The sequence below is a fragment of the Calonectris borealis genome, chromosome 3, assembly GCF_964195595.1.
Source record: "Calonectris borealis chromosome 3, bCalBor7.hap1.2, whole genome shotgun sequence".
Classification (NCBI taxonomy): domain Eukaryota; kingdom Metazoa; phylum Chordata; class Aves; order Procellariiformes; family Procellariidae; genus Calonectris; species Calonectris borealis.
In genome coordinates, this window is record NC_134314.1 from 110354865 (window position 1) to 110889722 (window position 534858).

General features: G+C 41.9%; 6 protein-coding genes across 23 annotated transcripts in view; 3 read left to right on the forward strand and 3 right to left on the reverse strand.

Annotated features, from left to right (window-relative positions):
- The window catches only part of YPEL5 (yippee like 5), a 13067-nt gene extending 8132 nt beyond the window's left edge, over positions 1-4935 (reverse strand). For 2 of the 10 annotated variants that reach the window (XM_075147295.1, XM_075147294.1), the window contains exons 1-4: positions 4816-4935; positions 1014-1050; positions 846-910; positions 516-667 (exon numbers count right to left, since the gene is read on the reverse strand). The gene's annotated coding sequence lies outside the window, so the exon portion shown is untranslated. The other 8 variants (XM_075147292.1, XM_075147288.1, XM_075147293.1 and 5 more) reach the window with 8 other exon arrangements.
- Positions 4936-42226: 37291 nt separating this feature from the next.
- LOC142081443 (ankyrin repeat domain-containing protein 9-like) lies at positions 42227-43117 on the forward strand. Its single transcript, XM_075148169.1, has one exon. The coding sequence runs from the start codon at positions 42227-42229 to the stop codon at positions 43115-43117; it is 891 nt and encodes a 296-aa protein (XP_075004270.1).
- A 52618-nt stretch (positions 43118-95735) lies between these two features.
- ALK (ALK receptor tyrosine kinase) lies at positions 95736-411888 on the forward strand. Its single transcript, XM_075147934.1, has 29 exons — positions 95736-96318; positions 178082-178201; positions 190328-190492; positions 243445-243646; positions 307482-307609; positions 335395-335526; positions 342905-343036; positions 344602-344702; positions 355496-355665; positions 366566-366660; positions 368053-368196; positions 379283-379445; positions 383895-384045; positions 386532-386663; positions 387610-387754; positions 388620-388802; positions 390261-390359; positions 391325-391477; positions 392697-392795; positions 394550-394736; positions 396909-396999; positions 397940-398004; positions 398914-399043; positions 404727-404824; positions 405921-406013; positions 407733-407834; positions 409072-409206; positions 409785-409875; positions 411184-411888. The coding sequence occupies exons 1-29, from the start codon at positions 95736-95738 to the stop codon at positions 411886-411888; spliced, it is 4794 nt and encodes a 1597-aa protein (XP_075004035.1).
- Positions 411889-419343: 7455 nt separating this feature from the next.
- CLIP4 (CAP-Gly domain containing linker protein family member 4) lies at positions 419344-452313 on the reverse strand. 9 transcript variants are annotated; one of them, XM_075147298.1, is made up of 21 exons: positions 452229-452312; positions 451559-451681; positions 451175-451247; positions 451063-451099; positions 448752-448814; positions 448535-448649; positions 448019-448165; positions 444923-445062; positions 443913-444006; positions 442879-443040; positions 439472-439590; positions 436726-436962; positions 433268-433403; positions 432434-432574; positions 429703-429786; positions 426229-426369; positions 425663-425797; positions 423353-423476; positions 422494-422558; positions 421762-421834; positions 419344-421151 (listed from the first exon to the last, which is right to left on the reverse strand). In XM_075147298.1, the coding sequence occupies exons 6-21, from the start codon at positions 448551-448553 to the stop codon at positions 420830-420832; spliced, it is 2139 nt and encodes a 712-aa protein (XP_075003399.1). In that variant the 5' UTR covers positions 448554-448649; positions 448752-448814; positions 451063-451099; positions 451175-451247; positions 451559-451681; positions 452229-452312; the 3' UTR covers positions 419344-420829. The 9 variants fall into 9 exon arrangements, with proteins under 9 accessions (XP_075003399.1, XP_075003400.1, XP_075003398.1 ...); XM_075147299.1 differs by lacking the exon at positions 451559-451681 and having other exon boundaries at positions 452229-452300; XM_075147297.1 differs by lacking the exon at positions 452229-452312 and having other exon boundaries at positions 451559-451858.
- An 8556-nt stretch (positions 452314-460869) lies between these two features.
- On the forward strand, positions 460870-468875 carry PCARE (photoreceptor cilium actin regulator). Its single transcript, XM_075148170.1, has 2 exons — positions 460870-464654; positions 468746-468875. The coding sequence occupies exons 1-2, from the start codon at positions 460870-460872 to the stop codon at positions 468873-468875; spliced, it is 3915 nt and encodes a 1304-aa protein (XP_075004271.1).
- Positions 468876-480291: 11416 nt separating this feature from the next.
- On the reverse strand, positions 480292-513861 carry TOGARAM2 (TOG array regulator of axonemal microtubules 2). The gene is made up of 19 exons (XM_075148171.1): positions 513834-513861; positions 512699-512849; positions 511689-511900; positions 510993-511228; positions 509245-509417; positions 507956-508002; positions 505892-506082; positions 504790-504949; positions 503420-503584; positions 501216-501354; positions 499482-499587; positions 496830-497065; positions 495464-495622; positions 493731-493848; positions 492690-492793; positions 491152-491350; positions 489707-489923; positions 483995-484081; positions 480292-481775 (listed from the first exon to the last, which is right to left on the reverse strand). The coding sequence occupies exons 1-19, from the start codon at positions 513859-513861 to the stop codon at positions 481531-481533; spliced, it is 2973 nt and encodes a 990-aa protein (XP_075004272.1). The 3' UTR covers positions 480292-481530.
- Between the last annotated feature and the right edge of the window lie 20997 nt (positions 513862-534858).

Here is a 534858-nt window from a genome sequence, read left to right on the forward strand (position 1 = left end):
AGCTGACAGCAGATGCCAGTGTGTCATTAGTCGGCACCCTGACCACCACTATCAACCTGCATTCTTGAGAGGACCTTTAGCAGAACAATCAATGCTAGCTCGTATTACCTAGCTAGTAAGGCTTGCTCACAGTGCATTATTTTGACAGTACAAACCTTGATACAACTTCTTAGTCATACTGTGAAACATTTCCTGCCTGCATGCTTCTCCCAGTGAGTGCATGGACAGACAGGAAACACAGGCACTGTGGCTGTGCGCTATAATATGTATTCCTAGAGCAGTGTGCTCCCAAACTTCCACCTGTCTTTCAGTGTTGATTTTGGCAATACTGAGCAACAGCTGTCAAAGAGCTGACATTCAACAGCTTAAATTTGACCACTATCTGCACACAGAGCTGAAACCACCTGAAGTGCTACTTGGTTGGTATTTACATTACCTAATCTACCTACCTTCACAAGCAATAAAGAACAAAAAAGTAACACAAAGAATTATTTATTAATGTTTTTAAAACTAACAGTCAGTGTTTTCTTGTCCCAGAGTACAGCTCTTGAAGACACAGGACCATCAATGTTTGGGAGAGCCAGCAGGCACTTTCTATATCCACACTGGACTGTGGATATTTCAGGAGCCTCAGTGTTGCTTCAGCACCATCTACTGCATCTCAGATCTACAACAGAAAACAGCTGCTAGTTAAAGGATAAAAAACTATGACAGCCTCTCTTTCGCCATTTCACTGACGAAAAACATTTTCCTTTGCATGGTGAGCCAACAAGCACTCTCTCCCCCTTGAAAACAGGGCTGTGCATTCCCCTAGGCACAGTAAAACATTCTCAGGATGTACTTACTCTGGAATCAGGCTTAAACTTCATCTTCACATCTCAGGAACCGGGCTTAAGCTTCCTCTTCTCATCTCAGAGATGGACAAAAGGGGAAAAAGAATACTTAGCACAGCTACACAAGACTACACATTAAAGAATCACTGGGTAAGCAAAGAAATAAAACTTGCTCTTTACCTTCCCAGGTTTCTGCTGCTCACGAGTGGGGGTGCATCTGAAAATACACACGTGGTCAGTCTCTTAGGAGGTCTGAGATTCAGCCATCTGCCACTGACTCTTGCAACTGTTGAAATAAGCAGGGCCCAGCCTCTGGCCTCTGCCTACACTCAGAATTCGTTATCAGAAAGCACCACACATAGCCAAATGCGAAGGAAGAAAGTGAACTGGAACAGTATGCTACGCTCATTAGAACCATCCAGCTACTGTAGCAAACTGTACAACGAAGTTAATACAGTCAGATGACAGAAGAGGCTTTGGCAAAGTAATGAAAGCTGTGCCCAGATGCAGTACAGCACCCGCCTAGAACAGGGTGCCTCGCAGGATGAAACTGCATTTGTGCAAGTTACACTAGTCTAATTTTCTATTGCAAGTTACAGTAGTATAATCTTCTATTGCAAACTGGCTTTATTTCCAGGTAAGGCGAAAGCTTTGCATTGGGATACGGGCATTTAAACATGATAGCATAACATTATATTGGTGTATGCAATAATACAGGGTAGTTTGTTTCAAGTTTACAGAGAACAGAGACATAGAGATGGGTGCTTGTTTCTAATACAGCCCCCGTATCTCAGCATCTCCCACACAGTAACTTACACCCTCACAATACTCTTGCTAGGTAACATATAAAAGTATTAGTTTATAAATGGTATCAGACCCAGATTACTTTTCTTTCCCACTACTACACAGAGGGTCCAAAAGCAGCAACTGTTCCTATCTCCTTGTTTCTTTTTCCCTTCCTTTTTCCCCTTCCCTTCCTGTCTCCCCTTTCCCTTCCCTAAGAGAGGAAAAGGATCACCCTTTTCCTTTCTTAATTCCTCAAGTGTTTTTAAGAAAGCTGTATTACCTGGTTTTGTAATAAATTTATTCTTACACTAATTCAGCAGATAAGACAACTTTTGCCTATTAATCCATTCTGCAACTTTCAGAAAGCTAAACTGATTCAGGTTTTCTGTTTTCATTAATTTTAGTGCTGAAGTGATACAAATCTTCACCCAAAGACACCACTGGTTTCATAAGTCATGGGGGGAATGAAATAAATGAACATTAACGAAATGGTGAAAAGACAGTGATCATCCAAACTTCCATACAAACTACATCCACCGGCAGAAAGGTTGCCAATATGCTTAGTGCATCACACCAAGAAATTCTTGTATCAACTAGGAAAACTCCTAGATGTAGGTAAAGGCTCCAAAATTAAAGACAGCTTTGCTACCAAATGTCCACAGTGTACAGGCATTTCCTCTACACATTTAGCAATATATTTTTAAGCTAAATCTTGCTTAAGGGAATTACGTATTTCAGCAAGAGCTGAGCAACTCAAGATTTCAACATAGGTCAAATGATAGTAAACAAACATGAACCAATGACCTAACTTGGACAACACTACTTCAAGCCTGTGGTGATTACCAGCAGAGGGAATGCTAAACATATATATATATATATTTTTACATTTTTTTTTTATATATGTATATATATGTGTGCATGTGTACAACACTCAATCTGTCAGATGACAAGTAACAAATCTCGTCTGTTCTCGTCATCTTCTCTGCTGGGCTTTGAGGTACAATTTCTTTTGTCCTCATACACTTGGCAGCCACATCTGAAACTCACTCATCATTACTATTAAAATCTATATATAAACAATTAGATCTGCATTCTGCAAGTTAAGTACTTCCACAACTACGGAAGTGAAAGTAGCAGATGACAGAAGCCTCCAAATAGTATTTCTAAAGACTAACATTAGGAAAAGAGAGTAACACTTAAAAATGGACAGTTTCGTTTGTCACAAACATTACTTGAATTCAGCTATCCGGAATAACTCTATACATAACAGGATTATATGTAGCTGTTACACAGTTACATATACAGCTATATATATAGCTGAACCAGCCGCATAAGGGAATCTTTACAACCATGGAGCAAGTTCCCTCACTTTCTGCCGCCAGTCACAAGTATTAGTTATGCTAATAGTTAACCTGTTGCTATTAGTTGTTGACATCAAGAGTTGCCTTGTGACACCTACCACTCTGAGAAGAGCCATGCCCTGTGTTTCTCTCTGAGACTTGTGTATTTGCTTTGTTATTCCTTCAATCTAACCTTAACACCGTGTTTATTGTTTAAAGAAGATTAAGAAAAATTATTTATTAAATTCTATCACTATATTAGTCCAAAATACAGCCTTTATTCTTAAATAAGCATGCTGGATTAATCTAATCTGTTTCTGCTTGCACAGTACAGCTGAGGTCTGTACACAGAGTCACAAATGAACAGACAGATGACAGTCTTTGCATTCTTTTTTGCTTTGACTAGAACCTTTTCCAGAGCAAAAAAGCACTTGCCAAATATTTCAGTTCCCTGGGAATCTATACTTTCACTGGCAAAATCCAACCTAAGAGCTGACAGGCGACGCTGGCTCATCGCTGAAAGAGCCGTGAGCGCCTCGATAAGCAAATAACAACTACCACTCGATTTCTGACAACCGGCTTCCCGTGGAGGAGTCACCTATCAGGCAGGGACACGGGGGTTACTCAGGGCTGCTTCAGCGATGAGTAAGTCTTCACGGAGCGGTGAACAAGCAGCACCTTCTAACTGGGAGGGGAGAAGAGAGATGCGTCAAACGGCACTGCTGCCCACCCTGTGGCACCGCTGCTGCCCTAATCGGGCAGCGGAGCCGGCAGAACCGCGCTAACGACAGGGCAGGCGGTGAAAGGCGGCGTGGGCCGGGGAGGGGGGGCTGACCCACGCTCCGCGAGCGGCGGGACCGGCGCCGGCCTTGGCCGCTGGGCGATTAACCCCCGCGTAACCCTTCACGGCAACGCCGGCCTGCGTCGCGCCCCGAGCCGCCCCCGGCGGAGGCGACGCCAACCCCCGAGCGGCGGCCGCAGCCACCGGCTGGGGCCCAGTGTCACGCTGAGGGGGGGGGTGGGGGGGGTGGGGGCAGCGATCCCCACCCCCAGCCCACGCGTGCGCGGTGGGGCCGCGCGCGCCGCGGCCGTTGCCCCCGCGCCGCCGCTCTACACAAAGCCCCGCGCGGGGGCGGGCCCCAGCTGAGCGCCGTCACGGGGGCGCGCGCAGCCAACCGCCGCCGGCTCGGCCCCCGGCGCCGCCGCCGGGCGCTGCCGGCAGCGCAGGCAACTTGACAACAAACAGGAGGAAACAGCTGACGGGAGGCCCCGGCGCCGCCGCCGCCGTGAGGGGCGCCCGGGCCGACCACCGCTCCCCCGGGCGGCCCCGCCACCCCCACTGCCGCTCCCCTCCGGCCGTGCGGGGAGGGGGTGGGCACACGGACGCGGCGGAGAGGCCCGGGAACGGCTCTTCGTTCCCCCGCCCGGGGCCCCGCACAGGAACCGGACCGAAAAGTTGCCGTCGCCGCCCCCCCGGGAAGGAGAGCCAGCGGCGGCGGTGCGGGGCAGGGGGAGGAAGTTGTGGCCGCGGCGGGGAGGGGGTGCTCGGTGCCGGCCCTGGGCGGAGGGCCGGGCAGGAAGGCTGGGCGGCGCTGGGAGACGCTGACGGAGGAGGGGACGGGGTGGGGGAAGCCCGGTGCTTTGTCGCGGCGCCGGGCCGCAGCGGGGCAGGCAGGGCCGGCGCTGCCCCCTCCGCGCCGCCGGGCCGGAGCGGCTCGTCGGGGGCCCCGCCGCGGCCCGAAAGACACAGTGCCGCGGCCCGGAGCGGCGGCCGCCACCTCCCTCCCCAGCCGCCGGCAGCCCGCCCCGGCCTCCCTGAGCAGTGCGGGACGCGGCGCGGCCCCCCGCCCGGTTACCTGGCGCAGGGGAGCAGCGGCGGCGGCGGCTCCGTGCCCGGTGTCTTCCCCCCCGCCCTCCACAGCCCCGACGCTCCGGCTCGGCGGCGCGGCTCCGCCCCCTCGCGGCCCCGCCCCGCCGCACGTCAATCACCGCCGCCGAGGCTCCGCCCCCGATCGCCTCACGGCCGCGCCCGCGGGGGCGGCGGCGGGTCGGAGCAGCCCTTTGTAGCCCTCCGCGCTGCGGGTCCGGTCGGCAGGGAGCGGGGGGCCGGGCGGCAACGCTCAGCCCTTACCCGCCCGCCAAGTCCCCTCTCCCAGTCGCCTGTCAGCCGCCGGCCTGTGCCTTCCGCTCCCCGCATCTGCCTCCCAGGCCCCCTCCCCTCAGCAGCCCTGTCAGGAGGCCCTGTCAGAGGCGCCCACTTCTAGCTGCGGGAGCCGAAAGCCAGAGGCACGCCGAGCGTGCGGACCAGGGCCCCCTGTGCCCCGACAGCACACTGCCATAGGCCTGGCTGGGAGGGAGGCGAGTCCCGCCTCCAGGTCTGCTCTCCTCACCAGGCCCCTGCGTGCCCAGGGCCTTGGCCTGCCCTGGCAGCGAGCTTCACCGTGCCACAGGCCTTGTGAGGGAAGGCCGCTGAGGTGACTGTCAGCGACATCCTACCTCAGTGAAGCTGGGACTGATACTGCTTGCAGTGTTTCAGGCCACTCAAGTTGAAATCTTTGCGTGACACCTTGAATATTGCCCGTGACAGAGGTGAAAGATCAGGGAAGAAAGAGGCAAAGTGTTTGTGGCCATCTAGGCCATTGGCTGCAAGTGTTATCAATTCCCTGCCAGTTTTAATGGCTCAGTGCTCACACACGGATTGCACCCTTGGCAAATAAATAGTTGTCTTGACCAAAATACAATGAAAAAAAATCCTTTTGAGTTGTTACTTATGAAAAAGACATCAAAAGGGGTGTTTTTCTCCTCCTAGGGGGCAAGCTGTGCCATTTTAAGGATTTCTATTCTAATAATATTACATCCATATTAAAGAAAGTGTATTTTTCATGTACGATGATTCCTGGGTCTGTCCGTGTGGTATCACCAGAGGAGCTGCAGTAATTGCGGGAAGGAATGACTCGGCAGGACTTTTCTGTCATTTCACATCAAAGGCAAAGGGACATCTCTGAACATACAGCAGGCAGCACATAATTATATGCCCAGCTTGTATCTCCTTCCGTGGACTCCTTCTTTTACCGTTAGAAATAGCTAGGTAGAGGGGCACACAACCGTCTGCATGAGGGTAGACAGTCAGTGATGGGTCAACATCGATACATTAAGAATGGCTGTTTGCTTTGGGCAGCCCTCCAAAAATTCCGATCTCTTCTGTATGGTCAGCTCTGGCCTGATCCTGGACAGAGCTGAGCATTGACATTTCTCATTGGCCTGTCATCAACCTCTCTTTAGATCATGCAAAGGAAGTGAGAAGTGTCAGAGCAGTCTGTCAGACAGCAATCGCCTCTTAGTTAATGGCATGGGGACAACAGAAGTACTAAGAATATTAGAAGGAAGCCATAAAGACCGTGCCTGGGGTCCCATTTACCACCAGCAAATGGTGGAAATAACTGGTCTAACATGCCCTGTTTGTTAACAGATTGACCTGAGCTGCTGTTGTGCCTTGCTGAATAAGTGTGAGCTTTGTTCCTAGTGGATCGGCTCAGTCTTATCATAGGAGCTATGTGAAGATCCACGTCTTAATCATCTTTGCAAAACTCCCATAGAGATCACTGTAAACAAAGCCAAAACGAGGGAGAAGAGAGGCAAAGCAATGATGTCTTAGTTGGCGTCAGTGACTGGGTCTTATCCAAGGACCTGTGAGGTCTCTGCGTAGCTCTGCTGCTGAGGCATCTGTACATCCCCGGGCAAGTCAGTTCTTCTTGCCTCATTTTCCCCCCTCTGTAGAATGGGGAGAGCAATGCTACCTGCCTTACTGGGTGGTTGCATGTTTGCTTAAGTACTGTTCTCCAGCGTGGGCATATGGAGGGGATGTATGTCTGAACATTGCAATTGTCATAATAATATTACCATGAAAATAAAGCAAAGCCCAAACCTATGAATAGTATTAAATTCTCAGCAATAGGAAGGGTAGCTGTACCAATCAGAAAAAAACCAAATTGACCATGAGACAAGCAGAGAATGGATTAGCCTCTGCTTGACAGATGGTGCCAGGGACTGATGTTTTTATTTCCCTTGCAGAGGAGCTTAGAGGAAGGGGGACAAGGGAGGGTGAGGTAGGGCACATTTATTAGAACGAAGCAGCAGGCTGTAGCAGCTCCTCTGAAAAACATCAAAAATAGAAAAAGCAATTTCCAATTAGTTTGTAAGGGACATGCTACGTATCAGCTACAGGGTGAAAAACAGGAACAGCAATATTGTACCACATGGCACTTTTAATTTTCAAAGCAGCCTGAAAACATTAATTAATCCTCCTCTGAAATAGGGAAATGCAGTGCAGTCAGCAGTTTGTTCCTTTACTTCTTATGCCAGGATTTGGGAAGACCCTGGGCCTTTTCCACAGCTGATTCATATCACAATAACTCAAATGACTCTGGAGGAGCCAGTCTCCTGTGCAGCACAACTGAGCAGAAAAGACTGTGTTAGATCTGGAACTTAATGAACCAGAGAGAGGGGAGATATCTGCGCCCAACAGCCTCAGTAAAGCCCACCTTTAATATTTGTCCTATCTAAATCCACTCTTCAGTGTTGTGAGCAACACTATAGGAAGCGTTTCAGGGAAAGTTAGGTGACTGAGGAATTAATCACAATCTCAGAAAGAATTGTGCAGTGAAATTCATACACCATCTTGATCTAATTAAAACCTCTGACAAAGTTTCAGTGGAATTCAGTGGGACCTGGGTACATCCCATTGAATTAGTGTCAGGCTTGGGGGCTGCTTGTGCAGATCTTCCCTCTTTAAAGGGAAAATGTTACAGCTTAGTGGTTTTTACTCCTACTCAGTCTCCAGAACCACTATTAATTTTCCAGTATGCTTGTGGATTCCTGTGTGGCAAAGCTGAGCCTACCAAGTCAGGCCTGTGCCTGAGGTGGGACAGTGATCTAGCGGGATTTTCCATGCTGTTTCACCCGTGCCCAGGATTTCTGGCAGCAAAGAGGAGGCAGCTGAAATACAGAGCTAGACTTACAGGCTGCGATCTCTCTGAGAGGCATCTCGACTCCTAGATGTCCCCTCTGTGCCTTCTCGGCTTTGCCTCGCATCAAAGTCAGGGTTCATCCCACTAGCTGCTCTTGTTATTTGACAGTGGCTACTGATAGCCTGCGTTTTTTCAGTGGAGATGCTACAGCCTGCAGCCTCATTCTCATAAAACAAGCCTATTGACACACAAAAAAATTTAATTACCTTTCATTTTCCCTCACAAGCTTACCTGAAAGCTGACATGGGCACAAGCACTATTTACAGGTACTTTTTCATATGGTTGTGTTTTGCCAGGGGAAATTATTTATACAGTTAATCTCAAGATCAGAAGATGAAGATCAGCGATGAGGAGGTCCCTCCATGCCCTCTCCATAACGGCAGAGCTGGTCTCATTATCCTGTCACCATACCTAGTAGCCGTTGGCCAGATTTTAAAAGGTGTTTTAAGTGTAAAACTCCAAAGCACCCAGGAGCCATATGAAAGAAAGAACTTAATGTCCAACGAGGGACTCAGAATTTACATGTCATGATGAAGATGTCAGGAACGGAGACAGTAAGCAGGCCTGATGCCAGGGAATGTGCAACGCTCCCCTACAGAAATGAAGAGTCATCGTTGTGAACATCACAGTTCAGGGAGGCCGGCAGAGGGACAAAAATCACCCTGAAGCCAGTCACTATTGCAGTGAGTGGGACTCACTGCCATTCCCTAGTAAAAAAAGCAAAGTTGCTGAGTAGGATGGGTGTTGATACAAACATACTAAAGATGGGACAGGAATCTTGCAGGTTTTTTGCATTGCTAGGCCTTCTTTTTTCAGTCTTCCACAGTGGAGGACAATTACTTGAAATAAGGAGAGCTTTCAGATTGTGGTCTCCAACAAAGGGTCAGGCTGATTATTATTCTTTCTGTATACAGGCTCCCATAACCACCTTATTTTGCCAAGGGACAGAGTCACTCGATCCCTCCTTCATGGAAAATGTTTAGAAACCTGACCCTGCTCAGAAGATCTTGAGAGGCTTAGAATACGGGCTACCTGTGTGACAGCTGTGTGCTTGTGCTTTCCTTTGCGGCTGTCTCACAAATCACTGTACAGTGGCAGTGCTCTGCAAGATCATATGAGTTATCAATCTTTTATTTGGGGGAGATTTTATCAGATGTCCAACACATGGATGATAGCCATCTGATTATGCTACTTGCGCCACACAAAGTCTTGGTCTGATGCACACGTATGTGAGTGGAGAGAAGATGCAATGGGGTGGTGCTCCATTGAGCCAGCTGAACAGGGCAGGCAGTGATCCAGCTGCCAACTCTCCTGTATTTTACAGTAGGTGATTTCAAGTGAGCTTTCAGCCTCAGCTGAGGAGGTAAAGCCTTTCCTTTGGCACAGAAAAACATCAAAACAGCTGTCTACCAGGAGAGGAGATAAACATTTTGGGGGACAGCAGCTACTCCAATGCACGTGGACTTCATCAAACAGTCTGGGCCGTCCCTATTGTTCGTGAGCACTGGATGAGAACAAAGACAGATTGGGCTAGAAAGGGCATCACACAGAGACATTCAGAGCCCATACAGAATAGGACACTTTAATGGCTACACTGGATCACCGTTTTTTGATATAATCAGAGGAATCTACTAGTTTGGGAATATATATATACACACACCTGAGGCCCAGATGAATTCCTATAACTGTTTCTTTTTGGTTGCACTTACCAAGAGATGGAACTGGTCCATTACAATTGTCACTTCACAGACAGGAGGGTGAGAAAAAATCTTTGAAGCGTTGTCAGTCTTCATTTGCTGTTCCTAGAGCTCTGGGTGGGGTTTCCCAGCTACAGTCAACACCGCATTTCCTTGAAGCTGATTCAATATTGCTATCAGTCTTTTAACAGTACCACCCCCTGCTCAGGAGGCATACTTTTGGGTGTCAAAGGTGAGCCTATTTAAAGGAAAAGAGCCAGCCCCACTCTAGACTTACTAGTCTCTTTTGTTCATAGGTACCTACCCAAAGACATTTATCAAAGATGCTAAATTCAGAGGGAGCAGAGAGCAACGGGCAAGCAAAGCCTGGGGGAAGAAACAAGTGGCCCACATAAAAAGGGGAGACAGGACATGCAAGGGAAGGGAACAGGACATGGAAGCCTACCCAGTATGTAACTTAATCCATACCACTGAAATGGTGGGGGAAGAGGCTTGTTTTGTGATCTTCTTGGCTACCTAATAATAGTTGGTTGAGTCAAACACTCCTGTGAAGGCAGAGTGCATGTAAGCCCGGGAGGAGAGCTCAGCAGATGTGTGTCCATGTTTAAAACCAGTCTCCAGGACAGAGAAACCTTGAGAAGGCAGACTTCAAATCTGGTTTCTGTCCAGCAGCAATGACATGTGGGTGGCACCACCTCCTTTAAGGCACAGTGTATTTCAACAAGTGAAGCTTGTGAGAGAAGCCTGCACCTGATGAAACAGAAAATGCCTAGCTCCCCTTCTGCAAATGTTTTAGAGGTCTGTGAGGGGGCTGTCAACTCAGAGACCAGCTGTACAGCTGAGTAAACAATAATGTATTTGCCTCTGGGACAAACTAGGAGAGATGATGCATGGTTTATTCCAGGGCATTACTGAGACCATCACAGAAGTGAGAAAGGATTTCTTTCCTTCCCAGGTACAATAGTAACAAAAAGCTGGAAGCTATCTGCCGGTCTTGCATCTGGACGTATAGTGATGAGACTTTGTACTTACACAGTATCATGCACACAAAGATTTTAAAGTACTTTGCTAAGCTGAGTAAGCAGTGCAATTCTTGCTGCAGAGATAAAAATTAGGAGTACAAGAGAGGCAAAGCAAATGATCTGGAACCCCTTGTCCTGCCGGAGGTGGAATGGCAGGCTTAGGCCAGCAGCGCAAGGCAAAGAGTCTTCCATTTGTTGTGCTCTCCAAGCTACAGTTTGGCCAAGAGCTTAAGGGAAGGGTGCTTGGGGGCTTTCATGTGATCAGTTGCTTATATGGCAAATAATGTAATTATTCATCACATGTGATTTGCCTTACACAGGACAGGCTCCAAGTTAGACTAGCAAGGGACTTGCCAGTAAATGCTAGTAAAGGTAGCCTCATAGTCACTCATAAGCCAGTGAAATAGGTGAAAAAAAGAAGAGTAAGGAGTACTACTACAGGTTTAAATTCAGATGGGCTCACAAAACTGTAGAACAGCATGCATGTAAGCAACCCACACCATGCCTGATTCCGTTTTCTTATTTCACTGGGACTACACATACAGATTGCTTACATTTGGCAGAGGTGAGCAAGCTTTCTTCTTAGATTTGCAAGACATGACATGAGGGGGATAGTTGCCTTCACAGATGATTATGCATCAACAAGTATATCACAGGCAGGCAACAGTACCTCAGCAAGGAACTGAACTGCAGCAATGACAACTTGATATGGGACCTGTACACCCAACAGAACACAGGGTGCAGGGCATGGCAGGCTAGGTCCCGGAAGAGGAAGGCTGTAAGGGAAGAGTTGGATACTCTATGCATTTTGAGGGGGCCCAAAGCAGGAGCAATGCAAACAAAAACAGTAATTTGCCAATAAAGCATGGAAAAGTATTCCATCATTACAGCTGTTGCATCATTATTAGTCAAGCTTCTAGGCATCTGCTAATGTGACAGCTAATTATTATTATTACAGTGTTTAGACAGATTTTAAAAGGCATCATGTAGGTGCCTCACTCCCATTCATTTCGGAGAAACTTAGGCAACAGGGACTTAGCTCCTAGACCAGCCTCAGACTGGAACGTGGGAGGGTAGATGAAGTGATCATCCCTTCATGAATCTCTAACCAGCAAAAAGCAAATGTACTTTCACAGGTGCCCTGTTAAAATCTAGACTGGTTTGAAAAGACCCATTGGACTGAACTAACTAACCAATCTAACGCTACATCTTAGCCCTTGAAAACCACAGTGTGAAAAACAGTCTCCACCTCATCCTAAGTTCTGAACAGGAAAGACCGTAGTATACCTGCAAAGGTGTATTATGCCTCCTCCTGTTGTGTTCAGATACATTAATGGCATAGCAATGAAGAGAAGAGAACAGCAATGAGAAGATACCAGCACAGCAAGACAGGGTTTAATTTAATGGAAAAATACTGCTGTAAGGACTGCAAACCTAGGAAACAGTGTTACCATCAGCAGGAGAGCTGGGTGTTGGGCTCCCGTAGATGTCACCTTTGCAGGCACAACGCCATTGAAAAGCTGTTCTGTCATGGGCTATGCCAGTATCGTCTTTAGTGAGCTATCAAGATAACTTCTTTACAGGCCAGTTAGTAAGGCTAATGCTGCAGGTCTGAAAGGAGCTCTGAGAACATCTGGTCATCTGCATGTCCAAGCATACCGTGTGGTTTAGTAGAGCTTAGGACACCATCAGGCTCATAATTCACACTGTGTGGAGATGACAGGAATGCCTAGCCTATGGTTACTTACACCACCAGCCACCCCCCACCTCCACTGACTAACTCAACAGCATTCACAAAGCAAACTCCAGAGGGATGAGTAGATAGATCTGAAGAAATCTGTAGCAGACAATAGAAGGGACCGATATAAACCCATTCCTAAGATAAAAAGGAGGAGCTGTGAACTATAAGTAGACATATTCCTTATGGGACCCATTTTTGCAAGTATGCATAGACAGCTCTGCATGAGTGAAGATGAAGTGCCACAAGTAGCTGGACCTCCTTGCAAAGGGTGCTAGACTGAACTGCTTCTTCCAATAAGTTAAATGAAGGCAGGCTTAACTCCAGAATATTTGTCAGGGAACAGCAGTGGCCTGCTGTTCCCAAAGTACAGGCAAGCCAGGAGCCAAGGACAATCCCAGCACAAGCAGCGCCCTCAGTAATGGAGCACAGTCCCACAATATCTGAGCACAGCAAGCAGGGACAGATCCTGGTAGCAGGATCCATCAACAGCCCCAGACACAGCAAGCGATGAACCAGGTCCAGGCTCCACACAGGAACAAAAGGAAACAGAACCAGGACTGGAGACAAGCTGCAACATACACCTGAGGGACCCATCCAGGAGAAAAGCTACCTACAGTGGAGGTCCACAGTCCACCCAGGAGGCAGGGCCAGAGGCAGGGCTGCAGACAGGCACACCTGCAACACAGCTCAGCCAGGAACTGAGCAAATGCTCAGTCCAGAGCTTAAATGGAGCCCTGGAGCCTATGAGCAGGGGTGTGCGTGGGGGCCCCAGGTGAGGCTGGTCAGTGCAATTAAGGCCTTTTAGTGCCCTCCGGGCCATGACTGTATTTTAGAGTTAAAATGGCACCACTAACCTAGGAAGTGGATGGTTAATTTGAACTTCTTACAGTACAGCACTTACGTTGGCATTTCCTAATTCTTGTTTTTTAAAAATTCAACTATTATAATTTAGTATGACCCTTCTCCATGGAAATGTATTGACCTCGATCTGGTGGAATCTCGGGTTCAAATCTGATCAGTTAGCAAGAGAAACGTGTCTGATCTCATTCCAATTCCTTGCAGATTTTTGCCCAAAAAATCATGCACTCTCTTGGCAGTTTCCAATTCACTTTGGGGAGATCCAATTTTAGATAGCTAAGAACAAAGTAAGTCAAGAAGAAGCACATCACAAGTTCTAGGACACTTTTAAACTTGATACTCGATTGACGTGTGTTTTCTTACTTTCCTGTCTCCCCAATACCAATTCAGTAGTAATCTCACAGAGCCCTTCGGTACTTTTCCTCCCCTGCCAGATAAAATCTGGTAGTCAAACCTACTGGGATTTGGAATTTGTCTGGGTTTTTTTTTTCTTGCTACCTCAAGCTGAGAAGCAAGCTCAGAACCTCACAGCATGCAGACAGTGTAACTGCTTGTGAGCAAAGGGAGCTGGCTTCTCCCAGGTTGTGTAAGTTCTGAGCAAATGTGTTTCTGTTTGGAAGACTTCTTGTGGGTAGCTCCCAAAGGAACAGAACAATGCAGTACTCCTTCCCCCAGAATAACAAGCAAACAAGATAAATCCAGTGACACTTACACACAAAAAAAATGGGAGCTGATGAAACAAATAGAACAGCTCAGGACTAGGGGCAGAAAAGCAAAATGACAGAGCCAAGGGATGGATTAAAAATAAATAGGTCAAAATCTGTCTGAAACACCAGGAAAAGCTTTCCCTGGCAAATTCACTTCAGCACCTGATAAGTAACTGAAAGCAGAGTTGAACCATGTGTCAGGCAGGTGAGTTTTCTGTGGTTGTTAATTACCCCCTGGTTTCTGAAGGCACCATTAATGGCTATCGATAGCATATGAAGCATCACACTCCTGCCTACATCCCTAACTTCTAGGACAGTGATGCATACATAAGCCATGTTAAATTGCCATACAGCCGTTCACGGGCAGCCCACATACTTGCATCTGTGCTAGCAGACGGTTACTAATAGTTGTCATTAGCTGCTGAAAAATGAACATGGTGGATCTCGGTCAGGGGAGAGGGGGGAGGTTACTGTGCAGTGACTCACTGCATATGCCCATGAGCAAAACGTCAGCAAACACAATTGGGACCGAACAAGGGATGGTTGCTAAATGATCAATTTAAGTTAATCAAGACTTCATTATTTGTGGGTTTTTATTCTGGGTAACCTGGGAGGTTTTCTTTTGTCTGGCATAGCTGCCTACGTTGACTCCTTTGCCCTCCTCTGTCTTAGCTATTAAACTACTGCTACGAAGCTTGTTTGTTTTATTTGCTCCTCAGTTCTTTGGCCCACACCCACAATCTGATCTTTCATTTGCGTGTAGGTAGTGGCAAGCTCCAGCTCTGAGTTAGCTGTTGAACACAGAAGTCTAGGTAATGCTGGGACAAAGCTGAGAAACATAAATTAAATTGAAACCTCGAGAAATTTGTCTTGACACTGCTGCTTAAAGTAAGCAAACAGAGCAAGCAGTGAGCCAAAATAGCTGTGTATATAAACCATTTGAAAATAGCCTGAGGTGCTACGTTAAGGCAGGAGACCACCTTATAAAAGAGGCCTTTTATGCATATCTCACTGTAATATCATAACCCCTTGATTTTCTCGCCTCAAGCAAACTGGCGTTCGGGAGTTTCTTACAGATTGTTCCTCCTCGCTGTGCACTGCTTTGCTTTTTGTGGAGTCATTTAAGCCTGGACTAAGCTATGCAATCCCTCCTCTCTAGGAGAGTGTTGTAGAATTAACATGAGACAGAGCAGTTTAGAAATCAATTTTTGGCTCATGGCAGCAGCTCTCAAACTGAGACCCACAGCACTGAGGAATTCTTTCCTACAAGCTGAGCAAGACTCAGCTTTCCAACTAACACTGGTCTTTTTCCTTGTTTCTAGAAACCAGCATACATAAAGTGGAAAGGCAAATAGAGGAAATAATTTCCTGATGTTACTCTCATGTTAGTTTTACATATAACTGTTGGAGCCGTAGCAAGACTGATCTGTGGCTGGGGAGGGAAGAGGAGGCCATCTGTGCTACGATGAACAGGAGACAAGGCACTTCCCTACTCAAATGAGTCTATGCCAAAAAAAGCTGGCAAAATGCAAGGGCTTTGCTGTTGGTCCTACAAGCAAATCACGCTTAGGGCTCTGCATGGTGGCCAAAACCCATCTCACCTTTTTTACTATAAAAACTTATATATTAAAGCAGAAGGGAGGTAAAGGAACAGGTTACATCCAGGGAAGAAGTCAGGAAATCTGGACATTAGGAGAAATTTCTTTACTGAAAGAGTGGTCAGGCCTTGGAACAGGCTGCCCAGGGAAGTGGTTGAGTCACCATCCCTGGAAGTATTTAAAAGACGTGTAGATGAGGCCCTTAGGGACATGGTGTAGTGGGCATGGTGTGTTGGGTTGACGGTTGGACTCAATGATCTTAGAGGTCTTTTCCAACCTTAATGATTCTATGATTCTATGAATAAACATCCCTTTAAAGTACAGAAGCAGCATACACAGAGATGTGATGAGTAGGTGCAGTTTACTTCTCCTGTCTCCTGAGCTTGCTGTGACTGCGGGCTCTTGGGACCTGCACTGCATGCTGCCTTACACTTTGGCAGGCATGGAGGAAATCAATTCCAAGCTTCATTCACATTTTCCACATCTTTCCTATTTTCAGCCTTGACCCTGTCCTCTGAGGCCCTCGCTGGGACCTGGGCGCTGAAGGAGAAACATTTCAGGTTGCAGTTGTGAAGATATTTGAATATAGCCTTTAGACCGGTTATGATGGTAGTGAGAAAGGGGTTAATCTATTCCCAGGCAGGAGTAGTCTGCAGGCAGGGGTTTGCAAGGCAGAAGGGGCCGTACCAGATGTGAAGGAACTGATTAACTCACCGCATGCCCCCGTACCACAGAGGAGCTGTGCATAATTGGTACCTTATTTTAGCAGGGGACGTTTTTTAGAATGGGGTTTATAATTAAGAGCTTAGATTAAATCCACCCTGACTGGAGAGAGAGGAGTGGAGAAAACAGCTGGGACTGTCTGGTACCGTAGTGGTCTGGGCTTTATGCTTTCTTGAAGCAGAGGAAAGAAAGCCTTAAGGAAACCAGATATTTCTGTCACAGAACTACCCTGATTTTGTTAAGAGGCAAACAGAAGCTTTTCCTACCCTGAATTCTGATAAGTGCTTATTTTTAAAAGGAGTGATTCATAGATACTTATTTTTATTTAAAGATGAATTGTTTTCTGGGGGATTTAAATCTTCCTTGACAGTGTTTATAACTTGAAATGCCACAAAGCAGGGCTGTCACATAGCAATTGGAGGATAATACTGATGAGAAGAGAAGGAGAAACTGGCTATACTCGTTCAGCTGTCTGGATGAGAAGGAGCCGCAGACAGCAAGCAAACAGAGCCACATGAAACACTGCTAGAAGCAACCTCGAGAGGTCACCTCTGTTGCTAGGCAGGATCTGCTAACACAAGCAGGGAAAGGAAAATTAGCCTCGGAAAATAATTTCAGCTTTAATAATTCAACCTGGTGCTGACATTGAGGCACAGATTTGTTCTTTAGATGCCGATTTTTATCGTTGATGTAACCGTCCCCCTTTCTTTTCTCTCCTAGCCCAATTTGCTTAGAGAATGGTTCTCAGCCCAAGCTCATGATTGACATTATCTGGAGTCAGCATCTGTGCTGGTGGCCCCTGTCGTAGTCCCACCAGTGGAACTAAACCACCTGGAAAATTTGGGCCAAAATGCCTTGTGTGGACAGCCCTCCAGGGAGACAGCGCTTTTTAATTAACTGGCAGCAAATGTTGGTAGGGTATGATTGCCAGTTCCATCTGAGGGGAGTGATCCCAGCTGCACGCTATAATTTCTGCTACCTGTACAGTGGAAAAACCTCTCAGCATTAGCCCTTTTTTTCCTCTCAGAGGAGCTAAAAATATGCTCTTTGAAAAACACAGAGTGATACTGGTTTGGAACGGGAAAGGGAAGAAGCAAAGAAATCTGGGACCTACATGGAGGGCACGCTGACAAATTTGCAAGGTGTTTTCAGTGACAGCAGTTCGCAGGGAATACTGGGTTCTGAAAATCATTGTCATCTGTGTCATAAGTAATTATTTGAGTGGATTAGTCACTACTGGCTTTGGCAGGGCTTTTCATTTGATTTCCAATAAGAGGCTGCAATCTCCAGTTCCGTCAAACCCGCTTGTGGCACACTGGCCAAAAAAAAGGTCCGTGAGGACAACATGGCGCCTGTCTTCTAGGCAAGGGCGCAGAAGAATACTAAGTGGCATTTGGGGGGGACAAAAGGAGAACTGTCTGTTCACATTAGCCTTGGACTATTTGTTTTCGTTTTTTTTTCCGTACAGGGAGAAGCTCCTGGGATCACATTAAAATGTGAAAATGTCAGTTTTTTGGGGAAAAAAATGAAAACATTTCCAGCTTCTGGGGTCCTGATACCAAACAAAGGTGGCTTGTATTGGGCTAGTGAGGTGGATCCTACATTGCCAGCTCAAAGCGTCCTCCTGTAGAGCTGGACTGGTACCTGCCTGCCGTGAAAATGTGAGGCTGTCAACTTGAGCCAGCTCAAGACCTGCACCAAGGCCCGCTGAGCCATCTGATCAGCTGGGCAGCCTGGGGAGTGGGGCTTGGTAACCTCATCAGTCGTACCAGTGAAAATCATCCCAACTCAAGATTCACCATCCAGAGAGAAAATAAATGTCGGCTTGAAGGAACATAATCAGCAGCAATATCGGAGGGAGAGGGCTCGGAGTCTGAGAGTGTTTGACCATAAATCTTGGGAAACCCTGAAGGAGTCTTGCACTCAGATATGAATTTGGCGGCTGTCATTCACACTTCCAGCAGATGTTTATCCAAGCGCCATCAACTGCTGTTCGCAAAGGGATTAAAGGAGTCACTGAGGTATCTCTTACCTAGAGCTGGGGTTTAACCATTTCAAAATATAATCACAGTTTGCACCATACGGTAAACTGTTCTCGGTTACTCAGTTACTCTTTCATGCTTCCACTTTTCTGAAGGACGATCTGCAGATCCTCCAAATGCAATGAAATATACTGGCAAATTTAATCAGCGTTGATTCCCCGAAGAAGTGCTGGGAAACGGGATTTAGAGACAAGAGCTGAGCATGCTGCATTTGCCGACCATATGCTGGGATATTTTCTTTCAGACTAGGCTCCAACAGTAGCTTGTATTTGCAGCCATAGAATTGGAAATAACACATATTGGGAGTAAACAGCATTCAAGAATCATGTTGAGATCTAGCATTCTTTATTTTAGAGAGAAGCAAAAGGAAGAAAAAAAGAGAGAATGAGATAAGGGCAGATCACATCAGAGGCTCTGGGGTGAGCATATCAGTTCTCATTGGTGTCCCAGCAAAGAGGATTTTAAAGGCGGGATCTGAAGGAGGATAATTTGCAGATGTTTATAGGGAAGATGAAAATATGGTGGCTGTAAGAAGGAAACACTCTGTAGAACTGGCTGGTTGCCAAATCCCACCATCAAGTGACTTCTGACGAATAACATAGTCCAGGGTTATGCCAGAGTTTGCATTGCTTCCACACGCGCACGCAGGAGAGAAATAATGAACCAAGTTGCCTTATCCCTTCAGCTGGTGATAGGACTGCTCCTGTCTGTTCTGATGAGGATGAGCCACTCACTGCTGCACACCGGTTCCTCATCTCCACTCAGCCCACTGAAACTGCTCTGCCCAAGGCTGGAAGGCAGCTCTGCTGGGGACAGGGATAACTACGGAGACTCCAGGCCACATACATGTATTAGTCACTGCCGGGACCAGGCAGCCAGGATACTGCTTACAGGGAGCCAGGAAAGCAGCTGTTTCGAAGGACCCTCTAAAAACCTGGATTCCTTGATGTAACACAAGTTGTGCAGAAATGCGTAACTCTTAAGCCTGAGCCTAGTTTTTTTGAAAGGGAGCCCCATCAACCTGCTCCAAAATGTGCTCCCTGCCTATCTTGACTGTCTCTCTCTTCCAGTATCTACCACCAACAGATAGACCGGTCTTCCTTTTCCCCTCCCACTGGGCCCACTTCACCCTGCAAACTGCTGCGGACCTGGGAACTTTCTTTACCTAGAGCTCTTGTCTTACTGACCAACCTGCTCTGCTCCAAAGGTCAGATGCTGTTGGTGAATCTGCGTAGTTTAGGGAGCTAAAACCCAGAGGGAAGCCCAAGGTCCTTTGGGTCAATGAGATATTCATTTGGATTCCTCTCTTTATGACATTTTGCAGGGATATTGTGATGAATGTTTATTGCATAATTAGTTATCATTTTACATACATAATCAATATTTATTATTGAGAAAAACCTGTGGTGCGTGTTACATGGGTGCAGTGCTTGGCTACAACATAATCCACAGTTGTATTCCAGCTACAACTGAGTTACCTTCTCTCAGAGGCGTTCCCTCAGTGTGATGGAGAAGCAGAGCGTCTGCGATCTGCAGGACTGGAGTCAGACCTGGTGAGGATGGTGGGGAAGGAGGAAAGGAGGAGGTCCACCACATGACAAGATATTCCCTGTAGCAGAGTTCTGGATAATGCAACAAGAATTTGTGGAGGAGAGCCATTCAATTGCCATAGCTAGGAGTGGCGGATATGGCAATATTTCATACGGCTTTCATGGCTTTGAAGCCAAAAGAGACATGAGGCTGTAGCAAGCAGTTGGTGTGCACATGGAGTCCGTATTTACTATTCTAAATGAAGAAGGACATTTTAGCCTGGTTTTCTAAGGAAACGAAACTTACGTTCTCACGCTGCTTGTCCATCTGTTTCCCCAGCAAATCTGGAACCCATTGGCCAAGGTCAGCCAAATTTGACAGTGGGACAGTGGGCACTTGCCTCTGCAGAGAACCAAGTGGCCTGATGTAGGGGAAGGCAGGAATAACCCAGCCCTTTAATTGAGGAAGGCAGCAGCCAACTGGATGTGAGCGCCGACTGGCCTGTCAGCCCATGCTTGACCCTGGGTCCACCGCAGCTTGTGCCCAGTGATGGAGGCTAGGTAAAGCCTTGACTACCAGGGGGTACTAACTGTGCCTGGTGGGGAGAGTTTCCTTCCTAACCATTGCACTAATTAGCTTAACCCTGCAAGATGACATCTGATTAGCTTGACCTCTCTAAGAAAATATCTCATAGCTATTTTGTGTTTGGGTGATTAAAAGTATCCTGATAGGAGATGATATATTACGAAAACCCTAATTTTCTCAAGAATCTGTATTTTGGCCTGACAGTATTTTGAAGAAACCCTTTGAGGGATGTCTTTTTGCAAAGCAATATCACAATTGTTGTTATAAACACATACCCCGATCAGTCCCTCCTCTGACCTCACACCATCAGATAAGCAGGCTTAGCCTTCAGATGTCTGTAAGGATTACTTCATATCTGTCCATAGCGGTGACTGGGATAAAGTGATCTTTTCTGCAAATACAGTTTAACCTTTAGGAAGTTACTGCTTACTCGTGTGTTAACCTCAGATATGAGCAGGTGACCAAAGACAGGCAGACTGCAGCTTGCCTGTGCTAGTGAGCTATAAATAAAGAGGAGCCTGCAGCTACAGTTGTCTGTCCTCTGCTGCAGGTAAATATTTGTTCATGTAAGTTTAGTGAGGGCAGCATGCATTCAAATGGCTGACCACAAATCCCCACAGCAGACTGCAATAAAAAAATGCTTTGGTGGCATCAGCTGCCACAGGGTATCAAGACCTTCAGCAAAAAAAAAAAAAAATCCAGTTAATTTTCTCAATGACATGTTGTTGACACAGAAAGTTAGTATTTGATACCAGAGACTCAGATAATGAAGGGTCAGGACATCACCAACCTCAACCTCCTAGGCTGAGGCAGGAGCAAGTACTTCTAGATCATCCTGAACATATTTTAAATATCTCAAATGGCAAAGATTCCACAGTCTTTCTAGGCAAACCTGACGTTTGTGATACATTTTCTTTCTAAAGAGTATTCCCTTCTGATTCTCTGATCTGCATCCTCCTTGAAATACTTTTCATTAGAACCAGCCTCTTTCATTAGAACCAGCCAAGTTCTCAGGAGCTGCTCTTGTATGTCCTATGTTTCCTGGGTTGTGAATCTGATTACCTCAGTGGTCTTGAATATCCCACTTCCCTAATACATTCAGGATGGTGATCACTCCTGATGCCAGCTTTTTACAGATTTCTGGCATGCAGAGAGTCTATGGTGCTGGACAAGTTGAGAGAACTCCATTTCCAGACTTCCTGCCACAGCCCTGGGTTTTTGCATAGCCATGGCAGGTTGACTGGCTTCCCTCTTCATCCCTGCACATCGCTCTCCTTTCTGTTCCTGTAAGTGGTAGTGAAAACATGTGCAGAGAGGGCGTTGCATACAATAGCAGTTGGATGTCCATGACCAGCTTATTCTCTTAAACCCTCCCCAAGCATCTGGGGGGGCGGGGTTTGCCACTGTTTGGGACAGGATAGTATGGTTTGATACAGCATAGGAATTCTTATGTCTGGTGAGTTTGTTTGTTTGACTTGGAATAAGGCAAAACCTTCACAGTTTGGCTGGGAACATCAAAGCCCATCTAAGAGGCTACTCAGAAGAACAGTCAGTTGAGGCATATTGGACAGGGAGAGTATGGGTCACTTGGGTAGGATGCTGTGCAAAGGCAGAGGGGGCAGAGAGCAGAACACTGAAGAGGACAAAAGGGATGACTGTGCTACTCCCTCATCATCACCATCCCCTGCGCTGTTTTGCAAACTCCTCTGTCAGCAGCACCAAAACCAAATTTCTTACCTTTGCCTCTAAGGTCTTTCGTGGCCTCTTTTCATGCAATCCAGCTGTCTCCATTTAGCAAAGGACAGCAGTCTTGTTGACGAGATGTTCTTTCCACTCTGCACCATGCAGCAAATTAGCTCCTCTGTTTAAACACCATGATATCACACTTCAAGGTCATCCTATAAATTCCTTCCTAAAATTCTTCTGCCATAAGCTCTGTGGAAAACTCAGTGAGAATTAGACCGATGGCATGTGCTAAACACACTGCCAAGCATGTAACTCAACTCTGACCCACTACTGTGAGCATGGATGACCTGTGAGGTAGCATCTCTGTTGTCTTGTATCTCACATTGAGCTGAGTTGCTGGCACATGGGCCACCTTTCTCTTCTGTCTTTGTACAGTGGGTATTTCAGTATAAAACTGGGGCTCGGAGCTGAGGTGCAGGTAATAAGCAAGTTGGTTAGAGCAAAATGGAGAATTAGCATCAGTCCTTTTCATGTCAAAAAGCTCTTGAAGCTCTGTTAATACATTTTTAGTATTATTCTTTATGAAACAATCCTGCTTAACCAAGATGACCCACCAGACTTTTCCCATCTCTAATTCTAATGTAGTTTTATAAAATGGATACATTTGGCATGTCATCTGGAAACATTAACCAAGGAGGTTAAAGGGGTGAGGCTGTTGGGTTTAAAGCATCCATTTAGTGGATAGATAAATGAATTGACTAAGTGCTAGCACATTTGTCATAGGGCTATTATACCTGAATTTTTTTCTGGGCTGGTTATAAACTATTGGTTAATGGGGTAGAATTAGATTTTTACAGAACTCTGTGCAGATAATTTTCTTGGAAAACATTTTGAAGATTCTGCCTGTCCAGAATATGAGATGTGATGTTCCACTGCTGTCTGATTGATTGCTCCTCAAACAGCAGGACTGCGGCTGCAAGTGGTAGCCTGTGGCTCCTCCATTAAAGTTTCTGCGCTAGCACAGGAGAGCTGTAATAAAGAGAAATGACACATTAATGTAGAAACAGGCTCAAAGCCCTCAGATCTGAGCATCACAGGACATTAAGGAAATCTAACATTTGATCTAGAGCAGGGCTACTTGGCCTGGGGAACCTCAGGTCCAGAATCGTCACATCTTCAACTTCTGGGTGCAGACTGTTCAACTTGAGGTCATCCATCCTCATGAGATGAATCCAAATAAAGAATAATACCAAGGAAACTCCCTTACAACAGGATCTTAGAGAAATGTAGAGTCATCTCAAACCATATAAATACTAAGTAATATAAAACCTGGCTGGACAAAACACTTGCTATCGAATATGCCAAAAGCTATCCTGCACCAGTGGGGGCAGAAGTGGGGAGATTTCCCCGTTTTCCCTCGTATTTTCCCATAAAAGTTTTCCTCTGAAAAGCTCCCCCTGCCTTTCCCATATTCTAACTTCTCTTTCAGTCAGGCTGAGGAAGGTACATGAGGAAAGCTCTGGGATGTTCCAGGAATATGAAATATTTAATCTCCAGGACACCGTTATCTGAAGTCAGTTGAGACACTTCAGACAGAAATAGGTTCCATCCTAACAGACAGTAAAGGGAACATATGATATCTTCTAGTTGCTAATTGACAGGAGTCCACAAAATCACCTCCAAGAGGTTACAGACAAGCTTTTTTTAGCCTTAGCAGTGAGGCCGAGGGATGGGTAAACCACAGAAATATTCTACAAAAGGTGAGGGGCAACTCCCTATACACTTAGCAGAGCTTGTTTGCCCCAGCAAGAGGTGTAGGGGAGGGTGGTGTTATCCCTTCTATACATATCTCCTTTGATGCTCTCTTTTTTATCAACCAAAAATGGTCTTCTCTTTCCATGGTATATCCTTGACCCTTACATATGTTCATTACCAAGCTCTTCATATCATCCTGTTTTGCTCTATTTCGCTCACTTGTTATATTTTCCTCAGCAAACAGAGTCTCATGATGCTCTCTGTGGCTAGGAGGAGCTCCCCCAGCACACCCCCAGATCTCACTTGCTATTCTCTGTTGAAATCCTTCTCAGGAAACCCAAATGCTTAAACAGAAGTTGGCAGTGCGTAGGCTGACATGTGCCGCTCTCATGTTTGCCTGTCTGGTAGCTCCTGATTTTAGCCTCCAGCCAGCCTGTGCTCAGGTTTTTTCTCTCGGAGACTTTTTGGGAGCGTGTTGGCCATTTCGCTCTGAGTCCGTGTCTCAGCTAGCATGAGAGGTTTGGGTACTCTGATTGATCTCCTGTATTTTATGACCATGAAATTAATATTGTGAATAGTGAGCTGCTTTAGGACCATGGCTTGACAAGTTCATTCATGCTGAACTGGAAGTGGACTGGGGCCCAAAATAGCCTGTGAATGCCCGACCAGTGGAGGCTGAGACGACAGGTACCCAGCTTCCTATCAGGGGCTCATTTATTTTGCACGCAGCTACTGTTGGAGGTCAGGGCCTATTTATTGGAACATGATGTGACTGCATCGCTTCTGTTAAAATACAAAGAAAGAACAGTGTCATCCCAGTGACACTGAGAACGGTCCTTTTAATGAGGTGCATAAATAACAGACTGTCTCACTGGAAACCCGTAAGAGTGTCAGTACAAAACAGGGGATAATAAGAAGGAGGTGCCCCCAGCTACTGTATTAGATATGTTGGCTCTTTCTAGATTTTGTCTTAGAAAGCCCCCACCACTTTTTGGGGGCTCTGCAAAATGCAAGTGTTCAGTTTTGAAGCTGATACTCGTAGAATCATGGAAATGTTGGCTGGAAGTCCCCTCTGCAGGTCTCCTGGTGAAAATGTCTTCCCTAAAGTCCAACCTGGGCTTCCGAAACAGCGAACTGTGGCCACCACCTCTTGTATCATCTGCTACTGCTGAGAATTATCTGCTGTCTTTGTATCTCTCCATTGGGTGGTTGTAGGCCACCACTAGCTCACCTCTCAGACACCTCTTTCCAGCCTAAGCAAGCCCAACTCCCTCCACTTCTCCACGCAGGTCTGTGCTGTGGGCCTCTGAACACACAGGCAGCCCCCACTGGCCCCCATCAGATTCCCCATATCCCCCTTGACCTTGGGAAGGGGAGTCGAGGTCGGACACAGCAACCCAACAGCCTCACCACCACCAAGCAGTCCAGAATAAATAACTTCTCTCAATGCTGGTGCCTTCCTCCTACCCAGCAGCTTACAGGCTTCCTGGATGAGGAGTTGCTGTCGAAAGCCCTTTGTGGGTTCTTTTCTTCCATGAAGTTGTCCAGTTGCTTTTTGAACCTCTGAAAAGGTTTGCATCTACAATCTCCTGCAGCAAGGAGTTTTACAGATTTCTTGCACAGTGTGTGAAGAACCACTTCCTTCTGTTTGTGGAGGACTTGCTAATTGCTAGTTTCATTTCTTGTTCTCATACAAGAAAGCACAATGAACCATTGTATAGTATTTATTCTCCCCCTGCCCTTCATGATTTTATAGATCTCTATAGAAGTGATAACAAAAGAGAGGACAAAAATATGCAAGTAAGGCAAATGCTATATTCTGCTTTTCTGTCCCTTTGTTCCCTGCAGCATGTGACTCCTCCCGCTTCATTTGAGTATCAGCTTTAGAGACTCTCTCCTGTCTTCTGTTTCCTTCTCCTTCGTCTTTATGGCACTCCACCAGTAAACAGCAACTAGGAGTAACTGAGGCTAAAAACAACCATTTTCCTGCTCATTTACCTGTGTTGTTCTGGCAGTTGCTTAATGGTAAACATATGATTTACTGACACACTTTAGACAGAAATGTTCACAAGTTTAATTCCTCGCCTTTGAAAGACAGGCTAATACAATTTTCCTCTGCATTCCTCCAGGCCAGAGTCAAGAATGGCCACAGGCAGAGGTACTCTCAAGACCCCCAGCTGGATTGTCATCTGAATTTCAGTAGAATTATGAATAGTGCCACAGATGAAGTTGACTAGGGAAAAAAACAACTTAATCTGTTAAAGAGCTGCAAAAGAGCTGTAATTCTTTCTGAAAGATTGCTTTGGCTTCTTGCTCTGCTAATCTGGTGTTTGTGTTTATGAGGACAGTCAGTATCCATCCTCAAGCAACAGTTTTAACGTCTGGTCAACATATGCTGTTTACAGAACTCACTGATCTTGCAGGCAGTTTGACATTGAGCAAAGAACAGGGCCTGAAGGGAAGGAGATAACCTACAGGTTAGGAACAACCAGCTGAAGCCTACAAAAGCTCACCCCGATCTCAAGAGGAGCTTTGCTAGAGCAAGGGATTCAGGCTGGGTCTGAGGGAGTGGTACACTTTTAAGCCACCTATCTGAATCTGACACAGGCAGGAAGGCTCCGAGTCCTCAAAATCTTCTGTTCATTCGAGACCTACTAGAAAATAAGCTGGTCATCTCCATGTGAGTGGGAAAACCGATATGGAGTATAGCTGGTGATGTCCTGCTAATACTGAAACAAGGGATTCCCACTCTTCATTCTGTTGACTCAGTCACCCTGCGTCTATCCCTAATGGAGGACAGTGTTTGTCCTGTGAGCGAGAGAGGATGGTGCAGAAAGGACAAGCAGCCTCTCTACGGGAAGTGGAATTATCACAGGGCTGACAGTTACCCTTGCCAGGGACTTTTCCCATGCCTATTAGCCTATCCAAAGCAAACTAAGGTGCACATTTTTGGGCCATGAGGTTAAAGGTGATTAGCTAATCCAACACAGAGGTGTGCTGACAGGGAGGCAGTCCTGACTGTGAGATTTATTATGCTGCAGAGCCATCTTGGATGGAGGAAAGCCCCTAGAGCCCCTAGATGGAGGTGGACACAACCCTGCAACAGGGAAGAGGCTGGAGGAGACATGAGGCAGCAGCCAGAATTCCTTGATATGATCCTTTGGACTGACTGATTGCAAGTTGCTGTTGGGGTGATGCTTGGCCTACGGTTTAGAAAAACTAGTTGCTTGTGCAATGGGTGGTAATTCGTAAGTAGAGCTGGATCTTTACTTCTCTTTCCTAATGCCTTGGTGGAGCCTCTCCTCCTAAAATTATTGAATGGCACCACCTTGTGGGTGCTTGAAGGCGATGAGACTTTTCCATCTTTCTTCCATGTGTTGACTCTGCAGGGGTACATTTAAATAGTGAGGCATGCAAGGGTTGATTCATTCTCATGCTGCTTGTCAAAGACTAGGCAGTCATCAAGAACTGGTTTTCTGCTTGTTTTCTGCCAGCTGACAGAAACAGATTTTAGCGCTTAGTGGTTGATTTTCATGGCTTAACTGATTTTGCCTTTGCTAGTGGTCTTATTGGAAAACTGTAAACACAGATTTAATAATTAAAACTCTTCAGTTGTAGAGGAAAAACACTGAAATGTACATTAAAGGACATCTGTCCTGTGCGCAGTGTCTTCCTTCTTTCTAAGATGTGAAATTCACGTGCCAGCCAGTCCATGCATCACAAAATTCTGTAAACTCATGAAAGTAAGGTGTAACTGGAGAATTTACCATATGTAGTATTGTGTTTGCCTTTAGGGATTACCCTGGCAATGACAGCAGTCCTTTACTGCAGAGATTCTGGGAAGCATCAGACATATGTTCATGAATAGAACAACAGCTCGTGTACAACGAGTCCAAGACTTTCCAGAAAGCATTGGCTGCCTGGTGTGTATCTTGTACAGCAACAGGACGCGTGTTATCATTGGTATGCGGGAACCCAGGATGCAAAGTAGTCACTGATGAGAGAGTCAGCGTGACTGTACATGTACAGAGTATCAATTTTTTTTGGTCGAGTGGGATTATCACACATCTATAAATCTCAGACAACATAGCAGCTCCTTGAAATCTACCCAGATAAGATTTTGCAGAGGGAAAGAGATGAAGTCCTGAAAAAAAGGACGAATTGTAGCCTAGACTACATCAAGAAAATGGAACAATATCTTAAGCAGATCATAGACAGGTGAGCAGACAAATTAATCTACTTTTATTGCCTATGGTGAGAAGCACAGTAACAACATAAATAAATAAAAATGGTTAAACTGCCAATTAAATTTTTCAAGCCTGCTTCTCAAACGCAATTCCAGTTTTGGAAAGAGCATTTTGCTTTTACAGTGTTGCCAACGCAGCTGTGCGCCCACCCAGGACTTTTCTAGGCATAGTTACAAGGGCAGGTTGTGCTGGGTGCAAGGTTGTGCCAGAGATGTGCTGAGAACCCATGGGCAAAACCAAGCGGTCAAAGCCACGTGGTCCAAGAAGTGAGAAGCCTTTGCCTTCAGGAAAAGGGATGAGGAAAGCTTGGCAGGGGATAAGAGAGGTTTCTGAGAGCAGGCATCAGGGTAGGAATGAGAAGGCACAAGGCTCTGGGCTCTGGCCATCCTCCCGTCCCTCACTGCCTGCCTGATGTCTGCTGGCTGGTTCTGCCCCCGAGCCTAAAGGCTCTGCAGGCAGGGAGCAGCTTACTGCACGTTACCAATAACCTCGGTCATCAACCAGGATCACACCGTCTTAGGCGTTGTATGAGCACAGAATAAAAGACAGTCCCTTCCCCAGAGAGCCTACGACGTGATGATAGACCGAGACGTACAGATAGGAAAGCGTGTGCTACGAAAACAATTGGGCAGTGTGAGAGGCAGTAATATCAGCACATCAGCAGTCTAACCTCTGTCGAGTGCTTCCTCCAGCCATGACAGCGAAAGAGAGTGTAAAGCAAGGATCTGGAAGAGGAAATGGGCCAGTCTTAGAGACATTGATGAGGATTTCCTTTTCACTGTCCCGGACATGCCTATGTGGGAGAAAAGATGAAGATACTCACTTGGAAATTCAGAAAACTGATAACAGCAGTGAGCTCCCTGGATCAGTCAGAGACGGATATCAATATCCAGCTGGTGAATGGCAGTGGTGGGAAGGATGGGGATTTACAGGCAGAGGAGATGAGCAGTGAATGTTTGCAACCTCGATGAAAGGGAGTGAGGGATCCCCTCTAGTGGGAGAATCTGAGAAAGGCAGTCAGCTGGCAAAATGATCGCTGCGGCAGCATTCAGGATGGTCACAAATATGAATCAAGATTGTCCCAAGAAATGGACAATGTAGCATAATTTATATTACGTAAAGCAAAAAAAAGGAGAAAAAAATCCAGCAGTTTCTGCCAAACTGATTGCAAGAAAAGTCTTTCCTGACTTGATATCTGGCAATGGAGTCAAGCCTGAGCGTGTGAGCAGAAAGTACCGATCATGCACACAAGAGACTTTAAATCGGGTAGAAACAGCAACGTATTTCACACTCTTTTAGCCCAGACTCCAGAACTCGGTGTTCAGTCACCAGGTGCTAGGGAAGGTCACGGAGACTCTGATATGCTCATATTAAAATATTGGCCCCACCTCTTCTGTGAATCCAAGATAGCTGGAAAGAGTTGTGATATGAAAAAAAAAATACTATGGAAATGAAAGAAACGTTGACTGCCTCTGTTATTTGGGGAAATCACTAGCTCTGTTTCTACCTCAGTTTCCAATTTGTAAAGTGAGGGTTGAATAATAATTCTTCACACTCATAAAGAGTTGCATGACAAAAATCATGAAGGCTCTGAAATGCCAACGTACTAAAGACAGGGAACCAGATCAGTTTCTGGCCCTGATATATAGTTACACCAATGTTTTACAGTTTGCAGATTCTGTTTTAGCACCGAACTGCCAAATAGGACCAGCAGGGCCGTGGGGGGAGAGGACGGCTCCAGCTGCAGAGCAGGCTTGCTCATGACAGTCCCCTTCTCCTGCAGGAGCCGTGGCTGTCGGGAGGACAATGCCTCTGCCTGATGAAGAGAAGTCCTCACTTTCACGGGTGAAGAAGATAATGCATATTAGCCATCTGTAATAGTTTAACACTTTCAATTTTATGATGCAGCAGCACATTCAATATTTCCACCTATTTATGTAGTGTTTTTAGGGCTGTATTTGACAGGCTTTAATGTAAACATGGCATTGCTGGCACACAGACAGCTCTTTTTTTTGGCATTGCTTTTACAGTGTCTTTACGTAGAATGAGTTGATGTGTGACTCATGTAAATTCAGATTTTTTACTTTGAGCAGATGCGGCCCCTCAGTGTGAGCCTGAGAACAGGTGGGGTGGTTCTGGGATTTTAGTTACAAACCTCCAAGCCCACAGTTTCAAATCTGGGATGAAGTTAGATGCCTGTCTCCGTGATAGATGGCCTCATTTTCAGGAGGAGTGAGTCTTGACAACTGGAGCTGGCTGGGAGAATTAATTTCTGTTTCACAAAGATGAGTCTATTTTAAGGATATTTTCAGACCCCAGATCAAGATCTAAATTGCCGAATTCAAACATCATTTAGAAATGAACAACATTTCATCTTGCCAACATCAAGACTGTTGGAGATCCCTAGCTGCTGCTGGTGTTTAGCCAGGCCGCTGGAAGAACGAGGAGTCCCAGCTCTGTTGTCACCTGCGTGACAGAGCTGTGGGGTGGCAGGAGTGAAGGCTGGTGGGGAGCCTTACTGCATGGTTCCCAAGTGCTCCGGTCCTCAGGAAACAAGCCAGCCTGCGAGCCCATGGACCATCCTTGGGACTTGGCATGGAAGGGTTGTGCTAGGGGATCCTTGGGCTCCACAGCAGCCCTGAAAGTCAAAGGACAACAGAGAGGCCGTAATAGAAACCCTGATGGTTCTTCAGCCCTGCTAGGGTCAGACCTCACCAGGGGCTTTTCTGCAGCTCTCAGAGGAGAACCATTTCCATAAAAACATTCCAGTCTTCCCACTGAAGACTCCAGTAGCTTTCAACAAGCAGTCATGGTCTTCAGTGTGCAGACAGCTGAGCCAACCTTCAGAAGGTGAGGTGGGTGCACAGCACAGTGCCACCCCCACCCCAAGAAGCAACAGCTCTGAGATGAGAGAAGAGTCCCCACTCATGTCACATGGGGTGGCTACTGAGGCCTTTGGCGCTACACAAGGTGTCTAACATTGGTGCTAAGGCAGGAGCTCCAGGTTATTTTCTCTGGCTTCCAGCTGCTTCTCTGGAATGGTGAGGAGCTTCAGTAGGTCCTTCTAGCAGCTCTGTGTAGATGTCTCAGATCCTTAGCACATCTCAAATGGCACTAGATGTTGCATTTAGGGACAGCAGCCCCCTGTGAATAGTCTGTCATTGTCAACATCACTGCCAGGCAAAGCAAAGGGAGGGCCACCTCGGGTATCTGCTGAGGTTTCGCACCATCCATGATGCCAAGGAGAGCAGCATTCCCCCCATCTAACTCCTCGACCCCCGGAGACTGGAGTTTTGATTCACTGACCACAGCTTGGTGCAGAAATGCAAAGCCTGAGACAAGGAGGGAGAGAGAGAAGGAAGGAGGGAGACAAGGAGGGAGGGAGAGAGAAACCACATTCAGAGTGCAACGCGTACAACGACAGCAGCATGTGCTGCTGAGCAGAGGGGAGCTTGCAGTCCCAGAACATGAATATAGGCCATGGCCCTTCATTAGCCTGCATTATTATTATTATTATTAGAGTGGTACCCAGAGGAATTTTGCTGCCAGCGGTGTCTCTCTCCTTCTGCAAATTACCTCATTTCCCATTAAGAAAAGAGGGCCACACTGATGTTTTGGTTTAATTTCAGTACCTTGTTGTTGCAATCTTGAACGAGTGTTTGCAAAGGCAGTCTGGCATGAGTCACCCAGAAAGGTGACTGTAAACATGAGTTTGTGCACGCTCCATTTTATGGAGGGAAAGTGCTTCTACTTCCTAGGTTTTCACCTAAAAACAATAACAAAAAAAGAAAACAAAAGAAAACCAGCATCCAAATGACATGTATCTTGAAAATTTAACCCATCCTTCTAAATTCCAGCGAAGATCTGAAAGTTGAGCTGATTTCTTTCTGCCTCTCACCTTGGTTACTGTGTAGTAAAAGTTTTTTCCTTATCACTAGTTGTCAACTTTATCAAAAGGAGATAGTTTTGCTCATGTTCTGCAGAAGACTCTTTTTAAATAGAATATAGGAGTGATTGACTTAAATCCTGCAGTATGCTGAAGCAATTCAGCATTCTTTGGGGCATTATTGATGAGTATTTCGGTATGTTTAATAAGGCACAAATAGATTTATTTTTCTGTCCTGAATCAACTAGATATATGAGCCAGAGGATTCAGTCAGTGAAAGGATGGTTTTGACTGTCAAGATCTTTAAATTCTCCTTTAGTTTTCAATTCCACAACTGTTAGCTGGGATCTCACTAAAGGCTGTTACGCACTAACAGCTGTTTCAGGGTTTCTGATATTTATAGTATTTTTATTGTCAGACAGCTCAGGGGTGTCCAGGATGACATTTTTCTGGGTGCTGATGAAGGAGCACTGAGGCAGCCCTCCCACAGAAAGTTCACGGTCCAAGCAAACACCGTACCTGAATGGACTTAATGGGAAACCACCGTGCCCAAAGCATTTCTGAAGCATCAAAATGCTTTTCCTTTAAGCAGCCTTACAGAATTTCCTGCTTTCATTTTGCTAGTAATCCATCCGCTATTGAGCAAATTCTCACTGGCCAACTTCACATATACATTAAATCATAAAGAAGAAGGAAACAGATGACAGCTGCAGGTTAGCAGGCTCTGAACTCATTAAATGTAGTAGCAGAAGCAATTTGTCACTGGCTGAGCTATCACTAGTGCCCTGTTCAGGGAATCCATTCGATACAATTCTTTGAACAAAGCATTAGAGATAATAAAGTCCAGAAGGATCTTACTTGGACAAATACAATTTTCAGGTATTTCTGAAGTGCTTATTGTTGATTAGACTGTGCACTTATCACAGATTAAAAGCCCATTGCAGAAAAACCCACTGGAAACTGCGGAGAACGTAGTGGTTATCTTTGGCTCTGGATGAAGTATATTGTCTATGAGACAACAAAATGCAGGGCCTAGGAACTGGCACTCTTGATGGCTGAATTAACTTTGAAGTCTCTGTCAGCCTCTGAGGCCTCAGAAGATTGCAAATACTTCCTTAACAAATAATTTTGTAATGATAGTACAGCTGAAGATTGTTTTCAGTGACCTCTAGCAGTTAATTATGGGATTACAACCTGGAGATTGTAAGGTTTAACAGAGCTGCTCACAACCTGGATTTTTCTTTTGTAATGGATTAAATAAAAATAATTTTAAAAATATGTTCATCCCTTTTTGGACCATGAGTTTTGCCAAAAGATGGAATGAAACTGATACGTTCTGCAAAGTGGCTCAGTCTCATAGCGCTGGCATTTCCCACACACAAGTACACAAATGTTATATTTTTGACAAGCTCTTGTTTGCAATACCTACACAGCACTAGAACTACTAAGAAGGTTCAGACAAATTTGTCATCGTTGTGTTAGGGATGGCACAGCTATAGTTTTCTATTTTTTTGCCCATCTGTGTGGTGGTAGGACCTCGAGTTGCAGTTTTGGTGTAGTGTCAGCTGCTGCATGTGCACAGAACAAAGGCCTTAATGTTTACAGAAAAAATAAATTCTTACTTTGGAGACTGCAAAGCATTTAGCCTCGTTGATACTGTATAGCACTGATTTCCCCAGGTTAATCGTGGGTGCACAAAAAAGCATTGCTTTTCATCAGTTTTGGAAACTAAATGTATTCATGCCTTCCTGAATGCTTTCTCAGTAGTTGTCAGCCTTGACATTTTCATAGAGGTATGGTGAAACAGGGCACTGATACCCGTAATCATCACGAGGAAGGAAAACATCTAACAATATAAGACTGTTTCACAGTCTCAGCCATTCACTGGAAAAACAGCATCTGGTTCAATGTATCTGTAGGCACAGACTGTCTGCGATGGCTTTTTGTTCTTTAAACAGAGCTCAGCTGACAGGTTACTTTCTGGAAGGGCCATGTTAATCTGTCTATTTATGTACTGTCTTTGAGAGATGTAGTCTCAAATTTAGGACAGGAGTTGGGAACTGAAACAAATGGGCTCACGGAAATGGAAGGAAATCACCGGGATTTTTGGCATGCAGGCTCTGTGCAATCATGTCTCAAAAGCGTTTTAAAAAAAATGGAATAAAATGAACCTTGTTGTTTTCATAGCTGATTAAACTGAGCTGACATCTCACCCTCCAGACACAAGCTACTTGATCTAACCTGTATTTGAAGAGATGTATGACATTCAGTGAGAGTTAGAAACATCTTTATCCTTCCTTTGGAGTTATTCCAGTGTTTACTGAGTGCCTGCCTTTAGAAATGGGGAATCCCTCCCTGGGAGTTGACAGAGGAAAAGGATTAGATTCATGGTGGTAGGGATCCTGCCCTGATCAGCCTTCAGCACTTGACAATCCCCAGGCTCTGGCAAGCCTGCCAGCTGCTTGCAAGCAGTTTCCCTGAAAATGGAGAATTCAATAAGCTAAATAGCTTATTTGGGCCCTGGATCCCATACCCATGACAGCCCCACTCAGAACACAAGCAAAAGGGTGGTACTAGTGGCACCTCGTTTCTTTCCGTCTTCTCCAGCACCCTGAGAAAGTTCACTCTTCAATTCCGCCACCTCACTTGGGTCCTGCTCCTGACCCATCTCCTAGCTCAGCTCACTCTTTGCCCTAAGTCCAGTCCAACTTGAGACCTCAGCACCCGTCCTCCTTGCTCAGGCTTGTTCAGACCATGACACCTGCCTCCTGCAGCATCCCTCATGCTGAGACTTAGGAGGGAAATTCACAATATTCCCACATCCTCTGAAGGTAAGGGAGGTTGTACCTCAGAGTCGGGGGCCACAGCTAGTACTATGTCTTAGGTCTTTGCCACTCAGGTCACATAGTGACACCCAGACAGTCTTCAACACGCCTTTGTAGTTGCCCAGTGCCGTCCAGTTACGCACATTGAGGTTATGTACGCCAGAGAGATGAAAGTGGCTTCGAAAATAAGCATTCGGCTTTCACCTGGCTTAGAGATAGAGACCTGCCATGTATTTTATAACTTCTGCTCCTTAAAGCAAGAAGATGGATTAAAGGAACAAATAGTCATCATAACTCAAGAAATGCTGTTAAAAGTTTCTGATAATTGCTGTGAGGGGCCAGACTTCAGAACTTTGCTAACCCCATGATACTTCATGCTTTGCCATCTGCATCTCTCTCAGCTACTCTTTCCCAGACATGGAGGATGGAACACAACGTGTTAGCACTAGGTGACCACAACGTTACAATGCCAGGGACTTTGCGTAAGTATCCTGTAGGAAACAGAAGAAAACTTTGCAAATTTACCTAAGCAGTCTCAAGATCCATCTTCAGTCTCACTCCTTCCTTCTTTCACCATTGTGGAGATGCTATCACATTTGCAGCAGGCTCCACTTCTCCTGCAAGGAAGAAGTAAGGAAGATTGCAAGGAGGCTCATCATCTGGCATTGCTCTCACAATGCTCTTGTTGCATTGACGTATGCTCTTGGTGGCCACTACACTATGTTGTTGGTTCTAAAAGGCTTGCCCTAAATCAGCATCCATATATGCTGGAAGCGTTTCCTATATCAAGGGCTCTGTCTATACTCTGAGCTTAAAAGCAGACAAAAGAACAGGCAAAGGCACACTTGGCCCCCTTGATTTGTGCATTTTCTGTGCCTGCTGTTGGTGGCTTGCTGCGGTAGAGCTCGGACTCATTGCAGTTGGGAAGTGAAGCACTAGGTTAAACTCAGACACAACAGGCTAAGCCCTTCGCAGGCTGGATAAACAAGAACCTGCAGGAAAACAGTGTGTTGCCCAGGCTCCCCTACCTCTTGTGAGTGCTCCAGGTCTTGGTACAATGTGCAGGTGAGTATCTGAATGTAGCAGTATGAACAGGACGTATGTCTGGATTGCAGCAGTGCTCAACTGGCAGCATGGACATAATCTGAACATCCTCCATTTGTCTCTAGATGACTCCCTCTTACATATATTGCAGGTGACTCTTGCATTTTAGGTAGTTATCTTTCACTTCCAAACTTCTGCAGGTAAATAACCATCTGGGGATTGATTTGTTCTGCATACAGCACATCAGCTGATCCCATTACATGTAATTCAAATGCTTTCCAAACTGGTAAAGCTCTGCTTATTTTCATTTCCAGCCTCTAGCCATATAGTCAGAGATTGTTTCACTCGCTGTTTGAATTCTGCAAGCAGAAGTGAAATATTCTGCAATTCAGGATGGGTCAGACTGTAGATTTTTCTACTATCTCAAAGCCTTGTTTAGTCAGCTGGATGAATTAGAGCTGGAAACCATGTAGCAGGATATAAAAGAAACCCTTCATGCTCCATAAAACCAGCCTTCTGTGTTAGCTATACTATTCCAGTTTCTTGACATAGGTAAGCTGTCCACCATTTTGTTAATAACTGGGCAATTTCTTTTCTATCCAACACCTGCAGTCTTCGACCTTGGTTTTATCAGGTCTTTTAAGTCACACTCTTTTTCACCGAATCCCTGAGTTGGGATCCACCCTTGCCACCAGCTGAGTTTATCACTCTTTTCACAACCACAGCATTAAAAGCATGAAGAAACCAGAGAGGTACAGCAGGGCTCTGCACAAGGGTGTTAACTCATCACACAGCATGCCCACAAGCTGCACCACGCAGTCTGGGCTGGACGTGGAAAGCAGGACACAGCGAGCATTGCTAGAGGCTCTCTGTGGCTGAAGGGGTATCATCCATCACCTACAGATCAGGGTTTTTTTTCCAAGGGAAGGAAGAAGACCAGCAGGCAGGATGCTGAAAAACAGCATGCCTCTGAATGAAGAGATCAGGTTTCTGTAACTCTCTTGCTTTGTGCTCGGGCACCTGATACCTGGCAATGGCTTTACTTCTTTGTGTGTCCTCTCCGGACCATCCTGTGCCCCTCCTGTGCAAAGCGCCTAGAGGATTTGGCATCAGTTGTGCCCTGCAAACAGATGCCAATGAAGATCACTGAAGAAAGGCAGAAAGGGAGCAAGAAACATGTCACTGAAGTTTTTGACAGATGTAAGATGCTGGAGACTGTCCCCATCTTCCCCAAAGCCTTTTGTTCTTCTGTTTCCCAAGCAGCATCTTCCTTGAAGTTTTACACGTGTGTGCCCAGGCAAAAACATGTCGGGAAGGAGCTGAGCTCAGCTCAAATTAGGCACTACACCGCTGTGGCCTGTGGCATGCCTGCTCCTCTCGTCAAGTAAGGAAATGCCTTGTTCCCGTCAGCCAGTGAAACGACAAACGTGAAAGCCCCACTCCCAGCCACACAAGTGATTTATCCTCAGTCCCAGAGACCAAAAGCTGCTGTTACTTTTGTCTGTTTCCAGAAGGTATCTTCATCCACCCTTGATCCCACAGTGCTTCTCATTGTTCCCTGTGTCTCTATACAGAGTGGCAAGAGGAATAAATGACACAGAAAGGGTGGTAAGCCTCCGCCACGTTCTCAGTCGTATGCAGTAAGCAGCATGTCTTTCTGCTTTGGTTTATTCCAGAAACAGGATCTATTGAAACCCTCTATCCCTGCAGTGCAGTATGGCCATTGCTAGTAACAGGCCGCAGGGCCTCAGGACTGAGGCTTGTCAGGCTTGCTTTGCCTGGACTTTTATTGACCTGCCTGCTGCTTTATTTTAAGTTGGTTTAGCTGTCAGAGCATTTTTTGTCCTTCTGACCAGGTAGCTATGGCTGATTTGTTTTACTTTGATTAGCACTGTATGGTACAACCGTAGTTTTATACATATAGCAGTAACAAGTAGCTATTTTGTGCACCATGAGATGTTCATGACTCCAACTTAATACGCTAGAGTTAATAGAGTTAATCATAGGCCTGGTATGACAGCAGAGGCCTTGAGAAGTGGAGGCACAGGATGCGGTGCAGAGGAGTACAGGCATGGGATGGTAAGAGATAGGGCACAGGCCTGACTCTGGAGACCTCACAGCTACAAACAACTCACCTATGGTCAGTGAAAGAAGTGACCATCATTTATGCTGACAATTCCCTGTAACACCCCCACCACTCCCAGAATGAAACCATCAACTCTAGGACCCAGAGGAGCAAGGGCAGGGGGAGCATAACACCAGGAATAGGGGTAGAAGCTAAGAAGTCTGTGTATAACAATTTTGAAAAAAAAAAAAACAAAAAAAACACCAAACTTTTTATGCATAGGAGTATTATTTATTTTTCTGTAATAATTAGGCCTCGACTAATGATTTTTTTATTAGTGCTAAGATTTCAGTTATACTAACAATAAATTCTTGTCTTTATATATAAGGTGGGTTTCTCTTTTGCCCAGAAACAATATTTTGAGCATAACACTGTAAGAAGGTTCCCAAATAACTCAGAAACATACTCCATGTCTCACAGGCTCACAATAACCAAATCATTTTATGAGCTGAAATCTCCATCAAAATGTGAGAAATGCATCTGCCTGGGAGAGGTCTAAAGAGCCTCTTGGTCTCAGCTGAAATGGTAAATGGTGTTTTGGGTAAAATCAACTTTTTATTTTCAGTTTCACCCTTCAAAACTGTTCCTTCTCCCTTGGATGCTCCCTCTATGAGTCAAAACCGATTGTGCTCACCGTCTAGCCTGCACTTTGGCAAAGAAGGAAGCCACAACAAATACCTTATGAGTTAGGATGCACTCATTTTAGCCACAGATCAAAATTCAAAGAAATAAACAGAAACTCCCAAACTATTTATCTTCTTCCAGTTCCTCAGTAAAGCTTTCCAAGTTAGTCTTCTATTTCTAATGGATCTAGAATGTTCTACAGATGCATTAGGTTTGTAATAAAATTCAGAAGAGATGCATTGCCATCAAACATGTGCCCTCAGCTCCAGCTTTTCTAAACTACTGAAAAAACCAAGAACAGGCCAAGGACAGGAGCCAGCTCGGCAGGCAGTACCCTGGCGCGGCAGAGACCTGTGCCATTTAACACCTGGAGGTGAGCAAACCATGCGAAGGACTCCCCTAGGTTTGTGCTGGGCTTCCTGGGTAGAATTACAGTATAACATGTAATTACAAGGTAATCCGTAATTACAGATGTTTTCACGCCCTGGACATCCTGGACCTGTGGTATAGAGGCGATTGCCGTAAGCCTGGTGGACATTCCTGATTCTGGGATTTCGGCTTCCCTCTTCCTTGGAGATATTCACAGGATATTTTCTCTTGACTTTTATGTGTCTCTGCACACATTAGGTTTGACGTTGCAGACACCCTTCTGTGACTGCGGGCTGTCCCTCAAAGGCTCTGGCTTCCTCATTTCTACTCTCCTGACTGAAGACTCCTGCACCGTCCCTTGTGCCAGACTGGCTGTCCTGCAGCCTCCGGGTCAGCTGGGTCAGCAAGCAGAACCAGTGCCAAATTATCCCTTCTCCGTCTTCAAAAAACCATGGTCAACTTTCTGGTCCAAGTGAGCCTGTGAGCTTGCAGTCGCCAGGCCAGGTGCAAGGAAGGAGGGGGGACGCGCAGCACAGGCTGCGTCTCCCAGGGACCGGATGGCCAAGGAAGGGAAGGCAAAGGTGTCCAGGTCTGCTGTGTGCCACAGCCTACAGCAGGTGAAGTGCAGAAATTCATTTGCATTTTACTGCAAAGTGACTGCCCGTCAGTCTCTGCACAGCAGAGGGACAGGAGGCACTACGAAAGCAGCTCTGCTTGGTCATCACCCTGCCGTAGCAGTGGCAGAACCACTTGGGTTGATACAATTGCCATTGGTGATGGATTTAACATCAGAGAAGACGACTGTGAGCCTGCCTGTGCTAGGGTCAATATGCCATGGATTAATCTGGGAGTGGTAGTATGAGGCTACTTGGTACTAAAACACTAAGCCATAACGTCCTGTGAGAGCGTCTGCATGCTGAACCCCTACGGAGGAGCCAATGCACTGTAATTCCCCTCTCAATGTACCAAGCACTAGCTTCCCTATACAGATGTACTCTGCATCTCCATTTATCATAGAATCATAGAATACCTCGAGTTGGAAGGGACCCTAAGGATCACCAAGTTCAACCCTTTGCTCCTCTCAGGACTACCTAAAACTAAACCGTATGACTAATAGCATTGTCCAGATGCTCCTTGGACTCTGACAGGTTTGGTGCTGTGACCACTTCCCTGGGGAGCCTTATCTAAACACCTGTAGTAGGTGAGGGGTGCTTAATAGCTATAGCCTCTGGGCAAAGACACAGCAACTCCTGGTTCAGTGCCCAGCCCCATCTGTGAGCTGCTCTGTAAAACTGGGCTAAGTAAAGTGTGGGGGAGGGGGGGGGAGTGAGTTTGGGGGGGGGGTGTTTTCCCGTACCTGCAACATGGAAATAATGAAATCCATGTAATTCCTAGGGTATAGTTGTGATTTACTAGTAGGAAAAGCCCTGTGAGAGCTTTAGACAACAGAGCCTAGCCACTTAAATACTAATTCACCTCTCTTCTGAGTACATAAGTTTCAGATGCTTTGGGTTAGCAATTGGAGAAACAAAATGTGTGTCTCCAAGTGCTCCACTAACACCTGATCCAGAGCATGCTGGAGTCAGTGGGAACCTCCCTGTGCACTTCAGCAGGCTTTGGATCTGGCCCTGAGCATGCACATAGTTTATTATGACCATGGGTAAAAGACAGGTAATACCATGTGCAAATGACTATGTAGCAGCATTTCCATGCGTAACTACAGTAATGGTGGGCGAAAAGTGGACATATACTTGTTTATTCTAACCATATGAAAACTGGCCCTAAAATGAAATGTTTGGGCTATGGACCTGAACATCCAGAACTTTGGAAAATATGCTAGATCTAAACCCAGTTTTATGAGTGGCTTTGTTTTTCTCTTTGGATGACCCCAGGCATCATTTGGAGAGGTTGATACTTGAATATTCTCTAGTTTGAATATACTGAATATATGTTTGTCTCCTTGCTAAATGAAAAAAAGAATTCTTGATTTGCTGTATTTTCCCTGTTTTCCTATCAAGATGGTGAGATACCATCTTACTGCAATCCGTAAATTTATAAGATGCGTGGAAGCCCTCCTTCCTTAAACACAGGTTGCCATAAAGGGTGCTTAGTTCGTTTCTTTTCCATGAATTTAATTTTGGTCAGGTCCTTCTGCCTCATCCAACAGGCACTAACCCCTCAAGCCTGTAGGCCGTGGTCCTCTGTGTCTTACCAGGGCGTTGCACAACTTCGATTCCTTAATCCCACTTCCCCCCATTGCAACTGGCTCTGCCCCCAGTCCTGGAGCATGACATCTGAGAAATGCTTAGATCAAAGCTCTCCATCTGCCAGTGGGGTTTGGCCATTAACCTTTTGTTTATGTACCTGCTGTGCAATAGAGAGGCACTTCAGATATGTTCTTGCTAAACAAAGACAGGCGTTTAAACCGAGCAATATGCTTTATGACTCTGGGCATGGTTACTCCACGTCCTCTTTGACTCTTTTTTCTGTAGAGATTAATGTTGGGATCTTAAACATCCCTAATGCCTTATAGACAATCCATTAACGTCAGTGTCTCCTAAATGGCTAGCCATACCATTATTTATAAAATAGGGATCCCTTCCTAAAGCTACAGCTACCAATCCCTTGATTTCCTGAGCATATAATCAGGCGTATTATCAGCTGTGGAGCATTTTACACCGCTACATATTTTTTACTATATAATGAGCTGCGTGTGTGTGAGTGACATACAAAAAATAGATGAATATTGCTAATGCACTTACTGCAATGTATGAGCTGGTTAGACACGAAATGCAGACAGAAATCCGCCTCACCTCTCAAGCTAATTTTAGTCTCTCCCTCTCTTCTCTCTAGCTGTGTGTGTATAAAATCACTCGCAGTCTGACAGCATTCCAGTAACCTGTGCCACTCGCAGAGCGCGATGTACTTACTAACCATCTGCTTGCATGGCATGGGTTAACTGAGCCTGTGGGATTGTGCTTACCTAAACAAAACCACTGCAGTGAGGGGAAAAACAATGAATGGGTGGAGATGATCAGCCCATGCATTCCAGCTAGTGCAGTCCAGGCAGCAATGACAGCCTGAAGGTTGCAGCAGCATCGGGATCTGCATTCCAAGTGCACAGATCTTACAGTCTGGAGTGATTTTACGTGGAGCTGCTTTTTATTTGCTGAGCCATGGCCAGTAACCAGGCCAGCCTGCAGGATGATCAGAGCAGGCACTGCAAGTTCTTATCCTATATGTTCTACCAGGCTGTGAGAGATCACAAGCCTGTGTGGATGCTGGAAGACATGAGAACTATGGAGTATTTTTACTGGGAGGAAAATGCCAGCCTCAGAACCTACTCACCTTCAGAAGCCCTTCTCTATGCAGTGGTGCATAACCACCTGCCTTATGCTCAGTATCTGCTGTCTCATTTTCCAGAGGAGGCTCTCAAGGTGCCTGGGGAACACTTCTGCTATTGCCCATCCTCTGCTCCTCACTTGGCCATGGCGGTCACATATGACAGGAGAGATATCTTGGGGCTGATCATCAAAATTGCACACAAGCTCCCCAGCTTGAACTCCTACATCAATAGGACTGGCTGCTTTCATCTGGAAGATGGGAAAACCCCCCTGCACCTTGCCTGCGAACTGCTGAGGTCAGAGACGGTCCTCATCCTCCTCGGGAATGGAGCTTCTCCCAGGATAGAGGACAGTAAAGGGCTTACTCCGCTGGACGTCATCCTGGAGCAGATGTGGGACTCCAAAGTCAATGTGGCATCAAAGAAGCTCTGCCTCGACTACCTCTTGCTCTTCATGCCCAACCCACAGTTTAAGATGCGGAAAGTTCTGCAGGAGCATCCGGACCACTGGACAGCTTTGCTGGGGGAAGACAAATTCAACAGCCTGGTGGGGAACACACCTGCTTCTTTATATCTGCAAGCTATGCAAACTATTCTCCAGACTCTTCCCCCTTCCCACTTCCCTAAAAGCATCCAGGAACTACCTATACCTCAGGCACTAAAGCCCTTACCATCTTATGGCAAAAAGCTACCGACAAAAAATGTGGTAAATGTTTTTCCTTGACTTTATTCGCTGGGTCTTGGATTTTCAAAGGCAACTTAGGGGAGCTGGTCATCCACCACCCTCTGTATTTTAGTGTGATTTTAGTACTTAACATATTAGGCTAAGCTGGAAAATCCAATATTTTGTGACAAGATTTTAAATGTCTTTTCTAATTGATTGCAGGCACGGCACTTTTAAAAGCAAAAGCCTTCCTTGTTTTCTGTTTTGTTGTGCATGTGAAGGGTTAACTGTATCGAGACTGTGATATGTTTGGTTTCTTAGCTGTCAGCTGGTATCAGTGTATCTGAATTCCCAATATGATAACTGTATCCTGTGTAACATACCTGCCTAAAAAGGAACTACGTGCCCAGTGGGATTTTCAAATGGTGTAACTATGGGACTGTGTTCTGCTAGAGCTGGGAGAAATACCATCCCGTACCAACAAGGTTCAAACGTCAGGTTCCCTTTCTAACAATGATCCAGCATCATCTAGTAATAACGAGATGCTGATGCTGCAGGGATGTAGAGGCAGTCCTGCAGGGTACCTGATTTTACTGAGTTACTTTACAGCAGGTCATAGCGTGGAGGGCATGAGTTCAGAGAAGGGCAGTGAGTGTATATTCCTGGTGGGGGGATAGAGACGGGCAGAATAGCTAACAGAAAGCATCCTGTCTCACCCGGGACGGAGGGGGTTAAAGGCAGTTCTAGCCCTGATGCCTCTCCAGACTTGTGCAATGGGGAAGGAACCATTTTCCCCCTGTTGTCCAGTAAACAAATGGAAATCAGAGCAGGGCCAGTGGAAGCCCTGTCCTTCATAAGTGACATTATTTCCTCTTGACTTGTGTTTTAGGACTGAACGTATCTCCACAAGAGACGTAGCTCACTAAGTTGATTTCCCTGTGGGTCTCAGAGCCACTGGCATTTGCTAGTTATCCTAAGCTGATGTTCTGCTGTTAAAAGTTGTCACTTGCCAATTAGAGTATTTTTGCCAGGTCCACACAGAGGGCCTAATCCTGGAAAACACAACAAGTTCCCATTGACTCCCCTGGGCACTGCAGGCAGGATGTGTTTGCAGAAAGCAGGGTTGGGGCTGCCCCGCTTTCTGGGGAGCTCTGCGCCTTGCTGCCCAGACAGAGCTCTGTCCATTCAAGGCACTGGTCCTGCTCTCTCGGCCATGATCAGCACCAACGGAGCAGTGGCAGGATCCCAACTCCCTTTGGGAGACATGCCTTATTTTGGACCCCAATGTTCTCCTCTCTTTGTAAGTGCAACCCTCTGCTCTGCTGAAGTAGCATAACCCATTTCCCCAGATCCGTACTAAATAGCAGTGAAGAAATCACTCATCTCTTTAAATAAATTTGGAGCCAAAGGTTGTGAGGCACAAATCCCTTTTAGCAAGGCTCTGGCTAAGAAAGGATGTGCATTCACATCTCAATTGCTCTGTGCAAAAATGGCTCTTGTCTCATCTGGCTAATTCCCTGCCTGTGCCAAGGCGGCTGTGCTGGAGCTGCACCCTTTTTTCCATCAGCACAGGGAGCACTTCCGCTCCGTTTCCCTGTGCACAGGGTACCTCCGCGATGCCAGACACAGCCAGGTGGAGATTTCCTGCAGGGCTGCGCAACGTGCCGGGCACAGCCAACTGGAACACCCTTTCTGAGAGACCAGGATGCTCCTCCCAGACAGCTCTTCCCACATGCCGTGAAAGCACCTTGGTGCCGGTGCTGCCCATGCTGCGCTAGGTGAAGATGCAGGCTTGCTTGTGAGATGGAGAAAATGTCAGCCCAGCCCTAAAAGTGGCAAGCAGGCCACGAAGGGGTTAACCCTTCTCCTGAAATCTCACATCCCTGGTGCTGCAGTGTCCTTCCACCCCTACCCCTGGGGACTCACATGTCTTTCCCCATCTGTCTATTCCTCCCTGTGCGATGGGGGAGGGCATGAATGGTGGCGGAGAAATTCAGGGTCAATCTTGGGCGAGGGTTTTGCGGAGAGGCTGCTCGCTCAGCAGCTTCTGCGGCAGGCGGAGGCTGTCACAGCTTGGGAAGCAAAGCAGAGCCCAAGGCAGATTTGCATTATAAGCGGCGGCTGAGCTGCTTCTGCCAAGCCCTGCAGGCTCCCCAGCCCTGGCAGCCCCCAGAAGCCCAGAGCTGGAAGCAGAGGACAAAGCAGGCTCTCGCTGCCCAAGGCTGATGAGAGCAACGACACAGAGCACTGCCCCTGTGGCACCCCTGGATTCCAGAGGAGCAGGATTGGGTTTGTCCCCAGCAGCAATGCGGTATCTCATCCGGATGTCGGTGGGCGAGAGGCAGAGGAGGGTGGTGATGGATATTATTAGAATAGTAATTAGGCCCTGGGAGCAGAGATCCCGGGGAAGGAGGGAAGGGAAATCATCAACTGTTATTGCACTGGCTCGAAACCATGAGAGTTTCGGTGCTATAAAGAGTTTCAGAAAAGACAGGAGGGAGGGGAAGGCTGTTCGACCTACCTGTAAATCAAAGGAGGCAGGTAGGGATTCTTGGCATTAATGAGTTAGCACTTTCTAATAAGGCAGGGGGCTGTACCCAGAGAGCAAGAGCAACTCACTGGGAGCAAGTGGGTCTAAAATGGTGCAGGGATCTCTTGTTGATTATAATAGTTGTGGATCATTGCAAAGGCCAGGGTTCAGGCACTTCAGGCTTGATGGGTGAATTTGTAGCAGGCAGCAGGATGCTTGTGTGCATGCATTTGTCCATGTGGGAGGCTACCCTCTATCCACTAGCCCAGACAGAGGATAAGAGATGGATTCGCAGCAACTGCTCAAGAAACTCAAATTCTGGGGCGTATCTGCGTCTGGTACCACAGCCTGGAAGAAAGCTGCTGGCCCGCTGTTGGTCAACATGCAAAAACTCTTGGTATGCTCGGCCCAGTGCGCAACAGGCAGCTACCTGCACTGGAAAGATCGCTCCACAGCCCTCTCATTCCTCCTTTTCCTGACAATTTTAACAAGAGATAAGCACCAGCTGGCCCCCAGCTGCTAAACTACCATCTGACCTCCATGTGCAGTCCTGCTGGGCCAGAGTTGAGGGCCATTAGCATTGTGGTGACGACTCTTTCCATTGCCTGTAGCGATACGAGTGCAGGATGGGGTGTCCTTCTGCTGGAGTGGAGGAATCTTCTCCCTAAACCTGGTTTGCTTATCTTGCGGTGACCTGCCTGTTAGTCTGAGATCCCATTTGTCTTCCCGCTCAGTACAGTCACATTACATCAGACACAGCCAAATCTACCTCAGCCCTGTCTGTGTTAATTTTTTTTCTCCATTCTTTCCAAGCCAGGTCATTAGCAAAAGTAAACTCAAAATATTTTCCACACTTCCTGCAACCTGACAGTCCGTAGTCTTGAAAAATCCCTATGCTTGCATGTCAAATATGTTAGTGACTTTGTTAATCAGAAAGGGTGCTAGGTGCTGTGTAGTGATGTTTACATTTTGCGTATGTACATACTGAGTAGGTGTAGCTAAGATCTTTATTTCTGAACTTGGGAAAAAGAATAAAAGCGAGAGAGGAAAGGGAGAGGGCAAAGTCTTTGCTAATCTTTGGATTACAGGTTGGCTCTGCACATCACATTTTTTTAATTTCAATTTTGAGGAGTGGCATTGTAAGGATCTGAGTTGTGTGTGTATGTGTGACCAGTTTTAATGAGTGTCACTTCAGGGAGCATGGCGAGTGGCTTGGCGTGTGTTTGTGTGTGTGTGTGCGCGCGTAAATGTGTGGGCCCACGTGTGCACATGTACGTTTGTGTCTCTGTCTGCCCTCTCCTGGTAAAACTCATAACTGACTTATAGTGCTTGTACACATCAGTGATCAATGCCTTAAGAAAGCAGCCTTTTTACGAGATCAGTGTGTGTCCCAAGCTCTGTGCTGCTAACAGGTAAGGACATTTCTTCTTCTCTTGTAAAGAGGAAGCAGCTTTGCTCTTGAAACGGGTGTTTTACCCCTGAACACCTACCACAAGGGCTTCTGCTCACCAATAGCCAAACTGTCCAGCGCAGGGTTTGTGATAGCGGCCACATTTTATTCTCAAATACTTTTTTTTTTTTTAATAAAATCTATTAAACGTACATCTTTGTCTTTCTTTTCTCTGGGCTGCCCGCAAAATTCCGCCACCTATGACTTCCTAACCCTATGCTTCTGTCTATTTCTGCAGCACCATTAGCAGGAAGGACAGGCCAGATTCTGACCTCAGTTACAGCTCTTTACTCCTGAAGTAAGGCTTTTTAAATCAATTGCATCACTCCCGATGTTTGTTGGTCTAAAGAGAAACAGAAACTGTTCGTGCACTTATATTCTTCAAGGCTCCATAACTGACTTCAGCATATAAATACATGTGATGCTTAATCCCTGAAAACATTTTTTACATTTTTCACACTTTGAATGTATATAGATATATATTTTCCATCTCTCTAACACCGATGGGCAATTCCCTGTTCCCAGTTCCCTTGGCTTTTTTGGAATCAGCATGACAGTGACAGATGCTGTTGTTCACTGATTAAGACCGAATGTTGCCATGCCCAAGTACAAACGAATGTTCATTGTATGATACGACTTTCTTATAAAGCCATACTTTTGTAATTTTGGTTTCTCTTTTTTAGGGAAAAAGAAATCTTCCATATAATTGTGTTTGTACATTACTCGCTGCATGATTAAAGATAAAAAGATTGTAACGTGCTGGGAATAAAATATATATACATACCCCGATATAATTAGGTATATTAGCTGTGAAAATAATTTAATCTGATTGTATTACTGTAATAAACTTGCAGTATAAACCTGATGTGTCTTTTATTAGCCAGTTGGTCAAAACCACCCACCAGCATCTATTGCTTTCACTTTGGCTCATCTTGGTGTTTGATGATTTCATTTTGACTACTGAGCCATTACCTCCAAAAATGTGATCTGAGAAAGATAATATTTTCCTTCACAGGCCTGCAATAGCTGGCTGTGCTGCCAGGGGATGACCCCAGGTGATGAGGTGAACCCACATTTCACAGATCTCCTCCAAGGTGGTGATGAATCAGAAGAGGGGGCTCAACAGGGGCGAATGGTAATTGGTTTTGGAGATTTTCATCTTTTAGGTTTGAGTTCAGCTCATGGCAGCTTATGACAAAGCTGTTTACAGTGAATATAACAGTGCCAGCAGCCTCCTTTCCCTGTCTGGTTTGTATGCAGTCAACAAGCTCCTTTTCTTCCTAAGGTTTTTCGCTGTGAGGCAGGGTGCCATGGTAAGGCATGGAACTGGAACTGCTGGAACTCCAACTGCTCCTGTAGACTCAGCTGCTGCTGAAGGTCCTCAGGCAGATGTGCACCTTGCACTCGCTGTGCCACCTCCCTCGGGGTAAAAATCCACTGGCTTGTGTGCACAAACACAGACCACCCAGCTCCTCCCCTACCCTGTCAAAAACAGCTGCCCAAAGTGTTTCAGGTGTTGGTATCACAGGGCTTGGATTCCACCACCAACTGTACCCACAGATCTCCTCAGTGCGCACTAGTGCATACAAGGTATAACCCAAGGAGTTTGTACTTTAACCTCCGATTGCATAACAAGTTATTGGTTTCATGGAAGAATGAAGAGAGGGGAAATGTTTTCACTGATCTGACTTATAAAAGACTATCTATCTCCTTGCCTTCACAGTGGGAGATTTAGCCCTGAACTACTTCACCTCAAGAACGTGGTCCCCAGAGATGTAAGTTTTCTGGCTTATTTGCTTCCACCTTTCCTGTATTTGAGAATGAGAAGCTGATTCAATTTCTGTCGTGCCCTGGCAGTTCTGCCGAGGCTGACCATCAGGGCACTAGTGAGCGGCTCTGGCAGCTGAGGGAGCCCTCGGCTGACACATCCCTCAGAGCCAGTCTCATCTAGGTATCAGGTTTTTTACAACTGTAGTTAGTTGTAGCCCACGCACCAGCAGGCAGCAAGACACGTATTTAAATAGAGAGAGAAATATAAAGGGTATATTCCCTTGTGAGGGGGGAAGCACTGTCAGAAGCAGGTGATGCATTGACCGAAATCCTGCGCACGCCTCAGTTACTTGAGTGCACCTCCCTGAGTGAATGACCCCAAATGCAGCTGATATTGATAGGTTTGGCACATCCCATACTAGCCCGTGTCTGTCTGGCCAGCACAGCAGCAACACCTTCTGGGAGCAGGAACTGTGTTTTGCTGCACCACCACCACACTCAGCTGATGATATGGATGACTACGCGCGGCTCCAGCTCCCAAGACGCCCACAGTTGTCTCTAGCACTTGGGAAGTCGCTCTGAAGCCAAGCAGCCAGGTTTCTCTGGGAACAACTCCCAAAGGCTGCTTGAATTGGAAAATCAATGGTAATTTTCCAGACCGGGTCCCAGTTCCAGCAGGTTTATTGCTAGTGGGAAGGCTTTTGATGAATTTCATGCATACAGAAAGAAGATAGCTGTGTTCTGTACACCAGCTATGCCCACCCACGCCATCAGATGGGCAGATTCCCGTGCAGAGCTGTGAGGAGGAGGAATGATTATCACAGAGTTGCCAGACTTACAAAAGAAACTCTGGGAGAAAAAAGGGAAGAAAAGGATTAGGAGGGGCAGTATGGCAAGATCCCTTCTGGGAAGCAGCTCCTACAGTTAAACAGAAATAGGGAAAATAGTGTGGAGAATCCCAAGCCGCAGTACAAGCTACGAGAAGCACAAAAGCACAGAAACCACCCCCTGCCACTTTCTCCTGGAGCTCGGCTTCAGGATCACAGAGAGTGTCAGGTAGCAGTCTCAAAACTGAGGCAATGTAATGCCCTCGCCATCCACGTTCTGGCTGACATCTAGCTCAGGTGGTCTTTGTCTCATATGGAGAGATATTGTCATGAAGTCTTCAAGCTGGTGTAAGCAGGCACTGGCATAAGCGGCTCAGAGACACAGGTCTACCCTGCTGCTGCCTAACAGCTCCCTACCCCTGCCCTTGACCAAGCAAGCCCCAGCAAAGCTGGGTCACGGTGCTGTCACACCAGTGCCGGTGCCACCCAAGGGGACGGGGGCTCTGGTAACGGGAATGAGCAACCAGGCAGGTGGTATTACTCCTTTCCAAGGTTGCTTTTAACTTAAGCAGTAGAAGATCTTGTTCTTTGATGCAAAATTAAACAGGGGAGATTTCTAGTAATGCTGAACTAAGCCCCCCTCTATCATGCTCTACATTATGTGCACCTAACTGTCTCCTTAGACAGAGCAGACTTGGTATGCGTATAACAGTGAAAACTTCTGAAATGGGAGAAGGAGAGGCTGACAAGCATTAGAAAAGGAAATAATCACTAGAGCTGACTGGAAATTGATGTTTTTATTCCACCAAAAATTACAATATTGCAAAACAGGCTTCAATTCTGATACAGAATGAAAATTCAAAATATCAAAATTGGTATGGACTCAATTTTACAAAGAAGAAAACCGATCCAGATCTATCAAACTATTTCTTAAAGAATAGCAAAATTTTCATAATGTTCTAATATTTTGCTTTTTATTTTTAATATTTTATCATATATTATGGTGTTAAAGCACTGTAAAACAATGAAAATAGCATGCACTTAAATTCCTCAATAGTAGCACAATTTAACAAAACCCAAAAGACAAAGTTGAAATTTTCTTTATCAAAGCAAACTATTCTGATAGCTGAAACTCTTTGTTCAGATTTTCTTCTACCAGAAATTTTGTCAAAATAGGAACATAAAACCCACACTGCTGGGTCCACCCAGCACCATGCGTGTCTCCAGCACTGGTAAGAGGAGAGGCCAGGTAAGGAGAGCACCTTTGCCTAGCTGCTTTCTGCAGCGCATTCCCTGCTTACACCCTCAGTACCCACAGCTGTTGGATTGGGGATGTTAGAGGGTACATCCTTGCCTAGTCCTTTAGTATTCATCTTTTGACCTGGTGTCCCAAATTTGTCTAATTCTTTTTTGAGTCCGTTGATACAGGCACATGCACAACACCCTATGGCAGCAAGTTACATTTATCTGCACCAAAACTCAATCTGCCACTTTTTTGCCCATTCAGTTTAGTGAAGTCCTTCAGGTGTCTTTTGCTATCTGTGTGATGTTTGCATACTTGAAAAAGTCCAGTACCATTGCAAACACACAGATTTCACTGTTCACTCCTTTCTCCAGTCATTGGTTATATATTAGACAAAACTGGTTCCAGCACTGATCCCTAGGGGACCCCACTGCTGGCTCTTCGCCATGCCGACCACTAAATCCCACCCTTTCCTGTGCTGTAACCAGCTTTCACTCCATGAAATAATACCCGCGATCCGATGACAGCTTCATTTCTTTAATAACCTTTGGTGTGGAACCTTGCCAACAGCTTTTTGAGAATCCAAATACATTATGTTCACTGGATCTCTCCTTTATCCTCTATCCTTTTAAGTTAGATAAGTCATTTACAAACAATTCCATTTTTATGAAAGTACATTTTGCAGTAAAACCTGTTCTGACAGGAGACGTCAGAATTAAGAAGCATTGTCCATCAGAAGGACCTAAAGATTTTTATAAACTATGCAAAGTCTGCTCACAGAAGTATCTCCCCTGGTGTGGAAGTGTTGCCCTGTGTGGGATGGAAGATGGCAGAGCAGCTCAATACCTCACCCTGGTACTTCCCCATCCAGTTGTCCTTTCCACTGAAGACTTTAAAAGCTACATTTTAGGTTTGTAAAATGTAGCAGTGCATATATAGACCTGAAATCCTTATTCTGTATACATCTGTCTCTAGTACGGGGACAAATATAGGTTGGACTGCCTTTTCTATTTGTATCTCTCTTTACTGACCTCATCCCAAAACTTTCTGAAGAACATTATTGTATTATGTGTACGTGATACCCAACATAATTAGGCCCAGTTCATGAAGGAAATACTTATAGGGTCTCTATCAATAAGGTAATGACTGTCCCTCTGGAGCAACTCCCATCACAGTGTAAAGCACAGTGTCTTGAGATTGCAGGGGAAATCTAGATGAGATTTTTAAAAAGTGTCTTCTGATTTTGAGGCTTTGACAGAAGCTGCAAATGAGCAACTACAAGACAAAAATCTCTGTTCTTCTGCCTGGAAGGTGTTAAGCAGTGACACCGTAAGCAGTCTTTTTTTCTGAGTTTACAGATCTTAGAGAGATGCTATTTTCAGCTGTGATGCATATATTTTCAGACACTAACCTTCTCACCGATATAGTTGATTGCTTGATCAAATGTTTTTTATGGGACTCCTTCTGTGGGTAGAACTGAGCTTCAGTGATAGCTACGGGCTTTGGCTTACTTCTGTACCAGCCGGCAGAGCCCTGCATGGTGACAGACAAAGATAAAGTTACATTCCATGCATAATTTGGGATTTAATGAAAGGAAAGCAGAAATAGGAAAGCAGATAGGAAGAGCTCTGCCTAAATTAAGTTTCTGCTTAAAGGTGTGTTCCCTAAGCAATCAGAAATTCACGTTTGCTTAGAACACCTCACTCAGATCTGGTAAGCTTCAGGAAGGTGTAAGGCACAGCAAGTAACCCAAATTTGGGATCAGGGAGGCTGAGGGTAGCTTTCCCACAGACTTACCCAGCTCTCCTTTTGCAGAATTAACAGGTTCTAGAAGCAGATTTGTGCTTTGTGTTTTTGGAAAACATGAACCAGGTTTCAAAAAGTCTCAGCTTTACCCCAACACACATCATCATTATCATTATCCCTTCATCCCAAACATCAGTTAAATTACAAGGTCCAAACCTAGACCTGTCCATGCCCATTCTTGGTCGCCCTTTTGCAGATGTTTAGACCTGAGGAGCCCCTTCCATCATGTCCTGAGCCTTTGCCCCCCACTGCCTTGGGGGGGATGAACACCCAAATTTAAAGCTCTAATAATTACTGCACATGATACACAGCATACAGCATGAAAGCACATGCAAGCATCACAGCTGTTGTGAAAAAGGAGGACCTGCGTGAGTCTGTTCTTTTTCTCAGTCTCTCTTTTGCTCTTTGGGTAGAAAGACCCTGCCTCAGCCAGGCAGGACTCCACGAGTAACACTGGGGACAAACAACGTCCCAGTTCGGTGCTGGAGCCAGCTTGCCAGGTTTTGGCATGAACGCCAAGCCTCCACGCTGGACCTTTAGGTCACCACTCCTTGCCTTTAGGAAGATCAGGTCAGACTTTAAATAGGCAACTCCAGCTTTAGTTTGTGGTAGCTACTGCTTTTATTCTCCATGTGGACCTTTATACCATCCTCAGTAAAATCTAAAGACTGTTGAACCTGGGAGAACTGCTAATGAATATGTTCTCACCAGCTAAAAGCAAAAAAAAGAGAGTGTATTTTAAAACGAAAGCCCTGCGTTTAAGTTTTACATTTCAAATGCTTTCAGTGTTTTTTCTTCTTCTTTCGTTCCTGCAGCGCTGCCTGAAAAGCCAGTTTTGCCCAGCTATTGTCTGATTCGCTACATGGTTCCCTGCATTTTCGCCACCAGTCCTCAAATCGCCACAGCTTTGCACTGGATCCATCTAGACCTTTTCTTCCGCCTCTCTTCATTGTTAGTACCTCAAGAGCTCTGTGGGGCTTTTGAACTCAAATGCCACCTTTTATTAGAAGAGAAAATAAAGATTGTAATTCATAAAATGGAGGAAACTCAGCTGGGCAAGGCAGGATAAAAATAAAAGGGGATTATGAACAACCCTCCCTTCCCCCTGGCTTCCCCTGGCTTGTTGGCTGCCAGAACTATGGCACATGAAGAAGTAAAAACAACTTCTTACACCTATGCAGCTGCTACCGATGATCATTTCCACACACCGCAATTGGCTTGTGGGCTTTTTTTACGACTCTTTTAATATTTTCCAGAGCAAAACTGACCATCCCCGTGGGTCCTGCTGGCTGAACACCAGCACGGCCTCGCCTCAGCCGGGCGAGCGGCCGCCGCGCCGCTTCCGGCCGCAAGATGGCGCTGCGCCCCTTCCGGCGGGAAGGCGCGGCCGTTGGCCGCCGTGAGGGGACGCGGGGACGTGAGGCGATCCTGCCGCCGTCATCCGCCCCTCACCGTGCCCGGTTGATGATGATGGCACAACTTTTGGACGCAGTGTCCAAACCAAATCCAAATAAGCAAAACCACTTACAGGGAGGTAGTGCAGGTGCCTTTACTGTCAGCCACCAAAAATTTAGGGTTTATTCCAGCAACAGAAGGGCCTCAGGTACCCTAGAAGTTGACCCTAGAGCTGGGCTCTAAACAAAGAGCTATGAACAGAAGCAAGTTGTTTTGCATGGGTCTTGTGGGGGTTGCTGGGCAGAGATGAGTTTCAGCCCTTGAAGAGCAGCCAGCCATTTCCCGTCCTCTCATCTTTGCTGTCTCCGAGAGACAGGAGAAGCTGTGGTGGCTGAAGCTGGTGCTGGGTGGCTGAGAGGCTCCATATTTGTATTTAGCAGAGCACGTAAAATCCAAGCATCTGAGGCAGCCCCGCTGGTGCACTATTCCCGCGCAAAAAAGCTCATTGGACAGAGGAGTCGGAGGTGGTGGAGCTGCAAGAGCTACCATTCTCCCCTTTCTGAGGAGAAGGCTGGTGAGGCTGACTGTGACAGGACGTGGAGGAAGGCATTTCCACTGCGGCTGGGCAAGGAGCCTGCCCGTGATCGTGGTCACCTTCTGCAGAAAGCAAAGGGTTGCTGAGGTTGATACCTATCAGGAGCAAGGAAAGGTACTGCCAAAGATGTTTTTAGCTGTGTTTCTGACACATTTGATTAAATCTCAAATAGCTCCCTAGACAGTGGTAGCAGGCCTGATAGCCTAAAGTCTCAGCTAACAAAAATCAGTATAGCTTTCTGGAGCTATTGCCCTCTGATCTGTGGGTCTGTCCTTTTATTTTCATTCCTCTCTGCCTCAAGGCTAATCAGCAGAGCTTGCAAACCAATAACAAATTGCTTAAAAATCAGCTTTATATGCAAAGCCTAAAATAAAACATCTGTATATATCCCAGAAGCCTTCAAAACCTTCTGGTTTATTAGTATCTCTAAAATAACTTTTCTTTCCTGACTCTAATTCCAGCCAGAAGCACTCAGATAATCCTCGTAGGACTGTTATGCGTATTTCCAATTAAGCAATTTATAAGCACTGGCTGCGAGGAGCTTTTTGTTCTTAAGGAAATTATTTCTTCATTAAGCATAAAACAAGTCTTTTTTTATCCCTGCTTTATCTGAAAGCCCTTGTGCCCCCTTCACATATGGTTTAAGTACTGAGCTATGTAGAAGGAGATTAATCATCTTGTAACCCAACACGCAGGCGAGACATGGCAGCTAGGTCAGCCGCATAGGGAATAGGCTTTTCAGTGTTTGTTTTCAGAGAGAAGTCAGACAGACAGACACTTACTTTCAAGCTACTTGCCTTTGCCAGAGGCAACCCACACAATCACGAGCCCTTCTGGGGTCTGAGTCATGAAGAACTGCCGCAGATAAAATGAAGACAGTCAAGAGGAAAAAAAAAATCCCATTCATACCCAGCTAATGAGTAGAAGTTCCAAATTGTCTCTTGTTTTCCAGGCTGGGTACCTTAATTAGATGAATCACAGAACACTGAGGGTGGAAAACACAGGCAGAGAGCTCATAAGAGTCCACTTCGTTCTTCTACACTAGCAACATTATCTACCTCCCTGCCAGGGAAGAATGTCCCTCCATTTCTTGGACAACAAAGTCTCCTGGCACGAGGCATGGACTAGCATGGAAAATGAAGAGCAGAAATGATGTATGATCGACTTGAGCTAGTAGCACAAGCACTCTATTCCTATTCTTCTCCCCAAATCCAACTATTTACACTTCCTGTAAAGGCACTTACTAGCCCACTTTCTGGTCAAGGTCAGACCCATGACAAAATAGCATGAGTTGCACTGAGCAGCAACATGAGGGACCAACTTCAAAGTGATGGCCCACTTGCTAGTATTTGGAATTGACTCATCAGAAGGCCTTCTGATGTGGTAACAGGAAGACATTATGAGCCTTGGGCATTCCTGGGTCTCTGGGAAGAAACCCCATGTTAGTGTAATAAGTAAACTGCATTCCCTTCATCTTTCTCTAAGCCAGATTAGAAGGAGACAACCTAACAATGGGACAGTTCCTGAATGTCTAAGATTGATACCTGGTATCAGTTTACAGTAGCAAGTGTAGAGACATGGAAGAACTGATAACAGAAAATGTAATTAGTACAGTTAGTAAACAGCTAACCTATAGAAATGGATAAGAGACCAAGACATCGCATCATGTAAGCCTATGCCAATGCTTAGCTTGCACAGGGTCAGTGGGAAATGTGTCATGTATTCTGGTGGAACCAGCAGCGCCACGTGTTTCTCCCAGGAATGGGTGTGTAAAATGGCTGACGGTAGTGGAGCTGGTAGTGGTGTGTTCAACTGTATAGTTCAATGTAGACATTGTATAGTTCAGTGAAGAGACAATGAGTTCAGAATGAACTTAAAACCTTGAGGTTTCTTTCTTAGTCTCTGTATATCATGCCATGCCCAGTGACACCATTTGTCTCCCTTTGTGTTATTGAGCAGATTTTTTTTTAGCAGCACAAGGAAGAAATGCATGGCTGTAGTTGCCTCAGCAAGCCCAATGTTATTGTGTATATTGTGTATATTGGTTATGCAGTTTTATGATGTCTGTCTCTGTCTTAAAGGGAAATAGGTTTTGAAGAGGGATTTGAAGGAAGATGGGGTAATATGTGTCATTGTGCATGAGTCCTGGGACAGAGACAGCTCTACTGGCAAATGGAGAGTCACTGATCCGCCAAGTTAAAAAAAAATGTCACTTATGTCATGGCCGCATGAGAGAAAGGAGGAGGATAGAGTGACAAACAAGTCATACTTGGTGCTCAGCGTCAGCGCTGTTGTCGGAATGGAGGGGAGAACAGCAAAGTAAATGTCAGAAACAGATAAACAGGATGATAAAGGCACTGTAAAAAGCAGAGATGTGTAGAAAATAATGCTGTAGTGGGAAATCAAGGATGAGGAGGGAAAAGTAAGTGTCAATGATACTATCATTATGCAGGGCATGAGGTTAATCTGGAAGCTGTGCTTTGGGTTGGCTGCAGTGTCAGAGAGGCCAGAAAGGGGGGACATAATGTCAAGCAGAAGATAAGGTAGAAGTGGGCAAGAGCATGATCTGTCCTGAGTTAGAAACGTTGCAGAAGAAGAATCATTGGTATTTAGGCATAGCCTAATGTGGAAAAGTGTACAGAGAGCAACAGGAGCTGTCTGGCTACTTACCTGAAGGAAAAGGGACATGGCAGCATCTTAGTTATAAAAAATAAAAAGAACAAGAGGAGACAGTCAAAGAGAAAGATCAGGATTTAATTTGCTTGGTGTTCAGTCAGCAAGAGACGTGGGGGTGGCAATATTACCAAAGCAAAGCTGAGTTGAGGGAAATAGATTAGAAGCGGTGAGTCAGATGTGTGAGCTCACTGTTGCACAGCTGATATTTGAAGCTGCAGGAAGAGTGAGGATCATATGAAGCTCCAAAGGAGCATTTCTTCCTGTGTTTTACAGTTCAGATCCCATCAGAACACACACAGTTCAACAACCCTTAGTCATCACAAACCTGCAAGAGCACGTCAGAGGCAGAGAAGAGAAAGGGAGAGCAGTGGCCAGATATGGAGCTGCAGGACTATTCCTTGGATAGAGGTAGGAATTTGAGAGAAAATCCCTCTCAAATTTAGATCCTCACTGAAGACCTCACCTCTTGGGGGAACCCCTTGTGAGTAAAGGTTTAGGACATGTGCGTCAGCTGCTGGAAAGCATTTTGTAGCCAATCCAGGCAGTACCTAACCAGATGATGCATAACAGCACATGGACTATGGAGGCACTAGTCATATTTCTGTCTATAATTGCACTCATTAAAATAATTTTGTTTAAACAGCTTATCTTTGCTTGCTTTCCAGCAATACCGCTGAAATCTCTTGTGGTATCCAAATGCATTTTTCTCCCCTTACTCAAGCTTTTGTGAAAAGGGAACCACTTTGTGACATCTCCTTGATTTTTATGTACCTGCCTTAGTGACTGTGATAGCAACATGCTCCTCTATTGCTCTGGAAACTAGCTTTACATGCACTGTTTCATCTACTCCTTAATTCTTCCACTGGGGCACTAAATCTGGACTAAGCTGAAATACTAGGACAATAATTCTTAATCCACTGTGGAACATTAACTGAGTGTTAAGACAGTGATTTGCTGTATATTATGAACGTGGATCCATTTCGTTTCCTCTCTGGAGATGCTGATTCACTGATGGAGTGATGTTCTTCCAGGCAGGAAAAGATTAAATAGAGACAACAGACTCAGAAGTAATAAATAAGGCTGTAGAACAAAACTGCCTGATATTATATTATTTTAGAAGCCATATATAATCATGTCATCAGAGATGTGTTGTGATGCACACTCGCAAGGGAGCAGAGTTAAGGTGGTGCCTCTAATCTTATACTGTGCTAGTTTGTGAGGTTACGGAGTTTAAAATTGTGTATTTTATATCACATCAATCCAGCACTGGGAAGGAGGTTTGCATCTATTTAGCTACAGCAGCAGTGTCTCCTTTTGGTTCTCTCCTAACCCCATCACAGTCAAAGTGTTCTTCAAAGGAACACTATTCCCCCCGCTTCCCAAATGCAAAACCGAGGTGCTGGAGAAGAGGCAGGTCCTCTACTCCCTGAGCTTAACAGAACATGCAGAAGAAAGCAACCGTGTTTCCTGGTCCCTGCTTCTGTATGCAGTATGTGGTCACACCCTCTCCTTACTAGTGCACTACTGCAGAAAGGCTGCACAGCTGAAACTCTGAAGACAAGTTTGGATAGTGCTTCTCTAATAGACACAGAGCACAGGCTGCGATCACAGGCAGCCTGTCACAGAATTGTCACATCACCCTGTCTGGAGGGACCATCTTCAAAAACAGACAGCAGCAATTGATCAAAGACAAAGCTGTTGCCCTTCTCTCTTGATTTTGTGATTCTCCGGTCATCCTGGTTTCAGCTGGGATAGAGTTACTTTTCTTCCCAGTAGCTGGTATAGTGCTGTGTTTTGGATTTAGTATGAGAAGAATGTTGATAACACCCTGATGTTCTAGTTGTTGCTAAGTAGTGCTTGCAGTAGTCAAGGACTTTTCAGCTTCCCATGCTCTGCCAGGTACACAAGAAGCTGGGAGGGAGCATAGCCGGGACAGCTAACCCAAACTGGCCAACAGGGTATTCCATACCGTATGATGTCATGCTCAGTATATAATTTAGGAGGCGTGATCTGGGAAGCAGTGATCGCTGCTCGGGGACTGGCTGGGCATCGGTCGGCGGGTGGTGAGCAATTGCATCATGCATTACTTGCTTTGTATATTCTATTATTATTATTATCATCATTATTACTACTATTTGACTTTATTTTATTTCAATTATTAAACTGTCTTTATCTCAATCCACGAGTTTTCTTGCTTTTACTCTCCCGATTCTCTCCCCCATCCCACTGGAGGGGGGGGCGGAGAGTGAGCGAGTGGCTATGTGGTGTTTAGTTGCTGGCTGGGGTTAAACCACAACAGTTTGGGTTAGCTATCCTGGCTATGCTCCCTCCCAGCTTCTTGTGCACCTGGCAGAGCATGGGAAGCTGAAAAGTCCTTGACTACTGCAAGCACTACTTAGCAACAACTAGAACATCAGGGTGTTATCAACATTCTTCTCATACTAAATCCAAAACACAGCGCTATACCAGCTACTGGGAAGAAAAGTAACTCTATCCCAGCTGAAACCAGGACATCGGTCCAGAAAGCAGCTGGGCTGATATTGTTGTCCTGGCTGCTGTTCATACTGGTGCTGCGGGCTTACCAGACCACCCTTCCTCAAGCTTGGGACAGGCAGCACATTGGGAATATTGAGCATAGGCAGAAGGAAGGGGCTCACTGTTTCTGTCTTTTCAGGGATAATGGCCAAATGGCACACATTTCAGCAGTCCTTTGAGTGCACTAATCTACTCCAGGACCAAAAATTGGTCCATGAGAATTGTGAAAATTAGGTAGTTGTAAAGGTTGTAATTCTTCTCTGAGTGGATCAAGGTGCAGAAGAGAATCTAAGGTTGCTGGTTCATTACAAGAAGCCACACTGCTGTAGGACTTAGTGTTAACAAAGAAGCATTGCTTGCCTCTTTTATCCTGAGCAAACAAATGTCAGAAAACCGACTGGTGACTGCTAGCAGGTTATGAGAGGGTTTGGGTCTCTGAGTTTTCTGTATGTGCAGAATTCCACAAAAGCTCTCTGCCTGTATCTGGGAACTACAATCCATTTCACCTAATCCAGACTGTTAACTTGCTAAAGAGAACTGAAGAGAGGGCTTGATCCTTGTTCCTATGCAAAATCAGGAAGGCAGAATGCCCCATTTGTTTTTGATAGTATGTTGTACAGCTGTGAGAGATCGAACCTGCAAGACATGCTCTGGAAGTGACCTTGCTCTCTCCTGCAGGTGAGGGTGCTCTCCCAGGCCTGGAGCATGCGTCTTTAATGCCCAGCTCTTCTCTTTAGCTGTAGGAAGGGCTGGATACATATGCTGGCGGCTTACAATGCTAGCCACTCTCACTTCACACTTTGGGGAACTTCAGTGTTTCACAGCAGGATCGTAGTTGACATTCTTAGCACATTCCTTTCATTTCTTTCCCCTGGCATAGCAATTGATATTCCACACAGTGCTGCCTCATTTCTGGTCAGGCTGTTCTTTACAGTTTATTTTTAAGGTTTCCCCCCCAAACTTGCCTAGTAAGAGCTTTTGCATAATTGCTCTCAAGATTTGCATTTCAACACAGTATTAGTTCTTAGAGCTGGCTTCAGGCTCATGTCACCACCCTACAAGGTTAATCCATACAGCTGACTTAACTGAATGATCTAAACACAGGAATACGCTTTCGCTTCTATTCTCAGAACAGCAACTTTCTTGACCACTTTTTTTTTTTTTTTTACTTTTACTAATTCTGTTGCTTCTGCAGTAGGTCTTAAAACTCGCCTCCTAATTGAAGGGTGCTGCAGTATCTGTCAGAAGAATTTTTTGGTGTATTTTTCTAAGTGCTTGTTGGATTTCCCAAGTTTTGCATCCTTGAGGTAGACCTGGCTGATTTGTGACTGATGGTGACAGAGAGGTGGTTCTCTTCTTTCTTCCCCTTTAGTCATCTGCTTTAAATTATCATCAGTGATAGGTTTGTTTATCTTCCTCCTTACAGGTTCACAAGGCTGCAACACCACCTATGCCATTGGATTCAAAGAAAAAGGATGACAGACTGAACCATATTTGCTTTCCAAAATCTAGCTTTAAAGTTTCCCTCTGGACTGGAACTCCCTGATTTTAATTAATTTCTGAATGCTACTGATTTAAGTATTTCCTTCACTTCTCTCCCCAGATAAATGATTCTTTTTTTTTTTCTGTGAGGATTATCTATTTGTAAAGGTTCCTTGATGTTCTGCCTACACATTCCCTTTGCTTTGGATCATTTTAGAATTCTCCTATTTCCAACTGTTGCTCTTATTATGATGGTTGGACTCTTGCACACAATTTAAAAACATCTTCTGTCATTCTTACCTTTGCAGTTGTTACTTTGCCCCGTTAGTTCATTTTGATCTTTCCTCACTAGCTCCAAAAGCTTTTTTTTGTTTTTAACTTGGCAGATAATGTTCCTCAAGTTCAAGCTCTTGTGATCCTATCTGCCCCTATCTGCCAGCATCCGTAACCTTTTCCTTATAAATAGTTCTTAGCACTTTGCCAAGATGTCATAATAAGAACAAAGTGGGAAAAAGTACAGATGCTAATGACATTTATTGAATCCTCCAAGTAATGATCCTTGGCTTCATCTCCTGCCAAAATGTGCTTGATATGCTATCTTTTTGGTCTCTTGCTATGGGTATAAAAATGACCTTCCTCCTTATTCTTTGGCTGTAATTTAAAAAACTCTTGTTCCAAATAGGTAGTTTAACTGCCTTACTTGGCAAGTTTAACAACCTGAGTACCACTGGCCTATTTCTTTGATGATAAATGAAAGGGGATGTAAGTGGGGAGTAAGCTACTGTCACACCATCTCCCTGGGTGATCACAGTCATTTTTTGGAGTTATGAGCCTGTTTGAATCTCTCTCTACTAGTAAACAAACTGGCAAGGTAGTAAACAAACTACTAGTAAACAAACAAGGTAGTAAACAAACTAGTAAACTCCTGGCAAGGCACAGCTAAACTCATGCAGCCTCCAAAACAAGATAGCTGCATCCAGACTGCCCATTGGGAGCGATCTGTAGCCTTTGTCAACCCCCAAACCATGCGCAGGCATTGTCTGGAAGAGTGTAAGCTGACCCAGACCAGACCTGTTCTGGGGGCTGTGCTAGCTTTAACAGCATAGAGACTCTGTTCCAAGCCTGTGTCCAGGCCTACACTTTATGTCCTTTGGGTAAGGTGTATATTGTGCTTTGTTCCTTAATTTTTTTCTGGTGTGACTGTTTCTTGACTGAGTCAAGAAAGAGGTTCAAGATGCCTCTCCTGTGCTTCGTGCTCTGGGACTGAGGGTAAGGGGAACGTCTCCATTACTGCAATGAGATGTGATTAGGCTGTATGGTACCGTGATAGAAGGCAGACATTGCAGAGGTATCTAAAATGTTTTGTAACATTGTCTTTCTAGGCACCCTTTCTCCACAGCTTATGTCAGCCAGAATTTGGAAAATTTTACCTAAAATTCTTTGACCACACATAAAAATGAAAGTATGGCAAATATGTCGACCTGGTTAAAAATCTTACAATACTTTGACGTGGAAGTCTTACTTCTTCCAGGCTTTATAGAAAAAGGCATTTTTGGTATCAAGTAAGCCCCTTTTGCTGTCTCCAGGAAAACATGAATCAGCCCAATCATAAACTCTAACTAATTTTAATTTGGACACCCTCAGCAGAAGCTTGTTAGAATTTGGCAGCTAAATTCCTGGCTGATGACATCTGCAGCAAGCATCCTCCAGCCCTCCAATTTCAACGTGCCAGCTCATCTGCCTGTGTGCAGCTCCATGCTGCAACCCATAGCTGGCAGCTTCTCCTGTGGAGAGCGGCACACTGCAGGGTGAGGAGTGGGGAACAGGGCCAGCAGGCAGGTAAAGCAGATAAAAAGGGCAAAAGTTGGAGACTGTGCTAGGGCTTGATGTTATAGGAAGGAAGGAGCTGTGAAGAAGGAGAATAAGCAGGGAGAAAGCAGAACCAGCATTTATACAGCCCCATGTCTGTTCTTTCTCATCCAGCATTGAAACAAGCCAAGGCTTTCTTGAGTCTCCATGTTTCTTTGTTTGTTGGCAAGTATCTGTATTATCTGGTGATGAAGTATGTATCCTGTATCCCTCAAGTTTGTTGATTGAGTTTCTCCCTCATGCAACTGATCCCTATGGATGATAACAGACATCTGCTGCTATCAATTACTTATTAGCACATGTGGTAGAGATCTGTACTGGGGACCTAAAAGGTTTCAGTTCCATTTGGAGGTCACTGGGGTTTCGTATAATATCATTTATTTTCTATTAACATGGGAAGTGACTTGATAATTCCAATAAATTACTAGGTACTTAAAGTAAACCTGGCTGGAAATACAAATTTCTGCCCAGCTGAAAATTTTAACAATTGCCATTTCTCTTGAGACAAAATAGGAAAAAAAGTTACTGTATTTTTGTGGTAGAACATTAAAGCAAAATGCTCTTCTAATATTTCTCTGTGAGCTATGTCTTCAAAGGGTTAACAGGCATGAAGGAAATGAGGTGATCAAAGATTTTATGGAAGGATGACTTTGATCTCATAGATGGCATAAGGCAGGGCTTAATGCAAAATTAACATACTGTATGGGTTAATTAAAGGAAACAAATGTGAGAAAGCTAGTTCTACTCTTGAACAGCTCATTTAGCTTATCTTTAATGCAAATTGTCAATGCAATTCCTGTCATGAAGATAAATCTTATTAAAAATACATCACTTCTTCACACACATGTAAACCAAGGAAAGAATGTGCTCCTACCAGGTGAATTTTATGTTACTCAGCTGCAGAGCTGAGTGTGGGTTTCAGATGATGTGGGTTTCAAAATGCAGTCACTGTTGCTTTCATCTAGGCTTACATTTTCTGAAAAATCTTTCTGAAAGGTAATATCGCCCAGTGGACTATCAGAGTCCTTAATGAATGTGGAATAATGGGGGGCTGATGATTAAAGGGCAGACTTGGAACAACAAGAGCTCGAAACCCACATTCTCTCTTTACCTGTGGACTCATATTGCCAAAGGTTATATATCCTTAGGCTTCAATCTCCTTGAGATTTTCTATGACTTTCTATTGAGTAGAAGTTCAGATAAAAGGAAACTGTGAAAGCAAATACTATTTGAAACTATATAAAAATGTAAAAAACTATATTGTGCTTATAAATCATGACATCGTATTATCATTATTCTCTTGGAGCAGTTTATGGAGCAGTAAAGCCAGAATTCTGTACAGACATGAAAGTCAGTATCTATCTCCATCCCTCCACCAACATTAGTAGGAAATATTGCTAGACATTGCAAGCTAGGAAGGAAAGAAGAATATTAACTAGAGGCTTTTTTCCATATTATAGTCCCATGTTACAAAACAAACAAGTGTATAGTCCTTTTTTGTATGCTTACAGGACTTCCTTTCCACAGAGCAATGAAGAAGCAGAGATTCCTAAACATTTGGGAGGACAAAGTCTGACAACTACAACATTGGGGATACCTCTAAAGGCAGTGATCTCCCTCCCCTTTAAGGTGAGAAACTCCAATAAAACACATTTGTATGGGAAGCAGGCATAGAAAGAATTCTAATGATGTTTTTTCATTGTATTTTAAAATGTATGCGTAGAGTGCAGTATAAGATCAGCAAAATCTTTTCTTTCATATTTATGGCCCAAAAGGCATTGTCTCTGTCTCCATTCATTCTGCGTATACTTTCCAGGGCTAGGTTGAAGCTTGGTCATCTCACTGAAGTTTAGATCGGGCCCATGACCCGAAAGGGAGTAAGATACGAAGTAGGCTGTTTAGCATATTAAATTCTGTTCGGTGTCTGGTTCAGCCAGGAGGTGGCAGAGCAAGTCTAATTTACCACGTCTGAATCGCAGGCTCTAGGTATTTTCCAGTCTTGAGGCTGTGGAAAAAAGGGGAGTTGCTGCAGTTCTCCCATTTGCACCGTTTAGTGGGAACTGCCTGCACACCACACTCACAACATTTGCAAGGCTATTAAGAGGGTTCCAGCAAGCTTGCAGAGATCTCTAGGAAATGCTGCCTGGTCCTTTTTTTGTTTGGTTTGTTTTTTTTTTTTTTAGTTATAATTTTGTTCTGCTGACTCAACTCTGCTGTGCACTGGCAGTTTGACCAACCCGTCCTTTCAGCAGCAAGCATGAGTCTTCTGTGTGCACACGTCCTTGCAAACAAATGACATTGGCTTTTGCCCACTACAGCAAGTGAATGAAAGCACATCATTAGAGCAAGTGCTTGACAAGTATATACTACATATAAATATGTAGTATACAATTCTGCATAAGTGTTAATACAGATGCCCTCTGCTTTCTCCTCTTGGTTACTCCTTAGCACTGTAAGTGACTCACACAAAAAGCAGAGAGAAACCATGTGAGAGGGCAGAGCAGATGAACAAATAGAGAGAAAAAGCAAATAATAGAGAATGACAAACTGACCAATATCAGCTGAGATACTTTTCATATCAGCTTGAGCTGCAGTCCATGTCTTTTAAACTAAACAGCTCTGGGTTGGGTCAGCATATGATGGGGGTTGCTGGGAGAAAAACAGATATTGCACAGAAGTATCGCCAATAATCTGGTAGTCTAAACTGTATCTGCTTGTGAAATGATTCAATTAAATAAGCAACAGGCTTCAGCAAAATCTGTCTTTTTCTTAAGAGCTACTGCTGCTGGTTAGTAACAAAAAAGCAAATTTTATTAACAGAAAGAAGCCCCAAAATCTCTGTGTGTTAGGTTTAATGGGCTGCAGCAATCCCAGGATAGATATTGCTGCCTCCACAAAAGAAGGCATTAACTGTCTTCTACCTCTCAAGGAGATTTTTGTACGTCCCTTTCCCTGAGGCAGCTGTAAAAGGGGAGGTAGAAGAGGGGCAAGAGGAGAATGTAGTAAGCATTGTCTTGGGGTTTGATCACCTTTAAGAAAAGACAGGAATACTTTGGATCTTGCTGTTTTAAAGGACTCAAAAAACTGATAGATGACAATGGAAATAGAGAGAAGAAGCTCATTCAGTTAAGACTGCAAGAGGAACAGATGATGCAGAGGTTTTTGAACACAGAGTCAGATACAAAGGCAAGAGAACCATGCATGAGGGAGACAGGCAGTGAGGAGTGGTGAACAGAGGATTCTTTGCACTGAAAGTACTGAAGTTTTTATACTTTAAATTCTGCATTTATTGTCTGCCCCAAATGTCTACTGGTTTCAAAGCAGCAATGTACGATAGAATCTGACCCTAAATGGATGTAGCTGTCAAAGTCAACAATAGGAAACACAGATAGAAAGAGATTGGATATCTTCTCCGCAATCCTGCCTCTGGTGATAGTTACTCTAGAACTAATCAGAGGAGGGAGGGAAACTGTATTTCTTCCAATCCCTCTGCTAACAGTTCCATTGTTTTTTAAATTCTAAGAAAGGACCAACTATATAGCTGGACAGAAATCGAAAAAAATATCACTGATATTCTCCCCGGGGTTTTCCCCAATCTTCTAAAGTTTTAGCCAACTACAGATAAGATCTACGCCCTGAGCGCTAATGCAGGCAGTGCCCCCCAGACAGACAGAGACTCAGCTCTGGGCAGAACTGCTTGGGTGAGAGAAGAGGTCACCTACCATGGCCTATGTGGCCTTTGACTACTCTGCTGACACCAGATGTAGAGATGGCATTTGGAAGACCAACTTATGTCCACAGGCAACTGAAATGAGAGCAATTAGCACAAGCAGCCAGACAGACTGTGGAGATCCTTGTAACCTCCAATTGCTCCTGGCCAGGCTGGAGTTAAACTGACATCTACCACTGAAAGGCTACATATCTTGTGGTCCCTTCTCTGAGTTTTGCAAACAGTTCTGTGCACGTTACTGCAAGTCCTTTCACATCAAACTGAGGGCTGCAGCTGCCAGGAGGTCATCCATTGCTCGAAGCATCCAGGTCCAAATCTCTTATCTAAAACAATGGTGTTTGGATTGGAAATGCTATTTTGATTCTCCTCTTTTTTTAGTTGCCCCAGCCTTGAAGATGATGGCTTAGAATAGCTGGAATATTTAAAAACTCCGCCAAGCTCTGTGCTGACAAAATGGCAATTTGTATGTGCTCAGTACTTCTGGCTAATCTCAGCATAAAGTTCACATGCTGAATGAATCTTTTTTTCTTTCATCATTCAATGTATTAACTTGAGGTCATGCTCCACTGACACTTGCAAACAGCACCCGTCTCTGTCAGTCACAGCCATGCACAGAAGGACCTTGAAAGGAATTAACTCCATCTAATAGATATACCCAGCTTGCACACAGCCCCTCAGGATGCGAGTGATAGCGTTAGGGACTGATGTGAAATTGTGGGAGGAGGGAATAGGGGTTAGCCTACAGAAATGGAAACGCTCATGTTTGAAATGGTATCACAAATATATAATGTCATAGGTATTTCATTTGTGGCTTGTTTTGAGAGATCCACAAAACCCAGTAGTCATGGCAAAGCCAACTTCTTTTGTTTTGTATGGTTACAGTTAAAAAAGACCAAATGACACTTTGCAGTTCTGTGAACCGAAGCACAGTGCTCTGTACCACTTCACAAGAAAGAAGTGGTGACTGGATTTAGTTCAAAGCTGTAAGAAAATGTAGAGAGCAGACCAATAATACCAATAGTAACAGAGCTTTATTTCTGAAAGGAAAATTAATTCAGCAGCAATAAATAAAGGTGCTATTCACAAGAAGCCACTTATATTGCTGATGTGCAATGTCACATAAATGTGAGGTTAGGAAATGTGAGAATTAAGGTCATCTGTGCAATTGATATCTAAGGGTGGATCCATCCTTTCTTCTCCTTTCCTCTTTCTTTCTTTCCCCTTTCATTCCAAGAGCTTCAGGAGACTTCTTCCACTGGTGCAAGACTAATTGTTTTGGGATTGGGGGCAATTCCACCTCTGATTAGCAGGAACATGTATAAATTAGCACACCTCCCTGAATAAGGCTTTCTCTCACTAATGAGAAAATCTGTCCAGGGCATAAAGGTTAGGAGTATTCCATTCCAAAGATGAAGATTTGGATGCTCTGACTCTTGTTTTGCCTCCCTTTATACCCAGAATAGGTTTACTAGGCTGGTTGGAAGGAACTGACCGAATCTTCTGTGTTATTAATGTTACTTATCTGTCCATAGAATTATCAAGAGCTATCTTAGAAAAATATTAAAGCTGAGTCATATACCAATAAAAGCAAACAAATTCACTCTGGCAGCTGCAATAGTGAATTTAACTTACTCTTGCTATGCCTAGGCAGAGCGTGGCATATGGTACCGTGGTGATTTCATTTCATTTCAGAGTTTCTTTTTGACGTATCATGAAGTCTAATCAAGTCTCAAAGGGAGTTACTGGAAGAGCAAAGGCAACTCTTTCAATATACTACTGTGGTGGGTTGACCCTGGCTGGACGCCAGGTGCCCACCAAAGCCGCTCTATCACTCCCCTCCTCAACTGAACAGGGGAGAGAAAACATAACGAAAGGGTCGAGATGAGGACAGGGAGAGATCAGTCACCAACTACCGTCACGGGCAAAACAGACTCGACTTGGGGAAATTAGTTTATTTCCCCAATATTATTACCAATCAAATCAGAGTAGGATAGTGAGAAATAAAACCAAATCTTAAAAACACCTTTCCCCTACCCCTCCTTTCTTCTCCAGGCTTAACTTTACTCCCAATTTTCTCTACCTCCCCCCCTCCAGCAGCACAGGGGGACAGGGAATGGGGGTTGCCGCCAGTTCATCACACGTTTTCTCTGCCGCTCCTTCCTCCTCACGGGGAGGACTCCTCACACTCTTCCCCTGCTCCAGCGTGGGGTCCCTCCCACAGTAGGCAGTCCTCCACGAACTTCTCCAACGTGAATCCTTCCCACGGGCTACAGTTCTTCATGAATTGCTCCAGTGTGGGTCCCTTCCACGGGGTGCAGTCCTTCAGGAACAGACTGTTCTAGCGTGGGTCCCCCGCAGGGTCTCAAGTACTGCCAGAAAACCTGCTCCAGTGGATCCACTCTCCACAGGTTCACAGGTCCTGCCAGGAGCCTGCTCCAGCGCGGGCTTCCCACAGGGTCACAGCCTCCTTCGGGCACATCTACCTGCTCCACTGTTGACCTCCATGGGCTGCAGGGGGACAGCCTGCCTTACCATGGTCTTCACCATGGGCTGCAGGGGAATCTCTGCTCCGGCGCCTGGAGCACCTCCTCCCCCTCCTTTTTCACTGACCTTGGTATCTGCAGAGCTGTTTCTTCTCATTATTCTCACTCCTCTCTCCAGCTGCAATTGCTGTTGCACAGCAGCTTTTTTTGCTGTTCTTAAATATGTTATCCCAGAGGCGCTACCACTGTTGCTGATGGGCTCAGCCTTGGCCAGTGGCGGGTCCATCTTGGAGCCGGCTGGCATTGGCTCTATCGGACATGGGGGAAGCTTCTAGCAGCTTCTTACAGAAGCCACCCGTGTAGCCCCCCCACTACCAAAACTTTGCCACGCAAACCCAATGCAACTACAAACAAGGAGCTCTGTGCATCTTACTGCCACATGTAAAGCCACCTATGAGCATCGCTGGAGAATTGACCAGGTGTAAACGTCTAAATTCAATCTGTGCAAAGACCTCTGCATCTCTAATATGTACAGGCAAGCAAGCAGTGTTCTTCAGAGGTTGAAGCAGAGGTTGTGTGTGGATCTCCTCCTGACTCTCTGTTTTGATCAAATGTTCAGAGTGTGAAAAGCACAGGTGCTGCCTCGATTTTCCTAAACATTCAGCAAGATACAGCCTATTCATTGATGATAACTATGAGATTTCAAAGTGAAAAGTGACGTGTTAAGCAGGCGATAGGATTGTTTTACTGATTGAAATTGCAAGTGAAAAGATTATCTTTTCTTTTGAGAAGTATGCCAATTTTTAAGGCACAGACAGCAAGAAGAATGGTGATTTTCACAGGCCGGAATGCAAATTATTGAATGGCACAGTATTACTATGGATCCTGGAAAATGGAGATGTTAGCTGTTTTAATATGAGAGCTGTACTTACTCTCTGACCATCATTAAGCGGATATTGCTCAGATGGTGTGTTGTTCACAGTAATCTGGGTCTTGCTCATGTCTGACTCACGTCTCCTGCATTCTCATCAGGGATCTATATTTCTTACCATTCTGGCCTCCGAGGTACTGAGCCTCCTGTATCTTGCCGTATGTGGGAGGCCTGAGATCAAACATCAGGGAGCAGTAGCAGTCACTGCCAGAGTTTCCTGATATGAAGATGTCAGACAGTGCCCAGTTCTTGGGATCCAACATGGATTTTTCTTCTTCCAGCAGTTAAAGTGTACTTAAGGGGGGTGGGGGGAAGCCAGAATGTGAGTCAGAAAGGTGCAAACTTGTAGTTAGAGAAGAATGGGCTTTCCAGTTCATCTCATTCTTTTGTTTAACAGCCCTGCATCCTATTTTATATCATCATAGGGGAATATCCAGACCTTGTGCATTAAGGATGACAGAAAATGGACACCCATAGAAGTGAAGTGAGCAGGCTTTCACTAGACAATGTGCTTAGCTGAGATTCAGGGTGAAGAGGGAATTTTTTTTACACCAGGATTGCATGATAATTCACAAATGTCTGTTTGGATAGATTTGGATAGGAATCCAATCAAAATCCCCAAGGTCCCCAGCAAAGGTGTCCTTCAAAGAGCCATGATCCTCCACATAGACAGAGTGACTGTTGGACAGTCAAGGCTGCCTTGTGGTGTCAGACCAGAATCTCAGAAACCTTCTGCCATCAATGAGCAGATCCCCTTGCTCACAGCTTTTGATGATATTAAGGAGAATCTTAACACTAAGATAATTCTGCTGACATTCCCAGACCCTTTTCTGGAGATGATATTGAAGTACGAGGAGTGGAGCCAGACAAAGAGAGGTCAGTTTTCAGGAGGTGAAAGAAAAATTGTGACAGCAGAGCACAGCAGATTGAACAAGTCATTTAGTACGTAACAGTGACCACCATGCATGTGGTGATGGTTTTCTCTACTGCTCTGCATGCCTGTTACTGCAACTGAACAAAACTGGCCCTGAGTAGCAAATTTTCATAGAATGTGTAAATTTTGAATCCTGGGTCCTCCAGACTCCTTATGATTTTTGCTGTAAGGGGTCCATCTGCACCTCATCAAAGTCCTCATAAATTTCTGAATAGGTTTGGAATGGCTGACTAGATTATTGCTCTAATTTATCCACATATACTATCAGTAGTTACCTACTTGTTCTTTTAATTAGGCTAAAATTTGCCAAAGCATATGAAAAATTGCTTATCCCACTGAAAACAGAATTATATGCTGAGAGCTCGCAGCCCATTCTTCAACTTTCGCATAAATACTTTTATTGCGTATTTTTGTGTTCTGCATTAGAAGTGTAGAACGTGGGACACATGGGAACGTGTGCTGTTTGTGAACACTGTACTTTCCACCAGCATCTGCTCCTTGAGGAGGCTAAATGTGGAAGCATGTTCTAATGGTTGAGCTGTACAAACAGTTTATTCTCTATTCTGCAACAGCATGGGTAAAGCAGCAAAAATTGTATCTGGCTGAGTTGACCCAGAGTGAAACCTGACCAAGAGGCTTTAGTTTTGAGCTTCAGTTGTGTGTTGCAGGGAGACTCATTTTTTTAACTTTTGAAAAGTAAGTGTGACTGAATTTGACCTTGAAAGATCCCGTTGGGATGAGAAATAAAAGGTTTTATATTAGAAAATGTCAAAATCAAAAGTAGCAACTTTCCCCTCATTCTTTTCTTTTTTTCCTTTTTGCCAGTCATAAATGATTGTCCCAAATGCATTCAGACTTCACTAATAGCATAGGTTATGTCATCACACTGCTTTTTTCTGCAAATAAGCTCTTCATCCCAGACTTGTGGCTTGGCTGTTGAGTTAAGGTTTGCCACGAGGATGACGCTAAAGCAGTACACCACAGACTGGAGGGAGGGGAGCTGTGGACATCCTGTACCAGCAGCAGTGTCACTACCTGTGTGGCACTGCAACCCTGCAGGCAAAGGAAAAAGAAACGTCAAACCCTGGTAGCAGTGGGATAAAACTGCTTAGAAACTCTCAGCTACGGGTTGCCTTGTTGCCCATCTTTTTGTAAAGCAAGCAGGTTTGGCTAATTAATTAGGAAAAAGTAGGTGAATTAATTGGACTTAAATCCTTGGATGATGAATATTGACCTAAGCTTCCAAATGTCTGTGCAACAGCTCTCCTTTCTGCACATGATATACAAAGAAATGCCACATTCTCCCACTTCTAAAGAGTTTCAGAGTAATGTTTATCCTGACAGAGCCCATGTTGTAAGCATGTCTAGTTTTTGCTGCAGTTAATTCTTTCTAGCCTAGCAAAAAGGCATTGCGTATTTGAAGTTCCCTCTCTCTTGAAAGCCTTATTATCAGGCAGCGCTAGCTCTGAGGAAGACCTGCCTCAGTTGGGAGGCTGCATGTATTTGCCAGTGGGGCCATAGGCTGATTGAAGATCCACCGAGGCAGTCATTGATTGACCCAGCATCTCCCCTCCTCAGGAAGATCTCAGTGAAGAAACACTTTTCTATGAGGGACAAGGTTTGAATAAGCCTTGCTGTAATGAGTGCAAAAGGAGGCTAAATTCCCTTTATTTTTTCCACACCCTTACTCATTCCATCACTTCACTTTGGGTTTTACTGAAGTCAGTACATCAAAGATTGGCATAACCTAGAATATGCCGGAGGGAAGCAGCTTCACTGGTAACAAGTTGTTTTCCTTCTGGGATCTTTCAGAAGTGGTCTCTTTTCCTCACCTCTTTTGAACTGGTTAATTAAACAGGCATATTGGACTGACCATTCATGCCGCAGATTTTTGTTACACTTACTGATTTTAGAAGGATTTTTTTTGTGTACAAAGCTAAAGCAAAACTTCTGTAAATTGGAGGAGGTCCCATTTGCAAAATCAATGTAGTAAAGAATATAAGAAGAGCAATATTGCATGCCTTTATGTAAAATAATATCTGATGGCTATTTTGGTGAATTATGGAGACATTAATTGATATTGGAGCCTATGATGAATCTCTGCTCTAGGACAAATGTCACAGTTAGTATCAAATACCCAGCAGGGTCCTTCAGAGACACTGTGGAGACTGATACCTCTCTCTACACAGAGATGGTACAGGATAGCCTCACACTGTTCCTTTTCTCCAATCGCCTTCTCTCACAGCAGAATTCCTCCTAGAAGGGAGAAAGATAGTTCATTCTCAGTGGTCTGGGGACAATGATCAAATTTGATTCATGATAATCTGGATAAACAATACCTTGAACTGGTTGAAAACCGGTTCACATATTGTACAATTTATCACAACTGTAAGACTATAAAGAAAACATTAGATCATGTCCCACATAGCTGTATGTTCATTACCCACATAGCCATGGGGCAAATTCTTTCATATGTCAGATCTGATGTCTTTCATTGTCAGATTGTGCTTTTGTTGGGAGGGAGGCCAGAGTTGCTTCAGTTCTGATGTTACTTGTTCACAGAAAAATGTATGTTTAATTCTGAAAGAAAAAAGATAAAAAAGAAAAAAAAAAAGGCTTAGGTACTTTAATGGCCACATCACACTCCCAAAACAGCAACAGATATCACCAAACTACAGCATATCAGGATGATGGTTCATACCAAAGGCAAAATTGATCTAATAAGTCACCAAGAACACTCCTTTTGAAAGTGCCATGTCCTCACACCAACCAAGAGCTACCCATTTGAGCTCACTAGATGTGACAGCCCCGCTGTGACAACTGGGTGCGGCTTTGGCAATAACCTCTAGAAAAATATATAATGCATGGGCACTTCAGAGAACAGCACCATACAGAGGGCACTCTGGTGGAACAGAAACATTTGGAAAATGTTCCCATCACTACCCACGGTTTCAAGTCTCTGCAGAATCCTTCTTCTCTAGTACGTGAGCTGAAAACATACTTCAAACATACATCAGCATCTTTCCATTCATTAAGGTATTTATGTAGAGGTAGGATCTGCACTTGAGTCTACCTTGAGGGTGTAATTATGTGTTGCTAATGTAACTAATGGCTAGAATGTTGCTAATGGCTAGAACTGGTGATCCAAACAGCAGCATATGAAAGGTCAATATGCAGAATGCAAGGTTGTGTGGAGCAATTGGAGGAAAAATGGAGTCTGATTTAACAGAGTAAGAAGGAAGAGGGAGGGCAAGGGCAGTGAATGAGAGAGTAACAAGATGACTTTTAAAAATGGGCCCTGCAGAGGTGAAAACAAAAACCTTAACTCCATCAATTATATGCAATGAATGTCTTAAAAAGAAAGATAATAGATAAAGGAAGAAAGAAACAAACCCCAGAATCAGATCCAAACATTCAATGGATGTAAATGGGTGCAAATTTCAGAGGAGGCGTTTCCACGTATATCATCATGGAAACATTATGTGTATATCCCCATGGATGCCCTTAAAACATGATAGGAAGTGGCATGCCTTAAAAGGCAAGTCACGGTATAAAATTCTGATCTCATATACCCTTGAACATCCAAAAGTGGTTTCTACCAAGAGTCTGCATGGCACAAATGAAAGCAGGACTTAACTCCTACCTTCATGTCATTTGCCACCATACTTTGCATTTTCTCATGTGCCATCTGACAAATCCGTGTGACTGTTAACTCTACTGACAATCAGAAAATGTCAGAACCCAGTGCAGCGTTATTACAGGGATTTATTTGATTTCCCACATAAATTTAAAATAGTATCATATCTTAAAAAAAAAAAAAAAACAGGCTAATTTTCTTGTCTTGAAACTGTCTAGTGGTCACTTTTTTGCTTCTATCACTGCTTTGAGGTGCTGTCATTCATTTTAATGTAAAATGGTTTTGACACTCGTATAAGGTTCATTCCAGTATCTGATTAAACATTTCAGTTGCTACATAGCTCTCATCCCCATAGCATTTGGATGAGTACATCACTTGTCCAGGCCCAACTCCAGTGGAGGTAAGAATTTAAATCTTATTAAAATTATGCAACCAAAAAAAAAATTGATCTTTCATTTTCTTTGCTGGTTCTTCCCTTGCTTCTCTGCAGATGTAAAAACTAAATGTATCATTTTGGAAAAGAAAAACTCTATCCAACAGTATTAACCCAATTACTTGTCATTGTGGATGGGACCATTACAGTTGATATCATATACATAGTCACAAGTTAATGTATCATGTACTACAAATTGACTCGAGTTTTTTATCCTTGTAATGAGATAGAAAGGAGTGCTATGGGTCTACGACAGTGATAATAAAATAACAAAGGAAATAGGCAGGAAAAAGAGAAATAGAACTTGGACACTCTCTCCTTGTGCATGCTACTCCCACTAACGTAGATTTTAAACTACAAATGGCTTGAAGACCATGGTACCGCACTGATTTATGTCACCTGAAGATCTGCTCTAGTATATTACCACTCATTTCAATGTTGTCATACTCTGCTGAGCCACGGAAGGGCTGGCAGGAGATGCTTTTATGTACATGGAGTTTTGTGACGTACTCTGAGTTTCTGCAGGTCACAATTTTAAGTACTGCTACATGAACTTGTAGCTCAAGAGGGAGGCAATTCACAGCAATTTTATGGAAATCAAGATAGAGGTATCAAGCTAAATTCTTGGTGTGCCTGGGTTGCATGGAAGTAGTTCTCAGCCCTTATTCCCTGCACAGTTCCAGGCTTGTGGTTGCTTATTAGGGAATTTGGTCTTGGGAGAGACTGTTGCTACAGCGATCTCCAAGGGGCATTCCAGGAAATACGGGCTGTGGGTGTGTTCAGAGAGATCCCGGGCCACCTTGAGGATCCATTGTCCTGGGAGGATGGGCCAGTCTGTCCATTCAGAGTCAGAGGCCTGATGCTCAGGACTGTTTATTTATTGTATTTGCTGCATGTCCCTCATCTGATGGTAAACCTTAATGAAGTCTCTGTTACTGGCCATTCCAAACACTCAGCAAAAGTGCAGATCTGTCATTTCTATTACAAAGTGCACAGTTACATTTTTACATATAAGAACAATTTCTGACCAAAAATGTGCTTTCTCTGGTGTGTCTCAGATCAACTAAGAGCTTTGGTTAACCCTCCTCACTTTTAAATATCTGACAGGTGAAGCTGCCTGAGCAGTGTGTTCAGCTGGGCCTTACAGCTCCTCATTTTCCAGGGGATGTTTCTTGCAAGCACCGAGATTGTCTTTATGGAACAGAGGAAGCATGAAAAGGATTTTTCAAAACAAACTAAACAAAACCCGACTGGTCTCTTTATCCTTTAGCTGGAAGCCATTTCTTCCAAAGGAATCTCATCAACAAGAGGGTAATCATAGCTATGGCGCTTAGAGCAAAACAACAAGCAATTTCCTGTACTGTTGTCTTTCCCATTTTCCACAAGTGCAAATAGCTTCAACTACTTCCTCAAAGTTTTATGAGTTTCACAGTGTGGCCAGTGATTAACTGCAAAGGAAATTTTTTCCTCCCTCATTGACTCCTGCTTTTTGGTAACCGTTAAGCCATTCCACAGAAGCGCTGAACGTCAGTCCTAACTAATCACCTGCACAGAAACACAAGGGGAAAGGAAGAGGTGGTAGCAGGAACAGCCCAGCTGAAATGCCGCAGATGAAAGACTTTCCATGTGGCTGGTCTCCGAGTGCTGTGTGGTGTGAACGAGTTGAGTCATGCTCTGAACACTAGAGCATGAGTAAGAACGCTTAGCCTCCTCTGAAGCTTGGTTTTATTGATGAGCTGACAACATCAGCTCCTGTTGCCAGCCTAGCTCCCCTGAGTCACTCTCTGCATGACTTCCTCTGCACTAGTCCTCTCTGCCCAAATAGGTAGTCTCACCCGCTTGCAGCCAGGGCCAACCAGAGCCACCTGCCATCATGACTCAATGGCAACTGTCATGAATTTGGCATGACTAAGCATCAGTGGTAATAACACCAGAAAACAGAGCAAGGGAGGAGGCCTGCAGGAGTTCTGCCTTACCTTCTCATACAGCATTGCCATAATACATGAATAAATACTGACTTCATGAGCAGTGGGGGAAGAGGAGGGGTAAGTCTTATGTGTGCCGGCCCCCGTTTACATGCTGAACTCCTACTGCTGATTGAGGTCCTATATTTGAGAGGCCCAGTGCTGACTGGGATACAGGTTTAGGTGACTTGGGAATGACCATGATATAAAATACCTTTAGACCTGGAGTTTTCAAAGGAGGTAGATTCCTGATGAAGTACAAAGGGTATTGGGCAGTGGGTGGCCTGACATTCATAGCAGGTTCCAGGTTGGCTAGAGGGAGGAGGCAGACCCTGGCCCTAAAGTGTGGGCTTTTGTACAAAGCCCTGGGTGATGCTGCTTTGAATGTAGTGGAACTGCCCTTCTGAAGAGCACTAAGAGCACTCTACTTATGGAAACCACATCTTCTAAGCACACTGGAGGAAGCAAGCTTTGGCTCATTTGTTAATGTTTCCATTAAGAAGGTGATGTTTTTTAGTCAGAGAGTTAGAGTTTCTTCAGTCAGTGTAGGAAGAAGACCACCTGTCTAGTCCGTGCTGATTTACACTGCTCTAGTACTACTATGACTTCTTTGTCAACAAACTCCACTGGGGAAGAATAACAAATGGAGCATGTTCAGTGAATAGTTTGGAATAACAGTGAAAAGAGATTGCAAGATTCACGAACCAAAAAGAGGGCAGCATTTCTTGAATAGCTTATTCACTTGGGTTTGCTCAGTGAGCTGAGAGCAAATGTAGAGCCAGGGAAAGGTGCTGAGGCCAAATAAGCAGAGTGCCAAGGGGATCACAATAGGGACTGCAGGCACTCTTCCAGCTCACTTGACAGCTCTGGGGCCTTAACAAGGGGACCCTAGAGTAAGAACAGCATTGTCTACAAACCATGAAAACTTCTCCATCCATACCACCAGTGTATGGAAGAGCACTTACTTGTTCTAGAGATGAATTCTTTCTCAACAGCTCACCTAGCCACTGGCCTTTTTGCCAGCATTGTTGGGCAGCAGTTGCTAGACCGGATGATAGGCTTGTGAGACAGGAGTTTGGGCAAGGCTCTCTTTGCCACTCTGTCCCCTTTTGCCAACCCCCTAAGTTAAAAAGTTTCTCTAAATGGGAAACAGAGGAGCACATAATGACAGTGCTACCTCTAAATCACTTGATTCCCATCTTCTGCATGGGTTTACTGAATGTGTGAGGAGAATGATTTAGATGCATTGGCAATTTTCCTTGACCTAATGATCCTATACGAACTGTGGCAAGCTTTCAAGCTTCCCTAAGCTGTATGGAATATAAGGACAACAGAAAAATGGCACGTGGTGTCTCCTGGAGCTCTCCCTTTTCTGATGCTTTCATTGCTTCCTTGCAACTTCTATATGCCAAGATCTGGGCTGGGACTTAACACAGAATGCCCACCCTTTAGAAGTTCATCAGCACATGATGCAGATTTCTTCAAAAGAGCTTTTATTGCTCCACTATCAGTTGCCTGGCACAGAAGGAAAGTTAGGTGAATATTCACCTGCCCTGGAACATTCTTTATTTAAATGCAGTTTCAACTGAATACAAAGTTCTTAACTTCTTGGCCAAATTATTCTGCAGAGTCACTTGCTCTACAGATGCTGCATCCTCCTGCTCCTACATGGCAGCATTTCAGCAGTATCTGGAGCGGAAGTGTCGGCCTGTCATAGGATTACACCGAGCTTTGGGATTCTCCCAGGTGGCAGTCATTATATCACTGCACGGTGATATTATTAGCGTATTTTCATCCAGCAACAGTCAATGTCAGATTATTTCAGGATATGTTCAATAGGCATCAACATTTCAAAAAACACCAGACAAATGTCTTTTTACTTGACCTCTTTAATGCAATGTCATAGATCATTTGCGTGTTTAACAGCTCTCAAAACATCGATGCGTGTGTGCTTACAAAATAGATATCTTCTCACTCCTTTTTTTCCTCCTTCAAGTGCCATGAGAAATTATTTAAGGAAGTTTTAATGAAATGCATCTGTCACTTATAAAGATAAATAGCCATAGTATGGCTTTCCATTACTGGAAATGGCAGAATTAAATTAGAAAATTACAATCCTCAGCATCTTCCCTGACTTGTTTTTGCATAATGTGTTAGAAAATATGCCCACATAGGCAGAATGCTGCAATACCAATGGAGCATGCCATAAAATAAGACCTCTTTTTATGGTTGTTTTGTTAGTTTGCATTGGGGAATTTTCTCCCATGGATGATTTTTGGTCCTGTTTTTGGGCAAGAAGGCCCAATTAGTAAAGGGAACCTAACTAGAGTGGCAAATAGATAAAGCCCTCCCTCTCTTCCAAAACATAAGTTCTGGACTTCACTCTATATTGTTACATGGCTCCCAAGCCAAATGGGAAGACCATGGTAGAGCATATGATCCAGACTGTATAATTCCTCATATCCCATTTAGAGGGCATCTCCTTTTCTATTACATGGAGTAAAAATAGTTTTACCATTAAAATCCTTGGGGCCACACTCTGGACAATAGGAATAAATACTGTATTCTGACTCTTAATAGACAAAAAGATGGCTATTAAAGGAGACATTTAAATGAACAGTGGCATGGTGTGAAATTGTCTTTTCAGATGGAATGGGCTCCTTTTAGTCCCTCGTTAGCAAGCTGGTCTTTTTGTCCTCAGAAGCAGATTGTTGGTAATTGGTTTTGTCTTTTTAAGTGAAGAAATAGACTCCTTAGAGTCGGGCCCCATTAGAGTAAGCCAGAATGTGATTTGCAGCCTTTAGCCCTGCTACTTATGGAAGCAAAGAGGTAGCAATTGAAATAAGCACACAATAGAAAGTCCCTCGTGTTTCTCACCTGTGCTTCCAGCTGGTAATGGAGGATGCATGCAGAATACTCGTGTCCCTCAGCCCTTGTGCCCACTCCACGCCAGCAGCATATGCTCCTGCTCCCCTGCTCCGACTTCCAACTCACCCAGCACTCTTCCATTGATTTTCCTGGTGTTTCTGTCTTTACTTTTTTATCGCATGCAAATTTTGCATTTTTTGTTGCGCAGGAGATGGCTTCAGCAGAGACTGGAGTGCTTTACCCGTGCCTGCTACCCACACTCAAGTTTCTTTCTAGGCATGTTCCTGATGAATTCTGATCCCTCACTTCTTGAACAAATGCTTTAACTACTGTGTTTTTATTCAAAGCTGGTCACCAATGCTGTAATGCCCCTCACCAGCTGGTGGGTAGCTGTTAAGCTACAATTCATGCTGAACCCAGTGCTGTCTGTGCACGTCAGGAGTGTTCAGCCAGGAGTCCCGCAGAAATGAGGAAGGACTGCCTTGCATCATATCGTGTGGGTAGTCAAATGCAGATGCAAAGGTTGATGTGAGCAGAGAATGTTCTTGTAACTAATGAATGTAGCAGGTTAAAAGAAGGAATTTCCTTCTCTCTTAAAAAATTATGCTTATTTTTTTCCAAATGAATTTGATGTAATTTTTGTTGTTTCTGTTCATTCCAACCTGCTAAATTCCTGAAACATCCCAAAGATCCCTGTGAAGAAAGGCGGGGGGGTGGGGAGCGGGGGGGGCAGGACAGTAACTGAAGGTCCCAATATATTGAATACATTTTGAGGAATCCCAGGGCTCTCTGAGGATAGGAGGCAAGCAGATAAAACGTATGGGGCATGAAGATGGACTTGTTGAGAGATGAGAGTTTTTAAAGCCCCAGCTGCTTTCCTTTCAGCCTCATCTTAATTGAACTGCTCAGATAACAGCAACCCTTCATGAAGTAAATGCTGGTTATCCTAGCTTTGACCTTCAGTAATCCTCCAGGAGTGCAGATAGGGATGCACATCACTTCACTTTTTTCCTGACTATACAAAGGAAGAAATACTCAGTTTTGAATACCCAGATGAACAGGAACAGCGTAATTGACGAGCACAAATAGCACCAAGGTCACAGAGAAACAGCATAAGCAGTGGTCAGTGTAGCAAGTGCCTGGTATCTAGCAGTATTCAGTTCTTGCAGATGGCAACACACTCCTGTAATGCTCCCAGTTAATTGTGGGGTTTTGTCTGAGCACTTACATCCCAAGATTAGCATGTTTTGCTGACCCTGGTAGGGGATGGCTTATCCTAGGAAGCTCACTCACTGGTCATTTAACTCTGCCTTGCAAGAAGCTTCAGCATGATAGCACTGGGCTGGAGAATGAGTCCGACGGCCTTATAAAAATTCTGGCAGGTAATGAAAGGAAAATGCTATGGAAAACTGACCCTAAGGTGTGGACATGGGCTTCATTTGCACTGTATACTTAACAGCTGATCTTGGAGGGGAAATGCACGGTTGACTAGTGATGATGCAGAATGATTACTGCCTTAACAAAATGCTGCCTCTTTCCATGTCTCATCATACTGAAACCCTCAGGATTTTGATTCAGTTTTGGATGCAAGGAATGGGAAACAGCACCGCACATCATGATGTTGCTCTTTGGCCATAAGACAAAGAGAATAAAATGAATGCTGGGTAAGAGCCATTCTTGAGGCAACGGCAACAACACTTTATCACCCTCTGTGTTTCAAAGTGTTGAGACTCACAGTTAATCCAAGTCTGGAAGGCCTGTATCCTGGTGTGTCATCCTGTGTGCTGTGGAACAGCTGCTTGGCCTTACCCACCAGCCCTTGCCCAATACAGAACACTTTTCACACCCTATCATGAATTTCAGACTGTCGTCAGAGCCATCATCTATGACAGAAAGGAAGCAAGAGATTGACTTTGTCAGTAATATTTTGTATATAATAATATTTAGGATATTTAGGTTAAATTCTCAAGTGGTCTTAGGTGGTGGACAAGTCTATGCCCTTCAGTAAAAAGCTGAACTAGGAGGAAATTACCTATTGACATCAGATCTGACAATCAGTGGAAACCCAGGTAAGTGGACAATAACATAATCAAAGCCACCTGGAAGATTTTAATACTTTGAGGAATGCCTGAGCGTCTATCTCTACTTCCTTTCTTCCTCTGTGACTAATCCCTGATACTTCAGGCAAGGGAAAAAAGGGAAAAAAGCCCGAGAAGCAAAATTATGTATGAAGTGGAAAAAGATTCTTCCTATCCCTGGCAGGTAATCAGTAGAAGCTCCAGAGCATCAAATAAATTTTATGTAAATATATAGTGTAAGCAACATCTTCAACAAATAGTTGAAGTCTTTTTTTTCAAACCCACTTGGTTATTCAGGGACTCATATCACAAGTTTAAATTTAAGTTCTTTGCCCTCACTACTCTATTTGAAACTCTATTCCAAAATGTCATTCTTCTGATGGTTGGAAACCTTCCCCCAATTTACAGTCTAAATTTATCCATGACCAATTTATATCCATTTGATCTTGTTCCAGCATTATCATTTAGGTTAAATAATTCTTCTCCCTCCCCAGTATTTACTCCTCGATGTATCTATAAAGAGTCATTTTCTCCCATCTCTAGTCTCGTTTCGCTAGGCCAAACAAGCCAAGCTCTTTTTATCTCTTTTTGTAAGATAGATCTTCTGTTCCTGAACTCATCTTAGAAACCCTTCTCTGCACCCCTTCTAGTTTCAGTTTATCTTTTTTGAACAGAGGTGACAGGAACTGCGGTATCTGAAACAAGGCCTTACCAACACTGTCTATGGTATTTTCCTGCCTCCACCGACAAAGCCTGACCTGATGCACCCTAGAATCAGACTAGCTTTTCACCACTGTATCACACTGACAATTCCTACTCATCTGGCACTGGGATAGAAGCACAGGTTTTCCATATGGGCAGCATGTTAGTTCTGTGTGATTTGCTTGGATGTCACAGGATACGTGTATTATGAAGATGGAAGTTATACTTTCTTCTATGGCAAATTTGTTCTTTTATGCAGAGCAGTTCCCAACAGAAATATTCTAGGGAAAATTCGCAGAGTGGAAATTTCCATTCTCCCTTCACATGAATACAACATGCTTTTAAATTGGAGGCCTAACTCCTAAGAGGACGTAGTAAGCAAACACAAAGAGACAAGGCTAGTTTGGACCTTGCTTTGCTGAAATGTGGGATTTTCTGACTTGTTTTGTTTTAATTAAAATAACTTTAGAGAAAGATGAAAAACAAAGACTTTCAAGTCTGAAGTCAATGGCAATAAAACAGTCTCAGAAGTCCTAATCTCCAAGGGCCTTGTCTCGACTTCAGGAGGGGCTGGGCTTGCTCTGCACCTTTCTGGATTAGGGCCTGAGGAAAGCAAACAATCTTTCCTGCCAAGGGCAGTGTCTTTATGGGCTCTTTTCTGCCAAATGCAGAATGCAACAGAAGCTTAAATACTTTTAAACAAGCAAATATGTAAGAAAAGTGTGTGATATTTGTTGGGGATAGTAACAGAAATAATTATGTAGGGAAGCAGGTTTCCGTCTGTTTTTGTTTTGTTTTGTTTTTAAGAATACAAAGCAATAGGGGAAGGATACACTGAAACAGTGCAATTCAACATGTGATTAAAATATAGTTATTTCTTCTTTCAATAGGATTTTCTTGTTTTCTTGTTTGGATGTCCATCCAAGCATTTAGTAGAGTCAAGCTGAATACTGAATGTGGTGGTTAAGAAATGTTCAAGAACGTCACAGCACTTCTAATAAACTGTGTGAGCATTCTGCATGGCCAGAGTCTGCACTGACTTGTGAAAATAAACTTCTTCACACTGGTTGTACTGAAGTTTGATGCAGGTAATGATGACATAGAATTGGATCCCTTCTTTATGCTAAACATTTTGAAAAGAGAGAACAGATCTCATTCATCGTGAGGCTGTACGCAGGAGAGCAGCTGCTCTAACTGTTGTGCTAGTTCAGGGTTGGACACTTTTCTGTTTGAATATTGCACTTGTTGAAAAATGCAGATTTAGGTCAGTCAAAATCTGATTCTGAACTGATGTTGATATTAAATTTGCTAGCAACAGACATTTCTGAATGAAGTCTGAAATTCTTTGTTTGCTGTTTCCCAGAGGGGAATGTTTCATTAAAACATTTACACTTAAGTTTTGAAATAGAAGAACAAACAAAAACAACCTAAAAACAACCTGACATTTTATTTGATTGAAAATGATTGATGGGAGGAAATGGAGGAGGGGAATAAGGGAGTATTTCATGCTGGAAAACTATTCTCCTTTGTTTGCCTGTTTGTTTCAGGTCTGAACAAATCAAACCACTTTTTGATGTTTTGGTTTGGCTAGTGCCCTTGATCCTCAGGGCTGCCAATAAGTCTCAGAAGACCTGCAGACCAGTCTACTGTGATCATACTTACTTGCCCCCAGTGCTGATGTCTAAGGTTTTGGGGGGGAGCCACAACATTCTTTTTAATAGACCTTGATGCATTTTTCTGACATTAATTTCTTTCATCACCCTTTGAATCCAGTTAAGCCTTTTGGTATATAGAAAGCAATCTGGACAAAGTGTTACCTGCATTCAAAAAGCCACTAGACAAATTAATGGAGGAAAAACTAAAGCTCCATCCTTGCCGATACCCTTTCGTGCTGCCTCAGTGCACCCACTGTAACTGAGATCTGAGAACTGAGAACCAGGCCCAGCGTCACTCCCAATGTCTCGCATGACCTCTCACATCTTTGCAAAGTATGATACAAATCAGTACTTGGAACAGTCTCTCAACTATATCCCATGTATACAAGAGTGATCTCAGCTCATTTTCAAGACAGACAATTAAGATTCAGTAAGATTAAATGACTGACCCATTGTTACTTAACAATTCATTTGTGAAGTGTAAATGATTAATTGGAAGCTCTTGTCTTCCTTTCACCTGGCCAGAATGTTTCTATCGCAATATACAGAATAGACTATGAACAAACCTCTCCACCCGAAATCTGTAATCCTTTGCTGATGGCTTGCTTGTCAGGCTTTATGGATACTCTGGGACATCATCCAAGAAGGGCCCGAAGAAATTAATTGTCTCCTAGCCTGTTTTGAAATATAGGTCAGCCTTTCATGGCTGTGCTAAAGCAAAGACAATCTTAATCATCTAGGACAGCCAGTAAAACCTGGAAAAGGTGGAGGTTTTCAGGCTCTCCCATTGAGGATCTTGCAGAACAAAATAACATTCTGACTGCCCTGGAGGTAGCCTTAAGAAAAAAAAAAAAGACAAACAAATAAGGAAACTAACTATCCTAAAGTCTGGCACCTCTTTTGTTAGCTTTTCCTGCTCTTCCAACCTCTTTCTTCCTAGCTGCTTTTCAATTCCCAGAGTATGAAGCCAGTTTTTAAAACTGGAAACTGAAGTAGAAATGTAACAGAGTTCAGAAACTCCGGACTCCCCCTCCAATATTTGAATCACCAAATAGCCCCCCTCTGGAATGATTAAATCATCATATGGGGGTGACACAGACAACTCCGTTGGGCTGCTATTGTTGTGGTTCTGATGAAACTTGCTCTTTAGCCCGTTATGAGACTACCAATTCTTCTGGCCCCAGTACGCTGCCTTTGCAGGGGAAGCAAAGTCACCCTGTTGGGACACAGTATTCCTCCGCTAAGTTCTTCAGAGCTGGTTGGCAATAGCCCAGAGATATTATCTAGTAGTGGCTTTTCCACCTAGGCCAGTCACATGTGTGAACATGAATTTACATCTGCTTGGCTTTTTTGCAGAGCATTTTGTAGTGAATTTGCTTCTTAGAACACATTCTTCATCATATTGGGGAAAAAGCAAGTTAATTTTTAACCTTCCCCCACTGAGCAATTTAGTAAGTCTTTATCTCCTTGATGCAAATTCACAGTACCAGTGTCAGAAAAGATGATCATCAACACTTATTTCCTGGATGAATTCAGAAATATCAAGACAAACTGCACTTATTTAAGGGTAAATTTCTCAATGCTCTCAGGCTTTCCTGCTGTCTTAACATCAGCAGCCATTTAACCACTCTCTAAGCTTTCAGTATTTTTCCTAACTTGGTATAAGCAAATATTGATCGTGACTAAGATAGTAATTGAGTTCATTCATGATAATAGATGGTCCATTGGCTGCACCCATTAAAACTTCTTTAAAAGCAAGAAACAACTTTAATTGCCTGGAGAGACATGGGATGATATTGCAGCGGATTGGAACCTATTAATAACAGTAAATTCAAGGTTTACCCTAGCTTGTTTATGCTTGTTAGTATTAAAGCTTCACATGGAATAGAAAGATGACTAAAAGGGGCATTCCAGACAGAATACTAGCCTGATTATGCAGCTTTTATAAAACACTCTCTTTAATCACTAAGAATATCTTCATACAGAGCTGGAGAACTTTCTTGAAAAGAGCCTGTTCTCGGTTGGATGGTTTTTCTTCCATTACCTGAAAGTTCTGGAAATTTGGCATTTGTTTTATGCCCTATCATTTTCTTTGCCATAGGAACAAAGGACTTATGGACCCACATAGGAACAGAAGGGATCCCCAAATTCCTATGTGCAGGGGAAGGATGCACACAGATTATAAACCTCTAGTGTATAGAAGTTTATACTTGAAAACCAGAAGCAATTACAAATATGTCTGCATGTCTCTATGAATGATTTGAGGGGCTTTTGTAAGCCAAGAACTTCAAGATATTAACAAAAAGCTGCTTCAGGCTAATAATAGTGGCTGGCAGCCATATCTCAGTACCTCTCAAATTTCGGTAAATCTTGGTACACAGGCAATGAGTTTCATTTTTGTAAATATCCAAGCAGAAAAAACTTGCCAAGAAGAGAGGATTAGTAATCTACAAATGAGAGCAGGGCACCTTTTTCATATATTATTCCAGAACCCCATGGTCTTCCTTCAATCCTGAGCACTACCAGTGCTTCAAGGAAGAGAGCTGCTGAGCTTCCTTAACTTTGTCTTGGAGCTCTGTGACCCTGATAGCACAGCTCCCCCTTTATATATCCCAAAGCACCTGTGAAACAGTACCAAATTAGGATGGTGGGATTTCATAGCCATGCGACACCAAGAGAAACAGTGAAACAGATCTCTAGTTTTTTCAACCTATTATCTACACTGGATATTATCTGAAACCAACTGCTTCATTAAAATTGGCAGGCATGTGAAGAGGACTCTTGAGGACAGTTTCCATTGCACTCTGCAATATACAGAACTTTGTTTTTTTCTGGCTTTACAATCAAATGAAATATTGTATTTATTATGATGTCATTCCATTTTTTTTTTAATTAAAAAAACCCTCCTGTGGTTGGCAGCGTGTCTAAAGCTGACATCAGCAACATCTGGGAGCACAGAGTAACACCTCACAGATGCTGAGCAACAATCTCACTGAAGCTAATGGGAAAGGCGTTTGTTCATTGCTTACGAAAATTAGGCCCCCAGCCAACATTTTCCCATTTAAAGTTAGGCACTGCAATCGCTACTGAGTATCACAAACACGTTCCAAATGTGCCTGCAACAGCATTACATTTTTCAGATATGAAAAAAAAGTCTTCTGCAGTTAAGTGTTACTGTCCTTTTTATCCAACCTGAAAAATTTAGAGCAAAGGCAAATGGGTATTTGACAGATTTGTCACACAGAAAGGCAATATCTCCACAAATCTTTTCAGGAATTCCTGACACACTACCCTCCCCCCTGCCCCAACAGCTGAGGGAAACCTTACAGCCATCCATTCTTGGGCTGTCATTGAGTTTTGGGGAAATATTACTTTAGGAAAGTAATGAGGAAAAGCAACCCCTAAGTGCAGTGGGTTCATCTTCATTAAGCAGTTTGCTGATTCTGCTGTCAGCCCTAAATATCAGCTTATCAGTGGACTGAGAAGTCCACTCCCTGAAGTCTCTTGCATATGCACTTACTGTTCATTATTTCTCTCACAATGCTTGACTCAGCATTAAATTAGCCTCACAGACAGAAGGTGAATAGCTGTGACTATTTTTTGCTTAGAAATGGGAAAAATCTTGCTTCTGTGATAACACAACAAACGTTAAACAAAATTATCGGATATATACACCTGCCTGAATTTAAGGTCACAGTACACCTCTCAGAAAAGGTCATTTTCACTCTATTTGCAATAAGATGAGATGTGACCTATGATCCTAACATGGTAATCTGAAGAGCCTCAGTGAACTTGTTCCATTTCCAGAGAATGAGATTGAAGAGTGTTACTACCTATAAGGAATTCAGAAATTGTTTCAAAAGCCACTGATGTGCCAAGCCACAAGCCTAGAAAGCAGTCCTGAAATATTTTATTCACAGCAATTTTGGGGGGAGTATGTCTGCGTACTAAGGAGGTAGTCTGGCTGATGATCTGAAACAGCAAAACCACAAATGCTTGGGTTTTATGTGAAATGCATTCCAGTGTAGCTTGGCCACAGAGACTGGTGTTCAAAGAGTAGAAAAGTCCCAGACAGGTGATTCAAAAAGACCATGTGCCGTGGAGCCTTGAAAGCCATAGAGCACGATGACCTGAAGAAAATTCAGGAGAATTTCAGGCACATGAAATTTGGACAGGAAGGAGGAAGGCAGTATGCCCCCCTTAAGAGGGGTACTAGCTGAAAGAGTAGGGATATAGCTACACAATATGTTTCAGAGGAAAAGCCCTGACCTCAAGAGGATTCCTGAGCACCTCAAAAGCCTGAGAACCTATGATAGCAGTAAGGGAATGGAGGCAGAGAAATGTACACAATATTGTTTCCTTGCACACATAAGCATGTAAAGTAAAAAGTGATCGTGCTTCTAAATCTTTTCATAAGCATGTCTGTATGTTTTAGCCATATGTTTAGCTAAATCCCTGCAGAAGTGAATTGTAAGTCCAGAGCACCTACAGGGAAAATCCTTTAAGCTATAAAGCCATTAGCACTAGACCTGGGGACTCAGATAAGCTGAGCTACAGGTTGCTCTTCCTCTGTAAGGTTCAGAGACAGGGAACCTGTGTCCAAACCTTCATTGGTTCTGCAGTCCATTCAGATAAATCTATTTGGGAAAAAGCAAGACCCAACGGGGAGCTGCCTAATGAGTACCTGGGCAGCCAGAGCTCTTGCCAGTGTGAAAGCAAGCCACACCAACAGCTTTTCAGTGAGGCCTTATTTCTGGGAACTGTGGTTTGTATCAGTCAGTATAGGACCAGGCTTCACACTGGGCACATTACACTGTGCTGAAACATTTTTGATTTCCCAATATAGCTCTTTTGAATTAATGTGGTCAACTGAGTCCTCTTGGAGAAACTGCTTCCCAGATACAGAGTTCCTCTGCAAGGTCCTTTGGTATCTGTGAAACAGGAATGTTGTAGCCAGCTTGACTGCTTTTGAAATTTCAACCATCACTTCAAATGCCATAAAATTGGCCTTTTCCCTCTTGTGAGCACAATTCACTTGAGGGCACTGAAGCAAGGCAAGTTCATATTTGTGCCCGTATATTGCTCATTCAGGTGATCAGGGAAGAAATCACACTTCATTGGTGATGTGTTTGATCCTACATGGTATGAAAATCACAAAACGGACTGCACAAACATGATGCTTACGAGCTTCCACCCTGCTCTGTTCTTACCCATATGCTTTATAACCTCTCTTGTGCACACCAGCATCCAAAGGGATGTAAACTCTGGTGCAGATTTAGAAGTAGACCCCTGCATTTATGCAAGGTGAGGCAAGCAGAATTACAGGAAAGGTAATGCTGTCAAATGTCCCTATGCTACTTTACATAGTGCTAAAAGTAAGATGAGACCAGATATCTCTTTTTTGGAAATGAGAATGGCATTTTCGGTAATTCATCTTACTCCATTTTTGTCCCCAAACCTGCTTTATAGGGTGTTTTTTCCCATTTTATAGCCTGACACATTTTCAGCATTGATTTGTTATTTTTTTCTAATGGGCAAAACTGCTGTACTGATGCACCTTGGTGCTAGGTGATGTTAACAATCAGTGGTTCATGGCTGACGCTTGGAAGTGCGGGCATTAAGTGATGGATTAAACTTGTCATTCAAAAGCTCCATCCTGCTTTTATCTGTGGCATGCTCTGTCCTTGATAAAGATTCTCACCAAATAAGAAAAAATGCTTGGAGTATTCAATAAGAAAAGAGGAGAGATGAATCTGGCTGAAAGTGAGAAAATATTTCATGCAAGTGATGACTCATCTATTTTTATTTTCCATGTATAATTCCAGGGATGCATAGAAAGCTGTGACTAGGGGATACCCAATGAAAAAGAAGCAGCTTGGCTAGAATTGAGCACCAAATTTGCAATCAGGCTCTTAATTAGAACACAAACACTGTCAAATAGTAACATTATCACCTATAATTGGTCCAACAGAAAGAAACACTAATTGTGACATTAGCAGCCAGAATGCTTTCAGGCAGGATCCCTGTTAAAATGCAAACACACTAATTGACATGATGAGGAAGATGAAAAAAAGAAGGTAATAAAAGAGACTATTATGCTTTATCTTGGCAAATGGAAGGCTACTTTAGAAACACTCAACAGCCAAAGAAAGGGCAGGTAGCTTAAGCAAAGCAGTAAATGAAATAATGAGCATTGTTGATTCATTGCCTTTGTCTCAGGGAGCCAGAGTGATTACAAAGTGATGAGCAAGAGCCAGAATCTACTTTCTGCCTCATTAGTGTAAATTCAAAGTAGCTTCATTGAAGTCAGTACAGTTGAGATTTACAGGCTCTCAGATCTGTTCCCTCAATTACAAAGTCTGGATCAGAGTCTCACTCTTCCTGGGACTGAGCAGCAAGGCAGAGAGTAAGGAAATCAACCCATGCCTTTCGTAAATTGGATGCAGATTGATCAGAAATTGTTCTGCCTAACCCTAGTGAGGGAAGATCTACCGAAGTAAAGGTTGGGCTGTCAACTGAATCCCATTGGTCTAACACACCTGTCAGGCAGTTTAGCTCAGCAGGCTTAAGAAGCAAGACCACACTGCGTGGAGGGACTATGGCTGCTTCTCCATGAAGTCTGCTCTCTTCCTACACAGTCCCAAACAAAATGTACATCGCCATACCCCATTGCCAGTTCCCTCTGTATTCTTCCTGCCAAGCTGACACGTCTAGATACAGAAAATTTTATCTGGGACTGGTCCCCATCCTCAGGTCTCTCTTTGAAATGTTTGTTGCTTTGAGGCCTTGCCACTGCATCTTAGATCTAACATGTCCCCAGAGTACAGATAACTGATGACTTGGAATGGGAACTCAGTGGGAGGGGAAAAACATAGATGGCATTTCCTCCTGTTGTGTATACCACCAGGAGTGCTTATACTCAGTAGTCGCTATTTCTTCCCAAAATCTAGCTGAAAAACACTGTTCTTAAATACCATCTCCTTGTTGATAGCTTGGCTTAGTTCCTCAACAATATTTCTCTCCTTTTGCTTTGCTGACACCCTAACACGCCTGTCCAAATTACTATCTCCCCATTTGGCTGTGGGTGAAGCCTTCCTAAGGCAGTGTTGCCTAAGGAGCTGACACTGTTTACAATCTCAGCTAAGTACAAGCAGAAATGTTAAAACAAAGCAACTGCTGATGTTCGCTCAGTCTATTATATACCCATCTTCCGCTCACAGTACTCCAGCTTCCAATAGTCTTCTGACTGATTTTGAGGCTGCATGATATTGCTCAGCTCTATTACCCTAGTAATATTTCCTATGAAGTTCTGGCAAAGGTTTGCTAGAATGTGGATATGTGAAATTTACTGGCTCTTTTCCAACATCTACACAGCTGCAATTAGAGCCCAAACAGGTAATACAGTTTTCCTGGCACAAATTTTTTAATGTTTGAGGTTTGTGAGTCTTTTATCAGCAGAACGTGCCTTCTAGGGGTGTCACACCCTCAGCTCTCGCACACTGCTATGCTACCACTGAAGTCCCCTGTTTGGCACATTCTCTTTCACTTTTTTGCTGGCGCTGAAACGTAGACCTACCAATGTGACTTTTTTCCTCCATTGTAAAGGTTAGTACTATATTTAATCCCCCTCTCCCCTCATCCTTTGAGATTTCCTTGGTTTTCCTGCACTTTTCAAAATTAATTGCCAGTGACACAGTCCATTCATTAGCTAAATTAAAAACCTGAGAAGCATATTGTCCAGATCTGCTGATCCCAACCTATCACAGAGTTGTACAAAGTATTTTCTTACCTGGCCTTCATTAGTGGCTGTATTGGCCAGGCTTCTATTCCTTCCCAAATGTCCATACCACTCTTCTTGTTAAAGACCAATCAAAAACAGAGATAAAGAGGCAGCCCAGCAACTCAACCACTGGAGATCCCTCATTGATTTCTTTGCCTCCATTCATTAATGGGTCCATTTTCACTTTTTCTCTTTCGATGTATTAACAGCTGTTCCTATTTCATTTAAAGCCTATTAATAAAGACACCTCTTCATTTCAGTTTTCAGCTCTAACCTTCTTGTATTTTGTGGGAATGAAACAAGGTAATACAGTGGGAAAAGTACACATCTACATACTCTGATGCACTACGTAATTTCCTTGGGACTGTTAAATAACAGTCTGTTAGCTGCCATGACAGTCTCAGAACCCTCCTTTTTTTCCCCAGCACACACAGATTTTTCACTGAGTGCCATATGTGCTTTAGGAATGCAGGGCTACATCACCACCCAAACACAGGCAAAGACCACCCTCCCTTTGTCTTGTCCCCAGGCATCTCAGGGCTTTTTCCGTATTGTCCCCAAGGGAACAGGTAGCAGAGCCACTTGGGTCTGTACAGTGCCCGCACTGGTGTCACTGACCAGAAACAAATTCTCTTTCTCCTAGGTCAGGCACGTCACAAAACCTTCTCCTGCTCAACAGCTTTTTTTGCAAATGTAGTAGAGAAGGCAAAGCCTGAGATAGAGTGACTGATTCAACTCCAGGAGATAGCACCCACAAATACGAATGGGGAGTGTGAGAGAAGGCTGCAGTGTGCCACCACACGTTTTTTATCTCACTCTGAGGAGAGGTCAGAGAGCGAAGTTTCTAGTCATGCCAGCCTGACTTATCAATGGGGCCAACTTTGACTTCCCAGTTAAGATGAAGGTCAATGAGATACCTGTATAATTTCCAGGATAAAGAGCAAATTTGAGAAGACATGGTCTATCTTAGCAAGATGTTGGGCATAAAGGAATCAATTAAATTGTTCTGTTCCTAGTACTTGAGTTGAAAATCTGAACTGTGTCCTGGGTCTATCCAGTTACAGTCAATGGGAGACTTACCAAACACCGAAATGAGCCCAGCATTAGGCTTGAATTGACTGAATCCCAGAGGAAAATACTGAGAACTGAAAACTGTAGAAGTCCCACAGCAGCGACTTCATTTGATGGAAATCTGATCTCTACAAGCAGGAAAACAGCCCACAACAAACTGTTTATAGAGATTTTTAGAATATTTCCTGTGCCCTGCGTACCATTTTCTGCAATAATTGTCATTCTTCTCACTAGCATATGATACTCAGGCAGAGTAAGATGATAGTCCAAACTAATGTGGTGAAGAGGGCAGGTTTGAGGACGTAGTTCTCAATCCACGAATGCGTACATTAATATGACTATCCACTAGAGTAAAAGAAGAGGCTGAATAAAAAGACTGGTGGCCCATGATTAATTCAGTCCATTTAACATTTTTTTCCAGTAAGGAGTCTGAGCTGAAAAGAAGTATACAGATCGATTTTAAATACTTCTGTGTTGGATTTTATGTTATGGAACACTTGTATGTATTTCAGTCTGTTTCTAGTCATCTTCCTCTTCTAACAAAAGGAAGACTGAGCCCAAAGTATTACTAAAACTTAAAAGTGAAGGATTAGGGTTCACATATTGGGCAAGTGAATCTAATGGATAGTGAAATAAGAGGAGCAGGGGGAGAACGAGGATACGTCCAAAGCCCAGTTGGGGAAACGCCGCCGTCTTGCATGGGCTTTGAATTAACACACCTGTATGAGGCTGAATACGGCACAAAAGTGGCTTTTTTTGTATGAATTATATTATCTAACTAATCCTTCAGCGATTGCCCTGAAGTTCCTTCCTCAGCTTTTCTGTACAGAAAAGATCTTGGTTCCCTTTTCTAGCATCGTGCCTACAATTACACTCTTTGGCACTACAATTATGGAGGCATTACACTGTGGTTCTGCTCCACAATATCTGTATATTAACATTAATTTGATCTAAGCAGAAGAATAACTGCATGACAGAGTAATTGCACTCTAATGATTATATAGTTAAAGTACCTGGATTATAAAAATATACATGCATTAAGTATCAAACTAAAGAGATAATAATAAGTAAGTCATTAATTCATATAGGCAACTTCGAGAAATATGAATGAGTTATGATTAGTTATCCTAAGGCATAGCACTAATGTAATTACAGTAATTATATTGTATTTATTAAAGGTAAAAAAGGGGAAATTGTTGCATGAACGTTTCTTAAGGCTGTTGTTTTCATTCTGAAATGGAAGAATTTTGTTCAGTTTTTCAGAATGACTTATGCTGTAAGATTTCTCCTCCCCTACTTCTCACCTTTTTTTTTCCCCCTACAGGGGAAAGACATCCAGAGTTGTTTTGGGGACGTCAGCCTTTAAGGAGGTAAGGAAGGCAGCCAGGAAGGAAAGGAAGGGAAGGAAAGGAAAGAAGGGAAGAAAGGGAAGGATGGGAGGAAAAGGAAGGATGGGAAGGAAAGGAAGAGAGAGGGAAGAAAAGGAAGGGAGAAAACCGAACAGTTCTGTCCATCATTGCCTGCACCGAGAGACACAGAAGAGAGAGAAGAGGCGGGGAACGGCACCCCAGAGCCCCTCACCACACGCGGGTGGCGGCCGAGCTCGGGGGCCGGTGCCCACCCCCGGCCCCGCCGGGCCATGTGGAGGTGCGGCTCCAACCCTGCCCTTCCCAGAGCACCGGGTCTCCCCGTGTACCGCAAACGGCCGCTTCCCCAGCCCCATGCCAGGGGACCGTGCGTCCCCCAGCCCCGTACCCGGAGACCGCGCGTCCTCCAGCCCGGGGACGGCGCTCCCCCGGCCCAGGCGGCGGGACGGCCGGGAGCCGCCGGGCCATTTTTCTCTCAATGAACGCGCCCCCCCGCCGCGCGCCCTGTCTCCGCCCGCCCCGCCCCCGGTACATTTGCATAATGACGGCTGCCGGGGCCAGCATTGGCTGCTGGCGGGCGGGCTCGGGCGTGATGTCAGCGCTCGCCGGGTAATGCCTGCGTTGTGGCGGGTAGTTGGAGCCGGCAAAGCCCGCGCAGCGGCGGCTGCGGGCGGACTGGCCCGGCGGCGGCCCCGCGCTCCCCGGGCGGACGGGCCTCCGCAGCGGACCGGACCGGCATCGCGCCTCGCGGGCGGACCAGCCCGGCGCAGCGCTCCCCGGCGCCGCTCCGTGGCCGCCAGCCCCGCGCGCGCAGGCCGGGGCGCGGCGCCCCGCGGGGCGCTGCCGGCCGCCGCGGGCGGGTGGGTCATGGCGGGGGGCAGGCTGCCCGCCCGCCTCCTGGCCGCCGCTTGCCTCGCCCTGAGCTTGGCCCCGGGGGCGGCGGGGCCGCGGGAGAGCCCCGGCCTCTCGCGGCTGCAGAGGAGGAGCCTGGCGGTGGACTTCGTCGTGCCCTCGCTGTTTCGCACCTACATGCGGGAGCTGGTGCTGGGGCAGCCGGGGCGCGCCGCGGCGCGGTGCCGCCTGCGGCTGGACTGCGCGCCTCTGCTTCTCGCCGCCCGCGGGGGGCTGCCGCGGGCCGCGCCGCCCGCCCCCCCCGGCGGGCCCTCCGCGGCCGGGCGGCGGCCGCGGCGCGCCAAGCAGCTGGTGCTGGAGGTGGGCGAGGGCAGCCTGCGGGACGGCTGCGCCGGCGAGCCGCCGCCGGGCTCCGGCGGGGCGCAGCTGGAGTTCAACCTCACCGAGCTCTTCGCCTGGTGGCTCCGCGCCGGCGACGGGCGGCTGCGGGTGCGGCTGATGCCCGAGCGCCGCGGCGCCCTCCCGGGCAGCGAGCGCGGGCTGTCGGCGGCCATCCGCGCCGCCCGCCCCCGCCTCCTCTTCCACGTCTCCGCGGCAGGTGAGCCGTGCGTTGCATGCCGCGCACCGCGCCGGGCAGCGCCCCTCGCCCACTCCCGCCGAGCCCCCGCTGCGTGCGCCCCCGCGGACCCCACCACGGGTGCGGAGTCCCGGCGGTGCAGCGTGCCCTTTCCACCGGGACACGCGTCCAGCCCCTCTGCGCCGTAGCCCCCGTCACTGCCAGCCCGGCGGGTGCGGGAAGCGCAGCTCCCCCGAGCAATCACGGCTTCCCCTAACAGCTTGTCCTTAACGGCTGCGCTTTACCGTTACAAAATGTATCGAGGGGCTTTTGTGGGGACAGGAGGACTATTTTGGAAGCGCTGAGGGATATTTACGAAATGTCAAGAGTTCGTTTGTGCCAGACAGCCGCAAGCGAGACCCAAAGGTTAAAGTGTCTTTAGTCTAAGGACGGCAAGATCAGGTTCTTGGAAACTTAAAAAATATCATCTTAAAAAGGGAAGCTTCCTCAAAGTGCTGCAAGTGATTCCAAGGTTATGTGCAGGCAGACTTCAGGGAACAAGCACAAACATTTCCAAAACTGGGGCTGACTGCCAAATTTGTACATTAAGGCTATGGGCTATTGGTATCAATATTATTCCTCTTTAAACATATAAGGTAATGGCTGACAGACTAACCTGCAAGAAGCAGGTTTTCCTCTGAGTTTCATGTATCTGGAACTGAGTTAATTTCTATCCCTTTTAAAACCACAGAGGATCCTTAGCAAACTGCACTGTAGCAGCTACAGTAAGACAAGAAGTTGTACATCTGAGGAAGATCATGTAGCACTGGTACTTCTGTGAAGAGAAAACCTGGCTTAAAATTTTGATTCTGGACGACAGTGATTTGTAGTCAGGGTATGGGGCAGTTACCTCAAATCGAGGCTCTGCTTTGGGCCAGGGATCAAGAGAGATTTCCATTCTGTGTGTGCATTGTACCTTTAACAGAAGCTCTGATTCAGGCTTTCCCACTAAAAGAATATAATTCCTAGAGGACTGCAGGGCCAAATAATTTATCACAGTGAGTTAAGTTAGGTGGCTTTTATGAAGCTGTGTAGAAGTCAATGGTGTATTCCTGAGTAGCCACCTACTTAATGGACCACAGAATATACTTAAGTAAATTCACAAGAGGTGAGACAAGTCAGTGCGAGGCTTTGAATACAGAATTGGAGCAACTGATTTTTGATGCTCATCTGAAAAGCTGGGCCAGCAATCTGAATAATTACAAACTGAACCCATCTCATTCCTTGCTGCCTGAAACGAAAATCAAAGCAGGCTGTCAGAGCAGGCTGGGAGTGAGTCAGTCTTACACTTGTGGCTGAAGTGAGATACCTGGGCTAGCTCTTTTGTGTCAGTTCTGGCAGGGGTAACGCAGAGGTACCGTCTACCACAAGGTGGCTAGGTGAGGCCAACACACCCTACCTTGCCTTGCTACATTGCAGTAAAAAAAGAATAATTAATAAAAATTAAAGACACCAAAACCCACCGTCTCTTTTTTTTTGTGTGAGGAATTTATTGTGAGTAGCAGTTACTTTGCTTTACAGATCTCACTCTTTGGCAATGAAGGTACAGCCTTAGCTTTTAATGCTATCTTGACTCCGGTGCTTATAGCAATAAGGGAGCTGGAGGGAATGCATTTCTCTTCTTTGAGGATGAAGGTGTGTATACATGTGAACTAACAGGTGCTCCGATCTTGTGAATACAACGCAGGTGGAGCTTTAACCAAAGTTAGTAAAACCCACAGACTCTGGATGTTGGCTGTTGTCTCACTGTTGAGAAGAAATGCATGTTTTTCCAAATAGATAAGTAGTAGTTAGCTATGCCCCTGTAAAATCGTGTTGGAGACAAGGCTCTGCTGTTCTTACTGCAACAGAGTCTTGCAAAGCCAATCATAGGGGATGCAGGAAAAGGAGGAGCAGAGGGAAGAAATATGGACCTCATTTACCTATATCACACTAATAACTTCTCCTAGCAGCTGTTCATAATCTCCTGTAAAAATTCTAGTCTCTTCTTGAATTCTACACCAAGGTTGCAAACATGCATAAATTGTGTCACTATAAAATTGCATCTCTGCTTTTTCAGCAATGACACCTTTGTGTAGTTATACTGTTACATGGCTTTGCACTGGATTTGTAACATGGGTTTGTTTAAAAACATTAAAAATCCATTCTTTCTACTTTGCGAAGGTGCTGCCTATGTGAACACCATGTGTCACTGCCATGCCATGTAGCCCTGCCGACAGCAGGATGTGCTGACACAGTGGTAACAGCATGAACAGCATCCACCAGCCCATAAGTGTGTAGATTCCAGCAATTATTAACACCATTGCAGCTAATGTGTACGGGACTTAACTAAAGCCCTTCCTGAGGCAACTGAGCCTTTCCTTCATTGGTTAAGCTAATTGGAAATGGATTTCAAACAACACAATCCTCCCATCAACAATGTAAAACTGCCTCACTTATGTTGACATACTTAGATTTTTTTTTTGCTTTTTTTTTCTCTCCTCTGCTGGAGATGCCCAAGATCTTCCCAGATGCCTGCAGTACTTCCCAGGAAAAGGTATAATTACCTTGCTAAATTATTTTTGCCAAGTTATCCTCCATGTGAATGGAGAATGAATTATATTTTAGGATGAGGAAAAATTGCAAGGGGATGAATTCCCATTGACCTTAAGGGTGACAACAGAGTCCTGTAGATAATGCTTTATTCTCTTTAACTGTTATACTCTCTGATACTGGCTCAAAGATATTCAACTGGAGTGAACCTTTTCCCTTTTAAACAGCATGTTTGCACAAAGCGTAAAGCAATTTGTCTCAGTGTGTTACTGAACAATTAGTAAAGGATGTACTTAGTGGACTGCTGCTGTTTAACAGACAAACCATAAAGTTCACAGGAATTTCTACAGGGCTCTCCTGCAAATACTCTCAATGCCAGATTTCTCTCACACACTCATCCTCGTGGGAACAGAGCATCCTGCAAGAAAAAGCTTCCATTTAGAGATGCTGTGGTCCTCAGCCCATCTACCATTTCTGTGTCAGCTTGGCCTTTTCAAAATCGGGTAAGAGAGTTTTCCTCTCTTGGAAATGCTTTCAAAATTAATATTGGCTGCTTCTCCTTCCCTCAGTGCTTCTCTGGGACAAAAAAATCAAATTAATTTCAATCATTTCTGTGGAAAAATACACAACAAAAAATGCAGAGGAAGGGAGGGGTGAGCTCGGGGAGGATCGCAGTGGTGCAGATCTCCCACATTTTAGGCGAACCTCCCAACTACCAGGTTGCTGTTGACTTTGCTCTCATTGTCTGGTTTTGACTGCAAATTCCACCCTACCTCCAAGGAAACCTTTCCCAAAAGAGTTTAATCAAAACCAGTGCATTGCCATGGGAAACTGAACAGCTAGCGAACCTTTCTGTCAGAAGAGTTCTGGCCAGTTTTAGTTCTGGTCTTACAGGATTTGCTATCTAGTGTCGAAACACAGTGGGTCTCTGTAGCAGTGTACTCTCTGGACAGATTATTGAGCTTTCTTGCAAAAAAAATCCTAAATTTTCTATATAGAGAGACTGTCAGTTAAAGAACTGTCTGAGCATCAGCACTGACCGCCCCTTGCATGACTGATCTGCTGCTGGGCTAAAATTACTCCCAGGACTTTTAAGATCTGATAGGGTAGCATATGTTGTGCAGAGGTCTTGGGGGGGCCTTCTTGGCAAATCCATCCCACAGATAATACGGCCTGGGTAGGCAGGGGTTTGGATTAGTCCAAGGTCTACACTCTACACTCACATGGGCTTCATAGTGATCCAGAGCCCTTGCACCCTAACCCTGCATTGGCATTTGGATTTTTTTCATGTTAACGTCACAGGTAACCAATCCATTCACTGTAGGGCACCTGAGCCACAAATGTTGCTAAATAGGTTTCTTGTGAGTTTACTCAGGAAGTTTAATAAGCTGAAATGGCCATAAAATAACTTCCCATGAGAACTAATTGCTACTTACATATGCAAAGGTGGGAAGCATATGTTAAAAAGGGGCATACAGGGATGAAAATGAGTCATTCCTCCCTCTAAAGGTCAATGTACTTTCATTCATGAAATAGATTTAACATTCCAATTATATTTTTTAAATAGCAATGCATAACTTTTCATCCTCTGGCTAGGCGAAATATTACTCCTGTACTGTGGCCTTCGTCTAAAATTTTATTAACTTGCCACATGTATTCTCTCTGAAACTGTCTGCATTCACTACATACCAATGCTATTATAATGCTGAAGCAATTAGGCTTTACATCTTTAGGGTACTGCTACCATGCACCTGAACTCATTTGCAGGAGGAACCTTTTGCCTAAAGATTAGAAAGAACTCCAGACTAGATGAAAATGTGGTTTTGAAAGTGGACATTTTGTAGATGAAAATCAGAGCTCCAAGCTGAAATCTGACTGTAGTAAAGTCTGCAGAATTCTTTCTGCATATTTTAGAGGTACCAGCATTTAATCAAGTTTTCTTAGTTATATTTTTCTTTTGTTATTTTTTGGTTTTGTTCTTCTGCTTTCAAAGAACAAAGTTTGGAGTTGTGCCATACTGAGCAGAAAACTGGTAAAAGGCATCAGTCACTTTCCAGTTGCTCTCTGTTTTTCTCTCATCCGTGTCTGTATGCAACATCTGAGATCTGATTTTGCTCTTCTGATAAATCAGTGGCAATACTTGGTGAATAAGAGTGAAGCATTGCAGTAGGGCTTCTGAAAGGTTTTCATTGCAGTGCAAGTGGTTTTGCTCTTTTCTGCTGTGGTTTTGCGCTTTGCCTCGGCTATCAGGCCGGCTTTGCCAGTCCAAAGCTTAATAACGGGCCTGAGTTGCGCCCGAGTTTACTCTAGACATGCACTAGTGCAAATTGAGGTTTTCCTTTTATACCCTTGCATTGTCATGGGTGCCAATGTGCTGCATGCTGATTACCAGTTACTAAATCACAGTGAATCCTAAGTGTGCTTAGGAGCATCTTTCCCAGTCCTTCCTGCCCTAAGTATTAGGTCTGTAGCATCTCCCTCTAGACCTCCAGTCTTGGGTGCTCTCCAGAAATGTGGATTTAGTCAGTCCACAGTGCCTCTTCTTGAACTGTAAATGCCTCTTGAAGAGGAAATCAATTGCCTAGTGATGGGTTTGCCTGGTTCGTGGGCAGCATGATCCTTGGTCCTGCTGCTGTGCTGCCTGTTCCTGTCCAAATCACTTTCCTACTCCATCAGCACCAAGAAAACTCATAGCATATGACTCTCTTGACTGATGGTGCCTTGTTGACTATTTCCATGCTAATCACAAAAATTTAGGGCTTTGCAAATTCGTTCCCAATTATTTGGTAGATAATGTTAGAAATTATGCTCAATCTTTGAGTGGTTCATGCCGTGATCACTATTCCACATGGTTTTGCTTGGACCAGAGTTATGCGGTGTTGCTGATCTTTGATGGGAGTCAGGATTACACACAATGTGTTTATGATTTCTAGGTTTGTTTTCTGCAAATTTTGTTTACTTTTAGGCTCATTGTTCTTATGAATGTTCTTATTCATAAGCGTGTTAGGTAAAATTTCCATAAACAAACACCAAAAGGGGCACAAGTATCAGTTTATGATGTTTATTTTTTTTTTATTTGAATGAACATTTATGGCACATTTTAAAAAGATGTTTTCTCTAAACTTGCTGTGCTTTTATTTCTCCATCCTTGAAAACAGGGAATAAATACCTACAGCAAAGAAGTGCACTGGGAGGCTTAAGTGCTTTATTATACAAATGCAGAGACATTCTTCAAAATCAAAGGCGGTTTTGCAGTGTTTGATTGAATTGTATCCTGAAGTAATCTGGTCATTTGGTTCACTGCACATCTCACATGAACATTAACTGATAGGAAATAAAATCTGTGTTTGTGACAATGTTTGTGAATTAGCCAAAAGAAGTAGAAAAAGTGAGGGGAGATTGGCAGTATTTAGCACTTACTCACAAAATTCCCAAATAAATGAGCCTCATCATAGTAAAGAAAGTATCTCCTTTTCAATATATCAGTGCTAACTCATTTGGGGTGATGGTGTTTTGGGAGTCCGAGTTGTGTTTTTCTTCCCAAGCGGCAGCAAATTCCGCGCTCTGCCTGGACATTTCCTGTCTTTAATTCTCATACCAAAGCATCCACCTGGGCTACCCAGAACTAGAGTACTGAGACTAGGAAATCTACTTTTTTGGCACAAGTGATTTACCTAACAGCAAACAGCAGTTCAGGTTGCCAGCTTTCCAAATCTCTTTCTATCCGCTGAGCCACAGCATCTGTTTCCTGAGAAGCCACTTCTGAGCTCAACGGGGCTGCTGAGACCACAGTGCTGAGCTGAGAAAGGTCCTTTATTAAAAGTGCCACATTTGTCTTCCTTCTCTAATTCAGAAAAATTTGGTTGGAGAAAAATGTCATGGAAGCATAAATGCAGATTTGATAAGTCTGACCTTTCTTTTCTTGCGAACAATAAATGTCAGAAAGCTTAAAATGACAAGCTGGAATGGCTGGAGGTTATTTATGTGTTTAAATATTTAGGCAAGAAACACATTTTGAGACTAAAGTCTAATTTACATAAGTATTTTGATTTATGACTGAGGCGGCTGAGTACCTTCATGGTTGTCACTATCCCGCTTATAATGGCTACTCAGAAATTCCCTCTGTCAGCACAGATAGGACTTAGATATCTCCACTTTCAGAAGCTATAAACTATGTCAGTTGTAGTGAAGGAGAATCATCTTCACGTGTTAGTCTTGTAGGATCTATGACTTGAATGGTCAACTTCTATGGCTGAAGTGCTATATGCAGTAGAAAGAGCTGGTGGCCGGCTGCAAATAGACTTCAGACAAGTTTCTAACAACAGACATTTCAAAGAAAATGGTTAACTTTTGTACAAAGATGGAATCGAGCATGGAAAATTAGGTACCGAATGTGAAGTAATCCTTGTGGTTTGAAAACAGCGTATCAGTTAACATTTTGCATTTATTTTTCCTTTTGCCAAAGAACTTCAGTAGGTAGCTGCAAGGGTAGCTGCAAGAATCAAGTTCTGCTTTGACTTCCAACTTAGTTATCTTGCAGTATTGGGTCTGTCATCAGTAACTATGGCACAGAGTGAGAGGGAGGAGGAGAGAATCACAGGAGGAACTGGGCCCAGAAGAGGGGTTGTGTATACACAGCTCTGCCATTGACACGCCATGTGATGCGAATACTTCCCTTCGTGGCAGATGCTTCCTTTGCAAAGCAAGGGTAGTGTTGACTGCTTTTGAACTCCATTGGTAGAAGGTGCTATTTTTTTGTGGATTACTGGTGCTTTTACTTTCTAAGAAGAACCTCAATAAAGACAATAAGGTGCAGTCTGAACTCTCGGATTTCTAAGGGAAAAGCCAAAACAGCCTACCATATTGATTTATTCCCATCTCTGCAGTGCTAATCATAGGACTGCTATTTCCTTCACTTCAGTGATAGCACACTTCTGAAACTTAAAAATGGCATCAGTTTTGTTTGATGCTACAAGAGTTTGAGTTTCTGTTTTTTTTGAAAAATTATGAGCCTTGCCTTTGACTATTAAAACACCACCTGTCTTGAAGCCAAATGGTCAAATTTAGATTTGCAATTTGAATACTTTGTGAGGCTTTGGCCAGGGTTACTTGTAGCCCCACGAAATGTGAGGGAGAGTGGGATAGGCTGTGGTTCCTCTGCCCATGGCCAGCTGGCCAGGGTGCATTTAGCAGCTGCAGCTGGGCACCACCTCCATTTGCCGTGAGGAGCTGCAGGTGTTGGCTGCTGTTGGCTAGTGGGGGCTGCTGAGCAAACCGAGCACTGGCTGTCCTGGGAATGGAAAACATTGTGGAGACAGTAGGAGAAGGTTTGTCCTTTATGTTTTTCTACTTAAGGTATTAGAAATTAACACAGAATGGGGGATTTGAGATTGTTTAAAACTTCAGTGGCCTGCCTGTTTCTTCCTGGATTACAGATGGCAAAGTGGAGATACTAGGCAGGAACCTTCCATCTGGATGGTTCTAGAAGCGTGGGACATCCCCTTTATAACTTATCTCTAGCAACTCTTCAGTTCAGTTTGCAAATCTCAAAACTCTTTTCGGTGGTAGTCCAATGTTTACATCAAGGCCAAAGAACTACTTTCCTGCTCAAACAAGGATATATGCTGAATCCATTTCGGACTGGGATTTCCTCTTTAGCAGTACACTGTGAAGAAAGAGGTGCAGGCTCTTTCTGCAAGCTTCTCCCCTTTTTCTCACTCTCTCTGGTCTCATACCTTACAAAACCTTGTGATGAAAGAAAACCATGACACTATCTCTGAGTTACAAGCTGGGCAAAGGGAGAGAAGATAGTTCTGTGTAAGGTGGAGAGCAGAGAACACTTGGTGGTGAGTGTAGATGGAAACAGCAGGGATACTGCAGTGGTGAGGATGGGAATACAGTTTGATATGGCTGTGTGTGGATTCTTGTGCTATGTATTTCTTGATGTCTTTAGCAAGAGGTAATATTAGTCTAAGTACATACTGAATGATGTGCACGAGTAGGCGTATCGGAAATGGTATTTCTTCGTATGTCAGTTCTTTCTAGGACTTTTATCTTATTAAAGATTTCTTTCCAGCTCAGTTTTGAAAGCTTGCATGGTTCTTCGGAATGCAGTCGCTGTAGTGCCTGTGAGATGCAGCTGAATATCTGTGACTTCACCTATTAGAAATCTGTGGTGATCCTTCAGAGCTCTGCAAGTTGCAGCAGACCTCCAATTACAACTTGTCCATTGGCATTCACCTGCTGTTTCTACTGGCCCATTAAGTAACAGGCTATCTCAGATGCATCGGAATGTCTGGGCTTTTTATAGCCTCTTTCATGTTAGATTCTCAAAGTACTTTAAGCCTTATCACCCTGGTGACAATGCTAAGCATTATTATATCTATTTTACAGAGAGATCATAGAAGCCAGGGATGGAAAAAGCATTATTTGATTATGTTAGACTGCAAGTGCTGAATACAGTTTTCTCATATAGAATATACTAACTAGTGATGTTTCTCTCTGCTTCAGCCAAAAGGCCAAGAAAGAACAAGAAATTAGAGTTGAGAGGCTCAGTAACTCACTGGAAATACTGTAGCAGTTGTTGGCAAAACCACCTTCGAGTCTTCTCTGCTCCATACTGTGTTTGCGGCACTTGTCTTTCAAATAAATCTGGTTTTGTCACATTCCACACTTTTTACAATATTGTTTGCTTTTTGGCTTTGGGAGCATCTGTGATCTGCCGAGCCTCTCCCTATCTTCAGACATCGCCCTGTGGCCTTTTCGATTGTAGGGCAGCGTATGTCAGCATTAGAGAGCGTGATGCAATGGTTATTTCTGAGGGACTTTTCATTATTGATGCTAATTAAACTTGAAACTAATGAGAAAGGATTACTTTTCAGGGCTCGAGAGGAGGCCAGAATAGTTATTATAGGTTAATTATTCTTCTAAAAGACTCGGTTTAAGTAACAATTCATTTTGTCACTTTTTTTCTTACGTTGTACAAGAGTCTTGTTTGAAGAGGATTCGAAATATAATTGCTGCACTGACCTCATCTAGCTCTCAATCAGTAATCTCCTTCCATCAGCAAAAGGTTAATAAAATCTTTAAGGAAAGGAATTCTGTGCCTTATCTATGTGTAGACAATTCAGAATAGGTCTCCCTGCAAGTATTTCCTATTACCCTTCTGCATGATTTCCTTGGCATACTTTTTAGATTTGAAAAATGCCGTATTCCATAAAGCTTCCAAAATTAATGGTTGCTTTGCAAACCAGGTGCATTACAGTGGCAGAGAGTTCAATCTGGTCAGGGCTGGCTTGAGAGTTGGCATGCAAGTCAGAACCTGCTTCCCTTTGTTTTTAAAGGACTAGAGCCTGTGGTCAACCTTAAAAATCTCTCCTCATTTTACAGGGCACTGAGGTGTCCACGTGATGATTAGTATTTGCTGAGTAATCAAGGAAAGGAGGAGACAAGTCTTATTTTACATAGGAGCCAAGGTCTCTTTCTCGCTGGGAAGCACTATGGCTTTTGGCAAGGAGGACACACACTGGTCCCCTTTGCTCCTTCCCAGCTCTCATGTTGTCACTTTCTTCCTCTTGGGACTTTGTAGAGATGAGTGATGGCTTCAGGCTGTTGCAACACTGTACTACAAAAAGGGAAAGAGAGAGCTGGATTAGTGATATTGTGACTGCGGAAAGCTGAATAAAATGCTTGTGGACAGGGAGGATATCAGTCTTTATTAGCTGTAAATGTTAGGGCATTGCCTGATGCCTTCTGTCATGGCACCTGCTTTGCAGATACGGCGCTCTTGTGTTAACGTGAGGGCTGTGAAGGCAAATGTCCATTTTTGAAAGTGATGCTGTGAGCAGTGAGGGTTCAAATGGATGGTGGGAGGTTGCAGCTTAGGAAAGCCCCTCAGTGCTGGGGTGATTTACCTACTAAGTGCACATTACAATCTGAGGTGCAACACTGTGTCTTAAAAGGGCAGCATTCACCAGTCCTGAGTTCAAGACGAGAGTTACATCCTCCATCTGGGCAGTGGTATCAAGTTCAAAGATAAAACATCCTCTGAGTAATCATTCTTGCCACAGGACTCTGCTTAGGCCAGCTCATAGGATTTTGGACAATATTTGAAGTGCCGAGTCCCTTTTGCAGTTAAGGTTTTAAATCACACAAAGATTGATCAAAAGCCCAATGTTTCCTTCTGTGCCTTGCCAGCCTACTGTCCTTTATCTCCTGAAACAAAGCAGCATTAACTTTTAAGATCTGATTCAGTAACATTTTATGGATAATAATTATGACTGATATTAAGCCTTCAGCAACCAGTCTGTATGGAGACTTAATGTATTGAGGTTTATTACCAGTGTAACCTATCTTTTTACGTCGGTTGTAAAGCAGTATCAACTATACCGATAAGAAGAAAAGGAAATATCAATGAACTATTTGCCTCTGCTTCTCTGCAGGGTGTTCATATGCTTGCCACTTAATATTGCTAGCACGGTGGGAGTTTGCTGGTGAAGAGTTTTTGTTTACAGAGTCTGTTTGCACAACTGCAGAGTTGTGATGAATGAATGAATGAGTGAATGAATGAGCTACAGCAATTCTGTGCTGGGAAAAGGAATCCATTAGTGGATAGACCCTGGAGACCAATCGATCATCCTTTCCCTTTTCATAATAAGTGTGTGAATTCAAAGTTTTCAGAGATGCTATTTAGAGACGAGTTTCACAACCTCCTCTGAGGCTTATCCCAATAATGGAAGTTCTTGAATGTATGAAACTTCTTTAGACACCCCATATTAGTGATTTTTTTTTCAGAAGTTTCCCTGATCTCATCGGGACATAGTTGTATGTATACTTGTCATAACTGTTTATGGAAATGATCCCTGAACCAAACTGAAGACCAGGTTGAGCAGAAGAAAGCTCTGGTAGTTTCTAAATCCTGAAGTGCTGTGCACAGTTTAATATAAATTATAATATGAGAAAGGAAACTCGCCTTAGTTTCCATACAGCGTCGACACGGGAAGTTCTGTTGCATTGGCACTGAAAAAGTCACCTGAAGGACCCAGAACAGGGTCCTTGCTCAGCTGAACCTTGTGATGTTCATGCATCATTAGCTGTAACTGTACTATATAGTTACCTTTTTTGCCTTGCTCCTCCTCGTAACTTTCTGTATAAGGAAACCTATCTCCCTGGTAAGTTCAAATAAGATGCTGTCTGCTTGTGTCCTTTTTGCCTTTTTGATGGGAAAGCAGAAGGGAATTCTAAAGTGCTCTGGGAGCTACATGGAGGCCTTGCTTTGACATCTCTAAATATGTGAGTAATGGGGTGCTTAGAACTGATTTTACGTGTGATGGATGCTGAACAATAAGGAATCACAAATTGTGGGCAGCAGAGCTTGGAGAGGAGAGCTGCTCAACAAGATTAATGGGAAGGGAGACCTTTAGTGTAATGAAAGACACAGTTCAGGCTTGAAAACAGACAATGACACACTAGATCGAGTCTTGAGGAGTTGGACAGTCCTCTGCAGGCGGTAGTGCTATGCATTCATTGAGCCCCTTCCTAGGCAGGAAACACAGAACAGCTGTGAGACAAATGCAGTGTAATTCTCACTTCACCCACAAATGAGTAACTGGTACACCAAGGGATTGGATTGTCTAAGGGTTATCTGTCAAACTGGTGATAGGGATGTTGAAGGAGACTTAGAAATTTCTTTTTTTTTTGAAGAAATGCGGGCCAATGAGAAAAAAGGAATGAGACTGCAGTAGAACATAGCTGGGTCAGAGCATTACAGAGTTTATTGTACCACCAAAATACAATTCTTTTAAGTATCTCACTGAACACTTTGTGTAAGGTTGAGGCTGAAGTCAGTGAGATCCTCCTTGAATCTCACCTAGCCAGATTTTCCTATGCAAGTGAAACATAATTAAAAAAAAAACAAACAAACTAGGTCCTCTTTCAATTTGATAGTTAATAAAAGTTTAAAGGTGTATTTTATTACTAGTAGAAATATCAAGTTTAAAAGACAACAAATAACTCAGTATTTTTACTGGAAATAATAAAAAAATCTACCAGTTGAAAGTGTATCTCTTCTTTCCTTTCCAGCTCACTGCAAGTTGCAAGCTGTTATTAACTCTGAATATTATGACTAAGGGGGTATGAGCGGGGAGCAGAATTAGCAAAATGTTAGTGGAGCTGGCTACAGGATCATTGTTATGACTGCAACTGTTCTTTTCTATCTCTGACAAGGATAATAGTGTGTGGAAATGAAGCCAGCAAACATGTAAAATAATCTAAATATAGAGGACAAAACAGCAAAACAGTAACTGGACCAGTAATCAGATGCAGAAGGCCTTATCTGTAAGTACAGTGGCTTGAAACATGGCAATGCTGGAAGATAAACACTAAGAGGACTATGAAGCTGAGAATAAATAGAGCAATATCCTCTAAACAGTAAAGAGCTGGAGCATAAGACCCTGGAAAGACATTCGGGACTTATTGCTTGAGAAAGATCCCTAAAGCTGTCAAGCAGATGTGCAGCTGGTAAGTAGATGACTCGCTGGGACGTTGACTGAAATGGTAGAAGAAATAAATCAAAGAGGATTGCATTAGTGTAACGGAAGGCAGTATATTACTTTGCTTTGAAGTATAGTGTCCTGTGGAGAAAGCAATGACTGTCATCCCATAAGAATGATCAAACTGAGTGGAGACAAGTCTCAGATTTAGGCTGTAGCATAGGCATAGGCATTTCTCCTCCGTGCAGTCATAATTTCCAGGTTTTCTTGAAGGCTTTGGACTGGAGTTTGGTAAAAGGCATAAGGGGCTGATCTACTGGCCTACTGAAGCCAATGGCATCTTCTCATTGTACATCTATTCCACTGTCCTGCTCTCAGATACGGCCAGGCTGGGCAAGAACCACCTTTCCTGCTCTTTGCTATCAGATCATCTGCTGTGAGTGCACAAGGAGACACAGCACACCTCATTTTTTGTGTCAGAAGATAAGAAACAGAACTTCTTTTCAATCTGGCATTTTTTTGTCAGCACTTAGTCTAGATGGTAAGTTAGAGTTAGGGTCTCCTAACTGAGGATAAGCACCCTTCCCCTTTTCTACCCTGCCTATGCTACTGTGGTCATGCCTTCACGGTAAGGCACTTTTACATGGTATCCCAGACTTGAAATTAAAAAGATTAACAAATTTGCCCTTTCTGCCCCATGAAAAAGTTCTCAGTATATGATACTAACATTATTTCGAATACACTTTCGTTACATAATAGTGTGAAGATAAGTTATTTTTAAAAATAGGGTAAAAGGATTGGAAGGGGGGAAATGAGGCAATATCCTTTCTGAAAAGAAAAAGTCAACTAACTTGAGATGTCCATCTGGATGGAGAACACCAATTTTTACTCAAGAAGGGACAGAAAATGCCTTGTTCCTGCCTCTAAAATCTGTTCCAAAGTATCTGTGATAGTCAAACCCATCTGAAAAGATCTTGCTCTTATCATGTCTTTTATCATCACTCTCATCCCTTTCCCCAGAAGCACTTGGGGATGATGGACTGGGGTCCAGATTAAAATGCTCAGAGAAAGGAAAAATAATATGAGGGTCAGACTAGATTATATTAAAGTCACATCAACAGAATTACCAGAAGGAAGAGCAGGCAAAGTACTTAAAACATAATGAAAACTCTTATCCAAACTAACATGGAAGTGCCTTTTAATCTCCTGTCTTAGTTCAAGCTAGAATAATTCAGAAATATTTTTTTCCTAGTCTCTAAACTGGTCCAACGATTGTTCCTTTGGGGTAACATCCTGGAAAACATCTGTTTTATTCATAGTTTTGATTTCATGGCAAGACCATGGGTGCACTGTGAGCCATCTTAGACAGTATAAACTTGTATTCTGCCTCCAGATTTTCATGCTGATGCTCTAAGAAGAAAAGCTTTATATGGTGATTTTTGAGCTGCTCCAGGCATGTCCCTAGCCTAGCAACAAAAGCCTGGCTTTCAAGGTAGCTTTGAGAACATGGTTCTCTGTCTAGAGCGTCATCACTGACCTCCCAGCCCTGGTCACTGCTTCACTAAAGCCTGTCTCCAGATCATATATGGACACTCCCTTTATCATAGAATCACAGAATGGTTTGGGTTGGAAGGGACCTTTAAAGGTCATCTAGTCCAACCCCCCTGCCATGGGCAGGGACATCTTCAACTAGATCAGGTTGCTCAGAGCCCCGTCTAACCTGACCTTGAATGTTCCAGGAATGGGGCATCTACCACCTCTCTGGGCAACCTGTTCCAGTGTTTCACCACCCTCATTGTAAAAAATCCCGGAACAATCATTGTGTGTCTTGAGGATAGAATCCTGCAAGGTCTGGAAGCAGTTCTGTTTTCTCTGGGTAAAACGCAGGTATCTCCTGCCTCTCTGTAACATCTATTGTTGGTACAGATTGCTGGGGTCACACTCAGGGAGTTTCAGCTGTTCCTTTCAGTGCGTGCTCAAGGACAGGGAGGGTGCTTGACTTCTGGAGCTACAGTTTCATGAAGGCTTAGTTTTGAAAATCACTTCTGTAAAAAGTCACAGGTAAAGGCCTTTTGGATCAGAGCCAAAGCTGGAGCTAGAGCTGCAGAGAGGCAAGTTCAAGTCTAGTGATCTAAATCTCACCTGCCTTACATGCAGAGACCAGTTGGGTTTTATTTTCCAGGCAAACCCATTTGTTTGTCTGTCTGTTTTTAACAGAAGTCTCTCTGTTAAAGCCTTTTTTTCTGTCTGAGCAAGCTAAATGCTGTGTTACGATTCTCTACTACAGCAAACGGGAATCCCTTCCCAAAATGGCCACAACTGTCATGACTTGGTCCTACGCAGATCTGGCTTGATGCGACTTCCTCCACAGGTTCCTTCCCAAGTCCTATTTTTTTTATATTGCATTTCTGAACAAGTAACTCTTCTCTCAAAGGCACTCCGTAAAAGCAGCGTGCTGCAGTTCCTCCGAGTAGCACTAAATCTGTGACAAACCTAAGGGAGGTTCCATGGCAAGGTGATAAACTGCTGGCTTGTCAAATTTTTGCTGGCTAAATGGAAAATAAGGTAGGCAGCTTTACACTTTAAAGTGGGGAGAGATAAGGGCAGTTTTAGTGTTTCACAATCAGCCATGATCATCCATAAAATGAAGAGTTACTGGTTTTTTAAACTGATGTCTTGATAGCAAGAGACTCCGTTTTTCGCCAGTATTCATGCTTATTCCTGTGCTATTCAGTAACAGAAGATATTTATTAATATATTAAACAACGAAGATTTCACCTGTTAACCATTGTCCTTGAAACGCAGTTTTTAAAAACGTTTATAATTGGAGCTGCTGATGGGGTCAAAACAAGTAAGACTGACACCCAAGAAAATGACAAATTGCTGGAGTTGAGAGTGGTGGAAAGTGAAGTTTTGTAGCAGTTCCATAATCTTTACAATTCTAATTTTTCAGTAAAATAATGACATCAATGAACCTTGCAATCTTGCTGAAGTGGTAGGGAATAGAAGTGGATTTGGCTTTCTCCTAAGGCGTTACGCTGAATCGGTTGTGTGTAATCTGTGTCGTTGGGGAACATCTCTGATACTGCAGGGAAGATAAGAAACTCTGACCTCCTGTTTTCTTTAATCTTAGAACACTTCACGTAGTTCACTTTGTTCTTTTCCTCCCTCTTTTGGGGGTCTGATCTAATTTACCTTTTAGTGCTGATAAATGCATGCCACTACCCCAGTTAAAACCAGGCTGGTGCACCTGCCGGGTCAGTGCTTGGCGATGGGTGGCATTGCCAGTGGTGCCGCCGTAGGCCTATGCTCTGGCAAGTGAGCTTCCTCAGGTCACTAAAGCTCTTGTGCTGAGTGGTACCTGAAGGTCATGGCTTTCTTCTCTATCTGGATGAGATATGTGAAGTGCAAACATCTATACCATTACAGTTTGTTTTAGGAGCTGCAGGTCAGTTTCTTGGCACACCAAAAACTTTAACAAGTTTTGTCTTCGCAATTCCTAAACAGGTCCAGAAGTCCCTTCCAACATCAACCATTCTGTGATTCTGTGATCTGTGACTGACATCATCAAATAGGATTTGGCCAGGCTTTTTTAGGGCAGCTTGAGTTGTGCTGTGTAACCCTGTGTTACCCTGTGTTACATGCTCTTAACTCTATTATTCTGTCTTTTTGTGAATGGCAGTGATCCAAGCATCTCTTCTTGGAATATTGTGCTCACATTTATGGTACTCTGCATACGTGATTGCTCACCACACACATCAGCAGCATAAAAAAGATTTTTTATGAGATCATCGAATCCTGAGTCACGCACGAGTTCTCTAACTGCTTTAGGGCACGGCTTGGGTATCTGGTTGTTACGTGGGACTAGTATTTGGCTCACTCGCAGAGACAGCAGGTCAGCCCATTGACGCCTGTCTGCTCTGTTAACAGACCAGTGAACCTACTGCTGTTTAATATTTGTACGATAATACAACACAGTTGAGAATTGAGTTATAAAATGCAGGTCACTTAGTAAATGCAGCAGTCAGTGAGGGAGCACAAGGTGACAAAGAAATGATTCAGATTAGCAAGTGGGGGTATTGCAGCTGTTTGTGCTCTAATTGCATCTTTCCAGATGTTCCTGTGATGTGTGGTAGAAGCCAAGCAGTCTCTAGACATGACCATATTTCAGTGTTCAGCTTTCTGAACACTCTTCTGTAGTCTGTAGAGAAGAGAGAATTTAAGGACCTAAGCCATTTCATCTTCTGTGCTGTCAAATAAACTCTGTCATTCTGAAGTAACATTTTCTTGTTATATTTTTTTTGGAGATTTCTTTTCACATTAAGATCAGCAAAAGCTCTTTCTGGGAAGCCTGATTAAAAATGCAGTTCCTCCCAGGAAAGAAAAGAAAATAACATTTTCAGCATCAAAAGACATCACAAAATTATCATGAAAAAATGAAATTAATTTTGAAGACTATGCGTGGCAGGAAAGTAGGTAAAAGTGACCTCAGGGCTTTCTGCTGTTTGTTTGAATAGATAGCTAAGAGTATAAGTGACAAAGCCTCTCAGAGACAAGAAGTGTCCTATATTGGGATTAGCTTCAAGAAATTGATGAAGATAGCTAATTTCTTTGTGAAATTTATCCATGTCTGTATATTTAAAAAAAAAAACAACCCAAAACCCAAACAAAAACCCAACAAAGGCCATAAGAAACTGCTGTTTCTTTTCAGCTACATGCTGTTAGCCTTGCTGGGAATGCAAACACAGATGGCTTCCAGCTCTGTTGCAGACCTTTGCCTACTAGGATCGGACTGGGGCATTGGCAAGTCAGGCTGTGGAAGTACAAACACTGCTTTCCTATTTTGCTCTTTTGAGCTGGGTTGTGTTCTTCTGTGGTGGTATAATTAATCATATAACTGCCTGCATTCTACTTGGGCCCTAACTCTATTAAGAAAATAGAGAAAATCTCAGGAAAAGGAGTAACTTCTACTTTGGCCTTTTTCACATTGTAGAAAGGGTATAGAAGAGAGGATTCCAGTGGCTTCAAATATTACCTTCTATATTGCATACAGCCAAAATCTTTTCAAACGGTGTCCTTTTTATAAATAAGTTTCCAGTCCAGATCTTTAGAGAAAAATGAATCTGGCAAGATATTCACCATTTTGTTTTGACAGTCTGAATTGTTTGCAAGACCTTAGCATTGAACGCTTCTCCAACTCTAGTCTGACCTTCATCTGTAACCAACCCCTCTTCTGTTTCCTCCTCAAACATCCTGTCAGATACATATACATTTCACAGGAATAGAAAATGTTTTTTGTTATTAGCAAAAATGCTTCCCCAAGGCCCATGTTTTATCAACAACTTTTATGAATTGTGTTTTGCATCCTGAGGTGTGTCTAGCATTTCAGCTTGGAGCAACGCATTGCATACCTGGAAGGCAATGGTGACTGTCTTTCTAGTGTCTTTCATCAATCATTTAAGATGAGTTGTGTAAAATCCAACTGACCCTTCTATAATAACTAGGGGCAAATAGCTTTGAATTGTCATTTTGATAAATGTTGGAGTATTGGCAGTGTTATGGGCTAAGGAGCCAGGCATCCAAGCCTTTCATCTGTCAGTGTCATTATGAAATACCTTAAAAGAACAGGGGGAATGTGTCCTAGCTATTCGATAAATCTTATCTCCATGAATGAGTGGATTTTGTGTGGTTTCATAATCTACTGAACTCTAATAGCCTATATCCTTTGCTTCAAAAATAGCTGTTAGAACAAGGTGTTTGATGAGTCTGTGTATTGTTTTTCTGCAACCCCTTAGATTTTTTTTTTTTTATGTCAGTGAATGACTTTCAATGGTGAATGCCATAGCGATTATTGACCTATGTGATACATGCATGGTTTTAACAATTTATTGTGTGATCAAGACTATTTTTTTACGGGATGGATGCATCATCAGTCTCTTCCGCATGTTTCTCTGGAGGATATAATACCAAAGGCAGGCAGAACACTTTTCACAGCAGCATCACAAAGGAAAATTCAAAACTAGGTGAAATAATTTTTGTTATACATGTAACCAAATAAAATGCTGGGTTTAGTGTCCTGTATAATGCTTACCACATGGTTGGAGTCTATACTACTAATTTAGTGCTATCTAAGGACCTATTGTGTTTTATCGTTTTCAAAATGGACTATGTGCCAGTTTTGGCACAAATTAAAAGTTGAGTTCATAGCTTCACACGCCATAGTTTAAATGAAACACAAATAACAATGATATTTGAAATTAAAATAAGCTTCAGTGATAAGAAAGGACAGTTAGTGGAAGCCCAGTGACCTTTTTCTACCCTCTATAATGGATTTCACAGTGCTTTGAAAACTAGTCCCACCAAGTAAATGACCTCTGATGGGGGCCATTTTTCAATCACTACAAGATAGGTACTTAACTCTGCTGAGGACTGACTCTCATTTTGCCAGCTGTATTACCATTTCTTTTCTTTTTTGGGAGAAGGCAGGTGAGGAGCGGAAGAGTGAAAAGAAGAGAAGGTAGTGATCCTGCCTTGCTGTTAATATGTGTCATCCAAGCTCATTTCCCAGATACAGGATATTTTTAGCAAAATGGGATTGGATAGTACTGCAAATGCCAAAAAAGAAGTCCATACATAGGAATTCCATGTGAAAAGACCCTAGCTTCTAGCTAAATGGTTTATAGGGTATCAGATTAGGACACGGCCTAATGTTTGAATTATATTAGGTGTATCTAACTCTTACTAGACTATTAATGGTTCTCCAAAGTTTCATGTTGGGTCATCATGACTACTCTTCAGTACTGAGGCCGGGAGAGCAATGTCCTTATGAGATACTTTGTCCAAAAGAAGTTGCAGGAGTTCGGCAGAGGGCAGTGAACAATGCAGGCATCCATGTAAAGAGGTTTGTGAGCACAGATGTGATGGCGCAGGAGTGACCTGCTGGGCTGCCAGGTAGGAATGAGAGTTCCTATCTCAGTTTTTGGTTTTTTTGCTGTTCTGGGGAGATAGTAGAGCCAGGGCTTATTAGTAAGCTTCAGACTTACTGTGCTTGTATTTTACGGCCGTGGTATGTGTCCTTGTGCTGTGGATGGCAGAGGTTTCCAGGTGCTGCCTTGTATTTGAGGAAAGATCCTGATTCTCCTGAGCATCTCCACATAGCACTGGTGCAACAGGATGAGTATCTTCTACCAAAGATAAGGTTCCCCCATGCTCTGAAAGCCTGGGCAAACATATCACTTCCTCAATACGTACCTGGACAAAACATCTGGGACAAAAAATAGAATGTTGATTAATATAAACACAACTGTGTATACTTTTTGCACTAATTCAACTTGTTTTTAACTGACAGCTTAGATTTATGTGACTCTGTTTTTAAAAATGAGGCTGCCTAGTTTGATAGTGAATGAGAAGTTCATGGAGTAACTTAGTAGTAAAGAGCAAATTGACCTGTTATTTTGAATACAGTGCAAAAGAGGCTTGACATGAGAGAAATATGAAGAGGCACCAGCAGTATTCTGACAATGCTGATGAATGGCAGGTGACCACAAGCCTGACTGTTTCTTTTTGTTGCTGCTAGTGATTCGCAGGCAGGTGGGTGAGAATATTAAAGGCCTGACACGCGGAGTGACAGATACCCTTCGTGCTTGTGTGCTCAATGCAATGGCATGTCTTAAAATAGAGCCAGCTGCATGCATAATTAAGGAGAAATAATTGCAGTGCACTTATGTAAATTATCTTGTGCTGCTTCTCGTCCTCCCCCCTACCCCCCAATGTTTCCATCAGGAAGGTCCCCTAGTCAAAGATTCACCTGGTCAGTGAGAAACACTAAAATATTATTTTTGGAGCAAGAAAAAAATTCTTTAAGAGAGTAAGAACAAGATAGTATGAGAGAAGTATGTGGCTTCAAAGTATATAGAGTCAATGCTGGCAATCTAGCAGTTCGTTATATGAACAAAAATTAATTTTAGAAACCTGCATGTGAATTTAGTGGTTCTGTCATTCTCGCTGTCTTGTAACTCAGATAAATATCTCATATTTCTGCTAGCTGAAATTCTGCCTACATAAGCTTTTTTCATTCAGCCTGTTAGAATCATTCTGGCAATATATGACTGTGAGTTTAACCTCATTTCTGTTTGTACTAATTATAAGTTATATTGTATTTTTACTTTCTTTGAGAGGAATACAAAAACTCTATTCTGTATTTCATGGTTTTATATGTCTCCCGGATGACTCTTCTGGATATATCTGGAGTATTGTTTTCAATAAAATATTCTTTCACTCCCCTTTGCTCATATGCCCCTTTCTTTATCAATTGAGTAAAACCCTGTATATAGCTCTAACAAATTACTCTATTTCCAGATCACTGGTGACTGTGTGCATCAGATTCAAAAACAGTAGTCAAGAAGCTGGTGGATATATGGCCTCTGAGACCTCATTCCTGCATTTATAGGACTATTTTTTAGGGGCAAGAAGGAATTGAATCACCCTTAGCCTACGCAGTCTTTTGCTGAGACTGCTATGGAGAGTACAAGCTGTGGTGGTGATGGTCTTGGGGAGTGAACAATTGCCCATTAAGCTTTTCACTCAACCTAATGTTAAATATTGAATACACCACTTGGCTACTATCAAAAGTCACTTGGTTGTAGGTATTCCGGATCTAGTCTGGATTTAAGATCATACCGTGCAGTTTGTTTTCTGTCTAAGTACTTTTCTGGAACAGGAGAAGTGTGCATGCAGCACTGCTGTCCAGCAAGAGAAACATGGCGCCTGCACCATCTCTCTGCAGAAATTCATCCGCTTTCCCCTAGGATGCAATGCAAGAGGGTGAGGAACAGGGAAGGCAGCAAAGCAGAAAAATACAGCATAAAGCAAGAGATGCACATCTGCTCATTCTGTGCTACATTTTATAATCAAAGCCCTGGAAAAAGTAAAACATCAAGTAATATATGAAGCATGACCATTGATTTCTATCTAATAGTCTCTACTCTTTTCTCACTTAGGGACAGCTGAATTAAAAATATTTATGGTTGGCTGTACAGCAAATGCTGGAATAAGCCTTTCCCTCCTCCTTTTGTGTTGCAGTGTCCTAATATGCAGAGCTTGTGAAACTTCAGAATGTATTTGAGAAAGATATAAGATGTGGTGCAATCATGTGAAACTCTGAGGTGAGAAGAGTTCCTCTCATGCAGCAATTATCAAGTAAATCTATTCAGTGGTTCATCGACCTCACTTTAAAGTTGATTATCTCTCCTTGGAGCCGTTATTGTAGGTCTGTACATGCAACTGTTTTTGAGTAGTGGGTCCAGGGAAGAATGTTTTCCCTTGAAAACTGGCAATATATTGAAATAATTGAGCCACTGTATAAGTGTAGTATATTGTGGCTATGGAGCAATAACTCCTGAGTGAATACAGAGCATGGAACCGCTAATATCACATGTCAGTACACAATACAGTATAAAACATATCATGTACTAAAAGACGTGTAAAAGCTACTGAAAGGATTCATTTAAATGCAGTATTTCGAACAGGCATCTTGTAGCACTCTAGTATTACAGGAGCCCAGATCACTGTGCCTATAGAAGATGTTGCCCAAAACCTTCCACTTACAACGTTCTTTTATTGCTTGTAATTTTCAGCCTTTAAAGCTTAAGAAAAGCTCCATGCTGATTATCTGCCAAAGACTCTTTTTGAGTAAAGTTTCAGCTAGGATATCTTATTCTCTCTCAAAAATAAGCATATTAAGGTATTTTATTATGGGAAAACTTGAATTCTAAAGAAATTGATAATCAACTCCCTGCACTCTTTTTGAGTTGGAGAAGATGGAGCTAGCATTGCGATGGAAGGACTGATGGGCAACATCAGCAATAGCAAAGTCTCACTACTTACAAGAGTAGAAATAAAACACTAGGGAAAGCTTTGCAAAGTGTCCTGGTTTCGGCTGGGATAGAGTTAATTTTCTTCCTAGTAGCTGGTATAGTGCTGTGTTTTGGGTTTAGGATGAGAATAGTGTTGATAACACACTGATGTTTTAGTTGTTGTTGAGCAGTGCTTACAGTAAGTCAAGGACTTTTCAGCTTCTCATGCTGCCCTGCCAGCGAGGAGTCTGGAGGTGCACAAGAAGCTGGGAGGGGATACAGCCAGGATAGCTGACCCCAACTGGCCAAAGGGATATTCCATACCATATGATGTCATGCTGAACAAAAAACTCTGGAGAGTTGGCTGGGGGTGTGCAGCTGCTGCTCAGGAACTGGCTGGGCATCAGTCAGCGGGTGGTGAGCAATTGCATTGTGAATCACTTGTTTTGTATATTCTTTTATCACTATTATTATTTTCCGTTCCTTTTCTGCCCTATTAAACTGTCTTTATCTCAACCCATGAGTTTTACCTTTTTTCCAATTCTCTCCCCCTGTCCCACTGCGGGAGAGTGAGTGAACAGCTGTGTGGTGTTCATCTGCCTGCCAAGTTAAACCATGACACCAAGTCATCCTTTGGACTTCCGAAAGGTTGGCAGAAATTTTAAATCAATGGATTGATTAAAAGGAATTGCTTGTTCAATAAGTAAAATCTGCGAAACTCATATAAACTATATGCCAAATTTCTCCATCACGTGGTGATTGTTAAATCTTCGAACATAGTTGATCTCTATCTATTTTTGGAGAACATAATTGAGATGGAGCCAATGAATTTGACAGCATCAGTTTAATCAATCCCTAACTTTCGCTTGGTTTTGGGGGTGTGGGTTAAGGTTGTAATGAAGTGAAAGTGCAAAAACATCTCTGTAAGGACATCTGCAGATACTAATGAGATTAAAATCAATCAAATAGTCTGGTTTAGAAAAAGAAGTCGGGCTTCCATGAACTCCAGGGATGGAGACAGTTTCTTCAGAAGGGAAGTGATTTTTGTGGTGTGTATTTCTACCTGTCAGTCTGTCCTGCATGTAACGGTGACACAAAGCTTTTCCCCCCCCCCGGTTTTTGTTGAACTAGATCCCATACTGCATTTGCCACAGAGTACAAGAATATGGACAGCTTCTGCTGTGTCTAAGAGCAAAGGATCTAAAAGGTCACTGCAGCCATGGACGTTACTTATTCCTATTTCAGATAATATTAATCTGTTTTGGGTATTCAAAACTTTATGAAATGTTTCTCAGGAGCTTTTAGTTTTCCATTCTTAGTTTACCATTTTGAAGTATGACTTACACTTTAGTCTCCATTTCATATAGATAATCTATTTAAACAGCTCTAACAACTGAAACATCTGAAAGTTTATGTCCTCACATGTCCAATCCTCTGTTCGTGTACTGAATTTGTCTTTAAGGAAATTGGAGCTCTAAGCTAGATACTAGTAAATTAACCCAGTTTCTAATCTTCCTACATGCTTTTAAATAATATATTAGCCCAGGAATTATTTGGGCCTAAGTATTAGGCATTAATGTATAAATTCAGTGTATAATTCATTAATCAGATGAATAATTTCTGAAGTATCAACAGAATTAAAGAAGGTCTTAAGGGATGTGTGTTTATATGCATAAGGACATTATAATGTATAAAATTATCATCCTAATATCCTATTGTGACTTGTGTTTGATATAAATACTGCACAGAATGCAACTGAACATTCGCCTCTGCTCTCTGCTGCCCTCTTTTTTTTTTTTTTTTTTCCCCTCCCCTATTGAAACACGTATACGTGGCCTAAAATAGACTGAAGTCTCTAGAGATTTGGATAATCAGCCGTATAAGATAAACTTTTACAGAGCTTCTTGAAGTTAAGGCTAAGTCTGTCTCCCAATAGGACACACTTCCTTTAGGGTGCCCTTGTTTTCTTTATTTTATTTATTTAGCCTGGCTTGCATAACTCTGGCCATTATTTGATTTTTTTTCTGAACTCTCTGAAATGTTCTTTATCCGTGAACAAGGGATACATCTTCCTCATTTGATATATATTTGGACATCCTGAAAGTTCTGTGAACTTCTATATGAAAATGGATCATTCTGTATGATTTCTTTTTCTCCTTCTTTGGTGAAATAACCTCTCCCAAATATTACCTTTATCTCTGGAAAAAGATGCACAAGTGCAGCCCTTTGAACGAGTAGACTGCTTGCTTTATTACTTAAGCAGCTGCTGCAGAGACCCCTCGTTCTGCATATGAAAGAAACCGAAACCTACAGGTGGGTAGTTGCATCCTTGAGTCATACCTTGAGGTCTTATTGATCTTATGGCAACCTGATGATCATTTTTGAAGGTCAGGCTAAGAAAAAAATATCCGGTCGGGTCTTGTGTTATTGTCTTAAGTAGAGGCCTGTGAGTCTGCAGTTGCCCTGTGGTATGCTCTTAAGTAAGCCATCAAAAGCCCCTTCTGTCCCATTGTCCCTGGTGGCTATAACATTGTAATTTTTGTGAAGTGTTGTGAGATTTTTGTCAAGTTAAATGGAATTATGAAAAAAATTGACTCTGTACAGTACACAGTCAAAGGTACTGAGGATTACGTATGGCTAGCCAGAAGATGGCTGAGAAAATTCCCCCAGATGGGGGAAAAGTCCATAGAGATATTCTATGTAACATTTCAACCTGAATTAAAAAATTGGAACCCCAGAGCAGCTGGACTGAAAACTGGCTTCTCCCACTCTCTTCTACAGACCATGTATCCTTCTGCAGAGTAGAGGAAATGCTGTAACCATTTCACGTTTCTGTGAAGGTCAAAAACCAGCAACGACTTCCTGCTTCTACATCTACACTGTGGTCCCAGTCTAAACTGGGATTAAGGAGGCATGAAGAACTTGGTTCTGTATGCATTTATTAGAAAAATGGCAAATGAAGTTGTGTCAACAAAAGATGTAAGTGCAGCCCAGGCTACCTGTGCATGCAAAGATAAGCAACATATGCAGGTGCTTGAATGTGCGCTCTTGTGTGAGCATTTCAGATTTTGCTTTTTGCAAGCTACTCAGAATGCATTATTTCCTTTCAGTCTCCTGTTTTAGGAAGCTTAACTGTCATGTGAGGAACTTGGGCTTTTTCTGAACAGCTAAGTTTCTTTTGATTTTCACTATTTGCATATGACTCAAAATTTAGATTAGGAGCTTACCAGAAAAAGGGATGTACTGAAGTTCTGTTTGATACATAGTCGGAATTGAACATGTAATTTGCTTAAATGCTGTTACGATTTTACAATAAGAGCTACTTCTGAAAAAGCAATACTTAAAACCTGGGACTTGAGTAAGATGGGACTGAATGTACAAATATTCGGAGGTCATTTTCCATGCACAAAGTGACAAAGATTTTGGTAAAAGCAAATTATTAGGGCTCCCAGAAACCATGAAGGGAAAGAATTAACAGTGAGGTCCATGTTACAAAAACATGCTGGATAGTAAACTGTGCAGAAGTTGCCTTCAATCAATTTTTTATTCAAACAGACTTGCTGTTATCTGTTGAACTAATGTCAGGCCATGGGTAACAAATGGGATTTGACCATGTCATAATCTGGTAGCCCAGTGATATTCTACATTTCAAATCAATAGTGAGACTTTGGTCTTCATCCTCCTTCCCATTCTGAGCATGAAATAACCTTCTGAGGTGTGGTTTCCTTAAATGCATCCAAGTGGTAACCCTTGAGAATAGTATGGTCTTGCAAAAAGTAGTCTTAAATGGATTCTTCTGAAGTATTTAACGTCAACAGATGTTATGAAATTTCACTAGAAGTGGCTTAGAATGGGAATGGAACGTGTCATTTTCCTCCCTCATTTGAGGTAGTATAAAATATGGCTGAAATCCAGATCTTCCCCCAGGTTAAACTGATACAATCTCCTTCTGAGATTTCAGTACTTACTGGGCTTTTTGCTTTGTTCCTCATTTTTGAGCCAGTCTGGAATCAGCAGCGTTCAAGTAGTGCGAGGAAAAGTTCCTGCTTTCATTCAAGGATCTCAAAACACTTGAAAAATTAATGAATCCTCATTACAGTTCCATTAGGTAGGTAGATTATATAAATGTGTGAACTACGGCTAAGTAGTTCTTACTACCTAGGATTACTGAGTGTGGCTTTGTAAAGCAGACTTTCCTGTCCGTACTCTTAATTGCACAACCATGTTGTCATCTGATCTCATGGGATCTCTGGTTCTGCCAGAATTGAGGGGGGGAAGGAAGTTCACCAGCCAGGTCCTACTGCACCTTCTTCTGAGAGATGACTGTGAGGAAGTCTGGATGAGAGTCTGTTGGAGCTGGCCTGAACTGCCAAGCCGGCTGCAGTTCAGACAATGCTAGCATTTTGATTATTTAGCAAAAATCCAAAAGACACAGAATGCTCTGGATGTTAAGAAAGAAATGCTGATGAAATTAGAACCAGTACTTTTACATCTGATTTTCTTTCTTCCCCCTTCCCCACCCCCCCTGCCATGGAATAGGGATTATATCTTGTTATCTCTTCAGAAAAACATTTTTTCTCCCATCATGCACTCTTGTCTTGTCTGATTCTGAAATGCACTAACTAATTGCTCGGATCTCTTACGCTAATTCTCCTACAAGTTCAAGGATGTTGTGCTTGGATGTCTGCTAATTAATTAAAGGTTATAAGTTGGCTCTTAATCAAGGATTTCTTCTGAAATCCAGAGCTCCAAATACTCTAAGCGTATAATGTTCATGGTTGAAATGGGCAGGTAATGAGACTATTAACACATTAAAATGGATCTCCGTCTGTGATCTAATAGATGAAGTCCAGTACAACTGTGTACACAATTGCTTGTCAGTGTGTAAATCAAAGCTTTGTCCCGTGGCCCGAACCTGGATACTGTATTGCTTTGTGTGAGGGTTCACACAGTCAAACAGTATGGCAACAGGACACCAAAATAACTGGAGATTACTGGGGGTGATGGCAGACATTGCTGCTCTGGCACATGGTTATGGCAATCCAAACCCTGGAGCAATGTTAGGCATGTGGCAGATATACAATATGTGATGTGGAGCTTGCTTTCTTTCCTGAACTAGAGTAAACTACCTCTACATGAGTATGTTCATGCCAGCAAAATGGCCAGGACTGGGAAAGTATTGGTCCTCTAGTGCTGGTATATTTAGAGAATGAAAAACTCTTTATTGCAAATAATATTTCAGATGTCATAAATTAGAACCCAGACCCATATGCTGAAGACTGTGGCGGGTCTTTACATGGGCGTCACCAGGAGCAAGGCAGGCACCAAGTGAGGGACGTGCTCCAAGAACAGGGAGAGCAAGGGGTTGTGAAAAATTCTCCCAGGAGCTCACGCAACAAAGACCATTTAGTCTTCTGAGAGATCAAGGCCTGGACCCATGGACACGAGGTAGTTTGGACATTAGAACTGTATTTATTTTTATCATCTATTTTTTTTTTTCCGCATTATTTTAGGTGATGAGTTTAAATCACACCTTAGCTGAATCTCCTATTCCCTCAGTCCCAATTGTTTTTTAATTAAAAAAAAAAATTATTTTCAGGTATTATTTATGGCCGCCTTCTCTGAGGACTATATTTTCCCAGTAGTCTAATACTCACTTCTTTCTTTCCCCACTTTCTTTTCTCTGATTCTCTTTCTAACATAGGAAATGCATGTTAAAATATGCAAAGGAGCACAGAAGGGGAATAAGGGGGCAAATTGTCCCCTCTTCTCTCCCATGAGCTGCCCCCTCACCTTGAACATAAGGTATTCTTCAGCACCGTCTCCTCATTCCCCTGATCTTCCGCTCTGTAGTTTAACTCTTCAGTCTGTTACTGAAGACTGAGTGATTGGAAATTGGCTCAGAGGATGCTTTTCTATTTATGTGTCTGGTTTTGTCTAGGTGCAGATTATTAATGGGCTTTTCTCAGCTATACTCGCTAGTATGAAAATTATTTAAATTTAAAAAAATAGTAAGAGGAGGCATCTAATATTATCTTTAAGCAGAAGTTCAGCCCTGAGGACTGTCACCACTAAACCAACCCCTTTTCTGCTGAGCAGAAATGCCCAGCAGGTAGAGTTTCAGAACGTATAGCATAGGTTGCTACATTAACATGGCAGATTTCCTCCAGGGAATCAAAACAAAGATCAGGCTCCAGATCTGTTTCTGTAGGATACTTCAAAATGGTATTTCTAATCCAAAGGTAATTGAAGCCAGGTTCTAGGAATTGTCCAGTGCATGGAAAGGCTTTACAGGAGTGGAGTAAGCATTTGTTTATACAGGTATCAGACAAATACGCAGATTTATTTGGCAATTAGGGGTTAGTCCGTCATGATCACTATTTTCATCCCTACTTAATTATTCCTCAGAAACTTAAAGTACTTGTTCTCTCCCCCCTGGAGGAATGCGAAAAAATGTTAGGCCAACCTTTAAAATTGCTTGGTCAGTGGTTTTCAATATCTCATATTTCATCCAGCTGCTGAGACTATATAATTAGGATATTAAGACATGCTCTTGATTAGATAGATACATCTAATTGTAATTCAGATTCTACTTTCTAGAAATCTGAATGTGCTGTAGTACCTGCTTTTCTTGTGTGCTCAAAGAGAATCTAAGTTCTCCGTAACTAAGCCATAAAACCCGAAGTGTCAACCAACTACATATCTGAATATATGGCTAAAACATGGTACATTCTCTTAAAAGTTAATACTGGCTAAAACGGATCTCAACTTTGAACTGTAGCCATCTCACTTTTATCATACAGAGAAACATCTTAATCATGGTATTACTGCCTTTATTTCATGCGAAAGGGTTGCACTCTTGAAAATTTGGATAAACGACATGCAAAAAAAAAGTCCTAAGAGTCTTAGTGTTAAATCACAAATATCATTTATCACTAGATCTTCTCCACTCTTGTAATCCATATAGCTAGAACTTGTATTCTGGGCTGTTGCAGCACCAGTGATCGTGAGCAAAGCTATACTGACGCCGTTTAAGTGCTATAGATGGTGCCTTGGTATCAGGCACCCGAGCTGGCAGGCACCGATGCTGCCAGCGAGGCTGGTGTGCTGTCTGTGCTGCCTGGCCCCGCTCTGGCGAGGGTCTGGGTGCTGGGGCGTCTGGTCTGTTGGCTTCTAGCTGATGGATGCCACCCAGATATAAATATTCTGCAACTTCACAGAGAATAATAGCCCTTTATAATTACAGCTGCACTTTTGCCAACTCCTGCAATTTTACTGCAAGCCTTACAGTATTTGATACCTTTTTTTTAAAAAAAAAATCCGCTCTTAGAATTGACAGGGAACCACTGAGTTTTTGTGAAAAGACAGTCTCTTCTTCGTGTGGCAAAGAGGGGAAAAGTAAAATAGAGCAAAACCAGCCTCCAGTATTAAGTTTTAAAATCATGAGCTTTCAAAAATGTATGGACTTGAATGCTTGCCTGTGAGTGTTTGGAGAAATGAGCTCCCCTGTGGGGTTGGCATCAACTCGGCTATGCCCTCCACGGTGCATCTCAGCCAGGGATATCAGCAATACGTGAGTTTGCCTGACCCAGGAGGTTTAGTGCACTGCAGGGGCTGGACTGCAGCAATGAGCAGCAGATTGACTTGCTTCAGCTGTGGCGGCTGTGAGCTGCTGTAGCAACATTTCCAATTTGGAATCATACCTGGTTTAGCCAGATCTTTTTAAAAATGGAAATGAAAATTCTTTTATGTACGGGACTAGAAAATTTTCCCCATTTCTTCGCTCTTCCTACTTTTTTCAGCCAGCTCCTGTCAAAGGGCAGGGAAAAAATAGAGAGAGGAGTTGGCCACTACTCAGAAAATTTTCTTAAGCATTCAAGGAAGTAAATACCATTTTGAAGAAGATGCTGCACTCATGTATACTTTGGGGACATGCTGCCTGAAAATATTGCAGTATATCCTCTGTAACTTGCTAATATGTCATTAACAGGTTTCGGCATCTGCAATGAGCTGCGTATAGTTTTATATTGCAGTTGTTCTATTTTTGCGTCAGTTGTGCTAGCAACTTAGAGCTTAGCTAATGTACCATTGACAAATGGCCCTCTTTGAAAGGAGGCTGTATGTATTACATAAATTCATTTACATTGTATATATTCATTTAGAAATGAAACACAGAAGAGAAAAATCAGTGCTTTTCAAATAAAATATGACAAATTCATCAGCGGAAGATATTTTATTTTCTAGCTTTTAAAAAGCAGACAAGATATTTACCATTTTGATGTATTTTGTTTTAAACTTAAAAAGACTAAAATATGTTCTAGAGCTGAATTTGTCTTATTTGATTGGACCAACTGTTCTTGTAGGCTTTTTTCTTTCTCTCTGGTTTACAAGATGAGTTTGAATTTACAAGGCTGTGTTTTGAACACTTTAACTGAAATGCCACAACTTTGATATCCTTTGGGCCGTTCTAATGAGACAGGAAGGAAGGAAGTAGCTGAATGGGCAATTACCTTCCACCCCAGAAATGTTAACTCTCTTATATGTTATTATTAATTTGTATTGATACATTTTAAAATTTTCTGGGCTCAGATCCACAAAGGTTCCTGGGCACCTACATTCCACGTAAATCCCACTGAGGCAATTCAGTTGAAGACTGAGAACCCCAGAGCTGCTGTCTGGTACATTGGGGACCGTCCGTGCAGCACCATGCCACAATCTCTCGAGCTATTTGAGGCAGCTCCAAATGAGGTAGTTCAGCACAAGTGGATGCAGCGCAGGAGAGATGCTTGCAGAGGTCCCAGCCGCAGAGGCTTGCACACACATGAGTTGTGGTCACAGCATTTCACAGGGGCTGTGAGGAGCTGAGGGTGTCAGAATACCAGTCCCTGTTAACAAGACTTTCTAGTGCCTTTTGCATTCATTGGGAGTTTTATCTGATAACACTCTAATTGTTTGAGTGTAAACTGATAAAATAAATGTTGTTAATTCTGTCCTCGAGGGTGTTGCCTGACGATGATACAAGATCCTGACTCCTCTGATGTTCAGCATAGGTAAAGAGAATAGTTTATTCGTCCTTGCCATGGAGAAGTCATAGCCTAAATTATAGCTCACTGTTCTTCTTCTTTGGCTGCGCCTCTCCAGAATAATTTCTTCAATGAAGAAAGAAATCTATTCTTTCCTGGAACTATTTACAAATTCTGGATATATTAACTTAACAGTTGCAGCTAGAAAAAGTATCAGGAGTTAGATTTATAAAAATGGCCGGTGGTTTTATTTTGTGTATTTAACCAATTGGTTAGAGCCGTCACCCAGGGTGCAGAAATTCCAGGTTTAATTTCCTTCTCTGCCTGAAGGAGTTTGGACTCGCAACTCCCACATCACAGGAGAGCACCTAAGCCATCAAGCAGGGCTTCATTCAGTGGAGGAGGCAGGACTCTGCATCCCTGTCAGATGCTGCTCCATTTTGTGCAGAGCTCTTGAATATTCGTTTCAGCAAGAGCTGGACTTCCAGTGTCCCACCTGCCAGGTGAGATGTGTCTCCATAAGACAGATGTGTCACTGCATCATCTTCTCTCCATTGGACTGGCCACGAATATTCAAGCATAGCATTTTGTACAAAAAGGGACAACTCCAGCAGGAGAAACTGAAGGTGACCCACCTCAAAAGGCCTTGTAACTTACTGGTTATAGGGCACTTTCCTGGGAAGGGGGTCTCAGATGAACTTTAGACCTGGATAAGAGCAAGGGATATTGGAAGCAAAAAGATTGCACCCTCTTTCCCACAGTGACTTCCCCTCCCTGCCACACACGTGCTTTCCCAGTTCTGCAGCAGAACTGAGAATTCAATTACTCACGTAACATTAATCTGAACAGAGAAGAGATGTGCAAGTTAGGACACAGAGAAGCAGAAAAAAGAATGAGAAGGCAGCAAGTCTTTCTGGAAGGAGCACTGTGGGGGTTTTGTGTTGTGGGTTTTTTTAAGAGCAAACAGCTGAGGTGATAATAGGACAAGTGTATTTAGACTGATTTTTAGCTATCTGTGATATTAAATGAGGCAATACTATGCCTAGAAACAAGGGGGAAAACACTGCTGGATATTTATAGGTGTTGGTTTTCTATAGCTCTTTTGTTAGACTGAGTGAATACTACATAGAGTCTTGTCAAGCCTTTCATTGTTTCTCCCCTTTTGTGAAGCCTAGTACCTTCAAACTTTTTCAGAAAAGAGTCACTTTTGAGAATCTCTGAAAGTAAACAAGTTTAAAAAAATCAATAATCTTGGTTGGTTGATACATGGAGTTCATCACTGGATCAAACAAGCCGTGCTAATGCATGTTGGACTGTGTATTGCTGGGAAGTGTCTGGCTGGCTTAAAATGAGCAACTAGAGGCCGTGCTTAGCTGTGAAGTGTGAAAACCTCAGATCATTCTTGATGTTATGGCCTGGCTCAGAGCAGGCAGCGCAGTGCTGGCTATGCAGCTGCAGACGTGCTACCGGGTGGGATTCGGAGACCATGTTTTAATGCGTATTTGTAACAAGCACCACATTGTTAGGAGGTTGGCAAACCCATGGTTTCCCAACTGTTACTGAACGATGCAAACCCTGCTGTTCTAAAGAATAAAACCTTTTTAAGGTCATTTAAAAAAAAAAAAAGGTAATTGAAGCCTCCTTGTGATCACCTCAGAAGGCTGCAGCATGGAATTAAACAGTCTTCTAGTGCCCTGTGAAAGTGCCATTTTGAGCATTGCTGCTCAGCCCAGGGGTGCCTGCAGGGCATTTGCTAGTGCATATGCTGCTCATCAGGGGGCCCCCAGTCAAGCATGTCAGCAGCTGTGTGAGGGATGGTCAGACCAAGTGCAGAGCCTGAATTTTTCAGCTTGGCTTTATCCAAGTTCTAAATCTTTAATGGACAACACATAGTAAGATGTTTAACTTAACAGTTAATGAGGAAACGTCATAAAAAAGTTGATGGAAATGAAGGTAAAGACAGAATTTCTTGGTTATCATCCAGACTGGTATTAAAATCTAGCTTCACCATGTAGATAAAGTACGCTGCTAAATGGTACGCAACAGTGAGAGGATGGGATCACGCAGTCCCTCATGTATATAACCCCAACTTATGACTAAGCTTGACTTTTATTCTGGCAAAACTGCAGCTAACTGCGAGAGCCAGATGTGAACTGGGAACCGAGGCTTGAGCTTTGCACGCAGCGTAAATGGAGCATTTCTGTAGTAGGGAGGACCAGAAAAGTAATATGCTGATGAAAACTGCATGGGATGAAGGTCTGCTGCTTCCATCCTTTTCTGCCCTTTTTTTTTTTTTCCTTTTTACTCTGTTCATGATAGTTTGCCATGAAGCAATTCATGCTGCTAAGCCAAGGTACAATGAAGTGGAGGTCTTCTCCAGATCCTCATCTGAAACTTGCTGCTTATAGCACTTACATCTCATTGAGCATCAAGTGGTTCTGTAAAATGCCACTTAGATCAAAGTGGCATGTTTTTTTAGGTATCTTAATCTTTGTCTCGTGATATACAGCTTGAATGCTTTACTTGTAGGGCTAAAATTATTTTGAAGAGACAATTTCTTGAAATAAAAGCATGTTCTTTAGCTTATTGATGCATCTGAGCCTAGAAGCAACTTCTAAACACATGCCAAGAGAAGAAGAGTGGTGGAATGCAAATGGCGCTAACTGACACAAAAATTAGTGCTCTGATTAATCATAAGGTGGCTCAGAGAACATCGTTTGACTGGAGTAGGGTTTTCTCCTGAGATGTGGAACCTACTTTTTCTTGTTCTCTGCACACTCAGAATTTGTTGTTGCTGCTTAAAGCACAGAAGGGGGTTGCATAAACATTTTAATATTGCATGAGGCTTCTGTAAGCCTGAATGATCTTCATACAAGCACAAATGAAAGCAAGCAGCAAAGATTGTGTAGTCTTATCATCTGGATGAACTGATAGATAAGCCAGTACACTTTGGTGGCTTGTCATGTTTTGTTTTCCCTCCTGGGATAATTCAGCCACAAGCCTTAAAAATACTCTGCCTCCCATTATTATTATTTTCAGCATTCCCTTAGTATTTAACCTCAGCTAGCAGACCAGTTACACATCTTTAGATACAGCTATGTAGTATGACTTAAAAAAAAGATCGTGTGTGAATGGGGTCTTTCATTTGGATGAATCTCATTGCACTTTCTGATCTTACTAACTGTACAAGTAACACTGAAGACTTCCTCAGTTGTTTTTGCTGATACAAGCTATATGGCTGTAGTAAAATAACTGAATATCTGAGTAATACAAATCCAGAAATGAGATAAGGTAAAGACTTTGAATGGTAACCAGCTAGGACAACAGCCTGCAAAGTAGATGGTAACTCAACGACATCTTCCATATAGTAGCTGTACCACAAATCTGAGGACTGAGGCAGAAGTTTGATGGTGCAGCTCTATAATATTCATTGGTTTTGTGCAATAAGTGAGCGTAATCATCCTTGCTGGCTTCCAAAAATTGTTGACACCATTCAAACATTGAATGATTATACTGGATAAGACCAGGAACCTATGATGTCTGCCAGTGGTCACAGCTTTTAAAAAAAATTATTTAAAAAAAAAAAGAAGTGTAAGAACAGCGTGTGTATAAATTGGTGCATTCCTTGGTATTATTATATCCCAATTTCCAGCAATTTGTGGCAGAGGAACTTCCTGACATGGAAGTTCCATCAGTATCATCTTCTTTAATAGCTTTTAATGGACCTTTCTTCCAAGAATTTGTCTCATTGCTTTTGGAACCCTGCCCTTTGTACTTGCATGACATTTTGTGCACCTGAGTGTCACAATTCAATAATTGTATCATTTGAGAAACAATTGTGTTTTAAAAGTTGTCAGATTACTTTACTGTGAACTTCTAGGTTTTGACTTATGAAAAATAATTACCATCTTTTCCCTGCAAGTCATCATTTCATATTCCCTTATTATAAACCACTTCAGTCATCTCTTTTCCAGGCTGAAGAATTCTAGCCTATTTAAGTTCTCCAGGTCTGCCATTTGGCTGATCATTTTTGTTGCCTTTTGTTGCCTGAAACTTTTCTAGCTCTTTCACTTCTGTGTTGAGAATGAGGGGAAGAGGTAGACATCTCAGAGGGGAAAATGGGACCAGAGTTGTAACGTAATGACGTTTCCTGCTTTTTCTTGATTCATTTTCGAATATTTTCTGAAGTTGCCTTTTTGACTTCTGCTGAGTATTGAGATGACATTTTCAGGGAACTATGAACAACAAGTCCAAGAACTCTCTTCAGAGAAGCACTGGCTAATTTAGTCATTGTTGGATAAATATAGTAGGGCTGTTAATCTAATTAAATTTTGCAGGAAGGAGTGTACTTAAGCTGTCCTACTCTCCCTAATAAAACCTAGTGTTTGATCTTCTTTGTTGAAGAGGTTAATGGATACCCTCTGCTTCTTGTCAGTATTTCTCCTCATTCATCAGCCTGTTCTGCATTGCAGCTGTGACGGGGATACAAGTAGGGACTGTGTGGTTGAATTCCTGCAATGATAACTGCCTAAGCAAGGAGTTGGTAGTGGGAGGATGGAAGGTACTAAAGAGAAATACAGATAATTAGCGAAAATTAGTGTGCTTCAATTATCTCAAAGACTTACCTTTTTCAACTTGCTTTTCAACAGAAATGAAGTGGGCCTTGTGTAGATCCTTCAGTTATCTATCAATTATCAAAGTCATGTTAAAAAGGATGACCGTCTTCTGTCAATCTAAGTTATTAATATTGTAACATCTGGGCTACCTCACATCTTTTCAGGTACTTATCTTTGCAGTAACCATGTTGGGGAGATAGGGAACTAATGGTTGGTATTCCCATCTTCAAAACCTTAAATAATTTTTAGAAAACTCCAGCCCGTATGGTGTGGGTGCCTGGACTCGCAGAGTCCAGAGGCCCATCAAATCAGCAGGTGATTCATAACAAGTCCAATGGCAGATAATTGAACCTTGGTCCCCAAGGATAATATAATATTTTCCTTTTTCCCAGTGAACAGCACGTGCTTTCTCTGGCCAATTTTTAAACCATAGCACAAAAAAATGTTTGTCGGGTACTCCAGGGCTCCTACTATCCACAGATATGTGCACCAACTTTGTCAGAAAGCCTCACGCAGGCTTCTGGTGACAGCAGGAACTTAAGCAGTCCTAGACCTCCCTCTGTGGACTGTTTGTCCCTGTGCCATCCCGTCCATTGGACTGTGGCCCGGGTAAACATGAGTATTGTTGTCTCTTCCCACTGCTTGGTGTTTTCCAATACATACACGGAATTTGCTTCTTCGCAGCAACTTGTCTAGGACATCTCCTTCCTTCACTGAATGCTTGAACAGATCTTGGGTGACAACAGTTTTCGGCTGTTCCTGTGATTCTCAAAGCAGATGGGACTTACCTTTACAGCAGCGGAAGCACTTGGTTTCTGGTTTGCAGTTCTCTTACCAAGGGACTACCGAGCTGCTTACCATGGCTAAGAGCCCTGGGCTCTCTGGCTGTGCAGGCAATTCTCCATAGCCTTTGTTTGCTATGGAGGTAGTCTCTGTGCCATCTTAGAAGAGTAGTTTCTCCCAATTTATGTCAGGGTAATTAAAAAAAAAGTTCTGATTGTTGATGTTTTATGATGATTTCAATATATGCCCAGGGTTAACCTCATGTAATAACGAGAATAACATGTTTGACTATGTTTTCCCCAGCTTTCCCTCCTTCTCTTTCACAACCTGATAGAAAACTCAAAAGGCGCTGTCACCTTGTTCGCATGAGGCAGGAATGACAGCACTTGAACAGTAGTATCTTCCTTTTGCTTGGTTTGCTGTTTGGTTGCTTGGTGTTGTTCTGTGCAGGTCCAAGTACATTTACAGCAAAACTAGATGCTTTGTAAAAGGCCCAAAATAAGGGAAAGCTGTGCAGTGACAGAGTGGCTGTTAGAATTGAATAGTTCTCAGGTGTTTGTTATGTACATGATATTTCTCTGGAAGATGTCCTCATGTTAAAGCCTCTTAGTAGAAGTCCCTTGCATCAATTACTCTAGATACTATTGATTTTCATGTGAATTGAAGGGCTTCAGAACCACCCAAGATCAGACCCCATGTGATGGGATTACAGTTAACCATTGCAATGGCCAAAGGTAATGTTACTAACACAGGATTCTAACAATCCTATTGTCTCTCATGACAAAGAAGAGATGCTCTGTACCAAGAATAGGAAGGATTCATTGGTTTGCAGAACTAAGACTAACATAATGTAGGAGGAATCGTATATACTGGGTCATCATGGCCTCAAGTTGCACCAAGGGAGGTTTAGATTGGACATTAGGAGAAATTTCTTTACTGCAAGAGTGGTCAGGCCTTGGAACAGGCTGCCCAGGGAAGTGGTTGAATCACCATCCCTGGAAGTATTTAAAAGACGTGTAGATGAGGCGCTTAGGGACATGGTGTAGTGGGTATGGTGGTGTTGGGTTGACGGTTGGACTCGATGATCTTAGAGGTCTTTTCCAACCTTAATGATTCTATGATCACGTTTGCTTCCTCACAGACTCAGGTGTAATCCCATTTAAGATTTAAATAACCCCTTTTAAAAGTAGCTGAGATTCCCTTCCTGCTTCCCATTAATATTGCAGAAAGGTTATTGCTGAACCTTGTTCCTCTGCTGTTCAGAAGCTTTGTTTTCATTTCCAGGTGTACTTTCTTAACATCAATTTGTGTTTGTTTGCTCACATGCCAATAACTCCATTTGGCTTTAATGACTCTGCTTTTCCTTCTCCAGACATATTAAAGACAGCAGCCTTCTACCTTTTCACCCTGTATTTGTATTTGGTATTTGGTCCCCTTCCATTTTTCTATTCACACTAATAGCCATGCATGTGATCCAATCCAAACTCATCCTGCTGGAACGAGCCAGAGCAGGTCTGTACTCAGTCTGACGGCTCAAACATGTCTTATGTCTCGTTTTGGCTAGTAATTACTGTTAATCACTAACTGTATGACAATACAGGCACTTTCTCCATAGTCTGGTGCTTCTATCCAGGCACCCAATTTTTCATTTAAGACTTTATGTTCCTCCTCCTCTTCCCAGAAGGGTGAGTTACTGTCATTTTGAATAACACTGAAATAGTGCCTGTTTCTGTGTGCAGATAACTGCCCCAACACTCCTTACAGCTCTGTAATATATGGTTGTTTCAGTTCAGTCTGGAAAACAGCTACAGAATTTGTATTCAGCAATATTTGTAGGAATGGGCTGAAGACCTCTCATTGTGAGTTCCCCTGCCAGGACAGACAGTTATCGCTATTTTGCTTTTAGCTACTCCTGTGTTTCTCTCTCGGCTCCTCCACTAACCTTCAGCTTTCCCAGTCTCATAGATTCCCTCCATGGCGCTGTCTCAAATATTTTGTCTGCGCAGGTGGAATATATAAGGCACTGCCCTTGTTTAGAAAATCAATTACCTTAGCAAATATCTGTATTAGATCCACCAGCTTTTGCTAAACCCAAGACACCTTACAACCCTTTTTCCATTCATACACAATCTTTTACACTTCAGAACCTGTTCAGCCTTGAATTCTGCCAGGGTCGAGCTAACAGGTCTGTATGTCTGGATCGCCCACCTCTTTACTAAGTATAGATGCTATGTCTCTGGTCATATGGTACCATCACTGACTTGATAGATTTATTTAAAAAAAATCTTTGCTGCCGACTTGCAATTACATGTGCCTTATGGCAGAGAACAAATAGGAACAGGCTGTAATGAATATAGAGGGAACTCTCAGCAGAGAGATTGCTGGACAGAAACAGAATTCTGTGTTTCTTTTCCAGTCCAAGACTGAAACAGCCTATAGTATCTAATGGCATAATTTAGAGGTATTGGGAAATTGGTTTCTGGTTTTTATAGGAAATCTCAGTGAAGAAAAACAATTCACTTTCACTAGCAAAATAGTACTGAAAATTTTGACTCCATGAAAACATTGCTTTTTCAGAGGGAAAAAACAGAATGCTTTCATTTTTCTGTCCAGAAGCTTGCAATAAGTGATGGTGTAGACTTAGGAAGGGATGATGGAAAGACTGGACCACAACTTTACACCTTGGCACTTTACTTCTGATTTTCATTTTAAAAGCTTTGTGGTTTTTCTTTGGTTTTTTCTGCCTAATTTCTGCTATATTCATGAAGCAGACAGTAGCAGTAATCTTGGGTTTTGAGGGCAGCTAGATTACCCTAAAGAAAGAAGGCAAAGTAGGAGAGAAGAGTGTCATTCAAGGTGATCCTAGATGGTATGAGGGCTCTGCACTCTGTCACTAAGTCTGCAATTCGCAGGCTGATATCTGTGGACTAGTGTGCCTAATCCCTTTGCGTCCTTTGCCTGTAAACTGGGACTGCTGGTAAAACCTAGCTTTTTAACTAAAGTACTTTGAAATCCTTTAATGAAAATTAGTAAATATTAAAATTACATAAGCCTTCAATTCAAGTTTGATGTCTCTTCTCACTGCAGGGAATATGCTTTTCCTGTACCTAGTTCTTGAGGATGCAATGAGAGGTGTGGGAAGATGCATGGGCTCAGGGTTGGAGAGGGGCAGGAGTGTATCCCTGGCTGTTTCTGAGCTATTTCTTACCTTGCTGTGGCCTTAATCCTGCAGCACTGGCTCTGAGCTCCTGTACGTAATGTGTAATGGTGCCTTCAAATCCTGGACATGGAAACTCTCTCGGACCTCAGAGGATGTGTAAAAATAGATTTCAGCATAGCATTCAAGTGCCGCATATAATATGCTGTTTTGTATTCCATCTATTGCTGTTCAGTGTAAATTCGATGAGTTTTCACTCTCTAAGAAGGACATCTTCTTTCTTTATAGCAGGAGTGAGGGAGATTCAGGATTTGGGCCACCAGCAACAATTCTGAGGTTGGAAGTGTCAGAAAGTGTTTTGACTGTTTCCCCAGGTATTGCGTTCCCATTAGTGACTGTTTAGCTCACTCAGCACCCTAGTTTTGTTCCTTGTGGACAGAAGACAGAAAGAATAAGGTGGCAAGGAGTTAATTTCTGTAACTCCTGGTTGAAGCCGATTATCATTTGGGATAGCTTGACTGTCGAGGCAGTATTCCCTTAATGTCCAGCTCTCCATGGATATAACTTCTGTCTCTAAAGACAAAACATAGCTCTTCTGCCATTGCTTTCCAAATTCTACCTGGGGAGTTTTTGCATTTTGAGCAGGCGGAGGATAACCACTAACATGTTCTTCTTTTGCTTTCATGAGGAGTACATGGATTGCTAGGGCAATAGGATAAAGAAAATGTTTCAGATAAGACTCGCATGATATTTTTATTCACATGTGTGCATCTGAATACCAAGGCAGCCTAAATACCGAGGCAGCTGGCCACATCAGAGTCTTGATTCTTTAAGAACATTACCAGAGAGCTACCTTCTAAATGATGACATTTATATATTGTAATATAATGCATTGTGTTCAGAGGAATGTCCAATACAGTAATTTGGTACTCTATATCAGTTCTCAGTGAGTGACCAATCCATCAGATTTGTTCAGCACTACAAGTCAGAACAAGATTTTTTTCTAACTGCCAATGTGGCTAGCTCATGCTGCTTTTAGAAAAATCAAGTTGTGTTTTTTTTTCCATCCCACATATCATAATCTCTGGCCATGGTAAAGAGTTTAGAATCTGGGCTTGACTGACTGGCTATTTTTCTTAGAGTCGCATGAGGCAAAGCAGCGCACAGCTTACTCATCCAAATCTATTCAGAGTTTGAAGGTACCCTGTGATACAAATTTACTGAGCAGATAAGAAAACTTGGAAGGCACAAATGGGGCAGATAAGGACGGCTGCAAAATCCCATGGATTCTTTCAGAATTGGTTTGAGAGTTTTTGGTGTTTTGCTTTGTTGTCTTTTTCTGGCATTGGTGCAGTGCATATTTGACAAGCCTCAGCAGTTTTAGAAAAGCATTCAGAAGTTTTTGATGCTCATCTGAACCAATTCCATCTAATCAGAACAAGAGCTGAATGTTACTATTCACAGGAAGCAATTGTATTCATAGAATTTCATCTTTTCTGATGTCCTCAATTTGTCCTCTGACAGAAGCAACTTTTATTAGTCTGTACTTTCACTGTTATTGATTGACCATTTATTATGCCAATGCATCCAGCTTATGTTTACACATAAGCTGTTCAGTGAATCTAGTTGACAGTCGTAATTTGAAACTCTCATAGATGGAATGAAAGCACTGTCATATTCCTGTCACTTGCCGTATTCCAGCTTTCAGGGGTAATGGTACAGACTTCCACTGCAAATGCTTGCGATTTCAAATGTTAGACTTCGTTCAGTTGTCAGAGTATTCCCCTCACATTGCTGCTTTGGGAAGTCACTGCATTAATAGACCCAGCAGCACATTCACAAGTAGAGACCACAGCAAGGACGTGGATCTGCTGTCAAACTGCACTCATGTAAGAGATTGTATTGTGGTGCACTTCAGGACTACAAAAGACAGCTTTCAGCTAGCTTACCCGTGGCATCATGCAGCTCAGAGCTGGGTTATGCACCTTGCCCTTCAGGTGGGCTCTGCAGCCTGTGGTAGTTGGATACGAAGTGCTACTTTAAAGCCAGCACAGTATATATCTGCATTAGCCTGCAGCCGTTGTGGTAACTGCAGGTTCCACACACTGTAACTGGGAGTTGACTAATGAATGCTCAAGTCCTGAAATATTTACCCAAAGCTCATTAAGGTTGTTTGTTAACACCAAGCTGGGCTACAGTTGTCAAGTAGTTGGCTTCTTCCTTTCTACTTGTAGCTGGGCCAGAGGTATAAGAACAGTCCTCACAGAGTTACTTGTATACCATGTGTGTAAATGGCAAAAGAGAATGAATAACCAGACATTTCTTCAGCTCATTATTTTTGTTTTGGATCAGCAGCATGATGAAGCATGGAGTTCAGCAGTGCTTCACTCGGAACAGACACTGCACGTGGCCTTTCCCGCAGGTCCTCTTTTTCTTCGTGAGAAATGTGATTGTGTGCTCCCAGCGCAGCAGAACAGCGACTGCGTAACTAATACCCACAGTAGCTATCCCACCTCGAATCACGAGGCTTTAAGTAAATGCACTGCCAACGTAATGGCTATTTACACAACTTAACGTGGCTTATCAAAAGTCACTAAGGATGCAGCTCTGCTGTGTAAATAGTGCTGCAGTTTTCCCTGCACATCGCATCTCACTGATCTTTGTCGTAACTTCTCTCTTTACTAAGCTGTTGGCTAGCTCTACCTTTGCTGAAGTCAGTGGCAGTTGGTTTGCTTTTCTCCACGTGGCTTGGCACCAGTGCTGGAGGTGCCTGCCTGTCCCTGCAGAAGCTCATTTATACCCATTTCCCTCATTTGAATGAGTACGGAGGGTAATGCCAGGCACTTGTGCATAGATGCTGTGCAGAAGTTGTAATTTGAAGGTGGTTGCATTGGTCCTGCTACCAGTAAGCTCTGGTTGTCACTTGGGGAGCTCTCTGATGACTCTTTGCCCGGTGTAGATAATACAAGCTATCAAGTCCTCCTGTTACTGATGACATATGATTGGAAAGAGCCCAGGGTTTGTCCATGGGTTTGGGAGGGGAAAACAGCAGTTTATCTGAGAATCAAACAGACATAGGTTTGAAATTGGTGAAGAGCAGTGACTGGGGAACCCAGTGGTATCATTTCTACAAACACAGTTTTGTTAGGCTAGAAATCACAATTTATGTGGCTTTAGAAAGTGTGTTGAGGCTTTCAGAAAACTAATATTGTTTTCGAATGAACATTTTCCCTCTGGTTGGTTGTATATTCACTGCACTGTTTTAGTGTGAAGGTAAAGCTGTTTGATTTCACAGTGGGGTTATCATTTTCCTGTTGAAACTCTGGTTTCTTGAACACCGCATCTTAACATCAAATCCAGCTTTGTCTCTGGGTGGTTCCATAACATTTCCTTTTAAATCATTTCTTAGCTGTTTTGGGGTGGGCTGGCAGAAGGACACAGTTGGTGTGAGATGATATGAGCCCTCATTGCAAAACCTAATAGCTGAAAGAAGGTAAAGGTACAGCTCATGCCCCAACTCAATACTTGCGTTTGGCTGACAGAGGATTTCCTCTTTTGGAGTTTGTGCTTACAAGGTTGCTTGCTGAAAGGTTACCTGCAGGGCCTGATGGCAGCTCTTGTGAGGGTGATAAATTCATACATCACACGCTAATCTCCGAAGAGCTACTTGCAAAGTAAAGCACTAATCAGCAAGGGAGAAGTTGGCTGAACTGTACTCCTTCGTTAGTTGAGGAAGAAAATAAGACATGCAAGATATTCTCTCCTGTAGTCCCAGAAATAACTCTCCATGTTTTTGTGGACCAGCTTTATTAGCTGGGGTTGGTCCTGCAAGGAAGTGCTAAATGAGTCCTGAAGGTGACTTATTAATGCCACTCTGGGGAGATTGTGCGTTTGAAGGAGGCAAGACGTGATGCTCTGCTCGATAAAGTCCTGAGGTAAATCAGCTCTGGGAGAGCTAAGGAGATTGTTTGGGCCAAACCTTGCTTTATTCTCATTTCAGTTGTTTAGTTTTGTTTTGTTTTTTTTTTTTTTTTTTAATGAAACCAAATTTTAGGAAAGTTGAAGAGATGACAGTGTGGAGGAAAGGAGGCAGGAGAGGAGGTTAGATTCATTGTATGGAACAGATTTGGAAAATTTGGAAAGCCATGAGACTGCATCATATTTGGGCATTTCTAGGATGCGAATAGCCTTACTGTGGCATCATCTGTTGGGCTTTATTATCCTTATTTGCTGATGACATTCCTGTTAGTCCTTGAAACATGCTGGGCATTTCTCCATTTCCTTCCTTTTGGTTAGCTCCCCAGCATGCTTTGTCTAAACCCTAATAATATAGCCAGAGCCAGAAGATATGCAGTTACTATTCTGCTTGAAAATACATTTTGAATAATGCTGCATATATTTTACAGATTTTATATCCATTCTGTAATATTCTAACTGCCTCCTTCACTGATATACAGCCTCTAGATTTGGTCCTATAGTAATGGGAAAAAATACTATATTACTTCCTTCTCTCCTCATTCTCCAATTCTTTCTTTCCTTGAAATATGATCTATTCTGTTCTTTCTATTTTTGTCTAAACATATATTATGCATCCTGATCCACATATGCACTTGCTATTACTGCTTACTACTTAACTGAGGATTATTTGACTTTACTGAAGCTAGCTAGCTAGCTAGCTTAGCCCTCTTTCTGTCCCTCTTTCTGCCCCCCTTCTTTCCCCCTCTTTCTCTCTCTCCCCTTCTCTCTCCCCGCCCGCCTCCTTTTCTCGCCTTCTATTCATCTGCCTTTCTTTGCCTGCCTATTTTATTTGCATTGTTGATGGAATGCTCTCAAGATAAAAATAATATATTTATGAAAAAAGCGGTCTTGCAGACTTACTAGACCAACATTGCAAATTATCAAGTGTTTTGAAAATCTAGTTTCTGTTCTTCAGAGAGGAAAAAAAAAAGGTGCCTTAAAGCATTGTGCTATGTAAGTATAATTACTTTTAACCATCTATTTTGTTTATTACTTCATCATTTATTTCCCCAGTGTAATAAGACAAGTGAGTTTTGCTTTTTTTTTTCTCATCAGTCCTGGTTTGTGCACTGGTATCTTGGTTAGATGCTGAGTTTACAAGTACTGCAGAGAATATTTGATTTCTTTGTTCCTTTTCATTGGAGGGAGTGATAGGTAAAATGCTAAAAAGGTGAAATTTCAATGTCTCCTCTTCTTGTGTGTAGCTCCTCATCTGTCACTAGAAAAGAAGGAATTTTTTTAACAAATATTTGATGGTTCATGTTTCCATTTCAAAGTGAGATTTGGAAGAATCAATGCTAGAAACTTTCTGGAGAGAGAGATCTGTATTGATCCTTCACCCTGAGGATGGGAATGGGCAGGAGATTTCCTACACACCTTTTTTTTTTTTTTTTTTTTTTTTAATTTGTTAGGAAGTGGAAGGCAACAAAGACAGCATCCAGCCCATTTGCCTGGTAAGAAGCAAGGGCTGGCCTTGTTAGCACAATGCTGATCATCTAAATGGAGCTCAGCTGGTCAACCTGTGCCTGGAGGTTGGCCTTAAGGAGGGATCTGCTCACCTCTCTCTTTTTCCTTTTTTGTATCTGTATCACTGCCCTTGGAGATGATACTCTTCAGATACTGGTTCTGCAGACACTGACTTTTGTGTAGGTGTAAGTGGATGCTTTCCTAAACAGCTCTTTTAAACCAGTGGGCATTTTGCAAAGTCCCACCACCTTTGTTTCTAACCACCCAGAAAATCAGCAGGGAGGCTCTGAGATTGGGTTCTCCTGCAACACCTCAGCCTACATCACCCATGTCCCTTTCCCAGAAAGTTACTTCTGCCCTTCTTAAGCCTTGAATTCTTCCCCTCAGTGTGACTGCAAAACCTGCAAACATCTCTTGTAGGGGATCTGAGTGCCTGCAGATAGACATCTTGCATCTCAGACAAATGCTGCCTGCCTGCAAGAGGTCTTTGATATACTTTTTAAAACCAATATCCATTTCCTTCAAAAAGGCTGATCTGTCCCATTTATGATGTATTTTCACTTCCGTAAAACTTGCTGAAGCAATAATCAGCCTTTTTAAAATTCTACTCTCTGCTCACTTCTAAACCACTTGAATATTTTCCTCTACCCAGGATCTGAGTAGCTCGCTCCTGTGCTTGCTTTCATTTTTTAAAGTAACTGAGAGGTTTGCATGAACAATGACTTCATGGAAGTGATGAGCAAACAGAACTATTTGGTGAAAAATTCTATCTTTCTATGCACTGACAATATTACAGATTATCTGCTGCACTATCTGACTGTAATTCAGAGAAATACATGACTTCTCTGGCTTTATTACTGCATCTTCTGTGGGTGAGCTGGTCCCTACTCCCTTGCATTTTACAGGTGTTGCTGTTACCCTCGTGTTGACTAATGTTTAATTCTGCCGATACAGTGCTTTAGCTTCCTCCTTGAGTGTATTTGATGGCCTCACTGTCTTAAGTAGTGGCTGGAATAAGAATTGCAACTTCTGGTTTAGAACTTCCAGAATAACCCTGTCTGGACCATTTTGTTCCCATTCGAGAAGTACTCGTATACATCTCTGACCTGCTGTTACAGATAAGAGGAGAATATAACAACCATTCTGGTGGTTGTTCTCCAAGAGGTTTTCTTTAATAACCAAGCTGACACGGCCAAGACTAAGTCATGCTAACAGGATGTCATCCCATGAATTCTAAGGAGAATGCATTACTCTGACAAGGGTTTCCCATTTAGTCTTTTGCCTGCTACCGATCTGAGCCTTGTTATCAACTGGACCTCAGTTTTTCCTTCCACATGAAATGGTGACAATGATTTGCTACTTATCTCATGTTGAGATTTACTAATTCATAGTGCTGTAGGAGCTAAATAGGAAAATGGAGAGGGTTTATGGAGGAGGAAAGGCTTGTATTGCTATTTCTCGCATGTTACCTTTAGTTCCATAGATGTTTATTTCCAGAGAGATCAGTCTTGCTTTATTAATCTGAAGCAGAAATTAAGATGTAATCTGTCAAGCCTATCCAGAAAACTACATAATGCAAGTGAGACTTAGATTTACTCAGTGGCATGCAGTGGGCCTGATTCCACATTCAGCGTGCACCTGCACAGCACAGTGCACACCTAAGCGCAGCACAACAGTGGCTTTAACCTTGAGTAGTGGCTGGTGCAGCTGTTCTCTGACTCTGATCAGCAGACACAGCTGCTTGAAAAGGTTGTGAGCAGTAGTGTGGGTTATACGCCTCCAAATCCAACCGGCTCCTCTGGGAAACATTTTATTATGTTTGGATTCTGCCTCATCTTTCAACCTGGTCCTACAGAGCTTCCTCTGAATTGCAATGTCTGATGGATTATGTGATCCAATATCCTGACTTTATTTGCAATGTGATAGCAGCATGATAACTTCCTCCTAGTAAGTGCATAGGGAGGATGGAAATAAAGCAATCCAAAATGCTGAATAAATATGAACGGTAGAATCCAAAATAGGAAAGTGCATACAGGAAGATTAAGGAAGATGGATGGCTCTGGCATTCACTCTGAGTGGCTGCTGTGGCAGGAATCCACCACAGCTCAGTCATGCATGGAGTCATCACCACTGCTTTTAGCAGCTTGTGTGTAGCTGCTACTCCACAGGTACCAGATAACTGCCTTCTTGATTGTGATAGAAAAATCCTAGTATGACTAAATTGCCCAGGACTGAGAGTCCTGTAAAATGTAACTCAATCAAGTAGTTCCATGGGCCTGAATACACCTACTGGGTAGGGTGGGGCTATCGTTTCATAAAAGTCAAATCTCTCTAGAGTATCAGCCAAAATCATGGCCTGTTCCTTCTTTGACAGTAGAAGAATCATTTTTTCCTTCTACAATGCCTTGCAATATTACTATTAACTATAGAGGGTCTTACGCCTTTCTTTTGGTACATCTTGACCAAACTGTGGAAAAACTGAACTGAACATGGCTACAGAGACAGAAGATGAAGATTTATTACATAGTCCTTTACATAGTGTTGTATCAATGCACAAGCAAAGTATAACTCCTAATACTTCATTCTTATGGCAAAGAAAAAAGGAATCTATATAATTAAAATGAAAATGGCATTGTATTAACATGTTATTTTGTTGAAGGCCATCGTAAAATCCAGGGCTTGCAGAGGGGAGGCAAAATCAATTCATCCTTATTATAATTGCAAGGCTATGATCTTGTTTGCTTAGATGCTCTGGTGATAGACTCAAAATTGGCTCTTGGTAAATACGACATACTTTTTGCATAATATTGGTTTAGCTGTTCCAGGAATTTTTCATCTCCGGGTGAAATTGCCTGCTAAAGCAATGTTGAAATTGGCCTTGGTTGTGTGGCTTTTTTGAAGCTTTGCCTGATCATTTCCTAATAGATCACGGTAAATTTGTTTCGTGATCCTATTAAGGAAGAGCTGAGGAGACTGAGCATTCATCATTATGAAAATTGCCAGTTTGTCTGAAGGTTCATTCACAAGTGCAAATCTGCCTTGTTAATCTTTTGTTTGCTTTACCCCCGCCAGTACCTTCGCTCAAATTTTGTGCTAAGTGCAGATATGCAACTTAGTGAGTGTAGAAAACGAAAGCCCTGAATCAGTCAGGTGTCATTAAAAAGTCACTTCTGATCTTCTGGCAACCCTGCTAGGGATGAAGTCTTCACTCTGTGGTGTCTCCAGTGGCAAAGACAGTTTGACTTTTCACCGTGTCCACTCATTCCTGCCTATGTCGTTCTGGCCCTCACCATAGCTGCATCAGTGCGCTTATTTGAGGGACTTAACTGGAAGACAGATCAGTGAAATGGGCAGGGCTTAAGAGAAAAAAATCCTCAAACTACTTAACACACTGCACTGTTCTTTGGGTATGATCCAGTTCAGGCTGCAGCGCTGCGCCCATTTGCATCAGTACAAGGTGGGGAAGGTAAACAGGGAGAATGGGAAAAACACAAAGGAAAGAATGAGATGTCCTCAGGGAAGAAAGGGAAGAGAAAAAGGACAAAATTGTTCCTGGATATGGGATTGCCTGCTGGCCTACTGCTGAGGAGACTAGATCCTGTGAACAAATCAGTAACCTGGCCTACACTAAGCCATTGCTTCAGGAGCATATGTGCTCTGCTTCATTTTAGTTGAAGAGAATAGCTGCTTAGCCAAGAAACATGATCTCAACTATTAAAACTGTTGGCAGGAAGGAGGGGGGGAATGTTGGTAAACAGTTTAATCAAAATGAAAGATGAAAGAAAGATTAAAAATTATGACCCATTGTGTCTTGCTGTTTAGATTCACAAGACGTAGAAACCTCGCTAGGGAGCCTCGCTTCTCCCTAGTATCAGCTGAGACATTCATCTAGTAGACCCATGTTCAGATCTCTGCTAGATTCAGGACAGCAATTTTGTCTCCGAGACACCCTTCCTGCCAGGCTGCAGGGTGTATTTCAGCATTCTCTCCCTCCCTCCCTCCCTCCCTCCCTCCAAAAGCAGTTGAATTTAATCTAAAATAATTGTGTATTGATTGAGATGGAGAGCAAATATAAAGCTGCCCCAGTAGCTGGGTTGCAACATGCCTCTGGGCCTTCCCAGCTCTGCCTTGAGCCAGGCAGAGCGGGGACTGCAGTCCATCTTCACACATCTGAGAGCCCTCGCCAGCAGGCTATAAATTACACAGAGAGATCATACTTACTGGGGCTTACCCATACTTACCCATACTTTCTCATGGTATACCCATGGTATACCCAAACAGATTTGTTTTTCCCCTTTGCCCATCTATCTTTTTTCTTTTTCTTTTTTTCCTTGCCAAACTATGAAAATACAGATTGAACAGGTTCAAATGACATTGCTCTTAAATCGACTCAGTATAAGTTTTAGTCATAGATTCTATAATGTCACAAAGTTACTGTATTGACCCAGCACAGTTTAAGACGTGTTTGAGACATTTTATTTTATCCAATATGATATTGATATCATATCCAATATGATATCTGATAAAGCACTACATAAAGCAATATAGGCCATATTAAATTAAGCACTTTGAGGTAACAAGTTATTGTACAAAGGGAATGTTTCTACACAGGATTCCCCAGAAAATTCTTTTTACCTAACATTGCTGTATCAGAGATCTGCAGAAATTGTAAAATAATTGCAAAATTTGCAAATGAGATGAACAGCAACATAAGGTAAACAGCAAGCTTAATGCTCCGGGTGCATGAACTGACTTCAAGCAGCAGCAAGGTGAGCTCTGTTAAGCAATGTGCATTGTAACACAGCCCGGCATAAAATCTGCTAAAGAAACAGGGCCATGTCTCATCACCCCATGTAGGATGATGATGCAGTATTTTGCAAAGCCATGGCATTGAAAAGGAGATTTTGCCTTCAGGGTCCTATCCTTCGTGAGCATTTCTGCTTTTTGCTGTTGGTGGGTCCTCAGCACAGCTAAGCCTCAGAGCATTTGTAAAAACCTCAGTGTGGATTGAGTCGTCTGACTTGTCAGTCCTTGACTTTGAATGCTGTGTTTGACTTTTTACTCTGGCGAGGTCGCTGTGATGAGCCAAATGCGAGCAGGGCGTATTGCTGACACTGCTTCTGTGAACAGTAGGAGTTGAGCAACACATAATGTGCATATTTATTTTGCTCATTTAACATGCAACAAATAATTTAAATAAATTAAAATGCTAACACCTTAATGGCAAATCAATGAATCACTTAATGACAATAGATTCTCCTGTACCTTTTGTGTCTGCATTAATGCTGCATTAGATCAAATGACTTTTATTATGATGGATATGAACTGAACTCATTTAGCAACAGGACAACCAGCAATTTCTTACCGTGAGAGTCTCGATATTTCTGTCAGGGACCTTGATTCAGGGAAACGTGACAGTTCAAGGTAGCATTTCAGTTTCTGTATTTGAAGCTTCTGTGGAAGTACCTTTTAGAAGGAGAGCTGAGGTTGGGTATGTACCCAGTGTGCAGAGGGCTACACAAAACCAGTGAAAATGAATTGCTGAAATCCCCCACAAATTCTTGTTGTTTTCTGAGTATTTTTGCTAGCTGGAAAAAAGGGATGGATGAGTTTGGGGTTGGTTCCTCCCCGTATTATCACAAAATTAACTATTCAATAACTACAAAATTACCAACTTCAGAATAAAGAAAAAAATCTTGGGCAGCTGATTTTACTTGCAAATTGGTCCTCTTCACAGGAAACTGAAATGGTTTATGTGCAAAACTGGCCTGATCTTAGAGTTAACTGGGGATACTTAATCCCTATTTTAAGACTCTGGGTCAGCCCCATGGGACTGATACCCCACCCTAAAGAAACCAAGGCCTCCACAACTTCTGTTGTTTCCCATGATCTTGAACAGGAAATTCCCCTGTCAGAAAAGACAATTTAGCTTAGCTAGATTTTTCCCCGCTCATCCAATTTTTCTGTTACAAAGATTATGCTATCATCATAGATTTTATTAGGAGCGATCTCTTTTTTATAATGTACCACATCGCCATTTGCATGAGATACAGTGTTAATCCAAGAGGCTTGAACCAGGGACAACAAGAGTGAAGAGCCAGGCCTTTACGTTAGCTATAAATCTCATTCTGGCATGGAGAAGCAGCAGGTTCTCCAAGTTCCTCTGACCAGCTTCGAGAGAGGCATAATCATGTGCACTAGACCCTGTATCCTGCATCTGAAACTGATGTTTAGGGCACCTCTACATGAATGGGTTTAGATATCCTGGAGCTTGCCCTGCCTGTATTTGATGTGGTCTTAGTGCAGCAGTGTGACAAATCTGATGTGTCCCATGGACAAGGCATCCTCAGCAAGAGTAGGCTATGGCCTCCTGTACTGCTGGGTAAGAGCACAGACATGCACAGTTATCGTGGAGTGGCTAATGCATTGTAAATCTGCATGCTAGTTTATCTTGCCATAATACATCTGCCTAGCCAAACCCTTAAATTTATTAAGTGAATTTTGGGTAAGAGCTATTGTAGTATCTATAAGGACATTTGACTGTGCTAAAAAATCCTGCATGAAATTTAGGGCATAGTACCTAACCGAAATTTACAGCAGTGGGACTTCGATGTAACTTTTTACTTGCATCTGAATCCTTACAGAGGTGAAATTCTGCTGTGAAATAGTCTGATATTTACTGAACTTGCTTTTCATTTGTCTCTGGCACATTGCAGGCCATTTAAAAGACACCCTTTTTGCATTTCTGAGCATGGGAGCGAGTGCTGCAGCTTCATGCATTATTGAAGAGTGTGGCCTCGGCTCGTACAATATAGCAGGGATCCAAATGATCGGCAGACACAAGCTTTTTATATGCACACAAACAGGTCAAAAATGAGGTTCCAGAGAGGTAGAAGAGTGAAAGGACTGAAAGCAAATGCAGAACATAAATAAAAACTTGTGCTTATGCAAAAATGAACAAATCATTTTTACTGGGGAGGCAGCAGATGAAAATACTGGTCTGTAGAAGTCCAGGTGACCTCTAAGCCCCTTTTTTGTGGTAATCTCAGCTGGCCAAGCACTCTGTCTCTCTCAATTTCTTCTCTAGAAGCTATTTTGCTCTGTGTATAGCTATTGAATATTCTTTGAAGCAGAACCTCAGTAACCCATTTCCTGGTTGAATGGTCTCACCTGAAGGTCATATCTAGTCATCCATTCCCTTCACCTGACCTGTATCATAATGAAGAAAAGCTTGCAAAGTTATTTAATAGCCAAAGGAAATGCTTTAGCATGAGACAACTTAAGTGCTTGGTCCCTTTAGGTGATCAGGAAAAGATCAAGGGGTCACTTTGGGAGACTTCATGTCCTGTTTTTCTCCTTCTGGCAGTAGCTATGGATGTTAATCCAACAGAGTGAGGTAGGAAAATGACCTGTATATGCAAAGGGACAAATCCCGATTTGGAGCACAAATTTCTATCAAGGGAAGAGGGGGTAATGAAGTGTTGAAACAAAGTGTAACAGCGAGTCCTCCTCCTGCCGACACCTTCAGGTCAGGTCTGGATGCCTTTTCTGGAAGATCTGTTTTAAACAGAAGGAATGGGGCAACTGAGTGAAACGTAAGGACCATTGCTATGAAAGAGCTCAGATTAGATCTAAAGCTATGACAACGAATTTATGACAAGGCTTGCTTCCAGCTGATGGCAGGAATTATTTCATGTCAGGCAAGTGTATGCATTTGAGATTTTGGAAGTCCTCTATTTTCCTGAGCAGGACAGCCTGAAGACTTTCAAAATTTTATTTTTATTTTTATTTTCCCATTAAAAACAAACAAACAAACAAACAAGACTACCCAAAACCAGGAGAACTAATTCTGGTCTACCTCAGCAGCTAGGCCAAGTTCTTTCCCTCTCGAAGATCCTCCAGATGCAATTTTCCTCATGAGCTTCCCCCTTCCTGTGCATCAGCTTTAGCACTTGTACAGCCACATCCTTTACTGTCCACTCATTTGCTGGCATATAAACCCATATAATGGGTTTGTGGTAACACAGGGGTCATTGCAAATTCTCTTCATATCTCCGTCTGTTTGTCTTTGCACATGTTAATGCTAATTGGGCCTGGAAAAATATCGTCTACATGCGTGCTGTTGTATACCTATAAAATATTCATACTAAGATTGGCAAGTCAGTGTATCTGGGACCTAAGTTAAGCCAGTAATATCATTTTAAGACTCTGGTAAATATACCAGTGGCTTTTGTTATCTGCTTTGTTTTTTCAAGTGTTAGTTCTACATACATAAGAGATGAGTAAGCCAGACTTTTTGTTTAAGAGATGCTAAATTATTTCCATAAATCTTATATTATTGTCTGTTATTATTATTATTATGGGCCAAGGTTCCTGGCACTAAAGGCTACACACTACAATGAAATGTGTTCATATTTTCTGCGTTTATGAATTTAAATTATGGCAGGGTACTTACTTTCTTTTCCGTCTCATGCTTTTTCTCCTCAGAGCACTCCACTGTGGATATTCACAGATGGGCTAATAATAATCGCAAGGGGTGCCTATTTGTCACCCTGTCATGGGTTGCCAGAGATTCTTTATTTGTGCTATTAAAAACACACAAATAAAAAACACTTCTAGCTGTTTGATGGTCTTTCTTGAAGGCCTATTTAGTTTCCAGAGAGGAGTTGAAAAATCTTAATAAGATTAGAAATAAGTTTCTAATCCTTAGAAAGAACAAAGAATGAGAAAGAAACTTTCCTGCTTAATTGTAACTGATCTAGGTCTGCTTTCTCCAGTCCTGCCAACGCATACCACTTACACAATGTGTTTCCTTTCTTTATCCAAGGTAGGATGTGAAGGAAGTTCAGATCATAACCAAGCGGTGAAGAACGAGTAACACAATGTGCTACCAGTTTGACAATAGCTTTATTTACATCACCTGTGTGTTACAGAATCTTCTTGTTTTGAGCTTTTTTAAAGCAAAACTTTTTCCTACTTTTGTCAACCAGGTGACTTTGCTTTTCTTTCTCACACATTTCCAGCAATTCATCTCCCACCTTCACCATTGAAATGACCACTTGTAGGTCATAATATAGCAGCTATTTCCAAATATAAGGGAACAGTGTACCCAGCCATTGCAAGACAAGGTGTAATGATGCATATGAAATTCACAGGTAAAACTTGACTATGTAGCCCCAGGCAATTCTCCCAAGCAGGACTTACCTGGCAGCCTGTGCTTCACATCCTAGTTTTGTCAAAAATATCCTGAGAGTTTTTCACTGATTAGAGGTTATGAAAACTTTGCTCTCATACCTCTGGTGCTGATATATGTAGCACCACACTCATACCCGTATGCTAAGCCAGGGTATTAGCTTAGGAAGTGTCTTCAAAAGTACTTGTGCAGCAGTACCCAGTCCCCTCATGGCCAACACAGGTCTTCCATGGCTTTGTCTGGAGCACAAAGAAAGCTTTTGTGGCAGGGAACGTGTTTCTCTTTGTGTGCAGGCAGCGCATAGAAAAATGGAGCTCATCTTGGCTGGAGACGATAGGTCAGGTCACAATAGAAATAGAGAATGCTCATAGTGGCAACCAATGTTACTCTCCTCCCCTGCAGCTGGATTTCTTATATAAAGCTTCAAAGTTTTCCCACAGCGCCGTCTTCTAGGATCCTGATAAATTATGTACACTTGCTGGAGTTGGCTATCTGATACTCTCCATTCTGGTGCTCCCTCTTACAAAATTACTTCCTCTGGGAGCTTCTAGTAATGGAAGAAATGGCCAAGATGAAGTGGGAGCTAGCTAATTGGTAGACACAGGCTACCTAAGCATTAAGTAAAGTAATCCTACTTTATACTGTTTTTCTCAGATCTTGTTTCTGTTATCTAAACTTGCTGCTATGTCTCCAGCTGGAACACAGAGCTTTGCTTAATGAAGATGCACTTTTCCCATGTTTTAGAATTGATCACTCATGATAATAAATATATACAGCACATTTTCAGAGTTCTGTCCCTGTTACAATTTGCTGTTTGCATTCACATTAAAGTGGCCATTTCACTTTGGGTTTGCTGTGCACAAGTGATAAAAGCCATTAACGTTTCCCTGGAGTAGCTGACAGGCTCTTTCATAATTTGCATATCCCTTATTGGCATTGGCTGACTTGAGGTCCAGGACAGGTACTTCTTCAGCTTCTGCAAGAGGCATAATATTGTTTACTCTGGACACTGGAGAATTTCGCTAAATAGAATGCCACCAAGGGACTGAGTTCCTTGGAGTTGAGAATCCACAGAATTATAAAATCTGATTACCCGCTAGGGATATCAACCCTGACAAGTAAAAGAAGTCAAAAAACAGGTAAGCACCCTCCATCTTACACATGAAAGAACAAGCAGGTACATGTGGAGCATAGTCCTGTAGACTTAATCCTAAACTGTTTCTGTTTCATGCTGCTGAAAAGCACCGCACCTAATAAGCAGCTGTACTGGGGCTGCTGACTTCTGCCCCCATACCAGGGGACACCCAGCAGACTGTGGCTTCTACTGAAATGCTGGACCCTTATGCAGACCATAAACCGTCTTCATGCAAGGTTTTGAGTATGATATTTCTAAAGTGCCATAGCAGGCATTACTTTTTTTTGGTCTTCCCTTCTGCTGTGTTATGAAAGTTCAACAGACCTAAAAAATGAGGTGGCTGGTCCTTTGAGGACCAAAAAACTATGGTTTCTTTTACGGCTGTTAGTCACAGTTGTTCTGTTGCACATGGTTAATAAGTTCAGTAACAACAGACAAACTGCGGCTGAGTCTTGTGGTGGTTGTCCTTGGTATATATTTGCTTTTGACATTCAGGATAATCTTAAGCATGTTTTAAATGTCAGGAGAGACACCAAGACAGTTCATCTCTAGCTTAACTGTTTTATTAATTTCAGATGCTTTCATCCTACTATAATAATCCTTTTCTTCACCTCATCCTGCTTTTCTGTCCATCGGGAACCACCTTTGCTTAGCAATAATTATTTTTATATACTTGAAATTTCAGGTCTTGGCATTGTTTGTGAGCTGCCCTTTGTGGGCGCAGTACTGAGTGTGTGTGCATGTGTGTGTGTGCATGTGTGAGCTGCTCTAGCTCACGGAGACATTCAAATGCAAATAACTCAACGTTAGTCTTGTAGCAAAGGTTGCAGTACTTTGTACTGGCTAATGCAGGGCTACTTGTAAGGCTTCCCTAAACCTCAGGTTGGGCTAAGGAATCACTGAAGAGTTACTAATCACAGTACAGGATTTATCACCCAGCTAAATATCAGTGTAATGTGCCTTACTGCTTCTTGGCCTGCTGTTCTCCTCCAGTTTCCTTCTCCATGCTTTCTTGTCTGTCTTTTCAAGAAACCTGGGGTTTTATTCTTCCTTGTTGATCTCCAGCTCCCAAGATACTGTCTGGAAAAAGGCTGCAATGGGTTTTATATTCTTACAGAGCCTCGTTTATGAAAGCCTGTGATGTAAAGATGCGTAGCCTTTACTGAAGAAATGCATGTGCCAGGAATATGATTAGTTTCTGTTGTGTGAGCAAGGCTGAGCACAGTTTTTTGAGATTTGCTTTATTAGCAATAAACTAATATTTCTGTAGTTTTAATATTGTATAGTCTGTGATATTAGAAGTTATATCACCCTTTAAGTCTTACATTCAAAGATTCAAGTGCAGAAGATTTTTTCTTTGCTGAAAAGAAACTCCTCACTATTCTAGCTTTAATGGTAAATAGTACTTTTAGCTTTGAATTGGCACTGGGGAGGGGTGATGTATTAAGGCGATCATAGCGTTGCAATTCTGAATGACCAGGGCAGCAAACAATGCGAGAATCTCGGTCACCAGCAATATTCCAGTACCCGCAATATTCATCCAGTCCTGTGCGTGTCTCCCCAGGGTGAAAGTGGTGCTGCTGTGCTGGCGGTTCTCCTTGCTTGCCTGGGTAGAGTGACAGAAGAGAGCTCCCATCCTTGTGGGCTGAATGGAGAATGTGGGCGTTGCAGCAGTGTGTAGGGAAGGGGAGAATCATGCTTTGGAAGCCACAGAGAGGGAAAGGTGGTCTCAACTGTGTTGCAAGCCCCTGCCGGCAGCAGGTCCCAGGCCCCCAGTGGGATCAGATTGACTGGAAGTGAAAGAGTGAAAGAGAATTGCATTTTCCTGCAGCGCCCCAAAATCCGTATCCTACAGACTTAACGGAATTGTGATACTTGGTGAAGGCACAGTCCAGTTCTGTGTGTGAGTCTGATGGTATCGCCAAGAAGTAGATCACGTTGCGTTCGACCCATTAGTTATTTTTCATCATGGTTCTCACTGCGTGTTCGGAGATATTTGCAAGGGAGAATAGCTTCTTGGTGTAACATTGCTTTTTAGGTACGCTTCAGTGGGATTGAGACAGAATTTCTTGACTTACTCTACAGCAGTGTGTTTATGGCATAAGTAGTGAAGAAATGCCCGTGAGACACTATTATACTTACCTTCCAGATGATGGAGTGGTTATTCCAGCCACAAGGCCCATTGAAGGGAGATCAGAAGATAATTGACTGTCAAGCTTTTGAGCAATGTTAAGGTCAATTGCTGCAGAGGTCAATTTATTTGAACAATGGGCCCGTTTACAAAGGGTTACAGAATGCTAATAATAATTTTTGCTTTAATGGAAGTGCTCAACATTGTCAAGGGAGAATTAACTTTTAAATGTTAAGCTTAAAAATCTTCTTGAAATCTGAAGGCTCTTGGACAAAGAACCCCGCTTCATTTTTTTTTTTATTGCAATGAATGTGAAAGATTTGAAAAAAATATTCTCTGGAAAATGCCAAAAGTCAATGCTTTGATTGCATGCCAAAAATTATTGATTTTTACCTCGAGTCAGTCAGCTGAATTGCTAGTGTGTGCATGTATATTACGTGCACATATGTATGTCTATGTTTTTTTCAAATTTTTCAAGGCTTAAGAAAATAACTTGGTGGGAGTACATGGAAACATGACTGAGGGAAGTAGCATGACTGGGTTTATGCTGGAGGGGGGCAGGCAATCTTACATTGCTAGTAATCAGGAGAGAAGTTAAACTACACAAATTCTTGAGGTTTCTGTCCTGAATAGTCATTGAATCTGAGGCTCAGGAAGCTGCTGGTCAGGCTCTAGAACAGACTGGAACAGCTGTGCTCAGAATAAAACCTTATTTTTTCCCGTGAGGCTCACTGTAGCTTTAAAAAAAAAAAAAAGAACGAGAAGTCCGTAACAGATCTGTTAATTTTGTGCCCACTTCATGTACGTGTAATTAATGGGACAGCTCTAAGACCACGGAGAACCAAACTGCTGGCTATTGCATATATTAGATCATGCACATACTACCTTTCTGTTTTCAAATCAAGCTTAGTATCAATGAGATTTCTGGTAAAAATCAGCAAGATTTCTAGGTCAATACATTTGTCTCTGTTCCACAGAGAGTGTTCTTTCTACCACTTGAAGTCACCAGGAAAAGCTCACAGTCCTGCTTCCAGCAAAAAGTTGGAAAGCACTGATTTTGGCATCTACACTTGCTGAGCCTCCCCACTTCTCTTGCTAGTGGGAGCCTTTGAAAGGGGGAGGAAATCACTCTGCCATACACACACACAGAAATTAGTCTTTGTTTTTAATATCTCTTTATTTTTTGTGTGTATGTAGAATGACACAGTGAAGCAGCATTGGTGGGAGTTCCCACGTCTCTCAGCCCCCCTGTTCTGCAAGAGCTCTTTCTTCTTCATCAGTTATTAGTACATTTTGTCAGAGGGCTCAGTTGACCTAACAGGGCTTTCAGGGAGAGCTGCCGCCAGGACACTCTTTGGCTGCATGCAAGCACCATTAGCTCAATTCTAAGGATGCCAATTTCTTTTGTTACTGTGGCAATAGCCTTAAGTAGTCTTTCGGGGCATTGGGGAGCATTGAGCCTGTGTGCTACCATATCTGCTGTAGCCCAAACTGGACCTATATGAAAGGAGGATAGATGCTGAAGGAGTCTGAGGAAAATTGGCAGGCTTATTAGATAAAAACAAACCAGGTCTTGTTCCTATGTTGGACAGGGTTGGAAGTCCAACAGAGGTTTGAACAGCTTTCAGAGGAATGGCTGCGAGACTGTGTCTAGTGTTAGGAAGTGCAAGGTTCCTTCAAGCAGGTCTGCATGCTGTTTTGCAGGCAGATGAGAGCCCATGTGCTGGTGTTCTTAAGCTGCTGGTGGTTACATGACCATAAGAAGGCTATGCTCACGCGGAGCCGGTGTGCCCTGCTGAAAGGGAAAACATATTCACCTGGTTTGGCACTGGTAGCTAAGTCTCTGTGTCATTACTTTCTCACCTGATTTAGGGCGTGCAAGGCAAGGTGGGTTTGCAAGGCAAAGTGGGCTTGCAGAGCAAGTTCACAGCTGCCTGCAAAACACCAGATGACCAGATCCTTGAGTGGATCTTGCCAGTTTGAGAGGGATATGAAGACCTCCCACACTCCTAGCCATTGTCCACTGCCTAAGTGGTTCAAAGAGGTGGCGAAATGTGTGATAATCCCTTTCGTCTAATTAATCACTATACTATGGGGAACTAGGAGACTGAATTAATTCCCTAATATCCCTTAGCAAAGGGAACCATCTATATACTTTTGATTTTTACATTAGTCTTCATTCGTTTCCTGTCCTACACACTTTCGTGGAGCATTTGGAGCAACGTTTCAGTTTTATTGCTTTTCCTTCTTTATGATATTTGTGCCCCTGAAATGTGTGTTGCATGTTCCTTAAAGAAAAGCTTACTGCTTGGCTCCCAGTCCAAACACATGAGATCCTAAGAAACCTGGAGATTTCCAGAAGAGCTTAGCTGCATAAATGTAATTGCAAAACTGGAGCAAATGTTCAAGTGCTACCCTATGCCATCTTTGTATGAGGAATCCTGTATAATTGGTTCTGGAAATCTGGTGAAAAGCTGGCTGTGACCCTTTCTATACGAGGGTATAGAATAATAATGGCAATGGATGTAAAGCATACAAGGACTAACTCCATGTTAGTCACGTGCTGAAACAAAAATACTGTAATATGCATGCTACTGGACTGCTCCAAGTGAATCTCTGTGGGATGTACAAAGCTAACTCTGTTTAGATTCCTCTGAAAAACCAAACCTCAGCTGGAAGAAAAAGCATGGGTCATGTATGAGTCCAGATCTATGCAAGGTTCCTGGCTAATCTGGAACCAGGGTGCATTGGAGTTCATGCAATGTCCATGTTTTCATATACAATGAGAGGTGGTCTAGAGAAGGGGGAGCCAGAAACAGCAAGAAAATGCTGCAATGCAAATGATGCTGTGAGTTTAGCTAGAAGCAGCATCAGCAACCTGTATATTGCTATATCTGCTCCGGTTCATCCATCTCTACTTAATAGCCTTTTGGCTTGTGTCTGTTAATAGAGTTATAAAATACTTCTTATTTGATGATAGCAAATATCTGATTGTCTTCTGTATGCTCAGATGTTCTCAAAATTTTGGCTATATTCTACGTTTCCAAATTAAGACATTTTGGATGTATGCATATTAAGTAGTGTACAAAAAATGTTAAGTTTTAGCATAACCTCTTTAGTTTTTGCAAGCTTAAATGACGCCACAAAGTACATGCCAAAAGAGAAACAAGGCTTAATGGTTACATGATCTGCAGAAAGTCACCACAGGCAGAAACAGAAGTGAAAGACAGAACTTGGAATACAGTAAGCCCAGGAGACTTGTTCCCAAGTCCTGAACAAGGTTTGTCTAGGAAGGGATGAGTTTCTTACCTGTGTTCTAGGTAAACCTTGGAAGATACAGTAAGTTTCTATCACATTTGTTTTGGATTTTTTTGAAAAAATGCGGTTGCTAACAGTTGTTTTACTATGTGTCTCAGTTTGGTATTCTTATTCACACCCTTAGGAGTAATGGATATCTTGTGTACAGAGATGAGCAGATGATTGTAGCAGTGGCTTCTTAGTTGCAAGGCAGTAAAACATTATGATACTCCTTTGTGGTGGTGTACAAATGTCTGTCTGTTCATCACATTGCCCAATGCTAATGCATTTATATGACTACAAATTCCATTACTTTATGCAACTGAAAGGACAGAGGACTTTGCCACATAAGGGAGAAATCCCAGACCACTCTTATTAAGAACCTGATGTCGGTCCAGAAAGGGATGGTATATCTTGTTTTAAACATTCAACAAACCAAAGCTGAACAAAGGGAAAAATAACAAACTCAAGACGGCTTAATTTTTGCTTCAGGGCATAGGCAGATTGCCATAGAAAGGTAGAGGAATAATTGTCTGCTAAGCAGACCTAATCTCTGAAATAGGCATAGCTTCGAAAAATAATGATACGAAACTCAGACTATTCTTCTTCTACTCGCTGAAGAATAAGAAGTCTTATATGCTGCAGGAGGTTGTTCCAGAGATAGTTTTACTGGAGATTAGCTTCCAAAATATTACCATAAATTATTTTTTAAGACTTATTTTATTAATTAAGACTTTTAAGATTTATTTTATTAATTATTTAAGTCAAGTGGGGCCTGGAAGTTTCTACGGTAGTATTCATGTTAAAACGTGACTTAAATCAGAGGGCATAAATTTGCCGGTCTCACAGTGTTCTAGTGCCAGATACCTAGCCGTATTCACTGTTTAGAGAAAAGGCTTTCCTAGAAGCCTTCTGTTCCAGAGGCTGGTCGGATCCTGGCCACGACTGAGGGTGACTCCTACCAATAGTGGATGTGGAGGAGGCAGCTCTTTCGCCTACCTGGAAGATCTCAGGTAGAGTAATACTGAGTCTAAAGGCAACTGGATCTGAGCAGGATCAATGAGTGAGCGTCACGGAGTCAGGAGGGCTGGGGCAGAGGTAAGGAGCTCTGGAAAGGCAGATTTGGGGATGTTTGAGCCGACAGCTGTAAGCAAAAGCTGATGCCTCCCAACATGGTTGCAAGTGTGCGGCTCCCACTATGCCAGCTAAAGGTCTGACTTTCCCAGCTTGACTTTTTCCAAGCTCTGCTGAGCACAAGATGGGACTGGAGAATATGCATGCAGGTATAATATTTTGCAAGTCCTCCAAATGACTCCTGAGCCAAGGACAGAGTAGTGTGGGGGGAAAGGAGAAAAAGGGAAACAAGTTATAAGGGCAGTTTAGAATTGAGAGGGATTCATATAAGCAAAAATGGGAATCACGTACTTTTTTCCTATTCCTCAACTAGAACACAGTTACAACCTTGGGGAGCCGGAGTTGTTAAATCCCCTCTGAAAATGCCTCTGGGTGCCCACTGCATCACTAGGTAGTTAGTGACACCCAGTGACACTTTGGCACCTCTGCCTTGCTGCAGATGACATACAGTCACTTTTGAAAAATCCCTTCTTTGTGAATAAAGATAAAACTGGGAGAGTGTTTTAAATTTGTATATTTATTTTCCTGGTTGGTAAAGACAAGCCTTGAAAGAGACTCAAGAGTGAAGTAGAATAATCAAGCAACTCATTGATCTAAAGTTAATCTGCTGCAACTGCCTCAGCAAATGCTAAAAATGGTCTCCTTTCCTCCTTTCTATAACTGAGGAAACGGCTTCTGCCAATATCCCTCTAACACCAGCAGCCCTTGGCGCTTTTGTCAAACATGCTCTGTGTTTGAACAGATCAAATGAAACTCATTTGTTGTTATTGTTTAAGATTAAGCTGAACTTATAGAATTACTGTGGCATTATTAGGCCAGTTTCCTAGAACACAAATAGAATGAAAAATAAAAAAAGAGGAAATTCCGTTTATTTTTTGTTTTCAAGCTCAGTGCTGAGGTTTGAGTCGGCTATTCTCAGTAGTGAATTATACAGTATTGTGTTCTGCAAAGAAGCACCAAGAAGCTGTCTTAAAAACATTATAATTGTTACATAAAGGTTCTATGTAGTATACAAAGCATTCAAAATGTTCCCCAAATGCATGGAAAGTGTGTTTCTGGTGCAAAATAAGAGCAAATCATGCCTTTTAGCTTTGGGCTCTGATACGGAATCTGTACAAACATGAGCAGGTCGCTTAAACTGACTATCTGCTGCTCCATCTGCAAAATGAAGCTATCGAGTGCTGGAAGTACCCAGAGAAGCCAGAAAAGGTATCTGTAGGCAAAATATTTTGGGATTCATGCAAGCTGAATTTTGCTTTTGTGCTTTCACTGATGGAAAGCATTCAAAATAGGTTTTCTACCAAACCATCAGAAGTCATAGTTTTCTTAAATGAAAACTCATCAGTCTTCTAAGTCATCTTGAAAATGAGCTATGGCTCACTACAATTATTTTCATAGAATCTTAGAGCAATTCAGGTTGCAAGGGAACACGGGAGGTCTCTAGTCCAGCCTCCTGCTCAAAGCAGGGCCAACATTGAATTCGGACCAAGTTGCTCAGGGCTTTGTCCAGTCAGGGCTTGAAAACATGCATATCCTCTCTTGGCCCCTGTCCCACTGCTGTGTCGTTCCTACAGGGGTTGTTTTCCCCCCTTATGTCCAGTCAGAACCTTGCCAGCTCCAATTTATGCCCATGTCTGTTGTTCTGCCAGCACGCATCCCTGCTACAAGCTCGGCTCCACCTCTGTCGCTTTCCTCTAGGTGCTAGGGGTTGGCGTTAGGTCTCCCCAAGCCATCCCTTCCCCGGGCTGAACAAACTCCAGTCCCACAGCCTTTCCTCACAGGGCAAGTGCTCCTGCCCCACGCAGCTTGGTGGTCTTCCCTGAACTCCCTCCAGTTAACTGATGTTTTTCTTGTACTGGGTGTCCCAAGCTGGATCCAGTGGTCTAACAAGTGCTGAGTAAAGGGGACTAATCACTTCCTTCAATCTACTGTCTATGATCTTCTTGATACAGCCCGGGATGATGTTTGCCGTCTTTGCAGCCCTGCTGGCCCATGTCTAGCCTGCTGCGCTCCAGGGCCCTTTTGGCAGAGCTGCTCCCCGGCCAGGCAGTGCCCAGCCTGTATCGCTGCAGGGCGTTTGTCCTCCCCAGGTGCGGGGCTTTGCGTTTGTCCCTGTTGGATTTCACAAGGTTCCCATTGGCCCATTTCCCTGGCCTGTCCTTGTCCCTCTGGATGGCAGCCCTGCCCTCTGGCATACCAGCTGCACCCCTTGGTTCGTTGTCATCCACATACTTGATTTTAAAACAAAACTTTAGTTTGTTTGTTTGTTTAATTTGTCTAAATTGAAAAATAAATCTAAGCACCAGTGACCTCTATTCATCGTCCATGTAATTCCACTAATTTTGCTGAATTTAGCAAGAAGTTTGTTTAGAAATGTTTTACAAGGACAGTTTTCCTTGAGTTTAAGGAAATTCACTGGTCTGAAAGCCTTTCCTGTCTTTGTTTTCATCAGTGAGTAAACTTACCCCTCTAGCTCCTTTAGGTCATGTGTACCTGTGGATCACAACTTTCTTCAGTTAAAAACAGAAGAGCAAACAACTACTACATTCCTCCCTGCCCCCACCATTTCAGGATGAAGTTAAGTTCCAAAGAATATTTGTTCTAAAAAAATGAGCCAAGCCTGGAAAAATCAATACACTGACAGAAGAAACTTTGTTTCTCTGATTCTGCTGGAGGATGCAGGCATGAGGTTGCATCCCACTTGGGTTTAGGTTTTTTACTAGTTCTGTATTGCCTGGAGCTCAGCCGCTGGTAAGATACTCTAAGTAGAGATAATGCTTAAACCACAAAGAGGGGGTTTTTTTATTTCTTCAGTGAAGTATATCCCTGATGTTTAGCCAGCACACAGAAGCTTTATATATTAGCAAAATCTTTGGCTTTTGGCTCGACAATAGCTATGGATTGTGCTGAATTTTGCTTCCACTTCAAACCAACCTTGCAGGCAGGTATTGTAGGATGTTTTGCTCTTACTGCAAGACTAGAGCATGTTAAAATCGTGAATGCCACAGCATCCTGATGAAATCCCCAAACAATTGTAATTCACTACCAATCTTAAAATGCTATTCTACTCTAGAGAATAACTATTCAAAAAAGATCCTTATTTAATCGATAGAGTAACTCCCCATGTACTTTCAGACACATATAAAATCTGTTAGTGACAACGTGATAGGTTTTATTGCTTTTTACTTCTATTAGCATTGCAGAACCAATTCAGCTTTGAGCAAGCTGTAATCTCCACCTTCCTATATTATATCCACAAAAAATAATAGCTGGCACAGCACAGAGGCTCTCAGGCACCTGAGTGCTATCAATAATGGCACTGTTAACCCAGGTTCTGGTGAGTAACCTACCCTGACCACTGAAAGCACTGGGACTTCACAGGTTTTACTGAGACCATTATTTCAGTTTACAGGGGGTTTGCTATTATGTACATTGTACAAGGACAGAAGAAACCCAGCTTATGTCTGACCCTAGGTTGTGTCTGCAGGTTAGGAAATTACTGCATTTTTCATTGTCCAGCTGAATACTGGTGCTGCATTAATATGAAGTCTCATTATAATATTTTTACTCAGCTGATTTCTGTGCAGTAGAGTTATATTAAAAATTGGGAGGTGTCATTCAATTTGGTTAAGGAGGTCATCGTTTGGATACTGACCTCCAACACCTGCAAAATTGGATGGAAAAAGAGAAGAGAACCCGTGTGCCTGCAGCATTCTGATCTGTTTCTGTGGCTGGTAAAGATATAGCCTGAATCTGTATTACTGGAAAAGCAGCATTACCTAGAAGAGAGAGGAACTCAATTAAGGAAAAAAAAAAGAAAAAAAAAGCCAAACAGATTATCTTTAAAAGTTTAGGTTAAATTCTGAGCAATCTTGCTTTTTTCGTCCCATATCAATTCTCATTGTCTGGTGTCAAGGTTTCACAAAAACACACTTAAAAGTATCAGTTTGGATTTTTATTTCAGTGCTATGATTGACCTGTCAATGGTGATAGGTCTGTGACAAATCCTTTTTAGACTACAATAGAAGTGACATCATACTCTGCAGTTACTGGACATGAGATCATACAGATATTTTCCAAGCCAGGGTTCCAGACTGGATTTTGATTTTGCACACCTCAAAATTCAAGAGAGTTTGACTGAAGGGATTTGACTTAGTTTTACTTTTAGTGGATGCTCTGCAGGAAGCTTCCAGCTCTAGCTGGTCATTGTGGAAATGGCAGGTTAGGTGCTGCTGGAGACACAGAGGTCGGTGCCCTGAGAAGCAGGGCAGACTGCTTTTCAGAATAGGATACAGAGAGGAAGGAGGGAAAGTTCCTGACGTTCCCACATGCAGTCCAGGATGCAATGGTCAGAAAGCAGAAGAATTACCAGCAGATTAAAACTCGGAGCGGGGGAAGTGAATTTGCAGCTCGGGCAGTCTGTACAAGGAGATAATGATGTTAATTCCTCTGAGTAGTGAGCTGGATTCTGATCAACCTTGTGTAAGCAGGTGTACTCCAGAGATAGCAAGGAGCAGAAAAACAGGTTAATTACTATTTTTAGCAATGCAGTAAGGGTAGACTGGACAAGTTAGCACTGTTTCCCTGATAAATGTTAGATTGTGGGTGGTCAGGGAGCATAAGCATCTGAGATGGCAACTACTAATCAAAAACTCTCCTGGCAGAAGTGGGCAGAGGCAGGTTTCATCCACAGGACAACATACTGGGTCCCTCATCGTGAGAATCAGTCTGCTCTTATACCCTACCATCGCTTCAGTGTCCTTCAGTTGCTCCAGACCAAGCTTTGCCATGGTGAGAGGCACCCGGCTGCTAAATGCAGGGGAGACCTCCCTTCAGAGTCAGTGCTGCCTCTGGTACCAGCTCCCAGAACTAAGAAAGTTGTTCCCTCTCGATGGCATGAGAAATCCTAGGCCTCCTGTGCCCAGTCATGGGGTGGGAGCAGGGATATAAAAAAAGAGGGCAGGGAGAGTGCTTGTCCCTAATACTTCTCTTGAGTAGAGGAAGGGAGGGGAAGAAATGAAGTAAAACTGAAGCAGATATGCCCAATTCCTGAAGACTGCTTCTAGCAGCCCAGAAGAACAACTATAGGACATCCCTGAGCAGGAGGTTGTAATGGCTTAAGGACACCTGAGACGGAGGGCAGATAAGCACTGAGGAGAGCCTGGGGGGAAAGAGAGGATGCTCTTGGTATTAAAATATCTTACTAGGGCCCTTATTATCATCAAGATATGGGTCAAGTGTCCCAGAGGAAACAGGACCTGACCACCAAACTGTATTAGAGAGTTGTCTTGATTGCCAAGTAGTGAAGTTAGTGATTTGGTGGTACAAATCCTGTTACCACACCGTTCTTTTGCATCATCTGATCACCTGTGTATAATTTAGAAACTTCATCAAATTTTTCATCTTTCCCTCTCTTTGCAAGTAGTAACGTGTCTGTAGGATGGTGGTCTCTTTCTCTATCACCTGCTCCAGTTGTCTTTACAGACTTAAGACACCCTGCTGAACCAGCCTTTCCTGAGATAAAGTTATCATGGGAGAAAAGCATGCTCCCTCTTTTTCTTCTTGCCTGGATTTCTTTTAGTAAATGGGATGGAAAGAAGGCTGCTTACCTTCACAAAGCCCTTTTTTCTTAGGTGGGAGTACAGATATGAGCCTGTAAGATCTACGACACGTTATCTGAGTGGATTGAATCTGGGGCAACTTTTGTCATGTGCAAAGCGGGACAGTTTCAGTCAGTTTGTTAATGAATTCCAGAGGGCTGGCTGCTAAGGTGATACTGGCTGACATTTATTTCTACTTGCTAAGCTGTACGAAAAGAACCTTTAAAATACCCCAAATCCTCACCTGGTAGTTTCTGTGATTGCTGGTACTATCATTGACAGAGGGATATTAGGCAGGCCTTGGAAGAAGAAAGGCAGTTTGTAAAACTGATTGTTTCAAAAGACTTCTCCGTGTTCGAAACCAGAAATTATGAAAAGGCTGAATGCTCTTGCCTCCCTGATGGGATGCAAACTTACAGAGTGGCTCTCTGCAGCTCTGCACATGCCAGTTCAGCTTGCTGCGTTCGGTGATGGATCAGTTGCTTGCACTGTAAGACAGTTGAAGGTACAGCTAGGACTACAGGTGCAGGCAGCTTGTAAACAGAAAGGCCAATTTTTTTTTTCAAAGGAAAGGAAAATGTGTGTTTTTCATTCTGAAACTGCCTGCCAGTGTTATCAAGAAAGGGTATGGATATAAGGAGCAGTGGCATCCTTCTGGTGGGGATTCAGTCTGTTGTTGTAATTCTGACAGTGTGCTGTGCTGTCTCTGACATGCAGCTTCCCCTCTGCCAATAAAAATAAATATCCATCTGAAGTTTGTAGCCAACAGAGAATTTCTTTCATTTGAATTTTTTTATGAGTTTACCATAGCTGTGCTCATTCTGTTTCACTCTTTACTAAATTTTCTAAAAGACCTCAGTGACTCTCCACAAGTTTTTTTCAGACTGGCCAAGCGGAGTGGCTTCTCCAGTTCAAGGTCCCTTGTTGACAGATGCATAACAATTAGAATTACTTAAGTTGTTTTCTAATGTCAGATTTTCCATCAGGAAATATCATTTTGAAAACTAGACTTCCTATGAGAATATATCAATTTACACAAAATACCGGGGTCTTTTTCAGCCTGGGAGAAAATGAAAATGAAATGTTTTGACTTTACCATGATGAAGCATTTGGATCATTTACTTCATTTGCAACTATACTATAGTATACTTTACTGTAAAATTGACATGAAACACTTAAATTTTAATCCTTTACACAAAAGCATTGGCTTCCAAGCTGTTTTCCTATATAAGGTTTTATTTCCAGGAAACTTCAGATTTATTGTTCATTCCAACATGTGCAATGGAAAGAAGAGAAATTATGGAGTTTCCTGCAAAGCAGAAATTCAGATTGCTGCTCAGATCCAGCACCTATTCAGTACCATGGGCATTTGAAAGACCAACTGGTGCATAGCTGGAGTACCATACAAAGCAAACAAACAAAAAACCCCAAGGGCTGAAATCTGTTCCCAGTAAATATTTGAGTAATTTCAAAGTATTCATCAACTGTGGGTCTATCCATGAACAATTTGCAAACAACCAACAAGTGCCAAATTTCACAAACAAACTGTTCATTGCAAATAGTTTGCCTCTTCACTGTGACTGAGATGTGTGTCATTAAGAAGCCAACTGTTCTTCTTAAACAAGATTTTATCCTTGCCATAGTAAAAACTATGTGAGGAGCAGGACAATAGAGTTTAAAGGAAATGATATTTTGAAAACCTTGCTTAGACATTTCTTCATAAAAATATTTACTGCTTTTTATCCAAGGACTCCCAAGCCCAGTAAGCATCATTACTTCCATTTTAGTAGCAGAAAAAAACAAGGCAAAAAGGGAAACTACACAATTTATCTTAGATCCCATTGCAGATAAGAAGAGCTCGGAATGGAATTAGCTCTCTAGAGTTCCAGTTCATGAAACAGTATCTATGGGATGATAAGTTGGCTTTTATTTATAGTGGGTATTATTGTGGCACTCATCACAGAAGGCGCTGTATAACTAAAAAAAATTCAACTTACCAGTTTCAATAGCAGACTTACAATGGAGGTCTGTATACTCTTTCTTTTCTAGATGTGGAAAATGAAGCATAGATTGCAAATTGTTTTACAGCATTTGGGGCTGGAAGCGGAAAAGTAGCGTGAGACTGGCAGTGCTGTCTCCACATTTTCTGGTCTTCTCTCTCTTAACTTGTTGCTCTTATCACCATTAAATTCACCTTTAGAGCAACTGCCGAAAGCACTTTGATTTCAAGACGTGCATGCAAATAAAACATTCCATGCTCAAAGACTAAAGGTAAAACTAAAAAAAACAAAGCCCCAACACTGAAGCAGCTCACTGAAGGCAGCTGGCGATGATTCCACCTTAATTATTGCTTAAGGAGTGTTACTTGCAAGCACCTTATCCCAGGAGGACTTTCTTGGGGAAAAGCCATGGGAGAAAGTCTTCTTGAAGAGGTGTCATCTACCATGACAAGTTGCCTGTCCTGATGAGTCTGGTGCTGAGACCGCATTATGATGACTGATGAGGCCGTCCGGAGCAGTTAACTCAGCCATTTGTAATCATTTCTCTTACAGGCCTTTCAGTCACTTTGGGAAATTCTTTTTGAACAGTGCAGGTTCTGGGGAGAAGAGAAGCGAAGTTATTTCTCTTTTGCAGGAAAGAATTTATCTATTTATCATGAACTTAGGGAAAAATGAAAAATAAAAATAGGTATAAAATATCTTACTGTCCTTCTCGATATTCCTGCAAGGCTATTTTGGTTTATTTTTGTGTAGATTAAAGCCCCATTCACGCACTGGCTGTTCCAGATGCACAGAATTTCACTTTCACAAGGTAGAGTGAAGTCATTTGGTAGAGACAGGGCTGGACTACCAGAAGTGGGGACCTCTGGGGAGAAGTAAAGGTTGTTTTCTTTTCTAAACTTTGCTACCATTTTGCGATGTGAATTTGAGCAGGTCATTTAATCCCATGGCTTCTTAGTATCATTACACATAAGAGGTACATAATTCTGTAGCAAATGCATCATATCGAATTTTTTCCATGTGGTTCATGTCTTCTACTGGTTGTTTTCCAACTCATAGAATCATTAAGGTTGGAAAAGACCTCTAAGATCATCGAGTCCAACTGTCAACCCAACACCACCATGCCCATTAAACCATGTCCCTAAGTGCCTCATCTACACGTCTTTTAAATACTTCCAGGGATGGTGACTCAACCACTTCCCTGGGCAGCCTGTTCCAAGGCCTGACCACTCTTACAGTGAAGAAATTTCTCCTAATGTCCAATCTAACTCCTTATGTTTCAGCTCCTTATGGGCCAGCTTTTCAGCCCAGCCCTTCTCACCAGTTTTGCCACATCTGAGGAAGGCTGTAGCAGTATGTAGGAATACGTAACAGAGAAAACAGAAAGCTCTTCTTTTCTGTAATAGGCAGATGGTAATAACCTGCCTCTTCCTAGTCATCTTGGACTGTGTCTCGTTGAGTATTTGGATGGTCATCTTTTACCAGAAGCCAAATATAAGGCCGAGTAGGACTTCGCAGCAGCATGGTTTGCATCAGCAGAGATAACCTGGGCCATCCTGCCCCATACACAAGGCCCTGCCTTGAGCTGGAGCACCGTCTCTTGTATCACATAACTGAACCGCTCTGGTGCCATCCAGCAGAGGATAGTGGTGGCTGGTGGCATCAGCTGCTTTACAACATCACTCACCTCTCTTATGTGAATGCTCAGGATTGGTTAACATTTAAGATCTTTGGAAAGCAGCTCTACAGAGCAAAATTGTGCCCCAGTGGTTAAAAAAAAAAAAAATAATCAGGTTATCTCCAGAGATACTGCTTCTTGTTTTTCTTTTGCACCTGAAAAACAGAATGATGAGTAATTTCCCTTTTACAATCTCTACTCATAGTCAACTCAGAGGTGTCTATCTGGGTGAAGACAGCAGTTTCTCGTGCCTCGCTCAGGTACTTTATGACCTTCATTTTGGCAGCACTTGCAGAACTTCCTTGAGAAGTACTTTCACATCTGAATACCCCACAGTTGTAGTCACAGATGCTGTCCTTTACCTTAACCAAAATTAAATGTTGCAGTGAAAATAGACAATATAAGCACATTGGCATCTTTCTCAGTAAAGGGAATATGAAGTAGTTTTTATTGTTACTGCCAAGATAGCTGTGTTTTAGATTGAAATAGTCATCACGCCCTTTTGCTATTTCTAGAAATAATGCAGCTTGCCTACGAATAACAAATGTCTAGTATTTTCTCTGGTACCAAAACACCCTGCACGTATGTTGCTGTTCTGCAACTATATCTTAACAGAAATGCCTAATGCAGCAAATAAATGGCTTTAGCCATACAAATGGCAGGAAATTCATAACTGTCGCTGCTTCACAATTTGTGTCTGTTGTACATGTATAGGGCTTCGTATGATTCCTCAGAGTGTTCACTTTATGTTTTGATACAGCAGGAATATTTTAAAAGTTTCTTCTTCTAAAATGCCATCTCTGAATCTCAACGTTTCAGAATTATTCTATATATTAGAGCTGGACAAAGCCTCTAGATCTGCGGTGACCTTTCTAAAGGTATTCCCTCTGTCTGCATGGTGCAGTCGAGGCACAGTTTCTATGGGAGACATCACTTCAGGATTTCTGCCTCTTTGTATGGGAAATCTCCAGGTTTTTAACTGAAGTTTCTATATTTTATTTCCTTTGCTGATGGCCTGTTTTAAATGTGGAGGGTGATGTCTGATTTAAAAAAAAGCCCCTGGGTTTGTATTTACATATGTGGGACCATTATTGAGCCTTCTGCCAAGATTATCTTTCACATGCGTTTGTGCAATAAACATAGAATTTCCCTCCTTTCACAGAAGCAATAATAGTAATAATGATAGTAATGGGAAAAATAAGGCTGACTTATGCCACTGCTGTTGCTTTCTTCCAAATAACCAGTATTTACTGGTCACTGTTTGCAGCTGTGATTATTGAATGGTCAGCTTGCTCCTGAGGTGGGCTTATGCCAGGTTGTGCATGAGTGACTGTTTTGGACATCGCCCCATGCTCTTTGAGGAAGAAGGATGATGCACATGTCCAAAAAGCTTTTTTCATAGAGCACTGTGAAAGAAAGGGGTATATGTAGCAGTAGTATGGGATACGGGGAATGTGAGTTCCCAGGGAAACCTGGATAGATCAGCTGGAGTGAAGTAAAGACACTTCCCAAATTAAGTCAGTCTGAACCGGGACCTTTTGAAATGTCTCTGTCTGTATTAGAAATCATAGGAAGAAAGTTTGTCCTTCCTTCAGATATGACATATGTGTGTGAAAATGAACTTTTTTTCCTCTCCACCCCCATCCAAGTTCAGTGCAGTGGAAGAGGATTTAAAATGCTCAGGTCATGTGTGACTGTAGATGGATTCGAGTTGGAAGGGAGACCTTTAGTTGCTATATATGAAAGCAAAAACTGTTCCCTAAACTTTGTAACGACTGTCTCCAGAGCCTGCGGTACTGATGTGATACGAAAATGTGGGAGAAGTGAATTACCACCATTTTCATCCTGATCAAAGAAGAAGTCTTTAAAAGGTGATGCAGGCTGCCTGCTCTGAGGGTGAACAGCCCCCTGCAGACCACAAAGATTCAGATGCACCGAAACCTTCAAATACTCATTCCCCCAACATTTAAATGTTCAAGGAATTTTTGCATGTAACTTTTTCAACTGAAACTTAAGAAATGTGAAGACAAAAATAAGTGAGCATTGAATGCCACACCTTGAAAACAAAAGACAGATCAAAAGGCAGATGTTAAGAAAAATGTGAGCTTGTATTAAAATTTGCAGGGACTCCAGGCCACTGATGCATATCTGCAGCTTTGTTAAAGTGGTAACTGCTTAGAGGTGTAAGTTTGTATATGCACTCTGATTTAGTAAGTCAATGTAGTACAACAGAGAGTTTTAAGTGTATATAGAGCACGACGTTGTTTCTGGGTTCGTTTCTTTTTCCTCAATCCTACTACTTAAAATGATATAGGAAGTGTGCAAATCTGATGAGAGACTCCAACTGGGTGTATGTGTTAAATATGGAAGTAGCTATGCAGAAATCCAAGATAAAGGCACTATATGATTTGAAGTCAGTATGTGTAATGAATTATTAAAACTCTGTCAAAACAACTGCTATTTCTTTTTTCCTTGAAAGCCTGGCCACTATGCTTCTAGAGGTTATGTTAACTGGGTACAGAATAAGGGGAAGTACATGTAGAGGAGTAATCAGAGACATGCAAATAGATGGACACTGAGAATACGTGGGATTGGGACCTCAGTTGTGACGGATGAGAATCATACTGGTATAGCATATATACTGGTATAGCAATCATACTGGTAAGCAACTGCTTTGAAGTCCTTTGGATGAGGAACACTATAATGGAGAGGCCTTCTAGGGGCCAGTCCAGGAGGCACTGGAAGGGCTCCCGATGACTGTGAATGGAGGAACTCTCTAATGTTGACACACATGGACCAAACATTAATACTGCCTCTCAGTTGTTTTGTTGCAGGTTTTTCTAAACTGCAGTAGACAAATACCCCAGACAACAGTGGAAGGATCACTTTACTTTTACATGTACAGAAAAAAACCAGAACATCTGCAACCTGAAGTACTTTAGTTTGCCTTAGTAGAAAGGTTACCAATTGCACAGACCTTATCTTAACACTTTCCTGCTGTCTGCAGTGTCTGGACGTCTGTCCGTGCTGCAGGAAACAGCTGGACATAATGGCTTCTGGTTGTCACTGCATACCTGGTCAGTAATTCAGATGCATTGATTATCAGTCCAAAGACAAGGACAAGTATTGCCCTGTGTTGAAACACCACAGCCCCACAAAGTTATCACTCCAACGCTCCTTTTCCAGTTGTGATCCTAAAATATCTAAAAGCTAATACAATGCACAAACATCCAAAATTCTGAATGTGTGTTTGTACATGGAGCTTTGCTGCTGAAGGGCTTTTCCCCGTTGTTTAGCAAAGCTGCAGGCTAGACAGGCAGGAGAAGCGCATCCCTTGACGCAGTCCTGCCAGTAGCCTCAGCTTTTGAGGGGACAAACCAGAGTTGAGAGCAGTTCAATTACTAATGCTCAGTCCTTTGTTTTCTCTGTGTTGCCCACAGAGATGCTTAATTACGCTGTAAAAGATTATTACAGCAAAGATCAGTCTACTGTTGGATTTTGTAAAGGTTTCTTCCACGCACGCAGATGAGTAACAACTTTAAGCCATTCCTAGTCTGGTCTGTAATTGAGACCCTGGGCTCTTTATCAGTGATTCATTGCCATTTTGTGGTGTCTTACTGGGCAGGTCTTCAGCAGCTGCAGAGCATCTGAGATGCAGTAATATGCTCTAGATGGCAGTATATTTTTAAACTATATTAGTTGAACTGGGCAGAATATAAGCTTGGTCATTTTAATTGTTTTTTTTTAATGCTCTTTGCATACCACTTGCTTTCAAAGTAGAAATTGAAAAACTACTTAGATTTTACAATATTCATGCAAATACTAAGAAGAATTCACAGAAAGCAGCAAAGAAAACAATATTATTCTCCCCTGCATTTTTAACAGGAAAATGTGGATTTTTTTTTCCCCCTGTAATGAGCAGCAACACGTGATACTTTGTTAATATTTCCCTGTCACAGTGCTTTTGTGGAATTGTAATTTGGGTGTTTCGTGCTCCTTTTCTTCCAGAGCCAACGTCTGCTGATTAGACCCCATCTCCCAGACTTAGCACAAACTTTCCTTGCATCAATAAATGTCCACGGGATGTGGTGGTTAGATGGACTGTCTAGTCAGTAGAAAAGACTGGGGCCATGGAGCACCTATTTGCTGATTGAATTAGTCAGTTTTGAGATATTTGGTTTTTTTCAAGCAAGAGTTAATATTCCCTGAATATTAAAAGGAGATGGAAAAGGAGATGGAAAAAAAAAATACATTATTAACAGAAAGGGGTTACAAGAAAATTTTAAATAAGCCTTACAAAAACAAAAGAAAAAAAGTAGTTAGGGCCAGAATAATAATAAAACAGTTGTTGGATTAAATACAGTTTTATTAGTGACACATGCTTCATGTACAGGAAGTGTATGCTATTCCCAAATTTACTCATCAAGCATCTGCCAGTCAGCGTTGTTGATCACTTCTATGCCTCATGCAGTATGTCTGACTGAATCCACTATCCACAGGTCTGCTACAGCCCACTAAATGCAAATTTCTTCTCCACAGCAATCCAGCACGGGTTCGGTGACACACATACTATCGTTTATTTGCACTCATCAGGCTTTCAATATGACATAAAATCATTGTAACATAATGCATTATTAAACATATTTTCCAACTGAAAAAGATAAACTTGACAGACTGTCAGCGAACATTTTTGTATTTTAGAAAAGGTTTGTAAAAAGAAACCCTGGAGTACATCCACCCATTAGGGTAAGTAAAGCTCACCAACTATTCAGAGCAAGAAACTGTGTGGAATGAGCTTGCCCTTTGCCTCGCTCTCTGCCTTGACTGTAAACAGAATTTGAATTTTGCTTCTGAATGTCACTTAGACAATGATTTGTATGAGCATAGTTGAGTCTATGGATTTCCACAAGCGTTTATTTGGGCTGTTTGTTGGTTTTGGTGCTGCTCGGTCACCTCGATATAATGTGTTCTTTGTGCTTTCATGGATGACCGAGTATGTTTGTAGATGGGAAGAGGGGAAAAATGAAAGTTTCTAAGAGGTTGTATGAGTACTGTTAGTGTGATTGTCAGGATCAGTTGTGAATTTGAGAGCTTACAGGGAGTTCTCAGGCAACCTTTTTTCCCCTGGTTGCATCCCTTTATTCCCCAAAAACTGAGACCAAGAAATTTTGTGGAGTCAGGAGCTTAGGAATCCTTTACAAGGACCTCTGGGCCGTATGCTCTCAGCTAGACAGAGGCAAGCCTGAACATCTTGCTGGTCATAGCCAGCCAGGGCTTCATAAATGCCAGGGTCCTGAGAGCTCTTTTGCAAGGTGGAGATGTTGGGCTTCAGGGCCCCAGCAGAATTGGATCTGCCTCTTCCCAGGATGTCCTTGGCCTGCCTCTGGTTCGTCGGAGAAGTCTGCAGAGGTTTCCTTACCTGGGGCAGTCAGCTGCCTCTAAGATTTTTTGTTTGTTTTAATGAAATGAAGTTGGCTTTGTCCCGAGTAGATTTGGCCTTTTTTTTTTTTTTTAATAGGGGGAAAGATAACTGTGTAATATGCTTTTTGTGGAAAATTGCTACCTTTTACTTAAAACTGGAATAACCTTTTCTGAAATGTCAGGTTTCCCTAGAGACTGGAAAATCCAGATCTTAATGGAGGCTGTTTCTAAACACATCATTGTAATATTTGCTAATAACTACTGTATTGATTACTGTTATAAACGAGAGCCAAAATACTACTAATTTTGATTTCTGATTTCCACGCAAACAAACATGAATGATTTTGAGGTATTTTTCAAGATGTTGATGTAGCTGAAAGTACATGTTCATCTCGCTTATTAACTTACACATCTGTTGCAACTCTGAAATCTAGAGGACAGGTACATGCAGGTTTGTCACCTCAGATTTACCGCTGAGAAGCTGGGAATAATACAGCTCAGCAAAGAGAGAAAGCTTATCCAGTGAGTAATAAAGCAATACCCAAAGGTAGTAATAAGCAATATTCGGTTACATGTAGGTGCACTTTTTGGTTAAAAAAGGCATGGGTGTTTTGGTAAAAGTTCAATTACATTTCTGCACTGCATGGAAATTTAGAAAACTATATATATTAATTGCTGGGGATATTTCTTCCTTCTTCTGGAAAGGGTGAAAAAGGGAGGAAATCTTGTTTGTTTAAAAATGACCAAGTAGAAAGCTTTTCTTGTTGTTCCACTTTTATGTGAACATGCAGGGTTATTCTATTAAAGAGGTATTTTTCATTAAAATAATACATAAATATTTTATTTAATGAATTTGTGGCCTTGAGACTTGACTTCAGTACACATGAAACATTTTCTATTTTTTTATTAAAACTCTTGGTGAGCTGAACGAATTTCACATCCCCTAAGGAGATTCCTTTGCACAAGTTTAAAAACAGAAATGTCAAATGTTCTCTTCAGGTGCACATTTCTAGCTGTGATTGGAGTGCCTTGGGTCAGGATTTGGCCCTGGATATTCCTTTAGGCAGGAATATCAAAGAAACCTCTGTTGTACCTTGCCATACTTCTGGCTACTAAAAATGGAGCTGTCAGCTTCCAGTTGCTAATCCATTAATTTTTTTTAAAGGTTAGGGTTACTGTTGACAAATGACAGAGCACCCTGGTACAAACAACTGGAATGGGAGGTTAGCATATTTAAAAAGGACGAGACAAAATTTTCTTAGTGCTTTTTGGCTTCAATATGAATTGTTTTGGAGAGTGGAAAAAAACTTTATTTTGTAAAATGGCTACAGTGTAGTCTGCGTTTGCATTACCCTCGCTGCACAAGAAGCATTTGTTTAGCTGGTAATTACCTTTCTGGACGTAAAATGCCCTGGAGGTGGAAGAGGAAAGGTCTCTCCTTTTCCTAACCTATAGCTCACTCTGAAATCAAATCATTCCTCACTGTGAAGAGTAGCCTCTTGGCTATATAAAAACCTTTTACCCAGCATCTTTCTCTGAAGATAACTTAACTTAATTGGGAAAGATTCATAACTTCTGATACAATCTTCTTGTCTTCAAGTTCAGACCAATAGCCCAAGCAAGTAATTTGAGATGAAGTTCCAAAATTAATCCTAAAGAATTTGAGAAAAAGGAGTTCTTAGGTTAAAATGAATTGGACTGAATCCATTACATTCTTTAAAAATAGAGAAAAACTTTCAATTTTTTATGTTCTCTCTTATGCACCTCTTGCTGATGGTAGAGGGGAGGTTCAGGTGCCTGGACTGCCCTGTCTTCTCTGCTCAGATGTTCAACTTCATTTTTTATCTCAATTTACTGCATATATTGATGACAGAGGGAACATTTCCACTTAGCTGAGGCTGAAGGTAGGCATGATTTCTGAAGAATGCAACGTGTAGTGCATTACAGTTGTCAGAGGCATTTTTCTGAAGGTGAGGAGTGCCAGGGAATTTGGTGTACTGCAGCTGATTGTTGTGTTACTGATGCCCAGGTAAGGCTGATCAGGGTGGTAGCAATTTTGAGTTCTGTGGCTGCAGCGTTAGGGAGAGAAATGCACCTCAGTGACTTTCTCTCAGGTTATTTTGCCGTGGGAACAGAGACGGGGAGCAGGTCAGTTTTTCAGGTTTGTGTGAAGTTTCCACAGGATTGTGACCCCAAGGCTTGGCTCTCTATCAGTACTGAAGCATAACATCTACATTCCTTTGGGCCTGTTAGGGGTAAAGAGGCCCCAGAGTTCTTGTCAGTGGGAGACCCGTGATCTGTGTTTAGGATATTAAATCATTGCCCATTTGGAGAGCCACTGGGTACAGATGTTATATAACATGGATATTGATATTGGTCAGGCATCTCAGATCAGGGAAAACACATGTTGCTTTTAAAACCAGCTTATTTTAGGAGCTCAGTTTTTATTAATATTCTTCTTTTATTTATTATGTTATGTTAGCATCAAAGTGAAGCACATTTGTAGAAAAAATCTGCTTTTAGCAACTATTATAACTATTGTAATGAAACCTGACGTTACTTGCCACAACCAGCTGTATCAGGGGCCACTGAAAGACGTGTCAACTATGTCTTGATGTTAGGAAGGAAAAGCCAATATAAAGGTTATTCCATAGTTACATATCACTTCATCATTCACAGTTGAAGGCAGGACACTAAGTTTGATACCCACCGTCATAAATCACTGGCCTGATCTTCTGTCGCTACATTCCAGACAACAATAGGGGATATTTAGTTATTGTACCGTAACTTAGCATAGAGACCAGGATTAATTGAGCCATTAGGGATATTAAACTTTTTCCACTCAAGAAAGGCTTACAATACAGCATGAAGTCCATTCTTATCTTGAAGATTATTGCTTAAAGCAATGAGCAAGAGTTACAGTTCTTACATAAGAATGGTTATTTTTCTCTTGGTTTTGCTATCGTTACTCAGTTACAGAAGTGTGCTAAAAATGAGATTGCACTGAGAACGAGATAGGATACAACTAACACGTGGTATTTTAGCTTCTGACAAGTCCCTCTGGAATTTTCAAGTTTTTCTTCAGTGGAAGTGGGAAGCAGAGCTAGGCAGAGCTTTAACAGAATCAAAGCAGTGTTTTCCCCAAGGCGTCAGCCGTTTACCATGTTTACTATTATCCTCTTAAATGTGTCTTTTATGATCTGTTACTATTTATCCATTCAAGAGGACAGTTCTTCAGCACTCTGAATTAATTGTTACTCTAAGTTAGTTAATTCCTATTGTTACAGAAAGTTTTACCAAACTTTTATTGGGAGGTATTATCAAATTGTTTTGCTGTTATTACAGCAAACCTTAGCATTGCACCTAAACTAAAAGAATTCAAGTAAGCAACTGTAGTATTCTTGGCAAAAATATTATTTAATAGATTGAAAAATGTACTTTTTATTTTCTTTCTGAACAACAAATTCTTTATGGCTTCTCTGAGAAATCAGAACATATCAGCAATCCGCAGTTTTATTTTGTTCCATTAAACAAACCTTCCAAAGACAAGTTTTGCCTGCCTGTGTTTCTACGAAGTTAAATCCTACCTTTCCCCTGAGGACCTCAAAAAATGAGGTGAGAATACTCAAGATCCTGTCATCTTCAGAAAATCCAACTTAAACATTCACAGGGAAAATCTGTGCTTCCAAAGCTTATCAAGTTCTGCTTTGCTCATTGGCTTTGCGTGTTATCTCAGATACTGTTTCTCTTTGCACCTCTAATATCATTGCGGTCATGCAGAGTTAGTGCACATTTGTATGGATTCTCACTTGTTTTAGGTCGCTGTAGTTCTAATCCCCAGAAGCATCTTTGACATGCATTGGGTTGTTGAACAGGAGCTGGGTACATGTTTGCCTGTTTTATGTATGGGATCTCCACATGCTAACGAAACTTTAAAAAAACAAATTGAGGCACTGAAAGGTCAAAGAGAACTTAGAATCAGTATGAGATTAAAGTTGACAGTTTTTCTAGGTGATGATAATTTTGCCATGTAAGGCAATTTATCTCCTGTCTCCCTGTGCACACACATATCAGGAAGGAAGAACTGACCAAGTAGTCAAATATCGGTGCTTATTGCATATGGTCTATACAGCTGTTTAAGATCTTTGTGCTTGATGTGTAGTACACAAACAGCTACGTCATACATAATGTTTATTTTTCTTTTTTTTTAATGAAAGGTCTGAGCACTTCCGATCTCCCAGCAAGCAGCCCTCCTCTTCCTCCTGGTTACTCTGCTTGGAACTTGACCTGGGTCATGAGAGATACATCCCCTTTCTTCTCCCATAGAGGACGGCACAGTGAGTAGCATTTATATGTTATCCTCAAGAGGCTGTAACTGCCTAAGGATATTGGTATAATACTGGAGCAAAACAACACAAGTCAAATGATTCATGATAAAATATCCATACTGTCAGCCCCTGAGGGCACTAATAAGCCTTACTGCCCCTTACCAGCCACCCCTGGGACCTTTCCCCACCCTGCCCATGGGCCCAGGAGCCCCATTTCAGCCCAGCCTGGGGTCAGGCTGATGTCCTGACCTGATGGCCCATTACCATCTCCATGGAGGTGCCTGGTGACCTTGGCTGGCCCGGCCTGCCCTGGTCCCTCAAAACCAAAGTCACAGACTGTAATATTAGGGTGCTGTGTTGGAATCCAGTGATATTATAAAGCGAAGAGCTGTGTACCAAACTTATTTTTTCTTGCCATCTCCTTCCGTAACACCCATCCCTTCCAAAATCTGGGAATCTGTTTTCATCTGTTCTCTGGTATGACCTATTTACTGACAAATCGTAGCCATTCCACTGTGAAATACTATGGTCGTAGTTAGGACCAAACTGCATAAGGCAATATCTAATATGCAATCCAGAAAGTGACTGAAGTAGAATATATCTACTATATATCTACTACCAGTCTCTATGAGGGGAGATAAGGTGCTGAGAGGCTAATAAGATTTACTCACCCCAAGCCTGTAATTATCTGCTTGAGGGAAAAGTTTGACCTACCTATATGAAGGAGTCCCATATTTCTTCAAATTTATGTCGCAGCCTTTTATGTGTGCAATATATATTCTTTCCACTGGCATACAATATCTGCTCCTAGCTGTTGTATCTGCTTGAACGATGAGGACACACCAATTTCATTTTGAAGGGACAGTAGTACAATCTTTTTTCCCTCACTTGGCTTTCTCAGAAGTTGCAAGGATGATTTTTAATTTATCCTTTATTACTTCTTCCTAAACTCTTTCAGTTTCTCAGTAATACCATTCTAAGGGAAGGCTTTGTTCTTAAAACCTAAAAGCATTGATTCCATCTGACAGCATCACATGGAGATAAATGTACTGCATCTAAGCAGAAATTATTTATTATGATTTTAGCTGGTTGCACAACACCAAATTCTACCATATTCCAACCACCTGTTTTTTCAAGGAAAGGCAGGAATTTGATGAGGTGTTACACCAAATACAATATTCACTCAGAACAAGCCGAAACTGTTTTCTCCCTCAGGAGGTGTAATTCAGGACATGAACATTGAAGCTAATGGGGAGTCTTGAAGAGGGGCAGGAGTTGTTTGATTTTTGCTAGCTTTGCACCTTAAGTTTTCCAAAAGTTGGCAGAACCTCCTTTAAATTAAAGAGGTAGCAGTGGCCCTCAAAGTCGCACACTTCAGACTAGGACACCCCATAGCATCACTATGCGGACATACTTCCTGCCGCTTCAGATGTGCAGCATGTGGAGGACCGGTGTGAGTACGTGGAATAGAGCCTGTAAGCATAGCCTAAGCCTAAGAGAGCAATTCTTAAAACTTCTCTCTATTCCTCTGCATACCTGCAGCTTTTAGGCACCTGAATGTTTATTAGTGAACTTCCCAGGGATCTAGATTTCTGTCCAGAACTGCTGTGAGCACGACAGGGATGGACAGTGCCTTTCAGCAGCTGATCGTTGGCTCTAGATCTGAGCAGCTCTGTGAAGGTCACACAGGGACTCAGCAGAGCAAGGCAGAAGACAAAGTTAGACCATCCAAGCTCTAAGCAAGTAACCTTGTCCCAGGACCACCCCTGCCTTCTGATTAAGTGGTTAATCCAAAATCACACAATAAATCATTAGCAGAAATAAAACCCGCAGTCCTTTACTACTAGAGTGTTTTCCTCTTCTGTCAGAAGCTTTCCTCGCTGCTCCCAGCGTAATTAAGATTACAGAGTACTCTATAAAACTTCTATCAAAACTTTGTTTGCCTAATCATCTGATGGGACACATCTAATTAACTGGCTGACATTGCTGAAGTGGGGCAATATTAGTTGTCTTAATTACTTTTTTCCCGTGTCCCGCTATTGAAGAAATCTATTCGATTGAAAGGCTGAGTAAATTGAAATGTAGGGTCCCTCTTCCTCTGCCAAGCTAAGTTCCCTGCTCCTATGCTCAGAATTAAAAATTCTGATGGACTGCCTCTAGTAGTTCTGGCAGGAACAGTGCTTGATGATATCTTTGAAACTATATGCAGCAATCCCAAAAGATAATCACTGGCACAACAGGATACTTGAGAGTGATGCATTCACAAAACTTTTTTTCTATCATCTTGTCTAGAGGTTTCTAGATTTGTCTCTATCCAAGCATTGATTAATCATCTACCATCTCAGGGATGCAAAATCCAACTGCCTTTCAGAAAATAAAGACTTAAAAAACCACATGAAGTCAAAATTATCTGGGAATTCAGCCTGCAGGGCAGGAGGAGTCTTTAAATCTCCATATTTTTGTGTTTTCTTTTGTTCTCTTTGAAGTACACTCAGACTATTTCATGTGGCTAGAACAAACTTCTAATGCATTCTGCATATGTGGACTTACAGTAGCATATTAATCTCCCATTTGCAGCACTGATGGAACTCTGTCCTGAGGCTTACATGATTAATGGCACCCAGCCACATATTTCATTTCTTGTCCTGGTTGGTTGAATATTAATTTTCTCTTCTGTATAGGTATTGTATAAGAAATCAATTGTCCACTGCATAAAATCCATTAAGCTCCTGTAACAGGGGTTCCAGACAACGCGTGCCCCTAAAGGCCTGGAAGCCCTGGGCCAGCCAACAACACTGAACCTGGCAGGGTACGGTACCAACTGCAGAAAGTGCTACCGATGGGAAAAAAATCAAGTGCAATTCAGCCCATCTAAATTCTGTTTTGAAAGAAGAACATGTTTCATGAGAATAACAGGCATAAGGGTGCCATGTTGGACCGTTTGGGAAACAGGAGATGGCTTTTGCTTTTTAACTCTTCTTATGCCACCGTGCTGTCTGTGCGTCTCTTTGCCAGATACCCCAGTAGCAGCTGACCTCCTTGGCTGTTCTGAACCAGCTTTGTGCAAAATAGAGAAGTACCTCTCTCAGGCTGTGTCAGACTTCTGCAATATAGTTTACAGATTTTTTTTTTTGCCTCCTGGGAAGTTTAGGAAATAGTGGTGTTTTAGGACTAAAACTCAGGGGGAAATAGCAGATTTGGCTACCAAATGACTAGTGTGCTTAAAAATGTCTACAAATGGTGAGTTCAGCAGAGGAGGAGCACATACCTTCAAGAATGCATAATTATTCACAGCTTTGATGTAATAGGTGCTTGTTGTGGTGTAACCCCAGCCGGCAACTAAGCACCACACAGGTGCTCACTCAATCCCCCCTGGTGGGATAGGGGAGAGAATCGGAGGAGTAAAAGTGAGAAAACTCATAGGTTGAGATAAAGACAGTTTAATAGGTAAAGCAGAAGCTCCGCACGCAAGCAAAGCAAAACAAGGAATTCATTCACTACTTCCCATCGGCAGGCAGGTGTTCAGCCATCTCCAGGAAAGCAGGGCTCCATCACGCGTAACGGTTACTTGGGAAGACAAACGCCATCACTCCGAATGTCCCCCGCTCCCTTCTTCTTCCCCCAGCTTTACATGCTGAGCATGACGTCATATGGTATGGAATACCCCTTTGGTCAGTTGGGGTCAGTTGTCCCAGCTGTGTCCCCTCCCAACTTCTTGTGCACCCCCAGCCTGCTCGCTGGTGGGGTGGGGTGAGAAGCAGAAAAGGCCTTGGCTCTGTGTAAGCACTGCTCAGCAGTAACGAAAACATCCCTGTGTTATCAACACTGTTTCCAGCACAAATCCAAAACATAGCCCCATACCAGCTACTATGAAGAAAATTAACGCTATCCTAGCCAAAACTAGCGCAGCGCTAAAAGCATAATCCAAAGGATGGCCTCTGTTAACAACTTAATTTCACTCAGTTCTATGTGTTTAGAAAACTAATTTGACAGGGTTGTTGGGTTTTGCTTTTTTTTTTTACACTTTCTAATGGAATGTCGTCAGTGATGAGTTAATGATTTCCTGAATTGGGTTTGCTAAAAAAAAAAAAAAAAAAAAAAGGCGTTGGACTAATTTTACTATGGAATCATTTGGGGTCATTCTTGCTGCATATTTGATGCTCAGTGGCATGGCAGTTGCTCAGTGAGGTGTCAGATTATTAATTGTTTTCTCTGGTAGGTTGTGTGCAACTTGCTGAATTCAAGTACGCATGTGCATGCATTCAAAGTACCATTTCATTCATGTGAGTTGGATACCAGATAGATACTGCTAACACGAAACTCAATGAGTCTCAACGTCAAACAAAAGGGAAGATGGAGAGAAAGAGGGCACCAACCAGGTGAATTCGTGTTACAGTTAGATTCCCATGACTACTTGTTTTATAAATCTACAACAAAATGGACTAATACTGACATCTTCAGAATGATAAAGCTATCATGATACTTGGCTCAGCATGGCAGTGAGATGCATGGATATGAACTAATTGTTACAACAAGTTCCTGTTTGGAAGGTGAGATAAAGTCAGGAGAGGAATGAGGAGAATAATACTTTGTCCCAGAGCAAAAACAAATCAATTATTTCTTAGTAAAGATATTGCAAAAATGATGTACTACCTTAATTCAAACACATCCTTTTTGCAATCTTAGGAGTACTCTAACATAGTTTTGGAAATAGTGTTATGAATATAATAGGGCAAAACTTCAATTAACAGCAGTTATTCATACCAGATGAATAGAATTGCTCCATATAAAATAGCAGATGCTGTGACCCCATATATATATGCAAGAATTCTTGTTTAACAATTAGATGGTATTTTTGCCATGTGCAATGGTGCTGAAATTCAGGGGGAGGAAAATCACTGGAAAAGCAGCATCTGCCTAGCTAAACTGAAGACTGTGCTAAGCAAAAAAAGAAGAAAAAAATCTTATTAGGGAGAAATTTTTACTTTCTTTCAAGTTATTCTTTTCCTTATATCCTCTTTCATCTGCAGATAATATGCCAATGACAGCTCAACATTTTTTCAATAATAAAATAACATACACTAAGGCAACAAATGTCTTTTCTCCCTGTCTCTCAAGTATTCATTTTCTCTAGAGATTTCTCAGACTTCATGCAGGAGGTCCCTTATATGAATTGTCAAAATATGACGGTTCATCCAACCACTGTTTTGTGCCGCTGGAGCATGTTTTCTAACAATCGCTGTTAGGCAGTACTTCAGTCTTTTGGCCAGAACTGACATTAGAAATGCACTTTCATTTATTGTTTTTGCTGCATGCATGGGAGACTTGGTGGACAAATCTCTCTTGTGTGGAGGATGAGCTCTGTCACTTTTTAGAGCAGGAGGAATGAAAATGAGAGTTATTGCTGGTTGCTCTCCCAACACCTCCTCCTCACACCTCTCTCTGTAGCTGTCTTGAAAGACTGTGCTTATAATTGATTCATAAAGGAGTCCTGGCCCTCTTCTTTGTAGCTTGATTTCCACCGAACAAAGCAGCTGTCAAAAGATTTTGGTGATTCAGTCCCTGGTGCGCACTGAGGAGCTGGGTGGATATAAAGTATATGCTGTCATTTTAAAGATTCTCTTAACAAATAAATGAATGGTTGCATTATTGCCGTTATCTCTAAGCAGCGGCCCATCCAGCTGTGGCTCACTCCCCAGAAGATTAATTTAAATGCTTCTGGCATGAGGAGAGCCCTGGGCTCCCTGGGGAGGCAGGCAGCTCGCCCAGCGCTTGGCACCGAGGCCCGAGCGCTCTACCCGGGATGATTCCCTCTTCTATGGAGCAGGTGAAATTATGCCTCCTGTGCAGTACTGCTCTTCTAAAACTTTTTCTCTTCAGAATGCCATCTAACTTTAATAGCCCCTCCCGAGGGAAACCGAAGCGTTTCTCTTTCAAGGTGGGTGTCGAAGGGATGAGCCGCGCTGGCGCAGCCAGCTCTGACCCTGCCCGGCAGGTAGCACACCCCTGGGGTCCCCCCCCCGACGCCGGGGAGAAGCCAGCCGCGTTGAAATCTTCCTTGCATGCAGCAAACTTTGACGAGCCCTCGGAGCGAGGACGTAGGAAGAGGCCCTGGACAGCAGCAGAGAAAGGACAGGGCACTGCCTTGAAGGGGGTGAGGGGCTCTTCAGCAAGCGGGGCGAGACCCCAGGGGTCTGCCTTCATCGAGCCCCACCGGGACACTTCCCTTCCTCCTCTGTACCCCGGCTGGACGAAAGGACACGTCCCTGTCCCCAAGGTGAGGGCCTGGCTGCCTCACCCCGCTCTGGGGTTTGGCCAGGGCTCTGTGCCTCGCCCGGCCCGCGGATCACAAAATGTCTGCCAGGATGGTGTGTGGGTGAGGCAGGCGGGGCGTCGTGCCAAGGAGAGTGGGGAGAGGCTCATCGCGACCGAACATCAGCGCTGTGAGGGAGCGGTGGCATTCCTGTCAGTAAACTCAAGGTCGGGGGAGCGTACGTGAAGACCTGCTGGTGTGGAGGAAGGACGTAGAGCGATAAGCTAACTTGCGCTCAGTAGCTTTGAATTAAAAGGAGGTCCCTGATGAACACAGGCTGCGTCTCAGGGCAGGGAGAGGGGCTGGTGTGCTGCCCAGCTGCTCGGCTGCTCTCCTCACCGCTTCACTTGCGGGTGATTTGAGGCACGTGAGGCAGGATGGACCCCAAAGCTGTGCTGTATGGAGCGGTACCGTGGGGCTCCTTGAGTGCCTCCCCAATTCCTCACCTCCCCTGTCACGCCATGCTGCTGCTCTCACATTTGTCAGCTCCTGGAGCAACAGCCCAAAGACCAGGCAGTCACTGTCGGTGCAGACATGTGCAAGGGGTAGTAAGGCCTGGGGTGCCTGGCAGGGATACACATGTCATACTATCCCTTAAAATGTGCCAGTTTGCCCTTTCTCAGTGTTGAGCAATGGAAGGAAATAGGTGAAAATGTCTGTTCAGGCTTGCTTTCTCAGCAGGAACAAGGCAATTAAACCCTGCAATTGTTTTTCCTCTTTAATTTGCGTGATCGTTGACACCTTTTCCCTTTCCCCTTGTGTTTTTTTTCCATGCACTTCCATCCTGTGGTGGACTCGCTCATTTTAAGTTGTTGCTCCACCTCCACTTGCACAATGGAAAGGTGGCACTAGGGATCCATTTGCAAAGAGTTTCGCCCCTTCTTTGTGCCAATGAGGCAATGCTTGCTTCCAAGGACCTGGCCTGTATTTGGTGTCTTCCTGGGTGATCAGCAGGCTGGTGAGCTGACAGCTCCATTTTTGGGGAGAAATACTTACCGCTGCAGGTTTCCTTGTATCACCCCACATGTGTACCCCTGCATCGGTGGATAGAAACTCAGAAGGGCCTGATGAGGTGATTGAATGTCCTGTGCCCTTTTCTACCCAGAGGGAATGGGGAAGGCTTTAGGAACTGTCTCTGTCCCCAGGATTAATAACTGGAAAATCAATTTGTCATTTCCCTGTCATAAATTAAAAGCTTATAGGCCTTATAAGATGAATATAATAGAGGTTAGTGGGTATTGATGGAGGTCTGAAAGCTCACTCAGCAGAGCACATCTCTACTATGCAATTTAAATTATGTCTCCTCCACAAGGAACATCTTGTCAATATTTGTATAAAAAAAGACATCCTGCGCAAGAATATTTTATCTGTTTCTACACTGCTGCTGTGATTGTTGCTGCTGGAGGAGGTGTGTTCTTGAGGGAGGTTGTGGTCCCGTGTTGATCGGTGTAAGTGACCTCTACATTGTGCATTTATGTCTGTGGATGTAGTACAGATTAGTCATGTTTAAGCTGATGAGATGCCAGTTAGGATGTACATCTCTAAGCTGGTCCTTCTGAGAATAGAGAACCTCTACTCGCTCACTCCCTTGTCTATTGTAGTGAGGTGAGAAAGCAACCACACCTTTTCAAAGGGGTGACCAGCTGAGAGTAATGGAGGAGGAGTGATTTGTAAGAGTCAGCAGACCAGGAGTGAAAAGGACCCTTTTAAGTTACACACACGTAGAACTAGGAAGGAGCAGTCTCCAAGGAAAGTACCTGCTGGTAAGATTTTTGTGGTTGAAAGGAGATGTGGTTTGAAACAAATAAACCTAGTCTGTTGTTGGGCAGCTGAAGAAAGGATAAGCAGAATAGTTTCTTAACAAGAACAGGCTTTTTATCTCTCGCTTTAAATTTTGTTCTAAATAAGGCATGTGTGTGTGATGTGTGGTTATACAAAGAGGGAATGATCCATAATCTGACCTGCAGCAATGTAAAAGGATATTTTCTGCAGATTACTGTGTTTTGGCGTATTACTTATACTACTATTTTAAGTCATTTGTTTATTAGAAAACTCTAATCAGTTTAATTGAAACAGATGTAGTTGCCAGATATTTCAGTTGTTTGTGCACAAATTATTGCTGTTAGGTACATTGATTAAAAATAAACAAACTGAAGCATTCATAAGACTCTAACGTCAGACATATGTTAGACATACACACAGATTCCACTGTCTTTTCAATCTGATAGTAAATTTACTTTTCAGTCTATGGTTGGTATCCTTCTTGCATGCCAGAAACTGAAATGATTGATATCTACAGCCTTTCTTAAACAACTGTTTATCTTAATTTGATTATAAGCCTCACTTTTGTTTCCTCTTTAAAGGTGTAATGATGATGCAATAGACTCCTAATAAATTAGCTGTTCTGTCTCTCTAGTGTCCAGTGGATGCTGATGCAAAAGATTGTTGGACAAGGGTTTAGGTTTTTTTGCAATATATTTAAAAAGAGACTTTGCAATTTGCTGGAACTTGAATTCCTATAGAGCCTTTAGGATCTATAATGTCAATATAGCTGTGGTATAAATGCACATACTGGATATAAATCTTTGTGACATCTCTTTAAAAAAACTACTAAAAACCACAAAACCCCCCGCTTTACTGACGAGGCACACTATTCAAGTACTAAAGCTCTGTATCTAGTCAATTTATATTGGTAGTAGGTTTAAAAAATAATCACTAAAAGTTGTGTTAGATTTAATTACCTTTCCTGCAGTGTTTGCTGTTTTTCAGAAAAGGGCAGAATGGCTTTTATTCAGCTTCCAAAGGCACATGGCTACTTCTTTATGTGCTTAGCTGGGCAAGAAAAAAATAAACTTGGTGTCGCATTTAAACATGTTAAGACAAAAGTAAAAAGGGAAGGAGAAAGACCTTTTTTTTATGCAGAGGCATAAAAAATGGCAGGTGATTTGTGGCAGCAGTTCAAATATGGTGAAGGTTCTGTAATTGCCTGGGGTTTATATGGTCTTGTAGCAATTACCACACCAAGAGCAGCTTATCAGTGAAAAATATGTATGTATTGTATATAATGCTTTTTTTTTATAAAGTATATTACAGTGTCAGTAGTGAAGGACATTGTGAGAGAAGGAAAGCATGCTGGTAGGAAGTTAACGTCAGGCTTGGAAGACTGGATGCTGTTTGCATAGACTTTGCTGTGTTGCATCAGATAGCATTTCTTTGTCATCATTTCTTTGTACTGAATAGGATAATAGCACTGAAATTTGTGTCTGATACGAGATTAATATAAATAAGAGCCTATGAAGAATGCAGATATTCTGGTGATGCGCGGGGATTATTAAGTTCTGTAGAAGATGCAAGTATGTTTTCCTTAAATTGCAGATGCTCTCAGATGTATGAGCCAAGTAGTCTTCTCCTCTTTCAAGGAATAACCTGTTGTAAAGGCCATTCAGCTTGACCACAACAGGCATGTTAGATCATGTCCACTTCTCTATAGGCTATTCATTGCGAGGGAAGGAAATGGTATTGCTACTTGCCTTTTTTCCTTTACTTTCCCCCCTTCAGGCAGAAGCTTTAGCTGTCTGCAGGGGTCATAACACTAAATGTGACGACTGGTATTTAATCACGTACCCCAATTAAGTTGTCCCAATTGTAGGTCAGAGGCCTGCTGTGTTAAGGGCTCCACAACCGATTGATAGCTCTCTTTTGAGGAGGAGGTTCTGGAAAGTAAGACTGAACGGGAGAGCTGAGCTGGTTATCAAGTGCTTCTCTGCTTGGGGGCAAGAGGGTAAGTGAGCACAAAGGCTTCTGTTCCCAGCAGCTGGATGGGAGAGGAGTGAAAGCAAGCAGTGACTGCTGGAAGCTCATGAAAATATGAGAGACTGATGGGGGAGAGAAGCCTACAAAGAATGAAATAGTTGATTTGAAATGATTGCTCTTACCACGTGTTGTCCTTGGCCTGGGCTTTCCCTTCCGTTGTCATGTGGGTTCCATCAAAAAAGTCTTTGCATGAGCTGTGTTCCCCCCCCCCCCCCGCCTTTTTTTGACAGTGCCTTAAAGCACATACTACTTAAGGTGTTCCCTGTAATTAAACTATACAGTAATGATGATATATCTTCTGTAACATGTAGTTGAGTGTTTGGTTGCTCTTTTGTCCATTTGGGCTTTGATACAAAGTTTAATAGACTCTTAACACTTTATAGGGTTAAAAGAATATTTGGTTTATTTTTCTTTTTTTAAAGAACATCTAAGGGACTAGAAATAAGTGGTCTGAGGTTTGAGTATGATATTGCAGTAGTAAACTGTATTGCATGAATATATCCACTGTTCCCTGCTGCCTAAATTGAAGTGTGCTTCATGTATCATGAAATTTATATGGGTAACGTAGAGGCCTGAAGAGGGTAGTGACTTGTGCATTCAAATTTAAGGAAATATGTATAATCCTTGTTACTGCTGCTTGTGGTGTATATGGATTCCTTACATTATATGGTTTCCATGGTGTTGGGAAGCATTCAAAACGCTGAGTAAATGATAAAACACCTGATTAAGAAAATCAAATATAAACTGGAAAAATAGACTTTGCTCCTTCCAGCTTGCTGTTAAAAAGGCAAATTAGCTGGGAAAAGTGTAGTGAGAGGGCAACAGTATTAACCTTCAGATTAGAAAATGTTCTATCACCGGGAGAATAGGCTGAACTACATAAATCTGTGCACAGTAAGAAGAAATTAGAAGTTTAATAGAGAATGTAATTGAAGTTTTAAAAAAAATTAATTAATTTGACTAATGTTATTTCAGATTATTTGATCCACTTGCATAGCTATGGTCGGACAGCAGACAGCGTAGAAAACTCCAAAGAAGAGCTGGATTTTTTTGTTGGGCTTTTTCAAATGAATCTATTCTTTTCAGAAACATTGAGTTAGTTCAGGAATAGTTTCTTTCCATTACTGAATATTGTGTTGAGTGCTGACTGTGGTGACAAAAGCAAATGTATACAGGGCATTCCAGAAAAATTAGCAATCTTGACGATTAAAAGTAAAATCTGTGCAGGTTATCACTGCATGTTGTGTTAAGCAACTTGAATTATGGTGTGATAGTAAATTGGACACTGGGAAGTGAATCATAGTTGCACCAACAGGGTAATTGGTTTCTGAAAGAGAAACATCTCAAAAAGAAACGTCTGTGTTGGAGGCAGATGCTGGCCGTACTGCCTGGAGGCTAAAGTTTTGCGGCAGCAGGTCAAGCTTCTGCTGCCTCAGTGAAGCGTTTCAAACCCAGGGGGTCAGAAGGTTGCTTCGCAGGGTACAGTCTCTATGGCTACCAGCATGTCCCATATGCCCAGGATATATGACTCGCTTTGCAGAGTCCTGTGCTCACTGAGATGGAACACGGCTATGAAGCATGTTAGTAGTCTTTGCACTATAATGGTACTGGTTGAATTTGAACCAGCATCCCAGAAGAGATTGGCTTTCTGTCCCATTTCATCAATTGACTAAGCTATTTCCCTTTCAGTCTAGATGATGCCTTTCTCCACTTTAGCCTGTGCTGCCCTTTTGTCTGTCCTGAAGGGGAATTACTGGCTCTTGGGCCTTCCTTTTGATTTGCTGCTACCTCCGTAAGGAACCTCTCTGTGTGGTCCATTTTGGACACATTCTTGTCTGTCTGTTTATGGACTTCCTCCATATCTTTCTATCTCATTATGGAAAAAAGCAAGCTCTAACTTACTAAAGTATAAAATGAGTGTGTATACACACATGTATACACACCTTCCAGCACAGAGGAAGCTGGATTTAATTAACCTGGTATATTCTATGTCTGTTTTCTTCTTCCAGTATTTGATTGCAATTTTGAATCTCCTTGTGAGCTGGAATATTCCCTTTCCTCAAAAGATCAGGAAACCCCCACCAACGCCTGGCTCAGAGTGAGTGCAGCAGAGATTTCACAGCTAAACATCCCAGATGGACCAGAGAGAGATCACTCTGAGAATACACCTAAAGGTAAGATGAATACAACTACGTAACGCCTTCAGTGTAGTGGTTAGTTTTAAAATCAAAACACTCCCTCCACCAAAAAAAACCCCAACAACCCCTACCAAAAAACCTGAAACCCCACCCAAACAAACATGTTCTCTTAAAATACTTAAGACAGCTATATCCTTTTGTTGCAGCAGACAAGGAATGCAGTGTCACAAACAAAGAGAGTCATTCTGCACATGAAGGATCTGTTTTTGTCTAAAGGCAATCTGAATCATATATATGGGAAGCAAAATATCCAATATAGTATTGTGTAAAATCTAAATCAGGCTGACCCATGCCATGGATGGTATTTGGATGAGAACAGTACTGTGGTGCCTATGTTTAAGGTCGTTCAGTGGTTGGAAGAGATGAATAAAATAGTCTGGTTTTACCTCTGCTCTAGGTGCTGTTTACTGCTTGCTTATTTGCAGACCGTTTTAGGCAATATCCTTGTATCCAGGGCTTAGGTTTTCTGTTTGGCGAGAAAACAAAAGATGGGTTTTGCCCTTAATATAAGAAAAAAGTTCCTGTCTCGAAAGAGAGCTAGGAAGCATGAAAAGAGGGGAGTGCAACAGACTTTTCTCCTTTCTTGGAAGAAAATTGTTGGAATTATTTTTCATGATTGTATCTGGAATAGCAGCATATTTCATTAATATTTTAAGTGCTAAAAAGATTTTTAGGTGTTTGTGCTCTTTTAACCTTGGGAAAGAAGAAAAATTCTTAACATCCTTCCTGCTGTTAGTGCCACCTGCTTGAAACCTCTCCCTGTAAGGGTCGGGTGGTGTTGATGAGAATGGAGCTAGAAAATGGAAACAGGGGAGTTAGGGCTACAAGCTTTATCAAGGCAAGGAGAGTATAGAACAAAGAGGTATAGGGAAGGACAACAAAGATTATCAGGGATATGGAACAGTTTCCATACTAGGAAAAAATAAACAGACAAAGATTCTTTATTCTGTCTGCGATGGTAGGACTTAGAGGTCTATAAAAATGCACATTGAAGAGCAATGGGAAGCAGCCATGAAGTTAGTGGGTGCCGGGTATAGAACAAGCAAGAGGAGATATTTTTCATGTAGTACCTGAATAAACTGTGGTAATAAGGTGCATGAATTAATGTTATGGAGGCCACAAGTATGCATAAGTTCAAAGAAAGATCAGATGAATTCTTGCAGAATACATTCATCACTGGTTATTTAATTCAATAATCTGTTTACAGTCCCTGACTCAAGAAACCTTTTATACAGAAAGCTGCAAGTGAAAGGATCCTTTCCTTAGTAGCCAGCATCAGAGATGGCATTTGACTTTGCAGACCTGCAATCCAACTGCTTGTAACAGTTCTCATGTTCAGGCAAATACTGAGGAAAAGTTTCAGTGCCACTTTTGTTCATATGCTTTAATTCTGTTTTCTCATCCATTTCAATAGTATACTACTTTTTCCCAGATAGCCACTGAAATTAACTTTTAAGGCCCATTGCTTGAGTGCTGATTCATCAGCAAACTGAGTTATTTTGGTGGGATCTGTGTCATGTAAGGCAGATGGACCCCATTTGTGATGCATGCAAATACCTTCTATGTTCTTTCATATCAAAGAACATACATGCACATACTAAATTTCTTGCTACAAAGATACAGTTAAGCAAAAGTTTGAGGTAGATCAGAATGTATGCTGTTGTTCTCCTTTTTCTTAAATTCTTGTGCAAGCTGGCTGTTGATGAAATTTAGGAATTAAAACCTGCTGGTTCCTCATGGGGAAAACCCATGAGGAAATAAATGTATTGTTCCAGGTGAAGGGCCTGGCTGGGTTGCTGTGGTGCCGCATATTGTCGATGTATGTTTCTTTCGGATTCTTTTTGGTAAAGTTATACCTTTGTCTGTATTTAGTCAGTTTTATATGTCTGTCAAAGCAGAAGAGGGGAGACTGTTGGCTGGCCCTGTAGCCCAAAAACAAGGGTAGTATTGGTTGGTGATTTCCAATTGCCTATTGGGATAAAATTCCATTTCTAAGTCCAATGTTTGGAGCTGTTTTTTTTTTTTTCTTGATCTGGAATATAGGCAATTTAGGCTGAAGCTTGTGTTCTGCTGTTTTCTCCTATTCCAAGGGGCAAGTACCCAGTGTCACATTGATTGAATAGATTTAGATTTGTGGGGTGGCAGGGTGGGTTGTTTGGGATGTTTTCTTTGCTTGCTTGAGGTGGTTTGTTTGGGGTGTTTTCTTTACATGTTTGATGTTTGTTTGTTTGTTTGTTTAAATTATCAGGCTTGTTGGACATAGTGGTAATTTTCTCTTGAGCCCCTCAGTAGAGCTGTAGATCTGCAACTCATAAATGACTGTAACTCTTGTGCATATAAAGACCCATTTGAAAATCAACACTTGGAGCTAGCATCTCTCTATTTTAAATCACTTTAATTACAGCTGCTTGGCACAGATAGTTGTGTGGTCTGTTTCAATCTGAAATAATTAAGCACAGTAATTCCAACCCCCACTGTTTCCTGCAAATTGTACTTCCAATTATCTCAATCTCATTTCATCTCCTCTGCAGACAGTAATGCACAGAGATAAACAGATAGCATAACTAGATTTTGGGATGGTTTAGCTCATCCTTGTCACTTGGCTATCAAGTCATGTCAAGACGTTGATTGAGACAAATGCCTTGGGTATGATTCATTGTGCTTCATAGACATTTCTGTAAAAGGTTCAGTAGGAAATCATTGGTAGATCTCCCAAAGAGAGACATTGGAAGAACTTCTGTATTTTTTGCCCCTGTCCCCACAGCATGATATAGCTCAGTCTCTAGGAATCAGAACAAATCAGCATGGATGGAGCTACCTGAGAAAGAACTAGTTTCAGGTGTCTCAACATTTGGTTGCAGTCACATCTGAGCGCTCTGCTCACTTGGCATATTCAAGACGCGGTGTCACACAAATCATTGATCTTCTGCATAGGGATAGATGGGGAGGTGGCAATGTTTGATATTAAATTATTCAGGGTAAAAGATTGGAGGTCTGATTTGCAAGAAATTGAAAAAGGATGCTTAACCGGATAATAATGGCAGGTGAAATTCAGTGTAGATTATTTGAATGGAGGTGGTGGGAGAAACAATCAGAGTTTGGCATATATATAAGGACAGATTCTGAGCTGGTTGTAATCACTTAAGCTGATTTTGGGGTAAGAATAGAGCTGTGAAAACATAAACTCAGTAGCAGTCACAAAGTAAATGCGATCTTGGGACTTGCTGGGAAGGGACTACAAAATAGAAAACAATATGCTACAGTATAAATGTGTGGGGCAGCTGTATCTAGAATATAGCATTCCCATGCTGGTTCCCATGCATCAAAAATTATGTAGTACAGCTGGGAAAATTATTAAAAGAACGGAAACAAGGATGATCTAAAGTATGTAATGGCTGTCTTTTAGGAATACTTAAATTAACTAGGGCTACCTTGCCTGGAAGAGACATCTAAAGGCAGAGTTTTTAGAAAATTCTGTGATTTTTATAAATCTTTATAAAAGATTTATAAAGGTTTACAAACTCCCAAGACTTTATTAAAGCACAGAAAGGATGAGTACAGAAGGAATATTTGTTATTTCTTCTAATACAGAATTGGACGGCATCAGATGAAATTAGTAGGTGTCAGGCTCAAAACAAAAGGAGATCCTTCAGTATGTAACAAACAGTAAAACTGTGGAACCTTTTTCCACAGGGTATTGTTGGTGCTAAAACCTTCTATGGGTGTGCAAATTGACAGGATATGTGCAGGGAAGAAAAATAGTTACAGCTACTAAATTCTCAAGACTACCTTTTCTGGCTCAGAAAGTCCTTGCGCAATAGGGGTAGGGAAGTACAACTGTTTGCTCTCCCTGTTCATATATTCTTTCCTATGTATCTACACCTGTCTGTTTTCAGAGCCAGATATCTGAAGTTAATGGATGTTTGGTCTGTGCTGGTAGGGTTGATGTGGTGGTGTGTCCCTCCCTCACCTCCCAGCCCAGTTTTTCCTTCCCTTTGAAAAAGGAGAGAAATGCACTAAGAGTTTCAAACCACTTTGGAGAATCAGAGAAGAGGTGCTATTTAAACGTTTAATATTATTTACTATTCTGTTAAAGCCTCGAGAATGGTATTGAACCATGCAAAAATATTGGGTATTTGCTAGGAAGAATTGCAGGACTATCTGTCTATAGAAATCTATAGAAGGGAGGCTATCAAAGTACTTTGTCGGGGCGGGGCGGGGGGAGGTGGTGTGTTGAAATTTTGTGCTAAAACGTTTCACTCTCCTCCATTCCCCCCCATCTTGTAAGTGGACCAGTGGGTGATAGAATCACTAGTGTATCTGCCAGTTAGGCCCTGCATGGTGCATGATGATCTGCTGGAGCTACTGATATTTCCGAGTCAAACTTATGTAACTTTCTGCAGGATCAGAGATTTAAGGTTAGAATTCCACAGATGTGCTAAAGATTGACAGAAAAAACTCCACTGTTGGGATCTGAATCAGGCCTGTATGTGCTGTAATGAGTAGGCAATCCATTGTGGATTACTAGACTTCTTTTCTTTTAATTCATGAATAAGCAAAAAGATGCTATAAAAAATTCAAGCATTCTGCATCACTGACTGCATTTATATATTTTTGACAAGTGCAATTAATTCTTAATTATTTATGATCCTTCATAATGTATTATACCAGCAAAGGTACTGCAGTCTATCGTAATGAAATATGAGGAATTGGAGATCTTGCAACTATGGCAGTATTTCCTAAGGAGGCAGGTTAGACGACCCAGTTTGTGGTTAGAATGACAGAGTTTGTAGATCAAGGAAGTTGTATTTTGCAGCTGTGTGGACGTATGAGTTTGTCATGCTGAAGTGAAAGAGTCATTTGCCTCTCTGGTAAACTTGAGATGGGTCAAACCAGCCATAAATTCTGTGCCTCTCAACTCTTGATTCAAACCCAGGGTTTTCTGTACTATGGGGACTTCTAGGATACAGCTCTGAGTAGCAGGTAGTTTAACATCCATCAGAAAGTGTGCCAGAATTCATCTCTCCTGCTACCTTGTCCCAGTGCTTGTATTTTCCTTCCTCCAGAGAGGCACTGGCTCAGTTTCCAGTCAGCAATATTGGTTGCTGTGTTGCCCATGGACTTGTGGAGGGCAATAGTTGTGATCCCTGATCTGGGAGCACAGTCATGGCTTCCTTCCAAGTGAAATTTTACAAGGAAGAGGAAGAGGGAAACCACTAGTACAGAGTTAATCTTGTGTATTTAAGGAGGAAGAACCAGCAGCAGCTCGACCCAAAACAAGTACAGGCAAACTGGATCCAGATCTGTGCTTGATCAAATGTCAGTGTGTTCTGTTTCCAACCCTAAATGCAGTTTTAAACCTGAAGGATTAGAGGCTTGACCACTCCTGACTATGGTGATGCAAGCGGGTTGCCTGCTTCTCTTTTAAATCTTGTGATTCTAGATAAAGTAAGTGAATTTCTGCTTCTGTTATCTGAAGATTTCAGGACCATGAAAATATGCAGCTACTTGATATAAATTTCGGATGAAGAGATAAGTTGGGGAGGTGTGACCACCATTTCAAATAAGAATCAAAAAAGTAATAAGCCACCCTGCAAATGTGAACACCAATTGAGACAACTCCTTAATGGAAAATGTAGATTAAACTTTCATGAAGGATGGCAGGGGAAGAGGGAGATGAATGAGGACAGTGTCCTAATCAGCCACTGATTAGTTGAAAAGCTCTTACGTAAGTTCTAAAACAAGAAGTATCTGCAGATTGTGTTAATGTGGTTTTGATTTTTGTAATTATTACTAAAGAAATGGAGCAAGGCTAAGGCACTGAGCATGTTAGCAAATGGGAGATAATGAACTGCAGGATTATAAAATGGCTGTTGACTTTAATTTATGATTCCTCAGACAAAGAAGAATGAGGCAGATAGTAAAAGATAATAAATTATATTTTGTTTCAGATTATCACTTTATTAACAAAACAGTAGAGTATAAATCAATGTGGGCTTGCAAGAAGTAAGTAGTTGAGAAGTTGTTTTTCATGTAGAACTCTTAAGCAGAAAAAATACTTGTAACATTTAGAATTCCACTAAAAATTGGGGGAAAAAAAATCTCTGAAAAAGCTATTTACCAGGGGAAAGAATAAAGGGTAAAGAGAGTAGCTGGGCTCATGCTAGACAGACAAAAGTCTTCCTTTTACATTAATCCTTAAGACTGGTTTGAGGATATGCCTTGATCTCATAGAATTGATCTATCTTATGTCTCTTTTCAACAAGATATCAGAGTATTTCTTCTTTTCTTTAGTACATCAATACATGAATTTTGAGATTTTGACAGTGTGGGTCTGAAAAAAACAATTGTCTTCTCAGGAGAATTTCTATTTTGGAAGAAAAATGTTTTTGAACCTGTAGCAAATTTTGACAAAAAAACTTGCAGACCTGAATGTTTATTGAACCCCTTTTGTTAGTGCTGGAGAAGAATGTGGAGCATCCTAGTCTTCAAAGGTTCAATCCAGATGGCTGAATAGTCCTTAAGAAGATACTGCTGTTATATGATGCCACCCTAGTTGTATTATTTATAAGCATTCAGATAAACTACAGGTATCCTATGAAGATTTGTAAACTTTCGCACTTCTGTTTAGTCAAAGTGGTATTCAGTTTTCTATTAGTTATTTTCCTTTTTAAGATTTAGCCATTGAGTCAGTGGAAATAATTGTGGTGTGTGATTTGAAGGATCAGCTACGTACCACAAGTGAAATAGTAGAAGAATTAAGTGAGATCTGGAAGCAACACATGGACTGAAAATTATTCATAGATCTTATTGCGGATGAGAGATTTATGGATTTGTAGGGAAGACTGTCAAGTTCTTTGTAAACAGAGCGGGTTTGAAAATCAAAAATATTATTTACAGTGAATAGTTCTGGCTGTTCTAGTTGAGATTTAAATTTTGATACTCAACTTGGCAACATATACATGTCAAGTGTTACAACACAGCCCCATAGGAATTTATGCAACATTAATACACAAAATGCAAACCAAACTTGCTTCCAGAGTCCATTGGGCTGTGAAGAAAAAAAAACGCAGCCTTTTTATGATGGTCAGATTCCAGCTCATACTCTGTCAGTACAAGAGACGGACCAGATGTTCTTAGCATTTTGCAGCTTGCTCTTCTCATTAGTACTACACTTGTGCTTTGTTATTGCAAAATTATTTCCCTTTAATGAGCCTTCTCTAAAGAGGCAAACTATTGTCTCACTGTAGACAGTGTGTTTGTTTATAGAGTAGGTATGTATTTATACGGACTATGGATAAGCACATGGGTTTTGTTGATTTTTAGAGATCTTGATTGTTCATTCCTTAATTCAGTGAAGACCTGCGTGCAACTCGGCATGAAGCATTCTATTCCCCAAGCTGAAAAAGAAAAATTAATTTCAGCATGCATCAGATGTTAGTATGCTCTAATGGCTTGTTGCATACCTGTGACTAATGTACTTCAACAAGTATATCCAGAAAAGGCATAGACAATGAAGAATAAATGGTTTGTAAAATGGACTCTTTCTCACCCTTAGAGATGCTTTCTCCTTGGCAAGATGAGGCATATTAAAAGGACAGCTGGAGGGAAGCGTGTCCTGCTCTTGGCTGTGTTTGACCTTTTTATAGGAAAAGACTACTGGATTAACATATATTTGTAATTTTTTTTTCCCTCTGTGATGGAGGGGCAGCGTTCTTTATCTCCAAATGCTGTAACTCTGAATGTCCCTGCTTCCTTCTTCTTCCCCCATCTTATATACTGAGCATGATGTCATATGGTATGTAATACCCCATTGGCCAGTTGGGGTCAGCTGTCCTGGCTTTTCTTCCTCCCAGCTTCTTATGCACCTGGCAGACCATGGGAAGCTGAAAAGTCTTTGAGTAGTGTAAACGCTACTTAGCAATAACTAAAAACATCAGTGTGTTATCAACATTATTTTCATACTAAATCCAAAACACAGCACTATACTAGCTACTAGAAAGAAAATTAACGCTATCCCAGCTGAAACCAGGACAGCTGCATATTGCCACTCCTTAGCAACCATAGTCTAATTATATCCATTGCCAATTATTACAATAACCTGTGCTGCTTTATACTTTACCTGTGGGGCTCTGAGAATGCTCTACTGAATAAGGCACTTCATACGGTTTTAAAGAGTTGGGAGAAGTGTTTCTCCATGTCATCAAAGAGAAACTAAAGCACAGTGCGGTTAAATCAATCGCCCAAGGTGAGTTGTGTTCCTAGCTGTGCCAAACGTGTTATATGTCTTGCACCTTAACTAGTACTAACAGTTAGATGCCTGTTGCTCTGCGGTATTTTTGTCATAAAGTTGGCTTGGTCCATTTATAATAAATATGCATCATCATGTGGGATTTTTCTATAGACCTATTCTGTGAGATTATCACTTTACTTAAAAGTAAATTGACAAGAATTGGAATATTTTCACTCTTGTTCTTAACATCAATTATAATGTGTCTGTTGTTGTGTTGCAGTAGCTATCTTGCACACCTATGCTTGAATGAATACATTAAAAGAGAGTCACAGAACTCTGAAAGCTGAGAGGTTTTACTGCTGTGACTCTTGCCAAGAACAAAGCCTGAATAATTAAACAGAAGTAAAAAATTGTTAATTTGGAACTGTGGCAGAGAAAAGATCATGATTCAGTCAGGATCTTAGGGCAGGCTAAGCTAAACGCAAGTACAGCTTGACCTTTTTGCCTAATCTAGGTAGGTAAATTTGGGTAAAGAAAGAGAAGATGGGTTTTTAATATTTCTGTCCTTGGTTTTCTGATGAAATTTGAGTTGTTTAGATGCAAATCTGTAAAAGATATGTTGGTACTAATGGTTGTGTATTATCACATTTTTTGAAAGACAAAATTTAATGTACTACTTCAGAGGTGTTGCCAGAAGTATTCCCCTAAACATCCTTCAAAGGTTAAATCTTACTCACAGGAATTGTTAATGTTAGAGCTGACCGAAGCAGTTTCATTTATCTTGACCTTAAAGGGGAGGGGGACCTATGAGCTTATCTGTATAATCCTTGAGTTTTCTCTTAAAGCAGCTTAAACATGCTTGTTTTACCCTACCCAAACTAACCAAAGAAGGTTGCAGTTTTAAAAGATAAGATAGTGAGAATTCTGTTTTGTATCTTTTAAAAAAAATTTCTTAATAGCATGCACTGCCTGTTTAGATGGCCCCAAGCAACTTGCCTAGATTCTAATGAATAATCATCCATTCAATTATGAGTTAGAAGCTATCCCTGAAGTTTCATCTGTTTTCTTTGTTTGCTTGTTTTGAGAGCACAGTGATTAAACAGATGGTATAATGTATGAACACATGAATAGCCATACTGGAGAGCAGGAGATGGAAGCAAACTTACGGCCAGAATATTCTCTTACTACCCAGACATGCTTGTGTCAGGGACTGTGTGCTGAGGGGAGCAATAGTATATAGTTCTCCATGTTATGTTGTAAGTCTGCTGGGATACATACTATAATATCTTCTTGTTGATTTGGGATCTCCAATTCTAGACCCCACTCCTACGTTGAGCAGTGCTGCCTTTCTGTGCAGTGAATTATGTTGTGCCTCCCTCTCTGTAAAGAAATCGCTTTCTCTAAGTCCTCTTAAGTCCCTTTATTCTCAATGACACAGTCTTTCTTGTCTATCAAATGCAAGCAATCTAGAAATGCTTGACCTTTGTCTTTTACCTTCCCTAAATAAACAGAATTTAAGACGATAAATATAAGTGACTGGTTTTTGTTAAAATGAAAAAAGACTATTTTTAAAAAATCACTTTGACTTGATATGAAAGGGATCATATCACTTGCAAATCCAGATGAAAGTCAGCTTTGTTAGCTGAATACTCCAGTGTCACATCAGAGATGAGAGAAGCAAGCACCACTTAATTCTAAATGGCATTTCCTTAAGAATTCAAGAAATGTAATAGTGGGCTTTTAGCCATTGTTCTGCATTTTTTCTTCTTCCTGTTCTATGACAGTGAGCAGATCTTCCCACTCTTCTGTGAGATGCTGTCTTTCTAAATTATCAGGTGTAAACATGAGTAAACAAGATGATGAGTAGACTTCTCCAGATTTGAAGAGATGTTCAAACACCAGAACCAGCAGGTTTGTTGCTTGCCATTGCCTGTGTTAAAAGAATAAAGCTGATGTAGGACAGAACTGTAATAACTCACTTTGTATGCTGCGTTTAGTGTGGGTCATCTTGCTGCTTTCGTGTGCTTCCTTTTGGGGAAGTGGAAAGGTCAGACAATGAAGGGAAGCATTTTGCTGCATACCACAGATAGTCATTTCTGCCAGTCATCTGGAGCTTTGCAAGGCACATAAACAGCATAATAAAGGTTAGATCACAACTCCTTTTCACGTGTCACAGTAATTTTGTTTATCAGAGAAAAGCCCAAGCTGCAGAACTCTGGTATTGATTTTGAACAGCTGAAGGTTCAAGGATGTTCTGGTTTCAAGGTGTTCATTCAGAGCATTGAAGAAATAAAAAGGCCATGTTAAAATAACATTATGATGCAGGTTTAATTCCACACTCAATGTTTTTCCTGAAAGTGTGGAAGTATTTGGGAAGGAGGCAGAGGATGGTTTCTGTTTGACTGCCCTAAAAATTACAGCTTTTCAGGCTGCCAACTGTGGATAGGGCAGGCTCTGCCTGCCTGCCTGAGTTGATCCTGCATGTCAACAAGGTCACTTCGTTACAGGTAAGAGTTTACTGTGACATACAGAGCTTGGAATTTTACATACTCAACTTTCTTAGATTGGGGGAAAAGAAAAGATCATTCCGGTAGCCTCGCTGCCTAATTACACAGTAGTGCAAAACCATTTTAATTCTGTAGTCATTGGTTTATCTATCCAGCTGGCTAAGGGCAATATATCTAGTGTTATCATGTCATTGTCCAATCAATGTTTCTGAGGAATTAACAGTTTAGATAATTAATCTTTGTTTTATCATCAATTTAGGGTTAAAAGCAAGAATCCTAGAATAAGATACTATAAAATATTATATATCTTAATTCAGAAGCTGTGACTTCCACCTAAAGTAATGACCTTTCCAATGACTAACCAAGCCAAAGGAGTATCTGTTAAGCAAGAGTAGATTCTAAAAATGACTGCTTAGTAAAGATGCCAAGCCATTTGCAAATTAGTGGCAACAGCTGAGTGAACAGCAACAATTAACATTTTTAATAGCAAATTTCTTTAAGGACACTTATTTAAGCATGAATACTAGTGTAGGATAGGTAACTGGTTATCTTACCCATCGATGGAGAAAGGTGAATAGAGGTGTAGATAGAGGTTTAGCTTTGTTGAAGGAATTGATCATCTAATTTAGAGAACAGAAAATCTGGATCCCAGTTACCTGTAAACCTCCTGAAAAAAACAGTGATATTTGTAATGGCTTTGAAGCAAGGGATGACTAAAATGTACTCCAGGCCTTTTCAAAGTTGGGTTTGACCTGCTTCAGGCAATTCTCTCTGTGGTCAGCATGGAGAATGAATGGTTAATGGTAGAAACATAGAATCATAGAATCATTAAGGTTGGAAAAGACCTCTAAGATCATCGAGTCCAGCCGTCAACCCAACACCACCATGCCCACTACACCATGTCCCTAAGCGCCTCATCTACACGTCTTTTAAATACCTCCAGGGATGGTGACTCAACCACTTCCCTGGGCAGCCTGTTCCAAGGCTTGACCACTCTTTCAGTAAAGAAATTTTTCCTAATGTCCAATCTAAACCTCCCTTGGCGCAACTTGAGGCCGTTTCCTCCCGACCTATCGCTTGTTACTTGGGAGAAGAGACCAACCCCCACCTCACTACAACCTCCTTTCAGGTAGTTGTAGAGTGCAATGAGATCTCCCCTCAGCCTCCTCTTCTCCAGACTAAACAACCCCAGTTCCCTCAGCTGCTCCTCATAAGACTTGTGCTCCAGGCCCTTCACCAGCTTGGTTGCCCTTCTCTGGACACGCTCCAGCACCTCCATGTCCTTCTTGTAGTGAGGGGCCCAAAACTGAACACAGTATTCGAGGTGCGGCCTCACCAGTGCCGAGTACAGGGGCACGATCACCTCCCTGCTCCTGTTGGCCATGCTATTTCTGATACAGGCCAGGATGTCGTTGGCCACCTTGGCCACCTGGGCACACTGCTGGCTCATGTTCAGCCGGCTGTCAACCAGCACCCCCAGGTCCTTTTCCTCCGGGCAGCTTTCCAGCCACTCTTCCCCAAGCCTGTAGCGTTGCCTGGGGTTGTTGTGGCCCAAGTGCAGGACCCGGCACTTGGCCTTGTTGAACCTCATACAATTGGTCTCAGCCTGTCCAGGTCCCTCTGCAGAGCCTTCCTACCCTCCAGCAGATCAACACTCCCGCCCAACTTGGTGTCATCTGCAGACTTACTGAGGGAGCACTCGATCCCCTCATCCAGATCATTGATAAAGATATTGAACAGGACCAGCCCCAAAACTGAACCCTGGGGAACACCGCTCGTGACCGGCCACCAATGGGATTTAACTCCATTCACCACAGACGTTTGCTGTCCAAGGGACTCAAGCGATTTTTGTTGTATGCAAAGGTGAATTGAATATGGACTTCTGGAATATTTGGGGTGCTTGGATTCAGCAGTATTATTCCTGATTGCCTTAAAATCAAGGAAAACTCAAGAACTAAAAGTCAAAATGTTGACTATTTAGAAACTGAATTTGGGCTTCCATTAACACTAAACCTCCTGCTCTGTTGTACAGCGGGCATTTGCCAGGACTCGGTGACAGGACTAAGGGGTATTTCACTGCAGATGAAACTTTGGGGATTGACATTCAAGTTTTCCTTGTAGTGATGAGAAATCACATTGCAAAGTCATACTAGAGCTAATATGCTTTCAAGAGTATTGGTATTGTGCATTTGCTTATGTGTTTAGCTGAGATCTTTGGGGGGTTTATGTCATGGACGAGTGCTGAATGAAGCTGAGCACTTCCAGTTCTTTCCACTGACTTATGGTGAGAAGGTGTCTGTCTGGCCAGGTAAGGGGAACCATAAAAATATGCTGGAGTAGGGGCAGCACTTGAGTGATTCTTGTCTTGTATTTTCATGAGTGACAAATTGTAGTTGAAATAACTGAGCTCCAACCAGATGAGGTACTTCACCTGGGTGTAAAGCACCACTGAACTTGGGAGAAGAGCTTTTTTGCATGGAGGAATTTGGCTGGGGTATCCCTGAAGTAAGAGGTGAGAATTAACTCTATGGAAAAGACGCACATTACAGACAATGCCTGTAACCAGTCTCTACTATGTTTTTTCCTATCTGTATGAAATGATATGTTTCAGAGTGCTTAGTGGGTGGGCAAGTGAAAGTGTACTGCATTAGAGCTACAAATTGATTGCTATGTGCATTATTTAATGTTACATCCATTAACTCTTGGGGCACCAAAAACTGACCCTGAGTGTGAAGTTGTTAATGGGCATTGCAGCAAGAATTACCTAAACGACTTGCAAAAATTAACTAACTTGTTGGTTACTTGATTGGTTACTTGGTATGCTACTTTTATCAGCAAGCCAAACTTTTTTGTAATGAAACCGAGTTACTGAACAATTATTTGTTGCTAAAACAACTATACAGATTGCAGAAACTTCAGTGAACTACAGATTACTCTCCTTCACTCCTGCAATGTAATCAAAGCTTTGTTCTTTTTTTTGTTATGTTTTCTGAAAAAGTACCTTCCTATTCCCTCCTCCTCTGATCTTTAACAGGTATTGTCCTCTTGTTCTCCTTTGAAAGCATCTTGGGCTTGCTGGATGAAGGGGTACAGATTGCAGGATGTGGCATTTTGCTAGCCCAGGTGTATTTGCAATGTTTGTGAAATTGCTGAAGTTAGTTCCCAGTTTCTCATTGTCCGGCTAAAAGACCATGTTAAGCTGAAGTCTGGGATGTTCCTTAAAGCCTGACACTGTCACGAGGTGACACTGTGTCACTGGCAGCCTTGCTGCACATGGGTGCAATGCCTTTCTTACCTTAGAGATGCCAGCTGAGGGGGGTAATGTAAGGAAGTAATGTTGTGCCACTTCTTCCCACCTCTGTATACTTGAGGGAAATCAGTGCTTGTTATGTATGTGGATGTTACGCGCTTCCTGCATGGGGTGGGGGACAGCAGGAAGGCTGGAGTGAGGTTTGCCCCTGCAGAGGGCATTTCTGAGTGTGATACAGTTAATCATCTTTGATCGTTTACAGAGTTGGTATTAGACCAGCAACTTAGACCAACAGCAGCTTGACAACCTGTACTGCAAGCTTGTGAAACAAGTTCAGGAGGGAAGAAACATTATATTTTGTGAACTCTTTTGCAATTTGGAAAATTATATTAAAGGAGGGGTGGAACTCACCATTTTATTTCTCTTCAGAATTAAAACCTAAACCAATGGCATGTAGCTCAGGGAGGGGAAAGCTAGGGGCGCAGCAAAGGGGGTGCATCATGTAAAAACAGTAGCATATCTGGCTACTGGAAAAACTCTGCTGTAAGGTTCTGTCCTGCTGAGGACCAGTATCTCCTGTGTGACAATAAAGTACACAAAGAACTTCTCTGTATTTCTTAGGACTACTCAAATATTTACAGCATGTGCTTAAGGACTTTGTTAGATTGAAATACAACACTTGCCTCTTTGCAGTATTGAGTTCACAGAACGTATTATCTGTTTGATAGCATGTCATCTCTGCTACTGAGACCTGCACTTTGGTCACCACAGAACATATTTATAGAAGGAGAATGACTGGTCGCTGGCCCCAACACAGTAGCGTTTCTACTCCTTTTCAGGCGGAGATAATGGCTGTAAGGATTTCTCCCCAGCACCACCTTTGGTCTATAAAGTACTCAGTGCTAGCACTGAGAACAGAGATAATTTATCACCTTTTCCATATTACCAGATGTCTCTTTAATTGATGGGAATCTTTTTACAATCACTTTTTTAAAAAAAAATTGCTTTTGAGGAATTTTCCCCCAATTGACAGCAACTTAATGAGGGGTTGTGACTTTGTAATCAATTTTAATTATTGTGTAGTTAATAGTGCTAAAAATAACAACTTCAACTTTGATATTGGATGATTGATTTGTGAAGCCACTTGTAAATAATTGATCTTTCATTCCCTAAAGGTTTTTCTGTTAATGCTTTTTAGCCTAAAAAAAAAAAATATCGGGCAAACATTTCAGTAGCTAAAGCAGAGATAATATAATGTGTCATAGTAACCACTGCTACCATAACTGGGTTTCTATAAACTAAGAGCTGTGTGTTTTAATATTAAACCAGGAAGCTGGAAATCAGTATTTCTAGGTGTTTTTCACATTCCATCACTGATTCAGTAGGAATGTGATCACATACAGAAGCCATTTTGTCCCCCAGTTTGCCAACGAGCAAGACTCTTCAAAATAGTCAGCAGACTCTGTCAAATGCTGTAATGCTGATGAGGATCAGTTCTGGTAAGGCTGTTTTACAAAGAGAGAGTAGAAAACGGCATCATCCTGTTATTTTAAAAATACATATGCTCAGTTTACGGATGACAAGATGGCTTTTTTCCTGCACTGGTAACTGTCAATCCAAAAGACCAGTTTCTTCTGGATTTTTTCCCTGTTGTCAACAATACTAGAGAGTCTCTGACTAGACCTTTGCGCAACCTGCTCTTCTGTTGTTGAATAATAACTGAGAATTTTACTTTTAATATTTGAAGTGGAGGAACATCCTTCTTCATTCCAAGAAATTGTCATCCTTGTAGCATCAAAGATTTTAATGACATGTTAGAACAAGCCTGTTTGCTTGCATGTATATTAAATGAGGTGAGAAAGAACAAACCCTTTTTGGATCATCGTTTAGACTAGGACCACATTCTGTATGTTCGCAAAGTACTTTGAGTTCCTTCAGAGGGAAGGTGCTATAAGTTAATATTGCTGTTCTATGTGTAAGTGATAGTGGGTCGTTCTGTTCCTTGGCAGTAATGGGACAGTGAAAATGGATTATCGTTAATGTCAGTAAATACAGTTTTAACAATGTTAAACCCATATCTTTGTGAAACTAAATGAGATTTCTCCTAACACAGCTACTTATTTATATTCACTATGCATTGCACAGACTACCTCACTATTCTTAAAGCAACTACCAATCACGACAAGGAGTCAAGCAGACGCTACATTCTCCATAATTACAAGCAATTTTCCAATTGAATTATCCCATGATTTAATTCCTTAGCTTGCATCTGGAGAGCATCAGCAATGTGCAGCTGTTTTGGCTTTGAGAATTAATTGTTGCTAAATGCATTAAAAGTGGTCTTGCTGCAAGGATTTCAGAAAAGAGTTAAATCCCAGCTCACTTCTAGATTAAACTTTTACTTCTTATTTCCTGTTCTCTTGACTCAACATTATGATACAGGCCATGGGTTTAGTAGCATTTGTCTTGGGTAGTTGTGAATCTTAATTCAAAATAAGTATGTTTAGTCACTGAATTGAAATCATATTACAATGAAACCCAAAGTTTAATAGAACCATGCCAGAGTCAGCAAAGGCTGGAGGGCTGGAGATAAATGATAAATGGTGTTAGTTTATATTGCTGGTACAACTGCATAGCTATGGTTTGCAAAAGAAAGAGACGGTAACTTTGCAAAGTACAAAGTACCCAGTGAAATAGGTATGAGTTTTCACATCACAGGGTTCTTTAGGCAGGCCAAGCACTTCAAATAAAGGAAGGGTGTCTTAGTCATTTGTCCTTGAGGGAAAGGTGGACAAGTATTTAGACTGGGAGTAGCATGTGTTTTATTTCTGAAATTAGAAAAAGAAATAGAAGGAATACCGAGACCTTTGTGAGGCTGAGATTATTATCAGGGCTTTCCAGAGTCTGTTAGATTCCAGTGAGAACAGATTTTTTTTTTTATCTGAAGTCCCAAATTCTCTTTTTTTTTTTTTTTCTTTTTCCCCCCATTAAGTATGAAGACTATAGCTAGGGGTCTTAAGAATCCTAAAATATAGTGGTATATTTTTGTAACTCTTGTGGGTTAATAAGAACATTCTTGAACTGTACTTAGTTAAATAATGATATAAAGAAGATGTGGAACTTGGAAAGCATGCATTAAGTTTCTAGCTTTGACTTGTGTGACCTTTAGATTGGTTATTTAATGTCTAGGCCCCTGTTGTAAACAAACACCTTTTGTGAAGTGTTATTGATATAAACTACTCACTTTGTTAACTGGTTTTGTTGCATTAATTCAGATAGCAAAAAATTTTCTAGATTTTTAGCAAATAAATGTTACTGTTAAACGAATATAGTTTAAAAGGTATCCATCCCTGTTAAGTAGAGGTTATTTAGCCAAAGCTCTGGAAGATGATTATGTGGCTAAATATAAAAAACTGGCTGGTTTAAGAGTTCAGAGGTCCTGGAAGTCCTGCTCATGTGAAATGTGCAATGTCTATGGTTAACTTCTCTGAAAGCTTGGCTGTTTTCATCCAGGTATTTGGGCAAGTTTGGGCCATCCTTTATACTAAGTCAAATTAGCTTCTGGGTAACATCCTAAACTACCTTAAGGTAAGATAACATAGCCCTATTGAAATTCAGTGGTTTTTTCTGTTTATCGAGAGACAAATCCTGCATTAGTATAGCTGCTTATGAAGAAAATTAATTTAAGGAAATTATTTACTTAATACCTGCAGGATATTTGATCTTACACTATGGTATAAAGCTTCTAATTATATTAATGATGGTGAATTTAAATGAACCTGGAATACAAAATAAGTTCTGTTCATGTATTGTTTATATTTTCAATACATTTTAAAGACACTTCAGAGTGTATACACAGATTATCGCAATTCTGGATCTGACTCTCTTTCTCAAAGGCAATTTGTCTTTGCCCAATGATAAATATTGTATACATTTATTCTGTGGGGTTTTTTTTTTGTAGACTGTAGCAAAGAAATTTCTGTTATGCTGAATCGAATCTACAAAGAAATGGAGAGTCCAGTATTTTATCTTTTGTAGCCTTACAATAGGAGAACGGGGGTGGCAAGCCCTCTGCTGTAAACACTGTGCTTTTCAAACACCTTACAATGATGAGGACAAGTAGGTTCTGATTATATCTGAATAATATAAACATGATTGAGTTTGCCTAATGATTATGTCTGGCTCATGATTTCTCCTTCCAGTGAGAATCATATTGTGCAGGTTTAATGTAACCAGGACACTAAGGCAACAAGCAATTGAATTAGCTGCTGCTTGCAAAAGTTTCCTTTGTTCTCGCCCGGAAAGCAGCTTTCTGTAGGGCTTGTCTGCTAAAGAATTTCACACTGTTATTTTTATTCCTTAAAGGAAGGCTTAATTTGGGAAGAGGGACAAGTAGCAAATGCCCTGAATTAACAACTTTCTTCTCTTAAAAACTAAACAAATTTTATCGGTTCTGTTCCATGGCTGCAGGTATCTTATCCCATTCCCATACAAAGAAAGTATGGTAGTTGCGTTTGGAAAGCCTGTGTGGGCAATTGCGGATTCTTCACAAGCTGAAGAGAGAAACTCCTGAAGGAGGAGCAGTGAGAAAGGCGTAGGATTGTTTGACCAACCGATACAAGAATTTGTGAGTCATTGCCTCTAGACAGTGTAGAGAACACAGAAGCAGTGGGATAAACGTGGCCACATAGGATTGAGAGGCATTGCTAATATAATAGTGGAATAAAGTAAGGAAGAATGTGATGCCTTTAGGACTGGAGGCAAAAACTGTAGCAGAAAATGAAAAATCTTGTACATGGAGCATAGTAAGAATTTCTCTTCCAAGCAGGGGTTTTATTGGCTGGGAGTGGAAGTAGTAGAAGAGACTTGAGAATTTCTGTTAATTTCCACAGCAGTCAGCTGCGAGACTGGTGAAGATTTTCTGGAAGAGAGCAGAATATGCTATTGCCATTGCATAAAACAGTAACAGTGCCTAATGCAGAATACTGCATACCAGTCTGGTCAGCTATGTTTGAGAAAGGATATCTAAAATGGGAATAGGTGTAGAAAAGCGCTCCTAGAATGGTGCTTAGGGAGCAGAGATCTTGCCACACCAGGTGAGATTACAAAATGGCCCTTTTTAGGGTACTGACACGAGGAGTAGATATTGATGTTTATAAATATATTTGAAGAAAGAAACGCAAGTGTTGAATTACAGAAGAGAGCTAGCTGAAGGAGAAGGAAGTGTTGACCAAGGAACATGTGAACAAATACAGGCCACAAATTCATTTAGCCCAGAAATGAGAAAGAGATTACAAAGTATCAGAGCTGTGAATTAGCCTTCCGGTGAAGGGAGCTGGCAATCTAGCCAGTTTTAACATGGCACTTCATATTGTCCATCAACAGATGAAAGAACTGCCTTTCCTGGTATTATTTTTGTGTGTACTTCTTGCTCTAAAGTACCTACTGTGGTAACTTCTGAATTGTCCGTAAGGCAATTACTAGAGCAGGGTTGCTCTTCCCAGCTGTGTACTGCACCCGTCCATTTATACAGAACTACGGTGTGCTGAAAACATCTGTAGCTCACACCATGCAGATCCTCTAGTAAGTTCCCAGCCTGGAACTGCACCCTGTCCCACATGGTAGTGCTGTCAATTTTGGCAGTGATACTGTTTCATACAAGCATATCGGCTCTGACTTGCCATTGTTGTCAGGATGCTGGGTTTTCTCTGCTTTTCAAAAATCCTGGTTTTATGGTTTTATTTTCATGTGGATTTGGATGTCCTGAAATACAACCAATTTGCTGAATTTCTTTTTTACATCACAGAATGAAAGGGCTTCCACCACTCCAGAGGAGAACAGTGTGGCAGTAAGCCACCGGTGCTGTTTGCTTAGCTATACTGTGGAGAAGTAAAAGTGGGCACTTGGCATCTGAATTGGTTCTCCCAAGTCCTCCATCAGTCAAGCACTGCACGCTGCACCGTTTACATTTGGTAACTGAGCAGTTAAGGATGTAGTATTCTAATTACCTGGCCAATTATGTGCAGTGCAAAATTCCCTGCTAGTACTGCTGTGATAGCCTGAACTGCAGACAGTCTTGTGATTAAACTGTCCCTCGATGATGAAGTTGATAATTAACAAGAAGGCATTTTGGCTGAGTAGTGACCAAAGTCAAAGAAAGAACAGAACTGAGTTTTCAGTGCTGTAATATGGTTTTAATGGTGCTCTTCTCAGGGACGAGAATTGTCTCTGACCTCCCCTGAAATTAAAAATGCATACCCATGTGCAAAAATGTGGACCTGATTTCTTTATATAATTTTGATGATCAAAGGGCTGGAGAACCTGCCCTATGAGGAAAGACTGAAGGAGTTAGGTCTTTTCTCCCTGGAGAAGAGAAGGCTCAGAGGGGACCTCATTGCAGTATTCCAGTACTTAAAGGGCAGCTACAAAGAGGACAGGGGCTCTTCCTTCACAAGGAGCCGCATGGAGAAGACAAGGGGCAACAGGTACAAGTTGCACTGGGAGAGGTTTCATCTGGACATAAGAAAGAAATTTTTTTTGCAGTAAGAACAATCATTCACTGGAAGAACTTGCCCATCGCTGGAGGTTTTCAAGATGTGATTTGAAAGGGTGCTAGATAATCTCATCTAGGCTCCCTTTCCCATGAAAGGTTGGACCAGATTGGTCTTTTGAGGTCCCTTCCAACCTGAGTTGTTCTATGATTTGAACTTTAACTGGGTACAGCACCTCAACAACATGTTTTTCTGTGATAGCTTCATCCCAATAAAAACCCGGGCAGCCCATACCAGCCCTCTTGAAGAGCATTCATAGCTAAGCATCTTTGTCGTTTGTGTCAATATGTGGAGTTCTGTGCTTTCAGCCCTGAAAATTTGAGTGTGCTGTCCAGTGATGACTAAAGATGAAATTTTTATTGCTCATTCATTCTACAGTCCCAAAGTAAGAATTAGACATTGACTCCTCACAGTGTTAAGTGTTGTATGGAAATGCAGTGAACGGGCCAGAAAGCCACACAGCTCATCCATGTCAGCCTGGCATGAGCTAGGAGTCAGGCAGATAGAAAAAATTATGCTACATTACAGTATTTTACTTGAACTGATTTTTCTGAATGTCTGCTTGAGCTATTCTCTTTGGAATTTATTAGCTCTTATTGAGGGCTATCCACTTAGAAAATTTAATCCTTGTGAAGATGTCAGCTGAGAAAAATTGAAATACTCTAGAGACTGTATTTTTCTCCCTTAGAAAATTCAAAATATTAACAGAAGTAATTATCCTGAATGAGCAAATGTTACAATTACAAGTTATCCTCAACATTGTGAACATAATTAAATTATGGTAACTGGTTTAAATGAACTAAACCTGGACTTCTTATTCTTGCTAAAAGTTGTAGCAAGACAACTTAAAAATATACATGAACTTGTATAAACATCCTTTGACCTACTAAAAATTAGTTTTGTACATGGAACAAACCATTTTCCTTAAAAGAAAAAAATTAAGGCAAAGATTAATTTCGGTCTAAAACCAAAACTTCTGGCAAAGATCTCTCTAAGACAAGAACAAGTTAAATCAAGGGCTCTGTGTTCCTGCTAATGTAGTTCATAAAAACAGCAATCGTCATTTGGTAAATTAGTGCCTGAAAATGGGTTGACAAACATAGAAAGTATAATGCAGTAATTGCATGAGGTCTGTGAGTACCAGGTTATTATGGCATTGAGATTATCAGCTAAATTAAATCTGATTAGTTTTATATGTTTTTTAAATTTTGTGTTTAGATTCTGAAAATGTTCCTCATGGTTGAACACGATACCGTCTTCTGTAAAAGAGGAATATGTCTTCCTCTGTGTTTTTTGAGCGATATTTGTCCTTAGAACAAGTACTTTATGAGTTCTCGTGTGTAGCAGCTTCTACTTTGATGGTTTTTAATGGCCTTGAAGGCATAGACACTTGCATCTGATCTCTCTAAGGTAAGTCTTACTATGTCATTCATCGCCTTAATAAAATCAGTGGAAATAGCAAAAGCTATGAAGAAGTTCGACTGTTACAGCAGATATACTGGCAAGCTCAACTTTCCTTTAGCCAAAAACAAATGGAAGTAACTTCCCTTAACTTCTTTGATGTTTGTGCTTGTCAACCATCCATATCATACGTGACATCAAAACTAGGCTGGACTTTTAAGAAGAATACTTATCATGAAATTTCCACTATCAAATCTGATTGCAAGTCCTGAAATATGATAATGTGTTCTTGTTCAATTTCATTTTCCCTCCCCATCTTTAACTTGGGACAGAAACATGAAAATATGAAATATATTAGCTCAATTAGGTAGGGGTTCAGGCTTTTCTTTAGAGGTGTGTGAAAATGTGGGGGAGAAATTAGCATTGTAGGAAGTTGTAGGAAATTTCTCTCATCCTACAGAAATTCATCAAGGCACAAAAAATCTATAGGCCCTTAGACTTGTTTAGGTATCTGTGAATTGTACTGTTGGAGAAACTTCATAAAATGACTTGTCTGCCCCTGTAAATTGTTAGGAATGAAACCAGAATCTCCTACAGGTGCTATTTTTGAAGAGGCTGAGAGTTAATGGTGACCTGCAGTGAACTAACCTGTGGGGAGGCCCTAATTTGGGCACGACAATGATAACATTTCTAACTTTGTTTGAGACCGAAGGTGAGAACTCTCATGCCATGAAACTAGCATTTCATCACATCTAAGATATCACTGCAGACACTAGTACTATATCATACTCTTTGAGGGACTGGTGCAAGAAGCACTCTAATGTGTAGGTATGGAATAAGCACCTAAAATCAACTTCCAGCCGTGTCCAGCAGGGATGGCTTACATTGTCATAACCAAGCATTCATGTCTCCCTAGAGCTGTGGATATTTTTATCTTTGTAAAAACTAGTTTGTTCTTATTTTTTTCTTTTTTTTTTTTTTTTTAAATGCTCTTGGCTTCAATACTTTATTGCAGTGAGTACCAGAAGCTAATAGTGTGTTCTATAAAAGGTTTTTCTTTTATCAGTTTTCAAACTGATACATTTCAATGGCTAGATTTTTCTTTATCCTAATGTTAGTAGAGATCTGTTTAACATACAGGAAATTATGTTCTTCTTGATTTAAAAAAAAAAAAAAGATGACTAGATTTATTGAATTATTTTTAAAAAGCTTTCAGAATCTGGCTCTCCTTTATCTCCATGGGACTGAGATACCTGAGCACTGTTAGGTACTTAACAGCCTGTAAAAAATCTGTCCATAGCAGATGTGTGCTATTTATTTGTGCTTTTTCTTTAAGCCTTGCCAGACTATAATTAGAATGTTTTATACCAATGTTTCTTTATCTGGACAAAGCATTTCACTGATTTGGTGGACTTCTTCCATAGTTTGCAAAGTGATTTGTGCTTCCCTTTTGAGTGAGCTTTAGCAAATCTGCTAAAATGCGTTATTGTAACAGTTTAATGTGTATGAGTACTTCAGATCTGTGGTACTTCAGAAGCTTGCTATTGAAGTAGGGTAGCTTAATTCACTTCTCAGGTAAAATAACATATTACTCAGATCACTTTTTATTAACCAGCTTTCAAAGAATACAGATAAAGACCATTAATTGCTTTTTATCAACAATGTGGCTTTAGCTGGTCACACTGATTATGTAGCTGGTACGTCATTTTATAGTTGACGGTATATTTCTAATTACTACACAAAACTCAGTTGTAATTGATAAAAATCAGAGGCAAATGTAAGGAGTTTTCAAGTTACAAAACTGTCTTGGAGAGCTGGAGCTCCTAGAAAGTTAAGCAAGTGTCTTCCCATTATTCTGAAAAAAATGCACTTGGAAGGTGCCAATGAGAGGGACAAGGAACTATATTACAAGGGCCGGTGTTAAATAGCTGTAGGTAGACTCCCACTTATGCAGCAATTCTGGCTTCACAACTTAAGGGTTTCTCCATGGTTTTACAAAACGGGGAGATGGGAGGAGGACTGAGAAGATAAGTAATGATTTCGATCTGCGTATCTTATTTTGAGCTTAATGATTGAAAGGACATGCAAAAACGTTGAGGGATGCTCCTAAAGCAGAAATCTAGAGCTCTGGTGGCATCAAGATACAACGAAGTCCTGTGCCCAGCACTTAGGTATATTCTAACTTTTCAGAATATCAGAACCCATAAAACTTGGCATTCAGTTGCTATAATTTTATCTGGTGGTTAGGAGTAGACTCATTACACTGGAACCACAGAGAGAAATGAATCAACATATGAGGCTTGTAAGAGACAAGTAACTAAGTTGCTGGGGAAACTGGGAATTGTTCCTAGTAATCTTGTTTACTAGTAAATGCTGTAGTCTGTAACAGCAGAAACATTTTCCTCTGCCAATACAAATTCATTAGTTTGCAATTTACAGTGTAAGTTGATACAAAGCCAAATTCTACAAAAGCAAAGTTTATTTGCAAAGAGATTGTGCCATTGGTATGGTAGCTAACTGACTAGAAAGCGTATTCTTTCCCTTTTTTGAAATTCTATTTAAAAACATAAATAAATGCATGTGGATTTGTACCTAAATAATAAGTTTCATAAATGGTACAAAGCAGAGAAGGTGGCAACAGATTTCCGCACTCTAATGTGAGACCAAACTGTATTTCTCAAGAGCTATTCAAGGAAAGGAGGAAGCCTGGAGAAGTAGAGGAGAGAGAGGTTGGTTGGAATCACAAACTGTGGACTGTTTTATCTGCTGCCACAGTGTGGAGCAACATTGTCAGAGGGCTGAGTGGGTGTTGTGACAGTAAGATTTATTAAAGAGGAAATGGCCTTTAGCATAAGACCTGTGGGTTTGCAAAAGTTAGGGAATTGCAAAAGGAAAGGGGGGCAAGCCCTCTCCTTTCAGTGGCATAAAATGAGGGTAGTGACTGCAAATGAATTCTTATAACAACTCCTTCCTGGGAACCTTCACTGACATACTACAAAGGTGCGCAAATTTTAGGCACACAACTTTGGACAAAAGTCCTTTATATATCTAAAATGTCTTAGGAAATATGTTTGTGGGGGTTTTTTTTAATGAAACAACATGCCAGGGTTTGAAGATAGGGTGAAGAGACCCAGAAAATCTTAGATTCTAAAATCTGAAGTTAAATTGGCTTTTCTGGAACCACTGTCTTTTCAGGGAATCAATGTGAAAAACAATTGGCATGAATGATTGAAAGTGCTTAGAGTCTATACTTAGAACAGAAGGGCTTAAAAAAATCTCTGCCTGTAACTATTTATAGCTTTGCTGTCTTTGGTATCTCTTTAAAACAAAAACCCCACATAACTTCTGTGTACAATGTATCATCTTATATGCTACAGAAAGAGAAGGTTTCTAAATGACTTTATATGAAATCAATATAGAATGGCAGAAACTTAATAAATTCTTTGTTGGAGATGCAAGAAGAGTACAGTCAGTCACATTGATTTATTTTTGATGGAGGAGAGACATGTTTAGATAGCACAATCTACATCCTGCAGACTAGATATTTTTTTTTTTCTACAAAATTTTCTTGTGTTTTCCTTGCAGAAATATCCCTTAGTGTTTCACAGAAAGAAACCCTTTCCACTGCGTTGGGTTTCATAGCAATCACTGGTAGAAATACCATTCTCTGCTGCCTTTTACAGGCCTCGGATTGACTTGTAACCTTTCTTGACTAGAGACACGTGTGTGATTAAACTATCCCAAAAGCAGAGGGGAAAAAAAACATTTCTCCCCTTCCGTTTTTAACTAGCAATCCCATCCTTGATAGAGAGGCCTTCTCAGTGAAACGTTTGTCAAATAAGCTTAGGAAGCATCCTGGTTTCGAAAAGATTGGACATTTTAGTTGGCTTAAATTGTTTCATTGAAAGTGTGTGGATCAGTCCTACTTTGGACTGCCCTGGGGCATACTGGGCACTCCCAAGCAGTCTCCTGCTCTGTCTCTGCAGCCAGTTCTCTTCTGTCTGTAATGCATTCATCATCATTGGGGTTTTTTATGCTTATAATGGCAATTACCTGTTCTTGAGTTGAACTGTATTTGCAGCTTAATAAAAATTTATAATGGTCTTTGATAGTTTTGATAGCTTGATAGTTTTCTGAGAGAAAGGACATTAAAATACTTAAAAATCGTATCCTTTTTACAAAAGAGAAGTGGCCTTTTCTTAAAAGATTCTGTATACTTTACTGTACAGAGAGAGTTCTATTAAAGGGAATGATTGGACATGTTTTTATTAATAATCAGAAGGATACAATCCCACTTCTAATTGTAGTCCTAGCAAATCACAGCATCGACATTTGCAATTCCATATTTAGCTCACTGGCCTCAAAATAAGAATATATGTACTGGCATAGTTAGGATATTACAGGATTAAACTTGGAAAGACTGCAAAAATCTTTTCATGGACATTGCTTTAAGTAGCAGAGAGCTCATGTAATATTAATTTTTTTCCTGAATGTAATTGCATCGGTCCTTAATTTTCTCCACCTTTTCTAATGGTTTCTTTTCAGCCTGGAAGTGGCACGCCTGCACTGTCTTTGCATTCTTATAAATCTGGGCAGTACCGCTTCAAAATGTTGTTATCTTGGACGTGGGCATTTACTCCCAAGCTGTTGCCAGTCAGTGTCTAGGCACGCTTCGTAGGGTTGGTGGCACTGCATAACATTTTAAATAAGATTGAGTATTGATTGAGGTCCTGGACTTTTCCCCCATACCATGCTGCTGCAGATGTGATCATACAAAGAAATCAAGCCAACACCGTGGTTTAAAAACCTTTGGGATGATTGTTAGGGTTTTCGTAATGAATAGGACATTCTTCAAATTTCCTTTTAGGGGAGATTGCTTTTTATGGGTGGGTTTGTTTGGGTTTTTTTTTCCTTCCCCAGAATGTAGGTTTAGCACTCGCTTGCCTTTGTAGTCTACCAATTTCCTGTCTTTGTATGCTAGGAGGTTCATATAGCCTGGGAGTTGTAGTACGAGTCTTATTGTTTAGGAAGAGTACTTGCAGTATGTTCAAGTCAGCCTCCAGAGAGATTGCATCTGCAGGCTGTTGTTTTAAGCTTGGGAAAAGCTTTTGAGTGACATGATTGTCTTGACATTTGATTTAATGTATGAGGTTCTTAAAACTGTTGTAAGTAGTTAAAGATGATGGATACAATAAAACTAAATGAATCCCATCATGTACAGCAGCATCAGGGTAGTTTATATAGTTTATATAGCATTAAAATGGGTGAATAAGTTCAGATGAAAGGCTAGACCTTTCGTTCCCTTCTCTAAACTTTTTGCTGAATAAGGTTACTGTTAGTAACAGTATAACACAGCAGCTTTCAGCCTTCTGGGAAAAGCTGGTAAGTCACAGAGATTATTTCTCATGGCCAATAAGCTACTGTTGAACTGCATGCAGGACAAGCACTTGGCTTTTTTTGATCTGCCACAGATGGGAGCTAGACCAGTGATCACATTATGCATTGTAAATCCAAGTTACCATATTAATTACATTTACTTTGGACTTCTCCACCTTTTTTGGTGCATCTTTAATCTTTTTCCTTTGGACAGCCTCTGCTATGAATATACTGAGAGACTTTGCATTTTTCTAATTGTTTTTGCCATAGCTTGTCATGTTGGAAAAGACAAAACATTTAAGCTAAGTATCAGCACTGATAGTATGCGTGTCTGGGATTTCCTCAGAGACATCTAGAACGTCATTCATCTTCTCAGCAGGTCAGTGCTCTCACCACATGTATATCCCAATTTATACCTAAACTGAATGGTATGAGTTGAAAATTAACACATTCTATTAAAAAGCATTTCCCTACCAAGGTGGCTTCCTCCTGCCCTTTCCTTGTCCAGGGTGGTAGACTGTGAAGACTTTCTTCTTGGAGTCATGTTTGGTCATCTGTGGAAAACAAATTAGTTAATAGATTTTAAGTTCAAAGGAGACCATTAGATCATCTGACCTCCTGTGTACATAGTGAATAGAAATTGATCTAGTAATCTCTGTATTGATTCCAGTAAGTTATTTATTAAAAATACACCTTGATAAGAGATGGTTAGCATTTGCTTTGCCTGCTGTGTTGAGTGGCAGTGTGCAAAGCACACTAAACATTGTCAAAGTTTTGCATTATTTCAGTTGTTTGAAGAGAGAAGGTGAAAATACCAAGTTTCTGATAATGGCAGTACATTGCACTTGGAATTTATGTGGGGATCTCAACAGACTGAAAGATAGGAAAAGGGTTTTGGGGGTGGAAGGGTCATGTTCAGGTTATACAGCAGTTATCCTGAAAAATAATTCATTACTTGGCTAAAAGTGTTTATTTTTTGCCTTATAAAAGAACAGTTTTAAAAGATGCCAAGTTCAGGGCCTCTCTGTGTAAAAGGGTTTAGCTGGCTGTAGACAGACTTCTTCCAGGCTCTGCTTCCTCTCGCTGCCTGGCCCAAAACCATATTGCTGATACTGAGAGCTGTTGTCATACCAGCTCCCCAAAACTTCTGCATGACTGTGCTCGAAGCCCAGTCTGGTCGTCGCGTCAGAGCAACACAGGTTGGGCCTCTCGCCACAGCTGGTGGCAGTGCCTGACTGCAACCGCAAGTTGCCCATCCGATGTTATGACCATATCCTTTTCGGTGTCACTGCCAGAACACGTATCTTCATACAGTCACTTTTGCCATGTTTTTCTTCCTGCATGTCATTTGGCACGGAAAGTATAAGTTGCTTGTACTGGCTTTCTTTTTAATCAATGATTTGACCTTTTATTTATGATTACCCTACCTTTATGCCAGTTGTAGATTTCATTAACTATTGTATTCTTCTCAATGTATATTATATAGCAGGACCCGTTCCCCCTCTCCCTTGTGAAAATATGTTTACTTGGTAACCATCTCGTGTCTATCATCTTGTAAGACTCCATCAGTCGGTTCTGAAGCCATTTAACCTGTCCCATGTTGATTGTCTGGTGTTCAGAATGTCAGGATCACTTCTTCAAACCTTTTAAAAATACTGGCGTAATGCTGAATTTCTCTTGGAAATTCACTGTTATTCTAAGAGTTATTAAACATAAACCCTAACATTCTAGAGAACTCCTTTAGCCATGTCTTTCACAATATGCCAGTGTTAGCCTAGAGTAGCTTGACTGCGTTCAGAAAAAAAAAAAGGCAAAAAAAAAGCATGGGTAGAATGAACAGTGATTTGCTCAAAACTGTACAAAGTCACGAATGTTGTCGGAATTTACTAATAAAATACCTATGAATAATAAGAAGCTGCTGCTGAAATGTTAAACAGTTGCAAACAATTAGCAAGCAGTCTTTTCGTATACTTCATACCTACATTGGTACCTTTAAAAAAAAAAAAACAGAAGCTGTAATTGCTGTTGCTAAAAGCTACTTCTGAATCAGTACTGAGTATGTTGGTTTAACAGTAGCAAAGTGCTCAGAAGGATGGACTGTGTCTGAACAGACCTTTTGGCTCACCACCATTCAAGTCAGCTGAACACTGTCTTGGCAAGAGGCTTCCATTTTGAATGTATTCAAGATTATGATCAAGTAGTCCAGCTGCGACAAAGTGAAATGGGATCTGGATCCCTGTCCATTATTTTGAACCAGAAATAGCTCAACTGCTCACTTGAGTTGAATTTATTTTAACAATGTATGCCGCTTTTAAAATTACGGCAGTTGGTCGGTCTGAACAGGAAAGGTATTTATACAGTGCTCCGCAGAACCTTAGTTGCACACACGCTGATGCGTCTTTTCTGATAGCAGAAACTCACAGTTTTAAGTGATTGCATAATGCTTGGATAGACATCAAGAAGGTGGGTCTTCTCTTTAATTTCATTTGAGGGCATTAGAGATTTATATACAGTTGTAGAGTAAATGGTGAGTGTGGAATTTGGGGTTTTTTTTAAAATATTGTGATTGTGTTTGTATGAAGTTCATGTATGTCCCCGAAAGTAAATTACATTCATTTATACATCATTGAAGCATAAGAGCAGAATTTTAATATTTTTCAGATATTTTATGCTATTTCTAGCTTTAATAAAACATCTGCTTCATAAAATATTAGTGTTAAATTCTTGTAGTATTTGTCTAGGGGTTTCACACACCATACTTAACAGGTATGTCGCTAAACCAACGGGTGTTCTTGTATTTACTATGATACAATTCTTCCTTTTTTCTTTTCCTTCTCGCTTTCTCCTACTGCTTCCAGATCCATGGTGAAGGGTTGGATATTTCACTATTTCATCTGATAGAGTGAAATGAACACTTTCTGGAAGCTTTCAGCATTTTAATTAAACATGCAGATAGCTGAGAAGCAGTATATATTAAAATTTTTATTAAAAACATGGATAAGGTACAACGTTAATCAGTGAAAAAGATCTTGCCCTTGCTTTTCTTAATGGATTGTATTAGTCATTAGATCATTAGAATGAGTTCAAAGCTCTCCCTCTTCGTCTCATACTGTCACTTTGTTAATACCACTCTCTTATGAGTCACCTTCCCTTTTAGGCAGTAATAAATTTTACCTCTCTTCCCCTCTTCTTTTCTTCCCAGCACCCACTTATTTGATTTGTTGTGTAACTTTCAAGGAAAGGCCATGTTACCTGGCTGAGGAGATTGAGAAAGATGCAACTGAAATGAAACAGCTAGGCAGTGAATTAGCTTTACCGGTTCATATTCTGCTTTGATTTATATTCTTTCACATGCTTTTGGAGCACAAAAGATGTGCTGGTCTCTGGAAATGAACACTTAATCTCCCTCCTCCCCCACCCCCCCCCAGGTTGACATTAGCTACTTAAGCGAAATCTGATTTATGCAATTGGCCAAGGCTTCTATTCGACACCTCTATCACTTCCCAGGGGGGGAACTCGAAACAAAACAAAGTGCTTGGAGAAGTGCTCTTTGCTTCTGTGATGGTACAGGTGTGCGCTTGGGTGCAGAATGGCAAACTGGCAGGACCAGCTTTCTGTCTTCACAGCTATAAAAATGTCAGTAAGACAGGAGATTGGTAATGGGTTTGGGACCTTTTCAAACCTGGGTCACTGGTTCAAATTCAGCCAGTCACCAGATGCTGGAAGTCATTGCCGTCTGCAGGGCGTTTGATAGTCAGCAGGAAATGTGTTGAAGAACTCCTGTCTTTTCCATCAAAGAATTGTCCACAGGAGTTGGCCCTAGTTGGCCACCCCTGTTGACAGCATCAGCAGTGAAGCCAAAGATTCTCAGCTACCTTGTCAGTCAGTCCTTAGAGTGGATTCATAGCATGGTCGCAAGGTAGTACGTGGGGACACTTTCTTAAATTTTGACCTATATACTTTCGCATTTATTCTAATCTCTTTCAAAAAAAATACAGGACAGCAGTTTTCAAAAACTTTGTATTTTCCTTTGACGCACCTGAAAAATGCACACCCCCCAAGCAATTGTGAGAGTAACAAAAACTTGTAGCTGCATAGCTGGCTCATGGGACTAAATCAATAGTAGATCATAGAGTGCCTCATAGGATAGGATCCTGGTAAGGAGGATTTTTAAGGAAAGCCTGCTGTCCAGATGTAGATGAATATTCTGCACCTTGATTCTAGTAAAGGAGAGGTCTCCAGTAATAAGATGACCATCGTGTAGTGAGCAGTCTCTTACCTGGAGGATGTAGAATGGAATGGTTTTACGAACACTATCTTAAGCCTGCTGCTTGCTCATCTAAAGATTTCTATTTTAAATAGCTTATTCGTATTGTGGCTTAATCTTCTCCTCCTGTCTGACTTTTCTTAGGAGTGAGCTGCATCTTTTATATTTTCTTGCCTTGCGTAGAAGTGTTGCATTCAGTCAGTCAGTCCTAGAAAGGAGCATTGCCTCCTAAGAGTTAATGCTCATCCAGTCAGAGGGTATTTGCGTTACAGTGCAAACATAAATGTTCAAGCAGTGAATTAAGAATATTGAATTCTCTAAGACACATACTTCCTAAGCAGTTGAAGAGCAATCTATATTGCACACAAAACACTCATCAAATAATTTCCAGTACAGAACATGTTTGTAAAAACTTTCCATCTGTTTGCAGATAATTCATGGCTAAATTAATAGAATATTCCTATATTATTCAGTTATGGCAATGTGCACCTTAGAAATGCCTTGAATAAGATGTGCTACAAAGACCAGCTGTATTTAAAACAAAACAAAACAAGACCCACCAGATCCGGTGATATACCAGAGGGACGTTTCATGATTCATATTATTTGTAGTACAGTGGTTTCCAGGATCAGTATTCCTGGGAAAGGGAAGTACTAAATTAATTTAAAAACCACTCCTATTGTAGAAGAAGTTTACATGAAAAAAGGTGATTTCAAAGCTTCCTGAAACTGATGAGAAGACTACAAAACCCAGACGTTTCAATGGAAAATTTTCCAATAATTTCAGTGCTCTTTGGATCAGGCCCAGTATTGTTTTTTTTTTTTATTACAGGATTGCATTTATTTATTAGGAAATATTTCTGATTGCCTTTCAGTGTTTTCTTGTCATATAAAGTTCTTAAAAGAAAGTCTAGTTCTGATTTTTCAGATTAAGTACGGCGGGGGGGAAATGCTGTTGCTGCGATACCACCACCTTCCTGAGCAGATTCTGTAGCAGAGACACCTGCTTGTTTTGGCATGCCAGTAGATTTGCACATGATGATTATCTGTTCACCAAGTTGCAAGGATCAAATGTAGCTGGGAATAAGTGCTCCTTTCTGCTGGGGGAAGAAGGAAGACTGAGGCAATATTGTGGGATCCAAAGTATGTAGAAAAACTTGTAAAAGAAACTGGTCTTCTGAAGGGCTTGAGGCACGTGAGTGGTCAGCTGGCATTAACAGCCTGATGAAGCATCGCGCAGACCCAGCATCGTCTTTCACTTGCTCACTCTATTACTGTCAAGTTTCTCATCACCTCCTTCAGGACTCCTGCCTCAGTTGCCTTTAAAAACAAGCAAACAAAAAAGTCTCACCAAAGTATGCTTCAGAACTGAGACACGACCTGTGTGATAGTTGTACTTCCTCAAAGGCAGTCTTTGTTGCTGGGTCTGCTGTGCTGGAAGCCGGATCACGTTTGAGTTATGGCTTTGGCTTCTACATACTTTATTATGTATTTATTAGGTTGTGTACCCATTCTAGCATAGCTTGGTCACAGAGATAAATTTGTGTGGTTGTCAGATGTTTCATGATGTTTTCTCTTTTTTTTCCTTCAGTTTCACTCATTACAGGCAATGGAACATGCAGCTGTGATAAATCTAATCTGATGATAATGTGTATGTCTGGTATCTGATTCATCTTTGATTTCATGGCTGAATCCCAAAGAAAGGAGAGAGAAGGAAATTAGTAGAGGATCATGATGGCAAGCAGGATTTAGAAGCTGGTAGAGATGATGAAGTATCAGCAAGACTACTTGCAGCAGAGAAGGTAATAGCTAAAGAGAAACCAGTGTGCACAGGATGGAAAAATACCAAAACTGGAGATAAGAAAAATGCAAAATGAATATCAATGATTTAAGACTGAGAGTGAGAGACTAGCAAGAAAGCTGCTGTGTGTGAGTAGCTAGAGCAGAGAGAGGGATACATACAAGAAGCTACATGGATTGCAGGAATTTGCACTGTGCAACCAATCCAGGTGCATCAACACAGGTCATTCAGTCGCCCCCTTTACCTCTCCTAGACCACTTCACAGAGTACAAATACCTTTGCTGCTGCCATTGCTGAATGCTAAATAAATAAGTTAATCCTCTAATAAAATTTGGACATGAAATAAATAGGTCAATCCATTTATTCTCTAAGTAGAGTTCAGAAGGATAATGAGGTTTGGCTGAAGGCGGCATGGTGCCCTGGAAGTGTATTGCTGTTCAGCCTGTTAATGATTTCGGTATGCTTAATGCTAATTAAATCATTCTTTCATTAGACTTTTAAAAATTAGGCTTAAGAAAATACTAAAAAAATAATAATTTGAGAGACAAGCCCACCAACAAACAAACCTTCAGTGTCTCGTACTTCTGCTTAGAATAAATTTAGGTTTCTGTGATCTTGGTTCTGTCTTGTTCTGTAGGTACTTGCCTTGCACCCTGTTGCCAATCTTTGCTACCTTTGTAATTTAGCTGTGGAAAGTCCTCAGACAGATTACGTGTTCACTTCTGTGTGCCATGATAGTTGCATGTCTGTTTAGCCCCTCCATTAATTTTGTAGGTGGGCACATTTCTGAAGAACATCTCTATGAGGTGTGTTGGCAGTCAGAGTAATGCTCTCTGAATGACCAATCGCAGTAACATCAGCAACATTTTGTTTCGTTTCCATCTTTCTCCCCAGGGCAAAACGTGTCAATTTGTAAGCTAGTGTATTATGTACTTGCCGAAGTGAGGACATGAGTCAAGGAGGTGGACTGCCTTTAGCAGCAAAATGGTAAAGTGTAAAGGTATTCCTCCTTTTTGAGGATTTGTAATCTAACATTTATGAGATTGCAAGAAAGTCTTATTTCTTTTGCCTAAGCAGCGGACAACTGTATTTTAGTAAAAGGCGGTTGCAGCTAATAGCTGAGATCTTGATGTTCCTCTCTCTAGATCTTACTTGGTTGGATAAGAGCTTCTTAATTTCTTATCCTATTTTGTAGTGTTACTTGACATCATTAAAGGCTGGCTGGCCTTTTCTTAAAATATGATGCTTTTTCCGGGCGAGCAAATTAAATCCCTATATGATATTTGCTTACATGAGGTAGACACTGAGAATTAATATATTGTGAATCACGTTTTAAGGCTCAGATGAAAAGTGCTACAGAAATGCAAAATATTTATTACTTTTTTATGTACAATTCTCTTGTAATGTATGCATATTTGCCACAAATTCATATTGACGTTTATTATCCAAAAATTTTCATACTTTTTTGCTGTTAGTGTTGTAGGATTGATTTCAGTATACTCTAGTTTTTGAAAGGCTTTCTTTTTTGAACTGTAATATGCAAATCAGCAATAGCAGAATCTCCAACTTCTTTTTCCTTTAATTGAATTTAGCAATTACAAAGCCATGGCACCTATGTGAACTACCATATGTTACTCATCTTTCTTATTGTTCTCAATTAGGGTGTTGTCTGGTATGGGGTTTTTTTGTCTGCTTCTTCTGCAGTGATTAATATAATAGAGTTATAATCTCACTTATAATCAAACTTTCAGGAAAGCTTATTGGATTTGAGGTGACTTCTATGCAAGCAATTTCCCGACAGCCAAACTGGATGCTTGCAATTTATGGGCTGTCAAACCTTTATCATTTCATGGCCAGATTACTAGTACATTTAATAGTCAGGTTTCTGCATTGTTGAGTTTTGTTTTTTGGTTTTCTTTTCCATTTTAGGGGCAGTATCTGTGCTACATTAACTACAGTGTAATTTTATAGGAGGCCATTTTTTTCAGATACTTTGTAATTGGCTTGTTATCAAGGTAGCACAAAGCAATCGCCTGTCAACATGAGTGTTCCAGGCACAGTGAGGTAAGGAGAGCTGAATGGAAAAAATTATTTGCTTTAATGAAAAAACACAGATAGATTTCTTTTTTAAACTATATATCCTCTCAAGGTACTAGGAATATTACATTTATAGATATGTATATTTAGAAGCTACCTTTGCATGGAACAGGAAAAGCAGTACTAAGTTATAGGCTGACACAGTATACAAGTGTGTTTACTTCGACCTTTTAAACAAATCCAATAGACAGATTAAAATGTCCCCAAATAGTGGCATGTCAGAATTCTATCTTTTAAGTGTTTTTACCCCATCAACAAGTAGCAGCCTGGTGCTGGAAATTCTTCCTTTTGTGGTTTAAACCCGGTGGGCAGCTAAGCACCACACAGCTACTCACTTATTCTCCCCCACCCCCAGTGGGATAGGGGAGAGAATCAGAAGAGTGAAAGTGAGAAAACTCGTGGGTTGAGATAAAGACAGTTTAATAGGTAAAGCAGAAGCTGCGCACAGAAGCAAAGCAAAACAAGGAATTAATTCACTACTTCCCATCGGCAGGCAGGTGTTCAGCCATCTCCAGGAAAGCAGGGCTCCATCCATGCGTAACAGTTACTCGGGAAGACAAACGCCATCACTCCAAACTTCCCCCCTTCCTTCTTCTTCCCCCAGCTTTACATGCTGAGCATGACGTCATATGGTATGGAATATCCCTTTGGTCAGTCGCGGTCAGCTGTCCCAGCTGTGTCTCCTCCCAACTTCTTGCACACCCCCAGCCTGCTCGCTGGTGGGGTGGGGTGAGAAGCAGGAAAGGCCTTGGCTCTGTGTAAGCACTGCTCAGCAATAACAAAAACATCCCTGTGTTATCAACACTGTTTCCAGCACAAATCCAAAACATAGCCCCATGCCAGCTACTATGAAGAAAATTAACTCTACCCTGGGCAAAACCAGCACATTCACATTCTCTGTATGTGATCTTCTTCCTTGTTCTCTCCTTGCAGTAAGTGCAATGCACATGTGAGGCGTGGTGTAGCTAGTATGCTTGGTAATTTGTGTATGAAAGTACATGCTCAAAGAGGGAGAGGGAAAGTGTGGAATAGTTCCTTATAGAAGATGAAGATTGATTTTATTCAGGACAGAAGTAGGGTGATTGGCTAGCTATAGAAAAATAAAGATTGGGCTAAATGTGTCTTTGTTTTCTCGCTATATAAAGGTTTTAATTTCAAGTGGACCCTGATACTAAGGAGCTATGATAACATTAGTGCTTTTTCCCCTAAAACTGACATTTGTCTTATAATTGAGATCCTCTTAAGTCTCACCTGATACGCTGAGTGCTAAGGCAGGGGGAATCTTCCTAATCTATCTGAAATAATAACTGCGAAGTTGAAGAGTGTGTCAGCAGCTGTGAGAGGGTGCATCATTGACAAAACGGAAAGGCAAATATGATTTGATTTTTTTGAAGCAGCTGGCTGGGGAAGAAAGGTACTACATTAAAAGTATCTGAATTATAAAGGCCAAAATTTACCAGCTGTGAAGGTTTTAGGTTGATCTACATGAAATAAATAGCAGCTGCAATTCGGTTTTTGACTGGGTAAGTATCCACATGACAGAAACCCTCTGTCATAAATTGATAGCCCTGCGGAAGTCTAGAGACCAAGGAACAAATTGTCGCTGTTATTTCTATAAAGCCAAGATTATTCTGTATGCTATAATGTAGGTGGTACTAGCTTTACCCAGTACTTAAGCTCCCTAGAAAATATGAAATATTTTGATTCTTTTGAGTGCTGTTATATTTCAGAATGGTTTATGTTCCAACTGTTTATGAACCGTGATCCTTGATCAGCCTACATCTCCCACACACAAGGTATTACAACCTGCGAATAGCAGGCTGATGTCAAACCCTTGAACACCCTTTAGTATTTCCAGCAATAGCATCAAACTGAGTTTGCTGTATATTGCCCTCTTAATTTGAGGACTGCAGACTGAACTGTATAGGACCGTGAAGGTTGTCTTTTATGGCTTTGTATATCATTCCTCACCACCCTATTTGGTGTGGTTTGCATCTTGTATGCTTTGTTTACTACAAAGTTGATGCTTTTACTGTAATACAAGGTGTCATCTGATTTCCATCTAGCTGTACCGGGTTAATATTTTCTCAAGAGAGCATTTTCTTGGCTTTGCGGGCTGTGTGGTGATGTGAAATGACTATCAAGTTCTAGCTGTCTGCTGTTTCCAAATAAAGGAAGACAGAGTGCTCATACTGGCCTTAATACTATTTTCTATGCAAATTTTAAAAATGAATGAAGACTCACTGACACATTTATTAGTGTTCAGTTTGGTTGCTGTCTGGAAGGTGCCAGTGTCTATAGGATAGCAAACAATGACCACTTTGAGCCAGGCCTGCCATTTTTGGCTGGCATGTAGGGATGCTTAACTTCTGGCAGAGGCTTTGAATATCAGGTATCTCAAAACACAAAGTTCCTAAGATTCCCCATCTCGCCTGTCTGTGCTTGAATGCTGAATTACAGCCCTGAAGAGAGGATGCTGGTGTCATATACCTCACCAACGTTGTTCTTGTCTCCACCTGCCTGTGTTCAGAGTTCCCATTCAGTTGATTTTCCTACAAGAATGCCAAGAGCTGAAAGTGACTGCTGCATCTTTTCTCAAGTCATGCAGGTGTTAGTTGTTCAGTGTTGAAGGCTGCCAAAAGTAGGCAGCTTTTTTTCTGTTTCAGCAGTTTGGTTTGTTTGATTTTGCACATTTGTCCTAAAGGAAAAAAAAACCTATCAACTGTATCTAGAACAAGGGCTATAGCCATACTGAGACTTAACTGGATTAAGTACCTTGATAGCTCATCTTCAAAGATGGAAATGGTTTGAAAGCCTCCTCAGTCTGAGAGTCTCTGCAGTGTTCCCTTCAGGATCAGTTCTTTATGTGTAATGAACAGGAAAAACCATGTTATTCCCTTTTTTTAAAACACAGTTTAATAAAAAAACATTAAAACCTTTCCAGTTAGGATGAAAAATACTGCCTGCAGGAACTGTAAAAGTGCATGCCATCAAATATGATATATATGCACAAATACCTATAGGCTTATTAGTGCCTCCATAGTGATGTGCTGTCAGCAGTGTATTTCTACTGCATATGACCTTGCAATATTTACCTTTATCTAAAAGGAAAAGAGGGAGGGAGAGTTAGTCAGTGAAGCTTGGGTATCTCCTGTAACCTTTATGGAGGCTCTGCCAACCACTTCATAACAGCCCGTAGCACATTCGCTCTGTGTAGGACTCAGGTTATTGAAAAGCAATAGCAGTAAACCCTATGCGGCTGGATGTCACAAGAAATAGGAGAACTCTCTGTTTGCTCTTCATTGTTGTATTACAGCTTACATGTCTGCTGCCTCCACTAGCTTATTCCTAGGGGGGTTTATTTTCCATCCTTAAAAGAAGGCTGTCAGACTGATTTAAGGCCAGAAGTGATGCTTTCAAAAAAACATGGGTTTACTGAACCTTGGATCATTTGACAGGTGGCCATAAGGTTTTGTTTGAAGTCAAAGAAAGCAGAATCTTGTCTGGGTTTAAATAACTTATCCCATGCCACAAGTTTTGGCAGCCTTGTGTTAATGCCTCAAATTAGGAAAGGAAGGCAGCGTAGTCATGCAAAGAAAACTGACCTGCAGGTGAAATGCAAAATGCAGGCAAATTACGTGAATGGTGTAAAAGTGAATTAACAGGTAAGATCTTTCCTTTCATAATAATATGGTGATTTAAGGCTTTTAAAAGCAGCCTTATTAAAACGAAGTCCTAAGCATCTTTCCTTGTCGCTCTGTAGAACACCAGTGACCTTTGTGAATTTAAAGACAATATGGGTGGTTTTGCAGAAGTACCTTAAATTCACTCTGCTTACTTTTGACTTTCATCTATGCCATACTGCATAAAACACTGCACCAGTTTACCATAATGCATCAGTTTGTGAAATGAGGTGTTTCTACTAGTGCTTCACTAGCAGGTAAGTCATCTATCGTCAGAGTGAGAAGCTGAGGGCAAGGATAGTTGTATTAAGGTGAGCTGTCCCCACTCATGGGTCAGATCTCTTTGAGCTCCTAAATCACTGCTGTACTTCTTGCACATGCTAGCTGATGTACCTGTTTATTTCAAAAGTAACATTCTCTGGGTTTTTGCTCCGTAGGGATAAGCACTAGGAGACATTTAGGGCTTAGTGCAGATAGAATCTGACAGCACTGAGATCAAAATCCACTGTGTATCTGGAGTATAGGAGCCACACAAGTTTCCTTTACGCTACCTCACCAAAAGGCCTTGCTTTGGTACTGATAATGGTAATGGCTTTGTGATGAGGACTCACTGAAACCATCAGCAGGAATCACTCTGTCAGGCAGAGCCAGCTTCTAAACTCGAGTGCTGTCCTGGGCTGTGTAAAATCCACGTTATGAGCCACAATCCATTTCCAGTTCACCCTGCCATCCAGTCCTTGTTCTGTTATCTCCAGGCTAAAACTAGAGCAGGGAGGTAGTCTTTTAATAAGACAGTAGTTCTCTCAGTCTACAGCCAACAGAAAACAAATAGAATGGAATTTCTCGTTTATGCTATATCTTAGGGAACTGAAAAGAGGATGGAATAATTGTAACCAAGATAAATATACAAGTCATAACCTTCTTAGCATAACTATGCCTGTTTCTAGAAAATTAGAATGTCAATGAGCTAAAGGTAATTTGTTCAGGACACCAACAGAATAATAAGTCTGACCATTTGATTTTTTTCTCTCCTTAGGTAGTTTCAGTAAGACTGAAAAGTGAATGTAGTTGGTCAGAAGAGCCTTGTACCAGTAACCTTTGCAGTTACACCTCCACCCACCTCTCCCCCAACAATAATGTATGTAACTTCCTCAGTTTGATTTTGAGGCAGAAATGCTTGGTAGGGCTGTGATGACATTTCAGAGACATTTAAGTATTCTTTTCTGATTGTTCCATGAAGAAGAAAACTTCTATGATATATAACAGTTAGTGCTGTTTAATTGAATTTCATGTAAAATTTCTCCGTTATAGCTAGGCTTTGTGCTGTCCAAATTTGTTATTTTTTAAGATAAACATTTATCTTTTGAGAAGTAGCATTGATTTAAAAGGCAAACTGAAGGTAGGATTACAACATGTGAGATGATTGGCATGCCCTGTTCAGTGGGCAGATCCCCTGTGGCTGAGTTTTTTGGTTTTAGAGCAAAAGAGCTGTACAGTCTTTCATCCGTGATGTTCATCTAGAGCTTGAACTTCTACAGTTTGTACTCATGTGAAACCCACATTGAAGCCCCATGGGTATTTGCCCGCAAGAAGAGTGGAGGGCTTGGTTGTCTGTACTGGAAAAAGCAGTGTCCTTATTATTCCAGTCAGTTCACTGTATTCAGAGGCCAAAAGTGTGATAGGCAGTTTGCAGAATAAGTAAAGAAGAAATGGCTCTTCCTCAGCAGAAATGTGATTTCTAGGTGAATCGCAGTGCACTCACGGTAAGAATAGCAAACTGAAGAGAAGAGATGAGGCACAGGAATTACGGTTTGATATTGTATTTTGAGATACATGTGCTTTAGTGGTCACTGTTGACATGACTGAAGCTCCTCTTTGTTTCCTTGTGTGCTGCTATCACTGTCTGTCCGTTCATAGCTGCCAGCTGTCTTTTCCCTCATTCTCTTGGACTCTTTGATCAGCAACTTTCTAAGGTAGTATTCTCTGTAAAGAGGTCTGGCCTTCAGTGAGGTTCCTAGGCCCTGTAAAAAGAAGTACTTAAAATGATCCATTGGTCTTCCTTGGTACACATTAAAGCATTTTTAGAAGGAGATGACAACACAATCTAGTGACAGATGATACTGGGAAGGTGGCAGTACTCAGTGCCTTTCTTTTGCTTCATTCTCAGGCCAAGACTGCTCCCAGGCCTTGGCATGTAACATGGCTTCAGGAATGGGGCAGCCAGCACTGGGAGAGCACCAAGTTAGGGACTACTCAGAGAAGCTGGATGCATTCAAATCCCTGGGACTGGGTAAACCCAAAGGTGCTGTAAAAGTAAGCTGAGGTTAGTGTCTAAAATCTATGAGAGATCATTGCAATTGAAGGAGTTCCTTGACAACCTGAAAAGACTAGCAGTATGTTCATTTCTATGAAGGGCAAGATGGAGGGCTTGGAGAACTACAGGCTGGTCTGCCTCATATCAGTCCTTAGAAAGAACGTGGAGCATGTCGTCTTGGACACCATTCCCAAACAGGTAGAGGACAAGAAAATAGTTGGGAATAGTCAGCATGGATTTGCCAAGGATAAATCATAGGTCACCAGCCTGATGGTCTTCTGTGTCAGATGACTGACTGTGTGAACAACAGAGGACCATGGAGGTACTTCACCTTGTCTTTAGTAAAGCTTTAGGCACCATGATCCCCAGCACTCTCATATGGGAGCTGAGGAGGTCTGGGTGAGTGAACTGCCTGTTGGGCAAGTTGAAAACTGTCTGGGCTGTTGGGCTCAGAGGCTAATAATACTTGGTGGCTTCATGCCCAGTGGCAGCCAACATGGAGCAGACCTGGCTCCAGAAGCCAGTATTGGGGCTGGTAGTGCTCAGTATCCTCATCTGTGACCTGCATGATAAGACACTGGTCAAATTTCTAGATGATCTTCAACTGAGAGAACAGGGGGCTTGGCTGATGCACTGAACGGCAGAGCTTTTCTCCAGAGGGACCTTGGTAAACTTGAGGATTGGGCTAATAGAAGCCTTGTGGAGCCACCAGAAGTGAGAAGCTCTGCCCCTGGGACAGGTTCTGCCAATGCAGCATCCCAGGCTGGGAAGCAGTGGCCTGAGTAGTCCTGCTGAAGAGGACCTGAGGATTACGGAGAACCCAACCCATCACAAATAGGGTAGGCTGCGGTTCAACCCAAAACAAGGTAAGAGGGAAGGCAGCCAGCACTGAGAGAAGTTATTATCTCAGCCTGCTTGGTGGTGGTAAGGCCACACCTGGGTTGCTGTGTCCACCCTTGGCTCCCTTTCCCAGGTCAAGGGGGATGTGGAGTAACTGGGAGAGCCTAGTGGGAGCTCCCTGTGTGTTCAGGGGCCCACAGGACATAGCCATGTAGAGAGATGGGTGGAGCTGGACTTGCTTAGACTGGAAAGAGGTGTCTGAGAGGTGAGCTAGCGGTGGCCTACAACCACCCAATGGAGAGATATGAAGACAGCAGAGCCAAATTCTTCTCAGCAGTAGCAGATGATACAAGAGGCGGTGGTGAGAGTTTGCTGTTTGGGAGGCCCAGGTTGGACTTCAGGGAAGACTTTCACCAGGAGGGGGGTGCAGTGTTAGAACAGGTTACCCAGACAGGTTGTCGAATCTCCATGCCTGGAGTCTTTTGAGACTTGGCTGAACAAAGCTACAGCTGCCCTCATCTAATGTTGGTGATGGTCCTGCTCAGAGCAGGACGTTGGATGGAGACCTGCAGAGGGGCCTTCCAGTTCATGTGGTTCAGTGATCCTGCTGTAGAACAGTGACAGCAGTGGGCAGGTTGTTTCCTTCCTTCTGCTGGAAGGCCTTCCAGAGGCCAGAGCTGAGACCAGATAGATGGAGTCCAGTCTATTGAGATCTGATCTCACCAGTTCATGTAGCCTTCATCTGAACGATCCTCCTTCCTTCACCTGTGCCACTATCTTTAGAGTAGAAAGGAGAATCTGTTTTATTTCATGAGCAAGGCAGATTAGGTAGAATTTTAATTAAAGAGCTAACTGCAAGAAGCAGATGAAACCAGCTCTTTCAAATGAATGTTGCCATCATAAATAATATTGTTGGCACTTGAGCAGTTCAGACTACTAATTCTATGTGATGCCTGATTTTACTGCATTAAGGAGGCAAGCCCCTCACTTTTGTGCTATCTTTTCCAATTTGAAAAATGGATTTTTAGAGTCCTGAGGTTTAATCAGTTAATGTTTGTACAATGTTTTGAATTTATAAAATGCTATCTAAATGTGAAGTTTAACTGTGTTGTTGGAGAACACTTTTTATAAGGGATCTGAAGGCCCAGAGAAAAGTCATTATGTGTAAGCTCCTGGACTCCTGTTCTCTTTCATTGATTGCCACGTCATTTTTCAGCATGTCTGTCCACGTTCAGAGAACCTCTAACCCATTGTCAGACCTAGGGGAAAGGGTTATTGTCCACTCACTTCTCTGCTTCTTGACAAGTGGTGTGTGGGTGAAGCTTGCTTTTTTCCTATACATGAATGTCAAGTGGGTTTTTTGAATCAGCAGGAGGAAAACCAGCAGCCAGTGCAGTTTTCGCAGGAGAGTAGAGTGGTCCTCAAAAAGTTTCTGACATCTGCATTTCTTTCCATCCTATAATTGGTGTACCAAGCCACTCTTCTCCCTTTTCATTCCTGCAACGATGACTTAGGAAAGCACAGAAAATATGAGGAAGCTCTGGAGCTAAAAGATGAGTGGAAAGGGGTCTGCCAGACAAAACTGGCATGCAGAACTGATAATTGATTACTGAAAGGCAGATTTGGGATAGAAGTGGCATGGAGACTAGAGATGGAGGAAGGATGGCTGAGCCTCAGGATGGGCAGGGATTTGGCGACAGATGCTTTATGCTATCAGGCATTCAACAAGCTCTGGATAGGATCATCACCTTTCCCAATACTTTTGCGGAGACTTGGCTGACTAATTGTCTCCAGGTACTGTGTGCATGGATGTACATGTATGTATGTAGAGGAGAGGCTGATAAGGACAGATTAAAATGTATGAGACATCAAAATACACCATCTCTTCAAGATGTATCTTATGTTATCTGTGGACCAATTTCATGATTCTCCAATGGTCTGAGTTATGACTCTTGCGCACTTAAAGCTGACGTGATGGCAGCCTCTATGTGATGAGTTTAATTCTGGCGCAGAATGAAAAAGGAGGAGGACTACACTAGCTAGTTTTAATTATGTGCCTCCTCTTGTGGCTTTTCTAATTCTTCAGGGGAATAACTCACATCACTTGCTATTTGTTTAATGTGGTCTCTGACATTACTGAACTGTGAGTTGTTGCAATACCCGTTCTGTTCCAGGCACGTTTCTATTCAGGTACTTGTACGTCAGAGTATTGTCAGACTTCTTAATTTTTAAGCTTTTAGCCTTCTGAATGTAATTGAATAAGCACACTCGAGAGCAAAGTGGCAACTGGAGGCACAGCATTAGGCTTCCTTTCACACCCTCCCCTTAACTACTGCGCACATTATGAAGTACTGAACAGGCGTTTGGCTTCTCTGTTTTTATTGGCAGAACCAGCTTCCTTTTAGCTTTCCCTTTAGGTCTGTCTGTCTGTGTTGCTCGTGATGACAGAAAATTCTCCTATCCTCTAGTATCAGAACAGAGATCTCAAAAGTAACTTACCATTCGCCTCTGTCAGCAGCAAAAGAGAAGATGCATATTGGTTAATCAGCTGTGCAAGGCTGAATTATTTAGACACTCTTTTGTCATTGTCGAGGAAAGATTTTAATTTCAGCATTGAATTTTAAGTTTTTAATTAACTAACTACTTTTTTCAGTTCAGTGCTTTTCAGCTGGGAGCAAACACTGCTGAGTCATTTAGGAATTGGGCTGTAACTGCATCTGGCTCTAGCTCCCATTATGGAGGGCAGTACCTGGAGCTTTTAATTGTTTTCTTCTTCCTTCTGGCTTTTTCCTTTTGAAAAACTGGGTGTAAAATGCTTTGTGAGAAAAACATCTTTTAATGTTTTCTATCTAAAGTAAGTAGTGTGATGGGATTCAGCTTTCCATATCGATATGCTAGCGATTATTGGAATTTAAACTGATAAATAGTAATAAAGTTTTATAATAGTGTTCCTTTAGACACTATGCCTGAGTTTAGGGAAGCAACAGGAGAAACCTGTAAAAGAGCTGCCTGAAGGTCACTGCTAGGAGACTGCTCCTTCTGTGTGTAAGGCTTCAGGGTTGCCTCTAAAAGAATAGGTAAATTAATAAGGAAAATATCTGGGACTGGAGTGTGAGAAAGGGGAGGACTCCTGTCTTTCCTAACTTCAAGTTATGTTTCTATAGCACTGCTGCAGTTCCCAAGGATCACAGTGAATACTGGTTGGTTGAGGGAGAAGGTTTTATATGAGTGAAGTCTCTGAATTTAAGAGAAGTCATATGGGGCAAATCAAATTTGCCTGATGCCTTAGTGAGAGGACAAAATTTGACTTTATTTTGCTTTGATGGACTATTGGCCCTCCTCTTTATGTTTAGGAAATGAAAAATACTTGAATAGGTGTCGTGGTTTAACCTGGCAGCAGCCAAATACCACGCAGCCGCTCGCTCACCCCCCCCGCCGGGTGGGATGGGGGAGAGAATCAGAAGGGTAAAAGTGAGAAAAACTTGTGGGTTGAGATAAAGACAGTTTAATAGGGAAAGCAAAAGCCGTGTACGCAAGCAAAGCAAAACAAGGAATTCATTCACTACTTCCATCGGCAGGCAGGTGTTCAGCCATCGCCAGGAAAGCAGGGCTCCATCACGCGTAACAGTTACTTGGGAAGACAAACGCCATCACTCTGAACGCCCCCTCTCCTTCTTCTTCACCCAGCCTTATATGCTGAGCATGACGTCACATGGTATGGAATAGCCTATTGGCCAGCTGGGCCAGCCGCCCTGGCCACACTCCCTCCCAGCCCCCTGCACATCTGGCAGGGCATGGGAAGATGAAAAGTCCTTGACTAGCGTAAACATCACCTAGCAACAACCAAAACACCAGTGTGTCACCAACACTATTCTCACACTACATCCAAAACACAGCACCACACCAGTTAATAGGAAGAAAATCAACTCCATCCCAGCCAAAACCAGGACAATAGGAGATAATTTTAAAGACCTTTGACTTGCAGATCTCAGCTCTGATACCAATCTTGGCCACATGCTGTTTGCAGTTGTTTAATGTCTGCCTTAACTTGTCCATTTGTGTAACGTATTACATGCCCACAAGAGTTAGTGTGAATTCATTAGCGTTTCTAAATTGCTCTTGCATCATCTAGAGAAACGTGCTCAATACCTGATAGGTATTAGAAGTGAAATCCTGGTTCTATTTAAGCTAATAGCAAGAACTCTGATGGACTTCAAAAGAGGTAAGATATAATCCAATTACCATAATTAGATTGTTAAGAATTGTTCAGCTCCAAATTTTGTAATAATTCAAAGGCTGTTACCTTTGTGAATTTTAAGTCAGATGCAAGTATAGCATGTGGCAAATCTTCTGGTGCTTATGCAGTTGCATTGCACTCAGCACTGGAGACTATTCGCATTCTTAGTGTTCAGCACATTTCGGAGTCTTGATGAGGCAATTAAAAAATTCATATAAATAAGCCTAGAAAAAGGCTTTTCTTAATGTTGTCACTCAGGTAGTGCCCAATTCTTCCATGGCTTTTACCAGCTGAGCTCCTGCTATGAGAGTTTTTCTTGAATAGTTAATTTGGAAATTGAGTGTAAAATGAAGAATCCAAAGACCATCTCTGTGGGATGTTTTGTGATACTAGTGGAAATGTTCTCTCCAGTCAGCATCTCCAAAGACCATAAAACTTGATTTAAATTTTTTTTTCTACTGTACAGTCCCCAACAGACATTGACTGTTAATAGTTTTTACAGCTCTAATTTAATCTGGTAGAGTATTGAACTTGTACGTGAAAGGTAATAAAATCCTTTTAGTAGGAAGATGGAGTTTATGTTCAGAATAACAATCTATCAGTTTTGCAAAGGATTGTTAAATTGCTGCTTTATAACTGTGATCAGATTAAGTGAGCCTAGCTGTGTTTTGAGCCTTGCTTTTCAAGAAAGTAAGTTAAAATAACAAAACTATGGTCTTTGGTAATTAGGGAAGAAATCTGCTTGAATTGGCATGGGGACACTTTAATTTGTATCAGATTTCTGGATGTCTGCAGTGTGTGTATTATTGGCTTGGGTGTGTTGCTAAATATTATTTTCAAATAACGTGAACTTTCCTCTTCATGAATTCTAATGCATGCCACTTTTGTAACTGATTTTTATGTCCCATTGCCCTGTTTGATGTCATGTCTTTAGGATCTTATTTGATTGTGTGATATTGGGTATACGAGAACATCTCATGCTGGAAATCCTAGACCTCAGGTGCAAGTTGAGGAGTTGCCTCCATGTGTTTGTTCCAGAAGAGCTGGTTGACATTTTCTGCAGTGAACGCTTTCCTGGAGAACCTTATTTTCCCCTGTAACTTCTCAGGCTGCTGTCTTTTTGGGCTGCAGCCATCTTTCCTAGACTGCCGCCTCGGAAGGGTCAAAGGATGCAATAGGGTGCACTGACCTCGCTGAGCATCATGAGGTTGTTTAGCAGAAGAACCTGACCTGGCTCTTTACTGCGTTTACCCTGAGACTGACTAGGAAGGATCTAGTGTATTTTGGGTAGTTATCAGATGTCCAGCTTTTAAAGGGGCTAGTAATAGGATACTAAGTTTGCCCAGTTCCTAGGGCCAAGCGATGGCTCTGTCTTTTGGACATCTCAGGGTTGCCTGAGCGTTCTCACTGGCATGAGTTTCAGATGTTTTATGCATCTGTATCAGAGAAGGATGTTAGGCCAAAGATCGCAGGAACGGTCGTCTTTGCTGGTGTGGTTTTGAGTCTTACCAGTCTATACCACTTCATTTGAAAGCTTCTTTGGACAGGTGCTTTATTCATAGTGTATCTGTACATGCATAGTACATTAGCATCAGTTTTCTTCTTTACAAATATCTCTGTTACCTCGTTAGTTCTGAACAGCGCAACTTGAAGCTGTCTTCATCATCTCAAAAACATCTTGCTACTAAGCTGATAAGCCATCCTTCGCTTTTAGTGACATGAATGTTAAAATGTTGTAAACAAGCTTCCAAAGGATCAACAGCAATTTTTTTCATGCAGGATATGTTAATTTGTCTTGTAATATTCCTTTTATGTCAAGTGCAGTAATTCCCTGTGCTTCAGCATAAATATCTTTTCATGTGTGTTATTCTGAAGTGACAGCAAGTTGCCAGAGTTGTTACAAGACACAACGCATGAGGATCAGGAAAACCATTGCGTTGTGACTGCAGGTATTAAAAATGTAGGGAAAAATATGACTAGAAGCTGAGTACTACTGGTAGGTTTCTCACAGGGTTTGTGAGTGTTTAGGGGGAATGTGGAAAATAAAGTATTTGCCATTTACACTAGCTGTTTCTGAAACACTGTAGAGCAATATCAGCTCGTAAGGGTTTCAGTCACAAAATGCAAACACAGGTGTATTTGGTGTAAAAGACTGAATGCTGTTCCCACTGCAACCACATGGTTCTGCGTGACGGTGATGAATGAGCTCAGGACCCAGGAAGTGCTAAGTGCCTGGGTCTGTGGCTGTATATCTAGTTACAATGTGATTATTTTAACTGCATCTCTTTAATATCAGCATTGTGCTGTGCCGCCAGAGTCCAATTTAAAACCTGTAGCGGAAGACTCTTGAAATGACTCATTGGTGAACATCTTTCTGAAAAGCGAATAGACCCTTCAGAGTCCTGAGCAGTAGAACATGACACTGGCAGCATGTACCGTGAAGTGGCCTTTCATCTCAGCTTATATCCCTTGACATCTGAATAGCAGCAGAAGTTTGTTTGAAGCTACAGTGCTTTTTCTAACTATTCACCCGGGAAGATCCTAAGAGCCTTATTAGAGCTGTGAGCTAATAGGAGAAAATAAGTGCAAGGAAATTATAGCTGGAACCTTAGAGTCTTACAGGTCTACACAATGATCTCAGAGTGTGCCACATGGATTCCCTCCCATCAGAGAGAAATGCAAGTGAACACGTAGCTTCTAATTTTGCCCAGAAAGTCCATTGGTGTGAAACAGAATATGCTGCTGTCCCTTGGCATGGAGGGGGAATCAATCTCCATGTGATCTTTTAACTCTTTCTAAGTAGCAGTCTCTAATCTGATCCTGGAAATGGTGCTCATATTGATCCCGTGGGAGGCTGTCGCATGAAACAGTGGCAAGCAGTGACTGAGAGATTGTGCCTTTCAGGGAAGAGAGGAGTATGAGGATTTGTGTTCAACATGTATCATTTCTCACTTCAGACACGTTAATTACTCCTTTGTGGGGTTTCACGCCATTGATTTCAGTAGCGTAAGTCCTGTCAACTTTAATGAAAGAGGATTTGGGCCTCTGTCAGCAAGTTGTTGTCTTTGTGTATGTGTGTGTATGTATGCAGTTGATTCAGATATGTCGTGTATGCTTTGGAGACAGCAAATTCATGAAATTGGGTTTGTCTGAATTGGTGTTTTGAGTCTATTTTGTATGTGGAAAAGAGTATGTGCGATGCAAATGTACACTATAGGTGTCAGGCCCGGTTACTATAGGAACTCACTGGTCTGCTCCGTAAGAAGCAGATCTAACTCGTAGTGCGTGAACAGGAATCTTCAAATTCTGCTGTGTAACAAAGCCTCTGCGCTTTCTGTGTGGTTTCATAGCAAGTACTCCCCATTTCAACTTTGGAAATGGTTCCAATAACAGCAGAGCAAATGCGGCTCTGATAGTTCTTTCCTTAGCACTTAAGGACTAGACGAGCAGTAAGAGCAAAAGGAGAACATCTCAGCAGACAGGGAAGTCACCCGTGAGATGGCTGGGCTTTCAAAAGCAAGAACAAAGTTATGTTTATCCTCTCCTTTTTTCAAATAAAATAAAATCTTTAAAAAAATTTAAAAAATAATAAAAAAAAGGTAATCTGTCATAGCTCATAGTATTTGCCTAGGTAGGTGATCTCCCCAAAAGTACGCACTAGGAGGACATTTCTGACAAAACTGCGTATCAGTGGTGAGGCCAACACAGTGTAATAGCCATGTCCTTCGGAGTGATTTTCTAGGCACCGCTTCCCAGCAGCGCGGTGTGGGGCTGTTCCTCCTAGTATCCTGGGAGAGTGTGTCGGGGTAGACCCCACCATGGTAAAATTGTATTCCTTTTAGTAATATAATTTTGTAGGTAGAACTGGCCATGTGATGAGAATAAGCCACAACTGCAGAGTGTGAGCCCTGTAAATAGGGAGTAGAAATATAAAAGCCAAAACAAAAGAGGTTAGAGACTATCTCAAAAATTTGCTGTAGCAGCTAGCCTTGTCTACTACTAGACTTCACTGACGTTTCAAACCTGGCCTCAAGTCAGGGCATAAGAGGGACTATCCTTGGAAGCTCTCTTTATTTAGAACCACTGTGAGAAAAGAAGGAATGAGAGCTGCCTTTGTTTGTTTGTTATTTTTAAAATCTGACTCCCTGTTGCAAGGCAGTAAGATGAGTAAATGGCTCTTGCACCTGGCAAGTTACCATCAGCAATTATTGCAACGCTTAGTGTCTTTCTGCCACCAGCAGAAGTCTCTTTGCTCCCTTTCACATCACAGATTTCAGTGTTCTTATGGGGATGGTACAATTAAAGCTACAAGATTTAGTGCTCTAATTCCCTTTTGTTTGCAACAAAAGGGAGAGACAGGGAAGGATGATACATGTGGCTGGGTTTTTGTTTTTATTTTACTGACCAGCAAAAATACTGTGTATATATAACTGTGACAATAACTGAGTTTATTTAAACTCATCAAACCATTCTGTTAGTAACTGGATTAAAGGCTGTTATTTCACATAAAGGAATCTTGTTATTAAAAATGCTGTGACTACATTTCACTCCTCTCTGTTTACAAACCTCAACATCAGAGCAGGCTGTACCTTATGTATTTCTGCGTGTTTCTTTCAGTACAAATGTTTTCTAGTTTATATATGTTATTAACATGATGCCAATGTCAAGAAAACTGTTTTCGACAAGTCTGTCAAAAATGCTGCTTATGATAAATGTGTGTACGGGAGGGAAACGTGGTGGTTGACAGGAATCCAGGTTTCATTTTTAGCCCTTCCATTATTACCCTGTGTGTGATCTGAGATGAACTGCCAAATAAGACTTTTTCAAAGGGGACATCTGTGAGCACGAGTGCAATTCTCCTGTTCTAAACTGGCATCTGACAGTGAGATATTCAAATCTGAGCTCTTGACCCTCAGTTCAGTGGAGAGAAATGGGAACCACCAAAGGACAATTCACCAGATCCATTTTAGGCTGAGGTGAACTACCACAGTAGCTCAGAGCAGCTAGTTTGCATCTTGTGGTCCACAGCTTAGACACCGAGGTGAAGGCGAGCAGGATCCATTCGTGGCCCCTCCACAGGATTTCTTAGACACCCTGGATCTTCACTGAGCCATGCTCAGTGATGTGGAAGATTATTCCTCTGAAGATTCAACCTTGATATTTTCAAAAACAAACTGCTGCTCCTGCTAAAATTCATGCACGCTTAAAAAGAGGTTTAAATTACAGCCCAGTTGAGCTTTATTTTCTCTCTCTGTGAAATTAAACTGTTCATCAGATCTGCATGTTTTAAGTATTAACGGACAGGCTTTATTAATGGATGCTCCAGGAAATGAAATCTCGTTGTCTTGATTATCTGACTAGTCTTGCTGTGGAATATTACAATTTTTCTTGCTTCAAGGGTTGGTCCCTTTCATTTACCTAACTGCACCTTTCATTTACCAACTACACACCCCAGTGTGCTTGCTCTGTGGACAAATTGGTAAATTGGTCAGCTGCCAAAAGGGAGTAGTTTGACTTACCTGAAATGAGCAACAGTGTGATGAAAATACATTACCTCTGTCCCACTGGATAAGCCTCAGATTGTATTGAAATAGAATTAGGCCAAGGGAGTCAATGTACTGGATAATAATGAAATGTTTAATGTGGATTAGCTGCATATAAAATTAATACATTAGAATGAATTGCTGAAGAAATAAAATTATGTCAGGCCTTTATCCTGACCCTAATGACTTAAAAATGCTGCATTCTTCTGTTTATAGAAAAGCAAAAGTAAAGCTATTGAATTTGTGTTCTTTGTTTGGGTGAGAGAAATAGATATAAAGTATTATTGAAGAAAAAAAAAATGTATATCAGGGCTGTCAAATCAGGGTCGCACTGAACCAAGGCCATAATGTTTGGGTCTGGACCGCACCTGAGAGGTTACAGAGATGGGGATGAAGTCCAGGAAGAATAGGTACATGAAAGCAAGAATCAAAACTTAAAACTCCTTAATCACCTGCCTGGGCTTAACTTTGGAAGTCTCTTGGTTGATTGAGTTTTATTGTTACTGTTTGTTATTTTCCCCTGCCTTTAATATTTATGGCTTTTTCCACTTTATGCCTTTTCTTACGGGAGTTAAATCTAAATGTAATCTTTGTTTTGGACCATCCAAAGGTGAGCTGAAATGTTGCCTGCCTGGGAAGATCTTGATGGGTTTAATACAAAATGGGCAAACTTTCCAAACTAGTTGGCAAAGATAATCTTTGGCTGGGAGGTATGGAGGGGCTGCAGAGTGAGCTGCAGCATAAAAATAACAGGTATTCCTCTGCACTCTGTGAGGCTTTTTGGGTTTTTTTTGTTCTTAAAGCTTTCTTGTTGCCTCATCTGTTCTAGGTTCATTTCTGTTTCTTAATGCATCAGAGAGGCCAAGCCCCATCATCGTGAGCCCTTGGCTGAGAAGCAGCAGTGACCAATGCGTAGTTCAAGTGGCTGTTTATAAGTTTTACCAGCAGAGTGGAGAATATATTGCTCGTGTCCTTCCCATTGACGAAAGCAGCAGTGAAATCTTATCAGTGGAGAGTCCAGAGAAACATGGGTAAGTCTTCTCCTCTCATTTGACTCACAGCTTGAGTTGAGAAGAATCACATGATTGTGTAGCAATACAGCCACAAAATGCATGCTGCGCATCTACCAAGGGGAGCAGGATACCGCACCGAGTAGATGTTTGTTTTGCATGGGTCTAAGTTATTGTAGAAGCTGGAGATTGGTGCTTATTTTATTACACAAAGCATCAGCAAACTACTGGATCCGTGTAACAGTGAGTCTCTGAGTCGACATCATCTTTATTCTCAGTGCTTGCAAGTACAGACAAGTGTGGATACTCATCCTAAGTTTAAAGCTTTTCTGTCTAATTCACTCTATCTGGTTTCTTTTTATTACTTCTTTACCCAAGTATACTATTGGGCTTAGAATATCTACTGAGTCTTTGCAGTTTCATGTGTCTGCATACATTTTAAGTTTTGTCTTGCATTTGTGTTTTTTTAAATGCTGTCTCTTGTCAATAAAGCAGTTCAGAGCAACTGTCAGAGGAGGAAAACTTTTGATCTTTCAAGGATGCAACTGTTTGAAATGTTTTATCCTCTTTGTGTAATTAATCTTAGTTGTTGATGATGTTTTAATTTGTCAGACTTTCTGTGCGTTCTTTGTGGTGGTTTAACCCCAGCCAGCAACTAAGCACCACACAGCCACTCGCTCACTCCCCCCACCAGTGGGATGGGGGTAGAGAATTGGAAGGGTAAAAGCGAGAAAACTTGTGGGTTGAGATAAGAACAGTTTAATAATTGAAATAAAATAAAATAATAATAATAAACTGTAATGAAAAGGAAAATAACAAAGAGAGAGAAATAAAACCCGAGGAAGACATGTGATGCAAATGAACAGTTGCTCACCACCAACCGACTGACACCCAGCCAGTCCCCCAGCAGCGGCCCCCCCGCCAACCTTCCCCCTAGTTTTATTGCTGAGCATGACGTCATATGGTATGGAATACCCCTTTGGTCAGTCGGGATCAGCTGCCCCAGCTGTGTCCTCTCCCAACTTCTTGTGCACCCCCAGCCTGCTCGCTGGTGGGGTGGGGTGAGAAGCAGAAAAGGCCTTGGCTCTGTGTAAGCACTGCTCAGCAGTAACGAAAACATCCCTGTGTTATCAACACTCTTTTCAGCACAAATCCAAAACATAGCCCTGTACTAGCTACTATGGAGAAAATTAACTCTACCCCAGGCAAAACCAGCACAGGTTAGCAGCAAAACAGCAGGAGCTGAACACAGTAAATATTTCAAAATGCTATAGTAGTAGAGTAACTTAGAATTGAATTTGGATATATGTGAGGCTAAGGTTCTACCTGTTCTATATACTGATTTTTTTTATATATTTATTTTTTACTTCTGCTGTGAAATGTGTGTTAAGAAGCATAATTTTTACTAAGCATCTCAAATGTTCTTTGTTTTGATGTGATAGATTAGAGAGTTTCTAATAGCAAGTCCTGCTGGCTTGTGCTTGTAACAAGATGTGATTATCTGATTACTGTCTACAGCAAATTCTATATTTTCCAGTAGCAAAAGGAGAATCTGCAATAAACCTTACAGGAGATAACCTGACTCATAGAAACAGTTTGAGTAGTAATTCTCGTATAACACATGGCCTATAAAAGTGAGGAGGAGAGCTTGTGTATGGATCTAGATCATACTTAGTTCCAGCAACATCATCCAAATTGTAAATTACTGTTGATGTCTGGGGAAAGGTAATTAGGGGAGCTGCAGCAGCTGTCTTCTTCCTTAGCTCTTTGCAAATGCTGTGCTCTATGTCACAGCTAATAAACATGCTTTGTGCGAAGTGCCTCCTGCATTGGCAATGCCGCTGTTCCTTGGCACTTGCAGGGAGTACTGCTGTGTGTAAAATGCTTTGCTGTGCTGCATGGCGGAGCTCTAGCTTGGATCTGTGGGCAGGCAGAACTCACCAGGAGCACAGGCAAGTGCCAAATGTAAGCAGCCTTGAAGGGAAGGGAAAGATTACTTTAAGTACGATAACAGATGCCTACCTTTGCCGTCTGCTGGAGACAATATGGACTACTCAGCTGTGCGTTGCAGTTGCAGATGGAGATTGTCACCCCAAAGAGGGTCTGTGCTTTTAAAGAAGGTGGTTTTAGTTACAGCTTGGCTGTCCCATACTCTAGCAAGAAGTGTAGCTTGCTCCCCAACAGTATTTCTGTGGCATGCAGGGTAGTAAGGATGTGCCTGTGGCTTTCATGGTTTTGTATGGCTGACTCCTTGGTACTGTGTGTGCTATAAAACTTTGCAGTTGGAGCAACCGGCTGGTTCATTTCTCCCCCTCTGGTCTTGTTTCTTCACTGTGAGAGGTAGTAGCTCTTCCCCCAGCTCAGCAATGCAGAAAGGCTCTGATATTGTGCCCGCATAAACGTCACATAGGGATAGTTAAGTATCTACCCACAGACTGCAGCCGCAGATGATAGGATAGCCGGGTTTTTTATCATTTGCCCTGAACCTTCATTCCAGAATTCATGAGTGCTCCTCTGCCTTTTATCTGGAGCGATAATATTTGATTATCCCAGCTTTGATAACAAAACATGCAAATCTCACTTTTGTAAAAATCTTCTTTTCTTTAAATAGGAATCAAGAATAGCTGATCGGAAGTCAAGAATAATTCAATAAAGTTCTTAAATGAACTAGCAATCCTACAGTGGAAATCTGTTCTGTTTAATATTTTATTTTGTCTTGGAAATTGCAAAGTATTGTATTGTTTTGTAATGAATTCTTTGACCGTGCTATAACCAAATGATTTCTAAAATTTTATAAGGATTTTAGCTCTGGGCACAAGGTAATTGAATTCCTCAGTGAAGAGCCTGTGCTAGAAATAAAAACACTTTAAAGTTTCACAGGTGACACTTCTTTGATTCTATGCGCTTTATATATTGTTTTGCAAACAAGAGGTGTAAAGTGTGTGTAGTCCCCAGTGACTTGTATGTGCAGTAGTGAGTCCATGCCATTGCTTAAAATCAAGCTCATAGCAGGAAGAGTATGTTTTAGTGAAACAAATGCACCTGAAGGGTGGTAAACCAATAAATTAATTCCAGGGTGGATTTTCTCATATCTTGAGCTATGCACAGTGTCAGTATCTTTTTACCCTTATTTTTTTTCTTTTTAAACCACATAACCTGAATTACATATATTAATATCTTACAAGGTCTTCACAGTTCACCTACATTTACAAGAGAAAAAAGTAGATGCTGTCAGGTATTACTATTTTATTCAGGGTGAAACCAGGCAAGCAAAGGTTTCGGTTGACAGCACTTGGAGCTGATTTTAAGTAGAATATATGTAAAGCTATGAAATGTTATTAGTCAGGTAGAGACAGCATAGCACCCAATATTTATTTGTTACTAGGGTTCAACTGTGTTGTCTTTGTGTGCAAAATACCAGGTGTGATTTTGATGGATACTCAGCACGCATAAAGACTCAAAGGCAGAACTAGTGATGTTCTGTTTGCTCCTCTGGTCTTCTCTCTCTAGAGAAAAATAGCCCAAGCCTGTGGACTAGAGTTGTACCAATTCCATAATGAGGCATTTCATTACAGAAATTTTGTGTGGAAGACACATATTTGTTTTATTTTCTTACTTGACATATTTCACTGCAGCTGATCTATTGTGTGTAGGAAGAAAGCTAGCTAATTTAAGATACGTTACATAGCAGTGGGATAGGGCAGATGGAAGAGACAGCAGTGATAGCTGCGAATGGTTCCTGAGTGATGAAACACCAGAGGCTGGCAAAGGGATGCTTGTTTTGTATTATACAGAAACTTTGCCAAATACAATAATAACTTTTCTACATAACATTTGCAACAATGCTTACCACTCAGAAGATAATTATGTCCTTGTTTATCAGTTCAACAGAATTGTATACCTTTTTATTTTTTTTTAAAGAGCAGAAAGATCTTACTCTCTATTTAATCTATGGGTTTTGGAACACCTTTGGTTAGACCTTCTCTAATTTAGTTCCTAAGCAATCAGTAGAATTCCTCTATGGGGAACAACACATTATTATATTCTGTTAGAATTAGATTTGTTGCATGATAGAGTTGCTAGATGATCTGACTTTGGGGATGTGTTTTTGATATGGTTAGTCTCTTCTGGCATCCCTTGCAATTCTGTTGTGTTTTACAAGCACCTGCAAATGATACAGGAAGAGAATCAGTGCAGTGCTATCGATCCTTTGTAATGGCAAAAGAATTGTTATAATTCCTGCCATGGAGCACAGCACTTTCTGATTTATCCCAAATACCTCTAGATGTGGGTACTGTCTTTTGCTCCCATGATGCTGTATGCAATCCTTTCTTGTTGCTATTTAATGGACTTCCTTTTTTGTGTTACTGGAGGTGAGGAGGCAGCAAGTACGTTTACGCAGCATATTGGTTATTTAGCAAAGCAGAGTTACTTTCACAATTTGAATGTGGCCTTCTGGGTGCTTGTCAGGCTGTCACTGTGGCCACTGATTTCATTTCACCTCTGATTTGTTTTCCCATCTGTTAAATTTATAATTATAAAGCTAGTAAGATTGTAAATGTGCTTAGTAGAGTGGGGAAAACACAAAGGAGAACTTGTCAACAAGGTCAGAATTTGTAATACAGGATTGAGTTTTATTTCTTTTGATCTTTGCATTTTGGAGAAGTTGGGCAAGGACAAAAATAGCGTTGTTCATTTTAACTAGCGTTATTATTTTACATCTCTACCTGCACTATTAATGGTAAATTGCAGTATTACATACTATATATCAAACCAAACTTTTTAATAAGCCCATAGCAAATGACAGCATAACTTCAATTTGGTCTTTCATTGCAGACCTCCCTTATCACTAATTCCATAATCATGTTATTGCCCCAAAAAATAAAGTAACAGGTGGATCTTAATACTGTTCACGAGTGAAGGTGATTGAGGCCTCCCTGAAGAGGGGAGGTGGGGAAGATCCTCAGATCAGCTACTTCAGCAGGAATTCCAGGATGCCAGTGTTGTTCAGTGTTTGTAGATTCAAAAGATAAGATTTGGACTACTGAATTGAGTTCACTTCTGACATCTAGCCCACATTTCCTGCATGAGCTGGACACACTGCCTGTTCTGTCGTGTTCCTGCTTTTTCTCTATAGAAAAGAGCAGGGTAGTTTCTCTTAGATATTTTTCTGTGTCTTTTTAGATTGTAATTGCTTTATGTTAGTAGGACTTTGTCTCTTCCTACAAGTCCTTGCAACACTTTAGAGGCAAAGGGAGGTTGAAGTTGGGGCACTGATAGATCAACATGATCTGTTCTGTCACCCCTCACTTAGGGGATGTAGACTGTAGAATCCCTGCATAGAATTGTTGGTACTGAACTATACATCTTTTGACTTCAACATACCTATACAAACCACATGAAATGACTTTGCAAGCCATATGTGATTTTTGGGCTGTGAGTAGGACCTCTAGACTAGTCTAGAGTCTTAACCAAACTTGAGATACATCTGAAAACTTTTGTGTAAATATGTGAAGTAAAAGATGTCTCTTAAATAAAACCTGCGATCTGAACATGCATGCATGAGCAAGGAAGCCATGAAATAGTGCTACTCATATAGCCAGTACTTTAGTAGGTACACGTATATTTCTGTACAGAGCACTTCCAACAGAGAAAGAGCACCTGTTTTTGAAGGTTACTACAAATCATGATAGGCTATTCCCTTTCTGGCATCTACAACTTCACTCGAGACTGATTGCATTGATAGATGTCAAGAAAAATAAATGAAGGAATCACTAGCATCTGTCACATTTGACCTTGGGACTTGAAGTCTGAAGGTTATTTCTTGTACTACTGTTGTTCCTTTTCTTGTTCTTTTTTTTTCATTTCTTCTTTTTTTTTTTTTTCTTTCTTTCCAATATGTTCACTAGTCTGTCTCACAGACCATGGGCTTAGTAGAAGGAATTTACTTTCTTGGAACCCTTTAACCTTAAAAGTACTTTTCTCATGTTAGTGGTAATATGAATTTGCTTGGCTTTTTTTGTGGATGGTTTTTTTTTCCTTCTTCTTGAAAAACCACTTTACTAAGTTCAAGCCTTTGTTTTGCAAATGCCTGGACTACAACATAAGAAGAAGGAAGACCAAAGTGTGTGTATTTGGGGTACTTCATATGGGCGCTTTAACTCATTTTTAGGCATGAAAATATGTCTCAAAGAATTTACAGCACATTTCACTCTCCGTTCTAAACCAGGAGTTTAAGTCATTCAGTCTAAACTATACATTTGAGAAATTCAGGTAATCCAGGAAAATAATCTGGATTTATGGATTAATTAGAAACTAAGCTTTCCTGCCTTGGTGGCCAGGCACCACTAATTCTTACTTTTAGAGAGGAAACTTCAATTGTCCTAGACAGAAAATTAGCACTTAAACTTTTCTTGTGCTGTTATCCACTACCCAACTTTTAGTCACTTTCAGTCTGTCAAATTAAATGCAAAGAAAGAAAAAGAGGTAAAAAAAAAGAAAAAAGAAATAAAAAGAGAGGGGTGTCGCTTTTCCTCCTTCCCTTTTCAAAAGATACTGTCCTTGATACCTGTGAAGAATCAGTCCTTTTCATAGCAGATGCTTGTATTTGGAAAGCAGTTTTTCATCTCCACCTAACAAAACTTTGGTTCTTTCAGTATGTCAATTCTAGATCTGAAGAAAGCTTTAACTCTGTTGGTTGTGGCACCTTGAGGAGTTCATTGCTAGTTTGTTTTCAGTGGATGAGGAGATTTTAAATCAAAACTGTTCAGAATGTGTAAGGTGAAATGGAGCCCTTCAAAGCTTTATGAAACAGTATGAACCTGATATACAAATGTCTGCAGGCGTGTAAAGATTGTTTTCCCATTCCACTTGAGCACTAGATTATGTAGATTAAGTTGTCACTTTAGCACTAGAGGTAGGTACATGTCTGTACGCTTCTACTATAAACTACTTAGTGGTTTTGCTGCTGATGAAGTGCTATATTATTTCTTGAGATAAACTTGGATCCTTTTTGTAAATTTTATGCAGCATTGGTTTGCTTTAGAGTGTACCTTATTTTTGCATGTAACCTCAAGTACAACAAAGCAGTAGCTTTAAACTGCTCCAGAAGGATTTACTGTATTGCCAATTGGGATTGGACTGTAGCAGTTTATTTCCTCGTACAGACATGTATATGGAAGCGAACTATTTATTATAAAGAATGATATGTTAATATTACCAGAAACTGAATGTTGAGTCCCATTCACTATTGTGGTGTATCATATTGTGAAGCAACAATATTGTATGACCTCTTGAACCAACCAAAGCCAACCAACATAAGTTCAGTAATGAGTAATTGCAATTACTTTTTTTTTTTTAGCAGTTGATTACAGTCCCAATCAAAATGATTGGAAATCAGTTTGGGGCAGTAGCGGGGTGAAAAGTGCTCTTTCTTGTCTTCTAATACATATTATTAGACAGTTATTAGGTGGCAGTGCTGCTTTTTATTGATGTTTGCCAGATTCAAATGCAAACAGGAAGGCCAAAGTTGTGTAGTCTACTTCCAATTACAATTATAAAAAAGGACAGGGGGAAAAAAAGCCATTTTAAAGTTGAAATAAAAGTAGCAAATGAGGAAAAGGTTTGTCAAACGTATCAAAATTTGGCTTACTACAGAAGCAAATTACTTAATGTGTAGAGAATGGAACGATAGAAGAAAAATAAACTTATTTTTCAGGGTAAGAGTTCAGTTTTAAGGATACCTAGTGGAGTAGCCTTTTCTGCTAAATTTAACATAGTGCTGAACACACTGTAGCGGAGGAGGGCCAAAGTGGTGAGCTGGATGCCCAGTGTGCATTGGCACAAGGATCCTTGTGGCTTCCCAAATATTTGCAGCACCTGTTGGTGTGACCTCCTTGGGCTCTGGGAGCTGCTTCTGTGCATGAAACCCCAGAGGCTGGCACATCTGACCCTGTAGAAATTATGCCAAACTGACCACGGTGACAGAGTTGAGGCAGCCTTAAAAGTGGCTGGTTTAGGTATTTGTTTTTTTGAAACCGAAGATTCCTTAATATAAATTATTTCTTACATGGCTGAAACAATTTCTTCAGACCACTCTGAGCAACATAATCCAACTTTTATACTGTCCAAATCCTGAGCACAAAAATCTGTCATCTTAAACTTTTATACGTTGTGTCCTTCAGAATTATTTGCAGGCTTCTCTTTTCTGGTTATGCTATTCTCACTTTCCAAAGTCTGGGTTTGTTCCTCCCCCCGCTTCTCTCATTCCTTTACCTTGTTTCCCTTGTTTTATAGATCTCTTGTTTTCCTCTCTACCTGAGGCTTCTACTTCAATTTCTAAAAGTCATCCCAAACTAATCTTTACAGCCCCATGTTGACGCTAGCCCGTGTTGCACTTGCTATCAGTGTAGACATGCCAGGATGAATTTCAGTTTTCTAAAACCTAAACAAGCAAACAACCCGCCACACATACACACACCACCCAGCCTCCTCTTCCCAAGCATGCACATATACTCATTTTGTCATCTTTCTTTTCTTTTCTTTTCTTCATTTAGGTGTCCCTTCTGCTATACAGAATTGCAAGCAGTCCCTCCGGGATCCTTTGCTGCGTAGCATCCCAGTATGCTTTCCCACAGCCAAAATGCTTCCAACATTTGTTTCCAGAGACTAGGAAACATGCCTCATTAATATTGCCAGCCTTGTTCCTAGTTATTTTTCTGCTCCCCTCAAGCTAAGCTCTCTGTCATTCTGCTGTTGGCAAAGTTTTGTAACTAGCCTGCGGTATAATTGTTTTCTGTATCTCCTACTTATTTTTGACCTTAAAAACCTTCTCAGTTCTGTGCAACCTCCTCAGCAGCTGTCCCGCCTTGGAGCACGGTTTTGTCATTGTGCACAATTTCCTTGGGACTTTTCTGCTAATGCTTAAGAATCTCCTTCTTATCCAAGGCGAATCTATCCTGTCATAGTAAGTACTATAGAAGATTTACAAGATAGTATACCTCCCTTCAAATTCAGAGAGAAAGTATTATCTAGGTGCTGCTAACCTTGCAAGACTTAAAAATCATGTCCTTGACCCATCCAGCTGCTAAGAGTGTTAGTGTAGCGGTAATGCACTTGATTCTGCATTCTAAACCAGGTCCTCAGGTATCGCTTTTAAATTATCTCAGTTCTGTTTCATTGACTTGCACCACAGGGTTCAAGTCCAGTAGGGCAGCTTTGCACCCTCACTTTAAAGAACACTGTCTATGTTGCTGCCTCGCCAAAAATGGTGCCCGTTATTCTCAAGTGCTGGTAAATCAGGTGTTTTCCACTCAAGAAAGAAGAAAGAGAACTCTGATAAACTTGACCACTAACTTAAAATTTACTTCTGCATATTAAAAAGACATCAAAGATTTATTCAACCGGAATTTGCAAGTTAATTCTCAATAAATTCCCAGCTGGAAAATTGAAGGAAATGAAGGCTAAGAAACTATTTAGATTCTGATGCTTGCTGTGGTGGCAGAGAAGGAGGCTTGGGGTTCTTTTCAGTGATCGAGGAAAGTACTGACCAGGCTTTCTTTCCGCGGGAATACAGTGAGGACTGCGTTGTTTGACACCAGTGTGAAGCACTTCGCAGAGCTTTTAATTTAAAACTCATGCTTCATATTTGTTAACTAGCATTGGTAATACCTGAAAGCATTTTTCTGTCATTTTTCTGTCAAATAGCTACCTTTGCTTTGCAATTTTATTGTTTTCTATGGCACAGATCTGGTACAGTCGAAATTATATTCCTGTAACAAAATACTGTCTCAAGGACTCTTTTTTACTGGCAGTGTCAAACCATTAATGTCAGTGGCTAGTCTGGCAAAAATATGGTTTTGGGTTGACACCAGCACCAAAGGCACAGGTTTGAGACAGGATTGTCAGACCTGCTTTATACACTGCTTTATACAGCCTATTTCTTGACTTGTGCACTGTGGCAGAAGGCTTTTCCAAACACTGTGCTGGATAATGCTTGTTCTTAAAATGAATCAATATAGCGAAGCCATGAACATTCATGACTTGCGTAGTAGCATTTTGGTATCTTGTATACAAAAATGAACAGTCCTCCCCATCGCATTTGGAAGTACTTGCCTTTTCCCTACCTTTTTTGCAAGGGTTGTGTTCATCTGTTTTTCTTTATGGACACTGAGTTCTCTGAGTCACTGAGTACAGTTGCCAGCTCTTTATAAACGTCAGTCCATAACCTTATGATATTTGTTGCCTCCTATATCAGGCTGACTAGATATGATTTTCTATTGGAAATAGCAGCAGTGAAGTTTGTTTACTGAATGTAATTGGAGCTTTTCCTGATCATCCCTGGCTTGGCATGCCGTTCATGCTGATGGATTGAGGCCACAAAGACGCATAATAAAGTTCCCTTTGACAAGACAAAGCTATTCTAATCTGGGACTTGAACCAGCAACACTGTCTGCCATCCTTGATGAACTTCGCATGAGGATGAGACTGCAGAAGATCAGCGGAAGTCTAAATCTTTCACGTGGCAATGAAGTTTTTATGACTCTACTTCATCTAGCAAGGAATACAAGCAGTAGACTAAATGAGACAAACTCAGCTGTCTCTCGTATTCAGATCAGTGGCCAGTTATTATGATGCCTTTATAACAGAAGAAAATTACACTAAGGGGAAGATTTTATAAAAATATCTACATTTAAATACTTTTTAATAAAGAAGCCAAATAATCTGACTTTCTTCAGCAGAAGAAAAACACAAAGTGTAGAAAAACTTTCCCTGTGCAGTGTGCTTGCTCAGAGATGTTAAGATAACTTTTTAGTTAAAAGTTTGCTATCAGAACATTATGTGCAATGGATGACCTGGTTTTTTTTACGATGTTAAACACCACACCAGAAAATAAAAACATGAGATGATCCATCCATATATTGTCTTAGTTTGAATGGAGACAGTGTTCTCAAATCTAGCAACTGCTTTTTGCATCTCTACTCCTTTTCTTTCTAAATGCCTGGCTTTCAGGAGGCTGTGGTGTGGGAAGTGTGAGCTAATGCTTTTGACAGTTCAGATCCATATCAAAACCATGATGATTGCAATTTGTTATTATTTCATGCCAGATGAGCTATTCAGAGGCTCATTTCTTGGAGGTCTCTAGATAACATCTGACACAAGTTGATTTCCTTTTTTTTAAAGCCAATTGTCAGGGAACTTGGGCTTCTTTCATTCCTTTAGGCAATTTCTCCAGGTCAAGGCTGGGGCATGTATCTGGACTGTCTGAAAGGGAATTGACTCTGCTCTTACTATTTCTATTTTAGATAGGGGATTTTGATGGCCAGTATCAAGGCAGTTGCAGTTGACAGTGCCTAGTAAAACAGCCCCTCTCAAACAAGGAGAGATACCATCAACTTCAATGTTTATCAACAATCAGACCACTATCAATTTTTAAATGTTTTTTTCAAGAAAATCTTGCTTTCTTTTCACTTATTGCTTGCTGCCAGTATTCTATTATGAAAGGGAAAAAAAATCCTGCATAATTTCACTGACTTCTTTCGTTCATAATTTGAAGACAGGGAGAGTGGTGTTGTTTTGGATGAGAGAATCTGTCTTTACACCAGCTTTTTTATCTCTTCTTGCATATTCCCAGGGCTCACTTGTTCCCTGCTCCCTCTATCTCAACTTACTCTTTCCTTCTAGTTCTGTCTTCCAGGCTTTTCTTCTAAACAGGCTTTCCAGCTCCTCAACAGGTCTCATTCTCTCTCTCTCTCTCTTCATCTTCGCTCCCTGTCTCTTGCTCCTGTCCTGCTTGCCTTTGACTCAGGTATATTTCTTCCCATGTTCTGGGCCCAAAGGCTGGGGGAGGCACAGAGCAGCTGATTTTGCATGCCGGGTCTGGTACTGCCTGCTGCAGCCCAGGCTGAGCGCTGGATACCTTCCCTTGTGCAGTTCAGCTGCCACTTCTGGAGGAAAATCTCTGCCAAGAGGACACAAACATCAGCTTGTTAGAGGCTTGCGAACTGGCCTCGTTGAGGTGAATTTTCACGGAAAGGGCCACACAAATGAAGCAAGTGATGCTATAGCTCTCCAGCAGCACTTTCATCAAGTGATCTGAAGAAGTCTTAAAAACTTTAAGACCCCGCTTAAGTAAGTGGTGGTATACAGATGGACACAATCAAACATTAAAGAGATATTCTAGCAGTCATTAGTGAGGTTGGTGTTCAATAGAAGTGTGGCTGAGTGGCACTGCATTTATGGCATTATTTTTACTAGAAGAGTGCAGGTTTTCATGTGGAGAAATAATATTGCTGTCTGGGTTTTCAGAGTCAAAGGAATTGATTCCAGCAGAGATGTTAATGTGTATCTCCTTCAGCTCAGGTGAGTGGCCTAGCACTGTTTGGGGAGCAGGTGTTAATCTGCTGAATTTCAGCATACACACAAAATCTAAATTCTGCATTTGTTGCAATGTAGAAACACTTGTAGGGGCAAAGTTAAAAGAAGAAAAAATGAATTGTTTGTAGGCTAGGAAAATTCTAGCTCTGCATCTGCTCCTGAGTCATCATCATGAACAGCACATGGCAGATAAATTTCTACCCTGCAGGGGACAGGCATTGCACATACTATTTCCATGTTCTCTTCCCCATGCCCCTCCCAGCTCTCCTTCTTGCGTTAATACTCCCTACTCTTAAGACACGGATGTCTGAATTGTGTCTGTCTAACTGAATTGTAAACATTTCTTTCTCAAATTAATCACTACCCAATCCCAATTTCATGTGCCTTTGATGCCTGGTTTTAATTGCCTTAAAGCAGAAAGCTTCAATGAGCAGAGAAATTAAAATTGCAAAATGCTGATGGCTTTTTTTTAGTTGAGTTATTTGCCTCCACAGTCAACTTGAATAGTATGGTTTTTTGGTTGGTTGTTTTTTTGGTTGGTGTTTTTTTTTTTTAAGCGAGTGAATGTCTTGCTAGTTTTCCATTTCTGACAGAGCTGCAGGCTTAACTGCAATGGATCGGCTACATTTTAGCTCCGGAACACGGAACGTCTTCTGCGTTGCCTACGTTCTGGGAGAGATGTTGCAAGTCAGTGAAATGAGCTCTCCCTTTCTTTTGAAGCTGGACTTCACTTTAGGAAGGAAACTGCCATTTGGAAAGATTGAAACCCCCAATATATAATGGAGTCTCAGGGATGTCACGGCGGGGGCAAAGGCGGGAATGAAGCATGTTGTATCCGATGGAAAAGCCAGAAGTAATTTAGGACAATCACACAATTTCTTTTATCTAGAAATTGTATCTTCCATGAAATAAGAACTTTTCATGGGAAAAGTTCAATTTTGATTAAGTGTTTTCCCTTAGGGCGAGTTAGATGAAACATTGGTTTCTTGGACTGACCCCAAATACTTTCTTAGCTATCTGTTCGGGATTACAGCGGATGTCATTTTGCTGCCTTAGTTCACACGCAACAAAGTTTGTACATCGTTTTTCACAGGGATTGTTCTTCATCCCTCTAATGAGACAGCATGTCTTCTCCAGCCACAATGTGGCATGCCATGGAAGTTGCATGACTTGAGGAGCATCATCATGAGTGCTGATGGGAAAACTATACAAGGAATAACAACACCATCCAACTGTCTGTGTATGGCATACAGCAGTATGGCATCATAAGGGAGTGCAATTGAACAATGAACTGACTCTGAGAGAAATACTGCAGGTCAGCTATATAAAGTAAAGTAAAACATGCTGATAAATGAATATCCATATTTTGCTTTAAAAATGCAACTGTGGTGCTACTTTACAAATTGTTTGGGGTTTTTGAACTTAATGAAGTGTAATAGCAAAGCCAAAGGGTCCCATGTTTTCTCAGACTTAAGAGTAAAGTTACTCTGTGGAGAAAAATCAGCCTGCTGTAGGACAAGTTTATTAATTATGGAGTGAAAAAGAAGTCTGTCAAATTGCTAGATTTCAAATCTGAAATTTGTTGCCTTTTGCTGACTTGTTTTGTTACTAGGACTGATATGACTGCTTTTTCCCAGTATTGACTTTTTCTTAATGACTTCTGCTTGTAGTCTTCTGTAATAATTTATGCCATGATTGTGCTCAGTTATTATCTATTGACTGATAATGGAGTTTGTTTTACAAACAACATTCATTGTAATGTAACTGTTCAGTACTGGCACAGCAAGCCGGGGTAATAACTTCGCAGGTTAATGTCATTCTTTACTCAGCTGTTGCTCAATTATCCATGAGAAAGTATCTTGTTTTCTGTTCCTTGCTTGTGACAGCCCTAGTGAGAGTGGTTTGGGTTTGTGGGTTTTTTCAGCGTTTAGGTGTAAAATGGATTTTGATGCCTTTTTACCTCAGAAAAGTATTTTAAACAGCCTCTTGGAAAGTTCAGGATGTTCTTGAGGGGCAAAGACATAGCCTTTATTAACTGTCTTTTTATACAGTTACTCTTTTTGACCAGAATAGTTGTTCAGAGTTGAAGATCCACAGGTTGTCTTTGTAAGGAAGAAAAGGTGGCAATGAGGCCAATGGTTTTGGTCACCCTGTTGATTTGAAAGCCTTGTGTTCCTGAAAACTGGAGACATCAAATACCATAAAAATTTGTTGTTCACAGCTCGTGTAGCCCAGAAGCCTCTCTAGTCTTGTTTCTGGACCACTCTCAGTACTTACTGAGCTATGTTTGATGTTTGCTCTTTTCTGTATATGATATTCCTGGTTTTCTTCCTCGTTGTGTGTCTATCCCTCACATGTGCATTATACTATATGCAGGAACTGGTCTTTTCTCTTCCACTCCCTAAAAAGTTACCGTTTTCTCTCTCTTTCTCTTTTTGCTTGACTTTATATGGAGTGAGGGATTTTTTGTTTATGGGCTGGTCATTGCTTGTGCACATAATTTGTGCGTGTGTGAGAGACACACACACACACACGAGCATGCACGCACACCTTTTGCTTTCTGACTCTGTTTCAACCGTCTGGTGCTGTATCTTCTTGCATCCTTCATCCCGGAATGACTGCTAAAGGATGGCTTTGCTGATCCTTATTCCCTTTTGGAAAAGCCATCAGTGTTATGCAAGTCCCATCCATCTGCTAGGGAATGCAATTCTAAAATTATTTTTTAACGGTGTAGAAGAGGCATAAGCTCAATATGTTTTCAGCCACAGAAGGAGAAGGAAGGGAGGGAGTGTTCCTCCAGCTCATTAATCAGAATGAGAATGAGAAATGGAAACAGCTTCCTAGTCATTTGCTATTTGCTCCAAAGTAAATCTATCTAAATATTAGTGCACTTATGATAGTAAGAAAAGGGGGGTGGCGGGGGAGGCGGGAAAAAAAGCCTTGTCATTAGCTTGTCACGCTCTGTAGCAAGGTACATGGGAGACCAAAGATATATGTGCTATGGCATTTCTGTAATGAAAACTTGAGCAATAAAAGTAGTTTCTGCTATGTTCTGGAAAAGGAACTCTCAGAGGAAACACATTAACAGTATTTCACATTACAAATTATTATTGTATATTCAGCTATTGTTTCAAATGAGAATTGTGTGTATTACAGGGCGAGGGAAGAAAGATATACTTAGTATTTCTTCTGTAAGCAGAATTAAGATTTTATGCATCTGACTATATCAGTTCCACCCTATAAATTTAAGTTAATACTTTCACAGAATGATGAGTCGTTTGTCCCTAGGATACTTGATGAATTTACACATGTAGTTTGGGTTACACTAATAGTGGCTGAATATGTGAATCTCTTCATTTTCACTGTGCTTAAGTGGAAGAAGGTACTCCAGTGTGAAAATGAGATTTGCTGGATATATCTAGTAAAGGGTGGTCTCCCACATTGAATTTACAGACCCCATGTTGTAGAAGTTGGATATTACCAAAAAACAGTATTTGTGCTCTAAGTGCAAAGGTCATTTTTCCCACCATGCCTAAAAATTTTTAATTAATTAAATGCTTTGTTTCATCCACTCCCCTCTCTCCAGCCAGGAGGTGTGTGTGTTTGGAAAGCTGGTTTTTTTCATTACCTTCTTACACTGTAATTAACTTTATGACCTTGCACAGGTCACAGTTGTCTTTACAACAATTTGGAAGAAAGTTTAAAATATCATTGAGAGTTTCTGTATTAACACGTTGCTAGCAGAAAGCTATTTCTGTGTTGTTAGAATGCTGATTTCCTCCTTCCTCCTCTAGCCTCCTTCCTAGAGGAAGAAGTGTCCCTTCTTCATCTACCGTCCTCCCTTGACTGGAGAGCCAAGCAGCCCACCACTTGGGTCCCTTTATGCTTCCAAGAAACAGCCTCCAGTTTTTCTCTCTGAGCTGTGTTTAGTTGGTTCTGACTGCATACCTCAGTTTCCATTTTCTCATTTCTGAATGAAATTATTGATATGTACTTGCACTTTGGAATTTGGCTTCAAATATGTGTGAAAGTGAGAGAGAGAGAAAATATTTTTCTCAGTATGTTAGTTTCTGGTGCATAAATTGAAAAGTCTTAGAGACAACAGTTGTTCCAGGAGTGGTGTGCCACCAAAGTTCCTAGTTCTTTGTTTGCCCCATTAAGCTGCAGAGTCTAGGGGAACTGAGTCCTATTTCCAATTTCTACATTAGCTTATATAGAAGGCAGGAGGAAGAAATGGTGGTTTATTTTAAGGTTCTTCAGTTTGGCAGACTGTCAGGCTGGCCTAAGATTATGTGCAGTCAAAGTAACATCTTATCACTTTGACTGACAAATCACTCTGAACCTGCAGAAGACCTAGGCTGATGTTAGCAGAAATCAAGAGATGCAGTTAACATTGGTTTCGTTCTACTGTTACAATTACTGCTTTCTGGAAACACTCCAGTGTCTTACCCTGCTCACCTTTGTTGTGGCCTGGCAAAATGGGATGCTGGACATAGTTGCCTAGGAGAAGGCTCCAAAGAAGCATTGCATAAAGCTTGCCTTTTAAATCTTATGAATTGCTTGCATTTGTGCCTTAGTGATGTTGTGTCAAGACAGTAGGATGTCTAATCCATATCAGCAACACCATTCCTTCATTTATATTTACATTAAAATTATGTTAGCATCATTAACATCATTATCAGTGTATTCTCAAAATGCTTCTTGTTGAAAGAGATTTGCTAAGTACTTTATTGCTAGCCAGAAATGGTTGTAGCACTCCAGTGAAACGCTCTCTAATTAAATGAAAGTAGTTAATTTTCCTTTTTCTTCCACTGAGATTGCAAGCCACAGTGGCACCCCCAGATATCCTGCCTCTGTACTCAAAATGACAGTGAATTTTTTTTTCCTCTTCACAATTGCCTGGCAGAGGATCTGGGCCACTCAATTTACTTGCAGTCCCACATGTTGTCAAGATACAAGCCCCAAAAGTTCTGGAGAAACAAGGGTGTGTGTGAAGCACTGTTGCAGAATCAATAACTCAAGTGTTGACTTGCCATGAGGTTGCCCATCCGAGGTTAATCTTGGAGCTCAAGGGGGAATGAGGACATCTTAATCAGCACTGCACTGAAGACACATTGTGATGAAACTATGTAATTTAATTTTGTAGAGGAAACGTGGCTGCCCAATCTATGATGCAAGTACAGCATATTACACAAGTGCTTATCATTGTCCAGCTGACTAGAAATAAAGCAGCTTGACTCAGAAAACAATCTAAGAAAGGTTTTTGCATTTGCCTTTTTATTTCCTTCAATATTTCTAATGTTTTGAAATTAGGTTTTTCCTGCAGTGTTCATCATTCCCAAAAAAGAGAGACCAAAGTGGGCTTGTTATGAATACTCTGCTGTTTCTTTTAAAATTGCTCTTCCATGACCATTTGTAGTAGTAAACGCGTTTATAATGATATTTGCAGGAAACACACATGGAGCAGGTACAATCTGAATGAAAACAAACAGATTTTAGAAGATCAAATAGCTGCAGAAAACATGCTTGTTGCTTTCTTCCATAGATGATAACCTGTCAAGTATGGGTGCTATAAGGCTGAATTCAGCAATGTGTGTGAAACACTTAGAGGCTAGCAACTGGAAGAGTGTCATCAGGTGTGCATAGCATCAGTTAAGTGGAGCATGAGGGTTTTAATGTTTAGAAAAATAGGTATCTTATGGTGTATGTCTTCAACAAGGTAGCATCAGGTCTTTTCAGTGCCCATTTCAAGCCCTCTTGATTATGAATCTGTCCATAGAGCTTAGTAGTTCTTCAGTCAAGTCTTAAATCATCAGCCAGGAGTACAGCCATGTTTTAGATGTATTTTGCTTCCCTAATATGCTTTGAAATATGTAGAATTGGGGACTGTGTCTATGGAGTATTTTACATCTTTCTGTTTTAACGTATGCAACATGCGGCAGATAAGTTTGGTGAAAGAAATACGTGGAAATACCTCACCTACCTAAATGTCACACACTCCCCCCCCCCCTTTTTTCTTTAAGCAAAATGGGAAATTGTGCCCAGATCTCCCTTGCAATTTTTATCTTCTAAGTGAAATTTCAGAAAGTAAATTTCAATATATCAATTTCAAGCAGCAGCAGTCAGACAAGTAAATTGTGGATATAGATGTTGATTTTAGGTACTCCGAATGCTGACTGCTAACAAACTTTAACGTGGGGATGGGGGAACATAGTGTGAATTCACTAAGGCAGAAATACAAACTACTAGGGGAACAAAGAAGTTATGCTAATATATGACACGGTTTAGCCATATATAATTTAATGCTTTGCACTTCAGCAACACCTTTCAGGTAAAAATCTGTAGGACTTTATCAAATAGTAAGGATTTTTTTAGGACATCTTGTCTGCTGTGTTACAGATAGCTGATTAGAAGACCAGCAATGTTAAGGGACTGTTCACCACTCTGTATTCACAGCTCAGCAGTCCTGTGTCACAGTTGTGTGTGGTGGTTTTAGACTTAGTCATTTTTGAGCTGTTGTCCTGCTGAACGCTTGCTCTGAACCTTGAAGAATTTTTGACATCACATTGTTTATACTGCTCCTTTTTTTTGTTCTCTGTGAGTGCTCCTTCTTCATCACACAGCCGTAATTGGGATCCCAACCTTCAGCTCTCCAAGTGCTAAAAACAAATTTTGTAATGAGAGATTTTATGGCTTTAGTCTGATAAAAGAGAGAAACAGATGGAATCACTTCACTGTTCAGGACAAACTGTTGCCCACAGCAGGTATGATATCTTAAAATATCTTCCAGAGTTCATTGGGAAATAGGAACAGAGACATTTGTCTGCATGAAGTGAAACCTGCCCTAATTCTGAATATTGGGCAAAGCATGACATTTATAGATATTCCAAAATGTTTGATTCCTAGAGAGAGAGTATAGTACTCTGCATCACCATCACCAAGGAGGCTGGAGGTGTTCTGTGCCTTCAGACAGACTAGAAAAACCTGGAAGACATGCCTGTGAGAATTTCAGATTTCATCATTATTATCCATCTTTCTTGCTATAATGAGTGTAATCCCTTCAACAAACTATCATTGGTGGTGGTGGACTCTTGCCAAGACTGAACACAGGTTGCCAGCACTAGTCAGTATGGTGACATGGATAGAGTATTTCCCTATTAGTTGAAAACGCTCACTTGACCTGCTGGGATGTGTTCTTCCTAGCATTGCTCATAACCTTTGCTGTTGCCTTGCACGAAAAGATGGTAGTCTTCAGATGTAAATAACTGATAGTTTTACAGCATAGGGAGGGTTAGGTCAAACTTGGGATCACTGGCTAGGCCTGCGTCCCTGTTGTTCCCTTTTGTACTCCTCTTTCTCCTAGCACAGGGAATCTTTTTTTTTCCTTGTCAGAATAACAAATAAAACCCAGTAATTAAAATTAAGAGACCAATCCTAAACATTCTGTGCGTAGTCTCTGCTGCTATAAAGACTGTAAGATTAACCCAAATCTCTACTGGTTATAACAGCTACTGACATTCATCTCTCAGAAGTTGTTGATATAAGTGCTCCTACTTCAGGTTTCCTTGAGTAGGACAAGTGGCAGGAAAGCCCTGTTCTGGAAAAATATGCAATACCAGTGGTGCAGAGATACAGTTGTAAAGAATGAAATTTTGAAGTCTGCTGAGCTCTTTTTTTATTCTTTAGCTCTTTTTCACTCACTCACCATTATCAGCTTTCTAATTCAGCGTGATACTTAAGCGTAAGTTGAATCTTCAAAACGCAGAGTGCTGGTGTTGAAAACTTTCATATCCTTAAGTTACATACAGCTTCTTCAAATCTCAAGTGGTCTTTGGAAACTCATTCATTCATTGCTCCTGACTGAGTTAGCAGAGATGTGTCCACTTGTAATCTGCTCAGTTAGGTATCCTTCCTTTCTACCATTTCCTTTCCAGTTTCTAGTGTATAGTACACAGATCTCCCACATGGCATTCAATCAGAAATGCATACAGCAATTTTGGAGGGCATTTAGCCTTCTGTATTACATTCTGCTGGCTGCCAACATCTTGTGACAGATCCAAGCACACAGGTGGTAGGATTGTTGATATGCAATATGGCTTGCCCTGTTTTCCCATGTGGACTTGGAGAGTTGGCCAAACACGGGAATTGGCCCAAATGTGAAAGCTGAGATTTGGCTTTAAGAGTTATTGGGAACACAGGCTAGATTAGATCTTTCTTGGTCTAATTTTGTGTTTCCAGGAGTGGAATGGCTTTTCAAAAAACTTTGCATTAATTTGATGCTGGATTATCTGCTTTTCTACATCTTAGATTTTACCCTATTTTTTACCCTAGTATTTTCTATAATGAGAAACTGCTTTAGGCTTTTAAAGAATTAGGTTAATAAAAGAACATCTTAGGAAAGTTTTTGTTTGTTGTTAATTCATTTTTTACCTTTAGTTGTTTTATCTTGTAACAAAGCCAACACCTTTTCAAGTGTTAGGTGTGTGTTTCCTTGTCAGGCCCTTCTCTTCTGTCCTGCAGAACAGCCTGGGATATATCCTGGTGTACACAGTAGACCCATGCTTCACTACGAGTATCAGCCTTGAGATACTGTTCTGCCTGGCTCCTAGCTGGGATTTGTCTATTCTAGTGGTGTTTGGGATGAGGTGAGTATTGATCCCTCTTTCTGCTAACAGAAATTCCACCATGAAATGAAAATTTTTTTGAGGTAGAAGTATAATTGAGATTGGTATATTTCTATCAAAAATTTTGTTCCGTTACATTTTCATTTTCAGATGAAAACATCTTTAGCCAGAAAATTCCCAACAGTGTCTTCTTAACAAATTCTTTTTAATAATTTTAACATTAGATGCTATTACAAATTTGTCATCCTTTTCTGACCGGGTGGTTTTAATGCCATGTATTACAACTGACAGCTTGTTCGTTAGCATTACTTGTCTCCCAGCTTGTAGTGTTTGGAAGTATGAAAAATCATCGTTACTGTGGAAGGAGGCTTTGAGTTGTGACAACTGTTACAGCTGTGTGTTGGTTTTATGAGGAGTGAGTAAATGTCTGCGCAAGTGAGTTAACAGCTTAATCTGCTCCCTTTCTCCCAACATGACTCACTAGAGCATTTCTGTATGCACTGCTGCCACGTCTCTCCCCAGTTGCTGCTTGATTGACATTAGTCTGTTTGAGCTCTCCATACATGTGTTACCCTCTCTGTACCATACAACTTTTGTCACAGTGCTGATGCCGCTGGGTTTCAGATTCTCATGTGAGATTCCCCTGCAAGAGGATCTGACTCATAGACCCCTCCTGAGATCCATTTAACACACTGAATTAAATTCAAGTAGCTCTTGCTGCTTGTTAGCATCTTCTGTCTGACTGGGATCTTACTCCTTAGTCTTGAGATTGTTTGTAATATTAGATGTGTACATGGTATATCACAGATTTATGCCACTCCAGGGTCCCAATTGCTTTGTTTTTGGGTTTTTTTTTTTTGCTGACTGTGTCTCCATGAAAAGCTACAGAATATGTGGTCTCACTTTATGTTGTGTCCTTAGTGTGCAAACATTTCTCCGCTTGCCTGCTTAGCAATTCATCCTTTTGTAGTAATATATTGTGCTCTCAGTCTTGCATACAAGCAGTGCATTCCAGTGTCATTGACTGAGATGGGAAGAGAACGAAGGTCTGTGTCCAGCTCAGCTGTTGACCTGCTAGATGATCCCATGTGAGGCTTTTTATCTTAATTTCCTCAGCCTTGAGGAACATTAGGACCCTGTTAAAGAATATGTGGTGTTGGACCACCAAAAGTATAAACGCTTGACTACAATGTCTTTTGAAAATGTTCGAGTGCTCACGTGTAGTTGAAATGAGGTCCTAGTTAGGAGTTACTTTCTTTGTTTCACAGAAATCATAGTCATGAGGCACTGCAAACCACACCTTTGTATCTGCTAAGTCTGCCTGAATTTTTGGTTGGCCAGCTAGCAATGCCATTGGGGATTTTCACACCACTTCCACAAGCTCCAACCTCACTGTCTGTAGACTGTTTCAAGGCGTTAGGTTCCTTAAATCGATCTCCCAAGTTAAGTTATATCCTAAGCTTGTGTCAGTTCTTGCCTTTAAGTCAAATTATGAATCCAAAATAGTGGGCATTTGTGAAAACGTTGACCTAAGTAATTAATCCAAAATCATATCAAAGCCCAACTGGAGATGAATGAGTAGCAAACATAAAAGCTAACAAGAAGAGAGTCCGTAAATACTCTAGTAGTACAATTCAGCAAAGTGTTTGTCTGTTGGTAAAAGGAAAAAGCAGAAGTAATGGATATTTTTTTAACTTGAGTCTTCACAAGCAAAGCCTGGTCCCAGACCTCTGTGCCTATTAGTACAGCTTGGAAAGGAGAAGTGCAGCCAACATCAGGGGAGCAACAAGTCAGGGACTGGTTACAGAAGGTGGACATATTCAAATCCATGGAGCTGGATGTGCCCAAGGGTCCTGAAAAAGTAGGCCGATGTGTTTGTGGGGCTGGTGTATAATGTCTATGACAAATTACGGTAACTGTGAAGGAGGACAGCAAATTCCTGATGACTGAAAATAACAAGTGTTATAACAGTTTTTTGGAAAGGCAAGAAAGTGGAGGACCTGGGGAACTCATCAACCCCATTCCCATCCCTGGAAAGGGCGTGATGCACATCGTCATAGAGTCTATTGGACTAGATTACTTCCAACCAACATTTTTATGATTCTGTTGTCTGAAAATGGAACCCTGCTCTCTGATTTTTGTCTCTTCATGCCAGCTAAAGCTCTAGTTTTTAACTCCAGCTGTGTTCTCCTAAATGTTATATGTCATGATGGGCCTCAGATAGTTGTTGTTCAGAGTCAAAATTCCTGAGAACTTTCAGAAAAGTTAAGTCTGAAGCTATGTGTTGCAGCTTAGGTAGTTTGTATTTGGTCTTCATTACCCTTAGCAAATCAATATTCAAAAGTGAATTTCTTTCTTTCTGTGAGATCATTGAGTATGGGTTCCTCCAGTACCTGGGAAGAGCATAAATGCAAGGAATTTAATATCTTGCAGAGGTCAGAAAGAATTGATCTCTTTTCAGTTTATCGTGCTGTAACAATTATTTAATGTGTTACAGGATTGCTGGTTTTTATCTCTTTCCCAAGTATTGTGTAGTGGCTGTATGCTAGAGGCAGACGGCAGAACTAGTGAGATCAATAGTCTGGTACATCTAATGTTCAGGTGGTAGGCAATGTAAGCTTATTTACTACTACTTTAGGTATAAAAATATTAAGTTTAATTTTGCCAATTATGTGTTACAGTTTCATATTGTTAAATGTTTCGATGTATACTTAAACGCTAGCAGCTCTGAAAGGAGGAGAGGGTTCTCAGTTTAATGAGGAGGACATTTTTATCACTGTTCATACACTTCGATTAAATAGAAGATACAGAAATTTAAGATTGACTATTGTATTTTCAGGATAACATAATTAACAATAATTTGCTCTTTTCCTAATCCAGTGAATACATTTGAGAGATAATATTTGTGAAATGCCAACGTTCTCAATGAAATGAAGCCAGTGTAATCACGTTAGAAAGTGAATTTCACATGCCAGGACTGTATCCGTTAACACTAAACTACTGCCCCAGCAATCTCACGCCGTAGTTCCTGAGCCTCTGTCTCTTACCTGCACCTTTTACTGCGGTATGGAACGTCAGGGAACATGGCAAGGTCGGGGCTCCTGTCATCTATGTCAGAGCTAACCAGTCCTGGATAAATCAGACTGCACGTGAAATGGAAGTAATTTGTACTGTAATGTAGAGATTCACTGGAAAAGTTGGTGCCAAGGCTGATTTTCATTCTTACACTTCATTCCTCCTGTGCCCTTTTGAGTGCCTTCCTGGTCTTCTGCTTTAATACAGACCTTGGTACGAACTGAGCAGACAGAGAGTCCAGGCTCCCACACTGGTGGTGTCTGCTGCTGTGTGCCAGGGCTGCCGCTGCTCTGGGCCCGCGGGCCTCAATCTGGGACTGAATGCCACGTAGCCGTGTGGCACGGGACTGGGTCTCGCTGGCAAGCCCAACTGAGGGGGCAGGACTTTGTAGCAAAGGCCTGCAAAAGTGTGCAAATGGCACTGAGTAGGAGTTAGCGCATGCTGTGGCTGCGGCCCAGAGTGGATGAAGCTGTCATGCTACAGTCCGCTTCTGAATGCCTAGATGTGTGTGTTCTTTGAGAGCGCAACTCAGACAGGACTCTCGCAGGAGTTATTGTACTAGATCTGTGCCACCTCTTGGCTGGGAATCACCCAAACTGTCCGACTACAGAAACAAACGTGCTGCAGGAGAGGAAAGGTACTGTTTCCCTGCCTTCTGTGCAACTGCAGTGAGAGAGTGGCTTTATTATTTGAAAATTAAAAAACCCAACAAAACAAAACAAAACCCCAGAACCTCTGTGCTGTTATTGATCAGCTTCAGCATGATACCGCTGCTGCTGGCTCTGTATTTATGTTCTCTCCAACCCCATATATTGCAATTCTATCAACAAGAGTGATCTGTGAGGATGGAGACATGGGAGAAAATACCCGTAGGGTCAGCATGTCATTGTGGAGGAGAAGGAATCATTGTTGTGTTTTATCAAATCCTCAACAGCTTGGTCTGCTGGGGATAAATGTTTTTCCTTTACTGCTCTCTGGAATCCTGGTATTCTTCATCCAGCATGATCCCGTGGTGTGCAATTGAATTGAGATTCATACAGTCTGGATTGCCATCACAAAAGCATATTTGAGGAGAATTGCCTGAAAAACTTGCCATCTGAGGGAGGTGTTCACAGGATAAATGCTTTCTCCAGCTTCAATTACCTTCAAAACTAAGTCAGTCGTTGCCATATCAAATATACCAAATTCTGTTGGGTAACTACCAGCATACCGGTGGTCTTGTTGCCCCTGCAGGCAGGACTCTGGCCTCACCAGCCATGACTCAGGGAGAGTCTGCCTTGATTTAGTCATGCTTTTTCTTCCTTTTTCCTAGAAAGCCTTGGGGAAATGCTTTAAGCTACAGATGCTCTAGGGCTGTAAATCAGTGCCCTTGCCACTGAGTTCTGCTAAAATGATCTTTTCAGGGGTGGTGGCAGAGTTTTGGTTTTCTTTCTTCTTGTGTCGTTACAGAAGTGATTAAAATTGGGACATTAAGTGAAAGCAAAGTTAATTCTCACACTGTGAATTTTGAAGTATATTATTTTTCACTCGCTTCACTAGCACATATCAATTTGCAGCTGTGGAAGAAGGAGGGGCAGGAGCTACCCAAGCATCTATAACTAATGCCTGCTTGTATTGGAGGTTAATTGTCAGATTGCCTTAAAATATCTGTAATTTATAATGATTACTAATGGAGAGTGAGGCTCTGGTTTGAGTTCTTATATATGATTATCTGTTCAAATTCTTTATTTTGTGTACCTAGTACTTTTAATTAGACTATAAGCTTTATAAAGCATACACTTTCATACTAAATTTCTCTCTTGTTTCTTTTTATTAGTCATATTTCTGCTCCCTAGTATTCATAAATCATGAGTCTGGCTTGAAAATAGTACTGTTAGCAAGTTCTGTTAATTTGCCTCAAGCTTTTAAAACCTTACCTCACATTTTTAAACCTTTTTTCCCCAAAGCAATGATGACTAGAAACTTTTAAAGGTAAATAGTTACTCGACATTGAGAAAGACATCAAATACTGCAAGGCTTGTAATGAATTCACAAGAGATGGCAAGGCAGAGCATTTTGAAGATGTAGATGACTATGTACCTATTACATCCACTTTTCTAAATTATTAGTAAGTAGCTGTGTACAGAAAGTGTCACTCAGTAGTTGCTCATTTTCACATTCAAGCATCTGTCTTGCTTATAGCCCGAGGGGTCTGTTTTGGGTGCAAATGAGGCTTCCACATTTGAAAGCCTGGCTGAAATCTATCATGCGATCAAGAGCAATGTTTTCTCCTTATCATAACAGAAACCATTTGCACTTAGTGCCGACACTTTTGCTTGTACTTTTCTGATGGAAGACCAAACGCGTTAAATGATCAGCAAAGCGATGGTCTTATCCTCTAGCTGCTAAGTTGACTGCTCCTTGCGGACTGCAGCCCAACATGGTGTTCAAGCTTTGTGTCAGATGTCATTGCCACAGTGCAGCCCCGCATTTCATCTCTGCTGCTGCCGACACATGACTGCATCTGGAAAGACGTAACGTGCAGCTTTAACAAAGTGTGCTTCATTTCTGTGTTAGCGCACAAATGGGAGTACGTGCATACAAACTTAATGAAAGTGTTGAACCTCTGGATCTCAATCCCAGAGGTCTGGGATGACATGGGAGGAGGAGGAGGGCCTTAATACAGTGCTATGGCTTGTAGGTGCTACAGCAGTACAAATACTAGTGATTAAGTAATAATTCAAATGTTTCAGGGATTAGCCTGAGGTTTACAGTCATTTCATGCATGTGTAAGGACTTAGGAATTTAAGGACAACTTGCATTTTGTTTTCCAGTTGTCTGTCAATTTATGTGGTTCAAAGTTCAAGGAAAAGTTGGAAAGGAATTAGCCTCTAACTATGAAATGCAGCCATTTGTGATGCTGTGCTTTTTGGGTTTTTTTAACATAAAATGCCATTTTTCTTTGATCAAAACTGAGTTAAACTTGTTTTCTATTAACAGCAACGGAAAGCAGTTAGGCTCATTCTCTTATTCTTTGCACTTTGCAGGACTTACAGTGTTTATAGTTTCCAACTGTACAGCGTTTTACACTTCCTGTATTTAATTTTGACTTTAAAAAAGCCCCCTAACTTCCAGAAAAAAGAAAATTCAGTGTAAATATCTGTAGTCAGGGAGATGTGGTTTTAAACATGATATATGAAATACATCATTCTGAAATACTTGTAAGTCTTTGCTTACTGGTTGTCATATGGCATTAGGCTACACCCTCAGCGAAATGTTCACTTTTTCATTCTGTGCGGTGTCTGGTGTCTGAAGCAGTGCAGCCTGCTTCAAGCTGTAATGACTTAGCACGCTATCTAAAAATGTGCTGACTCTGGTTGCAAACACAAAAGGCGTGTGATTTAAAACTACCAATAAGTGTTTGACTTTCTGTCCCTCCAAATAACCATTGAAATGGTAAGCTTTTTGCCTAGGTACCAAAACAGTATAAAGCTTATAAGCGTTTTAGCTACTTTTTGCAAATACCAGGAACCAAGGCTTGATAAGCAGAGGGAATTTCCTAAGGTTCCCACATGCCTGAATTGACAGTTGTTTGGGTTTTTTTAGCTGGTTCTCCTTTCACAGGTCTCTGCTTATCTTTATCTTTGTTTTACTTAGTTTTCTCTTCAATAGCAATTTTATTTCTCCTTCAAAAATTGCTGAAAGTAGTGATAAGGTCTCAAAATCTTGGATCCAACCACTTGAACACATCAGTGTCAGGATATTGAATCCCTCTGAATTCCCCTTTAATGGGCTAAATCTGCACGTTCAATGTGAACATCCCAAACTCTTTGGTTGTATTTCAATTTGCATTCAGATCAGATTGCTGGCCATTTGAATCTGTCTACAGTTAAAGCTGATCTGAAAGAAACGTCAAGTACGCATGTCCAATCAAACCGAAGGTATCGTGCAGCATATACCTTGCGATCCGTCATTCTTTTCAGCCTTCCTAAAATTCACTGACTGTATTTAATTCAAAGCAGCTATCTTTATGGTTTAGGAATGTACCACAGTAGGGCAGAGGAGAAATGAGCACAGCTCTCTGTGGTGCTTAGTTTTGGTGGTCTCAAAATGATGGGTCTCAACATATTTGTGGAATATAGGCATATAGTAGAATAGGCAGCATGTCACATCCTTCCCTTGCTTTCCTGCTGTAACCATGTCCTGTCAGCCTGGGGCCTCTTCCTTGGGCTCTGATGGACAGGTCTCTCCCATCTGCATTATGTTCTGCTACCTTTATAGATTGCATTTGTATACATCCCAGGAGCTAAAGCGAAATTGGTACCTAATTTGAAATGTCCTTTCAACAGCTTCTTTGCGCTGCTTACTTATGGTCATAAGTCCCAAGCGGCTTCTCAGATAAGCATTCCAAAAATAGACTTTCATGCTTTTTTTATAAATGTTTTGCGTGAAATGAGGATGAAGAGGAGATGACGAGGATGAAGAGAAGATGACGTGAATCAAGTCAGGCTAATGCGAGCAAAATACCTAGCCTGGAGGGGAGGGCTATGAACTGCTGTGATCCATGCTCACCTGCAAGGGTGATAGAGAAAACTAATTCCACCACACTTTCATATTATTTGTTTGTATGCATATCCAGATGTTGTTACCTTCCTGTTTCATTTAATGTAACTGTATCCTATTAATAATGCAAAAACGTACAGATTTAAAAAAAAAATCTGTCTAATCCAAATTGTTGGAGTCAGAGGCTGGGCTATGGAGTCACAATAGAGTTCACTCTGTCACCTGTTAAGAAAGGGAGCTTAATCAGAACAAAAAGCTAAAAATTTTTCTCCTGGCCTATTGCTAGCATTCCCCTGGCGTGAGGTGACTGAGTATTTAGCATGTAGCAAACTTCTCTAAAACAGAAGGTTTATAGGGCTTGCCTTGAAGAGAACTGTAAGTAGAAACTACTCCCCAGTCTGTAAGTGAAAGGTTCTGGCTCTAGTGGCCTGATTCATTGTAATATTTATAAACAGTAATTTAAGCAAAGTGAAAAATGGAAGGAGGAATTTTAGCCATCTTTAAATTTTTCACTAGCATGTTTAAGACAACAAACTGGGGCTGAGAAATATATAAACTGCCTTCTAATTAAAGTAGTTCAATATACAAAGGCTTCCTGGTGCTGTAACTTTAAGGTACAATATGCATTTAATTATCCCCAAGGCAAAAATGACTTTCATGGAGTGGTGTAATTCTCCCCATACACAGAATAATATGGTTTACTGAACTGGACCAGGCTTTAACAAGGCCTGGAACAGCAGTAATTTTAGTGGCTCCTTGGAGATTACAGAATAAACATTTTAAAATCTCATTTATAGGAAAAGCATTATTATGTTTTTGGTCAAGCCTAATTTATTGTTAACAGGATTATTAAAGTGATATAAACGGAGGATCGTTCCTGCTGGGTGTTACGCACCCTCTGCTCCCTAGTAAGGTTGGCCAAAATTCAGCATCGTCATTTCACTACCTTATGCAGATACATGATGCTCTCACGAGAATAGCACTTAATTTTTTAACTCTTCCATAAATAAAATACTTTATGCCAAATTAGCCCCTCTTGTTTGTGGTAATTTCTTTTGCCTTGAAATTAGAACTAAACAAGGTGTGGAACATGTAAAACTGTCTAATAGCAGTCATTATTTGATTTACTGTTATGACTGCCCTTTTAAAATCAATTAGATTTTTTTTCTGTATTTAGCATTTAAAAATCACATATCTTAAGATTTTTCAGGAACAGGGTCTAAGTTGCTTCAGAAACTTCAGAACAGACTTTAGGTTTATTTTTTAGTTTAACTGTCAAAATCCAGGCATAATATTTGTTCTTTCAAATTCTGTTTGTACTGTTGAAGCATGCCTTTTTTTAGGCAAAGAATCTGAGTCTGGTTAAAAGTTGGACTCCTGCTGTATGTTTCTGGGTTTTGTCCTTCTGTAAAATGACCTATAAAGCCTTATTGACCGAAGATGTGCAGAGTCTGGAGCAAATACTGTATTTTAAAGTATCTTAGTACTGTCTTAAAATGACCGGTAGATTTATTGAGGGACGTCAAAACGTTCCATGTGCTGTATCTCTTATTTACTCTCTTCAGTTTAACTAAGGAAGAGGGAAGAAGCAGAGGGAGAGATTTCTGAAGCTGCAGTTCCCCAGAGCCTTGGGAAGTGGGGGTATATAGCGGCAGCACTAACTGATTGAAATGTTTGAATCCTGTCTCTTCATGGGTCCTTTATGCCCAGTTGTTCCTGAACAACCTGTTAGTATTGTATTTGTTCTTGCCAGCTGCTCATGGGAGAAGTAACTTACCTAGTTACTTCTAGCAACGTACTAGTTATGTCTAGTAATGCACCTTGCAGTACATTAATACTACCTGTGACCTCTGTCACAGGTGAAGAGGGCCAGACAGGGTCAGGTCAAATGTGACTAAGAAACTTTAGTGCAAACTCAACCCTATATTTTGCAGAAGTTCAGGGTTTGCGACTGACCCTTTTTAAGAGAAAGTGAAGTTTTATTTTGGTGTTTCTGGTTCCTTCTGTGACCAGGAGTTGAATAACTCTGAGCTAGGATTTGGAACAGCTTCTCAAGAAATTTCCATCTCCGTTTTCCAAACAGGAGAACTTGAAAAGGTTTACACACTTCTCAGAAGTCTTTGTTTTAAACCTGAAGCTGTGATGTGTTTTAAGCTACTGATGTTGTGGTAAATGTTTTGGAGGTCAAGCCAATCTGCAGGAAGTTCTGAGCTGTGTGAAATTTGTTTTCAGAAGTGTTTTCTCAAAACGCTGCACAGTTTGACCACAAGTTCATCTCTGACCGTCCTTTGGAAATGATTAGTAAAGAACAGGTTACATTGGGTAGTGGTGGCTTTTCTGTCTTGGCTTCCTTCTGAAATTTTGTGTAGCTATTAGGGCACTATCTGTTGCTAAAAGGAAAAATAGTAGGAATGGAGCTTTTTGCTACTTCTGTTTTCATTTGCACAAGTTATTATTTTATTACTTTTCCACTGAGAGTTATCTCAGTTGAAGGAATTAGGGATCGTAGGTGTGGAAACTTACTGTTATTGTTTCTTGTGTGTTGGTGATGCTTTGGAATAGGGATGGCAGAAGTGCTCAGAAATGAGAATTTCTTTCTTCAGGATTTGTCATTTGAATTCATATCAGACATTCAAATAAACAACCCCCAGAGCTCACACCTGAGAGCTAGGCCCCCCTCCATTTCTTCGCTCTTACTAACAGGGAACACGCTCAGGAGTTAAACTTTGATGTCTTGAATTCTAGTCAACTGTGATACGTACAAAGCTGTCTTTTTTTCCCTGGTAAAAGGGAAGGAAAACAAGCAACAAAACCCACTTGTGCTCATCCTGGCATTAAATAGATGATAAAATCCTGATACTAAACTGATGATTATTTGCAAATCTGTAGAACAGCTTAGTAAAGTACTTGCCCGTGTTTATGTTCATATTTTAAATTTGAGAAGGATTAATTTTCCAACTTACTGTCTCTTAAATCAGCTAATCATCAACTATAGAAAATTGTCCATAGCTCTTTGCCTGTGCCATTGATGATGTTTTTATATTCTGGGTGGGAAGTTCATCACCCTTTCCTTTTGCATCAGGAGGAATAGAAATTTGTGTGCACACAAGTGCATATGAGCAAAAGTAAGAAGTGATTGTGATTTTTTTGTTTGTCTGTTTCTGTGAAATGTTCAGAATTATGTGGAGTGTCAATATATCAAGGGAGGGGAAAAAGCATATGACACCTTTTGTTCCCAAGTACTCTGGACACAAATATAAATAACATATGCAATTAACTAAAGTCTCCCTGGGTTTGCATTGACGTACCTGAGTTGTGCATGTCATAATTTTGATATTAATTCCCTTGTTTCATACAATGGTTGTTAGAACCTCAGCGCGGTTGGTAATGTTTCTGGTCTAACAAAAACAGATAAACATTAACCATGAGAATGCAGCAAATGAACTGGTCAGACAAAAACCGAGTCTCCAGGTTTTCATTTCATTTCTGCAGTGACATTTAGTTTGAAGCATGTCTTACACATTTCATTCTCTGATTATCTGTACCAGATATTTACCTCTCTCTGAATTTGCCTCTTTAATTAACTGCAAATATATCTGAAGTCCTCTCTTTAGAATGCTGTTCTGAAGGAATGCAAAAGCATCTAGTACGCTGATTTTAGGTTGTTGCTGCCAGCGGGCCTCTAGGTACAATTCTGTGTGCAGGTCATTGCATCTGATGCTCTCCTAAATCGAGGGGATTCTGTAGGCAAATGCCCAGCCTTTGAACTAAGTGCTGTGTCTTCAAACCTCTCAAAGAATGGGCGTAATCCGCAGCATACCATTGATGGCTTGGGCACTTCTGGTTCAACTGCTTCTTCAAAAGAAAGCAATAGGGAGTATTTAATGCACACAGAAATAGCCTGCGAGCAGGGTTTCTGAACATGACTGTCCTTTAAAAAGTAAAGTAGGGCTCTGCCAGGGAATGAAACAAGACTCTGAACCTTTGTCCCACACCGCGGGGTTGGTGCATCACTCAGCTCTCCTGCCTCCTCCGCAAGGCAGGGTCCTGCCCCTGCTGCTGCAAGCTTTGGCAGGGTTTCCCACAGCTGTAGCCCATGAAAATGAGGGCAGATATATGACTGTTTTGCCTTCTAATGACTCACAGTCCTCCTTATCCGAGACTGGCCTGCCTTTGTGAGTTATGTCATGGTTAACCCATATCCTCCTGATGGGTTGGTTCTCTTTGGCAGGAGTCAGATTTTGGCTCACACGATCTGAGGGCAACCCCTGCCTCGTACCGCTAAATACCTTAATGAACAGGAGAACACAAAATCCTCTTAAACTTTGTCCACTGAAAGAAAGGGATCACTGTGAAGGTTTCATCTTAGTGCACAGTTTTTGGAGGGAGACACAAACATATTCTACAGAGCTAAAAGTTCTAGTTTTTATTAGAGCTGCTCAGAAACTTTTGTACTCCAAGTTTTTGTGAAATACTGGATTTTGACAGAAAAAGAAAAGAGTTTGTGGAAGCTTTCAAAAAACCTGCATACTGTTTTTTGACTAGCTGTAGTTTGCATTTAGACTAATACAGTGCATCTTTATTAATGTTTGGGCCACTTTTTGTAGCCCAAAGCATTTGGGGACATTAAGTGATAAAATTTTGAAAAGCATACCTAGCAGAGAAAGGACTGTATTTCAAATCTTGTTTGAGCAGGTGTAGGAAAATAATGAGGTGTGGCTGTATGAAACCTGTTCCAAGTGGCAAGATCTGCTGTACAGGATGGCTTTTGTACCGGCAGTGTTGGGGATAGGAGATATGGTGAATAAATTGTTTGTTTGAGTTTGTGTTTGAGTGGAGCAAGAGGTACAAGATACAGAACTGAAAGAAAAGAAGTTTGACAAGGTAGGCTGGGAGCATATAGAAATGGGTTTTAAAGAATAAGGAGAAATGCCATCATTTTCAAGGCTAGATGTATGCCCTGCCCTTCTCCCCAGTCTGTAGCAGCGTGATTAAGCTCCAAACTCCAGAATTACATTCCAATTAACAAAATTTCCCTCTGTGATTTCAGTTCAATGGGTACTCTGATTCAGCCCCCTTACCCAAGAGCAAGTAAAGTGATCCACATAGAGTTGGTCTTGGATTTCTTGGGAGAAAAGTGCAATACAAATTCTCAACCACTTTCTTTATCCCTGTGGTCTAGTGCCCTATTTAGAATGGGGTGGACCTTCTGGAATGAATTCTGGTTGGTTTGCTTTCAAGAGGAGGGACCCATAGTTACATCTTACTTGTTTTATGTGGCCATGTGAAAGACAGGAAATTTTGGTTATTTCAGTAACATCTTTATGGTAAATTTATTCCATCCATTGTTTTCTGATGTTCTATAGTCAAGGAACAAAATTGTCACTTTTCTGCAAATGTGCATTTTAAGAGGGATTGATATTTTAAATGGAGGATGGAGATCCTTTAACAACACGAGGTGCATTTTGCTGGTGGGAGACTGACTTCACCACGGCGAGCTTAGCTTGGGCAGCCTGGCAGAACATGCAGGCAATAGCCTTGGGAATCGGGAAGTTCTGTGTCTTTAGAAGTGGAGAAAAGTCTACTTTCAGAGGTTTGGTGTAGAAGAGATCTTTTTCCTCCTGCATATTATCTGGTTGCAGACTTTTTAAGCTGTCAAGCCATAAATTTAAAACTTAAACTGGAAAATACGTGAATATTTTTTTACCTACCTCTAACAAGATATTTCTAAAACAGATGACAAGTTTCATGCATTGATTCCATTCTTTGCCTTTGTACTGCTTTTTTATTTGGTTGTGCCATCCGACAAGAGGGTTTTTTGGGGATGGGTATTTTGGTTTGCTTTTGGGTTTGCATGCGTTTAATTAGATAGCAACACTAGAGCCCCAAATCTTAGCCTATTAAAATGTATTCAGGCCTTTCTGCATTCAAATCCTTAAATCTCAGTCAGCTTTTTACTTCTGGGTCTGCCTTGGCACAGCAAAAGCAGAACAGGGGCATTTCTCTGGTTTTCAGGCATCCAAAAGATAAAAACGGCTTTAATTCTGAGATGGCAACATGCATGAGGCATCCCACATTTTGACCAAAACCACCGTGAGAGCTCACGACCTCTTCTCCCTTCAGTGTGGTCTTACTTTCCAAACCTTGTAATTAAAAATGAGATTAAAAATCTGTATTTTCCTCTGAACATTAGTCTCTGACATTATTGTTTATGTTCTTTCCTGCTTACTATACTCTTACGTATATATGCACATTCAAAGAATATTACTGAAGGATAAAATCAAGCATTCAAAATTTATGAAAATACTGTCCGATCTTAATTCTACCTCTTGTAATTACATTCATTATGATACAGTCTTTAACTATATGAATCATAGTATTTTTAGTACAAGATACATACTTGATTCAGCACAGAGGATAGATGATGCTCACATAATGAGTAGCTATGTAGTATTTTTTTGCTCTCATTGTTCAGTTAATGCCTCTGTGGTTTATTTACTGAAATGATTCAAACCTTGTTCAGAAGATGAAATTGTTCATTTCCTTAGGGGTTTTATTCTTATCATGCTCATGACTAGAATTTTGAATACTTCAGATACTGATTGTTTCCACACCATCCCAGTCAGGTGGGGGATTATCTTTATTATGGGGTCATAAATCTGGTCATAAAACCCGTGTATGTTGCCATTTTCATTGGGGAGCTAAGAAAAAGGGGGCTTCAGAAGTATTCACTGATTTTTAAGAGCCCAATTTATTATGTGACACTGAATATTCAAAAAGGATCTCCCATGTATTTCACCAGGACAGGGAAAAACTGACAGAAAGACAATCTTTCTGCACAGTTTCAAGCTTCCTGCCTTTCCAAAAAACCCAACCCCCAAAAACACCAAATAACAAACCCACCCCCCAAAAACACCAAATAACAAACCAGAGAAAATAATTAACCTGGGAATTTTTTTCTGTACTCTGCCTGAGGCAACTACTTATCATGGAAAAACTCAAACTGGATGGGAATCTACCCCCAAGATTCCCCAGATTGAAATTCACATTTATGAGAGATGTTGGAAAAGACTAATAAGTCATTGTAGTATCTCTACTCATAGTTATTGTAAACTTTTTATTAATAATTTCTGGTGAATACAGGCATTACAAAAGTGCAACTTATTATTCTTTTCCTCAGCGCTTATCCAATGACTTTGTCATTCCACAATTTCATTTTACTGTGTCTTTTGTGTGTGGGGAGAAGGGGGGTTTTCTCCTTCAGAAAAAAACTCTGCTGGAATCTAAAAAAGTTCCCATCTCAACAGCGTGTTCATAGGAAAAGCTCTCGCTTAGAGAGACCAGCATTTCTTGAAAAGGAATTAATTCTTAGAAGATCTTGGCTGGCTGTATTGTAGAGTACATTTGAACAACAGCTCTGTAGATGGGGCTTGAGGAAGGACCAGTGACACCTCTTATGCCTCTATCTTTTTCCTTTTATTTTTTAATTGACTGAGATTGCATCCATGAGCTGTTTCAATGTAACTTTGGCATTGTAACTCATGTTTTGATTTCTTGAAAATGGTTGCTTACCTTTTCCTTCGTATAAAATTTACTACTGGCATGGTGAGTAGTTAATTCTTTGTCTTTATTAGCACGAAAAATGCACTGGCCTGATTGTGATCATTCTGCTTTAAACAAAAATATGGAAGTCAATAAGTATCTTGAAAGAAAGGATATTCCGAACTACATGAGATTTTTCTTTGAGGTGATATGGGTTTTCTCTAGAGCTGTGTGGGAAGAGTTTCTGGTTTTGGTACAGGCTAAATGCTAGAGTTTCCGCATAGACAAAACACCCACCTAAGCTGCTTGGAATCCCTCCTGGTGTAAAACAGAGTTTTGCTTAAAAAACAGAATGAGGTTTGTCCTGTATGATCTTACCTTAGCTTTCTCACTTAAATGAGAAAAAAAAAAAAAAATCTCTTTTTAAACGACAGGGAGAGCCAATCATGTTAATCATTTTAATTCTATTTACAGAGTGTGATTTTTCGACTTAGGCATGCTACATTTTTAAGTACAGCCATTCTGTCATTGCTCTGTGTGTTGTTAAACAGTTCTAAACCCAGACTGCATCAGTTAAGTTCATTGGTCCTTTTTTTGTGATAGCATGATTGAAAGCAGAATCTGCCATGTTTAATGCATGGTAAGGTCAAACTAGAAGCCTTATTTCAATGTCTAAGATTTCAACAATGGAAACAGAAGATGTGTTAAACTTGACTTTAGATTTAGATTAGATTAAATCTTTCCCTACACATTTAGGACTGCAAAATTGAGTAATTTTGGAGGCATCTGTAATCCTTTTTTTCATTCTGTGCTGCTCCCATTCACTTGTACCCTTCCAAAATGGGACTTGTCAATGTTTTAGCACTAAGATCCCAAGCCATGGTTTGTCTAAGGACTGCCAATGAAATTTGCACATCCTTTTTACCGCAGGTGCATACTTGCTGACCTTATATTAGTATGAGCTAATTTGTACTATTGTAAGTTCTGCCTTACTCACATTCCCTCATCTAGAATTTTTATAGACTAACAAAGAAGCATAGTTTTAAAAAGTTTGAAACTGATCTGCATTAATGAATCCTGCTTCACTTTTCAAACATGAGTGATAATTCTGACCACCCAAATGTTGATCTAAGTGTTATCCTGTGGCCTGTATGTCCTGATCTTTTCAGAACTTTTACTGGGGGTGGACAACTCTCAGCAGCTTTCCAGAATTCTGGTGCTCTCCGCAGGATCAAATGATTTCTATCAGTAGGAAAAGGCCAGTATTAGAGACAGTCAGTCCACCTCAGTGGAGTCCCTCAACATATATAACTGGGTATGAATTTGTCATGTATGTGCAAAGGAGCAGAAATTTAGGTGTATCCTGTGGCAGAGGACAGACTACTTTGACATATAACTATAGCAATCCCCTATCCTGTATTCTTTATTGTATTCTTCTGCTTTTTGTTATACTTCTATTACCAGTTGGTAATCTTTGCTTCGTTGGCAAGTTAATGATGATACCAAAGAATCCCAGAGTGTTAAGAACACTCCACGTTGGAGAATCTGCCAATTTAGATTTTGCTAATATGTTCAAGGAGAAGGTCAAATGGTGGTATAAATCACACTCATTTAAACACCCTCTGGATTTTCTTTGTGTTTAGATCAGTTTCTGAATTTCCTTGTGCTGCCCATGGAAACTATTCTTCCTTAGTACTCAAGTTCATCTTGCAAAAGGAGCTTAACTTTAATGATATCCTAAGAGGGAGCCATCCATACCTTCTATCAACCGGTGTCTCCTAGACAACATGGCACTGTGGTCAAAGCAGCTGAGACACTTTTGTTCAGGCTAGATGCAGAATCATTTTCTCAGGAGTTGAAAAGTTCAGAAGGAGAATGAAATAAGATCATTTTCCCTCTATACTTTACAAAATCCTACAAAGTAGGGTAGACCTTTTTGCTCTTGCATCATTATGTACAGAGAAAGGTTAGGCTTTCATTGCAGACTTGCTCGAGGCACATTATGTGAACTCCCGAAGAATGTATCCTTGAAATTGTCAAGCACAATTTTCAGGAGAGAACAGCAAGAGCAACAAGAAAGTAATATAGACTTGAGCAAATGCTGAAATAACGAGTGTCGTTCTGTGTTTAAAAGCCCTGAAGCAGATTGAAGTCATCAGTCTCTGCTTCGCAGCCCCCATCCGTAGTGTCTCCTCGTTTTACCTGCATCAGTACAGTGATCTGTGGTACTTGAGGAAAGGACATTAGAAGAGAATGGAGAACCTTGACAAAATATGTGGGGTATGCTCTTGGGCCGATCCTCTTCAGAGCTACAGAACTGTAACTGGATCCAAAAAGAGAGGAGAGCAAGCATTTGGTATCACCTCTGTACCACACAAATTTGGAGACGTTACAGGGACACGCAGTGTGAAGACAAGCTGAGGCTCTCCTGAGAGCTGCTGTTCCCTCCCAGGGCCTCCCTGTGCTTGCCTACAGCTCGTGTTGCTGACCGAGCCGAGCCTCCACCGAGCAGTTTGGCACTTGGCCTTCTTGTCGCTGTTGTGCTAGCAGCAGCTCCCTCCTAATCTCTTCAGCCTCCTCCGCCTTCATTACATGTCAACTCAGCAGCACCCAGGGATCATGGTGGGCATTGAATTAGCTCAGCATTTTAAAGGTGATGAGTGCAGAAAACATGTTGCTTATGTTCACTACTTTTAAAGGGAATTTCAGTTTCCCACCCCTCCCTCCTGCCACTTTCTAAAGGGAGGGATAGGATTGTATTTCTGAGGCAAGAAAAAAGCAAAACCAAATCTTTATTTCTTTAGCTTTTGGTCTGGAGGCACCTCCTTATCATAGTTGCCACAGCTGCAGCTTCTTCAGCCTTCAGACGAATGGCAAGACAGCTTTTGCAAAATTTTTTTTTTCTAAACCTTGTTTCTCAGGAGTTGAAAATAAACCTTGTGTCTTCCTGACTTAATATTCCCTCAGGGCTGCTTGTACAGCAAGGTTATAGCTTTTGTGGAGTCATAACCTACCACCTAACGAGCCTTACAGCACAAGGGAAGGCCTGATCCTCTTGTAATGAAAGACAGGCAGGAGAGAAGAAAGAAACAAAAGAAAACCCCTGAATAAAAACCTTCTGTAGTTTCTCTGTTCCTCACAGAGAGATGAGTCAGTGACCAAACTTTTCTTTTGCTTTCAACCTCTTGGCTGTTGTAAAAAGAGCATGACAAAGGCAATGTCATAATTATCTTTTAATGAAAAATAAAAAAGTTGGAAGACAGTTTTATTGCCTGATCCTGCCGAAGTGCTGATCCACTTCTCTTCTTACTTATACCATCAACACTGGGGAAAGAGAAGAGGAGGAAGAGAAGGAAAATGCTGAAGAGGAGAAAGACAGAAAGAACTGCTTCTGACTACCAGTAGATCTGTGCAGTTTGATGGGGCAAAACTTAACTTGTATTTTAGAGAAGGTCTCGCGGCCAATGCCAGAGTGTGTTGGAACTACAGCTCTGATTTCTCCTGGCCACACTATCAGTCTGAATAACCAATATTGAACACTCGCTGAACCGGAGATTAGTGACTTCCAGGTGAATATCCCAATCAACAGAGCCTTCCTCACCCTCTTGCTTGGTTTCTCCTTGCACGTATTTAGTATGTTATATACAATAAAAGAGGTATCACAGAGGGGTGCAGTTTGGAATGCCCTTACGCTGATGATTGAGATGGGATTTTGATTTGACAGTCTAAACTGAAAAAGGGGTTTTCAATTAAAGTCCTCTTCTTTTTAGCCAGACTGTCCTTAGCATTAGCCAGCAGAGTGTTTCAGCGTCTTGGACAAGAAAATTTTTTGAGAAACACTTGTTATCAGCACCTTTGAGACCTCAAGCAGCCTCAGTGTAGTTGCATGGAACAGACTCATTGCGGACCACAAATTAGAGTAGCTTAATTCTATGTCTGTGTTGAAAGGGACATGGACCAAATAGTTCCCACCTTCCCCTGCCTCAGTAACAGCACTGATTCACGTTCAAAGTCACTCAAAAAGTGTAATGATGAATTAAAGCTGTCTGTAATTATTGTTAATTTTGCTTTTCTTCTTATTTCCTGTTTTCCCTAAGATTGAGCTATTAAATTCCCAAACAATAAGTAGAAATGCATCTGTTAACATTATTAATCTAAGGATTTACTTGCAAACTAAGATCTTTTATTTTAGGGTAACCTCCCTTATGTATTTAATTTGTACAGCACATTTTTTCCAGCCTTTCCTTGGTAGAACATAAAATACCAGCTGAGCACTTGGCTTTATGGCTTCTGGCAGACTTGGGAAAAGATGGTAAATGTTCAGTCCCATCCCCTTGCTCCCAAAATCTAAAAACTCCAGTAACAACCAGTTTTATTTTGCTGTGTTATGTTCTTGCTCTACTGTGGGAGATTTTGCCGTTAAAAACACAGCACACCTTCTACATTGAATTTCTCAGTATTTTGTTTTTCCTGTTTTAAAAATCAAACTAAAGGTAACAGTACATGTTTACTAGAGGGGAAAACTGTTTCCCTAGAGGGAAAAGTGATTTTTTTTAAAGAATTCTTCAACATATGCCATTTATTCTGAGAGAAGAAAAGATGTAAAAATTTCATGAAGTAATCAAAACTTGAAAAGAGCAGAGAAGCATTGTCCGATCGATGGCTTTGAGAGCTGTGTTTGCCAACATCTTCACTCACTGAGTTTGATGCCGACAGCATCAAATTTCTGTTTTTAGGACACTGCCCTGAGGATTTAAGCAAGATGTAAGTGTTACAGAAAGATATGTTCTAATGCTCTGTAAAGTGACAAAATTTGCTTTCATTCTGTCAAATTATAGTACTGTTAGCATTAACTAACTGTTGTGGCGCTGGAGTGGATCCACGTGGATCGGAAACCGGGATTATGGCCATGCCCTTTACTGAAACTTTGTACGTCTCCCAGAGCTGTGGTTTGCAGCATGATACACCAATTAGCACCAAAGAGATTGGTAATCAGGGCTGATTAACAACAGAAGGCTTTTTGAACACAGAATTGTAGAGGGAAACATGCCCAGCAGGTGCCCTCTCTGATACTTAATTATAAGAGAATCTGATGGAGAGAGGTGTTTGCAGGATTGGCTCTGGATTACCTATGAGGGGTTTCTCACAGAAAAGGTTTAAAAGAAAGCATAGACTAGTGTTATACAAAGGTTAGAACACCAGCTCAATTAGAGCTAATTAATGTCCTGTGAGTGCTTTGCTTTTTCAGCCACGCTGCGTAACGTCACCTGTGGTGCATAACATCACATGTGGCACTTCACTGCACAAGAACTTTTTGCTGTGGGGTGGAAGAGTCTGATTCTTAAGTACCTTAAATCAAAGAGCTCCAAGATACTGCTACTGTAAGTCATAGTTTGCAAATGATCTTTGAGGGATTTAGAAGGTGTCAGGCCTATGACTAATGTTAGTTTTCTGGTGTGTGGGTGGACGCTTAAGTGCCATATAGATGTATGAGGTACTGCAGTTAATGGATTGATTTGGTTGATCATGGGTGTTTTGGTGAAGTTCAGGATCAGGTGGTGTGCTGTTCCCTGGTGAACTAGGTTAGAACAACTGCAAGTTAAATAGAACATTGAAATACTGTATTCTTTATGTGAAGAAAATGGAAAGATTTTGAACACTTGATCATTTGTTTCACGGATAGAAAATTATTTTTGTCCAAAGACTCTTCAGTTTGTTTTGAAATGAATCGGTGAACTTGCCATAACTCTTAATGAACCCAGGTGGGATTTTCAAAAGTATGAACATTTGTCTGACTCTTGTCCCAGTGAAGCAAGTGTGTTCATCTCTGACTTCATCTGGGGTAAAGTTCAACCGCATCTCAGTGCCGGTTTTTGAGCAGCCTACGCTTAGTGCCCAGATCACAGCAATCTCCCTTACACCTGACATTACTTGGCACTCTTGTTTGCAGAGCGAGTGGGTAGGTCCAGGAATAAAGAGATGCTGGATAACAACCTTGCTTTCTGCTTCTTAATAAAAAGCTGCTGTTAAGGTCATAGCTGGGTCAGGCTGGTGGGCAATGAGCACATACTTGTAGTGCTGCCTCTAGGCTGTAATTGCTCTGAAGATAACGGCCAGGCTTGTCAGTCCAACACAACCAAGATGAAAATGATGGAGGTAGGCTAAGAATATTGTACCAGAGTTTACACATAAAGCTTTCTCAAAGTGAAACTTTGCAAATTATTTTCTCCTTTCAAATAAAAGCTGGGGAAATAGGGGCATCAGTTTGAATAGATTTTCAAATTGAAACAGGATGGCAGATGAAGACATGAGAAGTAGCAATGCCAATACATGCTTTCTGACAGTACTGGATTATGAGAGGAAGGAGACATGCCTGCAGCCTTTTCTGAGCTCCTCCAAATAGTTCAAGTACTTTGGAGCAGGTGTATCTTCACAATCTCTCTACGATGTTTTCCACACAGAGATGCCTCAGACTTGGTTAGAGCATTGAGGTATTACCACGTTCTTGGTGGAGATGAATTCTTCCCACCCTCTTTTTCTGTCTCCTTGGTTTGAAGACCATTTAAGATATCTTTTGAGGTAGTTGTAAAATCAGTCTCTTCGTTTGTTTTGTGTATTTGACTGGAGCCAGACAATGCTCTTTCTTCATCTTCCAAATGGTATTTTGATAAATACATGTTTAACATTTTTCAATTTTTTTTCTGTCAATTTTTGCAAGCTTTAACAATCTAAACTTCATTGCTATTATTCCCTGAGTTAGTCACCCAGAAGGATAGGACACAAACACTTAGGCTTGAATTACTGAAATATTTGTGTGTCTCTGCAGTGGTCTCAAGACTTCACATTTTTTATGTACAAGGCAAAAAATAAAGCACCTGAAAACAAAGTTTAAGGTATAAGCATTTCAAGATTTTGGTCAATTAAATCATCACTTAAACATGTAGTGGGTATTTCATTTTCTCTAGAGAAATGTAAGAGGATCTCTGATCCGAAGGTAATTGCTTTGAACTCAAACTGAAATTTGCAGTTTGTTTCACTTGTCACCAGATTTACTTGTAGTTTACTGGGTACTTTCACTGAACCTATTCTGTTAAAAGTAGAAGTGCACTTGTTTTGAGATAGATATAATTTGTTTTTTCTAATACTCTTTTAAGCAAACAGAATGAGAATTACCATTGAGAAATCTGCATAACAGTGGGGAAACTCTGAAGCATCTTGAACAACAAGGAACATGTGAGGAGTTACTATGCATCTTGCCTGAGAGACAGGGTGGACCAGGGACAACCTAGGGAGTGATGCCTTTAGCCGCTGCACCTACCTCAGAGCTGTTTGAGTAGCTTGTGGTGCCAATAGGCCAATACCTCCTGCTGAGCCTGTGCCGAGCACAGGGCCGTTCACCCCTCTGGACGCCTGCTCATGTATAAAGTCCAACAGTCTGCTGTTTCGACTGCATGCGGTCAGGTACACGAAGGTGAGAGGTTGCCCGCTGGAGAGTGTGAAAGGCAGAACTTTTTCCTAACCCAGCAGTACGCTCGTACCCAGCGCCCGTTTGGAATGAGTCTTTGTAACTCTGGATGAAAAGCACCAAACAAATGTCATAAACGGGTACCTTGGCAAGCTAGCAAATGATACTGAAGCTTTCCACATTAATTTTTTGTTAAAGGAAAAGTCAGTGATGTGAAGCCTGACTTTATGCTCAGGAAATTGCTTTTCATCCTACAGCATGGGTTCTTGAGCAGAGGTGGGCTCAAACAATACGTTGAAAATTATCTTTTCACAGAATTTTGATCAAAGTACAAATGTCCTTGCCTCAGGAAGTGGTTTGTTTTCCCCTGAGAAGTGATGCTGGAAAAATCAAAAAGAGCAAAGTCTGCTTGCTGGCCAAAATTCACCAATGAATAAATTGCATCACAAAGCTACCAATAACATAACATTTTCAAAGACCATATCATGCTGTTGCTATAAGAAAAGCGATTTGTAAAACTCAGCATTGTGTGGGGACTCTTACCATAACAATATTATTAAAAACTATTATTGTTTATAATGCAATAGAGTATAGACATCTAATAGTATTTGTTCTGATTTAGTGGAATCCAGACCTGAACCGAGTTTTGCCAGTTTCATGGTTTGCCTGTTTTGGAAGTTTCATGTAATTTTTTTATGTGAAATTATGTTGAGGAACATACCTATATTTAGTCATCTGTCAGCAAAAAAAAAAATGTAATTACTAGTACACGTTTGAATCCTGAAGGATCCAAAGGAACTAACCAAATAATAGTAAATGCCCACTGATGTATCATTTTATTTTAATTTTGCTTCTTTGTTACAAAGCTGAGATTCAAAGCTTCTTTTTTGCTCTTTAATACAAATTTTTGGAACCCAGGAATCCTCACATGTCAGGAGCCTCTGAATAGGCATAAATAATTGTTCGTGACATGAAATTTTTCTTTTCTCTTAGAATTTTCCTTTTACTGAAAATACCTGCTTCTCATTCTGGTATGGAGTGACATAGTTCTAAATAGAGAAGCTTTGGTGAAAAATGATTCTGACTGTTTACTAGTTCTTTTTTTTTTTGTATCCCAGCATTATTTTTGTTTTCACATGCTTTGGAAGATGAGAATTCCTTCTCCCATCCAGACTCTCTCTGTAAAGAGACATCTGCACTGCCAGAAGAGTTTCAGCTCAACTTTCCTTTGTCATCCCTTGAAAAGAAGGGCGCATCTGCAGCTGAGACTTTTAATGTGTTTACTTGAAAGAGTAAATTCTGTTGGTAATGGTGACTTTATCTCTAATTCCACACCAGACTGTAAGGTTGAGTAATACTGTTGAAGGCCTTTCCCCAGTAATTGGCCAATGGAATCCCTAGTAGGTTACTGGTGGGCTTGTTAAAGGAAAACTTTTCGAATGCATGTTCAGTTTGGCTGCTGGCAGTTTTTGCTGAATGTTTCAAGTTGTAGTGTCTAGCACAGGCTGGACACAGCTGCTGTACATTGTCAGCTTGCAGGCACTTTCTTAGCAGGCTTAGCTGAAAGAACATCTAAAAGTGCTGTTCTGGCCACCTGTTGCTTTCATACATTATTCCCACAGAAACCCACTTCTGCAGAATATAAATGATTCAGCTGTAGTTCTCTGCTCTGTGCAAGTGAAGAGAGATGAAGAAAACATGCATAAGAAAAACAGCTTAGGAGAAAACTCTGTTACAGCACTCCAAAGGCTCCATCAAGAAACTTTCTCTGGATCAGGGCTAAGGGTACGTAAATCTATTCAGATAAGAAAGAAGAATTTAAAAAGGAATCTGAACCTTTATGGGAAACTTGCACAAATACTTGCCCAGTTTGTCATTACCCCACTTGTGGTGGTTGGTGCAATAGAGCATAACTGTTAGTAATCCTAGATCTGGTCAGAAGCAGAGTCATGCCCATTTTCATTATTCTTCAGTCATGACTCTAAAGACTGCAGATATTCAGTATGCTTCTGGCATTGTTTAGCTGTTTTTAATGCATTAAGTGGAACTAGCCTCTTTGGAGACTAAGTGTTCAACTTATTCAGAGATGTCTTCCTGCAATGCCAGTATGTTTCAACCATAAACTACATGAATAATTTTTAGTGGCAAGAAAAAGATTTAGTTTTCAGTCTGCACAGACTCCCAGCATGATTTTCAAGAGAACCTCGCCCTGAAATGGGGAAGGAATAGCTAGGGTGAGAATATGAATCTTCATCTTTTGTACTTCATCAGACATCACATAAATATGAATACAGCATCCTTGTCTATTGCGGTTAGGTCTGTGTGTGTCACTTGTTCCTATCTCTAGAAGGTTTCCTTCTCTGTGTGTCTCGCCTGACTTCTTTTGACTGTCACCTCAGCTGCCCTGGCCCCATACAAACCTTTCTGTTGACACCTTGACTTCATTGCTGATGCATAATCCACATATTGTCATTACCTTTTCTTCAGGATAAGTTTAGAAATGACAGATTATTGAACTGAAGTGAATTTTGTAGTTCTTTTGCATAAAAATAGTTGGGTTTTTTTCATATTTGGCAGGTGTTTTTCAGTAGAATTTAGAGACACAGCTGAAATCGTAGAGCAACATCCAAGTCCAGTTTGTCCTCAGAGGGTGAAAACCCATATCAGGGTTGGTAATCTAAAGACTTGACAGTTTAAAAAAAAAAATAGAGAGAGAAAAAAAAGAAAAAGAAATTAAAAAGGAGGGGGGAGAGAAGGCTTTGACCCTGCTGAACTCTTTGAATCTAAAAAGCTGTTAGAAGCAAACAGCTTTTGATCACCATCAGCTTTTGGTTGAGTTAAAACATATGACTTAAAGTTAGGAACATAAGACTGGGAACAATCACTAGGATTGCAAGAGCTGGGGCATTCATTAGTCTGCACCCTTCTGGTATCTCCACTGTAATGGAATTGTTTTTTTCCCTCTCTCCAAATGAACTGAAGTTCACTAGTCTCACCCATTTCTACACAGATTGCTTATTTCAGGAGGCTATGTCCTGTTTTTAATCTGCTGTCTTCACCTTGTCCCCATTCTTTTTTTTTTTTTTTCCTTTCTCGTGGGTCCCCGTCTCCGTCCCCCCATTTCCCAGAAAACTATGATCTTGAAATTCACTATTAAACCTCCTTTTGGTATAGTATTTTTTTCTTTAGGCATTTTTAGATAGGATTTCTGATTCACGCCTTTAAGTTTCAGTTATATGCTCTTTCTGATATTAACAGGTATTTCTGTGAAGGTTGTAAGTACAGGATTATTCATAAAGATTATCTCAGGAAAAGAACAACAACTGAGGTCTCCTCTGGACTGTAATTTGTGCAGCTCGGTTTTCCACCCTGGAAAGATCACTCTCCTTTTTTTCAGTGACTTTCTTCCTGAAATGTTTCACAGATTGCCTGGTGCCCTTTAGAGGAAGTTAAATAGCACACGGAGTGTTTCTTTGCTCTTGACTTATGGCTGTACCCTGACAACCCAAAGGCTGAAGGAAAGGAAAAACAATACAAGGCTGAGGCAAAAGTTTACATAGAGAAAGAGTCGGTGCATGCTGGCCTTCAAGTATTTAAAGATACTGTTTTGTTTGTCTTGTGCTAGGCTGTTGTTTTTATCCAGACGTGTTCAAAGAGCACCTGTTTTCCCATCTCATGTGAACCACGAACTATAACCACAGTGAGAATGTGGTCACAGTCTTGGCTGCCTCTGGGGCATCGTGTCTGAGGCAGCTAGTGCTCTTGCATGTATTTTGGCCGTCTTGCTCTTATCCACGTGCTTGTCTGTACTCTGCCTGATTCATTGCTTGCCAGTGCTATGGTTCTCCAATTCCCCCTCTGCCCTTCCTGGCTCCTGCTCTTTGACTCACTTGCCAACAGATGAACTTTCTGGCCTGGATATGATCTGCCCATATTCTCCAGTCTCCTGTTTATAAAGACCTGTATACATTTCAGAGTTTTGAATGTTGCCCTTTGCTAAAACAAAGTAACAAGAAGAAATAACCTTTTCTCCTTTCTTCCTTCCCCCTCTGTTCATAGAGAATGGTGACCAGAAAAACAAAGTACGAGGTAAACCAAGCACAGAGCAGAATGTCTAAAAGGGTCTGAAGGATTTCCCTCCAGGGAAAGGCTGCTTGAGACTTACTAACTTTTGCACATTTAACAGGAAAATGGTTCTTTCACTCTGAAATTAATTTCAGACAGGAGCGAAGTTTGAAACATTTGACAGAAGCTTCATTAATAGCTCTTGATGCTTTTCTAGCTCTTTGCATTTTCAAGGCCTACATCAACAAGAGCAAAGCACAAAATACTTCAATAAGCTGATAATAATATGCATTTTCTTATTCATGTATCCTGTTTCAGTGCAAGTTAGGTTCATTCAACTGAAGCTCTGAGTATATAGCTGAAAAAGAAAAATTGAAGATGTGGTTACCTTTGAGCCTCCAGTACGATTGATCTGGGAGCACCAGTAATTCAGAATGCTTTCTTAAAGAAAACAGCAGTGAAGACAGAGGAATTTAGTCAGTGGAGCATCTTCTACCTGTGCAGGACCACCAAATGGTTGAGGTTGAAGGGCACCTCTGGAAATCATCTAGTCCAGCCCCCCTGCTGAAAGCAGAGCCAAAGCAGGGTATTTGTACATATTGATAAGGTGCTACCTGAGCCTTCTCTTCTCCAGACTAAACAATCCCAACTCTCTCAGCCTCTCCTTGTGTGTCAAATGCTCCAGTCCATACTGTCATTATCTAAGCTATTCATCTAACATCTATTAAAGTATCTGGAAGCTATTCCTCCTTGTGTGAGAAATCTTTCTTCCACTGGGAAAATTCATGTCTGAGCTAACTGAAGTGGGATGTTTATGGAGACAGAGTTCAGGGCTTCTAGCAGAAGAGGGCCTGCCCCATCCATCCATCCTAGGAAGAGTGTAGCTGCTCAGGCAGGTTGCCACATCCACTGCTTTGACCCTAGGCTGCAATTTCTATGGGCCTTTAGCAGAGTCTTGTGGTGGACTCCTGTGTGTTGCATCTCTGCTTCCCCACTTTCATAACAAGTGGACATCATGAACCTTTATTTAGTGGTATGTCGAGGACTTCAGAGTGCCTTTCCCTGGCACCGCATGTTCAAACTCAGGGTATTACATTATGCTGTTGTGCTCTGTTAAACCACTGACAGGTCTCGTTCCAGAAGTAACTACATTATGCTGGTATATCAGTATGGTCAGAGGAATAAAACTGACTTTTTGTTTAGTCAGAGTTTAGTAAAATTGAATTTGGTTTCTTTGTCCATTCGATTGTGTGTGATTGAACAGAAATTCTCTCAAGGGAGGAATCTCTCTGTGTATGTTTGAGCCAACTCCATTATTTTCTGTATAATCATTGCTGTCTGAGAACTTAGATGTCTGACTAACAAAAGTTATAAGGCAAGTTCTTGAATTTACATGGTTTGCATCAGCGGGCATGAAATGTTATACATAGATTCACCATTTCTCTTGTTGCAACGGAGCGATGATTTACATGGGACATTACCTGCTTGGAAATGAACATTTTGCATCCACTAAGCACCTCAGGGTACAGACCTGTCCCTGTGAAAGTAGGAGGGGAGAGGAGAAGGTGCCTAAATCTTTTTTTTTTTTTTTCATGAAGTAGAAATTGCAAAACATATAAACAGCAGGATAGGAATGCTGGGGTTGCTCATACTTGGCATATTCTGAAAGGGGTTTGTTCACATTTGCAAAGCAAAAACAAAAATCTGGAAGGCTGAAACAGAAAATGACCAACTGCAACCAAAGCATTTGCTGCCTGTTTGCTCTGAATGTGCAATTGGCCTTGGTCTTTTAATTATAATCCATAAAGATGGCTCTGTTCCCTACCCGCCCTTGGGTTTCCAGGAGCACTGAGTGCTTAGGGCTTGGGCTGCTAATGCTGTAATTGAAACAGCTGCTCTGCTCTCTAAGTACTTTATTCATTCACCTTCGAAAATGTTGATGGATCTGTGGCACGTTCTGGGCTTTTTCTGTAGATGTGAATCTCAAACACAGCCACTTGCTAGATAGAACTAATGAAGAGAATTTGCTATGGCTTTTAGCGTGTTGTTGTAATCTCAGTTTTTAAAAGGAGAAGAAAAGGGAGGCGGTGTGGGGAAGGCTGCTCTTAGGCCATAAAGCTCTTTGGACTAAATTCACTTTACCTACAATACCAGACATCCTAATTCTCTGTTATTCTCAATGACTTAAATTACAAGTGAATGTAAAATATTACTAGGCCAAAAGGTTGTTATTTTTACATTCTGCACTGATTTTTAAATTAGTGCATACAGAGAAGAGCCTATGGGAATTGTGCTGTAAGTGAGCAGAGCACTGGGAGGGGTCCACACTAATTCATGAAGACAGCAGGCCAGTGGTTGCTCTGCAGCCCCCCATTTCTTCCTTGCCTTGGGACTGCAGCAAAAGGGCTAAATTGCTGCTGCAGTCCTTGTTAAGGCCTTAAAACTTCAGGCAGCCAACAGAAGCTCAAGTATACCCATAGCCTTTCTTGATATACCTTCCTTTGCTGTTGTTTTTTCTTATCCTTGTATTCAGCCTATTTCTGAATTACTGTCCAGAAAAAAAGAGTTTGTCGTCGTGTCAGATGAATGCATTTAATCAGCAGAAAGTCATCCTAGTGTGGGCTAATGACAAAGATGGGATGCGGCTGGCAGTGGCTAATGTGGATGTGTTTGGTAGGGCTGTGGCGGAGATGGAGTTACTGACTAAAACGCAATCACTTGACTGCTGTGGTAGAGTTTTAGCCTAATGGCATCTTGCTTCCGGCCCATTGCTCAGTTCAGCATATCCTACAGACGCAGGCAGCTTTAACCTCCTTGTGACTGGAGTTTGGTATATCCTGAGGCAGTTTACCCATGCAAAAAGAGGTTGTGCAGGAGCATCTGAACTCTTAATTACCCAGGAGCTGGTTTACCCAAGAACAAGCTGAAACTGCATAAAACCTTTGAGCTAGGGAGAGGCAAGGGCCGCTGTGGTCCATAGGCTTGTTTTTATTCAACAGTATTGATTGTTCTTGGCAGATACGGAGCCTGAGAGCTTTGTGGTTATGTTTGTTACAGAAAATTAGAGGTCATTGTGAGACTTTGAGAGTCAATAAATCTAAATTTTGATGAAAAAGGCAAAATCCTATTCTGAAGCAAGTATTCAGGCAGCCCATGTGGGAAAGCATTGAAGGAGGAAAGAAGGGGCTGGAAATTTTACTATATCTTCCCTGTCAGGCTGCAGCACTCAGATTATGGTTATATTCTGTTCAGGAGAGGATGAACAGCAAAGAAACCATCTTAGAAAATAGTACGTTGAAAAATCCTCTTGATGTGACATGAAACAGATTATTAATGTCAGGAAATGCAGTCTGGGTGTTGCTACCCAGTTTATGTTGCCTGAAGGTGAGCTGACAGTACGTACCCCTGCACAGATACTTTGCATACCTGCAGCCTTTGCTGTCTGAGGTGCTCAAAGGTTGTTGCGGGTTCATAGAGCAAAACTCATTCTTGTTCAGAGTTTGATTTATATATTCAAAATAGGGTTTAAGTCAGACCCTAGGAATGGTGCCTGGATTGATTTGGCCTTTTTCACTGAGCTTGGTATTGTTAACTTAATCGAGCTTTATAATATCCTCAGGCACCAAGTATACCTTTTTATACCTAAGCTCACAGAAATGTCACAATGTTTCTGAAGTCACACTGGACTATCATAGCAAGGACCTTTTGCCCCATTTCTGCCTTGTGAGGGAATCATGGAATGGTTTTCTTTCCAGTCTTTGCCTAATATGGGTGAGCTTGCAAGCCAGACTTGCTCTTTGAGGCTGAGCTCATGTTTCTGAGCTTTCCAGGATGCTGGTGTGCATGGTCTCCTTCCCAGAATGCTGTCTAAAGGCAAGAGCTATCCCAGCAAATGTTATTGAATTGCATTTACTGATGTCATTTAAAAACAAACAAACAAAAAGACTACTTGAATTTGAAAAACAATTTAATGTGATACTGAGACGAACAGGACCATCAGGACTGCTGTGTTTTGGGAATGCATGAAAAGGCCTAGGTATTTTCTTTATCAGTAAACACTAAAGATAGTCATCATGTTTTTGTGCTGTTTTAAAATCACTGTTCAAAAACACCTTCAATTTCATTGGCAATATAACCCAAGGAAATGAGCTTCTTGGTTTAGGTACCTTTTTATTTGACTGTGAGGAGCCAGTAAATTACACTAGAACATCTTGTGGAGTCTGTTTTCTATGCATGTTCCTTGTCAAGGCTTTTCTTATTTATGCTGAAAGGAAGTGTGTATGCCAAATGTTGAGACTAACAGGCAAATGTATGCCGAGCTCAATAAAACATTCGTGCACTCCAAGTTCTGGGGAGTTGAGATCCCAGACAGTGTCTTAAACTTGTATTTCCAGGCAGTGACAGATGTGGTTGGCTACTCTTGGCTTCCCTTCTGGATATTCAGCATGGCCTGTTACGATTCTCTTTCTCAGAAATATCCAATACTAAAGAGGGAGATTAGTGGGACAGAAACAGGCTCAACATGTCTGGCAAAAGTTAGTCTTGACTGTAGGCAACATTTCTTCTATTTGGACCTACACAGCAGATGTTATTCTCATACATATTCCAAAGGTAGTAAGATAGTGAGGACATTGTTATCAACTACGATAGCATTGCTGTGACTGCTGCTATGTTGAAAGCTGTGCACACCTTGCTTTCAAGGCGTTTCTCTCTCTTTAAAGTTGACGTTTCAGTTGTTAAGTAGTACGGTCTGTCTGACTTCTGATGTGCCATTTGCTCTGACAGTAGATGCTGGCCTTCCAATTTCCATTTCTTTGAGTACAGTGACCAGGTGATTGTTTTAGTCACTCTCTTTTTTTTTTTTTTTAACATCTTTCTCCATTCAAAGTTGAGTCATATAATTCAAAGGCCCCCTTCCCCAACAGGGTAACTGTTATAATACCCGCTACATAAGCAATAATGGACACAACATTCCTGCATTCCAAGCCTCATCTTTCCCCATTCAGATCCTTCCTAATGAGTCATTTCTTTCAAAAGTCTGTTTGAAGGAAGCAAATTAAATTGGAAGAGGAAGTTGTTCATCAGGAAATACATCTTTCATCTTCACCCCTGCAATTTCCTTTCATGCTATCCCTCACGTTGCTTATGTATAGACATCTTCTGTATTGTACAGTTTTATGGGAGACATTTCCCTTCTATTTATTTTGCACCATGTTTTATTTCTATTTACTTACCTATTTTGCACTGCATATAGCACACCTTATGCCTGACGCAGTCATATGCCCACCTCTGTGGGCAGTCATATGCCCACACTGTGAATAACTGAAGTTATGGGAAAGATGGCATTTGCTCAGGATTATCTGCCAGCCTTTTTGGTTTCTGGGAATCTCTGAAATCCAGTCAGGCTATTTTTTTCTAACCAGACAGCTTTTTATAGGGTTTGACCTGATGAATGGGTTTTAGGAGCCTCTTACAGGAGGTTGAGGACTGTCTTGTAGTGCACGGGAATGCCTGGAGTAGATGTTCTGTAAATCCCTCTGAACCTTATGATCCAAACAGTCCTTCATCTAGCCCTTAATCTTTCTTTGGATATATTGATACCTAGACTTCAAAATAAGTTTATTAAAGCTGCTAGATAATTGCAGCATATCCCTAAAGGATACAGAGTTAAGCACAGCTGTTCTCTTAAGTAAAACCTTTCCTCTCATCCACTCTTTCAGCCTTTGAACCTAAAATCTTTCATGGTTTTTATTCCACCATATAGATGGTGAGCAGGCACAATATTCATACTTCCCTTTAGCTGTGTCGTGAAAAGCCATTGCTGAGTGCTGAGGTAAAAATCCCAGTTTAAGTGGTCTCCCAGACATGGCTATTGAGAACTCAGTTATTTCAGAATACATTGCCACTACTCTTCTCTTTGAAAAGACATCCTGTCTTTCTGAAGCCTTGACTGTACTTGACTGTAATTAAGATTAGATTACTTTGTACATTCAATATTTAAGTAAAAAATGAAAACTACTCTTTGGCACACCTAAGTAGTGCTGTACTTTGGGTTAAAAGGATGGAATTTCCTTCTGATCCTCAAAGACAATTAAGTTACTCCCTGAAGCATGAAATTTAATTACCTTCATCAGAAGAGGCATGATGCAGTGGATTAGGACATAGGAATAAGAATCAGAAATTTTTATCTCTGATCCTAGTTCTACCATCTATTTATTGACTAAATGAATCATATAACCTTCCTGTGCCTCCTTTTCACCCACCTGAAAAATGAGGTGTTTGATTTCTTTGCTAAGGGGCTGTGAGGTCTGTATAAGCATCTAAAGATGTAATGGTTTGTATGAATGCTAAATGTTGCCGGGATTGCCTTGGCTTACGTGCTGCCAGCAGTTATTGCAATTTGGTTTCATACAGTGAAATCTCATTTTTTGGCAGTGTTAGTTTCATTAAAGGAAGTGTAATCAAGCTCATACGCAAATAGGGAGAGGACTACAAGAGGAGGTGACACTAAAGAGCCATTGTGCATCAGAAAAGTATGCTGAGCTGTTGCTCTTTTCACATCAAGTTTTGATACTACATCTCGGATATGATTACTAATTGTAGCATCCCAAGAGTTCCAACCAGCCATGTACTTCTCAAGAGGTGGAAGAAAGCTCCACCTTGCATGGTTTAACTGGGGAACAGAAAGGAAAGTTCAGTGCCAGATGAACATATTCCTCTGGGCAAGTTGTTTTAGCTCTACTGTATCTGCAATTGCAGTAGTCTCTTACTGGAGTGATTAGTCATGTCATGTCAGCGGGGAGCTCCCACGAAAAAGTCAGAACTGTTTATTGGATGTGATGAAGTGGCTAATTAAAATAATTGGTTCCGTCGTTGAAAAGAACAACAACGCTTTCTCATGTCTCAGCCCCACTTGGCCGACAAAGCTTTTGAGTAGACAAGTTTCTTAGCATGGCTGTAGCATTAAGTTTACATTTCAGAATGGTCAGTAACAAAAATACCCCTATAAGTATCTGGGTTATTCTTTCCACAGACATTTTAGAAAGGAAAAGTGAACTAATAATAACCCTGCCGTTTAGTGGGTTACGTTCCAGCGCAAAGGTGCCAGATTACTCTGTTGGAAAGACGTTTGCCCTCCACCATACAGCATAATTTCATTGTCTGTCTTTGAATCCCTCTGCAGTGCCTGTGCTCTTTCTTCCAGGGCCTGTCTGTATTAAATTCCATTAAAAGATTCTCATTTCTAATCACAAGAATTGGATTTAATTGTGAGGCTGCAGTTCTTCAGTTACTTACCTGATTCAATTAACCAGGTTAGTAAAGCAAAATCTTTGTAACAATGATTTTTCTAAGAGACACTCAGGCAAGAGATACCAAAAAAATTAATATTTTTAACTCTATGGAAGTTAACAGGAAAATATATTTTTCTGTAGGTTTTATCTTCTGCTGTTTTAATAACTTTTCCCATGTAGAGGAGTTGTGTTGTGGTCTTGTAGCATGCTCTAAATATAGGAGGAGATCCTATTACTAGTGAAACTCTAGTGGCTTAATTGCAAACTTTCATAGTTATCCAAAAATAAATATAACATAAAAATATCCTTTATGGGCTACTTGTGCCTCACTGAAACCTAAAGCAATTTCTGCCATATTGCGATATCTCCCCGGCTGTACAATTCTCCGTAGAGTAGCTGTACAAAAGAGCCCAGCATTGCAATCCTAAAAGGAGGGCAGAGTTAGCTTCCTTCCCAGCACACGTGAGGTGATATCATTGCAGTCTGGAGCCAAAATCTTGTTGGTCTCCGGTTCTAGGCAAGGTAATTACACACTGTGTCTGAGTCATCAGTCAAACCTAGCACAGTCAAACCTAGCAGAATTACAGAGCATTTTCTTGGGGTGGGGATGATGTTATTAGTTTCATCTTAAAAGCATTAAAAGAGTAAAAGGAAAGAAAATCATTACAATTACTTAATCTTTTTTGTGGCAAAACTTTTGTGAAGCCATCTTCTAAAGGCATTTTGAGGGAAGGGTGGGGAAGCATTCTTGGAACCAGTCACAGGGATGTTAAAGGTCTCATCCAATGACACTAATAAAGGTCTTAACTGTATTTAACCTAACACCAACAGTTACGTCTTGCTTATGCAAAAGGCCATAGAAAAAGGTAGAAAGACAACTGGCATTAAATCAATAGAGTAAAACGTATACCACTTTTCTTTCTCTTATTAAGTAGAATGATCCATGAGCAGAAGAGTTTGTGTTACAAACTTTCTGCATTGCACATCAAGAATTATCTCCTTTAATGCTAAATAATCTCTTGCATTAATATACAGTAACTTTATTTGTTGCCATTTTAGAAAGTACATCCTTTTCAAGACTGTATCATCATGCATCAGATTCAGGCCCTGATATCTTTTAAGTAATTTTAAGATCAGTAAACTGAAATTAATTTAAAGTTGATAATTAAAAGTAATTACAAGACAGTGTATTGTATTGTTTGAACTAATGAGAAAAGAGTTTACACAGCCTCCTATGGGTCATTTTATTTTTTTCTCCTCCTGCCTCTTAGAATTGTATTGGCATTTTCTTGAAATTATTTTTTAATTTTCTGTTTGCTGCAGTCTGAAAAGGTCTAGTCTGGTTCTTCCTTTGTGCAGTGCCCATTAATTGCTGAAGCAAAAGAAAGTCTGGAGCAGTATGGAGGCAAGATTAAAACCTGTTATAAACTCCTGTATAATTATGCAATAGCATGCAGGATGGAGAAAGTTATGTTCTTTCACCAATTCATCTAGTAAAGGGGGAAAATTATCTTTTGGACTCCTACTGATAATTTTTAATTCTGCCTTTAACAAGGTTTCATTCTCAAAAATCAGCTTCTAATTTTTTTCACTACCTTTATTGTGCCGCATATGGATTTTGATGTGGAATACTCTGATGCAGCTGCTATTATTACTATTTAATTTTGTAATTCCCAAAAGTTCACTGAGCCTTTTACCAAAGAGATAAAATTAAGTCCTTGCCGAGATACATTGCATTTTCCTCCCAGGCATACCATGGTAAGTGTTGGTAACAATAGGAGTATTTTAGATGAGAGAGAGCATGGACCTGGAGAAATAAAATCACACTGTAACTCAACTTAGGTATGAGAAGTCTGTTAAATTCCACAATTTTTTTCTGTGGCGAGTAGAGATGAGAGAGTGAAACACAGCTTGAATTCAGAGAGCTTTTTTCTTAAGGAGAGGGGATAGTTCGAAGTTCTTGTCTTCCCTCAGCCTCCTATTAATAGCTGCTGGGAGCTCACAAGCTGAATCGTGACCCAGGAGGGGCCATGCAGCTCTTCATTTCCCACACCACAGTTCAAGTGCATTTAGCCCTCATTTACTATATATAAGGCAATAGGATTTAAGGGTCGCTTCTTTGTTTTTTTGCTAATTGTTTCCATATTCTTCTCATATGTTGAAGACTTCTGCTTTCAAATTGGCCTCTAAATGTGAGAAAGCAGTGGCTTTATCAGAGCCAGGCTGGGATGGTGTTCTGGGTGAAACTTAACTTATGCCTAGAGACCGGTGCAAACTGGCAGTGCACTGTACTGAAGACATAGGTGACAGACAGGTGTCAGGCTGGCTGACGGCACGGAAATTAATTCCACCTTCCAGATGTAGATGGATGTCTGGAGAATGGTCACAAAGATGGTTGCTGTACATGAGATGTCAAGACTGAAGTCCCAAAGCTTGCTGGAATCAAGCATTTTGAAACCCCTCTTTAGCAGGATGAAAGAGCACCCAATGATTATGTGTGTGTTAATTGGATTCAAAATCATTTATCCATGAAGACAGACAAATGCAGGATGCAAGTGTTCTGGCTTGAAATTTTACTTGAGAGTTCTAGCACCTTTTTTTTTTTTTTAATTCCTTGCCTCTAAGAGAGCATCCTGACTTGTACTTGCAATTAATCAGTGCTGGCATTACCCAGAAGAGCATGCAAAATGGCATCTAAAGCAGTAGTGTATTGATTAGAATTAATCAGGAATGTGTTCCTCCTAAAGCTACATGCTGCATGAACAACTGAAGAGTGTCTAAACTATAAATATCTCTCGGAAATTACATTTCCATGAAAACTGGATTATGGCTTCTGAAGCTGGGTGAAATCGAAGCGGGGGAGCAAAACCTGGTACCTGGCAAACTGAGTCATGGATGGGAGGTTTAAGAAAGGTTAGGTTACAGAGAAGTACTTCGGCTTGTTCAGGATCTAACAGGATCTAACCCTTGCAGGGCTGTGCAAGGCCCAAGGTGTTTTCTTCACCTTAAGGAGTGTGAATGAGTATACAGAAGGTCGTTTGAAAATTCAGCCCGTGTACTGTGTTCAGGTTCTGTCAGCACCGTTTTCTGTTTTGGAGAAGAGCGATACAGCCACATAAGAGAAACTCTGGGTGTTGCTCAGGCTTTCTTTAAGCAACAAATTCTCTCTAGATAATATCTCTAGGTCTGAACTTGTCTAAAGTTTGAAAATATTTGGATGTAGGATTTTGAGTTACTTTGTCACTGAAGACCACGGTGTTATCAGTTTCTGTCTAAATCTATGTATACTGTAGATTCTAGATATCTGAGCCAACTTCTTTCTTACTGTAACTTCAGTGAAGGTCCTGTTGGGTGGATCTGCACTGCTGTATCAAGACACTGAGCAGTGCCTAAACAATACAATATAGTGTCTTGCTTTCCAGCATAAAGAATTAAGATGTTAAACTGCGGTCTTTTTTATTGCTTGAAGCAGTATCTAGAGAGATCATCATGGCTATTATGGCCAATGCTGTGGTAAAAATAGGTTTTGATGTTGAAGGCTGTGCAGAGATGATAGCTATGTGCACAGTAACCGATGCCTTTGTCCTTGTGGTTGTCAGCTTAACCAGTCTGATTCATCACTCAGTAGAGTGCTTGGAGGTTATGCAGAGGATAACAGGAGCAATGTGTTATCTGTTGTAATTTGCTTTTGGGACCTAAGTTTCACAAAATTGCAGAATGGTTGAGGTTGGAAGGAACTTCTGAGATTGACTAGTCCAACTTCCCTGCTCGATGCAGGGTAAGCTAGAGCAGGTTACCCAGAGCCGTAGCCAGTCAGGTTTTGAATATCTCCAAGGTTGGAGACTCCATAAAATTTCTGGGCAACTTGCTCCAGTGTTCAATCACCCTTAGAGTAAGCAAGTTTTCTCTTGTGTTTAAATGGAATTTCTTGTCTTTCAATCCAAGCAAATGTGCTTTGTGCTTGCCTGTTGTCCTTTTGTTGGATACCATGTCTGATTCTGTCTTCTTTCCATCCTCCCATAACTTATAAACATTGATAAGATCCTTCCTGAGCCTTGTCTTCTCCAGGCTAAACAATCCCAATTTTCTCAGCCTCTTCTTGTATGTTCGATGCTCTAGTCCCTTTATCATCTCTGTGGCTGTTTGCTGGACTCACTGCAGTAAGTCCATGTCTTTCTTGTGCTGGAAAGTCCAGCACTGGACCCAGCACTCCAGATATGTCTCCCCAGCGCTGAATAGAGGGGAAGAATCACCCCTTCGATCTGTTACTCCCAGTGCAGCCCAGGAAGCTATTGGCCTTCCTTGTCATTGAGGACACATTGCTTGCTGACGTTCAACATTTTGTCCACCAGGACCTGCAAGTTTTCTTCTACAAAACCACTTTCTTGCCTATGCTGGTGCATGGGGTTGTTCCTCCCCAGGGACAGTGTCCTGGTTTCGGCTGGGATAGAATTAATTTTCTTCCTAGTAGCTGGTATAGTACTGTGTGCTGGATTTAGTATGAGAAGAATGTTGATAACACACTGATGTTCTAGTTGTTGCTAAGTGGTGCTTGCAGTAGTCAAGGACTTTTCAGCTTCCCATGCTCTGCCAGATGGACAAGAAGCTGGGAGGAAGTGCAGCCAGGACAGCTAACCCAAACTGGCCAACGGCGTATTCCATACCATATGACGTCATGCTCAGTATATAAGCTGGGGGGAGTTGGCCGGGGGGGCAGCGATCGCTGCTCAGGAACAGGCTGGGTGTCGGTTGGCAGGTGGTGAGCAATTGCATCGTGCATCACTTGCTTTGTATATTCTTTTATTGTTATTATTATTTGTTATTATTATTACTACTACTACTATTTTACTTCATTTTATTTCAAGTATATTCTTTTATTATTATTACTACTACTACTAGTACTATTTTACTTCATTTTATTTCAATTATTAAACTGTCTTTATCTCAACCAACGAGTTTTCTTACTTTTACTCTCCCATTTCTCTCCCCATCCCACTGTGGGGCAAGGGGAGTGAGCGAGTGGCTGTGTGGTGTTTAGTTGCTGGCTGGGGTTAAACCATGACAGGCAGCACTTTGCATTTCCCTTTGTTGAACCTCGTGAGGTTCCTGTTGGCCCAAATTTCCAGCCTATCAAGGCCCCTTTCAGTGGCAGCCCAACCATCCTGTGTATCAACCACTCCTCCCAATTTGGCTGGAATCCTGCTGATGCTGCAGCCTGTCCCATTATCCAGGTCATTAATGAAGATAGAATACATTATTGGCCCCACTATTGGCCCAGAGTTATACCACTAGTGACTGGCCTCCAGCTGGACTTTGTACCACTGATGATAACCCTCTAAGCCTGGCAGTTCAGCCAGTTTTCAGTCCACCTCACTGTCCACTTACATAGTCTGTACTTCCATCAGTTTGTCAGTGAGGACGGGATGGGAGACAGCTTTGAAAACCTTGCTAAAGTCAAGATAAGCAACATCCACTGCTCCCCTCATCCACCAAGTCGATCATCTCAGCATAGAAAGCTATCAGGTTGGTAAAGCATGATTTCAGCCTGAAGAGGTTCCACGCATGGTATTTCCCCATCCATCTCAAAAGATGACTGAAGTAGCTTTTCTGTTATCTTGCTAAAAATGCTTTCTAAATTTAGGTTCGTAACATATAGGCCACTAATAGAAATTTAATAAAGCTACTACTAATTAACATCTAATGTGTATCACTTATGCTGAAGTCGATCTTGCTGCTTCCTGGCAGGATCTGCAAATGAGTATGGGTCTGTTAAATACAGGGTATTGTATGGAAAAGTCTGGAGATTAGAGTCCCTATTCTGCCATGGAATGACAGCAGAATCGACTCCCATCCGAATTTGCCCGCGGGTGTCTCTACTGACCCAGTAGCTATTTTTAGTATCCCTGATAAATCCACCAGTTAGTGTCATCTTTGGCTCATTTATTTTCGTGTCTCTGAAGAAAGAGGCTGATACGTGGGATTTCTTTGCACATGAATCTTTGAATCTCAGATAACCTATTGTAGGAATTTGTACCACAAAATATGAATATATTTTGTAATGAATCTGGGTTTGAGTGAGTCTGCCTTTTCCAGTCTTGCATTGCGGTGATATAAAATACCTGCTTGGCAACAGCTCTGGGAGTTAATAAAGTTTCTGTGGTAAACTATGAGAGGCCTGAGAATTTCAAACTAAAGTTATTGCACCAGTAACTCAGAAAAGCAATTCCTAAAACTCCTGGCACATTTATCCAGAGGGTTAGCAGTAGCACAGGAATGGAAATCATTGTTGAGAGCCACTGCGTACTTGGAATTAAAATCCATCAGTCTTCTGAAGCTGAGGAGAACGATTTTCATGACATACAGATGCTTCTGTATTTCATAAGCAAAATTAAACCTAGGGTGGTTTTTTACTCTCTTTGTAGGGAAGTTTGTATCCTCTAATCCCTATAATATACCTAACTTGAGATGACATCAAAAGAAATAACATACACAGAAGCTAGGCATTTAAAATACTCTGAATGCTTTATTTTATTTAATTTCAGTAAAAGCAGATTTATCTGTTTGGGGGAGGGGGACGGAAAAGGAGCGAGGATGCCAACATCCCCTTCTCAGGCGGGAACCTCAAGCATAGAAGTTGGAAAATGAGATGTGGAAATGAAAATAACTGTAAACAAAAAAATGAAACTTAGCAGTCTAGTTTCACTCTTCTCGCTGGAAAAGGAGGGAGGAAGAAACCTAGAAAATCATTAAAAAGCAGCGTTTTCTTCTCTGAGTTGCAAGTTGAACTGTTAGCTGTTGGCAGGGTCTTTATGCAACCCTTGCTTAGGACTTTTCTTTAGATCCCTAACATACCTACCTGTTGTCAGCTTCCTTGCCTGCTGGAAATTTTGTCCAGTTCAGTGGAACGTAATGACACTGGTGTCTCCCTGATGAGATAAACAGTGTGTCTACCTCTGGAGCAAAAAAAGTCTCCTAGCTGGTAGCAGTGTAGGGTCTGCAATTTGGGATTGATCCATGCTTGTAGCAGGCAAAAGTGGTGGTTGGTTGGTGCAAATGTCATACACATATGTTGTTATATTTCCTTTCAGAAGTGTGTCTTAACTTGATAACATCCAAATTTTGGCATGCTTCTGGAGAAGGTGGTTCTTGTTATGGATGCCAGATAAACTGTGTACTTTTTGTTCAGGACATATGTTCCAGCAGGTTCTCTCCCTAAAGAAAAATATGTTCTTGTGCACAGCCCACATACAAGCACAAAAACCCATACGCTGGGGGGTGATGGGGATACTTGATGAGAAAACGTTTTTGTAAGACCAATAAAAAATGTGTTGCCCATGACCCATTATGCCAACTAGAAATAGAGTCTTCCTCAACAATGTTTAATATTGGTGTTTGAAAGCAACTTAAGGAAACACAATAAGTTTTTGTTCTGATCTTTTAAAAATCGCAGCTGGAGCTGTAAAGAGCATTTCCTAATAGGCTTTATTAGACCCCTGTTGTCTTGTTTGGCTCCAGCTGACTAGGTACAGTACGCTAAAAATAAATGTTTTTTTCTTGGTGCTGCATTTTTTCCTGTAACAGAAGAGAAATGTGAAAAAGTGGATTAGTAGTGACTGAGTGGCTTTGCAGAATCTCTTGTCTCTGATCATGTTTATGTTCAGCGAGCAGGCACTGAATAAACTGGGGTGAAATGGGTGATGGGCTCTGTATCACTGCCAAAGTAATACATGCCTCTTGGGAAGCAGCCCTTCACAAATGGTGTCAAGAAGTGGTTTTACTGGCAGCCTGTGCCCAGGGATGAAAGGTGAAATGGGCCAGAGCATGTTATCATACAAGTATTTATTCCTTAAAGTTTTCCTTGCAGATCAGAATTCCAGTACATTGGAGAAGAGACAGATACTTATATTTTTACTATCTACCTTTAGACATGTCTTGCTGGACACAGAACATTTGAAAGTTAAATCAGAGGTGATGTGTAAGAGCTGAGGGTCTAGGAGTAGTTCTTGTGCTGGCTGGCAAGGTGTTTCAGGCGGAGCAGCAGACCGATGAGATGGGAGAAGGTGGATGTTAAAGACAGCCAGGCCTTGATGTCTTCTAGTGTCTCAGAGAGTAAATTAAGCTCATACAAACCTTTTGTTCTCATTCACTCTTGGCAACAAGCAGACTAAGTTGAAACACTATTGGAGCATGGATGTTAGTCTCCAGGGCTGCTAATCCAGTTCCTTAGTTCCTTGATTTACTTGATGGGACTTTTTATTTGTTTGTTTAGGAGGTGGGGGGGCGGAAGCGCGAGGAAGGAGAAATGGCATGTTTTAGTTGTAATGCTTCATGCACGTGTAAATGTTCCAGCCAGCCACATTAGAAGCAAAGCGTGTTACCTCAACCAGCGACGCGGTGCTGGGAACTACAGCTATTGCGCAAGCCCTGGAGACTGGCTAATTGCCTGAGTGACTAAGAGACTTTGCCGGTGAGAAGCAGAAGGAGTGATATTTAGAGAGAGTGTGCATGTACGCTACAGATTTCACAGCTTGCTTTGCAAAGAAAGTTAGGCTTCTTTTAAACAGCAGGCAGACATCTGTGAGAAATCCGGGAGCACAGAAGTGTGACAGAAGAGAGCAATAAACTACTATTTAGCTGGGTTTTCCACATCTTAGCTGGGTGGAAATCTTGGTGCTTAGAGGCTTGCTTTTGCAAAATCCATGGGAGGGAAAGGCCCTGACTGTGGGGCACTGTGAGGGGAATGAGGGCTGGGGTAGGAGGCACAGTATGACTAGCCACATGTGGAGCTGCTGCTTTGGGGGTTTTGGTCCTTGTAAAGTAGCCTTCCTTACCACTCTTCTCCTTTGTTCTTTCCTCTCACTGTATGATGAGACCAGATGGGTGTTGCTTCAAAGGAGAGTTGGACATCTAGAGAAACCATTTCGGATCTCATTGGAGTACATTGGTAATGGGAACAAGAGCATAGCAGCTGTGGATTCCTTTGCGATGAAGAACTGCAGTACAGGTAACGTAGAGTATTTTATTGCTTCTAGCTCACAGTCTTTTGATGCCTTTTTGGAGAGGAGCATGATGTCTGGCTGTTACGGAACCTTCACAGAATGAAAGTTTCTCATCAAATCAATCGTTTAAATAAAAAAATAGGGTCCCTTTCAGGGAAGAGTTTTTTTAATGTTGCCTTAGAAGTTTTTAACTTCTTGAAGGAACAAGATTTATTTTTTTTCCCTATGGAAAGAACTTCTAGGAAAATTTCATTTTGGGAGAACCAAAGCAGTATTCATCCTGGCTTGCCAGATGCCTGACAACTTCACTTTCTGCAGCAGAAAGTAGAACAGATGAGTGGTTCCTAGACAGATAGCTTGCAAGTCATCTTTTTGATGTTCCTGGTAACAAATTTCAGAGTTGTTTTTTTAAACAACTGTGGAAAACTTGATTCTAATAAAGTACGCCTTTCTTTGGCAATGTTCCAAAGCAGTTATTGCTGAGTAACCCCTAATAGCTCAATGTAGTGCATGGAATTTTAATAATGGGCAACCTTAATGGGGGTTACTTTTTTAAATACAAGTTCTGTTACCAATTCAAGTGTGTAAATTTAGCGCTTCATGCCAGAAGCAGCTGCATTTTAGTTCTACCACCTTTATGGAGCTTGTGAATCATACTGAAATCTTTAGGTGGCACGTCAGCGAAGAATATTATTACTTATAGCACTTAACACATTACCTTTTGCCCATTTTATTTATTTGGAGTACTGCTGAGTTGAGCTGCATGTCCTTCTTTTCAACCTATCTAGGACAGGGAAATCTGCTGGAGAATATAAGTTATTTTGGTTATTTACGTTGCTCTCCACAAAGGCCAATTGTATTAAGGGGTTTAATGCACTGTCCGTACATAAAGGTGATCTCTAAGCTCCAACAAGGAACAGCCTGACATTGTGCTGAAAGCACAAGGCACGTTCAGACAGAACGCACCTGATCTGCTGCTGATGTACAGAACACATCTTGGTATCTCTCTAAGGCTGAAATGAAAGTATTGCAACTCCCCAAAACAAAAAAGTGAATGGGACAGAAGTCATTCAAATCCACAGAGCTTTGGGAATTCATTGCAACAAATTTTATGAAGGACTACAGGAGATACTCAGCTCCCATGAAGGTACATGGATTCTTCTCTTGGGAGTGCTTGAAGGAGAGCCGTAGGTGAAGGACAGTCAGCTGAGTGAAAGGATGATGTTGGCTGAGTGAGCTCATACCAGTACTGGGCACCGTTCTGCAGATGACAGATGTCAGTTGCTGAGGCTATTAAGATACACTGTGAGCAAAAGAAGGAAGCTCCCATTTTGTCTACAGATTTGTAACAATTGGCTACTCCTGCTCTGCTTACAGGACACGGTGTATGAATAATACCACCAGGGAAGAAAACCACTTGTTCTTTTTTTAGTTGTTTGAAACCGCTAAGCCTTTTGCACACAGCTGAAGATGTGACACTGTGTCCTTTTACTAGAACAGAAGGTGGTGATGAGCAGCCGAGGGTGGCACCTTAGGCTTGGAGGAAATAGGGAAAGCAATAAGAAAAGATTAATCTAAATCCAATTTTTCTGCCGCTGTTAGAAGCCTTCGGGCAGCTTAGCTACTTGGATACCTTAATGTCACTGAAGCACCTAAAACATGGGTGAATTTGGGAAAGAAACATCCAAGAAAGAGTAACGAGCCTTCAGCCTAATTTTTCTAAGCCTTTTAAAGACCATATACATAATTTAAAAATAAATAAAGGCACATAGACAATCTTAGGAAATTAGGCTGCCATTTCCATAGGTGGATACAGGTTTGGATGTAAATTAGATGCCAATAGGGACTTGAAGAAGGTAGAAGTTTGAGGTTGGGATTTGCTGTTGAGCATTGGGAATTCCATTTTTTGAGTTCTTTAATCATGGAAAAGATGGGATTCTTACTGCATTTGAACTGAAAAAATAACAGCCTATTTAGGACTGAATGAGAAATTAAAATTAAAAAAAAATTCAGATGCTGATAAAATTCTGGATTTTTTTTAATTCTAAATTTTAAAATTCTAGATTCATATCCAATCTAACGAAAAATTGTTAAGTGGAAACATAACTCTATTATTGCAATATATTAATGGTACTCCACATTTCCCTTTCTTCATCCAACAGTGCAGCGGATTAGAAAATCAAAGTGATTTGTCGCCTGAATATCTTCGCATTTCCCAATTCCCATCATATAATCGATCTTGATTGGGTTAGCTTGATAGAAAAAAAGAAAGCCCTTGCAGACCGAGGGCTTTCATTTGGTTTTGGTTTGGGGGTGGGTTTTTTTGTTGTTGTTGAGGGGTTTTTTTTGTTTTTTTAAATGCTCAGGATTGGTCAAAACTGTACTTGGTGCATCTTTTATCATTGCTGTTGTTCATCACCACCGTTCTTTTCATGCACTCCATCCTCTGGCTTTAATTCTTTAAGGGCTTTTTAGCACTTGACATGTGCTAAGTGTTGTGGGTTTTTTACAGAAAGTTTTCCTGAACCATAGGATTAGATTCTGATCAGAAAGCCCCTACAGTCAATAGAAAGGCTGCTTGACCTTCTATAGGTTTTGGATCAGGACAGTTAACAGGTAGCATTGCCCATTGTCCTACAGCCAATTGACTTTCAATTACTGTCTTAAATGTAAAGCAGATTGTGTTTGTCAGTATGTAAAACCTAAACTATTGATTGTCTAATTTTCTTTCTTACAACTTACTATTTAAATAAGTGCAGTATTCAAAGCAAAAAAAAAACCTTACAAATTGCAGAGAAGTAATATATTAATTTAATAATGTCAGTTAAGAATTTGTTCCTTCTACAAGTAAAGTAATTGGTAGAGTGGTATTTTATAGTTGATGGTAATTTCTAGTCATAAAAATAGAGTTCATTTCCTAAGTAGTGTATTGACTTATTAATGATATTTAATAGGTTTCTTACTGATTTTTTATTGCAGTTGTAAATTAATTAATTTGCTAACTTATTTCCAAAAGTCTTAATTAAAGTACTTAATAGTAAGCACAAGTAAATGACAAGATATTGGTTTACTTAGCAATGTTCGATTTACCAATTCTAAGTAACTTTTTGAGTAAGAGGCGTGGAGATCAAATGCTTCTAAAACATGTTAAAGGTTTAATGATGCTCCAAGGCTGTTAAAAGCAGTTATTTCAGATGCTCAGCCTGTCCAAGAGGAAGCACTTAGCTTTCAAGTTTTCGAGCTCACTAAGCAACATAAAAAACATATTTATTTTGGAAAGGGGAGAGACTGTGTGTTGTTGATTAAGTTAATGCTTCTGTCCACTCAGCAATAACTTTTTTCGGTAGATACTGAAAGTACGTAGAAATACACTCATTACCTTCAGAGCTGGTAAGTCGTTAGTTCTGTAATGATCTCTTGGTTATAATACATATGCAAATTTCTGAAAGTTGAAGTTAAGGTTGTACTAAAAGCAAAATCCTTGATCCATAGCAAAGGACCTCTCAAGAAAGGAAAAATTTTGAGGATCGAAAGGTGATTTTACTGGAAAAAGAGATAGTGAGGGAAGAGTAAGAATATAGACTTGCAACATGTATGAAGAAATATGAGCAACTGCCAGATAGAATTTTTCATAATTCCATTTGATAAATAGTCTAGCAACAGATTTATGAATCAACTGCAGGAAATCAATAAGGGCTTTCTCCAAACAGGATTACTTATGTATCTGAATCATTATTAAAATCATATTTTTGTGTATTCAAACAAAACCTGAATATGTATCATTTCAGTTTTCCCACGTATGCTCACTTTCTACAGTTTGTCTTATAAATTAATTTGCTGACAGGATGTTGTGGTTAACTGAACTTAATGAAATACCAGTGAGCCCCTTTTCAAAATGAGTTCTTGATGCTTCGTATTGGAAAATTGCCTAGAAAAGTTAACCTTTTCCAAACCGAGAACTGAAATAGTATCAGTGTATCCGATAGAATCATAGAACAGCCCAGGTTGGAAGGGACCTCAAAAGGTCATCTGGTCCAACCTTTCATGGGAAAGGGAGCCTAGATGAGATTATCTAGCACCCTGACCACCTGCATCTTGAAAACCTCCAGTGATGGGGACTCCACCACATCCCTGGGGAGATTGTTCCAGTGATTGTTCTCACTGTAAAAAATTTAAACACGGGTTTCTAATTGAAGTCTCACATGACATACTTACAGCTGATTTAGATGTTAATAATTAATTCATAAAAAATTTGGTATAACTTTTAAGTAAGTTTCATTTGAGTAAAATTGCAAGATGTTTACAGAAGATTTGTGAAGCAACTAACTTAATTGTGTCAATATTTTTTTATTAATTATTTGCTTTGTTGTAACTATGGGAGAGTGGAGAGAAGACATGTACTTTCAGTGGAACCAACCATGTCATCTTATATGATCTGGAGATCCACCACTGCCCAGAAATTCAGGGGAACGGGTGAATAGAACAATGAGCACAGTCAGTATTGTGCTGTTGTTATAAAACTGAAAAATAAATATGATTAAAAAAAAAAAGTAGTTTTAAATTTCAGAAGTAGTTGTCTCTATTTGAGGTTTAGGACGCACATTTACCATAATATTTACTTGGCCTATCCAGGTCATTTTTGTGTAAAGGAAGCTGGAGAATTTCCTTTGGCATTAATGCCATGCTTAAGGAGCTTACCAAGCCAGAGGATAGATGCAGAGTTAATTGAAGTCAATGGGAATTATTCAGTATGTTTGGATTAAGTTCTGAGTATCCTTCATTTAAAAAAAAAAAAAAAAAAACTCAGGCAGATTGGCTGCATTTTCCTTGGAATGGCCTATGCTATTTATACAGTTCCACTGAGCTGGTTTTCCTGTGGATCTAATTTCACTAAGTAGGCATTTGGAAAAGCCTTACTATTTTAAGAGTATTTGCCTCCAAATGCTTTGGCAACCACCTTCCTCCCTATTCACCTCTGCTCCCCCAGGAGGTATGACTGATTATTCTGACTTCAGGTTGTGTGCCAAAAACCATCTCTAACCTGCCAGGGTTTTAATCCCATAGGGATCTTGTGTTGGATTAAAAACGGCTTTACAGATAAGTGTGGTGGCTGTAGCGAAGTTAAATCATTTTAAGGTAATTCCAAAGTGAAAATTATTTCACTTGTGGTTTGTGCCCATTTAAGTAAAATAAATATAATGCACTTGTTATGGGGCTTATCTTTGTTTTCATTTTTCATTTCCATCTTTTTAAAATTAAGTTATAGTAATGCTAGGAATAAAAAATTAAGCAAATTTAGTCTTAATGTTGCTTCTAGAAAAGGCACAGTAACTCAATTAGTAGTAGAGTAGCTTCTTACAGTAATGAATTAGTGATTATGCATTTCTGTTGCTGACTGTGAACACCTACTTTTTGTGGAGCCAAATTTAGACAGTGATGGTTATGTTAAATAATTTAATCTATTTAGAACATTAGTGTAATCACCAAAGGGGAGGGGAAGATGAACCTGAATATCTAGAGCGTGTGGTTTTCATAGGTCTGTCATGTCAGTATGTTGGTGAATGGGACCTAGTGTTCTGTTGTTTTATTTAGTAATCAACTGATGATATATTTGGTTTTTTAAGGTATGAGGAGGGAGGTATAAAGAAATACTTTAGGTGGTGTAATAATGCTCGTAAAACTGGTCTTTAAAATTTATGCATTCATACACAAGGTGGAAAGGCTGAAATCTGCCACAGCAAGACCGAATGTGGGTGTTTCTTAGACAAAGTTACTGTATTACCAGAGTGGGCATGTTTGTCTTCTCTAATTCAAAAAAGGGTAGGTGATTTGGGTTAAGAAACAGAATTGAGAAATCTCAGGTTTGAAAATCCAAAGCTTTAATGATCAAAAGAGAAGGGCCTGTTCATAAGAGGTACTGGAATCTGCTTGAGAAACACTGCAAATCCCTTAGTTCCCCTGCAAATGTTGGTAGTTATGGGTCTTAAGTACTTTTTAACACCTTGAAGAATTGGCCAATACATTATCTTTTTAATGCTGTATATGATTTTTACCCTGACCTTCTCCCTTAATTAAGGCTTATTTCAACAGGGGAGCCATTGATTCAGTGAAAGAAAATGAACTCTGTAATCTGCTTTCCCCAAATTGAACTTATTTTTATTACTATTAATTGCTGCCACTTAGTTCTTGTGATGTTTTAACTGCTTGGATTTATTGAAACAATCATAGGATTCACTATTATCACTTGAGAAATGGGGAGGACAATGATGATTTACCAATGACCCAATGATTTTAAACCAGTATTACTCCGGATTCAAAGATTTATGCAGGCTGATTCCATTGTGTAAGTAGATGACAGTCTATCTGTCCCTTTCTCTTTTCATAATAAACCCCTACATTTTCAGAAGACTGCTAGCCTATAACCTTGATTTTGCTAAAACAAAGTCAGGGGTAGTTTTGCTCTGAGTTTTGTTTTATATAGATCCATGAAGTTCCCTGTTAGCTGTAGGAAAGGTTTTTGATTTAAACAGGACTGAAGTTTGAAGAAATTAAGACCTGGCTACGCAACTCGATTCGTGTTTGTGAATAATTACAGTGGTCTTTGAGAAGAGGTGAGAGACAGTGGGGAAGCTTAGAAAGTCAGAACAGAAGAGGGAGATGATCAAGTGAAAAGGATAGGAGTCAGACTGTATAAACGAGAGAGGGAGAGATAAGGAAAGGAGAGATGGCGATAAACCAGTAACACTGAAAACAAATGACAGGATATCAGGCAGGAATAATTGGTCTAGATAGTGGAAATGATTAAAGAGTTTGACCAGTTAGAAAGTGATTGGAATAAACATTTAAAATCCAATTGATTAACTAGAGCATTCAAACTTAATCAGATAGCCACTCAATCAACCAGACTGAACTAACTAGATGGATAATCTGTTGAACCAGCAAAGAAACCAAGTGAGACTGGGACAAGTTCAGTGATTTGTGAAAATTGAATGAAATCCAAAAGAATTAATCAATTAACATTTAAAATTATCAAATGCAAAGATAAATGCATGGATGTTCAGGTGGAAGCTAGTCCCATTTTCTGGCATGACTCAAAAGAGCCCGAAGGGCATTGGTGAGCAAAATCATTTTTGGAAGATGAAGAGCAAGAATGAGGAGAACATGGGACAAGAAGGAAAGATTTTCTGTGTGCACTTCCAGGTTGTAGAAGACAAAATAACGTCAGCACCAAGAACCTTATTTTTTAAAGGCCTGCATAGGTATCATACACACCAGCGCTGGATTCTGAGGTACCACTGCTCTATAGTGGTGCAATGCATACAAGATTGAGAAAAGGTATAATTCCTCCTCTTTCTTTACTACAGTGAAGACTTCTTTGGATTTTGGCTCAAGGCACTTCTATACCTCGGGGCTTATCTTCTGAAGTATTCAAGTTCAGCTTTTTTCTCTGAGAGGTCTCATTGCAAATCTGCCCCACTCTTGCTATAGGATCCTGTCCAGCTCTTCCCTTTTCTTGTCCAAAACCTTCCTCTTTCTGCCTCAGGAAGCGCTGCTTGCTTTGTCCTGCTGTTCTGTCTCTGCATGATCTACTGCAGCCAGCTTTTTTAGCAAACCAATTGCTGCATCAAACCACATTGTTTAATAATTCTGCACTGTATCTAGTGTGGGAGAGGTGCGGCACATTGGTGCCAGCAGAGATGGATACATTGAAGTAGACACTCCGCAATAGAACAACTAAAACCAAAAAGCCCCGACCTTGTAATTCCACATCAAATCCATAATACAAAAATAGAAATGCCAACTGACTAAACTCAATGCATTGATTTTTCCCTGCAAAATTTAAGAATCTGTAATGGGGGTTCAAAGTTTTCTGAAAAGGAGTGCGTGCCCTTTCAACAAATGAGACTCCTTTATGTTATATTTGGAAACAACCAGTAGCTGCACATCAGAATCTCGGTCAGGATCATTAAACCTGTATGTTGCGATTCTTTTGCTTTGAAGTCATGAAAAACGTGGGGAAAGAGAGGAACTTTCAAAAGCTGCCAAGTGTCTTAGGAGCACAAATTAATGGGAACTGTGCTCCTTACTCCCTGGGAGTTTTCAAAAATCCCATCATTACTGAATTGCACTGAGGCATGCCTTCCACCTGTGAGGATGAGAAAGGACAGACTGTGCACTGTGCTTCCATGGAGGCAGTTTTATGGAGTACCTCCATAAATGAGGTATACAGGGCTTTTATGAATTGAGCCTTTGAAAGTCCTGCTAGTAAGGCATATTGATCCAGAACTCACACACGGATGGCAAGATCTTAAATTACCAGTCAGGTTTTATTACATGAAAGAAATTTTTAAAATACTCCCTCCCCCCCCCCTTCTTTAAATGATTGCCAGCTGAAGTTCTGTACAACTGGGAGGTTGCAAGCACTTAAATAAGTCAGCTGGATTCTGGGTCCAATTCCAGATTGAAGTGTATTGTTCATGGGGCATGATTGATGGAGTATCAGCAAATTTGTAAGCAAAATAAGAGGTTTGGAAATGTTTTTCAGATCTACAAGGAAATATAATTTAGTCAACTCTTACAGAGAGATTTATCATGTTCCAAAAATAATATCAGTGGTGCATTTTTCATTTGATGTGAATGGAGATGAACAAAGCAACTATTTTGATACCTCAAAACTTTGAGGGTTGAGAGGCAATCTGTCTAGTTCTGTAAGATGATGGGTTGCGGCATACTGGGATCTAAGCTGTTTTGGTTGATTTGTGTGAGCCACAATCTAGAGTAAATGATTTTGCGGAGACTACAGCAGTGAATATTCTGTGCACTTAAGCCTAAATTATGTACTGGATTTTTAAGACATCATTTAGAGGTGTAAGCAACAACTGCATAAATCTAGCAGCATGTTATACAGTACAAAAAAAAAAGATAAATATAAAGAGGATGAAATTTCAATGTTTCTGTAGTATTGTCAGTGTTGCTATTGATTTATAGAAAGTCATTGTTGACTCTTTAAGTACCTCATGGAGTGACAGTGTATGTACATGTGTTTATGAACATATGTTAATGAAACCATAAAAAAAAGAAAACAATCACTCTAAGATCAGAAACACTAAGTGTATAGTTTTGGCAACAGTATTAACTCATCAGGCACTTTTATTGTACACATCAGTAACAAAACAGTAGCAAAATGACTCACCTGTCTGCAAAAATTGCCAAGTGGCTTAGACAGCAAAGTAATGGAAATATTTACTGCATGAGAGCTATTTCCCAAAGTAAAGGAAGTGAAGTGAGTAACTATGAAGTTACTTGGGTGGAGCTTCTGCTAGTGAAAGTTGTAAAGCACATTGTGCGTCACCCAATTAATTGTTGGAGCTTTGACTACTTGCATCAGCTGAAGATCTGTCCTTATATATTTAGCAAAGCTTTTGAAAAAGGAGGAGCCTAACAAGAGGTTTGATAGGAACATCACCGATTTGGACTTCAGTTTCTTTGTCATTGCTGGGCTCTTCATAGCTAACAGAAGAGTTTGGTTTAGAAAACAGAAGAGTTATGTTTAAGTTATAGCTATTCTTTCATTGTAGGTAAAGGAGGCTGGAGCTGATGCTTAGTGTTTGCAATGGTACCTATTACCATAAAGTTACATTGATTTTTTAAAAATTGGGTTGCAAAATACATGTTGTACAAAGTATATTTTCTAAAGATATAACTTACAACTGATTAAGACAAATGAGAAATGCAAAATAATCTTTTCTATCATATGTTGGAAAAAAGTTCTACTCCAAGAGATGTTTGACCTGCTCATCTTTGCACAGAGTGCTTTGCAGTGGTCTTCCATGCTTACGGTGTTTGTTTTCTGTTTTCTTCTGATTTCGTCTTTGGAGCACTTCCAACTTCCTCTGCTCCCAAGTGAAATCAGGCAATCTCTCTCATTTGGACAAGCCTATTCCTCCTCTTTCCCTTTAGTCGTAAAACATTCCTGCCTATCTAATCTCATCATGAAACATTTAGGGCAATTATTACTCCATTATAAGTTTATATTGTAGCAAGTAGTCTTCATCTTAACTGTTGATTTGTAAAATGTGGGCTAATTTGTGACTTCATGTAACTCCCCTTAAATTATAATAAATGTGCTTCTACTTGCTTCTTCTGTTACTAGCAGCACCAGACATCAGCAGTGTCTATAATGCATTACAGTTATCTTTCTCAAGTGTAACAGCAGTCAGAGCATTCTCTAGTTCATATTATTTTTTGACTTTTCAAGTAAACAGCGCATTCCTTTCCTGGACAATTAGGGTAATTGCCGAAATGAAACCCAAGTGTCGTGACCGGGCAGGATGCCACCAAATAGAAGTCAGTCATGCAAAATTACTCTTCCTACACTGCAAGCCCACAGTGATACTGTTCTGTAAATACTACAGAGGAGTTTATTACTGTTTCCATTTACTCATATTGCTATACCATCTCAGAGCAGTACTCATACTCACAGATGAGTCTGGTCTGTGGTGTGCACTGAGTACAAGCAAAGGACAAAGAAATTAGATTGTGAATTCCTTAGCGCAAATACGAAGACAAGCGGCAACAGATGAATAAGGAAGACCAAAGCCCTTTGGCCAAGCCACAGTGAGTGAGCATTAGATTAGCTGACACCTGGGGTGAAATTAGTTGGGAGGAAATGGAAACAATTTTAAACAGCCCTTTCATCGATCTTAGAAATGGGAGAGAAGTAGTGAGTAAACAGAATCAGGCAAACAATAACCAGCAGTTTACTGGTGCATCTCTAAAAAGTTTAAGTTGAGGGATTTGACTGATGAAACAGGAAAGAGTAGACTTACTGTCAGCTTTGAGTTTTTAGTTAATGCTAGGCATTGCCTAAGCTGCGACCGTGTTGGTATAATTGAGCGCTGTCACTGGGGACTCCTCTTTAGAAAATTGCACTCATCCCGAAAGTTACTCGGGCAGACAGCTTGTTCATGGCAGAGCTTCACTGTTTGCCTAAGGAATCTTGCTCTACTTGTGTGGGTTTTACTAAGTGCCAAGTGTTCATAAAGAGTGCGTAGGAAAGCCATTAGATGAAAAGACGACAGTTTATGTTCCAGTTTACAAAGCCAAGCAATGGACTTGTCCCTTTCTCCTTATTTCTTTGTCTTAATAGTGTATAGGCGACGTCTTTTTTAACACATCCACATTCTGCTGATGCTGGCTGCTTTTTTTAGCATTGAACAAAGGCCAGAAAATATTTTCAGTGGATAGGAGACAAAAAAATCTTCTCCCAAACTCCAACTTGCAAAGCTAATTTCCAAGCAGTTCAGCACAATTCTCAGTCTAGACCTCAACTGAACTGTCAGGGAATAAAATCTGTATAATAAACAGTCATCTAATTCACAACATCATGGGATTCAATCTCCCTAGGCAAGATTTAGTTCAGACATTCAGATGCTTTGTTGTATGAAGTTAGACAAGGTGGTATTCATCTTTTGTGACTTCAGCTATCTGAAAGTTAAGCATCATGTCAAAGCTAGTCTCTAGGGTCCCTCTGTAGTCAACAGAGAGAAAAAGAGGCACTTCAGAGAGCAATTCATTCCACCTTTAACATCATAGCATCATCAGAGTGTCAGAAAGGGGACAATGCTTTGCTTGAAGAATTGTAGCCTGGAATTTCTAACAGAACTATCCTTTTAAAGCCGGTGGGTGCTTTAATACCTGTAATCTATAAAGTTTGCCCACCAATTCCTCACTTTCGAATGAATAATGTCAGGCAAGGAACCTTTAACAAACTGATTCTCTATTGAACATCCTCAACGCTCACTGGTTAGCATGCTAGATAAATCATTTTATAGTAATTATTTTGCAGGAGTTTATTCAGAGTCTGTTAGGATAAACCCTAAAAAAAATTAAATGGCTGTTGAGTGCAAGATTAATAGTGCTATCCAGGAATACTTTACAATACCAGCATTACCAATAGGAGCTTCATCTGTGCAGCTTTGACAGGATGCTTCCAGTCAGACCTAGAAGCCTCTCTGCACTAAAAACACCAGCTGTTCTAGGAAACCTCTGTAAGTTTTAAACCAGAAATCAGCCCTGGGCTTTTACCCTCTGTAGATATTTTATGAATGGGTCTAGAAAAGAAGGTATATTTCTGAAAAAAAACCCACAGTTCTTTCATACAGAAGAACATTCAGATACAGAAGTGGTTTGTCAAAAGTAAAGTGGTAGTTGGTAGAAGCAGAGCTACAGCCAAGAGTCTTCTAATGGAGCCCTGTAGATCATATTGCTTCTCTGTATCCTCACAAAATCACTTATATGTAAAAGTTTTGATTTTTTTTGTTGACCACATTCCTTTATGGGAGGTCTCAAGGAAGGCTTTTTGAAAAATCTACTTAAATTGAGTGCATTTGGATATTGGATCCCATGCTGCTTTCCAAAGAGTGGTAATAGAAGATCCACATTATTTTTTCAATTACTTCCTTACCGGTAGGTGCAATTCCCTCTCTTGCATTATCTTGTTTATTTTTATTACCCTTGTGAATGACTCTGTCACTTCTGTTTAAGCAGAAGCGGTAACTCAATCCCTTAATAAAGCCTTAAACAACTTTGCTTCTAAATGAGGTTAAGATCTATATTATATGCAGCATTTGCCTTGAACCTTAATTCATCCTACTTCTGCAAGGAGATCTGGTTACATTCAGGAGTTAGTCATTTCAAATCCAGTTCCTGGAGATCATTGAATTCTAGCCTAAATTTCAACTGACAGGACTTCTTAGGCATGATATACCATGAAGAGTCATGTCAAGGAATTTCTATTCCATTACATTAGCGTAATCAGTATTTCTTCTTTATCAGGAAAATTTAAAACAATGTTTTTTTCTGAACAGAAAATTGTACCAAGTTTTTTTTTTTTATATATGTTCATTGTGTTTTAATAATTTTAAATACTAGTCTGCAAAAAAGCTGCTATGATTTCCTGTACATAAACACACCCTTTTATCGCCATTTTTGATTTAAAGAAAGGTCCCTCTTGTGCAGTTCTAAATTGAGACAGAATTTCCTCTGAACTTGAGCATACTTGCAGTTGTTTTTTTCCATTCTCCTTGTTTTAGAAGCAGACTTGAGCTGTATATCTCAGATCAAGACCAAGCTGTGTTTACAAGTTTTCCTAAAGCTGCAAAGGTAATGGGAGTTAGCAGGCTGTTGTTCCACAGTATACCCTCTTTAAAAAAGGGAAAGGGAAATACTCCCTCTTCCATAAATTGCTTTGCATAGTAAGAATATTATCATGTATCAGGATTATCTCACGTATTAGAATGACGTTTTTTAAAAGTGACTAGAACACAGCCACTGAGTTGCTCCTCTGCCTTGTAGCACCACTGTACTGTGGCTTTGCTCCTCTAGTCTTTAAGCAGGTCACAGGAGTCTGTAAGATGTTTTAATGCAGCCCAGAGAGCAGCTGCCATTTGAAAATGAGACAGGTTAACATAAAATACTTGAGTAGGTAAGAACTGTTGTTCTGGTCTCACCTGTCTGACTTTGCCTGAAATAAATTAGGGAGTACTTGCACATGCTGCTTCATCAGCGGATCAGGAGGGAAAGTGGTCCTGAACAGATGGAGGCAATAACTTCTCCTGCCAGTGCAGCTGGGGGAGGATGTCTGCCTGCAACCAAAGGGACTTACCTGTACCACAGCTACAAATAACTCCAGGATCTCGTTATGGTCCAGTTTAACTCATTAGTGTTGACAACCATGAGCTGAACTGTTGTTACTAAGGCTAGAGCCTTGCCCTGCCTGGGATGTGTGGAGGGAAGTACCTTCACTTTGTGAATTTGTGACTGTATAGTTGAAAGTACTTGTGGTCTGTTGACTCATGGAGAGTAACATCTGTAGAAAAGTATAAGTGAGGAACTCTGCCTTGTTTGTAATAGTAGGGCCAAATACTTACAAGAGATCTCAGGACCCTTCTGTGGCATTTCTTGCTGCAGTTTCTTCAAGCAGCAGATCTGTATTGTATTGAGTATCAGCAGAACTCAGAGATGGGCATTTCTTGAAAGCACCTTTTTGGAGAAATAAATCATGTTTCTAAAGCATCTCTCCACCTTCAAATGCGTGTCCACTAAAAATAAGCTTGGGTCCAGACTTGGTGCTAGTAGGTTTCTATTGCTATTTTCCGCTACAATGAAAAGCAATTTCCACTTGAATTTTGGAAATCTGAGCAGTTATAATAGTATCAATTACTCCAGTGACAAAGTCTGGAAGTAATTTTGGTCAGAAATTGAAAGTCTCTGTTCATAATCTCATCCTAAAACTGTAACAGGTACTCAGTACTTCACCTATGGAAAATGTAATGACTTACACAGCATCAAAAGTTGTTTGACACCAATATACATTGCTGAGTGAAGTTAGTGATTTATAATATTGCGTGTGAGATGTTAGTATCTAATTTACTGCATTAATCAGTGAATACCAAATCAGTTTGCAGATTGCATGTAGATCAATTTAATCTGTCACCTTAATTGTCAGTGAAATTTTTAATGTTGAGTTTACGTTAACTGTTTTCCATACTGCTTCTCACTGAGAAAGCAATAGCAGCGTAATACCTCCATAGTGCTCATATGAAACTGTGCAGGCTTCATGGTTGTTTTTCACTACTCTCCAAATCTGAGGTTCCCTCAGTTAAATCTGTGTTTTGCTAATATTTGCACGTTTTAATACAGGCCAAATGGAGAGAATGTTGTCAGTCCTGCCAGTGCTAACATGATAAAAAGTTGTCTCACTGTCTGAGTGAGTAGATTTCAGGGAACAGGATCAAGCTGAAATGACCCAGGGCTTCCTCAGATGCTGTATTAGCACGTGGTGATGACTCAAGTGATTCTGTCATCCTCCAGCCTCCATGTGTTACTCAAGGGTTACCATCATCTCCATTTTTATTCTAAGTTTGTTAAAACCGCAACTTAGTGCGACAAAGCTATTAAAAATTATTAGTAATAAGTGTTTTGACAAAAAAAAGTAAGGGAAGAAATGAAATTTTAACACCTTTTCCCTGGACTTCAGTTTTTTTATTTGAAACTATGTTAAAAGGCATAAAGGAAGGATGAAATATCTGAAATGAAACAAATTTTGAACAATAACAAGTTTCCTGGAGCTAACCAATCTTTTATTTCAGGTCAAATAAAATCTTTTGGAGTAATGCTGAGCAAACATTTTTCTTCTGCAGGGGACATTTTCATTTTAGATAGCTCTTAAAAATGAGACTTCTTTTCTGTGCGAACAAAAATATGCTGTTCACATAGTGCTAGTTCTAAACAATAGCGAGGCCACATATTCCCCACAAAGTGTTACTTCTTTCTGTCACGGGCAGCCAGATGGAAGCTTGAAGAAGTGAAGAGACTTATCCAAAGTCACAACATAAGAGCCAATTTGGAAATCCTCGCCATCGGATTCCTTATTTGATAGGCAGCATTTCTGAAGGTAGTTTGCTAGCAATTCAAGGCCCCTGCACACACAAATGGAGTGCTGGTTTGAAGTACCTCAAAAAACGATGCTAGGCTGCTATGTTTTGTCTGTTTTGTGCTCAGTCCTTTGTTATTTAATTCTTTCTTCCTTTTGTTGTGTATTGGGAAAAGGATGCCAGGCTTTTTATTTCCGAGAATACCCTGGATGAGCTGGTAACTTAGTCATGGCCTACCTGGCAGAGGCCTAGTGACTGCTGTGAGATACCTTTCACTTCTGCTTTTTCCTAGCAGAGACGAACAAAGTTCTCCAGAGACCTTCCCAGCAGGATTGTCACTGGACTGAACAGGAGAGGGAGGTAAAACGGACGTAGGATGGATGAGTTCTCGCAGTGCGGACAAAACTTGAGTTGCTACTGTCTGTGCTGAAACTGCTCCGCACACAGGGGGGCAATAATTTGGATTTGTCACCCTATCTTTGCCAGCTCTTAGTTCGCTTGGCTGTCCTACTGTTCTGCCGAAAACCTTTCAGAGAATGCAGCGGCTGTTGCCCGTAAAGACCTGGCTGCTGTGGACACAGAGGCCTCTGAGCTTCCTGACTATGTTGCTGCCTGTGGGACAGCGGATAATTGATTTTATCCATATTAGATGCTAGGGCAAGGCACTTTTATCATCTTTGTGATACCTCATTGACAAACTGTTTAAAATTATATTGCTCACTAAAAAGCAGCAGTAATACCTGTGGGATGGGAAGGAAGGGCATGGTCACAGCAGAGTTGAGAGCCTTTACTGTAACTACTGCTGCATAAGAGTCCTGCTGCTGTTTATCAAGAAATCCTGGAAAAGGAGGCAAGGCATTTTTCCTGGTGTAAGTACAAATTCCAGGGCAGTTGATTTTGTTGATAGTATTTCACTAAACTTTCTGAATGTAGATTCCCCATGCACTATGAGTTACATTGCAGGCTTTGAGGTACTGCAGTGATGCGAGTAGTTGGCCAGTGACATTCGTTATAGCTGGTGAACTGTGTCCACATCCCATTAAGTTAAAGCCCCGGGAGGGCTGGAAGTCAGGTATTTTAACTGTTCTCTATGTAAAAATATATATAGCGGGTATCTAATACCCTTGCATTCAGTTTAACTTAACTTTACCACGGAGAGGACCATGGGCAGCTTAAGATAAATGGAAGTACAAATACAGAGCAACCACTGGATCATAGTAAAAAACAGGAAGAGTTTGTGTTCCCTAAGATGGCTGACCTCCCCAAGATGGCCGCTGCTTAGAGATAAGACTTGATGAAATGCATACGAAAACTAATGTTAATCATTATTTGATCTTTTAAATTGATACTTGAAGACCAAGTGTAGACACATGTAAACGTAAAGTACCTTTTAATTCTCCCCTAGTCCATTTTATGGCCAAAAGGAAGTTTGGTGGTTCTTTTTTATTATTCAGTGTGTTTGTGCAGTTTGTGCTGTCGAGTGAGTCGTGTCCAGTACAGCTTGTTAACTGTAACCCTCTCCTAAACCGATGGGGTTTTTTTCCAACATCTTCTTTGAAACTGCGCCACAATCCAGTAGATCTTTGGTGGAGAGTATACAGAATTTCATTATTTCCTGAAATTGGTTTATATTTCTCTTTTCTTAGTTCCTTATATGCCTTAACTGTTTTTTGATTCCAAGACAGTCAGAATACTATGCATGTATGGCTGGGTTGGGGTCTGCATGTCATTTCCCTGTGCTCTGCTCCTCCTTCTGGTCCTTCCCATAATTATTCATGTGTAGCATACTACCCCTGTTTGCCACAAAACCAGACTAGCCCCATTTACTTTGCAGTGGGGCTAGCAACCCCTGTTTCATATTCTCTTTTTATTACTTGTTTTGTACCCAAAGGTTTATGTTTGCTAGGTCTTGATGAAGAATGAGTAGTAAGCTGTGTGTCCTCCTACTTCTCTATTTTGTATAATGAATCATTTTGCAATTATAAAGGGTTTAGTTATAAAGGATTTGTCTGCCAGGAAGAGGTACATTTGCGTTTATCTAGAGTTATGCTTTGCTGAAACCTACCCAGCTGGGAGGAGCATTTTACATAATAACAACAATAGCAAATTTGTGAGAATTTAATACTATTGCTGATGCTAGTTAAGAGAATAATTAATGGCCAACTGAATCAATTAGCAAAATGGGGGGAAGAGGGGTTGGAAGAACCTTCAAGGGGAGCTTGCACTCAACAGAAAGCCTATTGACAAAGTGGATATAAAGCAATATTTTGTGTTGGCATACATTTTACAGTGCCAAATTTGAAGATGAGAACTGTGAAAGAAATGACTGTCACTGCTGAGTAATTGTGTAAAAATCTTCTAAGAGTTTGATTGCACAGTCTACTCACTGAAGGGTAAAGATCTTAAAGAAAACCTAGATTATAGAGACACGTAAGACATGTTCTGTCTCTTTGATCTGTCTTTACACATAGCAACTGTTTTATTAAGATTCCTGTCACAGTATTAAAAATAATAAAAAAGCCATTTTAATATTATTTAACATTTGTCTAGCTATTCTGTTGTGGCTAGCAACCCACAGCCATCTCATACTCAGCCATCTCATACTCATTACCTGAGTAATGATATTGTCATTACTCTTACATAAGTCAACTCTTACAATTCTCTCTGCACCTCAGTATATGTTTGGGAAAGAGATCTTGCATGGAAAGCATTACCAAAGTGTATTTTAGCATGCCACAAGACAGCAGAGAGACTGCCTGAAACCTCGGTGGTCGTCTTGGAATTGTAATGTCATCCCTTCTTGTGTTTTTTCCCTACTATCTTCAGTATATACCTTGGCTCACACAGAACTAATCACTGTGTTCTTTGCTGACATCTGTTTTTTTCTGTAAGCATTCCCAATTCATAAGTCTTCCACATGTTCAAGGGTTAGCAGAGATCCTCCGGCAGGGATGCAGACTCCAGGAAGGAGTCCTTCTCCAGGCTTTTTTTGATGTTGAGGGCAGTTGACCTTCAGCAGCTTTGCCCCTGGGATAGTTTCATTCAAGTGTAGCAAGGCCTCAAAGCACAGCCTGATACACAAGAGCAAAGAACTGCTACTTCTCCATCCCTTTGGACTGGCTTCAAAGCACTGAGATGTAGGTAGTTTTCAGGGCATCCAGCTAGAAGAGTCACCAGTGAGTCATAGCATGCACCAACATACTGATGTTCAAGGAAGTGCGGAGGTAGGGTAACACTGCAGTGTTTCCTTTTGCTTCCCTAGAACTGAAAGCTGGATAGCCTCCATCCATATTAAGTCCCTTCCAGTGGCAAACCTGTTATGTGTCACTAATACTATTGTGCTCCCTCACAGCAAGTGCTCATGTGCAATTTCATTTTGCTTATGCTTTGAGATTTTGAGGTATTGTTGCGCAGTTTTTGAACAAAGTGGAAATTAGCTCCTTGACGACAATTTGTTGCACTTGTGCAACTACAGAGTTTCGCAGGTGTTGGCACAGTGGAGATGGGCATGACATGAAACTTTCTTCCCCAGCAAATTTCTGCTTCTACGTGGAACAACTATTGCTCTTCCACTGTGGGGCCGCTGCTTTGCACAGTAAAGCGTTTGGCTGTGATGTGAGGATGCATCACTGCACCCTGCTGAAAGGGACCACATACGCATGCTCGTGATTGTGCTGATTTGTGATATTCCACCCATCTCCCCCAGCAACTGATCTGCAGTAAGACCATAAACCTTAATTTAATACTGCTGACAGCTAAAGGAGAGATACTGCTTTAAACAGTTGTAGAAGCAGAATTGCATTTTAGAAATGAAAAATATGATTCCTATCTAAAATGATGTTTGAATACAATTAAGTGTCATACCTCTATTTGTGTTTTTCATGGCAAGGCATACAAATGTACCTCTGACTGGTTTGGCAGTGCTAAAAGCGCATGACTGAGATATTACTGAGATGCTACTATTGCAGGGTTCGGAAAGAGGTTATATCTGACCTGTGTGGAATCAGCTCTTGATGAGCCAAGCGATCTCCAGTCTCTCCTTTCTGTGACTTTTTCTTAGATCTGGTCAACTTCAATTCAACTGGTAGAGGTTGGAACAGGAGTCAGAGAGTCAGTCTGGTTTGGGCAATTTACAGTCTCATTTCATTATTTGAAATTGGTTCGTGTGTGCCTTACTTTCCTCATCTTTAAAATGTTAGTGATGTTTTTCTTGATGTGGTGTTTTTAAGAAATAAGAATGGGCAAAAAATGCACTATGTGTGGTGGCACTGTTGGTTGTGCTTGGAATTGAGGAGCCTGAACACGCAAAGACAAAATTTACTTGAGTAGTTGGAAGTGGATTTGTACTCAGCCTTCTACAAAGCAAAATGTGAAAAATTACTTATATTTCCTATCTAATCAACTCTTACAGTTTACCCAAAAAGAGGCATGCATGAAGTTTGGAAGCACTATTTTCATCACTTGCCTTGAGTAGACTTGTTTTATTTTATATTTAGTTCCATGTCTGATGTTGAGCGTGGACCCGTGTTAAATCTGCTCCTGTTGTCTATAAATAAGCTTAGAGATCTTAACCACCTCATGATTTTGTCAGCGTCCGCCGTATGTGGCAAGCAGCATTCATCTTCCAGTGAGCAAGCAATCAGTCTGGCCAGTGTTCCCTGTGGGTAAGGCTGCTGGCTGATAAGAGCTGATCTCCAAGCCTATTCAGACCCAGAGAGGTCTGATGGGAATGGCAGAGCTAATAATAGAAGTTGGACCTTTTTATTTTCCCTCTCCAAGGTTTGTATTCTGAAAAATTCACAGAAAATCACAGAAAACGTTTTTTGGTCTTTTTTTTTAACCAGTTGATTACTGTTACAAATGTATTAATCACTGCTTTTAGGAGAAGTATGAAAGCTGGGGGTGGTGGTGGTGGTGTTTTGTTTTGTTGGGTTTTTTTAATCTCACAAAGGTGCAATGGTACCTGAGAGAAAAGGGAATCAAATAGCAAATGCAGTCTGATATTGAAACACGGGCAACAAAAAGCAACTAGAAGAAATGAGATTTGGGATTTTAACAAAATTACTCTATCCCATTGTATTGTTCTAAGTCAGGATGTTCATATTTAGGGATGAAAACCTTAAAGATCTGCTGTGTGAGATGAAATTTTTAAAAAATTCCAATGACTATGCATACACAGTGTTTCATAGGTATTTGGGAATAAGTATTTTCCATCTCTTTTGGCCCTTTTCGATTTTGTAGATACTGCAGAATATGTAGGTACCACTGCATGCTGGAAAATCACACTTCCTTGTAAAATTCACTTGTTTACTTGCTTACTATTAATGTTTGCATGTGCTGTTGGAACTGCTTATTGATTGGTAAGCAAATCACAGGAAAAAATACATATGTTACCATGAGCCCTTACAAAAACAAAAAAGCAGCTAGATTTTGTGCAAGATTAATAGGGAAAAATATTATCATGTCATTTATCGCGCTCAGCAATTATTTGCTGTCTCAGGAGCTATGAAGATAAATATTAGATCCTCAGTCAACTTCCCTAATTGAAAAATGAGAAAGTGTGAAATAACTTTCTTGTTCCACATTCTTATTTCATTATAGTTTTAAGGAAGCTAGTTGTTGCTGTAAATTCAGAAAAGCTACATCACACCAACATTAACATTGGGAAGTCATTCAATCAAAAGGTAGGAGAAGTAACTAGACCTGGTCAAAAGCATTACCAAGAGACTGCAGAGGGCCCGGCTGCACGGCTCTGTAGGAAGTTCATGCTACTGAAAGGTGGCAGTGAACAAGTGCCAGCTCCTCAGGTGTGCTGTGAAGCTTTCTTTGGTGTAAGCAATCATACTGGCATTAGGGCAAGGCTGAAGGAGCAGGTGTTTTAAAATTTGTACACTAAGCATAACATCCCTACTTTGAAACAGCAGCAGAGAGGGAGAGAACATTAGAACTGAGCTGGCTGAATTATTGACATGAGTGAGTTCCAAACCAGTAAGTTTCCACTTGAGTTTCCTGCACAACATTTTATCTTTGTCTGAATTCACATGTTTTCAAATTTCTTGGGTTTATGACAATATTTAGTTATGTGTTGAAACCTCTTAAGTCAGTATTTCCAACCCAGAATTGTTTTGAAACTTCTGTTTGGTGAGAAATTTGGGCATTTTTTTTTATGGTTAGATACATTTTGAAATGTTGACATTTTCTGTGAAACGAAAATTCTGTTTCTACATGGCTCTAATGAGCAAGATTTCTCACCTTGGAGTAGCTCACTGTGGCAATGCTGTGCCCTTAGCATGCAGGACAGCGGGTGCTCCCTCAATGGGAAGTTATTTACTATCCTCTGTCCTGCCTTCATCAAATGTATGGCCCTGTTCATTTTATACCATAAATTATTCAAACTACACTGTGAAGACAGAGTAAATAATTTCCTTACAGGTTTTTTCATGGCTCTGTTATTATAACATCTTAGTTCCTTACAAATGTTCATGAAATGAACATCATAGAGCTCTTGTGATGAGTTTATTCCCATTTTATGTATAGGAAGTTAAATAAGAAGATTAAAGCCAATTTATGTAACTGGAAAAATGGGCAAGCTTTCAGGCATATACAAACACGGGCTGCTTTTTCTGCTTGTATCAGGCAGTCTAATAAAAAGAGATCGCCGCCTCCTACAAATGTGGCTTCGCTTGCATCCTTAGGCAATGACAGCAACAGTAATGATGCTGTTACAAAGATTAAAGCCAGAAATAATGAAGTGTTGACTAATTTTGGCTGCCTGGTGTGAGAAACCTGGAGTCCAATCTTTTTTCAAAGCGTTTTTTGAGGACATTGTGTTTTCCAAGTATCTCTCTCACTGGTCTCATTTGCAGCTGCGACCACTTGGCTTCTCTGCAGATCTGAATACAGGTGTCCTGGGGTGGGTGGCTGGAAAATGAGGCCAGTGTAGCTCACTGTGAAAGTTTTGATTTATGTGATCTGCCCTATATCGTGTTGGAGTTCAATGGCCATTTGCCAAGGATGGCTTCAGTTCCCTTACACATGAACTCGTCTTTCTCTTCTTTCACTTTCCTACCTCCTTTATTTCATACCTTCCAACTTCTCTAATGGTGGAAGCAGGGATATTAATGACTCGTATCAATAGAAAATTTACTTTGTCCTGGAATATGGCTATCCTCAGCACCAAGTGAGCCATTAGCCTTCAAATGTCTGTGCTGCTATAAGGCTGGAGGGTTGGAGATGAAGAGTGAGGAAATAATGTGCCCATCAGAAATGGCAAGTCATAGAAAAATCAATAATCAGAAACTCCTCAGAATTCTCACTATCCTTTTATAGTTAGACAGCAGCTTTTCTTTGTTTCACACAACCTTTAAATCCCCCAAGTACTTTCTTTTTAAATATCTGTATCAGAAATAGTGTGGCCAGCAGGAGCAGGGAGGTGATCGTGCCCCTGTACTCGGCACTGGTGAGGCCGCACCTCGAATACCGTGTTCAGTTTTGGGCCCCTCACTACAAGAAGGACATGGAGGTGCTGGAGCGTGTCCAGAGAAGGGCAACGAAGCTGGTGAAGGGCCTGGAGCACAAGTCTTATGAGGAGCGGCTGAGGGAACTGGGGTTGTTTAGTCTGGAGAAGAGGAGGCTGAGGGGAGACCTCATCGCGCTCTACAACTACCTGAAAGGAGGTTGTAGCGAGGTGGGTGTTGGTCTCTTCTGCCAAGTAACTAGCGATAGGACGAGAGGAAATGGCCTCAAGTTGCGCCAAGGGAGGTTTAGGTTGGACATTAGGAGAAATTTCTTTACTGCAAGAGTGGTCAGGCCTTGGAACAGGGTGCCCAGGGAAGTGGTGGAGTCACCATCCCTGGAGGTATTTAAAAGACGTGTAGATGAGGCCCTTAGGGACGTGGTTTAGTGGGCATGGTGGTGTTGGGTTGACGGTTGGACTCGATGATCTTAGAGGTCTTTTCCAACCTTAATGATTCTATGATCTCTGAGTCAAGGCCTTGAACTCAAACCAAAGGAGGAGCAGATGCAATTAAGAAGTTAATGACAAATACTTGTGACAGATAAGCATTGTCACTGAGGTTGCACAATCCATGATTTTTAGTAGTGTTTAGTGGAGGAACGTTAGACTGCAGCATTAGCCCATTAGAAAATGTTATTTAAGAGGTGTAATTAAATAATAGGAAAGTTTCTCTTTTTTGAAGGGTAGCACATATGGTGAGATAAGCATGGTGAAGTTCCATGGGTAGGTATTTGTTACTACATACATGCATTTAAAAATTGATATTTTTCACCACGTGTGCGTACAGGGTCTTGCCCCAAGAACCGTTGGAGTCAATTCAGCTGTGTCCAGCCATACTCCTCAGGGACAGCCCAGAGAGCAGCTGCTTTTTGGTAAAACATGCACAAGGGTGCACATTCATCCCGGGTCTTTGCAATTTCTGTTCATCTTATTTTGCAGAGTAGAAATGGCAGGGTGTTTTAACAACAACCGAGTACTGTCCTATTAAGCGCTCTTGTTTTAATGTGCGCTGAGTGGGAGGGCTTTAACTGACTGTTGGTCCCAAAAGCTTTCGCTAGCATTAAAAATTATGGCCTGAGAAGTTGAATGTAACATGTGAAGGTATAATTATGTTCAGCTTGATTAATCCTGCATGATAATTAGGAGCGTAGCCAGTTTGCAAGATAAGGGATATCTTTGGAAATGCCTGTAAGAATTTCAGTCTTCCCTCCTACTTGGCCAGCTGTGGTGGCAGTAGGTGAAGGTTCCCATTTTGCGCTGATCAAACATCGCAGTGTTTCTGGCCACATTCCTCAGAGACAGATACGCCAGAACTTGCCAGCGCACTTCAATTTCACTGCTGATCAAGGGAGGGGGGAAGAGAGAAGAGGCAACCCAAGTTGGAGAAAATCTGCTGAGGAGTGAAATACATCCCATTTGGCCCCACAGTCTGAGCAGTAAGTTGCTTATCCTGCGTTAGGCTAAGCCACATGTTTTTCCCCTTTCATGCTATCTGCTACATGGAAACTTAAGTCCAAAAGCATGGGCAGTCAAGAGCCCAGGCTGCCGTTTGTGTCCAGGGTCTGGTACTGGATTTGAACACTGCCAAGGCTGGACTGTGCTCAGAAGCAGGACCTGTGAGGTACAAAGTCAGCACTTGTCCGGCAAGGAGCTGTTTGTTTCTCCTTTCAATTTAGAGCCTGAAATGCCATTTGTTTAATGTTGCTGTTTAAATAATGATTTATAAGACTCCAAGCCAGCCGTGGTACAGCTTAATGACTGCTATAATTTATGGATGCCACTGGCTACATAAACATTGCTGTAAATATAAAGGATGTCTCCCACAAATTTTACTTTGATACTTATTTGATACCATTCATTTTCCTTTCCTTACACATCATCTGTGTGTGAGCTGAGGCCACTTGACTCAGCGATCCAGGTCATTCTGGCTCACCTTGCCAGGAGTGATTGGGGCTGGGAAATGAAAAGATCAAATGTCTATTTTTGTTACAAAATATTTTAATTAAAAATTAATTTTCCTTGAGCTTGGATGCAAACACCTGCATCAAGTGGCCCATTAAAAGGGTCATTTGTATTTGGGCTTTTTTTGGTTATCTATTTGTTTTCCTAGTTAATCATCTCCTTTATCCAATTCATTTTGCCTTTGTGCACACAGTAAGCAAGCAAACAGGAGACAGGAATAAATCATGCACTGTCACAGAGCCCAGCCATTCCCGGGGCTGCAGCTTTGCTATTTGTGTTCTCTAACCTATACAAGGAGCATGTATATACGCGTCTAATGCAAATCTGAGCTAATTCAAGCTCTGTCTCCTCAGAGATGAATAAGCATGCAAATCCGCTGCTTTGTTTTGGAGGAAAAGCTCCTGGAATTGCTTGATGTCTAGTTGCAACTGACAGCTTTTAAATACCACGGTCAGTTGACTTCAGGGGATTTATGCTCCTGGGCTGCAACAAAGACACCTGGGAAGATAGTAGGTGCTCTCGAATGCCTTGGTTCCATTACAATTAGTGTTAATGCAGTCATGTGCTTGGAAAACTGAGTGCCTTCACAAAGTTAAAATGAATTGAGTGAACAGGAAAACTCCATTGCCTACAATAACCCCTCCTCTGAATCTCTGCATATTGTATCCCAGCAGCTGCTGGGATAAAACACGGACATTGCTGAAAAGATTGCAGATAAACTGAGTGGGACATAAGAGCTGGTAATAAACGTGGGCATTTCTTCAAAGCCATCTGTGGGGTAATTCAAAGAGACAAAAGTACTTCCGAATCTGAGTAGGACTTCAACATTTTTAAGAGTGTCATGATGTTACTAATCTTATGGAAGAGATAGTACCTTTTCTTTAGGTGGTACTTCCAGCATCTCGATGCCATATAGGTTCATTGCATACCCCTAGGAGAAGGGATCACCTACTGAGTTACCAGAGTTGCTTCTTACAGTTTCCTAGCATCCATTTGCACACTGACCTGAGCCCGCTGTGACTGGCTTGTGACATGTGAAGAGCTTTGCTTCTGACATAGGGAAGGCTTTCAGCAGTGTTTCTAAAAGTGCATTTTTACAAGGAGCACAGCAAGGCCAAGGAGGATGTATTCTCATTGCCTTAAATCCTTACCAAGGGGCCTGCAGAAATTGTCAGCAACCGGCTCCGAGTTACTTGGTCTATTTTTTCTGCAAAACTCTCCTCTGTAGTCAGCCTTGACCTTGACTGAAATACAAGGGCACTGTGCAGCCTGTATGCAGCAAGCCAGAATTGCTCTAAGGCAGTCAAAAAAATTGAGCTGACAATAACACAGAGCACCCTTTTCAGGAGCCGGGGTCCTTTATTAAAAAGGTTTGGCATGTATTCCCCCCACTAGTGAATTGATTTGCGCCATAAAATAAGCTTGAAGAGAAATAGTGGTTGTTTTCCTACATGCTTCATTAATTTTTAGTTTTGGCAGGCAATATAAATAAAAGTATCAAATGCACATCTAATTGAATCACCAGTGATTCCCAACTCCCTGTAGTGCCAGAGAACATGATGTAGCTGCGCTGTTTAGCAAGCACAGATGAGTTAGGCAAACAATGGCTCACTCTGCCCAGAGGCTTTGGTTTAATCTTGAGCATTTACCCATTTAATATGAGACAGGGCAGGAGTTGTTGCAGTGGGGAATTCACAGCACAAACCTCTTCGTCCTTCTAGGCTCGCCTTCTAGGAGTAGTGAACTGGAAGCACAAATCTGCAGAGAGGCAGGAAGGTTTTGGTGAGTTGCATCTACACCCAGATTTTTGTGGAAGGGGCTCTTGCACTTCTCAAGCTTGGCCTCCTCCATACATACTGACTGTAGGATGTTGCTGAACTAATTCCTGCCTCCTCCAGGTGGCTGATCTAGAGCACACGTCTCTTAGGACAAGTCCTTTTTTTCTCTTTTTTTTAAGTATCTCACTTGGCTACAATCAAAAACCTCAGGATGAGAGAATTCCTACATTAAGGAAAATGATACCCATCAGGCTGGATGATCTCTGACTTCTCAGCTGTCAAGGGAATCAAGTGCCTCCAGAAAAGGACAGTGCTAAGGGACAAGTACTCAAGATCATTTCTGAATGGATGATACTGGCCTCTGTAATGTTCAGTGACCTCATTTCATAAGACTTGGCTCCTTTCCACATTGCTAGCTGCCTTTTGCTGCTTAGCATAGGTAAAATGAATTAGTGATTCTGGTATCTTGGTAGATGTAGTCTGCTGTGGGCTCCCTGACTCAAGGGGAGGGGAGTGCAGGATGCAGGAGCAGGAGTGGCTATAGAAGAGAAAGAAAACTACAAGCAGAGATCAGACTATTTTCTCTCTTGCAGAGAGAATATGACAACGTGATACATCCAAATCATAGGTAACACATGTTGACAGGAGGGTGTGATGAAAGCTTGTGTTCTTTCCAAACCATGTAGCCATGTTATTCCTGAACTAGACAGAGAGGATATCAATCTTCAGGACTGTCAGTCTAGCAGTAAATTCACATACAATTAAAAATCTATCATGTATATTGTGGTGTTCTTGAAAAGTACCACAGAGCAGGCTGCAGGATTTCTACCCTCTTTTCAAGGGTCAAAGATGTCTTCCAAGTCAAAACACCAGAAATGCCTGGGGAACTAAAGTTCTCTGTTAGGTGGGCCATTAGATATTTGAGAAGATTAAACAGGTCAAACAAAATAAAATAATTACTTTATCAAGTAATTATTGGATTGAGAGGATTTCGTGAGGTGTTCTCCCCTTCAGTGTTATCCAAGATCCTATGACCTGTTGGTTGAGAGGAAGGCAATTCAGTAATCTAAAGTGAGTTTTGTTTTCTTTTTCTCTAGGATCTGCTTCTGGCTCAAAAATGGCTCTGGAGGGTTCCTTCAGCTGCTGGAATGGAACAGCGATCAAGCTGGGGCAGGCGTGTGACTTCATCAGGGACTGCGCTGAGGGAGAAGATGAGGGAGATATGTGCAGTGAGTAAATCCAAACCGCCAGGCTGCATCCTCCTTTTCCAAAAGCATTGATTGTTTTGAATTTTAATGCCTGAGACTTTAGCACTAATAGACTAATTCGGTACTATCAAAAGACCAGTATCCTCCATAACACATGCAGTTTCTCTGGATGTCTGCCTGGCGTGCACCATTTGGTATGTTCCTGTACTCACCTGCATTAGTTCTGCAGCAGGTTCTTAAGATGCTCGTAGTGCTTCATCTCTTCTAAGGTCCTGATCAAAAATGCAAAGGAAGTATATCCTGAATAGCTAGATGCCTTACAGGATTATGAAATGTGTAGTTTGTTAGAGCTTTTAATCAAAATGTAACACAGCATGAGGCAGAAGGGAGAGGAAAGAGATAAATTCTCAGATGAAAAAGAGCCAGTAGCTTGTCTTTGACCAACTCCTGTGTCTTTGTAATTCCTCTTGTTTTCTATCCTCTCTTCAGCAGTCAGTAGTCTAATAAAATACAGCAGAAGATAGATAGCAGCCTGAGTTTTCTGAAAACTGGCTGTGCCTGAATACTTTGTAATTGTGCTGCATAACCTAGATACTTTAGGACCTTCTTTTAACCGTCTTGAAGATGCCTTATCTCTTTTGCTATACCCCTACATGTTCTACCTCCAGCATCTTCCCCTTTGCCAGTCTACAGATAGTTAGGAGTGGTGGATTGTCAGCCGTATGGCTATCCACAGGGCAAATATATCAAGAAAAATAATGGTTGAGAGTTCATCATTTACCAATTTAAAGTGTATGTGTCACAGCTGATCTAGCCTATGGACTTTGGTCGACAGAGCTGCATTGATTTGGTATGCAAAAAATGTGTTCCCTGACCAAAATATCAGTCCCAGCAAAAGCCTTTGGAATAGAAGAGGCAATTATTCTCAGTTTAGCTTTCATATGCAACAGTTAGAACAGGGTAGAACCTGGGTAAGGTAATTCAAACAAGCTGTGTTGATATAGGTGATGTCTAGACTAACAGACCTTTGCTGTTTCTAGCATAAACTTAACATAAGAGTGGCACACAACTTCTAGCAAATTCCAGTTCTTTGTTGCTAACAAAGAAATAAAGTAACAGATTTTATTGGTGTGGAGAACAGTGGTTTGACCTGGGATCATCTAGTAAACTAGTTAAAAGCTTGAAATGATATGCTTCTCCATCATGTTAGACACTGGTGTCTCGTCCATATTCACATATCAGGCAGCTGGCTCTGCTTTTGCCCCTAGCTGCCACCCTGTATCCTATGGTGAGCCAGTTGGTGGAGTGACCAATCCCTCTCTCGTATACGCTATCCACAGGGTTTGGTTTGGTTGCGTTTTCCCCCTCCTGCAGCATTCATCTGTAGCTATTTGCATAAAGCAGTATAGCACTTACAGTTGTGTCAGCAAAGAAATGTTCTGAGAATGTAAATGAGAAAATGTAAAAAGCAGAACATATTTAACCGCCCATTTAGCAGAGTTTCACTCCCTAGCTTGAGGAGAAGACCACACAGCTTATTTTCAACCACAGGTACTGGGAATGAGAGTTCTTACCCCCAGCCAAAAGGCCTGAAAAGCACCATCTTCCACCCAAGCAACAAAAAAGACTGGCTTGCCTTAGCAAGAGCTCAAGTTGTGGGTATCTCTGCTTATCCACTTACAAGCCTGCTCAATTCTATGGCTGGTTTGTCTGCTTTTGCCTCTTTACTGTGTTGAATATTGTTGGCATAAGACTTCTTACACAAAACAGAGAAATGATCTGATGTTTTAGATGTCAGTTACATCTGTATGGCAGCCCAACACAAAACGTATGTCATCTTTCAGCATTTCAGTTGTCATTTTGCTCCTGAGCAACACGGATGTTTTCATCAGCTTTTTGCAAGTGTGGCAAAAAGTGATTCAGATCCATAAAGTAGAGAAAGGGGTTTCCCAAATGCTTCTGCTTACACAAAAGAGCTGTCAGAAAAAGATGTAGCCATGCTCAAAACTGAGGGGAGAGCTTTTAAAATTACCATTAACCAAAGGCTTCTATCTTTGAGCTTCAAGGAGATGTTGGGGTTTTTTCCCTTTCACAGTCTTTTAGCTGTGCAGGTACTGATTTTTTTTTCTTTTTTTTTTTTTTCTTCCTATTCATTTGATTTTTTTTCCTTTCTTAGCTGAAAAAAAATCTCCCTAACGCCAGCTGTTTGTTATCATCTCTTTACTTATTAATGGCCAATGAAATGTCACGGTGCTTGTTCTGCATGCAACCAATTAGTCTGTGTAGAGAGCGTAAAATCAGAGAGGGATGACCCCTAGAGAAAAGCATGTTGCTGTTTGTCATAGTCAAATATCCTTGCAGGAGCAAAAGACAGCTTCAAAGAGGCAGGTGTGGAATTAGATGCCGAACTGTGTTGATTTGGGATCAGACATACAGATTTATGGAAGTGCCACACTGGAAATTACTTTGCAGAAGCATACTTTGCAGACACACTTTAAGACTTCAGATTGTGGTCTTTGCTAGTAAATTCATGCTTTTATGGATTATAACTTACTGCAAAAAGTAACATACTTCCTCTTATTGTAGTAGAGGATTGTATATGTAATATAGCTGGTATGGTACAAGACAGAGATGAAAACTCAAATTATTTACTAATATAAATTGGCAGAGCTCTGCTTTACAGAAAGGGAGAATTTGTTTCAGCAGTTTTGTACTTCTCTTTTTAGTTAACAATATCTTGGTTCAGTAATCTTTTGTTGCAGGGCAGAAAGTCTGGGCAAAAATAAGTGTTTTACTGAAAAAAAGTTCATATACTTTTGGCTAGGCCAAAATTATTTTACTTTCTGTCTCAAATTCACCAAAAAATTTCAGCCTGGGAAAATATTGGTTAATCAGTCAAAGCATGTTAGTAAAGTAATGGATATATTTAAAAAAAAAAATTAAAAAGAATGAAGGTACTGATAGTATATTTATTATCTAAAGACCCAGAACTTAGAGGATTCACTCAGGATATGACAAATCCAGGACTGATTCTTTCTTCTGCCTAAGTGAATTTGAACCCATATTTCCTATTTTGATGGAGAGTTTCCAATCCTGTGATCTGGAGTTCTGGTCTAGTTCAGAAGAAAAAGGGTTACTCAAGTCTCTCCTGAGGTTGTTCTTCCACATTTTATAAATTTTACCTGGAATAGGGGTTGAAAGTAATGTCCTCCATCTCTCAAATAAATCTCATAACCACTGGGTTATGGGGTAATTTTCACTCTTTGCCTCATTGAATATTTAAAGATGTTAAACACATTGCCAGGTGAGATAAGGAAGACTAGTATCGGATTCATGAAAGGAGTGATTCAGGCTCTGCGATGTGGTTGGAGGAGGAGAGCATGCACACATCTGTCAAAAGACCAGATGGCAGCTAGAATAGGAACCTATAAATTTGAATTTGTGATAACATGAGCAAGTGACCAAAAAAGCATAGATAATTAATTCTACAGGGGCCAGTTTACTTTCCAGGCAAAAATGCATGAAGAAACCACTGGATTCATTTATGTCCTAGTGATAGATACAGCCCAGCAGAGTCTCCCTGCAAACAAAATGATGAAGTAGCAACCTGTTGCCATGCAATGCTCTCTTAAGGTTCTTGTCTTGCATACACTAATCCTTTTGCTTCTTTCTTGATCAAAAGCTGTACCTCTAGCAACAAATTCTAACCTCTGGCAGTTCTGAACTCAGCAAAGCCTTCTGGTATTGCAGGATAACACTTCGTTGACTGTGTTGAAAAGTATTTTCCCTTTTTGTGCTTCATTTCTGGTAGAATTTGACAGACCAACTTTGCTAGCATAGAGGCAGCCATCGAAACAAACTCATGTTTAAGATTCTTGTGCTTCTTTAAGTTCTTTGAGTAGATGATCTTTTTGTCTTCTAAGACTTCCTCCTATATTTGGTAAAGGTCCATACATACCAGAGTAGATTTTTATGCTTGTGTCTTTTATAATATATGTCTGGAATTTCACCCAAAACATTAAACTGTAGTATCTGATTGATTTACACCTAGTTTTGAATCGAGAGTGTGCTCCATCCGCTTCATAAATTACGTCAGTTGCTAATTTTTCTTGTTATTAAAGGATGAAAAGTCTGCATTAAAGTTAAAAAAACCTTGAACTTAATTACCTTTCAAGCAAAATCTAAATCATTCTGAAGGCTTGAAAATATTTGATTAGGAACAAGCTTAACACCCTACAGCTTTTCTCTACTTCATCACTCAAATAAAAACAGAGACTCTTACGTTCTCACAGTGCTTCAATCTCACTGGATTACTCTATTCTCCGTCCCATATCCACAAGCTGCATTTTAATCTTACTGAGGTCTAAATTTTTTGAGGTTTCTGTCACTAATGATAATATCCAACATGGCAGGTTTCAATAGGTGTAATTCCTGCCCCATCGTTTACTTGATTTTCCAGTAAAGTCAGATTAGCTTTCCCTCATCAGTGCAGTGTCTGTGCTAATGTGAGTTTGAATTATGAACATTCAGAAAATTGAGAAGTACACGTTGATGGAAAAGTGCTAGCCAAAGAGCTCTTTGTGGAGTAGCAATATGTGGAATCGTAGGTGTTGTATATATTCAGAGAAAGAGCAGCAGAGAAAATGCATCCAGTGCATGGAACATCTGAAAATTCATAAAAAAATAATTTGTGGAGGAGGAATGAAATTTTCTGGGAAAGTAATAGCTTCTTATTTATGCCCTTACTTGTTCATTGACAGTGAGCTTTTTCTGGCCTCCAGGCAGGGATTGCTACTTAGATGATGACTCCTGCTGCTCTGACTTGTTTACATCATCCTAGATAGCGTATGGCCATGAAATGAATTCAGTTGGACACCGAGCCAAGCTGTTTCAGTAGGAATTCAGGACACATTATAATTTGTCATTTTCTTTGGATCCCAGCCTCAGGCTGCACAATGAAATATAATCAAGTTCTGTAGAGGGTAAAACACAGGGAAGCAACTCTCTGCTTAACAGCTTCACGTTTAAAGACTAGGCTGAATGAATTTGGAGATTTTTAAAAGGAAAAACTTGAAAAGGCCTTAACTCCAGTACAGGTTTTGATCTTTTCATAACAAATTTGGGTGCTTGCGGAAAATAATAATAAAACATGGCTCTCACCTCCATGAGAGGTTCCAGGTTCGAATTTGGCCCTACTAAAAAGCCCCAGATATAAGATTTGTTTCAGTTTCCTCTGTGAAGTGAGTTGTGATTCAGGCTCCTAGAAAATCAAATACTTGTGGTCTAGACACTGCAGTTGTGTGTTCCCCAGCTGTTTTCTCAGGGTAGACCAAGGAATAGGTGAAGGTGCCACTGACAATGAATTGCCTTTTAAGGAGGGTGAGTCAAAGCTGAGGCCCTGTCAGCAGGTATTTAATTGACCTGCAATCTCAGCCAGGGGGTTCTGCCGATATTTAAACATTTTGAATGATCTCAGATTTGGATACTGGTGCCTCACTTCATAGATAGAAAATTTCAGAGGGAAAAATTCCTAATAATCAAAACAAAATCTGAGTTCAGGAGCTTCCTTTTCTCACACAGAAGCTAATGAAATTGCAACATCCTCTTGCTTTCAGAGTTTGGAGTCTATCCTACATTTTGTAAGTCAAGAAATTTTTACTCTGATTTTGACAAGCAGTTGAAAGGAAACATTAATTTTATAGTGTGTTGCACGTGAAATTTCATTTTTATCTTGCAATTTTAAACAGATCTCTTGTCTCATTTTCCTTTCTTTCAAAAAAAAAAAAAACAACACAACAAAAAATCCAAAGATAGTTTTAGGCAAAGTTCAGGGGAACAGGGAAGGAGAAAACAAATATGGGCTAAACTGGTTTTTAGTACAGATTTGAGTACACAATGGTGTAAAAACTCTGAGAAGTCAGGAATATCATCGTCTCTTTTACGGCTACATCTGTTCATCACAGCAGTTTTTCTGGTTTATTGGAAAGACCACCCCCATTGAACAAGCATGTTCAGGGGCTTTGTACTGGCAGCCCCAAAGACTGGTTAGTCTATATAGCAGGGTAAAATGACTGGTTGCTCTTCTTTACTTCTCTTCTGGCATCTTTGATGCCTAATGTAACTCTATATTAAAAGGGTACATTTTTCTGCCAGGCTAGCTTTGTGCTCTACCTTTTTCCCCATAAAACCCAGTTTGTGCCCTTTTACTACTGGGAAGCCTTCTGGTACCTGGCAGAGTTGTCAGCCGCACCCTGGGTGCAGAATCTATATTAAGGATCATTAGTGATTTAGTAAAAGTGAAAATCATGTTATAGTGGTTGTGATTTTACATGGCATTTTACAAGGTCTGTTTTCTGCTGAGAAAACTTTCTTACTTAATAAGTACAGAGTCTGGCCTCATGCTGAAGAAGAGAAATGCAAAGGTAGAACTAGACAACAGTAGAAATTAGGGAGGCAGTGAGTGTTTATTGAGGATGATGGGAAAAATTATTTCATGAGTCTTGAAGGAAATGTGTGATTTGTGGCCAAGTAGAGGATGTTCACCTACGGCAATGTAAGTGTACGGCTCAGGACAAGAGGAGCAGTGCTTCGCACCCTTTGTAAGAGGAACTGGCAATGTAGGTAGAGGAGGAGATGAAGGCGGCATGAAGTTACCTTCTGCTTTGAATGAGATGACTATTACTTTAAAACTGGTTAATTTAAAGGCAAAAAGCTAATGTATGTTTATTGTTTGGAGCTGGAAACTTGCCTGAAATCCCAAGCCAGTGACAGAATGAGTGGACTTCAAAGCCTGAAAGTATGGCTTAAAATAAACTATCCTCTTTTCATCCATTCACCTCACCAAACAGATCCACAGGTGCAAAAACTGAGGCACAAAATGATTCAGTGCTTTGCCTGAGACCGCATCAGTGCTCACAGAGAGAAGAGGCCACATTGCTGAGCTGGGCTGACTAGAGGGCTAGACTGTAAGGGAGGGGAATCATGTTAGGAACTTATCCCTCTCCAAGATTTCCCTCCATGGGGCTGCAGAAGCAGTGGTTAGGAAAGCCATCTCCAAGGCATAACCTTGAGTGGGTTTATACCTCCGGAGCTGTAGAGGCTCCTGTATTTAGGAGACTCCATAATGGACACTGAGATGTGTCCTCTCACTCGGATGCGTCGAAGTGTGGGGGGAGTCGCTTAGTCACAGTCTGGGGGTTGTTTCCCTTGCCACCACCCTCCCCTTGGTCAGGCACGCGCATGACTCCACACAAAAGGACTGAGTAGCTGTGGGGGTGCCCCACATGCTCTGAGCAACCCAGTCAGAATGGTCACTGCAGCTTCTCTGTGTGCCCAGGAGTCTCCTCCTCAGCTCACCTGGGTTCTTCCGTATGTGTGTGTATGTCTTTCCTTCTTGCAGAAAATCTTCCCTCTGGCTTTTACTGTTCGTTTGAAGAAGGAGACTGTGGCTGGATGCAGGGCTCTTCTGCTTCCCATCCTTCTCCATGGCGGATTGGAAGCCCGGAGCACAACCGTTTTCCTTCAATACAAGGTGTGTGAGAGTAAATAGTAAGTGCAGAGAATGAACAGCGGAGAGCAAAAAAGATACGCAAATGGTGGGAACAGGTAATCAAACACAAGGCACATTTTCCTACGTACTTACATATTCAGCCTCCAGTGAAACAAAAGCCACCTTTCTACTCTGTGCTTTGAGCAAAAGACTATCCTGCTCACTTTCTGGCTTGAGGGTATAGACTGGTACTTCAGGTCTCCACAACTGACACCAGATACTAATCTTAACCGTTTCTAAACAACTTCACACCAAATATTATCTGCATGACCCTCCTCCATATTGATCTGATTTTTTCTTTCCAATTTTCCTATTTACTTCCTCTGTTTCTCTGTTCTGCTTTTTTTTTCCCCTTTTCATTTCCTAATTTTTCTTTTCTTTGCTCCATTGTCCCTTGAGTTCCTCTTCCATGTATTCTTAATTAGTCTATTAATTAATTATTAATTAATTATTAATTATTATTAATTAATTTAATTAATTAGTCTATACTTGGTTCCTCTATAGCCAAATCCCAGTAGTTCATTTCTAATCCTTCTCGTACAAACGATTGAAGGTTTAAACCTTGGGCATTGAACTGGTTGAGTTTTTGAACCATTGAATTGCTGGTTGAGTTTTGGCAAACAGGCTACCTGCCAGGATAAACTTTTTCCTAATGCAATAATATAAATCATTGGAGGCAGTTATGGCTGAGGCACAGAGCATCTAAAGGGATACAATAATAACAGTAGAGTTAATGGTGTAGAATCCCAACATTGCTTTAGAAAGTTAGATCTGGAGTTAAACATGAAGAGTAAAATTCTCTACTTTTATGTGAACTGATATAGGCTACAGTGCATTTATGCCATCTGATGGCTTAGTGCACAGTATTATAGACCACAAAGTGATGGAAGCATAGGTAAACATGAAGGCAAAGAGCCAGAAAGAGGGTACTGTGGGGAGCTGGCAATAAAGTGCTGCTGATTCATGATTTGTCTATGCTGTAGAGGCAATTTCAATGAAAGCCCAAATAACTGGGCTCTAAGTAGAGGTATCCTCCTGAGCTGGAGGGCAGAGCTGAAATAGTGCAAATACACACCTTTTCATGCAGAGCTGCCAAGGAAAAACCCTAGTGTTACTACTGCCCTTGGTCCTTTTGTTACAACAAATGATTAAAAGAGCAAAAAGGCCTCCAGCTGCATTAATATTACTCTGGTATTTTGCCATAGTTGTATTTTGTTTTGGGATTGGCCAACATAAATATTCTCTTCCAAGTTACTTTTCGTTCATAAAAGATACATTTTGTTATTCAGCCTTGCAAGGAGGATGAATCTGAAGTCATGGAGGAACAGAAGATAGCTGTAGGGAGAAGGTAGACAGACTTCTTAAATGTATTTCCTGAATATGTTTGTTGGGTGAAGCTGCATCCCTAATAAATTGAAAAAGCCTTCTGCTCCCTGGCATTCTCCTGTAGTAGGAGCCAGCTAACATAGGTTCTGGGGATGTTTCACAAATCCTGAAACCAGAAGGTGAGTGCTGCAGTTTGACCTTCTTCCTGCTCTTTTATCCAGGTTGTGCACTCCTCCTTAACACCAGCAAAGCACCAGCAGTAGCAAACACTCTCATGACCAGCACTGCATTTCCAGCTCCTTTGAGGAACTCCCCCTGTGAGGCAAGTCCTAATGTTCTCTTTTCTTTTGCAATTTACAGAGCTTTTTTGTGTGTCTGTCTCTGGTTTTCAAATAAAGGCACTAGGTTAGTAGAACAGCAACCACTTTCTCTGATGGCTTATCTATAAAATATGCTTATGTAATGCCCCTGTGTGCAGGGGAAAGATATGGTTAGCTGCTTGAAATGCCACAAAATGTGCTCGGAAAAGCTTGGCATATCTTGTCCTCATTGTATGGCCTCACATGATGTATAACAGTCTTCATAATTAGGTGTATATGCTGTAAGGGTGGGACAACCAGCATTACATAAATGCAAAGAGGAAGAAGCTTACTCCATGAACAAACATTGTATATGCAAGATCCAAGAAAGAATAGGCTTCAGGACTGCCCCCGAGCTGCTCAGAAAATATGGTGCATTCTTTCTTTAGCACAGCTGGGATTTGAGCTGGCAGATCTTCATCATGCTGCACCTCAAACCTACCAGTCCTCATGTAGACCTTGTTCATAGGTGCACTGAAGTTAACAGCAGCAGAGGTAAATTCACGTAGAATGGAACCAGGTTCTTATTCAAGCAGAAAAGCTTAAGCAAGTATAGTAAGGCTTGCCAACCCTGCACAAATGGTTGTCATTTCTGAGTCAGTTGTACCTAACCCTTAAACTGCAGATTACAGAAGGATGACCTGTCTGCATCTTTTTACTCTAGTCTGTAGCTTCACAGATTATATTATCACTGACAGGATTTATTAATGACTTAGAACTTTGAACCATGGCTAGTGACTTAGAGCATTTCACATCTTGAATGGTCACCCTGGAATGTCTCACAAGCTCCTGGATCCTGGAGCAGAGGGATTTGGGAAAATTGATGCTAATAAAGCACAGTTTGGTGTTTTTTGGTTGAGCACTGAACAGACAAAAGAATCAGATTCTTCCTGTTCCACTGATCTTAAAATGCAGAAAGGACAAGAAGGGATGCATTAGAAAGTTCTCTGGAATGCAAGTACATAGAAGGTGGTGTTTCCTTGACTTAAAGTTTGGTTTGGTTCACTTCTGTTGGACATCTCAGTTCATATAGCAAAGCGCATCTGGTTTTGCTCTCTTGATATATTCATGTCCTCCTTCTTTAGGAAATACATTCTTGTTTTTCCTTCTTTCTGTGACAAAGGCGTATGCAGGTTCTGAATATTTTAAGACCTTGTTCTGCCATGGACCAGCAAGAACGAGTGTTTTTCATAATCCACCTGACACAGGAATCAGAGTGAATGATTTCCCAATATGTGTATATTTTTTTTCTTGTGTATACAACAGTGCAAATAATTAAACTTGCCGTCGGGGGAGAAGCTGCCATGTATTTCATCTGCTCACATGCCATCCCACCTCCGTCACTCCCCTTGGCACTTAAAAGGCATCCGGATGCATCCAGCATTGCAGCTGTCGGTAATAAAGAATGAAGGAGTTTGGCAAGGGTTTTGTCTCTTGCCTTTTCATATAGTGTAAAAGCTTCTCTTCTCAATGAGCCCCTGGTGGCTTCAAATTCTATTTTACTGGAACAATCTGTCTGTGAGCAGAATAATTTAATTCCACTTTTCAGCACAACACAAGAGGAGAAAGGAGATATTTCCCCCCTACACACTTATTCCTCCAATAGGTGCCAACAAACTTTCTTATAGTGAAATTATAGTCAGAAGAGAGGTTGTGAAAATACCATGATGCTGTCCTGTATTTATTCACCCTCAATCACTTCCCGATTGAACTGGCTCAAGTTCAGGCATTAAAAGATGAGTTTTCTTCTACCTGTCACTGCTGACAGCTCTACCTGGCATGTCACAACCAGGACAGATTCTCTGGCAACTGAAATCCCACTGACAAAACTCACTCATGATTCATGTGGCAAAGGGATCTCAGCAAGTGTGTGCAAATTAGACCCATTTATTCTTCCACAGCCAGAGCAAGCCATAAACCTGCCCTCCCTCTTCTATTTGATCCAGCTCTCATGCTCCTTTACATATCTGTAAGTGTTTACTTACATAGTGGCTAGTTCTGACAGCTGATTCCAGTACCCCAGAGAGATTCAGCTCAGATTCACATCTGCACCAATATATATTAATGATGGACGCTGCCTTTAAGCCTGTCATCCTTCCTCCTCTTTGTATGCCGTGTCTACCCCAGTATCAACATGCCTAGCTCAGCTGAACTCCTGGGGATGAGACTGAATGTGCTGTCCTGGCTACTCAGCTTGCTCACCTCTCCTGGGTGAGGGGAGCTTACCCCTGCTCTGTGCGTAGGACTTTATCAAAGGCCGTATGCTGCAAGCCCTGAGAGCAACAAGGAGGCCAGCAGACGTCCCCAGTTTGCTGATCTTGACTCCCCTCTCTTCTCTCCCTGCTATGTGGAAGCTCTGGGGCACTACTAGACCCCCTAGCTATTGAAGCTATTATTTTTTCCCCTTATCCCTTAATTTGCTTTTATTTTATCCAGTCACGTTAGACAATTACACCCACCATAGCAAATGCTGACACCCTGCTTTTTAGCCTGAGGTGTATGTAGGAATTAATTACTTCAACCTCAGCATGAGGAGCATTACCTGCTGCATTACCTCAATTACCACTGGCCAGGCTGGAGGATTCTGGTTTTTGGCCAGAATGTCCATGCAACCAGGACTCAATGCTGATAAGGAAACAGTCAAGCAGTCCACAGTGGGTGCCAGCCACAAAGAGTTTGTTAATGCTTCAGGCTTGTTTTTTCTCCCTCAGCCTGGCTGTTTAATCTTCCACTGTGATAGATTGGCAACGGAGATGACTGAACAGTCTGAGAAAATGACTGCTAACACGCTGGAGACTTGTGGGGTGGCCTGGTCCAAACACCTTCCCTGCTGAGGTTCTGGGCAGCTATTGGCTGTAGTGCTGACGCTAGCACTTGCAGACTCCAGAGCCTGGATGATCTTTGGCATACATATTGCTGCCAAGTGCAGGACAAGCGCGACCCTCCATCTTTGTGCTCTCCCCAGCTTGAGGTTGGTCACCAGGAGCGTGCTGGGCTCCTTGCAGGCTGTGCTCCCCTAGCGTTCCCCATGCCCTGTGGGAGGCTCCTCATTAACTCAGAAAGGGAAAAATCGGCCTGACCTACTCTGTACTGTCCCACATGCATCAAAAGATGAGAAGAGGGTGAAAATGCATGCAGGAGATACAGTAATAAATACAGCTTGTACTTTCCCACACATGTTTGGGATTGGCCCTAATGTGCCTTGCACTTCGTGTGTAGCTTTGTATTGCACTTTGCTCTTGTTTGTTTTGAGGAGTTTTATATTTTCATTTTGTTTGTTCTTCAGTGCTTTTGGCAGGTCAGAGTGGTTAGTTTGTGATGCTGCCCTTTGTTCTTGATTCAGTTAGTTTTTCTCTTTCTTTTTGTTGTTTTATTAAATCTTAGAGTATCCTGGCTTCAAAGAATCTCGCTTGTTTGCAGTCCAGACAGTCTTTGTTAGCTTTTTCGTGTTGCACATTCGGTGGAGTCCTTTCCCTATTGACCCTATTAACTGTGTGTTTAAAACCCAGTTTATGTGGTAGAGGGAAACTGTGGCACTTCTACTAAATCTTGGGGGAATGCAGAAAGTGGTACGTGTAGTCCATGAAGACATGCTCCATTACCCTGAAATAGCCAGAAAGGGGAGATGCAACAAAAAGCTCAGGAAATGCTTCAGGAACCAAACTGAGTCACAGTAATCAAGAGTGAAAATCTTTTAACCTACATGTAAAAGTTCATTGGAAACAAAGCACATGTAATTGAGCATAGGAATGCACATAAACTGTGAAGAATTAATCCAAACAGTGGCCTGATTTAAAGGCAGAATTTATAGAGCTTGAGCAATAAAGCACAGTATTATCGCCCCTTCTCTTCACACTGTATTCCCCTCCTCTGAGTGGGAATCAGTTGGCCTGCACAAGACCGACAGGGCAAAGAGGATCATGGGGTGGTTAGACATTTCCTCAGTTTGAAGAAGAAATCCATATGCATGTCATCAGTAACTGTATCGCTGTCTGGGAATCTGGGGAACCACATTGCAATTGAAGTCCAAGGGAAGTGCTGTCATCTCAGACACCGCCCTTGGCAAAACTAAATTGCTTTGCCGCAGTTCATTCCATTTTTCAGAGATGCTCCCTGCCGTCTGCATCCTCAGGCTTTGAAGGATGCTGTGGCACCTGTAGATCATGAGAGCCATACCTGTGTCTTCCCAAAGTGTTTGGGCTTCTGTCATAAAAAGATGTAAGACCAGGTCCAGGACTACTGCATTCTGTGAGGGCTTGGTACAGTGTGTACCTGCCTGGGCAGCAGTAGTCATATCTATCCTGCGAGATTTCGTTTTGTGGTGGATTATGGCTATTACTTCTGTTTGAAAGTCACTGCAGAAACATGAACAGTCTGGAGATTTTTAGAAAGACTGTGCTTTGCTCAGCACAAGGGAATCTGTGATAGACTTAGTGCCATATGTGAGAAGTGAAAGCTTCGCAAGCAGTTTTGGTGTAGGCTATAATAGAGAAGGAGAATAACAACAGAGGTGATGTTGCCTGGATGGTGATGAACTTGAAATTAGCCTTAAATGTTATCGCATGCGTCTCCACAAAAGAAGGTGACTCTGCAAGAGGGACAACATTGTGATTGGGAACCAGATTATTTCATTTTTCTGTTAGATCCTGGGTCAAATATTTTAAAAGGTATAGTTGTGCTGAAAAACAATTAAAACAGATTCCTGTGATAGTAAAAGAGCTTTGTACTTTTGGCCATGTTTAAAATAATGAAAATCTTTTTCTGATGCTATTTTGCCATTTCAACTAGCTATTTCTTGAAAGCCGCCATTGTGTTATGTAAGTAAGTACTAAACTGAGCCAGACTTCTTTTAAGCCTGAAATTACTTTTTGAATGTAAACATACTCCCTCTAGAAAATAAATATAATATGTTGATGTAAAACAGTATAGTTGAAGTTTGCCCTCTCATTCTCATTTATAGATATAAAGTTGTTTTCATCCTCTGTGGTTATTAATTCAGTTCTCTTTTCTATGCAAAAGTGTTGTATTTTTTTAAAGCATGTAAATCAATAATAGAAATCATTCCTTGAGTGCATTCTGAGCCCCATACTGACACCTGCAGAGCGTGTCTCTCTTTCTCTTCTATTCCTCGAGCTTTAAATAACTTAGAAGGGTAGATGGTAATAACATTGACTCAGAACATTTATGAGCATGAAAAATGCAACATAGATATGCCTCTAGCACAGCATTTCGTGTGCTTTATTTTGCAGAATATTGTTAGCATCCTTTTTTTATTTTAAAGTGGTGTTTTTAAAATCTGTACAGCTTATTCACTGTTATCTGTCTTTATCTTTTCTTGCTTCCTTTGCCACCTGGCTTCTATGTCATTGGATTGGAGGATCTATAATATCTGAAATTTCTTGAAGGCCTGGTCACTCCACAGTACTCTGGCAGCAAAATTATGAACTCTTTCTTTCTCTTTTGTTGTCGTCTTTATTTTTATGTTTGTTTGTTTCCTGAAATGAAGGTACTTTTATTAGGTTCTTGATTTTATAAAAGTAAATATAAGTAAAAAATAATGCGAGATTAATAGCATGAGAATCTGTTCATATAAAATACAAGCTTCTCTTGCCTGCCTAGGTATTTTAAAGCTACAAGATCAGTTAATTATCATTTACATAAGGTTTTTGCTTGCACAACTGAGTCCTAATCAAAAGCAGAAGTGTCAGCATACTACAAGAGAGACTGATCATGCACAGTTGTTGATGTGGCCAAAAAACAGGAACAAGACCTTTTGGTCATCTTTCGTATTCATAAGCGTCCAAGTCTAAATTGCTGAGCAGTCCTAATAGATGTCTTTGCTTGTACTGTTGTGTGCAACCATTTCTCATTTATAGTAGGAAAAACAATCTTGCCAATTTGATAAACTTCATGCCTCAAACGTAGTTCATATTCATGTACAAAAAACTTACTGAGACTTGGCAAAGGTGTCTGCAGCTATTGTCTAATTCTGTGTAAACCGTATTCCAACTTGCAGCTTCAGTTTCTATTCAACGATGAGGTGTTTTCCAAGCTTCTTTAATGCCTGACTTACATTTACTGGGTCAGTGCATTCACATCTGAAAACAATTTCTACTGTTTCCTGTCCAGTGAAGAAGACCCAAGACAAGAGTTATGTTTTTCAGAAAAATAAATGTCTGTATTTCAAGAATCCACAGTTCCTGGTCAGGAAAATTTTGAGCAATTCCTTTGAGCAAGTATTATAAGTGGGAGGCAAGGACTGGGGGCATGAGAACTAAGTAATGTGCTGTCTCACAAGATGTAAGCCTGTGGTGCAGAGTTGGGGTGTGGATAGCAAGGTAGCCACCAGTGGCATCCAACTACTGCAGTTCCTTGGGAGCAGGATGCCTTTAGGCTCTTCTCCATCTTCTTAAAAATACCTTACTCCAAGCCCTGTTTGAAGTATGTGCGTCTTTTCCTCTTTCTTTGGTTACTTGTGCTAAAGAACGGACAACTAGCTTTTCCTGCCAGGTAGCAAAGTAATGCTAATAGTCAGGGGCATTGCCACTAAGAAAGGGAGGAAAAAGAAACAGCAACTCTCTGGAGTGCCACTGAGGAATGTTTTATTTATGCTGCTGTGAGTGTGTGTCAATCAGATGTCTAAGCACTGGTTCATACTGGAATGTTTCTAGCCATTAAAGTAGACTCACAGGTGTAAGCAGGCCCAAACTTCACCCAGAAGGTTCTCGGTATTTTATTTCTTTTGTACATAAGGAAGTAAAATGCAAGTCTCCATTCTCAAGTGGTCTTGAAATTATGCAACTTGTGCTAGAAAATCTACGCTCCTTGTTTTTCTTCACCTTTCTGTTAAACCTGCCAAGCCCTGTTGATATTGATGAGGATTAGCTTTTTGTTCTTTCTTGGATGAATTGAGTCTCCTGTTCGTCAGTTCAGAAATTCCACAAAATCAGAGGCTAAGGGGATTCTCAGAAGGCATCCTTCCAGATGGTGTTTGCAGTACAGTGCATGTGGCCATCTGACCTAAGTTTTGGCTCAATATGCTGTGTGTTTACCATGGGTTCTCTCTCTCTTTAATTTTCTCCAAATCAGTTTAGAGCATTTCATTTACTGAGTCAGGGGTTTGCATATGAACAGCTAATCACCAGCTACGGTGGGTTCTAAAGCTGGAAAGCAAGGTGCCGTTGAGCCAATGCCTACCCACAATGCTTAATTAATTTCTCAGTGATGTTTCTAGCTTCTGAATATTTTGCTGCTGGTTTAACACAGAGGGAGATGTTTGAAATATAATGTCACAGTATGCCACCAACAGCCCAGATTCAGATTTTTCCAAATGTGCCACTGCACTACTTACAAGGCGCATCATGTATGTAGAACCATCTGCCATCATTGATGCCGTATTCTGTAGAATGAATGCCAGCCCCATTCGGAAGTCTTTACTATGGCATCCAGCTCATCATCTGCTCTGGTTCACTTCAGCAGGTGTGAAAAGACCTGGACTGCCCTGCTGTGAAGCTTAGAAACCATCAAAATCACAGCCAAAAATGCCCATTTGGACACAGTGCCAGTTGATTCACTCAGAGCCAGTTCATTAGAGTCTGCATATTGCACTTTGCCAACGAGCTGATCTCTCACATCTAATGCCAACTACGTCTTTCCTTCAAACAGCTGACATGTGTGCAAAGACATCCATTCCAATTCATCAATTGCTTCAGCTTTTGCTCTAGTGTTACGTTAATAGCTGTCAAAGGCTCACTCTTTTCGCACTTCTGACCATGTAGATGTTGCCTCTTACTGTCTGGCAGGTCTCCAGAAGAGACAGAGGTCTGAAAGCTCCTGCGTAGTAGGAGCTTCAGGGCTTTACCTCTCAAATTTTGAACTGTCAAAATGGCACAGTGAAGTTGCTCCAACTTACCTGTATTAGAAATTTCACATAGTGCATTACAGCAGAGTTGACATTAGGGTCCTAAAAGTGCTTTACATATGAACTCTCAGTAAGAGGACTTGCTTTCCCTGCTATAGGTTGAGTGCTTTAAATGTCCACTGGCGTTCCAAAGTTGTTATAAAAAAAAAAAAAAATTTAGTCCTGATCAGTTTTCTCAGGGGAAATTCTTAAGTGGGTCTAAAAGGTATTCTAATGATATTTAAGGAAGAGCAATCTTCACTGTAATTTCAGTAGTCTCACTTCATAGGCAGTTGAAAGTATAAAATGCCCAACAGGTTGTTTAATCTTGATTGTCACCTGACATTAAGACCATGTATGGGAGGAGAGAATAATACTCCATATTAGGAGCAGCCATGCAGATACCAAGTTTGAAGGCATCAGCCTCCTACACCATAAACCTTTGTCACCTTGTCGTGGTTTAATCTGGCAGGCAGCCAAATACCACGCAGCCGCTTGCTCACTCCCTCCGCCCCCACAGTGGGACGGGGAGAGAATCAGAAGGGTAGCAGTGAGAAAAACTCATGGATTGAGATAAAGACAGTTTAATAGAACAGAAAAGGGAAAATAATAATAATAATAATGATAGAATATATAAATGAGTGATGCACAATACAATTGCTCACCACCCGCGCTGACCGATAACCAAGTAGCAATCGGCACTTCCTGGATCACGCCTACCGTTCATGTACTGAGCATGACGTCACATGGTATGGAATACCCCATTAGCCAGCTGGGCTGGCTGTCCTGATTATGTTCCCTCCCATCTTGTGTACCTAGCTCAGTCAGTAGGCACGGGAGCTGTCCTTGGACTAGGAGGGCACTTAGCAACAACTGAAAACATCAGTGTGTTATCAACATTCTCCTCATACTAAATCCAAAACACAGCACTAGGAAGAAATTTAACCTATCCCAGCCGAAACCAGGACACACCTCTTCCACCAGTGTTGGTTCTGGTGAACTTGTGGGTATGAACTCAGCCCTCCCCGAGCTGCCTCCCTGGCCATCACTTTGTGTTGTATCTGAAGCACTTCTTTGCAGTCCTGCTCAACTCTGCTTTTTCTCTCTGGTGAAAATCCTCACAATTCATCCTATGATTTCCACTGTCTGACGTTATGGAAAAAGACATGGGACTCCACAAGTCCTTTCCCAAACTTAGGGTGAGAGTGAGCTGGTAGTCATCACTGGAAAGCCCCAGTGATGGTTTGAAGTACTGAAAATCTATGCATCAGTCTTGAACACCTGTGGTCAAAATGAGGCAATGAGATGGATTCACGGACCCATACCTGCATATCAGTTTATACAGCTTATCAATGCTTGTGTCATATGCACTAGCAGTTCAACAGACCCAGGAGTGATTCCAGGCAAGTGCAGTGATTCTTGGACTGGAGAGAGAGAAGAACCACATCTAGATTTTTTGGTCTCTGTCATAGTTTTGCAACGTAGTCAAAGTCATTGCTGTTTTTGTAACTTTGGAGACAGGTAGGTGAACTGCACTATTTACCTAAATTCAGTACTGGTAATTAATATAATGGGTACCCAGAATTTTGTTTCACCCAACCCAAAATTGTGAACATAAGCTAGGAATAATAGCAATACTTCTGTCCTTTCAACCCCTAAATCTGACTTATCTGCCAGGACAGACTTACACCATGAGATAGAAACAGCAAGCAAAATCTAGCAGTTGTGTTTTATGCTGAGAAATGGATATGAGTATTTTATGCTATCAAAGCAAGAAAGTAAGTAATGTTATCACGTATTCCCGTGTAAAATATAAATTTAATTCCTAGCCTCCTGACTTAGGTGTTGACTTTGAAGTGTTAAAAACCAGAGGGCTGTTTTTTAACATGCATGGATGCTAGATACTGTGCTGAACACTTTCTTGTGTCCAAAACTCCATCATTAATGTAGCTTTAATAAACTCATTTCTTCAGCATTCTCACCTCTACTGGTTATTGAGATGAGACCCAGCTCCTGCATGTAATATATATGTGTATTTTACTTATGCTCTTTATCAACAAAGAGCTAGGACTTCTTCTTTTTCCCAAGAAAATTAGAAGACTATATTCATATAATGTGGATTCTGAGACTAGACTGATGTAGAAGGGATTGTTTTTCTTTTCATACGAGGGAGAGGAAGCCATAAAATGAGAAAACTACATGGAATAATTTTACGTACAGGGATAAATGCATGGAAATGGACTCAATTACATTAAACGTAACCAAAATGTTAGAAAACCGGTTCTCTAAGGTATTTTAATTAATAAAAAACCTAATTATTACTGAACTTTAATTGGAAAGTCTGTAGACGCTTGGAATGAGGTAAGGAAAAACTGATTTTTGAAGAGTATCTGGGGGATGCGGATGTGATTAGTAGTGATGCCTGCTTATTGCAGCTATTCTCCCTGTGTTTTTGCTGCTGCCAGAATATAAAAGTGTTTTGCTGAAAAAGTTGTTAGTCTTAACTTGAATCTCTTAGATGGCATCTTAGGGGAGTGTGATCTGGGTACTGCAGATAATAGAGGTATTACCTTATCCCTTTAAAATTACAGACACATATGTGAAAGCTAAAACAGAGATGTTTTGGACTCAACTTTACCAAAAAAAAGGCCAGTAGTTCCAATATTGAATAGCATATACTAAGTATTACAGGCTTCCACATCTGTGGAGTTTTCTAAAGGGATTACATTAGCATAAAGGAGGGAGAATCAACTTTTTGGTGATTAGAAAACAAAGAAATGAAAGAAGAGTTGGGATTTTTTTTAACTTTTGGATAATGTTTGTGATGTTTAATCTCATATGTTCTCTTTCTTCTAGCTACGAATGTCATGGCTCATCCATGGTATTTTGCTGGGAAATATATCCTTGGTGCTGGTCGAGAACAAGACAGGAAAGGAACAGAGCCGGACATTCTGGCATTCAGATAACAGCGAAGGTGTGGGAATATGGCAGTGGATGATCTTACCTCTCCCAGATATACTGGATAGGTATGAGTCTCCTCATCATTCTCCTTCATGGTGATCAGTCATTTCATCACTAGCTACCTGGCCATGAAAATGGCCAGCATCGCTTCTGGAAGTGGTTCCCTCAGGGAGAGGTCGTGCTTTGTCCCCGGGAGGTATCTTCTGTTACAGGTGGGGAATGAGAATAACTGAGTAGTTAGAGCAAAACACCCAATTTTAGAACTCCTGGGTGGTGGTCTTGGTTCACAAACTGGGTCACTGGGTAGTCTACAGCAAGGTGCTTAAACTTCTGTGTCTCCATTTCATTGATGTGAAATAATCATTCTCCTCACATACTGTTTCATATAGTATGTTTGATCCTCTTATGTGGTTTGCTAGAGGTGGATGTGAGCTCCATAGTTGGTTTTTTTAATGGGTATCAAAGTCCCCAGTGTTCAATGTGTCAAGATCTGAGGATGAAAGAGATGGGAGAAGAACCTGCTGAAAATCAGACAAGGATGCATCTGAACACCTTTGTGTTAGCTGTAGTAGGAGGCTCAGCTTACTAAAGGGCTCAGTTATGACTGTATTCTGGCTTTAAGCATAAAAGGTTTATTTGGTAGCATATGCTTAATCTGGTAGCATATGCTTATTTAAAGAGTGTTGTTTTAGCTGTTTCTTACAAGTCAGCTTTAAGAGAATACTCTATTGTTCATTGTTTACTTTTTGTGTGTGCTCTGGCTTATGCTGTTTTAGAGAAGATGCAGACATACTTCACCTCCTGCTGCCCTGGCCCTTAGGCTGTAAGATGCATCTACAATCTGTGTCATGAGCACTGGCGTCCTTTGTCTTTTTGGAAATCTGTGCCCTAGAAATAATGGATTTCATTAAGGGATAGTTTGCCTCATAAGAAGTTTGAACATTGCATGAGTATGTCTTTTATCTTGCTGGCTCTTGGGGATGCACGTAGGCTGCAAATACAACAAGAACTCTGCCAACGCTTCGGTCCTGAATGTATAATTAATATGTGTGCATCAAAGATTTAAAAAATATCAGCATTAGGCTTATTGTGCAGTCACTGCTGAAGCACCATTTGTAAAAATACCTGGTTGCTTCGTTCCCTTCAGGTGTGTTTCCTTTGAAGAATGGTGTATTTTGCCATTATTATTTATGTGATTTATTTTCTAATGTTGCCAGGGGAATGTTTTGTACCTGAATTATTCTGTATTCTTATACTATTGCTTTCCTTTAAATTCTCTCTGGTTGCACAGTCAGGTAGAGAATACTTTCATCTTAGGAGCCAGGTTAGCAGTGGTTCATGTGGAATCACAGATCCAACAGATACACCGTGCTGACTATTATGTATAAGGTGCTGACACCCTTACTTCCCCATTACTTACAGAGAAAGACAGCTGGGTTCACTGAAGGAAGGCAGTTTGTTGGAGGTTAAGATGTAAGCAAGGAAAACTTTAAAGTTTTGGTGTCTCTTGAAAAGTTTTGTCCTTATTTATTCACAGATAGTGACTATTTTAATGAATTTTTTTCTAAGATTGATTAAGTTGAAACTAATCCTTCCTGGGAAGAAAGAAATCTCCTGTGAGACTTGGAAATACTGCAGGTGTCTTTCTCACCATCTTGAAACCTGTTCCCTAGGAAATCTGGACCGATGTACAAATTAGGAAGAAACTCTATGGAAGCGTACACCGAAATGGTACTGGGGAAACTGCAGTATATATACTTTGGAGATAAATGACAGTTTTATTGAACTGTAAGAAGTATCTAATTGATGTGAACGCAATGCTGGTGCTGCTGAAAGCTTGCTGTGTCTGTCTTTTTCTAATTGGTTCCTGTGTCAGTAGCTGTGAGGGTCTGCATTAGAAGAAGCATGATATTGCAGATATTCCTACAGAAGGAGCTGAAACTTTAAATCACTTCACAGAAGTAAAGCTCTTGAATAAAGCACACCAGTGTATCAGTTCCACACAAAATTAAAGCACATTCCATTGTGATTGGGAAGCTGAATGGAAAGTGTTATTAATAACAAGATAATATGCTCTAAAACTGCTCAAAAGCATGCTTGTTCAAAAGCTGCTTGGCCATAATTTCCATGTTTGACTTATAGCACTTCAAAGTATCATTAGGAAGACTTCCAAGAAATTAGATTAGCTCTATCTTTAGAAACAGGCATTTCTTAAATGTTTGATATCCCTCAGGCTGTTGGGAGAAATTATATTTTGGCAGAAAATCACAGTTAGAACATTTCAGGTGATTTGGCACGCACAGAATGTAGGGAGGAGTATGACAAAGAAGCTAAACTGGGACTGAGGGATGTTAGATTTCTAGCACTGTATTAGCCTGGGCAATCCTGGACACATGCTTAATTTCTGAGAGTACGATGAGGAGAGGATTGTCTTCTTTCCTCCTATTTGATCCTTAGGAAAGCACCTAGATGAAATTTCATCCTGTGTAAGATCTTTTTCTGTGTGGACTTTAAAGAGGCTGAAGTCCTGGCTGTTTGCATCTTCCCAAAGTTAGCTATCCTTACTTGTTCTGAAAGGTGTTGGTAAAACAGTCTTAAGAGTCGGCTCATATGGTGTGGAGGTTAATAGAGCTGTAAGCCAATTGCAAATGCTCAGTATCTTCTGTGCATGGGGGAGGAAGGGCAAAGGGCCTGATGAAGGATATGCCATCAAAGCAGCTACAATTAAAGAAACCAATTGTGGGCAAGAGCTCCTTGAACAGATTGTGCTTACCAAAGGCAAAAGGCAAAATCTCCAGAGGTGCCACTTAAATACACTCAAAATGAACTAATAATCCTTACTATACTTCATTTGGCCCCCATGGAGCCGCCTACCCCTCCCTGAAGGACACATTATCTGCAAATCAAGTAATCTGCACAGATTAGTGAAAGCTAGAGAATTGGTCATTTTTACTTAGTGGAATTTGCACATTAATGCAGTGCTAAAGTATCTGGGTTGAGAGTATGTCGTGGTTTAACCTCAGCCAGCAACTAAACACCACGCAGCTGCTCGCTCACCCACCCACCCCCATCCCCCCCACCCCGGTAGGATCGGGGAGAGAATCAGGAGGGCACAGTAGAAAAACTTGTGGGTTGAGAAAAAAACAGTTTAATAATGGAAATAAAACAAAGTAGAACAGTAATAATAACCATGATAACAACAACAATAACAGAATATACAAAGCAGGCAATGCACAATGCAACTGCTCACCAACCGTGTGTCCCGAATGCGTGAGGGCCCTCCCTAGTTTTTATACTGAGCATGACGTCCCATGGTATAGAATACCCCATTGGCCAGCTGGGTCAACTCTCCCGGCTATGCTCCACTCCCCCAGCTTCCCCTGCACTTGGCAGAGCATGGGAGGCCGAAAAGTCCCCTGTGCAAGCAACAACCAAAGCATCAATGGGCCATCAATGCTCCTCTCATACCAAACCCAAAACACAGCACCCTCCCCAGCTACGGGGAAGAAAATTAGCTCTGTCCCAGCCAGAACCAGGACAGAGTAGTGTAGAGAACTTGTTATTGTAAAATCATTTTATTTGATGGAAAATTACTATTTGTTTTCCAATGATAAGTGATGAATCTGTTGAGAATTGTTCTCTTTTAACTTCACAGAAATGCAAGTAGGAAACATAGTCTTGAAAGCTCTGTTGTAGTTGGTAGTTTGGGCTTGCTTTTTTATACATTTGGGTTTAGTTAGTAAGTGTGAGTTTAAATTTTAATAATGATACAGTGATGGGAATGTGACAGCAAGAGCAAACAGAAGCCTGATGTAATTGAAGATGAGTGATTTGTGTAGCTAATAATTAGACATTCTGTTAGTTTAACAGTATGATTAAAGTATATCACAAGGTAAAATACAAGCACGTGTAACAAAGTGATTCTCTGGAGCTTGCTGTAGGCTGATGCTTATTATCACCAACTCGCCTAGCAACTGTTTTGCTAGGCAATGTAACAGGTGGAAAAGGATTAGCTCTAACAGGCTGAAGCCTGGCTGGAAAAATAATGCTTTAAGAAACAAATTCTAATTCTCTTGATTTCTGCTCGCTTGGTGAAGCTGAGGCCAGCCATGTGGAGTGACACGTAGACTAAATGTTCTGTGGGTCTGTTTGCCGCCTGGCTGGAGTTGCCTGGAAGTGGATTCTACATAAGCAGCCCAGCCTAGACCAGCTCTGATCTTTTAAGGCCTATATTCTCTACTAAACTTGTCCTTTTCTTTAAAGATTTCACTTTAACTTTTGTGAGAGGAACATTTTTACAAATGACAAGTATTAATAGCAACCTGCCCAACCTCAGTACAGTCTTCTGATAGAAGTAGATTATATAGAAATATAAAAGGAATGTAAATGTGTCTACTGGTTAGGAAGGTTTCCTTGGCTTACTTCCTTCTTAAGTTTATTTTTTTGGCATCACAAAGTCTAAATTTGTAGCCAGTCTTAAGTAGTAGTGGCCAGATGGTGGAAGGAGGAGTGAGAGGAGGAGTTTACTTGAGATCCCTAGAGACTAAATTTTTAGTCATAAGTAGCAGCACCATTTGCCGTGGTGCTGATAGTAAGACTAGGCTCTGTGTCCTTTTAACAGGTTAGCATGTTCAGAAAGTAAAAAACAATTTTCTTTTGGTCCTATTGTGCTTAGAGAGCTTCAAAATTATTTTCTTGCTGATGACCTTCTCTTGAACATGGACTGAGGAATTTTGCTATGTTGGAAGAGGAAAATGTGACTTACCTGGAAGGCTAGGTATGGATGTGACCTTCCTGAGGAAGAAAGCAAAAAAGTCTACAAACTTAAGTTACCTCAGAAGGTAATATTCTGTTGCAACAAGTCAAAATTCATATCGAGATGAATATACTTTCTTTCCTTAAACTGGCTTCTTTACCTATTCCTGTCTTGCTGACTTGCTGGATTTTTATGAACTACACTGGTGCTCATCAGTTTTTGGTTTACATATCAAAGTGGGATTCCCTTTCAGTCCTCGGGAGTGAGACCCTTTGTTCTGCCTGGCTCCTTCAGCAGCTGTGATCTCAATGACAGCCAAAGCAGCTGGGGAACCTCTCACTCATTGCTGCAGTAAAAAGAGCAGTAAAAAGAAGTTGTCTCATAGTCATACCACTCTGCTGTATTTCTACCAGCTGTGGCTAAGCACTCTTCTTGTCTAATAATTTCTTCTTGCATTGCTCTGTCTCTCCCTCACACTGCTTTCAGATTTTCTTTCTAATAAGTTTCTGGGCATCAGGTTTCCCATCAAGGAAGAAAAAGAAAAGGAAAGTTCTTGGCAACATTTTGTACCGGTTATTCCTGAACTTTCTTCCCATTCTGCTATGAAGAAACGGGGACCCTCCATACAAGCTAGACATATGTCTCCCTACACGTTACCGTATATATATTGGTCACATCTACACCCAGATCTCTTTATTCTTTCTTCTTATACCCATCCAACAAGCCCAGCCTCTGTTGCTCCGATGTAGTCCCATACTACTTTGTTAAAAACAGAGTGAGACTTTAATGCCCGTATCACTGCTCTTCTGCTCTGCAGCATTAACTATGTCTGGTACTGGCCTCCTTTTGAAAGAGAGTTATTCTGCTGATGGCTGTTCTGTTCATCTGAAAAAGGGAGTTTTGGTGACCGTGTGTGCAGAGTACCTGTGACAGATTTTGTACGTGTATATATTCAGCATGGTTGCCTTTAATAACACCTTTGAATCTCAACCTTTATTACTGGCTATTAAGTAACTTCCTGCATGGCAATTCTGTCACTGTAACTGAGTTTGGTTAACATGCTTATATTTCTCCAAATAATCTCATTCCACCTAAGTATGTCTTTTATCCCAAATAGTAAGTATTCCTTTGTGAAGTGGGCTAACAGTGCATCATTTGTAACAGAGAAGTTAATGGGAACCTGAATGTAATAAGGGTTAGTGACCTGAAACTTCTCCGTTCCGTAAGTACCTCAGCAGGTTCAGCCGTAATTATTTTAGCTACACAGAGAGAGAAATCAGTTCCATCAGAGGCAAAACATTACAAGTTATGAAATGGGATCTGTACGTACAGGCATGCTGTGATTGTGTCACTGCATGGGGGATTGAGTACAGAGGAGATTAACATTCAGTCTTGGTTAATAATCCCTATCTTTATGATAAAAAGAAAAAAAATAATGATTATGAGCCTTTCTAAAATAATGGCATGAAGACAGCTGCCTGAGTCTGGCTAATGGAAACCTGAACTGTCTGCATGAGCCAGGAACAATATTTAGGTGGAATTCAGAGATGCTGCTGAAGGGAGGGAGCTACAGAATTTGCACAAAATCAGCTTTCTGAGATCTTCAATTCAAGGAGAATGTTTTTTATTTCCCTCCGAACAGAAGAGGATATAATACACCCAGAAGCTAATATTTCTGTGCAATGAAGACCTAAAGATAGGTGATGTAAGCAAAACAGTTTGTCCTCATGGAGGCTATACCAACATAACTATAGATGTATTTTCATATTTTTAGCTCTATATTTCCCTCTGTAAATAAGCCCCAGATATTTTGGGGGAAACCAGTCTTCTGTTAGGATCAAGAAAAAAATAAGTAAGCAAAAAGAACCAACTGAACAGAAAATCCAGGATGATGTGATGAAGCTCAAATTCTGACCACACGGAAATAAAACCCAAGATTCAAAGATCCTGAGGAATGGGGAAGATTACAGCCCAGAAGCTTTGATGTTATCCTGTTTCTGTCAGATTTAACTGAGTTGGAATATGCTTGGTCCTACCTTTCAAGGAACTGTTCATCTGGATTCAGATTTCACAGGTTGGGCCAAAGAAACAAACCAAGAAAAGCTTATTTGTTATGCCTTATGCCTTTGGTGCCATTTCTTATCTGTGACTCTGAAATATTTGATCAGTAGTCACCCTTGAGTGGTTTTTGAATTTATGTAAAACTTGTATCCTTCAGACAGCCGAGCTGATGTTCCCCAAAGGCGAGATTTGAATTAGGTTTTTTTTGTCCACCTGGTACAGCACTTCCCATCTGCCTCAAACAGATTTAAAAAAAAAAAAACCACACAGGCCTTTGCATGAGTTGTATTCACAGCTCAGCTGACACTCAGCTCTGCAGGATGTAACTTGTATTTCCCAATTGTCATACATCTGAGGAACTTTTTTTCTAGCTGTGCTCCTGGGGCCAAGTAGGACAAAAGAAGAGGCAGATAAGAATTAATTTCCACCAGTCCTCCAGTAACGATTTTTCTAATATCCAAGCTATTAAAGCCTTTCGTAGCAGCCATATTTTCATTCTTGTGAAGAAATCTAGCTGAGAAACACAGACTTATCTGGTGAGGATTTGGATTCCACGTGAGGAAGTTGCTGGGATTTATTAAGCAGCAAAGTCACAACAAACTTGCCAGCACTAATTTTGCTGCTCCTGTGTAATTACCTTCAGGAATACTCTTTTATGGCCATCCACCACAGCATCTGTGTTTGCAATGAATATGTCTACACAGTGCTGTGGACCAGTATCTGTGCTGTATAGGTGCCAGTTTAAGTACTGGATGTGCAGTCAGCATACCCCACTTTGATCTGTGCAAAAATATCAGTGAGACGTTGTCACCTCCAGCAACTGAGTCACGGCAATAACATACGCTTCTGGTGTTTCAGTATCAGCTTTCACCAAAGTCAAAGGGAGTTGTTTCATTGATTGCAGGGATCAAACAGAAAGAAAAAAAAAGGAGGGGGCAAGGGAACGAGATTGTCTGTGGGGTTTTTTCCATCTCACTGATGTGTGACATTTCCAACTTGAGTTTTGATTAAATTTCCCTTAATTAGCCCATTAAGCTAAAACCACCAAAGCTAATGATTGAAATGGTGGTTAACTGATGATCTTGTTTCAATGGGATCTGAAAGACATCATATTTCTAAATTAATAGTGGCATTAAACTGGAGAAGAGAAAAAGATGAACTATTTGTTGCAGAAATGCTGGTCTCAAGAGAAGATTTGTACTGAAACTGCATTCATGTTAGAAAAAAAAAACAGATGGATATACAACCAGAGCAGCACTGATGGTCCTAAAAGTGTTTGACATTCACATGATTTTTCTGTTTTGGAGGCATTTCTGTAATTTTTTTTCATCCCTGGTGAACTTCAGGAAACTTCTCAAGTGTTCTGGTCCCAGTGCTCCTGCAGGTGAAATCAGCAAGGCTGTCTCTTAAATTGAATTAACTGTAAATATAAATCTCTGCCACTGGCATAGTAACTTACTGAAAAAAAGGAGATCAGAGCCCACTTTGTCCAACAGCTTTTGTTTAAGACTCACATGGCATGTCTCGAACTAAACAGCTTATGTTTATGCTAGAGCTTGTAATTTCATTTGAAGTGTTGTGGGATGTCAGCTGTGGAGCAAACGGAGGGAGAAGGCAGGGGGAGAACAGCCGATGTACTTGGAAGCCAGTTTAACATCCAAGGACTTTATGTTCCTTCCAGTTCTCCTCCTAGACATACCCACAATGGGTTTCAGGTATACCAACTAAGAACGGTGAGGCTTCTGGCAATGTCAGACTGCAGTTGCATTTTGTATGGATTGGGAAGGCAAAAAATACACTTTTGTGATCTTCAGATTTGTTTGGATGGAGCTGCTACCTTTTCAGCTGATCAAGATGGATCATTTAGCAAGGAAAATTATGTCTTGCTGTTTGGAGTTTCCTTTGATGCTAGAGATACTGTTCCTTCACCATATCCACCATAGGAGAGGCAGAACTTCCTGGCGAAAGCCAGCTGAGAGCGTGGAAGTGATTTAAGGCAAATCTGCTCAGCTTCTACAAGGAGATAATGAGTTCTGCTCTTGCTATGGACTACCCGGTGTCAGTTCCTCTCTTTTGTGACTGCCAGGACTGTTAGATATCCTTTGCCTCCTAGAGGGTGGATCAACACCAAATACCATATCCACAAAAAATATGCTTTTTCATAGCAGCTGCCCATATCTTTAGAACATAAAAAGTCCATTTTAGAAAAGTCTCTGCATATGTCCAATGCATATCTCCAAGGAGCAAGAAATTTCAGTATTGAAGCATCATTGTTTTACTTTACCAGAAGTAAAGAAGGAGGAACATGGTAACTATATCAACTCTTTTCTGTTGTGTACAGACTGTGTTCTGTTCTAAACCCTTTGCACCTGTCAGGGACTGCCAGGATCTTTTTCTGTTTGAAGTTTTTGCTTTGGTTGGATCAGCTTTTCTGACTGTGTCCCCATCTGTAGCTTAGCAAGAACACCAGTGGCAGAAGACGACGACATTTCAATCTAGATACCCTCAAAAGGCACATATATCCCTGGGGTCTGTTTTAGCTTATGCCAAACCTCACTGTCATCACTGTTGGTGAAAGCTGCACTATATTTGAGAACAACATGGAAGCTGGTTATGTTTGTTGACAGTCAGGTAGCTGAAACAGTCAAATCCCTCGTTCAAAACACAAGAACATGCTGTCCCAAAGTAAATATACATATGAGCAGAGAAGCTTCACTTGAATTTTGTTTTGTGATGTTGGTTGGTAAAGGAGAGGTAGATTTTTAAAAAACAGTAGGAGACAAGAAGACTAATGTAAGAATATTGATAGCAGACAAAAAGCTAAGACTCAGTACCATGCATAAAGGACTAGAGTCTGTGAGAAGAAAAAATTCTGCTGGTGTTTAGATTCTTGCTGCGGTGAAGGGACATGATTTCTACAGCCTTTCTAAATAAATAGGACTGCTCCTCAAAAATACTTTGTTCTGTCATCAGTTTCTTGTCTAAACTGGAACACCTGCAAGAATTCACATTCTGGCTGAACACTTATGTCTAAAAGATAGAGCAGGAACCATCAGCCATAGGTCCATGAGAGAGACCCATGAATGGCTTAACTTCTGCTGGTGTAAGACATCAAGATACAACAGAGAATGAGGTTTAAATAATATTTCATATTCTCTTGCAGCTTGTTCTACAGCATATGATAGTTTCATGGTTTTATAGTCTTGATGCAACCTCTCAACATTGTATCTCACTTCTGGGCCATGGTCGGCTGCTTTTAGAAATTGTTCTCCTTCCTAAGGAGAGTATTATGATTTTATGTGGCAGATATGCATCGGGAGGACATGAACTTGCTAAGCTAAGAGAAAATCTAAATCCATGAGTGCACTAAATTAACACGTGGTCAATATACTATAAGATTTGAAGTGTTTGATTGTGGGTTGTTTTTGCTCTTTCTGTTGACCTGTAATATCACTGAGGGTGAGTTTACAGTGATCTTTCTTCTGGTAATGTAGGAGAGGCAGAACTTCCTGGCGAAAGCCAGCTGAGAGCGTGGAAGTGATTTAAGGCAAATCTGCTCAGCTTCTACAAGGAGATAATGAGTTCTGCTCTTGCTATGGACTACCCGGTGTCAGTTCCTCTCTTTTGTGACTGCCAGGACTGTTAGATATCCTTTGCCTCCTAGAGGGTGGATCAACACCAAATACTTTCTAAATTGGTTTCAGCCTTTGATTGCCAGTTCCTTTTAGAAACTCCAAATGACTTCAGGAGCCCCAGCCTACTTATTTTTCTTAACACTTTAGGGTGTAAATCATTTGTGAGAATAAAATCACTTAGGTGTTTCATTTTTCTTGTGCCAGAAACCAGGGGACTTTATTTTCTGTCCTGACACCCACACACACACGCATACTTGCACCTGTTTCAGGTTGTATGCCTCTGGAGGGAAGAGGTGCTATATTATTTTTTCTATCTGCCTATATTCATGTACAGCTCCCCTCCTCAGATCATCTTTGCTTGCAAGGGGTGAGGATACTTTCTCTGTCAATTTAATATTTTTATATGTGAAAAGAAAAGCTTTATTCCCCCATTCTAAAACTGCTTTAATTGTGAAGAGCTCTGAGTTTCATCTCTTTAACAGAATTTAATCCCTGTTCTTCCAATCTGTACAGGTTTTGGTTTCAGATCATCGCTTCATGGGAAGAAGGATCTGATGCCATTATTGCTTTTGACAATGTCTCCCTTAGTCTGGACTGTTATTTAACAAGTAAGTTTTCCTTTTATCTGCAAGTGACTTGTCTTTTATTTGCTAGGTAATTGAAATTTGGAAAGGGGTTGAAACTGTGGGGAAGGGATTGGGTGTTGTTATCTTCAAAGGACTCTTGAAATGTAAAGGTATGTTTCAGAAGTAACTGTGCTTAGATGGAGGAGACCGTTCAGGTGCATACCTTATTAGTGGAGCCGTAGAGTGAATGGGTTCCAAGTTTGGCAGTAAATGGGTAGTAAGACATTATGGTGTGGGAGAGTCAGCTTCCAGCTGAGACAGTAGCATCACCTATCCACTCAGGCGGATGCAGAAGCCAATCTGTGATTATAGAGTTCCACGTGATCTGATTTGCTGTGTGACAGTTATCAAAATGAATGACAGTTGGACTCTGGCTAGGGAAAGACAGGCATCCTGTGATTGACACTAACTTTGCAATAACATTGGGCACAATACTCCAGTTAAATTAGAACAAGGTTATTTTATTTGGACTGACATGCATTTAAGTCCGAATCAGAAACTAGGATCTTCACTCTCTCCTACTCTTGGGAAAAATTTGGATTCTGATCCAGACTTTGTGATTGACTGGCCTCTAGAATATGCCCAGTCTATACCTCTGCTGCCAGATTTCATCCCGTTTAGATTTTTATTGAACATTTGTGTCTGGCTCACCTTTCACAATCTCATGCATAGTGAATTGCTTAATTTGTAAATGTGTTCAATGATCTGTCACTCTATACCTCAGACCAACAACTTACATGAGGATTGAAGCATTGCTGCTCTGAACACATGAAACTTCTATCTTGGGTTGAGCAGTAGAACTTAAGTGTGTTCTTTCCTCTAGGCTTGAAGCTACAACCTCTGTAGCATGTTCAGGTTGATAACCTCTAAGCCACTTCCTGATCCAACAGCAGTCAGAATATTTCATCTGCTTTGTGCTATGTTAATTTGCATTGGCTGGGACTGTGAGTCTTTCCATTTATGCAGTCATACGCCTTGGTTTCTGTGCATAAGTACAATGTACCTCAGGTTCCAGTATTCTAAAGAGATCTTAAAATTATGCTGTAATTAAAAAAGATTGCACATACTTTTACTGGCTAAAAGAGAAACTTTCTAACAGTTGCTAAAGATTGTATTCTGTATTTCTGCTTTGTATCTTCATTCACTTGCTGTTTTGCCCACCACTCATTCCTGTTTATTTTTCTTTTGTCATAGTTCCCATAACAGCAATGGAAAGTCAATCTGCCCTTTCCTTTTAATAGTGTTATATCCTTGACTGCAGGCTCTTATTCTCAGCAGAGAAGCCTCCAGCCCTTTATTTAGCTTCAGTTTTGGATTACATACTGACTCAGCCACCCTTAGTGATAAACCAATATGTGACTTTTTGTTTTCTAGTCAGTGGAGAGAAGATACCTCGAGGTACCACACCAGACTCAAGCAATTTGCTCACCAGTAGAGGTGGCCAGAAGAAGTTTGGATGGGAACAAAAGCTTCTGGGAAATCTCCAACTCCACACTGCCCCTACTTCTGGTCCAGCAGGTAATTGTCTGGTCTGAGAAGCATTTTTAGACAGCAGAGATTTCCAACTAGTACAGATTTCAGTTAGATGTGGCTAAATGCGATATGATTCCTTTATTTTTTTTTTTTACCAAAGCCTTTGTTCAGAGCTTTTCTCAAGTCCCTTGCAAACAAAACAAAACAAAACAAGCTCTAGAAAGCAATTACCTTTAGCTGTTAACTGTAACTTGGATTTTGATTGCAAGCTGATGAAAGAAAGAACCCGAGGGAGCCTCTTCTTGAAGTAAAAAGTGCCTTTAAACTGTAAGATAGGTTTGTTTAGTGTTGTGGTCATTTAAAAATAGGCAGGAATCAAGGCAAAGTGTTCAAATTGACTGAGTCCAGCATGTGGTAACCTGAACACCCATCTCTAGTTAATATAGGCTTTGTTTGAAATAACATAGCTTCGCTTTTTCAGTGATATTTTAATTGCCCATTTGAAAGAGTACAGCATTGGACTTTGTTTTAAAAACATGATTTTTAATTAGTTAGAAATGTCAGTCTTGTATGGTCAATGTTATTTCGTTCTCCTCTGTCCCCCAGCTCCCCTTTCCAGCTTAACTGTAGCAGCGTGGGCCAAATAGATGCAAGATTTCCATTCCTTCCCCCTCCTCACATCACTGTCTCCCAAATATTTGCCTCTTCCCTCTCCCAGGCTTGCCCACACATTCACAATATCTGTTTTGGGCTCTACATGTGCATTTCTATTTCAGTCTGCTTCCTTCCCTCTTTCTTGCCAGCTTCTCTTCCTGATCTGATTCAGATGGCCACAACCTCCAGCCTGCCTGGGGGAGCAGGGCTGACCATGGAAATGAGGGGTGACTACAGGAGAGATGAGCATTTGCTATAACTGCCACCCTCAGCACTGTGTGCAGCTGTTTCTCCTCATTTAGGGCTGGCTAGTTACCTGCCAAGTTGAAATACCACCCCTCTTAAGGTAGAGATCAGGGGCGTGGTTGGTGTATGCCTCCTTTACTTTGTCAGTAAGCCCAGGGATTTGTTCCTGCTGCCTCCTTCTCTCCCACTCCTCCATCTTAGAAAGACTTCTTTGAGTCTGTTCTATTCTAGGTTATGTTTCACTTTGCTACCTGCAGTGTACTGTTGAAATACATGAACTAGTGGTGTTAGCTCTGATACCAACAGCAGTCTGGTCAGTGTGGTCAAAAGCTCCACACGGTCTTCAAAGCCTGCCTGTAAAGCTGGATGTATAAGCCCACTCCGTGCTGCCGCAGCAGGGCAGCTGCTGGTACCTGAACTCTTGTGAAGTGAGCTCTGGCAGTGGAGGCTGATGATACAGTCTGCAGTGTAGGCCAAGTTGCCATCAAGTGGACCTTATTGATATTTTATGTACTGAGCATCATACAGCAAGAAAAGTGCAGGAGCGCTTACAGGAGTCTCAGGAGAATGAGACAGAGGGAGTGAGCCCATATGAGAGGATGCTGGGCTGGGTGGACCTGTGCTTTTGCTATAAAGGTTGTGTCTAGCTCTATTACAGATGTCGTGTGTGAGCTTGGGCTGGTTACAAAGGTATAATTTCCAAAAAGATCCTTACGTCCTCTTTGCAGATCCTTTGAAGTGTTCCCTTCAATACCTGTATCTCCGTTTCCTGCCTGTAAGTGGAGCCACCGTTTACTTTTAAGTGCTTTCAGCATTGCTCTTAGGTCAGTGATATTGTGGTAGGATCCGTACACAGGTGTAGATTATGGACTTCTGGCTGACTTTCCATAGCAATGTCAAGGCTTAGGTGGTGATGTAGTTCCCTAAGGCAGCTGTACATTTCCTTCCAAGGTACCTACTGTTTTAGTAACATAAAAGCCATCAGATATCAATTTCAGATTGGAGAATGGCCGGAAGTTTGGATGCAAAGTTAATGTAATGTAAAGTGGATGTGTGGGTGTTAGGCTAGAAATCTTGTGACTGTAGGTTTCTTTGAGAATTTTATTACTTCCTACTTCTCACTAGACCTGAAATGATGGAACATCTAGATCTTCTGCTCCCTGTCCTGTCTGAGGAATGCAATTTAAAGAAATGCTTGGATAGTAGAAATAATGGGAGTCAGGTTGCTTGGGGGTAGAAGAGAAGGCCACCGAGGTACTTTGAGCAACAAAAATAATGTGTTATGACCTTGGGGTGAAAATTCAAGGCAATTCCTGTGGTATCTAAGCCAGCTTGCCTAATTTCTGGGTCCTGTTCCTTGATCCTCGGTCCTGTTCATGTTCTAAAATTGTCTCCAGCCCCTGAGGTTCGAAATCATTCCTACAGCAATTTTCTCCCTTTTGTGCCCTCGGTATAGACAGGGCAGAAATCAGAGAGGCTAAGCTGCAGCTTCTTGCAGTGGGAAGTCATTGCATTTCTGAGGGTCACCACAGCACTGAATCACCTTTTTCCTTTGTGTTGCTGAGTCCCTGCTCTCAGTAAACAGTGCAGATGCTTGTTTGGTCCCTGGGCTATGCATTTACCCAGCTTTAATCTTGTTTCTTTCTGCATCCTGTAATGCATTTAAGAAACCTCAGGCTGAGTCTGTCAAGGCCTTTACTTTGATGGCCATGTATTTACTGTTGTGCAAGTGAACCAACAGCATCAGCGCCACCCTGAAGTCCCAAAGACTGCATTGACCAATATGAGCTCAGCCAAAAGTAATTACAGCTAATGTGATCTTTGGCTTGTGTGATGGATCACAGTCTATAATATTTCCTTCTTAAGAAATCATATTAAAACAAAGAACTGTGTTCCTATAGCTGAGGAGACAACAGGATAATAAAATGCCATCCCCAAGTCTCCAAGCCAGCTCAGCCTACACAGCAGGAAGTACAATCTGAAAGAAAGGTACCACTTTGTTTACATGACAGTAAATCCAAAGAAGCTCCATTGCTTTCAAGGGTATGGGCCTCGATTTGTTCCTTTGTAACTGAGAACAACCTCTTACATGCACCTGCTGGTTTTGCCTGTTTTGCCTGTGCTTGGAAATCCATTTTCAGCCGAAGCGATAGTCATCACCATCAACCTCCCTGTCCTCTCTGTTCTCAGGCCCTATACCCAGTGAATTATTTCTTCAGCCTTGCTATTGCTTATCTTGGCTTGGCATACCTCCACGACATGTACACCAAAGATTCAAAACACATAATGCAGCCACGCTGTGAAAGATCCTAAAGCTTCCAGAAATCTGTTAACCACTGTCATGTGTCACACATGGGATGATGAATGCGCTGTGTAGAGAATAAGACCCAAAATTACTACAAGTAATGTGGTGGTGTTACTCTCTCAAGTTTCTTGATGATGACCACGACCAACTGGTTTCAAGTCACAGTTACTTGCAGTGCAAGGTGGCCATTAGGTAGATGATCACCAAGCAATGCAAATGTTTTCCTTTTCAATTAATTAATGACATGTTAGTTGCTGACATACCAGCTTCTTGCTGAAAGGTTGCAGGTGAAACTTGATTCTAAAAGAAGCCTGCAAAAAAAGTTGTAAGAGAACCTACGTACACCAGAAGATTGAAATAACTTCAGTGGAACTAGGATTTTTGATTGAAATGGCTAAATCTGTGCACTGTTTATTTTGATGTAAAGCAAGCTTACTTTGGCTTCGTTTTTAAATTGATTAGCTATTAGTTTAAGTAAAACTGAAAGCTGCTCAAACCATAGCATTTCTGTACCGGGAGTTTAACTACCAATTAAAAAGCCAATTTATATCAAACCAATGCAATTTCCTTTTATAGACAAAGCCAGAATATGGGAAATTCAGGCATATAAAGATACAGTGAGCAATAATGAGGAACTCTAGGTAAACAAATTACTATCATGGAAACTGGAGGAGACAAAATAGGATTCTCAGTAGGCAAAAGGAGATAACAAGACATAGAGCAATCAAGCTTTAATTAAAGATTTCTGGTGCTTCTGAGTAGGCTGTAAATACCATGAGGGTAGCCTCTCTTTTGATGTTTCAGCTTCTCATCTGTCCCACTGACAACTTACTCGTGTCAGGGCACACAGTACAAAAATCGTGTGTTGTGAAATGTACAAAAAGTTTAACCTTTTTTCCCCTCAAATCTTGCATTGTTTTGTCCCATCTCATCTGCATATCTACCAGCCATTGTGTGACCATGGTTTCTTGCATGGAAACTGTCATCAAATCATTTTCTTATCCAGACTGGATTATTGTTTTCCTTCAGCTCCGGTCTCTTCCTCACAACACTTAGTGGTTGCACAGATTTTGTCTTTTGCATCAGGGAGAGTCCTCTTATGAGTACTTACATGGCTGTTTCTCGGAAGAACTCTGAGTCACTTAGTTAATCAGATGAAGGAGCTGAAAGGAACAGCGGAGCGAGTATTAAGTAAAAGAAAATTACATTTGGTTGCTCTTTGTGTGCAATTATACTAACTGAACTGTTGGCATAATGCAATAAAGGTATCTGCAGAATTGTATTTTTGTATTAAGCATCAATTAACACAGTGAATAACAGCTCTGTGCCCTCCCCCCAACAAAAGTAGCATTCTGAACAATGATAGAAAATGTTCAGAGACTGACAGTGGGATCTCAGATTACGTAGGCATGAATTTCTTTATTGCAGTGTTTACACTTGCTTTCTCTGTAGGATTGAAAATAGCAAAGGCGCAATACTGAAAATCAGCATACAAGCAGATCCCAACATAGCAAAGTTGAATTGGCATAAATGCTCTCCAGAGTTAATCATACAATTGAAATAAAGACGGCAATTCACACATTTTAGACCTAAATTTTAAAGCTGCCTACACTTAAGAATAGCAGTTTAAATTGTGCAGAAACTGCTATAAATCTCAGGAAAGGTTTTGAAATAATTTTCTACCTCCACCCAACTTGGTCTTTGTTATCCAACATGCATTTCTACAATCCTTTGTAATTGTGAACAAACAAATTCCAAAAAGTTAGTAGCATGTCTCATTTAACACCCTTTATGGAAGCCTCCCACTATCTTTTTAAGTGAAATATAAGAGAAAAGAAATTAGTTTTCTTCATGCTGCTTTGTTAGTTTCTGGTTACAGAACATAGCAAGAAACAAGCCGTTCTCATTGCTGTTCAAAGTCAGCAATGCCCTTGCCCTGTTATAGCGACCACAGATAATTTGCTATAAGGATGCCCTGACAGTGTTCCCTTTATATGGACACTTAAGAAAAATCTAAAGCATGAATCAAGCTTTGAGTATTTCTTTGAAATGATACTCAGGATCAATCTGGCATACATTTGTCATCACTGCAGATGCTCTTCTTGTTGAACTGAAAAACATGTCCAAGTCTTCCATTGCCGCCCTCATTTAGAAAATGGAAAGACAGAGGTAGAAATAGTAACTCCATAAATACTTGAAAAGCTGGCCTCCTCTTAGTCTAGCTGCACCTGTGTAACTGGTTCTGGTATTGCTGGCAAAACTCACTAATTTCTATGATCATTTTATATCCCATTAATATAATTGTGAAGACACATTTAACAGTTCAGGGACTGTGATTGTGAGCACAGCCTATTTCTGCCATTTACCATCATCTTTCAAACCCCCACACCACCTCATTAATCTCTGGCAAACTTAGTCCCAGAAAAGGTAGTAATCTCAAATTACTGCTCACAGGACACTGTTAAACAACAGAACCCAAAGCAAAATTGAAAGATTTTTCCTTCCTCACATCACTGAACATGTTTCTTATATATGCTTGTAGTATATTTTGCCTACAGACTTTCAGCACAGACCAACCCTGGAATTACTGGTAATGCATAACTGAGATTGCTCATGCACCAAGTATATCCCTCCACACATACCATAGTGCCAATGGCAGCCAAATGTTAGTGAAGATTAAGATGCGTAATTTCCTGTAAGCCTCTGATTTCCCATATTGGCCAAGTATTGTAAGGGAGCTTGTGAATATTTTTACAAATAGATGAAGCAAGCGTTCTGCTTGTTTATGGCATCAAGTTTGATGACATCTGCCTTAAAGGAAGAAGTAAAATGAACTCGCTGAAGGACAACTAACAGAATTAATTGCCTCCAGAAGTTTAGCCACTGGAGTTCTTTTGCCCCTGAAGCATGAGTCCTTATAGCCCTTATTAATGGTTTTTTTTTTTGCTCTATTGGAAGTAGGGATAGCCTCTTAGCCTGAATAGAGGTTGTGGCAGCAAGTTCCACGAGCTGCCTAAACGTTGTTTTAAAGCACTGATGCATTTCACTAGTGCGTTACTCTAGGTTCCAAAATAAGCCAAGTAGCATGGTGCTTGGTTGGTAATTTTCTCAAATCACAGTAAAGTTTTTGTTCGGAATGAGTTGAACCTCAGTTCAAACCAGCTTAATGTAACAAATGCCAGTTAATACATTTAGGCCCTTGAGGTATAGCTAAAATGCCTGTCTGTTTTGTGATATGGAGTTTATGTGCTGTATGTGCCAGTGAAATTGCTTTCTATGTTAGAAGTACAAATGTGCTTTAGGCTTTGCTCCACTGTTTTCTCTTCATTGTTGCTGGTTGTTATTTGCAGCAGTGCCTGCAAATAGTATCAGAGCTTCAAATGAATTAGTCATTTTAAGTCTTGTGGGGTTTTGTTCTTTTTGTTTTCCAAGAGCAGGACACCGTCCCCTTTGCTGTGGCTGAAATCCAGTGCCTTGATTGCTGTGCATTTTATGTATCTAGCCAAGCTGTGTGAAAACTAGAATTTCTGCTGTGCAAAAGAAAATAAGCATGAGTCACTGTGTGCGTAAATATATCGGTAAATCTAATTTGGAAAGAAAAGTTGGGAAGAAGGAATTTTTTAAAATCTGTTTTAATAGAGCCAAAATGGCATTTCTTGCAAAATATTGCTGCTGGAACCTTAGCAATATGTTGGGGAGATTGCCAGGAGCTTGAGGAGGGCAGGTGTGTGGGTGAACAGCAGAAGACCAAATGTTTCCTCTGCCACATTTCTTGTGAAAGTGGGGATTCCGTCAAATGAACTGATGTATAAATTATTCACTGAAATGTAGTACCCCAATTCTGAATCGCAGTGTAATCTTCACTTCTTTTCTTTTTCCCCAGCCTTAAACAGGAATTTCCAGTTTTTAAACCCAGTTAGCATCTTGCAACTGCCAATGACAGAATATATAGGGACCCTACATTGAATACCTGTTAGTTTTCACCATGGGAATGCTCAGCTGTTTCTGGGCATCTGTAACTTGTGTGAAGTTGGGCAAACTTCTGAAATCTGCTAGTTGTTTGGGAAGATTTAGACTGGAGAGTCCTGCTTTTTTCCCCATCATGTGGGTGTGAGGTGCCGGCAATGTTAGCCTGTCGCACACTGCAGAAGGAAGGAGACGTATGCCGTGCAGTATGTGACAGACCACAGTTGTGCACCGATGGGAAAAATCTATGCTTCTCACCTAGCTGCTTAAGGATTTTCGATTCAGTGCTGTTGCTTTAGTCTTTGGAGATCAAAATAATGCTTCAAATTGAATTACTGTAAACTGCTGTGGCATGCAGCAATCTGTAGAAATGCTCTCTCTGAGCTCATGAGACATGCTGCAGTCATTTCTAGAATCAGGAGAAAATCAATACTTTACAGGGAGTGAATGGTTATTCTTACTTAAAAAAAGAAGTGGTGGGTTATCTAAGATGGGCAGTACTCTGTTTTGTTACTGGGTTAGTGGTTTAAGGTCTTGGGCTACAGTTACATCTGCAGATTGAGGACTGGCTTTGTGAAATGTTTAAGAGAGCAGAGGGAGGGAAGTGCAAGGTTTTTAGTCTGTATCCAGAATTGTAACTAAGACCCATCTGTCCTAATTATGTTGAAATGAGGGGCGACTTCTTCCCATGCCATATTCTGTCCCATTTAATTCAGCGACAAAGCTGTTACATGTTGGACTAGGTTTCAGTATCACATATGAAAGTGCATATAAACAGGAGGAGGACTGTTTGCAAGTCAATGCAGCAGTGGCAAATGAGGAGACCACACAACACCTGGCTGTAGGCTTTACTGAGATCCTTGCTGGTTCAAATCAGGTACAGTCTCCCCAGGGACTTCACTTGGGCCAGACTTCCTCCAGCAATGTTTTGGGCAAAGATCACTACCCAGCACTGCTACTTCTGAAACAAGTCTTCTCCCATTCCTGTCTACATCTACCTGAATAAAGCAAGTAAATGTGTCTGCTAGCACTCACTGCAGCAGCTGCAGAATCTGGGAGGCTTTACATATAATGTTGTATGTATCACTGTCTCGATTGCAACAGGACCGCTTTTGAAATCTAAGACAGTACCTCCTGTGCTCAGTCATCTCCAGGTTCCTTACAACATATTCCCTGGTATAACACATCTGCGGTTTTTCATTCCCTGTACTCTCATGCTTTTAAAAGCCAGATTCTAAGAGCTTAGATGCACATTCACTAATCTTAAATTACCAGCACTGTTTGCTCTTACCCTGATCTGCCTCTGCACTGGAAATGAGCCCCCTCTAGTTTGTCCAAGAAGCAGAAAATACAAAAGTTGTTCTGGTTGCTTCAATTCAAAGTCCGAAGGCATAATGTTTGCAGCAGGAGGACATTTTTCTTCTTTTCCACCAGGGCATTGGGCTTTTAAGGAAACAGAGGGCCATTAAAAAGCATTTTGGAATAAGACAGTTCATTGATCCCCTGTCCCTGGAACCTAGTGGGAGTCAAGAGCTGCCGGTTTCAGGTCCAGCTGTGCTGTGTGTTACATGTATGATAGTCTAGAGATACTTTTGCCAAGGCCAGTTAAGCAGATGATACCTAAGGAATGAGATTTATTTAAAGGGAGTAAATCAGAAATGCAAAGCTTAACCATAGCAGCAGTATGCACGTGCTGTGATCTGTCCTAGGTTTTATCACTTCCAGTTTTCCATTTTGATTCTCTCATGTTTTGGGTTTATTGTCCCCTTGAAGGTCACCTGCTTCTACCTTTGGGAACATGTTTGATGTTTCACTGGAGACATCCAAATGGCTTCTTATTGTTCCAAACGAAGACACCTACCTGCCTACTTTACTAAACATATGTTTCAGTGCAGGTGGCTTAGCCCACTGGGATATTGCAATGTTAAATCACTGCGATAGCTGACAGAATGAGTCTCTCATCTTCCATTTTGTGTGAGATTTTGCTTTGGTTTTGGGTTGTTGTTGTTGTTTGGGTTTTTTTTTTTGCAAGAATAAACATAAGTAACTGGTGCAAGACTGTCAATATCAGAGCTACAGAAGAATTTTTCATTAGGAACTTTTAGGCCTTGCTTTCTTAGGTGCTTTTCTCCTCTTACCTGGTGTTCTTGGGTTTTTGGGGGGTACATTGGAGGCAGAAGAGGAGAGGGGAATTCTTCCATTTGCTATCTACTACTTTTAAGACTTTATACTGCCACTCATTGCAGAAGGATTGGAGAAATAAGTAAAATAAGTATGTAAGAATCCATATAAAACAAATAACAGTAGCAAAACTCTAGAGGACCCTTGCAGGGGAGTTTTGAGGAGGGGTGGCGTAGATTTTGCAGTAAGAAGGAAGAGATTATTCTCTCAGCAGTACTTAGATTGGGAAGCTTTCCGAAAGTAGTAGTTTTGCATTGCTTCTTGGAATAGCCAAGACTGTATTACAAAGGTTTTTCAGAAATGCCAGCCACTTTATTTCTTAAAGTCCTGCCAAATTATTTGATCCATTTTATGCATTGAACTTTTTTGTGAGAAGGAATTTAGCTCAACTTCAGGTTTAGTTTGTGAAAAGGTAATTCAGACCTTGTGCCTGGCTAGACTGAGGTGGTGTATTTCTGGTGGGTGAACCTCTCCAGTAACAGTAATGGTAGAACTGCTGGCCTCTCTCATCCAGACTCATGCAGACCATCATTTCTAGATGAGATCTGCTTAGACAATAGCTCCAAATTCCAAGAAGCAGATCAAGCTAATGCTCTATCTGAGCTAATTAGTACCATCGCTGAAAGAGTCTGCATGTGTTGTATTACATTAGTGGAAGCTGGGGGGAAAAATGGTGCCCTTTCAGAAAGCCATAAGGAGGGCTGGCTGGCCCAAGATCATTTGTAGAAATAATGTTCTTTAGATGTATTTCAAGTCTTCTGTCTTTAATGGCAGTAGAATTAACTACTGGAGTTTATTAGATTGTGCATATTAGCTTGTTAATAAGTATGAATGATAAATCATGTAATGTCCACAAAAAATGCTTAGTCCACTTATTTACCATCTAGATCTCAGTTTTGATTACATATGAAATATTTCCTGATATACTAGCAAATATGTTAGGGTGGGTTTTACAAGAGCATTGTGGTCTTGCAACTGCGCTGGCCCTTTCAGGATATCCTTTAAGAATCTTTAAGGAAAAGGACAGCATTTTCAGCATCATGTATTCAAATTAAAAAATTAGATTTTTGAAGCACAAATTAGCAAAGCCTTGTTCTAGAAATCTGTTTGTACAGGGCTAGTACTTCCAGTTGATGAAAATGGCTGTAATAGGGATGCATTGATTTACACCCGAAGATCTGGCCTAGAACACGCAGAGCTGAATGCTTGTTTTACAGGCCTCAGTTAGGTGTTTTGCGTTCTGAAGCTTAACTTGAATCTCCTGTGAGCAAATAATTATTCAAAATACAATTAGTTTATTGTTATGTTTTAATCACTGAGATGATATTGTATTTACAGGTTTTTATCTAATTAACAGCTACTTTCCCATATAAAATAAATTCAATAATCAAATGTCTGTGGAAACTGAAATGGCTAAAATGCATCAGTCTTGAGGTTATGAGCGTGCACTTTAACAGCCCAGAAAGCAGAGCCCAAAACTAGGTGGTCTGTGTTGCATTCTGCTCTACTCTACTCTGTGATCTTCACCTTTTTGAGCCTCAAAAAAAGTAAAGCTGTGTTCATAGTTGTGATAACTTTCAGGAGATGTAGATGAAAAGCTGTTGAATACTGAAATACACATCATTATGAGTCTTTTAAAAGGCTGTGAGTATTTGTTCTGGCTAAAACCTCAGGGGCCAGGTTCTTCTCTTGGTCCGACAAGAGAGAGTGAATAAAGAGCAGAACAGCTACTTGGTCTTTGGATGTTCAGATCATGCTTTGTGTATGTCCTCATTTCAGATCACTGGTTATTCACAACATGTGGTGCCAGTGGACCCTATGGCCCCACACAGAGCCAATGCAACAATGCCTACAGGAACTCCAACCTCAGTGTGATTGTAGGAGCTGAAGGAATTCTCCAAGGCATTCAGATCTGGAGAGTACCAGCAACCAACACATACAGGTAAGGGAACCGTCACTGATTGTCGTGATACATCTTTGTGTTTGAAACTTATCCAAGCTGCAGATACGTGCTAGGCATATATTCAGAAGTTTGGCCAGATCGGCTTGGGTTTCATTTTTCCTTGATCCTGTGATTTTCAACCTTTCCAGTCTCAGATTTGTTGTCTGGAAGATGCGACTCTTTGGTGAAAGAGAGAAGAAAAGGTGAAAGAGAGAAGAAAAGAAAGAGAAGAAACCATCTGAGGCAGACAAATCTTTAGCCTGAATGGTTACAGGTTGGGAGGGTTCTATGAGTAGCTGAAAATCAAGTGTTTTGACCTCCTCAGGCCAAGGGACATACATATCCCATATGTCATCCGTTGAATTGTGGGATCAGAATGAGTTTTTCCCACTCTTCACCTGGTATAGGAGGCACAATCGTATGTCAGCATTTCTAATGGGACAGCTTGCATCAAGCGCTGCTCAGCATCTTGACTTTTTTGAATCTAGGCATGGTAAGTTGAGCCTGTAAGCCTGGCTCACCACTATAGAATTGATTTTGGAAGCTAGCCACCTAAATGTTAGGCTCTGTGATACTGGGGGTTCTGACACCTAAATCCCTCTGTGGAGTTATTTTCAAAGGGAGATGATCAGATACGGTTCAATGCTACTTAATCAGATTTTTACCAATCATTTTTTCTTTTTGCTCTTGCTGGGGAAAGAAGTACAATCGAAGTTTAGTTCACTGTATCTGAATGGTAACATCAAGCCATTACATACATTAGTTTGTAAGCAGAACTAGCTGTTTGAATCAATGACTGTCTAGTGGTGTTTTTTTCATGCAATATTCCCTATTGAAACCAGTGATGGTATTATGGATTTCAAAGAGAACATTTCACTGAAGGCTTTGAACAAATTTCAGTTAAAACTTCTTTTTTTTTCTTTTTATTGAAAAAGAATATTAATATTGAGGATAGATGTCAGTCTCTAACAGAAGTCTACTGCAAAGCAGTTTTGAGAAGCTGGCTAGGCTAGGCACAAGTTCTGTCTGAGTGCCTATAACCACAAGGATTGATGGTAATGAAAAAAGCATTAATGATATTTTACTCAGCTATCAAAAATGAGTTGCCTGAGGTGAATAGAATTTTTCAGGACTGGCATTCAGTAAATATGGTTATAAAGTATAGCCCAAAAGAGAAGAGGCAATAAACTTACAACATTGTCATTTCTTTAATATCACAGCCCAAGAAGAGCCAGAATTCCAGTGCAACTGTAGGCTGATTTTTGCTACACAATACAAACCACAGGTCCTGCCGCAAGGACCTGTCTATTTAAGTCCTATAAATGACCTAACAGACTTTTAGGTTCTGTATAGATAATAGATGGCTAATGTCATTGGTAACCTGTATATAAATGGATGATGTTCTCTTTTGCACCTCTTCAGGCTATAGTAGAGAATTCACAGTCTGGGGAAAGGAGGAGGCAATTGTGGGCTTAAATTAACTTGACATCTTCCTGATTCTGGGTTGCTGAAGGGGCAGCAGAGTCCCCCAGTATAGCATAGCCTTAGGAAAACGTCAAGTTGCAATATCAATTCTAGGGCTTCCCAGAGTCTGGACCCACTGCCTGTATTTAGCTCTCCCCTGTAGGCCTGCTGCACTGTGGGTCCTGTAAGTTAGCCTGATAGCCATCTCCAGTATACCTGACCCAGAGATAAAATCCTCCAGCTGGCTGTTGGGCTCTTAAAAAAGCTGCTGTTTTGCCATATCAGTGTGTTTTACACTGTGTAACGTAGAGCAGTGAGTTACATTCCTGGTAATTGCATAAGAAGGATATAGATTGTGTGAACGTGAGGCAGAATATGCGTTACTAAAATGCAAAGACAGAAAGCTCAACTTTGCACAAAACTCTACTAGCACAGGCTAACCACACCCCGAAAACCCCATCATCTGTGAAGGTCTGGGTGGGCTGCCACACACTGTAGGCGGCTTCATTTGAAGACTGGAGTCCTACATGCTCCAATGCTGATATGGACAAAATCATGTGGTTTGCTCCCACAGGACTGCACATTGCATAACAATAAGGTTAGGCAATATGAAAGAATATTTTTCTTTTCAGATTTCATTCTAAGCATTCAGAAGGTCTTGTCATCCCATATCTAGGCCTATGAGATAAATTACACGTTATCATCCATTATCCGAATTCTTTCAATTTTTAAAGCAAGAGTCTTTGGTCCGTTTTGCTGAGTGCCCCGTTTGTTGTCACTTCCACTGTGCTCTCTTTTCTCTGGTCCCTTCTTGTAAGCTAGCACAAGAACATGGCACAGTGGAATGCCAAAAGGTGTCCTAAGTTGGCCAGCCTAGGCACTGCTTTTTCTCATATTCTCAAAACTAGCTCCAGTGTTTCCCACGACCTGTCTACCTAGAGGTGGATTTTTTTCTCCAGCCCTGGTTTGCACAGCCAGTGCACTCTGCTATCCTGATCCTTCCTGAAGACGCAGTTTTCTTTTTCAGTTCCTACAAGTATCATAGTAAAAGGAAAGGAGGAAGACAGTGGAAGGTATTTTGTGTTCTGGTTATATCTACTCAGGGTGGTCTGAATCTTTCTTCAGGGCCGATATGGTTGAAAGGATTCCTGCTGTAGAAGAAAATTGTGCCTAAGGAAAGGGATCCTGCTAAAACTTGAAGTCAAGATAACCCATCTGTTTAAATAGTGACACCCATTTTGAATAGTGAAAGACTGTCACCTGAATCTACCGATTTTTATTTGTCTGCAGCCTTTGAATGAGGCCAAAATGGGTTCTGAACTTGATGTCTGAACTTCCTGACATCATCGCTTGTATGCAAAATCTGTTCATACACAGAAAATATGGCCCCTAATTGCAGCCAATTAGCCCTGCCAGCTTGCTGTGCCTGATAGTACACCTCATTAGCCAGTACAAAATTCAACAGCAAATCAACTCAGTCTTCAGATTCATACAGCATCTGTTCAGGGTAGCCCAGTGCTTTGTCCATTACTTTTTCTACTGGCTCCAGTGCAGCCTTACTGAGGAATGATTGCTTTGGTTATCACCAGTGGCATGAACATAATCATGTCACATTGCGAGGATCTAATGAGCTTTATGAGGCACTTGGTGCTCCATAGTTGCTTTGACATCAGAACTGCTCCGTGCTGGCTGCCGCGGAGCAGTATCACAAGGTGAGTTCCTCATGCTAATCATTAAGGCAAGTTGCTGGCTGAAAGTGAGCTGGCTGCCCAGCCTGTTCAGGGTGCTCACAAACCTGGTTCGTTCTGCTTTGTAGCCTGTTTGCATGCAGGACTCTGCTGGGCAAAAACCAACCAGGTACTAGAGGAAAGGAGGAGTTAAAGCAGAGCACCTATGCTGTAACTGGTAGGAAGCGAGAGGAAGTTTTGTGTTCTCAGCCCTGCAGTCACTCTTTACATGCTCCAGGTTGAATTTTGCTCTCATGGAAATAGCTGCAAAGCTACTAATGTCAGTGGAGAATCACCTGCTTATTTCAGATCTAAATTGAGCTTGCTGTACCATCATCACTCACTTGCTCAGAAAGTTGAGTAACTCTGTCTTTTGTTGAAGCAGAGATGTGTGTTTTATCATGATTTTTATAAAGTGCTTTGAAATCCTTTGATAAAAGCTGCTTTAACTATGTAAATTGTTTATGTACTTAGAAAGGGAGAGGGAGGAGCTGAGCAATACAGTGGTACAGCCAAATCTTTGGGTAGATCAACAACAGTAAGAACCTCTGAATCTTGACTGCTTGAAATAAAAGTCCTGGAGCCTTAATTGAGACTGCAGCAGCCTGTGTATGCAACCTAGCCACTCCTGGCTGGAGACAGTGAGACGTTCATGGTGACTGTGTCTTTAGCCAGGGGGCTTTTGCCTTCCTTGTTTACTGCAGGTAGTGTCGTATCCATCTACTCTTCTATATTCCTCTGGTCCTGGGAATAAGAGAGCTGTTTCCCATCTGGTCCATGCTACCAGGACCAGTTATGCTGTCTGCTTTCTCAAATTTCCCCCTGTCAATCTCATGCTTAATGTTCTCTTTAGCCATATGTGCTGTACTTACCAGTTCTCCTGCTTCTGTTCTTTCTCTTCCTTCCTGCAAACCTTTCAAGGGTATGCCTTCTGGGAAACAAGATGTGTTTCATACATTAAAGTTTGAAACTACAGGGACTTGCTCACTTTGTCCTCAGTGAGTGTTTGCCCAAGAATTAATGTGAAAGAAGCTGTTTTGTAGCTACTCAAGTTCATAGGTCCATGTAGAGCAGAGAACCTCAGTCTTCAAGCTTTGGGTTTAGGTTTATTTAGAGTGTCAGGTCTTCAGGGCACAGCCCTGTGACACTGTGTACAGTTCAGGTGTGCAAAACACTCAGTGCCCCGAAGTTGTTTGGACTACCTTCCACCTGTCTGGGACAACTCAGGTGCCAGGCTCTTCTTTTCTTTTTCCTGCAGCATCTCAGGCTATGGAGCTGCTGGTGGGAAAGGAGGGAAGAACACCATGGTGCGGTCCCACGGCGTGTCTGTGCTGGGAATTTTTGACCTCCAGAAGGATGATACTTTGTATATCTTGGTGGGACAGCAAGGAGAAGATGCTTGTCCTAGTGTAAGTGATTGCCCTTTCTGTTTTGCCTTAATCTCTTCTACAAATCCATGGAGTTTTATCTATTTACAGAGAAAACCATTGTCCTTGAGGGGTTTTGGGTTATATGGTTCAAGGGATAGCTACAGTTTTGCTGGAGGGCATGAGTGTGGAAAGATGAAGTACCATATCACTGTGCTCACTTCCTCTTCAACATTCAGGCCCCATTGATAATAACTACAGGTTCCTGATTGATCTGCATATCTCAGAGCATCTGTGTGGGTTTTCGGAGAGAAAACACAACCCTGCCTTCCTTTCCTCTGGAGATCAGTCTTCAAGGTTGACTTCACAGGGCTTTGTCTTCTGCCGTTGAGCCCAGCCCTGGCATTATCATAGTACTCTGCAACTCTGGAGACCCCCACCTCACAGGGCCTGTTTGGTTATTCTCTGTACGGGAATGAGAGAGACAAATTAATCACAATCAGGGTCAGTCCTGATTTTTGTATTACTAACCAATCGTTGCTGCAAATGCCTTCACAGAAAGGTGCAACTGCCACTATTTGCAGGCACAATAATCTATTAGTATTCTTTGGAGGATGAGGGAATAGGAGATTATTATGGAGGAAACCAAGCATTATCTGATGAAATTTCACCTATAGGTTTGAGCTGGACATTTAAATGCTGTGCATTTCTCAACTGTTAATGGCTGGCATCCAAGAGATGAAAGCTTAGCAGTCTGTTACAGCAGAGAAAGGTTGAAGGATGTGGACAAGAAAGAAGGGTTCTCGAGGCTGGGTGCTGAAGTAAATAATGTTAAAACTGGAATTATGCATATCTACAAACAAACCGTTAATATGAAGCCTCTTTGAAATGAGAAATGTCGTAACTCAAACTTCCATCTAACGTCTATAACTAGGACGTTCCAGCTGAGTGTAATATATAGACTCATTAAACTGCAGGCCACTGTAATCTTAGTGAGAATTTATTGAGTGCTAATGTAATTCTTTCATTGAGGCAAAGAGATTGCATTGACTTGTAGAAGGGACTTTTACTAGATTGGATTGTAATCAGTTACGTCTTTGCCATGAAGGATTTTTTTTTTTAATTCAATTGTAATCTAGTGGTTCCTTTGGGTCATTGACTTTGTCATTTTATTAATCATCCCCACCCAACTCCAAATCAATTAAGGAGAGGGAAGACTAGGGAAAGGAGGATTGTTTAGTTCCATAGTCAAGTCTGCACACACAAAATGGATGCCGTTCATTCTCTGGCACAACCTAGGACACATTTTGTGGTCAACAGAATAATTTGTAACTTGAGGATGCTTTTATCATGTTCCTCTTCCAAAAGAAAACACATACGTGAAAGTAGAAGGAAACAGAAGGTCAATCCTACTATAACTGTTTGTGCATTTTTCCCTTAAAGTGTTGTTGACTTAGTGAGTTCAGTGTGCATAACAAGACAATGTTGCTGAGATGAAACACATAAAGTAAAATAAGCTGGAAGCAAAGCTTGCAACTTACAAATACTCACAGCAGAGTCCTGCTTGTCATGCCATTTAGTGCTCCAATTTAAAAACAAAGCAACAGTTACCTCTCTTAGATCATAGTCCAGAAGTACTTATAAATGATGGTTTAATGCTGTATTTGACGTCAGTTAGTGAATTCAGTCATTTGCCTAATACAGAAGGTTCATTACATTTGGTGTTAATTGGTGGAGGGGAAAAAAGTGCTAAGTAGGAAATATGGAGGCTTTTGAGTGAGGTATTTTCTTTAACATCAGGTCAACATTGCAATCAAAGGTGACACTGCTGCTGTTTTGGTAGGCTTTGAACTAGCTAGCACTGGTAATTACAGTAAAATTGCTGCTACAGCATAAGCATCAGATCAACATCAAAACTTACTTGGAAGTCTAGATAAATATTAGGTAGCTAGTCTATGCTGAGCTCATTGCTATGTCCATGCTATGACTACCTAGGTTAAAGCTAGCTCTGGTACATCTACGTGAGCCACCAATACACCTTAGTTCTGGATAGATGCACGTTGGCTGCCTGGCCCCAACCAATGGGGCACTGGAAGAGCAGTAAAGAAACTTGGGTTCCCTCTGTTTCTGCCATTTGTCTGTTATGTGACAGGGGGCGAGTCACATCATCGCCGAGTTACTCCATTCCCCTACTTGTGAAATACAGATAGTTAATGCTGGGAAGTATTTGCAGTAAATTCTGCTACATGTTGTATGTTAAAAGCTTATGGAGCTTATTTTACAGGGTAATAGATATCAGCACTGAGCTTGCTTCAAAATAATTCAATTAAAATGGCAACAAATTCTTCTGATGAAGGTTGAAGCAGAAAGCAAGATTCTTCTAGAAGAGCATTCACTTACTTCTGCTTATGTAGTTTCACTGGAGGACAATTTATTGGTTTGGGAGGGTGAAGGGTTCTCGAGGCCTGTGTGTGTACAAGGACATGGAGATTTCTTACCAGAATTCAGACCTGGTCTTCTATTTGCAGACTAATGATGTTATACAGAAAGTCTGCATTGGAGAGAACAACGTGATTGAAGAAGAGATACGGGTGAACAGAAGCGTCAATGAATGGGCAGGAGGAGGTGGAGGCGGGGGAGGTGCAACTTACATATTTAAGGTATGGAAACATAGTCCCCACACACCTTCAGCATAAACACATCCTGCCCCTTGCCTCTAGTATTGCAGCCTGAAATATATGAGAACCCTTTATACACCTCTGGGGAAGGGTCCACAAAGTGAGCTCCAGGTATCCTTCATTTCCAGTTGATAGCTGTAGTGAGCCACACTGGCCCTTCACACTTCTTAGAACTGCTACCCAGTATGGCCACACTGCGTCAGTGGCTTGGAGTTTCCTTTGCAAACATAATAGTTTGAACTGGAGTTTTTTTCAGTGCAAGCTGAGATGCTGAAGCATAATTCTACAGCAAAGGGCAAATTCCACAGGACTTTATTCATCTGTCATTGTGGAACATTAGACTTCAGCTACCCCTTTGGCCTATACGGTGCAATGACAAGAAAAGTTGAGGATAGCCTGTATGTTTTCTGTTGGCAACCCTATAGCTAGGGACCACTGATCTTTTCTGTCATGTACTAGCTGAGACAGTACTCATTCCAAACACCAGTTTTGGGCATTAACGATATGTTTAGATCCCCCAGCTTCTACATAATTCTACATAACTCCGCATGCTCAGACAGTTTCCATTGTAGCAGTCCTTTACCTGTGGAGACACTGTATTGCACTGTACAGACCGGTGCTCCTTAGCTATTTCATTTGACGAAAATCATCACACGGTAACATTACAAGCTTTCTAAGAGCCTTCAGCACTGTAGCTACAACTGACAGAGCTGCTGATGCCACTGTCCTGTGTTGCAGAACTTGGTGGGACTAGTGCTATTCATTAATCTTTTGGATGTGGATGAATAAATAATGCAATGGCAATTTGTAGTGCTGAGCAGTCCTAGATGCCTGCTTAGTGCAACATGCAATAACTAGCATGTGGTTGAACTTCCATTTGTGTGTCTGACTTAGTTTGAACACTGCCTTTATTTCTGAATTTGTTAAGATGGAGAATGGAGAACCGGTCCCCTTGATAATTGCAGCAGGAGGTGGTGGCAGGGCCTACAGGGCCAAAACAGACACATTTCATCCAGAAAGGCTGGAGAATGATTCCTCTATTCCAGGGTTGAATGGAAACTCAGGAGCTGCAGGTAAGGAAAGTTTATTCTTTTTAATAAAACCTTGGTGAATATGTGGTACTCCCAGATTCCTCCTCACAAGGAGGTGAGGCGAAACTCATGAAAGCACAGTTTAGGGGGAACATGGAAGTATAACATGCATATAGGATGTACCCACAGTGCAGAATACTCGGCCTAAATAAGGGTATTGGAGATGATATAGCCATAGCAATGGCAACATTCTCCCAAAATAATGTAGTACCTCTCATAAGCAAAGTTGTTTAATTTTTGATGTGGGAGTTTGCAGTGCCAATGTGGCTGTCCTGCTCCCTGCACTGTTTTGTGCTGTGTAGACATACTCACAGTTTCCCTGGCTTATGCAGAAAGAGCATAATTGCACCCTGGCTAGAAGTCTCTGTGAAGAGACGTTGGACTGAACAACCAGCAGAGCTGAAAGTGAGTCATTGGTGAGTATGTTGTATTTAGAGTGGGGCTGGGACATGTTTTCATATCCCTTTCACTAAATTCCTTTTATTTCACTTCAGAACTGACATAGGGTTTTTTCAAAAGTATTTTTTGCAAAGAGAAAGGGAAGGCTCTGTAAGGCAGAAGCAAGTGGTTTGGGGAGTAGTCAGGGGTACCTTTTTACATTTTCCATAGAAAATACTTGTCCTTGTATGGTAGGTGAAAAGAGGTGCAGATGATTAACGTGGTCAAAAGCCCTGCAGAAAGGTCACTGTAGCACTGTGTAGCAAGCACATCCCCTCTTCTAACCAAGGCATGAGATTCTTACTTTCAGCTGAGATGCTTTGAAGGAGTGCTTGTTCTGCAGATCCCTGCAGTGTTTTTTACATAAAAATAACCCCTACCTGTGCCTTTTCTCTTCTCTTAACTGCAGGTGGTGGAGGTGGCTGGAATGATAACACTTCCTTCCTGTGGTCAGGAAAATCCTTGCTGGAAGGTGCTACTGGAGGAAGATCCTGCCCCCAGGCCATGAAGAAGTGGGGGTGGGAGACAAGAGGGGGTTTCGGAGGGGGTGGAGGGGGGTGCTCCTCAGGTGGAGGAGGCGGAGGATATATAGGTAAAGTGGCTTCGTGTTCAAGGTGTCCCTTCCCCTCCTTTAGTGCTAATGATCAGCAAAATGCTGATAGATAATTCTCCTGTAGATAGCGTATTTGACTGTTATGTACTAGTATGTCTGTGTGTTGCCTTTTTAGCACTAGATGAACGTATGGCATTTAGTCTTTGAGCAAATAGCCAGATGTCAGTCCTTCAGCTGTAATCCTGGCTTTGCGCTCTGCAAAATGTGCCATCAAGATCCTGCTGTGATTCTTGAACCTTCCATTTTGGGGTTATAGTGCTGAAGAAAGAGGAGCCACAGGCTATGTGCTCCCATTGCCAGCACCTGTGTTTTGAGGGCTTTGGTCCTGGAGATTGGCAGCCAGGCTTTATGCCGGGGAAAGATGGAGCTTCTTCTACCCTGCCCTGCCGTGGGTGGGCCTTGGTCCTGCGCAGGTGGTCTCTGGGAGCAGAGGCTCAGGCTGCCAGCCAGGACCCCTCTTAATAATGATGGTGGTGTTGACTTCAGTCAACAAGGAGCTAATTTCATGTGCTGGGGGTCTCAGGACATCTGTCAGATGGCATTATGTTGATTATAACTGGTGTGGGCCGTATTCAAGATCTCTACTAACCCATAATCTCGTGGGCCACATAGTTTCTTCAGCCATCTGCACTGTGGTGGACTTTTTAACCCCTGGTTCTCCACAGCTTAAATCAAGTGTATGATAGACTAGAAATCCTGAGAGGAAGTAATGAGTTTAAATGATTAAATGCATGTTTTGTACCAATGTTGCTGTGTAATGCTTCTTTTTCCAACAGAATGCCTCACATGACATAATTTTAATTTCACTGAAGATGGTTAAAGAGGAAAAGCCATTTTTGGGTGGGGTGGCGGAATCTTTGCATGCTTGTAGTACAAAATATATGGCCCGTACTGTGCCTCTAATATGTTCTATATGCCCAAGCACAAATGAGCAACTCATAAATTCCTTCAGTCTCCACTCCTGGTGGACCACCCTGCTTTCAGGGTGCAAAGGAGAGGAAGGATATCAGATTATTCATGCCGTCTGCTGACACAGTACATACCTTGATCAGCAAGGGTACTGAACTTAGCCCTTGAGTATTGATGTTTTCCAGTCTCTTGGTGACATTAATTTTAAGAAGGCCTTATATGTTTCACAGCATCCAAATGGTTAAAGATTAAGTTTGTGCCTTAGTTTGCAACTGTCTGCCTAAAAGAGAGCTAAGAAATTGATTAGTCACAATCTGCTGCTATTAAATTGAAGTTCTAGAGATAAAAGACCAGTGGTTCATGCCACAACACGCTAACTGTTCCCTATATGTTAAATACTTTTATTTATTCTCTTTTCTCATTTGGATGCCTCCTTAAATATGCTAAAGTCATGCATGTTGCAATGCTTATCTGTATTTTAGTGCCAATGAGCCTCAGCCTGTTAAGATAACTTCTGGTTTGACATAGGTGGCAATGCTGCAGTGGACAATGATCCAGAGATGGATGGGGAGGATGGTGTGTCCTTTATTAATCCAATTGGTACTTTATACACTCCAGCACTTAAAGGTATTCATATTGGTCAGAAGTCTTCTAGTGTGTTTATTTCACGTTAAGAATAGTTTGCATCTGTAGGACATTTTACAACCCTTTGGGTACAGCTTAATGTCGTCATGAACATGAGGAGGCAGAAAGATAGCATAACAAAGTCCAATGGAGAATAAACAGAAGTAGCAGGAAAAAAGCACGTGAAGAGAACATCAAGGCTATTAGAAAACACTTCCCAACAATATAGTCTACCAGCCTATAGAATAATTTTGGCCAAGGAAAGTGGTAACAGAACCTCATAGTTCAGATAATTTAGGAAAGAAACAGACAAAGCACCTGACTATTCACTAACAAACATGTTCCTTAGAGCATCCCTCAACAAAGTATCCAAGTTGGACCAGGGAGTTTCTAGAGAAAACAGTGCAGTGCTGCCCAGCAGTGCGTGGATGTGATAAATACTGCCACTCCAGCCTGTATTTGCCCAGAAGTCAGTGCGATGTGTTCAGAAAATACAAAAATATCTATTTGCTCAAAAAAAGTGTTTGCTTTAGAACAGCCAGAAGTATTTTCAAATACAGATGCACTCTGGCCTGATAGATTCAGTCAGAAAGTTTTGAAAACATCGCAATGTTTGATCTCAGAGGGAGTAAAAGCCAGGAAAGAAAAGGGTGAGCCCCACGGACCGCTGAAAGGCCACGTTTCCCTTAGCCTTGGCAGCAGCCTCCTTGCTAACCTGGTAGGACTATCTGCTCAAAGCAAGCCAAGTGTACCTCAACTGCAATGGGGCTAATTTGGATGGATGTTATTTTCTACATGAGAAAAGTACAGGAGCTATGGAAGGTGGGGAGAAATCGGTTTCTTAGACAGGGCCCACCCTGCCCCATCTGGCAACCGTGACCACCATGTCCCGTTTCTGTCAGTGCCCAAGGGAATGATGTGAATGATCTTTACAGTAATTAATTCATCTTCTTTCATCCACTCCCTAGTGACAGAGGGGCACGGAGAGGTGGATATTAGGCTGCATCTTAACTGCAGTCACTGTGAGATGGACGAGTGCCGTGTTGATCTTGAGACTCAAAAAGTCATTTGCTTTTGTGAGCCAGGCACAGAGTTGGCCGAGGATGGTGTGTCTTGCATAGGTAAGTATGTGTTATGGGGTAGGCTGCCAGCATGTTAAACAGAAAATGCATGGCAAAAATCTGTAGTTCGGACTGTAAGACCTGAAAGTGTTATCTAGTCTTTCTTAAAACTGGTTTCTGTTGAATGTTACCTTCTTTCCTGCTGGTATATGCTGCAGAGTTATTTTGCTAGGATATAGACACATCAGTGCTGAGGAATGGTGCACAGAGCAGCATTGCTGGTTTGCTTTACAGTATATGTTTGGCATACTGGGCAGCACTGAGAAGAGTCAAATTTAGTGCCTGGTTGTGCTGATGCTCTCATTCTGCTCTGAAGTCATGAAAGTTTGCTCACTGAAGGAATTTTCCAGCTAATCTTAAATTCCAGGTCAGTCCTCTTAAGAACCAAAAAAATGTACAAGGTGAAGAATATAATTCCTGTGGATTTGGACATACAAGGTGCAGGTGGAGAATCTGTAAGAAATTCTGCGTGAGAGATCTCTGAGGAAAACTAAAGACAGTGCCTGTACTTGCCTTACTTGAAAAACCAAGGGCTCAGAGCTCCATTACTAGGTTTCCTTCATATTCTTGCCCAGCAGTTAGAGCAAGTGGCTCCAGGGTTTTGGGATCCTGCTCTCAGCTTTGTCACTGGCATGGGAAAATTGTTCTTTATTTTTACCATTCCCATCTGCAAAATGGGTTAAAAGCGCGGTCATTTTGCCAGGGTGAAGTAAACCTTAATAGATGGTCATTGAATGCCTTGTGGTCCCAAGTGAGTTTGCAGCTATGGAATACTTTGTACTGCACTTACTGTTATCAGGTTTTTCTGCCTGGATTAGATGCATTTAGGAGATGATATATTGCAGTCCTCCTTCTGCTTTTGCTGTGATTTGGCATTGATAGCAGCACCTTAACCCTGGCAATGTAATGTTCTTTCCACCCCTCCAACCTCCTGCCCCTTGTTTTTATGGTCTTGTTTTCATACCCAGGGAGTGCACATGTTAATTCGTTGATAGCAAACCATCTGTTTTAACGGCTTGATGTTAATTGAGGAAAGTGAAACAATGAGGTATTAGAGGTCATAGATCCTGAGACCTGATCATGCAAGAGGTTGCTCCTATACTACAGGAGCAGCAGATGAGTAAATGGAAGGAAGAGCAGAAAAATCTGTCTGCAAAAAAGTGGCTGCTGGAAGATCATTTCAAACATGTAATTCCTTCTTCTCCTGCCTCTGTTACAGCTGAGCCAGTGGTTCATCTCCCTCTCTCCTTGGTCTTGTCTGTAGTGACTTCAGCATTGGTGGCTGCTTTAATTTTGGCTTTTTCAGGAATCATGATAGGTGAGTGTTTCTCTGCAAAAGGTACTTTCATATGAGGACTGGATCTGAGCCAGGGATAATTGGGCCCTGGGAGGCAAAAGGATTCGGGTTTTTAGCTACTGCTGTATTTAATGACACCTTCCCACACACATGCCTTAACTTCAGATTTCAGATTTCTAACCACAGTGAGCAATTTGAGAAGGTTTCAGTTACTGACTGCATCTCAAAAGAGACATTGTTGCTTGTGTTGTAGTGTAAAGCTGCCAGAACACAACTGCCACTGGTTTTGTGAGAGCTGTTGGTGCTTAATGCCTAACAGCAAGCTGCTTTATTTGTGTGCCTGTATACAGATTTAGCCTCTTAATGTATGACAGTTAAGCTTGAAATTCTCGCGTAGGTTCCCCTTTTACACACTGCTACTTCATAGGATGTGGGAATTCTTGGCATCTTTATTTGAAATTCTAAAAGGTATTTTTCACCCTTCCATTTTCTTATTTTAAACAATTGCTCACCTGCATTCGATTGCAAGCAGAATAGGTTTGAATCAATGAAAAGGAGCCAGGGATTCAAACCACAGTTCTGCCACCTTTCTTTGTCCACATGGTATATAGTCTGGGGGAGGGGAGGGATGTACCCAGAGCAGCAAATGGCAACTATTAAATTAGATTTGCACAGCTGTTTCAGTTTTAAGAATTTCAGGAGTTATCAGTTGCACACACATGGTCCTACACGTATGATTTCTGGCCTGACAGTCCCCTTTAAAATTACTAATTCTCAGGGAGTGGAAGAGTAATCCTCTTTCCGTCCAACTAGCCTATCATTGCCATCTCAGGAAAGAGCAGCAATTTAAAAAATCAAAGCAAAAGCAATGAGGAGGAAAATGGAGGACAGGAAGGGTTTGTGGATAGGTCATTACATTCGTCTGCCTTTGCGAGTGCATGTTTACCCCTTAAATTCTTCCCCTGAGCAACATCTGCTGGAGAAGATGCAATAGCTATTACCGTCACAGTCTTTAGGCTCAATCCAGCTCCCACAGAAATCAATAGTAAGGGTAATAGTGATTTAACCTGCTCACGATTGGCATCTTGCTTTGAAAAAAATACTGCAATATCAATTACTATTTCAAGGAAGATTCACAAGGATGTCTTCTTCCAAGGTATGATTTCTAATGACATTTCAGAAGTATCAGTGAAGAGATTCAAGGAATATAACACTACCATAAACTGATTTCATATTTAGTCCAACTCTGTTGTTTAGAAACAGAGGAAGTTTTGCAAAATGAGCTAGTTTTATGTACAATGTATTATTCTGAGGTAACTGTTTAGTCTATCTATTTTGAACAACATGATGCAATAATTCATTTCAGATTTTAGTCACTTCTACGTGATTTAGGAAAGTTGGTTATACCCCGACTCCCTTAAGTTTGGAACTGAACTCATACTTGGAAGGTCCAGCTAAACTAAATAGAACAAAACAAAAACCTCAGAACTGTGAAATCAGAGATCTCAGCAAGTGAAATTCATTTTACTTCTTCCAAAGAGTTCAAGAGCAAGCCTGTTTCTTCATGAGATGTGTAAATCAAAGGTTCCTGGATAACTTCAGATTCCATTTTCTGTCTGTAATTATTTGATGTACAGAAATATGACAGTGTCACTGTCTAGTTTGATTCACTGAAATTTGGGCACACGGCAAATTCCAGTGAGACATGCTGCATGGCTGCTGTCCTGTTCCAAAGTCAATCTGTGTCTCTGGTTTACTGTGTTCTCCATATTTAGTATATCGTCGGAAGCATCAGGAGCTACAAGCCATGCAGATGGAGTTGCAGAGCCCAGAATATAAGCTGAGCAAGCTGCGTACCTCCACTATCATGACAGACTATAATCCCAACTACTGCTTTGCAGGAAAGACCACATCCATTAGTGACCTCAAAGAGGTGCCTCGAAAAAACATCTCCCTCATACGGTAAATTCATCTTTGCTTTCCCCATGCTTCACACTCACCTATGCTGGCTCTCTTACACAGATGTGAACTCATGTCTTTGTGCAGGCACGTACAAATTCTCATGCACTTCTAGGCTCATGCCCCTTTTCATAAGAAAGATGTAAAGCTGCAGTAGTTAGGCTTGTGTGGAGGGGACTAGACTTTGGCAGTCTCCTTGACCTTTTATGGGTGCAGTGTTAATCTTCTGGGATTATGAGAGGGACTGAAGAGTCATCACCACTAATTCAGACACATCTTTTGCAGACTGTGCAGTGAATGGTCCATTTCCAATATTAACTGATGAAATGCCGGGAAGGCTGAGGCTTGTAGGAGGCTCTTTTAAAGTCTTTGATGGGATCTTTGGTAAAGACAATGATATCCTTAAGTACAATAGCAGGAAAAGCAATGGGTTTGAGACTGCCAGACAGTATTAAAAAGACAGGAATATAAAGCCAGCAGGATAGTCATGTCTAGATCAGAACTTCTGGAAAGTTCAAAATAGTCTCTTATGAAAAACTTGAAAATTCAGAGTTCTTTTCCACCTTGCTCTACTGCAGAGTACAGTGTGTGCCACTTGTGAATGTGACATTACCCTTGTACCAAAAAGCCAAGAAGTGGAAGCAGGAGAGCTTACAGTGCTAAAAAAGATGATGCTCAGAGCAGTTCATGTAGTCTGCAATGTTTTGCTGTCTCTTATCTCATTCCCCCTTACCTGCACATCTTGGTGGACTGCATCTGGAAGTTTCCAGTGTGCCCTGTGCTGCTGCTGCTTTTGTCACTTGGGCTTTGAAAGGATTTTTGAAGTGTGGCAAGCTTCAGAGAGCAGAGGATACAACTGGGAATTGATAAGGGCAGGGAAGGGTGGCTTTTTGGGAGGAGGGTGAGTTATGAGCTGTAGAGATCTGTTTTATACCTTCAGTTTGTAATAAGTTGGTCAGGCATAGCCAAAAATAGTGTCTCAAGCTGATACCTACAAAATGTTATTAAAAGAAGTGGTTGAGTCACAGGCAACGCAAGTCCTCACTGTGGTTTTATTGCCTAGACTGGTCTTTATCCTGGCAAAAGTACAGACAGAGCTTATACAACAGAGCGGATTGCCCTTAGCAGCACCTGTTTAAACAGACAGGAAGGCAACAGCCCTTGCAAAAACTGTCCACCGATAGACTGGAGAACAGAATCAGTCTGGCTTTCAGGCCAGACCTGGCTCTCCCACAAAAGTGCGTGTTGTAGAAGAGAGCCTTATTGACAGCCTTTTACTTGGACTGAGATGCAGGAATGTCTCTTAGAGGCTCAAACTACTCCTGCCCAATGTGCAGCCCATGCAGGGTTAAGAGGGACTCAGGATCTGGGATGCAGCCTCATTCTCTGCCAGAGTTCACTGTGTCGTTATGACATGCCACCTATGTTGTACCAGTTGACTTAAGCGAGTGAAGACTGAATAGATAGGTATGCAAAATCTGTATCACAGGGACGTAGAACAGGATCTGTTGTGTGATTACTTTAATTCCTTTCTCTATTTCTTGTACCCTTATTCAAAATAAAACTGTAAATTTCATAATATGATCAGTGCCAGAAACGATTCTCAGCAGGAATTCCTAGAGCTGAGTGCTTTACAAAGCACTATCATCAGCATTTACTGGCTAAGGTGCTTACCCAGAATCACAAAATAAATCAGGAAAAGATACTTCGTTTAGGATTCAGGTCTTTTGAGAACCATTGTGCTACCTACTTTCTTGTTCAATGTTTTCTTTAATGGTGATGCATAAACATCATGGGATGTTAACGTGTTTAGGGTGTGGGAACACCAAGACTTAAGACCTATCTTTATTGACCTGTTTCGGAGTGCCCACCACTAAAGCACTGACACCAAAGCCATAGAAGAGTGCTATCCATTATACACTGCAGTGCCAGCAGCTTGATTTCACTGGGGACTGTTCACTTTTGAGGATTGCTTTCCCTACCAATTAAATACATCGTAGGTCCAGGAAAGATCACATCAAGGTCTGGTCCCCTGCATAGTGTGAGGAGTGGTATCATCAGTGTCAATATCCAGTTCTCCCTGTTTCACTACCATGAAAATTGTGAGCTGTGACCACAGTGTTATAATGTGTGTTCTCTGTAGTAAAACCTTCTTGTCTTCTCTGGTCTGTCCAGGGGTTTGGGCCACGGAGCCTTTGGTGAGGTATATGAAGGTCAGGTGGCAGGGATCCCCAGCGACCCCACTCCCTTGCAGGTGGCTGTGAAAGTAAGTGACAGTGTATGAGTTATCATGATGGTTTCATGCACCTTTCACCCAAGAGTCCCAATGCATTATAAAAATGAAGATTAATTAAGCGTTACTATAGCACTAAAGGATGTGGCTAGAAAGGTCGCTGCTCTGTTGCAACACTTTAATCCATCATAGTGATGGTACAGCTTGTAGCATATGGGCTTGTGAGACTATTAAAAGTGGTCTGTAAGTAGTAAATAGGTGAAGATTTCCCATACAGCTGCAGTAGGCTGCAGGTATGAGAAATAAATCCGTCCTCTGCCCATCCTCCACATACTACACTTGGTGTGGTAATATGTCCAAAGTCTTGGAGTCAGAGGCCAAAAGTCTTCACAGGGCCAAGAGCAGCTGGCACATACATCAAAGAGCCTGCAGGTAGGAGATGGCTGGTTTTCCGGGGATCTCACTGCTCCATTACAGGATGGATATGCACTGGATGTGAAGTTAAATCTTAAGAGACCCTGGTAGGGTTCTGCAGGCCTTCAGCAGCCTAGCTAGCTTGTTTTCTCCTAGAGGTTACATAGCAGCGCACCGTCCTACTGCTGGTTACAGTTCATAGTCTTGCTGGGAGGTAGGAGTATTGAACTGTCAGAGAGCTCAGGAACTGTGGTCTCATTCCTCGTCCTCTATACAGTAGAGTCCCATATATTGAGCACTGTTCCCTGTGCACTCTGGGCTATTTCCTTTGCTGAGAGGAGGATGACAGTGGTGTTGATGGGCCATGTGTTCTGATCTTCACCTTTCAACAGGCTTCACAGTCTAGTTTAGTAATGGTCTAGCTATTATCTTAGAGTGAGGTTTCTTTTAGAGAAACAAGGATTGCAGCAGACAATGTTAGTACTTTTGATTGTGCCAGGTGTTCTACAGCTGTAAGTTTAAATATCTTCTCCTTGTCAACCTGTTCTTTCTTTTCCAGACATTGCCAGAAGTGTGTTCGGAGCAAGATGAGTTGGACTTCCTCATGGAAGCTCTCATTATTAGGTGTGTATGAATAAGATGAACAGCACTTGTGTAGGCTTGCAAAGCCCAGCACTGCAAAGAAAAATGGTGCTTTGAGAGGTGATGTCCACACAACACATCTATACAGTAGTTTTAGCGCATGGCTGTCAGTATTTTACAAAGAGGGATAGACATTACCATCCTTTTCTATTCTTCTTACAAATGAAGAGGCACCAGATGATTAAGGGCTAAATTTTCAAGAGGGTCCACACTGGTTTTCATTATCCAAAGTGAAGACCTTTAGGTCCAGTTTTCAGAATTGATAATAGGATCCTTTGATTTCTCTTAGAGATCAGAACATGAGGTAAAAACAAATGTTAGGAGTTTGGGTTTGACTAGTCAAAGCTAACAGATGGCATTGACTTAATGCTGCTGTCATGTCACATGTCAGTGACTGAGTCCTAGAATCCATGGAAATAGTCTCCCATCACGTTGAGGGCTGGAGAAATAAGGAAGTATTAGAGACTAGACCTTGAGGAATATCCCATACATAAGCAGATCCCTGTGCCAGTATGTTATTTGGAACAACTCTGCCCTAACCCAGCTTCTGTCCCTTGGACAGGGAAATTAGGAGCAGACTTTTCTCTGTTATCAGACATTCTCTGCTTCCTGTGGCCCACAAGTCTTGCTGGAGCCCAAAAAGGATGCAGAATATAGGAAGAGGAAAAGCAGCCAAAAGCCATTCCTTCCCCATCTCTGTCTCTGCACTATGCAGGCAGACACAGAGTGCAGGGGTAGCACTTCAGCTTTATCCAGTTACCTTACCTTTGAGATTTGTTACTTTCAGAAAAAAAAAACAACATTCCCCGCAGCAAAACATTTTGATTCTATTCTGCAATTGTGCTTTTTGGATCAAAGTTGCTCCGTAATTGAGTCTCCCTGTCTCCACAGCAAGTTCAACCACCAGAATATTGTGCGCTGTATTGGGGTAAGCCTGCAGGCACTTCCCCGTTTCATCCTGCTAGAGCTCATGGCTGGAGGTGACCTGAAATCGTTCCTGAGAGAGACGCGGCCTAGACCGGTAAGAAAAGAGAAAATTGAATTTTATTTAGTAAGCTGCTGCCACAAGGCAAATACATAAAAGAGCTGATCCATGCAGCTACTATTTCCTAGCTTGTAGGAGGGTCAGAAAATTTCTGTTGCTAGAAGACCACTGTGGGGGCAGGACACAGATGTATAGGGGAACAGATGCTGCTGGGGTTATGCAGAGGTGCCTCAACCCTGGACTTTGCCAGATAGCATTGCAGATACTATCTAAAGAAAGAAAAAAAATCAAAGTTTAAAAAAAAAAAAGTTAAACTCTACTCTTACCTTCCTCACACCAGCTGGGGGCGGGCTGGGGGGAAGCGTTGAGCTAGTAATGATAAATCCATTATTTAAACTGCTGATCAGGTGCATTTCTGTGGATATCTGTCAGTGCAAGTTTGACATGGGCAAGGAGAGAATCCGGCCTGAAGGTCTTTACTTAATAGCAAATATCTTTAGTCCAGAGTTTTAAAGATTTTCCCGCTGAAATCAGCATCAATAGGAAATGACAGTCAGTTAGAAATGTGTGAGAAATAAATTACGACTTCTAGAGAGGAGTCAGTATTTCAGAAGAATAAAGTTTGCTCTGAGTCCCTGGATCAAAAAGGCACCCAGATGTTGTTGAAGTTTAGCACCAGGGCCCAGCTTAATATTTTGTCTCTACATTTCTTTGACACAGGACAAAATGCTGGATTTTATCAGTACAAGAGAGACACAAATTGGCTCTAACAGATATAAATAAGATTCTTCCTCAAGGCATCTGGAAAGAGATCAACTTTATATTTTTTCCTTGTAGTTTGGTTTTCAGACATAAAATGGTCTGTGTTGCTCAGGAGCACCGCGGTCTTGGATAGGTTGCAATAAAGTGGCTCCTGCCAGGATAAGAAGGGTAAACGTCCAGAAAGTCAAGATGTTTGAAATCCAAGCAAGCAGTCTTTATAAATAGAGGTTGGTTTTCTGTAGCACCTAGAAATGCTCTTGTCAGCTCATACAAATGGGCTGAAATTGGTGGTAGGTGAATGGGGAAATTCGTGTTTTGCAACATGGGCTGTGCTCTCTCCTGGTGCAGAGCAAAATGACATGGGCAAGGTAGGCTGCCTGGTGGGTGCTTTGTTCAAAACTACCAGGACAGGCTGTGCTAGATGTGTGAAGTGGTAGGTGAAACAGGATGGTGTAGGGCAAGGGCATCCATCACTTTGCAATGGAAGCATGTTTTTGGCTCGTTAAATTAGAGGGAGAAGCCAGCTCAGTAATGATCCGGATCTTGTAAGGAAGCACCAAGAACATTAGTCCTGAACAGCAGGAATTTTTAGCTACTTGCAGTAAAATGAACCAGTTGCCTTTGTGGATGGAAAGCCCTTAATCTTTATATGATGCAGTCATGGGAGCCTTCTGATCTGAGGGGTTTCTTTCTGTTTGCCCCCTACCCCAGTCGTGAGTTCCTCCTTGCATGCCAGGGCTTCCATTTCTGTTAGCGGTAGCTCTGTGCAGCCCCCATGAAAGCTAATGTCAGAAGAGGTGGATGGTTCACTCCAGGCACAGCATACATTACTTCCTCGGTGTTTTCTTTCTGCCTTCACAGTCTCTCCTTCCTTTCCTCTTTTTTCCTTGTCTTTCCTGACCTGTTTGAGGTTATCTGAGACTGACCGTAACTACTACTACACACAGGGGCTGTTCCCAGCACCTTGAAGATCCTCCCCTATTCCTGCATTTAACTTGCTCCCAGGACTGAAGCAGACCTGGGACTGATGCTGCTGTTTTCTGCTCTGTCCCATGCCTGTCACACTTTGGGAAAGCTGAGGTTCAAATGCAGGTGGGCAGTTGCAAGCTGGAACTGATTCAGAAAAACAGTTTCCAGGCCCTCTTTAACAGTTGGGTGAATGTGAACAGCCTGACTGTATGCAGACACAGATCCACATGTTTCTGCTCCACTTCTAACACCTTCCTTCCCCTTGCCTCGCCCTGCTTCTGCTACCCATGTGGTGGCTGCCTGGCGAGAATGACAGGGTAATTCATTGTCTGGCTGCCGGGGCAGCTTCTGAGGGGCTAATGGCACCTGTGAGCGCTGAGAAATCAGCCTCTGGTGCACATGTTTGACTGCTGGCTCAGAAACTGTGAGGCTAGGGGACTGACTGGTGAGAGATGAGATGTGGGGGGGACATTGTGCTTTGTGAAGTATGGGATCTGGCTGTGGAAGTGGATTTACCCTCTGCATATACTCGAGGTGCGACAGTCTCTTTACATAAGGCCTGTGGCTCAGTACTGCAGGATGTATCTTTGCACTGCTCCTAATGAACCCTGACCTGCTTTGTTCCTCCTATTGCTCCTTCAAGGAAGGCAGGCAGAAGGTAGGCATAGCAGACTGGACGTCTAGCTTTCCAGGCCCATTAAAGGAAAGACACGGAACAATACAGAGTAAACAGGCTTTGATGAGCTTTGCCAACAGGAATTAATTGAACATACAAGACCTAGCTGAGTGACTCAATAACAGAGATGCACTGTTTACTGTGCAGTAAGCACCGCCTGAATTACTGTTGTCATTTCCCCTTGTTTTTTTCCAGTTTTGTATTTTCCAGCTGATTTCCTTACTACCTTGTCTTTCCCACCTACTTCTGCTTTCAGGCTGATTGCAAAAGAGGGGTTTACGTGTTCATTCTCTACCTTCATCCCCCAGTTGCTCTCCCTACTCCCCTGCCAGTAACTTCGAATTCATTTGCCAGTTTCAGTCAAATTTAATAGAGGTGTGAAAGGCATTAACTTGGCATTAATTCCAAAACTTCAGGAAAAAGAAAGCACCACACTAGAGCGACCACTGAGCAAAACAGTTGTCTTGTTTGGCTTGCCACTGGCCAGTGAGAACCTGTGTGACTTGGAGCAAGACACGCGCAGCATGCTGCCACCATGCATATAGCCACTGAAAAGTGGAAGGGAGCAGAGGGAATGGTGGAGGAGAAGGTGAAACGAGGGAAGGGAGAACTTAAGACATTGCAAGGGACATGAAATCGGAAGCTAGAGCTACCACAGGAGGTATCCGGACATGGGATCCAACTTAATGGGAGATCAAGGTGCTGCCAGCACAGGTTATTGCGTGTTGTTCATCTGTGTTCTTCATGTAAATAATGAAAGCAATGTTCAGCCAACATGTAATGATTTTTCTGGACTCTAAGCGAGAATGATCATATGTGTAAGCCAAACGTTCATCCAACATCACTGATACAATACCAGTGACCCTTGTGGAATATTGTCGGTTTATGCCAGCCAGGTCTACTCTATAAGCTTCAGATTTATACTTCTCCATGGGGCCAGGGTTTACAGCTCTGAAGGGTTTCTCTGTTCCATTTCTAATAAAGTTTCACATCTATTACAGGATTACCCCTTCCCCCTCGTCTGGAGAGAGGCAGTCTGGTAGATTCAGAGACACCTGGAATTGGAGCCTTCGCTCATTATGAGCGTTGCAGAATTGTCACTTCTGGGAAGTTCAGTGCTGATCTTTCTCACACATAGCACAGCAATTAAAGAACAGCTCTGGAAGATAAATCGTATGCGGATAAATGATTGCCCTCCTTTGTATTGTGCAGCCTGTTGCTCAGAGCAGTGATTACACTGAACAATACACAGAATTTCATTCACCTTTAGCAAGATTTAGCCTCACCCGGGGAGGTGTCACACTAGTGCTTTCAGCGTGCCCACTGCTCTGAGCAGTGGTGCACCGCAGCTGGCATTGTCCGATCATCTGGGGAGCAAAAGCTGTAAAGTGAATCCTTTGGTGTCTCAAGGCTGCCTCCCTTGCAAGATGAATCCCAAACCTCCATTTGTCAAACAAATTATGTGGCTAAATTGTCCTTGGCTGGGCGGTCACGTCTGTTTTAGGATCATATTGAGCCAAATAAAAGGTGGAAGGAATTCATGCAAGGAGGGGAAGGAAGGGAAAAAAAGGGAAAAAGAGAAAAAAAGCTATGCTGTTCAAATCAGCTTGTGGCTTCAGCCTACTGACTGCCTTGCAATGTAGCTCAGGTCCGGAATCGACTGCAAAGTAAAGAATTGGGCTTTTTACTCGGTTTTCACTTCAGGTTTCTGACCCTTGCTCAGAAGAGGAGGGAATGGGTAGATCGAGATATTCATTTCCCTTTGGTTATGCCCTGAAAGGGAAGAAGGCGGCATCTGCGTCCTTTCTTACTGTAGCCATCTTGGGTAGCTGGTCAGTCCCTTTAACTCACAGAGGTAAAAAAGATTATTCCCCCCTCCCCTCAAAAGGTGGGGGGGGAGGCTTTATGTTTTTAGGAAATGATTACTCTACAAAAAGAAGGTTTAGGGGGAGACGCAGTCCAGTGTTTTAAAGAATCAGTTAAGTATATATATATGCAATGAACTATACTGTGTAAATAATAAAATATAGGCAGGTGATACATAGGCACAAACAATTTTGTTTTATGGCACCTCACTGTAAAAAACAGGCTTTGTTCACACAGAGATGCAGCATTTTTCAATTACTTCATTAATCAAGTATTGAGGCCAGGTTTTTCCTAATCTCTTCAGAAGACATTAAGACTTTTTTAGGTTTTACCAGCCAATGCCCACTGTTTAACTACTGGCTGCTGCATGCTGCAGAGCCTGGACTTATTTCCAGCCCCAGTTAGCAGTGGTTTAGATCAGGTGAGATAGCCGGCACAGCATTGCCTCAGCCTGGAAATACATTTCATCACAACAGATGGGCTGGCAGAGCCAGCAGTCCCTGTCACTGGAGAACCCGTGCTGGTTTGTGCATCAGTGGGAGAGACCCCTGGGCAGGTGTGCCTTTTGGGCACTGGGCAGAATGGTAGGTGTCATAGACAGAGCTAGAGGGTGGGATAGGCTTATTTGGTCCAATAACTAAAGCCACAGATAAATACTCAGCTAGCAAATGGCTGTTGTGGAATAAGCAGTCAGTGCCACCCAGTTGTTTGTCATCACCCCGCTGGCAGCAGCCGTTTCTCCTCCCCCACAGGACTGGCCGCAGGGATCACTGATTCACACCTCAGTGCAGAAGCGGATGGTTTGGCTTCAGAGGCCGGCAAATGCGAGCCGGTGCTAAGCCTGCCCTTTTCACTAAAGCATCTGGCTCCTGCTGGCAAGGGCTATAGACTTCATCAGAGGGGCAGGAACAAGGAGTTGGCAGCCTTACTCTTCCATAGCCGTTGGCTATGCAAACCTGTGTCAGTGCTTTGAGGGGCAAGATAAAACCTACACAGATGTGGAGGAGGGAAAGAGCAAATGTGACTCATGCCATTATATAAAATGTCATTCTCATTGTTCAAGGTGACTTTAGAGCAGAGCTAGCCATAATACAAAGAAACTGAGTGTAAGGATCAGTTCAGGCTACAGATCTCCTCAAAAATCATGCTGAAAATTCAGAAGCGTCTCCCATGAGAACTGGGGGAAATTCTTACAGGGGCATCCCAATGGAGCTGGGAAGTCAGATCCAGCTGTTCTGATTCTGTCCCTGGGATTTGTATGACATCGTACCTGCACATCCTTTGCATAGTTCATGGATATGAACTCTCTCTTGTGCTTTTTTGTAATCCCTTTGTGTATTAACATCTGAGCTACGTCACTTGTTGGAGAGTTCCCAGCACTGTATCCGTGACGAACCATGCCATGTTCTCGCTTTTAACCCACGTTTGTCCTTTGTCTGTTGATAGAATCAGCCCTCCTCCCTTTCCATGCTGGACTTGCTCCACGTGGCTCGTGACATTGCTTGTGGGTGCCAGTACCTGGAGGAGAACCACTTCATTCACAGGTAGGTGAACACGTCTGTGTCACCATGGGCATGACTTGCATACGGGCCAGCACGGACTCGTAATGCCCTGCTTGATATGTTTATGTCCTGCTGCACTCTAGTGGCTGGATACCTTTAAACAAGGTAGTCAAAATCAGAATAATAAAAGCAATTAACAGAAAAGCTGCTATAAATGATGTTGCAGAGGTCTTTCATTTTACCAAAGATCCTGAGCTCTATCTCAGTGCCTGCACTTGTGCAGCCTGTTTGGCTACTCTGCAAATGGAAACACAATCTCGTGACAGAAGTCTTCAAAGCTCTCCCTGTCATTAATTTTGCTTAGTGCCTTTCTGCTCATTCTGGAACCCTCTTCTTCTCCCTCTCAAAGAACAGCTGTACAAGTACAGCCAGAAGTGCAACCCCTCATGACTATTGTTACCTGCTCCTGCAGAACAGGGTGTTGGCAAGTGTCTAAAATACTCTACCCGTTGAGTAGAGATGAGTAGAGAGAGATTGTAGTTCATTCTTCTGAAAGAGTTACCCACAAGGTATGCCACCATGTTATTCAGACCTCAAGGTTTACTTCAGCCCAGCAGAGGTGGAGCTGGAGCTTTACCTGCATGCACAGACTGAGGCCCATACCTTCAGTCTTCAGAGCAACACCGGCACATTGTTGTTCTTCGTGTCTCTGACAGTACGACACCCGTTTGACAATATTTGAACAGACGCGCTAGGAACAGGTCAATGGATCATTCCCCAGACAGCTTGATGTTGGGACTAGTACATTGCTGAAATTAGCCCCGCTGCTTGCACTCCTTAGAGACTTAAAAATAGCTCCTGGGGTAAAGGGAGGCTCACAGAAGGCCCATCCTTTCAGAAGGATGTTACATGAAGTTTAAAGAGGAAATGTTAAAGAGCAGAACTGCTCCTGCTGTTGGGGTAGATTGGAATTTGGGACATCACTAGTTATCCATAAACACTGACTTTTCTGGCTGTTGTGGGCTCTCTGCAGCTCAGGAAAGTAGGTACTACTCTTTGTTTTCTTTTTGGCTTGCCAAATTGTCGAATGATTAAGTGGTTCTTCTCTTTCTGTTGCTTTTCTTCCCTTTCCTTGTAGGGATATTGCTGCCAGGAACTGCCTCCTTACCTGTCGAGGGCCTGGGAGAGTGGCTAAAATTGGAGACTTTGGAATGGCCCGGGATATATACAGGTAGCAGAGCTAAGCCCAGGGTATCTGCAAATGGAAGCTCAGTAAAATGAGAGAGGAGCAGTGTTTTTGCAGGACAGCAGGCTCGTGTGCCGCTCTGTGCAACCCTAGCAAGGCGAGAGTGGAGAGATCCCACCCTGATGAACCCCAGCTAATGCTTTTTTGGTGTTTGCCTTCACTTGTAGTTTAACTGTGCTCTGGAGACTTTTCCCGCTCCTGACAGCTTTCTTCTGGGTAATGAAGTCTGATGGTCATGGAAGGCATTTTTCTTCCCTTTCGTACTCTGTCCTCAGTTTCTTGTCTTTACTTTCTCCACACTGAATGGCATTGATGTGCCCTTTTGTTTTGTGGTCCCAAATCATTCTGAGTTTAATCTCTCTCCTTGATACTACCCCTGCCCCTTTGGTTTGGTGTCATCAGTAAATGTCCTCAATTTACTGCAGATAAAGGAGGAAGGTGCAGAGGAAGGTCAGGAAAATGTAATCGCCCAAACTGGAATTCAGCCAGGACACAGGGTTAACTACTCTGCTCTTGCAAGAAGTGCGAGGAAATCTTTAATGAACACGAGCAGTCAGGGCTGCAGTTTGATATCTCATCTTCCTCATAGCACCTCCAGAAGTGCAGCACCATGTCCTGCTGTGCTGAGGAATTGATTTGCCTCTGACTCAGAGGAAGGAATGCCTTGTACTCAGTCACCCACTGTTTATTCCAGTGCCTTGCCTTCTTTTTTTCCTACTTGGGGATTCTCCTGTGCAATTACTAAGCCAGGCCGCTGCTCAGCTTGAGATCTGACAGTATCAACAGCCTGAGGTGATGCAAACAGAGTGCTACCTTCAAAAACCCAAGTGTATCAGAGCTGCTTTTTTTTCCTCTCCTCTCTCTCCCTTCACAAAGAGCCCCCACTCTGCCCTGCTGTCAGATGGGACTCTGCTGGGACAAAGTAGCATCTGTCACACTCACACAGTCAGCAGAACCGACTGCCAAGATGAACACTTTGGTGCTGAGTTTTCAAAGGTGCCTTTGAAGTTTGCACATGTTTCTGTGTCCAGGAATATCCTTTGGATGCTCAGGCTGTGCAGTTACGAACAGTGATACCAGCTTGCCTGAGCAGCCTCCTGCAGCTGCCAGCACAGGATTTGGAGCTTGTAGGTTTTATTTTAAATGACACTAAAGGACTGATGTAATTCCTGTCTCAGGAACACGGGAGGTGATTTTTGTACTACTGCCCCAGCCCTAATGGCCAAGCATCCTCCTCATCAAGCTCCTCATTCTTATAAATGGTTTTGAATTTCACTTGCAGTGCTTTAGACTGGGTACATATGGGACAGGCTTTGTTTATTTTTGGTGGGGATGCTCAAGGCGACTACGTGTGGGGTGAGGTGGAGATCTGGCTGTGGCTGAAAAGTGCAGGAGGATGGCTGTGCCAGCAGCAGCATACTGTGTGAGTAATTCCCTAGGAGCATGCAGGCAGATAGGGATAACTTGGGTTCACCAGCTCAGGCCTAAAGCGAGGAAGATTAGAGCAGTCCTTCCATGGTCTGCCCATTTCCACTATTTTTGTGAGAAGGAACTGGTCTCTTCAGCATTTTCTCTGCCATGCTGTTTCGCCTAAATTAGTCTCTTCTCTGGCTCATAATTTTAATATTTGTAATTATAAAAATTCCAAATTAATGGCATTTTCTGAATTCTTGGCTGACTCTTTGTTTTGTTTGTTCTTTGCAGAGCCAGCTACTATCGGAAGGGTGGGTGTGCAATGTTGCCCGTCAAATGGATGCCTCCTGAGGCTTTCATGGAAGGGATATTTACATCAAAAACAGACACATGGTATGCTTCCTTTCCTCCTCTGTCCGGTCTGTCTGTCTGTGTTGTAACCCCTTTTGTAAAGTGTGCCTATTCTGTAAAAAACACATATTCTTGTTCATTTCTCCTTTACTAAAAAGACAAGCTGGGTCTTTCAGAGCCAGTAATCTTGGAAGAGACAAGGGAACAGAAAGATCAGACCTGTGCGAAGGCGGGTGCTGCTGGGGAGGTGAGCAGGCAGGGAAGGGAGGTTGAGGCAGATGCAGGTGGTGCTTTGCTGCTACAGCGAGGAAGGTGTTAGTTCCACACTGAGGAAAGCAGCATGGGGGACTGCAGGCAGGACCCATCCTGCCAGTGAGGGAGAAGGGCATCACATATTGTGGCTTTCATCTTTCTCCTGGCCTGCAGCAGCACTGTAAGCTCTTGAGTTGCTGGTGGCCAGAGGAGGGGGAGGGAAACTGGGTGAGCAGGAGGCAAGAGCTCAGGACGTGTGTGGACGGGAAGGGGCTGGTGGTCAGGACACGGCTCCTGAGCAAACCCCAGGTGGAGATACGCTCTCTCATGAGGCTGAGCTGCTGCCCGTCTCAGCACCAAGCAGAAGAGTTTCGTATTGCTGCACGTAGCTCTTTGCAATTTCAATCAACAAGATTGTGATTTCCAAGCAGCTGACCAGATGAATGCTTTGGAGGGGGTCCTGTCCCAGCCATTGTCCCCAGGGCTTTGCAGGCCACACCACCCAGGCCCATGGCTGTGGTGTTAGCTAGGGAACGTTTTTATTGTACTCTGAGCTACAGGTGAGGGCTATGGGGCTTAGAGCATCAGGGGGGATTCACTGGCATGTTATTTCACACAGGGTAGCTTATTCAAGAGGGAAAGTTTGTCATAAGTGATGAGGCCACTGCTCCACTCAGTCCTGTTTCCAGCAGTGGCTGATGTCTCAGAAAAGCATAACCTGACTTTCACATTTGTTACATCTAGTTGAACAGCGCTGAGTACAAGGGCAAAGCAACCATATTTACCTACCTATATCATAGACTTCACTCACTTAACAGTCAACTACTAGTGTTCATTAAATGATTCCAAGTCCACCATTACAACCATGCAGCTTATTTATGTCTGAATCCTGCAGCAGTGATTTCCACAAGCTGCCTGAGCACAGACTGCAAAGAGCAATGCTGATGGTACTGCACCTAAGGGCATTGCCCCTTGGGGATGGTCATTCCCATATCTTCACTTTGTTTTCCTTTGCTTCTGTATTCAGGTCCTTTGGCGTATTGCTGTGGGAGATATTCTCTTTGGGATACATGCCCTACCCCAGCAAAAGTAACCAGGAGGTTCTGGAGTTTGTCACCAATGGAGGAAGAATGGATCCACCTAAAAACTGCCCTGGCCCTGTGTATGAAATTTTAACTTTTATATATTCATGCAAAGAAGTTTCTGTTTCAAATGCTGTTCTCTAGTCAAAAGTTAATGACTTTTAAGATTGATCTTGTCGTGGCTGATCTGCCTTATTGGACTTGAGTGCCTGTGACTTCTCTACTATTTAATTTTTCTGTCTGTTTTAGAGAATAATTCAGGGCCCCTTTGAGAAGTACTGGCCACTGCTTTTTTGATCAAAGATGGTGCAGTATTTCTGTGCCTTAGGTTAGCTGTGAAACTGCAAGTGCGTAAGACTTCACAGGTAGGGAAAACTGGGCTCCATTATCTGTAGCCCTGCCAACCTTTAGTGAATTGACCAAGGGATTTCGGGTGGGTGAGTTATTTCTCTGATGTGCTGTGGATTTCACCCCACTGGTGGCCACATTTCCGTGGGTACCAGTGCATCAGTTGTCCCACTCTGGGGAAGGCAGAGCACTCTTATTTATTAGAAGTCAGAGTGGTGATGTGTGCTTATGGTTTCTAAGCTGCAGTGACTAGCTGTTATGTACCAACAGGATCTGCCATTTATGAGCATCTCCTGTTCTGCTCTTTCAGTTATCGCATTATGACCCAGTGTTGGCAGCACCAGCCTGAAGACCGGCCAAATTTTGCCATAATCCTGGAGAGGATTGAGTACTGCACTCAGGTATCAGTGTCCATTCATCTCGAATGAGATGGGTGGAGAGAGTTCTTCTTGAGGGGCGGCCTAGGCAAGCCGGAACACGAGATGAGAAGGCAGCACTGCGTTACTGTAGTCAGCATTCCAGGGAGACCAATGTCAGCCTGGGACCAGTGGCTGGGATATTTACCTCATCGGGTGGTTGATCCTTCTTGTCTTTCACTGCTGACTTACACAAGCTTACACAGCTTTACAAATAGCAGACCTGTAGCTCTGCTTCTGCTTATAAAGGCACAGATTCCAGCAAGCAAAAGAGCCAAGACAGGCCAGCACCCCTACGCACTTCACGTGCTTCATGTCAGCCACTCCATCCCAGTGTTTACCCTTAAGACATGGTCAGCACTGAGCAGAAATGGTCCTGGCACAGAGCACGCTTTGCAGGTGGCTTCTGCAGCTGTCGGCAATTTTCTGAATCTGACTGCACTGGAGAAGGCAGGTGGAGACAGCCATGCCAAAGGCAATGGGGAAAGGATGTGGCTGGCTTTCCAGGCCGAAATCCGATTTATTTATTTTTTACCACCACTTTTAGCTTATGAGAAGTGGAGTAGTTTGGAAAATGTTTTGCTGCCTGCATTAGCGCAGGCTTCTCGTGTGGCCTCTCACAGTTATTTGCCTCAGTCAGTTTGCTTTTCCTCGCTGTTTGGGAGACTTGGTCTGTTTTTCATGTGTGTTTGGATCCCGGGATTGGGAGGCGTTGTTTTCTGCTATCTATAGCTTGCCATGGCGTCTAGCAATAATTAAAGGTTGCCCAGATCACCATATTTTCTCCCAGTTTAATTTTCAAAACTGCTTAAATAGCTCAGAACCGCAGTCCCTATGGATTCAGGTTTCAAGGGGTCTGCCAGTATTGCCTTCTCTCTGCATTCCCATTCCTCCCGTGTTGTGTGGAGGCAATACTTTCATAGCTGAAACTTTCTCAATATTATCTGAGAATGTTATGAACTTTGAGATGATATAGATTCCAAAACAACATTCCCACAGGAAATTTGCTGGACATAAAAAGTGGTTTTCATTGGTTTTGTGCCTCTGCTGTTCTGTGATGAGTTTTAGGGTTGCTTTTTTTTAAAGAGTTCCATTTTAAGGGTATCCCATTGCATCTCACAGCTAACTGCATTTTGGCAGCATCTTCTACGCATTGAATGTGGGCTCTGGTTAGTGGGAACGATGATCTGTGATCATCGCATGACAGCTGTCAGATGTGTCAGGTTTTTAATCAAGTCTGAGTATGCAGGATGGTAGCAGGCTTTGAGAAATTCTCGTTGTTCTCTCTGGCAGGATCCAGATGTCATCAACACTGCTTTGCCAGTAGAATATGGCCCATCAGCTGAGGAGGAGGAGAAGGTAGCGATGCGCCCCGACGATCCGGAAGGAATTCCTCCTCTCTTGGTCTCCACGCACCAAGACAGAAAGGATGACAAGCAAACTCTGCCATCTCCACCACCCCTGCCGTCAGCAATGACTGCTGGAAAACCTCTAGGGAAAGTGGGAGCCTTGGAACCGCCAGTGCCGGGGAAGGTGCAGTCAGCCTCAGCCGGGGGACATATCAACATGGCCTATGCCCAGTCCAATCCCCCTTCTGAGCTGCACAAAAGCCGGGGCTCCAGAAACAAGCCCACCAACCTCTGGAATCCAACCTACGGTTCCTGGTTTGCGGAGAAGCAGGCCAGCAAAAACAGTTCTGTGCTGGAGAAGGAGATGCCCGAGAGGGAGAATTTGGGACAGGAAGGAAACTGTACTGTGGGGCCCAACATTGTGACTGGCAGGCTGCCAGGCTCCTCCCTGCTATTAGAGCCATCTTCCCTAACAGCAAGTGTTAAAGAAGTGCCTCTCTTTAGGCTCCGCCACTTCCCCTGTGGGAATGTCAACTATGGATACCAACAGCAGGGCTTACCCTTGGAAGCCTCCACACCACCTTGCGCTAGCAGTTACGAGGACCCCGTCCTTAGAAACAAGAGCCACATAACCCAGCAGGGGCTGTGAGAGCCCTCTACCCTCTTGACCTTTCCCCCTGTGGCCCCTGAGCCTTGAAGAGATGTCCTGTTACCCAATACACCATGACCAAGGGATCTGACAGCATTACCTTCCATTTTGTGCCAACTCGCTCCAAAAGTGCCACCCTCGAAGCTGTAATTTCAACTAACCCGAGAGGCTTCAAATCACCGGAGCCCCAATACAGTAAAAGAAACAAGGGGGAGGGAGGATACAGGAAACAGATGTTAACTGCAAGGCCCAGCTGCTGTTGCATCAACTCATACGCATGGTTGTTGTCATGCCCTTCCTGTGAGCTTTTCTCAGTTGTGCGTTCTCTGCTTAAGTGTAAAGCCGCGGCTCACTGCCTTGAGTGTTTCATGTCTGGGGTTTTCCGTGCCAAATTTGTGGTTGCTGTGGAACACCTGGAGATCTCCTGCAGCTGGCAGAGGTTGTAGTGGGTTTGGGGAGAGCATCCTCTATCCAAACCGAAAAACGATACAACAGCGCTGAATGGTGACGCAATGGCACATTCCCAAGTTGTGCTCCAGCTACAGTCCAGTCTTCAAGAGTCCTTGAATGCACAGTGGTTATGGGGATGTTGGCAGGGCAGCAGAAAGACACTGGTCATACTGCATCGCTTGGAAGAGAGAGGGGAGGAAGCATAGAGGATGGGTGTAGATGCTATGAGGCATTCTGGGTTGGAGGGGGGTTGTTTGGCTGGGTTTTTTGTTTTGTTTTCTTTTTCCTGTGCTTAAGCACTAGACCGAGTAAAGCCCTTTAAAATTCCTTCTGTCCTACAAAAGTAGGAATGTCCTTCATCATGAACTTGTGCGTGTCAAGTGGAACCAAGGTGAAGTTTTAAAGGACCATGGTCATGAGAGAAACTTTCACCATGCCCTGAAAATGGACAGCCACCTGTATACCTCAGAGGCCTACAATAGCCTTTGACATACCCCGTACAAACAACAACATAAAGGCAGAAGACTACATCGTGCCACAATCCGGATGCCAGATACTGTCTGTATTTGAAAGGTTTAGAACCCTTGTTCCTTTAACAAAATATGTGTATGATAGTGGTTTAAAGACAAACACTGCATTGACTCATTTTGTACACCTTGTGCATGAAAAATATTCCAGTGAAGTGTATTGTCAAAACATAGATGTAGGAAATAATTCACGTGTAAAGATGTGCATTAGTAACTTCAACTTAGGGTTGCAAGGAGCTGTTTTAGCATGAACGCTATCCAAAAAAAGGGGTGCCTATTTCCATAGATATGGGTGTACTGGAGCATCAGCAAAAGAATGTGAAGGTGTTCTTCAGTCCGAGACTCTTCATTTCAATGAAGTGGCTCTGAATCTGGCCCTGGATCCAAACATTGAGGTAAGCTTCCTGGCTTCATAAGGGAACAAACCAGAATCCGCATATACGTACTGCTAACCTTTGAGATGTGCAGATTGAAATCGGAGGGCTTGGTTTGGGCCACCGTCCTTGTAAAAAAAGCATAAGAGGGGGGAGGTAATGTGTTCTCCTAACCTGCCTTTCTGACATCTCTGATACACAGAACTAAAACCCTTTTTTAGACGAATGCCAAAATTGTGTGTGGTGGTTGGTTAACGGGGCTGTGCTCTTGCGTTGGGAAGCTTGAGTCAGGGGCTGCTCCGAATTTCATGTTCGTTTGCTAGGGATCCATCACACTGCTGCTGCGTGGGCTTGGTGGGGGTAACGAGGGTTGCACTTCGGATGTTCTGCTGCTGCGCACAGGCTTCTTTAGCTTGAACTAAGAGAGTATTTGTGATCTCCAAGGTTATTAGGCTCGCAGCTCTTGTCATAAAATAGCCACTGGGGAGGGATTCTGTCTAGCTTAGGACTGTGTTAGTGTCACGCTGGTCTCTCTTTCTAGCTCAGTAAATTCAGTGGGGTCATTTTCCAGAGTCTCAGGAAAGCTGATTAATTCAGGAGGTAAGCACTATCAGAACAATTTCTTACACTAGTATATTATTCACATACAATAGCAATGTTCATTTAAATATTGCAGCTTTCTCATTTTCAGAAGGGCTGACGCTCCTCATTGTTTAGCTTTTCTTTGCATAGGAGCACACTTTGAGATTTTGCTGTCCTGCCTCTTACGTGTTACTGAGGACAGAATCTGACCTGTATACTGACGAGTGTTCTTAAAGAATACACAAGAACAAAAAGTTGCAAAGTTAATGATCTTTGACTAGCTGAAATTATTAATCCTGGGCAGCAGTTTGTGAGGGTGAAGGCGGAAAGGCAGGCTTTCCCCAGCCATGGTGATAGCGTGATTACTGCTCTGCAGCTTGTGCTGTGCAGTTATTTTATCATAGAATTTCAACTGAAATACTCTTACAGAATGGGAGCTGTAAAAAATGAAGGAGCTAAACACATTACTGCTTCCTACCTATGGAATACGTGAGGAGATAATTCTGGTCAGGGGAAATGGTGAATTACTACTGAAATTCTCCAGTCTGCTGGGTACGGTGCATTGAGATAAATACTGTTCAGCACTAGCAGTTGGTTTTAAGTAAGCTTCTTTCCAGTGTCTCCAGTGTAAAATGCTTTATTGTGGGTTTTTTTTGTGTTGGGTTTTGTGTTTTGTTTTTTTTTTTTAAATCCCCCCTCTTAACTCTTGGAACTCAGAGGAATTCAGAAATCTAGTTTGGGCTTATTTTTATTGTAAAAAACATAACATCTCTGAGCTCTTCCACAGCAAGCATGTGCTGTCCAAGAACAGTACCCCAGTTTGCAAAAATTTTTTAGTAAATATTGTTGCTAATCATATCCTGCCACTCAGAAACAAGGGTTGGAGCATTGGCCTGTCCTCTTTCTTAGAAAAGGAATAATACCATCCATGACAAATTATTTCCATGAATTAATTGCCTGGACCAAAGGGTGCTCTGCTACTTGTGTGCAGGCTGCATCGAAGACAGTTTCCCGGTCATTCTGCAATTGCATTGCTTAACTTCAAGCATCTGTCCTGTTGCCAAAGCATTGCCAGGATTTCAGTACAATGCAAGGTTTTATCTGTATCACTGGGATGGTATGAAGAAAGCTTTCCTTAGTGATACCTCTGTCACTAAAGTAACAATTCACGCTCCGGCACTATCAATTCCTACACCATCTCAACTTAGCTGAAGGGCTGACAGAAACAAATTAACATTTAACCAGTAAGCATGTGAGAGCTGCAGTTGCCACGCAGGTTTGCCCTGAGTGGAAGAATTACTGGCAGCAGTTTGTTCAGTGAGGTAGGAAAGAAGCCTCTGAAGGGCTTTCCCAGGGACAGTTCGAATAGGGCAGAGGGAAACATCAGAAACTCAGCTTTGTGTGCGTGTGTGTAAAGAGCTGAGTAATTCACTTGGCACAGTTGTAAGGAGACTGTGGCTTAAATTCTGTACAAGAAGGTACTTCATAGAATTTATTATAGCGTTTCTCTTACAACATCTGGAAGTGTTCATGTTTCTTCTGTTCCAATTTTCTCTTTCATTCTAGCACATTTCCTATAGCTGTACACCACTAGAAAGAGCATTTTGTCCAGTCATGAACTAGGAATTTTTAACTTCTGTGTCTAGAAAGATTCACCTGTTCAGTTCTCAAAGCTGCAGGGAACAGAAGGAGCTTAAGTCACCATGAGCTCACCAGATCAAAGCAAAGCACCCTGGCATGTGTAAATCCCAAATTCGCTTTTTAAACCCCTCCATGCTACGCTTACAGTGTTGTAGGAGAAAAAAAAAAATCGAGTTATTTTAAGCCTCTTACCCATTTTTGTCTATGACTTTTTTTTTTTAAATATAGTTTACCAAGACAATGTAAATTTTTTTTAAGGAACTTGTTTTTAAGACTGTTAATCTTTTTCATTGGCAATATTTACATTCTGGTCTTATGTGTCTTCCTCACTCTACAGTGGAAAAGCGGGAAGCAGTATGATCTACAGGATGTAAAGCACAACTGGGAAAATCCTGTGCTACCACTCTCATACTCTGAAAATGGCTGATTTCTATGTGGATGTTACCTGTTTCCTATAGATGTTAGGTAGGTTTCTGATTCTGTAAGCTGCTGAAGGTAAACTAGGTTGGGATGCCTGTTTATCTACCTTTCCAGTTGTCCTTTCATCTTCCTTCTCACTACTGAACCTTGTTTCTCCATCATGTGCCTGGAAACGAAGCGAGGCAAGACGTTTGGGTGGTTCTGCTTCCTGAAGGAGTGCTGGCGGGAGAGGGGCTTTGCTGTAGCGAGGGGAGGTATAGGTACCACAGGTTGAAAGCACGAGGGCTGCATTAATTTGGCTGAGTCAGCCTTTCGCAGTGGTGTAGTACCGTGGGTCCACTGGCTTCCCTCCCCGTGGGTTCACAAAAGGACATGGGCTCAGCGTGAGAGCAGCTGCAGCACCGCTGGGCGCAGTCATGTATACGCTGCGTGATGTAAGAGGTCTGAAATAGGCTATGAAGGATTTAACTTTGCATGTCTGCTCCTGTTAGTGAGCCTATCTTCTGGGTGACAAGAACCTTGACATAGGAATAGCATAAAACAGCCTTTCACAGCAGCAAAGACATCACCGTTTGTCTGTCCCAAAGTTAAACCCATCGCAGGAAAATGTCTGAATTGTCTGCATCTGGCTTCTTTTAGTAACAAGCTTCATTATAGGAGTGTCTGTCTCATGTACAGCAGTTTATGCAACATTGTTTATAAAGGAAGGGCCTGTGCACTTCAGGGATACTATGAAGAAAAATACTAATATATGGTCATTGAGTATTTTGTATTGAATAGTGTATTTGTATTGTAAACAAGTGTAGTGAACCACAAGGCATGAAGACAAATAAAATGACTGTAGCTGGCTTTCTCTGTGTTGGGCTGTGTAATGATTGGATCAATGTCAGGGGGAGGTCTCTGGACATCAATTTTTACTTGGTAAAATTACAGAAGTATTAAGGTACACTGATGCACAAAGGAGCAGGTATGGTATTAAACTGAGACAGCCACCTTTCTGGCTAGCAGCAGTGTGTTTAAGACTTGCTTGCATTGCAAATGTCATACCTCCAAGTTTCTTGCAGAGAAAGGTGCCGTTCCTTCTATTACAAAGCACCAAGGTTGGCTTTTTACCTACAGGAAACTGGCCAGTATAAAAAAGAGAACAAAGTATACGATTGAAGAGAGCATTTGGGTGTTTTCATTCCTAAATGCTTATATCCTAAGACAGCGTTTTTCTTTGCGTCTGGACATGGACTTTGAGTAGGTCTAATCATAAACTCATTTTAAGACAGTAGATTGCCAGTATTGACTTCTGTCACAAACGTAGGAAGAGGTAGATCCTGCCCTGAAATGCTCACTTTTTTCCCCTCCCCGTACCACTCCTATGCCATAGGTAGCTGCTTTCTCAAGAAAAGGTCTATAAACCTTACTCTCCTTCTCTTGCTTATCCACATGCTCATTCTCCTGCAGGATAGTGCTGTGGATTAGTTAACAAGACTTTCTTCCTAAGCAGGTATCCAGCAGGCACCTCTCCTCTGCCTCCATTTCCCCCACATCTTGGTTCCTCCCTATCTTAACTGAAAAGGGAGCTCTCCTGTCCTCTTCTAGTAGAGCTAGTCACCAGACAGCCACCACATGCTCGTTTGGATCTGGTGTTGGCAGGCAATCTTTGCTCTAATTTCCATTTTTTCCAGAGCTGTCAGTCTGCAGCGAGGCAGGAAAAAGGGTGCAGGTGGGTACTCTGCTACGTGGCTTTCACGGACACAGTTTCAGTTTCCACCTGGTGTTTGACAAGGTTTCTGCAAAACTTGAACTCTATAAAAGCCATGACGTAAATGCTGGACTTGCCACCTATGCAACACTCTCACAGGTAACAGAGCTAACTTGTCAGAGAAACTAGGTTATGTTTTGCAAATCTGCAGTGCCAGTTTTGGTTCCTTGTGCCTCAGATCTTGCTGGATAGCAACACTTTTAAAAGCACAGGCTCCCTGCCCAGAAAACCATTACTGTCAATATCTGCAAAACAAAACCTGAATCCAACTGGACTGAACTCACTAGAAATTAATTTCCCATCCTGGGAAACCTCAAGAACGTTCTCCTCCTCCTGTCACACCTGTGACCTCTCTTTTCTAGCCAGTGTTCAACAAAGCTTGAGCTGAGAGTACTGAAGAAGTACATTTTCTGAAACCAGACCCCAGAGACATGCTGTGGAACATAGGACAACCTTACAGTCCGCACAGAATTGCTGGGGACCACCTGTTTATTTATTTATAAAAAAGATAATATTTTATTTATATGGTTTATAGGGACTTTGAGGATCATTTGTCTTTTTTCTAACCAACCAGTCTGGGGCTGTGATCATACAGACCTCAGCACAGCACCTAATTTCAACCTTCACTGCCAGTTACTTTCAGAATTTTTTTTTTGATGTGAAGTGTCCTCCTGCAAGACTTGGATTATGGCAACTTACCTTGGCTTTAGGGAAGCACAAATCCCTTCACATCACCAACCTGAAGCCAGCCATCAGTAATCCCTTCTGGAATGGAGGGACTGATTTATTTCTGTTTCAGGCCACGTAAATTTACAGCGCTTCTTGCCTCCCCGCAGAAGATTCTCAGTGCTACCAAAACAGCTCCATCCTGATAACAGTCCTGACTTGCTCCTCTAACCTACAGTGCGCCAGCTGATTGTAGCCAGAGCTTTCAGGAGAAGCGTGCAGCTAGCTGAAGCTGAAATGGAAGGGAAAGCACACTACACCGATGCTCAGATAATATCTACCCATCAGTCCTGCAGTCTTTGCTAGCCCAGGCCACTGAGACCCCACTTCCAGCTGAACTGGGTGTAGCTACAGAGCTGTGGAAGGTGCAGCCTGACACCCTTGGAGGAAAAAAAAAAAAAGTTACCAGTGAATCAGAAAACTCTTGGAAAGAGGTTTTTCCATATGTTCCTTCATCTGTGCAAAATATGCCACACAGAAATGGTGTGACTATAACAAACTGCCTGAGCATGCTGCCTTACCCACACACTTATTCCCCTACGTACCTCCTGAAGAACTCCAGCTACCCGTCAGACAAAGCAGTTACATCCATTCCATCTCATCAGGCAGGAAAAAATAGCATTTCTGATAATGAGTGTTTCATCACAGAAACTAAACTGCCCACCCAGGAGCACCGGGCTGGGACAAACCAGTGAAATGTGCGGTACAAATGCTTTTGTTTGACAATGGGCAGTTCTGTACTGAAGAGCTAGAAGGTATAAAAACTTCTGGTTTATATACTACAGCTGCTGTTCCATGCTGTATCCTGTTCGCCTAATTTGTACATAAGAACAGATGTGAGAGGATGTACATTCTGTAACAATGTAATGAAAATTTTTTGCCATACTATTCACCAGGGTTTCATTTTACTAATGAAAGAAACAGATATTGGACAAAGTAAAGTTCAGTACATCACTGAATATCTGCATCTTCAAATACAGCATTGATTTTTTTTTTTTTTAACATTCAAAATTTACAGTTTTTATATTCAATTAAAAATTCCCATAAGTTAGACTACAATATACATTATTTTAAATACAGTGCTGGAAAAATAGCTACAGCAATATTTAGAAGATAACAGCAGCAGAATTTTGTCTAAAAATAGGATATTATGATGTAATTTAAAGTGTCATTTCTTCAAGTAGGTAAGAGCAAGCAGATCATTTAAGAATAAAATAATGACTGTTCTTCAACACAAAACCGTCCTGATAAGGTAATGTTTACACATGCTGAGCAATTAAAATACATTATATGTTTAAAACATGGACAAAATATTAGCTGTTTTAAAAGGCTGATATGCAAACAATGTCACATCAAGGTGTGTTACAATGCTGTACCTAAAACTATCCTTAATTTATTATAAGACTCTTACAAGAAATTTATAGTGGAAACTGTTCCGAAGGAAACAAAAAGAAACTTATCACAAACAAATCAAATAATGTTAACAGCTTGCTTGAAAACCCTGCATATAATCCATACCACTGGCAGGAATTACCATGCTGTATTTATACAGACAATATATATGATGAGGCTATTATGTATAGTTCCACTCCGGTTTATTTGCATTTAAAAACTGTGATACTTATAGCCTGCAGCACACCAAACAAAAAAAGTCTTTAAAAATGAGGGAAGGCTCTCCAGGAGAGTGCAAAGTGCATTATTTTAAAGAGTGCTGCTTATACGTAGCTCTTTCTACAAATGCATACAACAAAAAGTGCTTTCTACTACAGATTGACATGCAGCATATTTGTGCTTTTTAAAGGCTTTTTATTTAATTGTTGCTGTTCACTAGGATAGCTGCAAATAAATACCTATATTTATCAGCCCTTTTGTGTTCTGGAGGGGAGAATAGGAGGGGGAAAGAAGAGGAGGGATCTGAATGATAAAATGTAAAAATACTTCACAACTGCTTGGAAAGGAGTCTCTTTTTTTTTTCCTTGCTTTCTTATTGCTAGCAGCTGTTATTGGAATTGACAAAGTGCTTGGTAACCAGACTAATGTCACTCATTAACCACCTCCTCTGTCAAAAGCAGGCAATGCACAAAGCATTATCAGTTTATCACTACATGGAGGAAAATCATTTAAATACTGCATGAATCACAAAGCAACTTTAGAGAAGGTTGGAGATACCTGCATTCCCTAACTGGAACCTTATTCAAATAATATAGCATCTCAAACCCAAGATGCATTTGCAGTAACCTTCCCAGGCAAGGGCTGTTTCACTAAGAGAAACAGAACTGAACTTTTTTCGTCTTTTTTTTTTTATATATATATTAAAATATATATTATATATACACACACATACATATATACTTATATATATGCAAAATACAAATGCAGATTTAATAATTTAAAAATAAGTTTGCATTCTAGATGGGGGTCTTGTGTGCTTTAAATACTTATTTCCTATCGTACAAGCACATTTTGGCTCAGCAAATATCATCTACAAGTTTTGCCCCATTAATCCCACGATAGGTTACTCTGCTAGGCCGGACTAAGACCCCGTGGTTCAGCTTACAGGTGAAGTAGCGCTTTTCCCCCACCGAGCCATCGTTCTTCCCCTTGGCGCTTCTGAGTTCCAGCCCGAGCCATATCCCCGGTGCAAAGTCTGTAGGACCAATGTACCTGATTGTCCCCATTTCATTGGAGCTGGTCAGAAGAACCTGAGAGCCTTCATGCAGCTTCACTGGTCCCTCAGTGTTAGCTGTAGTGGTATTACTCCAGCTGCGCCGTAACACAGAGCTCTTGGATCTAGTTAGGAAAAAAAGTCTTGTTTGTATAAAACACCCAGGGCAAATCTGTAATTCAGTGAAGCGCATGGAAAAAACCTCAACTCCCTTTTAAAAAAAAAAAATTGGTTTTGATCTCATGTCACTAGCAAAACATGCAATAACATTAACAGGCTAGTACACATGGCAGTCTGAAATACTTGGAAAATCAATTTCCTTTCACCTGATGCTAGGATCTACAATATTTGCCATAGGTGATAGTATTGGTAAATTAAGCAATACAAAGCATTTTATCTGGAGTTTGAAAGAGTTTAGCCACAACAACTTCTAACATGCAAGGGTCAGTCAGGGTCACCAGGACAAAGTGAAGTCCTTTGACAAGACCCTCTGAACTTCACCCAGCTGTGTGAAAATACAAGAATTTGGAGAATATGCACAATTTTAATGCCAACCTGAATCCAAGGACTGTACTCCTGGATACCCATGGAAAAATAGTCTACTACTGGTCCATTTTGGAAGAAAAAAAAATGAACATGTAAAGGTCTAGATATTATACATGCATATTTTCTTTTGAACAAGAAATAGTAAAGCTAACAGCCAGTCCACCCAAACATTTTAAACTCGACACTCACCTGACAAAGGAGTTTCTTCTGTTTATCTCCTTCTGCGAAGCTGCAGAAGTGGTGCTTAGACTGCGTCTAAAACCTAAGTAGAAAGGTTAATAAGCTGTGTAGGACTTCTTAAAAAAAAAAAAAACCCACCCTTATGAACTCAAATCCTTTGTGTTTTCTTTTATACTGCTTCTACTACGTTTGCTACACATTCTCCCCTTCAATGTGGAAATTAAGTGATGAAACTTCTCATGAAAGTAAGTGTCCCTAACATGTTCAAATTTTCAGAGAGGACAGAAATGAAATTAAACAAACCAAACAAGGGTAATTTGAAGCAGCTTTTTCACAAAAAGCTTAGGTAAGGAAAAAGAAAAATAACTACTTCGGGTATCTCACAGAAGTTTTAGCAATTTCATATGGACCGCCCCCTAGACTGATCATCAATGTCAATTTAGATTAAGGAGCAGGTTCAACTTATGATTAACTCTGATTAGAATGCAATACAGTAATAAGGGAAGAGTGTCAACAATCTGAACTCTGATGTAATTACTTCTGCCAGTATAGGGTTAATAACAACATAGTATTTCACAGTACCTCCTGCAGGCTACATTTTTAGGAAGGAACCAGCCAGACTATTGGCTGGCATTTGGGTTCCTTGAAAATCTATTGTGCTCTCGGAGAAGGGGGCTGTAGGTTCTGGTTGTAGAATGGTAGCCTGCGGTAGGCTACCTAAGCCAAATCACAGTGTCTTACCTGGAAAAGTGTGATTTATTTTACTCGATGAAGTCTCTGCGAGAGAATCCAGAGAACCTGTTAGTCTGAAAAGCAATAACACAATGAAGAAGTCATTTCAACCCAACTCTGAACAAACCTCCTGCTGGAGTCCTTCTTGTCAAATGTTATTAAGTTCTGATTCTTTCCCTTCTCCATCCACCCCCAAGAGACACTAACATTTCAGTTGTAATCAGGCTGGTATGTACGAGGTGCCTGGAGCAAACTAGTTTATCCAAGTTATTTGCCTTTTACTCAGCAAGAGAGCATGTATGATTTTGAGGCAAGTTCTTTAACAGGTTGGCTGACCTAGGATATCCAAGGAAAGAAAAGCAAGAACATGTCTGGCAGAGTAACCAGATACAAATACAGGAGGAAAGAGCACAGTATTCCTCGGATGTTCTTCCTGAAACCTAACAAAGAGACTACAAATAAAGCGGTGGATGCTTTTGTTCCTCTGTGCCGTTAGCTGGAATGAGAGTAGTATTTCCAGTCCTGTCCAAGGGCAACTCCCTTTTATAACCAAATTTAGCTCAGCGCATCAGGATCGGGTCATGAAAGTAAGGTTTAATGAACACAGACTGTATCAGAAACGGAGGCCCTGGAATGAAAATACTTGAAGTGGCTGCAAGAGAAACAGAGCGCGCTGCATTTGCAATTTATACTCTGCTTTCAAAAAGCTCATCTAACACCCACCAGGTTTTTAATGGAGGTTATAAACTTCCATTAGCAGAAGAAAACATTTATTTCTTCCATACCTGCTGCAAAACTTCGCTTCCCACTGGAAACGTATTAAGAAAGCGTTTGGCAACACAAACATTACAACAGCTTCAGTGCTTACCTCTGTACACGAGATGGTGGTGCAAATATACCGTATCTGGGAAGACAACTGAAGTACTGAATGCCTCCCACGGAACCATCGTTCTTCCCGTGAGGCTTGTCCAATTCAATTCCACACCAGAATCCTACATTTCAAAACAGTAAAATCATGGTATTTCAAACAAAACACCACGGCTTTTCTTCATCTAGACAGTTGGTACAGTTGGCATTCACCCACATCAAGGAAAACAGTTTTCAGTTAGAAACTGTCTAGATAGCTATTTTATAATAGATATATTTATTATTATTATCTATGTAACTATGCAAAAATTTATATAATAATAAATCTAAAGAGCATTACCTCAGCATTTTTATATGCTTTTGAGAAAATTATTGACATTTTAATTAATATAGAAAAGGTAAAACCCTTGATACATATACTAAAGCTGAACAGAACGTTACTGAATATAACAGTGGCTATTTGAGAAAAAGGAGACAGGAAAGAAGAGCAGTGGTGGTTCAAGTTTCCCTCTTCAGACCTCTGATCACATGGCTTATGCCTCGTCTGAGATCATCAACAGTAAAATTAAAGTTTTGATATTAATTCATTCCTTCTCTCCATCTAGCAAGTTATAATTAATACAAATTGCAAGCCTGGTTGCATGATATTGAGAGAAGAGTGTAGGACTCGTAACTGGCCAGCAATTCATCTCGTATAGAACACTGAATAGGCATCAAGATGTTAATAAGCTTGATCATTCATAACCTGTGATAAATGTGAGCTAATTATGTAAAGGTGCTAAATTTCATACTCCATTAGCACTCCTTATGCTATCCATCCCCAAAAGATTCAAAATTTAATTCAAGTCACTTGGTACCAAGGCACTGGATAAAATGGTAATTCTAATTATCAGCTCAAGAAACGCAGGAATGACAGCTTATGAATTAGAAGGGCTCGGTACATCAGAAGTTCTCCCCGTCCTGTTTTTAAGATCTGCATTGCAGCAAACGAAATAAAGTTTGGGTAACTTCCAGAGCTTTGATACATATTAAAATTGACATACTTAAAAATGCATCTGTTACATTTTCTATAAATTACTGTTTCTGCAAATGGTGAAGATTTGTGATCTTTCCATCCTCACTTCTTACGATACCATGTTTTTCTCCAAAAAATTTTGTTTCCTAACTTGGGGGGAGAGGGTTTCCTAACTTGGGGGGAGAGACTTACACTGTCGAACAGCTTTCTGATTTTACACGTTATACTAAATTGGAAAACCAGTCCTTTTCTCATTGTTTACTTTGTAAGCAACAACATAAAGGTAAGAGTGATCACTTGAAAGTGTAGAATCAGTTAATTGCAATATCTTAAGCAAGGACTGCCTACAATGAAATTGGGGAAAGGGGCGAGAATGAAAAAAAGTATGTACCTTGTACCACAATCTGGCATTCTGTCATTCTAACATTTTTTTTAAAATATTGATGCCACCAAGTGTCAAGTCAAAGTATTGCCACTTACATATCAATCAAATGGACCTCATTTAAACTAGGTACTTACACCAATACTTACCAACTATTTTTGCATTACTTTTGCAATAAGAAGATTATAGATAAGGACATAAAGAACACAGAATTTGGTTACAAAAAAATAGTATTCAGAAATTAGTTTCCATAATTTGGAACAACTTGCTTCCATTTGAAAACACCTGGCTGCACTGCAATGTGTTTTTTAGCAAGGGAAAGGGAGGGAGGAGCTGAAAGGGAAAAAGATGAGAAAATGGTGGTGGAGTTTGGGGCTTTTTGAGATGCTTGTAACTTTTCATCTGTCCTGTGACCTAAAGGTTTGTTAGTTAAGATTTAAATGTTCACAATTACCTTCCTAAAGATGTCAAGAAGATAAGAACGAGACAGGTATATGACATGAGAAGAATACTGTAAGAGATGAGCTGTGTCAGAAAGGCTTACTACAAAAAGTAGAGACTCAAGGCATGTGATCTCGATAAACTATATACCACTTTGGAGACTAAACTGAGGACTTTCAGAAAGCTTTGTAAAAATACTTACAATTTCAACATCAAAATATTTCTCCTAATTAAGCCATGTTAGTAGAGTAAAAGTCACATTTTAAACCATTATTTTTTCCTGGCAGTTGCATTAAAGTAAAAAATATGCAATGAAACATAGGATAGAGAAAGAACTTTGAAACAAAGCAGTAAATTTACATTTTTTTTTGGAGGAAGTGAGGAAAAAGATGGAGTTTTCTTAATGTTCGCATGCTCACATGTAAGCTATTCCATATTGATTCTACAACACACGCAAAGAGTATTGCAAATACCTGGTGCAAATTTTGTCATCCCACAAAATCTAACAGTGCCTGTTCTCTGTCCTACCACCAGTACTCTGTCTCCAACCTGAATTTCTCCTTCATCAAAATGATTTTTCCTTGTAGCCGGAGAAGAACTATACAACCCTGTTCAACAGAAGAACAAAATCTGAAATTAGTGACATTTTATCTTTAAAATTTAAGAAAGTCTTAAATAGTGAGCCAATTGATTGGTAAATAATCTATCTTTAACATAGCGTATCTTTAACACATGGCAACACACTGCAAATTTTGCTTAGACAAAGAATTGCTTTGCTTCAGCATGAAAACTGGACTAAGCCTTTTCTCTGCAGCTGAAAGGTACAGTGACCAACTACAAGAAGAGTTTTCCTCTTGAAGATGTTCTAAAAAACTTTTTAAAAAGTTGCCAAACTTGAGTTTATAGTTAAACTACTTCCCAAGGGTCTGTCTTGAGCTATCTCAGATTCTGAAACAGCACAAGTAGTTCTACGTAAGTATTCAATACAGCAGTGAACTTCCACCTGTGAAAACACACCTCAATAATTAACAGACCATACCAGCACTGATTTTAGATGAGGCAGAAGACGCTCTAGTCACTGCTTTTTTATTGCTGCTGGTTGAGTTCCGCTTCTTGCAGTAATTCTGTTTGCCTTCCAAGGAGGTGGTAGAAGAGGAAGAGCTGCTGTACACAGGACAACCTAAAAGACATAAATGGAAATAGTCCTTCAGAGATCATGTTCGGAAAAGGACAGATTAAGCAGAAGGGAAGGCTTCTGTAAGAAGGTAGTTATCTGTTCTCCACAGCGGGCAGAATACAAAGTAAAGAGCCAAAATTAGAAGTTGTTAAGTGGCATTTACACCTATGTCAGGAATGACATAGGTGCATCTGGCCCTGCCTTGGGAATAAGGTGATAGTTTAGTGCTGGAAGAGGTCTCCAAAAGCCCCTTCTTTGTTACTCCATGGAAGTTTTTCTGAACAGTCTCAAGCATATTTATTAAAATATGGGAGCCTTAGTAATAAGAGATCATACCACCACACTTTCAGCATCCAGCCTATTAAAGATTTGATGAGAAGTGGAAGGAAGGTGATATTATGTGAGTGAATTATTGTCTGGATTAAAGCCTACTATATTCCATTACATACTGTATTAATATTAAAATCTGTACTATAAAATAAGAATGGGAAATAAATCACTTTTATCTCCATTTGCAAACCCTGATGTCTAAACTGTCTGATAAGACTTATGTTCAGCTTCCCTCTATTTTCAAGGCTCTCCCCAGTTCTCCCCTTTCCTACCCCCTTCTACCCCCCCAAAACAAGGCAGGGTACAGCAAGACATGTCTATGCCTCAGTTTCTCAATGTGAAAAACTAATATAATATTGCTTATCAAACTTTCCAGAATTCCGAGAGGCTTAATTCATTAGTTTTCGCAAAGCACCTCGTTACCGACACAGGGTTAGTGTGTTCAATATAATTTAATCCTCCAATTTGGCAAAACGGTAAAGAACTGCAGAAGGGCAAATGCAGTGGGTCAAAGCAAAAGCTGGGAACAGAAACCTAAAGATATTGGCTGCAGCTATGCTACAATGAAGAAAATGCAAATTACTAAATAAATGGTGACTAAACAGGCAAAATTCAACTCCAAGTCCAAGGTATAAATATATGTGTGCGTTTGCTAAAACATACTACAAGTCCATATTTAGAAGTCAGTCCAGCGATGGATTCACTGGAGGTCAGAGCACCTAGCACTTTTACATGAATGCAACAAAAACTGCTGATGCAGCAATACAGACACTAAAAGAAACTAACCCAGTAATTAAATGCTTCATTTTATGGGAAATCATGAGGAGGGAGAAGGAAGAGCAGAAGGGACTTCAGCAGGTCCTATAATCCATTCCTCTTCCATCAGGCAAAACAACTACTTGCTGTATCACTCCCGCCAGGTGAGTGTTTGACCTGGTATTAAAAGCCTCCCATTAGGGAGATCTCGGGACTTCCTCAGCAACATATTTCACCACATAATTATCTGTACTGTAACAAGGCTTCTTCCCCCTAATATAAATCCTAAATTACCAGAGTTTTAGCTCAAGATTTCTTACTCTCGTTACACATGCAGAATGGGTTATACTGCTCTTTGTATTTGAAAGCTTCCTGGTTTATCTGTTTAATCTTCTGTCTTTTTAATCACACAACCACAAATTCCATCAGTCTTTTCTCCTATACCTCCAGTTATTGTGGTGTCTTCTCTGAATTCTCTCCTGTTGATTCACATCTTCTTTGAAGTGCAGTGTCCAAAACTAGACGCAGTGTTTTAGCTAAGGCCTGTGCCAAGTAAAGCATCCAGGTCGCTTCGTGTATCTCAAGGCTGACACTCCTTTTTATACATTCCAGTAGGTTTCCCCTTTTCCAACAGCATGACATAGATGACTCACCTTTACCTTGTAATACTCAATATTCCCGTGTCCTTTTCTACAAAACTATTACCAGGCATGTCATTCCCAGGGCGTATTTATACAGTTGATTGTTGCAGCCTTGCTACATAACTTTGTAGTTGTCCTTACTCTTCTCCATCTTTCCGCCCCACCCCGCCCCCCAAGATCTTTTTTCCAATTTATCAAGGGGTTTTTTGGGGGGTTGGGGTTTTTTTAATATTAAGCCAGTCAACTATCTGCCAGGCATCATCTGCGTATTTCACGAACAGACTCTCTATCCCTAGATAGAGATTAAAAAAAAAAAAAGATTTAAAAAAGCAAATTACCAGATGCAGCACAAACTCCAGGAAAACCCCAAGCTGCAATAGCCTTCCTGTTCGACAAGCTACTGACAGCTACTTTCTAAGTTGGATGTTGGATTTTCCTAGAGGTTCTGCACCTGCCTTATGGCAGTATCATCCAAACCACTAGATCCCAAAATGAGGCTTCACTCCACATCACTCACAGCCTGCAAAGCCTTTGGAGTCCTATTGATGATACAATATGATATCCGCAATTAAACTGAGACACTGTACTGACAATTAATTTCATTGTGTGACCAGAATCTGAACAACAAACCATTGAGTGTCCTCCATGAACAAGATGTTGAGAAAACTCTGTCTACATGAGTTTTTTAGCTCACCTCTGAAAAAGTACCCTATAGGACAGTGCTTAAATACCTTACACTAGTCTCTTCCCCAAGTCTCTTCCTCACTACTGTTCACTGACAGAGGATATAAAAGGATGCTTTTCTTCGAAAAGAGTATATTCAAAGCCACGCTTCAAATTATTACTTCAAAGAAATACTGCCTTTACCAACACTTATAGTATGATTTTATGGACAAAACCTCAAAGGAGACCCAATTTTTACAGTTTGTTAAAGACACTCCTGAAAGTGAGGTCCCTTGATGTTTAAAGTTCAGCACGCAAAATACTGATGTAGTAGAAGTCACTATCCAATTCTGAAACTAGATAATTGCAGAGAATGATTCATATGTAAAAGGAAATTTTTAAAAAGCTAGAGTTTCGTTTTTCATATTTGAAGTTTGTTATTATGAGTCTTCCCTGATACAATGCCAAGACTGTTAAGTGCTCCTGGATGGTAATACTTTATCATACAAGCTTGAACATAGAGATATAGAAGAGAATAAAAATTCCAACAGAATACATGCACAGTTCTTCATCAAAATCTAAGCAGTCATGATAAAGGGCAAAAGGTCTCCCTCAGAAACCTAAGAAGATAATTCTGCAGATCATCTGTAAGATCATTTACTAAGAGACAGCTTTCAGCCTTAAGAGCTTGTCTATATTCTTGTCCATGTATTTGGACAGAAGCTGCTACCAAACCAACACAGAATGCCAGCCAAACATCCACTCAGATTACTCTTAGTAAACTAAATGTGTACAGCCTGCTTGCGACTTGAATACAGACAGGCAAGGCAACTTTTTTTTATGGTGTAGATACAGGACTTTTACAGAGGTAAGGCAGTAATAATACTTCCTCTGCTCTACCCAAAGTTTTTCTCAAGCTGTTAGACAATAAAAAAAATTTAGTTACCGTCTTTTGCAGGTACAGTTTTTCCCCTGTTAGCAGCCATAAAGTTGGTTTCAGAAGCACTGTCTTTTTTTGCCATATTTAGGCCTATAAAAAGAATATGTACAATTAAATATATACATCCCAACAATGAAAAATAATTTTACAGGAAAGTCATGTACAAAAACAATTCGACAGATTTGCAGATTAATGGATGCATGGATAAAATGGATAAAACCGTACAGTTCCTTAGACTCTTGATAAATGGGTAAAACAAGACTGCAGAATTGTTTTGATGGATAAACACAGACGTTAAAGCCCTTAATGCATTAAAACAGTCCAAACTATCTTGCCAAACAAGAAACAAATTGTCTGCAAAATATTAATGTTTATATTGAAGGAGTTTTACTTAAATCTTTCAAACATTTACATCTATTATATACACAACATTCACTTTTCTAGTACTTAAGGTATACTATTCACTAGTATTAATTTCACAATTTCTGCATTAAAGATTACACATAAAAGTTTTGAGAGAGATTTGAGACCAAATCTTCATTCAGTCTACAAATAATGAAGTATGCCAATATGATTTTTAAGAGCCTCTTAGAGCAGCAATGTTGTGATATGCATATGAACTAGTATTGCCACATAAATTATAATTTCTGAACAGTCATTTTGCATTTCTGACAGTTTCCTACCCTAACTCAATGAAGAGCAAGCTTATCTATGATTTATCCCCTCCCTGTCATGAAAGAAGAAACACATCTTTTTTATTTAAGTACATCTCTTGGCTTAATTCAGCTACAGGGACTGAACTAGTTTGCAAATGTACTGTATTTTCGACAATTTTATGGTTTAGTCATTAAAGCATCAGATCAAAAAACCAGTGTTTGTGACTGATAACACATTTCTCAATTTGATCACAGTAATCCTTTTTCTAAAAACTTGAAAAAGACCTATTATCATCAATCTGATGAATTATTCAAATTCAGTAGAAACAAATCAAATTTGAAAATCTCTATACAGTATTATATTTTACTTTGCAGCTTAAAACCGTATCTACAAAAAGCGTATTAATTTTTCTTGGATCATTACAAACCAGCGTATTGCAGGAATGAAGTTTAAGGGAAAGAAATGTAATCTGGTGATGCACGTAAACACTGCAAAACAAAGTTCTGCCTCTGCAGCTTTGTCCTCCCACTCCAGCCAGTGAATCAGCCAGGCACATCAATTCTAATGGACCTTTCAACGCAAAAACTTCTTACAAATGGCAGCTTCCAGATTACTGTTAGTGGATGTAAGTAATCTGGGCAGATGATGCATAACTCACTCTGATCTCTACCTAAAGCAAGTATCAAATGTGTAAAATTTACAAAGATACAAATGCACCTTTATGACAGAAAAGATAGTTTATGACTAAACAGTCTGGAACACACCGTCTGTGACAAAGGAAACAGTCCTTTCCATTATAGTTTAATGAGTTACAAACAGTTCACAACAAACTGAATCAAACATCGAAAAATATTTAACACAAAAAGTCAGCTTAGGTCTGTTCCTGAGCAATACTCCTAACAAACCGATTATTCTGACAAGCATTTTATGCAGGATGTCCATTTATAAATAGCTTAAATCTTGTGCTAATTGTAAATACCCATAATTAGGGCTTACTTCCCCCTCAATCTATGTAGAGAAGAGTTACATAAATCATCCAAAATTCTGCCAAAATGCATCTCTTCTACCAGCCTGGCACATTGTTTCTACATCCTGCATATTACTGGTGAAGAGTGGAGTGGTTTAGGGTGCTTGAGTAAACTTGATGAGAATGTATGCATATCTTCCATCCCTTAAGCTGTGCTGCCTTAGTATGAGTCACCTAAACAGGGTTCGAAAGGCAAAAGGAAAGTTAATGTAATATATTTAATGACATTATTATGTAGCCAGCCAGGCATGGGGCCAGATTATGCATGGTGGGGACTGTACACAGCAGGGAAGAGAGAGTCTGTACTCGAAACACCTTGGAACCTAAACAGACAGAAAAGATGCATCATTCTTACTTGACAAGGAGGGAACTTCCACAGAAGGATTAAGTAATTTGAATAAATTACTAAAAGACTAAGCCAGAGCCAGGGACTGAGCCTGTAACTCCAATCAGTAGACAGAGGCCATATTACAAGGACATCCTTTCTCTTCTAATTTGCCTCTGGTTTTACTCAGATAACTTAATGAGCAGATGAAACACAATCAGTTAAATAGTTTCTCGATCATTTTGCCAGAAAATAAATTGAATTTCTTCAATTTCTATACATAAAGTTGTATACAGATTAGATTTCTAGATTTCTAGATTTTCACTGATTTCAGTGAGATGTTTCAAGTTACCCAGGAAGATCTTAGTAAATGAAATCACGTTAAGTTTAGACTGATTTAACTGATATCACAGCCAACCAGAAATTACTTTGAAGGCTCAAGAATAAATGTTGTGGTGAACTTTTTTTTTTAAGAGCATATAAAGACTTCTATTAGTACATCAGAAGACTACAATCACTAAGCAACTACACACAATGTCCTTTCAGTAGTAGTTTAAAGGCTACTGAATTTCTAATAATAAGAACATGTAGTTAATAAATATCACCTTCTCATCCCAAGTGATGAACTAATTCCAAACAAGTATTTTAATACCAAGATTTACATGATTGGTGCTAATTCTTGGAGATTAGTATCTCAATCCTATCTCAACATACAAGAAAATACTCACCAGAATTCACTTTGGAAGTTATGTGCGTCACATCTATTTTCTTGGATTTGACCAAAGGTGAAGACCGCATGGAAGAACTTCGTACAGAGCTTTTTTTGTGATCAGAAGCCTTGCTTATTTTAGAAAGAGGTGCAAAGATACCTGGAGGGAAGATTGTATGTGCCAAAAAAGAACCAGGAGTAATATTAATGTAACAAAACTTTCTGGCTACTATCTTTTACATCAATTAATTTAGAGGTTTTTTTTCAGCCACGACCACGGCTTGCTGTGCTGTCAAAGCACTTGTAGGGTAGGGAGGACTAGCTCAAATGAACAGTGAAACCAAAAGGCTTATCAAGCAACTTGAATACAGTAATTCAGTAAAATTATCAGTTAGAATCTTTGTCCTAATGGTAACATGCAGTCTCCACTGTTACAAAAAGCAAGACTTTGTGTATCATGACTGTCTATGAAATATCAATTAAAATACCTCAAGCTGGAAGTTAGAAAACAACTACAAGTAAAGAAACATGGCCATTATTGTTACAACACAAACAAATAGCTTCAACAATACACATGGAAAAACAGGAAAGGCTATTATCTCACAGTTTCAAGGAAATAACCAGAAATAACCAGAAATTTTGACTGGTTGGTTGTTTCAGAGGTTTTGCAAATAGTTGCAGCCAAAACACTAGGAACAGTGAAAAGAACCAAAAAACCAAACAAACAAAGCATTAAAAAGAAAAGCAACAGAATTTGTTATCTGTTTTTATTCTCCCAAAAGGGTCGTATCTTCCAATACTTTTTTTAAAATTCAGGTTTTAAAAAAATGTAAGAAAAAGTTAAAGGTTATACCGCGTTTCGGTGCACACTTGAAGTACTGGACTTTTCCAACACTTCCATTGTTCTTTCCTTCTGGTTCATCCAACTCTATGCCAGCCCACTGGCCACTGGCAAATTCCGTTGTGCCACAAAATCTTAATGTACCAACCTAAAGCAAAAAGCATCAACACAGAATTACTTTGTTACACAAGTATTGTTTACGAGAACGTAGTATAGATTACAAAGGAGACAACAAGTCATCTCCAAGCTTTTGAACGGAACAGAGAAATACAAACATAACAATCTCCCTTGATTTTTGACATTCCTATCTTTCAGTGCCAGCCAATGCATTTTCCAAAATGTATTAGTCTTTCTGCATATATTTTTGTATTAAACAAAAGCAATGGTTATCTCATAACAGACAAGAATTAGACAGTAAGCACCACTATACAATACAACTCAAGTCAGCAAGGTACAGGAGTATATGCCTAACGAGAAGTTTTACTTTCAGTGTCTTCCACAGCAATAGTTCCAGAATCATGGCTAGATATCTTGCTGAATTGAAGATTCCATGGAAACGCTAGATAAAAAATTCTATAAATACATCTGTGTATGTATAAATATGAATATATATACATAACTATATATAATATATATAGTTATATATATATTGCAAAGGTTAAAGAGTAAACTTCAGAGCATACTTAATTTTTTCTTTGGAAAGTAAGTCTTTTATTCGCCTCCTTATGATTAAACGAAATTTTAAAAGCCAGCAAATGTTACAACATTTTTTTGCTGTTTCAATATATACTAAGTAGCCTCTGAACAGGTAAGTATATCAAGAATATCAAGACAGACCAGTCTTGCTGGTGGACCTCAGTCTCCACAAATATACATTATAAGCTCACACACTTCAACCAAACAAGGGAGGAATAACTAACAGAGATGCATAACAGGAATAACTAACACTGATTTAAATACATTTTTGTATTTGAATTTTAAATGAGTTTTAGTAAGAAAAACCTTTGATCCTTCAGTTGCTCAGTTTTCATTATCTCATGTGACCTTACTACCATGAGTTCATTTTTTACTGTGAGTTCACTGTCTAATCCAGCCCTCAGAGAGTAAATAGACAGAAATCATTTTCTTTCTTTACTATAAAACCTTCCAGCTACTCTTTCTTAATGTTCTGTAAAGAAATAAATGTGACCCAGAGCCTGTTCTTCTTTTAGTCTGAAGATCTCCTTTAAACTTGATTGTTATAGGTAGGTATATCACACTAATCTAGACCCAGACTTTTTAGGTACCAACCCAGAGATCAAATTCAGCCGGAGGAAGCTTGGCCAAGCAGCCTAACAGATTCCTCCACTCTCCAGGCACCAGCCAAAGGGCACTTACCGAGCAGAGGGAAGGGACCAGCATCTTAAACTGGAGGTGGAGATGGCAAAACTGAGGCTCCAATTTTGCACAAGCCCTAGGACTTGTGCAGGCAAGGAGCAGAGGACATCTCGCACATGAGAAACATGGCAGGAACAGGAGAAAAGTTTTCTTCCAGCTACTAGCTTCCCTGCACTCACGTTTCATTGAGTGTCCATTCACGTAACATATAAACTAGCAGAGCATGAGCTGGTGAAGCTGGGGGACCCCAAACCTCATGTACATATAAACACCTGCTTACACAGCTTTCTACCCCGTAAGACAACTAGAATGACAGGTGCAGCAGGAATCAAGAGAGGAATCCATTTTCCCTCTGGCATCTACTGTGCTTGGCTTTCAAGCTTCATTAAAGCTGATACGTTCGCAGACCGCAGAAGCAGGAAAGAGAACAGGAATCCATAAAAGTTGCTCATAAAAATGCTGCCATTCCAGTGCCCTCGTCCCAGCTTCCATATTCCGGAAATGAGAAGTGATCCAAGAGGAGGTTAAGAATTGGGCACCATTTTCATCATCCTGTTCTCACTTTTGCTCCACCCTGCACACATTTATGAGTATCAAGGGAGAGGGGAAGGCAGGGCTGAGATCAACTTCTCCATTCAGACAAATGGAGAAAGTGTGTGGGAAACGACGTGGGAGTAATGCAGAACAGCTCCTCGCGCACAAAGAAAGGAAGGGAGGAAAGCAGACGTGGAAAAGGAAGACCAAAAAGCACAATTACATTCCTCCTTCCCACCTGCCATATGACAGCTTTGGTTCCCTTAAAAAAAGCTAGCTGGAAAGCCCTGCTGGCCTTTAGCTTCCAACAACTCCTTAAAAAACACTGTAATAGCATACTCAATAAAAATTTTTTAAAAGTAACAAACCCAGGAAGCTTTACCCATACACAGTAAGCACATTACAGTACAAACAGTTCTATGAGCCTTACTTGGAGGAAAGATACACATGAGGACTAATTTCTTCCCTTTCTTGCTATAAAGCCTCCATGAACTTGCAGTTACATTATCTCCCTTTGCTTTCACTGGGCAATGGCTTTCTGTAAGAGAAACTTCCATGAACTTCTCACTGTCTTTAAAGAATAAGCGGCTCCCTCTATGTACTTCAGTTAAAATGCCTTCTGCATAGCTAGTGATTCCTTCACTTTTCCTGACCCAATTTCAAGAATACACCAAACGAAAATGCAGAACGGAAGCTGCTTTGCACTCTCAGTGCAGTTCACTTTAGAACACTTCAGTTGTGATAATTACAAATCTGAAGTTATACTGGAAAAATTACTAAAGGTAAAGCTACTCAAACATAAAATTTTGCTCACAAATGCCTTCAATATTTTCCAGAAAACTATCTGAAATCTCTAAAAGAGTTCTAGCACTCTTTAAATCATTTCAGAGCCCTTGCTATCAGAGCAAATAAAAGGTATGAATACTAACTGCAGTATCAATGTTACATTTTTCAAATACATTTTTAAAAATGTGTCTAGCAAGGTAGTTTCTTAACAGCTATTCACATTTGAGCCGCGCCAGTATTAGCTACATTCTGATACTTCCACAGAACCATGTAACAACCCCATTGGCACAGCACCGCTTCAAAGATTTTAGCTGCATTGCACCAGTGAAATTGGGTTACTATAGGCTAAGCAGAATTAAAGTTTTCTTTTACCGCCTTCTGGAAACTATGAAGGATAATTCACGAATGCATAGTCATAACTGAAAGCTGGGCAACTCACAAAGTAATCTGTAAATTTTACCACCATTTTGATGTGACACCAAAAATGTTAATAAAAGCTGAGCCATGCTGATGTACTATAGGAGACTGTTAAAAAATTGTTTACAGACACAAAATGCAGCCTGTGCCTGTCAAAACAGTTTTTCATATCAGTGACTTTCTTTAACACATAACTGTTCAGCTTATTACTTTCTGTAACCAGATCCTTACTGCCATCCAGAGTTCGTATCTACCAGAAAGTGGTTTAGACCCTCAAATTTGAGGTATGTCTCCAAAGGGGTAAATAAATTGACTGCCCAGAAATTAGGAAGGTAGTATCAGGTTGCTCATCATACCTTCTGTCCTGCAATAACAACACGATCTCCCAGTTTCAGGCCAAGCGATAAAAGCATGGCCTTGCCTGTGACATGATCATAGTTTGGAATCATGGCTTTTGAGATGTCACATGAGAGAGGCACTGCATCCAGCAATATCTGCTTGATTTCTTTTGCACTGGCTGCTGCATCTGCCATTTCCAGTGGCATATCTACTGGATCAGGAACCACATCTGCTGGAATCTGCCCTTTGTCATTCTGTAGAAACATAACATAGCACAGGATTTAACGTTGTGGCAAGATAAACCTGATTAGGCAAAACCATAGTAGTTTACGAAGTTCATTAGATATTTTTCCTATAATATAAACAACTATAAAAGCATCCACGTTTTCAAAGAAGGATGCCAAACATCCTTAGATACATAAACTAGCATTTACAGTAACTTATTTTCAAGAGTGCAAAGTTATCAAAATTTTTAATCTAAAGATCATTATTAGTACTCAGAACACATGAAAAACACACCTGTATATATCTGTGTACCTGAACACAGATTTAGAAAAGTAAGCAAGAATTCTGGTCTGTAATACCAATATTGTAATGTTAATACTTCCCAAAGAATTTATCTTTACCCAGTGTATAGTTTAGTCCTTGGTGAGGCTTATTCCAAATGTAAGAGAATTTAAATAATATATATTGCATGCATAGCATCCACAAAGTTGATGTCTCATATATATAGTTGAATAAAGCTGTTCAGGACGAGAGGAAATGGCCTCAAGTTGCGCCAAGGAAGGTTTAGATTGGACATTAGGAAAAATTTCTTTACTGAAAGAGTGGTCAGGCCTTGGAACAGGCTGCCCAGGGAAGTGGTTGAGTCACCGTCCCTGGAAGTATTTAAAAGACGTGTAGATGAGGCCCTTAGGGACATGGTTTAGTGGGCATGGTGGTGTTGGGTTGACGTTTGGACACGATGATCTTAGAGGTCTTTTCCAACCTGTATGATTCTATGATTCTATGATTCTATACAGACTATTGCATCAGAGATGAATTAAGGACAGAGTCCTTTCCAAACACTTCCCATTCCCAGAGAGCAGCGACTGTGATTCCCCATATGTCCCGTGTGACGCTCGCCCTAGGCCAGAGTTGTTGGAGTACCAGCTCACCTGGAGTTAACCTTAACTCGAGGCCAGCTGGCCAGTCAGCAAGTACACTGTTGGGCTGTCAGGCTGCTGCAACGGCAAGTTCTACCTACGCTTTCTTCAGCAAAGGCATTAGCAATGGATCCTCACCTACCTGCCAATTTTCACAAAGTCTGTGGAAACATAATTATCTCAGTCTTCCAAATTTGTCTCAACTGAGCCCCTGGACTCAGAAATTACCAAAAGCTCAAAGAGGGAATGATGCAGAGCAAGATTGTATTTGCTTTGTTTTCTTAAAAAAACAGGCTAAAAGCTCAACCTTTCCTGACCCCCGTATAAATCTCCCTGTCTCAACCCTGGAAAACTATAATCCTTACTCAGCATTTACACTCTGCTGTCCTCATATAAGCAAACTTTACGCACTGTTTCTGGTCAGAACTTTATTGTGGGATTGAAGAATTAAACAGCTACCGTTTCTTAAAAATCTACAGTCATTCTGTAAGTAAAAGGTCAGCCCCATTCAAGTCACATCTTAAAAACAGGATATAGCAGGGAGTTTATTTTGAGATTTTAGTCATCACATCAGCGATTGTTTCGGTCAGATCAGTCCTGCAATTCAGCCCACCAGCTGCCCTGCAAATCTTCGTGTCAACACAAGGTAGGGGCAGAGCAGAGGCAAGAAGGCAAAAGTGGGCAGAGTGGCACAGGATTGTTTTTCCCAAGGGCAGAGCCACCTTTTGCCAGCTCAGAATGCTTGTAACTACAAAGCAGTATGCCCCGTGACAACAGACTCTTAAACATACAGCTGCCATAGAACTTTAAACATGTACATGTACACTAAATAACGAGACAAAGAAGAAAAACAGGGTTTTTAAAGAGATCTAGATTGAATATCATGAAGAACTGTACAAACAATCATGTTCCAGAAGATTTCACACCATCAGTGATACATCATAAAATAATGACTTTTGAGTACCCTTAAAACAATTATAATTTCTCATTAAAAAAAAACCTAAATTTGAAAATGGAGAACTGAGATACTGCCCATGCTAAAAAAAAAAAGAACCACAAATACAACCAAAACAAAAAACCCCAAACAAAAAAAACAAAACCCCCAAAAAAAAACAATCAAAACCCAAGACCTGTGGCTAGACACATATAGCAGCACTTTACACTACAACTCAGGCCTATTATTTGGCTAGTAAGCAGAGCAGTTAATGTTTCTTCATTATCAGTTACTTATGCTACGACTAAGTTTACTGCTAAGCAATACGCTGCATTTCTGGAGGTCACAGATTACACTCCTGTATTTCTGAAAAGATCCACCACTGCCATGACAACTGTTGCAAGACAGAAAGGAGTATTAACAAATGAAAGTTCAAGCAACAAATAGGAGAACATCATGAAAGCTATTTGAACTAATGAACTAGACTGTGACACAAAACCACAAACTTCAACACACAAGTATGACAAAGCATACAAAATCATCCACCACAAGTTATAAATAATTTTTCTGAGGCACTATCCCTCCATGTAACACATTTTTAGCTAACCAAAATCCTGGACAGACTGTTCAATTTTTCCAGGTACTTTTTTCACCTTTTGGTGAATCTACAACCTAACTCCTTACCCTAAAGGCAGGATTTGCTCCATGTTCCAGTAAACACTTGACAGCTCCTGTACATAGGTTAAATGCAGCAATATGCAAAGCTGTTCCAAAATCAAAATCACTACAGGTGGCATCCACATCTGCAATTAAACATCACATGTGAGGTATGTAAGTCTGTTATGTGAACATTTCACCCTACAGATTCCTTGAGAGGACATTCATTTTTACAGTTTATGTTAACATTTATACAGAGAGACCATTATTTATGTACTAAATGCGTATGAGAAGTAATTCTACATAGAATATCAACGTTATCTGCATCTGTTTATTCATACCATGAACCAGTCTGGAAGATGAGCATTTACTTTCATTCATTTTATAATACTGATGACTTAACTGCAAAATTGTTGCCATTCAGGATGCCCAATCTACTGTGTTAAGATTAACAAGTTAGTAACTTTAGGTTTGCGTGTAAATTAATGTTTCAGAAATGTTTATATTTTATTGCTTCTAGGTATTAAATGTTAAAAAGAGATGCATCTTCAATCAGTTGTTTTTCTTTGTGAGCACGTAGTGGGGCAAGGGAAAACTGATTATACCTCTGCTTTACCTTGATTTAATTACTAATGGCCAAGAATGAAGCAAGAGCTAGTGATTTTTATAATTTGTTTTCAAAGAATTGCACTCTGAAAGGTCTTCAACTGATAGTTTGGAAAATGGAGCACTGCATTTGACTAAAAGAGATTTTGCATAATATGTATTTCCATCAGTTGTTCCCGATACATCTTTCAATCTGCTATGAAGTTATTACTGCTCTAGAACATTGGAGTTTTAATGTCTATTTAGCCTTTGGCTCCTCTCCTAAACTATACAAGAGAGATGTCAGTTTAAGTCAGTTATGTATATGACTGTTAGTTAAAAATGCCAGCTGATTTAATACACAAACCAAAAGCCAACAAGTATTAGCAATAATGTTCCAATTTGAAATACTGGTGAGGAACATAAAACTTTCCACCTCAGGGCTATACAGTCTCCTAGTATTTTCCAGTATCAGTCTCTGTCCCAAAAACCACTAGCCCTTCTCACAATGTGATAAACAAAGTTTATCCCAACCGTATCAACATCCTTATATAGTTATACTAAATTAATATTTTGGGGGCAAATAAAACATCAACATATATAGAAGATATATAAATATATATGTCTATATAGATATGTCAGCTTTATACATACTAATAAAGATTGACTCTGAATTTTATAAAGATCAAAGATAACGAATTGGGATCAAATTTTAACAGTTTTACAACTGCACTAATATGAATACAAACTTAGCTATTTTAAATTTAATTGGCACACGCATGAAAAAAGACTGCATTCACATGACGCAATCATAACGACAGCTACGTATGCAGATGTACCTTTTATAAATCAAATGTCAAAAGACCATTACCAGTTTAAACCTGAGTAGAAGCTGTGTAGTTGTATACAACCATTGAAACTTCCATGTTTAATAAGGCTATCAAGTAAGTATTTTCTGCACACACAGGAACCAATTTGCAGAAATACTGATCCCTAACGTCAGCTACTGAGTCAGCAACAGTTGTATGTACTATTTTAAAAAGTAACTAACATGTAGATTTTTTTTTTTTAATTAGACTAGTGTGACTTCCTCAGACTTAAAAGCTTCATGCTTGGAGTTTTTAAACACTGCTTTCTTACAGCTTTTTTTTAGGCCTAAGTTGGCACAGTACAGATGATAAAAAGAAACACATATATATCAAATGTTACCCAGTAACTACCCCCAAACTATCTAGGGGAAATTAATATGCAGTAATGGTCTGCATTAGCAAGCCATGCAGGTTACAGTCATTGTCTAATGGTACCACATGACATTTCTAATTCTTAAGCCTTTATCAATTTTTATGTTTAAAATCTATGTCTGAAAATCTAAGATCAAACTAGCTCTTTGCTCTAACAATTGAGGAGTAAATCTGTATAAAGAATTTAACTGCAGAGCGTCATAAAGGAAATAGTTTAGCTGTAAATCAAAAGGAAACATCTGTGGTACTGGCTGTTTCACAATGGGTGTCTCAGAGTCAGTATACCACTGTCCTGAAAAGTTATTTATACATTAACAATCATTTTTTCTCTAGTTCAGTACGGATCCATCCAAGGCATATTTGCCTTCAATGTACATCCTCCCTTCTCTGCAAACTGCCTGACCAAGTATGGAGCTAAGATTATTCTTTCTATTAATTCAGACCATCCATTGTTTTCATGTCACAGGGCAAATAATTTCATACATTTTCTGAGATAAAAAAAAAATCATCTGCTTATTGCCAACTGCCAAGGCATTTAACCAGAGTGGTTTCCTTGGAAATCTGAGCAAATTCCTACCCATTATGTAGGCACTGCACAGGAGAAGATGAGAACAACAAATGCAAATCAGGTCTGAAAGACGACCTAATCTGCTGATGCAAATTACGGAGACCGGACTATTGAAATGTGATGTGGACTTAACTACTGTGCAGTCTTATTTTGTCTTTTATTACCAACCTGAACTTCTTACCTCTTAAGCATGTCATACCAATAACAGCACTGTTTAACAATTACCTCCATGATGATTCAAGACGCGGTAAGCAAGCCTTGTGTACTCCAAAAACCTATCAGCTTTTCAGAATTTTGAGACAGTCTTTAGCTACAACTAGCTAAAAAAGGGCATTAATAATTTTGCAAAATGGCACAATCAGAAGGATATTCAGTAGAACAATTAACATTTTTACAATTTTAGTATTAAAATTGCTTACTGGTTTTGATATCCTGACCAAATTAGGAACAAATTTCTGTATTTCCATTTGCATTAGTATAAATAGGCCTCCAATTACCAACCCTTCATATTATCATTCCAAAAGGTACTATCTATTTATGCCAAACACTAAAGTCAAACTGTTCCTTACACATGACCTTCCAGATAGCCAAGAAGTGGGAAAAACGAACATGTCAAAGTTGCTTCAGTCACTAGTTCGCCACACAGCATTGCCAAATCCCCACTTCTCAATATTTAAGGAATCTTAAAAACCCTAAGAATTTGCCAGAATAGTTACATCTTTGGTTTTCTGCATACATTCTCTTAGTCCTCCACAACTTAGAATTAACCTGTTTGCTTTCCATTCTATTAGATACTTCTTTACCACCTTGTACAAAGCTCAAGTTTGAAAACCAGCAATGGAATCAGTGCATTAAACCACAAAAAAATAGGTTAAGAGAAAAATGAACCAATGAGGCTGACTAAAAGAATAAGAAATTGGAAATTATTTATGTATAATGGATAAACAAACTCCACACTTATCAACCACTACACACCAGTTCAGGGTTAACAGAATAACAAAATATGGACAACTACATGAAACGAAAGTAACAATGCCTACCTTTTGGCTTTGCATTTTTCAAAATAACGCTAATAAGTTCTGGAACATCGAAGTAGGCAGCATAATGCAAGGCATTCATATTTGTCCAACGGCTGCGTAAACTGCTATCAGCACCCAAATCAATAAGCTGCGTCGCAAATTTTACAGCAGTTTCAACATCCCCTGCAAGGTAAATTTTGTAAAATACGCATTAGAGATTTATTTGACCTAGAAAACATGCACGTGCTTATGTGTAACACATAACGCACATTAAACTCTTAAAGCTCACAGCAGAACAATTACTATACCTTTCTTTTTAGGACTAGGATGCAGAAATCTTTGCCTTTTATCATAAAGGCCTGAAATCTCTACTATAGTATATAATAACACTACCTGTTTATCTCTAATGTAAATAATTTGTCACCCATCAAAACCAGGGATTTTAGTATCTGATAGAAGAAAAAAAAATTACACGCCACAATGCTGAAGCTTATGTTAAAAGATCTGCCAACACCAGAAAAGCTAACCTATGCCAGACCCTACTCAGAAACTTAGTTCAAACTCAGAGGAGAACTGGGTTCGGGTCAACAAAAAAGTAGCACAACATAGAAAAGTTAAATATGTCTTATTTCCAGTACTTATGATCATAATAATGTAAAGATGATTGTTTTCTTCTGACATGATCAGGGTGAAAGAAAAAAGAAAAGAACAGCTAGTCACCTAAATATTCTAGTTTCACTGATGTAAGAAAACTGTTGATAGCTTAGTTTGCAACTTGCACCTCAATCTGAAACAGCCTTTGCTACATTAAATATATGTTTAAGCTGGTACTATTGTTTGCAATTCCTATACACTAACTCAACTTACTCCCAACTGCCACAGCCATAACTGCGCTACAGTTCCGTATCTTCCTTTCTGACGGCCACTAGAAGAGCCAAAACCAAGCCCCAAAAAAAGAAAAACCTACTGCAGGGAAAAATTCTATAATAGTCAGTGGGATTAGCCTTTGTGAATTAATTAGGTTTTTACATCTATAATGACATTTCTTTACTCACCAATACCATGAGCCCCTGATTTGCAAGTGTAATGCAAGAGAGTCATATCAGTCAGTCCATCTCTGTCATTCACATTGCAACCCCTTTTAATGATCTGAGAGACAAGTGGAAAACAAGCACGTTTTAGCTCTGGCATATCTCTGACATCAGTATTATTTAGTAAGTTATTTCAGATATATTGACTCCTGGACTCATTTCAATGGCTAATAACAAAGAAGCCTGCCAGAATAGACTGTAACTGCAGAACTGAGCAACATGCACAAATATAATAAATAGTATTATATGAATATCATTAACCTTCATCGTTCACAGATTTTAAAGCTTCTTTATATTATTACTTCTAACATACATTTCACATGTTGAAAAGTTAACTGCTTAACTGAACAATAGGAAAATGACATCATTTATGAACTCTCTCCCCTTGTTCTTTGATCTTTCAACAACCCCTCTTTCCCCCCCAAAACAAAGCCCCCAGTTACAATACAGTAGAAAGAATCTTTACTATACTTCCCCACCTGGCTAGAAAAGCCTGTAATCCAGAAGAAGAAAAATAAGAAAGTAGTATGGAATTACTAGAAACACGGTGTCTTCTGAAAGCAGCCTATCGCAGGTTGCAAAGAGATTTCAGTTCCTAACTCATTTTGTGCCTTGGAAGCATTGCCCTTAAGGTCAGGCTTCACTGTAACTTCGTGTGTTGGAGTTTATGATCACTGCTAAGTAGAAAACTGAAACACCAAGGTGAAGGGTTTGTAAACAACTGCTTTGAGAAGAAACATTTTTTCTACCATCTATCCAAATGTACTGAATTTTTACCCATCATTTTTCTCTTTCCAAATGAAAGCTGACAACATGTGGAACACAAGGCACTGATCAGTAACTACTTGTTAAAGGGCAGAAACTGTACCTGCGTTTATGATTAGTTCTGCTTCTGAATGAACTGTTTTTATTTGTTGTCAACACAGTATTTCCTTAACACTGAAAGGATTCAACAATCTTCATTTATACCTCACCTCATTCCCAATAATATCAATATTCTGCTGGACCTGTGGAACCCACTGCCTTAAGATAGCAAACAATTCAGAAACTGATGTTTTGGGGTTGAAAAGTATTTCTTGGCATGCCGCATCATTGGGATCGAAGAAGGAAAACTCTGTCAAAAAAAAGGAATCATTAGGTACAATAGTAAGTTTTAACATGCATCTAGTTTTTCAAACTCAGAGGCAAAGAACAGCAGAGAGAGTCACTTCACTACTAATCACATTGGAAAATCAGAATGTTGAATTAGAAAATTCAGAAAATTTTCTTTAACATCTGGTCTATTTTTCTTTTAATATAAGGTCTTGCTTATACTTCTGAAAAAAGCTTTGAATCAGCAACCAATACAATGGTACTTAAAGACTGATTTTAAGTTTAGGCAAGGACTAAGAGAAATGTGCAGTGATTATGCTAATAAGGGTTTACTCTTGCTTCAAGCCAGCCAAAGACTGCTGATTCTAAGCTGTTCCCAAGTACAGACAAGCCTCTTGATCTCTCAGTGATTAAATGCATACATGATTTCTCCATATGCTACAAAACATGTCTTCTCCTTCTTCTTCCATCACAAGTTACATAAAACATACCAAAATATAAACACATGCACAAATCAGGAAAGCATTCTATGGCCTCCATTATTTTCCAGATATTTCATGAATGTATCAATCCCAGCTGGTGGCAGCTGCAGGTAACAAACATCTTTAAAAATTAAGCCACCAAACCAAGATAAGAAAAAAAGATATATTTTTAAGATTTTAAGCTTCATATTGCTTCAGGCAATCCAAAGTACAGGTGTAAAAACCACCTTGTTATTAAAGTATGATATTTCATGTTACTTACAGGTGTATGTGTATGCATGTATATACGCATACTGTATTTTAAATTTGTGGAATTTCTTCCAACTCTGGAAAATCATATGAAAGTATCTGAATAGCAGCGGCTATTAGGAGAGGGAATGGAAGCAGAACCTACTGTCATCAGCAAATGACTGAATCGTGGAGGATACTGAACTTTTACCCCCGCTGCAGCTATCAGGGAGTGCCTTTTAACAAGGTTTCAAATAAATGTACAATGTCAGCTTGCATCAATCGCAGATACAAGGCTCTCAGAATAGACACACAGGTTAAGTAAAATAGAGCATCAGCCATCTGGGTGTATGACATGGTATAAGCTACCTCTGGATGAATCATCACAACCTTTCCTCAAAAAGAGCATACCACGCTTCTAGATTGCATTAACAGATAAAAGCACACATACGGAGCTCGCTTCCTGGCTATCTAGAGTTCCTCTAACTGCATTGCCTTGATTCAACAAGAATGAAAAAGGAGGAAAACTTCACTGATATTTAGCATGAATTTTTATTTGCACGTAGCATATATATATAAAAAAGCAAACTCCTTATCTCCCAGCACTACACAAAGTCTGCTTCTTACCTATGTCCCATGCATTGACACAGATCTACTGATTTATCTACTAATATTTAACTTCCGCGTAAACCACAGTTGATCTATTGCCGAAAGCTATGAAGTAAAGAGAAAACTAGCCAACAAGATTAATGATCTTACAGAACATGTGTGATTCTTACTTTACCAGGAACATTTCTAGCTACGAACTTGAACAAAATTATGTATCAGAAAACAACTATAATAGACCGTTACAATCAGCATGCTAGGATAAAAACCTGAGAATATATTAAGTATTAATAACAACCATAATAAGTGCTTAACAGGTGATCAGCTGTAGTGTTTGCAAACCAAATAAATGTTACAGAAAATCTGTTACAACAAAAAGTTCCGTGAAAGGATTACAATGGCATCTAGACACTTTAAAACATTACTTTCTCCACCTCTCTCTTTCCCATGCATTGATTACAGTGCTGAACTGTATTAAGGAAAAATAAATGCACTTACTGTAATGACCAAGAATCTTTGTTGTGGTTTAACCTTCTTTACCCAGATTCAGTAATATTACTGTTACACAGGTCACAGCGACCTCCTATAAAAGGAATTTTTTTTATTCAATGAGTAGGCATAGACCGAGTAGGAAAGATGGTAGTGATATTGTAGTGTTATTAAAGATACCACAAGACAACAATGTTTAAAGAAGGACGAATAGAAAATTTTTCTAAGGGATAAGAAAGCATAATGGAATAAATCATGGCAGTACTTGGAGTAGAATAGGACGGACAAGTTAAGAGAACAGGGCTAAACCACGTAAAGACACATGTTCATGTACTAAAACATACCGTATAGAACTGCTAAATTTCCAACCTGTGCTAACTCATCAAATAGGTCTCAAGAGTGCTGAGTCTGCCAAAGACAGAACATTACATGTATTTATTTTTCCTGAACACAGTTGATTGCTGTAATCAATGCATGGGAAAAACAGCGGTGGAGGCAGTAATTTTTAAGGTATATAGATGCTATTAACATCTTCTGCAATATTCAAAGGCATTGTAATTGTAGTCATCTATGAAGATCCTCACCTACAGTGACATTTTAATATATTATATAACCTGTTTAAAATATTATTATAATTTATACATGTGAAGACCATTCAACATTATTTCAAAAGCTGATCACCAATACTTGCTATAATTTTCTAACACTCATTTCACAGTTCTTACCCCCACAAACATCTACGCTTCCAACAGAAATATCCCCCTATAGTCTATTGTTTACATACTGAAAGCACGAGAAAAAGTATAACTCCGGAGGTTTTAAATGTGATGTAGATGCTTAACTACACTTAATTACTGCAATTTTACATCTTAACACAATATCCAGTTCTACATTGAGATGTAAAAAACCTACAAACATCTGACCACACACACACAAAAGAAACAGTAAGAAGGAAAAGATATTATCATTTAAAATGTATGCAATAAGAAAAATAGAAAAAGCATGGGTCTTCATCTTCCATTTCCTTTAGAAAATAATAGAGAATTCATTTAACAAGCAGTAAACTTTTTCTGAAAAGAAGGAATAAATTAAGAGTTGATAGCTTTTCTTAAAATTTATTACTCAAATTTATTTCTGCTGATCACAAATTCATTTTCTGTTAAAAGTACATACCACAGTCTGAAGGCATTGGTGCAGCAGCAACAGAAAAAGTAACAGATATTTCAGAGTTTGGGAATAAGAACCGTTCTCTTTCAATGAGGGAATCTCCTTCTAAGGAAGGTTCTGGAAGATCCTCTATGGTCATCTTCCAGAAAGCCACTTTAGGAGGAAAAAAATGAACAAATAACCTCATTAGAAATACTTTGGATTAGTTCTATCGTAGTAAGATACAATGTGCAATGACACTAAAATCTTTCCTTTTTGCAAATATAAACTAGTACTACCATTACATTTTTACAAACGAATAAAGTTAATTAGTAAAAGCTAGTAGAGTATGGTGTAAAGGATAGCCGACTTCTAGTTTTGATTTCATCATTAACTTGCATGTTATTAATGGAAAACATATTTCTCCCCAGTTTTCCACTTGAGCAGTAATGAAAATAATAATGCTATAATTAGCAACCACACAGTGACGATGAATGGATTAGTGTGTTTTACAGCTTCATGAAAATGTGAAGCATCAAATACCTGTCCTCATACTCTGCATGCATATTCCTTTCCTTCACCGTGAGCAAGAACGTGTTACCAGCTACCGCTTTCTCCTCTCTTAAAATTCTCGGCACTTTAATCTTCCCACACAAAGCTGCAGACAATTCACCACCGAGTGATTCACTCCTGGACTCATGATTCCGTATCAACTCCTTTCCCAGCTTCTCCCCTCTATGTTTTAAAATAGCATACTTACCACAGTGTTGTAATCTCCACCCGGGTGTTGTCTCCAGTCAACTTTTCAGGCCTTAGAGCAACCCTAGGAGAGAGAAGAAAGATTAAATGGCTGTACAGTTATAGTGACGTTTTCTAACCACCAGGCCAAGTTACATTCTAGTTACAGTTCACACGCTAAGATCAGAGGAGACCTGGCTATCACTTGTTAGACATCTACTCGGCCAAATTCAGTAACAAGTGACAAAAAACATTATTCTTATATTATTCTTAATAGAAACAGGCATTATTGCACTATTGGAGACTACATCTTACAGTTGAAAAACTGAAATTCTGTATCTTGAATTTACATGGTTAAATACTCAGGGTAAAAGCAGCGCTTCTACTAAACAACCTAAATTTTTATTCTGGAGATTGCTATACAGTGCTTCTTACTCAGGAATTTGTTTTGCCAGTTTGCTTGACTGAAAGAATTCATGGAGCTTCAAGGCATGTTTGTTTTTATTACATTTAATCTATACACGAGTAAACAGGAAAAATAAAAAAAGCAGTCTGTTTCTGAGACTTATTTTGATTTTTGTATCTTACACACAAGCAGCTATGTGAATAGACTTATTCTAGTATTTCCCCAAATAAATTTGTCACACTATTTGGGAACATCACATAATCTACACTTGAATATAAAAGGCATTTTAGCAGTGGATTACAGGTGCTGATCTTGAAGTAAATAAACGAAAACCTCCTCTTCTTGCACACCATGCACAGTTCCCCCTGTCCTCAACTTGGAAATGAGGCCCACGTGAAAAATGCTTATTTTTCTCCAACTAGTTTATTTCCTCAGTCTTATGCAGCTGTACAAACGCATGTGCTGGCACAAAGGGAAGATCAAGAAGGAGGCCACTGGGAAGGGCAGGACAATTTCTTCCCACAGCATTATCAAATTGCATTGGCTTAAGCATTCTTAGATTCAATGAGGCCAAAAATATCGTTAATTATTTCAATTATTACTTCCATCCAGTAAGGAAAAGTTAAGAGTTTACATTTTGAATGGCTTTATAGTCTTCATAAACATGACAGCAACGGCTTTCTTGTATGAGGGACTAGAAAGTCTCTTAAGCTGCAAGTCACTAATTAAATCTCTTTTGTAGGGCAACAGTGAAATAAATTTGCTGATATTTGTTCAGAGACAGTGGCAAAACAAAACAAAGCAAAGCTTTGTAAAACACATGAATCCACAACAGTTTTTGCACAGGTAGCACATCAGACACTCTCACACAATGCACAAAGGAACAAGTAATATGCATGAGTACAGAAGAGATGATAGCTGAACCTGTTAAGTTAGAAAAAGACAGGAAAGGAATTATAAGCTTTTTGCACAGCGCTGCCAGTACAACACTAAGAAAACAAAAGAAACACAATGAAAAGTAGCCAGACCTGATTGAGCAGATGGTAACAGGAAGAGGTGAGTACAAGTACGATGACAAAAGTTGCTGGAACTAGAAATCAACGGACACACTTGAAAGTTAATACAAAAAAGACTGTTTATTGCACACAGGGAGCAGACCAAATAGTACAGAATCTGTGCGTTTGCAAGTATCCAGGGTATCTTTTACTCTGAGGGGTCAGAGGGCAGAATACAATCTGTCACACGAGTGAAAAGAATTCAGCACATGAACTACCAAAGCAAAGCAGGCAGGGAAACAACCCATGTTGCTGGGCAGGTGACATGAAGACCCAAGTGCTACAATGCGTGCGCCGACACAACTCCGTAAAGAACGGCTTCACATGTTTCCACTAGTGCCAACACCCCCTGACCTAAGCGTGCACACCCTTACACCGTGGGATTTTAATTTGGATCTAGAAATATATCACCATGTCATGACACAGTACATGCAATGTCAAGGCAACAACATATTCTGCACCCATGACTCCCTCCAGAGACTGCTAGCTTAGGTATAAGAACATCACAACCAGCTAACGTCATACACACATACCTGGAAACGCAAGAAGAAAGCAAAAGGTTGAAAACTATTTCAAAGAAAGGGAAAAGACAAACAGACATTGTCCTCATAATGACTTCTGTTCTGAGCAAAAACCCAATGGCCTGAGGTATTAATAATATCCAAGACATACAGACTCAGGTGGGAAGTCCTGGTGAAATGGAATGGAAGGTCTTCCAGAAGAGCAATGATTTCCCTACATTAGTAAGATGAGTTTAGACAGACAGAAAGAAACGGTCAGAGAGATTCAATGAAGGACAGAATTTCCCTGTTCACAGCATTGCCTAACTACTACTAAGTGTAGTTTAGCACAGCAGAGAGTACCATACTTACTATTTGCCAGCCATATGTTCTTCTAACTGAATTAAATCTGAAAATGAAAAATAGAAATATCATTGGAAAAAAAGATAAGAAAACTTGAAAGGGTCATCAGATGCACACGCACCTATGTTGACAAGATTGAAGAGCAACTACAGGTTTCCTGATATCCACACATTACACAGAAGTGCGTGGTACCTCTGCATATTAAAAAAGAAAAAAAAAAGTTGTATAATACAGGATCCAACTTTTTCACATACTCCAGATTTTGTAATTTGCAATTTGTGTTAAAGCACAAATACAAAGTTTTCTTGCAAGTGCTATAAAAAACTTGCAAATGCTAAAGCACTTCAAGGGATAAAATACAGTTGTGCTAGGGCTTTGATAGCAGAACTTGCCACAAACGTGATGCTATTTTTGACAATAACCGTGTATGATGGATGACTTATCGTGTACTTATATGTGCTCAAGACGAAAAATTAAGCTCCGAGAACAAGACTCTTGCACATACACCACCTGCTTGCTCCGTAAAATTTACAGCCCGAGTGGCAGACATGTTACGTGTATATAGGTAGGCTCAAGACTGGTTTTTCAACTGGTGCGCTCTTGCAACACGGCACTTCGTTCTGAGAAGCTGGAAGTTTAAGAGAGTTCAGGTTTCAGAGCTGTCCAGGTTGGCTCTGCTCGTTCAAAGCTTCCTCCCCCAGCAGAAAGCCAGGCACCGCTCAGATGCGGTCGCGGGCCGGTTCTCAGAGTGAGCCCCGCGGCAGCCGGAGGGGCTTCCCGGCCGCGGCAGCCGCCGCCGCGGGCTGGGGCTGGCGGTAACACCTCACCGAGCCGCGGCCGCCCCGCGAGGCCACCGCACCTCACCGCCCCCCCGCTGCCCACACGGTGCTCCCGCCTTGCCGCCCGGCCCCACGCAACCCCGGCCCGTCGGGCGGACCCACGGCCCCGTCAGGCGCGCGTGTGCCCGCAGCTGGGGGCGGGGGGCGGCATCGCTGCGCCGCGCGGCGGGAGCCAGGGCCGGCCGCGGCCCGCCCGCTGCGGCGGCCCCCGCGCCGCCACCCCGCCCCCACCCCGCGCGGAGGGAGGGCGGGAGAGCAGCGGGAGGCCGCCGGTCGCCGTCCCGCTCCCCTGCGGGAGGTGCGGGGACGCGGCTGCCCCCCCGCCCCAAGTCCTACCTGCTCTCCGCGGGGAGGGGCGCGCCCGCCCGGAGCTGAGGGAGCCGAGCGAGGCCCCGGCCCCGCGCTCGCCCCGCCCCCGCGCAGCCACCGCCCCGCCCCTCCCCGCCCACCGGCCTATCGGCGGCCAGCACCGCCCCTCTCGCCCGCCGGGCCCTGGCGGCGCCCCTGCCGCAGGCGGCCGGGGCCTGTCCCTGTCCTGTGAGCGGGCAGCGCGGTGCGGGGTAGGCAGGGCCGGGCGGCTCCTCTGCCCGGAACGTCGGGCGGGGCGGTTCAGGTAATTCCGGAGCAGTTACAAAACAGACAGCGCTGAGGTACAAGGAGGTGCGAGGCAGGCGTTACTGCCGGGGGCGCAGCCTCCAGGTGGGTGCGGGCCTGCAAACCGGCCAGGGCGGCGCAGGCAGGGGCAGGGTCTGCCAAGCTTCGTCCGCCGCCACCCTGCACCCGTACCGCAGCAGCGACCGCCCTGACCGGCGCTTAGAAATAAAGTCAAGGGAAAACGAAAGGCCAGCGAACCGCAGGACAGGCAGCTTTGGTCCGTGGATGAGCAGGGAAATAATCCCGATGCTCCACGCTGCTGAGGCAGCCGAAGGAAAATAGGGATAGGAGGTCTGGCCGGGGGGGGAAGATGGGGAGCAGAGGGGCGGCGGCTGCACAGTGCTTCTGAACCGAGGAGTGCGGGTGCCAAGTAGTCATGAATGCTTAACGCCATAAAATGTTTATGCACCAGCAGCTGCGTGAAGGGACTAGCTTAAGGTCACACATAATCAGTGGTAGATTTAAGCACAGAACCCAGAAATCTGGACTTTCCAGTTGTTTTAGTAACCAACTGGAGGAGCGAAAGTAGCAACTTCCAAGACGGCCTTTCAGGGGGTGCTTATCCAGTGCTGTAAACCCAATAAGGATCTAAATCCCAAAATTGGTAATCTCTTAAGAAACCTATGCAGTGGTAAACCCATTTTCATACGGCTTGAGCCCAGGCTACTTGAGGGGGATTTGACCTGGATAAAAACTCAGACAAGTCCTGCGATATTGTTATGCTCAATGTGGATCACTGTTAAGTAAATATAACTGTTTATAATTAGATTTTTTTTGTTGTTTTTCCAGTCATAATATTAATGGAGGGTTGGGGAGGCAGGACAAATAATGTGAATGACAAGTGGAAATTACCTCAAGTGAAGTACTGGAAAAGTCAAGAGCTGTAAGTGCTCTCAGATCCCAGAAACTTGAAAACTGAAAGAAGTGGAACATGGAGTTGCAGTTGTGATAGTAAATGTGATACCAGATGGCTAGAGAAAAGCTAAGATAATTCTTCCATTTCTTAGAAATGTTCCATACTTTGGAAAAGGCAAAGAAAAACAGTAGTCCAGGAAAATGCAGGCCTGCTATTTTCACCTCAAGGTACTTTAGAAAAAGAGTTTAAATTATAACCAAAGACATGGATGTAAGCGAGATCAAATGTGAGCTTGGTATTAGCAGTTGATGTCTGCCTTTTTTGAGATGCTTGATATTCTGGGCAAGGGAAATGTTTTATGGCTGATACTGAATAATGGACTTTAGTGAAATGGAAATTCTTAGCAATTCTGGAAAAGACTAGAATTTAGGAGAATGTCAGTGGAGGTAAAGCGCAAGCACAGGGGGAAACAGTGTTGAGAAGAGTTGAATGGAAAGTACTGGGCTGAGGGAGGTTACCGATGACATCCTGGGATATTATTCTTGGAACTAATCTTTGTTTCATATTTTCCTTTAATGATTTTGGCAGAAAAAACAGCAAACTAATGAGACAAAAAAAAATGGAAAGAATTGCTGTAAAAAAGGAAAGAACTAATAAGATTGATATACAGGATCATCATATGGAAGTGACTGAGGAAGAGAAAGATGCGATTGTATTGACAGCTACTCAATGAGCATCATTACCAATATGATGCAAGGCATAAAAAGCAAACACTTATCTTAGGATGTGTAACTGGAGAGTTGTGGCAGGAAAGTGTTCATGCCAGCAGGTTCTGCCATCTCCTTGGGAAATTACACGCGATTCTGACCACCCTTCTCCAGTGAGAGGCAGCTAATCTAGCATGCCCAGAGATTATTTGCTAGCAGAGTCAAGGAAAAGAACAGTCTGTTTTAGGAGATTACCAGAGCATGGCTTGTTTAATGCAGCAGAATGAAAGCTGAGACAGAGGGTATGATTGCCATCTGCCATAAACCATGGAAAATGGTGTGTGAATTCAAAAGTAATGTTGAATATGAAGATAAAACTGTGTGTGAATACTTTTGTGCTAGAAAATGAAAGCAAGCACCTAACAAAGCTTCTCAGGTTCTAGAACATCTGGTTGGAGCAGTAAAGGCAAAAAACCCAAACATTTTAGCTCAGAGTGAATTCTGTGACTTAGTGCTGCAACCGCAAAGGAGACTAGACACCATTGCCTGACAAAACCAACCCCTGCTTGTCCTGACTTCCACCCCTGGGCCCTGCAATGGAAATTAAAAAAAAAAAAAAAATCTTTAAACCTCATTCTGTACCTTTTCACAATACCTTTTTCAGCCACTCCTACATGCCAGGATACGAGTCTAAATGCAAGTCTGTTCAGCCTATCCTGTCTGACTCATTCGGTGCTGCCATGGGCAGCAAAGTTGCTGAGCACCTGGAGAACTCAAAACAATGGGCTGCAGCTGACCACCTCGGGAGGAAGACGGGGAAACAATGCTTGTGAGCAACAACCTTTTTTTCACTAAAATATTATTTCACTTCTTGTTTCTCCTCTGGACAGAAATAGGGCATTACTAACCAGTTCCTTCATCTTCACAAATTTACATGTCAGAGGAAAGGGATCATTTAAATGGCTTTGGAAGACATTGCAGCTTCAAGTAGAGCCACTCTAGAGTGAGGATTAGGGCAGCAGAGAGGTTCTGAAAGTGAGTGCACCTATGTACCACTTTCAGTGCGGCTTCAGGACAGCAACCGTGTTCAAAAGACGATGGATACTCCAGGAGCTACCCTCAGAGCTGGGTGTGAAACAAGGAAGCTGTGTATCCACCCACAGTCAGAACATTTCTCTCCTACAAAAAAGGCTACCTGTCATTGTCAGTCTTTCCAGCCCTGCCCATTATTTCCCGAGGGACACACCACCTTCCTCTCTCCAAGCATCAACCAGGGGCCCGCCATGTAAATTGCCCTTTCCAGTTTCTGCTAGGTGTGCCAACTCCTAGCTCCTCAGATCCCATCCACCGCTTCTGGATCCACAGCCTCAAGCCTAGCACTTCATCAGGAGCCACTCAGCTCCTCTCTCATTAGTGCCCAGGCAGTGAAAGGAGATCATCTTCTCTCCAGAGTAAATGCCTGCTCCACGCACACAAGCGTCAGAAGTTGCACTAGGACGGCTGCCGCAGCACACCATACTGCCGGGCAGCAGCTGCCGTGCTCCAGGCTACCCGTGGGTTTGACATGGTTTCACACAGCAAAGTTTACCAAACTTTGTGGTTTGAGACACTGCGAGAGGAAGGCAGGAGGAATGCTGTATTTATCTCAATTTTTAGGGAAACCCTGAGATGCTTAGGTGAGGGAATCCACTGGGAACTGGAAGAGGCATGAGGCTAAATAGCTGTTCTCTTTTCTAAAGCGTCCTGGGATATTTTTCAGGAATACGAATCACCTGGACCTCACTTCTAGATCCCAAATCAACACCACCACCTTCCACTAGAAGTTACAGAAGCCACTGCCTGCCTGTTGAATTGCCAGTCCCTTACCTGATAGAAACTTGCTTTCCTTGAAATTGCTCCACAACCACAAACCTGCTTCCACTTCCGAGAACTGATGTAACTACTGCCTAGGCTAATGGGACTGTCCCCTTCTAATTTTCTAGATCTGCATAACTCTTCAAATCTATACTTAAAGCTTTATGCTGTTTTCACACAATTCTTGGTCCTAACTCTTACCTTTTGGCAGTCATTGTCTTAACATTGAAACCAGCAGTGAATGTATTAGTTATGGCAGATAGCAAGCTTTTAAATACCTATGGATTTCTTAGCCAAGAGAAACTACGACCAAGTGACCAGAATACACATTCCAAAAAAATGGACAAATGTAAATATATCTCACAAAACTACTGCTGACCTCCAGTGGTGTTAAACTCATCCAATTTTTCTCGACTCCTTTGGGTTATCTGAGTGTACCAACAGCCCTGTGCAGGCAAACCCCCAATACTGACTCTCTTTAATTTTCTTCTTGTATTTCTTGCTCTGTTAATCCCTTTATAAAGTATTTTTGCTGGAGAAGGAAACTGGTTTCCTACCTGTTTTCAACAACTGTTTTTTCTTGTCCTGCTGCTGTTTAAAAAAAAAAAAAGGTTCTGCTTTTGCAAAACAGGTTTTTGAAAGCATTGAGTTCATATTTATTGTCTCATGCGATCAGTCTGAAGCAATTTACTTAGAAGTTAGAAATAAAAAAAGAGAAGGCATGAGTTGAGCTTCAGACAGCCAGTTCTGAAAAGTTTATCCCTGACCCAGAGTCAATATGAATTTTGCCTTTCACTTGCACCATCACCACTAATAAAGGCTCTGTATAGACTCACTGGTTTCATTTAATTCTTTGCAACTAGATTTCCTTCAAACCATGATATTCCTATTCCTTACAGTTGTCAACAAGTTTCCACAGGGGAAACAGGATGAAGCTTTGTAAGTATTTCTATTAGTGATTACAGAAAGGAGAGGATCAACTCCATCTCCCAGAACAGTGTCAGCTCTGTAGGAGATGCTGAAATAAAAAGCAGCAATTTCTTATTTACTTAGTGCTATCTAGGCCAACAGTATGAACAGCTCCCTGGTTATATTCAATTTGCTGATATAAAAGAAGAAAAAGCAGGTTTCTTTCACAGTAAAATAGTTCTTTAAAGTTGTTGTTATCACTGAAGCTCTTCGTAATTCCCCAGTGAGCAGAAATTCAGTATCCCCAGAAGTCATCCACAAATACAAACCTTAAATTTTTAAGACCCAATATGAGCATTTATGCACATTCCCATTTTAAATCCCGCAACCTCCAAAAGCAGTCCCTCATTATCATTTTTCCTTGTTTCTGTAATTTTTAAGCTTATGTTACTGGTTTTACACTGAAATTTCATACAGTTTTTAATCAACTGACTCTTCCTTCATAAGGCCCTGACATCCATCCCATGGTTACAGCATTGGTAACACCTCTGGGGTCTGAGTACCGCACATCTCCATCCAGGTTCAGGCCTTATTCTTGCCTTTTCTAAGGCATCTACAGTGCCACTTTCAGACCAGTCTTTCTAGTCTGACCAACTATGTCTGACAGGGTTTAAGTTTTTCACTTCAGGAGCGCTGCGTGACAAGGCAGCTCCCTCAAAATAAGAATACTGCCAATTTTAACAGTAGGAAGAAAGTATTTGAAAGGAAGAGCAAAGGCAGTTTACACACAATCCACATGCGAGGGAAAGCCTCCTTTAATCCTTAATTATATTATTTTTGGTGCTTTCCTAGGGTCTGTTCCTCAAACACACTTTTGCGTTCATCTGGCACACTTGTAAAATCGCTCAAGTCAGCAAGTTCACAGGTAACAACACTTGGGCATCTACTTGAACACGACCAACTGTTTCCTTTTCAACTTGTGTTCTGCAAACAGTAGCATTGTAAACCAAAATACATTACTATAGTAACTGCACTAGGAAGGACATCAACATACAGCAATCATAAATTACAGATTACAAATTCATCTAATCCCCTTACACTCAAAAATATTTCCTTGTCATTCTCCTCATCGATATTCTCTTCTACCACTGCTTTTTACCTAACTTACCCATTTTGTCTTCTGTTACCATGAGACAAAGCATTTTCCTTAGCATTTTCCATGAGGTAAAAGCATTTGGGTTTTTATAAAGTGCCTCACACATTCAAAGCAATGTATAACTACTTAGTAACAAGAATATTGATGAGGAAAATGCAGTTTCATAAGTGGCTGGAAACAGGTGCATCAAAGTTCCTGCTCTCTCACAGAAGCTAAAAAATTTGACGCAACATTAAATAGTCATATTGCATATACATGCAAACTGCAATTAAAGTTAGGATAAAACAGATGCCTTGTTAAAAACACATTTTCTATGACCCTGGATCTCTCTTCAAAAATAAATAAATAATAAACTGAATATTGGTTTAATGTTAATATTTAAAATATAAATGAGTACATAATAAATAATCATTTTTATGCAAGGATTTTGCATTTTTTTTAACCATGCATGTATTTCCTGCAAGATGTTAATCCATGGCCTGAAAATAACTAGAAAAAAAATAAACAAAAGTGACATGACTGTAAAATCAAAGGAAAAAGTGAAGAAAAAGAACTTCCCAAATACAACAAGCAACTCACATGGAGTTAATTGTCAAAATTCCCAGTGCGAACAATGGAACTGTTGGAGCTGCTTTTTGAAGAAAAGTCACAAGAGATTTTGTAGTACAAATATTAAGCAGCTACATAAAGATGTCTGTCAGCTCCCACTGTAAACAGAAGAGGAGCACTAAGGCTAGTTGCTTATCTACTGTGTTTACTGTGGAGGGCTATCGCATCCTGACGGTTAGGATCACTAGGATGAAGCAGCTGCCTAAATCTGCTCCGTTTCTCCACTTTGAACACATTAGATATGTACCTAAAAAGGAATGCAAAAGGAGCTGGGACCGTTGTGTGGAAACCACACCGTGGCGAGACACAGAAGCAGCCAGAGCTACATGACTTGCAAGAAGCAGAGCCAAGAAGTAATTACCTGATGGTTTCCAGAAAAGCACTGAGGGAAATGACTATGCCATCACGTATATTAAGTACAATTTAGGTGTTCTAGAAAAATTACTTTAGAGAAAGCACATAGAGTTTTAAAAATTTTTCTGGGAATCACTGTCATCCCTTGTCCCCTGTAAAACAAGGTAATTTTGCTGCCCCTGTTGAACAGAAAAAGAGATTTAAACAACAAGGCTACAGAGAATAATGACTTTCCATGCAGATATTCAGCTATTGCAGTCCAGCACCAAGGAATGAATCATGTAAGCAGTTCTTTAAAGTCTAAGAATGTTTTACAGGCTTGGCAGCATGCAAAGATTTTTGGGAATCAGACGAGATACCCGTGACCACGCAGTTAGAAATCACATTGCTAGAGAGAAGCTGTAGGCTTCTAGCCAGCGTTGGAGTTGGCCACTGTTGTCTGTAACCTTTGCGACACTGAGAAATGGCCACCTTCGGTAGAAAAGGTGTATCTGGAAATAAAAAGATGAAGCCATTTAGGCCCGTCTGAGTAATGGAAAGGGAAATTGGGGGGTGATTGCTATTATCACCCTCATCCACATACTGCCCTTCATAAATAAATACTTGGAAAAGATACCTTCTGCTTCATCCAATTCCTACTTTGGCTTCTTTAATTTCTCTTTCAGAGAGGAATTATTCTGTCCTGACCTCAGAAATGATTGAAACAACAGAAATTTCCAGAAATAGGTCTACATTTTTAATTTGTTAGCTTTTTTCCTTAGAGTTTTAACCCATAAAGTCTTGCCGTTAAGAGAACTAATCCCCAGCCAATGAAAAAGAAATAAAAGTAAGCAAGTCACTTTTGTGACTGCAAAGAACACATTCAAGTTTTATCCCAAGACACTCAGAGAAAGAAAAAAATGAATTTTCATTTAATTTTTTTTTTAATCTGAAATTCTACAGTTTAGATCCACTAGATGCAGACACCGTCTTAACAACATGTGCAAAACTTACTCTACAATTACTGTTATTGTGCAGTTCGGCTTTTCAGGTTGGGAAGCTATCTAGAAGAGAAGAAAAATACTTTCCAAGAATGATCACCTGAAGGGAAGAAAAAAATAAATATCTCATTTGGAAGCCTTAGAAGGAAAAAGTAAACAGCTTGTCACTTGCAAGTAGGGGAAAATTTTGAAGACCCTCAAGGCAGAACTCTAGCAGGCATCTCTAACCCATTTGATTTTGTGTCTTGTACTCTCCAGTGGATACGTACTCCGTCAAGGTCACCTTTCTCGTGGTTAAGGAGCATCTAGTGGCATTTATGCACCTCTTCAAATAGTTTCCCTTCAAAAAGGCTTTAAAATACAGTCTCTTCCTTTGGATCTCTGCATTCAATGTATGTTACATTTTTGCAACAAGGGAAAAAAGGAGGGACAGGTACCAAGTCCTTCTGCCTCCCAATACAGTGCAGAAAAAAATCTGCGTTTATAAATACAACACGGGTGCTGACTGGCTGGTGTATGCTTACCCTAATGAGCTTAAAATCTTATTTGTAGTGGACATCTGTCAAGACAGAAGTGAGGCACGCAAGTCCTCTTAATCCATTAGCTCTAAATCCAGCAGAGCTTTCACACTCCTTTTTTGAATTGAAGAAGAAAACCTGAGTGGGAACGTACAATGGGACAGTGCACAACTGCAAGAGAAGATCCTGGGCAGTAAGCACGTGAGATTTTGAGGCAAACAACAATGAAAACTGACCACAAAACTGGGATCGTGATGGAAAACTTGTGAGAAAAAGGCCAGTCTGCAGTTCAGGATGAAACAGTGAGTTTGATTCTTTGTTATATTTTGCCTAGTTCATCTGGATTTTTAATCAAAAATAAAGCCAAAGTCGGAGAAAGGATGGGCTGCACACCCTCTCACAGTGAGATTGCCAATACTATTGCAAGAAGTGGTCTTAAGGCTTTCAATAAACCCAAAAGTATTTTGCGTATTGATCCAGAAGATAAAGGAATCCCACTGCTTGTTAAAGGTTCATCTTGCTACAATATTGATGAATTCCACCAATATGGGATCCAGAGGAAAGACTACCTGAGAGCAAAGGAAGATAAACTATCAGAGCAGGACAAAAATGATAATTTGCAGTTATCTTCCAAGGCTCATTCAGATGCCCAGGTTTCCAAGGAAGACAAGAGAATTGAGAGGACAGCCACAGATGCTGAAGCTGTTATGTCCAAACTGATTGAGTCTCAAAAACATATCGCTGAGGCCATACAGATCAGAAAGCAAAGCTCCTGTGAATCAGAAGCGTCAGCTTTCATTTGGGATGACAAGAATGAAAGCAACGCAAAGCAAATCCCAAAGAAAGGAAAGAAGCAAAAAAATCATAAGCTGGCAAAGCAAGGTCGACCTAGCAAAATTAAGGAAAAGTCCATTTTGCCCCTGTGCGAGACAGAGAAAAAGGTAGATTTCCCAGAACTGCTTGTTAAGGCTCATCAGAGTGCATATGCCTACTTAAATCCCAACCTCTCCAAGTATGAAACTATGCTTCATATGGCCAACCAGGCTACCCAAACACAACTCTTCCTACAGCAGATGGTAAGCTTTCTCGTGCTTCGCTTTGATGAAATCAACCAGCTCTTGGAAGAAATTGCCAATGATGGGGAAAATCTTCTCAAAGACGTAGGTGGGAATCTGGCGTGGCCAGCAGAAAAAGGTGATTTGAAGGAGCATCCTGATCTTCTGCAACAACTACTGCAGTACACGATCAATAAAATGCAATTACTGAGTGGGACGCTGGCCTCCCTCACCTCCGGCGCCCTGCAGGAGACATGCAGCTACCTGCAGTCTGCTGCAAGCAACTTGGAAGAAAAACTGAAAGCAAAACAAAGCTTTGATGAGCGCCTGCTACGGACGGTAAGGCTGCTTGAAGCCTCAACAGTGGGATCATCTCAGTCCCACGGTGATGACAGGACTCTCTATTCTGAGGACAGTGGCATTGGCGTGGACAATGAATCCCTCAAAGAGTTCAGTGCTCTCAGCCAGCACGGAGGACCAGCAAGCTGTGATTCCTGTGCGCATGGACATCTGTCCCAAAAGCACGCCAGAACAGTGGAGCATGTGCGTGATGGGACAACGTCACCAGGCACAGCCGCATCCCATGACTGTGCACTTGAAAGGCATTTTAAAAATACATTTTATTCATCCATGCAGAGTAGGGAAGCGACTTCTTGTCAGGGTGGAGTACCAGAAGGCATTTCCACCATGCCCCAGTACGCAAGCTTGAGCAAAAGCCGTTCCTATAACTCCTTCCAGTCTGACTCTACTCAGGAAGGTGAACATTTCAAAATCTGTGAATCAACAGATTTTCCTGATGATGATGATGATGATGACGACGATGATGATGAAGGGAGCACCCTGGGGGAGGATGACGACAACACAAGTTTATCAGATATGGGGAAGGATGCCCTGCCAAGGAGGCCCCTGTCTTCGCCTGCGGTCACTGATAACACACAAAGGCAGTCCATCAAGAGAACGGAGAATGCAGAGACAGAGGAAATTATTCTGAAGATGAAAGATGCCATCAGTGAAAAAATCAAGTTTGTCCCAGCTAAATCCGGGTGTAAAGAATGGATAGAGGATGAGAGCGGAAGAGCAGTCCTAACAACAAGGCCCAGTACAGCAACGGGCAGCCAGAAAACCTTCGGGAAACAACGACGATCCAGGTCAGAGGAGTCCCTCAGAAGCCAGGCAGAGGACCCGACCCTCCTAGAGCTTCAGAGAACTCAAAAAGAGCTCAGCAAAAGGCTGGAAACATTTTATGGGAAGAAGGATACAGATAACAACCCGGAGCCTTGGAAATCAAGAACAGCACCTTATTTACAGGATGAGCAAGTTACAGCTAGGTCCTCTAGCAAACTGAAGGCGTGCCTCTCAAAAAATTTCAGCATCCTGCCTAACCAGGATAAAGTCCCTTTGTTCATGGTTGATCAAAATCCTGCCAACCAGCTGGATGAAAAAAGAGGCAGGAAGCCTTTAAGAGCTACTGTGCCCACCCAGGAGACATCAGGAGGCAAAGAAAAGGAGCCTTCTGGAACACAAATGCTCAGTGGCAGCAGCTGTGCCCCCCGACAGTCTGTCAAAAAGCTTATTGAAACATTCAGTCCTACTGATGATCTTGTAAAAGCCGCACCTTTAAGATCTTTAGGACCAATAAAGTGCATCAGAAAATTTGGACTTCCAGTCATTCCACCCACCATTCCCTTTCAGAGGGGCCTGGGACCTTTAAATCTTAAGCATCGTATTTCACCAGTAGAAGACACAAACCCTTCAAACACCAATGGAGTTTCTTCTAGCTTTCCAAATGCCTTTCTTCCTGCACCAGCTGCAGAATTAAGCAAGAAGGACACAAAGGAAGAGACTGATGAAGACATTGAGAACCTGCCACCACCACCACCTGAAATGTTAATGGACACTTCTTTTGACTTACATGAGCCTGAAGAAACTGTAAGAATAGAAGGAAACTCTTCAGAAGATGCCAAAAAGCCCGCCAAAACAGAATTTCATACTACTAAGAGAGCACAAGTTTCCCCAAAAATGAAAGCCTCCCTTCAGTCCATTGACTTATTGCCAAGTAAAAATATCAGCGGCCCCAGTGCGATCACTAATAAAGGTCTAAGGAATACTGGAGAAGGGGACGAGAAACTGCAGAGGTACTCTCTGGAGCTGAACCCTACCAACGTGCACATTCCTAGCCAGGAGGAGATATTGGCAACCCAGAGAAAAGAGGCTGCGGATTTGTACAAGCAAACCCATAAAATTATTCCTCTTCAAAATCCCAGTGGGGTTTCAAAACCATACAGCAACAGCTCAGAGAGCAAAGAGCCCAATTCACCTGCAACTTCAGTGCAATACCAGAAGCATGGTTCTCCCGATTTGCTCAGGAGAAACGAAAAAGGCTCAGCATTTGCCAGGAGGGTCTCCCCAACGAGAACTCCTCCTTCTTCTCCACCAACGGAGAAACGGATTTTCAGCCCCCCAACACACCACAGACACTCTCTGCAGGCTTTTAGCAACTCACAACCGAGCTCACCCACCATGCAGAGGAAACCCAGTCCCCCTACAAGTCCGAGGGTGCCCAGCCCACCCTTGCAGAAGAAGCTGCCTTCTCCACCACCCCAGCGAAAACCACTCAGCCCTCCCGCGGGTCACAAGCAAAGCTCGCCAACACCATACCGGCTGCTGGGCTCCCCAACCTACCGCCGGGATGCAAGCCCCCCTCCGTTCCCCACCGCCCCCTCCCCACCAACCTCCCCATCCCGCTCCTACAAGGGTCCCAGAGCTGGGCTGGATGCTGGAGACGAGCACCAGCTCTCCTCCTCCAAAAGGGGCAGCAACGTCCATTCGATATTCTGCCCGGCCACCTCTTCCTTATTCGAAGCCAGACCTCCACTGGTACCCACCAAACCCTCTGTGGAGGTGACCAGCCAGCCTGAAGCTTCACCGCTTTCCCAAAAGAGCAGTCTGCTTTTCCGGCAGCCCGGAGACCGGACCAGAAAGCTGTCCCTGAGCGCCGCCAATCCTCAGCCGTTCGTGAGGAGAAGCTTCTCTGACCGCCGACCAGGGGTCCAGTTTCGTCTTCCAGCTCCCGTAACAGCTGGCAGTGAACCTGCGCTTAACCAAGCAAGGTAAGAAACTTTCCACTTTAGGCCAAGGAAGCAGAAGTATAGCACTGTGTTGGCTTTCTAAACTCCTGATGGGAATTCAATGTCGTTAAGAGATTTCCCAGAAAAGTGCCCTGTTCATGTGCAGAACAGATGGCTGGGCAAAGATAACATTGTAGTTGGACTAGGTGATCAGTGTAGGACCCTTCCAACTGAAATGTTCTTTTCTATTCTCTTCTATTGTCTTGCCCCGGATTTCAGTAGACTACCAGTCTGAACAAAAGAAAGAGTTAACTTTCCATGGCTTGCTCAAGCCTTACACATCTGCTGTGACAGGCACCCCAGGGAAAATTCAGTGTTGGTTTCATGGCACAGAACTCCCCTTATTTGCGTGGGGGCTAAGGACATCCACATTTAATTCTTAAAAGCTCTGAAGTAACCCTCAGGTTATAAACATCTTTAAATAACCATGAGAAGGTAAACTTGTACCAAGAGGAAGGGTATCGTTCCTAACATCAGCCTCTAAGCCAGTAAACTGTTCAGCTGAAATCTGTATTAAAATGTTTCAAATCAGCTGGCAAGAATGACGGACAGATAATGTGTAGGCAAGGATCTGTATGGACGTAATTATAGCTTGAAATTTTGAGCTTCTCCTGTAGGCTTTCGGATCTAGGTGCTGATTTCAAGTCTGATGGGTCCACAGCCCAAGCCCAGTTTTCAAAGTGGAAAAACCTCCCATGGCTACTGGAGATTTATTGCTCTGAAAAAGTCAGTTTAAAGAAACTGAAGCATCAACACACGCCAATTGCATGTTTGCAACCATTGGTGGCCATTTTTAAAAAACCTGGGCTTAGCTTTAAATTTTCACTACCACTTAAAAAAAAAAAAAATCACAAAACCAGCCAGGAAACAGAAATGGGTATTTGGGAATACTCAAAGATCAGCGTAACAGCCTGGAAGTACAAAGTGTTGTTATTCTAGTTTCTTAGCATCTCAGGATGTTTAAGTCCATTAAGCTCTAAGCTACGCAAGAGGATTAAGACCCTTCTCAGGTAACATTTCCTCACGTGAGGAGTATTTTTACTCCTGCCACAGAACAACTGAAATCACGTGAATTGTCCCCACGAATAGGGATTGCAAGACCAACTTTAACAGGAGATAAAATTGCACTTGTAAGTGCACAAGCACTCCGTGCATTGCGAGCACAGGGACAGTTGCGGATACTGAATTCAGGTGTCCAGGCACTCCCTCCCCAAAGACAGAATAAGGACCAGGCTTCCCACACTGACAGTAGAGGAACGTGCTGAACAAAACATGCAAAAAACACTGGGAAATGCAAACCGTTTTGCATTCCCAGTTCTAATACTGCATTATATTCTGACATTTGAAGATTTCCTAAAAGTCCCGTATATTGTTGCTAGGTTTTTTGTTGTTGTTATGTACTGTGTGAAGTCAGCTTTGTCTACTCAGTGACTGCTAGCAGAAATAAATGTTTTCAAAAGAGACTTTATGTCAAGCCTTGCAAGGCAAAAGCCCTGGCAGTTTTATGGATCAATTTTAAAAACAGTCTATTATAAATTGTTAGCTAATTTATGCTTCAATGGGGTGTATTATCTTTCTATTGTAGTCTGTCAGAGCATAGAGAGTAATATAAAAAAACCACTGTAAATAAAATCATCCTTTTCATGCAAAAAAAATATATATCCTAGTGTTATAATATACAGCATTTTGGAAGAATGAAATATATCCTGAGCCAAATTCGGCTTACCATTTATACAAACGGACATCAAAAGTAGTCCTACTGAGTTAGTCCAAATTTATATAAATATAAGCAAAAGGGAAATTCAGCCCATTAATTACCACATGCAGTGATTTAAGATGCAATACACTTAAAATAAGCTGCCTGGAGTAAACTTTTACAGACCTTGCATTGAATGGCCTAATATGAATATCACAGCAAATGCGCCGACAGGCAGAGAAGGACCATTTTAGGAATCAGCACGTGGCAAAAGCTCTGAGAGCCCCTCACATCACTGCTGGTCACCTCCTCCCGCGGAGGACCAGAGCAGTTGCCACAGCTGTGAGCACCGCACAGATGCTGACCCCTGCTCTTACAGCAGATGCCATAACAGACAAACCACCACACTCTGATCCATCTTTCTCCTTCAAGTTCATTAAGCATCCAAGGTTTCCTCTGCTTTGCAATTCATTCAGCTGACAGAGGGAAATTTCAAAATGTCTCCCTAAACCAGATGTTATATACCTAAACCTCCTCATTCTGGCCATGTTTGTACCTGGTCTCAAATTCACAAGCTATTCCCACCCAGCTGTCAGTCTCCTTTCCTTCATTCCTTACCATGCTCTACGTCTCCTCTCCACATACAACAATGCCTTTTTTTTGTCTGTGTGTGGGTTTTGTGTGTTATTAGCAGCTTCAAGCACTAGTCACAGGAGGGAGGGGATACAGAGGCAAACCTGCAATAGCATCACTCTTTTATAGGTAAAACATTTTGAAAATCAGTGAGTTAGCCAGTTTCTCCCATGCTCCCAAACTCCGGGATATATCCCTCCACTTTTTCCATGCCCAATTAAAACATCCATTTGCTGAGAAACAGATTGCTAAAGAGAGGAGCAACGTGTTCCTCATCAGGCAGCTGAGTGCCCTCTCCCACCCACCCCATTTTAGCAGAAACACCAAAAAAAAAGAGGTGACTTCCATCTCATTTTGCTAGCTGGCATTGCCAAACGTCAGTGCTGTGCGCAGATTTGCGCGTCTCCTGCACACTCACTGCTCCCCTAGAAGGCAAAAAGTGCTCCTTTCCCAAGCACGTCTCCTGCCCATCCCATGCTCTAAGGAATAATCAGGACTTAAAACGTCGTTAGCCCTAACTAGGGCTGGAGTTAGAGCTTTTGTGTTTAGTCTAGGGTACCTGGACAAGAGTTTCAGGGCTCAAGTCAGTACAACTGGTTCCCATTTGGACAGCCTGTGGCTGGATAGACTGAGCTAACTTTGCTGGTTTCTAAGCTTGGTCGTTTGACAGCAATCAGCAGTTATTGGCATTTTATCAAGGCATAACACGTACAATTGTTCTGCCCATAGAAATCCTGTTAGTCTGTAATAGGATTTCTGTGTATGCAGTTAAACAAAACAATATTTCATTGAGAGTGCTAATATCCCAACAGGTAGAGCAGAGATAGAAGATTAAATGCTATTGCCTTTAAGATATTGTTCAAGGAGGGCTTGAGAATGGATTGGGTTGACTGAATCAGGCCCAGACCTTCTGCAATTGGGGGATATTTGAATCTGAGTTACTTTCATGACTGGTCACGTATCACAAATCTCTTCATTCAGCAGTTCAAATCATTAAAGTCCTAGCAGTCCGAATAGGAACATAACAGCTTGTCTGTAGTTGAAGGCTAATTCAGTTTAGCAATTTATGTACTTAAAATACAATAATGGTTCCCAGATAATTCTGGAATATTTCCTCATGTTGAGCTTAAACCACTTTAATTTGTTTCAGCAACACAGGGCACATTTCAGCACGAAGGCCCACGGCATGAGATATTCATGACTAGCTCCACTGCTATAATCAATCTTGATTCATAAAGTCCCTGTGCCCCTAGAGATTGCCAGCGCGACCTCAGGAACATCATTTACACATTCTGTGTCTCAGTTCTCCTGTCTCCAGAGTGGCAGATTTATACCACCAGAATACGCATCCCACGGCCACGTTGGCATATTTGAAATCACTGTAAGCACGCTAAGCAGATGCGTAACAGAGGTAAGACCTGTCCTCCAGCGGAGTCTGGAACAAGACTTTTCTCTCAAATCTGTCTCTATCTGCACGTGAACCCAGATTCATACTGATCCCCTGTTAAACATACGAAATGTTTGCTTCCCAAGAGAGTTTACGGGAGGGGACAGTACAGTGCATTTGGCATCACAAGAATAAAATCTGGATGGTGCACATAAAGAGCATATAAACAGGAGGAGACAGGGAATGACATAGTATCGTGCAGCATTTGTGCTTTGTGGGTTAACGTGGTCTAATCAGCCCTGTTTTAAAAAGTCACAATTCATTAGACTCTTAACTTAAGCATCTTTCCTTCTGCAGCTTGGAGGAGAGCCCTAGAAAAGCCGGCGACTCTTGGAACAGCCCTTGCGTCCCCGAAATCAAGGAGTCCAACAGATCCGCTTCCCACCCTGAGCTCTACGTCGTGGGCCAGGGGCTGCAGAGGGACTGACAGCAGAAGCACCCGCAAAGGCAGAGGCACGAGCAAGGCCGGCGGCCCCGGAGGGAGGAAGCAGCCTTACCCAAGCCTCCAAAACGTGGCTTCATTTTTTTCTCGCAAGGAAACGGTATGATGGCATTGCATTTAAAACCCAAGCTGGCCCCAACAACCTAAGGAAATATCAGCAGAGTGGTAGCCAGCTGCTTCTCCTTTGGATGGCATTTCACGGTTTAACTCCAAGATTTACATTGAGCGAAAGAAATACTTTGCAGTTGGGTGAGTCTGAGGCAAACTGATTCGGTAAAGACAGGTAGCCAAGTCCTTTGTTTCACTGTTTTGCTAAAGGAGTTAAAAAACTTTCAGAAATGATCATTATTTGACATGTTATTTATTCAAGAGGCACCACAGTTTCAGTTATGTAAAAAGCGGCTGTTGTGACATTTCCGGGGGCGCGGGGAGGTAAAATCCTGAACCAATTGAGTTTTATTGCAAAAACATCAATGGCTTCAGCAAAGCCACATCTTTACACTAGGTATTTATCAACATGCAGAGAGAGAATAAGGTCAAATACAAGTTAAAACAAAATAACCCCTTTTAAAGGAATAAAATTAGGGATCTTATTCCCTCAAAAAGGCTTTGATCTTCTAAATCACCTTTGATTATCATGTAATCTCATCACCTCTAGTTTCCAGGGTACAAGGCTTAATCCTGATTAGAGTAGTTTTGTAATAGCCCAATCAAACAACACTATAAATCCCGAGGCACCTAAGGACATGTATCCTTTTTTTTTTTTTTTTTTTAAGAGAAGAGAATGCTAGCATAGAGAATCACATTCTCCCCAAAACAAATTTATATTCTTTCTGATTTATGCAGTTTGAGGGGATTTATTGTAAATTCACTGAATAGTCTAGGCAGATTCTTGTTCATAAAAACACAAGTTATTTACAGTCGATTAATCCTAGGCTTTTACAGCACCCACTGGAATACAGTTTCAGAATTTACTGGATCTTGCTCACCTAACCAATTTATCATCACAATTAAGATGCAACTTTATGTAATTTTAATTAATTTAATTTGACATGTTTTCATATGCAACTTTAGTACAGAACAAGATCCAGAAAAAAAGCCATTTGTAGTCCTATTTTGATAGGAATAGTTTTAATTTTTCCTACAGTTTTCATGATGGTGGTATCTGGGCACTTCACCTTCACACAGTATTTTTAATCCTTCTTGCCCACCTTCATGATGGGGGAACTGAGCCTTGTCTTATGCTGTACAAGGGACCCCTTTGGATACTGAACTCCTGAGTTTTAGTCCAGTGCCTTAATCACAACCATCCTTCTTCAGTTATCTCAGTGCCATTTTATGACACAGACACGGGGAAACCTTAATTGTCATATTTAAGGTAAGGTATTGAATAGAAAGAAGTAACTCGCGGTGAATAGATGCTTTGGATCGTCAGGGGTTTGTGAGCTTGAGGTGGCAAAGCAGCCATAGCCATAGTGTACAGCTAGGAGATGTCAGCAGATCCACCTTGTAATCACACCGGCAGATGCACCATCCCATATTAAACTGGGAAATCACAAAGGAGGTACTGCAAAGATCATCAGCAGGGCAAACTCTGCAGGCCAATCTTCCCCCTCATCAGAAGTGTAGTTCTCTCCCAGCTGCATAAAGATCCAAATACATTTGCAGGCATTTTGTGTTTGCCTGTTCTGCTGGCAGTAACCACCCAGAATAGAAACAAACCAGAAACGTGACAGCAGAAAACCAGCACTTTGCATCCCTAAATGTAGCTTTCAAGATGAAAACGTAACAGAGTGGGAGGGCAGCTTCTGCACAGTTACTACAATCATTTTATCTCTTTATGGTTTCATGCTGAAATTTCCCAGCATCCATGGTGGGTGGTAAGAGAAAGTATTTATTTATATCCCTCAAGCGCCAAATTCTTCTGTGGTGTAGGAGCTACAGCAGCGCATCAAGCAACACTTCATTTCAGCAGTGAAGCTGGAAACCTCCTCACATGTGTGCTAGCTGGGCATGGAGTCAGCCAAAGCACCTTTCCCCAAAAACCAGGCTCCCCTGAAGACATGGTACATGAGCTGGCATCCTACCACAGCATCTCTCCCAGCTTTGACTAAGGCTGTGGTCATCGGGAGGCTCAATGGAAACACAACCCCACCTAAACGCTGCAGCTGCTGAAGGATTCTGATGCTGCCCTAAGGATGCTGCAGCAAACTGAGCGTTATATTCAAGAAACAGAGCTTCTCCAGGAGTGATCTACAAGTCTGTTGTCATGAACTCATGACGACATACGACTAACGGATTCTCTTCAGTACAGTTAATGTACAGGACTAATGCAAATAAGGTGTTTACCTTCAATTTGTATTGCAAGTATGAGATTAAGAGTAACTTAGTATGCAGGAAATGATGGTTTGGCTGGTCACCTTTTAAAAAAAAAAAGTTTTTTTTTTTTAACAGGTTTTTTGGACAACACTTCCATTTTTCATGAATACAACATTTCTGGAATATAATTGTTTTATAAGACCGTACTCAACTTTAAGATTTATTTTTTACTGATGTAAATAAATCAGAGTTTTTATATGCAAGGTATGAGTTTGATCTCTCTTACATTCTATATGCAACCAGCTTAAATCTTAGCCCAATGTTACACTATTGATTCCTTCCTTAGTGCACTAATTAGGTGCCCTGCGCTATAAAAAGTCCATTTGCTTCCTCCCCACCACAGCACACACCTGTCTTGTTTTATGTTTTACTGCTACATCAATTAATTTAGGTTGCATTTCCATTAAGCAAATATGTCTTTTTAGGCTACAAGATCCGTCCTGAACACTGACAGACCAGAGCGTAGGTGAGCTGTGCTTCCACCCTTCCCCTGCCCTGATTTAAGCTTGAGCTACCTGGCAGTTTTGTACTCGGTTCAGTCGAGCTCCCGCGTACAACCACAGCTAACTCGAGCACAGGGTAGTGGTTTTGTCCTAAGGGTTAAAACCAGAGTGCACCCGCTGCAGTGGAGTCTCATCGCAGAAGGGTCGAGCGCAGAGTGAAGCAGTATCAGTTTTCCAGCCAGGGCTTCGTAGCTGCGAAAGCAGCAGCTAGCAGCTCTGTGCTGCACTTCATCTGCGGACCTTTAACAAGCTGACAGCTGCCCTTGCTTCCTGTGACACTGTTCAAATCTCAAACCTTTAAAGGACTTGTCATTTCATACCCTCAGCTTCTGAAGATGACTAGAATACGAAAGCACTACACATACTCCAGTTACTTCTTTTGACTTCAAGAACTACCCCAGACATTAGCAATACAGTTGACAATACTATGCAGGTTACCAATAAAACCAGTATATTACAGTGTTTGCACTGCCACGCCTCTTAACATCCAAAGCGTTTCATAATCATTTATGAAGCTTTATCATTAAGAGGAATATTCAGAGAAGCTATGGCCTTTGCTATAGGTAGGAAGGAAAGAAATCACAGGACAGCTCTTACTGTCATGTCTCATCAGTAAGGAGCTGCCAACGTCTCCTGAAGAGAAATCCTTCTAGATTAGCAAATCATTAATCCTTCCACATCAGATACACTCAGTGCCATCATGACAACAGCATGTATAGATGCATGTTGCAGGTATGAACTTCAAACTGAGATTTTGATCTTCCTGGGCAAGATTCTGAAGGTTTCATAATGCTTGCAGTAGGGATTAGGGGCTCACTTCCATATTGTCCTCAGGTAAACACAAAGGTTAATACAAACTCACAACTGTATATTGGATCATCTGAAAATTGGGGGCAAAGATCCCAAGTTTGCATTTCTTGCCCAATGCCCATTTTGGATGAATAATGAAAATATTAATGTCAAAAAAAGTCGTGCAGATACAGACAGTAAACACTTGGCAGGGCAAGGTGATCAAGACCCAGGACCATGTTATCCCTCCGACCTCATTTCCGTTCATCTGGCATCTGCCCGCCCTGCATCTATCCTGTTCCACCATTGCTAGCACAAAATTATCTACAGCCTTCACCGTCCCTAATTGCGCTCCACTTTACTGATGTTGTGAATTTCAAAATCTAGCCTCTGACCTCTCCTCATCGTATTCTTTTCTCTTTCTTTACTAATATACAACTCTGTGACTGTATTAAGTAACCCTGTGAGGATTTCTGAAGTTAGACTGTATAGAGTACACCCTTTATCAAGGTTATTTTAAAGGAGAAAGGGGCGATAAGCCTATCTTACTCCATATGAATCTCTCCTGCTTTAATAAAGTTTTCCTTGAGGCATAGATGAGTTGATTATATAGCAATTAAAGAGAAACTGAAAGCTTTCAATGTTATAGGCTGCCCTTCATTTATTATTACTACTACTAAACCACTGGGTCTTTACTGCATGAATGAACGAAAGCCGAAGCCGAAGGACGCTAACAAAGACCTGTCCTTCCCCCGGGCGGTCACTGTAAAGCTCTGAACAAAACTTTCCAGGCATTCCAGCAGACACACAAAGACACGTAGCAAGGCCGAGATGACTCTACAGACAAAACCTAAACCAACAAATTCACTAGCTGCTTGGCTTTTAAATGTGACTCTAAGAAGTCAACCTAACGGGGCAATTTCCATCTTGCAGCCTTACCCCCTCTTATAACTAATATCAGTTTAATATCTCTTACCTCCAAACCGGAAATTAAACCTGCCCGTACAAAACAATGGGGGTTTTTTTAATTTTTTTAACATATTCCTCCACTTTGAAGCTTTGTGTCTCTTTGCTTGTCTATATAGTTAACATGTGGACAATCAGGGCACAAGGCAATGCATCCTTCTGGACTTTTTTTGAATATTGAGGTTTTTATCAATAACCTGATATCCATGCAGATCCTTTGATCTTTATATTTCAGAGAAAACACATGCATATACATACATGCATTAATTATCATAAGAGACCTGGCATACAAGTAGCTTTCCATAGCAGAGTTTTTTATGTGGATTAGCCAGGGAACGGAGAGCATCAGGGATGCCCTGCTGTCACACAGTGCTCTGCAGTGGAGCAGCTACTGAGACACAGGACTCCTGGTAAGCAGTTACCTAATTCTCAGTCTTGGACAAATTTCATATCAATCCACATAGCATATTAGCAACAGCTGGTAACAGGGTATCTCCAAGGTGCAAAATAAATAATCTAGAAAACACCATGGACAAAAAAAAACCAAAATACCCCAAAACAATACTACATTCTTTATGTTGAAAAACTCAATACTTCAGAACTATTTATAGTTCTACCAATAACCAAGAGAGGGAGAAAGCATGTACTGCATCTCTGAGCTCTGCTAGCCCTGGCAACTCAACAATTTTCCATTTACAGCCCCACAGAATTCCCTTGACAGCCAAATAGCTAGATTAAGCTTTTCCACAGGAAAAAAAAGCCACTAGAAACACCACGGCACGAGGAGTGCAGTAGGCATTTAGATGCGTGGTGTATTCCCAGTTTCCCTTGGCTGACCAATGGCTCTGCAACCTGTCTACTCCCAACACACGGTGAAGCTTGTCGTAACCTCTTCAGAGGTTGTTTACAAACCAGCAAAAATAGAAGAGTACTTCTTTAAATAAACAGTGTACTGATAACTTTAAGAGTCCTTTGATAGGTTTAATTTAGACTCCTTGCAGCGAAAAGGAGACTAGGACTTGTGTGAGATTCTCTGTTCTTCATCTGATGCTTCCCAGGAGACCGATATGCTCCAGAAGTACAAAGCAGCAGCGCTGGGGCTGACAATCTCCCACCCACCCATTTGGGGATGACAAGCCAGTCCTGCAAAAAGGTAAGCAGAAAGCTTGCACAGGGCCCAATGGATCCAATTATCTCAAGTTTTCTATCTCAAATTTTCTTTTCCTCTTAAATTTGCACAAAACTGAGCCAAGCCCCAAGCTATATCTAAATTTAGTTTTGTAAGCCAAGCACTTACCAGTACTTCGAAGCATCATCAGGAGGACCATGCATCACCCACGTTTGTTTATCACCATGTTTGAAGACTAAGAAAGAGCGATGACTTTAAGGAGAGAAAAAAATGCCACCCTTCAAACAGTGGGTGTGCACGTAGGTGTAAAGTTTCACTGTCTTTACTACAATGTATTAAAAAGAGCTGAGAGAATATTGGGGTGGGGAGAGGGGTAAACAGGCAGGTTTTTTCCCTAATTTTGTCTCCAAGGAAAACCCAAAGGACACATTCACTGTGCTGGTAATGGTAACGCTATAAGCTCATGGACTGAAGTGGGGATTCTGTTCTTCCCTGCAACGTGCTACCCTGCCTGGGCTTTACACAGAGGCCAGGATTAGGTCCATAGCTACGCAAACACACACGGCCACATAAAATAGATTTTTTCCTTTGGAAAGCCTAATTAACATATCACACATGCATTTTCTTCTGTAACATCAGAAACTGGCAACCATGCAGGCTTTGCTGTCAAAATGTTATCGTTTGCACTGGGCTGTGAAGTGTTTTTCCCTGAGGCAGAGGAATAATGGCAGCTACAAATTAAAATGTAAGTTTAACAGATTCAAATGATTATGAAATGAAACTGTTAAATAATTTCTTAAAAGGCAGCATTGTCAATGATCACGCAGTCCACCAAGGGTCGGAGCTGAACCCAGAAGTGCCTTTTCCAGCTACGCAGGAATTCATTACTCTGGCAAGCACTGGCCCATGGCAATAAATTATCACATAGCTCTGGGCTGGACGGCACCCAGGCTGGAGTATAAATAGATTTGAGAAACCTTCTCACCTGTTGTTGGCCTCACGGTCAACTCATCCTTCTGCAAACAAGTTACAGACAGCACTACTTGACTACTGTCCCGGGTAAATATACATATATATGCCTTTTCAAAAGCAGTGCATCTTTTCCCAGGGAAATACGTTTCCTCTTCGTACATGTAAAATTGTGACTGAAGACAGCTTTGAGCCAGAAATGACTCGGATTGCAAATGTGCAAAGCTTTGGGATTTGGGCCAAGTTTTCTTTGCTCAGGCCTATTGTGAGCACAGAATACATCTAGTTAGAAAACTTTATTCTATACGGGACCTCTCAGGTACATTGTCCCTCAAACACGTAAATAAATGACACCATCGTAATGCTGAATAATCAATAGCAGCAGCAGATGACACGAAGAAGTCTTGGGAAAAGAGAAACACGAGGAGAGGGCCAGTGAGGAAAGGATATGGGGGGACAGATTTATTCCTTATTGGAATTGCACTAAGGAAGATTTTAGGCCAACATTTACTGGGCCAAGAGCAATCTGTAAGTTTGCAAAAAAAAAAGCTTCCTATGGGTGTGAAACCTGAACTACTGTCAGCCCTGAGCAGGACCAGAAGAGGGGCGCGCTGTTCCCATTCCCTTCAAATGGGGTATTAGTTGCAGGATCACTGGAGAATGGAACAGCAGCACCTGCCAGCAGCTGCCAGACTGCGCAGGGAGGTCCCGCAGCTGCAGAGGTGCAGCCTGCGAGGGCACCTACCAGAGCCGTCGGGCTGAGTTAGCTGGAGGGTGGCTGTTCCCTGGGGAAACGGGAGCAGGTTCTGTTTGCACTGGGTGATACTGAAAATAAAAAACTGCCAGAATAATACAGCAGTCAAAGCAATAGAGATCCTAGTATTGGCACAATTATATCCATATGAAAGTCATCTTATTAGGATAGCAAACTTCCCTTCTTGAAATAACATGTACTACTATTTGAATATTTGCACTGACAGAAATGTGCAACACTGAGCAGTTTTATATCCTGAAATATTGTATACACTGACAGCATACACGGAGGAGGACTATTGTGTAGAGGAAGTGTCTCCATGTATAGACGTGTGTGGGTAGATGTGCACGCGTCTGTAGAGGAAGCCGGAGCAGCAGCAGTCAAACCACAAGGGACATGAAATTACAGGCTCTGCCTGAGAGCCTGGGCACAACTGCAGTGCCGGCCGCTGGGCAGGCCCGTCCTTTCCAGCACCCAGCAGCGGGTAGTGACAGACCTGCGCAGCCTGCGGCCTCCACCGCAGTCTCCAAAGGAGACAGAGTTTTTACTTTCTGCTCTCAAATGCAGCAGAGGTGAAACACGCTAAACGGCTGTGAAAGTAGCACAGCCTTCATTTATCCGGGGCACAGCTATTAGCACAGAGAGAGGCTTTACAAGCTCCTTTACCACTGCCAATTGCATTCAAAAACTATTGGGGGGGCTTTTAAGGATACGCAGGGACACTTTGTTGGCCAAACAAAGTTACTGGGTTTTTCAGCTAAAGATACCAAGGCAGAATGGAGGCTTAAAAGTTCAGGTCAACTCTAATTTTAACCGGAGTGGTTTTCTCACCTCTGCCTGTATCAAAGGCAGTATCACAGTATCAGGATTCAGTGTCAGCTGTCAGAGATTTGGTAGCAATGCAATGACTTTTATTCCCATCATCACTATTTAACAAGGATGAAAATAGCCACCTCCTTCTGCTCGAGAGAGAGACTTCAGCAGCTGGTTCCCAAGCGCACCTTTAACCTTGGCAAGAGCAAACTCTACCAGAATCACCTTATTACACTCCATGACCCAGCTGCATCCCTGCAAAAGCAGCTCCCTTCAGGTGCATTCTTTAATTCTCTGCTCCACCTCTCACAGCACACCACAAGGCAGCATCGACATTATTTACAGCAGGAGCCTTCAGCCTCCACACCATACTTCAGGTCCATCCTTCCTTCCTTGATCTCCCTCCCCAGCCACCCTTCCTATTTGCCATTCATTTTTCCATACCATCCCCATCCCCAAGATCTTCTTGGCACTGCCAGGTTCATGCATTTACATTCCTGCAGGGGTTTGTGGTTGCATTTCCACAGGGAGATTCCGGGTCCAGCTAAGACATTTGCATGGCACAAGCACTCTGAAGAGCAGACAAGCCATGCCACCGGGCATGTGCTTTGACTTTTGGTGAGAAGAAAATGCCCATTTGAGGAAATGATGAATTTTGCAGACTGGATTCAGAGTACATAACACCAGCCTCTCTGCTCATGCAACTTCAGAGCTGTAATCCCCGTTGCACAGGGAGAAGGCACAAGACCGCTCTCTTCCTACTCTGTAGGGGAACATAAGCTTTCTTCACTCCTTTATGGTAGAAGCCATGTTACTTTTTCTCCCCCATCTTCCCTTGATGACAACTCTTACCTTCAGCAAGCAGGAGGAACCATCTGTGACAGCCAGGCTCTGTCTTGGGGCTCTGGCAGGATGTAGGGTAAGAGTAAGCCAATGTACAAGATTGCCATACATTTCTTTTGCTATACTAACTTCTGTGGGTTAGCAGCTGCACTGCACATTAAACGCAATAATTAAATGAATTAAACTGGCCCTGCAAGTGCAGCTTGCAGTCTCCTCTCTGGTGAGACTTCTGTAATAAAATTATAACAAAAATAAGTTAGAAAAATTAAATATTTAAATTCTTACCAGTGCTGGGAGAAGGTCCAAGACTTTTGTTTGTGTCATCCAAAACCCTTAGCAGCTTCTTACTAACTTCTGAGATGTGCACCTGTGCAAACATGTGGCAGGAGAGCTCACCTGAGCTGAATTAACCCCGACCCATTAACCCCCCCGCTTGTCACTGCAGACAGTCACATTGTCAGCTAAATTTGATCTCACTGCAGTAGAAGTGCCCCTCTCACAGGGAAACTGTCTCAGCTGGAGGGTGAAAAAAATAAAACACCTAGAACAGAAAATAGGTACTGACAGGCAATGCTTTATTCTCATCGACTGTGGGGAACAGTATGCATGAAAGCAGCACTCGAGGCCAACAGAGAGTTAAGAAACCAGTTACATGTGTTACTTCTCAAATCTACTTTGCAAGTGCTACAACTAAATGCATAAAAACAGGTTGTGGGAGGCCTCGTATGACATGCACAAAAGCTTTTTTTCTCCCAAGTGCAGAAACTTCCCCCCACGGGGCCCGAGCACAGCCGAAGAGAAAGTAAAACCAAAGACCTTTTATTCAGCCCAGCAAAAGCAGCCTGTGCAGAGCAGCGTTTACGGGGCTCCAGGAGAGATCTGCAGAGGAGGGAAACAGCAAGAACAACTTTTGAGGTAGAAGAAGCAAAACCAGGAGGCCCTCTAGAGATGCCAACCACTAAAAAAAAAACATTGCCTGTTAAAATAGATCTCGGGCAGTAGCAAACTGCAGGTGCTTAACAAAGTGACATAGTGTCGTGGTTTAACCCGGCAGGCAGCCAAATACCACACAGCTGCTCACTCACTCCCCCCCCACCCAGTGGGATGGGGAAAGAATTGGAAGGGTAAGAGTGAGAAAATTCATGGGTTGAGATAAAGACAGTTTAACAGAACAGAAAAGGAAGGGAAAATAATAATAATGATGATGATAATGATAAAATATACAAAATGAGTGATGCACAATGCAATTGCTCACCACACGCACTGATCGATAACCAAGGAGCGATCGCTACTTCCTGGAACACGCCTACCATTCATATACTGAGCATGACATCACATGGTATGGAATACCCCGATGGCCAGCTGGGCCAGCGATCCCAGCTATGCTCCCTCCCAGCCTCTTGTGCACCTGGCAGAGCATGGAAGCTGAAAGTCCTTGACCAGTAGGGTACTTAGCAACAACTAAAAACATCAGGGTGTTATCAATATTCTTCTCATACTAAATCCAAAACACAGCACTAGGAAGAAATTTAACTCCATCCCGGCCGAAACCAGGACACAAAGTTCAAGGTCTGCTATTTAAACTCAGCCACCCTCTAACATTCTCCAGCATTTCACCCTTAGCACTTGGGCGCACACGTATACTCTGCGGAGCTCTGTCACGCCTGCAAAACAACTGCACGCTACCAGGTTGTTCCTGTTTCTGGTAAGCTATCAGAAAAAATTCTCAAGATACTAAACTCCAAAATGCTCTAGCAGATCTGCAAAGACTATGGCTTCCACCAGGCTCTGCAGGATCCCCAGAGACACCGGTGTTTCAGAGCCAGGTCCCTGGCCTAGATCACACGCCAAGACTTCACAGAGATGAGTTCCTGAGTGCTCCCTGCTACCAAAAGTTGCAAGTTAAAAACAAAAAACAGCAACAAAAAAACATTTTAGAAAAGTCTACCAAATAATTTTGCCACTTCAGTGCTGTACTAAAAAGAAAAAGAGATTCCTTAAGATGAGACCCAGTGCAACAATAATATGTGGCAAGTTGGAGTCCTGTATAGCTTTAGACATACCAAAGAATGCAGGACGTAAGACCCCAAGGCCCCTGGGATGGGAAGATCTCCCTGGAGTATTCTTTGGCCTCCCAGCTTTATACAAGGTCCTTGAACCTGTCAAGGCTCTTCTAACCTTCCATGGGCCCAATGTGTTTCATGCTGTTATTTTCCTATTTTTTCTTCTCCCCAAAACTTCCATTTTTCTTTCTTTCAAAATTCTGCCAGTATATTGAGGATTATATGAACATAGATCAGGCTGCTCTGTTTTCATATCTGACTATACAGAGGCACCGACATCTGTGGCTTTCAGCCTTTCCTCTCTTGTCTCATCATTTCTCCCCTTGTGCTTCCAAACCTTTGTATGGTGAAGGACTGGCACATCTTTTCCTCACTCTGTTTCCTGAATCTCAGGTTCAGAAGTGCTTTATTGGTCTGCATGTAAGGCAAACCCTTCACTTCTCAAAAGACGGAAAAAAACATATTTAGAAAATGTATGTATTTTTAAAAACTATACTTTGTCCCACGATGCCTGCCCACAGCTTACCTCTCCTCAGCTTCTCTAGGACACTCTCAACCCACTCACTGCCCAGCACCCCGTGTGTCACCCAGCACCCCCTGCAAGGTGGCACAGCCCCCTGCCCCGAGCCCCTCTCCTGCATCTCCCCAGGGGTGCCCCAAGGTGCCGGGAGGCAGTCGGATGGCACCGGTCACCTCGCCGCCTCAGTCCACTGCATGGGAGAGCACAGGGGACTACAGACAAGATGCATCCCCTGAAATGGGAAGAAAATTTCAGTGCAGTTGGGGAGATTTCTGCTGTCATGGGACTGGGGGTCTGAGCTTGACCTGGACATCTCAGGTATCTGCCATTGCACCAGCAGCTACAAGCAGAGACTTGTAAAGGGGCCACCTGGTAGCTTGGCACCTAAGGCGTACACTGGCACATACAGTGAGCTGCACATCCTCCGATAACCCCACCGCATATCCTCTGGGCTAGCAGCTCCTGGTCTCTCATTCTCTGCTTCCTGAGTCAAGCCATCTAATCCTATAGCCCCAATGCTTCCAAAGCCCATCTCTTACTTTGTAAGTAAATATATATACATATACATGCACATCTCTTACTTTCTAAGTATGTATATAAATATATTATTTTCCTTTTTACAGTTACAAATTGCATTTACACATGGGTTTTTATTTTTTGGTATCTATGCAAGCTTCTTAGGGAACATGAGCTCAAGATATAAAACTTTTGAAAAATACTTCCTTTTATTTTTTATTATTTTTAAAAGCCTACATCAAAATATACTATGTACATCTGTAGCTATAAACTCTGTAGGGTAAATACCGTTCTTCAAACACACAGAATAAAACCAATGCCACTGCCACGTCCACCTTTGCCTCCACCTGTCCCACTCAGCACCTCTCCATCAGCTTCCTGGAGCACACCAAGCCTTCACCCGACATTCAGGTCCAAAATGTCCCAGAGGTTTTTCGCCACATGCTGAGGCTGGCTGGCGGCATGCTCCTTCAGCCTGGAGCCCATCACTTGGTAGAGGCTCTTTGCAAGCTTGGCGATCACAGCCCTGACATTGCCGCTTCGAACAGGCAGGACCCCGTTTCCCAGGAAGAACCAGAGCGCAGGCAGGGCGTAGCGCTTGACGGCTTGGGGTTTCTGGGGATAAACAGATGCCACAAGCACTGCCGGGCAAGAAAGACAAGCTTCTTAACAACCTTGATGCAAACAAGTACCTACCTTTATTTTTGGTTCTCGGAAGCCTTTTCTGGCTAATATCAGCAAGAACAAAGAGCCCAATGATCCAGAAACAGGCAACAGTGGCTGATCATCCACTGAGCAGAACAACCAACCTCTGAGAACCTCAATTTCTCCAAATCAGAGGCTTTGTATCCATGATAGGCTTAGCAAAGTGAATCATACACATTTTGTAAATCATTTCACTATCCGCTTCTGCATTACAAATGACAAAAATGTCAAAACGCTGTTTATTTCCATTAAGAAGTTGTTTAAACCAGCTGCTGAAGATTTTGAAATGCAGCTTAGAGAGGTAATTGAAAGATTTCTAGTAAAAAGGATGATTACTTTTTTGTGACCTTTGATGAAAAATGCCAAAAGCCTAATCTGGCAGTTCCCTTTGTTCAGTGGCACACAGCAAACGGCAGTATTATACCACACTTCAAAACTCCAGCCCACAAAAGATGTGTGCTGCTCGACAATTTTATTAGAAACATCAGTGACTAACTGATGTCTTTGGCAGAATGGTCTAATTTGAGTTTTTTTTCCTCTCATACTTGGTGGCTTCTAATGAACATGTCTTAGATAATTATCCAGACCCCATTGCCATGGCATTTGAGCATCTCACAAGTTTAATGGCATTTACCCTCACAATGTTCCATGAAATAGGGGAATAGAGAAAAATCTTACACAGGGGGCTGAAATTTAACCAAAAAACAATTCTCATTCTCTCTGAAGTCTGCTCTCAGCTCATTTTCTGAACTGAACTATATTAAATACAAACAAAAATTTACTACCAACAGGCTCCTTGCATGGCAGATTTTGCTGAGAGATCAAAATTTGAAATGGTCTGGAGACAGAGTTCTCGTTTTCTGTACAGTGGAAATGTTATGCAGTAACCATTTATTATTCTGTAGTGGAAGCACCTTCATTTTCTCTACGCTGTTAATCTAGCATCAGTCATCAACATTTAAACAGCTCCTAAAAGCACCTAAAACTAATTCTGGTAAGCAGGAAAAGGGTTATGGTACCTATTTTAAAATGGGAGTTAATTTGAGTTTAAATGCTATTAAACATAGCGGTCACTATGGAGCTTCAGAAGAGAAAAAGCTGTCTGTTCCCACTAAATCCCAGAGGGAACATCTGCTCTCTCTAAAGTAGTCCCAATTTATGTTCAAATGCTTTATTTGAAAAAGACATTAAAATAACTGTAAAACTAAATTCTATGTTTATGGAGATTTACTTTATTCAAATTATCTTTAAAGGCCCTTTTACATTCACTATGGCTAAACACGCCCTTTTGAGATTCATAATGAAGCAGCAAAGTGTATTAAACCTTGGATTAAAAGATGCTGGCATAATTAGCAGTGGATTTAGCCCTAATTAAAGCACAGCTATAAATAGTCTTCTCTAGTATATATTGAGATTATAATTTTTTCCATTCCTTGGCTGTTGCTGACATAGCAAGCTACTATTATAAATCAATTATCAGCTGCATTTGTGGTGTGGCGGACACCGCTGATATAGAAATAGACTGTTTGCACGTCCTGAAATGCTCAGAGTCCAATGTCATATCTGCAATACAGGCAGGGAGCCTCAGAGGGTTGGGCTGAACTGCCTGCTTCTGCCCCTCTGCCCCAAATCCTGCCTTGCACAAAATCCTTGCCTGTAATATGTGTGTTGAGTTTTCACCTACGCTATGACCCCCAAGCTCTGCAGGATTCAGGCTCAAAAGTTTCCAATAGGAAAATAAGAATCCCATGATGACAAAACAAACTGATTCTCAGAAATACCAGTTGCCACAATTTTTTCTGGAGGATGGTCATTCGCTTTAGAAAAGGGACCTCTTACAGACCTCCATGACCTTTACCGTACTGTCCTTCAAAGAGAGGAGCCAGCCAGGATATTTTTAGCTCCTGTCTTTCCTGAGATACCCCAGTGAGAGCTCAGCACTGGAGCCTGAGCGCCGTCCTCATCTCACATGCTGCACGCCTCCGCAGCAGACAGGCAAACCGCTGCCAAATATACCTAGTATGTGTATTTTGGAGGACAAGCTCAGGACCTTCTGAGGTTGCTACTGCACTGTCTATTCAGAGGCATTCCCTCTAAATATTCCCTCTGAAGACTTCTTGACTTAGAAGTGGACATTAGCTGAAGCAGGCGATACCTGAGAGATGTTCTGTGACATCCAGCAGAGCTTGGCCGCTGAGGAAACGCACTCGGTGGGCAATCGCTTGCAGCAGCAACGTGTTATCTGAAAGAGAAACATTTATTTCTGCTCACTCTTCTGAGGTTATAAGAAAAAAAAAAAGAATAGGGGGGAGAGGAAAGGGCATTTTGTAAAATAAAGTAAACTTCTGCCAGTTTCTGAGTGCTTTTCTTCTTCTTTTCTTCCACCTTACTTGGGAGGATTTTAAATTCAAAAAGCAAAGCTCATTTCACATTTGTAAATACAAATTGACTGCTGTACAAGCAGCTGTGTTAAACGTTTCACATCAGGGCCCTCAAAATTTAAATCACATGCAAGTAGTGAACAGGTTTTGCGTCCTGGAGCTTTGCAGAAGTGACCTCCTCCCTCCCCTAAGGAAAAGTGTGAGAAGGCTCAAAAGTCCACACATCCATTCACACTTTAAGGATAAGCTGGTGTTAAATCTGTAAGTTACCTGTTGGGATCTATGGACAAGACTCCAAGTTACTCTTCCAAGAGAGAATTATTGCTCATTGCCAACACCATCCACTCTTGGGGGCTCTTGTAACATCTCTGAAATCAGATCTTGGCAGAGAGACTGGAAAACAAACTGATTTCCCAATACGAGACTGTCATATGTATTTTAGTTTTTCCTATGCTGCCTGTTGTTGATTTGGGGTCTTGTTTTAATTTATAAACTGTTGCCTGGATTGGTCTGCAAGCCTCCAGTCTTACTGCTTTGATAAGCCAAGCAAAGCTTTTCTTGGAGGCAGAATGTGCGTGGGATGCGCTACGATACCTCGCGGTGTCACCAGAAGTGGCACCGATAAAGCAGGCAACCTACTTCTTTGTGAACCACTACAGAGCCAAATCCCAAAGTGGTTTTAAGTAGCACTGTGCTATGAAGTGCTCCTTTTTTGCATGAGATATAAAAAGGAAGTCCCTAATGATCTTCTTGCAAGCATGCAGTAAAGAACTGATCCTGCTATCCTAATTAAGCTTCTGTTTTGGTAATTACACTCTTCTCATTCACCTTTTTAAACAGACACTTCACTTTTTGCCTCACATGCTTGCAGTGTTGGCAGACACTGCGTCACACTTGCTGTTCCTCCCCAGAGAGTTACCTTACAGCTGCTGCTTTGAAAAAAACGCCCTGAGATCTGGAGATCTTGAAGGAGCACAAAATGTTAATTAATCGTTTATATCGGTATCTACACAGATTTTCAGGGGAACACTTGGGTTTTGGGTGGGTGAGGGAGAACTGTTTGTTTGCTTGGTTTTTAGGAATCTAAGTGTATAGGCACTATTCACCTTTCAATTTAAGGGTTTCAAATGCCCTGTGCATTTTGAAACACTAAAGCTTGAGTCAATAACAAATTTACCCAACCATTATTTTAGCTGCCTGGAGAGACCTAAAGACAGAGGAGCTTTTAATGGCTGTTAGAGAAAACAAGGCGGCAGGCAGTTCAATTCTTATTAACTCAGCTTTAATTCGCTGCACTACATATTAGCTAAACCTATTGGCCACAGGACAGACAGCCCAGCATTTGCCATATGAGCAAAAGAAGAATCCGCTTCTCCGTGCTCTCATTTTCACTGCAGTCCCCTCTTTGCTATGTTAACACCTACAGGGGAAACTTCCCTTCCCCTCTCGCAGAGGGCTGGTTTCTGTGGGAGCTACTCGGGCTGCTGGCCTGACTCCACGCCCTGGCGTCAGGCTGTGGCCATCTGAACAGTATTTATTTCATGACAGAGGACAGGGTAGGACAGATGTCAGAGGAGAGCAACATCTATGTCTTGGTCCCATTGCAGTTGGGTTTGATTTGCTGATTCACCCTAATCTACAAGGTGGCTCCCTCGAGTGGGATTAGGGTCCCAGGTCACAGCTAATGAACGTGTGTGGCCTTCAGCTGGGGACATCCAAGCCAATGCCACGGTTAAGCTAAACGAACGATTCAGGCATTATTTGGAAGCAAATTACTTTGTTTGTAGGTAGAATTTTGGTCTCGGGGATGGGGTGGGTTTTTGGTTTGGTTTTGGGGGGTGTTTTTGTTTTTACATTGAGTGATCAAACAATTTTCTAACCAGCTTGCATTTCTGCATGGGTCATTAAAGGTGACAGGTAAAGAAGTCTCACCTAAAGCTCAGAATCTGGAGCATGTCAACACAGAGGCTTGGAGCAATAGCTGAGCTCTTAGCTATGTAACTCTGTGGAGCAATGGGGCAAGACATTGCGCTTACTTACTCTAAGCTAGGAGCGTTGCACAATCCTTTAGAGTTCTGGGTTTTTTTTGTCATTTGCCACTTGATTTTAAATTGTAAAGGCAGACAATTTTAAAGCGTATGGAAAGTTTCGCTCAAGCATTTTGCCAGTAGAGCCTTCCTTCCCCCACTAAAGCCCTAAGTGTTGAATTTTGAAACATTTGTGATTCAGTTGCCTGTTTGAATTTTTGCAAACGTCCATAAAAATGAGCAGAATCAAAAAAATATATCTCACCTTGTTTGCTTGAACCTGTCTCTGGGTAAAGTCAGTATGATGAGAGACAGATGTGCCTCACTCCTGTTCTGCTGACATCTGCCAGCACGGAAAATTTATAGTGGTCTCTCAGAACTGGTGAGAGGGGAACGACAGAAAGCTCCATACAAAACCCTGAAGGGATCTGTTTGCTTCATCCTCTGTTAGCAAGATTCTGCAACTTTTCCCCAACCTTCTCCCAGGCACCACAAAAAATGGATAAGGGCCAAGAGCAGTACAGGTCTCACCCTTCTCCCCACTTCATCATCAGGAACAACCCTATACTCGGGACACAGAAAGGCAGCGGGTCAGCAAATTCACTGAGTTCGCAAAGCAGCTGATGTGGAGAAAGTTGTTAATTCCCCTTTAAGACCTGCCTTTTCAAAACTAAATTTTTCAGGCATATTCACCCAGTGCTGCGTTTTCACAGCTGACATAAATCTGCGTGGCAAGGGAATTTACAGCAGACCTTGGCTATGTAGTTATTGGCTATAGCAATCTTGCCCCATGCAGAACAACATGTGGAACAAGCCATCATTTACAGGTGGATTTATACCTGTTTGTTCTAAAGAAATGAACATTGGCAAATCATAAATTCCCTTTTAAAAAAAGAAGACAAAGAAGAAAGGTGGAAAATAGACAAGACCAGCTAATGCCTATAACGTAGAGCCTGCCAGGAAGCTGTTCTGCAGAAGCTCTGATGGACCAGCGTCCCTTCATGCCAATAGCAAAGCAATTAATTTGGGAAGTCAAATTGGGCCCAAACAACCTCCAAAAATCCCTTTGTCCCTGAATTCTAGCAAAGTTGTACTCCAGGATTTATTATTCACCTATTTCTGTACCGAAGCAGACAAGCAGCACAGAGCCAAAGGCTCCCAGGACTTTGGGGAAATGCTGGTACACATTCAAGCCTGTCTGGGAACTGGTGCACAAGGACTGCACCACCACAGCTTCTGGTTACCCAGCTCACCAGCTACAGTCGGCAGGAATTCAGGTCCTTTGATATATAGCATAAATGACACAAGTGATCTGCAAACCTAGCATCAACCATAGAACCCAAACACTTTATGTGGAACCCGCTTTTCTGTAGGAGATTTTAATTAGTGTTAAAAAACTCCTGGTGAATACTTTTATTGATGGCATTCATCTTTCCAAAACCAAACTCCTTGCATACATAAGTACGCACGCACCAGCTCTCATCTCACATTTCAACAGAAGTCAGAGCTGGAGTAAACAGCAGATGAAGAGTCGCAGGGACCAGAAACTTCTGCTCACAGCTGCAGCGATGACAGAAGTAGCACAAGTATCGCCAGTGTGTTTCTGAATCTACACCAGAAGATCTAGAGGGAAATTCAGGCCTGGATTCATCTCACCAAACTTTAAACACTTCACTGAGGTTTCAGCGGCAGACGTAAACTCCTCCATTAAGCTACACAGAGCAGCCTGGGTCTCCCTCCCTGATGGAAATGTGTGCAAAAAGAAAACCAGGCAATGTCAACACCTCTCCACTAGATCCTTGCAGCTGGATCCTCCAGGGGATCCAGCTGCCTAAAATAAAGCACCTAAGAATAACCTAACAGTCACAGAGAACACCACTTGCTACAGACTTGGGTCTGATTTTCAACTGTGTCCGCTGGCTGCAACCAATCCTACCAGCCCCTTCTTCACTTAGAGAACCACCCAATTGTCCATCCTTGTACTCACTGTTGTGAATCATTAATATCAACCATAAAACTGAGGTGAGAGAAAAAACAATCTTAGTATAATCCCATTCTAGTTTACTCCCATCCTTTTATTTCTGCTTTTCTGACTCCCTTATTTTTAGGTTACTGCCTCCAAACTAAGGCAAATTGAAACCTGTGGCGGGTGAGGGGAAGCAGGGAGCTAATTTCAGGACAGTATCTCCATATGCTTTTAAGAAATACGTACCACCCACAATGCGTACAATCAGTTTCTAGAGCAGATCACAAGGGAATAATTCCAAATACACTGACCAAAAAGTAGCTGTTAAAAGCTGTTTTGATGAACTGTAAAGACAGCAACGTAAACTGCTGTAGTATTACCCATGAAGGAACATGCCACTGTGTTTGCCAGTCCACACAGCAGGCAAACACATAGCTTTTGGACAGCGATAAGGGATGGGCTGCAGGTGCACTCTGCAGGGCAGGTGCTTCCAGCAGAAATGCTCCTGAGGATCCCCGAGAGCTTCAGCATGACCCTGGTAGGCAGCACAACTTGCTGGGGGCCATATGGTTCAGGACACAGGGCAGACCAGGACCTCACCCTTTGCCTGCTGCAGGTACATATTTTACAGCAACAGGCATACTTGCGGCCCCATGCTCAAGCATCCAGAAAAGGGGACAATAATGGGCTCCTTACCCTTCTGGAAGAAAGGAGCCAAGGCATTTCTAACCCCACACACGTGGAGACCTCGAGGCTGACTATGGAACAAGCATTTCATCCTTCATCTGATCTCCGCTATGATCTTTCATAACACAGGATTTTATTAAATTCAAGGCCTCAATCTTTGAATTCAAAAGGACATTTTCCTTTGGGCTTTACATGGCCAAACTACTACCTAAAATTGCAAAATGAGTAACTGAGTTCAAAGCTTGTCATATTGGGGTCAGCAAGGGCCAGACGCATCTGCTTGGGAGAGCTGCCACCACCAGAGTGTGGAACAAAGCCCAGCGAGAGCAAAGAGCCTCCACCACCCTTCCCACCAGGTGTTTCAAGGAAAAAGCACCTTCCTTTCATCTTGTTTTAGTGGATGTAAGCGTAACAGAATGCACATCTGAGAAATTAACATCTTAGAAATCCAATTCAATAAAAACAAAACGCATGCAGTTTCCCAGGAGGAAAGGGGGAAAACAGTCACGACAGATGCTAGTCACTTCCCTCATGCTCTTCTGGCAGGAATTTAAAATAATCCCTATAATGTCCTCTCTACTGAATTAACAATCAGACATATGATCCAGGTGATAAGCAGCATCCATCCAGCTGCACATCACAACATGATACAACAGATTGGGATAGAAAGAATGCAGGCAGGACTTCCTAAACATATTGCGGATATTTCCACAGATGAAAACAGCTATCAGCAGACTCAGTGTTCACTGGACTCCGAGATGGAGAAACCGCAGTTGAGGAGAGCCAGTGTCAGAGGTTAGCCTTACCTAGGTGAGCAATGGATGCTTCCAGCACTTTCACAGCTGCAGCATAAATCCCCAAGTGCTTTGAGTTCAGGTTGTCAGTGACTGCTGCTACTAGAGAGACCAGCACTGGGTGTAAGGCGTCTCTGAGCATGGGTGTCATCAAAGCCAGCGCCTCCAGTGCCTGCTGGTTCACTTTCTTGTTGCAATCCTGAAGTCTCAGGACAAAAACATCAAAAATCTGTTAAGAAAACAAACGACGTGAAAGCTGGATTAAAATGTCTTTGTTTCAAGAAGGGATATAGAAACAAGTACCCAGCAATGTAAAAGATGAATGTAATACTTTCTGTCAGGTCAGCGCTTGCTAGCACAATTTCACTGTTTTCCTGTGGGCTACTCACTGTAGTGGTTGCACAACCTCATGCTGGTTGAAACGATTTTCATATTTTATTAAGAGGTTTGGGTGGGGACAAGATAGTTCATATGATGTTTCTCTTTACCTATAAATCATTAAATTAATCCCATTTTAATAATGCAAAATAGTATCTTTGGTATAGAGGTATGAAAACAGGTATTTATGATGCCCATTTTTCCATAAAGTTGTCTCACGTACTGAGAGTAGTTTTGATTTTGCCAAAACTGTGGCTGGATGAGATCCAAGTTTTGTTTTATCTGTCTCAGAACTTGCATCTGGAGGAGTGCAGATCCTGATGAACTCCTCAGGATCCAGACCATTTGTCTAGCTAACAGGTAGACTTCTGAAGTTTAATGTGCTGTGCAGTTCTCATTAGAGCAGGTTCAGTCCCTTGACAGCCACATTATCAGGGACCATTTTCTGGAAAAGGGAAAAAAGCAGCTGCTGGGAGGAGAAAGAAAAGAAGATCTGTCTCTAGACATTTTTCTCCTCTTTCCAAAGAGAAAAGGACCCCCAGGAAGGGTGAGAACAGTCTCTCCCAGGCAGGAAAGGGATGAGGACGGAAGTCCTCATAGGAGAGGAATAGGCAGAGGAATAGGCAGAGTCGTATCTGCACAAGACAAGATAAAGTTTACAGGAGCATCCTTTAAAAAAAAAAAAAAAATTTTTTTTTTTTTTCCAAAATCAACCGAGCCTGATACTTCTCTCCCCCACCCCAACCCATTTTTCTTCTAGAGAATAATTGCCAAGCTTTCAGTGGCTGGATTTCCTTTATTTCAACCTAAATGGTAGCAGGAGACAGCAGAAGCTAGAGCAACAGTAAATTCTGTCATCATCTCACAAACAGCACCAATAGGCACCTGCCAGAGAAATACACCTGGACTGAAATTACTTGCCCTGAAGCCTGGAGTTGAATTAAATTATTCTGGGTAAGAAGAGACCAGCCTGTCCCAAACAACTAGCATGTAGTGCCAAGGCACACTGAGTTAACTTTATGGGTACAGGCTTGGGAAGGAAGCTAACAGGAAAGGAGCAATAGAGATACCCTACATACCTGGACAATGTTAGTGGAGATGAGCTGGGGTCTGCTTTTGCAGTGATCTAGGAGGAGCACCACTCCCTCCATTCGTGTCTGAAACTCCTTGGCTGTCAGGAGCTTGTAAAGCTCCTTGAGCTGTTCAGTTTCTTCCACAGTCTGAAGTGACGTGCGACGGACTGTCTGACGGGGTAAGATGAGTACATCAGAGCCAGACCTCAAATTGGAAAATAAAAACAAGGTCAGACCTTTTGGTGATAATATCTTCAGTTAATTGTGAGGAAAACATCTTGAGGAGACTTCCTAATGATGTGATTTCAGCTAGATCCTGATCTGAAAAGCAACTTGGATCTCATGACAATCATTACAGGAGACAATCTGCAAGTAACATTATTGCTAGTGCTCAGGAAACCCAAGGCACCGCGTTTGGGATTCATCTCATTTATCTTCAGATGTCTTCCCAGGTACTTATCTAGCATCCCTTTGTGAGGAAAAATAGGCACTACTTCAAAGTTTAAATGCCTCATCTCATGGGAGGTGTCTGTATTGTAAGGAAATTAATTACTCTGGAGAAGTGTCTCTACAACAGGTATGAGAATCTAGATAAATAGCTCAGATGCATCTGAACAGATGAATCCTACCCAGACAGATTAAGGGACATATCTGAAAGGATCCAGAGGATCAGTAACAGAGACAAAAACAGAAGCCAGCCATCCCACCACTATACTTACATTAATTGCTTCCCTAGGGACTGGATCCACAGCTTAACAAACCCAATGGGAACAATTCTCTTGGATCAACCTCTCTCTGCCATGAGCATGGGGAGATCCTAACTATGCTAGTGAGGCGTGTGGTCACCTTCCTGCCACCACTGAGCACAACAGAGCTAAATAAATCCACTCTGTTCTCAGAGGAGAACAGATACAAGTAGCTGTCCCGCTGGCGTAGGAAGACAGCAAGGACCAAATTCCTATCTTGAATGCTGATTGCAGCACAGGGGAAAAAACCATGCTGTCCATCAGTCAACCAGTAGTGGGTCTGAATGACATGAATAGCTACAGAAAAAGTCCACATTGAGACATCTGTTGACCAGAACTGGTCAGAAAACCATGATTCAGCCAGGTCAAACCACATGCATGGAAAGTGCTATTTTTGTGAATGGCATCTTGGTTCTAGACTAGGACTTCTCATCAAACCACCCATCTAAAAAGGACTCCACTTAGATGAGAATACCCTGATTGAAATTACTTGTCCCAAGTCAAACAGCAGAGACACGACCCTCTCACAGCCTCCACAATACTGTCCTTGCCACTGCACTGGATCTTCTGAGCTGCAGCTGGTGGCTGTCTCTTCCTCTCTCTCAATTTTTGTGGAAAATCCTCCAGAGAACTTGTGTTCAAGCCTAATGCAGAAGTAGACATTTTTTATCGTAGAAGATTTATGGGGCAAGGAAACAATATCTGGCACAGCTCGTCTTCACCAGAAAGATTTTACTGAGGAAGAGACGTGTAAAGCTTGTCGTGTGCTTTGTCAGATATAACAGAAGTGCTCAGTACCCTCCATCAGAAGGCAAGTTGTCCTGGGGCATCATCAAGCCGCTGTTCCTAGACTTCCTGCAGTCCTTGGCAGATGGAGGTTCACATTTATGGTCTTCTATCCCCTACATATATATATAAAAAACCATGAATCTATAGAAGATAAAATAGTAAATTACTTGTTTAAAACACAAGTTATAACCAGGATCACTGCTACCAAGAAAGGCTTAGGAAAACGTTTCATAACTTAGAGAGGGAGACAGGCCAGAGATTCAGCGATGTCTACTATTTGTTTTCAATAAACCAAGGCAGGTTATAGGTGCTACCATAATGGGCAGCAGTATAAAATCCTGAATTCATTAGTCTTGAGCACAAATGGGAATAATGCGAACTGGTAGGGAACAAGCTTTCTTAAAGGGCATAGCGGGAAACTTTAGGACTCTCTGCAGGTTGGTCCATTGTGTTGGGAGTTGATTTGGTTCACACTCTCCCTATTCCAGCACAAAGGCACGTTCCTTTCTAGAATGTAATTGGAGAGGAACGAAAAAAAAAAAAAGGGATGATTTTCCATGGATGCTGAATTCATGAAGCTTCTTCCAGCTCCACAGTGCATGACAGCAGGGCAGTATTCCCAGAACGCAGACAATGTATGTACTAATTATGATTGCCTTGTGCATCTTTTGTACGTTTGGAAATTTTCTTGGCACTACGACTTCCTTCATCTTTTGCAAAGCCTCTATTATCTTCAGAAGCACTATTCTCACTTCTTTGCTTTATTGGGGGCAGGGGGATAGTTTTTTTTATGCTTGAAGGTAAAAAACATTTTCTCCTACTTTCCTTTCCTGTTTGTGGCTGATATTCAAAGTACACCCACTTTATTTCTAACAATACTTGTTCTTTCACTGTCTGCAGATAAACAGGCTGAGGATCAACAGTTCATTCCCAGGAGCAAAGTGATTCAGCGGAAGAAGAATGAGATAAAGAAAGATTAGGTATGTTTAATCTCATATAAGCAATCTCAGTACTTGCATGAAGGAGACATTTCTCCTGCCAAGCACTTACTTTGTGCTTAAGTGTTGCCATAACGTCTTCCAAGTCACGTGAGGGGACAGACTGTTTCAAGTACCTATCAAATTTTTGATGACTCATCAATATATTCAGCATCTTCCGTCCATAACACCTAACACAGGAAAGAGAGAAATGAACACAGACTATTACTGTCTTTTCTCCCTTGTGAATAAACAAAGGAAAAGTGTTAATAGAATAAGCTGATATTTTAAACTCGTCATGGGCAATACCTTCATGAGAAGGTATTACCTATTCAGCAAAGAGAGATATTTACCTCCACTTGCCGTCACTGCACAATGCTGGCAGCTGAACACAAGAGGCAAGAGGAGAACACAGAGCAACAGGAAAATACAATTTCACTCTGAAATTGTGGGTATGCTTCTATGGGACCGAAGAATCCTGTGGGACAAGCGAAGCAGGATGACCTCCTGCTTTGCTGTCATGGCTTATTTGCAGTGTTTTGCTGCCATTGCACAATAATTTACCTTTCTTTAACTGGCGGAGAAGCTAGGACAAATCACACCTCATGCTTACAATTTATTATTCTATACTACATGTATGCACATGGGCAGCAAGCTGTTCATATGTTCTTGGCATCTATAAATGGGAATTTAAATTAATAATCAAAGTAAGGTTTTTTTGGTTTTTTTGGTTTGGTTTGGTTTTGCTACTATGAAGCTACAGCTATCTTCAAGATGAAATTTGGAGATCGTTCAGCCACAGACAACATTACACAATGATTGGGAAGAAAAATTTGTGACTATCATAGGCAACTAAACCTGCAGAAGAGGTTTAGAAAGACTGAATACATTGGTTAAAGACAGCTGGAATATTTCTAGGACAGTCTTAACCTTATCAGAAATAATTGCTTTGGATCCTTCAGTGATGAATAGTGGCTGTTGTGGTTTAACCCGGCAGGCAGCCAAACACCACACAGCTGCTCGCTCACTCCCCCCACCCCCCCTCAGCGGGACAGGGAGAGAATCGGGGCGGGGGGGGGAAGTAAAATTCGTGGATTGAGATAAAGACAGTTTAATAGAACAGAAAAGGAAGGGAAAATGATGATAATAATAATAATAATAACAACAACGACGACGACGATAGAATATACAAAATGAGTGATGCACAATGCAATTGCTCACCACCCACCGAGCAATGCCCAAACAGTGATCGCTACTTCCTGGACCACGCTTCTTATTTATATATTGAGCAGGAGGTCATATGGTGTGGAATACTCTGTTGGCCAGTTGGGTCAGCTGTCCTGGCTATGCTCCCTCCCAGCTTCTTTTGCACCTGGCAGAGCATGGGAAGCTGAAAAGTCCTTGACTCGCAAGGTACTTAGCAACAACTGAAAACATCAGGGTGTTATCAACATTCTTCTCATACTAAATCCAAAACGCAGCACTAGGAAGAAATTTAACTCTATCCCAGACGAAACCAACACTTCAGCTTTGCATTGCACACATAAGACCAAACAAAATTGTTTGACTAACTAATCTGAGTTGATCTGAATAAAGAATCTTTCAAGTCACAGGAATTTGGCAATGGTCCTTCTTGCTGGACAACCTCATGTTACCCAGCACAGTCATTTCCCCAGACAAGATTTTCCACACTGTGAAGTAACTTTCTTAATATTTACTTTACCTTCTGTTCTTTTATGGCTTTATCATTTATAGCCAGACATCAAACAGTTTTCATATTTTAGGAAGTGAAATGAAGATCATCACCTTGTCTCCTGATGACTGTCCTGAGCAAGCTTCACCAGCGTGCGCACCAGCAGCTCAGTACTGTCACGCGTGCCCGACAGGAGCTTCTCGGCTCCAATTTGTTCCATCGCAGTCAGTAGGTGTTCGGCCGCACATTTCCGCACCAGGACGTTGCGGTGCCTGGAAACAAGAGAACAAACACTGGGGCAGAGGGACAAGGAAGGCCAGAAGCACAGGTCTCGGTCATAGCATACTCCCTGTCATTGCTGGGAGATGGAGGCATGTGTTCTCACTGCAATTTTAGTCACCCGTAGAAGATTCTGTCCTCAGATAAACACAAAGTTGGCACTGTACAGAGGGACTACCTGCTAGGAAGGGGGAAGGAATTCAATCTCCCTGGACTATCTGATACTCAATTTCTTTCCTGAAATTAAGTCTGAGAAAGAGGGAAATGAAAGACAATTCATGCTGACTCGTCAGAGGGCTCCCACTACACAGACAGAGCTGAAGCAGGAGTGAGGCTTATTCTACCCATTTATCTCCAAATCTGCACACCCTTAAAAAAAAAATGTGGGGCATGAAGCTGCAGAATATCCAGCTATGCAGCCAGTTTGTTCTTTGAGGCTTGGCAAGAGGTATGTTTGAATGTTTCACCCTTTTCAAAAGCTGAGGAAAGGGTAGCAGTCATTTTAGCCAGGTTGTCCTTTCTAGAGGGTGCCTATTTGAAACTATCAGGCACAGCACTAATATTTTAAGGCAGCATTTGCTTCAGCTATCCCATGGGAGTTGGCCTGTGAAGGCGCCTGTAAAGTGACTCACCATCTCAAGGCTAACATGCAGCATCAATTTGAATAGAAAGTGGAGCTCTAAGGACACGACAGTCAGACAGACTACTCTCAGCAGGAGCTGCGCCTGCTGTGCAGGCTGTGCTGCACCCAGCGGGTTCTCCCCCACGTGCTCTATGTCCCAGCAATTAGCCTCCTTATTTCTCAAGTTAATGGCATAATGATGATGCATGGTTTTTCCCAGCGCTTCAGTGGTTAGCGTTGTGAAATATCAAAGTGTGCTCACTGCTGGAATTGCCATTGTCCCTCTTCCCGCAAAGCCACAAGGCTGTATCACCACCCTTTGCAGGGACTTTCGCTTCCCCATCATTGACCATGTCTAGGCAGCATTGACAGACTGTGAGAACGAATAGGCTGAGGTAGGGCAGAAGTAGATGACAAGAGGAAGGGAGCGAGGTTGATCAGAGAATCTAATCACCAAGTTCACAGAAGATGCAGGAGAAAGGACCCTTCCCTCCCATCATTCCCCTTCTGCCTCCCGTCCCTTCCTCCTACCCACACAATTTAAGGTGAAGGATATCACTAAGAGAAGAACAACATACTGGACTCCACTAGCCATGAGAGCGGTCATTGCTCGTGCAGGAGTCACGCTCCCCACCATGATCCCCAGGGATCGATTGGCTGCTTTCTGAATGAACTCGCTGGAGTCCCCCATCTTCTGGAGCAAGACCCGAGCAACCTCATCCACCTCTTGGTCCATGTGCTTCTTCATGGTCCTGAAGAGCTCTTCAAGAGTGCTGATTGCAAAGCGAGACACCTTCGAGCGGAGGTTGCTCACCTGGGGAAGTCAGGAGGGGAAACGTAAGAATCACCTTGTAAAGAAAATCAGTTCCCCTAGACAACCCTGTGCTGGTTTTGGCTGGGGTAGGGTTAATTTTCTTCATAGTAGCTGGCATGGGGCTATGTTTTGGAATTGTGCTGGAAACAGTGTTGATAACACAGGGATGTTTTCGTTACTGCTGAGCAGTGCTTACACAGAGCCAAGGCCTTTTCTGCTTCTCACCCCACCCCACCAGCGAGCAGGCTGGGGGTGCACAAGAAGGTGGGAGGGGACACGTCTGGGACAGCTGACCCCAACTGACCAAAGGGGTATTCCATACCATATGACGTCATGCTCAGCATATAAAGCTGGGGGAAGAAGAAGGAAGCGGGCGACATTCGGAGTGATGGCGTTTGTCTTCCCAAGTAACCGTTACGCGTGATGGAGCCCTGCTTTCCTGAAGATGGCTGAACACCTGCCTGACGATGGGAAGTAGTGAATGAATTCCTTGTTTTGCTTTGCTTGCGTGTGTGGCTTTCGCTTTACCTATTAAACTGTCTTTATCTCAACCCACGAGTTTTCTCACTTTTACTCTTCTGATTCTCTCCCCCATCCCACACTGGGGGCGAACGAGTGAGTGACTGTGTGGTGCTTAGTTGCCGGCTGGGGTTAAACCACAACAAAGTCACAGGAAACACCAAGGCTTCTCGCTGTGTCCAGGTAGAACATAAGAGTACGGTAAAAGCAGAAGACCACAAGCACAGAAACACACTTACTCTGATACCAACTTCTTCTCTGCCTTCAGGCCCGCTTATACAATACAACTTTAACGAGACTGCAGGCCTAAAAAATATTGTTTCACCTAGAACAAAATGTGCTACTTAGCCCATAATGTGCATTGCTTTGATTTTAAGCCCTTTTATTGAAAACAAACAAACAAAAATTAAAGCAAGGGCTGTTTTTAAACTATAAAGGCACAATTCATAAAGACAAGATAGCGGAAAAGTAGTACTTTCCTCCTGTCCAAAAATGCAGCACTGGCAGTTTGAGCACTCAACCAGGAAAAAGAAAATACGGGCTCAAGTCTACAGACTAATTCACAGCAGGGACGTGAGTCCATTTGCGGCTCCGTCTACTCAGGAGAACCCTGGCTGTTGGACTCCAGGCACTCAAGGATCCTGGAGATCACATGCAATTACAGCTGCGATCAGTGGGGTTTTACAGCATTCAGTGCTGTTTTGGAGTGATCTCTGCTTCCAAAAGGCTCTCCCACAAGGGTAAGGAAGAAGCCTCTGAGAGTCATGTGCTTCATTTGAAAGATACTTTGAATGACAGACCAGTGGTTCTTTCTGCCAGACTTAGTTGTGCCTGTTAATAAAAATGAACAACATAAGTGCTAGAAATGCTTGTGAAAACAAAATCTGGGACTGGGTTGAAATGAAAGCTGAAAGATGTCTCTGCACTGAGTGTGTAGAACAGAGAGGAGAAAATTTTCTCAGAAATATAAAAGTGATATAAAAATCAGATGAGCTAAGCTGAAAGGGCTTCTTCTCCTAACCCTGATCTGAGAGTGGAAGAATTTGAGTCCTGCATATCTAAACAGAAAGGTTTGAAGAGTCCAACAACACAAGGGGCATTCAAGCCTCCAACGTCATTAAATATTGGATAGAAGGACTCATTTTCATGGAAATGAGCTAAGTCCTACTGTCTTCTGCAAGCAAAGGGAAGTTTAATATATTTGGCAATCATGTAGTAAGAGTACAAGGCAGTTTATTCAGGCCACAGACAAGCACCAACTTGGAAATAGAGCCACAGATGTTATTAAGGAGCTTAGGCTGAGACCTCGCTGTTAACTGAGAGATAAGATAGTGAAGCTGTGCGCAACTGCCCTGCAAACCCCACAGCCAGGCCGCTCCAAGCACCCAGTGGCTGCAGTGCAAAATTCCACTGGTACACGGAGGCAACAGATCAATGGAAAGGGCAAATTACCAAAAAGCACGCAGAAAGGAAGAAGGAGAAGACATCATCAGGAAACACTAGAAAATAAATACCTGCAATCAATCCCCCAGGATGCTGAGGAGGAGGAGGAAGTGGGAGGAACCTGGGAGGCAAAAGCTGCAGTGTTTAATTACAGCTTGGGCAGAGATTTGGGCTGTGTCAAATCACCTGATTAGTGTCTCAGTTTCTGCATTTGTATATTGCATTATAATGACACCTAGCTCAAAGAGGAGAGAGACAGATGCCCTACATACCAGTAAATATAGCTCTATGTACAGACAGATCATATAGATAGGTGACATACCTATTAGAAAAATGAGGTCTAAAAATAGTAATGAAAACAGACACTGAGCACACATGTAAATGAACAAGCACATATCTACTCTACGCCCCATGTACAAGGTACATGGGACACAATTAAATACAATCTTCTTACCTCTTTGGTAACTGCCAAGGAAACATCATGAAGTCTACAGAGAAGGACTTCTGAGTGGCAGAGAGCCAGGCGTCTGACACTGAAGAGTCCCTTTGCCTTCTGCTGCCTGAAAGGCAATTATCAGAAAGATTGATTTTTCTCACCACCCAAGAACTAGGCAGCACCCTCTGAAATTATCAGGGTGTCGGCTCAAACAAACAAAGGCAGGTGCTTCTCATACAGCACTTAATTAAACCATGGAACTCGTTGCCACAGGATGCTGTGGCGGTCAAAAGTGTACATAAATCCGAAAGGCAAATAGATGGTTTCAGAGTGGATGGGTTAATTTGTGGCCATTAAACAAGACAGCCTTTCTGAAATCCCTGGCACACGAAGTCCCTATGTTGCTGCTTCCTAGAAGCTGGGAGCTGTGCCATGTTTCCATTTCTTGCACCCTCCCTGGATCCTGTCCCTGGGATACAGTCCCGCCTGGCCGTTGCTGGGGCATTTTCCCTCTTCGCCATCCCTAGAGGGCAGTTCGGGAGTGAGAATCTGCACTGCCACTCCATAGAGTTTGCACTCTGCAATGTAGTTTTGTCCCTCCCCCTCCCCCCCCCCCCAAAAAAAAAAAAGCAAAGCAGTGTGCCCTGAAAGATTCCACACCTGGGCAAGAAGAGCCGAAATCCTGGATTTTCCAGAAAATCACTACTTAAAATAACACCCACAACAGCGACGTGTTATTTAAAAGTAGTAAAAACCTGCCTCTTTCAGCACTTTTTTTGTGAAGGACCTCACCTACATGAAGGCATATGATGCAGTCCCTGGTTCACCAGGGCTGCCGGGCAGGACTGGGGACCCATCCTCACTGGGGTCCCTGAGTGTAACCTGGACCCCTCCACCTGCAGCAGCTCTCTGCACCTCACAGGGCACCAAACAGGAACAGGGAAGAGAAAGGGGAGAGGGGCAAAACAAAGCGATCCCACAAGGAGAAGCATCACAGAAGATTTTTCATGGTTATCCCAGTGTGAACGGAGCCCTAGTGAGTGTATGCTGACCCAGAAATCAAAAAGACAACCAGTATCACCTGAAATTTGTAGAGTCTCCTCCTGTCTGTGTCTAATTTCAGGACACACTGCAATTATCAACAAAACATCTTTGGCCCATATTAAGCAGTGAGGAAGAAAAAGCTTAAGTATAAAAGTGCAGGATTCCTAAAAGATTTTTTCTTTTTCCTTGTCTTCTGCCATGAGCCCTCAGGAGAAATGACAGGCTGAGCAACTCTGCACCACGTCTCAGTCTGTTTCTCAGAAATAGGAACTCCCCATAGGCGCTGCTGGGACTCACGTGCAGGAGGTCACAGGGAGGCCCTGTCTCCTGCTGCTGCTGCCTGCAGCGGGACCAGAGATAAATCCTTACTCAGTCCCACCTGGGCCAGTGACCTCAGGCCCCCAAATATCTAAACTCAAGACCACTTCCGTCCTGCTTCTGGCTTCAGCCAGCAAATCATCCTGTTCCACAACTTTCTCTCTTCCTTGAGGATTTCATTTGCAGCTACATGGAGCAGGCAAAGCTAGGAAACAGCACGGACCTGCTGCAGCTGTAGCACTGCTACGGACCAAGGCAAATAAAAGGCTGCTCTCACATCTTTATACTGTGACTGCTTTGGATTGGTTTCACTAGTTCCCTTTGGACATCTGGGCTGTCTTCTAACTTACCTTTACACTGAGGGGGAGAAAGAATGAAGAGGGGGCTTACCAGTCGTCGCTGCTGAGCCACGTGAGCGCGTTGAGCAGCCCCTGCTGTGGGTGAGGGAAGGGTCTGGCTTCCCAGTCCCCCCAGTCTGGCTCCTCTCCCCACTCCAGGAAGTCCAGAGCAATGGCCGGCAGCGAGTTCGCTGTAAGGAGAGGGTCAGACACCAGCATCACATACCCCGGGGCAAGGCACCCCACCACCAAGCAGGCTGCAACCCAGTCTCCCAGCCAAGATTACATATGGGTGCAAACTGGCATTGCTTCGGAGACTTCCCTGCTGTCTGGTTCATTGCTTTCCCCAGCACCCAACCGTCTCCCAGTCATCCCCAGCTGGGCACCAGCTCCTTGTGTAAACCTGAAAATTGCACACACAGAGCCAGCTCCCATGTCCATGTAGGTACCATAGCCAGCTTGCCGATTCATAGTGCTGCAGAGCTCACACTCACTGGCAGGACTTGCTACCCCAGGAGTAAGCTCCTGAGATGTGCACATACCTCCCTGTATCACCTCCCTGTTACGTGGAGCACTGGGGACAGAGGCACCCTGTAACTATCCAAGGAAACACCTCCAGCTGCCCCCCGTGAGCACCAACCCTGAACAACCGAGTCCTGCTGGGCTCGGGCAAATACCCAAGGAGCAACCACCAGGGAACAGTGATACCTGACCCTCTAAAACTGCCAGTGCCTCTGTTTCCATTTACTTCAAATATTCTAGACAGCAGGCAGCTGAGTGCACATACATTTTAGCATACTCTTGGGAAAGTAGTAGTTTATGGATTTTGCTATTTTCCAAGCGTTATGAATATTTACTATTTCAGAGGTACCCACTGGCTGTATTTCGAAGATGCTGAGGTGAAATTTATTTGTCATCAAATATACTTGTTTGCGGACTGTGCAATGCCTAAGCTTTCTCTTGTGGAAAAATGCAATTTCTAGTCTAGATAGTTGTGACAAAAAAACCTTCCAAATGTGAACTGAGAATAAAAATATGTAAATATAGATGCAAATTGTTGGCAACACACTTTCTTGATGATAAATATACAAGGTATAAGAAAATTCAGATGACAAATGCATTTGTTATGAAACCTATTTGTCATGAAAAGCACTGCAGGTCAAAAATTTCATGTCTTGCACTCAAAAGCTCATTTTCTAAAGTGTAGATGAAAACATCTGAGCTGTCTAAAAGTATTGACTGTAAATATTGCACAGAATCTAGATGAACTGCTATGGAGTCTGTAGGGTTTTTATGCTACCTTTCATGATCTACGAAGTATGGAGGATGGAGGAACTGTAAAATCAAAAATATTCAGATGGGGACTAATTTGGATGTCAGCGATAGCACTGTCACTGACATCAGTGATGTCACTGCACGAGTATGTACATATATACTTCTATATTCAATACGAATGGTCAATTTTGAAAATCGGAGCAGCATCACTAGAAAAGACCATTCAAAGCATCATTCCTAGCTCTCTTTTTCTTAACTCGCGCTACTTAGGATCATAACACGAGGTAGGCTACCCAGAAAGGAGAAACGAGAATCACTATGGACTCACTATCTGCTGTATATTTATTGCAGGTAGCAAACAGCCTGGGAGCACCAGGCAGCCTCTCCTGTATGCCATCTGCTACATGTGGCCACCATATTTGGGTGGGGTGACAAAAGAGGCACTGCTTGTTCCCAGTTTGCACTGCAGGCAGTGGGATGAGAGAGGCTAGAAGCTGTTAAGCACTTCTAGGTGCATGATTGTACCAAGTCACTAATTTCCATGCAGAGACAACCCTTGCTGCCATAGTAGAAAAGTTGGCTGGAGAGCCAGACAGCAGCATAGGCAGCGGGCCAAGACAGTGAGCGGCTAATTGATCATGGTGGTACACATGTGTGCACAGTGAGCACACCCTGCCAGACTGCACCGGAGCTCAGTTACAGCTGCCTCCTGGCACCAGTGTTATATTTGCGCCTATCAGTACAGGCAAAAGCTAAAGCTCAAGGCTTTACCACTACTTTATTCCGCTCAAGCTTCCAATGGATCTGTAAGCACCAACTGCTCCAGTACTACCAAGCTGGAGTGGATCCAAAGCAGGTTTGCTCTCAATCCTCAGGACAGTCTTGGGACCCAAGATCCTACCTGTGGTGGAGGAATGAGGCAGTTTGTGCTCCTTGTGCAAGGAAAGAGCTGGTGTGGGGGCTGCAGCAGAGCGGGCTCACCTGAGGAGTTGCGCAGGAAGCTGCCACCCTGGCTGACGACGGGGATGCTGGGCAGCGAGGGCCTGTTGACCCGCTTCCTCAAGGCAGTACCAGCACTCTCTCTGCATGCATTGCTCGTGCTGGGGAAAATGGAAACTGTCCCATTGACAGGTGGTGGGCCAAAGCCTGCAAAGACCGAAAAGGACCTTGTAAGTGGAGAGTGCTGGACAGGGTCTCTATGGGCTTGGAAAGGGCTAGAAATCTTACTGGAGCTGGGTAACATCCCTTTGTTGTCCCAAACAACTCCAAGCATAACAGTTGCACATAACTAACATGGGACAGTGATCACAGAACCATAGAATAGTTTGGGTTGGAAGGGACCTTTAAAGGTCATCTAGTCCGACCCCCCTGCCATGGGCAGGGACACCTTCCACTAGACCAGGTTGCTCAGAGTCCCATCCAACCTGACTTTGAACACCTCCAATGATGGGGCATTGACAACTTCTCTGGGCAACCTGTTCCAGCATTTCACCACCCTCATCGTAAAAAATTTCTTCCTTATATCTAGTCTAAATCCACCCTCTTTTAGTTTAAAACCAAATGCAGGGATGCTTTCCCTAAGAAATGAGGAAAACTCAGTACTGCTTTTCTTTTGCTTTCCTGTTTCAGAGGCTGGATAGGGAAGTTACATTTCTGGGGCTCCCACCTCAGCACTCCTCACTGGTACTTCACAAAATAATAGCAAGAAAAAGAGCAGATAATCTTGTCCGAAGCCCTTGGGCTGGGTGCTGACTCTTTAAGTTCCCTGCCGCTGCACTCATAGTAGCGCGTGCAGCAGTACAATCGGAGCCCGTCAGCTGCAATTAAGTCAGTAATGCTGCTTGCTCATGTGGGTAAAACATAAGCACTGGCTAAGGGCTCCAACATGGCTCTGCAATGCGAGCTCCTCAGCGGGGAGTGGTGAGAGCAGGATAATCTGTCCTATCATGTGAGCAAGACCTTTTGTGTTTTAATTAGAAATAGTTTAATTTTGTTTCTTCCAGGTTGCACCTTGGTTGAAAAGCATTCTTTTGGACTCACCCATTCACCTTCCCTGGAGCTACTCTCAATTAGAGAGTCAGAAGCCCCGGTGTAGTTTGCAAGACAGGATTATCTAGTCTGAAAGACTTTATAGGAGAAGGAGGAAAGGTGATATTCTGTGACTGACTCAGTGTGGGCCACAGGCAAGACACTTCATGCCCCTGTATTTTTCTTTGGAAAGCAGAAATAATTCCTATTTGAACTTCCACTCAGATGCAAGTGTAACAGCCTTCCAGTTTGATGTCATAAACATTTGCAAATAGCAAGCAAGTGAACAAAAAGGCCCTATAACAACTATAGCAACCACTTACTTTCTTCAGCTGCATCCCCAGGGTCAACACTCTGTGTAGGGAGCTGCAAGGACTTTTCGTTTTCTCTCTCTTTCTCTCTCTCTCTCCGCAAAAGCTCCATCTCTCTCATTCGCTTTTGGTGTATTTTCTTCTGAGCTGACTTGGATAAGGTAACATGGATCTAGTTGCAATGGAAACACATCATGGAGCATAAAGAGAGATACACAAACCATTCCTCATCAGGAACACAGTGGTAGAGTGTCATCGTCTTTAATGCAGCTCTATATACATTCCAATAGTTTCAGAAGAATTCCTCCTTTCCTAACCTTGGCATACAATTACACTCAGTGATGTATAACACTTCATTGCCATAACCTTTCGCTGGTCCAAGATACAGTTTCTCAATCTATGTCAGGAAGCCCTGCTTGAACCAAGAGAGTCATACGAGTGCTCCAAGACATATGAAGAGCTCACGTTACCAGTGATCAGGCAGTTCAGTTCCTACAGACCAGGGCAGGGGAATAAAAACCATCTGCAATAACCAGCAATGAGAGGTAATTTGCTGTTTCTTAACACTTGCAGCCAGTAATTGGAGCTGCTTCTCACTTCCTTGCTTCTGAAGGACTCAGCTGCTCTCCAAGAACACGAGTCCACAAAAGGACTCATGTGAAAAGAAGTTTGAGAAACATTGGTCTTAATGAATAGAAAAATTGAGAATGAGAGGGCTGTGAGACATAACAAGAAAGGTAACCAAGGAAAAGCAAGCTCTCCCATATTATTTTGCAGCCTTGCTTACACTCAACATTACAATCTTTGCTTCTGTGCTTCCGAGCGTGCACTTTGCACATGTTCACTGATATGTAACTTGCTCTGCCATTCAGATCTGCTCTAAATTGGCTTTCATACATAAAGAATGCTTCCTGTGTAACCTCAGCACCATCTCCCAAGCAATGACTTCTGCACCAGTGAAAATACTCAAGCAATTGCTCTATAGCTGTCAAATGTATTCCCAAGAGAATCCGCTCCCCAAGAGAGGAAGATTATGATTTTCAGTGACATTTTGTGCTAAGCACTGAACAGTCACTGAAAAGGAAGTCTGCTCACCCCTTTCCTTAGCCCTTACCCTTCCATTGCTGTCCTTCGAGTCGTCATCACTCAGAAGGCAAGGGCTCCCAAGATGATCCATCTCTTTGGCCTGGCTGAGTGGGAGGCCCGTTAACCGGGGCACAGGTTCACATAAATGTCCAGCAGATTTCACACCACCACCAACACTATGCTGGAGAACAGGCAAGACAGGTTCCAGAGTCCGGAGCTCTGACAAGACATGGATATAGATTGTGTATGAGAACAGCAAGGAACATATCACCTCTCCAGACAGATGGGGTACTGCCATATTGCAGTGGCAGCAGAGATGACATTACTCTGTTGGCCATCAGACTTAAACCTACTGCATGATAAAGGCCTCAGCCCTTGGCTTCTGGTGAGCAGCTGTGTTTGACAGAGAAAAGCAGAGAGAAAGAGATTGCCCTTGTCAAGAAGATTCTTATCTGTTCCTATCCATTTTGATTTTAGTAAACATTGTCTTCTTCCCAGTTACTAAAAGAACTCCTGGTTTTTAATAGCTATATGCCTTTGTAGAGGTAAGAATCAACATTTCCTCCTCTTTGCTGGAATATTTTAGAGGGCATTTAAAGAAAAGCTTAGGATTGTTAGAGTGTTACCAAAAACAGAATTGTGTTCCTGAAGCTAGAGAATTCATTTTCCCCAAGGAGTTTCATTCTAAATTGTAGCAGATCAGCCAACTCTCTGGGCAGCCTGATTAAAGGCTGATTTTCTTAATGGGAATAGCATAGTGCAGCTCATTCTGAAATACTCTCCAACAGAGTTGTTAAAACTCAGAGAACTAGTCATTCCTTACATGGCTTCAGAGTTGATAAAATCATGTGATAGCCAAGCAGTAAAAAAGGAATAATTTTCTTAAATCAGGATTTTTTCCCCTGCGGAATGGTCAAGTCAATAACAAAAGAGAGAGAGAGAGATGGTTTAACGATATAACTCATTTCTAGTCAGAATGTATCCAGCAAAAATGTCACCTTACTTACTCAGCAATACTTCTCCCTACTTGCATTCAGCACCCTAGCCGCATATCAGCAATAAAGGAATCATTCCTATGGGGCATGCCCATTATTTGGCAGAACTAATGCTGAGCTGAGGGACCAGTGGATCTTATCCCTTTTTCTGCATCAGCAAAATTATTTGTTAAATTCTCATCTCTCCTATCGCTACAAACCCACAGATGGCAAAGGGACGGCAACGGTGTCATTGAGGTTTTCAGCTTAAAAGTATTTTCTGACACAGATGCACCAGACACTGCATTTTGTCTTGTGGAACTCTTATTACTAGTGATAATGCAAGGCAGGGAGGGAAGAGAAGCCAGTAGGCATCTCCTACCCCAGCCTCAGTTTGCAATATTGACACATGCAGATAGAGTAGGGGAAGAGATTTGTAATCATAAACCTAGAGTATGTGGTTTGAGGTAAATGAGTTGCAAAAAGGGAACCTCAGTTCATTACTCAGCATTTAATTCAGGCTTGTGCTTTAAGAGGACAGAAAGCTCAGATCCTGCACAGGCTGGATCTTTTTTTAAGTCTCTTTCTCTGTAAATGGAAAATTCACAAGGACTTCCTATCACACAAGGTTTCACTATTTCTCCCAGTGCAAAAATAGGCAATGCTGATGAGTCTGCTTCAGATCTCAAGGGGTTCGGTTCAGAAACTGCTCCAAGGGAAGGTTTTCTCCTTCAAGTGTAGGAGGAAGGAGTGGGAACATTTCTCATTTCATGCTAAATGCCTTGTTTTTCTCTAATCTTTGTGACATTAGAGAGTGTGCAGGGAGATAAAAGGTATGAGCATGAGGTAGAAGAACGTTTTCCTTTCCTGCTGCGCATTTCCGGGGCCCCAAGGTACCCCTCCAGCTCCTGCCATTCATAACCCCATGCTGGAGTCATTTTCACTGGATCACCAGAGCACATCTCCCAGTGACTGGGCTCTGGGGGAGCCATCTGAGCACATCAAGGAATTGAAAAAAGTTACAGAATGGTTTTCGACCGAACTTTCACAGTGCCTCCCATGGCACCCATGGTCAGGATTCCTATGTTCATTTTAGGGCAGTCATGCCCTGTACCTACCTAGAGATTTAAGGGTCTTCTCTTCACTTCTGCTGCCTGATCTTGGCCTTAAAAAATTGAGGATAACAGAATATATGAGAAGATAGAAAGAGAAGGGGGATAGCATTAAAGGAGGCAAACTTTCTTAGCATGGTCATTTTGATGATGGAGGAGATGCAACCCATAAAACCAACAATATGCAAAGCTGATTAATTGCCATTAAATTTTCAGTTGCTGGAGTCACAGAGAGCTCATCAAGCTCCAGATGAAACACAGAAGTCACTCCTCAATTTGGGCCTTAACTATCCAATTCTGCTGTCTCCTTTTGAAGGTAAGTGGCTCTCACTGTTAGATACATCCTTTCGGAATCAGCAAGAGATGTTAAGCCAGTCATAAGGCTGTATTAAGGGCAGCTACCTTTACACTGCTGTAGAAGCCTAACTTTGCCTGGTGCTGACTTCAACTGATGACAGTATCTTGTTACACACAGTAATACCACTGCTGTGTCCTGAGAATAATAGTACATCTCCCTGCTCTTTCAAGGAGAAAGAAGGTTTGTCCAACTCAACTGGTAGGTAAGTATATTCAGATTGCACTTTAAAAGCCATGCTGAAGCTTTTAAATTGGAACTATATTTCTATGACTCCTTATTTATAGTTATAACTAGGATAAGGTTGACAGCTAGATTTCCACACGCATACCCAAGCAAATATCTTTCCATCAGTTACAGCTCTATAACTGTTCTCTAGCACCTTGCCCCCTTTGATCTTAAAACCATATGTAAATATTAAACATCTATAGGATTATACATCTATAAGCCGAGATTTATCTGGGCTCTCATTTCACAGTGAAGGCCCAGACACAGGGAATTTAAGACTGACATTTACAGAAGCAGCATCTGAATTTGTAGACAGCTCTACAATAGCCAATAATTGCCCTAACATATTCTTGCAGGTACAGATATTGGCAGCCAAAGATCACATGCAAAAACCAGATGCTGTATTCAGATCCATGCAATAGAGTTCCCAAATGGCACCACAAAGATTACAGAATGAATCAGTATCAGAGTAGAGCACCGGACCTGCTTTTAAGATGCTCGTAAGTCCTGCCTCCTCCTCCCCCCCACCACCCCTGCTCTTAGAGTGTATGATGCTGGTTTTGACATTGTGCTGGATCATCATAGATATGCAAAATGGTGAATGCACAGAAGTTTGCATAAATATATTGGAGAGCTGACTGTGGAAAATAACCTCACGAGATGAGAAGTGCGAGGTGAACGGCATATCGGAGAAACAGACACCTTGGCTTACCTCATCTCCAGGGCCTCTTGGAAAACCAGGGGCTGAGAGTTTGGAAGAGGCGCTGCAGCACTGCCAGGATCCCCATCTGATGGTCTCGCTGACTTGGGGATAGGGGGAATCAAAGCCACTCCCAGTGACTTCTTTCCATCCCCACCACTGCAATACAAGGGCAGCAGGGAAGCCTGGAAACAGTAGAATGCAGTGCTCAGCTCGAGCATCCAGCCTTCCCCCTTCGATGCCACCAGAAGTTTAGCCATGCTCTTAGCTAGGACTTGGCAGGAAAAGTCAAACTGATGGAGCAGTTTGGTCTAGGATGGGCAATGGAAAGGGAAGTGGTGAGGGAGAGACCGTGTCCCATGCTGTTGCCAACTTCCTCCCCTCGCTCACCTCTCTGGCAGTGGCTGCATTCCCACCTGGCATCTATCTGCTTGGCATAAGGATGTTCTGGGGTGCCATTGCCTCTATTAGCCTTTCTGATGGTACAGGAATAGGTTTAGATCACCATCCTCTCATTGGCCCTAAAGCACCTACCAGCCATTGCTGAACTCCAGCCAAGTCTCCACAGTCATTTTGTACTCTGACAAAACCTGCTTTTCTCAAGCCCATAATTTTTTCTGCTTCTGCCCTTCCTACAGTCCCCCACCAGCCTTTCAGCCCAGATGCTAATGTGCTCTCTGGGTGCTCGCTGCTCGCCAGGTCCCACACAGTTCATCATTTCAGGTTCACTGTCATGTATTAAGTTCAGCAGAGCTCCCTATCCTGCTGCTCTGTGTAAGGTCTCTGCCTCCTGAAACTACTTGAGGCTCCCCATGCCACAGCTAGGAAGGGGGGATGGAGGGAATGGGGGCAGATGCACACCCTTCCTTAGTATCCCATCATTCTTGTCATAGCTAAAGAGCCAAATCAGGACCTGTTCAAACTCCAGTAAAACCAACAAAGTTAATGTCAGGGATACATTTGGCTCTGTATCTGCACGGCTGAAATCAAGTACACTTTATTTACTGGTAATCCTGTTTACAAAAGCTGTTATTCATCTGCCTTCTCCTGCCCACCACAGCAAAACCAAAACAACTGCAGCTTCTGTCCCTCCTGCAAAGGCAATTGAGTGGATGGGGTCTGGACTCCATTCCCCAAGGCCAGAATTGCCACTTCCCATCACTTACCCCTGGGCAGACCCATGGAAGAGGATGAAGCTGCACAGGGGCCGCTGAACTCTAGAAATATTATTAGAGACAACTGTGCAGAAGGACATGGCTGTACAACTCAAAAGCTGAGACAACCTAAAGTTGAGTTTGCAGGACTGCCTGCTCCAGCAAACATCTTTTTCCACCTAAACCAAACAGAGCTGATATAAAAAGCCACCAAGACATCAGCGTGTCTGCAACAGTAACCACAACGTACAGATAGTTCACAGATACGTGTATTTTACTAACTGTAGAAGGATATGCTTGACCAGATTAGACACATTTAGTTGCTCTGACTGGTTGCACATGTTTTCTCAGTCGTAAAACATAGCAGGAGCCACCAGAGAGCACAGAAACTATTTAAAGACCTCTTCTCCTATTGATTTATGCTGAGGACACGAAGTCTGCAGTACACACATTGCAAAGACAGCCTGAAGCGCAATGTCCAGCTGAGCTCTTCCTTGGCTCAGCTGCTTCCCTGGGCTTGCACCACAGGGAAAGAAGATCTCAGAGCTCTGCCTACAGGAAATAAACTGAGGATCCATCACACGTGATTTGGCTTGTTTTCCTTACTTTATATCCTTTTCCCTCCGACATCAGCTCCTTGTTATTCCCATCACTGTCATCACAGCCTGTGCCATCTTCCCCATGCTCCTGCTCTCCGTTGCTCATCCTGCTGGGCTCTGAGGAAGGAAGGCTGTTCTGGATGGGAGGCACAGGGTTGGAGGTTACCAGGAGCCTCTGGGAAGCTGACCTGGAAACTACTGTCTTCAGGGTCATCCCCGCAGGGTCACTGCAGTCAGTCAGACCTGCAAAGCAGACACACAAAGCATAATAGAAGCAGCACTGCAAACTTAAACCACCTGAAGCTACATATTTCATTGGACAGATTTCTTGGAAACGTCTAAATAACTGAACAGGGAAACATGCTTATGCTGGCAGCCGCTTGAAGCAGGCCAGTGGACAACTTACCCACTTCCACAGAGCCACCAGAGGAACACCCTGGTCCTCTGGGCTCCTGTCAGACAACAGGCCCACGGACCTGTGCTTACCCAGAATATGTCACCTGCACATACGCCTTCCTGCTCCTCTCCCTGCTCCCTGTACACCCCTACAGCAACAGGAGGGCTACGCAGGGGACTGAGAGCAGGGAAGGTTATTGCAGGGGGGCGCATGCAGGGGAGAATGCGCACTGGGAACGTGCGCTAGCTCTCTAGGCTGGGAAAAGACCCTTCTTCCCGCAGGAGAGCGTGCAGGCTCCCACCTTACCTCTCTGTGAGGCTAACAGATCCTCAGACATCCTCCTCATCTTCAGCTTGTCCTTGTTCTGAATGGCTTCTGGGGCAGCGCTGCTCACCTCCCTCTCTCGGGGGTCCTGGGTCAAGGCTTGGTGAGAAAGGTGGGAGAGATCACCTCCACCCCCAGCGCTGAGGTCGTGCACACTAGCCTTGCTGACCCAGCCATCCAGGGGAGAGATGGCCCTTGGGTATGGAGGTTTCTCAACTCCATCTCCATCCCATAAACTAGGCTGCTTCTTCATGTGGGTTGTTAAGATGGACTGAAAAGAAGCTGTAGATCGGGTAAAAGGGAACAAGTGAGTTAGTTGACCTCACATCTTTACAATCAACCCATCTAATGAGTGAGGCATTAAAGGTTTTTTTAATCATTCAGAAGATCAGTTTGTTTTTATTTTTCATAAAACTAGCATCAGTTTAATTCTTCTGAACAAGATTGAGCTAGCAAGCCAGGAGAGAGACGTTGAAGGCCCCACTGGTAAGAAGGGAAAAAAGATTCCCATTTCAGGACTTGGCTTCTGTGAACACTACCAGTAAAGACCCACATAGTGCTAGTGGTATTTCTGGAAAGCAGAAAGACATCTCAGCAAGCAGGCAGACCTTGCCAGTGTTTCTACAGCACCATCCCATCCTTAAGGTCAGATCTGATGGGCAAGCAGAGGAAGAACTGGGAATTTACCTATGGCAAGACCACACATTGATAGCAAGGATAGAAACTCACATCTCATTACCATTTTGGGCCACAGCCCCTGTCCTGGCTGGCAGTAATAGTGATTTGGCTACTGTTGATAAAGGAGAAAGCATAATGAACTAATGACAGAGAGATGTGATGCCATGCCCACACTGGAGGAGGGCAGGATCATCTACAGCTTTCTGTCAGCCACCTACTCTGACACAGAGCCAGCACACGAGGACTGACCTCCAAAGACCATTTCTCCCTGAAATCAGGTTGGGTTTTTTTTATGCCACCATTGCATATTCAACCCCTTTCCATCCTCACCTTCTTCTTCCGCGGTCCAGCTGCTGCCACAAAACTGCAAGTTTGAATCAATGCTCCCACCTCGCAGAGCTGTGTATCTGGGTTTGAATTTGGGAATGCTCCCACAGTAGACAGCAACTGAGGCATGGTACTTAGCTTTAAAATAAGGACAATACAAATGACTCAGATTCACAGCATTTGATACGGTGAGGAAAAAACAGACACCCCTTCTCCACAGAAGACTAACACACCAGCAGTGACCTGCAGTCCTGGCCTCTGCAAGGGTCTGTTGGACCTCACACTATTCCACTTGGTGAGGCACTTGCACTCCAGCACTTTGACAGCTGAACGTTCTACAAATGTGCATGTGTTTTGCTAATTGCCCATCCACTACAGGATTTCTTTCCTCTCCTTTCAAAGGGTAGGCAACCCACAATGGTCTCTAGAATTTGACAATGTCTAGTAAGTAGATGCTTTCCAAAGCTAGTTTGAAAGTCCTTTGTTTCTGTAATTCCCACTCAATTTTGGGTTGGGTTTTGTTGGGTTTTTTAATTTCTCTTCACAACAAAGTACTAGGACACAAACAATTAATCACCAGGTGTTACAACTAAAAGAAGGTTTGCACTCTGCATTGGAAGTCCCCAACATTCAGTGGGCTTATTTGATTACTGTATCTGTAGGATGAGAATTGTCCAAGCAAACATTTTCTCCTTTGTTCTGCTTCACTGTGACAGGGGTTTACTCCCTGCTTTCTTTACCACAGACACACCCAAAACCAACATAAACATGGCCTGCCTCAAAAAATTTCTGATCTTGGCTGTTCCTGAAAATTCAAAACTATACACAGCGTGTTTCCCTGCCCATTGTCCTGGCCAATATCCTCCCCATGACCCAGCCTCTAAGGCTGGGCTCTCACTTGTACAGCATGTAGAATAGCTGCTGCACTTGCCGGCATCTCCGGGGTCTCGTGATCAGCGCTTTGAATGCAGCTTTTGTACACGCTCTGCCTCCCTGAGCCGAGCAGCATTCCTGGGCACCGGCACTGCCGCTGAAGGCGAACATCCTCCAGGCAAAGGCTGCAGGAATGGGATTGCAACAAGCCCTGGCTGAAGAAGTCGCCAGTCTGCTGCAGCCCTTTACCTGCTGTGAAATCATCTTGTGTTGCCATGGCGGAGGGGACGATGGGCTCTTCGCCCCTCTTGAGAGTCTACTCGATGTGCTGCTGGTCGCTGGGCCTGATACAGCTGCCGGTGGGTTCCCCTGCAGCATCAGGAACCTGCATGGAAAAATAACACTGCTAGTACAAGTGACAGCCACCGATCCCTGGCATCGCCCTGCCTACAGGGGCTCCTGCGTACAAAACTGCTCAAGTCAGGTGGTGTACAAAAACATAAAAATATATTCAAGCCATGCATTTTCCACATTCTGTCAAAATCATGGCCACGAAGTCCAAATGCTGGAGGAAGACTGCTGTTGGCATAACAGGGGAAACGTAACTCCACCCCAGCAGCTGCTCTCCCCATGGCTGTACAGGAACAGCAGCAGAGACAAGCCTCTCGCCGCGCCCACTGCTCTTGGACCCAGCGCAGTGCGTTGGAGTTGTTCCCACTGAACTCAGCGCTGCCGCTGCAGCAGGAGCATTGTTTCACACATTTGATAACAAAGAGCTGTAATGTCACACCAGACTTGCCCCAAGAACAACTGAAAAAATGAAGGGTTCCTTAATCTTATTAGCCCATTTCTTATGGCCTAAGTGAGAGGTTAGAGGGCATTTTGCAGAGCATACCTTAGGATATGAGGTCAGGATCATAAGCCAGCAGTAAAATTCCTATAAACATCAGTGAGTACAGAAGGATGTCAATGTGAACTGCTTTTGAAAATCCATTCATAGGTGCCTCTAAAGCTCTGCAAACAGAGTGACTATCACATGGTAGCTAAGTGCAGCCAGAAGGATCAATCACAGACACAATTCAGTTAGTTAAATTATTACAGAAGGAAAAATGCCTCTGCACTCGATGGAAGAAGTAAAGACAGGTCCCTATTAATGTGTTCTGCAAGCTTAAAACAAATAACAAAGAATGCCTGTACAAGGACTTTAGGTACCCTACTATCAATCAAACTTACAATCAGATAAAATGGTATCCTCAAGCAAATTTCAATAGAAATTGTTCATATTGCAGCAAGGCCCTGTACTGCTCCACCCCCCGCCCAAGAGATTTAACTCTGCTCAAAAGCTGTCAAAGCATTCATCTGGAGTAAAGCAAGTGATTTCAGAAAGGCTGGAGTTAGCTGAGACAGTTAACCCACTTCTGGCTTTCACCCTTTTTGTTAGTCTAGATAAATCCACAGAGACAGCTTAAGGTCAAAGAATGAAGGTGCTTAGAGGGTTTTTAGAGCCTAATTCCCATTACTTTCAATGAAAGGCAGGCACGAAATACCCTTAAAAATACAAATACAAAGTCTATTTGGACTGTGTACTTTAAAACAAGGAATGGAGGTATCATTGTGAGTGGGACTAGGGCATAAAGACGGGATTAAGGTATATTTTCTTTGGTCTCATTGTATAGGATGAATATCTAAGAAATATGCCAGTGGCAATTTTGGCTGGTTAAGATCACCTCCTAAATGAAGCTGAGCATGCCTCATTGCTTAAGGTATTAAAAATGCCCAAGAGAAAGCAGTAAGAACCAGAAATGAATGTATCCTGTAGCTAGGATAGAAGGCTGCCTCTGCCACTGACTTACCCTGTAACACAAAGCCAGGGTCTCCATGTCTCAGTTTTGTTCCTCTGCCAGGCCATCCTACCTAAATGCTAGGATGCTGTAAAGTAATTAGGAAGGGCATTACTTATGGCACCTCATGGCCCCTAAAGGCTTAATTGCCTAAATTCAGGGCATAGTTCCTAATTCAGGGCAGCTACATGATATGGAAAACCCCAAATGCACAGCTATGTAAGGCCACCCCTTTCTCCCTTGCACCAAAATCACTGTAACCGGAACAATAATGGCAGAGCAATTTGCCTGCAGCCTGGGGGAAGCGCTGGGCATGCAGGATTCATCTTCTGCCACTGCTGATAGGAGCATGGAAAATAAGCTGGTGCCATTCTTTCTACAGAGGAGAACAGTGGCAGTGGTTCACTGCTGAGTGAAAAAAAGCGTTAGAAAACGGCTTTCTGAAGAGGAAAAAATGGAACACAGCTGCATTTGAATAGCTCCAGGCCCTGGTGATGTTTCAGTAGACAGTAACTGTACTCCTTGTCATCCTTCTGCTGGGTTAATCGAACGGAAATGCATCCTCTGAGATTTTCAGCTCCTTTGGATCATTAGCACCCAGTAAATGAAAACAGAGATTATTTAATGCTATCATTACTTTCTTTCCCAACTAACAAGCTATTTCTCTGGTGGCTTCCCAGCATAGCAAACATACAGTATCGTTATGTGAAACATGCTGATGCCTACAGAGCCTATCAGGATTGGACCCACTGTGGAGGTTGAACCCAGTATCTCACCAGGCAGAAGCTTATTGTGAAGATAAAATGAAATTGGAGGGATGACAGTTGTTTGGGGGTTTTTTGGCCAGTGGATTTCAGCTTACAGCTTCATGCATCTGTCTGAAGTTTTTATGTAGAGTAAAAAGCCATCGCCCAGTGGAACAGGGCAGTTTCCCCAGGCCTGTGGGAGAATCACGAGGCAGTTCCCTGTGCTACTAATTGCATCTCTCCCCACTTTTCTAAGTTCTTGGTGTCAAAGCCACTTAGGTTAGACACACAGCTCACAAGAAGTGCACAATGATCCAAGTGAGATTACACATCCAAAATCTGTTTTCTCTTGCCGTTGAACTTACTGTTTGGAGGAATTCTGAACCAGCAGACTTGCTTCCTCAAATATTTACTGTGCATGGCAAGGAGCACAGACAAAAGATCTAACACAAAAAGCATCACCCACGTGATGCTCTTTTTTACAAGTTCTGCCCTGAGCTTTCATTTGGAAGATCTTAAAAGTTCAATGCCCCTATCAAAAGCTCCTGCAATGGCTGCTTCTCAAAAGAGCAGGGCTGCTCAACCATGAAACAAGAGTTACCACAAGCAGCAGCTTACCCAGGGCAGCAAATCAAGAGTTAGGAATAAGCTGATCTGAATGCCAAACCTCATTAGCTCCTTCAAAAAGCACTTGAACAATCCCTCATTCCAGCTCTAATGAGGTGTTGTGCTGGACACCATGGTTATTTGAGTACTGTACACGTTTGCTCCCACTGAGCGCTGCGACAGTCTCCGTTGGAGCTGTGGCCAAGGGAGGTGATTCCCCAAAGGCGGGTGATTGATTACTCTGTGGGCTCCTGTGACTGCTGGACACAATGATGAGAAGGAGCCAAGTACACTGACGCACCTTTGCCTTGAGCATAACGCAGCCTCGACCAAAAACGTTGAAAGGTTTCCCCTCCTTATCGAGGCACTTTGAAGAAGACCCTGAAACTGCGAGATCCTGAGCCCTGTTGGGGTTTGCAGAACACCTCATGCAGAGAGGTCTTCGCCCTGAGGGGCCTCCAAGTGCTAACGCTGTATGAACGTAAATTAGCTGACAGTAGTAACGCTGTGGGGGCTAGTGCTAGAAAAAGCATACAACAATCAGCTGCTGCTTCTCTTCTGAGAGCAGGTCTTCATGGCACATAGGATTTCTGCCATGAAGGACTCCAGGAAAGGCTCTAGATACCCGACACTCAAGGCTTGGGGTACAGAAGCAGTCACAATCAGCACCTTGAACTAATATATCCTCAAATTAAGTCCAACCAGTGGCCCATGTCTTGAAATGTTAGGCCAGCTGTTTGTCTGCTCACTACAGTTTCTTGTAAAAGCATTTTCCTTAGAAATATTGGGCTTAGAAATATTCCTCGGTGCCTTCCTCTCGGCTGCTTTGCAGAAAGGGGCCTCCCACCCCATACTCCTGTGTGAAGCCATTCCAGAGGGCTACTAAAATACATTCCCTGGCCAGTAGTTTTCTCCTGGTAGGGCCCTGCATACTGTTCCACACATTTTTCATAAAGGCACAAACCAACTCCAAGCACTCTGACTACAGCAGGTTTCCACAAACAGCTGCATAAATCCAAGATAACCCCAAGTGAGCATTCTAAGGGCTCTGTCCTGTTCCTGTGTAATCATCAGGCAGGGAAATTCTCAATGATCTGAAGCAATTTTGTTCAGCTGCAACATGGTATCCCAGTTCTGTATTGAAATTTTTCATTATGAGTAACAAGCATTGGGAGCACGAGGTGCAGGGCTGACATGCAAAAGCAGGAGCATATCCTCTAATGACACCAGTTTAATTGTCCATTTTATTACTCTTATATCCATTCCACTAAAGTCCCAGTACTGTTCTTAGTGCTGTATGAACCTTGAAATACAACAGTTCCCACTGCTCAGAATTTATTCTCTGGTCTTTACAGTATTTAAGCACCTCTGTCTTGTTCAGGGCCTAAGTCCACCATTCAGGCATCACTGAAAAATTTAAAGCCTCCATTCACCTGACCTACAAGGTATCACCTAACTCCACAGGCATTTAAATCCCTAGAGTGCCCAAGCGCCCATGATGCCTGCTAAACACAGGGGCTGTCTTGCATCTGACCTGCTGCTCAGAGCCTCACACTGTGGTGCCCAGAGGACCCAATGCAGGATCTTCATTCAAGGTGGACAAACGCTTATTTTCCAATACCTACCATCTGGCAACACCTACCTTGGGTGAGCTGGAGTCCACTAAGAGGTAAAGGAGTAATACGCCGTCTCTGCAACAAACTGCAATGCATACAGGAAGGGGGACAAAAAAGAGCTGCCAGATATGAACACACACGCAGTAGAGCTGGCTGACAAAACCTTGCAATGGTTTGGCTCACTGACCTGACAGAAAACATCACGTTTCCCAACTGCCATCACTTCCAACGTCCGAAAGTGAACAAAGCCGAAGAACAGCATGAAAAGTGGAAGACTGCAGAAGCAGGGCTAGCTCTGCTGCTGATTCATTGCCTGGCCTGCAGAGAAATAGAAATATAAATCTTAAGGCCAGAAAAAAGTTAGGAGCATATAAATGTGACCTCTGCAGGCCACAGATTTTGAATAAGTCAACTTTAGTTTCTTACAGGTCAATATCTCTAGCTGAAAAACCCCAAATAATGCTTGGAAGCTTTGCAAAGCTCTCAAAGGCCCTGGGGTGACAGATATTACACAAATACAAGCAGTTACCATTGTCATTACTGCAGCGGTCTCTGCAGCAGAGCCCCAGCTTGCTAGATTGTTAGGGGTGAGGGAGCATGAATATTACCAGGAAGAAAGGGACTGAAAAAAAGTGAAGCAAAGGCATTCTCTCCAGAGACAGAAAGAGAGAAACAGAGGGAGAAAGTAACCAGCAAACACCTCTGATAATGAGCAGAGTCCCTGTATCTCAGTCCTTCAGAGAGTTCAGTTTGTCCTCCCTCTGCTGCTGTGGCAGCCCGGCATCTCCGCACCCCAAAAGAAATTCAAGATGCATTAGACTGTGGATCTTCCCTCCTCATCCTCCTACATCTTTCCCAGATCCAATTTTCAGAGACTGATACTTTTAGTAAGAAAGACCTTTGAAAACAGAGGCCAACCTGCAGGCAAGTTTGTTCGTCAGAGTGATACTGTTTTGGGACCAGGCATTCACGTATCAGAGAGCCTGTGAGCTCACTAAAGTTCACTTCTCCTCTCTTTGCTTGGAGTAAAATGATTCCACTTGTCCCCCAATCCTTTGGAGTGAGGTGCCAAGGTTAAACTTAGTGAAACACAGCAATTTAAACCACTGGCAAGAGCAGGCTTGATTACCATCCTGCAGGGGTGAACCGTCACCCCCAGGAGCCATATAACACTAACCTAAACCTCAGCAGGGGCCGATTCAGAAAGTTGATTTGAGTTCAGCCTTCCTTGATTCTACCTGGAAAATAACATCATGAGCCCAGGAAGGACCAAAGGCGTAGTTTTTGCTTTTTGGCCCCAGTCAGAGCAAGGGGAGTTTGAGCAGGAGCTGAGAGGGGACTTGCCCGTTTGCCCACACGCAGCAGCAAAGGGAGCCCCGGGAGCCCGAGGGCAGCACCTGAGCCAACGCGGGAGCTCTCGCTCTGCCTCCCATGGCATGGCAGAGGCCAGGCTGTTGCTCTTATTATGAAAAGGAGCTTCCCTGCCAACAAACCACCCAGCTCCCACCTGTCCTCCTCTCCCCTCCTTCTGTCCACCACCCTAAGCATTGCTCTTCTTCCACACCTCCCAGGACTGTGTCTCTTTTAAATGACACCCAAACTCTCCAGCATACAGCTGGAGTAACCCAGCAGAAGCTTCCCTCGTGTGGCTTTAAGACTTTTCAAAACAACTTTTTGAAAAGAGAAGGACAAAAGGAAAAATCATCAAATCTTTCTCCCAGATTTTATTGCCTTCTGGGAGAGACGCTGGCATCAAGCAACCTCCACCAGAGCACAGTAAAAGCAACCCCTCTGCCTGGCTCCTGCCAGCCCCCACCAGAGCACCACCTTGCTGAGAAAGCAACAGCGCATAAGACCGGGCTGTCCACCAACCTCCTTCACAAACACGCGTGTCCTTCACTTCGGAAATCTAGGTCCATGTTTTTAAGCTTGTAATCCCCGCAGGAGCTGTGAAGCCCTGCTGTGGGTTGCCTCCCACAAGGGAACAAGGATTTCTTCTGCTCCAGACCCTGTGTTTCCAAAACTGGAAGCAGGGACGGCCATTTGTCAAGCCGGACCCCTTCTCCAGGAGGACAGCAGGCTCCCCCTTCCAGGTGTACGAGTTCAGCAAGCAAACAGTGTCACATACCAGGAATAAACAAGGCTGCATAGCAACCACTTCTCTGAAGAAATCTTGAGCGCGAGATGCAAGGAGTATCTTTTGCCTGCAGGGCTGGCGGTAGCTCCCTGGGTGTTGCAGCCGCAAGCACCCGAGGGATCTCAGCAGCACCCAGACGTTCAAGCAGGGACACACTCCGAATTGCAACATGCTCCTGGTCCCTTCCTGCCTGCTTCTTGTGGCCACTGCCTGAGAATCATCCCTAAAGCTGTGCACAATGCACAAGCAAGCAGCAAAGTATGCATCGCTGGAAACTGATAAAAAGGAGGGGAAAGTTTCCACCCCTTTCACTGCAGGATTTGATGACATCTCTGGACGGTAAACTGCTTAGCTGGGAAGTGTCAGCCTGGAGCCCCTCTCGGTTAGATCGGTGTAAATCCATACCAGCCCTACAGAAAGTGCCACATTCAGGCAAGATTAGGAAAAAAGGAGAACTAATTCCTTCAGCCTGGCCCTCTCCAACATGGCATGGCCACAGTTGCTGCAATCTCCACTAAATGCTGCCAAACTGGAATTCTCCACCACCCCCATTACAAATATTTTATATCTCTCCCCTGTGCTGTGGATAATTATGCAATATGCAACACAGAGCAGAAATTTAGTTTTGTTACTGCGTGTGTTTTGTTGTTGTTATGCTCACTCAAAAGCTACTTTCAAATGTAAAAATAATAATCTTTTCATCATGTCCAGGTCTAGTTTTGAAATCTTCCATAACAAGGTCACTGCTGGCTGTTTTTATAAACACCCATGCACACAAAAAGAGAGAGAAATTTTGTGCAGAGGTGCAAGGGCTCACATGAGGTTCTCTGTTAACCATGAGGAACAGCAGCTCAACCTGTCTTTACAATTATTTGGATGGAGAGTGTCCACATAAGTATTATGAAAAAAAGAATTCAGACACTAAGCAGCGAGTCCTGAGCCATTGTACCCAACCTGCAAGTCAACAGATAAGTAGGAAGGGGCTTTTTAGCTGTAAAAATGTGCAATAATTCAGCTCCTACAGGGGAAAAAACCACAGAAAACCATCTGCAGGAGTTAGCAATCCTCTCCAACTAGCAAAAACAGCACATGCACCATGTTGCAATTTGGGGAGGTGACTGTCACCTCACTTGGTAAAAGCAGCAGCAAAGCCAAAGGAAAGCATCTTCCTGTTGCTGCCGAGCCACCCCGTTGGTAGTGGCTCTGTAGGAGTAAAGGATTCAGCCTTACAATGAGTCACCTTAAACACGCAATTCTCTCAGCTTCTCCAAGGCTGAGTAATCAGATATGTGAGAAAATAACAACCCTATATATCGCAGAATGGCAGAAAATGAGCTGACTGCAGCAAATGGGTCTCCAAATGTGACATCTCCTGCATGAAAGAGCAGAATTCTCCCAAAAGGCTTCTCCCTTTTGCTACAAACAAGAGGCAGAGGACTGCCCTTAAACTCCAGCACTGCTTTAGACCTTAGGAGACACAAGGAAAATTCTTCCTCAGCCGCATTGCAGGCTTCAGGCAAGACTTAATCCAGCTGCTGTCTGCAAAGCAAGCATAGCAGAAATGCTGCTTGTTCACCTTTTTCCGTATTTTCTTTTAAGGCAATAAACCCTTTAAGGTAGAGAATTGTCTCTTCCTACACATTTGTGCATCATCTAACAGAGCTGGTCTAGCCATCAGCTAGGGACGTTACCATAAAATAGCAGTGGCAGCAGCTCTTCAAAGGACTTTCCCCGATACAGTGTTCGGTCGTTCCCTTTAATTAAGGGGCCAGCAATGAGCTACCAGCTCAGCTCTAGTGAAAAAGTTAAGCTCCTGGGTGTCTCAAAATGAGCACTTCTACAGGGAAACAGCATTAGCAGCACTGAAAAGTGTGACCCTCGTTAAATCACCAAAAGTGATAAAAGTAGAGCAGAGATGGTCAGCTGGTCAGACTAAGACCACCCAGGAGCATCTAATGCTCAGTTTCCCTCCCTGAGCACCTGCTTACACTCTTTTCTTTTGTCTCAGTAATACTGAAGCTGATGGGACAGATTCAACCGAAGAGAAACTTGAAAGCCTACACGCTTAGCCTTAAAAACAGTAAGCCAAAGTTTTGTTTCATCCTTTCTAAAAAGAAGAAAGTTGCAGTCATAATTGGGGAACAGAGTACCTTCCCTCCTGAGCCTAACTTGTGTCAGACCCATTTCACCTCCAGCAGTGTCACCCATGTGGCCGTGCTCTTATGTCACCTGCACACCCTGTAATGACGCATTACATTACACGGGGAAGGGGCAGTGTCCATGTGCTCACGTGCATCCTGGAAGTGAACCTGGTGACAGCTATCACACCGATCCGTCAGACAGCCATGGGATAAACCTTACTATGAGGTCAAACTCTCTCTCTCGTCAATCCATAGCACCCCAAGCACCTCCGCCAGTCCCCCCAACAGAACAATCCAATCATCCCTCACAAGTTAACAAAACAAATTGCCTTGAAATCCCCTTTCTCTAGACATGAAGCTTGGCCTCTATTTCAACAAACACCTTTTGGACTTATTTGGCTAAACCTCTGCACTCTGCTTTGAAGCCGCGGGGCCCTGCAGGCAGGAGCGCAGGGCTCAGCAGGGCTTTTCCCCCCGTCTGCAGCAGGGAAGGAAATCATGCCACCTTACATGCTTGTACCCAGAAACCTGCTCAGCTATTCCTCTCAGCACGTTTTCTTTCACATGGCACGCTTGCTGAGCGGCGTGGCCCTTCACGGCAGCCTCGTGGTGCACAGGCAGCTTCTTTTTTGTTCGCAGGAACCTCTGCCGGATTGGGAGCCCTTGGGCTTTCCCCATGGCAACCTCATTTGTGCACTGGGCAAGGGCGATCGATACCATGTGGCATCCAAGCCCGTGAGGGAAATGGCCCAAGCACACAGAGTAAATGTTAATTAGAGCCCAGCAGACAGGTCTGGAGCCGGTGAGCTTATACAAACCTTTTTAAAATGTTCACTTTTATCAATCTGGAATTCACAGCGATAGGAAAAGAGAGAAAAAAGCTGGACAGACAACAGGAAGAGTACTGCTGAATCTGCCTTTCCCCATCTGCCTCTGTTTTGCCCAGCCCTGGGGAGCACCAAGACCTCCCTGGCTTTTTCTTATTCATTAGACACTGTCCCCTAATCAGCAAGGGCCCGAGGGCTTTGAGAGGGATACCACCTTCTACAACCCTTCCTCCACCAAGTGCTGTCGTGCTGTCATGAAGAATAAATCAAATTATCCAAAGAGTGACAAGAGAAGTGTGTAGGCATGCACCTCAGTGCCATGAAAGGCAAGCAGAGAGGAGCCGTTAAGATACAAAACCATGCAAGGTAGAAAAACCTGCAACTTCAGCATCTACATTTTCAGAAATCTCTGTTGCAGTGGAAGACTTCCGCACCACTGCGTGCTGAGGCCAATGCCTGAAACAAAAATCTCAGAAAAACAGTGCTTTGGTTTCCTTAAAGGAAATGTATTTTGTGAACAATTTTTTTTCGTGAAAGAAAATGGGAAAGGAAATGACAACTTTACACTTCAAAGCGTAAACAGACTCAGAAACACTAAGGTCAGGGAAACACCGTGTTTTGCTACCTAATTCATTCAGGATCACGTGGTCCTAAACTAAGGCCACTTGGTTCCCCATGTTGCTAATCTAGTTAACTGCATATTGGCTAATTGCAGGCTTTAACTTTCTGCCAAGCGCAGCATCTCGCCGTCTGTTTGCTGCAGCTACCTGAAGAGTCAGCAGCCACATGAAGCTGCACCTCATCTGGGGAGGCAGAGAAACCAGCTGCTAGCGCCTGCTGTCTAGTGTAGGTCTGCATTTCATTTGCTTTACCATAATAGAACTGTTATTATATAAAGGGGCAGGGTGGGTGGGAGGGGGAACAAAACCAAACCAAAAAAACAATCATCACCTCAGGACACCCTTCACAAACACAAAGCCTGGGGACAGATGGACACAGGGGGGCAAAAAAAAACACCAAACCAACCCCGGTTCTTACACAGACATGTCAAAAGCAGGGCCAGCGAGCCAGTTTGCTAACCCAGTGTATGCAAATACACCTCTCATATTCCTGAGGGTTAGATATGACTCAAAAGGCAAAAGCCTTCTCCCCAAGTTTACCCGAATTTAGCCCAAATATTTTGAAAACTGAACCCAGCTGCTATGGTTTTTACTGAATGCCCAGTCTCCTGAACGTCAGCATGGGTACCTCTCTGTTGGAGGCAGACCTGGGCTGGTGCACCTCTAAGGGGGTGGGCAAAGTCCATTAGCTCCACCAACGCTGCACCATGGGCCACTATCACAGAGCAACACGTGGTGCTAACTGCAGCCCTGCTATACCCGCTTTGCTGTCTTGAAGTGCAACTGCAGGGGTTACAGGCCCTGATGCTTTTAAGTGCTTCAGCGAGCTACTGTACACAGTGAGGCAGCTGCACAACATCAAAGCTGCAGAAAAAAAAAAACACTTTCCCAAAACACCACATTAAAGCCAAGGCAAGAACCATGAATTGAGCCCCAGTGACGCGGTGTTCAGTCCTCAGACTTTAAAATCCCTCTGCTCCTACAGAAAGATTAGTTGCACATGTCCCAGGAGCCCCATTTTTCCCCTCAATACCATTCATCTGCTGAGCAGAAAATCTGTCAGCACTGTTTGGGGTGTGGGGCTGAGGCTCCAGAACCGCATTTCTGATTTGAAGGGCTCACGAAGATTACAAGCAGAGAACACACAACCTCAAAACCTGTAAAACAACAGGTACGTTCGTGGTAACAGAGACAGACCACCATGGAGATGAAGGATGAAGGTGCAGGGTGGGCATGTTTAGAAGCCCACGTTTGCCCACGTTTTACCAGATGGCAGCCACCAAACCATGTTTGGGATGCTAGACCTGCTAAGCCCTCTCAGTATCCCCCCCATAGCACAGCACGGGTCAGACAGCGACCGGCCCTGAACACACTGGGTAAAAAGTGACACAGAGAAGCAGAGCTGTTTCTTTACTTTAAGTCTTACAAACAGCTGGAAAAGATCTTGTTTCATTCATTTCTGACAGAGAAAAAAGTGAGATCATTTGGATGGAAAAATAAAAGTGCTAGCAGATTAAAAGATTTGTTCAGGCTATTGAAAATCCATGTAATGAAGGTGATGGAGACTTGAATTGGAGATAGAGACAAGAGAAATTAGCCCTGCAACTCATTTCACCTGCCATCAACTTTGAAGAGGTCCTGAAAAACACTTTCAGCTTCCATCAATCCCTGATAAAAGCTTGGCAAAGTGTGTACCGTGAGCTGGAGGATACCCAGACTCACAGGCAGGTAACAGCCTGTCTCAAACAGACGGCGATGTAACAGCTTCTTCATCACTCTCCTGTACCGGAGGACATAGTGACAAAATAAACACGGAGATTAAACACGATAAGGAAGGAGCCCATCTCCTTGTTAACAGCTTTCCATTCAAATCCTCTGCAGCTCCAGAAATTAGCTGCCTGAGCACTACGGAAAGGAAAAATAGGCACACGCTGGTAGATTTTTCTTAAAAAAAAAAAAATACAAAATGCAAGTATTTACAGACCACAATAAATACATGGAGGAGACTGCAGTGGTAGATGGATATATTCACTTTTCACCTTCACTATTTTAAAAAAAACTCTGTGTCTTCAGTGGAGAAAAAGTTTTGTATGGCTACCTTGAATTTAACTTGTGTGAAAGGGGTGGTGGGTTTTGGTTTTGTTTGTTTGTTTCATTTATATAGCTGCTCTTGAAATAAAATTGTATAGGGTGCAATTCTGCCTCCCTTTCCTTTCATTGAACTTGCTGGGGGCAGGGGCGAAATAGTAGGAATTAGAGGACCGAGTCTGACCCTGCTGAAATCAAACAGCCGCCATGCCCAGCCTGTGGACGTTTTGAGAAACAGCTTCTCTTCTGAATCGCATTATCCCTGTCAGTCTTGGGTAGAAAATGATTTCCAGTCACTAGCCCACAGCAGACGATAATAACAAATGAAAAATAGCCAAGCGATCGTTTACACTAGGTGCCAGAAATGAAGTATGGGGGAATTCTGCGGGCACAGCGCATTGGTGGGAGAACCGAGGAGGAACGGCATCGCCCCTGCCAGCTCCAAGGTGGTGGCAGCACGGTGGGAACAGCTCATTTAGCAGACAGCTCTTTTTCATCAAGCTGGTAGCTGTGTGCTGAGCCTTTTGTACGAAGCAGAGTTTGCTCATGAAAAGAGGCAAACAACGAGTGTATTGAAATGCCATAAATCCCGTGTTGGCAGAGCTCGAAGCAATTCGAGCCTCCATGCAAAATTAGGCCTCATGACTGCATGTAGAGGCAGGCAGGTAACTGAAACATCAGTACATCTAGAAGAGACCATGTGAGTGCCAAAAAAAGGAGAATTTGGGGGCAGGGAGAAAAACTTCACGTGGAACTAGTGCCTGGGTAGAAGTGACTGCTAACCCGTTTGTGTATCCCAAGCCAGCTGCTCCTCAAGGCCCTGCAGAGTAGATCCCACACAGCCTCACCCAGAACAAGGGTCAGCAGCAAAATGGGGTGCTGCGTTTTGCAGTGCGTATATACCTTCTCATATCCTCTCTGCACTCCAGCTGCAACAGTGTGTTCTTCCCCGCATCTTGTTGACGGTCTTGCCCAGCTACACTGCAAGCTTGCTCAGGCTGGAGATCCTTTCTGCGGTGTTTTCCTCAGGAACAAGGGAAGTTCAGCTGCATGCACTTTGCCTCCACCACGCATTTTTCTGCAAGAAACTCTAGGCATTCAGCCACAGATAAGAAAGCATTTTGGTAAACTGGCCAAGTAGGGTTATCCCTTCTTTGCAGATGGGGAAACTGAGGCACAGAACTTGGACACACAAGTTATCGTCCTTGACGGCCACTGATTTCCCATCACTCAGTCCTGAGATACTTTGGATACCTGCTAAGGAAACAAATCTCTTTCCATACACCTTACTCATGCTGTGTCCTTCAATTCCTCATCTGAGTGAGAGCGATTATGTCGGCTGTTTCACCATTATCTTAAAGCAAAGCCAGGACTAGACCATCTTTCTTGAACATAAAACTCCATCATCTAGTTAACAACATTTTCTGAGACTTTAGGGAGGCTTTTTACAAGACATGCTGCCTCTCAAGAAATGAGAGGACTAAAAGGTGAGCTTCCCACAGGGAATTGGCTTTGTGCTCTGCTGCGGGGCATCAAGTGCTGCTCCGTATCAACGTGGGCATTTCTTAATGCCGAATTTTATTATTTTTGAGCAGTTACTGAAAGACAGTGGAGGTTTGCATTGTTTGTACCTAGGAGTAGTAAGATAAGTGCCCAAAGAAGTGTCCTTGAAATCTGGGTCTAATGGCAAGCTTAATACTGCAACAGGCTCTGCTGGAGGCTCAGGCAGGGTAATTTTCCTCTCTACAGTTGCCACAGATCTCTGGGTCTATGGGGCAAACATTGACCATGAAATTATAATAAACCCTAGAACTGATTGATTCTGACTGCTCAAGTTTTTTGGTTTTGGGTTTGTTTTGTGGGTTTTTTTTAATCGTAGAAGCCACAGGAAACCATGAAAAGAGATGACAGTTTAGGTCTTATCTCATTTCCATCAGTGCTAATAGCAAACCTGTAATTGATTTTAAATGTCAGGGAAAATCCTTCAGCACACAGACTAAAAAATGGAATAAAGCTTCTTTATGTAGCCTGTTGTCTGTGCATTTTTTAAAAGATGCAATAAAAACCTTCACTGGAAATATATTCTTCAATAAAAATACAAATTTCCTCCAAACACATAGTTTCGTCATGATCTTTTATTTTCCACAGATCGGGTAAAAAAATCAAAACAATTTTCAGCTAAACAGTAGTTGAGATGTTCGGAAACATTTCACAAAGCCATGCAAGCATCTGAAACTAAAAAAGCTCTCATTTTTATGTCAAATTCTTGCCCTGTTACTTTTCCACTAAAAAAAAAAAATATATATTTTGGCTAATATGCCTAGTGCTTTTGTAGGAAGTTTAAAGTTTTAGAAATTTCCCAGAGAAGCTACAGCTTCTGAGAAGAAGTTCTCGGCCAATTTTTTTCCTAAAGCAAAGGAATGGCCCACTGGGATCTTACTGTTCCTCAAAGAGGAGAGCCCTAAGGGGAGTCCCGGAGGAGCTGCAGAAGGGACGTGGTGCACACAAGACTTGCACACACGCCTGCAATCCAGATTGGCACAGCATTCGGCAACGGAGCCTTCCCTGGGATAGACCGAAATGTGCCAGTGGTTCAGCCAGCAAAGGAGTGAACACAGAGGCTGGCTGCAGAGCCCTGAAGCCTGTTACACTGGGCATTTAAGGCAAGCCTAACTGCGATGAAGGAAAACCCCAGACCTGTTCCTCTGAGCACTAATGCGCTCTGTTTGGACTGAACATCTGCTAAGGCTCACCCCAAAAGCACTGGTGGACCCTTGCATGGATGGATCCAGGCACCCTCCTCATGCTGGCCAAAAGGCCAGCCGCTGTCATTTCAGCATCGGAGTGGCCTCCCCAGTGTGAAGAGACGTGCAGCGCACCCTTTCTTTGAGGATCAGTGCCACTGGCTACAGGCTGCTTTTTCAGAAGTATCAGAATTTTGCGTACTAGCCCTTACACATAAAACATATCTGCTACAGAGCTGTCGGTGCATCACCACAGGAGACAGGGAAGGAGCTAGCATGCATTGCATCTGGTTTTCACATGCATTTTGCTAGAAATAACAAAGGCTATTATAATCCGGCATTCCCAAATGATCCTTTAAAAAAAATTTTTGAAACTATGACTCAAACGCTAATAAGTAAAATCCACTCCCATGCAACTAGCCAAGGAGTTCAAGTTCCTTTGGCAAAGGGCATTAACCACAAAGCAAATAACATATTTGCTGCAAGAATGACAAGAAGGGAGACCTACCTTCATCTTTGTTTTTGTTTACATGCTTCCATTAGTACCCAGGGCAGTTTAACTCTGGGCTGGGGGACATGGCATGGTCAAGTCCTCAGGTTTCAGCACTCCTCTGGCCATCCATCACCCTGCAACTTCTCCTCAGCAATTCAGTCCCGAGGCATTAAGCTGTCACAGCTCACTAAGAAATTAGACTTGATGACATCTAAGCAGATTCATTAATGCATTAAGCAAATGCAATCTGATTGGTTCCTTTTTTTAGGCGTTTGGCAAGCAGTGTGCAAACAAACCAGGAGGATGAGGCTCTCGGGGGAGGGCAGGCAGCTTGCCAGTGTTCTTGCTTAAAGGGAGGGAAAGAAAGTGCCAGCTCCACAAAGCCGCACTAGAAGAATTTACAACCTACTGCTTGCTTCAAGACAGTAAAAGACAGAAGGTGGCATCAGTTGCTTCTGCCTTCTGGAGAGATGATGCAGTTTCCATATGTGTCATAGCACACAGGGCATTTCAACTGTAAAGGCCACGTGGCACTAATCATGGCCAAAACAAATCCCAGGGGACTAACTGTCCCTTGCATGTGGACTGAATGACACAAATCATCTCTAGATTAATCTTCAGGACCATACGGGGAATATTCTCGTCATCCATAACCACGTGGCTGCTGCCTATGCAGCTGCACTGACTTACAACCTTTATCGTTCACTGCTCTTCCATCCTAATAACACAGCCTGAGCAACGAGGTCATCAAACCAAACCAGTGCAAGGGAGGCAGTTGCTGGTGTCAAGCACGTACCTTCACTGTTAATTCTGTCACGTCCCATAACATGCACCAGCTGTTACAGGTGGTGAGACTCAAACATCTGTCCTTCCCAGAGACGTACGTTTCATTATTGATAAATATAGCTATTGGCCCTGTAATTCGGTAGTTACAGTTTTGCAGGACACTTAAATATATTATGATTGGCATATATTTGACTTGTGCAGGCAGCTTGCCCGTAGTACTTTCACCTTGGCCTATGATCTCATTAGACCTCACGAATTAAACAGAACCAGGCTGGAAAGATTCTTGGAGAAGAATCCTGAAGTGCAACAGGACACAGGACATGCAATTCCATAAGAAACACACTTCTAGGTGATACTACTGTGTGAACAGTTTGGTAAGACATTTTGTGCATGACTGCAAAATATGTCTTCTTTGGTGGGAGGAGAAATCAGTAAAATCCACACCAGTATAGTCTATACATTAAGTATACCTGTACTTAAGTATAGGAATATTATCCATGTGATCTGATCAAATAGGATGTAGCTATCTGTATTCTGCTCAACTAGATTTCCCCTGAGGCACCCACCACATACATTGCCATTCTTCACTGTAAGGTGACTGTAAAGCACCTATACAGCAGAGGATAACGCAGCAGTTCCCTGCATGGCACAAGAGTGGCCATAGGCTGGGTCAGACTGAGGGTCTGCCTTGCCCACAGCTGTCCTCTGCAGCGGGCTGCAGTAGACGTGGATGAAAAGTAAGAACGGGCAGGCACATAGTAGTGCTTAACCTCCTCTCCACGTTACTTGAATTTACTAGAACTAATGCTCTTCATTATTTTTTCTATAATAAACACAAATGCCAGCCTCGTGGTTCTGGAGAACCTAGGAAGAACAAAATAACACACATGCAGCTCAGCGCTTATTCCTTCCTCCAATGTCCAAGGAGTCCGCACAGCCTGACACAGCAACTGTCTCACTCTAATAGAGTAACTCCCATTTCTCATCTAGGCTTTGCACTTATGGATGGAAAGCCCAAGTTCTCCAGGAAAAGGCTACCTAGATTGCCACTGAAGGAAGTGAGGCAACCAGACTTCAGAACCCCTACTGATAATTTCCTCATTTTATTTTAAAAATCTTTTGTTTCTCTCAACACCTATTTAATTCTACTGCTGAATATTTAAAGAGATGCTTTGCTAAAGTTTTAACTTAGGTTCAGGTAATGGCTGATAAAGCTCTTGAGTTTTAAAGCAAAACAGTATCTATTGACACAGATACTTTCTTTGTTTAGAAAAAAAGCTTTGGTTGAAATGTTTGTGAATAAATTAGCTGACAAATATAGCTCATTTTGCTATCTATAAACCAATACTGACTTTTCAGTGCAGAAACTGATTATTAGCAAATATTTTCCAAATAGCTCACAGAAGCAACATTCAGCTGAGTAATTATTCTTGGAACAATTCACCACACTGCTGCCTCTGCACTCGTGGTACGTGTGCAAGTGGGTGCCCAAGCCATATGGCATTGTTTCTGCTTCCTAAGTAATTGAAATGGGCAAAAATCAGAAACAAAATGAACCCTAAATTACAGCTGTTTTGCAGTTTGAATTTTGAGCAAGCAATTATATGTACTAAAATTCTTGAATCTTCGCAATTTCTGAGTATTTCACTGAACAAACCAGTAGCTAGGCAAAAAACCTCCTGCAATGGCAACCACAACACAGCTTTTACCAGAAGATATCACAACATGATCATGTGTTTTATTCACAAACACATAAACCAACCTTTCTTCGACCCATTCAGCCTGCTCTATTAGTTTTTCTTCATAGGACTCTTAGGGAGTCTGAAGTTCTGGACAAAGCAGTCCCTTGCTGCATCAAAGTATAAGCTTTTATGAGTGTGTCCTACCAGACAGATATTCAGGGGTTCTGCTCAGTCCATGAGCTTTTTTCTGTCTTATTTTGTCCCCCACTGTCCCATTGAGGAGGGGGAGTGAGAGAGCGGCTGGGTGGGCATCTGGCCAAGGTCAACCCACTGGTGACATTACTGCACTGGCACTGTGCAGATATTCAGGGGCTCTATGCTTGGATAACCTGGAGAAGGCGTTTCTGTTTCCCATGCCCCCAGTGTCTGGAAGGACACGAGACCACGCAGTTCCACAGCCCCAACCCCCACGAGCTTCCCCTGGCGCCCAGCCCAGCCCCTGCTACCTCCACAGGGAAACTCTTCTGCTCATGGCCAGGTCAGGGCACACAAGCCCCAAAGAGCTGCGTATCTCAGTACTGGAGCTGAAGGAGTAAATTGATGCCTGTCCATTAGCAGCCTAGTCCTTGTTTCACCCAGCTGAAGCATTGCACTTGCCTCTCCGGAAGGAGAGCTGTATGAGCTCAAACTGTATGGAGCTGGAAAGCAGCAGTAACAACTTTCAGCCCATCACTACATTATTTGGGTTTTGACACATCAGGAGGGTTACATGAAGATAGACCGGATCCTGACTAGGAGGCAGCATCACCATATGACTGACCCATTATATTTTGGGGAAGGGAGTGGAAGAAGAGGAAGAACCACCAGGCTGCAGTGTGGTTTGCCTGCTCATCACACAAAACCTTTCCAGCACGTCTAACACACCAACAGTCTGCTGGCCAACAACTGCAAAACCTGCAGACTCCTGCATGGCACTTAAGTAGTTAAATATATTTCCGTGCACAACCCCCTACCTCTTCTTTCCAAGTAGAAGTCAATGTCTTACCCTGTTTCACATCTGGCCATCACTTCTTTTTTTTTTTTTTTTTTTTTTTTTTTTTAAGCTGTGTAATTAAGAGCTTATATAAAGTTGATTTAAAGAGAGTCTGCACTCTGCATGACTCCACTGAGAGTGAGGTAAAAGAGCTTTGACAGGTCAGGGTTGGGTTCATATGCTTTGTTTCCTCAAATAGCTGAAGTTTCAAGGAGGGGTCCTAGGGAGTGCAAAGGAACTGAACAGAGGTGTGACTGGAAACCAGATCCCTTGGGGATCTTCAGTTCTTGTCTAATTCATAAATTTCCCAACAGCTCACATCGAGCACTCCTGAAGCAGAGATCAGGGCTGGGTTTATGCCCTCCATTAGGATGAAATATTGTATCTGCCCACAGCAGGGCTCTGGAGCCTTGCTCTAGAACAGGACTGGGAGACGGGACTCTGGACAGGACAGGTGACCTAAGCCCCATCCCACCTGCCAATTCACACATTCCTGATTAAGCACTCCTTGTCCCTCACCTTTGTGAAACAGGCCAGTTAAATCAGCTGCAGCTTTATTCCTCTTTGCAAACCTCTGCCTCATTTTCCACTAGCTGATTTCACAGCCATTTGCAGCCACCTAATCAATAGCTTATTTATAAATACCTTCTCAAGCTTCATACACCGTGGCAGCAGGTGGTCGTCACAGCTCCAAAACCGGGTGCCCACTCCAAAGGCAGGGCTGGGTGGAGCGGGGCGGCAGCGGGGGCTGCCGGGCGGCCTCCCTGAGGAGAGGCCCGCCACAGGGCCCAGCCCCGCCGCTCAGCCAGGGTGGTGGCACCCCGGGAAAACATGCTTAAGGAAGGGTGAAACACCACAAAGACAGAGAGGTGTGAGGAAAAAAGTGAAAGGAATGGCCCTGCAGAAAACGATGGGAGAAGGAGGAGGGGAGGAGGTGCCAGAGCAGTGCCTGCAGCCCCCGGAGAGGAGACCACAGTGGAGCAGGTATCGACACTCAGCCCGTGGAGGACCCCACGCCGGAGGAGGTGGATATTTCCTGAAGAAAGCTGTGGCCCGCGGAGGACCCGTTCATCCTGAAGGACTGCAGCCCACGGAGAGTACCCACGCTGGAGCAGGGGAAAAGTGTGAGGAGGAAGGGGTAGCAGACAGGAGCTGTTACAGGCTGACTGCAGCCCCTGTCCCCTGTGCCACCCCACCGAGGGTGACAGGGGACGTAGAGTGTCAGGAACGAAGGGGTGAAGTTCAGTCTGGCACAAAGCGGGGGGGGGGAAAGGTGCTGTTTCACTTTTGCCTTTGTTTCTCACCATCCAGATCTCTTTTAACTGGCAATAAATTAAATTCATTTTCCTCAAGTCGGGTCTGTTTTGCCCATGATGGTAATTGGTATGTGATCTCCCTGTCTTTGTCTCAGTCCATGAGCTTTATTCCATCTTATTTTGACCCCCGCTGTCCCATTGAGGAGGGGGAGTGAGAGAGCGGCTGGGTGGGCATCTGGCAGCTGGCCAAGGTCAACCCACCGGTGACATTGCTGCACTGGCACTGTAGTGACAAGAGGAGATGAAAAACGTAGGATCTCCATGTAAGCACCAAGAGAAACATGGGGTGACCAGACTCCACAAAACCCACTCTACAAGATAGCTCACATGCAAAAGCAATAGGTACCAGTATAAAACACTATGACAACTCCTAGAGGTCCCCTTTGGCAAGGCCTGGAAAGCAAGGGAAGATATCTGCAGCTGTTTTAAGACTTCTCATCGCTTGCAGCTGTATTCATATTTCTAAAAGGAAATTACAGGGCAGCACTTGAGTTCTTCCCTTGAGGCACACATCAGAGGTGAACTTGCACAGTCACTCATTTTTGTTTCCCCCCCGCCTCTAATGAACAAGGATTTCTTACACACACCCCCCCCCCTC

Coding starts and splice junctions, on each gene's coding strand:
- LOC142081443 (XM_075148169.1), top strand. CDS start 42,227: ATGGCCAGTAACCAGGCCAGCCTGCAGGATGATCAGAGCAGGCACTGC.
- ALK (XM_075147934.1), top strand. CDS start 95,736: ATGGCGGGGGGCAGGCTGCCCGCCCGCCTCCTGGCCGCCGCTTGCCTC. Junction 243,647..307,481: donor GAGAGTCCAGAGAAACATGG/GTAAGTCTTCTC, acceptor TGATGAGACCAG/ATGGGTGTTGCTTCAAAGGA. Junction 386,664..387,609: donor GTGCAACTTACATATTTAAG/GTATGGAAACAT, acceptor GAATTTGTTAAG/ATGGAGAATGGAGAACCGGT.
- CLIP4 (XM_075147300.1), bottom strand. Junction 436,963..439,471: donor GAGCAAATCCTGCCTTTAGG/GTAAGGAGTTAG, acceptor ATGTTTCTACAG/AATGACAAAGGGCAGATTCC. Junction 426,370..429,702: donor AACTGTACCTGCAAAAGACG/GTAACTAAATTT, acceptor TATGTCTTTTAG/GTTGTCCTGTGTACAGCAGC.
- PCARE (XM_075148170.1), top strand. CDS start 460,870: ATGGGCTGCACACCCTCTCACAGTGAGATTGCCAATACTATTGCAAGA. Junction 464,655..468,745: donor CCTGCGCTTAACCAAGCAAG/GTAAGAAACTTT, acceptor TTCCTTCTGCAG/CTTGGAGGAGAGCCCTAGAA.
- TOGARAM2 (XM_075148171.1), bottom strand. CDS start 513,861: ATGGCAACACAAGATGATTTCACAGCAG. Junction 508,003..509,244: donor CAAGAGGCCCTGGAGATGAG/GTAAGCCAAGGT, acceptor CAATTTTTTAAG/GCCAAGATCAGGCAGCAGAA. Junction 493,849..495,463: donor GACAGTCATCAGGAGACAAG/GTGATGATCTTC, acceptor TTCCTGTGTTAG/GTGTTATGGACGGAAGATGC.